Genomic DNA, 439,834 nt, shown 5'->3' with positions numbered 1-439,834 from the left:
ATAGATGGCCGCACAGAAGAGACGATCAATCGCTCTAATTTCGCTACTGACTGCAGAGCTGTAATACCATACAATCTCTGATGAACTTTAATTGTGTTTACAACAGGATGTTTAACGTTTTAACATCATACTTGTGAAAATATTTTTATTTAAACTTTACTAAACTATTAACTAAACGAAATACTAAATATTAGTCTAGAATTACTTCTTTCATCATTTTTGTTTACTTTTACGTTAATTTTAAGACTGCCTGATTAACTTTCTTTGTACTTTATGGGGTCATCTCTATATGAAAGAGATGGCCAAGATTCTTACATTTAAAAAATTTGTAAAGATTTTATATATATGTTTTGTTCTAAAAACAATGTTTCATGAAAGAAAACATTTAAATAATATTAGTCTATTTTTTTAAGAGCTTTGTATATAAAAACAGGATATTTTCGGCAATTAAAAACCTTATGGTCATCTGTCTTGGAGTTATCCCATATCAAGATAGAAATAGTTACATTATACATATATAACACAGAGTAATTTGGCCGAAGAGAAGCCAAAAATAGCATATTTCAAAAATAGCATCGATCGCTTTGTACGGCTTCGTATAACTCTTCACAGGTCAAAACAGATTAAATTTACTGGATATGGCCAATCGCGCGAACGCTTGTTAACGTAATTTATACCTCAGTTATCAGGGAGATTGGTAAAACCGTACGCAAATATAACCAGCAAATTTAGCAGACATTGTCTGACTTTTTCGTAACTAATTTATCATACTTGAGAGATTCATATAGCACGACTTCTTTTCGAGCGATCTGATTATGGAACATTTGATTATATCGGTCAATTGATACGTCATAATTTTTAATTATGACGTATCGGTTTTTAATGCCGAAAATATCTGTTTTTATATACAAATCGCGGAACTAGATTATTGTAAGAAACGCGATGTATCTAAAAAACAAAAAACCCGATAATAAAACATAAAAAAGAAAGAGTGTCATGTCAGAATCGAAGTTTGAAGAAAGAGATTACTATACTATTTCTATATCGCAGATGTATCGATGTCTCGATATAAAAGTACTTTAGGTTTATAGGAGTTGCAGATTTTTGCCAATTATTTGCGTCGTTCACTCATACATCTATTGCAGCGTCTGTTTATTTATATTGCAAGTGTTTCATATTGTGAACACGTTCCACAATATCATCGAGAGAGCATAGACAAAATATCCTATCTCGCACCCCTCTCGATTCATCTATTCTGCCATACTCGGGGGATTGCTGATGATCCCCTATTTCCATCTTGGCCCCTTTTGACAGTGAGCGTAAAGGGATCGCAGGTATTATTTATTTGTCCACGCCATTCGCAACGTTATAACTCAAATCGCGGAATTGGATTATCCTCATGAGAAACGCGATGTATCTAACAAAAACCCAATGATAAAACGTAAAAGAAAAAGAGTGTCCTGTCAGAATCAAAGTTTGAAGAGATTGTCACTATTTCTATATCGCAGACGTATCGATCGTCTCAATATACAATGTATAGTAACTTTCTGTGACTTGTGATTTAATTTTCTTGATGCTGAAGTTATCCTGAAAGCTTTCTTTCTTATCTAACAATGCAGAATTATATTCGGTAGTGCAATGTAATGCTATCACAACGCATATCAGTACAACGTGATCCGTTTCAAGCAAAGCATCACATGTTTGTTTATTTATTAAAGCTATTCTACCAACAAGAGTGTTTAGGATTTATAAAGGCTTCAACTCAATCTTGATGATACTGCGAGTATTGTCGCTGGTAAACGATGTCAGTGACAGTGAGATTAAGGTACTTAGTCGCCAGTGGCGCATCAAAAGGGAAGATCCATTCTGTAGCTCGGTGACACGTATTGTTGGTAAACGCGTCTTTTGTCATCCAATTGATCCTGGAATGTGCCATCTGCGACGCAGGAAAACTACACGCGGTGACAATCTTGGATGGCGTCTTTGCCCTCACATATCGGAGTTACGTCAAAACGTCGCGAAGACTGCGACGTGAAAACTTTCAAAGTGGAAATACATTTATCTCCAACACTGTATTCTTTTAAATAAACTGACAACGTTGAAAGGTAAAGTTTTTTAAATAACATGTCCCTATTAAAATTATAAGTAAAATAGCATTTTTCTATGATTTTGTTTTGTTTCTCAGGATGTCAGAATGAAATATACATTCCTTCTTTCATCAAAGCATCACCGATGGAATTCAACGTACTATCGACATTAAATCACACAGAAAATTTGACGAGGATGTGGAATAACCGTACGATTATATCACGCCGTTGAAAAGCGTAAGCTGCTTGTGCATATCGATTGCAATCCAATGTTGCACTGTGCGCGCTCGATTTAACTATCGCCGGAAATAATTGCAGATTCAAACAATGCTGCGCTGCCTAATACTTAATGTTCAGTTGCTATACAGTGTCGAATCAGATCGCACGCATATAAAAATAAACGCGATGCGATACGAAACGTTATACTTTCGTCCTCATGTTTTAGTCATTTTTTATCAACGACTGTGCTCATGATAGATGGAACAAAATCACGTCTCGTAGAAATTTAATTCAGATATCAAATCAGAAGAGCATGTAATATGCAGAAGATATGATTGATTAATAAATTAACGAAATTAATATTGATTAATGTAGATGAGCAAGTTAGTGAATCAATATCCTACGTAACTGAATGAGCAAAATAATAAACAATATTTGGAGTTGATCATTATAATAAATTCTATTTGCTATTAAGAAAGATGCGAAAAGTGCATAATAAATTACGACAATATATGAAAAATGTTTTCAGCTTAATTATTTACGATTCATTGTTATGCATTTCTAACCAATAATGTATGAAATTTTGACAAGTGTCGATTTTCAACGAAATAAAAATATTTCTAATAATATTACAGGAAATTCTTTCTTCATTTCCTAGATATATCCTGACAAACCTGTATGCACATCGTCTCCCAAGGGAGGAAACTATAAGAGTATCCTTGATGGCTATCGTTATAATCACGTATGGTGTAACGATATCATTAGTATTAATCGGAGTCCGATAGCAACGTCGGGATATTTAATTACGTGGCAACAAATTCGTGTTATAGGAACGTTCTCACGTGTACTGGTCGCAAGGTTAATCGATAACAGGTATTCTTAGTACGGAGAACCATATCACCTCGTTCGCGTCGAGCGGACGGTAAAATTTTATCGTCCGCCATGCGAACCTACACGCTTCTGTAATCAACGTAATATAAACGGCTTCGTTTTGCGGAGAAGCCTTTGGTTCCACGATACGCGATACGAATGCTCTGAAACATACATGACCTCTTCATGTTCGCACGATTCCTCTTTCCGGTATTCATAACCGAGAATGAAAAAAAAAACCCTCGTCCTGTATCGTTATATTCTTTCATCTCTGTTGCCTATAAAATCCTTCTCCTGTCCGATCATCATTGTGGATTAAGATGAACAAAATTGCAGTCTCTCGCAACCGAAGAGTCCTATTCTTCGTGCAATTCATTTAGCGATTTGGAATTGAATTGTTCAATCTGGGAAAAATTTGTAAAGATAACATTTTTAATGTTAACATCTCTACAGCAAAGCTCCCTGAAAATTTCATATTTTCCTACGATAATCGAATAACTCGCAAATGATATTGCCTCATTAATTATTACAAATATTCCACGTGTTTTAAATAGATTATGAGCTTAAAACATTTTGGGAGGGTCAAACTCGATACCATAATTTCGTTCGAGCTCTCAAATAAACCACATTTTAATTTTCAATAATTACAATCCCGTTAATCTGAAATATAAAATTCAACATGAAATAACAATAAGAAAAAGGTCCATAATACGATTTATGTAGACGATCCAGTGGCGGATTAATAAGAGCAAAACCTTAATCTCAACAGGGAATAAAGATGCGATTTACTGGCCATTCTCGATAATAAAATTAGCCGGTTAACCAGTCTTTGGGTGCTTCGTTATCGTAAACTTGCTGCCTTTTCTTTTTTCTACGTAATATTATGGCCGATATTCACGTAACTCGAGCTTTCCGAAGTGTAATGCATTTTCTTATCGTACGAGACTGCGCTATAGACGCGCCACATTTCACACCCGAAGCATTTCCGCAGAATGGATATATTTACTCCGCAAATGGTACGAGATATCCGAATGGCATAAGCGAAGAATAATGAATATTGTTGTACGGAACAATGTTAAACATTTTCTCATAATATAACGTAATATAAGATATTATAATACATACAAATACTTCACATGCATGATGGTTTTTGATAAAAGCAAAAAAAAAACAGAATTCCAGATGTATAAATCTGAAAAACCCGAAAGACTTTAATTATCAGCGCGTGATCGTATTATCACATTAATCGGCGTGTAGTAATTATTTGCTCGCGACGTTGACTCGCCATTCAATTAGATAAGAAACCACGGCGGGGTTAACGAAGGAAGATAAAAACGAAATGATTCATGAGAAAGTTTCGAGTGCGCATCGAGAATAATAAGAGCGCTTTAACTTTCCCTCGAATCTTATATCCTCGGATAACGCGCAGATAAATCGGTGGAAATAGGACAAAAAGTAGAGCGGGAAAAAATAAAGGAGGGATGGAGAGAAACTTAAAACTATTACTAGTGTGATGAGCGAGTTTACGACGGACCGGCGTGCGGCGCACCAATTAGCATAATTTACCCAAAGTGAGCAATAAAGATCGACTTCACGATCAATGAACCATACGCGCGGTAAATTTCCTAATAAGCCATATGTTCCCCTACGGTGCACCTTGCCAACCAACACACTAGTAATCCGTCTCCGAAATACCTAATATATGAAGGGTGCGGTACGAATCTCCGCAGAGAAAAATGGATTTTTGTATTCTTTTCTGTGTTTCACACTCTACATCTTTCATTTATGTTTGCAAAAATTTATATAATATTAAAGCTATTTATTTATTTAATAATAACAATAAGATGACATATATTTTAATCGAAGTATTGGCCGTAGCTATCAAAAAATCTTTGCCATCTTTGGGCAATAATTTAATCCCGCATCGATAAAATAACCCACCTATTTGTAACCTTATGAACTTTTGCAAGTATCTTACGAGCTACTGAAAAAACGGAAAGAAGAGGAAGAGTGAGTCACGTTTGAGACTCAAGTATGGCCGAACTATCCTAACCCGTGCCGTTTCTTACTAGCCCGCGTCTATTTATCCCAGTTTTTAATATACGAGCTTGAATAAACAGTCAACGATCTCAGGTCGCGCGATACATCGGCGAAGATGCAAACCGACAGATAGAGACGTTGCAACAAAATCATTCTCCCCCACGTCACGCATAGGGGTGAAATGTGTATATTTCGCCGCGTGATGCGCGGGACGTGTACGTGTTCTCAGTGTAACACCGCGGAAAGTACTGTGGAGCCTGTGCACACATTTCTGTTTATTCGTCTAACGGAGATATAGACGACCTGATGCTAGGCGGAAAAAGGAAATGACGTGGTCGCGCGAACTACAGCGGCTAAAGTACGGCGGGCAACGTGCCGTTAAACCGCCGCGCGATATTACATTACAACGCCAAGAGTCGGCTGTCCGGTCGAATTTATTAACGCGATGCATCGCTTGTTATTATACCCGTTCTGTATTTTTGATAAGCACAATGCGCATACCGGTTACTGGCAGCCGCCTCGCGGATGCCGACGCAATAATTTGTTATTAATGATGATCTTGCTAATGGAATTCATGTATCGTGGAATTATAATATCGGGCATATAGTGTCACCATTATTATGCATATTATATTACATATCACATTTATTTATAATTGTATTTCCTTGTATTAGTCATGTTGATTATTTATTATCAGGCTGCGGAGATATTATCATTTTAATTGTTTTAACTGCGTTCATAGAGCAGGCAGATAATCTATGTTGGAAAAAGTGGAAATTCTATATATTTGGTTGTAACATATATTCGTCCTTTTTTCTTAGTATTTTTATTAATAATATGGGTGATGCCATATATTCGTTATTAAAAATACTAAACAATCGGAACGAATATATGTTACAATTCGATATAATATAATATTTGTATGCTCTCTCTTTCTTATTCTCCTCACTTAACTACAATACAATACATCATTTCGAATCTACTCGAGGAATTCAATTTGATCGTAATGTAGGGAAAGGAAGAACATATCGGTCCATAAGACTTCTCGGAAAGAAGAATGTATCTCCGCGCTTGTGGAAAAGTTTTCTATTTACTGGAAAAAATCGCATTTGTATGATAGTAATCTATCCGACTACAATCTGTCTGGATAACGGATCTATATTTTAAACTATTCCATTTCCGCGGCGTACCATATGCGACGAAAATACAGTATCGATTCGGCGCAATACGTTCAACATATTGTGTCTTTGGTCTTGTATATTTTTTTTGCAAGAGACAACACAGTTTCCAATTAATTCTGTCGTATATTGAAACGCTGCATCAATCGTTTACCGTTGTCAGTCTTTTCCACAATTACGAAAAGTAACATAAATGAGCGTGAAAATTGCTAACCTTTATTCGAGATTCTGAATTGCGCGACATGAATTCGCAGTAATATATTACATCGATATGCAATCGAGAGTAATAATATTAATAACAACATTGATATTTACCTTCGGCCATCTTTATTACTCCTTTCTAAGGATAAAGTGCAGTTCAAACGGCGCATTTCGCTGCGAAACGGACGGAAAAAAGTCTTTAGCGCGATCATCGCTTGCTCGATAAGCATGAATTTATCTGCATATCTGCACTGTCGCAAACTTCACATCCGTCGCGTAGAAAGGGAACGCTCGAGAAGTGCTCTCGTAAAAACGAATTCTATACCTTCAACTGAAATCGTACTCACTTTCGATGTCGGACGATTCGAGGTGTCGAAGCCCATCCACTTGTCGTGACGCGACGTGCGATCACCATGGAGCACCTTCACACGGAGAGGTCGCGCGCAGCCGACGGTGACAACACCGACGGCGGAAGGTGCTGTACTCGCTGCACCTGTCCAAAAGTCCGCGCCGATATTTTGGCCGTCGTCGTGCCGCGCGCCGAAAACAAACGAGGACGGCCGCGGTTGGTCACTCTTTTTGCTCGAACTTTGCGAATCGTTCTCGCATACAAGTGCCGTCGGCGCGCACGGGAGAGAGAGAAAGAGAGAGGGAGGGAGGGAGGAGGGAAGAGAGCGCACACGGAAACGCTCGTCCGCGACGGTCTCGGTCGGAGACGACACCCGCGGCGCGAATTCGCCGGCAATTCGAATCGCGCGAGTGCGCGCGAAGGTGGGGGAGGGGGAGAGGTAGAGAAACGAGACAGAGAAAGAGAGAGGAAGCGAAAGAGAGAAAGAAAGAGAGAGAGAGAGAGAGAGAGAGAGAAAGAGAATTCGGAGACGAATGCGTGGGTGCGGATGGACGATTTAAAGACACGACGCTCTCGACGACGACGGCCCGAAGTCGTCACGACGACTGGCATAACCGACGGCAGAGAGCGACACGACAGCCCCCGGCGGCCGGGTTCGACGCATGCGTCCTCGCCACCCCGTGCCCAACCCTGTTTTCCCAGAGACGGCCACCCTCGCGCGTAGCTAGCAGCCTGCCTTTTTCCCTCCGTTACCGTCGGCGTTTCTTACTAATCGTCGTCGGACAGTCCGTAGGGTTTCCCCGGCGTTTCCGCGGCGCAAGGGTGAGAACGAAGTTGCGCTATCGAGCCCGAGAACTACCCCGAGCGTCGACCTGCTTGCCTAGAAACTTACCCCCTAACCGTAATCGCCTTCTCTTCTGTAGTCGCTTCGTAGTTTTTGTAACCGTCGCGGTATGTTCCATGCGGGTTGCTGGCACTGTTTCCGGAAACATGTTGCTCGTTTGCGGTGGAGGTTGCTAAGGGAAGATGCAAGGTGTATTTAGGATCGTCTTCGCAGACTGTTTTTGTGTTTTTGAAAACTCTGCAAATCATAATATTCGTGTATGTTGTCGTCAGTTGTATGAGATATTCTTCAAGTTCTTTAAGAGATTCCAACTATTTCGATCATCGCACCCCCTACCCTTTCTTCTCATATATTGCAACGTATTACAAGAGATTGCGTCATGATAAAATTTTAATTTAATAATTATAGAATGAAAAGAAAAATCGAGAGAAATCAGAAAAAAAGAGTTTAGTTAATTAATACCGATCAACGCCGCTATTTTTCTGTGAATTAAAAAACCGATATATTACGGAGACCGAAAAGATTGCTTGAATACGTGCGCTGTAATTGTACGACCATGGGATGCAATTTCAATTGCTCGTAAATTGAAAGAGATCGCGTGCATTCGAAATTCCAACTTCCATTAACCACGCGCTATAATTTACGTTCAGACACGTGGACTTTAACCGACTGCAGCGCAACGTAATAATGTAAGTCATCGATAATCGACGGCACATCATGCTCAAAATGATGAAATAAAAGAGGCAAGGGTGCGCCCCAGTTTCTGGATTTCATCGTGAAGTCGATTCGCGCTTGCACGCCAAGTTACACAAAATAGCTTGAAGGAAATGTTATTTTGTAGATTACATCCGTCGATCTGCAAACTCTATTCCGTGAGATTTGTCAGGTCGCAAAAATGTATCGCGACATTGATTGCGCGAAAAAGGAAGAGCGGGTGCATATAAAAAGTTTTAATGACTCTCTCTCTTTCTCTCCTTCTCTTTTTCGCGTAATCGTTCCTTTCCTCGTTCCCCGTTATTCTTGCGCTGCATCAACACAAAACTGTCGCGCCGGTAGCAATAATAAACGCATAAAGCCGTGGGCAGTCGCGTTTTCGGGCAGAATATTAGCCGAAGATTTACGACTAGCTTCAACCGGAGTAACGAAAGAAGGTATGAAAGAATCGGAGGTACGCCGAAGCAGCGGCGCTGCATCAATCATAAAGGCTTCATATTTTTAAGTTCAAAGAAGAATGATTGCCGCTCGCGCGTTTGATGTTTTAGAGCACGGCGTGCTCTCGCGCTGATGGTTGCCTCAAAGCTTTATGAGCCTGGATTAAAGTGTAATATGATCGTGGTTTACTCGATATTGGACACGGTTCTTAGATAGTAGATACATTAATTATTTCCTCTTTCATTAATTAGCTTTATACACACAGGGCTACTCGGTTTGATGAGCATGTTTGAGTATATTGGATATAGCTGCGTAAATAGTAAAACAATAGATTAAAAAAAGTGTTATATAAAATTATCTCGATGTACAAGACATTTAGAAATTTCCAAATTCTCTCTAACTGATACGGCAACGCGAAATACTGGAACGAACAATGGGAATGCAAGATTAGCGCTTATTCTCCTTTTAATGGCACGCATAATCGTCCCATTTCTCGTGAACTAGAAGTAACCAGAACTGAGTTTTTACTATTTATGCAGCGGGAAGAACGAGAAGGGAATTACGTAATATGGCAGGGAAAGGGAATGCAAAATTAGATGACGCAGCTTCATTTTGCGTCTGAATGGGAACGTCCGAGTACGCACAGTCCGGCATTACTTGCGCACCGCTATTACGAGAAAGCGACATGGTTATATGCAGACGGAATATATTATTTCTGTTCCTTAAGCTCTATTTCTTTAAAGTCTGAAGACCGATATTGCAGTGTGTTGAAAGAAAAGAGAGGATATACGTACAATCCCATTTAAAATTCAATGCGGAATTGTTGAATGTCTTTCTTTTGCTTACTCAAACATTTCGACGAATATTTTAACATAAATAAATAATTCTTGAAGCATTGCAAATGAGATTTGCTACAAGACAAGTAAATATTATTTTTATGCTGAAAAGGATACACTTGCTTAAATAAATCTAAAAGTTGTTATTATTAATTCCAAACTTGTTATATGGTCTGATACTATTATTTTCCATAATTGTGCGTGATTTGATATGTAGTAACAAATTTCACGGTGAAATTAACAGCAGAATCAGCTGTGAGCAATGAACCAGACTGAAATGTCACAACGATCTAATTACCGAAGGCGTCAGTGCGTCACGTGAATAGATTTTGCACGTGCATGTTGTCGCTTGTTTGTTCGTCGCTCGAATCACCCGCGGGTCCTCGGGGAACAATGAAGCTCGAAATGTCAGAGCTTCGTTGTGCAGCACTCGCCTACTCGAAATAAAGCAATCGCTGAAAATAAGGATCTATAGTCGAGAAAATTGAATCGAGTTTGATGGAAAGGAAATACAAAATACACGAGGATCCGTCATAAAAAATTTGTTCAAAATAAAAATCGGAATTGCTTTGCAATAATATTTATTTGAAATAATGTTTACTTGGAAAAAAAAGAAAAATTTATTTTCTAGCAGAAAAAATCATATTTTTAAGCTTCGCTTTCACGCATTACGCGTGTTACAGCGCAATGAAATGAGGCGAGGGTCGTTTGGGTGCAAGGCAAATACCATTACTCGACGAATAGAATTTCGGATATGGCCGATGGCACACCGGAGTATAATTTGTTTGCGTTGCATGACCTTACAGCCATTGCGCTACGCGACGAGACCTATGTACTAATCCTCGTTCTCATTCTGCCCCCCCCCCCCCCGTGATGTCCAAAGGGATGTGTAAAAAGGTCCAGTTGTAAAAGCTGACAGTTTGCTGACAGAAGTTTGCGAACAACCGACGTAAATCGATCGTAAATCATGGGAATTTACAGAATACAGAGTTTTATTTAAAAAATTTAATTTAAAAAAGTTTGAGATTGATAAAAGAAGATACCACACATTGTTTGTGTGGAAATTTACTTTATTCGAGCAAACATGAATTTTTCAATTCGAGTCTTGGAAATCGCATCGTCTGTTCGATCCACTTTGCCACGGTAAGCAGCCTTTGCTCGTGAAAGAGCGGTGCTATTAATTGCAAGGACAAGGGTAACCCTTTGCGAGAGAGCTTAATCGGTACATTGATCGCGGGCAAACCTGCCATGTTCGCGGGTTGTGTACAATGATCCTGAATCAAGCATTGCGTCTGGTTATCTAACTGCGTGAATTCATTGTATATAGGAGCTTCAGTTAACGTCGTCGGGGTGAGTAAAAGATCTATATTATTGTTCCATAGAACGTCAAAATCCTGCGTAATTAATCTGCGTATCTTCATCGCCTTGACATAATACTCCTGGTAATTCTCCGCCAAGAGGAAATAATTTCCGACTAGTATGCGACCCTTGACGACATCGTTGAAGCCTTCTGATCTAGTTTTCTTATACATTTCGTGAGCCGAGCTCCACTCGTCGGCTCGGTGACCGTATTCTATGCCGTCGTAACAAGCCAAATTGCTTGCTACGTCGCATCGATTCAGAACCGAATAACATACTATAGAGTAATCTGTGTGAGGTAGTGACACTGGGACAACGCTGGCTCCAGCTTCTTCTAAATGACGAGAGACCTCTTGCCAACACGCCTGAATCTCCTCGCTTATACCCTGCACTCCGTATTCTTTTGGTATGCCAATCCTGAGATTGCTAACATTGATCGTTTCGGGCAAGTTGATTGGAGTATACTCTCGTTGCACAGTAGTCGGATCTGCGGGGTCGGTACCGGCGATAGCGTTCAAGATTAATATGCTGTCGTCTACTGTCCTCGCGAGAATACCAGGCACATCCATGGAATTCAGCAGAGGGATAAGACCGTAACGCGACACCAAACCGTAAGTCGGTTTCAGACCGATTAGACCGCAATAAGATGCAGGGTTGCGAGTAGAACCACCAGTATCGGAGCCCAACGCCGCGTAACAGGTACCTGTAGCTACTGCAACTGCGGAACCTCCACTACTGCCACCTAAGATGCATTTATCACATCCCAAGAAATTATCTTTCGAAGCAAACGATTAAAAACTATTACAAACACACGATTCTAGGCAGTAATGTACCTGCTATGCGCCATGCATCTCTTTCATGCGGCTGCCATGTGGTTACCGATGGACCGTCGCGCTCACAGGAATAAAACTCTGACAACATCTCCGAGCCCCATAAATTCTTTGTTGGTCCGTAAAAGGAGTCCACGGTGCCCGAGCCCATGGCGAACTCGTCGAGATTAGTCTTACCCATCAAGACAACTCCCTGCTTCCTGAGCCTCTCGTAGACCGTGGCATCGTAAGCGGGCGAAAAATTGGCTAACATCCGAGAGGCACAAGTCGTAGGTTTCTCCTTGACACAATAATTATCTTTTATAGCGATTGGAATGCCGTCAAGTTGTCCCAGCAAAGAATTTTGCCGTTGCCTCGCATCGGCATCGCTAGCCTGTTTACCCGCAACGTCGCTTGTCACAGTAATATACGCATTTAAAGGCTTGACGAGTGAAGTTAACTTAATGGAAGCTCTACAAATCTCGGATGGTCGCACCGCACCATCGTAAATCTTCTGACTGACTTCCTTAATCGATGTAGACAACAACTTGTTCATCGTTCAACGCGTGACACCACTGCCGGACATAACCTCTCCACCGGCGGTGACCAGCACATAACCTCAAATTCGATAGCGAGAGAAACGCAAGAATGTCGAATTGCATGCACACCAATACGCACACATACAGACTCTTCGGCTGCTCAATGTTTGCTTTGGATATCTTATAAGCGAATCAGATTTTATTCGGATAATGGATGTTCGAATTGGATAACTCGATTACTCGAAGCATTAGATTCGAGAAAGACAATCGAGAATAATAATCGGAATGCTTCGGGTACTCGAATTCGAATCGAGCAGGTATACTGGAGCACAAAAATTAAAAAACTATTTTGTTTTATGTTAAAACGTGAAAAGGTAATGCAACATTAAGTCTGAATAGAAGATATGTTCAAACTTCAAAGTCAAATATTGGATATAACACGATCACAAAATAGCGAACTTACCGACCGTAGCAAAATAGATGTGCCTACGAAATTTAGCTTTTATGATACAGTTAGCGCTGCGGAACAGTCATTCAAGATCATTAGATTATAAATTATTTATAATTAAATCGCTTAAAATAGATATTAAATAAATAATTTTTGAAAAATAATTAAATATAAACTTTGCTTTCCATGCTCATTTCTTGCAAAGGATGAATATTAAATCGTTGAATAATAATTTAGCGATATTTACGACGTATTATTATCTACAAAAAAATGTCGAAAGACATTGTTATGGTGACTGTGTATAAGATAGGTATAAATACTAAGGAACGTATCGCTGACTGCCTCTAGTCGATATAGTCAGTTGACATTCAAACGAGAAGTGGAGCAGATGTAGATATTATAACTGCAAATGTTAATTTTGTGATAAATAGATTACAAGTGTTTCTACTTTCTTCATTTATTCTTTATTCGTTATTTAAATACTTATAAATATGTCACGAAAACCTAATGGAAAGCACCGTAGACATACTATGAGAGAGAAATTCTCAAGTACACCACTTCACAATGTACCTTTAAAACAATTTAACATATCATTATCTAGGATTGATACAGGTTCTTCATCAAACGAAGATATACGTAATTGGAAATTACAGCAACAGTCACAGATTTCAGGTAATAATTTATCATGATCGAAAGATTATATTTTTATAATAAGTTCTTACTTTAGTAAGCATTTCTTAATAAAAACATTGATCGTTGACTCAGTAATTGATTAAAAATTTTCTTTACATTTATGTAATATATATGATAATATATAACTAATTAAAAAATATATATACATATATATATATATATATATAAATACAATTAAAATATGTAATTAGAAGTATGGTTTATATCACTTCAATTTACATCAACGATACTTTTAGTTTTACATTCAGTGAAGTCAGAGGAAATAGGGTCTTTTAAATAAAAACATGATGTTTCCTATAATTCTTAACATTGAATTAACTTAAACACTAAAAGATTTTGCAAGACATCTTAGAATTAATGCATTCTTGACGTAGAGAAGCAAAAGAAAAGCTCAAAAACAAATAAGAAAACGATAAAAAGGAATAAGCGAGTTATATCTCAATCGAAAGTCACTGAATGGGTAACCGAATCGGAAGAATCCATCAATGAATTTTTAAGTTCACAAGAATCCAAATCCGATGGTGCTTCGATGTGCATTAATTTATTTGAAAGCTCGCGTACTCCGGAAAAAACTCGAGATGCACCGATCAGGTTCGAAGAAATTCTACAGAAATCACCGATTATACAGTCCTCTAAAAGATCGCGTTCAGTTTCAAAAGAGATTATCATACGACAAGACCAGTTGCTGCCGGTGCATGTACCATCAGCAGACCAACGAAATTGTTTAGATACGGACGAGGATGAGCTGGTATTCCGTATGTATTTTATATAAAATAAAATATTAGTTTACATTAATATTAATCCATATTTAAAATAAACTTAAATGCTTGGAAACGATTTTGCAATTATAATAAACTTTATATTGTAATTCCTATTATATTATAACGTTCAATTGCTAGCTTAGTCATCCAAATGTGAACAAGTACTGGAAATACTGCCTTTTCAGATCATGAAACCAATTTGAAAACTTACTCTTCCGCACATAAACGAAAGAGAAGCTTAGGAACCTTGGAACTAAAATTTGGAGATTATATGTATCCTGTGCAAGGCTCAACATTGATAAGCGATCAGCTTTGGAATCAATTTATTGAAAAACATTATGGGAAGTCATCACATTATTGGGCACCACTTTCCTCGCCAAAACCTGTCTTCAAAAAGATAGAAATTCCTCCGACTCCGATTCCTCGGAGCAAAGATTCGCGAAAATGCTGTTCGTCCCGACGCAAGTCTGAACATAAAATCCAATTAAAAAAAGGCGGACAAATTCGTAAGAGAAGCAAAGTGAAACGGAAGAAGGAAATGTTAATATTGCCATCGGCACGAAGACAAAAAGGTGATACTGATGTGTATGATCAATCCGATGAGACAGATATTGAGTTTGAAACTAGCGGCAAAGGTAATAAACATATGTCTCTTTCGGAATTTTGTCACAAGCAAAATGGGAATAAAGTTCCCAATATAATATCTTTAACATCTTCAGAGTCGGATGCCGAATAAATCAGAGTTTATGTAATTATTACTCTATTTATACATTTTGTATACACTTTTCATGTATCAATTTACATGTATCAATTTACATTTGTTGTTGGAATCAGTTTATTGAAAAACATTACGAAAAGATATCTCATTATTTAGAACCACTCTCTACGCGAGAACATGTGTTCCAAAAGTTTGAAACCGATTTAATTCCTCCGAACATTCAATTCATAAAAGACACGGAATTCACAAGAGAAGCAAAGCGAAACGTTTTCTTTCGTTTTTTTTTGCTTTTCTTGTGAATTCTGTGTCCGCCTTTCCCGAATTGAATTTCGTGCTTAGAATTGCGCCGAAACTAAGCTCATTTTCGCGAATCTTTGCTCCTGTTTTCCCGAATGCATTCGATGTTCAGAGGAATCGGATCGGTTTCAAACTTTTTGAAGATAAGTTCTTGCGTGGAGAATGGTGCTAAATAATGAGATATCTTGCCGTAATGTTTTTCAATAAATTAATTCCAAGGAAGGAGGAAACGTTAATATTGCTATCGGAACGAAAGCAAAGAAGTAGTATATATCATGAACTCGATGAGACGGATATTGTGTTCAAAATTGGCGACAAAGACAATAAACTAAAGTTTATTAACTCTATATCATAGATGATATGATTCTTTCGGAATTTCGTCGAACGCAAACTGCGAATAAAGTTTCTATCGTAATATCTTCAGAAGCGAATGCCAAATAAATCTAAGAGTGTATTTAATTACTTATTCTCTTTATACATTATATATATATATATTTTTGTATAAACTTTGTTTGCATTATTTATATTATTTATACTATCTATGTATTGAGTGTTCGCTATATCTTTGACGATCAAACTTTGTATAATCAGGATATTTAAGAAATAATCAAGGAATTAATTGCATAAATATAAGAAAAACTGTGTGCGTATTTAGAGTTACTTTATATTGTTTAAAATAAAAAATATCGAGTGATAAATAATTTAATTATCATTGATGTATTCTACATAAATTCAAGGAACGCGTAACTTTTCAGTGTTACGTGCACGGTTCGCTTGTGTGGAACAACCGTTGTTGTTTGCACAGTTTCCCGATTACAACTGCGCGCCGCGAGAGAAGAAATCGTTTACCCAGTTTGGTAAACGTATTCTTACCAAGAAACGTGCCAAGAATTTTGCCGATCATTTATTATTTCTGCCGACGTACATTTGCATGTTCGGCAAATATTGTACTAATAAGCGTTTAATTTAATTGTAACGCGTCCTTGGTGATCTATTTTTATACACGCGCTTGGCGTACTTAATGTTAATCAGCTTGGTGATTTGTTCCCCGCCGAGTCTACGGAAAAGATATAACATCGTAATTCGGTCGTAAAATCGCGCTGCGATAATACTTCTTTTTTTTTCGCTGATGTGCACAATCGAACTTGCGAAGTTTGCTGAATAAAGTTGTGCTGTCGACGTAACGTGTATCATACCACAGTGTATTTCGAACGTTCGTTATCTAATCGAGTCCACTCGACTTCTGGATCTTTACTTTGATCGTCTTTACTCGATCAGTCCAACTTTTGACCTGAACTAGTACGGACCTCCACTTCTCGTGATTTCGGTAGCTCTCGTGCCCGTTCGCGCTCAATATGGATGACGAGATTTTAAACGCGTTGAACAATGACAGCGAGCTGCCGGACGATGTGCAACAGAAATTGGCGAAGATCATCGAGAAGTATCAACAGCTGAGCGACGAAGACAAGGAGGAGTTCAAAAAGGGCGCTTTTGACGTGCTGACGAAGACCCTGACTAAGTTACCCGGCAGCTCAATTCTGCCCACGTGGCTCGCACCATATGAATCTTTTCTTCTATTTTTTTTCGCGGTGTCGATTGTGTTTTTCCTGCTCGGTACAGTATTTCTTGCATTTCAAGTAATATTTGCAAATTTGTAAATTTTGTTCTTTATAATGTATTGTCATTAAAAATAATAAATGTCAGATAAAATCTAACAAATAGCCACGTAACTGCAGATTATATGTCTTTAGATTATCATCATATATTGCATCATTTTTTGAAAAAATTTATGATATTCTTATTGTAAAAGTTTGTTATTTTTGTCACTTTCTTATTTAATCTTCTATTTTTATGCAATTCTTTAATTACAATTATATCATTTTGTAGCTGTGATTGCCCGCAATTTATACCTACGCGTAAAGAACCGAGAAGAACGGCGAGAGAAGAAGAAAAATCTTAAGGAACAAAAAGCGACAAATAAAAAGAAGAAGAAAACAAATTAAGATATGATAACTTACATATTACATTAAAGAGAAATTTGTTATCAAAAGAGTTCTATTATTTTGTTTTTTAAATACATGACATATTTTACAAATTAATTTGTCTCTTTATTGAACAGATTAATTAAACAAAAAGACAAAGAAAGAAAGAAAACGAATATTATAATATAGGAAAAGTATTATAATATAGGAAATATAGATATTGATATGAAAAAGTATTTATTGCACAATTTCTTTGACTTAAACATTCGTACGAGGTATGCAACAATTAACATATCAATATAATTTTAGATTAAAATATTAACGCATATTTCAACTTTTAAGTTATAACAGACAAAATAAACTGTATTATCACATAACATATACATAAAATTTATACTTATTTATAACTATAGCAAAATATGAATAAACTCGTAATTGATCACGTAATTAAAATGTAGTAAGCAGTTATAAACGCATTACAAATGCGATTGTTCGTAATAACAATTGCTACGCATATTAATTATTCCATTATTCAATACATTTGTCGCATCACAAATTATTATTTTACATCCCTAAACATGTATAATCAATTTTTGCAATAAATTTTTAGAACTATTATTAAGTATTAATAGGCGGTAGCCTATAATCAGAGCTGCATTGGTCTATAAAATTAAAATTGCAAAAAAATATAATCTTATATTTTATAAAATTTCACAAAGAATCTCAAAAATCTTGATACAAAAAGTTTGTTAACATACATATTTTTGCAATAAAACAGTTAGAAATATTATTTTTTATATACTCTACTTTATGACTGTCTTTCGAATATTTATTATTCAATTATGTCTATTGGCAGTTTATTCGTAAGGCACTGATAAAATTAGTTTACCATTATTTAAGAATTTGCACGTTCAGTTGCTATTCATAATAATAACGTTATTTAATTTTACTTCAAACAATAATTTTATATGTTTAAAAGTTTAAAACTTAGAAAAGTACCTAAAAGATTTACTATTAATGTAAGAATTATTAAATCAACAAACAATCGTTATAACAATGTATAACTAAAATATATGCTATCAAAATTTTACAATAACTTTCAGTGTGACACATATACATGTATACATATACATATATTTGAAACCGACCGTCTCTTTATAAATTGCAACTAAAAACGATTGACAATCGTATTTTTATTTGCGTAAATATCTCTTTCTCAGTTTTTTACCGTGACTTCTGGATATAAGTAAATACTTTTCCAAACTTGACCAGGCGGTCGTTTTGCAAATATAAATCTTGCAGATATTCAATATTTCTGCATTTGTTCGAACAATATATTCTTTACGCAATATCCACAATTTCAAAATATTCGGATATAGTCATGCAATTATACGAGATCCGATATTTGTACATAATTCTCGCTATTCTCGAGGTAATTCGTTCCATACATAACTACGATAAACGAAGTAGTATATAAATATACTCTTCTACAAAATTATATAATTGGCACTCGTTGTTTTCTTCATTGTATTAAGTGTATTGTATTGTCTTGGAGTCACTTGAAATTATCGAGTTTCAGTGACTTCAAGTCGCATAGATGCGAAAATGGGATGTCGAAAACTGTTTAAAGAGTCTGAATATTTGCACATCTCAACAAATTCGACACACACAACGCAATGGCAATATGATATTCATAATATAAAAAATAGATTTATACTCAGAAAAATCTTACTAGATCGAAGTCACCTATAAATGAGCATGTGTTTCAGTTGTTCAGTTACAATATGCCGCGTACAATTTCATATGCAAATAGATAAACACATAGGGCAAGACAGCGCAATCAGATTAACAATTTCTAATCCATTGCTCTTTACTTTAGCATGATTATCGTACTTAAAGATTAGTAATCTTTCTCGCACGTATTTGTCACAAATACTGCCGTTATAAAATTTGCCTTTTGTTTTTTTATCTTTTAAATAACTATATAATAAAATCCCTATAAATTGCTTAAATATTTTTCGACTTTATCAGCAATTTATAACGCTCGCTGCCTGGATCTGGAAAAGATATAGATCATTAATATTCTGGTTTAGTTTTGCAAATAATAGCCAGATAAACATAACAAAGCATGTAATTACCTCTGATAGTCTCAACGAGATACATACTCTCGTCCTTCATATTCGCTACCAGATCATCGGTAACTAACACGTGTATACCCTGTGGTCCTAGAAACAATATCGAGTGCAGTCGGTCAGGAGGCAGGTTTAGAGTATTGAGTAGCTTGTTCGTGAGCGCGGAGCTTGTTAAATTGTCGAGGTAGGCGATTCTCCAGAGTGAGCCATTGCCCTCCAGTGAGAAATAGAGGGTCAGCTTTGGGGTCGGCGCCTTGGAGTGCAGCGTGTTGAACAATCGAATGCCGTCCGCCACTCCGCAAATTTGGATGAGATCCTCTCGAGACAGACGCAGAATATCCGATGCGGAGAAACTGGCAAACGTCGACTCGAACGCGTTAAATCGACTTGCACGGAGCCAAGCAGTTGTTTGCGTGGCATTCGCGTCGGGCGGTAATTCGGTGAGACAAGGAGCACTCTGCGATTTATAATAAATTTATTAACATAAGTAAGCTTGGATTGGGTGGCTGCTAATTTTATGTAATTACTTCTTCACTGATATTATGGAATTTTTGAGAAAAGTGATTTTTCTTTTAAATATTTCAGCATATCGACACATTTATAAAGAATTTATAATTAAGTTTAAAATAAGCTAGAGTAATTTTCAAAAATAATTTATCATTGAAAAATTATTACACAGACGATGAAATCTAGAAAATATTTGTTCAAATGCAATGAATATCTATGAAAAAGATCTTCTAGAAGAATTCTATTTTCGTTCTGTAGATATAATGTGAAATATTTCTTTTTCATTATAGGAGAGTTAGCTTAGCTTTGATGAAAGTCTGTTTTCATCATGTCATGTCATGTTATGTCTATTTTATAGATTTGATAGCTGTCGAGAAAAGATAGCGTACAAGTAAACTAACATCACTCTCGATGCAAGGTTGATCCGGAAGTATGGCCGCAGGCGATGGCAAGGCTGGTGCCGTTCCCACGTTCTCCTTCACAGCGTCGGAAGCCGGAACCAATGGCACGATACCGGAATTAGAAACTGAAAGTGCTAGAGGAGCTACTACCGGAGAAGAATTACCACCAATAGTCGAACGTGTCTGCGGTGATCTGAAAAATATCAAAACCGATTGCATGTTAATTACGGTCCCATAATCATATTACATAATTATTCTCTTTGATGATAATCATTTTGCTACATGGTAATTTTTCCGAGACACGCGACACGGCAAAACACGTCGTGGCATATTATCATCGGATAATTCTGCCTCATTAATTGTGTATATGCTATAAATCATCGCGATTACTGACAGTTACACTGAACAACTTTGCGGAGGAAGGAGGCTATACCAGACATGGCACCTCGATAAAAACCGGTATACTCGTATGAAAATAACTTTGCTTATGCTAATAAATTCATATCGTAATCTGGAAGACGAGAGAGAAAGCGATACTTGAGCATGTGCCCAGAAAACATCAAGTCTCTGGTTGATGGATGATAATGAATTGGATAATGAATACAATGTCTCCAATAATCGCTAAATGCATCTCAAAACAAGTACGACTGATGCAGTCATTGCCGCGTAAAATAACAAGACTTCGCAATCGTTGTTATCTCTGAGCACGTTACATCAAATGTTACAAATAGTTGGCACATTATCGTACCGAATAAGCACACGGCCTTGGCAGTCACGACATGTCGTAGCTTGATAATTCCCACTGAAACCCCGAGGTCTATTAGTTAAACGCTAAAGGCATGTAAGTGTTATCTCAGTTCTAGCGATAAAGCAAGCGCTACAAAAGTTTAAAATGAGATTCGATCGACGTTCCACGCGATCACGTGTAATACCCTTTCGAAATATGTGCTGGGCTAAATTTTATTAATTCGTCAGAATATCTAATCACTCAGATAGTGACAATGAAATGAAGAAGGGGATTAAAATACGGATTCAATATTTTCTTTAAAGAAAACTGTCAGCGTATCCTTACGCGGAATGCTCCTTCAAATGGACCACGAGTTTGATCTTCTTGCAGCCATTGAGCCTCTTAACATCCCGCTTCTTGATCTGGAGACTGACCAGTCCTCCTCGCATAACATATCCTCTCTTCACTTGCACGTTCAACAGGGCATGGACGAACTTGACGACGACCTGCACATGCGGCGGACCGCCGCTCACGATCACTTCGTGTTCCAGAAGCCACGTGACGAACCGATCGAACGGATAATGCGGTCGCCTGATGGACCAGCAGCTTCTCATATCCCAGTAATCCCTCATGTCGAGTACGCTCTCGCTACAATTCGCTCCAAAAGAGTGTCTACGGCGCACTTTTCTTCTCCTTGAAGGCTTTCTTTCGACTTCTTACGCGTTCATTCATAAACGTAGTACATCCGCACGCTCGAACGTCCCGTTTCCCAAACGTCTTTTCATCCATTCGTATTGGCGATGTTACCGAAAGTCGCACACCCCTCGTGTGTCCCACCAACCACCTACTAAAGTCGATCTGGGCTTGAGAGAGAGAGAGAGTTCTGGCTCGCTCAGCTGATAGGATCAGCTCGAGTCAGCCGGATTGCATTTGTCTGCCGCGAACCGGATACTGCTAGTCGGCCGCGTCTGCCCCGGCGAGCTCCCTCGAAATTTTGACCTTCGCGGGAATAGTCTTTCGCACGGTGCCGTGCTGAAATCCGACAAAGTCGCGTGATCAGCGCGCCGTGTTTTCTTCCAGCTCTGACACGTCACGTGCGCTCGAGCAAACACGCTCGCCACTCCGATAATCACTCGTGATCCGATCCCGTGATGAGTGGAATTCTGTACTATGTTTTCTGAGATTCCACGGATTTCTCTCTTTTTTTTTTGTTTTTTTTCTTGGTCGATCATGTACGACCTGCTTGCACAGTTCTTTGCAGTTAGTTAGGTCGTTCGTAGGTTCGCTGTTTGTCTTCCACTTATCCAATTGCGCCTTTATAAAGAAGTGAACTTTGTATTCGCGTCTGCGATGTTTATCTTCCTGACAGCGCGTTGCTATTTTTCATCGGGCCTAATTAAAATACCACGTGTACGCCGCGCAACTTCAATTGCCTCGTAAAACAACCTCGGTGCATAAAATTTTCTTGTTTTCCCAGAAGATTCTCTTTCCAAGAAGTTATTAAAGTTTTTCTTTAATTGTTATAGCGACGTGAAATCAAATGTCTCAATTGTAACATTAAATCAGTCTCAGAATTAATTTATTTAATTCAGATTTGCATAAGTAGTCTCATCAGACTTTTTCAGCTTCTCTTGTCACTTTATTTTCCTTCAACTTCGACTCGAAATAATAATCTAATTCAGTGCTTTCAGTATCTTCGGCAATCAGAAAGAACAGGATACGTCCTGGTTACAAGACTATTTAACCGCCCTGGCGTCAGCTTTTCGGCGGCAGAGCTGCTCGTCATCTGAGAAGATGATCCTGCCGCGACAGGAGCACGTAGATGGCCAGGATATCTCGTGTCACCACAACGCTCAGACTGTCGATCAGCGGAACCGAAAAGGCGCGTGAAACTCGCATATACTCTGTCGGAAATCGACCAGATGCTGCGACGGACGCGGGCATTCCTGGATGGTGCATGCACACACGATATATCGCTATACTCTCTTGCTAACTGACCGCACTCAGCGAAGATCTATCGCTGGAAGAAGATCGCTCGATGCATCACACGTGGCGTTTATTAAACGCAATCGCGAGCTGTCAGTCACAAGTGATCTTGTCAGCGCTTTTATTGCATGACTAATGGCTGATTGATCGTGTTACGTTCAGTTTCACGCGAAGCCGCAGCTAGGAATCAGACGAAAATGCGATTGTTCGTTTGAAACGCAGCGCACTGCCAAGTCACGTTTGTCCACGATGTAATTCGGAGCCGGACACATCCACAGCACGAGGACGACCCGCACTCCGATTGGTGAAGCTAACGCGCTTTACTCGCTTATCGAGTTGTTTGCCGTAGTTTGCTCCGATAGTTCCGAGCGAATCGTTTCCTATCGATGGTCTCACTCGTTGCACACCAGAACACAATCGCCGTGTACCGGAATATACCGGACTGAAGCTAATCTCGGACGATAAGTTCGGCACACCTTCAGCTCGTCCGACGATTATCCGCGCGCAAAGGTGAGATGTTCAAATAGAAATTACCGAACTCCACAAACTACATTCGCATGATCGAAACGCACTTGAAAGATCCCTCCATAACAGAACTGGCTCCAGGTCGAGATCTATTCGTCTCTTTCTCGAACGAGGCAAGATCTTGATAATTGATTATTTTTCCCGGTTGAAGCGCCGAATATAACGCAGAAGGATTCGCTTTACAGACATAGCAGGATCACGTCGGAGGAAATCGGTCAGTGGCCTCTTCACAAGCTTTGCACTGTTTTCCAGGGCAAACAGTTAAGGATCACACCGGCTCTTGGACTGGTACCGGTTCTCGCGCGTGCACGCGCGATGCAACGGCAACTGCAAGCTCGCTCGCTTTCCTCACGATGACCAGAGTAAGATTGTGCCTCAAGATTGCACACGTCTGATGGGATATCGAGTCTCCGATCGGTCGCAGATTGCGACACACTTTTCGTAATCGCCTCGGAAGCCTCTGCGAGTTGGCTGGCCGGTTGATCGATTGATGATGTCGTCGGCGATCACGCGAGTGACGGGGGATGTCGGTCACCGGGTTTACTCATGAGGCTCATACGGCTGGTCTATCGGCGATAGCGGTTATCATTACGATGTCGGACAACGCGATCGGCGTACCCGGCGTTCGCTGCGGATTGCTGCGAGATGCGATCTCGTTGCTGAACACGTCTGAATGGATTCAGTGATGGGATGGTGGATCGATCGACGCAAGAGCAACGCAGCTACGCGCGCTGTACGGCCTTCTGAATTTACTCGCATGCACTGTGAGTCTCATTCGCCATGTCCCTCTCTCTCTCTCTCTGTTTTTTTCTCTTTCTTCTTCTCTCTTTACTGGTTCTCCAACTTCCCCTCCATCGGAACGCCGTTCAGAGATGGGGACGCCGGCTCGCGCCAGTTCAAGCCAGTTTGTTCGGCGGCGATGCCTGGCGTCTACGTCCACGTCCCCCGCTTCTTCCCGTTCACCATCGGTGGCGAGCGAGCTTCTACCGGAGGCGTATAACCACCGCCATCCTTCGCCAGAATGAACTCCCACCAACTGCACTCGTCGAGTATCTGACAACGTCGCAGTGGTTTCTAGTACAACCAGAGAAGCGCATAATGTTCTTTGTTTTCTTTGGACTCGTATTCTTCATCCTGATGAAGAGTGAAGAAAAGGAAATAGAACAGATACAGTCCTGCGATCTTCTTTTCTTCAGGGGGAGAAATTTCAGTTTCTATTTTTGTCACTGGAACTTTCCTCATTGCATCTTTTTCCTCATTGCGACGTAGAGAAAATGAAAAGAAGAAAATGAGGAGAGAAAGTTCCTGAAAAGAATTCTCTTTTGGAACGAAAGGATATTTTTGAAAGTTCCTCAATACTTTTACTTTTTAGGATTTTCTACTTTCTTTAGTCTGCTTCTCGTGACAGGAAAGAAACGTAAGTAGAGAAGAAAGGAAAAAATATCATTGGCAGACTTCTTTCCTGATTGATAATATTAGGCTTCTCCTCCCTGATCAGCATTCCTCTTCGTCTGGCATTTTCCATGTCAGATATTGTTAGAACAGGCAAAACAAGCAACATGTTTGCCATGCAAATCAATTTTTTGTAAATTCTCTTCATTTAAACTGCTTGGAAGGAAAGGGGAGACAAAAGGGGAGACGCTAGCGGATGATTTCTTCTGCTGATGTTCGCAATTTAACTATCATGTGGATATGAACTTACGTCGACATACGTCATACGAAGGTCGCGGCGATTGCTCGGTAGATTGCTCATTTACAACGAACGCGCATATAAATAGCTCTCAGGAGCAAAAACACTCGTCGAGGACACTAGTGAACCAGGTGTATCGGAAACGTTTCGCTATTTATATCCATGGAAACAGATATCTCTCCGTCGAACACCATGCATGACGCAAGGATTACGTATTTCAACGCGACAAATCGATACGACAAAGTCCTACTGAGACATATCTAGATGAAACTCAAGAAAGAAAAAGATATAGGCCAGTCTGTGTCTTTCATTGAATCTGACATTATCCGACATTGCGGCATTTCTTTAGAAGAGTCCAAATCGTTCAGCAAAATCAAATAAGAATAAAAAAGATCAATGTGTCTCTTATTTCAGTCTCTACAGATAAAGCTACCGCATGCACTGTTGCACCGCATATTCGGTTTGGGTATGTCGCTATTTTTGGAGGAAGCGAAAACGTTGTCGGTTAAATGACACGGATCGTTTGACAGACTTGGATGATTCACGTATACTTAAGCGGGTGCCCGAAACCCGCCGTATCCAGAATCGGCTAGTTGTTGTTTGCATAGTAAGCCGTTCAGTTCGCGCAGTTCGATTGCAATAAAATTCTCGCTTCTCCCTAAAGACACTCGGTCGATCCCGCCTTGCGTAAAAAACGATACGCTAAGCTGCAGCAATAAAATTTGCGATACGTTAATCTTTTACTAACACATATGTTTTCCCGCACGACGTGCACGATCGTGAGTGTTGTAACGCGTGCATCTCGCATGGCGATTAATGTTAATCTTTTTATAAATATCGCTCTCTATCGCGTTAAATGATTCTTCTTAAGAGATGAAAGAATCATCAGTATTAATTTCTATTGAAAAAAAATAAAATTGTTAAACAATTAACGATACAAAGTTTTATGTACTATAAACTACAAGAATTTTTATTACGGAATGTTAAAAACAATTAGTTGCTTTTGTTTAATGAGCGACACTCTTCATTTCGCAAATATCTAACGCGACACTTAATTCAGTCGTATTTACTCTGATACTGGTATTTTACAGACTAAATAATGATGTAAGAAGCAATAGATTGAATGTAAAAAAATGTAGACTTAAAAAATATAATCTAATATTGACAGATTACTATCGTAATTGCTAATTACAGCAGGGAGAGTGTCGTTCGTAATTACTGTGCTTTTTCCTTGTTCATACGTATGTTTAACTTGATCTCGATATTTGCTGAATTAATGTCACATTTACTGTCTGCCAATCGCGTATATTCTTTGTTATTTATTAATCAAAAGTTTCCATCAAAGCACGACATTTATTTCGATGTAAAATGCTATTATCTTGGTCGCTGCGGTCATTTAATTACACAAAATCGAATGATACAAACGGATAAATATCGCGTACGGGAAACGTTATTTCAATTACAGCTGTTTGGTTTACATTTGGCAATGATTTACATGCAGTTATGCATTGCAATTTCATTTACGCGAGCGATTTTTTTCGAGTGTCGCAATTTTTTTATATAACGATATATGGCATTGTCAATATTCTATCTTTTATTTGCCGAACGCGACGTAGTAACACACGATAATGTAGAACAAATTATATTGTATATAAATACGTATAAAATGTATAAAAAACTGATCAACTTACATTGCATCTGTTGAGACGAACGGGCTTCCACCATTCTGCGTCGGACTTGAGGGTGATAAGGACTCCAACGGAATCTACAACAGAAAGCACAGAAGAAAGGAAAGTTAAGACTCGAAGAAACACAATATTCCTGTTAGAAAACTTATCCTTCCGTTCTTTCTAGTTGTAGTTTATTGTATGTTATTTTGTTTTTATTTAATAAAATATATTTTAATATATATTTTACGAGATTATATACATATATATATATATATATATATATATATATTATTACATCGGAGAGAACGGTGCAGTCGTAGCTGGGTTGGTACTTGTCCTGTTCGTGAGGAGGACGTCTCAATATTTTGTCCCGATCTTGCTTGTGCTTGCGGTCCGCTCCTTTCAACTTGAAGACTTTCACTTGGCATGGGCGGCGTGTAGACGCGTCCTCCCGGCAGACCGGGTCTCCACCTTGGATTCGAAAGGGAACGCCTTTCTCGCCACCGTGCTTCTTCGGCGTAAATTCGGTACTTATGCAATTAACCTACCCACAACGAAGAAATACATCTCAAACATCTCAATACATCTCAGTAAGCATCAATAGTATCCCGCTGAAAAAAGCATTGCGATATGAATCGACAAGTATATTCTGAAGAGGATCGCACGTGCGGCATTATATGTGTAAGAATCCACAGACAATTCTTCATTAAATTATACGTAAAGAGCAAAATTATCCTAGTGAGAGAAATTAATCACATCTGTGTGATATGCATAATGTAATAAATAAAAGAATCTATCAGTTAATGATAAAAATTCGGCAATATCCAGGTCAGCGTACTTTGATATAAACGCCAACTTCCTTCGTGGGATCCCACATGAAATCTACACTGTTGTTAGATGGTGATGGCTGGTATACGTCCACCATTCCATAGCTGAGGGGTACGTCAACCTCCAACAGCCTCTCGCCTGGCCTAGCGCGTTGCCAGGCCAGCATCTGTTCCCGTTCCGTGTACTGCAGACGCCGCTCATGGAAGCAAATGCGGATCGTCGACTGGAACAGAAATGTTGGATGTCCCTACAGAGGCGTTGTAGCACCGTTTGGGCGACTCACATCTTTCGAACACGTCGAGGACATGCCGTGAGCTCACGCCGATTGTGTTAATTCGTGCTTGTACTCGCACGGATAATTTTTGTCACTCCTCGAAGAAGCTTACCGATGCGAGAGGAGGAAATTAGTTTTATTTGCATAGTTATCAGCAGAACCAGCGTTAACCGTTCGCGGTTGGATCCATCCGGTTACGACTACAGCTATTTCAGTGTTTAATAATTTCAACAAAACTTTTATCAACGTTCACGAAAGTTACATAATAAATTCTAGATCGCATCATGATTCAAATGATTGAACAATCAAATCCAATTACTGTTATCATCTTTTTGCTTTTTTTTTAATTGAGAAATTATATCCGTCAGCATCAACATGAACTCGCTGCTTTACCTCGTGAGGGACTATAAGCGTTTTTTAAGATGCCGCTACCCAAACATTAGAAGCGTTCAAATGAGGGTTTTCTTGGATTTAAGAGCGTGACAAGGTACCTTCAGAATCTTTCCGCGGTATGCAGACAGATCGCCCAATTTTTTCAGTTTGATTTCATATGACTGTCCCTGGTTCAGATACGTCAGCGTCTCTTCGTTTACTTTGGTGGCGATACTGGTAGCGGCTGCTAAGACATACTGGAAACTAAAGGAAAACTTGACGATGTACAAACTCCATTTGTTTGTGATACACTGTTGTGTCAAAATTAAAATATATCCTCACATTGCATTATTAAAATCAACAAGTAGTATTAAAATAACATGAAATTCATTTTTGACGGAAGTTGGAGCGAACAAGAAACGAGCCATGAGAATCTCGTTTCCAGCCTCGAAAAAAGATTAAAAGCGCAGGTAAATGTTACGCAATTCTGTACATAATATTTGTCAAAAGTTTTTGGTTCTGATAATTCGTGTCGTTTAAATTAATATTTAATTGCGCACCGGCAGTCCTCGTTCAACTCGTTTCCCTGCTGAGAAGAAGAAACATGATTCGTTGCGGTCGAAGTCGGCGGGTATTCCTCATTGGAAGAATACAAGAGTTGGTGGAGGGTAGTAGCAGTTTGGCCATTGTTGTTGTTGTCAGCTTCAACGGAGCTGACATTTCCATTATTGACAGACGCAGTATTGATCGCTCTTTGCGACACGTGATTTAAACTGAAAAAGAAAATTTCTGAGATACAAATACGCAGGCAAATAACATGCTCGATTGTGTCGATGTCGTACAAAACCATATCACTGCATAGAAAAACTGTATAAATTGTTTCACGATCAGTCGCGAGAACCACTCACTATAAGTTAAAGAAAAGCGATGGTGGAACGTTCAAATCCACGGGCGTTCGCATTCTTCCGGTGGTCCTGTTCAGCGAAAGTTTCCACTCGGTCTTACGAAAATGTACACGTCAGTGGAAACACTTTTCACTGCGCGGACACTTTATTGTACTCGATATTGCACAAATTCATCGTCTCGACCGTTACATCAGCTCTTGTCGCGATTTCAACACACTGCACTCGCAGGAGCACGAATGTAAATGGAAAGTCACTCCGATCTATGTCTATGCGAATGATTTCATCACTCGTCTAATCAGTTATTCCCGATACTCGGTTTTCCGGGCCTCCGCGCACACACACAGAGAGAGATATACCTTTTACATAATCTACTTTACTCGGAGAACAACAAGATCATCGAGTCGACCTCTCGATTTCATCGTTCCACATCGATACGACGACTGCACGCGACTCACACGGTGCTCCGGCTCTGCTTCGCTCTAGCGAACTCTCCCCGCTTTTCCATTTAGCGGATTAGCGATTTAATCACTGTCTCGCACACTCATAGATAAAAATCTCTAACTCGGGCAGTAATTTCCTCCGTGACTCACTGAACACGTGACGCGAACAGAACATTAATAGGTCAATTTTTGAGGCGTTTTGGAAAATCGAAGACTTCTCTTTCGGACAACGGGATAAAAGTACTCGATGGAATTTAATGGGAAATCCAATTATACTGCCACGTTAGTGCTTCATAATTCCGAAGAGACCAACGTTTCCAATTTAGAAAAAATCTAATTTGGGAACTGACGTATTAAATCATTTTTATTTATTTTTATTCAATCCGCCGTATTAATCTGTCTCGCATGTCGTTTTTACGCGCACTACGTTACCCGTTACACGAATCTCACCGGCGATTGGGAAACAAAAACACTCTCGATCTTTATCACACGATCTGTATCACACGCACGTACGCACGCACGAGACATCAATTTCCGATTTACGTTTGCGATTAACACGTCCCACGACTGTGACCGCTGTTTTACGGAGTAACGCGCGCGCCGCGTGATAATTACGCGCGAACGAGCAAGTCTGACCCGAGAACGGCTTATTCTCTCGATATGTGCGAACGGACGCAACGATACGACATTTATCTTTGCGGCCGTGTCTTTGCGGGGGAGCCGCGCGCGGCAAATTCCGTTCGGAATACTTTTTACCCCCGTTACCCCCGAGTTGCTCCCCGATATGGCATCGTCTTCGTGTTGTATTCGTCATCGTAGTAACGTCAGACTGCTATCGCTGATACTGTCATTCGAGCTTCACTCGACCCTATCGTTTGCCATAAATAAACAAACGCCGTGATGCAAGAATAATTTTGTTTGCAAAATGAAAAAGAAGGCAGGGGAGATTGATTATGAAATTGTGAATTATATGTACAACTCTCAGAGTTTTCAAGATTATCACGTGGCGAGTAGTATCATCCAAATTCAAGAAAAGTGGCTTTGATAATTCATAATGACTTACTTATTATGTTGATTCTCGGGTGACGGAGCTTCCTGCTTGAAGACAGTTAGCGATGGCAAAGCGAGAAGGGCTTCGCTGAAATAGTGGAAATTTTTAACATGCCATTAGTAGTCTTTCTTTCTAATCTTATCTCTAATTGTTAACAAGTGTGATAGCGATTATTTCTCTTTCAATTTGTTTATTGGAATAACGTAGTTTAAAACATTTTGTAGAAATTATAACTATAGACTGTTTATATAATTATCTCTTTCATCTGTAAGTTCTGAAAATAATCGTGAAAATTGCTTCTTATGATTATTTCAATAATGTCCATTTTCAATTTCTTCTTTCACAATTTAACAATCTAATTTAAATCTTATATATTTCTTTCTTCATAAGATTGCACCATGAAACATTCTCGGTACACGGCAATTGCTTTACTTTGTTAAAACAATATACGATACGAAATAATGTGTTATTATTTTTCATTTATCATTTCGTAATAATATTCTGTCGGTGAGTAACTCACGGCTCTTAGTTACATTGACGCAAAATAATCGCGCAATCGTATCGAAGATTACGAACAAACGTCAGTCCGTCTGGCAATGTACCAACTCGAAATGAGGACTTACGCGCGATAAGGAAAAAATAATTTGAGAACTACTTTGATAATATCGCCCGAATCAGTAAGGTCAACGCAAATCAGAATGAACTAGTTCACTGGTGCAATGGATTAATCGGTGTGAAGTAACATTACGATACTGTATCAAGAATACCACCGAAATTTATTTCTGATTCATATCATAGCTATACGAGAGAAACGCGAAGTCGATCATATATTAATTTAATAGTTTATTTATTGAAAGATGAATAAATAATTTTGGTAAGAATTCTTCGCGAAGTATCATAATCCTCCATGATTCTTTTCAAATAATTATGTTAAAACAATCAAGAATACATTAAAGAAAGCAATTTTGATTATACTCACCCAGATTTCACATATTGATGCATTCCTTTATTGATCATTAAGTAATCACTTGATTTATAAGTTAATTGTAAATTTTAAGCGAAGTTCTTAAGGACTGATATACAATATATTTGGACAATGCCAAATGCTCAACGCTTTCGGGCAACTGTCGATACTGATAATTCATTCTCACAATATGGCTAATAATACGGCGAATATCGCGTTGATTTACATGTAATTGCAATTAAAAGTTCTTTAGTGTACACTGATATGCCGCCAAAAATAAACTGCCTGTATGTACACTCACAAATTGGCATGCCAGCAAGTTTCGGTTCAAACTACGCGGAACACTTTCGATATATCTTTATATGGACGGATACAAGTCTCTTTTTTCTCGTCGTGACTTCTGCCACGTGTATGTACGTATGCATATATGATCAGCTGATGCGAGCAAGTCGACAGCCAGAAGCAAGATCCTTGACCTTTCTTCTCTTTTGCTTCCCTTTATCGTGAATAAAATATAGTTTAGGCTGAACAAACTTGTGTTCAAATTATTGGCGGAATCGTTGTAAGAATATGGAGAACTTTTCAATTAATTAATACGAACTAATTTGTCATATTAACGAGAAATTTTCCTGAAATATATGTAAAAATCCTACACTGTAATATTTTCATTCATTTATTGAAAAAACAGTCGCACAAGCGGGTTATCACGGTCCGTGCAGCGTGAATTTACGATACAGCAGGTATATATTATCGTGATAACGTTCGGGGCCATTTTGGTCTCGTATTCGTATCTACTTGTTCTTGTCCGTATAATCCACTGATATAATATCGATTGCAGTCCTCCTGCGTAATATTCCTGCGACTTACGACAAATTTTGTTAAAACCTAACTGACTCGCCACACGTGCGAGTTACATAGAGATTTGCGTATATCTAAATAAAATTACGAACAATACACCATACAATTTCCAAAGAACGAGGAGGTGCGAGGAAGATTTCATGGGAGATCTACTGATCATGCTCCTCTTTCACGCACGTTTCGGTAATCGTGCACCTCCGCACGTGCGTGCACGTAGAACGCCGATACTTGTGGCCGCGCGACCGGACCGGTTTGATAATCACTTGCGGTGTCGCCGGCACGACGCAATGCCAAGAACTGTGGCCAGTTTTAACCGGATTTCTGAATCGACTCGTTGCAGTACGTATCAATCTTGCTTGTGGCAGAGGCCTGTGCTACCGACCACGCACTCAATAAACGTGCGCCATCGACGGAGAGTTCTCTAACGATCGAGCTCTCGTTTAGAACTTTGTAGATGAAGAAACTGGCATTTTACTCCGAGATCATTTAATGATGATATTTATTATTATTATTCGATTATATAGATCGTGTCTTTTCGGATTCAGATGCATATGATGCATCTCTTGCCCGGCTGAGCAAATTGGCTTCTTTTTAATGTAGAGTCGACGGAATGCCACCTTTCTTGGTGATTTACTGATTTTTTTAGCATTCTTCGTCTTCGATTCATATTGGATCCACATTCCTTTCCAGATTTTTTGAGTATCACTTACCTCATGTTGTAGGAGGCAACAGCCGTTGCAAGATCAGATGTCGCGAGTGCGGATAATCCATCGAAATCAGCGGCGAGGTGCTCCGCGAGTTCCTCCACTTGCGTGGTCCAGCCTTGACCAGAGCCATTGCTCCCGATGGATCCTGAAACACAAATCGAACAAATCTTATGAGTCTACTTCTTTTATGACATCCTTGAGCACTTTGTTTTCTTTATTTCCTTAATTATAACGGTTTACATAACAAATTACAGAAAATTTTACATGCATCACAATCTTTGTTTCTTTTAATCTGTACAAATAATTATGACGTTCGGCAACAGTTACTTCTTAATTTTTATGAAAGCTGCGGAACAAGCCATGATCTCATTTGGGAAAAACAAGAATCTGATAACATCTAATATAATATGCAATTTTCGTCACGTCGCAACTCCAAACCTTAATTTTCATCATCTTAATCTCCAAAGAAGAATTATACGGAAGAATAATTTACGAAAAATAACAGCTAACGTCACTATTTTTCACTTTTAAGAGCACTATATCAAATACAATGTCAATACAATATGATAAGTACAAGGCTCTTCTCGTAGCCCGGTATCGTACCGCCTTGGGCGCCGTTGTAACCGACGTGAAGCTGATGATGCATCGTAGTTGGCCTATCTTTCGTCTCCTGAGCAACGTGACGGCGCCGGCTCTTGGTGGTGACGGGTGGATAACGTCGACTCTGCAGCAACGACACTCGGGACCTATCGACCTCACACCACTTCATCCTATTTCGGCTGCAGCGGTGGATCAACACACCTGGGCAAGGAACACACCACCGGAACTGACCGACTACGTGCGTGCACCTTCACCAAGTTCCGCCAGTTATGGCGAACTGGCTTCTATCGATCTCCTCTCTTTCTCGTTTTCTCTCTGTCTCTCTCTCTTTTGTCGGGCAAGCCAATCTGCGTGATACATTGTATGTGTGCGTATGTCGAGTTATCAGGCGGGATGACCACGTGGGCGAAAAGGCGTCGGACGTGTAAGAAGACAGGGCGCACAAGTTGAACAGTCAGTCTTGAGAAGATCTTCGTAGCGACATCGCTTGAATTGCGTATCGAATGATGCTTTGGACAAATGATGCACTCGCTGAATGCGGATGTCTAACGATGTCGAAATTTCACACAAAAGCAATGGTGATTTAATTAAGTCGCATGCTTCTTAAAGATTTATATTCTGTTATCGTCAGGTAAATTAATTATTGATTTGAAATTATATTATTTTTTCAAAATTTTGTTACTTTACAAGTTACTTTATAAGTTTAATGGTTCATGTGTAATATCGTTAAACTTAATTAAATGCATGACAAGAATATTATAAAGCATTTGAACGTAGATATTTATCTTAAGAAAAAATATCCAATTCTTTAAAAATATAATTGCGACGAAAGATGTATGATGGAGACATTTCTTAATATAAAGAAGATATGCATTCGCGCATAATATTTTAGACAATAAAATGGAACTCGTGGCTACGACAGTGTACGAGGGGCAGTTCGGTCACGACCTTTAAGAAGATATATCTACGTTAACGGCTACAAGATAATGACGATCGACTTCGCGCCACTGCACATTTACAAGCAACACATTCTTTACGTATACCATATTGATGGGAAATATGTTTCGTAGAAAATGAGATTTAGGACCTCCGACGCAATTTAACTTTTTCTTATTTTTATTATTTCGGAAAAGTTATAATCCTGTACTTATGTGCCACTACTAGATCTAGAGAATGATAATGATAAAGGTTTTATATTTTTATATAATTTTACTAGAACATACTATCAGTTCTAGTTTGCGGGTTGAAGCCGCGTTTTGTCATTTTAATTTCGACGTTTCAAACTCCTGATGAAGTGGATGAAACATCGGAAATAAATGACAAAAAACGTGGCTTCAATCTGGAAACCAGAATTGAAAGTAGTAACCAGCACGAAAGCTTCAAATTTTTTATTTTTAATTTTAAATATAATAGAATGAGATTTTCTCTTAACGTTTGCTAATTCAGTAACTGTAAGATACAAACAATTCCACAAATTAGATTGTTCTCATTGCTATCCCAAAACACACAGACACACACAAATTCCGATATTAACAATGATCAAAGTGAAGAACTCGTTCTTCTCAATCGATAACAATCTTTGATGCATTGTTTCTTTTTTTCCTTCCAAAAAAAGATATTTTCGCATTCCTCATTCTGTTTTTATTAGAACAGCTTCTTCAAATGCGCGTAGCGTTAATAAACAATATTAATTATGAGAAATAATTAATCATCCTTACATCATTGCGTTGAGTGTGCTCTTATCACATACATTAAGAATAGATATGCCAAAAATACCAACCATCTCTTCTGATGTGTTTCTTTTCCAGTTCTGTGATATGCTGTAACGGTTCCTCGGCGCGACGTTTCAGATTGTTTTGTTCGTAATTCGGGGACGATCCGGAAGACGAGAGTTGTTGCGGCGAGCCGCCATTCAAGTGCATCTGATCACCACCAAGCGGTGAGCCTTTCGGCGAGTTGTGCTTATCTTGCCATAAAGAATTTTGCGGACTATGATATCCTATCGTACTCTGCAATATTAATAAGAGCACTTTTTTAGAATTGCTCAAGATAAATTTATAACTAACGAGAAAAATCTTTTTTCAAAATATTAAAAAATTTAAATTAAAAAAAGATATTAAAATCCATAGAAAAATGGTAAACATAAAACTGAAATAATTATTATTACTTAAAATATATTTCTACAATACATAATTTCTGGAATGCATATACATATAAGGAAACAGTTTTGTGATTAATTATAATAATTGTTTTTCTGTAGAAGATCATCTGACGGCAAGTAATCATTATTACACGCACCTGTTGAGTGGTAGCTACGACGTCACACCTGTTTGGACGAACTGGCGACAGTTGCTCATATGACGGAGACGACGTGTTGGTGAACCACATCGCCCCGTTCAGAGTTTCCGCACCGCCGTCCATCATGAGTTGGAGCTCCATTCAGCGGCTTTCAGTCTCAGCAAAATACGTACGATCGGATTAGCTAATTGCCGATCGCCCAAGTATCACTTATCTACAAGCTTATTTACCGCGACACTAATGAAACACATTTGCGGCGATTTCCGGGCACAATACGAATATTTACATTAATCTTGAATCTCAGATCTCAGATCTAAAGGTGTCTTTGATCGGAGGCACTCTTTTAAAAGAGATGCTAAAAGATTCCTCTTCGCGAAGACAAGAGCAAAAGACGCGTTCTGCTAACTTAAGAATTATGATTACTAGTTTTTAATAGCGCTATAGATATACGGAAAAATTTTGCTCGATTGATTTCTTTTGGCGACGAGCCTATAAGAGGCTGATCTAAATCTCAGATCAACGATCTGAGTCCCCGTCCCGAGATGTCCTTCTCTCAACCGCGAGGAGTTTTCATGCCTTCGTGTCCGTTCCAGATCGTCGTGCTGGTCCACCAGTCGGTGGGTATCCCTCGGCCCACAGATTTTTGATGTGCCCGGAAATACACGGTGCATCACCCGACCGCCGGTGGCTCTCAGGGCCGAGTACACGCGCTGGCCACCTTTCCTTAGAACATCACGAAGAAGCTGTTGTACAGTTTCTTGATGCCGGTGGTCTCGCGCTGTCGATGCGTTTCCAAGAGTGCGCAACCTCGCGACTTGAGTGACAAAAAACGCGAAAAGACGACGAACGCGTCCTTGAATATCATCGCCACGCCTTGGCTGCAACGCATCTTGTTCCTAGTTGTGCCGGAGCTCTGCTGCCGTTTCGGCGGAGAACCTCCTCCTACGAACAAGAGATAGTTAATTTTGCATGATAAAAGCGCCAGTCAGTCGGCGGATTGATTGTTTCACGCTTGAGGTGAACAATTCTCTTGCTATGTCCTGTTCATTAAACTTTCAACGACAATTGTTCAATGTGTTGTACGCGCCGAGTCAAAATCAATCACGTTAAAATGCGTGCGCAACACACGATAAATTTATTGTGATAAACATGTGTAATTATTTGACATGTTTAACGAGAATCAGAAATAAGAAATAATTACGTAAAAATTTGCAGCATCATATAATATTTGTAAATATAAATGCATTAATTATTCAAAATTTTATATTAAAATATTGCGCATAACGTTTCAACAGATTTGTTTAAGTCATTTCTGAAAATCACATAACGCTTTTACGTCACAAACAAGTATCTAATATATACATAATTCATTGTACGGTGTGATTTATGTTTCAAGATTGCATTAGTATATGCAATTGGTTAATATTTGTTCTGATTCGTTGTTATTTTTCTGTTCCGTGATTAATAACTCCACGTTAATTAACATTTGTATAATGTTTTCAGAAAGGAAAACCGTTCGTAAGTATTTCCACGAATAATGTTCGCTAGTGCTTGACATCAATTAATGCTGATTAACGCGAAATCACGAGACTCATCAGGGTTGTGCGATAACCAATTTCTTTTCCTTTTCTCAGCCCTATAAATTACTTATTTTTAGAATAAATAGGTCATAATAACTTATGATAATAATTCATAAATAATAAAACAATTTTTAATCGATCAAAACGAAAAGATATTATTAATTCATTATTTTTGTCATTTTGCAGTCGAAAATAATAAAAACAAAGATTGAATATATTATTTTTACAAGATTTTTAACTTCATCCTACTTACTGTTCTCCTATGTTTCAGCAATGCTTTCTCTCTGGTGTCTCGTCCTCCTCACGTAAAAATCGAAAAAGGTTTCGTCTTCGTTGACGAAACAGAGGGAACTGGTCAATTCCACAGGGATGGAAGCATTTCCGGTAGGTAGACGGCGACGACGACTCAGATACCTTATTGAGATCTCGCAACTGCAGAAGATCCGTCTTGAATTTCGCCGTTTCGAAACTTGCACTCTTTCTTACACTCGTGAGAACGAGTACTGCGTCTAATTTTCCAAACTCTCGTTTACTCGAGAAATGACGTAGTGCGAAGTGACCAACTCGCGCAATGCAAAATTCTGTCGGGGGGAAGAGCCTCTCGCTTTTTGTGAAAGATTCCAATCGGCGGGGATTCCCGAAATGCCTGGCTAGGCCTGCTCGGCGTTACGCCGATACGCCTCGCTACTGCTTTCTAATGACTATAGCTCACACACTGGATAGTGTCTTGGGTATTGGAGGCCTTCGCCTTCTCGTTGTTCTCACCACATTTTCAGAATCCTTCGCTTCATTGTGCCGTCCAAAAGAAAAACTTAACTTGAGAGGGAAAGAACGAGGCCTGTCGTGGATGACCTCAGTGAAGGTTCGAATTTTTGTTCGCCGTTTTTCCCAAAATTTTCTCGACGACGAAGAGAGATCTGGTCCTTTAGAAAAGATCAGCAAGGCGAAGGTTTTCCCGGCGGGACCAAGGGGACTCGACCCTCTCCGCGATAGCGACGTCTCTCTCTCCTTCTCTCCGTACTGTGTTCTTGCCGTCACTATCGCGGTGAGACACTACCAGAGTCTCTCGAAAAGCAACAGCCAATAGATGTGAGCCATTCAGTCGTCGAGGATGCCAAATATGATCAAAGTATTTTCAGTCACCCAGATGATGCAGAGGACAGCAAAGCACCTTAATTTTTTCACGTTAACGAGCACTTTGTCACAATTTTAGGACTCCAATTGTTGCTGAAGATGACTTGTTGATTCTGCTGATGCTGATTCGTGACCGGTCCTGCAAAATGTTTTCCTTGGAAATCCGTGTTTCGAGTGTGTTAAATCGAATGTGTTCTCCAACAAGTATTCACTGCAAATGTGCACTAAAACTTTACAATATCGGCTGATCCTTGTTCCGAGGTTCCCGATAGATTTTAACAAGACACAGGAACTTCTTCGCGAGGAGCAAAGTCCGGATGGCGAGACGGTGCTCGGAAAACGGCCTGACGATGTCGACGGTGACGAACGCTGGAATGTCCGCGAGTGATCCAATCCAATCGTGCTTGAAGGAATTAACAGCTTGGCCAATGGGCTCCGCTCTCAAGGGTCGGCTCTCAATTGGAACCACTCAGTGTTGATCAACAAGACGCGATTCTTTTATGCTCCAGCGTTCTCTCGCAATGATCGCGTTGTCTCGCCGAAATCGTAATCGTCACCTGAAGCTTCCGACGTGTCTCGTCGTGGACGTTTAATTTCTGATTTATCAACTGTAGCTTTGCGTTCCTCGCCGAGACGGTCTGCTAATGCGCCTCGAAGATGTTTGGCCTCTAACTTATCTTCTGATTGCAGGCGTTGCAAATTCGAAGTGGAGAAGTGGCTCCGAGTAGCTTATTTGTTCTAGTTATCAGCTGTGACGTCACGACGCTTCGATCATCAGGGATGCACTTATCGTACGATTTCAATGTTATTACCGGAGGAATATATTATACGAACTCGTGAAACTCGCGCGTGTCGCGCTCCCGAGGAACACTGAGAGAATTTTCACGCGCGGATCGAGATCTGGTCTAGGACGGAAAGACCATTCGACAATGCACGACGCCAGCTGCAGCAATTTGCAAATTGGCGTAGTTCGCGACTGGCAGCCGGTGACTACGGGCTGCCAGCGTCGTCCCGGCAGACGCGCCGTCAAGAGCGGACGACGGTCTGTTTGCCGCGCGGATTAATTAGTTTCGAAACGTTATCTCTGATATCGTGGCTTTTCGCGTGCGCTGCGACCTCGCAGACTGCTCTTCTGCGCGGCTCAGCTCGACGGCGTGGAGGAAGGTGACTTCGTTCTCTCGGTACTCTCTTTTGTCCCGGCCAGCGCGTTTCTGCCGATACGTCACGTCGCGGTGCCGATGTGTCTGTCGTCGTCAGCGCTGCCACGTGCCGGACCCCTCAAAGGATGCGAGAACTTCGAGAATCACTCGAAGACGCGATTAGAGCTTCTTGTCGATAGCGGCTCTGTTTGCTGAGGAAATCTAGCGTTGTTTGCCGTACGCGTTCTACCTTTCCTGCGATTTACCGCGAAATTTTCCGATTCACGGATTCTCCTTCAAGGAAGCCTGAAACAGTAAAAGTGATAATCGTATATAATACAAGCGATGATCGTAACTTGAAAGTAATGAGAATAAGTTGGATTGTAAGAGGATCTTACTTTAATATTCATTTATTGAATTATTCTCGATACAGCATCGCGTTGTAAATTACGTTGTAATAACGTAAATGTTAAGATATATAGATTGTGGACTCGAGACTTCATTATATAAAATATTCATGTTGCAGGATTATAGTTCATCATTCCAGAACTCTCGTCAGCTGTTGGATAAACGCGTTATCGTTTTCCTCATCTCATAATTTACCCATCGCATCCACCTCTCGTCCCTTCATCCTCGATTCTTTTCATGAACAATCGAGCGGCTCTCCTCCGGAATGGATCAACTAGTTTCGCTGATCGATGTCAATCCACGGGGTCATCCTCGCGTACTCGCAACTTCGTAACAAATCAAGAGATTCCTAGAACGCAAACCCGTTCGTATACCGTCGAAGAAAAGGTCTAAGTTCCATGGGAATTCTTTTATGGGAACCGACCAATTTCTCGATTATTGTTACATAATGTCGTCCATTCAGTGACTACCACATGCTTTCTTATTTCTGTGATCGTACAGAATAATGTATTTTTTCCCTAAATTTGACGCATTCTTTATTATTTGATAAGAGATATTAAATAATGGCAATAAATTTGCTCTTGCTCCAAAATTTATGGTATGGAAAAATTAAACCGCTACATGTACAGTAACGCTATAAAGCTACTAGGAACTAAAATAATCTTGTCTAGGAAAGAGACAGGGCTAACAATATTTTTCCAATCATTTGCTGGTAACTCTCGTTACGTCGCCTTGCACTTTGCATCCGGCGAACTTCTTCCAGATCAACAACGACGACGACGATCGCTCTGCTTGTCCGGACTTATCACCAACTGCGACGTAACTCGTAATAAATAAAATTACTTGACATTTGCATTATTTTTTATTTGAAACACCAAGATCTCCGGAGGCAGGATTATTTACAATGATCGATGATCGATGATCTCACATATATCGTTAGAAATTACAGGAAACTGGAAAATTTACGTGAAGCTATCGTTAGCAAAAACGGATGCAAGATATTACTTTGTATATTAATGTGATTTATAATTTTACTATAAATTGTTGCAATAAGAGATCTATTTATCATTAATTATTGTTATTTAATATTTGGGGAAAAAAAATTCGTGCTATTTCGTATAAAAATTGTCACATGTCAGCTGGAATAAATTATCAAAATAACCGTATTGCGTGTATGCATGAAGAAGAAGAAGAAGAAGTAAAACAAATTCTCTGAAACTCCTGTTGATTTATGCAAATGGCAAATCAATATAATATTAGCATTATCTATACGAACTACTTTTGTTTGATTCGCCAATGATCTGAAAACGCGTAATATCTATCTGCGGAATCGTGCACGGCCCGTTCCGTTCCGATGTATTGGTCGCTGACGTAATAACGTTAAACAAACGCTCTGTTAATTAATTATTGTCACTTTCCAAAGACCGCGCCGTGTGCTCTCAGGTGTCGTTAAACTGTATCATCGATCGAATTATCAGGCGAATTGTACGTGTTAAGTCGAGCAACAATGTTTGTAAGGTTTGCCGAATTTTATCGGCAATATTATACGTCTTTACAGCATTATAGTTACTATGCCAGATGGTAAGTCGGCAGCGTTATCTGCGCTGCGAATATTCTGACGAATTTACCGTCGATCCCTCTGCTAATAATCAGCATCTTGGTGAGAGATAGCTGCAGCGAGCTCGTTGCCTGGGAAATCTGCGGGCGAGAAAAAAATAGCCGGCAAATAAGACCGTGCCATATTATCGTCGCGGAGGAGAGATTATTTGCAACTGAATTAAACGAGTTGTCGACACGGCATGATGCGACAGGGCTGAACAACTAACCGCGTGTAAATCATTCTGATAATTTACGATTGCGGAGTGAACTGTACTGATGTCGAATGATGAGTGTCTCGTCCAACCCGTGCGGATCCATCTTGACAATCGGACTCGATCGTGGATTTCTGTCGAACCTTGCGCGTTTGATGCAGAAACGATTTATCGAATCAGTGTTCCTTACGTAACAACCGCCAAAAAATAGCAGAATTGGTAGCAGAATTACTGAAGTCAATTCCAAATTTTTCCTGGCGCGTTCTTTCGTTTAAAATAGGATGTAAAAATCTCGAGCAAAGAACAATCTTGGCCAGAGTCCAAAAATTCTGGAGCAGCCGCTTCACAGCTGCTGAAAAATACCGTCGAAAGCGAGACAAAAGAATATACAGAAATGATTTTCACAATCTTCGAGTAGCGGTGGCACGTCACAGCCGTGTGACAGCAAACACAAGTGTTAATTCGCCGTGCACACCAAGAAGCAGATGCGGTCGCACATGCACGCGTCCAGGCCACACACGTGCACGTCAAGACATCAAGGCCAGATATATGCCGGGAATCGTTGTGGTCGAATGCAAGTCCGTATCATGTATAAAGTATCTTTTGCGCCGTCCTGCTTTCGATTGAAATTATAAAACCGGTTGTAACGCGCAGATTCTAAGCTGTTGCTACACGAATAATAAGTTAAAGAAATAATTCACCGCCAATGCATCAATAATCCGCTTCTATGAAAACATCGGAAAACTCTGGTTCTAGTTACTAGACTTAGATTACCTTTTCAGCAAATTCACTAAAAGATTATTTTCTCCAATCAATCTATAATATATAAATATATAAAAATCATTAATTGATTTGTTTAATTTTCCTTTTAGTTAAAAACAAATTTATTTTCTTCATGGCGGAGGAATCTGTACAATGCGTTATGCAAATGGTACAACGTCATTACAACATCATTTAATATGCATCTCCGTGCGAGAAGTTGTTAGCAGGAACGACGAACGAACAGGATACGTCAATAGCGATGCGTACTCTTTGCTCCTGTTTTGTCCTCTCTTTTGTCCGACTTTGCGGCATCAGCGTCTTCAGCTATTGCCAGAGACAGCCAATTGTTCACGCGGCCATTTAGAGCATTATTATCTTCCATAATGAACCTGCGTCAAATTCGCGACTCAGTCGCGACTTCTGCGTGCATTGATTTCTTCCACTGTCTGTCGGCATTCCCGCTCCAGGATTCCGCTCCAGACGCGGTACCGATGATTTAGACCCGGCACCGTGTGAAGCACCGTTCTGGATCCCAAAACACCCACAGTCCGATTGGCCGTGCCGTAAAAGATTCGCGCAACCCTGGAATGCAGCAACGCCATGGCGCACAAAGGACAAGGCTCCATCAGTAGAAACACCCAGTAACCCGTGCAGAGATAGGGCCCGCACTTCTCCACATTGCTTCTGTTTTCTTCTTGCTTCGAGTTCTCAGGTTTGGCGGACTGGCGGTTGTTCCGTCGTCCCTTTCGCTCGGTTTGCTCTTCAAGAGGCGTCTGAACTGGGAACCTCAGCGAGGCCAGGGAGCTCGGATAACAGAGCGGCGTTTCCTCTTCATACCTTCTTTTGATCCGCCTCAGTCGTGTCTTCGAGCTCTGCTCGTCAGTCGCAGCGTTCGAGTCTGTCATCCCTTCATCGCTGGGTGTTTCGCTCTCGTTCTGAATTATGTCCGTTCGCCCTTTTTCAGAATTATCATTCAATTGCCACGCACCGCCACCGTGAAGCCGGGCGACAAGATCTACCGCTAGCATCGTAGCATGCCACATCGGATGCTGGTCCATCCTCGCAGCGGACACTGCCAGGATCCTTCCGTCTTCGGGATCGACAACCGCCGCGGCACCAGTGCAATACTCGTCGCCAATCGCCTCTAGCTTGGCGGCCTCTGTCACTAACAACATTATCCTCTCGATCGCGAGCAAGCGATTCTCGTCAAAAATCGAGCCGTCGATCAGGCTCTCGATTGTCGGATCGGGATGGAAGTTTACCGGCCAGATCTTCGAAGCTTCACTGGCCTGCGATTTCGTTCTGGGCGCCCTGGTCGGAACCTTTGTCACCTGGAAATTGTTCTCCAGTAAGGAGACATCGAATCCTCTCTTCTGCAACTGGTCTTTCAGCTGATCTTCACCAAGTAGGACGTCACAGTCTTTTTCGTGCGATTCATCCGCACGAAGTGGAGCTAGAAGCAGTTTGCCATTGGAACAACGCTTCAGATGGGCGAATCCAGGCAGGGCGGCTGATATACTTTGGATCGCTACGGAGGTATCTCTGCGATGCCTCAAGACGCCCACGTAGACCTCCTGCAGCGGTAGAACTTCCGTGAAATCCGAGCCTAAAATCGGTTTCGCTGTCCAGCTTCTAGTTGTAGTCTCCACCTTGCTCGCCTTGACACTTTTCGACGACTCCATCTTCCGGCCTGAAAAGACGTTGTCTTCACTTTCCGATAGAGGATTCCTCGGCGATGGTGTTTGTGACACATTCCGCTTTATCAAACGTCACACTGAATGGACTTTGTCACTTTATTAAATATAATGAGATTTGGGAAAACTGTATTTTTAAATTGTATTTTCTTGTATGATGCTATATAACCGTCCATATGTGCATTACTTAACTTCTTAAAGCGAATTAAATAATTATTAAGACGAATTTAGGCGAATTAAATTAATAATTAAATAATTAAATTAAATAATTAAATATTTAAATAAAAGAATACATTAATGCTCTTATCTAAAAATCATATGCTGCTGGTTAGTTTCTTTGGCTATTACTCTCTTGCCTCAGGAGGATAATAACAGTGGAGACACAAGGAGATCTTCTCTGAACGTTTACATTTTAATAAGACTTACGACACACAGGAGTTAATTCCTGAATAGATAATATAAAACAACTCCCATAAAAAAATACTCACATACAAAATGTAACGAGATCATGGTCAATGATCGACATTGGAATACTTCGGACTATCGAACGATTGCGAGAGTATCTTAAGGACACTTTCTCGTTTCACGGTCGTAAACGTCAGTTTTCGGTGAGAACAAGGTTGTGCCGAAGATGATCCTCAATCGTTATCGAGACTACTCCGCGACATCCTCTACAAGGAGCAAACGCGATTTTAAATTGCTGTCAACTTGGGCCACGGCCGGATTGATTGTCGGAGTTAGGCGCAATTGCATGATATCGCTCCGTCCGTGAAGCGAGGAACAAGCGAGACGCGTTAAGAAGTTCGAAGTTCGAGCCAAAGTTTCCTTTAATTTCGACTGCGCAACAAGCGCCGAAACTTGGTCATTGATGCCTAATCGCAGTCAAGATAACATTGTTGTTTGTTACATCGTCGCAGTATTAACGTGAGATGCGTTCAACGAAAAGAATTCTTCAATTCTAACGCGCAAATGTTTCTCGATTAACACTTTTGTGTGTGTGTGTGTGTGTGTATTCTACATATATACAAGATTATAAATACATTTGCAAAATAGAACAATTTCTCGATACAAGCTACTTGGAAAAAGCAAATATCAGGAATTACTGAAGAAACAATCGATATTATTAAGAGTGAAGAATTATTCGAATTAATATATGATTTATAGCAATTGCAATAAAGAAATTTCTAAAGATCTGTAACTTATTATTCCTGATGTATATAATTTAACGGATCGCAGTTGAGAGCTGATACGCGGAGTGCACTGTGTGTCACGCGACCGGTCATAAATAATATCTAGTAAATCTTCATGTAAAATCTCAGTTTTCCGAGAAACCTGCGTACGCATAAACGGTATATATCACTACGCAGCTGCCGAAAGACCTACTTTACACGACGTATCAGCTGCCTGATAGCTGATATCGTGATATGTAGTAATAATATGCACCTACCGAATCCGCGATGAGAAATTGTAAGTTTCCACCACTCGAACCATGAGAAACCATTGCACAATCATCAAAAATCAGAAAAAATCATTGCGCATCTTTAGTCTTAATATCTAAACTTGCTCATTTATTAATTTGGATTTTTCGATGGATTGGATTCTTGAGAACTGTTAAAGTAATATAAAAATGACGTAACACTGTGTTTACCAATCGTAATATTATGCATAAATAGATCGCGGTATTTAGCCGTAATATGTTGTTTTTATTTTCGTTTTCAAAGTATATTTTCCACATTCTTGTGCGTAAAGAATACTCAAATTGTATTTAATTTACTTTCCAATATTAACAAATTTCATGCTTTAATTATTTACAACAATCTTTAATAGCGCGCGCTATAACAACCGTTATCGCTTCATATTCTTATTTGTCCCGTACAAGTATTTTTTTATTACAGCATGCTTGTTTTTCCGTTGATCGTTTGAGCGCATATTGACTTAGTTCGCCAATTAGCGTTAATTAAAGTCATTTCGTGATAAAATAAAATATCAGTGCATGAAAGATACATGCGGGAACACCTGCACCAACTGCAACGCAATAGCGTTGTGCACGAGTGTCCGCTTCCTCCTTATTGTAACATTGGATCCATCAAGATTATTCGGTTTGGATTCTCGAATAAATAAGAAATGATATTCAACAAGCTTTCGTATCGAAGCGACGTCGCGCCGATTCGAAGACAGGTTTCGCAGGTGCGGCGCGTTTGGATTCTGGCACGAGTAGCAGCACGTGTCACGTCAGCCAAGATGGCCAGCGATTGCACATTCACGAAGCGTGATTCTTATATAACAGAGAAATAAATCGCACATGAGACACGAAATCCGCTCGCCGTCTTGGCCGCGCCAGCAATGCAGCGTCGTTCACGTTCCAAAGTCGCGCATAAGAGTTTTATTCCATCATTCTGCGCCTTTTCACGAGCGCAGTTCCTCGACCGTTCAAACGTGAGCGCGAGAAATCGCGCGCGCGCATCGACTTTGAGCAATCGACTTCGAGCAGCAATATGTCCTCCACGACCTTGAGTCGCGACATGTCACTGACTTGGCCGAGTTAGCTGTCAACGTTACGACGCCCATTGCGACGACGGAACGACGCGAGGCGTCGGTACGTCGCGATGCCACGTGTTCGCCGTGCGCGCGCATGCACCTCACTGCAGAAATTCTTACCTGCTGCTGCTGCTGCTGGCCGTTGCTGGCTGTCGCTGCGACTGTGAGTAATTCCTTTCCTCCGAGAGTTTCCCGCAGTTTCGACGACCGAGGCTCACTGAATTCACTGAAAATCAAATTTTCCAAGTGCAACGCGTCCACGCGCTGCTGATCACGTCAGCCAACGCGCTGGGAGGTACGTGAGAATTTTACGCGCCGGAGCACTCTCTTTGCGTCGTCGCGACGGCTCGCGTCTCTTTGTGGCGTGTAGCATGAGCTGTTTATCAATGGCACCACGATGGCGCCCTTCTGCCGGCAAGATGAAAGATTTGTAAGCGGCAGAAATACGCTCGGATCTCGAGCGTTGGATACAGTCCACTTAGCGCTACAAATACTTCAAAACACTTTCTGTCTTTCTTTTTACTTGAAAAAAAAAGGATAGAAAATATTTTGAAACATTTGTAGCACTAAGTAGACCACATCCGTTCGCGTATCGCGGAATTTTGTGTTTCGTGCCCAAACGTAGAATTCGGAGGAATCAATGATAACTGTTAAAATTCTGAAGTTCATGTCCAGCCGGATATCTAAATTGAAACATCCTGAGATTTATGCACAGTTTTCGTTATATGATATTTCTTTATTTTATTTTACTTGAAGAATTTATTTCTGTTTCATAAGCTTAAATAAGAGCATGAGACGTAACTGAGTAGAATGCGAATTGATAACACAAATATGCTAATATTAGTACATTGAGATTAATTTACTACAGCTGCCTCGACCTTGTCTTGGATCTTTTCAGCAGTGGATAAGGAAGCGCCTTGAACGAAAAAATATTTAAGAAAATTGTACTATAAAAACATAAATTGATCGTATAAATGATTTATATAAATAAAAAATGTAAGAAATTTAAGTTAAACATAAAAGAGAAGTTAGAAAGTCTTCTTTATTCAAATTTTCTTAGGAGACTTATAAGATTTTATGTTATTGTAAGATGTTGCAACTCTTTCACTTCATGCAAATAAATCTGATGACGTGTTAGCAATACTGATATTTGCACTGCTGAGGTAGACGGGCCAGTTACAAGCATGTTATAAAAGATTCGAGCACGTGTGTATACACGCTCACTTTTGTAAAAAAGCTTTAACGTAACGGTTTAATAAATGTTTACATATCACAATTCGGGAATAATCATACGGCTATATATGCGCGCATCATCAAAGCATTGCGTGAGAGATTATCACATGATAATGTATCCATAAGATTGAAAGAAGTTTACTTTGGCCTTATGATAGCACAAAAAGTGAGTAAAATATTAAACCGCGTTATACTTCACATTAATATTTTATTTGTCTATAATAAAATATATTACAAACTGTTATAAAATGACATTACTTTGCAATACAAAATAAGATCTCTATTTTTCTTATTACTAAACATGCAGATTGATTATAGCAAATATCTATTGCCTTCGGCTTTTCTATTGCATTATATTGGGTCGTCCGGAAAGTTCGTGCGATTTTGAAGGAAAATTCAAAGGCAACATTTTTTTATGTCGATAAATATTTATTGACTTATGTATGCACCGTTTTGTTTCACAACCTTTGTCCATCTTTCACGCAACTGGAAGATTCCATTCTCCCAGAACTTCTTAGGTTTCTCGGCGAAAAACTCCTCAAGGTGGTTTTTTATGTCGATCAAAGAGTTGAAGTTCTTGCCGCTAAGAGAATTTTGCAAAAGACCTAAATAAGTGAAAGTCTGAAGGTGCAATGTCTGGTGAATACGGTGGGTGAGGTAGCACATCCCAGCCAAACTCCAACAATTTTTGTCGGGTAGTCAAAGAAACATGAGGTCTGGCATTGTCCTGATGGAACACGACGCCCTTCCTATTAGCTAATTCTGGACGTTTTTCCTGAATCGCTGTCTTTAATTCGTCCAGTTGCGAGCAGTACTTATCTGCATTTATCGTTTGGTTGTGTGGTAGGAGCTCATAATATAGGATTCCTTTCCAATCCACCAGACACAGAGCATGACTTTTTTTGGATGAAGGCCGGCTTTCGGAGTGGTTAATGCTGGTTCATTTCGCTTACCCCAGGATCTTTTTCGTTCTACATTGTTGTAAATGATCCATTTTTCGTCACCCGTCACTAATTGCTTCAAAAATGGTACGTTTTCGTTGCGCTTGTACAGCGAGTCGCAGATGGAAATGCGATCCATTAAATTTTTTTCGGCCAAATTATGCGGAACCCATACATCATAGCGACTTACGTAACCAAGCTTCACTACATGATCGTGGACAGTGGTTTTCGATATTTTCAGTATCTCTGCTAATTCACGTGTCGTGTAGCGCGGGTTATTCTCGATCAGTGTCTTGATTTGGTCATCATCAGTAGTAGAGGGTCTGCCCGAGCGTTCTTGGTCTTTAAGGTTAAAATCACCAGCTCTAAACTTAGCGAACCACTTACGTACGGTTCTTTCAGCTAAAGCGCCTTCTCCGTAAACAGAACATATCGAATTTGTTGCTTGTGAGGCATTTTTGCCTTTCCGGTAATAGAAAAGCATCAAGTGTCTAAAATGTTCTTTGTTTTCTTCCATCTTCAAAAGAGTACAAAACTGACACGAATCAATTTATCTGAAACAACTTTTTTCCTAAAGATGCGTTGAAATGTCACCTTTAAGCATATGTATATAAATCGTATGTTTTCAATAACATTGATATATTCAGACATGTTCCAACGCCATCTATTAAAAATCGGCACGAACTTTCCGGACGACCCAATAGTAATATAATAGCATTTATTAATATATATTAATATTATATTATTGTCTCATATGAGCAACTTATTTAAAATTATTCATGAAAAATTCGCATAAGGTTTGAAGTGCTCCAAATATGCTACTGCGGCATTATACAGATATTCCAAATGTTCCTATAAAATATAAGATTTTTTATTTAAGTACATTTTAGAAATAATCGCAATTTGTTTCATAAGATGGACACGAATTTATTCATAATAGCTTTTCATTAATATTCCATTTCTTTTCTAAGAAATCAGTATATTACCAATGATTCGACAAAATCCGGTCTTGATCGTCGAACTGCACGTACTGCTGAATAAACATCGAATTCTTTCTCAACCGCCATTCGTTCTAGCAGAAAACTCAACGCTAAATAGAGACCGCATCCAGTTACTCCGTCACTGAAAGAATATTTATTACAAAGATTCACAAAGCTTCGCGAAATATGTCTTGAAAAAAATGAATTCAATGATTGTTTGAAATCTAGCATTAAACACTTAATTTTCTTTCAAACGGAAAAAGAAATAATAAAGAGGAAAGACTTCTAAGCAAAATTTTATCAAATTACTCTTGTTATTTTTCATAAGTTTTAATATGTACTGGCAAATTGTGACAGTAGGTCCGTCGCCTCTTGCAATTCTTTCTGCGGCTTGCCAAAACATCACCATCGTTATGACCGATGGCGGTGGTTGATTCCTTCCGGGTTCCCATTCTGTAAGACGGAGTATAGTCACGGATCGATCCCTCGATGGTTTCTACGATATAATATCATCATATCGAATAACGCTCGACGAATAAAGAATTAGATATTAGTCTATACAATAATCATTATATTGGTCCACCTCGGAATTATCAACGAGTAACAATTTTTGTGATGTATGATACTTCAGTTCTACAATTTCCTTCACTGTAATGTTTAAATATGGCGTTGGTTTAAACTCGCCGCTCGCAGGAGCGATTCCACAGCAAGTCTGAAATACAGGAATGTCTTTTAATTATTAATAAGGTTATTAATAACTTTTGGCAAAATTCAAAAGCAAAGTTTTTTGTTTAGCACTATATAGTGCGCTTTTTGCGCTTTTTAAAAATATAGAAATAATATTTCTACAAGATCTTGAGGGTCAGGCAACTGCAGCATGAGAATGAGTTCCACTTTGAATTCGGCAACCATACGCCAAAAATCACTAATAGTTGATGGCATGGGCAGTTGGGTGGCTAAATATTGTTTCTGAAGTTTTACTCCGTCTACGTAAACAGCAGATAGATAATCGCTGTCCTCGTCTGATGCTGGATATCTCGTCAAATATATTCTGCTGATCTTATCTGCACAATAAAATATAATACATATTATTCTCGCACGCGCACATCTCCTTGTCATGGTAAAAATTTAGTGTCCACTACACTTAATATTAATCTATTTTTAATTTGTCGCGCGATTCGCACAAATTATATCTTTCTGCGGTATATGGGCCTAAATATTTGTTTAAATTTTTCAGGCTCGCACAAAGTAAAAGTCTTTCCATAATTAAGGTGCGAACAAACCTGAAATCAATTCCGGAAATCTGTTCTTTTTACGATTACACTCCGACAATGGCGGTGCCAACGGGATCGGTTGCAGAGCTTCGTCTTGCCATGCAGTATTTTGTAATCTGCAGATTATCGAAACAGTTCAATTAAGAGACTCCGGAAGCGTAAATTTGCGCAGATTCAATAGCGAAAAAGAATGATGTAGATGTACCTTTGTTGTTGCTCTGGTAATTGTTTTTTCAATTCTTGGATTTGCTTTGACAACATCTTATTGCACGGTAACGTGGTCGGCATGGAAAGTAAACATTCCATCAACACCAAATGTGCTAATAAGTACTGTTGCTTACTGTGAATTATATTAGCTCTCTCGCTTTTAATGGATACCGTTTTGGCAAAAATGTCGACCACCTAAAATCATTATTTTTAAAATTGATACTAGACAACTATAACCAAATTAAGCAAATAGTATTATTACTCCTTCGGCGCTGCTTGACGGAGACAAATGTCGCACAGAATGATGACTCCGGTTCTGCCGACGCCTGTACTACAATGGACTATCACGGAGCCATTACCAGGTGGAGTTGCCAATAATTTTTAGATACGTTACTATGGAGTGTGTGTACCATGGTACACCACGATCCGGCCAAGCCGTATAATGCAGATGTTCCACCTGTGATTGGCACAATTTAGCAAATACAGATAACCACTATCGTCTTTGATATCGGATTAGAAAAATTAGAAATACCTTCGCGTTTCTCTTCCGTAAGTGATTTGGAAAGTTCTGAAGCAATAATCGGCTGTGACATGTTGCTTCGCATTCAGCACAATAATATTGCCGTATTTCTTCTTATTGCCGATATCTGGCCAATATTGCTCGCACTTAGTCTACAAAATTATAAATACTGATAATTATTTATTTCACAAGGAAGAATGGATATTAATTTTCGGTTGACGTTTAATATTTTGTCAATCTTATATCCTGATATATCTCTAATTGTATCCTGTATTGATAAAATATCAATTCCTACATTTTGAATTCTGTTTTAATAGTTTTGGCGTAAAAATCGCACTTACCTTTCCATTTTCAATTACGTTTGTCAGCATACAAATAATTAGAACATTCTCTTGCCAAATCATGCGCCAGAAATCGATAACCGTGTTGGGTTTGGGCCCTTGAGTGGCTATGTAATGTTTCTTCTTCCTATAGCCCTTTTGTACAATAATATTTTAATAATAATTTAATATTTAAGACTATAATGCGCTTATATACATAAATATATATATATATATTCGTATATATATGTAAAGAGAATTTTGAACGTACTTATTAACAGTACGTGGATGAACAATTTTGCAGTTTTACATTTCAAAATTGAAATATTTTGATTGAATGGACACTTACGGTGATGTAATTGGCATTGATATAATCGGAATGAGGATCGCTCGGAAGTTGCTTCAGCACAACGCGCGTATCGTCATCTATAGACATCAGCGTTATATGATTCATTACTGCGCGAACAAGTATTATAAGTTGTAAAGTGAAAGTACAATTAATTTTTACTTACTTGGAACAAGATTCTCGCATCGATTTTTTATTATATTCTGTGGAAGCTTACCATAAACACATGATTGAGTGTGTCGTTTTGGTAACTTCTTTAAAAAAATTATAAATTGTTATTATCATATTTATGTTATCATATTATGTTGATGTGATTAAAAATTGCAATTAACGTAACACGTCGCACCGAAAGTACATTCTGCATTTTGCTATGCGAATCTTTGTTTTTGTTTCTAATGAGAAATCGCCGTCATTTATTCCACAATCTATTAATTCGATAATTCAGCGATGAGAAGCGATAATTAAGTTCTTACCTCGCATTGCTGATTCAGCAATCCTGTTTCTATTGCCTGTTTAACAAAAGTGTCGAAATCTTTTACTTTCACTATCCATGTTATTTCCTTTATCTCTTCATAATGATGATATGAAGTTACTCGCGATTGCCTGTCGGAAAGAGTTGAGAGACTCTGTTCCGAATTTGATATTACAGAATGTCTTTCATGCTCATAATTCTCGATGTTATGAGATAAGGGTATGTCGGTATGCAGCATTAATTTAATCGCTGTCTGCCTTTTCCTGTCAAAAGCAGTTAACGGATACGTAATAATTTGTGAATTTATTTAATTAAAAATAGTTGGCTGTTTATTATTTGACGAACATAAACAAGTACGTGGGTAACAAATCCTAGTTTTCATTTTCTACAAATTAAAATAAAGGAATGATACCTTTGGCAGAAATAAAAAGCTATACTGCACACGATAAAGATTGATATTACAGGCACGAGCTACACTTCGTAACGCGTTGGCGAGATTTTATTAGCAGTTATTTTCAGCGCGATGGAAATCGGCTGGAATCGCGATCTTAGATTATGCTCACTTATGATAATTTGTATATCGTATGATTCTTAAGGCTGCAATTGGCAGCTCATAAATAATAATTTTCTTTTTCCATAAAGTAGAATAAAAGAGATATTACCTGCGGTACAAATACAGTAACACGGCTGCCATGATGAGAATTAATATTACAGGTATGAGCCATGCTTCGTGACGTGGCCGTGGTGAAATCTCATCGTTGAGAACTGTTATTTTGAGCATGATCGGATCAATAAGTGAATTTCATTATTCTCAGTTACAATAACCGTTATGTCGTACGATTCCTTAGGTTGCAATTGGCAATTCTTGGCTCTGCCATACATTTTATTGTTGCCGATCGTAAATGGTTTGTTAAGATTTTGTTGACTCTATTACAAATAGAAGCAAATGTTTAAGATAGTTGATACGCAAAATATATACAAAGCGGTACAATTACATATGACACATTAACGATCTAACAACATATTTATCTCATTGTTTCTTAATTATTATCAATGAGTTTATTTTTTCTTTGGATTTTTTAAGAATTGGAATGTACTTTATTAAAATTGTAGACATACCGAAATTTCAGCGGCTTCCCAAGCGACATGGGACACATCTATGTCTGCTATAGCTTGCAGATCTTCAGGTACTCTCAATATCCTTTGCAACCATTGGTCCCAATGGTCCTTTTACTATGACGTGTATTGTGCTGTCCTTTGTATAGTTTACAATATGCGGAAATATTTAATGAAATCATTGAATCGTGCATTACATATTTTAGAGGACCGCTGAACTTTAAGCTGGAAGGTGTTTTGAATTCTTTGTATTTTACTGTGCTAGACATCCCCAAAACTGTTACAGCTTTAATGAAGATGTGGTATTGCGTTGAAGGGTGCAGGTATAATCGTTTCGTATATTCGCCATATAATTTGCCACCGTAACATTAATGGACGAATTATAAGTTCGCCAATTCTTTCCAGAAACTTTACCAGATTTGTGGAAAGCGGTATTATCATGATATAGAAATGATCGAGACGGCTACCCGTTTTCCAAGGATGCTTCCAGTATAAATCTACAATGCCTTTATTATGAGGTAGTACAGTGAAATTAGCAGGTTCTTCTGGAACTAAAAAATAATTTGACTGTAATCGATATTCAGGCAGAATAGTAATTGATTTAATTTAATACCAGTTGATGATTTCTTTAAAAAATTGGGGAAACAGAATTGTTACGTTTTATGTAAACTAAATAACAAAACTAGAAATGCTTTCTTCACCATTCTTCAACGGTATAATGAGACGTAACCAAAATATATTTGATGTAGCATGGAGATCACTAAACAGTGTACAAAAGTTAGACGTAGTACTAAATATTTTTTAAGCAATGCATAATTTGGAAAAAAGGAGAGAAAACCATAATGCGGCTAATATTTGCAAGAAGTTTCAAGAATAGAATTATAAGACATACTTTGATTATTAAGCTCTTCCTTAGATACTGTAAACCGAGGACCTGGATCACGAACATCCTGATTATGTGCGACAACCTGTAATATTGTATATCATGTTATGCAAACTGCATATATTTGTTTCATAATCTCTCTTTATCTATTATTAGAAGATATGTTTAATATACATATATTTATTACACCGACAAAAACAATTATAATAAGAAGTCTTAAGTATGACACTTTCTTACTGCAATTGTAAGATTCTTGATTTTAAATTTAACAGATCCGCAAACGTAATCATTCCATAATTTGCAGATATTAGTCAATGGAACTTCTGTAGAAGAGCATTCATGTGTGTTACATAATAGGATGCTATAACTACGTAATGTTCCGTTGAGAGGTGGAATTGGCTCCTGCCATCTCAAATATACGACTTTTTGATCTTCACGAGTATCAGTCTCGTAGACTTCCAGATTGGTTACCTGGGGCGGAACTGTCATTTACATTATATTAATCATAGTTATAAAACAGTCAAGCAGTATAAATAACATAACACTAAAACTTACTTCCAGGTGGAGTTGTAAACTCAATTTCTTGATAAGCGGAAGAGTTCTCTTCAGCATTAGCCTTTCTTATTACATACACTCTTGCTACATATTGCTCCCCACCTAATACATTTGTTTGGTACTTTAAAGAAAGAGAATTATATTCTGTTTGTTTTACTATGGGGAAGTTTTCGTCGTTAATAGTGCGTATTTTTATTCTAGCATATAATGATCCCGTAATAGTGGTGCAGTCGTCAGGTAATCCCCATGTTAATTTCCAATCCTGTACATTTATCTGGCTGAATACTTCTGTTGCTATATCTGTTTAAAATTGTTGGCAGCTATTATTTAGTGTCATAAACTTGTATATACGCATAAATATCTGTGTTTAAAAGTTTCTTATATAATGTTAAAACCAGTATAAATATATATAAAAACAAATAACATATAATGTATAATGTTATCGATATATCGACATGGTTAGCTTACATTTTGATAAGTGTAATAATAAAAGTATCTAATACTTTGATCAACAAGTACGGCACAATACATACGAAAATAAATATAACACTATATAGCATGTCGATCTTGATCTATTAATAAATCATTATTAATATCTTGTTTTAAAACAATTATCAATGCTTCTTTTGATCAATGTCCTATAGAGCAATACAAGGATCAACAAAATGTATATATAATATAATATATAAATTAATTATGTGGACCAGATCGTTATATTTCATTTCCAATTTTTATGATAGCTATGATAACCAATAATAATGTGCATATATACCAGATTCTTTGGTTCTAAACGGTATCGATACGGGGTCGCTGCTACGTTGTGCGTTGTGAGCTACAGGCATTGCTTCATACAATGCAAACGGATGCAAATTTTGGATTAAGATTGTTGTATTGCTTGTCGAATATGTAGTTTTGGCATTATTTAGATTAAATACAGAATCTTTGCAGCCATAATATTGCATAACCTAGAATTGATAGAAATCATCAGCATAATAAGGCTGAAATAAGTTTAATATTATTGATATTAATTAAGTTTAATTAAGTTTAATTAATTGACATGAAGTATAATTAATTGATATTATTTTAAGTTTAAATAATTGACATTAAAATAAAATATTATATCACTTTTGGTTTATATGCTTCATTTCCTTCCCTATATTTTGTATTTTATATATCTTAATAGGCTTAATTTTAATAAATGTCGAACTTTTTATATTAAATGGAATGTAAAATAACTGATACTTAATAACAGATAAGTAATGATTAATCAATTTTCAATTATATATATGCATTACCTGTAATGTCACTTCATACTTCTTTATCATTCCATTTGGTTCCCTTGGAGGTTTCCATACCAAAGTAACGTTCCTATCAAATGCATTTAGGCTTCTAGCATTTAACACAATCGATGGAGCTGTCGATTTTCGAAAATTGTATATGAAGGACATAGATAGGAGAGACAAGCCTATACGCAAACGAATTGTTCGCTATATGTATCCTTTCGCGAGATATAACTATAACTTTACCTTCTTCGAGTGTACGAATGTCGTCGGAAAATATTATTTTAGCTTCGTGAACTATGGTTACCGTAAAGGAAGTATAAGATGGCAATTTCTGCGACACTTTATACGGAAAGTGATTAACTGTTGTATTTAACAATGGTGTTCTTTTGCCTATAACTTGTACTATTATTCGATACCAAGTCGCCGGACATGGAAACGGTTGCTGGAACAGAATAAAATTAGTAAAACTTACGTTTTTTAAAAATATATTTTATAATTGAATATATTTGCATGAGAAATCTAGACAAAGAGATCTACATACCTTTGGGTCGAGTTTCCAATCAATTAACAAGCTATGTTCTTCAGATTCCAACACAAAGTCGGTTCCTAAACAGTTATTGAAAAAATATCATTGTAGAAAATTATTCCATAGTGCAAAACTTCGAGAGAACTAATAATAATATTAGAAATGCACTTTTCTAAAAGTATATCTGAAAACATTTCGCACATTACATGATCTAAACTTACGATTGCAAACAGTCTCCGCCGTTCGCCAATTACTCTGTATATAGTTACTACACATGTTATCATACTGGTTACAAACACGAAATATACATGCAATGTTATAAATGACACCGGATTCTAAATTTGTAAAACGTTCCGTCAACTCTGTCATATTCTGAAATACTCGCTTCCAACCAGTGTAATTAGTATTACCTGTACTCTGAGAAAGAAGTGTCACATAAGTACTATTTCTTGTACTTTTCACATGTGGATATCAGGTTTTAGACATGATCGTAACATTTTATTCATTTATCAGTAATTTAAAAAACAAATAATTTAATAAGTTTTTATATTAAACTTACTGACGAAATGATAAAAGCATACTCTAGTAATCCTTTGTATTCATCCTTCCATTCTACAGGAACGTTGACCTGTATAGTTGTATTACCTACAGTGTCAATTTTGGGTGGTTCGGGCTTGTACATATCTTTAAGCAAATCAATACATTAAATATTGCGTCCTTAGAAGATGATACATATGTATTTTTATAGGAAAATATAATGAGAAAAAAAGCTGTTAAACATTATGGTAACTACTTTACCCATTTGTAAGATATGGAAAGATAGTAGAGACCGTCAGGTCGCGTAGAGGAGCAGAAAGAAAACAATACGATGAAAACAGTAGGAGCATTGGCCATACACGCTAAGACTAGGCGTGAGGAACCAGGGATCCCGATAGAGTCGAGTTCAAGACAAAGGCAATCTCCGAATTATTTTTCGCTTACATCAGAAGTGGGATACAATCCGCTACCCCTCGGAGAGGAGGGATTTGAGAAGCAGCTTGCCGGTAGTGAAGCCTGAACATGGAGGTCGGGAAGGACTCAGAGGAGTGAACCAACATGGAGGTTGGGACGGATTCAGTGGAGTGAACCGACATCGGAGACATTCGGAGACATTGTGAGGAACCAGGGATCCCGATAGAGAGTCGAGTTCAAGACAAAGGCAATCTCCGAATTATTTTTCGCTTACACATTTTACATAAAGGTGGTATATAAAGTGTATATTCATCATAAGTGCATCCAGCAGTACACGCTCCAGTTAGTTTATTACATGTATCAGGTGATGAAGTCATTCGATATTTGCTGCACGAACCGCATATCTGGTTGCAGCCATAACCGTATCTGTTTTTTTCGCATGCTAAGAAAATAAGTTATGAGCAATATTTATTATGCATAAATAATGTTAAAATCAGCAAGATAGAATTAATTCTATAAGTTATTTTTAATTACTTACATAAAGCACAATTTTCTCCTCTGAATCCTGGAGGACAGGTACAACCTTCTTCATAACAAATTACATGTTCTTTGCAATTGTAATTATATGCATCACTTTCGCAATAAAGCAAACAATTGGGTCCAATTCGGCCTTCAGGACATACTACGTTATCTGAAAAAATTTAAGACATTTTGTAATTTTAAATAACTTTCCTAAAAAGTCGTATTCTAATCTTTAAAAATGCATTATCACTATTTGCAGCAACATGTAGCGTTGTAAATAAAAACTGTTAGTAATTACTCAATTCTACATATGATTGGACATATGATGCAGCGTTCACAACAGAGGAATTTTCGTAAAATAATTTTTGACACATCACGTTCGGCCAATCGTACCAAGTAGATAATCTAGTAGACAGCAGAACACTTTTCCTGAACGACACTAAACAAATAATTAAATAAAATATATATATGTATAAACGGTTTCTTCACCATAAGAAATTCTTAAAATTATTTTATGGATATGTAAAACATGACTTGATTTTAACAGATTTAGGGAAACTTAAAGTGTTAATACAGTTCGTACCATTCCTTCTGGGACATTGACGAACATTAGCCACTGCCCACAATGGATCAGAACTGCGCGAGTTAAGTTTAGATGTTAATTTCATTGTCGCCCTATCATAAGTAGTTGTTGAATGTTTTATTGTAATAAATTGCCATGAAGGTAAGCCGTGACTTGCAGCTTTCGTAGAGCCTTTTACAAGAAAACTTTTCAGCTCTATATTGCCTGTTCTGTCATATAATACTATGTCCATTTCGCATTCTACACAGAGGCCAAGTAATAATTGTATACATATAGGTGGGACTCGTTAAAATTGTATCTGCGACGGTTGTATGCAGAAAGGAATCTGAAAAATGTACATACACGAATGCAATTCTGTTTTCGTTATTCGATTATTATTCCATTCGAAATATCTGGTTAATAGTAACGATTAATGATGATCTCGATTGGGTCGGAAGTATTCTGGTACTTACATTTGTGAAATCGGTAAATCAGCATGTCAGCGCTTCCTATAAACATGTGATAATAATAAAAAATGCCTGAGTTTGTCACTGGTTTACCTTCCACTTTTTCTTTCGGCTGTTTCATATCCTCGTATCTTATAAAAACATTATCACTGCTAGGATCGTAAAGTGATATGCTTCGATTCGTGATGTTCCACATAACGAGATAAGTCCTCCATTCAGTTAATGATAGTGGGTTGTGCTGGATTAATCGTGAATTATCTTTAATATTTACGATATTAAGATGTCTCCGCGTCTGTACGAATTCTTGTGAATTTAAATTTCTTATGATGCAATTCTCAAGACAATGCGACGAATAAAGATGAATGTATGATGTAAGTTTAACATTTCTTCCAAAATATGATTTTAAATGTCTTTGATCTTTTATGCATAAATAGACAATGGCTTTAGAAACGCTTAAAGGGAAAATGTAATGTATTATGTTATGTATTATGTCTCACAGAGAAGGGAGCTTTATCTGTCCTGCACTCCTCGTCCTGAGCCTCCATTCTAAGTTTGGGCACTTCTATTGGACACCTGCGTACAACGGATCGCGTATTGCCCCAAGTGCCTATTATGATCCAATAACAAAAATCTCTCGTATAATTGTCACCATTGCAAAATATTATTTGCAACTCGTTATTTGACACTCCACGAACCGAAAAGGAAAACGCTGTTGTATTTTCTAATAGTACATGATCATATTCCATGTTAAAGTTTTCATATTCCTGAAAATCTAAAAATTTCCGACGCCCTTAGAGTAAGATCTCAAAAATTTGTTTGTTCGACACCATAGAGTATCCGTGTAAATTATCGGAACTTCTTTGATCTACGGAGTTTTTACCTTCCCATCGTCGATCAAATACCGGACCCAATGGTGTTTTAAAGGAATTTGTAAAATTCCAGTTTTCTCTAATCCAGAATTGCAAACAATCATCGTTTTCGTCCATTTTGCAATCTATACTGTCTTCATCTGATTGCCTTGCATCTACATTGTAGAACCCTGAAATAATCGCAACATTTGCGCTAGTGATGTATTAAATCTAAATGTTTTACAAATGGGCGTACTAGCATAGAAGACTGAAAATATTTCTTTCTTTTTGGCAACTTACGCATTGGGTTCGATTCCCTAATTGATGTTTCTGATATCTCATCGTTCCACACAAGAGCTGCGCCGTCATCCTCGGAGACACAAGTCAATTTTCTCTCTGTCTGAGATTGAGCTACACGTATTACGGTCAATCTTCCAAAAATATGTAGCACCTCGTTTGTGAATAGAAGGAACATTAACACTTTTACCATCATTATTCTCACCATTATCACACACAAACGTGTATGTCTCACTCGTAAAATTAACAGGTAACTAGAAACAAAGTAGGAACTAATGCGAATTAATACGTGGCGAAACAGATATTACATTTAAGTCGCATATCTCCTTGTCACTTTGAAGCTTCCAGATCAGTGTTTGCAACAAGCGGCTTTAATCGCGGTGTCGCGAGTTTAATCTAATGTAAATGGTTTACTTGCGATTAAATCGCGCATTATTTAAAAGAAATAGCTTGTACTTTTATCGTATCTATTTGAAGTAAAAGAAATTAAGAGTTGAAATAAATTTGAAAGGAAACGTTGTGTTGCGTTTTATATTCTTCGGACTACTAAAGATCTCATCGGTCCACACAAGAGATAATTTCGAATAACAGAAAGGAACTAAACTTCCTTTTAGGAAACCTGCGGTAACAGGCATATCCGCTATTCGCAGATTCGGAGGAACCGTCTTATCAGAACGCAACGGTTATATATGTGACATTTACATCAGATAAAAGTAATTAAATATACAATATACTAAATGCATATGTTTTAAATTATGGAATTTACACAATTTGTGACTGAAAACAAATAAAAGTGCATTCTGATAGCTTATAAGATCGCTTCACTTACAAGAGAGCATCGCAAACTCAGAAATTCTTATTTTGGGTGAAACTTTGTACATATATAGAAAGCGTTTATAGATGAATTTAGAAATTTTCAATTGCGGCCCAATGATTCTAATGGGTGCTTACAATATGTCACAATATGTACTTTTGTAACTGAAGAAATTTATTGTACATTACGAGGAAGAATTAATTAATACTAATTTATATATTAGTTAATTTCCGTACTGTATATACTATATATACTACCGTCAAAAAGTTTAAGACCAAAGTAACAAATAGAAATTAAGATAAAAATGACATGACATTTCTTCTGACTGTTTCTTCTTTGATAAATAGCTATATGATCATATTTAATATTATAAAAGTAAAGTGAGATAACATTATCTTTTGGAGATAAAATTATATTAATTATATAATTAAATCTATTAATTTCTTTGGTCCTAAACCTTTTGAATATACTTAAAATTCAGTATATTTAATTCACTTATTTACTAATGCAGTTACAATTATATGCTTTTGCAAAAATATTATTGCTTTTTTATATCTAATATTAAGTACGACTTTAAGTATATATTTCAAACATTGTTTCATTTAATTGAAAATACGTGATTGTAGGCACTATCAGCAGAACTTCTTTAACCCTAGAATACGATACGTCACTGTGAGTTACGTTATTACGAAACTTTCGTGAAATTTACTACTCAAAAAAACCTTGCGTAACTTGGAGAAATAATATTTTTATTGATCTTTTGGAACAAATCTTTGGAACACTTACACTTTGGAAGAACTATAGTTTAAAAATAATTGATACAATTAAGGAGCACAGCCAAGACGAACGTTAGCATTATGTGCACGACATATAGCTTTCTTACAAAAAATACAAAAGTTTGTTGTCATTTTTCTTAATTTTGAGGGACACAGAGCACAAACTTTTCGTGACGGACCTGCCTCAGGCTCAATTATCTCAGCATTCTGTTCAATTTCTAACTGTCTAACTGTCGATTGCAATTAATTTGCATTATGAGATCGTAAATTTTACGATAGTGTCGTAATCTAGGGTTAACTAAGTTTTTATGCTCAAAGCAAGCTAAAGATACTCCTATACTAACGATATCCAATTATTTTGGAGGAAAAAAATTAATTTTATGCGTATACATAATCACGCATTATCAAAGTGTTGTATAAGATTATCATATGATAATATACCCATATATATAAGAACAAAAGTGGCTCATCCTGTAATAGGATCAATGATATCAGAATACCCATTACTCTATACAGGAAACAGAGAAAAATCGGAATATTAGAGAGGTATTATTCTTTACAATAATATTTTATTAGTGTACAGTAGAATACATTAAAATATAATACTTTATACAGTAATACTATTTTGCAATATAAAATGAGGTATTCATTTTTCTGATTAGTAAACGCGCAACATTTATTACAAATTGCTGTTGACTGTTTGGTTGTTTTGAAGTTTTCATTACATTGAAATATAGTAGAATTCAATTGCGACAATATTAATATTAAACTATAATATTATTAACTTATACATATAAAAACCATACATATAATAATATTATCTTATCATATATATATATATATATATATATATATATATATAAATATTACGCACATAATAGTATTATTTCATTATCTGTTGGTACCTTATTATTACTTCATGAAAAATTCGAATAGGTTTCAAAGTACTCCAAGTATGTCACTGCGGCATCATACAGATATTCCAAATGTTCCTATAAGATATCAAATTTCTTACGTATATTTCTCAAAATTTAGTATAATTTAGTATACTAAATTTAGTATACTAATTAGTATAATTTATTTGTGTTAGAACATGAGCATAAATAATTGAATCGGTGCTGATAATAGGTCTTCGATTTTCCACTTTATCGTTCAGAAATCAATACATTACCAAGGATCGAACAAAATCCGGTCTTGATCGTCGAACTGCACGTACTGCTGAATAAACATCGAATTCTTTCTCAACCGCCATTCGTTCTAGCAGAAAACTCAACGCTAAATAGAGACCGCATCCAGTTACTCCGTCACTGAAAGAATATTTATCACAAAGCTTCCGCGAAATATGTCTTGAAAAAAATGAATTCAATGATTGTTTGAAATCTAGCATTAAACACTTAATTTTCTTTCAAACGGAAAAAGAAATAATAAAGAGGAAAGACTTCTAAGCAAAATTTTATCAAATTACTCTTGTTATTTTTCATAATAAGTTTTAATATGTACTGGCAAATTGTGACAGTAGGTCCGTCGCCTCTTGCAATTCTTTCTGCGGCTTGCCAAAACATCACCATCGTCATGACTGATGGCGGTGGTTGATTCCTTCCGGGTTCCCATTCTGTAAGACGGAGTATAGTCACGGATCGATCCCTCGATGGTTTCTACGATATAATATCATCATATCGAATAACGCTTGACGAATAAAGAATTAGATATTAGTCTATACAATAATCATTATATTGGTCCACCTCGGAATTATCAACGAGTAACAATTTTTGTGATGTATGATACTTCAGTTCTACAATTTCCTTCACTGTAATGTTTAAATATGGCGTTGGTTTAAACTCGCCGCTCGCAGGAGCGATTCCACAGCAAGTCTGAAATACAGGAATGTCTTTTAATTATTAATAAGGTTATTAATAACTTTTGGCAAAATTCAAAAGCAAAGTTTTTTGTTTAGCACTATATAGTGCGCTTTTTGCGCTTTTTAAAAATATAGAAATAATATTTCTACGGATCTTGAGGGTCAGGCAACTGCAGCATGAGAATGAGTTCCACTTTGAATTCGGCAACCATACGCCAAAAATCACTAATAGTTGATGGCATGGGCAGTTGGGTGGCTAAATATTGTTTCTGAAGTTTTACCCGTCTACGTAAACAGCAGATAGATAATCGCTGTCCTCGTCTGATGCTGGATATCTCGTCAAATATATTCTGCTGATTTATCTGCACAATAAAATATAATACATATTATTCTCGCACGCGCACATCTTGTCATGGTAAAAATTTAGCGTCCACTACACTTAATATTAATCATTTTTAATTTGTCGCGCGATTGGCACAAATTATATCTTTCTGCGGTATATGGGCCTAAATATTTGTTTAAATTTCAGGCTCGCACAAAGTAAAAGTCTTCCATAATTAAGTGCGAACAAACCTGAATCAATTCCGAAATCTGTTCTTTTTACGATTACACTCCGACAATGGCGGTGCAACGGATCGGTTGCAGAGCTTCGTCTTGCCATGCAGTATTTTGTAATTTGCAGATTATCGAAACAGTTCAATTAAGAGGCTCCGGAAGCGTAAATTTGCGCAGATTCAATAGCGAAAAAGAATCATGTAGATGTACCTTTGTTGTTGTTCTGCTAATTGTTTTTTCAATTCTTGGATTTGCTTTGGCAACATCTTATTGCACGGTAACGTGGTCGGCATGGAAAGTAAACATTCCATCAACGCCAAATGTGCTAATAAGTACTGTTGCTTACTGTGAATTATATTAGCTCTCTCGCTTTTAATGGATACCGTTTTGGCAAAAATGTCGACCACCTAAAATCATTATTTTTAAAATTGATACTAGACAACTATAACCAAATTAAGCAAATAGTATTATTACTCCTTCGGCCGCTGCTTGACGGAGACAAATGTCGCACAGAATGATGACTCCGGTTCTGCCGACGCCTGTGCTACAATGGACTACCACGGAGCCATTACCAGGTGGAGTTGCCAATAATTTCTTCAGATACGTTACTATGGAGTATGTGTACAATGGTACGCCATGATCCGGCCAGGCCGTATAATGCAGATGTTCCACCTGTGATTGGCACAATTTAGCAAATACAGATAACCTTATCGTCTTTGATATTGGATTAGAAAAATTAGAAATACCTTTCGCGTTTCTCTTCCGTAAGTGATTTGGAAAGTTCTGAAGCAATAATCAGCAGAAACATGTTGCTTCGCATTCAGCACAATAATATTGCCGTATTTCTTCTTATTGCCGATATCTGGCCAATATTGCTCGCACTTAGTCTATACAATTATAAATACTGATAATTATTTATTTCACAAGGAAGAATAGATATTAATTTTCGGTTGATGTTTAATATTTTGTCAATCTTATATCCTGATATATCTCTAATTATGTTCTATATTGATAAAGATATCAATTCCTACATTTTGAGTTCTGTTTTAATAGTTTTGGCGTAAAAATCACTTACCTTTCCATTTTCAATTACGTTTGTCAGCATACAAATAATTAGAACATTCTCTTGCCAAATCATGCGCCAGAAATCGATAACCGTGTTGGGTTTGGGCCCTTGAGTGGCTATGTAATGTTTCTTCTTCCTATAGCCCTTTTGTACAATAATATTTTAATAATAATTTAATATTTAAGACTATAATGCGCTTATATACACAATATATATATATATATATATATATATATATATATATTCGTATATAAATGTACAGAGAATTTTGAACGTACTTATTAACAGTACGTGGGTGAACAATTTTGCAGTTTACATTTCAAAATTGAAATATTTCTGATTGAATGGACACTTACGGTGATGTAATTGGCATTGATATAATCGGAATGAGGATCGCTCGGAAGTTGCTTCAGCACAACGCGCGTATCGTCATCTATATAAACATCAGCGTTATATGATTCATTACTGCGCGAACAAGTATTATAAGTTGTAAAGTGAAAGTACAATCAATTTTTACTTACTTGGAACAAGATTCTCACATCGATTTTTTATTATATTCTGTGGAAGCTTACCATGAACACATGATTGAGTTTGTTGTTTTGGTAACTTCTTTAAAAAAATTATAAATTGTTATTATCATATTTATGTTATCATATTATGTTGATGTGATTAAAAATTGCAATTAACGTAACACGTCGCACCGAAAGTACATTCTGCATTTTGCTATGCGAATCTTTGTTTTTGTTTCTAATGAGAAATCGCCGTCATTTATTCCACAATCTAGTAATTCGATAATTCAGCGATGAGAAGCGATAATTAAGTTCTTACCTCGCATTGCTGATTCAGCAATCCTGTTTCTATTGCCTGTTTAACAAAAGTGTCGAAATCTTTTACTTTCACTATCCATGTTATTTCCTTTATCTCTTCATAATGATGATATGAAGTTACTCGCGATTGCCTGTCGGAAAGAGTTGAGAGACTCTGTTCCGAATTTGATATTACAGAATGTCTTTCATGCTCATAATTCTCGATGTTATGAGATAAGGCTATATTGTTCCGTAACATTAATTTAATCGCTCTTTGTCTTTTTCTGCTAAAAGTAGATAACTGACTAGCACATGATATGTAATAATTTCTAAATTTATTTAACTGAAATTAGTTGGATCTGTAGCTCTATCTAAAGCGATCACATACTTGTCGGACATGAACAAGTATGCATATAATAAGTAATAGTTTTTGCTTTCTACAATTAAAAATAAATGAAATAATACCTTTGATAAAAACAACGCAACGTAAGAGCTACGCCGGCGCTGCACACGATCAATATTATTAATATTACAGGTACGAGCCACACTTCGTTGCGCATCGATGAGACTTCAGTGTTGACAGTTATTCTCAGCGCAATCGGCTTGAAATACAAACTTTGATTATACTCACTTACGATAACTGTTATATCGTATAATTCTTTAGGTTGTACTTGACAGTTCTTGGCTTTCCCATACATTTTATTGTCGCCAATCGCAAAAACTTTGCCAGCCTCTTCGATCTGTGCCACAAATATGAAAATTTAAAAACTTTTAAAACAGATATTGAAGACGGATGATTTAAAAAATATGTAAAATTACAAGCACATATAACTTGTTGATCTTCTAAAAATATATCTCATTGTTATTTCATTGTTATCGTAAGTTTTCATTTTTTCCTTGTGTCATGACCTGCAACATAGTGTATTACAATTCTACGTACTGGAAAGTTAGCTGCTTCCCAAGCTATATGGGATACGTTTACGCTTGCTAACGCTTGCAGATTTTCAGGTACTTTCAAGTATCCTTTGCAGCCTTTGGGCCCTAACGGTCCTTTTACTATGATGTGTATTATACTGTTTATCGTATAATTTTTCACAGGAGGTATCATTAACAAAATCGTGGAATCGTTTATTATATATTTCAGAGGACCGTCGAACTTTAAGCTGGAAGGTGTTTCTATTTGCTTGTACGATGTTCTGCCATTTAGGTACGGAACTGTATAAGCTCTAATGATGATGGAGTATTTTGTTGAAGGATGTAAATAAACTCTTTTGCTATAAGTGCGCGTATAATTGGACACCACTATGATGATGTCATTCTCAGCTTTTGCATTTTCTTTCAAAAATGCGAAACGCTTAAAGAGATTGGTGAAAACTTCAGTTATTTTAATACCGAAATACTTCAAAGTGTAACCCGTTTTCCAAGGATGATTCCAGTATAGGTCCACGATGCCATTATTAAGAGTTACAACGATGAAATTAGCGGGATGTAGATTGAGATTTAGACTATCATGATATAGATCTGAAAGATAATTTACATATAGTGCATAAATAAAAGCAACAACTTAACTTAACCAACAACAGACTTAATGATTTTTGGCAAAAATTAAAAAACCTTCAAAGAAAATTATTTATTTTAACAATGTATGTAAACTTAATATAACTATGATAAAACACCGTATACAAAGGTGAGCAAACTTTTGTTAACATTTACTGAACGAAGTAATAAAACGCTCATAACAATATATTTAAAGTAGTATGGAGATCATGAAATACAATAGTATGCAAAAATTACGTAATAAACATTTTTTAAATAATGTATATAAAGTCATACTTTTATCAAATATTTTCTGAGGTATTATAACTGGAGGTCCTGGTTTATGAACATCCATGTTGTATGCGACAACCTGTAATATCATGTTATGCAAACTGCATATATTTGTTTCATAATTCATAATTTCTCTGTCTATTATTAGAAAATGTGTAATCTATATTTAATCGATAATATATGTTTATGAACAACAGTAACAACAACAAGAACAATATAAAAAAGTGATGAATACGTCACTTACTTCAATTGTTAAAGAACTATTGTTTTCCAACTGAACAGATCCGCAAACATAATCATCCCATAATTTGCAAGTATTAGTCAATGGAACTTCTGTATAAGAGCACACATGTACGTTATTGCATAATCGGATGCTATAACCACGTAATGTCCCGTTGAGAGGTGGAATTGGCTTTTGCCATCTCAAATATACAACCATGGGATCTTGGTGCTTGTCAATTTCGTAAACGTCCAGCTTAGTTACTTGGGGCGGGACTATCGTTTTCATTATGTTAATTAGAATTATAAAAGAGTCAACAAGCAGTTCGAATAACATAATACTAAAGCTTACCTCCAGGCGGAACTGCAAATTCAATTTCTTGATAAGCAGAAGGATTCTCTGCAGCATTGATCGCTCTTATTACATATACTCTAGCCACAAATTGGTTGAGAGCGTATAATTCCGCCTTATACAAGGGAAGATAAGTATATTTTGTATATTTTACTATGGGGAAATTTTCGCTATCGTCCTTAATACTGCGTATTTTTATTTTAGCATCTAATGGTCCCGTAATAGTGGTACAATCTTCTGGTGGCTTCCATGTCAAATTCCAACCTTGTGCTTTTAATTGACTGAATACTTCCGTTGCTACATCTATATAAAATTGCTGGCTGCTATTATGGATTGCGAAAAACTTGTATGTATGTATATACGCACATAGCTTGTATATGTATACTAGTTTATTAAATATAACAATAAAGTTGTTTAATTTTAATATAATAAGCAAATTAGAAAAACAATCAATGCGATAAATAAATGAAATGCTAGAGATAAACGCTTTGGAGATATCGATTTATTAATTAATTTTAATGACATCTTTTTTTAAAGCAATGATCTATGCTTTTTTGTATAAGCAATTTATTTGTGGAACAATCTGAACTTTGACATTTTATATTACAATTAATTAATTAAATAAATCAAATAATCACGTTCCATCTCCAAAGTCTGACAGCTATGTGAAAAATGGTAATATGTATATATACCAGATTTGTTTGTATTAAAGATTGTCTCTACAACCTCGCTGTCAAATCGTGCATTATAAGCTACGATCTGTGCTCTGTACGATGCATACGGATGTAAATTGTGAATTGTAATTGTTGTATTTTTTGTTTGATGTGTAGTTTTAATACTACTTAAATCAGATGTAGAGTCTTTACAGCCAAGATATTTAATAACCTAGAATTGACAGAAAGCATTAATATTATTCAAATAAAATATTACATTAATCTTTCTTCTTACTTAATACTTTGCATTTTCTTTTCTACAGTTTTGTATGTTTGTTTTGTATCATGAGATTTTAACAGACTTAGGACTTTATATTATATATTAAGTGGCATGTGAAATAATTGATTAATCGGTAATATAAGTGCAAACAATTTTGAATTTATATAATACATTACCTGTAATTCTACGTTATATCCCTCTATGATCCCATTTGGTTGCGTTGGAGCCATCCACGACAAGGTAACATTCGTGTCAGATACATTCATGCTTATAAAATTTAACACTGTCGATGGGGCTGTCAACATTTGCAAAAGTATATATTTATAAAATACAGCACAAAGAATTATGTCTACAAACCAATTGTTCATTATACATATCCTTTTAAGATATAATCAAACTCACCTTTCTCAAATGTACGAATTTTTTGGGAAAATATTTTTTGATATTTATCAAGTATGGTCACATTAAATAAAGTATACGATGATAAGTTATATGGCACTTTATATGGAAATTTACTGATTGCTGCACTTAAGACCACACTGCCCGTATCTGTACGTTGTATTATCAATTCGTACCGATTCGCTGGACATGGGAATAGTTGCTGATATTGTAGAAGAAAAATTAATATAACATTCTCCACAAAATGTTTTCATTCAATTATACTTGCATACAAATATTGAGCAAGATATCTACATACGTTTTTCCTATCTACTGACAAACTGTGGCCTTCAGGTTTCAGCACAAAGTCAGACGCTAACGAAATTATAAAAAAAATAATTACTATAGAAGATTATTATTGTAGAGAATCATAGAATATAACACAAATGTGTAAAAGTTTGTGCAAGTTAAATATCTCTTTATCAAAAAACAAAAATTTTTGCTAAAATATTTCACATGTATTAAACAAATTTAAACTTACGATGGCAAGTAGTCTCTGCCTCCTGATATTCGCTTTGCATGCTGTAACTACACATCAGACCATATTGATTACAAGCACGTAATAAGCATCTGATGTTGTAAATGGTACCCGATTCTAAATTTGTAAAGTGTTCTATCAACTCTGTTCCATTCGAAAATACTGGTCTCCAGAGTATACCATTATTACTTGTATCCTGTAAGAGAGAGAGAGAGAGAGAGAGAGAAAGAGAGATGTCACATAACTGTCCTCTTTTCTTTCTTTTCATGTACTGAAGAATATTGTTTCACAAATATTTATATCGATCGTAAATTTCATTTAATTATCAGCATATTAAAGGACAATTTTAAATGTACTTTGAATACATATGTGAGAGAAAGATGATGATTATAGAATTATAGATAAGGAAACACATATCTTATGTCATAAATATGCCTCTATATAACAACACGACGAAAAAAAGATATAGTGTATTCTTTACCGCAAAACTCAACTTTCTTGAGGGTTAATTTATGAGTAAACAATTATCTTCTCTTTTATATAAGACAATTTTATCAAATAATTTATATAATAACGAAACTATTTACTGGTATAATGTTGAAAGCATAAAAGAGCTTTCCTTCATATTCATCCTTCCATGTTATAAAAAGTTTAACCTTTATACTTATTTCGTCTATACTGTAAATTGTAGGTGTGTCCGGTTTATCTATAACTTTAAAAAAACCAGTGCATCAAATGTTTATATCTAACAACAATATATACATATATATATATATATATACATATATATATTCTTTTTTATAAGTAAAACGAGAAAGAAAATATATTATATATTATAGTATGTAATATACTTGTTCGACATAAAGAAGGTACGTAAACTGTTTCTTGACTGTTATGACAACCGTCCAAACAGTCTCCAGTTACTTTATTACATAAATCTCTTGATGAAGGTGTTGAATTCTTGCACGAACCGCATTTCTGCTTACAGTAATAACCATACTTGTTTGTTTCACAAACTAAGAAAATATAATTTATAAGTAATAATAATTATGCACGAATTGCTTAAATGAACAAAAGGATTAACCCATAACATATTATTAATTACTTACATGTAGAACAATTATTTCCTTTGAAACCTGGAGGACAGGTACAACCCTCTTTATAACAAATTACATGGCCTTTGCAACCAGCATAACCGTATAAATCACTATTGCAATGTAACAAACATTGTGGTCCAATTTTGCCTTCAGGACACTCTGCGTCACCTGAAAAATAATATTTTCGATTTTTTAAATAAATTCCTTGACAAGCTGTTCTAAGCACTTTAAAAATATAACATCACTAATTGCAGTTCTAAAAATTCAGCGTTGTAAACAAACATTTTTAATTACCCATTTTCACATTTGATGTGGCGTCCGGTGTGGTGTTTACAACAGTGTGTTTATCATAAAATAATTTTTGGCACGTTACGCTTGGAAACTTGTTCCATACTATAGATGGTATAATAGAATGCAGACGACTCCATCTTAAAGACGCTAAAAGAAATAATTAAAGAAGACTTAAAAGTGATATTCAGTGTACAAAATTCTTAAAATTATTTTATGTGTACAGAACGTGACTATTTAGAGTTGATATTCATAGATTTAATAAAATGTATAAATGTTAAAACGATTCGTACCATTCGTGGGACATCGACGAATATTTGCCACCGCCCACAATGGGTTAGAACTGTATGAATTAAGTTTAGGCGTTAATTTCATTTTCACGCTATCATAATTATTCGTTGTATATTTAATTGTGATGTATTGCCATGTAGGCAAGTCGTGGCTTGTAGCTTTAAAAAAGCGTTTTACAAGACCACGTTTCAGTTCTATGTTGCCTGTTCTGTCATATAGTATTATACTCATTTCACATTCTGCGCAGAGGCCAAGTAATAATTGTATACACATCTTATTATTAAACTGAAAGGTGGGACTTGTTAAAGTTGCATTTGCAATAGTAGTGTGTAGAAAAGAATCTGAAAAATATACATACGCGAATAAAATTCTGTATTCATTATTCTATTATTAGTCTATTAAGAATATGATCTTGATCGATAGGGTTCGATATTTTTGTAGAAACTCTTGTACTTACATACGTGAAATCGATAGATCATCATATCAGCGCTTCTTATGAACATGTGATAATAGTTGAAAAAGTCCGAGTTTTTCACTTTTCTATTTTCCGTTTCACTTGTTTGCAGTTTCGTATCCTGATATCTCATAAAAACTGTGTCAGTGGTAGAATCATAAAGAGATATATTCCGATTTATGATGTCCCATATAACCAGAAAAGTTCGCCATTCAGTTGAAGACAATGGAGCATGCTGCATTAATCATCGATCATCTTTAAATATAATATCAAAGTTTTGTCGCGTGATTTTCGTAGATTTAAATTTGTGATAATTCGGTCTCAAAACAATGTGATAAATAATGACACATGTGCGGATTGTGTGCTTAATATTTCTGCCGGAATATTACTTAGAATCTTTTTTATTATTATATGCATATATTATATGCATAAAAGAGTCTTTATACATTTAAAAGGAAAATGTAATATTATGTCTCACAATGGCTGAAGCTTTGTCTATACTGCATTCCTTGTCTTCAGCTTCCATGTTGGGCTTAGGTGCTCCTATTGGGCATCTTCGTATGGCAGATTTTGAATTGTTCCAACCGCCAATTATAATCCAATAACAAAAGCTTTTAGTGTAATCACTGCCATTGCAAAACAACATTTCCACGTCACTAAGTGATGCACGAACCGAAAACGCAAATGTAGCACTTTCTAAGTTTATAGGATTATATTCTGCATTAAAACTTCCAAGTTCCTCGAAATCTAAAAATTTCAGATATGCTTTAATATAACTTTAAAATTTCTGATTGATCTGATTGATGCTGTATGAATTTTGTGCCTTATGAATATATTGGAATTTTGTTTTAAATTGCACAGCTTTTACCTTCCCATCGTTGATCAAATACCGGGCCCAAAGGTGTTTCAAGGGAATTTGTTAAGCTCCAGTTTTGTTTAATCCATGAGTGTAAGCAGTCATCCCTTTCATTCATTTTGCAGTCTATACTATCTTTATCTGACTGAATATCATCTACATTGCTGAACCCTGAAGTAATAGTAAATGCATCGCAATAACAGCTTTAATGACATATATTAAATCTAAATGTTCTAATGATATAGCAAATATGAATCAAATATCAAATATCTATAAAATTGTAACAATTAATAATATTTAGTATACACACATTCGCGTTTAGTATATATACAGGGTGTCCCGGGTTTTAACCGACAAACTGCGGGAGCATATTCTACTAGTGGAAATAAGAAAAAATTCTTATATCGAGTTTGCTTAGAAATGCTTTATTACAAAGTTATAAACCAATATTGAAAAGAAATATGAGATAAGTAACAACGGAACATAGTGTAGAATTTGGAAGGTCGAAGATGTTTATGTTATGTGTATTCACATGTATTCATGTTCACTATGTTGAAACGATTCAGTATGATTGTTACTTTCACAACAGTAGCTGTTAGATTTCAATCGTCGTGTCAACTAGCAATTACTATCAGAATGCCAAAAGTGTTTTCAAATGAGGAATACACTGATATTGATTTCGTGTACGGATTCTGTGACGGAAATGCACGAGCTGCCGTACGAGAGTATCAACGTAGATTTCCTAACAGGAGAGTACCAGATAGATTTAAAGCAACGAATTACTAAGTCAGTTACTGAGATGCAACAAAATTTTCAGAAATGTCGTACTGTAACAAATTCTGTACTACGTCGATGTCTAGCTTGTATCGATGTGCAAGGACAACATTTTGAAATGCGTCACTAAATCATTGCGTAGATAATTTTTATTTTTGTGAAAAAATCCGTTGTTACTTATCTGATATTTCTTTTCAATATTGGTTTATAACTTTGTAATAAAGCATTTCTAAGCAAACTCGATATAAGAATTTTTTCTTATTTCCACTAGTAGAATATGCTCCCGCAGTTTGTCGGTTAAAACCCGGGACACCCTGTATAAGGTGAAAATATCTCTCGCAATTAAATTTGCGTGTATATTATGTTCTGCTATCATGCAAGGCTGCAAAAATATTTATAATTTGAGAACTTACGTATCAATCTCGATGTTTTGAATGAGTTTTCTGAGATTATATCATTCCACACAAGAGCAGAGCCATCATCCTCAGAGATACATAAAAACTGTCTGTCTCTCTGAGAATAAGGTGGTGTACGTATAACAGTCAATCTTCCAAAAATATATAGTACTTGGTTTGCGAAGAGAAAGAACATTAACAGATTCGTCATTGTTATCCTTATCACCAATGTCCGCCTTCTTCGTAAAATTAGCGTAGTAGGTAAGACGTAGGATAATACGTGATCGTTTATTTAAGGAAAATAATTTAAATTTTATTATGCCTGTTTAAATTATATAAGTTTTTATATATGGATCTGTTAGTGGTTGCGTTTCTGTCTTGTACTGTTCGGATTACTGAAGTGGTTTCAAATGATAGAAAGGAATTGGGGGGACTTCCTTGTACTAAAACCGCGATAACACATTTCATTTCTGCTAATCGGAAGTGGCGGCATAAGGAAATAACCATTCTACTAGAATACTACATTTATATTACTTTTATATTATACTAAGAACAAAGTTTTATATTATACTGAACAATGGTGGATATGTTTTATAATGTATTACATAGTGTATAATATAAAATTGCATAATATAACAACTTTATCTTGATGAAATTTATTAATAAAGAAATGTATTAAAAAATTGTGTGAGTGTCGGTTTAATAAATAATTGTGTATTTGCGATATTTTGCGATTGTCATTAATTGTATTCTGTCAGATAACTGTATTTTTATTGTTGTGCAAGATACATTCTCATTCTCGATTGAAGAAACTTGTAACAGAATGGAACAGTGTACGTAAACTAAATATTAATTTACATAATAGTTTAATTTCTATAAAAAAACTATATAGAATAATATATTTTTAACACATATACTTTTTATATTCCATATTCTAAAAATTTACAGTGTGTACTTAATTCACTAAGCAATACTGTTATAATTATGTACTTACAAAATATTATTCATAGTTGATATGTAATATTTGATGTAAATTTAAACATACGTTGAACATTAACATTATCGTTTACTGTAAAACGCACATGGTTACAAAAAGTACTATTAGCAAAATTTCTTTAATTAATTTATGCTTAGGGCAGACTAGAACTATTTCTATAGCAATGATATATCAGAGTTTATTTCAGTTAATATTTAAAATTAATCCCATGCATCCATAAAGAAAAAAGCGAATTAAATTGTGATGGTGGATATCAGGATATCATAGGTTACCTTATGATAACAGAAAAATTAAGAAAAGTATCAAAATATTAAGCACACTTTATAATAATATATTTGTCTACAATGGGATATATTACGAAATTTTAGATTGCGGAATAACACATTTTTACAAAATTCAATACAAAATGAGTCTATTTCTCTTATTACTAAACGTGCATATCAATTATTATAAATATGGCTGTTGTCTTTGACTTTTTTTAATAAACTATGATAACATAATACAATTTATTTCTAATAATATTAACACTAAACCTATCGACAATTTATATACTTATTTCTACCGAACATTATCAATATATGTAGGACAAAAGTGAATGAGACTGTTGTCAGGTTTTGAAGACGAGAGTGAAGCAAATGACCAGCACATTGAAATTTCTGTTGAATTCATAAATTCCTGTTCAGTAGAAAAATTTTTAATGTAATTTAAAATTTTTAAAGTTTAAAACCGGTCATTTGACTGGCGTGATAGGTTCAGTGTTAACATTAATATTGAATATCATTAGAGAGCATATAGTATACAAAATTATTTCATATTATTTCATATAGGCAAATTATTGTTATCTCACGAAAAATTTGCATAAGTTTGAAAGAGCTCCAAATATGCCATTGCAGCATCATATAGATATTCTAAATGTTCCTATAAAATAAAGAATTTTTGGTAATTATGCAGAAAAGGTTACACTTCGCGGATTTTTTTATTTTGACGTATGTTATAAAGAGTGAAATTCTAAATAATTTTTACTTAACAACTATTTTTTAACAAAAGATTTTCATTGACTTTTTCTTTCTTTGCTAAGAAATAAATACGTTACCAAAGATTCTACAAAATATGGTCTTGATCGTCTAACAGCACGCACTGCCGAACAAACATCGAATTCCTTCTCGACCGCCATTCGTTCTAACAGAAAACTCAACGCTAAATAAAGACCGCATCCAGTCACTCCGTCACTGAAAGAATATTCATTTTTCAACGAAGATTCCGCAAAGTATCTCTTGAGAAAATAAATTTAATAATTGTTTGAAACTCAGCATCTAGCATTAAATACTTAATTTTCTTCCAAACAGAAAAAGAAATAATAAAGGAGAAAGATTTCTAAGCAAACTTTTATGAAATTACTTTTGGTATTTTTCATAATAAGTTTTAATATGTACTGGCAAAGTGTGACAGTAGGTCCATCGCCTCTCGAAATTCTTTCTGCAGCTTGCCAAAACATCACCATCGTCATGACCGATGGCGGTGGTTGATTCCTTCCGGGTTCCCATTCTGTTAGACAAAGTATAGTCACGGATCGTTCCCTCGATAGTTTCTATGACAAAATACAATATCATCACATTGAATAAGTAGGGACAAACACAGAAACAAGTATCAACCAACTGTATACCTCGGAGTTGTCAACAAGTAACAATTTTTGTGACATATAATACTTAAATTTCATTGTTTCCTTCGCTATAATCTTTAAATATGGTGTTGGTTTAAACTCGCCGCTCGCAGGAGCGATTGCACAGCAAGTCTGAAAATTTGATAGCAGATAATTGGGTTGATAATTGGACGGAGAGCCTGCCCGGATTTTTTTGCAATATTTAAAACTTTGTATTAAAAATTGATACACTTTAAATTTTGTTGGAAGAATCCGCCCGGAATTCTCGGTCAATCTATTAGTCTACCTATTAGTCAATCTATTTTTGTAAATTAGTAGTACAAAATGTAGAAATGTTCGTACAGGATCCTGAGGATCGGGGAATTGCAGCATGAGAATGAGTTCCACTTTGAATTCGGCAACCATACGCCAAAAATCACTAATAGTTGATGGCATGGGCAGTTGGGTGGCTAAATATTGTTTCTGAAGTTTTACTCCGTCTACGTAAACAGCAGATAGATAATCGCTGTCCTCGTCTGATGCTGGATATCTCGTCAAATATATTCTGCTAATCTTATCTGCACAATAAAATATAATACATATTGTTCTCGCACGCGCACATCTCCTTGTCATGATAAAACTTTAGTGTCCACTACACTTAATATTAATCTATTTTTAATTTGTCGCGCGATTGGCACAAATTATATCTTTCTGCGCTATATGGGCCTAAATATTTGTTTAAATTTTCCAGGCTCGCACAAAGTAAAAGTCTTTCCATAATTAAGGTGCGAACAAACCTGAAATCAATTCCGGAAATCTGTTCTTTTTACGATTACACTCCGACAATGGCGGTGCCAACGGGATCGGTTGCAGAGCTTCGTCTTGCCATGCAGTATTTTGTAATCTGCAGATTATCGAAACAGTTCAATTAAGAGGCTCCGGAAGCGTACATTTGCGCAGATTCAATAGCGAAAAAGAATCATGTAGATGTACCTTTGTTGTTGCTCTGGTAATTGTTTTTTCAACTCTTGGATTTGCTTTGGCAACATCTTATTGCACGGTAACGTGGTCGGCATGGAAAGTAAACATTCCATCAACACCAAATGTGCTAATAAGTACTGTTGCTTACTGTGAATTATATTAGCTCTCTCGCTTCTAATGGATACCGTTTTGGCAAAAATGTCGACCACCTAAAATCATTATTTTAAGAATTGATACTAGACAACTATAACCAAATTAAGCAAATAGTATTATTACTCCTTCAGCCGCTGCTTGACGAAGACAAATGTCGCACAGAATGATGACTCCAGTTCTGCCGACGCCTGTGCTACAATGGACTACCACAGAGCCATTACCAGGCGGAGTTGCCAATAATTTTTTCAGATACGTTACTATGGAGTGTGTGTACAATGGTACACCACGATCCGGCCAGGCCGTATAATGCAGATGTTCCACCTGTGATTGGCACAATTTAGCAAATACGGATAACCGCTATCGTCTTTGATATTGGATTAGAAAAATTAGAAATACCTTCCGCGTTTCTCTTCCGTAAGTAATTTGGAAAGTTCTGAAGCAATAATCGGCTGAGACATGTTGCTTCGCATTCAGCACAATAATATTACCGTATTTCTTCTTATTGCCGATATCTGGCCAATATTGCTCGCACTTAGTCTACAAAATTATAAATACTGATAATTATTTATTTCACAAGGAAGAATGGATATTAATTTTCGGTTGACGTTTAATATTGTGTCAATCTTATATCCCGATATATCTCTAATTGTGTCCTATATTGATAAAGATATCAATTCCTACATTTTGAATTCTGTTTTAATAGTTTTGGCGTAAAAATCGCACTTACCTTTCCATTTTCAATTACATTTGTCAGCATACAAATAATTAGAACATTTTCTTGCCAAATCATGCGCCAGAAATCGATAACCGTGTTGGGTTTGGGTCCTTAAGTGGCTATGTAATGTTTCTTCTTCCTATAGCCCTTTTGTACAATAATATTTTAATAATAATTTAATATTTAAGACTATAATGCGCTTATATACACAATATATATATATATTCGTATATATATATGTGAAGAGAATTTTGAACGTACTTATTAACAGTACGTGGATGAACAATTTTGCAGTTTTACATTTCAAAATTGAAATATTTCTGATTGAATGGACACTTACGGTGATGTAATTGGCATTGATATAATCGGAATGAGGATCGCTCGGAAGTTGCTTCAGCACAACGCGCGTATCGTCATCTACAGATATCAGCGTTATATGATTCATTACTGCGCGAACAAGTATTATAAGTTGTAAAGTGAAAGTACAATCAATGTTTACTTACTTGGAACAAGATTCTCGCATCGATTTTTTATTATATTCTGTGGAAGCTTACCATGAACACATGATTGAGTGTGTCGTTTTGGTAACTTCTTTAAAAAAATTATAAATTGTTGTTATCATATTTATGTTATCGTATTATGTTGATGTGATTAAAAATTGCAATTAACGTAACACGTCGCACCGAAAGTACATTCTGCATTTTGCTATGCGAATCTTTGTTTTTGTTCATAATGAGAAATCGCCGTCATTTATTCCACAATCTATTAATTCGATAATTCAGCGATGAGAAGCGATAATTAAGTTCTTACCTCGCATTGCTGATTCAGCAATCCTGTTTCTATTGCCTGTTTAACAAAATTGTCGAAATCTTTTACTTTCACTATCCATGTTATTTCCTTTATCTCTTCATAATGATGATATGAAGTTACTCGCGATTGCCTGTCGGAAAGAGTTGAGAGACTCTGTTTCGAATTTGATATTACAAAATGTCTTTCGTGCTCATAATCCTCGATGTTACTAGATAAGGGTATCTCGTTATGCAGTATCAATTTAATCGCTGTCTGTCTTTTTCTGTCAGAAGCAGTTAATGGATTATAGCACGTGACACGTAATAATTTGTGACTTTAGTTAAGTAAAAGTAGTGGCTTTTTATTATTTGACGAACATAAACAAGAACGTGGGTAACAAATGTAGGGAAAACGGGTGGGATACTCGACAAACTCATTATATACTTCGAATATAATGTAGTATATATTTTAATACGGATACAAAACTCTTACGACTCGCAACACGATGTGCTCGGTATCGTGGTCTCGCAGGATCTCTCCTTTTTTCGTTCTCGTGCTCCTTATAAATCCTCGGAAAACGTTTGCGTGAAACGCCGCATGCTTTAACCTCGAGCCGACATCATAACATGCCGAGCCGGATTGACAATAGTCGAGCCGACGTGATAACAATCCGAGTCGGTCGCTCGTAAATCTTACATCTATTAATTGCCGATTCTTTTAATGCGGCCGCTTTCAAACAACATAAAATAATAATACGCCGCTTATGTTCATACCGCAACCCTACACAAATAATTGTTTTCATTTTTTAGTAATTAAAATAAAGGAATGATAGCTTCGGCAGAAATAACCAGCCATACTGCACACGATAAAGATTGATATTACAGGTACTAGCCACACTTCGTAACGCGTTGGCGAGATTTTATTAGCAAGTATTTTCAGCGCGATGGAAATCGGCTGGAAACGCGAACTTGCATTATGCTCAGTTATGATAATTATTATATCGTATGATTCCTTTATCCAACATTATCCTAATACACTCATAAATAATAATTTTCTTTTTCCATAAAGTAGAATAAAAGAGATATTACCTGCGATACAAATAAAGTAACACGGCTGCCACGATAAGAATTAATATTACAGGTATGAGCCATGCTTCATGATGTGGTTGTGATGAAATCTCACCGTTGAGAACTGTTATTTTGAGCATGATCGGATCAATAAGTGAATTTTCATTATTCTCAGTTACGATAACCGTTATGTCGTACGATTCCTTAAGTTGCAATTGGCAATTCTTGGCTCTGCCATACATTTTATTGTTGCCGATCGTAAATGATTTGTTAAGATCTTGTTGACTCTATTACAAATAGAAGCAAATGTTTAAGATAGTTGATACGCAAAATATATACAAAGCGGTACAATTACATATGACATATTAACGATCTAACAACATATTTATCTCATTGTTTCTTAATTATTATCATGAGTTTATTTTTTCTTTGGATGTTTTAAGAATTGGAATGTACTTTATTAAAATTGTAGACATACCGAAATTTCAGCGGCTTCCCAAGCGACATGGGACACGTCTATGTCTGCTATAGCTTGCAGATCTTCAGGTACTCTCAAATATCCTTTGCAACCATTGGGTCCCAATGGTCCTTTTACTATGACGTGTATTGTGCTGTCCTTTGTATAGTTTACAATACGCGGAATATTTAATGAAATCATTGAATCGTGCATTACATATTTTAGAGGACCGCTGAACTTTAAGCTGGAAGGTGTTTTGAATTCCTTGTATTGTACTGTGCTAGACATCCCCAAAACTGTTACAGCTTTAATGAAGATGTGGTATTGCGTTGAAGGGTGCAGGTATAATCGTTTCGTATATTCGCGCATATAATTTGTCACCGTAACATTAATGGACGAATTGTAAGGTCGCCAATTTCTTTCCAGAAACTTTACCAGATTTGTGGAAAGCGGTATTATCATGATATAGAAATGATCGAGACGGCTACCCGTTTTCCAAGGATGCTTCCAGTATAAATCTACAATGCCTTTATTATATGGTAGTACAGTGAAATTAGCAGGTTCTTCTGGAACTATAAAATAATTTGACCGTAATCGATATTCAGGCAGAATAGTAATTGATTTAATTTAATACCAGTTAATGATTTCTTTAAAAAATTGGGGAAACAGAATTGTTACGTTTTATGTAAACTAAATAACAAAAATAGAAATGCTTTCTTCACCATTCTTCAACGGTATAATGAGACGTAACCAAAATATATTTGATGTAGCATGGAGATCACTAAACAGCGTACAAAAGTTACGACGTAGTACTAAATATTTTTTAAGCAATGCATAATTTGGAAAAAAAGGAGAGAAAACCATAATGCAGCTAATATTTACAAGAAGTTTCAAGAATAGAATTATAAGACATACTTTGATTATTAAGCTTTTCCTTAGATACTGTAAACGGAGGACCTGGATCACGAACATCCTGATTATGTGCGACAACCTGTAATATTGTATATCATGTTATGCAAACTGCATATATTTGTTTCATAATCTCTCTTTATCTATTATTAGAAGATATGTATAATATATATTTACTACAACGACAACAACAATTATAATAAGAAGTCTTAAGTATGTCACTTTCTTACTGCAATTGTAGGATTCTTGATTTTAAATTTAGCAGATCCGCAAATGTAATCATTCCATAATTTGCAGCTATTAGTCAATGGAACTTCTGTAGAAGAGCATTCATGTATGGTACATAATAGGATGCTATAACTACGTAATGTTCCGTTGAGAGGTGGAATTGGCTCCTGCCATCTCAAATATACGACTTTTTGATCTTCACGAGTATCAGTCTCATAGACATCCAGATTGGTTACCTGGGGCGGAACTGTCATTTACATTATATTAATCCTAGTTATAAAATAGTCAAGCAGTATAAATAACATAACACTAAAACTTACTTCCAGGTGGAGTTGTAAACTCAATTTCTTGATAAGCGGAAGAGTTCTCTTCAGCATTAGCCTTTCTTATTACATACACTCTTGCTACATATTGCTCCCCACCAAATAAATTAATTGTTCGGCGTTTTAAAGAAAGAGAATTATATCGTGTTTGTTTTACTATGGGGAAGTTTTCGTCGTTAATAGTGCGTATTTTTATTCTAGCATATAATGATCCCGTAATAGTGGTGCAGTCGTCAGGCGATCCCCATGTTAATTTCCAATCCTGTACATTTATCTGGCTGAATACTTCTGTTGCTATATCTGTTTAAAATTGTTGGCAGCTCTTATTTAGTGTCATAAACTTGTATATACGCATAAATATTTGTGTTTAAAAATTTCTTATATACTGTTAAAACCATTATAAATATATATAAAACAAATAACATATAATGTATAATGTTATCGATATATCGACGCATGGTTAGCCTACATTTTGATAAGTGTAATAATAAAAGTATCTAATACTTTGATCAACAAGTACGGCACAATATATACAAAAAATAAATATAACACTAGATAGCATGTCGATCTTGATCTATTAATTAATCATTATTAATATCTTGTTTTAAACCAATTATCAATGCTACTTTTGGTCAATGTCCTATAGAGCAATACAAGGATCAACAGAATGTATATATATATAATGTAATATATAAAGTAATATATAATATGTAATATATAATGTAATATGTAATATGTAGTATATAATATGTAATATATAATGTAATATATAAATTAATTATATGGATCAGATCGTTTATTTAATTTCCACGTTTTATGATAGCCAAATGTATATATATATATATATATATTAATCGCGTACTCTGGCCACTGTCTGATGGACGGACGAATTTTTCGTACGCTGCATGCCAACAATTTTGTTAGATTCAATGCAGAAATTTTTTACGTTATGATACGTTATGACGTTATGATTTTTTACGTTTTATGATAGCTATGATAACCAATGAGAATGTGCATATATACCAGATTCTTTGGTTTTAAACGATATCGATACGGGGTCGCTGCCATGTCGTGTGTTGTGAGCTACAATCAGTGCTTTATACAATGCAAACGGATGCAAATTTTGGATTAAGATTGTTGTATTGCTTGTCCAATATGTAGTTTTGATATTATTTAGATTAACTACAGAATCTGTGCAGCCAAAATATTGCATAACCTAGAATTGATAGAAATCATCAGCATAATAAGGCTGAAATAAGTTTAATATTATTGATATTAATTAAGTTTAATTAAGTTTAATTAATTGACATGAAGTATAATTAATTGATATTATTTTAAGTTTAAATAATTGACATTAAAATAAAATATTATATCAATTTTGGTTTATATGCTTCACTTCCTTCCCTATATTTTGTATTTTATATATCTTAATAGGCTTAATCTTAATAAAATGTCGAACTTTTTATATTAAATGGAATATAAAATAACTGATAATTAATAACAGATAATTAATGATTAATCGATTTTCAATTTATGTATATTACCTGTAATGTTACTTCATACTGCTTTATCATTCCATTTGGTTCCTTTGGAGGTGTCCATGCCAAAGTAACGTTCCTATCAAATGCGTTTAGGCTTCTAGCATTTAACACAATCGATGGGGCTGTCGATTTACGAAAATTGTATATGAAGGACATTGATAGGAGAAACAAGCCTATACACAAACGAATTGTTCGCTATATGTATCCTTTCACGAGATATAACTAACTTTACCTTCCTCGAGTGTACGAATGTCGTCGGAAAATATTTTTTTATCTTCGTGAACTATGGTTACCGTAAAGGAAGTATAAGATGGCAATTTCTGCGACACTGTATACGGAAAGTGATTAACTGTTGTATTTAACAATGGTGTGCTTTTGCCTGTAACTTGTACTATTATTCGATACCAATTCGCCGGACATGGAAACGGTTGCTGGAACAGAATAAAAATTAGCAAAACTTACGTTTCTAAAAAAATATTTTATAATTTAATATATTTGCATGAGCAATCTAGACAAAGAGATCTACATACCTTTGGGTCGAGTTTCCAATCAATTGACAAGCTATGTTCTTCAGAGTCCAACATAAGGTCGGTTGCTAAACAGGTATTGAAAAAATATCATTGTAGAAAATTATTCCATAGTGCAAAACTTCGAGAGAACTAATAATAATATTAGAAATGCACTTTTCTTAAAAGTATATCTGAAAACATTTCGCACATTACATGATCTAAACTTACGATTGCAAACAGTCTCCGCCGTTCGCCAATTACTCTGTATATAGTTACTACACATGTTATCATACTGGTTACAAACACGAAATATACATGCAATGTTATAAATGACACCGGATTCTAAATTCGTAAAACGTTCCGTCAACTCTGTCATATTCTGAAATACTCGCTTCCAACCAGTGTAATTAGTATTACCTGTACTCTGAAAAAGAAGTGTCACATAAGTACTATTTCTTGTACTTTTCACATGTGGATATCAGTTTTTAGACATGATCGTAACATTTTATTCATTTATCAGTAATTTAAAAAACAAATAATTTAATAAGTTTTTGTATTAAACTTACTGACGAAATGGTAAAAGCATACTCTAGTAATGCTTTGTATTCATCCTTCCATTCTACAGGAACGTTGACCTGTATATTTGTATTACTTACAGTATCAATTGTGGGTGCGACGGGCTTGGATATATCTTTAAGCAAATCAATACATTAAATATTGCTTCTTTATATGTTTCATTAGAACATGATACATATGTATTTGTATAGGAAAGTATAACGAGAAAAAAAAGCTGTTAGACATTATGATAACTACTTTACCCATTTTACATAAAGGTGGTATATAAAGTATATTTTGATCATAAGTGCATCCAGCAGTACACGCTCCAGTTACTTTATTACATGTATCAAGTGATGAAGTCATTCGATATTTGTTGCACGAACCGCACATCTGATTGCAGCCATAACCGTATCTGTTTTTTTCGCATGCTAAGGAAATAAGTTATGAGCAATATTTATTATGCATAAATAATGTTAAAATCAACAAGATAGAATTAATTCTATAAGTTATTTTTAATTACTTACATAAAGCACAATTTTCTCCTCTGAAACCTGGAGGACAGGTACAACCTTCTTCATAACAAATTACATGTTCTTTGCAAGTGTGGTTATATACATCACTTTTGCAATAAAGCAAACAATTGGGTCCAATTCGGCCTTCAGGACATACTACGTCATCTGAAAAAATGTAAGACATTTTGTAATTTTAAATAACTTTCCTAAAAAGTCGTATTCTAATCTTTACGAATGCATTTTATCACTAATTGCAGCAAAATGGAGCGTTGTAAATAAAAACTGTTAGTAATTACCCAATTCCACATTTGATGTGGCATCTGGTACAGTGTTCACAACAGAGGGATTATCGTAAAATAATTTTTGACACATCACGTTCGGCCAATCGTACCAAGTAGATAATCTAGTAGACAGCAGAACACTTTTCCTGAACGACACTAAACAAATAATTAAATAAAATATATATATGTATAAACGGTTTCTTCACCATAAGAAATTCTTAAAATTATTTTATGGATATGTAGAACATGACTTGATTTTAACAGATTTAGGGGAACTTAAAGTGTTAATACAGTTCGTACCATTCCTTCTGGGACATTGACGAACATTGGCACTGCCCACAATGGATCAGAACTGCGCGAATTAAGTTTAGATGTTAATTTCATTGTCGCCCTATCATAATTTGTTGTTGAATGTTTTATTGTAATAAATTGCCATGTAGGTAAGCCGTGACTTGCAGCTTTCGAAGAACCTTTTACAAGAAAACTTTTCAGCTCTATATTGCCTGTTCTGTCATATAATACTATGTCCATTTCACATTCCACACAGAGGCCAAGTAATATTTGTATACATATCGTATTATTAAACGAAAAGGTGGGACTCGTTAAAGTTGTATCTGCGACGGTTGTATGCAGAAAGGAATCTGAAAAATGTACATACACGAATGCAATTCTGTTTTCGTTATTCGATTATTATTCCATTCGAAATATCTGATTAATAGTAACGATTAATAATGATCTCGATTGGTTCGGATCTCGAATGGTTCAGAAGTATTCTGTTACTTACATTTGTGAAATCGGTAAATCATCATGTTGGCGCTTCTTATAAACATGTGATAATAATAAAAAATGCCTGAGTTTGTCACTGGTTTACCTTCCACTTTTTCTTTCGGCTGTTTCATATCCTCGTATCTTATAAAAACATTATCACTGCTAGGATCGTAAAGTGATATGCTTCGATTCGTGTGTTCCACATAACGAGAAAAGTCTCCATTCAGTTAATGATAGTGGATTGTGCTGGATTAATCGTGAATTATCTTTAATATTTACGATATTAAGATGTCTCCGCGTTTGTATGTACGCATTCTTGTGAATTTAAATTTCTTATGATGCAATTCTCAAGACAATGTGACGAATAAAGATGAACGTATGATGTAGTTTAACATTTCTTCCAAAATATGATTTTAAATGTCTTTGATCTTTTATGCATAAATAGACAATGGCTTTAGAAACGCTTAAAGGGAAAATGTAATGTATTATGTTATGTATTATGTCTCACAGAGAAGGGAGCTTTATCTGTCCTGCACTCCTCGTCCTGAGCCTCCATTCTAGGTTTGGGCACTCCTATTGGGCACCTGCGTACAACGGATCGCTTATTGCCCCAACCGCCTATTATGATCCAATAACAAAAATCTCTCGTATAATCGTCACCATTGCAAAATATTATTTGCAAATCGCTAGACAATCCACGAACCGAAAAGGAAAACGCTGTTGTATTTTCTAATAGTACATGATCATATTCCATGTTAAAGTTTTCATATTCCTGAAAATCTAAAAATTTCCGACGCCCTTAGAGTAAGATCTCAAAAATTTGTTTGTTCGACACCATAGAGTATCCGTGTAAATTATCGGAACTTCTTTAATCTACGGAGTTTTTACCTTCCCATCGTCGATCAAATACCGGACCCAATGGTGTTTTAAAGGAATTTATAAAATTCCAGTTTTCTCTAATCCAGAATTGCAAACAATCATCGTTTTCGTCCATTTTGCAATCTATACTGTCTTTATCTGATTGCCTTTCATCTACATCGTGAAACCCTGAAATAATCGCAACATTTGCGCTAGTGATGTATTAAATCTAAATGTTTTACAAATGGGCGTATTAGCATGGAAGACTGAAAATATTTCTTTCTTTTTGGCAACTTACGCATTGGGTTCGATTCCCTAATTGATGTTTCTGATATCTCATCGTTCCACACAAGAGCTGCGCCGTCATCCTCGGAGACACAAGTCAATTTTCTCTCTGTCTGAGATTGCGCTACACGTATTACGGTCAATCTTCCAAAAATATGTAGCACCTCGTTTGTGAATAGAAGGAACATTAACACTTTTACCATCATTATTCTCACCATTATCACACACAAACGTGTATGTCTCACTCGTAAAATTAACAGGTAACTAGAAACAAAGTAGAAACTAATGCGAATTAATACGTGGCGAAACAGATATTACATTTAAGTCGCATATCTCCTTGTCACTTTGTAGCTTCCAGATCAGTGTTTGCAACAAGCGGCTTTAATCGCGGTGTCGCGAGTTTAATCTAATGTAAATGGTTTACTTGCGATTAAATCGCGCATTATTTAAAGAAATAGCTTGTACTTTTATCGTATCTATTTGAAGTTTGGTTATCTGTGTTTTGTGTGTCAGGAGAATAATGTGTCCGGGTGTAACAAAAGAAGAAAATGTTAATTTTGCGTTGAGAGTCCGTCCGAAATTTATTGTAAATCTCAATTCCGAATACACCCGTTGAACGCGCCCGCTCTCGCTGAGATATACCGGTCGAATGAATTTCTGCTTGTTTGCTCGCCAGTCTCGACTTCTGTGTCCTCCTGGAAATCTCTCGAAGACTTCAAAATCTTCCCGAGAGAAAACCTTTCGCTCTCCTATCCATTCCGCGGGCTACGCTTAACTGTCTCTAAACTTTGACTCGCGGTTTTAAATATGACGTGCATGTGCATCGGCGCAATCCGTATAGCAAAATACAACTTTTACTTGATTTTAATAAATTACGACGGTTGTCTGTAACGGCTTCCTCTATTATTGTTTTCTCGTTTTCCGTCTCGCGTGTTGTCTACCTTCTTCAGTTGTTGTCTCTGTACCCGTATGTACGCGTATGTATATGTGCGTGTATATGTGTATCATGATACGTTGAGTCGCGTCTTTCTAATTTCTGGGTCTGCGGCGATGCAATCGCCACAGAAGTAAAAGAAATTAAGAGTTGAAATAAATTTGAAAGGAAACGTTTGTGTTGCGTTTTATATTCTTCGGACTACTAAAAATCTCATCGGTCCACACAAGAGATAATTTCGAATAACAGAAAGGAACTAAACTTCCGTTTAGGAAACCTGCGGTAACAGCATATCCGCATATGCATAATAGCATATCCGCTATTCACAGATTCGCAGGAACCTTATCAGTCTTATCAGAACGCAATGGTTATATATGTGACATCAGACATGTTATATGAGATAAAAGTACTTAAATATACTAAATGTATATGTTTTAAATTATGAAATTTACAAAATTTGTGACTGAAAACAAATAAAAGTGCATTCTGATAGCTTATAAGATCGCTTCACTTACAAGGGAGCATCGCAAACTCGGAAATTCTTATTTTGGGTGAAACTTTGTACATATATAGAAAGCGTTTATAGATGAATTTAGAAATTTTCAATTGAGGCCCAATGATTCTAATGGGTGCTTACAATATGTCACAATTTGTACTTTTTTAACTGAAGAAATTTATTATACATTACGAGAAAGAATTAATAATACTAATTTATATATTAGTTAATTTCCGTACTGTATATACTATATATACTACCGTCAAAAGTTTAAGACCAAAGTAAAAATAGAAATTAAGATAAAATGACATGAATTTTTCTGACTGTTTCTTTTTGATAAATAGCTATATGATCATATTTAATATTATAAAGTAAAGTGAAATAACATTACCTTTTGGGGATGAAAGTATATAATTAAATCTATTATTTTTGGTCTAAATTTTGAATATACTTAAAATTCAGTATATTTAATTCACTTATTTACTAATGCAGTTACAATTATATGCTTTTGCAAATATTATTGGTTTTATATTAATATTATAAGTACGACTTTAAGCATACATTTCAAACATTGTTTCATTTAATTGAAAATACGCGATTGTAGGCACTATCAGCAGAACTTCTTTAACTAAGTTTTTATGCTTAAAGCAAGCTAAGATACTCCTATACTAACGATATCCATTTATTTTGGAGGAAAAATTAATTTTATGCGTATACATAATCACGCATTTCAAAGTGTTGTATAAGATTATCATATGATAATATACCCATATAGATAAGAACAAAGTGGCTCATCCTGTAATAGGATCAATGATATAGAATACCCATTACCCTATACAGGAAAAAGAAAATCGGAATATTAGAGAGGTATTATTCTTTACAATAATATTTTATTAGTATACAGTAGAATACATTAAAATATAATACTTTATACAGTAATACTATTTTGCAATATAAAATGAGGTATTCATTTTTCTGATTAGTAAACGCGCAACATTTATTACAAATTGCTGTTGACTGTTTGGTTGTTTTGAAGTTTTCATTACATTGAAATATAGTAGAATTCAATTGCGACAATATTAATATTACATATAATATTATTAACTTATACATATAAAAACATACATATAATATATTATCTTATCATATATATATATATATATATATATATATATATATAATATATGCACATAATAGTATTATTTCATTATCTGTTGGTACCTTATTATTACTTCATGAAAAATTCGCATAGGTTTCAAGTACTCCAAGTATGTCACTGCGGCATCATACAGATATTCAAATGTTCCTATAAGATATCCAATTTCTTAAGTATATTTCTCAAAATTTAGTATATTTATTTGTGTTAGAACATGAGCATAAATAAGTGAATCGGTGTTGATAATAGATCTTCGATTTTCCACTTTATCGTTCAGAAATCAATATATTACCAAGGATCGAACAAAATCCGGTCTTGATCGCCTAATTGCACGCACTGCCAAACAAACATCGCATTCCCTCTCGACTGCCATTCGTTCTAGCAGAAAACTCAGCGCTAAGTAAAGACCACATCCAGTCACTCCGTCACTGGAAGAGTATTTCTTTGTAATACAAAAGTTTGCAAAGTATCACACGCAAAATACGAATCTAATGAGTTGTTTGATCTTAGGGTCTATCATTAGAATCTATCATTAAACAGTTAATAGTTAACAGTTAACATTAAACAATTTTGTAAAATTAAATAAAAACAAAATTAGTAAGAAGTGAAAGAAAAAATTTTTCCACTAAGAACAATTTTATCAAATTCTTCTTCTTTAATTTTTCATAATATGGTTTAATATATAAATACTGGCAAAGCGTGACAGTAGGCCCGTCGCCTCTCGCAATTCTCTCCGCAGCTTGCCAAAGTGTCACCATTGTCATAACCGGTGGTGGTGATTGATTTCTTCCCGGTTTCCATTGTGTCAAACACAGTATAGTTACGGGATCGCTCTTTGATGGTTTCTATAAAATATCATCACGCTGAATAAATAACGACGAATGAGGATTCCAATGTAGAGTGATCTTTTTAGATTAATCTACCTCGGAATTGTCAAGCAGCAGCAATTTTTGTGATGTATAATTCTCAAGTTCCACTGTTTCCTTCGCTGTAATATTTAAATATGGCGTCGGTTTAAACTCGCCACTTGCAGGAGCGATTGCACAGTAAGTCTGAAAATTTAATAATAAATAGTTTGTATTATATAATATTTATCTTTATACTACAGAGCAGTGTCTAATAATTTGTTAATTGATTAGCACGACGTTTTATCATTTCAACTGATTCAATACATGATTGTCTATGAACATATATTTTTTTAAAAGATGAAAAATTTTATTTTAAATATGCTTTTTGTTTTGATATAATGAAGTTTTAAAAATGAAACTGATAGTTTAAAATGTAAAAATGTTCGTACAGGATCTTGAAGATCGGGCGGCTGCAACATGAGAATGAGTTCCACTTTAAACTCAGCAATCATACGCCAGAAATCATTAATTGTTGATGGCATGGGCAGTTGGGTGGCTAAATAGTGATTCTGAAGTTTTACTCCGTCTACGTAAACAGCAGAAAGATAATCACTATCCTCGTCCGTTGCTGGGTATCTCTTCAAATATATTCTGCTGATCTTGTCTGCACAATAAAATATATATTCTTTCGTCTAATATTGTCGTGGAGGCAAGCGATAAGCAAATACTTATCGCGTTTACTTCGAACAATATCTAAAATCTAATTCTTATAAGTATATATATGTATATACAATATAATTCTTTATTAGTTTATTACACAATCAGATCCTAAATCACATCTTTTTCTGTGTTCTTGCGCTGTATTGCGACTTAAATTTTTATAAATCTTGTTCGCGTAAAATAAGATATTTCCCATATAATTAGGATATACATGCGAACAGACCTGAAATCAACTCCGGAAATCTGTTTTTAGCACGATTACGTTCCGACAGTGGTGGTGGAGATGTGACTTGTCGCAAAGCTTCGTCTTGCCATGCAGTGTTTTCTAATCTTTGCTGTTGAACTGGTAATTGTTTCTTCATTTCTGTGATTCGAGTCACCAACATCTCATTGCACGGCAACGTAGTCGGAATGGAAAGTAAACATTCCATTACAGCCAAATGAGCTAATAGATATTGTTGTTTATTGTCAACCATGTTAGCCCTTTCGCTTCTAATGGATGCCGTTTCAGCGTAAACGTCGACCACCTGAAGAATATCGTTTTTTTCTACTGAATTTTCATTTTATTGAATCCAAATTTTCATGTATACCCGTTAACGTCAATATTGAATTTAATTCAACCGATCATCCTAAAAATTACGATTAGACGAATACAATAAATTAAGCAATGTCATTATTACTCCTTCGGCTGCTGCACGACGGAGACAAATGTCGCACAGAATAATAGTTCCAGTTCTTCCAACACCTGCACTGCAGTGAACTACCACGGATCCGTTTCCAGATGGTGTCGCTAATAATTTCTTCAAATACGTTACTACAGACTGTGTGTACAACGGCACACCGTGATCCGGCCAGGCTGTATAATGCAGATGTTCCACCTGTGATTGGCGCAATTTAGCAAATACGAATAACGTATCATCTTTAATATCGGATTTTAAAAATGTGAAATACCTTTCGCGTTTCTTTTCCGCAAGTAATTTGAAAAGTCCTGAAGCAATAATCGGCGAAAACGTTGTGCTTTGCGTTTAGTACGATAATGTTGCCATATTTCTTTTTCTTGCCGATATCCGGCCAATATTGTTCGCACTTAGTCTATAAAATTCATAGAAATTGATAATTACTTGATAAGAGGCAACAAAGATCAATATTAATATTGGTTTGCAGTTTAATATTTATTAATCTTTGCAATATAGCTTTAATCGTCTTGCTTTGTTGAGATCGAAAGTTTCTGTATCTTTAATTTTATTTTACTAATTATGATGTAACCATCACTTACCTTTCCATTTTCAACCACATTTGCAAGCATACAAATAATGAGAACATTTTCTTGCCAAATCATGCGCCAGAAATCAATCACCGTGTTGGGTTTAGGTCCTTGCGTGGCTATATAATGTTTTTCCTTCTTATAGCCCTTTTGCACAATTAATGCCTTATTAGTAACCAATGTTTGACGATATGTACTTGTATATTTATATATATGCAATTTGTATATTTATATATACAAATATTTGTATATTTATATATATATATATATAAATTCTCTATGTTTAAATATTATAAAAATGTTGAGCATAGTTGAGTTATCAGCACACGGAAACGTAATTTGGTAAATTGCACATTGGATCTAAGATATTCATCAATGAATTGATACTTACGGTAATAAAATTGGCATTGATGTAATCGGAGTAAGAATCTCCCGGAAGTTTTTCCAGCACCACCCGCGTTTCATCATCTGTAACAAGCAATTTAATAGTATTTAGTACTTACTACCACGCAAGTGTAACATTAAAACTGCAACTTTTTACTTACACGCGATAAGATTTCCATATCTATTCTTAGATTTGTTCTGAGGCAGTTTACCATAATCCCACGGTTGAGTTTGTCCTCTCGGAATGTCTTGAAAAAAAGAATGCAGTTCGATATTGTTAATGACATAGATTTACACATCTTGCAACAAAACTAAATTTCTTGTGCAAAACTTTGCTTATACGAAAAAATGTCTGCCATTTAACACAGATTTAATATCGATGTTTCAAGTTTTTTGGAGCATTTTCGAACGATTGAACAATTTAAGAAAAACAATTTACGAAAAAAAAGACAAAACTCAAGATTTTACCTCGTATTGCTTGACCAGCGACCCTGCCTGTATGGCCTCTCTGACGTAATCCTCAAAATCTTTTACCTTCACCAACGATGTCATTTCCTTTATGTCATCAGTATTCTTGATGGCGGTTAGTGGTACTTCCGGAGTGGTTGCTCGCGATAATGATTGCCTGTCGGAGGAGTTGAGAGGCTCTCCTTCGAACTTGAAATCGCGGACTTTGTCTCGTGTTCATAATTTTCAATGTTCTGAGACAAAGCTATCTCGTCCTGCAGCATCAGCGTTTTTATCGTTCTATGTCTTTTCTGATAAATCAAATTGTATATGATTAGTAATTAATACTGAATTTGTTTAATTGAAATTAGTTTACGGCTCTTTATTTCAACTGACGAACATTATCCTAATACACTCATAAATAATAATTTCTTTTTCCATAAAATAGAATAAAAGAGATATTACCTGCGATACAAATAAAGTAAAACGGCTGCCACGATAAGAATTAATATTACAGGTATGAGCCACGCTTCATGATGTGACCGTGTATCATGGTGTGATAAAATCTCACCGTTGAGAACTGTTATTTTGAGTACGATTGGATCAATAAGTGAATTTTCATTATTCTCAGTTACGATAACCGTTATGTCGTACGATTCCTTAGGTTGCAATTGGCAATTCTTGGCTCTGCCATACATTTTATTGTTGCCGATCGTAAATGGTTTGTTAAGATCTTGTTGACTCTATTACAAATAGAAGCAAATGTTTAAGATAGTTGATACGCAAAATATATACAAAGCGGTACAATTACATATGACATATTAACGATCTAACAACATATTTATCTCATTGTTTCTTAATTATTATCATGAGTTTATTTTTTCTTTGGATTTTTTAAGAATTGGAATGTACTTTATTAAAATTGTAGACATACCGAAATTTCAGCGGCTTCCCAAGCGACATGGGACACGTCTATGTCTGCTATAGCTTGCAGATCTTCAGGTACTCTCAAATATCCTTTGCAACCATTGGGTCCCAATGGTCCTTTTACTATGACGTGTATTGTGCTGTCCTTTGTATAGTTTACAATACGCGGAATATTTAATGAAATCATTGAATCGTGCATTACATATTTTAGAGGACCGCTGAACTTTAAGCTGGAAGGTGTTTTGAATTCTTTGTATTTTACTGTGCTAGACATCCCCAAAACTGTTACAGCTTTAATGAAGATGTGGTATTGCGTTGAAGGGTGCAGGTATAATCGTTTCGTATATTCGCGCATATAATTTGTCACCGTAACATTAATGGACGAATTGTAAGGTCGCCAATTTCTTTCCAGAAACTTTACCAGATTTGTGGAAAGCGGTATTATCATGATATAGAAATGATCGAGACGGCTACCCGTTTTCCAAGGATGCTTCCAGTATAAATCTACAATGCCTTTATTATGAGGTAGTACAGTGAAATTAGCAGGTTCTTCTGGAACTAAAAAATAATTTGACTGTAATCGATATTCAGGCAGAATAGTAATTGATTTAATTTAATACCAGTTGATGATTTCTTTAAAAAATTGGGGAAACAGAATTGTTACGTTTTATGTAAACTAAATAACAAAACTAGAAATGCTTTCTTCACCATTCTTCAACGGTATAATGAGACGTAACCAAAATATATTTGATGTAGCATGGAGATCACTAAACAGTGTACGAAAGTTACGACGTAGTACTAAATATTTTTTAAGCAATGCATAATTTGGAAAAAAAGGAGAAAAAACCATAATGCGGCTAATATTTGCAAGAAGTTTCAAGAATAGAATTATAAGACATACTTTGATTATTAAGCTCTTCCTTAGATACTGTAAACGGAGGACCTGGATCACGAACATCCTGATTATATGCGACAACCTGTAATATTGTATATCATGTTATGCAAACTGCATATATTTGTTTCATAATCTCTCTTTATCTATTATTAGAAGATATGTGTAATATATATTTACTACAACGACAACAACAATTATAATAAGAAGTCTTAAGTATGTCACTTTCTTACTGCAATTGTAGGATTCTTGATTTTAAATTTAACAGATCCGCAAACGTAATTATTCCATAATTTGCAGATATTAGTCAATGGAACTTCTGTAGAAGAGCATTCATGTATGGTACATAATAGGATGCTATAACTACGTAATGTTCCATTGAGAGGTGGAATTGGCTCCTGCCATCTCAAATATACGACTTTTTGATCTTCACGAGTATCAGTTTCGTAGACTTCCAGATTGGTTACCTGGGGCGGAACTGTGATTTCCATTATATTAATCATAGTTATAAAACAGTCAAGCAATATAAATAACATAACACTAAAACTTACTTCCAGGTGGAGTTGTAAACTCAATTTCTTGATAAGCGGAAGAGTTCTCTTCAGCATTAGCCTTTCTTATTACATACACTCTTGCTACATATTGCTCCCCACCTAATAAATTTGCTTGGTACTTTAAAGAAAGAAAATTATATTGTGTTTGTTTTACTATGGGGAAGTTTTCGTCGTTAATAGTGCGTATTTTTATTCTAGCATATAATGATCCCGTAATAGTGGTGCAGTCGTCAGGCGATCCCCATGTTAATTTCCAATCCTGTACATTTATCTGGCTGAATACTTCTGTTGCTATATCTGTTTAAAATTGTTGGCAGCTATTATTTAGTGTCATAAACTTGTATATACGCATAAATATCTGTGTTTAAAAGTTTCTTATATAATGTTAAAACCAGTATAAATATATATAAAACAAATAACATATAATGTATAATGTTATCGATATATCGACATGGTTAGCTTACATTTTGATAAGTGTAATAATAAAAGTATCTAATACTTTGATCAACAAGTACGGCACAATACATACGAAAAATAAATATAACACTAGATAGCATGTCGATCTTGATCTAGTAATTAATCATTATTAATATCTTGTTTTATAACAATTATCAATGCTTTTTTTGATCAATGTCCTATAGAGCAATACAAGATCAATAATGTGCATATATACCAGATTCTTTGGTTCTAAACGATATCGATGCCGGGTTGCTGCTACGTCGTGCGTTGTGAGCTACAAGCATTGCTTTATACAATGCAAACGGATGCAAATTTTGGATTAAGATTGTTGTATTGTTTGTCCAATATGTAGTTTTGGCATTATTTAGATTAGATACAGAATCTTTGCAGCCATAATATTGCATAACCTAGAATTGATAGAAACCATCAGCATAATATATAAGGCTGAAATAAGTTTCATATTATTGACATTAATTAAGTTTAATTAATTGACATTAAAATAAAATATTATATCAATTTTGGTTTATATCCTTCACTTCCTTCCCTATATTTTATATTTTATATATCTTAATAGGCTTAAGGCCCAGACACAATGAGAGGAATAAGGAACACAGAATATAACATAAGGAATAAACAAAATTTCGACCAATAGAAAATCATACATGCATCACCAGTTCACGCATGCATGGCTTTTCATTGGTCGAAATTTTGTTTATTCCTTATGTTCTATTCTGTGTTCCTTATTCCTCTCATTGTGTCTGGGCCCTTAATCTTAATAAAATGTCGAACTTTTTATATTAAATGGAATATAAAATAACTGATAATTAATAACAGATAATTAATAATTAATTAATTTTCAATTTATATATATCCATTACTTGTAATGTCACTTCATACTGCTTTATCATTCCATTTGGTTCCCTTGGAGGTTTCCATGCCAAAGTAACGTTCCTATCAAATGCGTTTAGGCTTCTAGCATTTAACACAATCGATGGGGCTGTCGATTTGCGAAAATTATATATGAAGGACATTGATAGGAGAGACAAGCCTATACACAAACGAATTGTTCGCTATATGTATCCTTTTACGAGATATAACTAACTTTACCTTCCTCGAGTGTACGAATGTCGTCGGAAAATATTTTTTTATCTTCGTGAACTATGGTTACCGTAAAGGAAGTATAAGATGGCAATTTCTGCGACACTGTATACGGAAAGTGATTAACTGTTGTATTTAACAATGCTGTGCTTTTGCCTGTAACTTGTACTATTATTTGATACCAATTCGCCGGACATGGAAACGGTGGCTGGAACAGAATAAAAATTAGTAAAACTTACGGTTTTTTTAAATATATTTTATAATTGAATATATTTGTATACGAAATTTAGACATAGATATCTACATACCTTTGGGTCGTGTTTCCAATCAATTGACAAGCTATGTTCTTCAGAGTCCAACACAAAGTCGGTTGCTAAACACGTATTGAAAAAATATCATTGTAGAAAATTATTCCATAGTGCAAAACTTCGAGAGAACTAATAATAATATTAGAAATGCACTTTTCTTAAAAGTATATCTGAAAACATTTCGCACATTACATAATCTAAACTTACGATTGCAAACAGTCTCCGCCGTTCGCCAATTACTCTGTATGTTGTTACTACACATGTTACCATACTGGTTACAAACACGAAATATACATGCAATGTTATAAATGACACCGGATTCTAAATTTGTAAAACGTTCCGTCAACTCTGTCATATTCTGAAATATTCGCTTCCAATCAGTGGTAGTAGTATTACCTGTACTCTGAAAAAGAAGTGTCACATAAGTACTATTTCTTGTACTTTTCACATGTGGATATCAGTTTTTAGACATGATCGTAACATTTTATTCATTTATCAGTAATTTAAAAAACAAATAATTTAATAAGTTTTTGTATTAAACTTACTGACGAAATGGTAAAAGCATACTCTAGTAATGCTTTGTATTCATCCTTCCATTCTACAGGAACGTTGACCTGTATATTTGTATTACTTACAGTATCAATTGTGGGTGCGACGGGCTTGGATATATCTTTAAGCAAATCAATACATTAAATATTGCTTCTTTATATGTTTCATTATAACATGATACATATGTATTTGTATAGGAAAGTATAACGAGAAAAAAAAGCTGTTAGACATTATGATAACTACTTTACCCATTTTACATAAAGGTGGTATATAAAGTATATTTTGATCATAAGTGCACCCAGCAGTACACGCTCCAGTTACTTTATTACATGTATCAAGTGATGAGGTTATTCGATATTTGCTGCACGAACCGCATATCTGGTTGCAGCCATAACCGTATCTGTTTTTTTCGCATGCTAAGAAAATAAGTTATGAGCAATATTTATTATGCATAAATAATGTTAAAATCAACAAGATAGAATTAATTCTATAAGTTATTTTTAATTACTTACATAAAGCACAATTTTCTCCTCTGAATCCTGGAGGACAGGTACAACCTTCTTCATAACAAATTACATGTTCTTTGCAATTGTAATTATATGCATCACGTTTGCAATAAAGCAAACATTTGGGTCCAATTCGGCCTTCAGGACATTCTAGGTCATCTGAAAAAATTTAAGACGTTTTGTAATTTTAAATAACTTTCCTAAACAGTCGTATTCTAATCTTTAAGAATGCATTATCACTAATTGCAGCAAAATGTAGCGTTGTAAATAAGAAGTTAGTAATTACCCAATTCCACATTTGATGTGACATCTGATACAGTGTTCACAACAGAGGAATTTTCGTAAAATAATTTTTGACACATCACGCTCGGCCAATCGTACCAAGTATATGATTTAGTAGACAGCAGAACACTTTCCCTGAAAGCCACTAAAAAAATAATTAAATAAAAAATATATATATAAATAAACGGTGTATTCACCATAAGAAATTCTTAAAATTATTTGATGGATATGTAGAACATGACTTGATTTTAACAGATTTAGGGGAACTTAAAGTGTTAATACAGTTCGTACCATTCCTTCTGGGACATTGACGAACATTGGCCACTGCCCACAATGGATCAGAACTGCGCGAGTTAAGTTTAGATGTTAATTTCATTGTCGCCCTATCATAATTGTTGTTGAATGTTTTATTGTAATAAATTGCCATGTAGGTAAGCCGTGACTTGCAGCTTTCGAAGAACCTTTTACAAGAAAACTTTTCAGCTCTATATTGCCTGTTCTGTCATATAATACTATGTCCATTTCACATTCTACACAGAGGCCAAGTAATATTTGTATACATATCGTATTATTAAACGAAAAGGTGGGACTCGTTAAAGTTGTATCTGCGACGGTTGTATGCAGAAAGGAATCTGAAAAATGTACATACACGAATGCAATTCTGTTTTCGTTATTCGATTATTATTCCATTCGAAATATCTGATTAATAGTAACGATTAATAATGATCTCGATTGGTTAGGATCTCGAATGGTTCAGAAGTATTCTGTTACTTACATTTGTGAAATCGGTAAATCATCATGTTGGCGCTTCTTATAAACATGTGATAATAATAAAAAATGCCTGAGTTTGTCACTGGTTTACCTTCCACTTTTTCTTTCGGCTGTTTCATATCCTCGTATCTTATAAAAACATTATCACTGCTAGGATCGTAAAGTGATATGCTTCGATTCGTGATGTTCCACATAACGAGAAAAGTCCTCCATTCAGTTAATGATAGTGGATTGTGCTGGATTAATCGTGAATTATCTTTAATATTTACGATATTAAGATGTCTCCGCGTTTGTATGTACGAATTCTTGTGAATTTAAATTTCTTATGATGCAATTCTCAAGACAATGCGACGAATAAAGATGAATGTATGATGTAAGTTTAACATTTCTTCCAAAATATGATTTTAAATGTCTTTGATCTTTTATGCATAAATAGACAATGGCTTTAGAAACGCTTAAAGGGAAAATGTAATGTATTATGTTATGTATTATGTCTCACAGAGAAGGGAGCTTTATCTGTCCTGCACTCCTCGTCCTGAGCCTCCATTCTAGGTTTGGGCACTCCTATTGGGCACCTGCGTACAACGGATCGCTTATTGCCCCAACCGCCTATTATGATCCAATAACAAAAATCTCTCGTATAATCGTCACCATTGCAAAATATTATTTGCAAATCGCTAGACAATCCACGAACCGAAAAGGAAAACGCTGTTGTATTTTCTAATAGTACATGATCATATTCCATGTTAAAGTTTTCATATTCCTGAAAATCTAAAAATTTCCGACGCCCTTAGAGTAAGATCTCAAAAATTTGTTTGTTCGACACCATAGAGTATCCGTGTAAATTATCGGAACTTCTTTAATCTACGGAGTTTTTACCTTCCCATCGTCGATCAAATACCGGACCCAATGGTGTTTTAAAGGAATTTATAAAATTCCAGTTTTCTCTAATCCAGAATTGCAAACAATCATCGTTTTTGTCCATTTTGCAATCTATACTGTCTTCATTTGATTGCCTTGCATCTACATTGTAGAACCCTGAAATAATCGCAAAATTTGCGCTAGTGATGTATTAAATCTAAATGTTTTACAAATGGGCGTATTAGCATGGAAGACTGAAAATATTTCTTTCTTTTTGGCAACTTACGCATTGGGTTCGATTCCCTAATTGATGTTTCTGATATCTCATCGTTCCACACAAGAGCAGCGCCGTCATCCTCGGAGACACAAGTTAATTTTCTCTCTGTCTGGGATCCAAAATATCGCGGTTCACGTATTACAGTCAATCTTCCAAAAATATGTACTATCTGACTTGTGAAAAGAAGTAATGTTAACACGTTCATCATCTGTATTGTCATTATCATCAAATATGCACGTTTCGCACTTAATATTAAAGACATGGACGGAATATACGCGACAGAATTATTGATGTTATATTTATTTAACTGTCTTAATCGTCATTTCAAAACTTCCGCGTGAATGAACTTCGTATGAAAGTCTTCCATACAAGTCGCGATCTTTTACTCGAGAAATCTCAAACATTGACCGTGATTATTTGTTAAATAAAATGTGAACAGAAATAAGTTTTTACGAGAACCGTTTGTGTCGCGTTTCCGTCTTATACTGCGGATTATTGAAATGATTTCGGGTAGTAACTGGCAGAAAGGAACTGGACTTCCTTCTAGTGAATCCGCGATAACAGATTCCGTATCTGCTAAACGCGAATGACACATCAGGAAATGACGGTTCTACCGGAACCTTACATTTATATCACGTTTATATTAAGTAAGAATAAATTGAGCAACGCTGTGTTCTATATTACACAATTCATGTCAAAAATGTGAATAAAAATACGTAAACCCGCAGTTGGATAGCTTATGAAACAGTTTCACTGGATACTTATTATACATATCGATGCATGTGCTTATGAAATTTATTTATATATTTTTTATTAATCTGCACTTTATTTTAAACGTACACCTTATATACGTATATATATTTGTTTTAAATGTACATATAATTTACATTTATATAGATAACAATTTTTACAATTATAATGAAATAATTATAAGTAAAATCGGTGATAAATAGGAATATTAAATATTTATTTCAATATTTTTCAAGAATCTAAAATATCGCATTTAAAAAATTTGAAACTTTACGCAGAAGCGGTAATAAAATATATTCAATGTGATATTACAAATGTATCATGTAATATATTTCCGTATAATTCTTTTCTTTTACAATTCAATTTTTACTTTATAGAAAATATATATATTCTATATTCTCAGTTCAAACAGTTTGTACAATTTCAAGGCATTATTTACATAGGTTAACTATCTCGCTTCTTAATGATTTTAATAAGTACATTTAACTTACGCTATATATAATTAAATTCTTAAATGATTCTTATCAAACATGAAAATATTTGCATTATCGAAATCATTGTACGTATCCGCTATATATAATTAGGTAGTTAGTCCTAAAGAATATGTATACTAAAAATCTATTTTCAATAATTTATTAATTAGGTCAAAATACAAATTATGATTTAAAGAGAGCATAATCGACAGTGATTATATAAATAATTAAATTAATAAGTAATTTACTTTTTACACATTTCGAATATATTGAGATCTCGTTGCTTATACTGGATCCAGTAGAAAGTTAGCACATTTAACATACCAAAATAGAAAGAATAATTTAATTTTGATAAGCATCTTCGAAATCGACCAATCTATTGCAATATATGCATTTCATTTTAGCTTCGTATTCAGATACTATTCTTTAAATATCTTTCGGATATTTGGTAAATACTTGCTAAGTATTTAAAATCGCATTTTTATATATATTTTTGTTTAGAACAATTTCGACGTAACATGACTATCGCCGTTTTTAACGATTATCGAGAATTGCAATAACAGTTAAGGAGAAAAGTGAGGTATCCAAGAGTGGACTCGTCTATGACGACCGAAAGTGCATCTCGGTTTTAAAAGGGCTAATAGAGCCAGACTAGCGCCTAAAACCGAAACGCCGCACAAAGCACCTGCCGTGATGTCATGAAGAGGTGTGCCGTCCTTCGGGGACTTGGCAGCCAGCAGCAGGAGACCAGCACAGCTTAATGCTGACAGTCCAGCCAGGCCAAGTCCTGTCCAGGTTCTTCGCAAACTCCTGCATGCACCTGCTAAAGCACAACAGGCACCGCAGCCAACTGCGCTATCAAAATAGTATCTGAAAATGTATCTTGTATCAGCAAGTATCGATTATAAATTATGTTCATTCCTAAAAGATCAAAATATAATCAAGAAAAAAAAGTAAATTAAATAAAATCAGGTTGCCTCCACGTTAATCTAGGGCACTGCTCGTATAATTTCTACATTCGGGGAAATCCCTGCAAGAGTTAGGTGGAAAGTAGATGATTAATAAAACCGACCTTCGTCCTTGCGACCAGGACAGGTACAAGGCGAGACCACAGGTTAGAAGACCGACTAGCATCAAAAGAATCGGAGCGCTCTTTCGGTCGCCTTTTTCTACGACGCTCGCCAAGGTCGTGTTCACTTCACTGTTGGGCGGGGACAAGGGTGGCACCTGTAAAGAGATCGCGTCGTCCTAAAGGAACCGGATTCGATTGCTATTTGTCACTCCGCGTTGTTAGCATGATTGTATCAGCATGATGTTACTTACGACGGCAGTCCGGGCCATAAACGCGCTCTCTACACTTTGATAGTTCTTCTGATCGGCAGGCACCACCTGATACCTAGGCGATCCGGACATCATCGGCATGGATTCTAGGCCGCTCTCTGTGTATGCATAACGAGGCGGTGGCTCATTGTGGCTCAAATTCATCAGGTCGACCGGAGCAGTGCCCACGTAGCGAAGTCGACCACAGTTATTGGCAGGACAAACATCTTGCTGCCGAGATGAGTTCTCCAGCAGAGGAAGACACCTACGTGCGGATGATTCCTTGTTAGGCGTCGACGTCTGGGGTCCCGTAGGCGAGAAGGTCCGGCTTTGAGGTGTACCCTGAGGAGTTGGGCGCGTTGGGCTGAAGGTACGACCTGAGAGTTAACGACAAAGATTGATGTTAGTTGAGGCATCTTCGATTAAGAATTGCGTTAATTAAGGAATCGAAATACAATGAACGTAATGCAGAAACGCATATATATCTACATAAAATAATCGTTCTCAGATTTATGCTAATTGCCTGACGTATTATTCGATGTCCAGTACGCGCGATTGAAGGAGAGAATACAATGCTAACGAGCTACGAACCGTTCGGGGATCCACCGGGTGTGAGCGCTCTTCTCTGCGGCGTGCTGGTTTGATTGAAGGAATGTTGTCTCTTCGGCGACAGTGTCCTCTCTTCAGACCTGGATCTCGGTTTCCTGGGCGTTGACAGTATCTCGTGCAGCTTCTGCGTGGCTAAGTTATTCTTCGGTGATATTGAAAATTCTTGCCCGTTTCTGTCGGGCAGCGCCGGCGGGACGTCTTCTTGTAAAGGCACTCTAGCGTAACGACCTGTCGCAAATTGCGCAATCATGTTGAAAATTTACGACAAATACTTGCGTGTCATATCTGCTTCTGCAATCTTGTACTCAAGAATAAAACAATTTCTGATTCGATCACCACCGGTAAAGTATGAAATACAGATTTCTTTCAGTCATAACGACGGGGGATAAAAACTAAAAATAAAAATAATTACCCTGCGGAGTGTTGATGTGTCGTGGTGCCGATTTCGCGTTGCTCCATTGCGACCCATCGTCCTGGTAATCCAATTCGCTCGGTATAAGCGCATACCTGCCGGCATTGCCGCGATACGTTGGCGTCTGCGATCCTCCTGCGCCTCCTCTTCCTCCTCTTCGAGCGTCTTGGTTGGCCGCCGGCGTGGAACGTAGTTGCACCTGCTGATGCGGAATGAACTCGTACCTCGAGGAGCCCCTGCGCGGCAACTGGCTCCTCTCCGCCTCGTCCTGCTCTATGTACTCGTACCGCGAGGACTGGTTGTAAGTCACGCGAGGTTCCTCCACCGGAAGACTGGCGTATCTCCTGTGCGTGGGGGCCTGGTTATCCTCCAGATAGCAATACCGGTCCGCGGCTCGCAGGCTTCCAGAGTCGTCTCTGGAGGCGACTGGAAGGCCGGATTGCTCTGACCCGCGGCGTGACATTGCAATTGTAAGGGCGGCGGAGGCGGCGGTAAATCGTCGCTTCCTTGAAACTGCTGCGGTGGCGGCGGTAGATCATTAACGTGATCGTCCGGTATGTATTCCGACTGACGGCAGAACGACGGGTTCGTGTAGCAGTGCACTGGCGTAGCTTCAGCTGCCTGAGCCATGGCACGAGCGTACGCTTTATTTCATGTATTTCATCAAATAAGTCAGTTCGACGTGCACAATTTGATCTTTGCGGCGCGATCTTTGCGATGAACGGTGACGGGCTCGCGAATGATTGAGCGGAGAAAGAATTAGGTTGAACTAGGATGTCTGGACCCAATTAGAGCACGATGAATCTGGCATTGACTCGCGCGAGTACATTGAGAGTTAAACGATCAAGTTTGAAACGTTATTAGCTAAATGAATGAGCTTCATATACATTTCAAAGAAGGACTTGATTTCGCCGATATTTAATATTTCACAAGCACAAATTCCGCAGAATCCTTGGAAATATATCAGATCTCAATGTTGTTCACAGTTTTTTCTCCGGTTTGTTCAGAGTAGATCAATCTCATTATCATTATCATTAACGAAGCTTAGTGATATTGTTGATCCAAGCACCAACACATACACGAAGATCGTCAAATTTTCCAGACACTGACACATTAACAGAATCCAGGACAGGTTTTGTAATCATCAGGAGATTTAGGACCGATTGACGAGGATCACTAACACCTGCTGACATAAACTGGAGATCGCCAGGTCTCCAGTGCGAAGTTCACTATTTGCATCGGCGTTGAGGCGATCTCGTGCGTCAGTCTGCAAAGTTTCTTGCACATCTTTCTGGAAGAAACCCGATAACCAAGTTATTCCTCGCCTTCTATCGATCACTCAACTGCTTTAAAGAACATCAAATAATCCACTCGCACAAAATGCAATTCTTGAAGTGAAGTGAATAATTGCAACAGAATTAATTATCTGGAAATGAAATTAAAAATGAACTATTTCGTAACGGACTATGGTATTTGTTTAGTAACAGACTACGGTATTCATCCGTCAAAAATCCACTTTCGTTGGTCGCGCGATGTGCTCACGACCGTTGCCTTCGATAAACTGCCTCTTGCGGGTTCCCTTAACAGCAGATGCACAAAGGGCGTTTCTCCGTGCGTTCCCTCGCATAGCTGTGTATGCGCGGTTGTTCGGGGGGTTGTCACGGGGTTTCATGTAATATGGGCCGGTGTCCCATTCGCGCGATGTGGGGACCCTTCAGCTATAGTGTATTCTGCCCAGGATTTCGACCGTTGTTCTGTGTCATTCGCTGTGGGACTCTTGCGCGACAAAGTAATTTAAACTTTAAATACCCGTCGAAGAATCTGCCCGTCGCGTCGTCAAACAAACTGTCAGGTTTTTCGCAAGTTAGCATGAACACTCGCATTTACGTGAAATTTACATACTCGTAACACACTTACGATGTTTACAAACGTCCCAGAAAGAGATCTTCTCGTGATAAATGTGCGGAAAAAAATTATATCAAACGTAAAGAATTTCTTTCTCTTTGGCAAGAACTCACTACAGAACGCTGTTAAGAATAAATATTGTATGACCGCGGTGCATTTATGAGACATTTATACGCAACGTTTATGAACTTAATATTTGTCATTTAGATATCTTAAATTGCTGTTTGTTTCCATAGGTTTACTTTTTATAAAAATTATGAAAGTGAAAGAAATGTTTTGCAGTGAAACACAAAATTATAAATTAGAAAAATTATAATTAAAAATATAAAAATAAAAAATAAACGAGTAATAATATAATGTTTAATGTTTCGTGTTCGGTTGTTCCTGGTAGGAAGCATGCACGGAAGAACTCAGGATGAGGGTACCATAGTTGATTTTCTGGGCAGCTGCCGCGACCGTTGAGACGCGTGCCCCGATAGTAACAGCTGCTCCAACACGAATGCGTTTGGTCGCGAGCACGTCGTTTATCTCGCTCCCTCCGCTCGTGCACCGGATATATGCCTCTCGTGCTTGCTCACACACCATCACGAAAATTAACGGCCGAAAAGTCATTTTAATGAAAGGATTCGGAACGGCGCGCGTGGCCGAACGCGACGGGAGCGCCTAGGCGCGCTTTTTTTTCGGGGACTTTTACGGGTGGACGGTCACTCACGTGAAAGTACAGGGAAAAAGCGGCGATATCGCTCCACGAGATAGAGAGAAACCAGATCTCACGGGTCGGTATATTTTTACGCTCTGGCTGTCAATCGAAACGTCGCGATCCGCGATCGGCTATTTGCCACTTGCCTGGAGAACTCTCGTATCTCGTGGCTTTTGGAAAATTTCCTGCGGCACTTCTGGCATCCATTTATTTCTTTTCGCACTGGATCTCCTGCGGAGTTTCTCCAAGAGACGATGGTCAAGGTGGTGCTCGTTTTTCTCTACCAATTTGCATCCGCAAATGGGTCACATGTTACTTTTCATCTCGTGATTTCGTAATTGTGACACTTTCAAGTAAGGTCAATGAAAAACATGACGCTAGATTTATTACAGTGTTTATTTCGATGGGGGTACCATTGTACACACGCAAAAGCAAGTATCCACGTGCATCTGCGCATCGACGCACGCAAGTATGCACGCACGTTTTCCGGCGTACGTTCCACATGCAATCACGTGCAGATTGTGGTTATCCGTCGTTGCGTGTTGCTGGAATCACGCACAAACGTACGATTGAATTTCTCTCAAGCGTGCTTGTAAAACGCGACGATCATCCGCTCGAGCGAGTTCGCGATCCGCTTGAATCTTGCCGGAAGTTTGACATCTCCGACGCGACGCTCGCGATCCCCTCGAAAGCGCGTTACAGTTACAGTTTCCGCACGAACGATTTATCGATGTCGAAGCGATTTTGCTACAGCATCCCGTGAAAGTCCCGTCTTTCCTCTCGTTCTTGCGAGATATGTCGAGATGCACAACAAGTTGCAGTTGCGACCGCATCGACACGTTTATCCATGCTGGAAGCTACACTTTCTCGATCGTCCTCCTAATTACACAACGGCGCCAATAATGATGCTGCTCTCAGCATTTCGCATTAGGCAATCGTAGCGCTGTCTTCATGCATCCACGACCGCTATCGTGAAGAAATCAGTCTCGAAAAGAGACACGATAATCGCGCGCGGATTTATACTTTCTCGTCTGTGCGAGTATATTTTAATCCGATTAGATTCATAATAATTTGAGAAGTTTTATTATTTCGATTTTTATTCTATTTTATTGATTTTAATTGTTCTGTATTTCCTGGGTTTATAAACTGTGTTGCCATAACGATCTAATAACGATCTAATTTTAGAAAAGCAGTGTAATAATAATCTTCTACACAAAATGAGACTAAATTCTTCATATATTAATTATTTGTATTTTAATTTCACCACTATATTGTCTAAAAAATTATTTTTTCGCGTAGTTTTGTACTTTATATTTTACGGTCCTAAATTACGGTAGATCGATAATCGGTTTTACTGTACGAGTAAATTGGTAACTTTTACCTATATAATTAAATTGGCTATAGTAATTGAAACACCCAGATTTCTCCATGATTAAAAATAGCGAATGTGTGCTTCCAAATACCGTTCCTTATAATCATTTATTCTAATTATCGACATACATAATGATTAATTTGACGTTATAGACGGTATAATCCTGAGTATATCTAAACTAATTTTCAACAGAAAATTTTAATTAATGATATGTCAGCGTACTACATAGTAAAATGGTAAGAATAATATTGAACAAATTTATAGTCAAGCCAAAATGATAAGGAACAAAGGACCGAACGCTCCTCTATCATTTCACATCTTGCCACGTTTCGTCGACGGGAATCCCGCAGTAATGCAATCCGCGAATGATTCTTTAGCAGTATCGAACTAAAAGGTCGATTCCACGTGTTCCCGCGGCTAACAATAAAGGTTGGCTCATGCGCGATCCACAACGAAGACCCTGGGATACGTTTGCTCTCTGAAAGTTACCTTCGATTATAACGGGACTTTCATACTGGGAGGAAGGGTCGTGTTTTCGTGAGAGGCAAGTGAGGTCAATTGGACTGCCATTCCGAAAACCCAAGTCGAGCCAAGGCATTCCAGAGAATCCCATTGCGATAACGTTAACATGCTTCATTATGCTTTCAAAACATCTAAGAGGATTAACGAGCTGTAAGAGAACGTAATTGTCTGGTTTTCAATAAAATTTGTTTTTATTACCATTTGCTTGTTTTCTTTCTCTTGCCCATGACATCATCGTTCGACGTTCTCTCGTGGAATCGTACATATAACAGCAAGTACAAGATAAAGACAATGAGAAGTAGATGCAAGACGATATCCGCCTCTCATTGTCAAGATCGTTTTGCCGCGTTGGTGCGAATGGTGTGAACAAGGCTTAACGTAAGTCGAAGGTACACGTCTATCCGGAGCTGCTCTCTGTTGTCCCTTTCACTGCAAGTCGGCTGCGTGGGAGGGTTCATACGGGATTTCGTAGCAATTTCAACGAGGACTAGTCTTTCGTGGTTCAGTCGTCATGCAAGTGTCGCGCGCGAGCGATCGTCTATCTGGTCGCGCGTATCGCAAATCTGCTGTCAGGATGCAATCGCCGGAAGCTCGCTATCGCAAAGTCGATCGGATCCTGAGTGATTCTTAGCGTGACGAAAGGTGCCATGCAATGTGATGAGCCTGCAATAATCGATGATGATCGATTCCGTGTCGATGCAGAGTGCTTAGGTAAGTGCGAGAATAAAGTTTAATTTAAGGAAATTCATTACTCTGCATACCTCCTGTAGTTTTAAAATATTTATTTAGCGTTTATATTTCTTGTTTTATTTTAGGATGATTAAATATTTATAATATACGATTTATTTCTTATATCGTTGAAACATTCCTTAAAGAGAATATTATTTTGTTAAAGAAGAATAAATAAATATTCTTAGCTCATCTTTTATTATTTGCTTAATTAATTAATTTTTGATTAATTCCAATATATAAAACATTTGAACAGATTCACTTTGTAACTGTTGGATTTCAAAAAATTTAGACGTGGAATTATATAATTTGTATTAATATTTACTAGAATAATATAATTTGTATTAATATTTACTAGAATAATATAATTTGTATTAATATTTACTAGAATAATATAATTTGTATTAATATTTACTAGAATAATTAATATTTACTAGAATTGAATAAAATATCATGAATATCATGATTACCAGGTTTAATATCTCTAATTTCATACATTGTGTACTGGTATGGTATTTAACGGAAATAATTAATGCTTTGCGGGTTTCATGAATTTTTTATTGCGTTTGAATTATTATGCATGCGGAGCGCAAACTGACGATTCGCTAGAAGTTTCACCGAAGATTCACACGATTCGACGTGCTAATTCGATGTGAAAACGAGCTCAGTCTGAAGAAATAGGGGCGCGCTCGCAACATAATCGTGGCGTCTCGTAATCAGTTGCATAACATCGAGAAAAAAGCAAAAGATCGAGCAGCAATTTGTCAACTGAGTCAGTCACATGAACGACGTTACAATCCAAAACCGCAATACGAATAACAGCTATCTGCGTTTTACATTTACTTAATCGCTCGATTCCGAAATAAATTCTCCAGTTAAATATCATAAATCCTAATGCAATTTCCGCTTAATCTTTTATTATGCCACGGAATCTTTCATTATTCCACTCTCGGAATTGGCGAAAAGTGGACACAACCGACCGACTCAGGAATTCGTATAAACGTCGAGCGGAATCTTGTCTAAACTACACTTGCGACAGAAGAATGTTTGTTACAATGTCGTTCGTGCGAGCCGTTCCATGTACGAGACTGACTGGATTCTGTCACGTCAGCGCGCGCGATTGTTATCCGCGGATTGTGCAAGCCGCCTCTCCTCCCACCGAAAGCCGCGAGAAGCGAAATCCGCGCGCGGAGGCTCAGACGAGGATTTCAATTAAGTCGAACGAGGAGTGGTTACGATAATTGGTCGGCCGGCTGTTCTCGCAGGCAGCGCGGAAGTAGCGTCTTCTGCTTCTGCTACGTCGTCGAACGTCGACGAAGATTCGCGTTAAATATATATCCGACTCTCGATTCCCTGCCTCGTGCCCGATTACAGGTTGCACATCCGCTGTGATTGAATGCCAAATGAGCGGCTGTAAAATCATTGCAATCGCGCGATCATCGTGACTCGTTTGACTTTCTTCGCGCTCGATCGCGCATATTTCAAATTTATAATTTACTTTCCAATCAGTAAAATTACCAATCTCATCATTGCGTTCAGCACATATACTCATACAAAAGTGGATTATTATGTGATGCATGTAATAAAGTTGGAGTAATTGAAATGAAAAATAGGAGAATAGAGACATTATATTAGCAAATATTCTAGTCAATATTTATTACTTTAATAAATGTTAAATTTAATAATCTAATAAATTATTTTAATAAATTACATAATTACCAAATTAACATTTTGTTCATATTTTATTCGACAGCACAGAGAAGACGGAAGACAAGGAATACTTCAACAGTCTGGATAAATCTGCATCTCTGCGACATCCTGGAAACAGAAATATATGGAAGTGTAAATTGTCCTTTAAATGTGAACAACGAACCGAGCGTGAACTGCACAAATGAAATTTGCCTCGGACAAATGTATCGCACGCGCATCTAACGTAATCCCTTCTCTCGGTCGAGCTCGTTGAATTGGTAGCCGTTTGTGCAATTAGACGCATTTATTTGCGATTCAGAGAACGATGACGGAGAACGTGTACGTCATAAAAGTGAAGACGAAAGCCGCCGTTGTCATCTTTGTACCCATCGGAGCGTCGGGTACTCGGCATCGACTGTCGGCGGTCTGTCCTTGGTTCACTTCGGCCTCGGGCCCTGTCCCTCCTCCTGGGCACCCTCGCCTTGTCCTTGCAGGCCCGATCCTGTCCGTGCATGTATGGTGCCGTCCGTGACGGGGCTCCTCGCTTGGCGGCGTTGGTACATCGACCGGAACATCACCATTTTCTTCTACGGTAGTCTTTCTCTTTGGTAGTGGCGGTCCTTTGTTTTGTCGTCACGATCTTCAACGTTGCGGCGGTTTCCGGTAGCACCGAAGTTCCCTGTGGCCGTTGGAGAAGATCCTAGATGCTCCGCGTTACTCCTTTCGTCCTGCAGAAGGTATCATGAATGAACTCACGTGGACGATATCATCACGTCGCTCAAAAACGGTCGGCTAAAACATCACTGAAGATCATAACTTCTCAAACATCAACCAAGCCAATAAATCATCCATCATCAGCTTCGAACCTCGCGCCATCGAGCTCAATGTATCCGATTTCCATAACGGCGTCAGGAACGACGGCGGTTACGATGATTTCAAAGCGGAAACGTCCTTCACGCTTGAAGAGAGGACGATGATATCTGGAGAAATCCTGCAAGGTGAAGCGCGATGAATGTTACGCGGGAATCCGTGGATGTTGCAAAAGAAGAAGACAAAGACCTTCTGGCACAATCCTCATTATGAAGACTCTTCGCACACGAGGATGCTGCTGATTCTAAACATTTTGGTGGCGTCTCTTCTGGAGGCTTTCTGGTCGTTGCTCAGCGCGAGGATCGCATTCCGTGGAATGACGAATTGTTTGTCAGAGAATGGCAAGTGTCCCGGTCGGCTCGAAGGCGACGAGACTGCCGAAGAGGAAACCTCCAGCACCCAAGCCAGACATCTTGGACCACGATCGCCGACTGTCGGAGAGCCTTCAGAGCTTCACCAGCCTGCAGGGTCTCGCTGCTAGTCTGGGACCACGACTACCCTGCCGGAATCTAACAGAGAATTCAGGGAAAGAGTCGAGAGATTCCTGGCGAATCAGGCGACGCACAGAGTCGTTGAAGGTGCCTGAATTAATTGCAAAATGAATTCTCTGTTCAATATAAACTTCTAGATTTAAAAAAAATCAGTAGTTTATTCCTTATTCTTAGGATATTAAGATTTTTAGCGTTCGCAAGAAATGTCTCGTGACATTTTTATTGACATTGGACATTTGTAAAATTGGTGTAAATATGATATGATAGATGACGTAATAATACTCTACACCGATCTCTTTCTCTCAGACTTTGACCATGTACCTTATTATTATAATTTGCAATCATCATGTTTCCAACGTAAATGTACATATCTTATTTTTAAGGTAGGAATTTAGAATGAAGTTATCATAATACACTCTCCTTGGTATATTTGCTAGAGTGACTTGTGAAATATAACGAATTGTTTATTACACGCTTGCACACCGTTATTTAACACGAATGCGATATTATCGCGCTCGAACGCGAAGTCGATCGCAAATACGACGACAAGCGCACAAATACATTCACGTACTAATTATATCTGCTACTGATCGTATCAGACTGTCGTCTGTGTTGTCAGACGTGTTTTATATATTGGCTAATTAATACATCAATTCGTACTGCAAACGGACAGGGATAATCGACCAATGTTCTGCAAACAGTCTGCAATGGCCGAGAACGATTAAATGCTCTGTCAATTATTGAAAAGAGCTAATAACTTATTTAAAACCCGTTACTGCTTTGTCGGGCTTAGCGTACACATTATAAGCATAAAAATAACGTAAGTCCGTTTTATTGAATTTCCTGCGTGCGTATTTCCTCGCCGCTGATCAATTAAGCGTCCCGTCGTACGGTACACGAGAGATCTTACGTGCGCTGTGATACGAATCTCGAAGATATTATTGCTTAACAAACTGTGCGACGACAGCTATAAAACGTTACTCCGGAAACGCTGAGAATACCTGCGAAACCTCCGTTATGACTTGCGATACGGGCAGCGATAGTGTAGAGTTCATCCTCGAGTACATAAAACTTTAATCACCATTAAAGCTGTTGCGTAAAGCGATAACGTTAACGTAAAGGGTACCGTATCTCCGAATATCGTATTTCTGAATATCGTCTTTTTACAGACACAACGTTCGATAGTCAGGCTTGTCAGACTTATGCACGATGTTGATAAGATCGAAACGTTTTCTACGCCAAATATAAAAAAAATCTCAAACTTATACGTCCTGCTTGGATCGCATAGGAAATAGTATTATGTGCCATGCATCCGCCTTTCGTTTTTCCATGCATGTACACATTGTGAAAGTTTAACGCCTCATCATGATATATCAGACAATCTGATACCGAATAGCGAGGTTGCCGGAATTCTCTTTAAGGAAATTATTAACAATAGCATTACCGCTTTGAAAACTGCATTCCTTTCGAGCGTTTACCTGTATGCGTGCGTGTTCGCCAATCTCCGCGCTGCACATGCATAGAGATGGACAACACAATTAATATTGTATCCATAACAAACGCATATTAAAAGGAAAGATGTCTATAAAGATCACAGAAATATTATTTTTTCTATTATAATTTTACACACATATGTTCAGTATGCAATAAAATTCCGTCCCTCATTATCACGTAGCTGCTACGTGATAATGAGGGACGGAATTTTATGCATACTGAACATATTGGATAATTGAAGGACAAATAAGGTAAAATCGATATGGAAAGAAAGGCCAGCATTTGTCGTGTCGCGTTCTTCGCAAAATCGTCCTTTATTCTTGATCATTCATCATCGTCAACTACATTGTTCGATGGCGCGCAGGACTTGCTATGACTCGCGGCTCGCGCTTAAGGTACACTTCATTCACTTAGACGACATTAAGCTACTGCTCTGTAATCTGACTCCGTCGCTTCCATATGATAAAATATGCATTTCATTTACATTGTTTCTACTTGCTACTTAACTTCGATCGGTCTCTTTATTATATTGTCCTTGGTCCGCCTGAATTGTAATTCTGAAAGCGAGTGCGCGCCCTCGCAATGACGCAAGATTTGAAGAAGAAGCGACTTGACAGTAAAAGCACTGATAACGATAACGCGCAATCATCAAACGAAGGGCTCAAGTGCAGAATTTTCAAAGCGAAAGTGTGAAACGACTTAAGCGTCTTTAGTCACGAGTAACGTGATCTCTTTAATTTAATCAGACGAGTAAATTAAATATCTAAATGGCATCAGAAGATGCGACTTATTAATCGCGAAATTGAATTATTAAACATACGATTACGAAGGTATCGTTTGATCATTGATATCTTGGAGACAGGGATTACTTGAGAATTACAGCTAATACATCTAATCGGCAAGAGTAAAGCACACTTTTGTACATACATGGTCTACCACGTATTCAACAAAGAACAACCGCGTATCGGCAATCTCAATCTCCAACACGCGACATAAAGTTCAAGCAAATTATTTGATAAACGTATCGCAGCTTATTAGCAAATCAATTACAATAAATAGTATAAAATAAAAAGCAACTGCATAAAGTTGATGTCGTCTTAATAATGCGATCGTATATACTTATCCGTTCACGGATATCCACGAATACACTTTCAACCAACAATTCAGCTATGAAACTATTACTGTCTTCTCCGTTCTCTCTCGCTGGCGCTCTCGTCCATTCACTCGTCTCTTGAATATATTTAATTATACTTGCTGTTATTCGTTACTACGAGCAACACGAGCAACATCGCTTAATTAGCAAAAATACACAGAATTTGCCGTGAGTATTTTCTTTCGCGTGGCAAACGTTTTTCTCCCAACAACTGATCACGTTTTAACACAAAACGACCGATTTTCGTCTCGCTTCGTCAATTGTGATCATCGATGGGCGATTTATGAGCTAAGCACGAGTTTTCGTGTGCCTGGACTGTTTACCACAGATCACATTGCTTTAGATTCTATCAAGAATCAGCGTTAATTATCACTTCTGATTCTACTTGTATTTCACTATTTTCAATTAAAATGTACACGTACATATAGATTATAGATTGAATCGATAAGCTTCTTAAGAAGGAAATGGCAGTTCGTTCTCGTCAAAATCGAGATTAGCATTTGCGTACGACCTTTGTAATTTACATTACTAGACTGAGGAGAATCGAAACGTTTGACATTTCAATTCACATATATAATAAGTCGTAAAAGTACGCACCACTAATCGCGTCAGCCAAGGTTCTACTTTTACCAGTTAGCTTGAAAAATAATGGAACTTAATTATCATTATTTAATAAGCTATTTAATAATTATTTGTGGAAGAGAGTGACGTCATGATGTCACGTCGATGTCACGACTACTTCAGTTACTTAAGAATTGCGAGATATTGTTCTTGAATTCTCGTTAGTAATATTCATTTGTTTTCACAGAAAGAGGATTGGTACAATCTGAACTGATATATACACATTATTCTCATATCTCTCAGTGTTTTAGTGTTTCAGTGTTTCGCACGTTCCCAATTAAATTGGGTGCATTCATAATTTCTTAGCTACATTGCCTTTTTCAAAAGCAAATCTACTATCGTGCATAAACCGTCCGACTAGGATCTCATCTACCAAGCTCGAACGCTATCATCACGTCTAATTCCGCTCTTTCATTCCGAATCGAATGCAAAGGAAAAGATTCCTGCAATCTCAGTCATCTATTTCGCTCGCCGCCTTCAAGATCTACACATAGTTGATTTAAATTACGTACTCACAGGTCAGAAACTATTGTCATATTTCCCTCGTCACAATCTAATTGTTCTTCGCGTGATACGTTTCCTGCGGGAAAACGAGCATCATCCGCGTCTCGATCTGCTTTTCTCACTGGAACTTTACGAGAGAGTCTAAAATTCACACATTCACCGGTCGCACGTTATCGTCCGATTGTTGTTGCTCGCCACTCTGCCAGCCGGAGTCCAAAGTAGTCGAATCGCTCAAGCAACACTGCGGCGTCTCGTCTTCCTGGCCGTTCCTATAGTCTCTGTAGTCCCTGTCACGTACCCTATCGCCCTCATCCTCCCGGAAGTAACCGGAACTCGCTGGGCCCTCCTGCAGCTCCTCGTCGTCTTTCGACGCGTAATAGGAGTAGCGACTCTGCTGGATGACCTCGTATTGCGCGTCGGGAGCGAGAAACGGACCCCTCACGTTCCTCGGTTCATCGCTGTTCGCATAATTGTCGGAAGGGATATCAGCGCTCTCTGAGGGCAAGGGTAGAGGCAGTCGAGACCGCTTCGACAGCTGACGTTTGCCCAGCCTGGCAGCCAGATAGTCGACGCCTTCCGGATGCTCCGCGCCTGTAAAATTTGGAATAAAACGTGGAAAATCTGATAAACATTCTTGTTACAAGCATTAATTTCTTAAGAATTAAGCAACCATTTGTAAATACGCGCGAACTTTATATGATCGACGTAACGACGTAAGAATCGTAGAATTAAATTAGCGGCCCTTGTGAGTTAAAAGTACTTCTCCACTTTTTGCAATAATAGAGACTTGTGGATATGCACTTAGTGCTTCAAAAGTAATTTTAATTAACGAAATAGAGAAGAAAAGAGAGATTAATCTTTAAACGTCGGAGCAATGACGAGTCTCCTCGTAGAATTTTCACGACGACAGATCTCACGCGCAGACTTTGTCGCAGATACAGAACTTCGGTAGTACCTTCTTTATCCACAGCCAGATCGTAAAAACTACTTTCGGGTCCGCAGCACGAGGATACGTCACCGAAATATAGTTCGCTCTCGGACTGTTTCGGGCCGGGATTCGTTTCTTGCTGAAATGCCCCGTTCTCCACGCCCTTGAGGGGCTTTCTGGCTCTCCTACCTTTGACGGTGCCCTCGTTCCCGCCCTCAGGGTCCGTGCTGTTGGAAATTTCCTCGGCGTTCTCGTAATTGTCCGAAGGACGCTTTGCAGATCTCGATCTGTGATCTGGAATATTTTGAAAAACGCTTAATTTCTGATTGCTTATTGCAACAGCAAAACTTAACAGACACTTGTATTTTTATATAGCTGTTGTTAATATTATTTCCTTATAAAATATAAGTTATTTGACTTTTCGCACAGTTGCCGATAGTTACCTTCATTATTCTCGAAGTTATCCATCCTTTTAGCGATTCTGGCTCTCGATTCGGCAACTTGTGGTCGTCTGGCAGGACTGTTCGGATCACTGTAAGGAGGTGGTGGTCCCCACAATGGCACTGGCGTTTCTAGAACACTATAAGACGCAGTACTCGGAGTGTACGGAGCACTTTGAGTATTTAAGACAGAGTAAGGACCACTCGACTGCGAGTTGAGAACACTGTAAGGGCCTGTTTCGTTCTCCACATTGGTTTCTGTTGGTCGTGCCTGAGTATGGAAGCCGTAATTCGAATCTGGACTCGGTGCTGGACCTCTTGATCTCGTCCAAGGCAATCGCCATCTTCTGCGAAAAGAAAACAGTTCGCTAATTTCTACCAGAAGAAAAACTGCGAATTTTTCTATATTTTAAAAGAAACTTTATCGATTCGACCACCTAAATAAAAATAAAAAACATTAATTATGAAAATTAGTTTCCAATAGTTTTCAATTATATTATTATATATGCAATATATAATATATTTCTGTTACAATATATTTTTAAAGATTCTTCGAAAGGAAATATCGACGAGTATGCATCTATATTACAAAAGTATATCGTATTGGTATACTAAATTGGTATCATCGTATCATCGATCGTTACAATATCGTGTGCTACAATAAACGCTCTTTAACGGAGCAACATTCTTTGCCGGCTTGTGAACTGATTTGAATCGTGTGCAATGCAAACGTAATTCTGTTTTATTTTTTCTTTTGCGTACTCGAGATTGATACCAGACGAAGTGGATTGAATATAGTGTTTCAGGGGAACGTCAAACAAAGTCTGTCGAGTCGTGTGTCTGTGCGTCAGTGTACTTTAAAACCAATCGATGTGCACGGCCGCGTGTTTTATTACCAGCTTGCGCGACACCGGATAAAAGTGAACTTCAAAGGGCGCCATCGTCCATCACAATACGTTTCCGAGACTCGGGAAACCTTTCTGCAAATATCGGAGTGGAATGCTGCTTTAATTAATGCCATATATTAAAGGATTACCGGGATACAATGTACAACGGACACAGAAGCACCGGTACATTGCCACGTTTACGAGTTTATTGCACTCTGTTGCTTTCATGTCGTGTGCGACAATGCCAGCGCACCAAATTTATTAAATTCATTGAATACGTGATCGTCAGACGTTGCAATCTAATTATTAAAACCCATTGTGTCACAAATGTGGATCGAGTTATGTGTAATTTCATTTTTATTTATACATATAATATATAATATATAACGAAATATAGATTTTAAACGAAAATTTTAAGCAATCGTAGTTTGCAAAAATATTTGACGCGAGTTGCAGTTTTACAATATGGGGCCACTTTTAATTAAACATGTATAATATTTATTCAATTTTATTCATAAACACACACATTTATGGCATTTAAATTTAAACCATCAAACTAGTAGATAATATTTTTTTAATTTCCTTTGCAACAGTATTATTTTACGTACCTGGACGGTGCCATGTCAGGATTCGGCGTGTACAGATTTCCCGGTGTCTGGGCCCACCATGGGCTCGCACCCCCGCAATCATTGCAGCAGCCGCAGGAGCCGGCTGGTGGTCCCACGGTGCCACCCTGGCCGTACAACGACCGGCATCGCAGCTCCAACTGTTCCCAATACATCTTCTTCTTCTCGTGACTCAACAATTGGTACACCAGCATGCACGAGAATATGCAGGCCAGTATACCGGCCACCGAGACGCCGAAAAGGGCCCTCAGGCAGTCCGACAGCGCGCCGTGCACCGCTTCGCAGTGAGGAGTTCCCTCGAACAGCACACCGGGATCCCCCTTCGATGCCGGTGCACCATAACATGTGCACGATCTACATCGCCGTGGGAGCTTGAGATTAATAATCCGTTCGAGATGTTTATCCGTTTGGAAGGAAAAACAAGAAAAAAAACCATCTCGACGCACCTCGTATCTTATAATTAAAATTGTTCGCGGACAAGTCAAGATTTATTTAACCGCTTGTGCAGAAACGATTTTTAGCGGCACGTTCCATAGATAACATCAGACAATGCGCAGAATTATTATTATTATTATATTACTTGGTACATATTTGTCTTCATAATAACACTGATTTTGTTTTATCTCTTTACGATCGTAATTTCTCTTCTGAAATATGCATATATAAATGAGAGGGGGAAGAGGGATGTACGTACCTCGCGCGCGCAGTGTAAACGCACTCGCGGAGATTCTGCAATCGAGACATGTGGATCACCGTGGTGGTGACGGTGACGAGGACGCACACCAGCGCGCATACCACCCCCACGGAACCGCAGACTTTCATCTGTAAAAGTTACAAATCCGATTTAATAAGGGAAACGTCTGCGCCAATGACACTTCACCGCGCGTACACGGAAAGCTTACGCGACGGACTTACCAAAAGCCCGTATCTATGCTTTCGCCTAGCCAGCAGCATTGTGAAAAGTCCCATCAGGATCAACTAGAAGATAAATTAATTATTCAACGTGCGCGTGCCTCCACATATCATTTGCAAGCGTTATTTATGAACGTTTGTTTTGTTTATCGAACGAATAGACAAATCATTACGCCTCACAATCAATGACTCGTAACAATTGAGGATTGAGTTATGTACGTAGTCGAGTCAGTAGTATGAAACGTTGCGTTTTAAAATGTATTTTCTCAACAATATTCATTCGCTCGATATCGTTAAGCTGTTTTTATGATTATCGAAGCGAGTATCGACACGTTTTTGGAATGGACACGATACAGCTTTGAATGTAGCAATGAGGCTGCCCTAATCGATCATTATGTTTCTTTCTCTCTCTTTCTCTCTTTTTCTTTCTTTTTCTCACCATAATGCCAGGAATGTAAGACGGCACGGTCTCGAAGAGCGCTAGACTGGCCGTGTGGGCCGAGAGGACCGCATGGACCGCCAAAAAGAGGCTGCCGACCGCCGCACTCACCCCACCGCATAGGCAGCAAAGGACAACGTACTTCTTGCAGCAGCCGCCTTCGCCGGTGTGACCTGCAAAATCGATCCTTGAAATTCTAATTCGGCTTGATAAAAAATCCAGCGCGTGATCAGAATGTCGGTATCTTGGTAACGATCGCAAAAGAATCACGCCGACGTAAAGCCGATCTACACTGCTTGCAGATTGGATTGTTGCAATACGAGAGATTTTCGAAGAGTTTAATGATCCAATCCACTCTTTTAAGGTATTATGGAAAGACTGAAACTATTTCTTCGCTTTTTGTTAAAGGAGTGGCTTGAATCATTGTTGTATTGAAATCTTCAGTTCTAAATACGAGAGTAATAAGATGTATAAATGGATGCATAAATCGTCTTCGATCTAGAAACGAAATAAAAACGACATATTTGGCGAGTTTGGCCATTGATGAGAGAATTCGGTGGTGTCAAGGTTGCAATTCATTCGAATCCCGCCGCCGACGCATTATCGAGACGTGAATATCAAAGCGAGTTTGTGGGTAATCACAGTCTATGGATATTCGAGGAATTTCGTTCGCGGCACGTTTCTCATTGTGGCCAGATCAGGACTACTGCTGTTAGGTTCTCACGCGAGGACAATCGTTATCCTGCTAACCGGGAACCCAGCACGACTCACTCCTGTCGCGTTTCTCTTGGGAAGGGTCGATAGTCCTACAAAAGACGGCGAATAGGGTCGTCGAATAGCCCTTACATAGATATGTGGAAATGATAAGTGATGATAAAAAGTGCGTCGGGAAAGCTGAATCTTGTAAAATCGTGCACTATACGCAAGAATCACAGGGAGAACATTTCTACCCAGTTGTGATACGTGACGTTTTAAGTAATCGTTTGAAAAATACAAAATGAGAAAATTTCGTGGACGCATTTATCGTGTATCTCGCATAATTCTCTAGTGGAAACTCAGGAACCGCCGATTGTGTTTCCGTTTCTATCACGACCACGTTGCGGAATGCTTACGGCGCTGCTTTTGTAACGTTCGGCGCAGCTGCGTTACTCCGTTTGACGGCATCCGGGTTCGACTTCCCATTGTCGAAACTCCCTATTGAGTTTAGTACGCCGACCGTATTGGAAGTTCTCTCAATGAATCCTCAAGCGTCGATATACCGCATACCTACGAAAACAATGTGCTAATATTCTCGAGGTTCCCTCGGGATAAATTTTCCTGTTTTTCGGATCGGATATATTATTGAGAGAACACGGGAGAAAGCTATCAGACGATTAGATCGAAAACTGGAGCGGACACAAGTAAAGAAAACTCGTAAAATTTTCTCATGAGAATCAGAGATCGGAAACTATTTCCGTCAGAAATAAATGTTCGCTCTCGCGCCGAGAAACATGCAAATCATAATTGTCAAAGATAACGGAGATAAAAATCCGATAAGACATAAGGCAAGAATCCGCCATGGCTTCTCTGGAGCGCGAGATTCGATGGATATTTTCAAGAAATCCTTCGAGCGCAACGCGTCTTCTGATTCTAATCTGCCGTTCAAAGGCGGGATGCAAGATTTACGGAGTGGAAATTCTCAGGGAGAGGGAAGGCGAGTAGTCGGATGGATCCTTTAAAGGAAACTGCTCTTTCGATCCAGATTCCCGGAGGGTGAACTCACGGTTTTCACACATCTCCGCGGACAAAGATCACCGACATCAGTAATGTCCGATTCTACGATGGAATCTTCGTGATCGGAAAATGCAGGGGACCTCCGGACTTTTTTCGAAGCTAACAATGTCTAGCCTTCGACCTGACGCACGGTATACCTACTATTGGGTTGGCCAAAAAGTAATTGCGTTTTTTTCCAATAGATGAACATACATGTCTTGAAATGTAATTAACTTCATTCTAAACCGCAAATTCATTATGTAGGTTAACAACTCACAGTTCAAGCTTGTTTTAGAAAAAGAAAGTACACGATTTCGTTAACAATTGTTTGTTTGCCGTCGATTTCAAAATGGAAAATCAAAAAGAACATTTTCGTCATATTTTGTTTTATTACTTCCGAAAAGGGAAAAACGCTGTGCAAGCTCATAAAAAGTTATGTGATGTATATGGTAAGATGCTTTAAAATTGCGGCAGTGTCAAAATTGGTTTACTAAATTTCGATCTGGAGATTTTAATGTGAAAGATGCACCACGCTCAGGAAGGCCAATCGAAATTGATGATGACAAAATAAAGGCACTGATCGATTCCAATCGGCGTTTAACGACACGAGAGATTGCTGAGAATCTTAACATATCGAAATCGAGTGTTGAAAACCATTTAAAACGACTTGGATACATTAGTAAGCTCGATATTTGGGTACCACATGAGCTGAAAGAAATTCATCTCACTAAGCGTATTGACATCTGCGATTCTCTTTTGAAACGTGAGGAAAATGATCGATTTTTGAAACGTATGATAACAGGCGACGAAAAATGGATCGTCTACAACAACGTCAAACGAAAAAGATCGTGGAGCAAGCGTGATGAACCTGCTCAAAGCACTTGAAAAGCAGATATTCACCAAAGAAAGATTATGCTGTCAGTCTGGTGGGACTTTAAAGGTATTGTGTATTTTGAGCTGCTTGCAAGGAATCAAACCATTAATTCAGACGTATACTGTCGTCAACTGGATAAATTAAATGATACCATCAAACAGAAACGTCGAGAATTGGTGAATCGCAAAGGTGTTGTGTTTCACCATGATAACGCTAGACCACGTACAAGTTTGGTCACTCGTCAAAAATTGTTGCAGCTTGGATGGGATGTGTTACCACATCCACCATATTCGCCAGACCTGGCACCATCAGATTACCATTTGTTTCGTTCTTTGCAAAACGCCTTGAATGGTAAAACCTTTACTGCTGATGAGATATCAAATCGTTCTTGGAATTGTTTTTTGCTGAAAAAGATAAGAACTTTTTTGAGCGCGGAATCATGAAGTTGCCTGAAAAATGGCAAAAGATAATCAAACAAAATGGACAATATATTGTTTAATAAAGTTTTTGTTTCCCATGAAAAATTCGCCTTTTATTTATATAAAAAAACGCAATTACTTTTTGGCCAACCCAATATTTGCGTCATGGTGTTTACCGTCGACGAGAGCACCGGTTTGGATCGATGCTGAACGAATCAGGTATTTGACGATTCGTGTATGATTTTGGAGCTCCTGGAAAGGAAAGCGTTACAAACGATTTGCCGCTGGCCGTTAATAATGGAAACAAGTGAAACAAAATATTTGAGTGTGACGAAATAACGAACTTGGATGTGTCCTATCGCGTTGCCGTGGTAATAGAGAGGAAAAACGAGGGGAAAAATCTGTACATCCTTTTATATGTACGTCGTATAAACGTGCAACGATCTGATTCGAGCCACCCTCGCAAAATTGGAGTCATCTATTTCGAAGCACGTAGCTAAGAAAGTCGTTTCACATACGGCACACAGATAAGTCGATACGCCGAGAACAATTTTTATCGTGATAATATTCGGCCTAGTAATATGGATCGATTCCAGCAATAGTCGTTACGAAGAATTTATGATCTGGTGTTTGTCTAAGGAAATGTAAATGGAAATAAAACGCGATATCATAGTAGAGGCTCTCAAATTGTTTCATCACGATGCTCGATAAATAAAGCGTACGATCAAGCATCTTTCGCCCAATCGACGTAAAAAAAAACTATGTCTATAAAAAAAAGTTATTGCTATTCGCTCCGTTATAATATTTAAAAAAATATATAAATACTTATAATATTAATATTTTGTAAGAAATTATTTTAAACGAAGGAGTTTTCCATCTTAAGTTACACGCCGCCAAGATTCAGCGGATGGAAAATGCGCGCGTCAAAAGAACGAAGCGCCGCAACCTTTGACCTTGCCTCAAGACAACGTCATGGGGTTCAGATCTATTAATAACGATGCACACGAGTGCACAAAGGGAGCGCAAAAAAGAAAAAGTGATGAGCCGCGATAAGCAACGGGGGTTGCTCGTACCACAGGGATGCGGATAATGCGGCCTCGGGAAGTGCGCGTGGCTCGCTGCTGGATGCGGCAGGTGCGAGTGCGAGTGTGTCGCCATCGGGAACGGATAGCCCTGGTTGTCCATCTCCATTTCCGTTCCGAGGCGACAACGCACTATTTGGAGTACCGGGTAGCCATCCATCTTCCTCGCGTCACCTCGTACCCGCTCACGACGATCCTCAGCAATCCCGCAGGCTCATTTCTACCCCTGTTTTTGTCGCTGGCTATCACGTGGCGGCGCCGACGGCTCTTCTTGCATTAATCAGTCGATCCCTTTTGTATCCAGCTCTCTATCGCGGCGCACAATTCTCCCAATAATTGGCTAAATTGACTGGAACTCCTGTTCCATTCGATGTTTCCTCGTTTAACGGGAATATCACGTTATCAAGCGTAATTGAATCGCATATCAATACGCGGACTGTTCAGAATTGGATTCAATGCTGGTCGTTTGATTCGTGCGTTGTCCGATTGTAACTATTTTAAAAGTAATTATTGTTGTAGCATCACGATGAGATTTTCCTTCGGAATTGCAGGTGCAGTGTTGATTAAGTGCGTTTGATCAACAATGTCGATGTTGACGTAAATGTATGTACTCAATTACGTTAGGAAATATTTTGAAAAATTACGTGCAAAGCTCTTACGTGCAATTATAGTCTGATACAGTACAATCATCGTACATTTTTATGAAAGCTACGTCTACAATCTACGATTGTTTCTATCTTATTTCTAAACTTTCTACTTAATACTAAATTAATCACAATAATAAAATAATTAATCACAATAATTAATCAAAATTTGCTTGAGATCAATTTGATACAAAAATTAAGAAACAGAACGACAAAAAATTGCCAAGTGGCACACATAATATATACAATTATTAAGTCAAATAATTTATTATCTAAGTGTGTTTTAATGTGATCCAAGACGTACAGTAATGACGAGTGAATTATCTACGCAATCCTATCACCTTGAAGAAACATAGATGACTCTGACAAATGATCGGATGATTGTACGCAATATACTCTTCATTACTCCGCACGAAACGCAAAAAAGTCGCACTGTAAAATGATCGATGTTACGAGACACTCGATTCGTAGCAGCACATTCGACGTAATGAGCATCCTGGTACCGTCATTAAGCCATACGTGTCTGCGAAAATTCTGCACGTACGGGTCACGTGTCACCATGAGAGCTTACTGTTTCTCAAGGTCACCTGTTCGTCGTGCATTTCCGGCTGGGTCAACTCACTTTCACCATCAGTAATCATCGTCGGAAATCGTCATCAACTGCTCACGAAGCGCTTGATTTATTCTCGATCGATCATCATCCGATGGTAGACTTCATGTGTTAAGAATAAAACTGGTTCGATCGATCGTCTCATATCAATTCCCTGTCCATGTCCTTCTCTAAACGTAAAAATCCACTTTCGTATATCAACGATCGCGCACTCGACGAGATCCACAATCGTGGCGGACACGTTGTGATACGTCCCACAGGTGGCGGCTTCCGATGGTGCCCGCCGAATCACGAGGAAGAGATCCAAGTAAGTAAATCGGTCGTTTTCCGGTTCTTCAGTAAACGAAACGACGCAGTAGCACGCGCGTGCACGTCACGCTGATCGTGCGAGCGTGGTCATGTCGTCGGTCCACCGTTTTCCAGTCGCTCGCATCCCTCGGCTGGAGGGATCGTCCTACTCTCGGATGGTGCGAGCATCGACTGGTCGATATACCCCCGGATGATTCGAGCGACCCGGCGCGGTCGAGGGCTGAAATTCCGCGGGAACGCACCCTTCGGGCGAGCGGGGTAGAAAACTCGCGTGGTCGTCGATAACGCCGTCGTCGTCGGCCCACGATTGATAAGACGTTCGCGCCGACGTCGCCTCCTCCTCATCCGGCTGATAGTGCGGCTGTCCAGAACAATCGTAGAACAACCCGACATAGGATGGAGCTACTACCACCCAGCCGTGATGGCTCGGCGAATTTTCAGGAAACGCCCGCCTCTTCCGACATCTCAACGACTGGCTTGACATTTCAATCTCGAATGGAAATTAAGTCACCGATACGGAGAGTGGGCGTTAATGTCATTCATATCGCGAATCGACTGTTCGTATCGACGTGCGCGCAGCTTGCACGAGGAATGTCACGTCTACGAGAAATACGCGATTCCGTTCAACGGTATTTTTAACTCATTCAATTCTCATTGTTTTCCTCATTAAAATGTACAGAGATTTTATCCGAAAAATGTGGTAATTAAAGAATGACAAAATACATATTTAATAATGGAAGCAGTTTAAAAGCAGATATCTGTCAACGTTTTCTTCCTCGTGATCACAATTACTCTCTCAAGTACAAATTAAATAACTAGTGCATGCACAAAAGCGAGTCTCTTACATTGGTTAGTAGCAGTTGTCTCGTAACGTCTTGTCGGTTTTGGCGGTGGTCGTGGCGGAAGGGCAGGGGGTTGATGCATTCTTGATGCTACCTCGACGCCTCCGTCACTCTCGCCCTCCGTTCCTCTATTATTTCCACCGGGTTGCTGCACCACGTGACATTGACATTTATTCTTTGTAGGAGCCGAAACCTAAAGTATTGAGATATCGAAATAATTAAAAACAGCCTCAAAGAGCAGTATCTAAATATTTGTTAGCGATAATGTTATTTAAATATTCTTTTCTTCTTAATCGTTCCCAAGCTATACAGGATTTACAGAGGCCGCGATCGCCGAATTCACGCGAGAAGCATAGATCGTATGAATCTCAATGTTAGTCCCATGAACTCGCTCGGTATCAACACTTGCGGAAGAAGAATGCCCGATGAAATATTTTTCGTCGCACTAGCGACGAAATTCGAACATTCCTGCAACGGGCACCGATCCATTAATCATTCCCGCGTGCGCGCGGTGCATTTGGCCCGCGGCTGAAAATATTTCCTGATATAAGCTCTAAGGGCAGAACCGTTGCTTAGTATACGATTTATAGCTTCTCGCGTGGCCAGGACACGGCGAGCGTAACTCAAGCGTGCGCAGATAGAGATATGGCGATTCACGAACATGTATTTTCTGAGATGTGGCGGCAAAAACGGCTAGGAATATACGAGCCGCTGGGCGGAACAGTGGCATAAGTCATTCTCCTCAATTGGTCAGGCACGAAGAAAATTTATGGAGCTGGCAATCTCGCGAGACCTAATTAATTTCTTGAAACAGCGTTTTTCTACAATATGGAAAATATCTTGCGGTCGTTTTCTATCATGCCGAAATCATAGTATAAAACGCGTTTTATATGTAGATCTCTCCATATGGAAGGTATAAAATGCTAAAGCTTCCTTGATATACCTGAATGGCGTCGGCGCCTATAAGGGACGCATTCTTCAGATCGTTTTGTCCATGTTGGTGGCCATGATTGTGCACATGACCGTGATGATGTCCGTGATGATCCAAGCTCGAAGGAGCGCGATCTCTTGGTCTAGTATCAGAATGGCTCGTGTGCAACGAGTGTACCGCTTGTAGGTGATGATGATGATCGTGAACGTGGTCTAGTCTGCTATGAGTCCTAGTATTGGCGTTGGACGACGACGATTCACATGATATACCGGAGCTGACATGATGATGATTCACGCTGGACTGACCGGTTAGACTCCCGGATGAGCTGCCGTGATGATGACCACCCAAAGGCGTCGTCGACAGGCTGCTGTTGACTACGTGTCGGTGCACGGTGGGCGATCCACCGTGGTTCATCATGCTCGAGTTGGACGACGCGCCGCTCAGAGCACCGGAAGCGCCGTGATGATCGCTGGGAAAAGCGGAACTCGTGTGGTGGGTCAAACCGGTGCTGGTGCCAAGTCGATGATGACTGTGGGGTGAGTTTACGTGATTTATCGTGGCCGCGATGGGCATCGAAGCTGGATGATGATGTCCAGTCGGGGTGGAGCTGGTTTGGTTGATAGGACCGGAACCTGAAACAACAATGGGAACAACAAACAAAATTCCATTTATTGCGAAATTATAATCATAATAATTGATACTGATCGCAGAAGATGAAGGATTCTTACCAGACGCACTTAGACCGGAATTTCCATGGACATGGCTGAGACCTGTCGTCACCAAATTCCCATGGTGATATCCACTCATAGCCTGCGTGTGCGCGTGATGCACGTTGGATCCGTGATGATGGCTCGCTTTCGTGTTACCGTGGTGATGGTGCGTATGCTGTCGCTGATGCTGCTGGAAGCCCATCAGACCCTCGCCAGCGTCTAGATTCGCGTTGCTGCGGAAGTTATCAGCGTGCTTGTAAATATGGGTATGCATGTCTCCATGAAAATGTCCATGTACACCACGTTCTACCGCCGTGGGCTCGTGGTGATGCTGATACGGGTTCAGCACCTGCTGCACGTTCTTTAGCTTGTCCTTGCTGCAGCTTTGCTTCTGCGACGACAAACCGGCCTGAACGTCTTCCAGTTGTTTATCCAGATCTTTGCTGGTCGCTTCAAACAGATTCGGACCGACTTCTAGACGATTGGGGCTGGAGGCCAAGCTGTGCTGATTATCCTGTAGGTTTGAGCTTTCCTGGACCCTTCGAGCTGCCTCGAAAGCCAGGTTGCGAGACAGGTCTAGATTGCGCGGACTGCAGGAGATATTGTGCGAGTGAAGCGATAACATCGAACTCTGATTAGTGACGGATCTAGGATTGGGTGATATATTCGTTTGATGTTCCAGAAGGTCAACGCTTCTGCTACTGTCCAGGCTGAGCTGCGAATTATCCGTGTGGGGACTCTCCAATCTTCGTATCGGCTCGAAAGCATTCTGTAAGGTCTCCAGACTTCGTGGGAGATCTGAATTGTTGGGGATCCTGGTGCTGCCCATGTTCCTTTCCGCTCTGTCCCTCGGTGTCCTTATAGGATCCATATTGTTGATCGCGGAACACTGACAGGGATGCTGCGGATTTTCAGGAACGTCCAGATCACTGATCAACTCTGAGTGCGACATTTTAGTATCTGCAATAAAATGGTGAATAAAATACATTTACATTGAATGTATAAAGCGTAGATTGCCATCCTGCATATATCTACTTAAATATCTTTTAATATTGCTATGATTCAGAAAATGTTAATATCAAATTATCTTCAAACGTGCAATATTTTTTGTTAAGAAAATTTTCTTCCGATTTATTTGGGCGTTTATCATTTAACAATTAATTTTGATGTCATTAATTTACTGTGATTAATGGAAAGCAAGCGTCTCCTTGTGATTCTCATATTTAATAACTTTTAATATTGTTACTGAAAAATATTCTCAGAGATTAATCGACCTGATAACGTGTAGTTTTCCATTTTCCCTTCAGCAATGACGGAGAAATTATATCGGTCGCTCGCATAATAAATAAGAGAAGATGTAAAACAAAATGTTCGCTAGATGAATCTCCCAGTCACTTTTGCTTTTTATACGTCGCTCGCGGTGGCTCCTGCTGTTTCGTAATACGGAACGATTTATCAAGTGCAACGAGGCGGGGCATCAAAACGAACCATTTCTCGTCGCGACATATGAAATACCGTTCGTCACGCAGCCGGGGGTATCGTTCTATGCATTGATCCTGATCTAGATGTGTCAACGCCGTTGCTGCCAACCCTTGTCTCGATCTGTCGCGTGTGTGACAGTAATGAACTGCATCCACTTATAACTGAATGAAAAATATGAGCTATCGTTAAATAACAGTCAATTAATTTTACTTATTCAATGCGCACTTCTTGTCAACTTGATGAATTTGATCATACAAATCGAACGATCACAAATCGAACATACAAATCGAACGATCACAAAGAATCGAGACAATACATTTACATTTTAAACTTTATGTTAAATATTAATTACTAATTTATCGTTGGGATCAATTTTTACTCAATTAGAATTCTTGATTTTCCTATAAAAACGAATTCTCTCTGTAAAATAGTATGACTGATGTTAACAGTGAAGATGAGTTTCAACAATAACAAAACAAAGTGCTAACAAATCTCTGAATTATAAAAAACCGATAATGGCATCGTATCCATTCTGAATGCGGAAACGCGCGAAACTTTACGGCTTATTATTACTACTTGTCGTTAAAACTTTTTCGATGGCTTCCGCAGGCTTGAATAAATATCTTCGGAAAGACTGGGTGGTTCTTTCATGACTCTTGGAAAGAGGGTGACTTTTATGATAGAGCATTGTGTGGAGATTTCAAGAATGCGTTGAAACAGATTATTACGCATCCATTTCGTTAAGAACTGTTGCGAAGTTTAATTGTGAAAAATAATACTTTGTCAATCTAATCATTAAAAATTATAATCCTATTCTAAAAGAGGCGTGTTAACTTCGTGAAGTTCTTTTTTATCGAATAGTTGAGGCCTCTTTTCCGCGACGCTGATTGGTTATCTCGATTCGCGTTGTGTGTTATGTTCAATTTAGATTACCATCGCGCGGCTGTCTTCGCGTGGAGGTTAACAATTTGGTAGAGTGTGATAATTGTGCATATAATAAATAATAGATATAAGATATTATTATTCGAAAACATTGTTAATATTGAAAAATAAAATAGCACGCGCATAACGCGCGCCTGTGTTGTACTGGTATATATAAATTGACGAAGAGAGAGAATCTATTAAAATTAATTACATAATTGGAAAATTATAACATCAAATACACACTTGAATATCTATATCTGAAAACAATTATGTTCTCCATAATTATAGCAACTTTAATATTGGAAGTTGAAACGGATAAAAAAGTGTGGTCAATAATTAAGAAACAATTTGTTAAACGTCCATCTCTTAAAATCTATTTCCTCTCTAATAGCTATAAGATGACCATCAATGTCAAATCTATCTCTCAAGGTTTCTAAATAAATTCCAATTTATGCGCGCTGCGTCTCTCTCCGCGCAAAAAATCCTTCGGAAATTAGGCGAAAGAATCCCGTCTTGCGAAACCGATTACGCTCCAGCATCACGTCGGGCACTACACCGAGCTGATTCGATATCGAGCATCTAGCTGCTGTAACCAGCAACCGGAGTGGTCTTCGTAAGTACGACCGGTGACTCTCGGCCGCTCACATTCCTCGTATCTCGTTATACGAGCGCAAAGACTTCGAAGGACACGGTCAAGTTCGATGCCGATGACTTGTGCTCGGTCGCCGCTGGCTTTTTCTGTCGCACGACGATCCCGCGATAGTCGGCAAGAATGGGAATATCTCCGCGGCACGTGGATTTAATTTCGCTTATCCGGCAAGGAGCGCGGACGCGATCGGAGAATCGCGAGCAGGTTCTCGCAAAAAGCGCTCGCCGGCGCAATTATAAATCTGACTCGATTTTTCATCGGGATCGACACGAAATTGGATCGATCGAACGACAGACGATCGCGCAAAATTCAGGCAAGAATCAACTGTGGATCGAAATCTTTCCATCTTTTTGACAGAATATAAAAAGTTTCAGTTCTCTCGGCCTAATTACTTATGCGAATTAAAGCGCGCTGAGGACTCCGCCAGGTCGTTCCTCAGATCGTTCTTCAGGTCGCCGGCGTGGCTCGCCGGCGCAATCGCAGCACCGTGAGAAGAAGCAGCGACCTTTCCATTGGGGCCCCGCGTTTCGCACGGACGTTGCGAAACCGCGCGCAACTGCGCTCGCGGCCGCCTTGCGCCTCATTGTAATCGGTTGCACGATCGAAATATAACAGCCGGCTGTGCGCGCTCACCTGCGAGTCGGTTCTCTTGCTACCGGCCGGATCCTCTCAATCACTGTCGCCCGACGGCGGCGCGTCTTCCGCATGCCCGGAGATCTGCGCGTGTAGGAGCTCCGACGTGAATCACGGCGGACCACGTTCCTCGATATCCCTCGGGAACAGCTTCTTGCTTGTTCCAGAACAGCGCATTTTTCGAGGGAGCACGTTGGCCGTTGTTCCTTCCGGCTGTTAATCGGCGTGACGTCCAAGAAAGCGGCGTTTCCCAAAGCGTCGCTTTGCAAGGGCCCAGAAGCGTGAAGAGGGTGGGAGGTGTAAAAAGCCGGTGGAAGAACGGAAGTTTCGAGGATCCCTTCGTTTATGACGACAAGATTCCGCGGAGTAATATCCTGTATTTTCGCAGGGCTCAAAAAGGAATCGTTGTAGTCGCGCGGAGTCGTTCAAGATCGGTTTATTGCACGAAGATGCCTTCTCTTTACTGTTCTCCTCTTGTTACTAAAATTGTAAATCACTTGGACTGTCGTAAATCACTGAGCCCACAAAGAAGCATTCGAAAGCTGGAACCGTTAGACGTCTGATTGATTTCCCTTCGTAACGGGAATTCAATAATGTTCACAAAGTTATTTATTGAATTTAGCACTGAGAGTCTTCAGGGCCCATAAGGGACTTTAACGACCGATGACTTTTTAGAGCTGAACTGCACATTGAACAATTCACACTGTATCATTCACGACGTGTATTTCAGTCGTTATTATATATTTAATATCATAATTACAATTTATAACATGATAAAACACAGGCAACAATAAATCACAACAGCTTTCGTACTCATCATTGATCAACGAAATTTTCGCGATTTACGTGCTGCGACAAGCGGGCCCACAATCGAAATTCGGCGAGCCTAAAAAAAAGAAAGTAATGCACGAAACGATAAAATACCATAAGTTGCGAATTTCCTTGACACACCGCTGGCGAAAACTCGAAAATGCCCACGAAATTCGCACGTTCGTTACATTGCGATGGCGTAAGGCTCGTGAACGGAGAGGAAACGTATCGTACAAGAGCTGGATATCGTGAGAGACTGTTGGGGCCTTCCACCTTCACTGGCAGCCGTTCTGCCTTGGAATGTGCCTTTGCCCCCTGTTCTCCCCTCTCGAGTCGCTAGTAGGGGCCCCAAGGGCCCCGACTGTTATATGGCGTCCCTCTCTCCTGCGATTGCTTGTCGGCATCAACCGGCCGATTCGATCCTGGGACCGACCGCGTGTCAGGCCACCCACTCTTGCAAGACGACTCGACAGATAGGGCAGAATGTTCTTCAGCTTGGTTGAAGCGGACTTTCAGGAGCGCATTAACTTTTTGTTGTTCGTTATCCAGCATGATAAGTGGTCCTTTTATTGTATTAGTTCTCGGTCGAAGCCTTTGTCGTGATGATTCGAATAAAATCACCTGTTTTATCACAATGGTACAATCTTTAGCTTTTTATTATCAACATTTTATTACCAATAATAAACAAGTTTATTTTATGGAACGCAAAAATGTTAATGATAATGATACTCGTATTAATCTGAATAATATGAAAAATCTGCATGAAGATTTTTTTTAATGTAAATGTAAATCATATATCATAATGTGAACAGTGTTTAAAAAATGTATAAAAGATGTCGAAAAAAACGTTGTTATTTCTTTCAATTATTTAGTCAAATGATAGAGGGATGATTTTTCAAAACAAGATGAAAGCAAGTTGCATGGTAGGTAGTAACAGGTATACATTTAATACTTTCAGCTGTTTTATAAAAATTTCTCGTCCGTTCCGTCGAACATTCCTCGAAAGCCCTCTCACCCGGTGGTAAGGTCTTCTCTTCCCTCTTTAAGGGACTTAAATAGCGGACTGTCTTACCGAGCGGTAGTAACCGATCGGATCGATGTCTTGTTTGCAGTTGATAAACTGAATAAATTTGCATAATCTTTCTGCGGAAATACAATTAATAATTATTATTAACAAATAGATTTAATAAATTTATTATACATAATACTTTTTCTATATTTTAACGTAAAGTGTACTTTTAATAAATTTCTGTCTTTCCTTGAAAGGGGAAAGATTTGCATCTAGCGGAGTCTCTTATGGAGGGTTGCTTAAGAAAAAAGTGTGACTTGAACATGTGTGATCGATAAAATAATATGATACATAGAAACACGGTGCACACAGGGATGATGTGATGTATTGCATCTACACTGGTAATAGAATGTTGCTCTCCTGACACAACAGCTCGTTTTACATAAATATTCGACGCTCGAAACAATAGGATGCCATGGGTAGTATTTACCGAAATAACATGGAAGCGTAAGCGTTATGGACTCATCCATACAAACAGCCGTTGAATGGGCGTTTCTCAACCAAACGTAGAGACAATGGAGGCATGATCATATACCGAGCATGATGCCAAGCTCACTTCCATAAGCTTTTTGTATATAGGCATTTTTATTACGCATACATGCCGCTATGTTACATTATATTATATACTTACATCAACCACGTGAATTGCTCATTGAATCAACGAGTAATCTAGAAATAATTTTCTTTATTAGTAAGTTGAAAGATATGTAGCAATCAGTTAAACGAGATAATTAATTCGAATTTTTTCTCAAAATTAGACTAAATTTAAACATTTTTTCCTCGGAATAATAATTTATTAATTCATATTCTAATATTTAAAAATATTACTTAATGTAAGGGAATAGGTATGTATGTGTGAAAAGCATGCGTTATAAGATTACAGGACATTCTTTTAATGGAGCGCACTCGTGTTTTCATTGCACCTGGGAAAAAGAAAAAACTTCGCGAATACAATGGTCCACGCAATTAAGGGTCAGAAGTTTCTAGCTTCTTTAATTACGTGAATACTTTAAATGATGCTATTATCATTCCAGGAGTGCTGCTGACAAAACGATTCGCTGTATGTGATATGATCTCATGTTTTCCCCGCTTATTTTTTTTATTTAATTAATGAAAACTCCAGGGAAAGAGAGTAACTTTTTAATTTTATTTGTACTATCAACCATTATACATCGAATTCTGGAGAAAATAAAAACGTATCAATTATATTGGTATATTAATTTTTTAAATAATGTTATTTATTAATAAGAATTAACATTTCTCTCTCTCTCTCTCTCTCTGAAGATAAACCGGTTTGTCTTTCGATATTTCGAAGCACGCGAATCAGACGGTACATTGCTTTGGCGGCAGATGGCACCGTCATGTATGTACTTTTTCATATCATTTTACATAATAATAGAAAAGAGGATATGCTGATATAAAAAGACAAAATATAGAAATTTATAAAAAATTTGGTAAAATTTTCTAAATTAAAAATCATGATTTATGTATCATAAAAATGAATAGTAACATTCAGTACTTAAGATTTTCAATTAAATAATTGATAAAGTATGTATGCTTGCTTATATGTTAATTTCTAAAATTTTACTCTATGTATAAATACTATAATATATATTATAAATACTATATAATATATTAAATGCAAATCCCGAGCACGCTTAATGGCTCAAATTAAACAAATTGTGCGTAAGCGTCTATCAATCTCTTTCCATTTACCCTGAGATAGATCGCCTCGCCAAAAAATCCGTAGTCCCGCAACCCCTCTGACAATCAAAAGAAAATGAGTTTCGCAGACGTAAATCGCAACTCGTTGCGCAAATGTGATCGAAAAAGCTGGTTCGCGACTTTCTGGCAATTTGCGCCGTTGCGGGAGTGGTGCCACCGAAAAAAACGTACGTCCTGCCACTCGAAAATCCTGAAAGAGGAACCCTCGAGCGGTCGCGTGCGGGGATCGCCATCGGGCTCGTTGACCTCGCCGACAAACCAAGCGTAAGTTCGGCCGTTTCCTTACCATGATCCCGCCCCCGTGGCCACGGGTTCCTCCCGGGCACACGTTTCTCCTTCTCTTTTCTCCGGGGGAGAGTTATGAGCGGGTTACAGTTTTACGAGACCGGACCGAAACGAGACGATCGGCCGGTGGGTCGTGGCCTGAGGAGGGTGGTGGCGGGCGGACGGGCCACTGCCTTCGCATTCGGACCATTAGTCCGGCACAGCAATTCGTCAAATCGGGAGAAATGTAGTATCAATAACGTACCGCAGCTGCTGCCACCGAAGCATGCATTTCCCTGACGCGCAAATTGCCGGCGCCCGATGCCTTTTCGAACGGACGCGAAACGAGCGACAATCGTTTCCGATTTCGTCTCCCTTCCTCCTCGCCGCCCACCTTCCCCCGCTTGCGTTTCCCTCCGTGCTCCTCGCGTTCTCTCCCTTTGACCAATGGGCACCTGCTGCTGCTGCTGTTTTTACCCGACTACGTCGGTGCTTTCCCGAAAAAGAGTGCTTTTTTCCGCCCGTCAATCCGCCGATTCATCGTCGGCACGAACGGCACACAGTCGGGCTAATGGCGGATCATCTTCCATAAGTGGATTTAATCTTCACTTTCACGATTCCCGATGAATTCTCGGTTCCCTCCCTCGACGAGGGTAGGAACGAAAAATAGAAATTTCCGCGGCGCGGTTGCGATATATCGCTTATGTGCACGTATCGTGTGGAGATTGAAACGGAAATCGCATGGAGCGCCATTAATATTATTATCATTTTCCGTTACAGATTGAGTGCATCTTGACGATCAAATTGCAAATTACATTTCTTTGCATTAGTTCCATTCCAACAGTTACTTGTACTTATTCATATTGAAAAGATTAATGAGCAAAGATCAAAGTTTGAGAGTTGAAGATTAAGTATTCTTAAAACTTATTAATGTACATCTGAAAGGTAACGATTAAGGATTAAGTTGCAAACATCGCAGGTGTCCTGACTCAACAAGACTTTCTCCCCCCTAACTGACCCCGTGTCGGCGTTAATTTCCCGCGGTTTCCATTCTCTAAACCGTATTCAACGGAATTCCGGGGTCCGCGACGCGTGTGATGTTTGCGGATAAATCCTCGTTCCTTCTGCTCCCTGCCAGCCGATCCCCTTTCTCCGCGGCCACCTCCTGCTCACCCTCGGCCGATTCTTCTCCTTTTCCTCTCGCTTCCTCCGGCGTCCCGCGTTAAATAATAAATACGAGAGGGTTCTTCGGGAATACCCCGAGGGTGCCATTAGCGGGGTACAGGCCCGCGCCCTCGGACTTACCCTCTTGCACACTTCGAGACCCACCTCCGTTTTCCCTACTTCCCCCGCGCCTTCTTCGGCTTCTTCCACGACCCGAAACGCGAGTCTAATACACTTAGAGACGAGACGCGCGGCGCGTCTATGGAAAAAGGGCGAGGGTCCCAGCGATCGCTTTATGGAGACAGGCGCCTTTCTTTCTTTCTTCTCTCTCTCTATCTCCCCCCCTCTCCCTCTCTTTTTCTCTTCCATGTTTTTCTCCTTTTTTGAACTCACCGGACGAGCGCCGAATCAATGACTGGCTTGAAATTTATGAAAAGGATCGAAAGATCATCCCGCTCGGTTGGGGACAGTAACTGAGGAGAGTTAGTGGGAAGCGCGCTAATGTTTGGGATATTAATGGGGGTGCTTGGTGGTATCTTACGCGTTGTAAATTGCCCCGCCACACGCGGGGTATCCTCTCGTACCTGGATCGACGTAACACGAAGACTTCTGCAAACATGTACGTGCACGAGATCGGTTTCTGCGGAAGCACGAGCAAGTGACGAGAGAGCGAAACCCTCGCGCGCCGCGCGGATGTCGCGTCGAGTTAACACAGAGACGAGTAGATTAAGCTCAACGGATTCCATTTATGGGCCAGTGAACTTGTTTTGTTTACAATTTAATCGTTATATGGAGCACACACGAGGCTCCCCGTTATCCAATATGTATAATATTTTTCGGCGGTGCGCGAATATCGCTTTGAAAGCCACAATTCCGATATTCGTTATCCGCGCAGCCAGTTAAATTCCAAAATTCCGGAATCTGCTCGCGATTAAACCCAGCGGCCATCGATCTCTCGGTATCTCTATAAAGAAGCACGGTCGCGTTACTGAATAGAAAACTTCCAATCAGCGCAGGATCTCCCTTTTTGGATCTTTTTTCCCCGACTGAGATCAGCCCGCCGAGGAAATTTGATGCAAAGAAACATTGTGAAACGGCTCGCCCACCGAGGAAACCTGTACGAGACTTCCGGTAGATCTAATAGAGCTCACTTGGAAACGTCCACCGTTCGCTCTAGCCGGCGAAACGGTTAATCGAGGTCGTTGCGGATATCAGAGGTTCTCAAATGCTTTCCGGTACAAGTCAAAATCTGTGCTGAGGCTGGATTCCGAAATGATTAAATTGTCTCTCATTTATTTTATTAATCGTTTTAGCTATACGCGTGTCATAGTTGAGTATGGTCAGTAATGCGTAATTATCTCAAAAAATTATCAAACGTTTTATATTTGAAAACACTACGAATGCATGATCTAAATAGAAAATAATTTTGCCAATTAATAATGGCTTGCATTATAAAGAATTAATTTATATGTAAAATAAATGATTGTCTTTCTTTTTCAAAAATCGAACTTCCTTTAAATGTTCACAAGTTTTTAGTTAATAAAATCACGTAATGTAATTACTTAGCTTTGTTGTTTCAGGAACATTTAAACTCGAGTATCGAATCTTGAAAATATCAATAAATTATCACTGATGTTTATTAATTTTTCGTAAAAGATATAAAATTCTTTATTTCTTTCTTAACTTTTTTATATAGCTTAACGAGCTTTGGTCCGCGCAATCATTTTCCCGATTATTTCTCTTGACTTCTGCAACTCTCGACTCTTCCAAAGTGAATTTGTTGCACTACCAAGAGAGTCGCATCGAGACGCACGCAGCAGCCCTGGAAACCCGCGAGGCGGCGCGAGGGGTAAGTATCAATAATTGAGCACCATGGGGGTGGCTTCGCTTGGCCATTTAGCGGTCGAACGAGGGGGATGGTCCGCGGCCGGTGCCTATGGTACGGGGATATCGGTGAATGTATCGCACGGCGAAGCCTGCTATCGACATGTCGACGATGCCAGACCGGAGCTGTATATTCTACGATATAGGAAACTATCCTAGCCGCGATCATGATACGCGAAAATACCATCTGTCATTCGGGGGTGCGTGCCGGGTCCCCGCCGCGCGCCGTGCCGCCCTGGCGGGATTTTCGGTCTCCTGGTCATCCCTTCGTTGTGATCCTCGATTTTTCTCGCGTTTCAACGGCGACCTCTCTCTCATAACGAGAACGGGAAACATGTCGTCGGAAGGCCGACCTGTGTTTCGCGGTTACGACATGGCGGTAAGTAGAAAGAGAAAGAATACAAGTAACAGTAGTATATGTTTTCTTTGCATTTACTTTGCATATTATTGTATATTAATTTATTTTTTAGAAGGATTTTTTATATATATATTTTTCGATTTTATTTCAAATCGTAGTACGTTCGTTATACGATTTTCTTGCTGACATCCCAATTACCGTGCTGCTTATCGAATTCTCCGCTGACCTTATTTATTAATTGGGGTGTACATGTGCACCGCAAATTAGCGCGATCCAGTCCGGCGACACGTAATGGATAATTGCATTTAAAATATGCATTAGCACTTTCGCACTGTCGAGCTGGACGCATCGGCGCCATTAAGCTCCGAAAATGTTTCTTAAATAGCGTGACCGTAAGACCCAGTTAATCCGGATTTCGGGACAATGCGGGATTTTAAACAATTGACTGCGAACGAATGAGTATCGGAGACCGAGTTGCCGCGTAGCCGGTAACCGTGAATAATCGTGACCCATAGTCGGATTCACTTTTCAATTAAAGGTCCCGATTTGCATTCGACTCCAATGCCGTTGATCGGAACGCGCGACCGAACGGAGGTCGTCGACCGGCCACGCCATCGAAAGTAGCGAATAACGAGAATGGCGATAAATCGATCGAACGTGTCAAACAATATGTCCTTATCGTGGCTCGAATATTCCAAATATTCCGCGATACATCGCATGCGCAGATCGCATCGTAGATTTACATCTCGATTAGCAAGCTGAAGATTGACGGAAATTGTTAATTCGCTATTTTTGTGAGCGCGTGCAACATCGAAATACACATAAAATATTTCAAAATTTTAGAAACTGTGCTTGTGTGTCTTAACAAATGGCTGTTACAAATACATTTATCTCTTTTTAATACTTTGTTCGATCATTATCTTCCTCTTTAAGAAATGCAATTTGACATCATTTTGTGATAAGAATGATAAAGACGATTTCATTAATCTAAGAATCAGCATGATGCTCGTTACGGCGAGTCGCATGTTTAGGATTCGACTTTCCTTTACAACCTCCGTTTTTTTTCAATCCCCAGTGTAGTGACCGCGGCACGGGAGTGTCGAGTGCACGAACAATCTGATGTTATGTAAAAATACCGCCACCCACGAATCCTGTGTATATTATGCACGTCGAAGAAGAAGCGAAACCGAAACGAATGAAGGAGCAGACGAGGAGAACATCGAACCAGGAGCAGATGCTCCTGCCGGAATGTTTAAATAAATCCAGCTCACCCTTAAAATCCCAAAGTCGAATAAGTAATAACATCCACCGACCGCGGCTGTGTCCCATCCTTCCGCTCTCTTTCTCTCTCTGTCCGTCACTTATCCTCTTTCTCCCTTTCTCCGGTTTCCTCGGCCGTTTTGCCTGCATAAGCGAGCACGTCCGATTTCGAGACTTTAATTGGCCAGAGGGAATTCCGCCGCGTGGCCTTACTTTACGAGGAAACTTTCAAGATATTTTGAGTTGGGTCGGGATAGGAGGAAACACGCTGCATGCAGTCTTTTTCCGGTTACAACATGGGCGAGTAAGTCAGCGAGGTTGAATCAATGTCCATACATTGAGTCAACAGCCATATAATGTTTGAAAGAATTCACTCTTATCATGCAGATCGATGATCCATCGTGACAACTGTGGCAATCTTTATGCTATCCTTTTTTATTTCCTTTCACAGAAATTTTATTATAAATAGTTTATTAGTATATCTTTCATTAAAAATCATACAAAGCTTCGGCGCTATGATAATCTACGTTCTGTCTTACCTCAACATTCGTAGATTTTTCCAAATATGGATAAATACAATCAAAGTGGTTAAAAATAAAAAATAGTATTGTCATAATTAATATAAAAAGTCTAATAAATATTTACACGAATTTAATAATTTTTCTCTTGAAGAAGAACGTTCAACAGATTTGCGTGCGAGCTGTTTCATTTAAACTGCAATTTAACGCTGCAAGATTCATAGATCGAGTCTCTTAATTTTCGATCTGTTAATCTAATTATTGGAGGGTAGCGCCATTAACTGCACTGCATCGGCGGTCTTCGCGTAGGTGGATTAGCGGGAACGATGGTGCGTGTGTGGAAACACGCGACGACACTCTGGTCGTCATCCCAGCGAGCTAGGACGATTTACGAGGTTTCACAGGCTCGTCTGGCGAGCAGATAGGACGAATGTGTCAATTACGATAACGCGCATCGACGATTTATCTGATGAAATTATTTAGGCGCTCATTGACAATTATCGCGCCGCGCAATTCGACCCGAATGCGCGGCGCGACATTGCGCTACGTCGCAAAATATCCCTCGCGTGCGAATTCACGAGACAATCGGATTCATTACCGCGATACCGCTTCGCTTCATTTCTCAAACTCGGTTGATCGTTGCTCCACGTATCACATCACATTACATCACGCGTCTTTAATTAAAAAAGTTATTATCCGCGGATAAATCCTTCCGTTGCCCGAAATACTTACTTTTCCAATCTCGCTCTCGTTTCGTTATTTTCCCTGATTTTCCCTGGGGTATACCTCATCTCGACGGGCGCGGGGTAATCCTCGCGATTCGCGCGAGCCGATTCATCCGTTTTCACGGGAACCTTTTCGTGCACAAGTCCGGACTTTAAGCTCTTGTTTGTTAAATTATCCGCCGGAAAATCGGTGGCTTCTTTCCAGCTTCCCAAGCGAAATCCATCTCGCCTCGCAACTCGCTGGTCCGAATTGCGAGTTCGCCCTTTAAAGGGGCCATACTCGAGATATGCTCGCGCGGGGTACCGATACGTGTCGCTGATTCTCCCGAGGATATCCGGGACGAGGTGAAAGGTCGTCGGCGAGTGCGCGAAATTGATGTAATACTGATACGGCCAAATCGGCAATTGCAGACCAACCCCATCGTCGTAAATCACCTGATCGCCGAGTTCTAGATCATCACGGGATCGCGGTAAATTGCGGAGTTTGCGATTAAGATCATTCCATGCGGAAGACATTCTAAATCCTACAACACGACTACCATCCGACCTTTTGTTGTTCCTCAGTCTAGATAGCTTTTGCTTGACAAGCATTTTCGGATTTACTTGTAAATCCTTGAATCCCGCTATTTCAATTGCTCTTTTCGTTTTTGGCGGAATTCCGAGCGAGAAACTATCCTCGTCGTCTATTATTCTTAACATGGGCGAGATATTAGGGGCGCCGTTTCTCATCCTGCGATGTTTCAGTCGCCAAAATTTCGGGCTGTCCAAATAAAGGTCAATTCTCACGTTTCTATCATTGCTTAATACAGGTACTCTCCTTTCTGTTAAACCGATTCTGGACGAAGCACCAACATCACGATACGGCGACCTCCTTATCACCGGCACCAGTTTCCATTCGACCACGTCATTCGGCCGTTTCTTACTTCTTAATCTTAGAAGCGCCAAATTATTCTTGGGACCCGTATCTAGGTCGTCTGGTTCGTCTAAGTTAGCCACGTATTTTCCCCGTAATTTATTTCTGGGAAGATTATCATCATCGTAAAACAAGTCGGTCGCCCTCCAATCCGCGACGCCATAAATTCCCCTTTCCCGTTGCTGTCTCAGATTTTTCAGCTCGACTTCAGGATCTATTTCCTCGCTTCGATGGTTCGTCGCTCGGTTTAATTTTACAGCGTTATCATCCGTCTCTCTTTCCGTTTTCTGGACTTCCCGTTGCTCCTTCGAGACTCTCGGCCTCGTGTCGCTCGTCAAGTTTACGAAACTCGCGTTTCCGTTCGCCTTGTCAATTTTTGTTTCGCAATTTATAGCACGAAGTTTTCCCTTAACCTGGTTATCGGTCGCCCCGTTTATCGCCAACTTTCCTCCCGTGCTGACTTCCGCGGCCGTCGTATCAATCGCAGCATCGGTTTTGTTGTTATCCATGAAAACATTGATCCTCCGCTCGACCAATCGCAGTCGGTCCTCGCTGCTTGCAACGTTATCCTCTTTCGACGTCGAATTTTTTTTCGATTCGCCATTACCGATTTTGGAAGCTGCAGAAGAGTTACTGGAACGATCTACGCTTCGTATGGCCGATGTCTCGCGAATCACGTCCTCTCGCTTCGTTCTGGAACCGATCTCATCGATCGGCCTCCGTTTATCTCCTCCCGTCAATTTCTCGAACCTTTCCCTCTCCCGCGTGCTATTCCTCATATCTTTGCCAAAGGCGATCTCCTCAAGTTGCTCCTCGTTCTCCCTCTTCCAGGCTTCCCGCTTGTTGAGCAGTATCACTTCGTCCTCCAAGCGATTCTTCCCCTTTATTGGTAACGAATCGAGCGTCCCGTCATTCTCGGCCGCCACGCTTCCCTTATCGGCCAATTCGCGTTTCCGCTTCTTTTCTTTCCCTGTCAACTTTGCGTCGAGCAACTCGAATGAATCGTAAATTGTTGGCGCCTCGTAGCCTAAATAAAACGAATCCCAATCGTTCTCCTCGAGGTCCGCGCGCTTTCGTCGCGAGTTCCTGTGCATCGGCAATGACCCGGTGTGATCTTGATGCTTGCGACGTTTTTGCATCGACTTCCGGTGATTCTTGTTCTTTTTGCGATTGTGAATCTTCTGGCGTTTCTTTTTGTGACGTTGCTTTAAGACTTTATCAAGGTTGCGCGTTTCTCTGTGATGAAATAAGGATGAGGCAGCGTGATCTGAAAAATAAACGCGTTATGTTAGGATGATCTTCTCTCAATAAATATTAAACGGATATATGACAAAATCAGTGAACATGACGAATGTAACGCCTATCGCAAAATATTATATACGCGCAAAATATTATATATGCGAAATAATTGCCCGGCGGATGTTTCATCGCACAATTTTCGGACGGAATATTCCGCGGGTATAATTACTCGGAGTTTAAAAGTTTACCCGAAACCGCACTATGGTTTTTTATCGACTCGACGCGGGAATAGTTTATCGTGCCGTGGTATTTAGACCGAAAATATTTTCGATAACCAATTTCCCAATACCGATAGTCGAAGAAACATCGCCCACGGCATTGTTTACCATATTTTCGGCCAAATTTTAATATTCATTCTTTTAATGCACATCACAGACAGGCAACGAGAATCGTTTGTATTATTTCGAAAACATATTGAAGATACATGTGATCAAAAGACAAAGTAGAGTCTCGCACCAAATTCGCGCGAAAATAACTAACATAGGAAAGTTGTTACTATTGTGGCAATTAACATATTATTTGATTTAAGAGTGCCAAACTTTTGCATAAATATATGTCAATTAAAAATTTTTAAATTTACATATATTTTTAATATCACCTGTTATACAGCAAAAAACATACATGTACTGCACAATGCATACACTTACATACTCTCTTTCTTTTCAGACTCAGTTCCTGTATAATTCCAGAAATGACCATTTTCTTACAGTCAAATATTGCTTCATAATAATAATAAAGAATAGCAATAAAGAAAATAAAACACTATTCCTATTAAAGTGGAAATGTTGAATGAAGTTGATTCAAATTATTCGAGATATTTGATATTGTACATACATAGCTTGTTTGCTACAATTTTGCTAGATTGAATCTATTTGATCGACTTTATCATTTATACAAAAAATAATATCGTAGCAAATATAGGTGACCAAACATGTCAAATAATTTGAATCAATCTCATTCATTATTTTCCACTTCAATTAGTAACATTAACTTTACAACATGATATTAATTATTTTATCAGATATGTATAACTATGGTCATTATTTGTTCATCCCTTTATCTGCTATGAAACAATATTGATTTTGAGAAAGTGATTATTTTTAGAGCTATTCAGGGATTGAATTTGAAAGAGAGAGATAGTATTTTTCTGTTTTGTGATAAATTTTACCATAGACGTTACATACTATTGTAGAGTTGTCTATCCATCATTTTAAGCGAAGTGTTGTTGGATCGGAAAAAACTATGTGTGTCAATCGGCGAAGAAGATGCATTTTTCTTCATAGAGTAGGTCGCATTAGTCGTATTGGGCATTGCGTTTTGATATTGCAGAATAGTTCCAGTTCCAACTCTAGCAGCTCCAGTGGATATAGATGCAAGCTTTCTTTTCTCTGCTTCCCGCGCTTCAATATGTTGCAGAAGCTGATTTAACTGTTGAAGCTAGAATTTAATTATACATTTTTATATATTGTAAAATATATTCACAGCAAAATTTTCAAGATTATTTTTTGATATTGCAATTTTATTTAGTTAATCGAGAATTATTTTTATTATTACTGATTATATTGATATACATAAGAGACAAACATTACTATTTATCTAATATATACAATTTCTCTCTTCGAATTTCAGTCCTTAGATGAAATTTCCTCCAAAAATGACTTTTTTCTCATAATGAAATATTGCTTTATAGTAATAATAAAAAAATAAACAAACTCAAGTTAAAAATTAAACTGATTATAATGGAAGTAATGAATGCGATTGATTCAAATCATTTGAAATGTTTAATACACAGCCTGTTTGCTAATTCTGGCAAGCTAAACTGTTTCATCCATTGTTTCATTTACACGAAAAGTAATAATAGTATAGCTTCTTAATTCATTCATTGTCAGGACCGTCATCGGCGACTGACATGCAATATTTTTATGAATTATCTTAATTTTAAAGTAAAAGAAAGCTTACCAAATAATCGTAAATGGTCTGAACTTCCGTCTTCTCTTTTGCAGTCAACGCATTGTATTCCTCCACAAGAGTTTCCAATACTTGAACTTCCTTCTGTAGATTGCTAATATTTTCTTTTTCTTCTTGTCCGGGATTTTCAAAAAGAAATTTGCGTCCCGAGTCTTGTTTCGGAGTGACCTCGTGAACCAACGGTAACGGTGGTGCCTAAATTAAAAATTAATATCTGTTAATTAAGATAAAAGAGAGTGTAATGCGTATGATCATAATACATATTACGAGATTATGAAACATACCTCCCCCAACGATTCTTCCTCCAGATCAACTTCCAGCATCCATCCCAAAAATTCTCGCATATCCGGTGACAAGGAAACGCAAGTCTTCCTCTGCACTTCGTTCAGGATCAGCCTGCCAAGTAGCTCCATGATTCTCTTCATCATCGTTTCCGTATGATTCGTCTAAATTGTATTAATTTCAAAAATGTAAAAATTCAAGTTCGATAAAATTTCTTTATAACAAATTAAAATACATCAAAACGTTTAGATTATAAAATATCGTGATTACTCCATCCTCGTTAAATCCTTTTTGATAAATGTTAGCCGCTGCTACCACATCTTCCGTTTTATAATTGCGTTGGAGTCCGGGACTAAAGACACTCCTCAGTTGATCATTCCTCTGCACCTGCGACGTCAACTGATCATTACGAACCATTCTCGCAGCAGAGAAACGTGAAACGTTCATTCAAATAATTTTCCACTTGAGAAGTGGAACTTTCCCGGGGAAAAATGCATCGGGAAAGCTTTGATATCGTGCTGCGCAATTCTTTACTTGCCCGTTCGAATATCTGGTCGACAATTTTTCCAGCCAGCTCGCCGTGTAGAGCCATGTCCATCTGTGACTCGTCATCGACGTTGTCGGCTGCGAGGAGCAGCGTAATTTCCTTTCTTCGCGCGTCGTCCTCCTCCGGTTTCACTGTCTGAAAAATCATCCTTAATCCTTCTCTCTTTTCAGACCACGACCTACGATGCGATCGCCGATCGCCCTTTCACTCACACTCTGATCTTCCGCGTTCTCGTAAAGCACTCTTTCACCCGGCGCCTCGTTCACCACCGCTGCGTGGAGCAGCCCCCGTTCGGCCGTTTTGCTCTTCTGGATACTGCCACGTCCGGCTAGGGCAGACGCGTGAGCTTTGTTCTTCTTCCTCGACTTCCACTCGCTTGCGCTCGCAATCCTCGAGACGTCAGATCGATGCGCGTGATGCCTGCGGTCTCTATCCGAAGAGGAACGCGAGCCGGTCTTGAGGTGTTTCTCCGTGGTGTGCTTGGTCTTCTTACCCTTCTTCCTGAGCTTCTCCTTTTTTCTAGAGTTCTGAGGGATCCTCAAGTACCGATTGAGATCTCGCATGTCGTTGCTCCAATTTGGAGCGCGTTCGCTGTATATTCCGTCGGATTCTTGATCCTCAAGGATGTTCGGCAATTGAGAACGGCTACTCAGACTCTTATCCGCTTCATCGGAATCGTGTTGATTCTGGCTCATGTCGTCGTAAAAGGTGCGGTACGAAGTAGCCGCCCTTCTGACTCTCGGCGTCCGGCGGTTTATGTACTTTTGTTCGGCTGCTTCGAGATCTTCATCGTTATTAGCCGTATCACGACGAATATTAAAGAAGTCCAAGTTCGTAGTTGCATTGGCATAGCAGTCTTGCGAGATCGATGAGTTTTCGCGAAATGTTTGTGGAAAATCGTGCAGGTAAGAATTTACGCTAGCCGCATTTGCCATATCCGACTCGTAAACGTGATCGTAAGTTTTATTCACATCAGGGATTACGAAGTCGTTCACGGACTTCAGTCCTCGACCAAATCTGACCTTTACGTTATCATCGAAGTCATCGTGCCAGTCCAGAGGCTCCACGAAAGACTCATGCAAGTCTTGCGAACTGATCGCCGCTTGATTGCGCGAGTTTATGTTTCGCTTCAATACCTCACGCGTCTTCGATTCAACGTACTCGCGATTTTCGTACGGGGAACCAGAATCTGTGTTTACCGCTGATCGCTGTGGAGCATTTAAAGCTTCTAAAGATGGATTCCTCTTCTCTTCAGCGATCTTTAATATAAAATATATTACTTTACATTGCCACTAGAGCAATAAAGTTAATTAATTAATTAAGAACAATTACGTACTTTGGATATTCCTGATTGGACGATTGTGCTGGAAACCGCATTCGACAAATTGTCTCCTGCGGAATTATTCTGCTCAAGGCCGCCTTTAAACATATCATTCAGGACTTTAAGCGCGAAGTAATCGCTCGCTGGTGTGCTGATCGAACTCGCAGCTGTTGATGAAGCAAATATTTTATAAAATTATCACGAATTATTACTATTACTCAAGCGTTACAGAAACAACATATTAATTTACAATTAATATACAACAAATATGTACAGGAATCTATGAAAAAAATTAATATTTATGAAAAAAATAAAGAAATAAATTTGTTAGTGAAACAAAAATTAATGTAAAGTTATTCACGAGTCCCACGATTCGATTAAGATAAAGCTAAGTAAGAGTTAATTGCATTCAGTATTTACTCTCCCAAGATGCACTGGAGTGGTAGCTCCTCTGTGCATCGTCGTTTTGACTTGAAGATCTATCGCTCAATGGTTGTAATTGAGGAAAATTCGTATCAATTTTATTATCCGATTCATAGCGCAGTCTTTGATCGCCTCTGAGTCGGGGCCCGCTCTTTAATTCACCGTCGGACCAATCGTACACATTCTTCAACTCTTCATACATAGATTCAACATCGTTTGGACGATTCCGATTGCTCTCTTGATAATAATAACGATCTTCTGGTCTCCTGTTAGATCTAGACAGTCTTGAGGATCGCAATTATACGGAGTCTTAATGAATAATTTCTACAGTTTTCTTCTGTGGCCAATTTAGTGACAGTGTTTCTTTAATAAATCTCAAATAAGAAGTATGTAATCATTATACACTAATTTAATACGAACGATATGAAGTGAGTTAATATAATACAAATAATATGAATATTATTTATATTACATTAAATATTTATGTTACATTAAAATTATAACAATTATGAGGGCAAACTAATTCTTAAAAAAGTAAACGCAAATAGTGATACCGTTTGTCTTCAAATTCCTCGTGCAAGTCTTTAGAGCTTTCCAACCCTGCACTCGATTTTAGAATTTTGATAGGCTCGATATCTAGCAAAATATTTTCCATTATATCAGGATTTACATCTACGTGTGCGTTGATTTCATCGGAAGTGATTTTTCCCCTATCGTCATTGTCTGACATCGATTCCGAATTCTTTGATAATGTCATTCCGTTCTCGAGTGACTTATCTGACCTACCGGACATCTATTTTTTGGTCATTTGCATTAAATATTAACTAAATTTATAGTTAAAAGAAGATATAAATACTAATAACATTTTATCAAAACGTTAGTTATTTTATTGACGGAATCCTTAATCAAACGTATTTACTGACATTAACATTCAATGTAACTCGATTTACCATTTCGATTTTACATTTCCTGAGTCTTGAACAATATCATTCACAGAGTCTTCACTTTGAAGCAGCTTCTTCATGTTCTCCTTTGTCGATACTTGTCCTTTCTCGTTAAATACATTTTCGAAGCTCGACTCTAAGGATCCGGAAGGTTTCTTGTCAAGATCATTTTTCACAGTCTTATTCTTGCGCTCACCAAGATCGACGATGATTTGTTCCTTCGGCTCTTTATGTTTTCTTCGCTCCTTTTCGCGTTCCTTTTTCAGCATCTCCTCCTTGTTCTCATTTTTCTTTTTGCCTAACTCACGTTTGTAGGATTTCGTTTTGCTATCTGCATGAGATATATTCATATATATATTATACGGAAAAATATATATGCGCATCACATATCAATACTCAAACAGTTTAACAAACTTATTAATCTTTCTGTTACATTTATCGCGGATACTGTTTAATCTCTATATTGCGCTTACCGCGCTTTATTTTTGCGTTATCCTTGTTTGAAAATTCATCGTCTTTAATTTTACTCTCCTGCTCGTTTACCGGCGCATTGCGCTCTTGCTCCTCGTCGCCATCGTAATTGTAATACTCGATCATATTCAACATATCACGCTTCCTTCTCTTATAACTATCGCTGTCTTTGTTTTTACTCTTCTTCTCAAGCTTCTGTTTAATCAACATATTGACTCTCGCCTTTATAGGATCAAATTTTCGACTGGATGAAGATTCGTCCCTTTCGTCTTCAACTATTTTGTCATTTTCTGTGAATACGTCGCATTATTTTGCGTAAAATACGTGAAGATTTCAAATACTATTTCAAATACGTCAAAATATTACGTTATACCTTCGACTGCGTCCTCTTCTCTGTCATTATAGTCCTCCTTGAGTTCTTCGGCACTTTGATTTAAGTATTCTTCATCACTTTCTTGTTTCTCGTCGTGATTCATCGCCACTTTTTCCGCAGTTGCTGCATTTTCAGGATTCGCTGCATTATTGCGCGCAAGATTTTCAGAGGAATGCATAGATCGTTTGTGACGAGTGTGATAATTTGCATCGGAATCCCGAGATTTTAAAGCGCTTTGCGGTATAAAACTTTCCGCAGCGTTATCTTCACGTTTGATTCTGGTTTGCAACGCAGAAGACATTTTACTAAAATCTGATGAAGTAACTATCATTGTTTTATTTTTTCCTCGATCGTTCTTGATTACATTCTCAATATGACGACGCTCCATTATATTAGGGATCGATCTTGCGTTCTCTATTGTTGAATCCTCAGCATCGACATCGGCAGAAATCCTGGAAATCCATAATAATTTCCTCCGTAAATTATTACCGGACTCACGAGGCCGCGCTATAGGTCGAGCCGCTTCCTTTACATTCATAGTCTCATTTCCGTTCGACCCGAAGGCGCGAATATCGATTCCATCGGTGTCCGAATTTCCATTCGATTTATTTGCGCTCCTGTTCCCGCCACTTAGAGGCAGGACCATCTGTTGCTGCCCCCGCGAATCGTTGTCTACGATCATCTGGGCGAAATCCTTCGGTGTCATTGCACTCGCCGCTTTTGGTCTCGCTGTCGCAACGGCTACAGGATCAATCGCAGGCAGATTCGAGGAGTCTTCCCCATTTGCATTTCTTGACTCGCCGACATCGACGTCGCTCGATGTTCTCATCCACCCCGTGAACGTTCCATCCTCCCCCATTAGCTGGGACAATCTCACCGTCGCCTCCACCCCCTGCTTTTGATACGGACGCCCTCGAGGCTCAAAGACCTTGATCATACCGGATATCGGTTCGCGGCTCTCCTTTCGAGTCCCGTTCACCCCGAGCACTCCCTTTCCCACGATCGTGGTTGTTTCGACGACGCGGCATCGCGATTCATTTGCGACCGCACCGAAACCGCGTGCCGTATTTCCTCGGGGAAGCTCCAACCCCGTATCCTTCTCTCGCTTCGATTGTCCGTCATCCGCGCCGACTCGCGGTATTTTCCGCGCCGCAACTCCTAATTTCTCAGTGTTGCTTCTTCGATCTTCCAATCGCCTTCGAGAGTCCTCGTCGACGTCATTCGCTGAAAGATATATCGGATTTGTAGACGTGCTCCACACGAGAGAATTCTCTTCAAGATTAAGTGAATTAGCGCGATCCTTCGTTATGTGATCGACACTCTTCGATAGCCTTTCAGTTGTGGATACTTGACTACTGATTATCTTCGAGCTCATTATTGGAATTTGATTTTCAGTGGTATATTTAAAAAGATGCCCGTGGAGATCGTTATTTATGCGAAACAATGATTTGTTGTTGACAGAATACCCGTTTAGGTAAGATTCTGCGCTTAAAGAATATCTCAGTCCAGAGATATTTGTTTTGTTGCTTACTGATGGGATAATCGTTAAGTTAATAAAGTGGTCGTGCAGGAAAAATTCTTCCTCTACAGAATATCGCGGTTTGGAAACGTTTGTCTTGTTTAAAACATTCAAGAAATTTCTCTCGTTCTCATTGGCATTATTAGAATACGATTTTACGATGATTTCTGCAGGTTTTGATATTTTTGTTGCATTTGCAAGCGCGTCTTCCGTTATCTGAGTTTCTTGATAATCTTTGTTCTCAAGGATATTTTGTTGGTTATTTGTGTAATTCAAATCTGCGACAAAACTCCTTCTGCTGCGTTTGCTGCGATCGTGCAATTCTTTCAAATCTCGCTCTTCAAGTTCTGCTCCGTAAACAATTTTCGAATTTCTTTTATCTTCATCTCCTGTATTTTCTGCTCTCTTTATTCTCCATATTGCTTCTTTATCCAGATTATTATCAAAATTATGTCTTCCAGAATCAAATATCTCAGCTGTCGATCTCGAATCGTCCCACCAATCGGATTGTCCTGAAAAATTGATCGTGATAATAGCTATACAATAATTATAATATCGTGATAATAATAATCATCACCTTTCGAAATCATATTCTTCTTCTTATTACTCAGCATCAAGTTATTTCGTAGTTTCAGTACAGTTTTCTTCAAAGAATCCAGCATTGACGGTTTAGCTTGGGGTTTTCCGTTTCTAATCGCAACTGGCGATTCCCGCAAAGCGATAACATTATCTGCATACGCTGGATTGTACAATGACACGATTTCCGGTTGATTTCGCGTGTCAACGTCGAGTGAGTTCCTTTCCTCCGTGTTCGAATCTAAGAGATCGTCTTTTATAAGCTGTTTGAAATGAGACTAGTGAGCTTAACGCTGATCTGAATTATTTCAATAATACCAGAATTGACGAGAGTTTCACGAGCGGGCTTGTAATCACGAAGCCAGAGATCCTCGCCGTTAGTCACTTCGAGATTCTCATTAGAATTCGACCAGTCGCCCGAGGAATGGAGATCCCTTTTTCTGGTCCAATCTTTCAGTGGTTGATCGGCCATCATTCCTCCCTCGTAGACGGCTCTATCTAACCTACGATGGTGGAATGAATTTCTTTCATCTACTTCGCACGCGCTAGCTTTTAGAAGATTTGTTGAACACGGCGATGTATTTAATCGATTAATTTAATTTGTCAATTAATCACACAATATCGCTACAAAATATTTATTTTCTACTTATGATGATTGAAGACATGCCGATTTAAAGAGAAGATATGATGATTCTGACGTTATCAATTATAAGAATTTTTAAAGGGATATACTAATTTCTTAATGAATGTAATTTGCAGAGCAGTAACGTTTAATGCCACCGACGATATATTTTTCCGTCGCTTACATGTCAGGGAATCGATAAGGAACGCGAAAATCAGCGTCTTCGGCATCTCTCTTGAAAATTTCGTTATCCAGGTAGACTCTCTGTGGGACATGCGAAGCACTCTCTCTCTCATATTTCTTCTTCTGCGGCATCCACATCGCTTCATAATTCCGATCGAAGCCCCTCTTGCCGCGTAACCCACTTCCATAACCAATATCAGCCTGTTCTAGGACATCTCCCGTGTTGGCAGATACCGCAGAGTGCTGTTCTGTATACGGACTGCATCGGAAACATTCTTATTAAATCGCTCAATAGAAATCGGCGCGTTTCTAAATCGCCGTCGAGTGGAAATATGTATCGAGGTTGTTGGAAACTTTCTCCGATTGAGGCGGACGATTGAATCGAAGTAGGACGTGATAATTAAAATTTATGCATACCAGAGTAACTTTATGGATAATTGATCAATATTAAGTCTATGAATAATTTACATCAAATTTGTTTTACTCTTCCCTCCTTTTTTCCTTCCTTTTCTCATTAAAGTGACGGACTGATCGAGAGTCTCTTACTCGTCTAGGTGAGGTCCGCGATTAACGTGACGCGTGGCATGATCCATCCACTTCAAATTATTCTGCACTCGCAGGACATGCTCCAAAAATCTGTTTAGGGCCGCGCTATTCCCCTCGTCGCCGATCACTGCGGATCCGCTCGCGGACTGGTTTCGATCACCCTCGACCTGTGTGTGAAACGATTTCGCTTTAATGGACCCATCGATGTGATCCTGTGTCGCTTCCGCCGAGCGTGGAGAATCATATATTGGGGAACCGAGAATGTAATCGCAAGAATGCGAGAAAATTAACACTCGCGCGAGTGAATCGCGAGTACTGCGTAAGGATTTAAAAAGAACGTCCTCCAGCGGCATCCCGGTCGTCGCAAAGACGGACGGGAATGTCCTGTCGCTGACAATCCCTTCCTGCCCGCCCGCCGGCACGTTGGCGCGTTATAATAATGCCGGGCGGACGCGTTCCCGTAACGCATCCCGCACGTACCATTTCGTGTCGTCCTTTTTCCGAGGCGCGCGCGGCCAAGACAATGGGATTCTACATCCGGGAGCCGCCGGGCACGGGGTGCGGTGTTATTAAAAATTCACTCCCTTCCTCCCCCTCGCCCACCCCTACCCCTCCTTCTGTCCCGTCCTCCGCTCTCACTCCGGCCCAGCGGCTGAAGTGGCCTCTGGCAATCTGCATCTCATTCCCGGTGGGCCCTTGTGCCATCAGGTGGCTGGCAGCCGCGCGACGGAAAAGGGTGGAAGGCTCTTTTCCTCTCTCTTGTTCCTTCTCACTCTCTCTCTATCTCTTTTTTTCTTGCTCTTTCTCTTGCTCGTCGTCGAAGCGTCGCGACGCGGAACGCAGTTTCGCGATGGGGCAAAGCGTCGCGCGGCCGGTTCGCCGAACAAAAAAATCTTACACCCAATTACACGCGACGTTTAACTAAATAAAGACTCGCCGCTCGAGTATCCCCCCGCACGGATGCGTCGGTTACCCTCTCGACCCTAACGCGGCTCGAGGGGTATGGAACCTAAAATTTTTTTATTAGACTGCCTGCGGTAATGGACTGCCTTTGTCGCTTGAAGGAGACATCTAATTTCACTAAAGTAACGCGCAAGTACTATCGCTGCGGGTGCATCAGGCAATTCGTCGTATCGGCACGGGCAAATATCTTTAAGAGGGTCACTGTGGCGTCTTACGATGGAAAAAGATCATTCCGTCTCATTATTGTGTCATATAGCCGGCGCTCCCTCGAGTTCCGTTTTAATCGCGCCGAATTCCTGTAGGATACATTAAGGGCGTCCCGATTCCGTTTGCGAGAGAACGCGAGTTGCTCCTTTTCTCCATCAATCGGCCTTTTGCGGCAGTCGGGTACCAAAAGTGCGACGGGCATAATCAATCACGTGGCGTTTTCGGCCGCAATAGAGAGGGGCGGTAGACGACAGTTCGCATAGTTCCGAAACGGAAACGGTAATATCGCTGGCCCGGAGCGACCAACCCTTTGTCATTTTGTCATCCGGCTCGTAAGGACGAGAGCAGCGAGTGCTGGTGAGAGTGATGTCGTTGCGGTACCCGTATACGTCTTTCTCGCCGAAAGAAATTAACGCTTGAGATATTAAAACGCGCTCGAGAACGGAAGTTTGTCATCGCGCGTCTTTCTCGATCGTTCGCGCTCGATATCGCTCCTGCTATCAATCACGCAAGATGATACACTCGCTCTTTCACAGCCTTTGCACCAAGAACGGTTCTAACAAAAAAAGCGCGACTCTGAATTAACAAACGCAACAGTATTGATTACATGAATAAATTTTATACCTTTCCATGCTGTTGCAGGAAAAGTGCCGATTTCTTCGGGTTCTTAATTGAGTCGAATCCCACCTTCGTCGTTTTGCTTGCACCGTGTTTATCAATTTCCGCCGAGCCGAATGCAAAAATAGCGAGCGTGAGGTAAACCAGAGAACACGCTCGAAGGCTGAATATTAAAACGACGGACGATCTGATTACTCTCTTCATCCTACAAAATATTACACAATATTGATTATATTATAAGATTATCTTCAAACGCGTTACTTTCTATGCAGCAAGATTCATGAATGTAAAAAAAAGTAACATGCATTGAAAAACACAGGCAATCGATTTTTCGATGAGCGGCGATTAACACGAATCGAAGAAATGGAACAAGTCGATTCAATTTAGCTGGCAAGCACGCGCGCAAGAAAGAGAAGGAGAGAGAAGGCGAGGGAGAGTTCGTCACTTCATAAATCCGCTCGCGGAATTGCGCACGCGTATATGTATGTGGCGCGCGAAGTATATAACGGGCTATTAAGTCCCGATCTCGGGAAGACATTAATTTCACGGCCGCGCATAACTTTCCTGTCACAATTTGCATTCGGCCTGGGCCTTTCCCCGGAGCGCGCGGCGGGAAATTAAAAACGTCCGATCGTAAAGCCTCGAAAAAGAGATGAAATATCATCTCGCCCCCGCGTTCTGAATCGTAATCAGCCGTATTACTCGCCGGCGAGCGCTTCGCGTCTTGTTCGATTCCTTTGCGCGGGCTGGAACTGGAAAATTCGACGGGGGAGTGTATTGTAGAGATGCATCTAACTTTTTCTTTTCTCACGGAAACACATGTGATCCTCGTGGTTTCTCTTTAACGTCAATTATTCCACGGAGCAACGCCAATCGCGCGCGCGGTCGACGATATGCTCGAAGGATCTTTCTTCCCCGCTCTTGCATCCAATATCTCCGTTTACGAGTCCTACCCCTGCTTGCCACTCTTTCTCCATCATCCGAAACAAAAACCACAGGGAATCGCTATTCAGTGAAAGCGCAAAGGATAAAGACTCAAGTGATCGTTTCGTCCTTCAGCGATCACGCGAGGGAGAAGTCGGAGAAAGATATCCAGGAGGGTTGCTCGCTCGTCATGATCTCCCCCGAACGAGCGAGTCCGAGAGGACCACCGACATCGCGAGAGTATCGTCAGAGCGAGTGGCATGAGCGAGTCGGATATTTTTGTTTCGTTGAGGATCGTGAACATAAAGGATCGCGGGCTACGAAAAGGCAACAGAGAGGGCGGCGTCGTGGACAAGAGGCAGCCGGGGGTGGAGAGACCGAAAGGAGGAGAGCATGGCGATATAATGTACCGCGTAAGAGCCATTAGGTTATTAAAAACAGTGGTCGCTAGATGCGAATAATGAACCGGCTGGTGGCCACCGAGGGGTGCGACAAAGGCGGAAAATTAGCCCTGATAACTTCACATTTGAATGTGGGGGCTCGGGCGAAGGAAGGGAAAACGAAGCACGTTGGTAATCTCGACTCGTCTCTTTCTGTGATGACGGGGTTGTTCCCATTCGTTTGTTCCTTCGTTCCTTCCTTCCTTTCGTTCGTTCGTTCGTTTATTCGTCACTGTGTGTTTGCGAAGACGTCGCAACGCAAAGACGTCTTGATCTCTTCGGGCGTAATGCTCGTGCGATTTTCCACGGAGGGGAAACAATATTCCTTCTTGCGGAATTAGTCTCGCTGATCTTTGGTTTCCTCTCACGAGAGAGTAAAGAAGAGAAAGTTCAAACGAAGAATAAAGATGCATGCTTGTGTATGCGCGATGTACAGGTGATATTCAATGTATATAAAAAAATTGAACTTGATCGGACTTGGTCGTCATTGGCTCAGCGATCGGCTGCATGTATCTATGTGTTTGAAATATACAAATAAATTTTGTACGAACATTTGGTTAGCTTTTGATATTTTTATTTAAACTTACTTGAGTTGCAACTTATTACAATGTTCAATATTCAATTTGCAGATGGAATATTCAGATTGAAGCGATTTTCAGTCGCACTTTAAAATGTTTGATGAAAACAGAAAAATAAGGAAAAATGATACATATGTAGAGATCAACATGTCATTGTTTGATCACGATTACAACTAGTATTTTTCTTAAATTTACCTGGTACTCTTTTGCGGCTACGAGCGCCGGATTAGCAACTCGTTTTTGCACGCGCGCTCATGCACATGTCATCATCGGTGATAACGTTCGCGAAAACGATCCACGTCACTCCGTGCCAGCTGAATTGAATTGCACCCGTCGACGTCTCGCGTAACAAATTTCGATCGAGCACCGATTGTTTCGCGTCGATTATCGATTTTGATGAAAAAAGCGCGTATATCTTCTCGCGGCTCGCGTACCCATTTTTATCGCTCACCAGCCGATATAACATTCGTTAAATCCAATAATTACATACATATTTGAGAATGTTCGCGCAAGTGCACGATTAATCATTGAACTGGCAAGTAGGTCATCCCGAATCATTCATATCGAGTAACTCACAATTCCAATCAAATTGCTAAGTACTAAATTGAAAAGCATGCTATTTTTTCCGTGAGAGCGTCTTCGTTAGCGATGGATGTCGCATCAATTCGTCGTGTAATCCACTTCTTTCCAATCTTTCTTGCATGACTTCACTTTCCATCAGCCATTAATCTCCTTCGTGCAGATCGATCGTCTCGATTATTAATCGAGACTTAATCGAGCGACTTCAAGTGTAACAGTAAACCCGAACTGCCTCGAGAAATGTGGATTAAAACGCACCTGCGAAAGGCAGTGCACACGCACGGCGTCTCTTACAGCGGGACGAAGTGCAGTTTGTTTTACGCAAACTTCTTGCGTAGAGGAAATTTCGTTACGAGGTTTGCAGCCCTCGCAGGAAATAACCGAAATCCATGCGAGCGAGTCCCGCGAGCGCGTAGAATAAGGGTCACGAGTTAATTCTCGCACATACGAGGCTCAAATAAGGAACAACGATCTAGATTAGGTGAAAGTCGATTCATACGATCCGCCTTATAGCACAGCGCCTCGTTGGTAATTGCAAAGCAAAGGTAAACCTCAGTTAAATTATATACAGATGTAAATTTATTCTCATCTGAGAAGAACGTATGCCATAATATTGAGAAAAAAGACTTCAGCATCAAACAACAGATTTTTAAAATGTATACTATTTCGGTCGACAAGTAAATCGAGATAATCTTCCAGTGAAAAGATTCAGAATTACTATTCGCAGTCAACTACTATTGGCTCGGTAATAATTATAGTTAATAATGCATGAATTATTAATAAACGGTCGTATACTGGCATTGCAATATTAATAACACTATTAGTATCAGTAATATCATCACGGTACTCTTATATAATGGCAGCCATTGGCGGAATCATTTAGCCGTTTAGCCAAATTAAAGCTCTCGGCTTTGTGTTTTACCACGTCGTTACGTCAATAATGCAGCACGAGACCGTCGATGTGTAGTACAATACGAATCGCGTAACCACCAAGCTCTCCCCGGCGAGCAATCGCAATGCCCATTAGCGCAATGTAGCCGCGTCCTTTTGACGACAACGACGATGACGCAGGTACGGAGGCGGACGTCGGATGATCGCAACATCCGCGTGATCGATACCCCTCGGTTCATTCGGCACATGTAAACGCATTGGCTCGTGCACCGTAATGGGCCAATGGGCGTTTTGTTAAACTCGAGGCCGAACTTTTGTCGTAAACTATACGCTTTATACGCGGATAGAGAGAAAATGCGGCACGCGCATCTGTGCGGGGCGATTAGGCGGGAGTGAAAAGGGCGGAAGCTTCGGAGGGACCGGAGAGGAGAGGAAGGGTGATACGGGAAGTGGATGGAAAGGACAGAGCAAGCGAGGCAGGAGAAAGAGGAAAGAGGAAACGCTCAGCGCGCGTGCGGGGGTGCGGGATGGTACGCGGGGGTTGGTTTCAATTAGGAGGCAGTAACTCTCCCGGGTATTGTTCATTTCACTCTAGATTTGTATTCCCCGTTTGTTTGTTCCCGTCGCATTTGCGTTAACCTGAGCAAAAGCGAGCCACCATGCGTGTATACGCGATCAGCCCAAGCGGAAAAGACGAGGCGGGAAAGGAGGCGATGACGGCTTCGGCTCTCTGATTTTCAGCGAGCGGGCTCAGACCGGAAAATCAAAACGCGGAAGTGAATCACGGCGGCTAAAGAGACATTATACTGTTCTGACTCTCCCGCAGAATCGCGTTAAATTTTTCTTGCAATTTATTTGCTCATCTGTACATAGAGCGCGCTGTCATCGCAAGATTTGCCTCACAAGATTTTAGGAAAACTTGGAAGTGATATTTTTTCTTCCAGAAATTTGATCGCCGGAGTTTCGCAACGCGATCGGAGAGTCATCGCACGCTGAAAAGCAGACACAAATTTCGTTCGTTGACTAACGAGCCATTAAACGGGCCCGTCCTCCTACCCCCTCGTTCGTGGCGATACGCAACGTTATTCGCTTCATTAATAACCGATAAGCTCTTTCGGCCATTACCAGCGGTCCGTCGCGAGCGAGAATTGATAGAATTCGCTCGCGGATTTAAGTAGAGCGCAAAGGGGATTCGCGTAAATGCATCCTTGGGCCGCGTTAATGGAGGCGGTCGATGCCGATCTATGCGCAAAATTGCCGTGAATTTTTCGCGTCCGATGTGTCGCGCTCGTCCAACGAATAATTCAAGCAGTCTTTATTAACGGCACCGCAACAGAAATCGCTTTATATGCGCGAGAGTCGCGCGGAATACGCGAGATACCGCGCGAGGAGTCCCTAATTTCGCAAATATTCGCACGCGGGTGTCATTCGGTAAACAATTCGAGTAGTTTACAGCGAATGTTACAAGGCGAGGCGCTCACGGGACCGGGCGGTAAACAATTCGAGGCATTTTAATGGGGCCCCCAGTGGGCCGTAAGCAGGACACGAAACTAACGCGCGCACGTAAAGACGCGACTCTCTTTCCGAACGAAGGTGAAGAAGCCTTATCCCCTTAAGGCCGCCGTACGACCGTCGAAGGGGTATACGCCATAACGTGCCTTCGATTTCGGATGAGACCTTACGCCCGACTCTTGATCTGCTCCGGGCTTGCCTCTCGTTTTATTTTTCCTTCGTTTTTGTCTGCCGCGCTGCCAAATCCGAAATAAATTTGTAGGCGACGCCGCCTCGTATTTAACAAGCTTTCAGACGGTCTTCGATTTCCACGACGACTCTCCCGGGTAGCTTCGCTGTCCTTATTCTCGATGAATCGATGGTTATTTCTCAATGCTTGATTACAGAATTATCGTCCGAATTATCAAAATTATCCGATCTATTGCGTGATGCATGAAATGTAATAATCAGCAAGGCAATTGCGATGGCGATTAATGAAGATAAAATTTTGGTGAAAAAATAAGGAAGAAATGCTAGAGAAGGAGACTTGATGTCAGATTGAAGTTTCTCTCATAAAATTGAAATAAATGTAGTTGAATATGAAGATTTTGTCGCTGTGCACTACCAGCAAGTTTGCCGGACTAATGCGCCGTTTACGCTGACTTTATTCGCTATTGTAAGCAAGTAGAACGTTCTCCGCTTGACATTTGCATCCGAGGGAGTTGCGTCGTGGCACGAATTTTATTTTCCATTCGCTTGAAATTTTACATGGGAGAGGTCGGGCGGCTCGTGCTTTAAGCGCGCGATGCTCTTAAGGGTGCGTTCACAAGGACGATCGCAGTAACTCCGAGTGTGGCGGCGTCTAAACGAAATACGATAAGCACTTAGCCGGGCCGTATCTATCAAGCATAACCCTTATGCCGTTGCTTTGAGGGTGTGGTGTACCCTGGGGAGAGCCCGGGACCAGGACAACCTCCTGGAATTTATACTACGGACCTCGCCCCCTCGTCCTACCGCGGCTTTATCACTTATTCATATAGCGTTGCGCGCGGAAAAGTGCCCTAAGTGCCTATAAACGTTTAGTCGCCGAATGTTTCTGCGTTTCCCGCATCCGCGCGACTCGATATCATTCGATTCTTGTCACTGCGGAGTCGCTTCGGTCCTCTCGCGTTGATGCAAAACCAGAGACGCGATGGTTGGTGAACGATGCTGTTCGAAATATCTACCCGATAATTCTCGACGTGCAATTAGTTACTCTTCAAAGTAAAAAAGATAAATTTATTGATGGTCCTTTCATTTAATACATGTATACGTATCGGATATTTAAAGAAAAATTTTTTTCCTTTTTCTGCGTTTTAATATCGTGCTATGCAGAACTTAACTGATCTACTAAAGTAAAAGAGTAATACGATAGGAAAGTTAATTACTGTTCGCTTTATAAATTTTTCTATACTTTGAATCGACGTTCCAGAGTTTGTTTTGTTCCTAGTTATTCCTGAGCTGCATACAATCATGAATATTTGTTTTTTAAAAAAAAGGTACGTGCTTCCGCGTGCCAGGAAATTGATCAGCGTGCGTATTGACAGCCTCTATGCATGAATTATTGTATCACGCATTGTACGCGCGTTTGGCGAGCGAAAATACGTTGAATGTGCAGTAATCGATATATTCTGACTTGATTATCGCGTAATGGAATGTAAACGGTAACGCGTTCGCGACTCTCGCGGTTAAGTCGGCGTGTAATTAATTTTGTTGTGACAGCAATTGAAACATACGCAGGCGCGACCGCTTTAATAACAGGGATCTTCCGCGTAATTGGAAACAATCGCGGATTAAAATATCGATGTTCACGCTAATGATCCGTTTTCGTTCGGTGGTTTGCGTGATGCTCGCGTAATTAGACGGGGGATAAACCGGCAGCCGGCGATACTTATCGCCAGAATGCTATACGACGGTACGCCTGCGTCGCGGTCGAAATGATTTACGATTTCGAGACGACAAAATCCCGCTTGATTCCTTCGGGATATTCCTCGCGCTTGCTCTTCGTATCACCGCATCGTCTTCAATCCATTCTGCCCAGAATTTACTTTCGGAATTACTTGCGCGCGCACTCTCATTTCTAACTCATGCAAACACGATTACAAATCCATATTTCTGTCACAATGTGTATGTATCGAATCACATAATTGCAGCGTAGTAATTGTCTGATTTCACTTTTACTTATCTCCAGCAATTATTGACGTTTTATTGCTCAAATGTAAAATTGAGAAATAATTAGAATAATTCTGGGATAGATGGCTACATGGGAGAGATGATCGATTGCTCCAATTTCGTTACTTGGCCGCAAAGCTGTGTTATCAGTCTATGATGAGCTTTAGTTGTATTTGTAATAGGAAGTTTAACAACATAATTGTGACAATATTTCCATTTTAAACTTTACTGGCTGAAAATTTGTTCATAAGTTATCAGTTCCGCATAAATATCAGATATATTTAGCTTGAACTACAGAAACTAAAATTTAGATTTACTTAGAACTTTTGGCTTGCCAGTTAACGTCGTATAGTTTTCATACAAGTTTCCTCGTGCCCGCCATGTTTTATAGAATGCTATAGATAATCAGGAGAAATGGCTATAGCAACTTCGAAATATTTGGTCATCCGTGGAATTATTATTATTATATTTTTCTATAAAATTTCCCTCTTCTTTTTAGATATCGAACAAATGCATACCTAACACGGGTGGTAGAAAATGGAAAGAAAAAATCTAAAAAATATTAACTAGTTAAACATTTTATTTCCCTAAAGTGTGAGATTTGATAAAAACCGGAAAATTCTGCAGTCACTAGTTGATCCTCATCGATTAGTTTCAATTGTTCCATTCGTCGACATATCATCGGTCCACCGCGATGCGTAACGTTTAGAGACAATATTCGCTCCATTCGACAAGTCAGAATTAAAGAACACAGGATTATCCCTCGGAGAGCGCAAAATAGGGGAAAGGCACCGAAGGGTGGTTACAGAAGAACGGGGTGGAATTAAGCATCTCGCCTGAAGAGACTTCAAGTCACTTCAGCGTCGTTCCTTTCCCTTCTTTGGTACGACAAGGATTAAAATCTGCCTGCTATAGCAGCTCGTATCCGCCCCTCGCTCTTCCGATATTAAACGGATGTCGTGATATCTCGATGCCTGATCGCCTTATACGATTCTTTCCTGCCTTCTATCGTAAAACTTAAGATCATACGGTTTTCCATGTCACTAACACACTCGCACACCTACAATCACATTGTTTTGTGCATTATGTTTTAACGTACATTGTGCATGTTGTTATATTATTTTATGTACAAAATATATAGCCATAGGAAATCATGCGGCTTTACTTAGCTATTATTTAATTATGTAAAAAAGATTTTCTTATGTTTAAATGTACAAAATTACTATTCTTGGTAATTAGAAATTTTCATATTAAAACTGTAGTGAAATTGGAATAACATATTGATCGTACAAGTGAAACTGTGTATGAGACTGTTATTACCGCGGCGATTATGCGAGTCGCAGTTTTGTGACGGCGATGTTTTTTCCATTACTCGGTATTGTGCGCATTCGATTATCTACGCGTTACGCGCATGCAACAGTATCAAACTGTCAGCGTGTTTGACAATTCAGGAAATTACCGTATCACGACAGGAGCTAATACCGCTGATTACATACAACTCGCGCGTCGGTATCGCGACGGCGACGCGCTATCATGCACGTGTTACAAGACCCTTCGAGTATACCTGGCTTTAATTATTCCCAGCTACGAGCAAATAGTACGAACCTTCACGTGAGACACTCTCACATACACGTCTGTGTAGGTACAATAAAGATACATTTTAAATCATATGTCATTAACAAAGCAAGTTAAATTAAATTAAATTAACTCATAATAATGTTAGAGTATAAAACGCGAATACACGCGTCCATAATAATGCGTTACTCATGTCCATTAAAATTTTATGTTTCTGTAAGAGTACAGATTGTGAATGGCAGGCGCGGGAAAAATACGGGGGTAACAAACAGGGGAGTTACCAGAATCATCGGGAGAGCAAAAAGGGGGCAACTCGCGAGCGTATATTCTCGCGCGCCTCTCTGGTCATTTTCCCCACGAGAGAGTGCGGGGGAAGGGCAAATTATTTTCCAGTCGTTCGCCCGGTAACCCACCCCGGATATATAACGGGTGATTCGTCGAAATTCCCAACGGGCAGAACGAGCACTCCTATACAGTCGCAGGCGGCGTCAGCCGCGTAGACGGCCTCACGAAATATCCCGTCTTATGGTGATCCCACGGCACATCCGCCGTCCTACGAGCACAACCCCATAACTCGCCCGTCGCAGTTTAGTCCCGTGCGTTCACCGTATGCGGATATGTCGCTCGCATGGGCCCTAATGGTATTGGATCTGCGATCTTTACGCGTCTCGGTGCGATGACCGAGGACAAGAAAATAGAAAAGTTTGCGTTAGCGACAATAGAAAGTCAAATAAGACTCTCGATTTGGATCTTCCCTTTATTGTTTACAGTTACTTAAATTAAAAAAAATAAAATGTATAGTCAGCATGTCTTTTTTAAACGTTCAATTTACAAATCTACGAATAGAAATTTATCCGTCTTGTTCTAATTTGATGAGATTGACGCGAGTTTCCTTGCCTTTCAGTACATGCGATTTTTTTCAAGGAAATTCGGATACTCTTTTTGAAGCAAAGCTCCATAGAAGCATCTTGGAAAAAGATTCCGCTCATACGCAGTGCATGACTATTCATACAGAAATCTCATTTATTTCAACGTATCTCGGTCCTTGTTTTTCGCAAGGATGGTATTCCAAGTTCGCGAAGCGATCGATCATCTTTCCTCCGAAGTATCCCTCGTTACTCGACACACTCGAAACCTCATAATTAGTGTCCGATAGCGCTCGAGTGGCGGCGATTTTCCAGGTCGGCGCATCGGGAAAACGCGGTCTGCCCTTTCCGCCCTTCTTTTCCCCGCTCATCGTCGTCACGTGGAAAATTCCGTAGACATTTCCCCCTTCCCGATTGGTAAGCCTCCACTCCTCCTCCCGCTATCCAGCCTTGGCGTCACTTTTTTTCATTATTTTTCAGCATTCTCGCCGGCAAATGTATCTGTGTCCTCGAGCGCGCGCTGCGCCTTTCATCTCTCGCGTCTCTGCAGGCGGAGCACTTATACACTCCGTACCCTCTCGGTTTCGTTCCCTCTCCCGCCACCATTCCTGCACCTACTCTCCTTCGGAACTCCCTTTTTGCCTCTCGGAGTTCCAGCCCCGCGGCATCCCTCTGTCCCTTTACTTCGCGTCGCACTCGACTTCCTCGTCTTTCGTCCTCTCTCCCCCGCCTGGTGGTCTCTCATTCTCAGAGGAGAGAAACGGGGAAACGCTCCGCTCCGGAACACAGACATCGCGCGAGCTAAAATACATCGTGATTTTAATACTTTTAACTCCTTTATAATCCGCTTTGCACCTATACACATCAAGAGGCCGGGTAATGCCGGCGACATGCTCCACTCTACTTTCCGTTCATTTCCTCGCCCCGTTCATCCCCGTCGAGCCGCGAAAAGATCGCAAGCTTGAAGCGGGCTGCAAGTTGCACGACGACGACGACGATAACGGCGAACGGTTGCAGGGTGACGTACGCGGCAATTTTGCTATTCATTTCTGTCTATCAACGACGGAATCGTATCACGACAGATACACTCGGAAAACGCGGACATCTGTCTCTCTCCAGTCTTTTTATGTAGCAATTTAGGTCGCGAATGGATTCTGTGAATATAAAATCTGCATGCGTGAATTGGAAAGCCATTTGTAGAACGTGCCGGATAATTTTCCCGGCGCGCTTCTCGCGTATCGCCGCGGTCTTTGTCCTGATTTATCAGTCGCGAGAGCATAATAGGTTTTGCGGACGATTACCCGTTCCATATAAAAATCGCTTTATGATCGATCGCGAAATACGCGAGACCGGAGTCCGTGATGCGTACATGTTTCAAGCATGTCGCGAACGTCTGCGAGTAAGTATCCACATCCAATAAATCGTAACCGGAAATGCTGTCACCGGGCGAACTTAATGAAAGGTGACTTCTCGCTTTCGCGATTCCAGGCGATTTTAGGTGGTTTGTAAAGACAGGTAAGTTCGGAGAAAATCCCGCCATCGAATCTTACTGACGGTCTTTAAAGGGATTTTAGCCGGCACGTCGTTACACGCGGAAGGCTGACTGCTAAGTAAAGATTGCAAGCAAAGGGGTTGCCGCCTTAATCCGTCCCGGATGTCTGTTTGTGGTATTACCGCGTTAAGGGATGAATCTCCAAGACGCGGCTATATCCCACACCCTCGCAAACTCGGCCGTTCCGCAGTTGTATTACGCATCCGCGAACGGTTTCGGATTCACCGCGATCTTGACAGCTGTTCTTGATTTACTTAAATTATTCTCGCTTAGCTTCCGCCATAGCGAATTAATTCTGCGCGCAATAACAAAGCACGTCCTGTGAATTTAATCGACGCGCTTTGCACAGTGGAAAAGTCGTATGTAAAATATCGTGTTTTGTATTCACAGAATAAAAGTAACGCTTGCATGTTTTCCGAATATTTCAATAGGATATTTCAGTTGTAAAGTTGATTGTAAATATTAACTTCTTCTACTCCATGAAAGAGCTTTGGAACGAAACTTACTTGTAACTTATCTTGCCTTCCCAGATCTGTTATCGCAAAATCTTTTATTATTATGTCCATGAGAAAATACAAGGAGCCTCTCCTCAAAAATATTTAACATCTATTTGCTACAAAGCTTCCAAAATTCAGGAACGTGTCATCAGGCAATATTTCCATCAATACCTATTTCTCAAACTTTATTCGAACTCACTAATTCCAATCATCTTTTCAGAAATAAAAAGAAAGAAGAATAAAGATTAAAAATCAAAATGTACAATTCGCTCAACGAATCGCGATAAGATTGCTGCAGCCCTTTCACGCTGACTCGCCGCGGAAAGCCCGAAAGGCAGGCCTCGACAATCGGCGAAGGGTCTCGCGCTCGTTTTAAGCAGGCAGCGGCCGTGTTTCTATTCGCAGCATGTAATAGTTCGATAGCTTGGTGCGCTTCGCGCGAATTTGAATGGTCGGCTCTCTCTCTCATCAGGTAGTAGTAGGTGCTATGCGCGATGCTGTGACGACGGCAACGGCAACGGCGACGGTGGCAGCGGTACGCGTGGCATACATTCCGAACGCGCGGAATCATGCCGGTTGACACGTCGTCTTCTGACGGGACGAGGACGTTCCCGGTTGCGCCGGAAACGCAACGTCCGGCGATAATGTCCGTCAACAGACGACGATGCGACCGTCCCGCCAAACAATGCGCTATTGTTGCCAACTTATTCCATTACAGATAACTCCCCCGTTCATTGTCTCCTCTCGCTCCCTCACTCATTCCCTCTTTCTCTGTCGCTCTCAATATCTCTCTCTCGCTCGCTCCCATTAGCTCTTCCACCCCGCTACGCAATCCTGATGCTGGTTCTCCTCTCTCATTCTTGAGCCTTGGTTACAAACTCTGTTGCACCTCGCTCTCCCTCTTTCTTTCTCGCCATCTCTCTTGTACGAGGTCTTTCTCTTTTCCTATCTTCCTCGAAACCTCTATCTCTCTGTTCTTTGCGTTGTCCCTCTCGTGCTTCGCTCCTCTTTCGTCTCCATTTTACGGTACTTTCTTTCTCTATCTTTTCGACGGCCCTCTCGCGAGACGTAGGGTCCATCTCCGCGACTAAAGAATGCACCTGGGATCGTCGCGATAAAAGAAATTGTGCCAATAAGTACGCCCCCACCGATAATTGCTCGATCAATCGCTCGCGGCTGGTTAAAAGGGGCCCACCCTCTAATGCATTCGCGCTCGTACATGCTCACGATGCGGTTAGCGTTTTATGAGGCTTTTCCACAAAGCTACAACGACGGCGGTGCCGTTGGGAGGTACTATGCATCCAACTCGATGCCTTATTTTTCCCCATCGTCGCTGTCTTCTTCATGGCAGCCGAGAATATCGTGAGCAGTGTAATTAAATATTCAATTGTTACAATTCACATAGATTTTCAATAAAGTTACAATGAATTTGAGTCAGTACTAACGGAAAATCATGCATATCTATAATTCAAGAGTTACCGTACATAAAATATTATAAAATAAGAAATCATTCTCTTTAGATAGAAAATGTTTTCTATTTATTGCAATATAAAATGCTAATATATGATAGCAAAAGTTTATTCAATAATTCACACATCGTGACGAGTAGAGTAAGACTTAAATGTAAAAATACTAATCAGACATCAGAAGGCAAATGTAATTTAAACAATATTAAATTAAATAGCTTCTACACTGAATTCTCTGCAAAGTTACATGAATACCCAAACTTTCGGTCGCGAGTAACTGCGAGTAACGTACAAAAAGTACAACATTTCACAGTAATCAATGGAGGATCAGCAGCTAGCGTATACGTAAGCTCGAATACAGATATCTTTGCGGGGGTGCAAGCTGACGCGCGGCGCGGGCGCGAGCGCGAGCGCGAGCGAGTATTCAAATCGCGGGACCGAAGAAGTCTCGCGCGGCGGTCCAGGCCACCCCGACGCGACGTGGGTGCCGTCTTCTCGTAATGCCGGGTCTGATATGCATCTACGTGCCTGCCAGGGGCAGAGCCGCCCCGGCTTATTAATATTAAACAGCGCCACTTTCGCCGAGACGACGAAAGCGGCCGCGCCGCTATTTTCGATCGGCTCGAGGCCCGGTCGCCATGCCGACTCGGGCCTTAATTACCCCGTCGCCGCTAACCGAGGACACTTTTAAATAGCGAACAAGCAATCCGCGCTGGATGGGATTGTTCCCCGATCCCCCGATGGATATTCATCCCCCAGTGGCGCGTCCACCCTTCCCGCGACGAGGTTTTTACGGGAGTCGCACTCGCGTCAAAGAGTTGGATCGCCGAGAAAGTATCGGAGGAAGTTGCTTGTTGCTGTTTATTATTGTTTATTGCTGCTTTGATTGAAAGTTTCATGTGTTTTAATGGTAACGATTGTTTTGTTCTTTCTGTTGTCTTCTTTGGAGATTTGTACGCTTCTTGATTTCTTTTTCTTTTGCTTTTACATTGTCGAATGTTGCTACAAGTATGCAACTTTTAGTAAAATAATATTGAAATATTTTAACGAAAGAAGACAACAAGTTCGGGATTCAGGGAAAGATTTCCTACGGTACTTCAGCTCGACATTTTCAATCGTTATCAGTCTCCAACAAGTCTCGTAGGCCGACGTTAAGAGTTTCATCCTCGCTTTTTCGTCGAGAGACGCCCATTTGCGATTGCACACGTAGCGGTGAATTTCATGCAAAATCGAGTCCCGCGGTGCGCGAAACTTGAAAAAGGGAGCACGACCAATGCCGTTCGCTAGTGTACGCGTACTCACGTCGCGCGGAGGACACATTTTCAGCTGTCGCAAATACGTGCCGCTACCCATGCTCGCATTCGAAATTATTCGCTCTTGAAATCACCATTTATAGCACAAGCGCATCAACGTCGCGAAGAGAATGCGAAATCGTATGGATAGAACGTCCTTGTGAAAAGTGACACATTCCCAGTCTTTATAGTATGGTATCTACTGTTAATCTACAAGTTTTCTTTCTAATTTTATTTTATTATGACGTCATTTTATCAAGTTAATATTTCTACATTGATTTAAAAAATCTGTTTGACCTTCCTTGAAATTACGATTTTAGAAATCAAGCATTCAAAAGATAGGTTCTTAGAGAAACTTTCATGAACGTTCCACGTACTATATAAATTCAGTAATTTAAATATAATTCGAAAGTTTGTTTTTCCTACTAATAATATAACTTTGTTGTTATTAATTCCGACTCAAAATGTCAGAAAAAGGGCTTAATGAAAGTGTCAGATGGGATCCGACATTTCTAATTAGCATTTACAGACCATGAAAAATGGTGGCATGTCGTGATGTGCATCGATGCATCGATATTAATTAGCGTGAGTAGAAGAGGTTGACGAATAATACTTCGGTGTTATTCCTGCGAGTCGTTGCGAATGAAACTACAGGGAGCTTAAAAGCCAATATATCAGAATAATAACTTGTCCATTAAACGCTTAAGTAGTAATAAGTACGCGAGCCTAACTGACAGGCACTTGGAGATTCCCTGTGGATTAAAGTGTCCAACTCGCGGAATTTATTGAAGAAAATAAATAATGGCGTGCACTCGCGCGCGACTAGCTTTCCGCGCCGCTAAGTCCCGTAAGACTATAGACTTTCACGAACGTGAAGTCCTCCTCTGTCCGAGAAAATTACGCCGCAAGTTTTCGCGCATGTTGCAGACGCGCCACGCAAATTTCTGGAAAAAAGGCTGGCCGATTAAACTTGAACCATTCTACGTACTCGCGCGAGCTTCTACATAGTGAGATTTTAACCGCATTATTCGCTCGATTTGATCTATTCTGTAAAATATTATTTCAGAAAATGATAATAGATGGTGACTTTCTAATTGACTAAAAGAATAATTATTATCTAAATTATAAATGCAAGTTTCATTGTAGAGATTGATGTATTATATAGTTTCATTAACTTTGTGCATATTTAGAAACTTTATTTATTATAGCTTAAAATTTACTGAAATGTTACCGCATTTCACCCTGCATGTGACGTTTCTCTTTACGGTTTTGATTGCAGTCTTGATTACGATATTGATACCTGTAGAGGAAATGTCATGCGAAGGAAAGATAACGGAGTAAGATATATTTCGTGCTCGTATTAATAGTTGAGTTGCTAAGGGATACAACGTGATCTTTGAGATTTTAAACCCGTGCTGGAAGAGTGGTTACGACTTCCATCCGCCTGAGTCCTTAGCGAAAGATTCAATTTTCGATAGACGGCAAGACGAGTTTTAATCCCGGAAGAATTGTGTGTACGTGCCTTATTGATTGTTGGCTTATCGCGGATCTTAATTCGACGGGGAAGGAAAGTAATCCACCGCCATTGAACCAACCGCCACACAAACGTAATTAACTGCACAACTAGATATTTGAAGAGCCATTGCAAAAGAAAGGTAAGAACACATCTTTTCGTATATAAATTTTAATTTATTTCCAAACATTCCAAACATGATCATAAACGACCATTTTAATCATCTTTGAAGCTACTCTATCAACATAAGAATAATTGTTTCATATTCCAGAGTAACTTATTACTCTCGGAGAACCTCATCAACATATTTCTTTAAAACCGAGCAATAAAACGCAACGAACGGCACGTATTACGTAACGTTGCGCAAATTGCACAACACGCGTACAGCAGCCCGCACGTCCCTCTCTTTCTCTGTTCACCCAGAGTTACAAGCCTTGTAGTTTTATGAACGGGACCCGGGCGAATTTGCGTGGTGTGTTTCTTATGACGTATCTTAAAATTTTTCTTAAAATAAAAGTGAGCACCGCTCTACCGCCGGAAACTACTAGCGCGTCCGCCATCGCGGAAGAAATACCCCATGGTAGACGTGCAGCAGCGGCAACGACGGGGGTGGCGGCGACGGCGGCAGCGAACAAATCGAAAATGGATTTTCCCGGCTCGGTGTGTGTAGCGGTGCTGGTAGCTGGTAGCTTCAAGCGGCGGCGAACGAAAGCATTTGCCGGTTTATTCGCGGCTGGCTGTTACCCGGCAGCCATCTTCCGACCGTCTCGCACGGCATGAAAGTTGCAGCGCGCCTTCGTTGATACGCCCATATGTGCTAAAAGCGCGCGCGTGTGTTACTGCCGCTACTGTGTACGTGTGCGTGTGTGTATGGGTATGTGTGTACGTGGGTACGTGTGTATGTGTGTGCACACGACACTGCGGTACCAACACGCCAACCAACGACGGCGAACTTCTTCTATCGCCTCTCCACCCGCTGTCTTTCAGGCCCTTAATCCTGCCGCCCCCTTTCTCCACCCTCGACCTCGCCCTTTCGCCTACCCCGCAACTCTTCCTGCCGCAAACTCGAAAAGGACGGAAGGAGGGAAGAAGATCCGACGGTGGTGGCGGCGGTGGCATTTCCTCGACGAAATACGGATGTACGTGCCTCCATATCCCGGTCTCCTACGTGGAATACGAGCGACTCCAAGGACGAAGACGAGGTCGAGCGAGGTTGACCTTTGATCGCTGCGTCGACTCCGCGAAATCCGAGCGATGAGCTACGATGTTCTCCCTGTGTTCATCATCATTGCGAGTGAATGAGGTCGACACGGCAGGAATTCCCGCGAGTCGATGAATTTTTGATCCCGGACGAGCGACCTTGGGACGATCGAATCGATGCGTTCTCTCGTCCAGGTAGCTGCGTCTCCGAAGAGCGAGCTCATCAGGACTCTCTTACGTACCATTTTTCCTCGCTACTTCAGTCCATCTCGTTTATCGAAACGAGCGAAGAACCGCAGGAAGGGGAAAAATGGCGGACTTGACTCCTCGGAGCTGGACTGTTTCGCCAGAAGGGAGAAATTGCGACCCCGACTCGATTCCGCATCGAGAGGCCACATTAGGGCCGCAAGAAAATTGGAACAGGAACTATCGATCCTGCCCGGGATCTCGTGCAGCTCCCGCATGTTATCGGAGATCCGTGGGACGCTCTTGCGGCTCAAGGCTACCAGGCGGGGGCGAGAGCTACGAGCCAGGACGAAGAAGAGAGGCGAGGTTCACCCGCTGTCTTCCCCAAGTAAGCGGGGAGCGCGGTGGCAGCGGCGGCGACGGAATAAAAGAAAGATGGTCGGGGTTGCATTTTCGTGGCGGAGATACGAGCGAGGCGACCTCCCTCCTGGCCGGGTGGTTCGCGTGCAACATCGTCAGGGCGTCGCAAAAAGGAGTACGGAAAAGGAGCGCATGCATCGCCGCCACCGCGTCGCCGTCTCGTCGTCTCTCGTAGGGTAGGTAAGTAAAATAATAAAATACAACGGCGGCGACGGTGGCGGGTTCGCGGCCGCGTCGATACGACGCGGCCAATGGGAGTCTGCGAGAGCCCGTGACGTCGTTGGACGGGGTGCGCTGGTTGCTAGGAGGGTTGTAGGTGGAGCCAGGAAGAGTGACGCCCCGGTAGGACAGGTGGAAAATGCAGGTGAAAGCTACGGGGCCGTCGATGCCGAATTCGCGCGCGCGACGTTGCTGCACGATGCACCCTCCGCGCTCATCGGGGGATTCAGCCCCGCGTCAGCCAACCTTCCCAGTCGGTCCGCGCGCGCGGAGACCCCGTCCGACCTTACCACCACGGGCGCGGCTCCTTCATCCTGCAGCCGGCGAAACCGGATGACATTATTCCTTAATCCGCGATGCACTATTCAATTTTCCATATGTTTCCTTGGGAAATGCCGCGAGATTCCGTTAGCCGCGGGATTGCCTACATGCTTGCCTCACGCCTGCCACGTTATAATATTACTTCGCGATAGATGATAAATATTTTGCTAGAAGATAGAGTTTGGTAATAGACGAACGATTTGCTTCCAGGATACGCTGGCGATTATTACGCAATAAAAAACTGAAAAGATTAAAGGATTCCGGCGAAATCAAAAGTGTAATTGCCATCACGATATAATTGATGAAGAAAGCGCGATAATCGCAGGCGCAACGAGAATTTATCGAAAGAGAGTAAACAAGAGAGAGTCGGCGAGTAGACGTCATAAACAAGCCGTCGAGATTATTAACCATTACGCCGCGGTTTCCATTCCGTTCACGTAGCCGCAAGCAGTCGCCGTTTACCTTTCGCCCTTGTTGCATTCGCCTTTTTTTTAATGTCCAGAAGCACCACTTTATTCGCCGTTTTTAAGGGTCACGTGGGAGCGCACTGTGAAGACTTAACGGTCGCGGAAATGGAATTTCACTGAAGAATTCATCGGCGAGGATGCGCTGTTTTACTGCGCGAGGCTTTGAACCTCGCAACGATGACTCTGCGGATAATTCATGACGTACGGTGTTCCCTGAAAAATTCACTGCTGTGCGAACGTGTTCCGAACTCCTTTCTCTATCTCGCTCTAACAGCATCTTCGTTTCGAGACATTCGCCGATGTACTTCTTTCAATTTGTCAAAAACTTTTCTCCTTAATAAAACTTGAAATTCCAAACACGATAATTACCGGAGGTCTTAAAAACGTAATATTAGTCCTGTTAAACAAGACCAACTCGATCTGATTTCGTAAAATTGCGGGAGGAATCCAACCGCTGGAGGAATCACTTGAAGTGCTACCTCGCGTCGCAGAGTCGCGGATCATCTCGCACAACGCACCCCCGAAGAAGAATGACTCTGCCCGGTCACGTAGGGACACACGCTCTCGTCTGTCTAGACGGTTTCTCGCCGTCTTCGTTCGTTCCGCCGCCTTCGAATTTCTTAGCCGACCCTAGCTCGACCTTACGAACCGATTGGTTACCACCTTCTGGTTACGGCGCGACAGGGTAACGCGCCCGCCTAAAGACATCTAAGCCGCAGGGGTTAACCCGGCACCTGGTGCACACTCCCACGAGACGCTGCTTGCTATTCGTCCTGCGCTACCTCCTACCTCCGCTTTCCCGCCGTTACCTCACCTTCCTTTTACCTCCTGCCACTCTTCTGTCCCATACGATTGTATTTTCCTCTGGCGAAATTGACGGGGGATGAGTAGTCGTGCTCGTGATAACGCTGAGAAAGATGGGACTCGAAAGTACCGAAGTGATGCTTCAGGTGGATGAAGAAATGGCTTGACTGATCAGTTGATGTCTAACTGTATGGACAATAATTATGATCAAAACACAATATTATTAATATTACATAATGATTTACATGAATAGTAGTCGCGTTGCACAGTAATTGTAATAACGAAAAAAAGAACGAGAACTACATCTGAAAAAATTATTTGTCGTTATTATTATTAGCCTAGCAGTCTGCATCCTGCTGTGGAGGCGCAAGTACAGAAATACAAAACCAGATGTGAAGGCGATGTGGACGGGCATAGGGTACCGTGACATATACGCGCGACAGATCTACTTTTTCGCGCACATGTGTATCTCATTCTCCGTGATTGTGTCGGAATCCAATAAGACAGCCGATGCAACCTGTCCCCGTCGTAAAACAAGGCAAACAAATTTCGAGTCGCGCGACACGCCAAGTACGTCGCGTCGCCGGAAAAAATGGCATATAAAGCCGAAGCAATAAGATATCGTGAGACTATAATTAAATTAATACAAAGGCGTAATTACTGAGCATTGTCAATGTACTAATCAGTATATATAAAATTTTATTAATTACTGAACCAACTGCTTGCTAAATATTAATAAGTTATGCTGATTTCTCAGTGTTGCCCGTCAGTTTTTAATAAAAAAATTATTGTCATCTTTTTAGTAACGTGACAAGAATTCTTTAGTAATTGTTACATTATTGAAGAAATAATCACGTTATATATCATTTAATGACGATTCTTGTTGACAAAGATTGTCCCAACTACTTATTAGTTAGTAGAAGCTATTTTCTTAGACAGATTCGGGTATAAATCACATCTTGTTAAAGATTAATGTGATGCGTCACGTACAGCCGCGCTTGTAATTCCCAGCGCCCGCGTTTGCGGTGGAATGCGCTCGATCCGAAATTAATCAGCAATTAATAATCGGTCAATCTCTCGCATTAATCGCCAACGAAATCTCCAAAATTGCTTAAGTTTAATCTACCTGGCGGTCCTTCGACGAGTCGTTTACCTCGATAGAATCTCGTCATCGCCGGGTTAACCGTCTGCCAACTTGGATTGCGTTTAATATTACAGAGTCAATCAGGACGAGGAACGAGCAGCACGCCACACGACTCGTGTGCATTAATAACGCGTCCCGTTGATTTCAATCGATATTACAACACGTACATCGTTGCCTTATTAATACTTACATCTCTCCGTGAGCTGCGCGATAGTGACTTTGCACCAGTCGAAGTCCAAATATGAATCGCTCGAGTCACGAGCTGCGACAGGGTGGCGAAAATGCGCATAAAGAAGCGGCCACGAAGTTTCGCCGCTTTGGTAGGAGCGCGATTAAGCAAGGCTGTAAGGTAACGAGCCGTCGTTAGGCAGGGCTTGCCTAAGTGATCTCGTATAACACGGGATTTTATGGAGAGTGCATCGGGTCTCTTTGCATGCATTTGTGGCGGGCTGAGTGCCCTTACCGGCAAGATGACGATTATCGTCCATCTTGGCGCGTGATGTGCTCGCCGGTGGTGTATTACCTACGGGCCGATATACATTTCTCTCAGCGAGGCCGCCTGAATTTCTGCCCGAGCGATTTATACGTCGCTCCCGCGAGCCGATCTGCACGTGGCGTCGCAACGCAGGCGTTCCGCAACGTCACGGCATCGGAGGTCACGGTATTGTTAATTTTTTCATCTTTATTACTAACAACCTTTCTTAAGTAATTATCTCTTTCTTACTGGTTTCCTGAAAAAGCTGTTTGAAATAAAGGACTTCTCTTCTAATCAGTAGAAAACAAAATAGTAAAAGCTAGTAAAGACTATTCTGCCTTCTTCAAGAAGTTATAACCGATTTCTTGGTTTCTCGGCTTGCTGGATAGCAAGAATTATTTTAATCGTTAAAAGTAATAAGAGATCTGCCACATATTCATGCTCTTCTCTCAATCTTATCGTGCGATGATTATGCTTACGATTACGATGTTGTGTTTCGTCGTACGGTACGAGCGAGTCGTAATGTCGTAGCTGTAGAATGCGGTGAAGCTAATAGATCGTGTCGGCTAGCCATTAATCGCTGGATTAAGTGCGAGCGGTTCGTTTAATTCGACGTTAGAGTTAGTGCGCGCGCGAGTTATAGCTAAGCTTTCGCTGAAGGGACGCCAGTGCGTGAAACCAGCGAATCGATCATTAAACGTTCAAGCTGTTAAATTAACCGCTGTTCATTCAGCCGCTAATAAAGCGGTCATTTCCTTCCTTCAGTTATACGCTCACCAGGATATCTCAAGGTATCCTATGGTATCTTAATCTTAACTCACCCCAAAAAACTTGTGCGGTATCCACAAACCTATACTGTGCAATAGACTGATGCAGTTATGAGAATTACCAAGTCTTTAAAATAATTTCTAGGCAAATTGTTAATTAATTTCATATCAGATTTATTTTACTGTATATTTAATTTACATTTTATTTTACTTTAGTATTAGATTTTCATTTATATGTTACATTATTACATTTACTGTATTAGATTTCAAGTATTACAAATTCTCTTGTCATATTTATAGTTATGCAATATTGCGTCATTATATATTACAATAAAATGAAATCTGTTTAATCTATGTAATATGTACATAGACTTATTGTTTCTAATGTTGCAAAAATAGAGTTTATCACAATACAAATACGATATTTGTAATGGCGGGAAACATACTTGAAGGGGCGGCAAGCGTTCTGTGTGGAATTAATTCGGTGGGATCGTGGAAAGGACACACAGAGCAGGCCGGGAGTGCAAGACCCAAGGGGACTATTCGCGAGTCCTTCGGGGTATCAATTGGCGTGCTCGTCTAGGTCGACAGCTGCGATAGTGAGACGCATTGTGCAGACTGTGGTGGTAGTGAGTTCTTAATATTGAATAAGATCGACCTCGTTTTCTGCGCTGGCCGGGCACAGGCGAAATACTGGCGGTCGCGGCGAGTAATTCCGGGGAAGATTCGATTTTGCGAGCTGAATTGAAAAACGTGGGGGACCACTGCAAATGACTTTTCACTAGCGAAATAATCTACGACTTATGTCGTTGAATGAAGCAAATTCACCTTAAAAAGCAAAAGAATTTGTGAGAGTACAGATATAAATACAAAATAACTTTTTCACTGTGTCTCTTGATTTATTTTATATAACGAGATTTTCATATTCTAAAACTATGTGCGCTAAATCATTTTTACGTAATTTTTAACGACTCGTTATTTCCTTTAACGGCTGTTGCTTTCTGAACGTATCACTTAGCGTACGCAAAATAAATCGCCTGAATAATTAAAGAAAATGGAGCACTTTTAACGAGTCGACCGAAATGAAATATTAATATCCCTGCGACACTTTATTCGCGCGCAGCATTTAGTCGGTGAATTACACGCGTAAGGCTAATTCATAATATTCGAGGGATCGAGTAATTAGTTCCGCCTTTCTAATTAATGTCTGAGCGTTAGCCCTACGCTAGGGCAACCCTCGTGCGCGATAAATATGTCAATGTGTACGCGTTATAGTCATTTTGTATATGAATTCAGAAACATTATGTCGCCGCCGTAATCCGATTCGAAGACACTTTATTAGAAGACCCCCGCGAAATTTCGCGATGTACTGCGCGCACAATAATTCCGCAAGATCAACTCGGTAAGATCGCTCTGTTGAATCTCGGAAAATTTTTCATATGAAATCAAGAAAAAGCTAAGTAATATTCGGAACGAAAGAGCCAAGACCTTCCCTCGAAGGAGCCGAACTCCCATGAACGCTGCGGGTTTTTCGCCCTCTCTCGTCAACTTTCCCCCTGACCTATACAAATTAAATTTTCCGAATCACAAGACGCACCGTAGTCGTTCGTCCGACAACACTCGCCATAAATCATAATCAATCGCATTTCTACGAGTAGTGGATTTTGACAGATTGTCCTCCGTGTAGACCCGCAATCTTCGTTCCTTCCCTCCTCGGATAGCACGTACACCATGTGCACTGCACCGTGTGCACGTGTTTTTTTCAATACACAAGCTAATTCTTTTTTAGGGAAGGAAAGAGACCGTGCACAAGCAAATACGCAATATCAATCTATTTCAAATAAATGCTCTTGTCAATAAATCATGTATTAGGTTTCCATTTTTATTGAAAGCTTTCTTTGTTTAAATTGACAAAAGTTCGCTCTCCCTTCACGCTCTCGCAGTTATGAGCGAATCGTGAATTCCGTGGATCATTAGCGTACGTTAATCTTCAGAAGTGCATCAAAAGGGGAGCGGAAAAACTCATCCTTTAATGAGATTAAATTGCTCTGCTTCCCCATCTCCCTCCTCCATGTATCTTTTCGTATGTAAACGTACATTCCCTTCTTCTAATCTCCTCGTCTCACGAAATTGCATATCGGATTTTTACTAGCTTCATCACAAAAAAATCAGTTGCCCATTCTGCACATAAAAATAAGATATCTCTGAGTCACAATGTACATATATATGTTAACTGGAGAGAACCAGAGGACTGGCACATATTTTATTATCTGCAAAACAATTTTTTGAGGGGATTTTGAAAACGGCGGAAGCTCAAGGAAATCCCGGTATCCATCCGGGCCATCCGACCGCTGTCCAGCGGCAGCCAGCATCGCGAAAAATGGCGTAGATTAACGCGATACGTTCGTACGATCTCTCTCATAACTTCTTGTAAAAGCAAGACCCAGCATGAACCAGCGGCTCACTGGTGAAAAAGGCGTGCAACGCTCGGTACCATTTCACCTTCGACGTCTCTGGATAAACGATCGTCTCGCGCGAATAAATGCGCGTGTTCGTAAATTCCACACCCGCGCTTCATAGTTATTTCGCCCTTTGCCCTAGTGCAACTTGTATTTTTTCCTACAGTGAAAAGTTCCTTATCGGTCTTGTTTTATAAAGAAAACACGTACAATCAACATTTAAGCGTTGAACATTATTCGTAGACGGTGCTTTCGCAACGTACACCGCGCGAGAATGATTGTACATTCTTCCGCGTATCGAATCGCGCATCGATTCCTCCATTTTTTCGAGCGAGTGCGCGTTTTACGCGCGTGTAATCTCATGAATCGGGCCACGTGTATCGAGACGATACACCCGATGAAAATTTCCAGCCTCGCAAAATATCTGGCGGGAGAGCGTGTAGCGGAGCGTATGCACGTACTCGGGTACGGAAATGTCCGGCGAGATAGCCACTCGTAACGAACAATGGCCGGTTTCTGGTCCCAACCGAAGTCAGGAGTCTCTCCCTGAGGCATATGCGATGCTCTGCCCCGCGTGTGCATCGCGGACACGTTCTTTCCACCCTTTTCCTTTCGAGTTCTATCTCGCACCCATTGCCCGCCATAATACACGGTATCGCTACTTCTGCCAAGTGAGCGGCTTCCGTCTTCCTTTCGCCGTGCACGACAATGGCTCGCAAATTTAAGAGTGTCTGCGAGAACGTCGTGGACCACGTTCAACCGCTTTCGGAAAATTCTCTCGTCGAGCAAGATGCATGTCCCGATAATTCCTGAAAATGTGAATACTGTCTTGTTCCCTTCGCGTTTCTTTTAGCAATCCGTCCGATCGCACAAAATTTACTGTAAATTACATTATATATATTATTTACATATACATGTTTACATATGTAAATTGTGAAATTATATATTAGAATTTTTAATTTTTAATTTTAATCAGAATTTTTAATTTGTTAGATGTTAGAAATATGAAGAAGAGCAATGTATCGCTTACAGGAAAACGCGCGGAATACTTGATGCAACGACCGCAAATACACGAATATCTTGTAGCTTCAATGATAATCTTGCGAGCTAAATTTGCGAATAGTGATTACAAAATTTCCGGGGTTTAATGAAACCAGAAGCGCTTCGCGTGTGTATTTTAAGAGATCCGCGACCCACGGAGAGGAAATTGAATTATACCGCTCATTTTTCTTCTTTTCTTGTTCTTGTCCCGCCACAGCGTGAAAAATTTATTAGCACTCTGCATCACCATGGAATGGTTCACAAACAGTTGTCGCCGTACAAAAATCTCATCAGATATTAATTCACGAAGAAAGCTACCTGCAAACGGATCGCTCAATTCGCGGCGAATCTTTTCCTTTTTTTGTATCAGTCTATATCTTACAGCTTCCGGAATCGGAAACTGTAAGATACAGACTTGGTGATTACACGATAGATTTATATCCATCGTAATTGTATGAAACGAGCATGTCAAATAAACAGATGCATTAATCTGCTGTTTATTGATTATTCGCCATTCCTTCATTTATGTGTGCATTAACACTGATGTTTCGCAACAACAAATCTCGCCATTACGCTATCGAATATACGAATCAATAGTAGATATACATCATTAATGTAGCACCTCAATCTCACAATTATTATACCTTTCTCCCGAAATTTATTCAATTGTTTATTAAGAATACTGAATTGTTTATTAAGAATACTTTTAACTGTTTATTAAAAATACTTAAATTATTTATTAAGTTATATTCCCAGCAAATGGATACAATTTAAAATTCATAATCATTTATCATTTATATTTAAGAAAATATTTTAGCTAGATTAATCGCAAAATACATGCAGGAACATGTACATCATAAATAAAAATCGTTCCATTTACGTAACTTACTCAGAGATACACAAATGTGCGTTTTCCATGTGAGCGTGATCGTCGCAACTGGCATGGATTACGCGAAAACAGTCATTTCGATCCATCGTCCGATTGTCGATTACAAGCCGCCACTGTTTTCGCTCGAAAGATGTAATTGGCCGGATCGTTAGCCGAATCCTTGGTAATTAAGGAGGTCGATGCCTGTCCAGGATGGACGCCGGACGAGCACGGACAGGGCGTGGTTGCAGTAAACGTCATTGGCAGGGCACTAGACGTCACGGGCCACACGAGCATCATATACGTGTCATACATTTGCATGATTCCGCGTATACGAACATCGCGTCCGCTCGAGCGCGCTCGCGCGCGAACAACGGATTGCGCGCGGTTGCAACACGGATGCGGACGTGACGCAGTGCGATCCGTCTCTCGCGAGCCGCCCCGGGGGCCCGTCGAGTGGCCCCGCACTGACACCAGATTTTCGACAACCCTCCAATGTTCCAATGCGATTACCCTGCTCGTCGTCATACCCGCGACACATCCTCGCGCGCGCGCGCGCGCGGCCAGTTTCCCTTGAAACGAGCGATAAAGCGCGGCTAAAGGTCGACTAAGGGTTGCAAGCACGCCGAATTGCAACCCTTGCATTTACCCGCGGCAGGTATGCCGCATCCCCGCAACCCCCGAGATATTCTAGTACGTATGTCAACGGCACGTTAAATTTATAATGCGTAAGTTGGAGGCACAGAGATGGTAGGAATATTTGTTAACGCCAAGAGTAATACGAGTTTTATGTGTTTTCAGGAGAAATTTTCTCCTGATCTTTTCTCTACGTAATTAATTTGTCGTCGGCTATTTTTGGAATATTTTGCAATAATGATTCGTAAAGGTAAATAACTCGGATGCGACGGGCGTCAGAACAGCGCGATGTTCGCCGTTCAGACGCCATTAACAGTATTGTCGGAACGTTGCCGAGCTAATCGGTATTAATTCAATGTGTCCCTGAATACTTCACGAGTAGCGTCCTGATGAATTCCTGCATCAGAGGCAATCGGGAACGATGCACGGGCGCGCGCGTACACTGGATGGATTATCGCGACGGATCCGATGGAAATATTTCATTTCTCTCGAGAGAACCACCGCAGTCGCTTCATCCAGCAGCGGGTTTGCGACAGGCATGTGAAACGATGCGTTCGAGGAAATGGCGTTAATGAAATCGAAAATAATTTCCCCCGTGATGGAACTTTGCGTCCGGGCTGTTTTGGAGAATTTTCTGTTCAACTGGCATAAGTCGAATTTCTATCTTGATACTAAATCTCAAATATACCGAAAGATTTATATATAATAATCTAAGATATTATCATACAAGTGGGTACGACTTAAAATATTTTAGTATATATAAAGTAAATATTATAATCTCTTTTAGATCTCTAATAGTACATAGTATTTTATATAAATAGTGCACTTATATTATAAATAATATTATTTACAATTTCAGAGGAAGAAAGAGATATAAAGCATAGAAATTTCACTCAGCCATTCCCATGTCCATCATGCACGTGTTTCCTTATTGCACACAATAAGCGCGCATTATCATTGTTAACAACGATCATGATACGTTGCAGATCAAATCCTCATTATCAGTACTATTATATGTTCATTAACAAAGACGATTCTAAGCTGCCATGGTGTTCGAATATCAATGCAACCCTCGAGTATGCGATCAGTTTCTGCCGACATGTTGTTCACGTTGAGATCATCTGGAAAATCTAATCAGAATCTCTTTGACAACTATACTAGTTGCTCAAGTTCGAATTAAATAATCTTGATTTGATACGTCTCGTCATTCATTTTTAAATTATTATTTCGTTTATGATAGAATGAAAAACAAAAAAGTAACTACATGTATAATCACGGTCTCAAAAAATAGTATTTTCAGATATATCTTTTTGATAAAGATTCTCCATCTTCAATTAAACGATTAAAGGAACAACGATTTAATTAGCCGCACACTCAAACTCGACGCTGATCCTTGTGCTTTCGTCATCATAAGTCCAGAGATCACTCTCCGCTTGTCTACGTTGTCGAAATCCAAGTTCATCGAAATTACATCCTCTTCCACCCTATCGGTGGTCGCAACCGCCTACCTCGCTACGACGCGGGGGAAACGACGATTTCCCGGGAGTCGATGACACGAAATCGTCAAGTGCTCGCCATTGTTTTCACAAGAGCAGAAGACAGAAGGCGGGGACGGGCCACCGCAACCCTCGCGATATCGGTTCTCCACGCTCATACAGAAAGAGAGAAAAAGAGAGAGAGAGAGAGAGCGAAAGTGAGACAAGAGGGTGGCCGCGGGTGGTCGCCGCTGAATGAAGACGAAGAGAGTCGCGCGGTCCGACTTTTTAATATCCAGGGATGATCTGTAGCCGCGGCGCGCTGCGTCAGCCGCTGTCATTGCTGTACGCCCGGACCTCTTCAGCGCAATGACAATCTCTCGGGTTTTATTCTCCGGAGCGAGCCGGGCGGTCGCCCCCCTTCCCCTTCCGGCCCAGTTTCCGTCGTGAGTATTACCGTGCTCTTCCACCCCACGGTGAGATCGCCTTGCTCTTCAGCGATTCTCCCCTGCAGCTCGCTACCGGATCGCTTCTTCGTTCGCCTCGCGAGTCCGCGAGCAACTACGCGTTCGCTACGCGATTATCGCCGCCCTCGAAAGCTGAATCGCCTCCGCGAAAAATACCGGCAAAGTAACTTCCACCACCGCAACGGCCACCCGATAATCGCGCGACTGATATCCGGTGCATGCGCGAGCGCGAGCGCTTGAAAACGTTCATATAATAAATGTGAAATTAGCGGCATCAAAAATTGCATCACAAGTATGCTATTGCAGTATCATGTACATACATTTTACATACACCATATAAAAATTCGGCACTTAATTTTTTTAGGGTTTTTTCCCTAACGAATACATGAACGCACGGAAAACTTTAATAATTGAAAAGCGTGTTGTAATTCATGATACTGATACTTCTGTACAAATAATACTTTATATTAATTCCTGCAGTTTCTTCGACTCTTTTGAGTTATGTTTCGCCTCTGGCATCTCACATCACTAACTCAGTATTAGGAGACGACGCGGGTAATAGAGACCCGTCTTCCAGACAGTAGGAATGGTCAGGTACGAAAACAGAAACTTCCATACGCAAGCCGTCGCGAAAACGAATATGAATACCGCTCGAGAGGCGTCGGGAGGGAAGTTCGGGGGGGGGGGGGTGAAAGGCAACGAAGACGCGATCGCTTCTTTTGCGATGTGCCCTCTCGGCTTGGAAGTCATAACGGAGATAGACGCGCGACCAAGCGATCCTTCATACGGTCTCCATATGGACGGTACACGCGCATGCGTATGTGTGCGTGTCCGTTTGTATGGCGCCCGTCGCCTTCAACCCCACGGGAGCGGGTAATAGATTTATTGGACACCCGGTACGTGGGATATAGATATGAATGTTATAGGCGCTCGAGAGTTAGAGATACAACCCGCACTCTGGCGTGCCGCTGCCACCGCCACCCTCGGCAAATACGAATGGCGCGTCTAACTCTATGAAACACACACCCCCGTGGACAACGCGGATTGTCTACTCGCCCCGAGACTTACTGCGAGGCCATAGTCGATCTCGCGAAGATCGTCCGCAGATGCCATCCAGTTCGCATCAGGATTCGCGGATTTGTCGTGACTTGATGGCGATCTACACAGTACGAGGAATGTCGGAAACGCTACCCCTTTAAAATATGCATTCTTAGCTATAGATTTCCAAATGTATATTTCTGACTTGTTTTTGTATTAGAAATTTAGATTGATTGTTTTGAATTTGCAATGATTTATTATTGCTCATTGATGTGTAATCGAGGGGGTGGTTTCAGCGACGCGCGCGGGAAATGGCGCGTTGTAGTAAACGGCCGTAGGTAGGAAGCACGTTCGATCGTACGAATTCGACATCGCGGGCAAGTGTTTTGCGGCTACGGCGTGGTGGTTCGTTTCGGAAATTAGAAACGTTATCTGGCTTTCTCATCCAGTCCTATCGTTCTCCTCATAACCATCGCCGCGAGCGCGGACGAAGCTTTACGAGTGTCGCACTCGTACTTGCGGAGGCTCGTGTGTTCTATTAACGGCGCTAAACTGTCACGCAATCGACCGATGAACCTTCATTTGGCGAAACTGTTATTGTCGCTTGGTTAAACGCTTCCAAGTGTCTATAATTCCCGAAGATGTTGACAATTTCTGAATATTCCCAGGGTCGTCTGATGGCGAACCTTTTTCCGTTTCCGAGACTAGAACAGCTAAATATTTTTGTAATTTAATCCGTTGTAATTTTACTTAAAATTAGAGAGAAATAATTATCTGCTCTCTAAAAATAATTTACATTAAGACATCATAATGTTAATTAATTAAATTATTTTTTATATATAATATTTATAATCTTGTTCCTAAAAAGAGATTTATACTACTTTAAGTTGGAAGGTATTACAAAATTTACTGCTCGAAGTTCATACGTATACATAACATGCTCAATTTTAACTGTAAATATATACTTGGTAACTTACTAAGCTATAACTATAAGCAATAAGCATAGCGTGCGCATTGGGATAAGTTGCAAGCGTGCAAATATCGTTTACACTCGTATCGTGGATATTCTTGCACGTGAAGTTTATCGTGTATTTTGCGAGAAACGCGAGCGCGCACACTCTTCTAAGCTCGCGACTTAAAAGTCTGCCGTGCCCTGATATAAAATATTTACGAACACCAAGACAGACAGAGCCATACAAGCAAAAATACGATCAATTGAACTACTCTCTCTAAATGTATAAAATTATTATATGATTGCTCTTCCATGCGATTACCCTCGTGGGTAAAGATAACTTTTCTTTCATTTATATATCTGAATAAAAGCACAAAGAAGATATTGTCAATTTTCTTAATTCGATATTAATAAATAAAGTTTAAAATTAGTACACAGTGTTTTACGGACAAAACAACTTCACTGCAAAGTTTTCAAAGTAAAAACAGATTTGATTTATTAATAAAGACAAAATTTATTATTTGCAACATCAAAAAACTTAAAAAAAAGTTTCAATAATCAACTGCAATGTTCTGCAAAAAGATACTGTTGCATTTGCTAGTTCGATTCGCATTATCGAAAAATAGAGTTTGCGATGACGCATTTGAGTTTGCGTCGCATCGCTTGCGCTCGCGAACTTACCTCCGTTCACCACTCTATATTTAGGCGGAATCGCGCGCGTATGCCGCGTGTGCGTACGCTTCCGCGACGCGCGTGTTTGTACGTGTGTTGGTGCGCGACCGGGCTAAGGGGAAGGGTGTGTTGAAAGGGCTGGTTTTGATTAGCTCTGTGTAGACAATACCCACCCTCTGATACCACTGTGATTCTCTCGTTCCCTCCGTCTTCCTCGCCCCCAATCTCTCTGCCTCCTTCCCTCTATCACGGTGCACCATTCCCCATCCCCGTCCTCCACCTCGTCGCCCACCGACTCGCCTCGGCTTCGCCTTCTCCGCAGCGAACGCAGCAGCCACTTTGTACGCCGACTGTTTTGTGTCTGACGAACAATAGGCCTGCACCACTGACAGTGCACCACTACCACCACCGACATTGCCGGCACCGACGGCCAGCGCCGTCATCATCGCTCTGCCGCGTGCATAGTGATGGCCTCGATCTGATTGTCGGCGAGTCCTGTCTTTCCGATCGATCCGCGATAAAGGAGAGACTCGACATAAACCGATAAGAGTCAAATATTCATCCCTCGACGTTTACAGAACACCCTCGATTTCTCTAGTTGTTTGGACGGCGATAGTCTGTCTCTTTAAGTAAACTATCAAAGTAACATTGTAATTGCGCAAAGATGTAACAAAACGCGACATAGAATTGCTACTGCGTTCTCCGCTAAGTTAAACAATGGACGTAAATGTGACATAAAATATATATAGAGCATAAAACTCTTTAATTTAACTCTAAATAAAATTAATATGTATGTGTAATGACATACATCTCCCTTTAGCAAACCAGCAATTATTTTTAGATCAGACAATGGCGATACAAAAGAGACGAGCATGCAGTTCTACGGTTCTCCGGAAGTCGACACGTGTCGCGATAAGTTTCTTCACGCAGCACAGAAACGACGGTTTGCAAACCGGTCCGTACGTTTCGGCAACTTCTCGAGGTCGTTTCCTGCCGGCGCCAGAACGAAGATCTAATCATGCTTGCAACATCGCACGACGCGTATCGCGACATTATTGTACAACGTTTACGACGGCTGACGCTAAGTGTCGCGGGATATTGTATTTCGGGGATACATTGTGCTCGAGGGTGGCGCGCGAGCGAAACTTCCCGCGCCAAGTTCGGCTATCAATGCGCACCTCGCGAATGTATTTATGCGGTGAACTCGATGAACGCGGTTCTCCACGTCCTCCCCGACGCGGCGGGTCGACCGACTTTATTTATGCGCCAAAGAGCGAAGTCTTAAGTGAATTATTCAGTTAGCCGATTGTTCTCACGCGCTTTGCATTGATTTGGTGTACACTCCGCTTTGAGCCTTCGTGGATTGCGTCGGTACTGCTCACCGATGGATTTAATTGTGACGTCAACTGTTCATCCCCCGCGTTTCCTGCGCTGCGTGCGTTTAGGCGAGAATAAATTTGACTGCGTTAATAGCACACTTTGAAGCGCAACGCTGCTGCTAGTTTGTGACGCAAAACGTGAATAGTGATTAAACAAAAAAAACTATTAAAAAGAACGAAGAGAGCTAGGTGAATATATTTCTCTCATTTCGTTCCCGGGCAGGTTTGATTGTTATAATTGATTCGGCGCTGAAGCGCACTACATTCGCGCGGAGTCTACCTCTCCACTCGGAAATTAACGCGAACTTGCGAAAAGTCGAGTGCCTCGGCCACCCGAAAGATCTCGGTGCGCAATTAAATTCTGAGCATTCAGTGTCGTCTACACCTGACAAGATCGCACATTCGTATAAATTTATTTCACAATTTCTCGCAGAAAATTAAAAACTGATATAAAAATTTGTGAACGTTGTATCTTCAACGATATCTTCATTTACAAATAATTCTCAAATAATGATCGTGAATGGAAGTGATCATTTTAACTCTTCTACGCGGAAGCAAAGGACACCACTAGGCGATTAAGATAACACGATTGTCTGCGAACAATGCTGATACGGCGGCTAGTAATTTAGACGGACCTCGAAGTGGTTTACCTAGATCGGTGTAACTTTAAATTAGAACGTCGCGTTAATGAAATTTCGAGCGTGGCCTCGTTTTCGCGATGACCAATCATCCGCTGCGGGATACGTCAGCTACACACAATCCGCAAAATTATCAATATCGCGGAATCAAATCTGTACGAATAAACCTAAACGTATCATGCGACTCCAGAAAACGGGAAAAATCTCAAAAACAGATCTGTAGGAGGAATGAAATTTATAAAAAAAACGCGCCATTCAGATACACATAACATAAATTTTCTAATCGTAATATTAATAATTGTACACTTTTCCGATGATTGTTTCAAATGTTTGATAGGGTCAGATACACATAACATAAATTTTCTAATCGTAATATTAATAATTGTACACTTTTCCGATGATTGTCTCAAATGTTCGAATATTCGCCTTGTCTCTTGACGAGTTCACGATAATTTAATTTTACCACGGAACAATAAAATCGCGCCGTCTCATTTACTCGGCGCGTCCTCAATTCTCTCACGCTTGACTTCACGTACGCAAACCCTATTGCTTGTTTACGCGTACACGCACCACACCGGACCTACCGCATGTCGTGGCATCGAAGTATCGATATTACCTGACCGATTTTCATTGGCAACAAGAGAGCGCTCTCGCCGCTCTCTTCATCCTCGTTGTTCACGTCGCACATTTCAAACAGCCTCTCGTGGCGTTCGCGGGATGGGCGATAGAGAGCCGGAGACTCGCGGGGGTGCACAGCCCTCGTAGTCGGTCTCGATTGGAAATTACTCCCTTTCATCCCTATTTACGGGGTAAAAGAGTAAGTAGAAAAGGCGCGGTCGTGTCGAGTATTGCCTACCTCCACCGTGACGAATATGCCCTCGAAGTGGCTGGCTTGGTTAAAATATTGAGCAACAGACGCGAGAAAGACTGCAAGTGTCAATAATAAATACACCTCGAGAGAAACTTTACTTTTCCAAATAATATTTATCCTTCTATTTATGAAAAAAACATTGAAAGAATAAATATTTTATTACTTTTTGGTCATCTTGAACTCTAATGCTTTTGATGTTTATATTAATAAATTTAAGATAGCAGAGAATTAAAGAAGAAACATTTTTATTAATTGATCAGCTCGTGCACCAACAAGCTGCTTTAATAAACTGCATGTATGATACAACGTGAAATTGTTTTGTTATCAATTTTCTCGAGAAAAAAATTTGCTTTAACAAATACGGTTTCCATTGATCGCCAGTATTTTCAGGCGAATATCGAATGGTCTGCCAAAAAAGGAAGATCCCGAAACGCTTGCACCCCTGTGTCCTGCCCCTCTCGTTCTCTCTTTTTTTCTCTCTCTCCCTTCTTCTTTTTACCGCACGTTCTGCCACCGAGCACAGGCATGCATCGGACAGAGCGATCGATTTGGATTTAATTAAAAATGTTTAACAAGTGCCGCTACTCTCCCTCGCTACTAGAACCGCGTAAATATCTTCCGCGGCAGCATTCTGCGGTTAATTTCCTTGACGTGCCGTTGGGCTATTATGTCGGAATAAAGATAAAAACCGCTCCGCGCACCCTCCGGACCACGCGCGCGCGGAATTAAGGATCGCGTTAATGCTCGCGTGATGTAACGAGAACGCCATCTGGAAACAGCAGAGCCTGAAGAAACGTGTGCATCGCGCATGTTACGCAACAAAGAATGACGCGCGATCGGACGAGTGCAACAGTTTCTTCGAGAAGCGTTCCGCGCGTGCCTGCCTCTGCTAAACGGAACGAACCCCGGCCTAAAAATTCCGAACGCGCGTTTTTATTACGTAAAGGGGGAGGAAAGAGTGACCGGAACGCCGGACCAAAGTATTCCGATAGGTCAATGCGAGCCCATTCAGTTTTCTTTCGTTTAAATCGAGGAGAGGAGGAATGTAGGTTTCCGCAGTCGAGCGCACTAAAAGTGGGACATCCCGTAAAATAATTTTGCACCTCCAGAAACAAATGTCTTTTCCAAGAGTACCTAATATCAAAAAAGAAGACTGCATAGTATGCATGGTTGATGGATCGCGGTTTCCACAACAAATATTTTAGTACGCCATGACGATGCTTCTGCTTGTGGTAGACCGCTAATGCTTCCCACTCCGCGCGACGAATTAAATACCCGTTGCGAAGGCGAGCGAGAGCGAGAGAGAAAGGAAGAAAGAGAGAAAAAAAGAGACTAAAGGTTGGGGTGGCAGGGTGAGTTGCAGTATTGGATTCGTTCGTACAGGCGTATGTACGCGCTGCGGCGCAGCGGTAGGAAATCTGACTTTGCATGGAATTTTTTAATTAGCAAAGGACCTGAAAAAATCCAATGCCGCGATAGCCCGTTACGAGCGGGCGAATAAAGTCGTCGCGCGCTATAAAGGTGCGCGCACATCGAGGATGCGCTCGCGCTGGCTGTTGATCTCTCGATCGGGCATTTCGATTTCGCCGGTATTCGAGAAACGAAAGCGGAGAAAAACTCGTTAATTAGTAATTACGCTGTCGCAAGCAGTGAGATAAGGGGGGGGGGGGAGAGGATCGATGATGATGATCACGAGATTTTATAGAATTCGCCGTCACCGCAATGCCATGCGTTTCCTGTTAATTATAGGCTCTTTAATGAATCTGGAATTAATTCTTCCTGAACAGTAAAAGTACAACGGAGAACTTAATTACGAACTGCGCAATGTTAAAAATTAAAGAATGTTAAGAAATTAACGACCAAAAACAATAGTCGCATGTAAAATCGATTCTCAATTAATTTTAGGTGACTTTTAATTTATACAAATTTTATTTAAGAACTTCTTTTGCTCTCAAATGCTTTATATTGAACATTAAAAGGCGTAAAGTTTTAAATTGCAATCCGCATTATCGTTAATGAAAAAGCCAAGTTACATTTTATACGTCATTCGAGGAATATGTGTGTGTGCAATGTTTATGAAAAAATGTTTTACAATTGCCGGAAGCTTATCGACAGTAATATGAGGATGATTGCGCCCGTTATCGACTGTAGGTCCTCCCTGTACAAAGGGATGCTCACGAATTTTAAGGTGAAATTCGTCCCTGTCGAATCCTGCTGGCACGCGACTTTTGGTGCTCCAAGCTCCAATTTCGGCAATTGGATAATCGAAATGACAATACCGTGAGAAAAGGAGCCATATATTATTGAGCTCTTCGTTAGTTGGTGCGTGCCCGAGGGTTGTGCCTCAAGTCGAGTACTCGCGTGATCAAGTGCGTCTCGGCCGGACACGGCAATAATTGTATCTCCGCACAGGACCGCTGCAATACTAGCGGGAAATATAAGGATTATTCTCCTACGAGCTGTTAGGGAGGCGTTCAACGTCACGGACAATGTCTGTGTGCGACCACAAGAAGGAATTCCATTCATTCGCTCACAAGGATGATCTGATCAAAAGTGCCATTTACTACTAACATCATTAGAGCAAGTCTGATCAGAAAGGTCCGTTACTAGCGTTCATTGTTTTCTATCAATTGTGTAGAAACGAAAGAATGCGATTATCACTTGCAGATGTTTGAAAGGAAACTGACCAAGAGCGGCAGTTGCCACTGAAAGGTCGATTAGATTAATCTTGCGGACGTTGTAATATTCTCTCGATAGTGTCATGAATCAAGTATAAAATAATTTGACAATCGAGTTGCACTCGCAGCATTAAAACATCAGAGTGTAAGTTACGGTGTTTCGATCGTTTCGCGCACTTAAACACGCTGCAACGACGTCTATTTTACTCGAGCACTCAAGTTAAATAATTCCCTGATTTCCTCTCTCCCCCACCGACAATTTTTAATATCCAGCTCGCGTGGCGTCACCAGCGCGTATATCAATCAATTTACTTCACGATCTTCGTATACATCATGTCGCGTAACACGAAGAGAGCACGGGGCAGGAATGCCAGATTGGGGTGCGTTTGTATCTTTATCTTTCTTGATGCCGCTCCGTGCGCGCTCTGCATGTGTCAGGGGGCTGAAGGGTGAAGGGCGCGGAGGTCGAAGGGGAATAACAGGACTGGGGGATGGCGCGGCGCGTAATGGGGTTACGACAACGTTAAAAACCCTCTTATCCTAGTATAATGTCGTCCGAGATCGCGATAAAGCTTCCGCACTCCGGCTTAAACGACCGTGAGTTAACCGAATTTGTTTCGTCGGTATCTATTTTCCTCCGACCGGCTGAAGAGCCCGTCGCGCGATACGAATCTTCGCGTAAAGAGCGTAAGGTCGCGGGAATCGCCGGTGAAACGGCGAAAAAATGGGGAACGGCCCCGGGGTTGACGGCGTCATTACACCGCGCCTCGCGAACACATCGCCGCTAATCGAAAAGTTGTAACGCCACGTTGCGGGGGTGGCTGTGCTTTGCCGCAGTTTCCTGAACACCAAGTTATTCTGAAATAGAAATAAAAGGATCTGCAGCTTTCGATCGGTGCTTTACGCGCGCACAATATAGTTTTATGCGGCGTATCCAATCTTATTATTAAGACACGCGGAGGATGCGTCAATGATGAATGAGATTACAAGCGGAAAATATTTATATCTGATTGGTAAAAGAATGGCTCGCTAATATTGATTCCCTCATAATTGTTCATTTTTATGTTGCATAATCAACTTGTAACAATGACACGCGATATTCCTTTGTTGATATTGTTTAATTCGAAACCGCTCCGCCCATATACCGTTGAAAAGAATCTATACATTGGGTCAATACAAGCCTCATAAATATGTAATTAATTAATACGTAAACCACGCTAACTATGCAGCTTTATTGTTAATTCCATCATGATATTCATCCGCAGCTCGTGGTAGCATTTTTTAAATAAACAGAGAGAGAGAGAGACCAATTTAAATTACATAACAAACGCTCATTACTGAATTTTTCAAAGCGCACGTATACTTTTCCTAATCTTACAATAATAATTTAAATATGTGACACTCGCGCGCGTCATACAGGCTTTTCCATATATAGCCATAAGAGAAGTATTATTTCGTTATCAGCAAAAATCCGCGGCGGAAAGCCCTCCGCGAGGAAGAACGCATCTCGCTGGCGTCGCGACGCTGCACGCCGGTCGCATGTAGCGTCGCGGCGTTCTCGCGTCGCGAATCATTCACGCCTCGCTCGAGGGGCGCGCATAAGCACGTAAGTCCATACTGGGACGCATGCTTCCGTACGAATACGAAGTCCATAATGCGTGCGGTACGAGCCACGGCGCGCTCACCCTCTTTCTCTCTCCTTCTTTCTCTCTTCCACCCTGAGTCTCCTCTCTCGCACGCGAGTGCGCGCGCGGGGGGAGCAGTGGGGGCACGCTCGTATTCACCCCTTCAACACCCGTGGCAACACGACTGTGATGGTCCACGGGCGCGCAGCGATCAATGCCACCGTCGGACCCCTCTATGCTTCACCCCCCTCACTGTGCTCACCGGTCGTCATGACGACAGCATCCCTACCGACCCCAGGACCATCGTGGTGTCCTCGGTGGGGAGCGTAGGTAGCCGCGAAAGGGGTGACGTGCTCCCTCCCTCGTCTCTCCTCGTCTCACCCTCTATCGTCGCCATAGGGAGGAATTCCTAGGGAGACGACCAGGGGATTTTGACCCTCCACCTCCCGCACGACTCTCTCTCGCTGTTTCTCTCTCGCGTACTTTCTCTCTCTCTCTCTCTCGCTCTTTCTCCCTCTATTTCTCTCACCCTCCTCATCTTTCTCTGTCCGAGCGCGTGTCTCCGCGCTCGGCCATCCGCACGCATTACACGTATGTCCGTGCAACGGAGGTCAGGTAGGTCGCTCCAGGTGACACCGTATCGCCGGCCGCAACCGGCCGGTTTCCGTTGATTAGATTATCGGCCGGCGATCGTCACGAGCGATACCGCCATTGTGGCTTGTACTGCGAAACTTTCGGATCCATGATTTTACGACTCGCCGTAACTAACGTTCTAACGATCAGCACCACGTTCGTCCATCTCTCGCGCGCGATGAGGTAGAGATTAATCATGGCGGGAGCAATGTTCCACGCGATTATGAACTCCGCTGTATTCCGTCTTGCAACTTGGCTGCTTCCGCTGAATTATGTAACGTAACTTCTGAAGGGCTGAAATATGAGAAATTAAATGGGGAAATTAATTTCCAGCAGCCCTTCCACTCCGACGTGTGTATATTTTATATGTATAGGGATATATATACATAAAAGTTTTATTTTACATGCAATGTAAATATATGTGCATTTCCCAAGAGTAACTATGGGGCTCATGGACTCTTGCACACTTTCAACTCTTTGATTGGTTCTCGCGACCAATCTCAGCAGATTGGTCGATCTTCGATTAAATTATCGAGGTCGATTTCCAGCTGGCTTAAAATGCAATTAACAGCTTCATTTATGGAAGCACAAAAACTGATTTATTACAGATGCAAAAGTAAATACACTTGAGCATTTACCAAGGATCGAGTGGCACCAAGTAAATAATCGGATAGCACGCGGTTGTTGCACTGCGCTTGATACAGTCATGTTTCCTCGGTCGCTAGTTGGATTATACGTACCCAGTACGCCAGGCTATGGATTTGCCACGCGTTGATTAATTCTCGACTGTTCAAGCCGCCCTTCAAATTGAATTCGTGCAAATCTTGGCTATTTAATCGCGACGCGGCAGCATCGTTTAGAGAATCCCATAGAGGTATCTTTACCAGGAATATTAATAAAAAGATGCGCAAAATGTATGCAAACGAGATTACGCACGCTCTCTATATTCACACATAAAAAGCGCAGAATAAAAACATACACAAGATACGAATAAACCATTTATTATTTAGTATGTCTCTTGCTTCTACCTGTTAATTTAACAGAACACGCAGCGTATGAAAATAGAATTTTAATATACGTAGAATTTAATATACACAGTTGACAGTGGACAGCAAAAGCTGCATTCTCTGCAATCATTCGATATGGAAGTAAAAACTGTATTACTTCCGGTGTGTGTAAGACAGAGCGAGACACCTGGGTCACCAAGCAGTGGTGACACGGGGGGCAAGGGGGAGCGAGCGGGTGTCCGATCCGCCTCTAAATCGAGTTACGCGGCCTGCTGGAGATAATGATATTTATGCGCGTCAAGTGTATGATGTGTGGTCTGCCACACATGAATTACGAATAGGCCGTGAAAGAAGCAGGAGTGAAAAGCGCGCGGGAAGTTCGAACGTCTGTTCCTCTCTCCTCGTCCCTCTGTCACGGGTGAAGGTCCCGTGAGATCCGAGTCCATGAAAAGCACGCGCGCATTTTTTTTGTGAAAACGTGATTTCCAAAGTTTCGCAAATTTTTAATGTCGTCGCGACTGATTTACGAGAAAGAAAGAGAGAGAAGTGAGCACGACAATATCAAGATTTGTACAACGTGCCGCTTTTGCGCGCGGCAAGCTTACGTCGATTTACCTGTTTTACAGTGGCTTCCATTTATTTATTACGCTTGACTCGTGAAAGGTAATTATTGTAACCGATAAATATGTGATTATGACAACTCTCTGTCCCTCACTCCCTTCGCTTCGCTCTCTCTCTCTCTCTCTTTCCCTCTCTCTCTCTCCCTCTTTCTACATATATTATATAAATTACATTGCAATACAGCAATTCATAGACCGCAATGACATCACGCATAAATGCAACAAAATGTTATTAACGTAAATTATAATAATACCGTTGCATGCCAGTTACACTGGGCGCCGCGGGGAGATAAATACGCAACGAATTATGTGATGACTAACGCGAATGACCCACAATGCACAACTTCGAGTAAAAGGACAAAAGCCCGCGAGCTATTTTATTTGTCATGTAACACACACAAGGTTGCTGTTTTCGCGTGCGCAGTCTAATGTCGACAGGTATGCTCCACTGTCCAGATCCGGAAACGCGAAGTATGCCAATTACCCGATTCACGTGCTCGAAGTATGGGGCACACTACCCACGGATCACCGTGAAAATCATCAGCAGCGCAACAAATTTAAAAGCTTTCGTATTATAACTTTGTACAATCGCTCGCAAAAAAGAAAATCCAGAAAAATTTAGCGTGCAGATATTTGATTCGCGGTAATTAGCAGTATTTCTGGTAGTAAAAAAATTGCGTTCGGATCTGCGGTATCCCGTCGTTAGCAATAACGGAGCGCTTCGGTCCGCTCGGTGGGCGCGCTGCGCTTTTGAGCGAGCGCGTCGCGCGAGAGCGCGTAAATATTTATCGTGGATAATCCGAGTATACAGGCGTCTATTACAGCCGCCCTTCGTCGTCGTTGCCCCTCGGGCGGCGGGTTTGACCCCGAGGGACATTCCTGGCGTGACACGTAAGGTCTCTCTCGCTTGCCGCTCCGCTCCGCATCCGCTCCGACTCGCCGCCGTCCGAGCGAAAGAGAGAGAGAGAGAGAGAAAGCGAGAGAAAGGGAGGGTAGAAAGAGAGATGGAGAGCGTGGAAAAGCTCTGGTCGGTGAGCCGCGCGGGATTTTGAGCCACGAAGTTTTCGCATTGTCATTTGGGACGCAGCGCAAAAGAGAATGAGAGGGATGACACACCGAGGAGAAAGGGGAAGTTGCGCAAGCGAGAGACGAAGGAATGGCGATGTTGCGGGGTTGAAGGGCGGATAAAAGTGCAAAAGAGAGAGAGACAAAAAGAAAGACAGAGGCAAAAGTAGAGGTGCGACATGTAGAAAACGAGAACAGATTGGTGAAAGGGAGGCGGATGGAGGTGGAAGGTGAAAGAGAAAGAGCGATAAACAGGCGTATGAAGGACGTGTAATGAGAGAACAACGAAGACGAAGAGATGATACGCGGATGGGATGGAGGAGAAAGTTGGGAAGCGGAAGGAGGTGATAGTTTATTAATAATACGGAATAATGCTTCTGAACTTTATTACACTGCGTGCGCGCACGTTTGCGTTAAAATTAAATCTACCGCAAGTTTGCTTCTGTTGCGAGCGCAATTTTAATATGCTATACGCGATAGATGATTCTGAAAGTGAAATAATACGCAATAATGTGCAAGATGCAAACAGCTATAAGTGATATAGATCGTTTTATAATATAAAACGATAATAATATAATTGAAAGAGAGAGAGAGAGAGAGAGAGAGAGAGAAAGAGAGAAATATGAATGAAAACAAGTTATAAAAAATTCGCGTCGCAAGTTTTGTATCATGCAAATATCTAGAAAACATTTTAGTAACATCTTGATCCAAAAGTATTACCAAATATATATGACAAGATGCTACATGAACCATTAATAACCGTGCGACGGTGACATAGATATTGCAATCAAATATTGCAGAAATAATAAAAAACGGAATTAAATGATCACGTTTGCGGGACATGAAAAAAAGTCGCCGAAAAAGTCTACTGAAGAAATTAGCTCGTGTTTTACTTATGAACTTGTTTAATCTTTAATTATTTTTCCCGCCAAGGAAAATAAATACATGTTTAATAGCCAGCGTCATGGTAATGACGAAAGCGATCCCGAGAACGTCAGTTGCATAAAGAAGACGCGAGATCCGCGCAACGAAGTTGCCCCAGAAATCTATAGATAAAAATAATAAGTGCGCGCTAAATTAGCGCGCGAATAAAAATAATGAATATGAAAATAGCGATGTGACACGAGAGCAACGCGGCCAGCAACAGCTATGATAATGAAAGTCATCTTAACAAACGTCAGTTGCAAAAAAGGAGCAGCCAGTGTACGAGAGAGAGATCGAGAGAAAAAGAGGCGCGGGGAAGAAAAGGAGAAACGGAGAGGAAAAGAGAGAGGGAGAGACTGAACGAGGAGTACTCGGAGAGACAGGCGGAGGGAGATGGACAGTAGACCCTCGGAGAGCAGGAAGGAAGGGGCGAGAATGCGCGGCCCCTCCGCGTTCTACCCGCGCAGTCGAGGGTGAGAAAGGACGTGAGGGGGATGCTGGGTCCTCGATGGACCACCAGGATCCGCATCCCCACGGCGGCGTCTCGCGCGCAGGGGTTGCCGCAGCGGTGGGAGCCCGTCAGGGGAACGTTAGAGGGGTGGGGGTGCTATATAAGGCCGGCGCGAGGGGGGGAGAGCTCAGTTCGTTCAAGAGGAGCGTATCGGTCTCATGTCGCGTCTCGGACGCACGATCGTTGCACTCGGCGACGACCACTACGACAACGGAGCGCATCTTGCACTCGTGGGATGCACACGCAAGTAAAACTTGTCCTCGCCAACGTCAAGCGAGGACTTTGAAGGAACTTTGGAAGACGCGAGGGATGGACTTTGCACCGGAGATGGACTACGACGAGAAGAAACGGGAACGAACCGTAAGTATCACACATCCTTGCTCTCGGTAGATCGGGAGAGAGACAGAGAGAAAAAGAGAGGGAGAGAGACCGGATCTCTACCAGACGACGGATATGGAGGTGCTTCCATCATCGTCGCAAATTGTTCCCTCCGGAGGAGCTGGAGGAGCAAAAGGAAGAAACGTGCACAACGATCGATTGATAGGTCGATCGAGCGGTGCCGCCTCGCTGGACCGTGCGAGTTGGTGTTTCGCCGAATGCTTCGTGTTTCGAAGGTTGTGACATTAGCCAGCGTCCGGGCGACGCGGTGTCGACGAGTCCCTCCGTTTTCCGGTGCTCCTCAGTGGTGGCGCGTGGTGTCGGCTGGAACATTCGTTCGACGCGGAATACTCTCTTTCTGTCTGTCTCTCGCTCTCGTCGGATATCTTTCTCTTCTTCTCCGTTCTTTCTTCGCTCTGCGCTTAAGTTTAGTCAGACACGTAATCATTCGTTGTGTAACACGGTACGCTCCATTCTTCACTACTTGACCGTTTAAAAGCTTGCGTTTTATAACATAAAAATTCAAAAACTTGTCAAAATTTTAAGTGTTTTATAGCACTGTCCTCAATTTCGTTAAAAATACTAAAATACGTAATTTTTTAAGGATTACATTACATTATAGAAATAATTACAATTATTATATCGATGAATTTTGCTTATATCTTTCCCAGAACACGATGAGTTTCCCTCTCGTTCGCTTTCTCTCTGCTGGTGATTCGATTGGACGCACGGCTCTCTCGCTCTCGCACTCTCTCTCTCTCTCTCTCTCTCTCTCTCTTTCGCTCTCTTCCTCCCTCTCTCTCTCTCTCTCTCTCTGTGAGACGCCCGAGATTACTCGTGAAATTCGATTTCATTGGGAAACCGCCGCGCCGCGGGGGAGTCGCGCCGCCGGCAGCCCTCCACGTTTACGTCGGTACAGATTAATTAAGCGATCGATGCTTCTGGAACACGTGAAATTTGCATTAGCCAGCGAACGAGAGACGCGTTTGATCCACCGCACGCGGGGCAAGAGACGAGGGGGCGAGAGACGAAGGAAAACGTAGGAAAGATAGGGTTGCCAGAGGCAGGGGAAGAAAGAAAAAGAGAGATATGTACTCGCATATTTCAAATCTCTCCCGCGTTTTCTTTCGAAACGCGCGGATGCGAAAAAGTGCACGAATAATTTTTGGATCGTAAATGCCAGTAACATCAAAGATAAAAGAGAAAGAGAAGAGATTTTTATTTTGCATTATTTATTCCATTTTTTTATAGCTTTTAGCACAGGAATTAGCTCTTGATCGGTTGAAAAATTTATTAGACACCTCTCATATTGTAGACATTTGATTTCCTTTTGCTGCGATATCCATATCCCGTATATCAGCTGTGTAACTGCTGGTATAAATACTCTCTCCGTTTGTCAATAGTATTAACCTCACATATCAAATTACGTTCGCTATTAATGAGGACACATGCCAGAAATCACGCTAGATTTAGGTATGACCCTAAAACCGTAAAGCGGTTAACGATATTCGATTTACGGGTAAAGTGGAGCGTTCAAATAGGTAATTTCGCATTTTGCTCGACTGTCTGACAGATAAGATGTAGCATTTCGATTTCCGACTAAGAAAGTAGTTGAGCGCGTACTTTTCTTCAAAAAAATTCCTCCAAAAAAAGGCATCGACAAGATTATTAAAATCTACTAACATACTTCACTGTGCACGTATATTTTTAAATAATGGTGAATTTAAATAACGAAGCTTAACTCTAAGTATTTATTTGATGTTACAAAACGCAAAATATACTTTAAATGTAAAAGGAAATGTTTAAAAAACCGATGCGACAGCGAATTACTCGCGAAATGCGTACGCTGTATCGCGGAGTGGATCGCGAGCGCGTCATTTCGCATTCTTTCAGCGTGGAACTGGCGTAAATGTTGGGCAGCACGAGCGTGAGATAGAATTAACAGCAGCGAGATTAACGATTATACTCTTAATCGAGTTAAATACCCGTACATGTGGCGGCCTTTGTAAGGGAGCCTTTATGCGCATTGTATGTACGTTCTCGCCGGATAAACTTGAGTGAATACAATTGCGCTGCAAAACGAGCAGAACGAAATCGATTCCTTGCTTCGGGAGATTACGCTCCAGCGGACACCGCTGGACAAAAACGCGCGCACTGTCTCCCCACGTATGTATTTCGCTAATGGATAGAACGCGCGGATCGCGTTTATTTTTCACGTGCGTTCTTTGATCTTAAGGTATACGAAAATCTACATAGCGAAATAGAATGTGGCGCGTGGCATTACACAGCGAGATGAAGCTCCGTCATTATCGAGAAATACGACGCGCGGGAAGTTTCACAGCTAGTAGCGAAAGCGTACAACATTTAAATTTCCTTGGCACGTTGCCAAAGAAAAGAGGGAAAAAGAGTGACGATGACGTCTTTTGTTCACAGCTAATTTTCCTTTGATCTTAATTGACTTTTCCAATTACGAGTTTAACGTGGAGTTTCGTATTCGACATCGGGCGTCAAAGCATTTGTAATAAACGGCGATAATGCCACGCGGAATTTAACATTTATTTCTCGCGCGTTTCTGCTAAAAAAAAAGAAAAAAAGAGGAACGGAATAATCCCGCGTGCGTAACCGGAACATTTTAGCGCAGTGACGAGGTATCGTTGCAACGCGACGCAACGGCCGATGCCGCGTTAAGTACCCCCGACAGCGCGTGCATTACACCCCCGCGGTGATATTAATTCTGACCGGTTTGGGGATGAAAGTTTTCTGGACGTCGCGTCGCCGCGAATGCGGCCGGCGCACCACTCAAATCGCATTTACATCATATTTTCCGGCGTAATTTACATGTTGAGTCCCGGGCCGTGCAGAATTCCACCACTTCCACCGCACCCCTCTCACTCCATTTATCCGTCGAAAGCCGCCCTCTTACTTTTATTTACACGCTCTTTTGGATGGCACGCCCGCGAATTTCAGGTCGCGTTTTCGTAGCGGGAGAACGAGAGGGTGAAAGGGGGTGGAGCTGAGGGGGTTAGCTTAACAGAAGTATCTCGTCGCGCAGGGTCACGCTGAACCCACCTTAATCCTGTTAACCTATCAACACACTCAAAGCCTTCTATGCCGTACAAAGATCCCTGCGTTCGCAATCCCATTAAATCCCTTCATCCAACGCGGCGCTCGGAATGCGTTGACTTTAACGGCCAGGAGATAATCTTCCACCGGCTAACATAATGTGTCCTTCCGCTGATTTAAGCAAACTTGGTAATCGGGCACGAGTTCGCCGCGAGTTTCGGATATACTGGACGACTGCCGTCGTCTTCGAGCCGGCTGCGGAGCAACTATGATTTCATTACCGCGAGCTCAACCGTAACGCCTAAGGGGATACTTTACGTTTTTTAATGAAATCTCTCCGGGATATGCTGCTGTTTACGGGATTAATTACGGTGATTAAAAGAGACGCAAGAACGTAATTCGCGCAGGCTCCAAGAATTGCAAGACACCTTGCGCACCGCTACGTTAAACGGGACTCGGACTAATTATTTCACCCTGGCGGAATATTAATTATACACCGTATATACCGCGCGCGGTAAATAATGCAGGAACACGTCTCGCGGAATTTCTGATGAATATTTTGATAATAATTAATAATTTTTCGGTAGTACAGGGACAGGCTCTTTTCTCTGTGAAAGAAGCGAGAGAAAATAGTACGCGGCTTTGTTTTTTCCTCCCTGCTCCCTTTGCTCTTAAGCAGACGAAGAGAAAGAGAGGATCACGCGTCCGCTTGCGAGCGCGCTTGAATCGCTGTCGCGCGGCGCGAAGGGAAAAGTGGATGAAAGGTATCACATGGTGCAAGTTTTCATTTTGCCGCACCGTCACAATGCAATTGAATCGATGCTGCCGGGATATACAAGCTGTCGTCTGCGCGCTGCGAATATTTAATGAAGGTTGCGTTAATGAGGCTCGGCCGTATTAGTATTAATTAACGCTGCGACGTCCGGCGCTTTCATCGCACGCACGCACGCATGGACGAATAAAAACGCTACATTAAAATAGGCAACATGGGGTAGATGATGTCGTTCATCGATTTACCCGATCGTCAGCTATTTACCGCGAGCTACGCATCCTCGCTAATTCGCAGGTGTAAATGCACGGATTCATTTACGAAGAGGATCGAGTTACGCGAGAATCGAAGTACTACTTTGTGTTAAACTCGGTTAAATTATTAAATAACACTCGTGACGTTATTCATCGTGACATTATTATGCTTAACGGTCCTCATGCAACTATAAGATATTTATATTGTATCTATACTTCAATATAAATGGTTTTTTTATTTTTTTAAATTCAAGTGACAAATCTTGAAATAAAATAATTCCTCATGTGGAATATAACGTGCACTTTACATCTCAGGTAAAGGTCAGATCAATGAAAATAAGTTGTAGTAGTTTCGAGGAATTCTTACCATCAATCTTCTTTGTCAGATGATTCCATAGTTTCTTGGAGAAGTTGTGATGAACTCGATCACGCTTGTACATTTGATCGGTGCAGTGCAGCGGATTCTTTGCCGGATTCCGTAAACTCGGCAGCGAAATTGTCTGTCGTCTGAGGATCTCTGGAAAACCGTACGATTCATAATAAGTTTGGTCGTACTTTTCTCGATACGACATTCGTGATTTCATTTTTGATGCGGATAAATAACACGGCTTGTGATTCACATTCTTAATTATTTTATATTTACAAATAAACGCATTGGGGAATTAATAGTTATCTCACAATTGTTAATCACTTAAGCGGCGCATGCTTTATGCACAATTGACACTATTCGCGCGCATTTAAATTATAATTAATTTACACGCATACAAGACAAACGTGTGATCAAAATGTTAGTTTGAAAATTGAAGAAAGCATGTTGTCACGTAACATATCCGAATGAATATTATCACTATTATCACAGACATTGTGCACATGGCGGGCATGGTCTAGCCCGTCATTCAGCGATTTTCCGACCAGCGTCGAATCGCCACAATTGATTGTCTCGTCCCATCGCGATGCGGATTAATGAGCAACGAATAGTGTCGAGTGCGCTGCCGCGCATTCGCGCGAAATTAGAGCGCGCATTGTTCGAGAGGCTGCGGCTGCAGAAATGCACCGGAAAGAAAATTGGGCGCATCGCCGAGAGATTCTTACGATATCGTCGACGCTCCCGATGGACGACGACAGGGAAGGGGGGATGCGAAGGGATGAGAAGGTTCGATTAGCGCCGACGCTAAGCGACCTGTGTCAGTTTTAAGCTGCGTGCACACTGATCTGTTCCTCTCGGTGATGACGTTCACCGTATTTCTTCTTTCTTCTTCGCTCTTTCCAGAACACGGGTGTCTGATCATTTTATTTTAAGTACAGAAAGCGTAGGAAGGAAGAAAAGTGCAACTGAGGACAAGACATCCTGAAGAATGATGAGTGAATGACTTGAATCAAATTTTAAATTATTCGTGTTTGAATTGTGCAAACACTCGTTTGTTGCACTTCACAAGTCGCTAGTTATTGCTTCCAAAGTAGTCACTTGTGTATGTATGTGGCTTTAGACCTGATCATCTACATTTTGCGTTGCTGCGGCAGGGAGACAGACAGAAGCGCGTGGAGAGCAATAGAGACGTATACAGGATGTTCCAGGGATCGCATACTTTCCTCGAGCAAACATTAAACCAAGATCACTATCACTATTTGCTTTAGTATGAGTTTGAAACAAAAAACACTTACACAGTCACTAAACAATCCTTATTTTAATTATTAAAATTTAACTTCATTCAACTTAAAAAAATTAGACAGAACTTCCTTAATTGAGTCTTAAGGAACATTTGGCTCCAGACTGGCGGAAGAATTCATAGACGAGGGGTACGATTTCTGGGGCACCCTGTACACGACGCCTCCGATGCTCTCGCAGGCGTAGGAATAGAGTGCGAAGCCCGAGGCCATCGCTAACGACGCCATTGTCAGCGGCCTGGCCATTGTGCGAGACGTCCTGTACGGAGCGCCGACTCATGGCCGGGATCGGCTCTCTAACTCTCTCTCTCTCTTTCTTTCTCTGTCTCTTTCTCTCTCGTATATATTTCAGAGACGAATAAAACAAATCATTCGGCAGTGACGACGCGATGGGACGCGGCGTGCGATCGATTCGCGCGAAAATCCACAGGGAAAAGGCATCCGCGGTTGATGACTCGCTTACGCCGAAAGCTAAACGTCTGATTTATGACGAACGCAACGTCGCGAACACACACGAGGCTTTTACAAGCTGCTTCTTCGTATATCTCGCAATCAAGGATGATACTAATGGCGATCAATGACGTCTCGAAGATGCCCAACTCTGAGCGATTAACTTGTAATCTTGTATCGACTCGATATTGACTCTTGATTTCAATGAAAAGAAATTTTCGTGAATGATTCTTATGTAATCTCAGATTTTCTCAATTTTAAGATTTCCTATTTTCCAATTTTTATCTTAACTTTTATTCAATTTTTATCTTAAAGCAACGCGTAATCGTTTATGAGGTTGGATAGCCTCCGGGAAGCCATGAAAAATTGGAAATCGATCAAGTTTCGTGAAGATTAAATGACATTGCTTTAAATTATTATTGACAATCATAAAACTGTAAAGCTTGACTTTTGACGCTTCCTGACGCGAAGCTATCAGCTTTCATCGGTAGGCGGCATCCGCATCCGGTTATCCCTCGACCGGAAGGTGGCCCGGAGATTTGGCGAGCTTTTCTCGTCACCTCCGAAGGTATTAAACGGGACAACAAAACTGGAATCGTCCCGATATCCTTCCGCACCGCCACCCCTTCGGACTCCTTCCCCTCGAGTCGTCACATTGTGCCTCGCACGACAGATTCCAAGCGCGCTCGTTGTGTTCGTAAAACAGCCACTTTTCCATCTGGTACTCCCCGAGTGCCCTCAAGCATTCTTTGTTCGATCTCGAAGTGCCGTGCCCGCCTTTCCTCGCCTCATTCTCGTTCTCCTTTTCCGCTCGTCTCGGGCTACGTGCACGCTCTCTTGCCATCTCCCACCTTCTCTCCTTCTCACCTCGCGTTACATCCCCATTATTTTTTCCCCTTTTCATCGCCTTACTCATCCCTCGTTTCCACATCCTCTTCGTGTGGTGAAGACGTTCCATGGGAAGATGCGTTCGATTGAATATCGATTACGCTCGATTTGAAACGCGCGTAATGAGGGGGGCCCGCTCGCGTCAGCTCCGCGCGCGCACGCTACGACGTGAGTGAGGAAAAAACAGTTAATAGCGCGGCGAAAGAGGGTTGGCGAGAAGGGGTGGGCGACAGGGGGATATCGAACTAACCGCAAAGAGCTTTCCCGATACACCAGGGGTACGATACGACGACGAGAGTGGCAAGCGTATGGTCGAGTGGAGAAAGCAATTTGCTGCTTGTAAATCGGTTACACGGAATGCCGTGTTTCCGACGGCGAGAGCTTTCCGTGGACGGGTTATGACAATCGCTATTTACATCGATCAAGCATACAATTGGAATCTAAGCAACAACTGACCCGTCCCTCTTTTTTTGAAGGACAGAAGATGACGATAAATATTACGGTCATTTTCTATGAGTGGACGTCGATTGGAAATAACCGCCCCTTCCATTAATACCTTTCCTGCGTAGATCTTTTCTTAGTATAAATGAATCATTGCCTGGCGATTACATAAATCTCAAAGTGATGAATAATATTTTTTCGAACACGAAATTAATAGCGATATCTTTTTATTACCTGTATATTTACCATTATGTTAGAATAGAAAAATTTTGTACTTTGATGGTCCTTTAAGGAAACCTCTTAATACTTAATAACCTACTAATCTCAAACGTTATAAAATAATTATATAAGAAAGGGAGAAAGAGAGATCCTCTTTTCCATTCGAAATGCAAAATCAACGATTTATGCTCGACAAGGACAACGGTGCCCATTTCACCGGTAAAATGCTCGTGATTCAGCCAGGTTTTATCAAAGGGTTAATTGAACATAAAATCATCAGGGCAGGAGCTGGCAGACCTCAGTGCAACTTTATTCGGCCGCGGAGAGGCGACCGTTTCAAAGGCGGCTTTTTTCCGGAATCTCTTTCTCGAGATTGAACGGGATTGAGACAAGGGAACAATTATCAGGGCCATGTTGCCCTAATCCGAAAATCCTGTTACTCGCGATCCTCTCCTCCGCGTGGCGTCTACTATTCTTTCTTACGAAGACAAACTTCATCCCGAACTGTAGACGACACGGCACGGCGCGATCCCCTCTATTATATCTCGCCAACGATTTGCTGGAACTGCACATCTCGATCGTTCCTGCCACCAAAATTCTGCCACTTCCGCTTCTTCCCTGAAAGCTCCCTCCGGACATTCCCAATCCTCGCCCGTTCGTCGCGTCGACGCACGTCGATAATACGATTGCACGCAAGATTGTTCGAGAAACGTGATATCTTTCAAAACTGGGTTACCCTGGGTTACCCTGGGTAAACGATAAGAAGAATCCTGGCAAATATTAAAGTGCTGGACATGGGATAGTCGAATCGAGTGACCGAGTTTAATTAAACGTTCAGAACAAGCGAATTATCGCACCCGCAATATGTTCAATGCGGTCAGTAATTATTTTCGCTGCGCTTTTATCACAGACTGAAATCGTCGCGCTTCGATTAAAAGCGTCTAACAATCAGCGTCACGAAAACACACGGCAAAACTTTGCATATATTAAACGGAATATTCCTTGACTCAGCAATCTCTCGGCGTCATAATATCCGGTGCGAAGCTGTTGCGTCTTTAAGCAGACGCTTGACGCGTCGCAATAAGCTGCATAAACATTATACATTATCACAGATGTTTAATTAAAACATCGAATACTTGCGAACGGGGACGCATCATTGCGCAATATATTCCTCTTAGCTTCTCTCTCTTTTTCTTTTTTTCCCCATTCTTTTTCTTTTTCAGCCTTCGTGTTCGCCATCCCTCGACAAACAATGGCGGTCCATGGGGACAGAAAAGTTCGAACAGTTGAAGTTTATTTTCTCGTAGTGCATTCACTGACATTAAATCTAGATTAATTTGATCAAGATGAACGACATGATCATGGCATTCGGTGTATTCGCAAGGGTTAATTAATCACGGACGCACAGAATACCAAACACTACACAATACATGAAATTTCAAACTGCCAATGCCTGAAGACACATTTAGATAAAAGAAAAAGTAATTTTTATCAAACTCTTATTCTATAGCATAAACACTGTCGCAACACATTTCGTGTCTTCTTCATTTATCATTCCTTGAGACAGTATCATTCGCATGGATGGATAATAGAGCTTAGTTCTCTTGCGGCCACGTAACGGAAGAATTTTTCAATTTCCCGGTTCGATGTGGAGTTACAAATTGAAACATTACAACTCTGACATTTCGAACAACTCGACTTTTTCCATTATTTTTTCCCCTTTCTCCAGTGTAAAAAAAGAGACAGTTCTCCGAGACACAATCGTAATGTTTCAGTTTTGTAACCCGCCCGTTGATAGATTGAAGAATAAGTCTACTGCACATTATCAATCACGTTAATTCATTGCACTCGCAAGTTACGTCAAATTTAATATCGCGCGCTGTAAGCAGCTAAATATCGAAGTGCTTGAAGAAAAATTCAATTTGCTGGCGAACAAGTGAGGAAGAATCCGATGGTTATTTAATTTCTTCACTCTCGTGTTTTCACGAGAAAAATATCAATTTTCCGGGACCGCGACATTCGCTGACAGAAGCGAAAAAGTTTTGGAAAAAGATCGATCAATCACAGTCTTCTCGAGAGAAGACCCCGAAAATGACCGATCGCGCTTAAATACATATACGCGAGCTCTACATACGTTACGACGGGATATCTTTCCGTTCGAGCGCGTATTCGCGCCCGTCCGACAGGCTTTCCCGAGCTCTTTAAAAGGATCCTGGGCGAAAATGGCGTTGCAGCCGTCGCTGTTTTATAAACGCGCGCACGTACGCATCGTCGATTACCGCGAATAACGCCGCCCTCGTCCAAGATCTTTTCTTAACGGCCACCGGCCATTGTACCTGATCCCGCGAACGTGTTTGGAACACGCCGACAAAATCCCCGGGGTAGCCCGGCTGCTGCAAGCGCGCTCGCGTCCGACAACGCAACAGGATAACTTTTATACTTCCACCCCTTCGAGTACTACTTCTTCCTCTCTTTTCCTACCTTTCTCTCTCATTGTGCCATGTCGACGACTCCTGGCACTTCGTGGCGTTTCTAAAACAGCCACTCTTTCAGTCGACACTTTCCGAGGATTTCTTCGTATCCGCCTGCGATCCTGACGCGCGCCACGTTGTCCTGGTTTCCCATTTCAACTTCTTTTCTTCTTCGCTCCTCTCAACCTTGAAAATCGACGTATGTTTTACATAGCGCATATTAACTTTTCCATTAGTAAGAGAGAGAAAAAGAGCGATATTTATATCAGTATGTTTTACACTTGTCTTTATCATACTTTGTTGTAAAATGTGATGGATCAGATCATTGGAAAACATAAATTCGTCTTTTTTTTCATTTTCTCTTGTAATCTACTGTATACTAGAGGGTTTTTCCCGTTTAATAAAATATTATTATTATTATTATTATTATAAAAGAAACTGATATTTGATAAGATAAAGCTAATAAAAACATACGTAAAATGGCATAGTCATGTTTTCGAGAATCACAAGCGCCTGTAGTGAATAATGATTATCATTCGGAAATTGACCGGTTCCTTATCTCTTGCGAGAATAGCTTAGATTTTCCAGCATCACTGCTCACATTCATCGCGCATTCAAGACGCACAATGCACAATGGATAACACTGCAATGAAAACCATCGGGCCTGCCTCCAAGAGCGCGTGTATCCGGAAACGTGACGCGAGCAAAAGCGGGAGGAGGAAGCAAAGAGGAAGATGTGCGCAGGAATAAGGCGGGACCCGATATAAATAAAAAAAGAAGAGCACGTCACGATTACCGACTCTCGCTTTCGTTCTTTTTTTTCTTCTTCTTTCTTCTGCATACCCATGAAGATAAAGAGAAAGAAAAAAAAGGAAGAAAGCGGCATGAAAAGCGCGCGATAAAAAGCGAAAAAAACCGACGAGGAGGAAAAGGGGGAACGGCTCTATGGTATACGGGTAGACGCCCGAAAGGCGAGGTGGGAAAGAGGGGTCTCAGTTTTCCGCGGGGGTTGGAAAAATATTTGCATATACCCCCGATCCTCCCCTCTTCCTCCCTCCTTCCTATATTGGCCGCGCGATTCCCCCGATATCGGCTCCGGCGTCTCCATATTCCCGAAGTTTCGCCAGCCGAAGCGACTTTTGCATCGAGCCTCCCGCTTCCTTCCCCTCTGTATTCACCCCCTATCCTCTTCTGTCCTCCGTTCCCTGCTTCCTTTATCTCGCGCTCGCGTGTCTTTTCTTCCTCTCTTTCTTTCCTGCTCTCCTCCCACAACGATCTTCCTTCTCACTTCGCTCGCTCGCTCGCCTCCCTTTCTCGTTCTCTGTCTTTTCTTCCCGTTGGCGCAATGTGCATCACAAAATATGAATCCTTCGCCGCATTGTCTACTACAGCGTTTCTCGAACTTTCCACCATTGTGCGCGAATGACGAGGGGACAAAAGAGAGAAATTAAGAGCCATCCTCAATGAGCGCGAGATGAAGTGTCGCGGCGGCGATGGCGGTGCCCGTAATTTGCATTGATGCACCGGAGGCTGCGTTCGCGCGCATACATAATTATCCCGCGCGTCTTCTTCCCCCGTTTTCCGTTTGGATAAAAATCGTAATTTGCGGCGCGCATCTTTCCCAATGTAAAGAAATTTTATTTAAGGCGCGAACGAATCTTTCTCTCTAAAACAATGCGCGGCAAATCGAGCATTCGAGCCTTCAAATTTATCGATTTCAACGTCGTTACATCATAAAGGATCGCTCATTAATAGATACGCGATAATTCGCATTTCCATATTTCCTACGTGCATAAAAGTGTAATTAGGTTTATGCATGCGCGTGCGTGCAAATGTGGTGTGACAATACACAAATTTCTCACTAGCTGTTTCACTCTCCGATTTGGCTTGCGCAAAAATGGCGATCTCGACCCCGCAAGAAATCGAATTACCGCATTATTATTCGGGAGGATGCAATCAATGACCGGTTTGTTTGCCGATACTTTGAAACGGCGTGGCTGCGAGCAGATGGTGACGGGGATCGATCGTTGCTACGCAGCCTCGAAAAAGGCGAATGGCCAATGGCCAAACGAAGGCCGTTGTCCGCCAGACACGATGATACATCCTGCGCGGCAGGCAGATACGACTGGTCGTTACAATTTTTAATTGGAAATTTTTCGGAGACAGAGTGTTTCTAATTGACTGCCGAAAAAGAGTAACATAAAACAAACGAGTGGAAAAAATATAAAGTTTTTACGGTATTATTGTCTGAAAAGGCCAGCGCGTTCGTCAGTTTCAAATATTTTTTCAAATGATGAATGTAACATGATATTCTTTTGATTTTTGAAGTATTTAGGCGTATTTTTGAGAAAAAGACATTTGTAATCGAAACATTTTTACATCTGGATCACGCTTTGTCCATTTGTCGCCGTCGTCGTCGTCGATAAATAACGGAATTTCGAGGGAGATTCGCGTCGCGCAGCGTTATTTCGCCAGATAACGGTCGGGATCAACAATGTGGGGAAAAAGATAATAGCTACACAGTATCACTCGTATTATGCGAATGATGAACGATGACTGTCTGTACTTAGCGTCCCGTCGCGTCACGTCACGTCGCTTTAGACTGTGTCATGTGTTACGTGCTCCGTCATTCCTGATGATGTATGAAGAAGGGTCTTGGTTTCTTAAGGGCTTACCTTTCCAGGCTAAACTCGGATGCCTACGATATTAGAGGAACTGCAAAGACGACAACCGCTTCGTCCGCGACACCACGATTCTTACCATACTTTATAATGCTATCTTTAGTTTACTGCACTAAATTTTTTAAATTTATAATTGGATCAGTATTTTAAAAATATCTAGCCAAGATTATCTTTTATCAGATGTCCAACTGCAGGAGACGTTTTGTCCTTTTTCTAGATAAAACAATATTCATTATGTCAGTTCTGCAGTTACTGTCAGTACGACCTACTTTAAGATATTGCAAACAGATTCGCATGTAGATTGACTGTTGGGAACTATTATTTTATCTGAAAATGAATTTACAACTTAATTGTATCGAGATATTGGGTCAGTCAAAAAGTTTGAGTCGATTCATATATGTAATACATCACATACGTATAATAATAAGACAACAATGTTAATAATGTCTATATCATAAACAATAATGTGTAATCATAAACAACGATGATGATTACTTAGTAATATTTTACATAAAAATTGAAAACCCGAAGAAAGCCTGTTTTATTTCTCCCGTCTGACTAGAAAAAGATAATATATACAATTTAATCGCTCTTTGGATGAAAATTATGAAAGTTATACGCTTCTATATTTTGTTCTATATCATGCTGAGGGGAGAAAAGTCCCTTGTATCCCAATACTGCTAAATGACAATATTCTTTCTCCTATATCTCACGCATCCGGGCAGAAGCACGGCTTTATCTTCTCAGGGACAGGCATGCCTCTCATTTGGGAAAATATCCTGTCACACTCTTATCAACGACGAACCGATATGATACGATCGATCAGTTGCAGTTGGCGACACGTGACGTCTCTTTGGGGGGTAGATTGGGCCGTTTCTACGACCGTTCCGGGCGGACTCGCGAAGGAGGGCGCGTGCGGCTAATTAAAGCGCGGCACCGAGTTAATAAGCGGCAAGTCGATGCTGTAATTAGCGATTATTACCGTCGAAATATCTCTCTCAAAGAGGATCACTGTGGTGCAGCATCTACCACCATCGGTGAATTTTAATTAATTCGATCGGCCGCGGCGGCCAAATTCCTCGGGAGATTCCGCGACCATGCTTAACACTTTGCCTGCGAGCTATCGGCCCACTCGCATTTCCCCCCCCTCTTTTTTTCGTTAATTAGGCGAGGTGTAAATTCTCTGCGGATTTTTCGGCGAGTTAATCATGCCGGAATTAGAAATTTTCACCTTTGCGATTCTCCTTTTTTCTGCGTAATTCCACGATGAAATGGCACGCTAATCGATTAACGATCCATAAAAGATTAATCTTGGTAACACAAATTTATTCTATTACAAAAGTTATAGAATTTTTATAAAACATTCCGTTAATATACATATATATATATGCGCATGTAATTAATCTTACAAAATATTATACGTTATCTTTTAAAATCGCGGAATTGCGAGACGTACAGAAATGGTTTTTTCGTGTCGCTCGAAGTGTAATTAGATTTTACTTTAAACGTTCGTAAACAATTTCTTTCCTAACACCTATGCAAATCCCATAATGGCATAATGCAAATTACAATTTTGCACACCGAGCGCCGGACGAATTAATTTCGCGACAAGCTGCATTTCCAGCGGCTTTAGATGCTTAGACTTTATCGACCTCATAAACGGTAGCAGCGGCAGCGCAACGCGCAGTGACGCACAAGTATACACGTAGCGCGAGAAAGAAAGAAAGAAAACTCGGGAAACTGTTGGGGAAAGCCCTCGGTGAGTTTTCGCGGCGATGCAAGAGCAAGAGGAGGGCAAGGGCATTAAGCGCGCCGCGCGATAATATCGACGACAGGAATTTTCGTTATCCGCGCGCGTGCGATCGTCGCGTCCGGTGTGGGTAATTGGCTGGGCGGGACCACCGGAGCTCGCGCGCGCGATATGCTTTCTAATATTTGCACACTTTGATTGGAGTTTGCCCAGACGAGGCTCAAATTAATTACACACTTTTTCCCGCGCGTCCCGCATTCGCCGCCGCGGCCGCGGCCGCGGCCGCGTGATCGCGCAACAGCGTGAGAAAATTCGCGCCGGACGGAGTATCTCGTGTCGCGACGCTAGTGTTGGCTCGTTGGTTTCAGCGAATGAGCACCGCCGGTTGTTTAGTAACGCGAGAAACGCGGCACAGAAAATATTTTAAACATATTATTATACGTAACCTGCGATGTTCATGATTCTATTAATTTAAAAGTCGTTAATTTTCTGACATATGATTATGTATAAAAAAATTAATCTTCTTTTCTCGAAAAAGATATTTTTAGGCAAAAATATCTCTTCATTTAGTTTAAAGTTGTACCATTTATCTACATTCGTCAGATTATCATAAATAAGAAAATGACATAACATGGTGCAATTCGTAATCATGGAAAATTTCCAGCATAAATACGTGTCATAAATTCTTTACATAATATGCAAATAAACGCCTTCGAACCAAAGATTGGAAATTTTGCCTTGCATTACAATTAATGCAACAACGCGCTTTCTATCACGCACATTTTCTCAAGTTCGTATCGTGGGTTCATCCTTTTTAGCTGTAGCTTTTTTCTTTCTCGTCTCTGTTCCGATTCGCGAGCGTGTATACTTGCTTTATTTTAAGCACAAAATCCGAAGGAAACGCTAAAAAGAACAGACCTACTTTCACCGCGGCTCGAAGAAAAGCTCGGCTTGAAGTTCGACCTCGTAACTCACACCACTACTACCATCGCCGCCACTACCACCACCATTAAATCCCGCGCGTACTTTTCTACACAACGAGGGATGCGCGAAGGGATGACGCGAGTTCTCTCCGACCGAAATTTGGGACAGTCGGGAAGCAGGGGTGGGAAAAGAGAAAGACACTGTCTCCTTCTCTCTCTCTCTCTCTTGCTTTCCCCATTGCGGCGGAGATCGTAACTTAAATCCAGAAGTGATCATTTTAATAGGGCCAAATTAATTTCTCGCGAGAATGCGGCGGCGACGCTGCAGCCGGAGGGTTGGCACCCCGGTGGACGGGGTACCAAGCGGCGCGGCGGAAAGGGGGAAGGGCCGCTTGCTGAAAGCTCTCGACTGGTGCACAGGCGAGACAGGGAAGAGAAAGGGAGGATCGAGGGTAGCGCCGGGATCATGGGGCATAGATTATGAGATGGGTGACATTCTCTGACATTTTAGTAATGTCGCCACCGTCTAACCCAACCTGGGTCTGCTCCTCCCTTCGTCCTCCCTCCTCTCGTATCCTCCTGTTGGTATTTGGTACCCATGGGGCATGCGGGCATAGTTTGCCGCGTGCGCGCGCGCGCGGCCGCGCTACAATTCGCTCGACAAGTTTCCGCGGCTAATTACCATATAGTGTCTTGCGGGGCACGTTCTGCCGGCTCGCTCTGTGCCTGCCGGTCGAAATCCTTTAACAGATGTCCTGGCAGCTGCGCAACTGCGCGAGCTGCGGTCAGTTGCGAGTAGGTGCGAACGCGAATCGCGAATCGCGCATTTGCGGCGCTGCCGGCCACTCCGTGCCGAGGCTACATCCCGCTGAGAGAATCGACGGGAGTAGAGAGAGAGAGAGAGAGAGAGAGAGCAACGGACAACGAGAACTAGGAGAGGGAGGCAAAATCTCGATACAAACCTACTTCTCTCGGGAGAAACTACTTCCGTATACGTGTACTAGAGTTAATTTTGGATTAATCTTCATTACGGGGGAAGTAAATTCATACTGTGTTTGCACGATACTCTGTAACACTATGCAAAACCGTGCTGTTACGTTACATGTTATTTGGGGCAACATCTATTTTTCTTCGCAAAGTTTTTGTCCACGTAAAGCGCCCCTCAGCTTCAGTACGATATTTAAGGCCGGCAGGAAAGCTGAAAACGCTCGGTGCTAAATTTACATCGTTCTCCGCCGTTCTGCCTCGCGCCTCTCAGTGTGCGTTCCACTTCGATACAATCGAGATACCAGGCCTTGGGTCTGGCTCGGGTCATCTGTTTCCTCCCTCGGCACAGCCGATGGCACCCTATCGAAGACACGTCAGAGAATCTCTCATCACTTGGTTGCACTGGCCGGATATTCACCTTTGTGTCATCCTTTCTTTCCTCCTTCTCTCTTGCTTTCTCTTTCATTTTTACGTCATCCATTGTAAACGCTCCTCCACGAGCGTATTTACATACGGCGCTTTGTAATGGCCGCACGTTGGAGAAACCCTGAAAAGTCCCCGCAAACAGGCGTTAACGAGTAGAGACGATCACGAGGAGCGCGCCGAGAAAAGAAGGGATGAATACGAAATTAATAGTATTCCGCGCGAAGAGAGTGTGGCCCGCCGTGCAACTACATGCATTTATACCCTGGAAAACACCCTTCGCATCGCCACCCCGTCTATCGTCTTTTCCACTGACGTGCTCGCGCGTCTTCCTCCTTTTCTTCTGGCTCTCGCATGCCCCGTCATTTCTCCCGGAAAAACACGCGAAAACAATAACTGGCAGACACAAGAGGCGAATATATAACTTAATAAATAAATTTGCAAGTGCAAGTGCATTCAGAGAGAACTCGCGGTTGTTCACCAGCGATCACGTGTTTTATTCACTGCTGAGATATTTTAAACGGTCGGAAAATTTTTATGTGGAAGATGGAGATATATATTAATATATTCATCTTCATAACGATGACTGGCACTGAGCGTTTCATTTACGCCGTGACAGTCACTGGATGACCGACATGCAATAAATGTGTCGAGATATGTGAATAAAATATTGTAACACGCAATTTATCATTTGTAAGACAATGACAAAAAGACTGTTCAACGATAACACAAAAGCATAACGGATAAAGTGCATTTGTAAAATACGTTTTTATTTATTAAATTTATGGAAATGATTATATGACCATATTATGGTAAATATTAATAATTTAGTTGATGTGAACGAAAACTCTGCCGAATTACGCTTGACAGTGTGTATATGTGTGAAAATGTTAATACGAATTTTCTGGCATTTTGTGGTTTTGTGATCAATAAATAATGTGTAAATGACTATATCAAAGAGATTACCCGCAAATGTTTGCACTTTTGCAAGATCACTGGTATCGAGATATTGTTTGTGTATGTTTGAATGTAGGTCGTATCGATGTGATCGATCCGCGAGATGCTCGGAAATATCTCGGAATTGAGAGCGTGTCGCATTTTCTCGCGTTGGATAGAACTCCAGATCGTTTCTGGTGCACCAGGCACTTAAATAACAACGAGCTGCTTAAATGTCATACTATTGATTGGTGCTTTTCGGCCATCTGTTTTAAGTCGGGATGAATCTTGAAGTCTGAAGCGCTGCTCAGCGTAAGCCGCAGCGATCTTCTACGCTTGACACAGAAAAGATTCTGAGTGCTACATTTTTAGACGATCGTTTTCGGTGTGCTATTCATGAGAGCATTTATGACGAAGGGAGTGAAGAATGTTTCCCCGTACATTTGCAAATAATGTTATATATATAGGAAAGCTTTTCATGAAATTCTTGTTCGTGCCAGCTTTCTTCTCGTTCTTGTATGTACATATGTGTGTGTATATGTGTGTGTGTGTCTTTATTATATAATGTATCTGAGAAAAGATGTAATTTTTTATAAGAAATCATTTCAGAAACCATTAATATTTTTTTTCTAATACAATGAATATCAAAGTCTTAAATGCGTTCTCTCAAAATCTGGCAACTATTATTTATAAATGCGTATCATCGTTTCTATATAGCGATGTAAAAATAAGTAAAATGTATATTGCAGTTGGTTTTCACATTCGAGGAGAGAAACCGCGAGCAGGCAAAGTTATTATAATAAATAGAGTCGCACGGCATGATGTATTTTCATCGCCAGCCAGTCTCTTAGGCCGCCGTAATATAGAAATGAAAGGTATGAGAGGATAGAGGGAAAGGGGGTCCAGCAGATAGAGCCAAGAGACGAGTCTCGGAGGCTGTAAGTAGTTTTATTAAGGGGTTCCTCTCGCAAAACCGTAGAGCAGGGTTGAATATACATCGGTGGAGATATATGTGATATCGATTACCGTTTGGGCTCCCGATATTACGTCGTCGGTCCATCCGTGTACTTCCTTCCACATACAACTATCACCCTCCGAGAGTTGTACCTCTCTGTCTCTTTCAGTCCGCGGGTGTCCTATATAAGGTGTCTACGAAATATTACATAGAACGTCCGAATATTTCCGAATATATTCATCTTTTTACTTTTTAAAATTAGATATAAGATACTCTCTTGCGTAGAAATAATAATTGCACATTGACATTGAAACTTCTATCACTTTTTCATATAATATTCATATATAATCATGTTTTCTATATATTAACTTTTTCATAAGCATGATTTCCAAATCTTAATTTAAACGGTAATAATTATTTTTCGTATAATTAGTATGATTACATCTTTGTTAAATAAAAGTAAGGTCTAAGAACTACAACCTCGAGGATATAATAGCAGAAAGTTCTGGGACACCGTGTACTTTTCTCTATCGGCACCTCTCTTCCTGCCCCATACATTTTATTCCGTCTTTCTTTATCCTTCGTTCTCGTTCTCACCCCTCGTCCGCACACCACTCCCCATCACGATCACGGGCCGAACTCGTACATGGAGAAATAGTATGTACATAGGTGCAGGATGGAGCCCATCCCGCAAAATAACTTTGGAGCACCGTGTCTACGCAGTGGTGTACGCACGTGGCGTTCTGAGGGCACATGACATGAACTTTGGCCCCTAAAATAATGAAGAGAAGCACATCGAGTGCATGTGTCAAATCGAGAAATGTTCGAAATGCAAATAATGCAAATTCAGAAATCGATACTGTCATAATTATTCATCATTATTTGAAAAGAATTTAAATTTTAAAAAGAGAAAGATGAAGCAATATTTGTAACAATATAAAATAAAATTCGACCGCTTTTAAATTGTTTTCTAATTATGCAAGCGTAATGAACGTAATTATGTAAAACGCGACACTAATTCGAATAATAGATTTAATAAAGCATTAAACAGTTGATAGTTTGACAAGAGCTGCGTCGATTGGCAAACAAATGTCATTAAAGGAAATAAACTATGGTGACCCGAAAATTTGATGAAGCCGAGTGGCGGCAGAGCGTTACGGCTCGGTAAGAGTAATTCGAGGATAATATGATCACGAATAGGAGGACCTACGAGTTACGAGAGTAAAATAATTTCAGAGGAGAGTGTGACGTATGCACGTGTGCGCGCGCACGCCCGGTGGGCCCCGCGGGGTGAGATATATATATGTACTTTGACCCCTTAAATAACCAAAGAATGCGCGGGACGTCGTTTCGCCGTTACGTGTCACGTGCAACGCGTAGAATTAAGGGGGAATACTCGGCGGAGGAGCCATCTCAATATTATGCAATGCTAATTCGCAAATGTTGAACGTGGAGTTGATATAAAAAGCCGCGCTAGAAATAATATTCTAGAATAAAAAGCTCTAGCCTGAGCGATATTTCGTCGGTTGGAAAAAAAACATAAAAAATATGCGGGAATATACGTAAAAGGCGATAAATAAAAAAACCTTATTCCCTGCGTAAAACCTACATTTGAAAATTGCAAGGGAACCTTTCAATGCAGTCTCACGCATTTCTCTCGCAGCGTTTTAAATAATTTTATAGATAATTAGCTTCCGGTTAATCGACTCGCAAATAATTGATAGCCTACCGCGCGCAGCGCTGTGCGCGGGCAAGCTTGCCAAGGAGTTTTCACAAAATTCTACCATGTTATAAATATTGCAAATGCGAATGTCCGAAACGGGCACTCTCGGAAATAGCGTGTATGAACCTAGCGACGTAGGGTACGTACGTACATTTTTTTTGACCCCTTAAATTGCCAGGAAGGTACGGACGGTCGTTTGTTAGCCGCCGCGCGTGTTATCGCCGCCTTGAATAATACAGTCGGTGTGCTCGTACGAAAGTTATGCGCTTACGCCCTTTAACTAAATTACGCTTTGCGGGGTGTTTGAACGTTTACCCGATAGATACGCCGAGAGATAAACCGACGGAGTGTACGTTCATCCTCCATCGTTTTTAATCCCCTAATAAATATTTCACGCATCTCTCTCACTCTTTTCCCTGCCCGCCCGCGCGACCTAATAATTGTTTTTACGTAGCGTCACGTAGCAGAAAGCTGTTACGTGCGAGAATATATTTCGGTCAAACGAAAACGAAATTATGCAGCAGCAATGGAGAGTAATATCGAAACTGTTATTTCGGCGGTGTTATGCAGAAACACGCGGATCGCAAAAAGGCGTCGAAATAAAAATTACCTCCGGAACATGTTTAAAACAGTGCAACGCGGCCTGACACGTGCCTTCGAGGTATCGTTGACGTTAAAGGATCACTTGGCGGGTGAAAGAGATAAAAGTCCAGTCCACCGTGCACACCCGTGTAAAACCGGACACGTGCGAAATGGCCAACGAAGAAAAATACGGAAACCCGTGCTACGCCAATGTACGCGCGAGCCAGCAGCCTCCACTGGTCGGTCCATCGAGACTCGATAGTCGTGAAATCTTTCCCACATCCGTCTTCCGGCCAGCCCGCCCGCCACCGTCGCCGCTCCCCTCGCCTTCCACGATTTTTTCCATTAAAGGTAAGACGGCGCGCTCGCGGCAAATCCCGTGCGTTTTTGCTACCGTGTCCCGATATACGTTTAAAATCAATGTTCAATGCACATACAGCTTCCTTCGTCTCGCACGAGCGACTGGAAAGTGCGCACACGAGGCGGTCCCACGCGTGCGTGTGCCGAGGGATTTCAGGTGCATATATACGGGGTATATCGAGGAGAAATGAGCAACCAAAATGTGGAACTGCATTATTTTTTCCAAAGTGATTCACAGGTGTAGCAACACATATGTATAATATGTTTAATATATGTAAGAAAAATACTGTTATGTCTTATGCTAAGTGTGTATATCTTATGGCATCAAAGAATGATCTTCCTTTGTGAAGGAACAATTCAGCATCCGTTAGCCGATTGCGATTCTACGCAAATTTCGGTATTAAAGTGAACACCGGAATTAACGAGATATTGAGTTTTTCCGTTTGTCGTCGGTACTTTTAACGCTAACGAATTCGATAGAGCGTACCAATCAGCCATGTGTGTGGTGGCGATACCGTAATGAGCGTCTGAATCGAATACAAATGCGTATGGTGGCATGCTACATGCGGAGAAATCGATAAACGTTCTCTGCAACGCGTGTTGCCACTCTTCGCGTAAACATAGTTGTTTTGCTCGCGAGTTGATAGGCCATAATAAATCGGATTTATTTATGATAATAATGAAATGAAATTCAGTACATCAGGCGCTCCGCGCGCACGCGCGTGCATGCGACGTTGTTGATTTATTAAAAATACGATATTCATCTGCTTTACAGGAAGCATCGCGCGATGATCGCGCGCGCGGTTTTGCTCCGCGATTGTGATTTGCAATTTTATATCGCACTTTACAATTCCGCATCGGAAGAGCCGCCATCACGGGTTGTTGTCGGTCCCTCGCAAGACCGGATAAATTTCGTTAACGAACTACAGCATAGCTAGCTCTCTCTCTCTCTCTCTCTCTCTCTCTCTCTCTCTCTCTCTCTCTCTCTCTCTCTCTCTCTCTCTCTCTCTCTCTCTCTCTCTGTCTCTATCTTTCTCTCTGCTCGAACTCTCAATAGGCGTGCTAGTAATACAAGTTACGCCATAGACACAAACTTTAACGATTTACGAGTTATACGTGACGCATGAGGACAATAACTTTCACGGTGATTGAGGGATCAATATCATCCGAAAACATCTGAAAAATATATTCATGCGCTAATTATGCATTTGATTATTTCGCAAAAATGAAATCTAAAACTGTGATAATAATAAAACCTCTATTTTCCTCGACCAATACTGGCTCAATATATTTCACAAAACACACAAGCGAGAAGTTTTACTATTATTTAAGTTTACCTGGCGGTTTGGAATTATTATCTCGATTCTAAAACTTTGAATCTTGTGAAAATAATTATATGCGAATCCATATGTACATGTATATAAGCAAAAGTTTGGTAAATTATATTTTGATGTAACTTCAATATCAAATCAAACTGAAATTATTTTCTCGTGTGTTTCAGGCTCGACGTCGCTGCAGCAAAACAAGCGATTATCGCATTTTTATCAAGCACACGCACTTCGTCGGCTTCGAGCTGTCGTCCATCGTTCATCGTTACGTAAGATTCGCTTGATTCATTCAGTACTCGATACATGTTAAGCAGCGTCTACACCAAAGCAAGTTACCGCGGGTTATCCCGCCGAGTTATCCCGTGTGTTACAGAAAACCCGCTACAATCTTTTCCCTCTAAACATTGAGTGTCTATACCGAAGCAATATTTTTCGAGTGTGAGCTCAGTTTAAAAGAAAATGTGGTCCGAGGAAGAAGTCCTCACAGCCTATGCGGCTTTCATAATTTAAAAAAAAAGAAAAGTACAGCTCGACCGCGAAGATTTTGGGTTCGTCCGAGTAAAAGCCAAAATGCGATATAGTGGCAGTGATTTAATCAAAGATTTGAAATTAGATGAAAATGATTTAAATTTAGAATATAGATGCAACGGAGGTTTCTCAAATTTTTTCCGACTGTCATCTATGAACTTCGAAGAACTTATCCTGATGATAGGACATAAAATTGTTAAAAACGATACAAATTATCGCGATGCAGTACCAGTTACAGAACGACGAAGTTCTACGCCTACATTCTTGGATACATTATCCCAAGCGTCTTTTTTTTATTTCGATTTTTATAATCGTTATCTCTGGAATCTCACAGTTCGGGAAACTTTCTATATGCTTCAATTAATGTTAACACTTTTTCATTAGTCCACTCCATGTTTTAATATAGTAATTAACAACTAAGCTTTGGAGGTTAGCTATCGCGCGTCGTCCCGCCGAGATCCTTTGATGACGATCGACTATCTATTCGCGGGACAGCCCGGCGAGATAACTCGCGGCAATTGTCTACACTGCCGCGAGCTAACTCGGCGGGTCCACCCACCGGGAAAACTTGCTTTGGTGTAGACGCACCTTTATATTCGTTTTTGCATGGCCGTGGGCGAACGTTACATATCCATACATATCGAGCGAGAGTACATGCAGAATGATCGAAAAACAGAATATTCTTCTCAAAAACATCTCATATCAAAATAATATTGTCCATTTATATTTTCTCGAGAAATTTATTCGCCGATAAACGGATTCGCGATTCTAACATGCTCTTTTGTCCGGGGAGGCAGAAATGCGGTCATCCCGTATACGCGCTCGCGGGAACGTGTATGCGGGGCCATTGTTACGTCGCGGGCTTTAAGTTCGCGGCCTCTCGAGACGTTTCGTCGTGCGCGACCCTTTGTCACCCTCGCCCTTAAAAGACATTTCGCGGAACGTCGGGAATGAGAGAGAGGAAGAGATAAACCCCCTCCGGCGGTCGTATATAAGAATTTTATTCTAACGAGCAGCGCGACGAGGACTTTTGTGCGCCTCTCACGAGGTGATTCGATTGAATCGCGGCCTATTCGAGGAGTCGTCAGGCCTGTCGTTTAAACGCGCGTTAAATGGCGGAATCTCGCGCGGCCTTTATACTTCTATTCTATCCACCGATACTGGCGCATTGCGCGGGATTGCGCCCCGTATCAATCACAATAGAGCCCCGTTCCCTCTACTCTTCGTACTTTATGCAATTCCCGAGGCGTCGCGACGATCCGAAAGCACCTCGAGAAACTCGCGAGGGTGCATTTCCGTGAAACTTTCCAAGCGCCGCAGGGTGCGAGAGCCTTCTAACCCTCTTCGCTTGCTCTCTCTTTCTATTTCTTTCTCGCTCTCTTGCTCCGTTCACCAAAAGAGGGTTCGATCCCTTCCACTTCTCTCTTGTTTCTCATTTTTTCTTTTTTGGCGCAGTTTGGCCCTTCAGACCTATCCTGCGTTTTTTCCTTCATCGACTTGGGGCTCCATCAACGCCCATCGCTTAGCCCGCGGCGGCGCGTTGACGAAAGCAAAAGTGATTAGATGAAGATAGAGTGGAGAACGAGAGGACGTTCGTAAGGGCCACGAGAGGAAATTGCCGGGATGCTGCTTTGGAGTCTTTTCCGAGTAGAGCGAACTCAATTATTCAAGATCTCGTTTTTATCTTTTTTTTTCTTTAAAAATTTTCCTTCTATTTACTGAATGTTATGAATTTTCTAGACATTTTCAAATGCTCAATGTTTTCCGTTTATTTGTTCTTAATGATTAAAAATGTATGAAATGTATGAACTATCTTCCATCAATTATATTATCAATAGACCTTTTTAACGGAAAACAGTTTTCAAGTATAGTTAAGATGATTAGAAATTTGATGAAAAATTCAGTCACGACACACTATAATCTTGCACTGTGCTTGTCGCCATCATGCGGCGTGATATTATTTCCAGCCGTCGCTCGCGATCCCCCGATTTTCGTGAAGGTGTCAGGCGTTGTTTGGCCGGCTCGGGCGAGTTGCATTATCACGGAGACGTGAGAGCACGCGACGTTAACTACGCATGCGAGTAATTAGATACGACGAAGCGCCGGTGACATTTTTCTCTCTTCCTCGCGCGACTCACTCATCACCGTCGCTATCATCACACGTTATCATCATTACGCATGATTATTATAAAGAAACGCATGTGCGAACGCGAAGTATCAAGATGCGTAAAATTGGACCTCTCAGTTTACGTCAAATCTGGACCCTCCCGAGTAGAATTTTGCATCCGACGCGCGTAATAACATAATAATGAGCGTCTTTCGCTCGATCGCTAAAAGTCGCAACGTAAATTAGCGAACTTTCAAATGCACACACAATAAGTCCGCGGTCGCGACACAATGAAGCCCGCATCGAGGCTGAACCTCTTCGGAATAATGCGCGGCGCTTCTCCGCGGAAGCGGAAGCCACGGAGAAATACAGCCGCGAAAAAGTTGCGTCCGCCTCGGTTGTTAAAGACGGCCGCGGGGCTGGTAGGCTCCTGGTGGACCCCGGTGCCGGACCTGGTGGGTATTGTCCGGCGCTAACGAGAGGAAACCCGTGTCGAAAGAGAGGACGCGTCGCATTCCGCGCTGCTGGCAGATACACTTTTATCTTTCCAAGACTTCGCTGGATTTCTCAGTTATCGTTAGTCTTCGGGAAAGTTCCACGGATATCTGGTTTTCGTTGTGTTTGCTCGACAGGATAGAAACGCGCACCGTAAATTGGCTTGTCCCTAAAGGCATCAGTTCTTCTCACCGCGCGAACAAGTGTTATATTTCCCCGTCGTACCGCGAGCTACTTGTGTGTGAGCGCCGTGGTATTAGCGCACTTCTTAAACTTGTTAGGAGGGCGAGATAAAAGAAACTACGAGGGAATAACGGTGATTTTCTAATTGAATTGTCGTGACACCACCCACGGCAGGAAATACCGACATTAACTTGCGCAAAAACGGCATTTAGACGCAATGTGCGACGTGTCGTGTCACGCGTGAATTTCGTCTCGCCGGGAATTTGAATCTTCACGAGTTTCCGCAAATTGATAAACCGCGCAAACTGCAACTCGATTGTCAAAGAGTTTTGGAGCGTTTAGTTCGTGACGGGAACGCGCGTCTTTCCGACCTTTCGCCGAGCGAGCGCCGACAATATTCATGGTAATCCAATTCAAATTAATTCTCGATGGTGGGAGTCTCTCGTCGTCCGCGCTTACGTCTCTCCTCCCTTACCGAAGGGCGTCTCATATCCCGGCCGGAGAGAAGGTTTGTAACCGGAAGTGACGTGAAATATCGCGGTGCGACGTAATCGGCCTGCCTTCCTCCTTCTCTCTCCCTCCCTCTCTCTCTCTCTCTCCTTCTCTCTATCCCCCCCCTCTCTCTCTCTCTCAACTCTTCGCGCGTTCTCTTGCACTCTATCCATAGTCGACCTAGACTGGCGGATCTCTTCGAGGTTTCTCTAATTGTTACTGCGAGCCTCCGCGATGTTAATCACGCGGCCGGGTTGAGACAGTAATTCAGCATTACCGGAAGATGTAACGCCCATTCAGATCCGTGGGCAATACCGGCTTCCGCCTGCCTCTGCCTGCCTCTGCCTGCCAGCTTATTGACTCGCGTTTATTAGGTCCGCGCCATCATTCGCGCAAGTAATCGCGATGTAATTGGGAGAGTAATTTCATGGCAGGAACTCGGCGATGGCGTCTTCCGGCATGGGCGCAGAGCGCGTGTGCTCTGACGTGTATTTCGGGAATTCTGCCATGAACAACGAGAAGATTATTCTTCACGTATCGTTCTTATCGTTAAAAAATTATCGCGAAGTAAATTAGCATTAATAAATCTGCGAAACTAAGATAACATGCACAGACAGTTTTTTTACTAATCACGCATCTTTTATTTTATTACGAGCGAATTATGATTATTTCGTTTGTAGTTTAACGCAAAAAAATTATAGCATTTTGAAGAAATGATTGGCACCAGACTAAAATAAAAATTTCGATAATATGTATTGTTTCAGAATCGCAATTCAGAGTCAGAATTACAAACGAAATTAGTTTCACCACAACCCACAAACTAACTGCTAGTTTCCGCGTGTATTCAAAACTTAATTTATTAAAAGTGGGGTGCCAAGTGCATATGATGAATTGTTTAGATTCTCGTTTTCCCATTTCGCGCTCAGCGGATTAGGTAGGTAATGCAGAGCGAGCGTTTCGCATAGCTGCGGCATTTGTTTTGCCCAGGACGACTGGGGATTTGTTTAACCGTTTGAGTTCAAAGAGACGAGGAGGCACGCGACCCATAACCCACGCACGGCAAACGCGATAGCGGCAATCACCGCTCGCGAACGCACGCCACGAGGCGAAGCGTAAGGCGGCGGCGCGGGTAAACGCCGCTTTCCTCATTAGAATGCCGAACATTCTGACGAGCGCGGGGGCCACTTCCGCAGCTTCCTAATCCGGCGCTTCCGGGTGCGTTTTCCAGCTACGAATAAGCGAATGAATCGAGCGCGCACTCGCGAGCTGACGAGCGAGCGAGCGCGAGTATACGATCGAAATTCCACGCGCGTCTCCGTTTGTAGCTGCGTCCGCGGCCGGAGCGGTTAACCGAATGGGTGATTAGCAGCCTGGTGGTTAAATCGCTAACTGGGCAGTTAACCGGTCGAGTCGGTTAGCCAAGCAGTTAACCGGTCGTGCCGGAGCGGTCTATTGGCTCCGCATTGTGTTGAATCGTACCTCGTATTTCGCCGACGCCATGTATCAAGCAGATGGTGAAATTATACATATGTGAAATGCGAGATACGTAACTTGCCTCCGAAATTATCCCCATAATTTCTTTTGTCAAACTAAAGATATCCAAGCGCGCCGGAATCTATCAGAATGAGTTGTTACAGAGAGACTAACAATAAGTAGCTCTCGAGAGTGGTCGACGAGAGTTGTGAGGAGGGGGAGAAGCACGATTAAAACGTTCGCGATAAGTGGAGAAAGATTTATGCAGCATCTTGACAGAATCTCGGTATCGGATAACGCAATGCAAGTGACGAGCGACGTCTGCAACGCGTAAACAAATTCTGAGACAAAGCTGAGGCGTCGCTATGTCTTTCAGAACCGCAATCGAGAACCGTAAGCACGTTGTTGGCCGCGCACAAAGGCGCCGTGTGTTTGTAGAATAGGATCGCGCTAATAGACGTTTTCTATGAGATCGAAATGACGGAGAGACGGGAATGCCGTTGGTGAGCGCGAAGGTGATGCGTAGTATGGAACGCGAGCATAATACGCTAATAACACTACAAAAGGTGATCTTTATGAGCAAGGAAGACGCTCGCTGCACTGATCGTGAGAGGAGAAGGCGCTATAGTAAGTTCAACGAGCATGAGCTAGGAATTTCGGCGGCAGAGTACTTCCTATCAAGTAGAAAGGAGAGGAAATTGCGTCATTTCTCCGTTCAAAGAAACAGCCTCTTCCAGTATATACTCGAGTTCCTTTCGAGATTTATCACAGCGACAGTAACGGGATCTGTTATGAGTCGGCTTACATAAGCGTAAGAAATATTCGTCTCTAAATATAAATATAAAATATAAATTTCTATAAACGTGTGTTATTTAGATATGCGTCTGAATAACTGATATTTGCAAACATAAGGTGGAATGGAGAAGAAGGAGAGAGAGACGTTGCAACCGGTTAATTTGTCATTTCCTCTGCCTGGCATTCCTACTCATCTAGGTCATTCTGCACACGATCGCCAAACTTCCGCAGTACAGTGAGATACAAACCTCCCTCGAGCCCAGAATGCAGTTGCATACATTTTTTATACATTACCAACGCGAAATAGGAACATGAATTTATTATATGTCTGTAGATTCATGAAATGAGATTCATGAAATCAGATATTTGATTCTATGAATTACTTTTTAGGAACGCAAACGGTTCCTTTATTAGAAGAGACAAGAGCCAAAAATAACGTCCATATGTGCCAGTCCCTTTAAACGCGTTTCCTACTCATCGGACTTAAATCCGGTCTGAGCCAGTCAATTAATTGTACGGTCACGTACTGAGTAACGTGACAACTGGCCGTCGATTTGTAACTTTGTATCGTGCGAGCACGATGCATTTGCAGTGCATCTGCATTCGCAGAATTAAACTCAATAAAATAGCATCAAGATAATTCTGTCTAACTTTCAGAAATATATTCACAAAATCTGTCTGTATTAAAGATCGATACAACAGAATAGTATATTGCATAAAATTAAGTAACGTGACATTATCATTCTCGCATCTTATTATTTTCTTAACAATCTTACTAGACTTGCATCTATTGTATATATTTACATATTTATTTATTTTGTTTATTTTTAATTCTATCTTTAGAGCTTCTGTTTATTTTACTGCCAATAGCTTTTTTCATCACTTACACAAACAAAAAGTCACAAGATTACTGTCAGTCGTGAAGCCCGCGAGCCTACCTTCTGATCCGATCCCGAACCGGAAACCAGCCGGCAACGAGAGCACAGTCTACATTAGGTAGGGACTACAATCGGGCAGCCAGCGGGGGCTAATCCGGCAGAGAGGCATTTTCATCCCGGGGTTTCGGAACTTGCCGGCGGATTCCGTCCATACCCCGCGAAGAGAGAGAGAGAGCAAGAGAGAGAGAAAGAGAGAGCGAGAGAGAGAATGGCGAGAGGGACAGAGAGAAAGAGGAAGAGAGAGAACCTTCCCTTTGGCCGGGAACTTTGTTGCGAACTGGAACCGCGCGCTGCTGCTCGTCGAAACCGGGGGAACTAATCGCTATTTCAGCGATGCACCGGCCCCTGTGCATCGCGGCATTACTCGAATGCTCTTATTTTCGTGTGGCGGCTCGTATTTCGCAATGGGGCACACCGTTGTTCGTGCTTACGAGCTGCGCTGCGTCGCGCGATGCCCGAAATCCTAGAATCGCCGCTCATAATTTCAGCCACGAATTAGTGTCTCGCGAGTACATATCGAAAGTGAAATTGCCAAAGTTGTGCGACCCTGGTGGTTTCGTTTCGTGGACAAATACGTGATCCAGGATGAAATCGCGTCAACCGTGGCCGCGAATATCAATCCTCGGATATTTTAACGCGAGCGAGCAGAAGGAAATTGGATACAAGAAATTTTTGAAAAAACAGCTCGTGTATGGTCCAACATTTATTATCGTTAATAATGAAATTGACGGACGATTCAAATGAAACAATTGAAAGTATATCCCGAGTAACTATGTGCCACTTTTGAAAGCTGCTTGCCCTTATTTTGTAGTACATGTTTAATTCTCAGCATTAAAAAGTTATCTGCAAAAAACGAGCTTGCGATAGGGACGATTTAAGACTTGAATCCGTACACAAATGGCAGGATTTGCCAGATCAGCTCTCTCCAGACTAACTCCATAGCAAAAGAGGGCCAGGCCAGACGAGATCGCGCCGCTAAGTGCTATTTCAACGATTTGCTATGCAGCTGCAGCCAGCGCATTATCCGGATGCTATTATTCCGTCGCATGATACATTATGTAATAATCGTCGATCGCAGGCGATCACATCGAGCGATGTATTATCTCTTGCATCAATTTTCGAATTATCAATTTTTGGCGCAGGGGAAAAGCGGAGAGCATTGCGTGTGTAATTTTATGCGCGAGCAATAAGCGCGTTTAACAACGAATACAAATTAAGGATTGGTTTTGTCAGGACGAGAGGCAATCACGCGCGATATTGTGACGTATTCGTTTTTCAATCGGTGGTGTATCACTCAAGCATCAATCGATCGCCCACCGTAAATACCGACTGATATCTGTCTCCCTGGTATCCCAATAAATGAATAATAAAGGCACGCGTGGCCTTGTGTGGGAATTATAATCGTGTCCGCCACTGCATCGTGATCAGCTTATTGAATATTCCGTTTGCAGTCGGCCCGCCGAGATGAAACGTAGCGCTTGCATTTATGCAGGATACATAAAAAAAAGAGAGAAATCCCCTGCTCTCTACCCTATCGAAAATGCGTGGAACCTTTTAATACGCATCGCTAAATTCCTCGCAAGCAGTTTTGTTATCTGCCGCGCGCATCTCGTATATATGTTTCCGCGCATTTGAGCGCGATATTATAATTGGCGATAATACAATTGGCACATGGAAGTGCTAAATATACGTATACGGGTCAACGGATCCTTAAGTGCCGAAAACGCACGGTCCTTGACACGGTACGGAATTATCGTGAGTTTTGTCATTGACCGACATTGATGAACCTTTCATTGAGCCCGCATTCAATGTAATAGAAATGAGAGAAAAGGAATGGGAAAGATCGTACGGTTGCACGTAGAGCTGTTTCAAGGCGAGTCTGGTCGAAATCTGCCTACTTGAAAAAAAGGTTCCACTTCTCTCTCTCTTTCTCTCTCTCTCTCTTCCTCTCTCTTGCTCTCGCTCTTCAGTGTCATCCCTTTCTGTCTCTTGCTCCGACCTAGAGCTCGGTACACGCGTGTTCATGCGCACGCGGTATATGCGCGGGACTCTAAAAAAGGTAGCCGGAGCCATTCGATGGCAGCTGTTCCACATTTGAAGGATGGATATTCTTCGGGCTTTGTCGCAACGACAAAAGAACTTCTCTCACAAAAGGCCGACGTGGCCCAAGCTTTGCTCCCTAGCTCTCTTCCTGTGCCTCTCCTCTACTCTGCATCCTCCCCCTTGCCGAACAAGACAGAGAGAAAGAGAGAGAGGAGAGGTACAAGTATTCAGAGAAGAGGTACAAGTAAGTAGGCCCAAGTTCTATATTCGAGAGAACAATCCTTACTTCCCCGTTCTATCGCTTCGAAATATCTCTTTCCCTTTTCCTTCCTGTGATATCTTTGCTGCGACGCCCTGGAACACCCACGTGAATGTGTGATCATTGATACGAAACTTCCTACAAAATATGACAATGCTTCCGACTAAATTGATAGACTTGCCGTGATTCTGCTGTTACGCCAAAAACTTTAACGAACCTTTTATTTCCTATAATTATTTCACGCTGTCAGTCTTCGCGGGAGAATTCGAAGGAAGGATATTTTATTGTTAATTCTACAAATAGTATTGTAAGTTAGAAAAACTGAAGGGAGATTTAAAAATTGGAAATTTAAGACGAGGATTTGAGGGAAGACGGTTTATATGCTGCGAGCTTTATTATGATTTTCCGAGAAATATGTAGAATAGAAATTCCGCAACCTCTCAGTTACTTTCGAACGTGTGCGAATCGTATGTGTTATTTGTTTTAGCAGATAAATAATAAAAGTGAACGAGAGAGCAGAGATAACCAGTAACAGACGTGGAATTATATACAAACAACGAGAAAACGGCTGCAACGGCCATTGCACCGCGCATCGCAAAACATCTATTGCAAACGAATGAAAAAGAAAACCGTATTTGTCAAAAGGGTTCTCTCATTTTCGGACATTACTCTTCCAAATTCCGTTCCATATTCCGTTTTTGCGTGCCAAAGAAATAATTCCTCTTATATTATAAATCATGTGTACACAAGAATCTTTCCTTACTGTGAGGTTCTGCCTTCATAAAGGCCCCACGTGTCGCGATACTTCGTGGAAACCACAAAAAATGAAATAAGGATGAAGCAGGTGCACCATGAAATTTATTACGCGAATTCGATGGGAAAGCGATTTTCTGCCGAGATGACTGAACCACCAGTCCGTTTCGGGACGAGTTCGTCAAAGAGGGCGGCGAGGGGGACGGCGAATCAGCTCTACTCCGGTGACTAATGGGTTTGCTACGAGCTCCGTTCATTCGACCCCGTTTGACCCCGCGCCCGCGAAGTTACGGGGCGCGTACAAACATTTAGGAAGCGACGAGGAACGTGAGGGACCCCCGTGCAGCGAAACGAGAGAGGAGAGACGTCCCACGCACTCGACTGACTCATGCTAATAATTAAGTTCATCGGCCGGAATTTCGAGAAAGAGATTCCTGCCACCACAAAGGTCATCTTCAGCACGCGTCGTGATCAAAGCGATGTTTTATGAGACGAGCTTTGCCGCTCGCAAAGCCACGATAGTGCCTCGGAGAAAGGCCTGTATAGATCTCTCATCGGATCTCTGTTGGATTGTCCGTGGCTCCCGAAATAGCGTATTCAAATTAACGGTAGAACTGAATACATCGCAATGGTTCTCACCGTTAACATTCAATTATTCAGTTCTGCTGCAAATGTCACTAGAAGTGCAGCTTATTAACTCTTGTCTTAAGATACATGTAAATGACAGAATTTGTTTCGATCAAAGAAGAATTAAAACGTGATAAAAATTCAGATCTGAATTGTCTTTATAATTAGTGTAATTTAATACTTGGAAACTAGATAGAACAACCAGAGCGAAGACCATTCAAAACTCGCGCGTACCATAAATTTCAGGTTTTTCCTAGGAAAGCCGAGTTCTGATGCGTGCAAGATAATAATATCCGATTGAACGACTAAAAATCGATTCACAGACAGCTGCGATAGTTTCGTAAATAAGTTTCGGGCGTCCGAACAAAGCAGAGGGCTGGACCCAAATTTATTTTATCCTCCCCCGCGATCGTACATCAAACAGGTAATTGCGGGTTGCACGACATGCGATATAGAGATATCATACACAAGAAAAAACAAGCCTACTGTCGCGGGTAAACCGGTAAAGGCGACAGTCGTTGGCACATTTAATATCATATACAATGATTGGCACTTGCAATTTTTTAGGTTAGAATTGCAGAAATTTTCAAAAATATATTAAATACATAATTAGTAGAATCCATATTAATATCAAAAACAGTTTCTTATCAGTTATGAGTATAGTATAGTTATTAGTATAGTGCCAATGACTGTAGCACTGCCAACGAATGTCGCCTTTACCTATTAGATAGCTTGAAATGTTGCAATGCGCCCCAAGTTTCCTGCCTGTATTTCAATTTAATAGAATTTCTTTGTTTCTTTACTAATCTCCGTATCATAAACTCAACATTAAATTACTCTACATAATTAAGTTGATTAATTTAAATTTCATATTTTTATTTCGTTCTTATTTAATCGATCCAACACAAAAGATCGCATACCTAGAGAAAGCTTTGCTCTTCTTTGTTCGTCTGATTCTTCCTCTCCCCCTCTCTCTTTCTTATAACTGCCGATTAGCACACGATCAAATTTGGAGGCTGTCCGCTCCGCAAGATGAACATGCGCCAAGAAGAGCACGTCCGCGTATAACGCTCAGATCTCCGCGTTTCGTTCGTTTTCGTTCTCGTCCGTCGCCGACCGCGTTCGGGCGGCTCCGATGCCCGAAGAGCGTCATGAAAACCGAGCCGCAGCTCCATTCAGTTGCACTCAGCCCGTGCATCCGTTCGTTTCTTATCGCGTGACGGGGATCATTCTTTCTCTTTCTCTCTTCCATCGCCGAGATAAACCGTGATATAAGTATCTACGTGACGACAGATAAGCCGTGACGCCAGCGTCTCGCGATCGAATACGCGAGTGCCCGGCTCTGCGAGCGGATCGCCCGGACTATCTGCCGAATTTCTGGGCGTGCACGGGTGTAGCCGGTGAGTGATATTACTGCGCATTAATTAGCAGAGAGCAAAGAACACGCTGATATAATATTATTTATAACAAGGAAACGCGCGCTCGACTCTGCGTGAATTTCCCTCTCGACGGTCGCGTTTCGCAGGTTTCACTGTACTGACACCGTAAAAGACAATTAGTTCGAAAATAATATCTGTAAATAAATTGATAAATAATCTGTTTGAATAAATACTTTCGTGAAACTTGACGTTACCAACAAATTACGTCTTCTTTTCCAAATTCGCGCGAGCCGAACTGGCGGGAGGAATTTTGCGAGGTCTGCGTATAATTCGGTTTCGCATTCGCAGTTTAGACTGAGAATACTGAATCGGAGGCCGGACTTGGAGTGAGTAAAGAGGGCACGGTGACAGGGACGTTTTTTTCTATACGACTTGCACGGCCCTGGTGCGCTCCGGTTCTCATGAAGTGTTCCCCACGTGGTGCTTAGCCTCTCCTCCTCTTCCTCCTCCTCCTCCTCACCAGTCCCCCTGCTCTCGTCTGCTCGTCCATCCGTTCGTCCATGTGTTACGACGATTCAGGCCGCGATGACCTAACCAGACTGTCAATTAAAATGCCACCATATGCCACTTAAACCGCTCTAAATTTCAACCATTAAGTCCCTATACGTCTGCCCTGGCCCTATTCGCGATGTACCGAGGGAGGCTGGGAGGGAAAGGAGAAAGCGGGGGGTGGAGAAGGAGGAAGATACAAATTGCGTAATCGCGGAAGCGTCTCTTCACTCTTTGTCAAGATAATCGCGCAGCAGGCTTATCGTTTATTGTCGATAAGAAAAATCGACAGTGTCGCGCGTTCAAGTTGTTACTTGCTGAGTATCTTTATCGAGAGTAAGTCACGCTGCTCGGGTTCATCGTTCTCCAATGGCTGTCACCAACGGCCAATAGCTATGACGGAGTTGGAGCGGTCGTTAGATCGAGATTACTTACCAGACGTTATCTAATGTAAAGTGATATTAATTGACGTGCGCGTGCTATACGATGTGCACGGTATTATCTCGATTGAAGGGAACTCGCGTGCACTCTCCGAGATGCTTGTGCGAGATGTCATGCCTGAATCAAAAGATGGACTCATCTTCTTTTGCCATAGTACGCTTTTAAAAGCGAAAAAAAAATTCTCGTGTTTCCGGATGTGACTTTCATCAAGCTTCCATTTTAGAATCCGGCGATTCATTAAAGTCCTATCAACAGCCCTAATTACATTATCGATTCCTTCTGCTGGCTGCTACATATTTGCCGGTAATTCATCGGCCAATATTTGCACCAGCTCGCACGAGCTATGCGTTTGCGGAATCTCCCACGAAGAGTGACGCCGCGGAAATTTATCCGCGCTTATCGCGTATCACGTGCCGCGTTTCCGTCATCCGCCGCACACTCTTAATTCTCACACACGTCCGTCCTCCGAAACACCCGGACCCGGCCTTTTGTCGTCGAGTGCTCCCTCGGAACTTTACGAGCGCCGTGCATGTCTGCTCGACGTCGAGAAAGATTATACGAAAAAAGAAGAGGGAGAGAGAGAGAGAGAGAGAGAAAGGGCAAGGGAACGTGAGACAGAAAGAGAAAGAGGGTGAGTGAATACCTTGTGCGGTATACACCCCTGACTCATCCGGCTTACGTTCCTCTCTCATGACGAGTCGAACAACGATGAGGGAGCAAACTCGAAATGGGGTGATGTTGATAGTGGTGGTAGTGACGGTAATGGTGGAGCGATTCAGGGGATGTTCCGGCCGAGATACAACCGTTACACGAATACCCGAATACCCGGGCACCAACGAGCCATGCAAAGTTCCTATCTGATTTTCATCTAATTATTTTTGACGGTCCTTTGTGCTGTCCGTTTAATTTTAATTCAACAAGCCAGCGTCCGTCGTTTTGCAATTTTGTTTATCGTGCTGCAATTTCAATAACCGCTAATGATCTAATTAAACTTTTATTTTTGTTATCAATTAGTAATCACGTGCAATGTGGTAACAATGCCTCGCGTTGAGGCAGACTAAAGTCAGATAGCAGTCCCAATTAAAATGCTAGATTACATTTACCATTCGACTTACCAGCTTGCGATTTGCCAATACTTACACCCGACACACTCCAATAACAATTCATCACGAACGTCTTCATTCTTCTTCGTCCTCGATAGGGAGGCTTCAGGAAGGCAAAATAAAATCCAAAGCCATTGGTAGAACGATATCTTCGAAACAGGTGACTCCATACGCTCGTTTGGTTCGCCAGCGTGCGCGTTAGTGCATTTTCCTCAGCTTTTTCGAGGAACGGATCGCGTCCGTAAATCGCGCGCGTCGTTGTACACCCGGCTGCAGCCGGGAAAGAAGTCACATTATTCTCGCGGACGTTATAGGGCCGTGCTCATTAGTAAATGAGCCCCGGGCAATCGAGCGGCGTTGGTCTCAGGTGTTATCTCTCCTGGCGAACGGACGAGCGGAGCGCGCGAGTTGCGCGCACCTTCGCACCCTTAAACGCGAGCGAGTAGGAGGGCGGATGTGGGCGGTTCATTCTCCGTGCGCGGCATAATGCCTTTTGTTAATTATTACAGCGGCCACACTTAGGGGCTTAAAATCCGCCATAAATAATCGCCGAGACAATACCGCCTCTCTCATCTACCCTGCCCTCTCGCCGCTTCGAGTCGCGCCACGCGGGTGTGCTACCCCTCTCGCACTACGTCTCCTCGTTTCTACATTTTTAACCAACCGGTAAGGACAATTTTTGTTTTATTACCGCGAAATGCTCCACCGTCTCGAAATCCGCCGTCTGTTTATCGTTCTTTTTTTATGATTTAATCTCTGTCACTTGGGGGGCGGAAAAAATAAAAGTTACAAGGAGGAAATGTATGGAATTCTGATTCTTCTCATAAGGATACAAAAATATTGAATACACGGTGCTCTTTATCTTCGTGTTTTTATGTCGCTAAAAGTAGTTGCGTTTGTCCGTCTCGGTATTACAGTATTTGAGTTCGATAACGAATTCACGTGAAGAAGAAGCTTTAATCGAGCCGTCGGCCGATAGGGAAAACTTTGTTCACAGGCTGTCTACTCGCCATTTTCCACCAGCCAATTAGCAGCGACACGATGCACCCTTGCGCAGCAAGAAACGGAATTTAGTTCTCCTTCGCCCTCCTCGTCCTCGTTTCTACATCGGTATCTGCATAACGCGCGCGACACAATATCGACTGCTCCCATTGGCATCGTTTACCTCGGATCGAATTTACGATACTTCAGCAGATCGCGGAGAATGGTGTGTTCTTGCGAGCGGAAAGTCGACGAGGTGGCTAGTGGAGTAGATAGATATAACAGCGCTGCAGGGTTGGAGGCAACGTTTCCGCCATCGGCACCGACAATATCCACGATACCGTACTTGTCGCGAGAAAAGTCTCGATACTTCTTCCAAGAACAAATAGAAATTTAATATGTACGATATGTTCAGTCTTGCGTCGAGTAACGCAACATGACGCAACGAAGATTGAACAATGGCCCTGAGATTAAATGTCGGTCTAAGCGAAAATAGTTTAGCGGACGAAAACGAACGAATCTTATACACTTCCTCGTAAAATTTTCTACTAATCGTGTGAATATCTATAATGCATAAATTTTGAACGAAGTTGAGACACAATTAAAGTCGAACGCACTTTGGTGTGTTTTTTCTTTTTTTCTCGTGCGGCACGCTACACGCGGAGTCAAATTAATTCCGGGACGTTAAGACAATTTTGTTAAATCAACGACTCATCTCGTTCATTTCCAGGATAAACTATTTTCACAGTACGATGGTAGCGAAAATTGAAACGCCGGTGGATAGAATCCGTTTTTGCTGTCTCTCCGCACCACTTCTGCCGCGGAAAGTTGGGTAGCTACTTGGGCTTCTTCACGTCAGATAGAGAAACGTTCTCTTTCTTTTTATCTGCCCGGTTCTTGTTCGCCGACGAGAAAACCGAGCCGGGACGATACATGGGCCGGCATTACCGAAAACGCCACGGTGCACCACTGCGGAACCGTAAATACGTGTGTCCGCATTATTGTTGGTATTGAGCGCGCTTTTATCGGACATTGTAGCACGTTGCACTGACAGTACTGGCATTAACGAGCCAGTGGTCTCTTCTCCCTCCCCGCCGCTATGGCTCTTTCGATAATTGATATGATAATTAACCATTTCGCTGCACCGCGATTGTGGTGGACGCGGCCGCGTTTAATTGATCGTTATATTGATGCGTCGTTTTAATGGCTTCTGAGAACGCGACGCATTAACGGGATTGAGAGTGTCGCTCGTGTGTACGACTAATTATCTTAATCCAATCTCTGATCAATTTCTGCGAGCGGAATATCTCCCCAGTGACACACATCTCGGAACGTGGTCCATCCAAAAATAGCCCCACATTTTTTCTTTCCTAATAATCTAACGAGGACCTTCTGATTGAAGAATCGCCGAGAGTGATCCATCTCTGAAAACCGCTCATGCAATGAAACAATGGTGGGGCACAAAATACGAGCGAATTGTCAGCTGCGTCGGAGTGCATCGACGACGCGACCGGCTGCGTCGTGTACATTATTGGCTAGACAGGGAACGTTATTAATGCCACATGTAACGCCACGTATCTGTCGAGTTCCACGCGTTGAGATTATCGTGCAAACGATAGCCGACGAAGTACCTTTTGTGCGTCCGGCGCGATGACGGCCGGCCGAGCTTGTGTGCGCAGGAGGATGCATCGTTGCATCGACGAGAGAGAGGCGTCAGCGGCGGGACTGCGGACGACAAGGGTCAGCTGATAGCTGACAATTATCTTTCAGTGTAGCCCGAACAGCCGAGGCTGTGGCCGCGTGTTGCTGTAAAACATTGGGTCTACTTTGTAGGCAGCGCCGTGTGGTCTCTACCGCCGGTTTTATCGCGTTTTTGCATCCGCGAGATGTACTCGTTGATAGAGTTAAGTAAACGGGATCCCGCCGCGAGAGCCGTTAAATTCGCGATAGACACGGCTTTATCGCGTTATTTGCGTAAACGTCAGTACACGTCAGTGTGGAACGTTGTGCATTACCAAGTCGGCGGTTTTCAGTCTTCGGACGTGCACGCGTGTATTGCGAGACGCACTTGTCGTCAAGCGAAAGTGATAAAAATGGGATACTCGGACTGCATTAAAATCCCGAGTGTTCGAGAGCGCCTCTTAATCATTCGGCGACTCGATTGAGAATTGATTACAACTTCAATCCAATTTACGTTACGATATCGTGCTACGGATAATTGGTAAGTTCTAATTAATGTCCTCTCACAACTTTGTTTTCGGCTAATTGGAGAACTGGCTTGAGCTGCAGATACTATTTAAATACTTTTTAATGAAGCCATTAAAAAAAGTTAGTACTTTGTTTCGTAAAAGATTAGTTTTACTTGACAAGACGAGTGGGTATTCGTCATATAATTAAACTGTCTTAAATGTGCAACGTACAGCAACAAAATTATTTTATTTTGCAAAAGGCGCAATGGAAAGGAATGACAATGTAGTCGAAGCGATAAGCCATGCGAAGCGTTATCTCAAGGTTCCAGGCTTTAAGAACGTTTTAAAATTTTTATCAGCCTGATGCACGCGAATGTCGTTTATTTACCTTCATGGTGTAATAAAATCAAATTTTTAGCAGATTTTATAGCATCGGTATTAATTTGCGTTTTTATCTGCTTCAGTTTATTGTTTTAATTTAATCAATAAAATAACTGTATTACTTTAATATAATGTGTAATCAAATTTTTTGAGGATTCCACAGAACATTTAACATTCGTTATATTGATTGATTATTCATTTTATATTGATTAATCAAATGAAAATGTACCAAACGAAAATAAGCGGATGGAACGATATTTTACGAAATAATCGAGTTTTAATCACAGAAAAACTTTCTGATGTATATTTCTCAATTATTTAACGTCATTACAAGGTTTACTATTTGCAAATACACGAATTTGTGGAACTTCCGTTACTCTCTGCCTACGCATTGTGTCACGGCTTTATTTTCGTTGGTGGTAGCGATATATTGTTTTGAGTGGTGCACTCTATCAGTTATATTAGATTCCACGACGTGGCACGGTGCACACGCAGCCCACCCACAATTCCTATTGCGCTACGTAACGAAACTTGCAAGCTGTCAGTGATAAGTCGCGTACGATATGCAACGACCGCTCACTTTTTCCACGAAGAAAACTGCTTATCTCCAATGAAAACAGCGCTACCGGAAGTTGCAGATGCTATATAAGGTGTTTGACGATTGATAACAGATATTGGAATGGTTTCAAACTATTTTGCATGCATATAGTGGACATAGTCTCCTTTCTTAATTTATATATGACGTGTATACATATCTGTTTTGAATAATAAAACAGAGAAAAATTACAATTAGCATATATCATGAAATAGCAAAGGATAATATTGTAAATTAAATCTTTTCTTAGCAAGAAGCTAAAGTAAAGAAATATGTACATATACAATTGTACGTAAACGAATAAACGAACGAGAAATGAATCTACATAAAGAAAATTATGTAATATACGTAACATAATTATTAAAAAATTATATTTATGTACGATTATATACATATATATATATATATATATATATATATATATCTCTGCGATGTCAGAAACGTTAATACGTCAGAACGTAAGAATCCTCGCGGCGGAATTGAATTATGAAAACTGCGTTAAACGATGGAGAGGGCCACGCAACAAGGATCCATTCCCGCCACTTCCGCACGTAATACTTAAATGGAACTAAATCTTAAATTTAATCGGGTGCGGCGTTTCCACTTGGGCGCTAAGTGAAGCTGCAAGTTGCGCTTAATTTGTTAATAGAAGCGCGCGCGACGACGGAGAGCACGGATGGAAAAATGTTTAGAAATGTCATTCGGGGGTAATTGATACGACGACGCCCGTTCCGAATCGAATTTCTCGGGGCGATTTTCCGCAGCTGGAGTATTAAAAGTTCATCGACATTTTTCTTAACTGGCGAATGCACAATGCCTGTTCGCCGCTCGTTTGATTCAATCAGTTTCGTAAAGTATTATTTACAGTAGTTTTAACTAAATGAGTCTGTACCGATGAAGAAAAATAAAGAACTTTCGGTAAAACGGGAATCAAATTCGACGGAAAAATATGGAGTATTTAATCGCGAGATTCGGCATGATCAGTACTAATGTCAATCGGTTACTAAATGTCAGTTAAAGTTGTACAAACACGTCGCGTCAGTCCGCACTCGTTAAAGTTTATATTTTGAGGAAATGGATTGCTCTCCGGATTAGCGTTTGAGGTAATCCGGATATAGTAAGGACGTAATAAAGTAATGAGTAGATAAAAATTTGAAAAAGATATGTCCGGAAAACCATAGATCCGCTAGTTGCTCTCTGATTTTCCTTCTCTCTTTCCTGGTGCTCGATTCGTTTACCTCGTTGGTCAAATTACGCGACGGCAAAGCCACACGGTGGATCCGAAATGGGGAACCATTTCCGGGCTCGCGTGAGAGGAAACGATGAAGAGCGAGCAAGACACGAGAGAAAGAGGTAGTCGAGAGTCGTTTTAAGATGGCGACTGCCTCAATTGTGCGAATTAACCCCTAACGAGAAATCTCGACCTCGCTGTGACGAACTGGGAAAGAGGCGCTTTCTTAAGACGGATCGGGTTGACGGAAAGTTTCTCGCTTTGCGTACAAGCTTTACGGGGATGGCAACGAAAACAGGATTTTGCAGTCTGCGCTTTTTTTAAATGTTATTAATTATATTTTTATTTAATTATAAGTAATGTATACATATGAGTAATAAATATAGTAATCTTGCGAAGATAAAGATGCAGTTTGTAATAGCTTGTCGTTGAATTTTTAACTTTTTCAGAAATTAAAAGCCAACGGCATTTTCCACTCATACATATACTCGATTTTAATTTTTGATCATGGATTAATTTTCTATTTTTCTTAATGTAGATCGAATTTATATAATAATTACTTTGCTCCGAAACAAAGAGAAGAAGTTTTTCATCCTCTCTATAAAGTTTGGTCTTCTAAACAGCGAACGTTTTCATGGAAATATTATTTATGCATTAACGTTCACGTCAGCTCCTGCAATTGTTAACACGTAGCAAACATTCGCTGTAAGATTAACTCGCGGCTGTTGGGCCTTTGCGGTTGGATCTCGGTATCACAGAGCGATAATAATGCGCATGGAGTGCTCGTGCAAAATTAGTTTGTACACGAGAAATTTATCATAAACCACCCCGATCTACGCGCGTCGCAGTGCAAATATTATCGTAAGCGTGCGCGGCCGTTACAGAGCTCGTTTGCAGTAAGAAACTGCGAAGGCGCGAAATACGCGGCGAAACAGCCGTCCGTTCACCTTGATTCTCATCCGAACGGCGAAAATCCGCCGCTTTAAATATTCGTCAGCACGCTAATGGACCGGGCATTATCCTTCCTCGCGTCATTTTTTCGTCGCGCTTTTTATCGGGTTCTTTTCTGGCTAGTCCAGCGTGCGTGAGTGGTCGACATGTAAATGCAATTGTTTGAACAGTATTTTTGATCGATAAAATCAAAATCAAAATCTCTCGAAAGCTGTGAAATGACAAGCAATAATTATTCATCGATCAATCCGTGATGTGTTTGAACAAAAAGCAACATACTATGAATGGCGTTTAATAAAATTATGTGACAGTTAAAATATGCGCGTTTTAAATTTACGCTTACGCAGGCTTTTTTTATCGAGAAAGCTGCAATAGAGATAATTTGCGAGGGTTTGCACAGCTTGTAGCCGGCGGTCGCTTAGTAGAGAGAATCGCGTGTGTGTTCAAGAGAACATTCCTTTCTCCACGGGCAATGTTAACGAGACTTTGCGTCACGCGAAGGTTGCCGTCCACGCTATACCACGAGGACAATTACCACGAAACAAAAGCGCGCTCGTCCCTCTCGACGATGGCCTTTACCGCGACCACGAAAGATAATTGAGTTAATCGCCCTGCCCGTCCCGTCTCGACACCTTCACCTATCGCAACGTCTCCTTCGATATCGAAAAATCTGACGAACATTCGGTATTGACGAAGTGCCACTTCCGCCGCCGATAAAAATTATGCGAACCTTTCTTTCGCGTATATCGTTCGTAATAATTAAAAAACATTATTCAAACATGACGGATACACACACACACGTTATGATTTGTGATTAAATTAATGGACATTCGCGATACTTACCGGGTAGATGTTATCTCGTAATTATTTAATTGTTTTATAAAAGTTTTATATAAGTTTTATAAATAGATTACAGAGTGACGTAGGTCGTGGGAAGACGAATAATTGGAATCTCTGCGCGTTCATACCCGCGGGGTAAATATACAAGGTGAGAATACGGCTGCAGTTTCATTGATGGTATTTAGGGATCTAGGAGTTAGTGTCGTGCAGTTGCGAGAGGATTGCGTAACACGATTAGGGATCAAGCGCATCTCGCAGCACACCCGCGTGATTTAACTCGAATCACGACATCTCTCCGTGCGCTTTTCGCGGGAAATTGATCCACCCGAGCAAAGAGGCGAGTTACGTCAAGGAAGTTATATTGAGGGCCTATCGATTCATGGCGAGACTAAAGAGAACGAGAAAGAGAGACAGGAGAACGGGAGCAAAAAAAAGCGACTGTGGGAGAGCGAGGGAGAGACCGAACGTCGAATATTCGAAAAATGCTCGTCTGCGGACACGTTCGACGGAAAAGAGAGAAGGGCTGCTGGGGATGATCCACAGGGTAGAGAGGTTCGTGTCTGTGTGCGTGCGTACGGATGTCTGTGTATGTGTGTATGTGGATTGGCGGTGGAGTGGGTCAACGGCCGGAAAGCACAAAACCGATGCTGGAAATAATGCACACCCCGTCGTCGCGCCGCTTCGTACCGCGCCGTGCCGCACCGCGCCGCGCGCGGAAAAATCGCAACATGGCTGTCGCGTCACATGCACTTTTCGCTCTTCTTTTTTGCACACCGGCGATTCCCCGGACGATTGATTGACGGATCATACCAGTCGGCGCGCGTGTCCCATCGTTATCGTGTAATATTCCGGCCGCTCCCGGCTCGCGCGGCGCTACTCGCTCGCTCGCTCGCTCACGCGTCACGGGAAATATTTCCGCGGGGAAAGTCCGGAGACGTTCGGAAAATTGACAGGCCGCCCGACGCGTTGAGCCCTTAATCGGTTTTCCGCCTGCTTAAAATGCGCGCGTGGAAGCAGCGGCAGCCAGTCGATTTTCGACGGAGTTACGTCGAATTTCGCGATCGTTTTTATCCAATTGCTGGAAAATGCGGAAAATCGTGCCCGCGCGTCAGAAAATCGGAAAAAATGTATCCGCTATCGTGCGTGTATCTCTTTCTCTCTCTCTCCCTTTTCTCCTCTCTGATCTTTTTTCGTGCAAAATCGTTAAAACTTTCAGCGTGCCCGAGAGTTTTCGAATTTAATACGGAGATAAAAGGCACCGCTCAATTTTCAATCTCACTCGTGTATGTGTCCCCCGATAAGGGTGCATGACGCGGTACTTGGCGCGGCTTGTTGCAACGCGAGCAGGTTATCACTGAGATTCATGACGCACGTTTCCCGCCTCGCAGCCCAGCGAGAGGCGTCACCGAACGAACAAAAACATTTATCGTCGCGGTAAATTTCACCGGGCGAAACGAGCCAGCAGCCGGTTCGCGAGCTTCCAACGCCTCATTGTGATTCCGCGGACGTTTGATACCGCATTATCCTCTCTTTGTATGCCCAGGCTATGTCTGTGTTCTCCCTCGTCTGCCTTTGACAGTCATCTTGATCATCTTTTTCTAGACTTTCCCGCTTTCCCTCCCCCGCCACGTGTACGCATCACCAGTAAGCGGCTGAGGCGTCTTTTCAACGAGACTTTCCCGCGATTTAGCAACGCGAAAAGACGGAAACGGTCGGGAACCATCGCTGGAGAAAGTGCGAGGGAGGAAGGGTAGAGATTGGGGGATGACGGACGAGGGATCGATCTCGACGATCCAATAAAAAATAATGGTTCGAAAAGCCCGGGACTTCTCGGCGGGAAGTCAGCCTGACACCTCTTAAGCTCTGCGGACGAACGGGTTCGCCGTTGCTCGTCCTTCGCGTCCTTCCGGTGCGCGCGTGTGCAACCCTTTTAATACTCGCTGTGGAGACACGCTCAACCGCTTGCGCGAGACGCGGAAATTTGGCGGCATTCCCACAAATGATACATTAATGGCAAGAAAAGCAGCGATACTTGCATAATTCTCCAATCGAAAGTATCAATTGGGCTAAAGAAGGCAGAAGCGTGAACGGAGCCGAGCGATATCTCATACAGTTGAGATTGACATCCAAAATATAAAATGCAATTTTATTTGGTTTTGCAGTTTTTATTCTACGCTTGAAAATGAAGAGAAAATTTCGTATTTGAAGAAGTATATTTTATACTTGCTGAATTATTCTTTTGTTATCAATATTGTATTTTTTTATATAAATTTTTCGGTAATGTTTAGATCGATATTATGTTTACTCTTATCTTATGCGCATATATCCAACGTGCCGAGACTCACAGTCTGAGAGTCCGACCCCTTCTTCAAATGAATATGAACGTCAGGCAGGGTGATCCCAGGAGACGTCTCGCGCATCCGCGGATTTGATTTTTTCCACGCGTCAAATCCCTAAAGGATTTCTTCATCCTCCTGTCCTCTTCACATTCCTCGTTGAAGGCTAGAGGTCGCCCATTATCGCTGGAAAGATAATTAAAAAGCCAGCCGCACAGCAGGGATATTAAAGTGTCGAAGAGAGAAAGAGAGAGAAGATAGGCTCTTATCAACGGTCCGTTATCGCTCGACGGCCATGTTGCGAGGCCGACTCTTTGCCATGCTTGTTGTTCCTGTCTCTCTTGCTCTCTTTCTCTCTCTTTCGCCTCTTCTAGGCTCTTACCTTCTTCATTTAACGTTTCTTCTCTTTTCGCTGTCAGCTCGGTATTGCGCCGATTGTGGTGTTGCGTCACAAGCCGCAATCGTCGGATCTCACGTTTTAATTTCGTTGGGAAGAAATATTTCGCATTTGTTTCTTTTTTCATTCTTGGACATCCATCCACGGGAATCTAGCGCAACCGCGATTCCAGTGGAAAGAAACAGGGGATCGCATTAGCACGTGTGTGTGTTGTCTCCTTCTCACCTAACGCGATTGGCTGAATTGCGTTAAACAGACCGGAAGTATGCTTGGCCGTCCCCTCGTCAGGAAAGAGACCTCGCCGAACGATATACATATATCTATGTCGATGTGACGTTCACTTATGTGGCATAATAACTATCAATTATCAACGACCACCACGATATTTATTTGCAGAGTAAGCATAAGTTACACGACATGCGCGCGGCTATTAACAGGATACTTAAACAGTCCATTATCCTATACGCTAAAAGCATGTCGCAAACTGGAAAAGGTCAGGAAACGCTGATTAAGACGAAAGGGTGAACCGAGACGAGAGAGATAGAGTCGGAAGGGTTGGCAAAAAAATGGCGAGAAAGGGCTCGAGAAAAAGAGAGAGCGGGTGACGTCACACAGTACCACTCTCGACATCTTATTTCCTACGTGTCCCCCGCTATGATGGGTAATCTACAAAGGGAAAACGAGAACCCCCGGCGTGCGCGCGAGCCCGTTCCCTTCTTTCAGAAAAGTGTGCACGGCGACTGGCCAGGAAGCTGGAACACACGCCCGATCGACGTTACGTGATCGCCGTGTCACGTGACGACGATCGTCCGTGATAAGGGCGCGGAATCGCGCGCGGTCGATTTCGCTTATGGGGGTGACGGTGGAGGACGGGGGTTCGATTAACGTCGCGTACTTCCCGATAATTGCCTCGCTCGCGATATCACGAGCACGTTTTCTCGTTGACGTGCCGCGTGAAAGGAAATGTTCGATTGATTAACGACGTTATTTCTGTAAGATTGAAGAGAACGCTCGGATGCGATCTTAGGAGGAACTAGAGGCCGCGAAATTGGCATTAATGGGTTTTAATCCTGCGCGAATCAGTGAAGTAACATCGGGAAGAAGACGACGTCGCTGATAACGCGTTCGTGTTTTCTAGGCGTCCGTTTCCCGCAATCGCTGCATAGAAATGCAGTGTCGAAATCCAAAGCGCACGCGAGTGGCGATTAATGTTTGTCATGCCGTTCGTGGGACGTGCCGGATGCATTAATATTCTTGAAGGAACAGTGACGTTTTCGCCCGCGTGTAGGCTGCGCTCCACTTTATTCAGGTGATCGCGACGAATTGGTTCAGCAGCGGCGGACCGCTCTCTATCAATTTCGCCGCGCGTAATATCACGACACGCGGGCGCAATTAGTTGCGGTTGACCAAGTGACACTTTTTCCCATAATTGCGCATTTGACGTGCCGGCGCATTTGTTTGTCAAACGGGGCCGAATTCCGCAAACGATTTTCGGCTGAGGCGCGAGAGAAAGGTACGTTCGATGCAGAACAGACCTCCTGCGCACGCGTTTTTAACTAAAACAAAAATGTTGAATCGTGAGAGCGGTGGAGCAATACGCTAAATGAAATTAACCGGAATATCATTTTTCTACCAAGGTCATAAAACGCGCTCGGCCGCTGCATAAAACGTGCAAAATCGACGAAACATAATTCGCACAAATTTGTGTAATTTTAATGCTCTACTATTGCACGAGTGCTTTTTCCGCTGCGCGCGCGCGCGTTAATCGTTCCATAAACGAGAGGTCAAAGGTAATTATCCACTTTCCCTTTATTTTTATATCGTATTATACCGTACGGCTGCAATTGCGCGCGTATTTTCTCTACATTGTTATTCTTTTTTTGTTGGCTAATAGTCGGCACATATTACAGTCTAGCATTAAAAATTTAGCGCAAATGATAAACGTACGCACGTGTGACAATATTAATCCACAAAACAACGCAAAAAATGAGGAATAACGTCCGTAAACGTCTCGCTAGTCGAATCATGCGGTTAAATAAACTGTTCAAGGTCCTCGGCATCATTGGCGGAGCCCTATCGCTGTAATGACTTGTTGGCTGCGCCTTTCACACCGGCACGATCATTCATTTAGAAACCAATGGAAAGATTGGGCGCAATTGTCTCGTCCTGTATCGAGTCGCATATGATGCTACTGACCCTACGGTGGCTTTAATTCTCGTCTTGTGTCGCAATCGATCGCTTGCGAGCGAGCAGAACTGTTTGTAACGGAAATATAAGCGATCGCTCGTCACCGTGCTTTACATGTGTTTTACGGTAAAAGAAAAAAAAGAAGAGAATCTCCAAAATACGCTCTCTTTTTCCGGATATTTCCAGTATACCGAGTTTTCAATTTGCAATTTCCAATTTCTCGCAGTTTTTATCGGAAATGGCAACTATGAGAATTTTTATGCCAATAAAAATTGCTCAAATTGAAGATCTGCTCGGAATAACCGCTAATATTAAACTCTTGTGCTCAATTCATTACAGGAAACGTTGTACGCCTATACCTGGCCACGAAAATGGATATTCGACGATATTAAAATCGCCGTTCTCCATTATGGTCATTTAAGCTGGTATATCTATCTGTCATTACAAACGGCAGACTAGCGATTCTATTAGCGAAATTGTGATATCGGTTTTTCGTGATCTGGAATGACATCAATTTTGAGCACGGACAAATCGACCGGATATTCACCAAGGAGTGTTTAATCGGAGGAAAGACAACGATCCTCGTGTTATCACAGTTAGAGTGTCCTTAATTGGAATTAAAATCTCGCAACTATGGTGGAATATCGCGTCCAGTTTGAACATAAAAGTGACAAAATGGCAAAAACTTTTACAACGGCTTCGATTTTCCAACTAACACCATTTTTTTCGCGCTCTCTATACACTAATATCGCAGATTTAGCGGAATTCTGGCATCGTCGTTCCGAGAATATCATGTTCTCTAATGTAGATAGGCGTTTCCGGAAAATAAGATGACGTCTCGTGGTGCTTGTCTCGAAAATATCGTGTAAAAATACCGATACACGGCGACGATATGCGAAGGGAGAACGGGCGAAATCAACATTTTTTCGCCTCCGAGCTATCACGTCATTTCTCTGTCGTACGCGATTTTCCGTTCTCGCAATTTCCCGCGTCGCGGAGCGCCGATATTTGCGAAGCGTTGTAAATTAGACGGGGCATAGTCACGAAAAAAATTACCATGCAAATGACACCGAGACTACCCATCGACGCTCGTGACACACGTATCCATCGCCGCGCGATATTGCGCGGAAGTTTGGTCCACAACGGTCGCCCGATCTTCGTCCCGGAAACGTTACTTTTCCAGGAGGGTGGACGGCGGGGTGGGCCGGGGTGGGATGCGGATGTATGGCGTTTACGAGTCGTCTTCGTTCGAACGTTTCGAGCGTTTCTCGAATACATATTGCCTGCTGGCAGTAGCGGCGCAATTAACATCACTCGGCTCAAACCCTCCGTCCGACCGGTGGCGAAGGGGGTAAAGACGGCGGGAGGACAGGGAGAGAGTAATAGTTTTCCCAGTCAGCCGTTTCTAACCCGTGCTCATCACCCCCCTGTCGCCGTGTTCTACTCCGTGCGGCTCGCGTGTATCTATCTCTGCCTATCTCGGCAGAGTTGGTCCACATATTTTGGGGCGCAAAGCGGAACGGTTAAAATGAGCAATCCTCCCTCCGCGTGCCACGGAAGCGCGCTTAATAAAAAATAGATTGTCCAAAGAATGGAGTTTGCATTATTTTTATCTCCGGGAATCCCCGATGACAGATGTACGGCTTGAAACGTTGACACAAAAATTTAGTGTCTAAACTGTGGCTGTTAAAGGTGCAATTACAGTGTTAAGACATTTGTTGATGATAATCTTCAGCAACGTAAATTATCTAAATGGCGCTTTTCCCTCACATCTTCCAAATAATATCTTCTCGTGTCTTTTTCTCTTAATTCACTGTCCTTCCTCGTCGTTCTCTCATGATTTGCCTATTTTTACCACACCACCCCTTTTGACATCCATAAACCTGCCTTACAGTTGCGTAGTTATCCCACCCTCTTTTTTTTTCAGTCCTTCTTGTCTGCTCCGAGCCGTATCTTTCCATTTATTCTCTCCTGAGTCCCGTCTCTCCTTTCTCTCCCTTTCTCCATCGTTTTCTCGTCGTGCATCCCTCGGATCGTAACTTCTGTTTCGTTCTTCTCGAGTTTCTTTCTTTTTCTCTCTTTCTCAGTGCACCCCATGTATCGTAGCTTTTCATTCACCCCTCGTCGTTCTTTCTCTTCTTTCTGCTGTTTTGCTTCAACCTTCTGTTCGCCATCATCTCCTTTCTTTTCTCTCCATGGTCGTCATGGCAACCGCTTCCCTGTCTCTGTCCACGTTTCTGTCTTTGTCTGTCCCGACCACTCCATCTTCATGTCCATCCGTTCCGAAAACATTGACTTTATCGTGCCAGTTGTCGCATGATCGGTAATCCAAGGACGACTAAAGGATCTGCACGACGGCGGAGATACTTCCGCTCGAAAGCTATGGTCAAGAAGAAATTTTTAGCAGTAGCTTTAGAGCGAGTAGTAACGCCAAATAAAAATATCATTCGTCGGTAACGATCCGTTGCAATGCAGAGATTTACATTTATATTGCGGAGAAACATGAAAAAAGTAACAAAGACAGAATCGAAATTGCGGTAGTCCCACAATTACCTCTCGTGCTTTCCATAAAATTTAGAGAAAAAGCGGTCCCTCCATTGATGCGCGCGATTCACGTCAAAAGTTATGTATATCAAAAATTAATTTAGACTCGTTGATGTTGTCGCTTTGTTCGCGAACAAAAAATAAAAGTAAAAGTTCCTAATTTTAAGACGTTATGTAAGTGTGATGCACAATTAAATGATAATCACTAGGCATTGCCTGAGAAAGAGAGAAAGACAATGCCGAGTAATTTTGTATACATCCCCGTGGAGCACGGGAGACGCTGCGATGACAACAGGCAGGAGAGGTCCTCGATAGAACTTTGATCCTTATCGTGCAACTTTGATGTAGACAATCGCGCTTTGAAATGCCTCGTTAGCCGTCCCGGTTCGTATATCGATGTCGCGAGTCGAGATACTCGTCGCGGCGGTTTGCCGGGATCTTTCTCGCGTAATACTCCTGCCTCGGGTAAACTACATCGCGAACTGCAACTAGGTATCTCAAAGCTGAATTTCCCGACGAGCTTACGGCTCGAGGAATTAACCGCGTTTACGGCCACTTATTTCTGCGCGCACGTACTATTATCATATCCACGAAATGTGAAATTATTGCATAATCGTGCGTAAGGGTTATCTATCCTCGAGGGTTCATCGATTAACGCTTTTCTCTGGCTTAAATCGCGAATGTTTAAGAAATTAAGCTGCATTTCGCACCCCCGTTAAGAGAAAGACTGAGTGGCGAGTTTATTAAGGACCATAATGGTGCGTCGAATTTCGCGTTCAGATATTCCCGATGCGATGTAAGGCGATTTTTCATCGAAACCTGACTTCTCTTCGTTCCTCATTATGATTCCGCCGTGCAAACCGCCGTTCTCACTTTGTCACTGTCTAATAAAGCTTTTTGCTTTCTTGGCAGATTCACGGCGGCGCCGTAGTCTTAAGTAAACTTGACCCGGACCGTCAGTTAATGGATTCGGGAACACTCCTGGGCCCATTCGAGTATGCAAAACGACGAGCGAGAAGGGGCGAGGTGAAGGAGATGGAAAGGGAGTAAACAGAACCATTCTGGCAATGGCGAGACCACTGGTCGACTTTAAACGATCAGATACACTCTGGTTAATGAGATTATTTGACGCTCCAGGTCACCATGTTGCCTCTTCTCGCTGATCAACTCCGGGAAAAAGTTTTCTCGACCGGATATTCTGCAACGCGGTCTCATATCCACGCCGTTACATTTATGATAAAGCAAGATAGGATTGTTCACCTATGAACTGGAGAAAGAAAAAAGGGCACACGCTGCACGTTCCATTATTTAATGGTAACAAAAATATATATATTTTGACGTTGACAGTGTCACAGATACTGAGTTATTAAAATATTATTTGCTATTTTCGACTGATAAATAGATCCAATCGAAGGAGTCAGCTAGAAACGAGTGAGTTATTGATGTTTCCCGATTATTATCATGTCCGACGGATTTATGTCTTTCCCGAATATGTGTGCGTGCGCATATACGTATGCATATCTCGGCTGCGATAACAGCGTTTCACGCTGAAGCACATGAATCACGTATTAATTGGCGAATTAAAGGAAACTTTGCGCCATAACGAAGTTGCCTGCCGGCGGTTGCCGACGTTTATCAATTTTAATTAAGCCGTTCTTACGTAAGTGATTCGTCTGTGTTCCTCGTGCACGCGTCGGTGCACGGACTGCTGCGAAGCCGAGTGTATTATGTATTATTCTTAACTATCGCGCCGGTGAAACATTAACTGCAGCTCGCCAGTTAATTCTTTTCCCCGCTCCTTTCGGCCATGCGCTACTACTACTACTGCTACTACCTATTATTTCTGTTGATACTACTTGCCCCGTTGGCACTCATGGTATCGTTAATTGCGTTCTCAACGAGGATAACCGCTATCACACCGTAATGAACAATATCAATAAAAATGATGTAACGGCTTGACACAGTTCAAAGTTAAAGTACTTTATGTTGACCCAAATTCTCTGCAACAATCGAGTTTACATATTGTCACATGGATATTCCCTTGCTTGAGTATCGATGCGTCTCATCGATAAAAAATTTTTTTGATGACGCTTTTATGAGCTGCACAACAAGCGTTGGATTATAAATGGACGATTCTAGTAACGATTGTGTAAGAGATGATTGTTGGTCTGCGATGGCTTGATGCTTCACACTGCAATGATGTAGACAATTAATTTTCCTCACGTTCTCAGCAATATTATAGCTTTTCTCTAATCGTTTTGCTTCTGCTTTCAGGCGCTTCCGCAGTTCCCGTAAAAATTGATGATATGCAAGATCCGCGAAGGAGAGAAGCGATTGTCGAGATGGAAATTGTCGCTTACCGGTAAATATCTCGTTACATCTACAAAAAAGATTTTATTATGAAATTCAATTGAATTTTATCTGTTAAATAACATGCGCGCGTGAACCGGCGCTGACTCTGAGAAACCTTTCCAAAGTCACGCGTGACTTTACATTTATGCGCCCGTATCGGAACTTTCGGGTCAACGGCGGACGAGGAACGAGAGGGTTCTCTTATGTTCAAATGATATTTCACGTGTCTCACGGCTAATTTACATACTCGGAGCGGGCGATCTCTTCCTAGATCGAGCAACACGAGCTAATATCCGGGCGGCAAGTCGGCGCATTAATTGCATTCATTCCCGAAAGTAACCGGTGCGACCTGGCTGATTCGATTCGACGATGCTTCGACTTGGGCGATATAACATGGGCGCGCTCCGGGGGTCACCGTCGACTCGATGCACAAAGATAGGGGTCAAGCCGACGTGGGAGTGGAACGTCTGGTAACAGCAGCGCATTTACATTTGTAATCGCGTCGTCCGGCTCGTCGTGTCGTCTAATCCGCTTCACGCGACTTGCCAGAGTCCGATCGAACCGAGGCCCGATCGAATGAAGCAAACGTGGACGAAATGCAAGCCGATCCCCCCTTTTCCCTCCATTTGGTTTTATCTTAATTAATCATAACAAAAAGAGTGAGCTTAGGATGGCCTGCCTTTATTTCAAATTCTGGAAGCTGTATTAAATTCTGTTTTTATATCATCGTAAATATTAAAACTTGAATTAGGTCTGCGATAACGCGACTTATAATTTTGATTCGAGAAAAATCTTTAGTTAGTCGTTAATATTAGTTTTCTTGAAGTATTTTCCTCCTTTCGCTTAAAATATTTATAAGGACATTTTATCTTGTTAGAATTCTGAGTTTGTACAACTATTTAGAAGCTCAGCAACACAATATCACGCGCTTATATTTTGCATAAATCGCGTTCTTTGATCTTTAGGGTTAAAGATTCAAAGAACTCGGTATTACATCATTATGGCATTTTTGCTCTTTACACATTCTTAATAATATAAGCAAGATGAATCTATACCTACCAAAAAAACGGTATTCCAAAGCGAGCCAATTAAAATTGCGGTGCAGCGTTAAACTTTATCGTCGCACAAACCCTAGAACGTATAAATATTTATTTGACATAATTAAATTTTGTTACAGAATTACGCGCGCATGAAGCATAGCTACCATTGTGCATCCCGCATATGATATATTCTATATTTCCGTAATGGAGCGCTGCCAATTAACTGACAGCTATTATTCATATTTAATCTTGAGTTATCGTTGTTTGAATATTGCTTTTTTTTCTATTTTCTTTTACTTGCAAATATTACATATACATATAACAATATTCGTTATGCAGCTGGAAAATCGATAGCTCTTAACGGACCAGCCGTAAACGAGTAATGTAACCGAGATTTACAGTTTGACAGTTTTAACGCATTATATAATTCGTTAGTAACCGACCATGCTTTGCGCACAAAGAAGCAAGGAATTCATTTTACTCGCACAAACACGCTTCTCCATTTTGGAACTTTTACAACACACACGGCCGCGCGGAGTTGAATTATGCCTGCAGAAAATATTTCGCAAACTAAATCGTTAAGCCGATAAAATTTTGTCGAGCAAATAAACGTGACAGCGAAATTACTGCCGCTTTATTAAATATCTAAACGCATTTTTTCCTTTAAAATGAAAAAATATCGTTACGAGAAAGATGTAAAAATTTTATTGTGACTCGGAAAAAATATATAACATTTTCGATTTATAAAAGTAACGATCAATTATGTGATATTTGGATTCAATATTCAGGGCTCCCAATTTCCACATTGTATTATTTGAAACAATTTATTGAACGTGATTCTTATATCTACATATATGAATTCATGTAGCTTTATTTGTCCGTTCTGACAACTTTGCAGAAACTTTTTATGGCCTTTGTTGGCCATGAAAAGTTCACGTATATGATATATGGTCCCTTCTCCGTAAAATTTTGTCCCGACGATTATACCCCAAAATATATTTCGGTCTGACCAAAAGATTAAGAAGATAAGTATTATATCAAAGAGAACGCACGGACAGACGAACTCGTCGTTTCCCATGCAATTATAAGATACTTCCGGCTGGATTATAATTTTAAATAAGTTTTGCGAGACAAAGACGGAAACGCGAGAAGAATGCTTCGCACATCTTTTTGAAAGAAGACAGCAATCGCTACTCTGCGCCAAAGGCCTTTTCCTCGTTCGTCCACAGGAAAAAGAATGTAGCCGCGACATAATATCGCATTCGAATACAATAGACGGCTGATTAGCATTTCGTCCCCTTACCAGACCTCTATCACCTTTGACCCTTTCGACCAAACGGCCACAGATATGCTTCACAAAGTAACACCTTCCTCTCTCTCTCTCTTGTCGTCTCTTCTTCCGAAACTTGTAACTTTTGCACCTGGTTTGAATCGCTCCTCTTTCTTCTCTCCTAGCGAGAAGACTAAGTTGATTAACGAACACATTGGAAAAGATAAACTTAGCCAAAAGTTTATTATACTAGCTCCAAAACCCTACTGTCAAATCTTTTTAATTATAACTCCTTCAGCCAATTTGGATTAATTTTTCTCTTGATAACTCGAGGAGTTCCATCATAGCAGTTATTTTTTATAATTATTATAAGTTATAAATTATTAATGATTAAGTTATTAATGACTCTTTGAGCAACTGAGAGTTAAATAATAGAGATTTCTTAAAGCAAAATGTAAATTCACTGAAAAGAAATCGATTCAGCATGCAAAATTCTTTAGGAAAGTTTAGGAAATACCTCGACTATTATGTTCTAAAGAAATATGATTCGGACACTGTGTTCAAGACGCTCTCAATTGCCTCTTTCGTAATTAACGCATGTTCGAAGAATCTCAAATAAAAAATAAAACAATCAACTAAAAAATCAGAGAGCAACAGGAACAAATAAGATTTACTACGAATGCGGCCTTAACAAAAGGATATTCGAAGATAAGACTAGAGAAAAGAAAACTGCTAGCGGGGGTCAGAGCATCTTCCTGGTATTTCTTCCTACTCGCTAAGGGAACAGGCAGAGAAAAAGCTACCGCGAAGTCGACACACGCGTTTGTATGCTTGTCGGTTGGGAAAAGAAAATTTTCTTCGCTTTTTCTTTCATTGCTCGAAAGAAAAGTGAAAAAGAGAGAAAGAGCGAGAATGCGACCTGAAAGTATGTCCGTTAGTACATACCTAAGTGAATCTGAGAAGAGAAAGCCACGACCTGAGATATCCTTCCTCTTTTTTTCCAATGAGGAAAGACCTTCAAGAAAAAGCACCCTGAAACCGGTTCAGATGGAGGAATGTACGTACGCACGTGCTTTCGTAAATCGGCAAAGATTACCGAACATCTACATGTTCGTCTCCTTATCTGTCCCCCTTGTACCATTCTGAGATATAATAAAATTGAAGATTATCACGGCAAGCTCCCGTTATTGTCGTAGTTAGCCATTTTCGACATATTACTTTCAGGAGCCAGTTACCTTTATTGTTTTTTCCCCCGTCCTGGTCAGAGGTCTATAATCCTGCTGGTGAAATGTTCGTTATCGCACTTTAATATGACTCACCTGTCCTTCAAACTCGCGCTTGGAGAATTATCGCTGCTCGCCGAGAATTAATAAGGATTCAATTAGGATAATTGTGATTATTTTAAAAGTAATATTTTTCGACGATGAAGCCGCTATGCAATCATTAATAATGATAAAAAATTACTCATTCAATATAATATTATTAAGAGAAACGTTTATTACACGTTTTTATGCGTGTCGTCGCAATATGTGGACAGCAATGTCGCGCCGCACGAAATTTTACGTTGATTTTTCGTTCACGTCGATTTGCGCTACACTGTACGCTACGCGTACAGAAAAATTTAATGAAATTCGTTTCGAAATTCGTTGGATCCAGCGTTGAACACACTATTCAAGCGCGGACGATCGAGAACAGCGCGATATTCCATGCAAATCGCCGGGTTTTGCCGGCGACTTATCCGAAAGATCCCTGCCGACTACCGTTCCCAATTTGTACCCCGCGGAACCAATAGAAAGACAAAGGACCATCAAGAGCTCTAGGACTCTTCCGGTTAAATCGATTTTCCCTACCAGCCAGCCATCCATCCAGTGGTGACTAGCTTCTACTTCGTATCGGAGGTCGTTGTCGTCGTCGTCGTCACCGCCGTCGACGTCGACGTCGTCGACGGTGGTTGCCTTCTCTGCCGCTCTTGCACCGGGATAAATTAACGCTTCGGCTATTCCCCCTTTACGTCGACAACAACGTGCATCGCACCGAGACCACTCGCCCTTCCCCGGACGCCGAGAAAGAGCCCCGGTAATTAGCATAATTCGCGATAAAAAACGACGCTTCCGCGAAGCGACGTCGAGAGGGGCGGCGACGCGAATTGCGAGAGATCGCGAGAGTAGTACAGGAGAGAAATGCGGATGCGAGAGCGGAAGCTCATAGAAGGACTCTTCATGGCTCATCCGTGGATTCCGAAAGTCGCGCAGTTCGAGGATACCTCAATGTCTTTTCGCCTTTTTTATCTTTGAAGGAGCAAGGAAAAAGGAATATGATACTGCAAAGCAAATTCGAGTGCACATCTATGTGCAATAATGATAACTGTAGAAAAATACGTAGAATGATGATGTCGAAAAAGATAATAAAGGCTGGTACTAGTTAATCGAAATAAAATGAAGAAACGTAACTCGAAAATAAGTATATGAATCATACCAATGAAATTACATAATGCTCCAGTTCGGTATGCCGAGTATCCTGCGCCTTATCTAATGGCCACTTTTAGCTGTGCGATAAGTAACGCCTCGTTCATCTCGATAAGTATGTACGTGAGCTAGATCGTGATAAAGCTGGCTCTCGTTGCGGTAAATAGCGTGAACGCGCTCGATAATAATTTACTTAGTGAATTGCGTCGACGAGAAGCCGGAACGATATACGCTCGATCGAATATATCCAAGGGCCATTTTTTACTGATACAAAATGTTATAAGCATTAGAGAATTTTACAAACAGTGGATTATTTTAGTCAATAATTTAATTTGTTGATGGAACTTAATAACTTAAATAAGAATTACACATATGCACATAAAATTACCATGTAAAATAGCCAATATGGAAAAATATCGTAGTCTCAAAATTAAGCTTGAGATAAAAGTAACATTGAAGAAGAATAGAAGAGCATTAAAGGGAGTGGATCGGGCTCGCAAATGCAATGTCTCGATAAAGGGACAATAATGTGCGGCGGGCCATGCCATAATTTCAATTTACCTGCAAAGGTCTGACTAAGGACCCTTGAGAAGAGTGTTGCACCCTCATCGTCGATGCATTCGCACCTGTGCGAATCATGCGTACACCGGGCGTGATACGAGAGTTTATTGCTACGATAATTATTTCCGCACGCTTCGCGGCGGAATTGCATCTTGTAAATCATCGCAGCTTCCCGAAACTTTTTCAAGGCACTTTATAAAACGCTATATTATTTTATTTTAATTCCTGATATGGAACATGAAATATTTTTTTTATTAATTTTAATCTTCATTTATATCTTCAATGTCTAGTATTTGTAATATTATATCTTATTATGATGAAAATAATTAATTAAATTTCAGGTATATTGTAATTAATTATCGTAAATTTTAAATTGACGTTGACTCTTGTAACATTATACTAGCCAAGTAATTGCTAATTTTCATCATTATCACTGCCTTTTTTGTAATTTTCCCTTCTTTGTCCTCGTCCATGATGACTCGTTCTTGTAGTAGTCCTTCGACTCAGGAGAGACTCATTAAGGAATTCCGCGTCGACCTGGGAAATCGCTATTATTCTCCGCAGTTCTTATGGCAATCAGTGCATAGCGACATCACCACAGGCAGGTATCGCGGGACCAAATTTGCCTGCTATTTACCGCAAAATTCGGAAACCCCGGTGGGGCCATCAGGGATGTTGGTCGTGGTTAGTAAGATCAGGAGATTGTATCTCCTCTTTCTTGGCAAATTCTCGCCGACTTTCATTCAGTATGAAGCAGATAACAGAAGATTTACGGTCTGTTTTAGAGTAATTTATCACCTACATGTGAAATCATTCCTAGTTGAATCATCCAACGTTTTGTGTCCGATATCTTCGATTCAAACATGACTAATCCTATTTGTTTAATTAATGTGACAAATCAATCGGTGACTTCATTTTTTGTACAATTTAATATCAACAAAAAAGTTGTATTTTATTTATAATTATTTATAAAATATTTATTATCTGTGCAAACTTTCTCTTCTTCAAATTTTTAATGTATTAAACTGCTCGTACGTTGAAATTTTTGACTAAAATAGCTTAAAATCCATTTTGTAGTATTATTAATAGTAAAATTATAGACATGAAAACAACTTTACCAACATGCATTTTCAGTGATATTGAGTCGAGACGTAATACTCTCGCATAACGTTATATTTCCATATCCATTAACAAAAGGAAGAGACTGTCAAACAAGAAAATAGACAAAGTCCCCTAAGTGCAGCTCCAGGAATTCTTGCAAAGAGCATAGATAGTGCTCGTCGCGTACAAGCATAGCGTACAATACAATACAAGACACTTTTCGTTTAAATCGAAAATAAAAGACAGCAATGCTTTCAATCTTATTTTGAAGATTCTTAATGCAAAAATAAAATAAAATGCATTACACGTCTTTTAACACTCAAATATATTTTAAATCGAAAGAAAACAGTTTCTTAGAAAATTTATATATTATAGATTTTTAATACAAAATTCATTAAAATTTAGACTGCAGATCTGCGTAAATCCGACGTTTTCAGCTTTTCCAGTAAAGCTTACCTAGAACCAGAAGGAAAGGGGAAAACCGCACACGTGCGGATTGAGCTAACGCGCCACATGTGGATCTGCCTCTTTAATCTTGACCCTCGTAACAATCGCAAACCCTCTATCGCGTAGGTGAATCATCCCCGTCGTCCGTGCTGTTCGCCGTAAACGTACTTTGTCCTCCGATTTGCATTATAAGTACTCATGCTCAATCCTTCATTCCGATTCTTACATTTACGGAATGCAATCGCGCAGTGTCACAATCGCAGAACGTATTCATCGTGCCGGCGTCATCGACTGCAAACGAAACTGCTCAACCGCAACATGTAATGCGAAACCACATAAATATAATATTACCGAATAGTAAAATATGTAGTTGGCTTGCAAAACGTGGCTGTTTAGAAACATATCAGCGCAATCTTATGAATACATAGGCTCATTGTATGAATAAATATCTATGCGCGGTGGATCGTAAGATGGTATCGACGAAATATCGTGCCGAATCGTGATTACAGTGACGCAAAAGAGCGAGAGTCACGGTAGACTTTCAGCTCCTCTCGCCAAAAATAGAGTGCTTGATACGCACGTAGCGCCAGTCACCGTGTCGGCATATGGGATCCTCACGTTAACCTTGACCCTCGTATATAGCTGCGATGGTGGCCACCACGCCCCAGTCGGTGAACCATCTCCGTTACTACCCCGTAAACGCTTTTATCTCGGCGGCCGCGCTGCGCGAGCAACGCGACTGTCGGCGCTCATTTTTTTCCTCTCTCCTCCACTATTATATGGAACTCGCGGGCATCGCTGCTGGCTCGTATCGATCTCTTCGCCCGCCGAACATCCGCCGCCGGTGCTCTCTTCTTTCATCCAACGGGATCACTCGTGCATCGAATATTCAATACGACATCGGGTAATACGAGGTAATAAATTGAAGACTTGACGCGACAGGGTGGCCATATCCTCGATGTTATTTCTTCTCATTGAAAAATTGGCTTTAAAAGTCAAGGTGTATCTCCCGCATTTCGTTCAATTTTTGTCAGTCATCTACGTAATAATTGGGATATAAAGGCAAGACATAAAAAGAGATACGGTGGCAATCATATTTTGTATTGGATTGCAAAGCGTTTTTTAGCGTTTTTTAACCAATTCAAGACAATGACAAATTATTATTTATGTGTATATTTATTCAATTACATATTAATATGCGCCGGTTTGTTCCAAATTTGCAATATTTTCATACTTCCGTCTTTTCAGAACTTCTTATCTCTTTTTTCCCTTAAAAATGTTAAACAACCCTACGAACTTTTGTTATAATCCAATAGTGTTTAATTAAATAATAGATATACATATTTTTTATCCCATAGCAAAAAATTGATTTAAACACGGCAATTGATAGACATCGATTTATAATATCCTGTGTTATTTACGTAATTTCATTCATCGTAAAAAACCGGATTGGAAAAATGAAGTTAGCGAGCGAATAAAGAAATAGTGCATATATTTCGTTCACACTCAGAAATATAGGCAGAAACAGCTGTGCCACCGACGAAGGTCGTCTCACACAGCGCAAAATATAATTAGTTTCTCTCTTTATGGACGTAGTAGTCCATGGATTCGCCATGCCTGTGTTAGAACGAAGGAATTCATTGGAAAAAATGCGTATATGTAGTCCCAGGAAGCTTACGTTCTTCATCCGTAAATTTTCCTTCTTGGACGAGTTTGAAGGCTAAGTCAACATAGTAGGATATATCTGACGAAACTTTGTTCTGGTCTCGACTCGAAACAGTTAACCGTGCGCGCGGAAACGCGATTAACGCTTTGTTATACGATGACGCGTTCTTGTTTGTTTAACTCGAAAGTAATGTGAACTTCTCGTACAAATTGGGAACCAAGTGAATAAAGACGGTATATTACATTGTTAGAAAAATGCGACGATATTCGCTTACGAACGCAGTGAAAATATTTTATTGGAAAAACTTTTGCTAAAAGTGTAATTGAATCTTCTACAGGCAATAAAACAACGATGTCGACTTTCTAATGCAGGACGGCAACATCAAGCACGGTAGAAAATCCTGGACTTTCGCCTTAAAACGTTCAAGGAGCTTGCTGCATTGGAGCCAAGGAAGCGAACGAAATACTAAGAAAGAAGGAAAAGAGAGGAAAAGAGGGAGGAGGAAAACGTTGCTACAGGCGTCAGGATGAAGGTACACGTATTCTTTTTAAGGCGGAACACTTTACTACCGCTCGTTCCAACGACGGTAATGGAGGGAGCTTGGCCACCCTCGAAGAATTAATTCGGGGCTAAAGCCGAGGCGAGCCCACCCCCCGCCGATATCGAGTCGCTCGCCCGGAAGTGTTAGTGTCTCCTTACCACTCCTTCAGTTAGCTTTTTACTTTAGTTGACCGCATTAACGCTCGGTCTCGCGTTTCGCCGGGGTTCTCGGGCTGCCGGGGCGATTTCTAATTTAGCCACCAATTTAAGCGCCGGTAATCGCGTGGCTTCCGAAAAGGGAGAGAGAGAGAGAGAGAGAGAGAGACCCAGAGATACCGGAATTTCCACTTCGGCGCGAAATCGCTCCCTCAACGAAAACCTATTTCGCACGAGATATTAATTTCTCACTCATCGTTCTTCCCTTTCTCTCCTCTTTGCACCCTCGTAAACGGTAGTTGCGTTATTTACATTTCTCTTACGGCAGATAACGCAGCGACGATAGGATATCAAGCGGAGAAACATTACGTCGTAATTATGACACACGTGCAGGAAGTGCGGTATCTAGATACTTAACACACGAGGCGAGGACGTAAGTATAAATGGGTACAAGCGCGCGTCAATCAATGAAACGGACGCCCACGCAAATCTCATCCGTCAGAGCAGTTCGAAGCGCGCTGTCTCGTGCTTCTTCGTAAGTTTAACGGCCGGTAACCTTGCCATTGCGCACTTGAATTTCACTCGCCGCAAACTACGCGCGCGATGCAGGACACTTGCTCACAAGCGGTGGTGCATACCTCACATCGCTCTACCGCCGGTCGTGTCTAAACGGTGAAGGAAAATCCTAAAACCTTCCTCGTGTTTGCCACGGGCTTCTATGGATTCTTGACGCCGCAGCTCGCCCCTTTGTACCGTTTTGCCGTCGACGAAACGTCCTTTCGGCCTCTTTGGCTCTATTCATCCCCCTGCTGCGTGTCGAAGTGCCCGCCGTTGATGCGAGTGAGACGAGAACAAACCTCCTCACACAACAGCCTAAGCGGCACTGAGGGAGGAGGGGACGAGGACGTCGAAGACGAAGAACGGAAGCGGGCGCTTTTGCACGCTAGACGGAGACACGACGAGATCGAACGTCCCACCACGCACCGTCGCGGAAACAGCCGAGGCTCGACGAAGCGGCCGAGACTGCCGAGACGGCGCTCAGTCGCGCGCGAGACGTGCACCGTGGTGTGTCGTGTTTCTAGCGGTTCCTCCTGCGATGGTGTTACTGCTGCTGCGCGTGGAAAATCGCGAGATACGAGGCGACCCCGGTCATTGCGAATCGTGCGCGTGCGTTACATCAGCGTTCGTTCGTTCGTTCGTCTCCTCGACGATGCTGGGAGTCTGTGCGAGTGTCGTGACGTATCCTCGCGTAACGTTGCGAGTACGCGAGCGGATGAAGATCGCTCAAACGTGGCTTGCTGATATTTCACGAGGCGTATAAGTAAGGAGAGAAGACGCGCATCTATCTTGTGCGAGTATGAGTAATTTTCGTCTACTTATTTTACGTACGATTAGCGGAAATTGCATCATGGGCGCGTGGAAATATTTTGCGGGCTGGAAATGGCCGATTAGTTGATCATACGAGAGCAACGAATTAGCTTGACGTAATACCGTAAATTATCGTGGAATGTTATCGGCAATTATCTCGTTCATCAAAACGCCCATTTCCCGAATATCTGCATAATAACAATCACAAGGGGAGATCGAGATTGATACCGAAATGCGAGTTGTGACTATTTGCGGGCAACCTTGAGCCTGCGATTGGTTGGAAAAGAACGAGTATAGAGCTTGTGCTTTGTTGCGCGACGCGCGCGGCATGTGATATCAGACCTCGTGATACGAGGATTCGCGCGAGCATCGATACTCGCTTCGACCTTGCGGCGAGCTCGTTTTTTAAACAGTGCCACCCTTTTTATATTGTTCTTCAGTGTCGCATTAAACGTAATATGATCCGCAACCGCAAGAACAATTTTGATAAATCGGACGCGCTGGGGTAACACGCTCGTATTTCAATCTGGTGCGTGCGATTCTTTGTAAAATAACGGAGATACGAAAGCTCCCTTCACGAAAACTCATTTCCGTCTCGAGACTCAATGTTTTGCTACTCGTGTTCAAATAATCAGACAACCGATGTAAACAACCGCGCGAAACCGTGTGAGTGTTCCAACGTTGCAACAGTTCTCAGGAAATTGATGCGCGAACGAGAACGTGTTCTCTGACGTAAAGGTGAAACAATGCTGCAATCAGTCCGTCGACCTAATAACTTTATTATCTCGCAACGCGTGCGCGCACGTGTGACCGTGCGATATGCGAGACTGTAGGAAGACTCGGAAGCGTTTCGCACAGATTGTAAAACCGCTCGTAAAACGTTTCATTATTTGCAGCGGGCCGCGGGCGTCCAAATAACGATAACAACGTGCTTGCGTACGTGCGTGCATGCGTGCACGCGCGCGGGTCCCGCACGCGTTGGTCCATGGGATGGTTCGTGCGTTATGGCGATCCAACGAGCTAGCCACTCTCGTCTCTTTCTCTCTGCGTGTCCCTATCTCTTTCCTTGCCAGCTTTCAGCCCGGAATCGTCGTGCGGCGACAATTTCCGCGAGCCCTCCTGCTCTGCCGCTCCTCCTCTCTGTCCTCCGCCGTGCTTCCCCTCGAGCGCTGCCGCTGGGCCTCTTCTGTACATGCAGTTTCCACGTTTTGTGTCGCATCGGTGGCGGTGACGGCCGCCCCGGTACGGAAAACGTGCTCGCATCCGGCCGTTACGTGCGCGCGCGTGTACCTGCGTATTTTCGGCGGCGAACAGATCGATCGGCACCCCACCGACACCCCGTTGTTTCTCGCTTGTCGTCGGTCGCGCGCGCCCATGTGACTCTCCACCCTCAGCGCCGATCCAACGTCAGCGCGCGTAACTGATCACTTCTCGGTCTAAATAACAGTCGTTCCAAATGGATCCGTTTGGTTTCGATCGCGTTCTCTGCACTTCCGCTTTTCTCTCTGTTCCCGTGATTCCGGAATTCGCATCTGTCTCGATGCAGGCGCGAAAGATGTGGGATAATCGGATGGACGGAATCGAAGATCGGCGGGATGAAGCGGTGAATCGAAACGAGCGATTGAAGTGCGATGACGATCGAACGTACTCGAAAAAAATGTTCGAGAATCCGAGCGAACATTTAAGCCAATTTACACGCGAGATTAATTGATCACTTCTTGATTAATTGGGCAGAAAAATTTACTCGGACGTACTTTCCGATACAATTAGCTCGATTTCATCGAGAGGAAACCGTCAGCGATAAAGAGCAATCTGTCTAGAGTCGGATGTAAAAATAAAAGAAAGCAGACGTGTCTCAAGGCTAACGGACCAAATATTATCCCCCTCAGGTACGTAGAATGGTACGTTTGGCTCCTCTCGCCAGTTTATCTTCGTCATATTGCCTCGTGAAAGTGTTTATTACACCGGTACGCCTCTCAAAGATCATAAACATGACGGCAACTCAACGGCTCCTTTCTTCTTCACTGTCGCCTCGTTCCCTCGAGCAGTTCATTTCGATCTTTCGATCTTGGTAGATCCTTATGACGTATAAAGGACCGCACATTATTGTCTGCTTGCTTTGGACGGTTACAGCGGTACGTGTTTCCGTAGAGTTCCATCGACAAAGACAAAGACGATGTAAGTTTTATCAAATAATATTGATTTGATTATTCTTGTCGCACGTCAGGAGACCGAATTAGGTACGACGCGTTACTTTCGTTGTCCGCGATTCTCCCGGTTCTCTCTTATAAAAGAATCATAAATTTATGATAGCAGAGTTTTTGCAGGAAATCGAGGGGCGAATCGCTGGGGGAATTTCGACGTGTCGTAAGGCCGGTGTAGTTATTACGTAACTTTCCCTCATCCTTAGCGTGAGGAGAATACGTTTCCAAGTTCGGTCGAATCCTCCCGATAGCTGCTGTGTGTATACGAGAGAATTACGCGGATGATCTGTTTTTTTATTAATAGTGCGACGATCAAGCATGGACGTGCGCGAGCGATGTAATGGAAAGAGAAGACGAGAGATCGACTCGATAGGAGAGGAGAGGAGGAAGGTCCGTCGAGAATCTCCAAATGCAGTAGCATACCGACGGGAAATCCGCCGTATTTATAACGGCCGCACGTGCTCTCCTCTCTCTCTTGCTCGCTCACTCGCCTGCTCCTTCTCTCCTTCGACTGGCGGCAATGAATAACTGATGCCATATCCAATCAGTAAATGGAATCCGCGGCCGTGGCCGGATAACTTCCGCTAACAAGAATTTAAGACGCGAGTTTCAGGGCAAATCTCGCCCATGGATGTTTCCTGCGTGCGAGAGGAGTAATCGCGAGATCGTGCGCGCGATATCGAGACGATCTTGGTACACGGCGAGTGATCTTCTGTCCGAAAATTATTCTTGATTGACGCGTTCTGTTCAGGTCTGTTTAGGATATTTTGAGAGATTAAAGCTGCTAATATAGCATTTTGAAGTATTTTGGATTTTATTTAACATTTATTCGCGTATTGTCCGTAGTTCACTGGTTTCTATTACTTCATGTTCTTTGTGTACGTGTTCGTATTTTTTCATATTTAAGTTTTAATTCTAGCGTGTGATTTCACGTGATTAAATTATATCTTTAATCAATCTTTTCTTTTTATTTTTTGTTGCTTAGGAGAGGTGAGATTTCGCAAATTGCGCTTGTAAATCATACTCGCTCGCTGTGTTAAGAGCCAGATTCTAGTCTTGAGAAGCTAGTAATTAATGTAACAGCTATTATATAAAAATGCAATTGCAAAATGTATCCATGTGGTTGGATGCTATGTATAGTTGTTTCGTATAGTTGACAAATTAGATCGTTAATATTTAACGCAAATCCTGGCACGTGTATTTAATATGAATAACGTAGCTCACGCGGACTTGTACCAACACAAGGACAAATATTTCTCTCTAGTTGAGATTAATGGACGAGATTGGAATAAAGTATTAAATGAAGAGCATGAGATTAAAGACTCTCTGTCGGAATATCGATTAATTAAATACTATTTTACGATATCAAATTTTTTCAAAACAATTGAAGCTTTTATGAATTTATTGAATATTATTCACTGGGCATGAAATGAGTGATCAAAGCCGAGTCGAAAATTAATAAAACAGTATTCTATTAAAATCTTTTCAGATTTTCGTTTAATTTGTTATAACTTTATTCTTATTATAGTTGTAGACGAATTTCATTTGGATTTATATCGGGACGTTGCCGATGAAGCTAATCAGTTTTGGACATCAAGAAAAAAACATTTCTAATACGAAACAAACAGGTTGACGTGTTGCGCGCGATTAGCAATTTCGAAAAGGCCGTTTGACTCAATCCCGATAAATAGGCAAAAAGCAGGTCATACACGGACATATACAGACAGACAATTACCGAGATAGGTAGACAGACATTGATCGACAGACATAGATCGACAGTTACGGACATAGACATAGAGAAGGATACAGATAAAGAGACAGAAGTGCGGAAGCTGCATGTACGAGCGAGCGATCTGTCTGTGATTTCTTGACGTGTGTATACTGAATTGAATTATATCGGTTACATATTGAAAGTGACTAAAGTGACTCTTGTCGGTTTCGGCATACACTCTATTAGTGGACCATCCTGTGTGTGTGCATGTATGTGAAAGAATAGAAACATAAAGAATCCCTATACTCTTCCACAATAACATCTGTTACATATTAATGATCGATGCGTTTAATCTTGAATGCGTTTAAGCTGAAATTACGTAAAATCTGTGCTAGGAAGATTTCAGTGACTTTATCGTTAACTTTATCGCTCACGACGATCAGAAACGAGAGAAGCTCTCGGTCCAAGGTTGGGAGACCGCGCGTGTTGTATAATAGCCACGCGGTTGAAAACGCGATCTCAAAGCGGCAGAGTCGTAAGATCGGGCACCTGCCACTCTCTCTTTCTCTCTTTTTCTCTTTCTCTCTCTCCGTGCTATTTCCGTACGCACGGCGATTGAGCGGGTCGGCAAGACAAATCGACGCCAAGAATTCTGCGAATGATCGAACCCAGCCTACTTCCCCATGGGGAAGTTTTGAACTCGTGCATTTACCGCTCGGCGACCAGCAGCCGTTACTCTGCATAAAGTTCCGTGAAAGCTCTGCGTGAATGAACGGTTCGAGAGGAAATCGCGAAATTTCGGCATGTTCAACGAGATACGATATTAATCTTCAATCGGTATGACCCATTTTTAGAAAAGTATTTTTATCTTGCTTGGAGATAAAGATGTTACTTTTAGAAGCGATTGCCAATTTATAATTATAGAAATTTTTATTTGATATTTACTTGATTTATTACTTGAGTATTATCGAGAAGCAATGGCAGCATCGCTCGGCTTAGAATGAAAGCATCGTCACAGAATGACAATAAAATGACGACGAAAGACGAGACGGTCGTTCTCGAATCGCGGATTCATTTGTGGCCGCGGAAATGCATTTTGTTTAAGCAGATCTCGCGGCACGAGAAAAATTGGAGCGTCCTTCAGCCGCGCGACGTTTATCTCTCTTCCGAAGCGCACACTTTCGGTGCCCGTAATTGAATTTCCCCGAGCTCGGACGATTACGTTACGTACATCGTAAATCATCTCGTGGCGTATTTCCTGGGAAGGGTGTATCTTTTATTTGTGAACGAAAGACGTCATTTGTAAACGCGCGTCCGTTCTCTCTGTCGCTACGAACACGGAGCAGGACTGATTCATCGGCAGGAGGACGAACGTTAAGGAAGCATCGACGAAACCCGGGAGAACAGGGACGCGTACTGTGCCCGGCTGGTCGCTATCGGTGCCTGTTATCGACATGAGAAAGCGGTTGACAGAGTTTGCCGAGTAACCGACGCCAGGCGGACCGCCAGAATGGTCCGATGGTTTCACATGCTCCGTTGTGCTCTAAAATGTGACTCACCACGCGATTTGCGAAGGTACAGAAATCTTGTTCGGTTCGAGAGACTAAGGAAGAGACAAAGAGAAAAAAAAGCCGAGAGTGACGTTTGTCGTTTGCGGCTTGCTCGTGGTTGAGCTTATCTTCCGTGCCCGATTGCGCCGAACACAAATCGTGGTCTTCTTCGTTGGCTCTCTCCTGATGTGACGTGCGATTACACGCCCGCCAAAGTCCGTGCGCGGCACACGCGCGCACCGTCCCGCTCGGCAATCGGGTTAAATATATTTAATCACGCTGACAGATATACGAGACCGCACACGAGGAAGCGAACGACTATTCATAGAAAATAAAGACGTGCGTGTGATATCCTTATTGCTTTGACTGTGAACCACGGACGTTTCGAATATCAATACATGGCGCGTTCCGATTTAGGTGTTAGTTCTCAGATAAGAGAAAAATAAATCATTTTATTAGACGACCGTTACACGAAAATCTGAAAATAAGAAAAAAATATATGTGTATAAGATAGATGCAATTTTTTCGGAATTAATCATACTAGACATAAAATTATTTGTATTAATTTCGTGAATTTGTTATGTGTTATGGATTTTTCTATAAGTGGAGTAATGATGTACTTTCGGTTTTTTCAGATATCAGGAGATATTCCAGAGCGGAATTCCATCCTCCAATGACAGTTTCCCGTGTTCGAAGCAATGCGTGCCCAAAGCCCCTTATCATTCCCCTGTCCGGTGTAGAGTTGTTAGACGACTGGACGGAGAACTGATAAGGGCCCGAGGGTCACAGAATCATCGTGGGACTGGATACGTTACATTCTCTTTGCCTGTGGAACATCTGAAGCGGAAATCTGACTATCTGACGTGGAAAAGCGAGATTTGCGATTTTTGTTTGATGATTGATTCATATTTAAACTCGATCAAGGAACACCTTTTATGAATCGGATTAACACGATAAAGTTAATAGAAAAATAATGAAAATGATTAATTATATAATTTCATTATTTAAATATTTATTTTATGTACAATTTTATACTCCATAAAGCAATCCAGAAATTATCTATATTTTCTAATAAACGATTTATATAAAAATATAACTCTTAAGCTAACAAGGATAGAATAAATTATATTATCCGATAAAAAATGTACATCTGTTTTATTGTAAACGCAATAAATAATGTAAAAAATTAATGACTATATCACTTGACATTCCTTTATGTCAAAATATTATTTCATTGGAAGTATAATTTACATTAAACTGTGGAATAAACAATAAAAAGTCAGTCAACAAGTAAAAGGAATTCATCTACCTAATACCACCCAATTACTAATTCCCTTTCGAAAACGGGAACTCGCAAAAGGATATAAAAGCTTTTGCGAGATTTGTCATGAATTTTCACGTAACTTATGCCATCCGTATCGAACGAATTGCACACTGCAAGAACTTGCATTTTACAAACGCGCGAACGTCTTGAGGATGATTAGTTACGTCCCCGTGCTCTTAGATGCCGCATGCTCCACTTCGTAATTCGGATTAATCTGAATGATCTGCCTAGGTGTAGCCTCACACAATTTTCTCGGCTCGTTTTGTACGATCAATATCTGCTTCGGTTCGTCTGGCTTCTCCGTAGATTGCAAAAACTGATTTACTCCTACGAACTTCAACGCCGGCAGACTCTTTATGATCGTCGCGTTCGGTATGGCAAGATTCGCGGTGGCGCAGTCCATCTTTGGAAAGATCACCGGATTTTTCGTGACAGAAACAATCGGTTTCTTCGATGATACGTTCAAGTTCTCCGAGATCGATCGTTTTACGCTATTAGGCGATATCGGCACGGTCAGCACTTCCGAATTATTAACTGATATTATCTTGGGTCCAAGAACTATTCCATTTCCTGCAACGTAAGTAGTTAAATATTAAAAAAAGCAAGACCAATTGCACTATTTTCTAAAATTAAGTTCTAAAGTCAAAGTAGACTTTCCCTCTTTTTTATAAACTTGTATAAAAAATGTGATGTATTAATAAATGGAATATTTGAAAAAAACGAGTCACTAAATTTAGTTAATTCATCCATCGATGCAACCAAATCTTGGCAATAAAGGTAAGTTTACCTTTTTCCTAAACTGAAACTCGAAGAATTCAATTAAAATCGATAAACAAATAAAATTATCTAAATCTGCAGTAACTTGCCTTTCTGCATCGCCTTTGTTATCGGACAATCCTTATGAGCCAGTAGAAGGGTTTTTAACTTCGCTATCTCCGTACGCAGAACCTTCACTTCCATCTGTAACGCTGCGTTTGCCTCGTTCACATTTGTAACCGTTCTCTGCAAATCTTGAATCCATGCTTTCCTCTTTGCCCTTGCGCGCATCGAACTCGCACGATTGCGCTCGAGTATGTCCTTCTTCTTGAGAAGATCGATCGTTTTCTTGCCGGATTCCTTTTTTGCATTGCTCCCGTCGGTTCTCGCATATCCATCGATCGCTTTTTGATTTTGCATGGCGTTCTTAGACAAGGTTTGCTTTAGTTTCTGTAATGCGTATTTTAAGCGATTCGTCAAAGCGAGTTATATGACGCGTTTTAACGTAGCTTACCATTTTCGCCAAGGATGACCTGGAGGTGATGATTTTCTTGGGCTCCGATCTGAATGTTGCACATCGCAGAGCTGGCTGGGTTTTGATAACAACGGTTTGCTGTTTGGTGGTGACATTGGACATGCCAGAGGATTCGGACACCGGCGTCGCCGACAATTGCATCAATTTACCATCCGCGGTTTTTAATAGCAGCTGCACTTCCTCTCCGTTGATAGATCTTGGCAAAAGAACATTCCAAATTTTCTAATTTGTTAACAGAAACGGCATCGTAACTTTAAAACCTTTTTAAATATTAGGGTGAAATGAATATTAAATTATCTCACAAGAATTTGATATTTGTTTCTTCAGAGATGGTTTTCTTTCATTTGTATGAAAACGTTATATAAAGAAAAAGAAAGTATACTTAACTAAAAATGACAGAGAATAACAGTTAATTATAAAATATGTATAGTGAAAAGTGTTGTATGTAAAACATAAGCTGCATGAACGCTGTAATGAAAATAATTCTCAAAACGGTGAAAGAGAACGATGATTCTTACAGATGCGACGAAGGCTGCGTTGATAGCAGTTTAGGTGCAATGGGCGTATTCGTATTTGAGACAATAATATCCGGCGTGAGAGCAATATTCTTCGCGGACGCAACGTCCGCATCTTTCATCAATTCTTGCGTTTCGTTCGCACTTAATTTAATGCCACTGCACTCATCGGACTTCATCACGCTCTCCTCTTCCGTACTTTTGTCGGTGAGAGATACCGTCGGCGGACAGTCCTCAGAAAGAATTTGTCCGTTCACAGGAAGTACGTCCGATATGTAAGGGAAGATATGCGGAGTGTGCAGCGTATCGTCCCCAATTCCAGCCTGCAAAAGTAATTACGTTAGACGCATATCCTTCCACGTACAATTACAAAGAAAGAAAACATGCATGAATGATCGATCTCGTAAGCTATTTGACAGGTAATTTTCTCATCTTGCCTCCGGTACTGTAAGGGTGCCAGTATTTCCAGCCTCAACGGCCCTCCGAAACGTCTCCTCGAAGGGATTCACTACATTCTGCAGATCTTGGAACAAACCCACTTCCTCGCAGTTTTTGAAGAACCTCGTTGGCGTGGGAGTCTGATCGGCTGCAAATTAATTAGTCCATCAGTATTCTTTAGCTATCATGTGATAGGCATATGTATGAACTGAAGTGCTGAATGTGTCTTACCGACAAATCCGGCATTCTTCGAATTGCTACCGAGATTCAGCATCATGTCGTGCTTCTTCTTGTGTACTGTTAATTGATCCTCATTTGCGAAGCTCTATAAGATGAAGAAACATAGAATAAAGCTCTTATTATTTCTTGCCTGTCGTATTATGATGATTCTTGAGATTTTAGCTGCTAGAACTTAGCTTAGCTTAGGTAGAACTTTTGCTTAGGAGTAATGATTCTCATTACTTACCATATTGCAGCCTGATGTGGAGCAGGCAAACAGCTTCTCTGTATCAGTCATTGTCGAAAGTTTTGCTTCGTATTTCTTTACAAAGCAAGAAGTGTAAGATTCACAGGTTATATACCATACGAGTCCTAGTGGAAGGACTCATATTTAATAATCATTGCCCATCCAGATCTCTCTATCATTATGATTTGATTCACAGTACACGACTAACAGTTTTTATTTCCCAATTATGAAGTATTTAACGATTATTTTAATAAATATTCTGAGTTAACAAACATGGATTATCGTAATAAATACGCGGAAAAAACAGTGCTCCTGTTTTTGACTAACTTCGATCGGAGTCACTTGCAGCCATGTTGGCGTTGCAAGTTGCTATTGCTTCTATTGACTGAATGTGTGCTGCCATCTCATTTGAGATACAAGAAAGTGCACGACTACAGTCGATAGTTTATTGTAAAAGTCATATGCAAGCGTTTAAACATTTTTTGTTTAAATCCTGCACTCATATATTTGCTCAATTTTTATTTCTTTGTCTTTTTCTCGAGAGACCACTTCGCAATGATCTAATTTTATTACGTACAGTTCCCGTATAATTGATCAATTTAATATAATGTTAATAAATAATAATAATAATAATAAATAGAATATATTTTAAAACGTGTGTCAAGTGGTTTTGAAATTTTGTGGAGTTTTCTTTTAATTATTCTTCACAAAAATTAATGGAGGACTTTAATCTTGTCTCGTCATCGTTAGTCATTCACTTACATTGCTAGTCCCAAGTCCGAGCCGCAAATGTGCATGGGATATGAAATATGGAGAAGCAAAAAGTCATGACACGTAATTATGGAAATGACATAGAAATGACATAGAGAGTGACATAGAATGAGCCTTGGCGATGATGTCTTTAAATTTACGCGTGACTTTTCACTATCGATTATATCATGTTGTTACGTAGCGAATTATGTAGATACTCCGTTTATAGCCAATAAAAAATTTATACACGTGCATCTTCCACGTTGTTTATTTAACACGTTAATAATACAGATATGAATAATTTTATTAAACATTAATATTTATATCGATATATCTCTCTCTCTTTCTCTTCACATACACAAGCACGCACAAGCAATTTATCGTATGATAGATACAAAATCCTACGTTGAAGAAAAAATGTCGAAAATTAATAAATTAATAAATTAATAAAGTTTTTAACATTTATTTTTATAAAATGTAATGATGTATCTTTCTCTGTCCTACTCTCTCACAGATACATTCATGCTCGATAAAGAACTGGATCTTAGTATCTTAGAAGACATACATACAGACATTTCTTCTTCTCAATTATTATTCAATTATCACCTTCTCAGGATCGACCTAATTGCTCGTCATGTAAATGAGTAGGTTCAGAAAATTGCGTGTCGACCGAAAGTCTTTTCACGCGACAACAAGATTTCAAAGTGAAACCTGGCGCGCAAGAAAAGACAGATTGTCTCGCGCGATTGTAGCTCTCTGTGAAAGTAAGTTTCGGGATTACTAAACGGATAGTGAATTGAACGGCAATTTAAGTAGACATTACCATAATTACATCTCACTGAAAGAAAATGAGGCCATATTCTTAAGAATTTGTGAGTTTATTTAAAGTCGTAGTTCGTGCGCTATTTTATTCATATTATTTTTCGGTAAATATATGAAGTTATGATGAGTGAACAAAATAATTTTTGATATTTACGATTCTGGAAGAAGATTGTTAAACAGGAAGATTAGAAAGTCGTGTCAAGATTAATGGCAAATTAATTAGAGAGAAATATAAAAAATTAATGTCTTAAACGGGAAAAAGCCAGAAGAACAGCTGGATAGAAAGTGATGATCTTGTTGAGCGTATTTTATCTGGCAAGAACGGATGTAAAAGACTCTCGTCATACACGTTATAATTTTACTGGCTAGATAGAAAAGGAACGCTTTGGACCCCTTGGACCCATCTGGAGAGAGTGAGGACAGGCCGAAGAGAGTGGTCTTGGATGCTGATGGTTCTGTTCCTCATCAGTAGTCAACCGCGTGTCGCGGTGCTCTATTCATTGGCTCATCGATGTGTGAACGTGACCATAAACAGTGATATATGAATTTTATCGCACGATTATCTTGAACAAAGAAAATTTCGAAGTAACTCTGCTACCACTTTGCACCATTAAACATATATCTGCACAATTAATTTATTCTAAAAAAACGTGCGCTACTCTGTATAGTGATTGGCGTCTTCATCAAATGCGTGTGTGTAATAATTGTAACATCAATAGTAAAAATAGATAGAAATGCGAGATAGATAAGGTAAAGAAAACATTCCGAAATGCAATTACAATTTTATTCTAAATTATAACGTAATATGAGATAAGAATAAATAAACGTTTTATATAAAAATTTATAATTTTGAATATTTATTTTTAAAATATCTTAAATAATAAAAACGTATTTTTGTTAAATTTTGTGAATGTACATATACTTATAAAATTTCTATCATCTAATATAATTATAGCAAATAACACCAGTGAGACAATTGGTGCGTTATAATATCTATTGAGTTATAATAAACGACAATTGATCGAGCCGGTGGGAAAGCTCCGAACCCTTTCGCCAGTCTCCTTGAGAACCAGATCGTGCTCCGCAGACGAGATCGCAGACTTGCCATCGACCTTGATCTTGATAGAAATCCAGGTAAGATTGAATGGTTGATCGAATTGTTGCACTTACATTAGATCTTTTACAACATAACTCGCCGCAATGGAAAAACTCCGCCGGTGTAACGATCGACGCGCCTGCTCGCTCGTTTGTGAAAGTGCCCTTGGTTCCTCGGCATTAATTAAGGTCTTGCACGTGCACGTAATCGGCATCTTTTTTGTGTCCGATCCTTTTGAGTGTCCGATCATTGACCAGAAATTTTTAAAAACGCTTAAATTGATAAATACAAGCTATTTTGTTTTTAACAAGAAACTAAAAAGGCTATTGAGCACAATAGGAAGATTTTTGAAAGTACATTCATTGACAAGATTGGACTTATAATTAGGTTCGAAGGTGTAGGTGTTAGGTGTATACAGTGCGATCTTTTACTTCCTACGTTGGGCAAGCGAAGAAAGTCGAGCAATCAGAAACAATAGCGAGTTTGCGGATGAGTTTTAATTCACGTAGGCTGAACTGGCTCGTAATATAATGTGATGACTGAAAGTGATATTTTACTTTTTCCTTCATGTTCAATTCGCTGTACATCATTTAAACGAAGCTGCCAAAATTCAGCTGTCTAAAGCAAGGTTTTTAAGTATTCCGTGGAACACTGTTACCCGAGAGTAATTTAGTTCCGCTCGATGATCGGAGAAGCAGATTCCTTTACGAGTTTAATCATTTTTCGTGGCAATGAACTCTTGATTAAAATGTGCGTAGCTGGAATATATCTATATCTTAAGAAAAAAAATTAATAAAATAAATATATATTATATTAGTAACTTTACTTAAGTAACTTTAAAATAAATATATATTACATTAATATATGAATTTCTGCCAATCTTTGCATCAACCAAAAGCTGTCGAAAAAAACAAGATTGAAAGACTTCTTTCGAGCGATGTTCTCAAATGCGATTCAGGAGGACCTCTGCGCGAATTCGCCCGGTGCGCACTATGGTGGATCGCCGTCGTTGTCAAAGTCGAAAGTTACCGGCTAACTTTCACTAATAACCAAAGGTACAGCGTCGCGCGAGTGCACGATTCCGCATGTAGACCGGCCGAACGTTACGAAGCACTAAAAGGCGTGCCACTTGTCGCGGTGGCCTGGTTTCGTGTCCCACTTTTGTGCTGGACTGTACGTGAACATCTTGGACACGCTAGCGTGAACTCGCTCACGGTACGTTGCTGAGGAGGAAACCGGCAGTATGGACAAAGGCCGGGGTTCCAAAATCGACGGGGAAACCGGAGATGAGCGAGCCACGCTTGCGATTCACGATTTATTGTCATTAAATCCATTGACACCGGATGTATCCTCGGAATAATGGCACGAAAGATCCACTCACACATTTGCACGTGATATGGATATCATTTAATTCGATTCGAGTTTGTTCGCATCTTTAAAAATCATTAAAAATGATAGATCTCGTAAATCATTAATTTTCAGACGTTCGGGCAAAAAATGTTTGAAAAGATTCTCCGTTGTTTTGAATAGATCGCAGAATTTAAAATGTTTCCGCGTTAAAGGCGACATAATGAAGGGTTTCTCGGAAGAACGTTAAGACGACGTTACGTTCCATGTTAACCCTTTCGAGTGAGACGGTCGCCTGATCCTCGGCTCGAGATAACATTGTACGTGATCTTCGTACGAGACAGATAAAGATTTGAGATGTGCAAGGCGGTCGGATTTAGTGCTGAACATGAGATACAAATATGGACCTTAATGTCTACTCCAATTCCGTGAATAATAAGTCTCCGTTGAAACGAGCAGTCGAACAGATGCCAGATTGCGCGATTTCAATTGGAAATCTATCGTGACGTCGTTATCGAGAACGGGAAAAAAAGCGTTGCAACCGAATCCGGGCAACATCGAAATTTATGTTTCACGCGGCGGACCTTTCATGGCCGGCAATTAACACTATTCACCGAGGCTTGTATTATTGGGTACCCTTTGAACTCCTCGCAGCTGTCCGGTTAAATGGCACGCTCGCGATTGAAGGTGTAAAACAAATTTTATTTTGCCCGATTGTAACGAGCAAATCGCGTTGCGTAAAAAAGTTGCTAAAAAAACATACTCTTTTTCATTTGAGGATTTTTTGCGCTTTTGGTAGAACGACCAGTGGGATTGCCAAAGTGCGACGAACACTTCACAGAGAGGTTCATCAAGGTGAAGGCATGAAGAATTTCAAGGTGAAGTTATGAAGAAAATGGCAAAATGATCCGGTACCGGATCGATCGACGAACATGATTGGCGAACGACAGTGACTCGCACAATCATCATTGACGGCTGAGGGGAGAAATGGTTGCTCTCAAAATTGGAGCGCTTATCTCACTGCTTCTGATCGTTGACATCAGTTGTCTCGTTAGTAAGAGGAGAAACGACCGGTTTTTAAAAAGTTTTGGTAAGTGGCTTACTGCATTTTTATTCATCTTTGGAAATGACATTTATTTAATGATTTAAATGTACCTTTCAGCTCAGCTGGAGAAAGAGGAGAATCTCGAAAATGCGATTGATTCGCACAGGGAGATGAGATTCTTTGATGAACTTGGACGTAAGTATAATATATTTTAATATTTCAGCCGTCATTGTTCTGAATACGCTGTTGCGACATATTGTCCGCGAATTACGTTATTATGCGTAATGCTAAGCAGGCGTTAAAATGAAATTGAAGGATCGCTTTGAAAGAGAAAGGCGGCTCGTACGCTTTGAATAACAAAACGAATGTCTTCCATGTCAACTGTTGAGAAGTGGTTTCATGCCATTTTCAACACGCTACCACTTTTGTAATGTTTAAGTTTACTTTAAATAAGTCTTATAGTCATGTGCAAATCGGCAACATTAATGGATGACTATCCTTTGTTAAAATCATTTCAGTTAATAAATGAACAACACGTAGTGATTCAGCCTACATATGCATTTACGCGGATCTTCGCGTAAATACAGTGAACAAAGGGAGGTCGATGAAGTGACAGGTACCGCGAAGATTTTAAGATGGCAAACCGGTTGACGTTCACCGGATATCCATATTTATGAAACCAAGGCGACCAATGACTGACCTATATCTTCATTTTCTAGGCGATCCGACACTTCTTCATTATTACTGCATATAGCAATTAATCGAGTTAACTTGGAATAAGTGGCGAGATCGGCTCGTTTTCTTAGATTTAATAAGCGAATTAGATTGGCTACGATGGCACTTGAGTAAATGAGTGTGAAACAAAAATACATATTATTACGTGTAAGATATTCGCGATGTCAGAGGAAAAAAGTTTGAGAGAGAGATTCCTCTTTTATCTTGCATGATATTTTAGTTAACAGAATCATATAGCGCTCGTCACAGCACGAGAAGATTGCGAGTAGCATTTTCTGCCGCAAATGTGAACAGAGCACGAGAGAGAGACTCTTTTCGCGATTTACAGTTGAGTTAACAAGGGAGACGAAATCGGAATCGTACTTGAAAGGCCACTTACTGACGCTTACTTTCTACAAGAATATTTATAATGAAGCGCACGGAAGCTCCGTTTTCACTGCGACCTCAGCGTGTTCCTTCTCCGTCGTTAAAAAAGCATTCCACTGATGACATCTTTCTCTCAATTGAAGATGAAACGCACCGCTTACAAAATTATTCTGCAGCTTTTGAATTTTAATTAATTCAATCTCTAACGAGATTTCTCAGCAAAGCTCAAAGATCTATTTAGATTTACTTGAAAGATCTACTTAGTTTACGCCAGAAAATGTTCTCTCATAAAATATAGCTTAATGGTAAAAGTAATTTAAGTAATTTTCTTTAAATAATCTTGGGACGTAATATGAGGATGCTCCATAAATGCTTTACGTCGACTTGAGTTTTATCTTCGAAAGCAAAAATACTTTCAGTGAAACCATGCGATGAAATTGGGTCGCGAAATCTCAGTGTGTCGAATCCATTCGATGTTAATGGCCAATCCAGCGAACAGCCATCGAGGACCATTGATCTTTCACGTATTTTCTTATCTTCCATTTGTGATAAAATCATTGATATTAACAGATACTATTCTGGAGCATTTGGATTTTTATCACCAACAAAATCTTTATCAAAACTAGATGATAATAAAATAATTATTTACTTATTTACTTAAATAAATACAGTTACTTAATTATGCTTCAAAAGATCTCTCGTAAACGTACTGTTAAAAATCACAAAAGAAAATAAAGCCAATAAAATAACATCAATTGAAAAGAACATCGATGCAAATAATTTGAGATGTAACTTTCGCCAATTTAGCAGTAATCAGAAAATATATTTCAACAACAGTGACAATAATAGCAATAAAATTAAATAAAAAAATAAAGCAAGACATAGCTTAAATATTTCAAGCATGGATCCATCAGAGGAGATTTCTATCCTAAATTTCCACCTCTGCAGGACTACCTTCGCAATCATACGGCTAGTCCGAATCCTAAAGGAGTTTTCCAACTATTTAGAGTACGACAATATCATGGCGATGAAATAACGAAGAAAGAAATGGAAAATGAGACGCATCGCGATGTGTTCCGGCGATGGCGAAGGTGGGGAACCAATGTGGAATCAAGGGACGACACCATAGCCGTTGCGGGAAAGCTGACGCCGGTGAAAGCAGCGGACGCACTCCTTAGATCCCGATCGAGACTCGTGAGACATCGGCTTAAGTCAGTCCACGTGCGGAAGGCGTGCACTGTCACATGCTTCTCCGTTACCTCGGCGAGGTGTCATAAGGCGCCGTTGACCTTTGACCGGTCTGGCAAGCACATTACACTCCGTTTACCTCCATCTTCGGAGAGATTCTGTGGATACTTTGGTTAGCAAAAAAGTTTGGAACACACAATGGAGCGAAGTTATTCTGAAAAAAAATATCAGTGACATTAAAATGGCTGAGACTGCTTTGAACCAGAGGGATTGTTCGCATTGTATCTTTCGCCGAAGCCTTCAATGACGTTTGACATCATCTGTGATTCAGAATTAATTAGTGAATTAATTGATGAAGAAACGACGAGTGCACTCACAGTTTCAAGTCTTCTTTCGGTATTGACATTAATTGATCATTGAGGATATCAGAAGTTGGACATTATTTTTCATATGAAGAAGAAGAAAAAGAAGAACCAGAAGATAAATCAAGGAAATTAACTGTGCGCTGATCAAATATTTTTCAAATATTTTTGCGAATGAGATTTAAGATAATTAAATCTTGTAGAAAATTAATAACTTTTAACTAAACTGATATTTCTTTCGTTATACGAAGAAACCGTCAAAGAAATCGTCTTCATTTTCCTTCTAATTCTAAATTAGTAATTACGCAATCACATACGTTCCTTCCAATTCTTGAGTGTACAGTGAAGCCGTGATGATGCACGAAACATCCTCGAAGTGGTAAGCGGAAGTCAAAGTCGACCATGAAAATCGTGTTTGTGGTGCTCCTGATCACCGTGGCGAGCGCTCTCGATCAGTATGACTCCTATCCGTGGAAACGCAGGGAGGACCTCAAGGTCACAAGCCGGTCAGTTGCACCGATCAAGGTTAAGGAAGTTCACCCGCAGCAATTTGGCGCGCAGACAGTTCACAGATCGAGATTGTCGAATTCACTCAAGGATGACGTTCTCCAAACTTCACCAAGAAGATTGGCGGTGGCCGAGGACTCGAGCGAGAATCCTTGGAACACAGGAACTGCTAGGATAGAACAAGATCTGATGCGCGAGAATCGGGCCATTGAGAATACTTTGAAAAACATGATTAGCAAGCCATCGTTGGGCAAGTTCGAGCAATATCAATACTTTTCAAATTTTCCTCATAACGGTGACTCCTTGCTGGAGAATACGGATTCTCTGAAGAGTGACGAGTTCTCCCAAGGCACTCAGAACCATTTCTTGGATCATAACGTGGAAGGGATAGACTGGAGCGGACAAAACATATTTGAAAAAGGTTTACAAAGCGAGCTAGACGAGGAAATCAACGTCCAGCAATTCCTGGACGAAATTAGGCGGAAGAGATTGAACGGAGAATTCGAAGAATCGATAGGTGGACATCGACAGGGTAGAAGGAGGAAGCTCACCAGTCAGCAGCAAGGTGCTTTGCTGGTGGAGACACTGAGGAAGAAGCGAAACTATACCAGTGACCATCGAGGACACAGCTCCAACCTACAGAGCAGCCTTATGGATATGTTGGGCAGAAGTATGTTTGTATGACAGAAAATGGAACGGAAATACTGTTACGGAAGGTGTTATCAGAGCGGTGATCATGATCGCGGGGAACATCTATTGATTAACTTCACTTTTCATCATTGAAGCAGCACGGCATAACGGTCACGAGTCAATAACTGATGTTGAATTACCAATATCGTAAATGCATTCTGTACAGCACTTTGCGAAAAGCAATATAGATGTTAGGAAGAATATCTACCTGATACTCAAAATTTTGACCCAACATCGTAAAAGTAATATCATTTTATTAATATTCAAATAATCAACAATGACTGAATATAAGTATCGACGTTGACCGAACAATATGCATAATCTAACAATCTTTGTTTCAGTGATACCACAAACGTGCAAGTATAAAGGCGCGAAGTTCGAGTGCGGCCTCAGCATTAGCTGCGTTTTGGGTGGCGGTCGGCCTGTTGACCTCTGTTCCGGAGGTTTAATATGGAGTTGCTGCGTGGACGATGACGACATACCTGAAAAAGTACCGAGACCGAACGCGGGTTTGCTGCAAAATGCGAGTAAGTTTCATCGAGTGCTAGAGCAAGAAATTATACCGAGAAAGTATATGTAAAGTAGCTTTAGTTGCAAAGAGACTACGTACACAAACTACATTGTATGATTGAAAGCTTCGTGTATCAATTTCGATAAACTAATTTACAAATTCCTGAATGTAATATTTGGATAAGATTTGGAAGATACAACGAGACAGAAGAATGTTTCTCACAGAAGAACGTTTAATTCTGCGTTCTCTATTAACTCTGCTCTCTATCTATCGTCATGTCTCAGTAAGTTTATGACATCCTGTGAATGTTCTGAGGATTCACATTCTTAAATATCTCTAAGTTGGATTCCCGAATCGAGACTTCGAAGTTGTATCGCATTTTTAGGCGACTCGCTTGAGAACAACTTCGGCAAAACGCTTTTAAATTTGATTACGGTCATGTTAAATGGTTTTATCTTGATCTGTCTTCATAGTAATTATCTAAAACTGATATTTAACGCATGTAGAACAGAAAAAATCAGATTACAAAGGATATGTACACATGAAGAAGTATAAAAAGAATAATAATCAGCCGTGAGAGATGTACGTAACATTATTTTATCAGAGCGAAGGATTAAGACGATCGGGTTGGGAGAACGTTGCGAACGTCTGGTTTATCGCAAACTGAAAGGAGACGCTAGCTGGAAGTAACCTGATTTCTATCCGGCGACATCCGAAATTACACAACCAACAGCGTCCAGCTAGCGTCGCGCGCGCACCAACGCTGCGACAGCACGGCCGGCACTTTCAAACACAGTTATTCACACCTAGTTTGCGACGGCATCGCGTTGCACGGCTGTGGAACTTTACGCGAGCGTGCTTTCTCAAGTCGCAAGTCGCCAACCGTAACCGCGTGACCATCAATACAATAGCGCGATTCGGAACACGCGAGAGAATAATGTCGTCAAAGAAACTAGAAGTAGTAATAAAACTTCTTTTATTTCTAATACGATGCTACCATGTCCATTTATAATGTATCTATCTTACCTAATATTTTATAATACGCGATTATACCTAATTTGATATCGTCATTGGAATAGGGCATCAATAGAATAGATCAGAGCTTTGTTGTTCCAACTACGGATTTAAATTCGATTGCGACGCGTGCGATTCCGTGCAGCTAATAGCGACATCGTTACGTTGCCCAGCGTTCTCCATAAATCTCGGGCACCAACAGCCGTACGTGGACGACGACGTGCACATTTACAGCAGCGCGACGGCGAGGCCCAGCAGGCCCACGCAGAGCCATGGGGCCTATCGGCCCGCGTACGTGGGTGACGTTGCTGGTAAGCCGACCACGCTTTATGATTCTTACGGGATCTGGAGCCACGATCGGCCAAACGATCTCGCGATCGGCCACGACCGACCCACGTACGCCACTCGTCCGTATCACACAGTCCAGGACTATCCGCAGGACGAGTACGAGAGCGGCTATCCGCCCGGCACTTCCGGCATACACGTGCCGATCGAGGACTCGTCCTCCAACGCTGTGGACTACTCCAGATACCGTGGTAATCGCATGAAAACGCACACGGGGACATTGTTGCACCCGAGTGTCGCACACGACGTGTCGAGCGCACCGAACGAGGCTCATCGAAATTTCAGCTATTGATTGATCACCCCCGGTGGGTTCAAATTCCGATGGTACGGACGCGCGATCTTGTCGATGTCTGTAGTAGATGGGGAAATGAACTGATCGAAGCCACGTCCTCTTGATTACGATTATTTCCGTCATTACGATGGGCTCACGCTGCTTGTGTTTCTTGCGCTTCTGAAATCTGATTGTCGCAATGACTGAGCTTCTTCGAGGTCCTTTAGGAGTGTTCAATCATCGGTTTGGATTTGCCCGGCTGCTACGATCGTGTACGAAAACACACACGGTTTGATTCTAATCTAATCGTGTTATAGACTAGGAGACAGATGTCGATACTATGCGATTTAATAGATAAATATTAGACTTCGGCCAGATTTGATCCACTGATGTCGAGGAAGTATTGGACTTTGAGATGTACAGACTACGGATGCGAATTACAGCTTCGACGGAAATTCGAAACGAACTGTGACGAGTTTTGTTGAGACGAAGAATTCTAACAAGACTATGCGCGAAATATATAATATCCATTATTAAATATAATAGAATTTATATATAATGCCCGATTCATATTGGACTCCAAATGACTTAGAAATTACTTGACAGAAACAATACCCAAACACGCATATTGTTTTTTGCACGAAAACTGCACAACAAGTGCTTTTGCCGTCACATTGCACATTCCACACGAACTGTCGGGAAATAATTGTAAAGTTGTATATGAGAAATATATGGAAAAATATAGAAACTGATTGTAGAAAATAGATAAGATCAATGATAGTTTATACTGTGTATACATCTATTGTCGAATTTAAATTCAAGAAAAGTGAAAGTAACATCCGTAAAATTAGATGGTTAATTTACAGCATTATATGGATATCTGATATATCTTGGATAACATCGCATAAAGATCTTATTTTTGCTAAGAAAATTGCGCAGCAATCAATCTCAAATAATACATCTTCGAATGGTGTATCTCTCTATCTCTCTCTCCAGTTGCAACAAAGTTGTAACGTTGCAATAAATTTTCTGAAATCGCGTGAACTTTCTACCACGGCGCGCCACACTTATTTTCTGCTTTCTGTCTCTCGCCAAACAATGTTACGAATCGCACTTAGGTACCAGTTGGGCCGCATTAATTGCGATAATTGTAGAAAGCATCAATTAATCAATTCTCGATACGAACTTATCCTCCGCATCTCGCCTTTTCATCCTCTTCTGTACAATTGCAACGAGTGTTCGCACGAGTATCAGCTCTTCGCCCACCTTCTCTCACGCCGTCTCTATCACACATCGTCACACGTTATCACAGATTATCGAGCGGCTTTCTTCCGGACCACATTCAGAACTCGATCGCTAATACCGCTTCGTCTTTCAGGCTGCGGCCGAGCTGTACACCAGGAGCAATAGGATCGTGGGTGGGCACTCGTCCAGTTTCGGCACCCATCCGTGGCAGGTGAGTCCTCTTCGTACGATTCCTCCCTCTCGTCGCGATCCTTGGTCAGCCATAAATATCCCTGGCGCGGCACTCGCGAAGCGAGACACACTCTTCCTTTCCTCTGCATTATTCATCACGAACGAGCCATCAATTTGCTCGGTTCGCCTAGTGAGAGCGAGAAAGAAATAATCTATTAAATCTCATCCGTTAAAAGGCCGCGAGCCGTAACGCGGCCGCATATTTCATGTAACGCACTGCTAATGAGCTACTAGACGTTTGCATGTTGCAGGCGGCCATTATCAAGTTGGGATTCCTGTCAACCAAGCTGTCCTGCGGCGGCGCCTTGCTGAACAATCGATGGGTGGTCACCGCCGCACACTGCGTCGCAACGTTAGTATCTTGTTAGCATTGTCATTCTTTTTATTGTGGTCCTTGATAGGATCATTGATCGATACGTAATTTGCACTTTGCAGGACTCCGAATAGCAATCTGAAAGTGCGTCTTGGAGAATGGAACGTTCGAGACTCGAGGCAACCGCTCCGTCATGAAGAGTTCGACATCGAGAGAAAAGAGGTTTTTAAATATATTAATACGTCGGTGCATCGATATTTTACACGATGTTAATTATTAACATTAGGACGTATTAGTTTCGGCGGAATATAAAAAAAAGAAATATCACAGTGCTCAGATTATTTGATAAATTTATGATAAATTAGTCAATTTTATGATAAACTTCGTGATAACAACAGATACATCCGCAATACTCGCCCACTGACTTTCGGAACGACGTGGCTTTGGTGAAGCTGTCTCGGACGGTGGCTTTCAAGCAACACATCGTTCCGGTTTGCCTGCCGGCGAGGAATTTGAAGCTCTCCGGCCGAACCGCAACTGTCGCTGGTTGGGGTCGGACCAGGCACGGTCAAACTTCGGCGCCATCCATTCTTCAAGAAGTCGACGTTGAGGTGAGTGTACTTTGGGCTGACGTATCTACCTTTGATGCGGAAACGCTGCTTCCCAGCGGAATCGTGCGCGATAACACGATAATTACGTAATATTACATCTAACGATGCAATTTTGTAAAATGTTGAAAGTTTCATTAGCACCACATTAAATAATAAATTAAATAAATTTTTTATATCTTTGTAATAATTTTACGAACATATATTAAACCTTTGCGTTTTTAAGATAAGAGTTACAATAGGGGAAAAATTTTATACAAAATAATCTAATATTATACACAAAATATATTCATAACGCATTTTTATATTTTTATATTTATATTAACGCAAGATTATTTTTTTAATTAGGTAATACCAAACGAGAAGTGTCAGAAGTGGTTCAGAGCAGCTGGAAGACGAGAAACCATACACGATGTATTCCTGTGCGCAGGTTATAAAGAAGGTGGACGAGACTCTTGCCAGGTAATAAAATAATACATGAAACATCCTAGGGTATCCATAAAATATTAAATTGACAAATTGAGCAATGATCTAAAATTCTAAACCCCCATAGAATTATGAAATTATGCCTATAAATCAATTTGTTACAGGGTGATTCAGGTGGACCGCTCACAATGTCGGTGGAAGGCAGACACGTTCTGATCGGTCTGGTCTCCTGGGGCATCGGCTGCGGCCGTGAGCACTTGCCCGGCGTGTATACCAATATCCAGAAATTTGTGCCCTGGATCGATAAGGTAATGAGCTGAAGTGGAGAAGAGAAACCTCAGTTCCTTCAAACTCCGGGTTCTCCCAGCTCAAGAAAAACGAGAGAAGAGAAAGAACCCGTGAACGACGCGCAATTACCAAAGTCTTAACTGATCTTTTAAGGACTTTTACGATTGTGCTCGATTGTTCATGAAGAGACGGCACTCGCTCAAAAGTGCCAAAAAGCATGATTGTTACAGTATAGCGGCCGTTAAGTTTATTCGAAAACTGGCATTGAAAACTTAATCAGAAATTACAGTTGATATTATAATGATTAATTAGAGATGTCCAGTTCTTAGGATGTTCATCAGCAATAAACGAAGATGCTAAATATAAAAGGCATTTGAGTTTATAAACTTTTATTATTCTTTATATTGCAAATAATTTATTATCATATTAAAACCAAACATTTTTGTTTCTGAATTTAGCTCTGTTATCTAAGTATAAATCTTTAAAAAACGAGTCAAATTACTGAACTAAAATATTTTCTACAATAATTATATTGTCTATTACGCATAGAAATTCTTACAAGAATTCGAAAAAATCTATTTTTAAATAAAATATTTCGGAAGATTATATTTTAATGAATATAATATATAACAATTTATTAAATTTGTTTTAAGATTCTATCTGTACAAAAAATTGTACTTTGCCAATCTTTTATATAAAATATATAGAAAAGTTAAAAACCGGAAAAATATTGCTTGAAAAATCCTAATTAAATAATAAATTTTTTATAACAGTATCAATGTTTAGTTTTAATATTTGTGTTTAAATAAATAAAAATTCTTCACAAAGAAGAATTTAATTTTTACTTTTCTTAGCGTCATTCACATCAAGATGATTTTTCACCCAATATTACAATATATTTATTTCAAAGATTTTTGGAAGGAAGCTGCTTTCTCGACAAAACAACTGAGTTTCCTTCAAATTCTTATAATTATGGATATATTTCTTCAATAAAACTTCAAAGTCGATAACTTATCCCGAGTTATCGACCATCTGTAAGAATGGACACCACTTATCCATTTATCCATAAGTAAATCCCTGTACCTGAAGATAACTCTAAATCTTCCTTTGATAATAAACCTTTTGATAATATAGGAATACTACGATCAATTAAAGATCTTGACAATTTTATGCTTCAAGTTTTACGTGAAATATTAATTCACTTTTATAAATTGAATGTTTCTTATTACTATCATTATACAGAGTTCTTATTCCAGTTCTTAGAAAGAGAAAAAAAGAAAGAGCTCACTCTTCCTACAAAATGTTTTATCATGATTTAAAGAGTCTGTATAAAATAAAATAAAAATTCAACAATATCAAGAAATTGGTATGAAAAATAGAGAAAGAATTAGCGTTCTCATAGAGATTAAATTAACGAGAAAACAACAAATAAACGCGTAGGTATTTTAAGGGATCAAAGACATTTAGATACGTTCCTGTCTTTGACAAAAGCAGAACGGGATTGGTCACGGAGAATGCGCGAGAAGTGCACCTACCCCGATGCAGGAGGGAAACAGAAGGAGGGAGAAAGCGAGAGCAATGGTGGAGGGTAAGTTGCTAATTAGAGCCAGATTAAACGCTTGTCTGGGGAGCCATTTTCCTTGCCGTTCCTCGCCGTGGCCGAAGGAGGATGAGCGGCGCAGCGTGATAAGGAGAGGAAGGAAGGGAGTGAGGAAAAATGGGGGGTTTTGCGGGGGCGGCTAAGGCTGCGAGAAACGAGGAAGGGGTGCGGCGAAGGGGCGACGGAACGCCGACGCCAGCGGGAGGGGCGGGCTTAATGAAAAGTGTTTGCCCCGTAAAAGTTAAGATTAATTGGCGCTCGGGGGGTGGTTACCGCGATAATCAGCCCGGGCCAGTGGTTTTCAAACTCTCTGTGTCTGCTCCCCCAATCGCATTCTCTTTTGGGCTGTGTATGTGCTGATCGGATATGTAACTAAAGAAAGAAGCAAAGAAAATTCTTTCAAAATATCTCTCGTCTAATAACTCTTTAAATAGCAAATTTTTCATCATTATTTGAAACAACTTTGAATTCTAAAATAAATAAGCTTACTCTTGAAGATAAATTAAGATTTATCCACGTTAGTGGAAAATAATTATTTAAAATGTAAAATATTTTAAATTATTTTCTGTACTTGTTTCTCTAATCTCTTTTTTGTAATACTAATTTTTATTAAAGTAATTTTTATAATTTAATTTATTCATAAATTTATGAATTTAATAGATAATAATTTATTATTAAAATTAATTTATTAATTTACTTATTTTTTCATTATATATTAATCACGCTGCCCTGCTCTGCATAGATGATATATTTATACAACATTCAAATCCCAAAAACTTTCAATCTCAATCTCTCATCTCAATCTCCGCGAATTTACGTGAAAAACCTACGAGAAAAAGATTTATAAAGCAGCAGTCTATTATCGGCGATAATCACACGGCGACGTAATTAGAGAAATTTAATTTCTCCAAAGCAGCGCTTTCGTTTCACGGTTGAGCACAGCTGGAATGGGAGGTTAATTTGGCGACACCTAGTTTCATTAACAACGCCATTAAAAGTAATGGCCGGTGAGGGGGCGAAGTCGGTCGCGAGGCCTCCTAGGGGGCTGGGAGATTCTAATTACGGAATAGGACTTCCCTGGTGGAGTATGTAAGGCGGGGATCGGGAGAGGGAGAGGAGGTCGAACGCCGGATGCAGAGAGGGTGAACCATCGGGTCGAAAGACGCCATGATATTCGTTAAACGGCATAATTGCACCCTCCGGAGCGGAACTCGCGTAATTGTGTCGGGCCCGACGACGTCGTGAAAAGTTATCGTCGAACTGATTATTGAAATCGCGAGATTAATTTCCACATTTGAAATGATAGCTAGAAATAAGCGGTGAGGATTCTTTGTGAAATCCCATTACGCAATTTCAATGAAAGTTTATAATAAAAATTATTAAAAATGTATTACAGGTAAATTTTAATACTAACACACATGCGTGTGTGTCGTGTATATTACAATGATACAGGCAAACACAACAAAACGAATGGTTAAAGAAACCTGGTTGAAGACTGTAAAAACGATAAAAGAATTTGTCATAAAAGAGAAACTAATAATATTCCTTAATTATTGAATGTTATGATAACATCAATCAAATAAATTGTGCAAGTTATTTATATCTACATTGACACAAACGATAATAAATATAGGTGTGATAATTGCATATTCATTGGAAAACTTATAAATCGATTATGTACAGTTTTATTTCTCATTATTATTATTATTATTATCACTAAATCCAAAGTAACACGATGTAGTTAATGATGATGATAGTATTCATCATTGCGATAAAATGGCCATTTCATAAACTTATCAATCAAATATCAATCAAATATGTAAAAATAAAATCATTATTTACTATCCATTTAGTAGATACAGCAATCATTCATGTGTTTTCGTGTTATCACATTACATACATATAACATTGCATTTTTTATGAATTCTAATCAAAAGTAACAAATATTTTGCATGTGATTATTTATAAAATGTTATACAGTACTCTCAAGTTATATTTAGGTAAGCTCTGGTGTTTTCCAAGATTATCATATACATATTTATCAACTGATTGATACTTATCACCGCTTCAATAAACAAAATATCGAATTGAAGTTTGATAAGATATTAAAGCAAACTTCAAATTTTTCACAGTAATTACCTATATTGCTTTCAACGGGAATGTGTAAAATGACAAAAATGTGATTTTACTTATGAAAATTCATATATTAGGAAATTGTTTTATAATGATGATTGTTTTATAATTTATTATTTATCTCAATAAAAATGTGATGAAGACAGAGTCTTTTAATTCATCATTATGAATAAGAGACATTAACGTTTTATAATAATCCTATAATTTGTTTTACATTTCAATATAAATTCGATGGAGACACTCATCATTACTATGAATAAAAAACAAGATAGATTTAGGGCCGTATTCATAGTCGTGACTCAACTTGAGAATCAGGTTTTGAACTCGGACGAAGCATTCGCATAATTATGATCGAACTTCACTCAGGAGTTCACGACTATGAATACGGCCCGTAATGATATATCTCATAGAGAGAGAGAGAAAAAGAGAGAGAGAGAAAGGAGAGAAGACAGGAAGAACGACACACACAAAATTAACAAGTATTATATATTAAATGGGTTTTTTCGCACTGTCATCTTTTATATTATGTCAGCTAATGAAAGCTTCGCGTAATATTAATAAAGTGATAGATAATTGGGAGAGCCTACAATGCCCTATCTTCTTTGGAGAATTGCGCGGGAGAGTCTCTTATCTAAGTGATCTCACTGTTTGTGTAACATTACATAAAGTATGAAGTGCTAAGTAAGTGGTGTCACTTTAGCGACATGTAAGCGGACGAAGAATTAAAATTAGACCGATAAATGAGCGTAGGACGGTCGATAAGACTCAATTAACGATATTTACATAAATACGGACGATCCGCGATAAGCGTATACCAATATAAGCGACATCAATTAGGGTTTATCAGCGAACGGCCAGCGATAGTTAATCGAAACAGCAATCTTATCCTGTGGATAAGGAGCACGACGTGCGAATTAAGTATTATCAAATTGTTAATTGCTTTTGTTAAAAAGATAGAGACAAAGAGAAAGAAAGATGCCCAGAAGAAGATATGAAGTGGATGCCCAATGGTATCCATTTCATATCTTCTTTCTCGTTTCGTGCACACTAATTCCCGAATTTTTTATTATCGAGACAATCACGATAGTCCAATAAGCATTATCAATCGAAAGAAACTAAGATTTCGAATTATCGTGCATTTGTATTATGCGTATATATGTATCGTTCAGAATGTGTAAGTTTCATCGGATTTAAGACAATCGTCGTTCATGCAGGCATGCTTCTTTATCACTTTACAAGTGGTATATTAATTTGTTGAATCTTTTACATAAAATATATTTAATGTAATATTTTGAAAAGTATTCTAAACGATATAACATTTTTAATTGTTAAATTCTGCGAATCGATAGTATATTAATACTATCGATCGCACTTATCGTAAATAAAGCACGATTCGTTTTTCTATTCTTACGGACGAGCATTTCTCTATTATTGGCAATATGTTTTCGATGATAAATTTCTTTTTAACGGATATTTTCTCGGAGATTTTTGTCGGGTTTGCTCTCGAATGAAGATACGACGGAGGACAGTGGAGAAGCTCTGTCGCTTATCGTGACGGAGCATAATCGGTGGTTAAAAATCATTTAATGTTTGCTCGGTAGCGAAGGGTGACAGAAGGCTACCTGTGTATACGTGCCAGCGATCCACAATACGATATACATATGTGTTTACTACCTGCATGGACCCTGATATGCTGTCAATGGCGTAGAATCTGTAAATGCCTAAAGGAATCATGTCCAAGGACTCACTATTAAAGGCAATCTGGAGCATATTATTATATCAAAATCCATTTGTTTATAATATAATAATAAAGATAATATAATAATAAACATAAGAATAAAGCATAACAGAGGAAGAATTAAAGATTCAAAGATCACGATTCAAAACTATCCGAGAAAACTACAATCTTTCACAAAATTAATAATACAAAGATATGAAAAATATAAAGAAACATGGAAAAAGTACGTAAATTAAATAAATATGTATTAATACAATATATCTTGCAACAATTATAAATTATGTCTAATATTAAAATTTAATATTGCATAATAAATGGCAGGGCACATTTTAATATATTATACACTTGTGCATCGCCTGGGTGTGTACCTTCTTACAAAACTTGTCAACGTTTTCAAAAAATAAATAAAATGGCAAAATGTAATGGTTAGAAAAATAGGACCACTCTCGCGTCTAAATCTTTAAAACGTGCCCCGTCCAGGGGCGACACGCGTGTCCACGACATTGGTAAGCGCGATAGCATTACTATGGGAGTACGTAGAAACGTATCGAGAGGCGAGTGAAAACGAGTATCCCGTGAGTGTGCTGGACGTGCCTCGACCCTTAAGCAAACACTCTTTCGTCTCTTATTTGGCTACATACGGGCAAACGAGGAGAGCAGCATTTACCTTCCAGGCACCGTGCCCGAGGTGGAACCACGAAGTGGACGACCATCGGGTGATCCATCATTTTTCGACTGTTAGACGCGCCTCGAGTGTCTCCGAAAGTCTTTGTGACGTACATCTGTCGTTGTATTGTTATTAATTTTATCATCACCAAACAATTTTTGTGAAATATGCTACTATAATAATCACACGTCAATGAATCTAAATATAATATAAAGAGTGATAAAGAAATATTATAATATTTAAGCTAGAATAGGGAACATGAGAATACAGAAATACAGAAATATGTGAGACACCGAAACGATTTTAATTCTCGTTAGCAAAAAATAGCAAAGTAACAATTATACGTTGAGTCACAAAATTAATATTTATGTGATCTATATATATTTTCTGATGTATTAACTTTTTAATTCTAATTGTTAGGGCCAATGTTGCTAATCGCTCACTTCCTGAGTGAACTAATCAGGGAACCCTATTGGTATGAAAAATATTTCTGAACTCAAAGGCGTTTGTCACCATACTGATAAGCAATATACGTTTAGCCGATACGAAAAATAGCCGATAAGAGGAACGATTACTCGCAAACGGAGTGTGATGCCTATTACACGACTATTAAGTGCCCGATAATGCGCGCGACACGTATTATTGATATAATACTCCGCGTGATGCTATCTGAACGGATATCCACTAATACGCATATTTCTAATTTTTGATTACAAATTTCTCAAATCAGATGAATGCTATATTAAGTCCAATGATTTGCAACTATCGTCATGCATTTCTCTTGCGAATTCATCCATCACTTCCTGCACACACAAAGTTAGTCACAATTGTTGAGTGACGAAGGATAAAGAAAGAAAACCGCTAGAGTCGGATATTAGTTTGCAAATAGGAAAACTTGCGACGAAAAGGGGGTCATCGACAATTCTCGAGTTTGCTCGAGTAAATCGCAGGGGGTTAAGCTTCTGGAAGATATTTCAATTGAGAAGGAAGTTTGATTGAATGGCGGGAAAGGAAATATATCAGTTTCCAATGAGATTCCGGATAATTTGCTCCCATAATCTGGGACTTCAGTTTCTGCTCCATTTCGTTCTCCTATTATCGTAGAAGGCGTCAGGGGCATTTTTAGCGACGAAATACTGGGAAATAAAGTTTACGTCGCACGCGCTGCCGTATCACAAATTACACTGCAAGATTATAATCCTGGAGGGGGAGGAAACGCGTTTCTCTTCGAGTAACCTCACCGCTTTTTCCAGACGAACAATTTCGCAAGTCAGTCTCAGTGGGTGGCTATCGGACTTGAGTCACAGTTAAATTAATGACGCGATAATATCGATTACAATACCGTGCTGGTGTCCGCCGCGCGATACCAAGGAGCCCCAAGAAAACGCCGCGGAATCGTCCATCCGCTCGCACCCTCATCTTCACGCATCTTCACGCCTATTTGCCTCTCCTTTCGACTTTCACGGTCACGTGGCGAGTATCTGTGTGTCTCTGTCTCACGCTACTCCCTCGCGCAATTTCCGATTGGTCGAGGGGGAAATTTGCCGTGTAGGGTGGGATCAATCGTCCTCGTTGCACTCGATGGAAGTATCTCGCTCTGTTTCATTCTCATCGAAAGGCTCGTGGGCGTAGCCGAGCACGCTCGACCCACGATGGGCGTGACAAAACCAACTGCAGCGATTCTGTTTAGTGGGAGAAGCTTTTCGGCGGACACGCGGTCGCTCGCGACGTCACTTTGCGACGTGACGTCGAGCTGCCTGCTCGTATTGTCGGCCTCGTATAAAGATCGTGACACTCGTATAATCGCGTGATCGATCGGTTGCGAGAGGCGGTTACTAATTGCCGAGTGCGGATGATCGGTCTATAAATTAGTTATTGAACGTTCCAATGATACCTACGTGACACTTGATGACTTTCCAAGTTGTGCGAAGCGTCGCTGAGCTTTATGCAGGTACACATTATTTAGATCATCTACATCGATCAGTTCAAGATCAGATAGTTAATCAATGAAGATTTCATGGTAATAGTAGTAATATGTATCAGTGTTGATTTTGGAAACCTGATACATCTTCGTCGCTTTATATCTGCAATCCATTCGAACCAGTGTTTGTAGCGAAGATCATCGTATCGACTGAGTGAACATCCAAGCATCTAAATTTGACTAGGATAGTGCGGACGTTGCAAGAACATAAATCTTACCGGGAAGTACAATGTGTTAGAAACTTACAGTGGTCGCAGGATATGGCAGCTATGCATTACAACGCGCAGATGGTCTCAGAGGACCTACATCAGCATCCGCGGCACCTTTACAATCTTCAACAGAGACTGCAAGATCCCGGATCTTCGCCCAGATCGGAGGACGCCAGATCCCCAGTGGACAGCCGAGTGAGATCGCTAGAGGAAATGCGTTTCGTAGGTGCCAGATCACCAGATGTGGAGGACAGAGTAATCAGATACCACGAGGACGCCGGCAACAAGCGTTTCCCCAAAGATCACGCTGGGACCGGCTTTTTCCAGGACTCGGACAATCCCAGCAGGAAATGTTTCAGCGACGAATTAGCGTCGAGTCGTTGCCGCGAGTCAGGGACATCCTCTCCCGGAAGAACGTCCTCGCCGCCAAGCTATATCCTTAGCTCGTCCAATCAACATAGCAACTCTATCGGCAAAACGTCCTTTTGTATCGACGCGCTTCTCGGTCGCGCGACAAAGCAAAACGAGATGGATCAGTCATCGGTTGATCGGCAGAAGTCATTTTCCAGGAGCCATGATGTCCAACCGGACGGTTTAAATCTCAGCAGTATTCAGGAACGGGAATCCCCCAATACCGCAAGATGCCCCGGGGACCAGAGGACCACCTTGGGGAATCCTCTACATCCTTTTACGCAACACCACGAGTCCAATTCACCTACTCTGGAAGTCCGAGAGAGACACTCCGCCAATCGCGAGGCCGTTCTGAGTGGTCTCCATTCAGGCGAATCTGGCCTGTCCCTACAACGTGGGCAATTCAGGCCTGAAACGGGGACCAGCGGCTACCGGAATGATAGACTGGAGAACGTCGAGGACGACACGTCCGTCGACGTGGACCCTACGCGAACCGGAAGCGCTAGTCCTGGTAGTAACACTAGTCGCAGTCCCGCTTCCAGTCCTCCCATATCACCTGGTTCAGAAGATCCGTCAGTAATGGAATCTTGGGCCACCAGAATCTCGCCGGGCCCTACGGCATGACCGCGGCGGTAGTCAGGCAGAATCAGGGTCTCCTACTGCATCCCGCGGGACCACTCATCCATCCTGGAGGACTGTACTATCATCCAGCCGGCGGCAGCGCCTTCCATTCGATACACAAGGAGGGTCAGCCGATTGGCCATCCCCAATCCGGAGGGCCCCATCCTCAACAGCATCACATCCATCCACTCCACCTTGAGTGGATCGCACGGACCGGCATGTTGTACCCTAGGCTGCCCGCAGATTTGGCTGGTGAGTAGATCGACGCGACTAATCTGATTAATTACGACTGTTTTCGGATATCTTGATCTTGATTGCGTGCTTCGCTCTCGATGCCATTGAGATATATAGAGAAGAGAAACGTCTGATACGGAAGTAAAAAAGTAAAGAAAATCTTGTTATGCTATTGAATTTGCGAGGGTATAAAGATCGCATCTAACAAGCGTACCCGAAGCGCACGTGCCTAATAATATTCTTATAACGTAATATCGATTACAACGAAAATTAATTTTGCTAATTATATCTTTCAGCTTTGATTGAAGTTTTTTAAATTAGATAATTTTTAGTATCGATGAGATAATAATAACTTATTACATATACAATCTTTTTGAGATTATATATGTAATCTTTTCAAGATTGTATATGTATAACGCGTTGAGTATATTTAAGTCATAAATTATAAATTTAACATGACGCAAACAATGTCAAACGATGAATTATTATACATCCTTTTCTAGCAAAAGCATAAATCACACTCGAACTGAGTTTATCAATCAAAAACGGAATGCTGATGCGTGTAATTAAATAATATCATCGAGATCGAAAAGCCGAAGAATGAGACAAGCAATTAATCGGGCGATATCTGTTGAAGATCATAATAATTATCATCGCCATAAAAAGTGACGCAGGGTCGAGTTATGCTATTTTAGATAAGATAGCATGCATACAAGCTTTCGAATAAAAAGTAATATAAGTCAATAATAATAAATTACATATTTTAGACAATGAGATTTATTTTGATATGATACACACAATTCCTTTCCTATTTATTTAAAAAAGTCAATAAAATTAAAAATAATGAATTTGTGATATCAAATATTACTGCCAACTCACACACGTACTTTGAAATGGAAAATCACTTGTCTCCCTTCTCTGATTTAAAACTCATATATTTCATACTGTTTTACTGTTTACGATAAAAATGTCGATAGTACATACCTGATTCTGAAAAATGGAAATTCCCAAATTCAATTTGCAAGCCATGCGATTTTTATCAGAATCGAGAATAAGATCACGAGCATTGTTCAGCCGGAAAGTGTCATTGTAAAAGGCGTGATTCGACCTTCACGTTAAAGCTATTAATCCTCTTTCAATGCCTGATAAATTAGTGATTTGATAATAATTTGCGAGGAAATCGAACACAGCCGATAACGGTTGTTAAAGTCGATAACGATTCTCATAAATTGTTCTTCTCTAAGCCGGCAGTGATGCTAGCAGTGCCAATCCCAGAAAAAATATGTCGATTACAAGCTTATCGCCGGCCGCGGATCTGTAATAAATAGTGAACGCGATAGTACAAAAATAGACGCGAGTCGATTCGATTTAACGAAATATTTGGAATCAGCTTCTAAATGATAAATTCACTAACAATTAATATCTAATATCTCTTAATTATCCGATTCTTTAATCCATTGGCATTACATGATATCTGCAAATCAAATTTCGCGAATGTAAACAGATAACAAAATCTTATTTTTTCGCGAATTTTAAACAAGAATTACTTTAACGAAAATTTAAAGACTGATAATTAGCAAGATATGTCGATAATTAATAGTTTGCATTGAAGTTGTTATAAGAAATGAACCTTTATGCTTATCGAAGAATCTGCGGGGAAACGCGTTGCGCAAAATCGAAATCCCTTGCATGTGTGAGTGGATCGTCGAGCGATATCGTCGATCGACAGTAACTCATGCGTGGGAGGTCATGTTATGTTAGCTCTCGACGGCTATTACCAGCTATTAACTCGAAAGTGAGAGGCAACGTCGAAAGACAGATTGCCGCTGCGATGAGCAGATAGTACATGTTTACGTGTCTAATGTACCACTCCACTAGACCATATTGGTCGACTATTCAAATTTTACGATCCCGCGATAACGGCGGTGCGATGTTCGTATGGTCGCAAGTGAACGAATTGAACGTGGAAAGTTCATACAAGACTCTTTATTAAGATTGTAAGATATTATAAAAGATATTACAAGGAAATAATTCTTTAAAATCAATCATAATCACTCTTTAGTGATGTTTTCATCTTGAATGAATATGTGAGTTTTAGAGCCATTTCAGATTTTAAATCTCTGATATGTTCTTCTCTAATTTCTTCAAATGGTATTTTTATTGATAAAATAATTTCGCTATTTCTTACTGAAACTTTTACAATTTCTCCTGACAAGTTGAGAGAAATCCAAGAGCATCTCTTTGTCCAATCGCGTCTGATCTATAGAACCCTTACTCACGAGGCAGAAGAAGTGCACCGTAGCCACTAATTCGCGAATCCCGCCACGAATCACAAAAGCCGTCTCAAACATCGAAGGAACGAAAAGACGAAGGCAGGTAGGAAGAAAAGGATACTATTATAAGTGGCGGCGAAGAAACTTAAAAGAAAAAGGGCAAAGGGTTTGGGGGAGGCAAGAGTGCACCGAGGGACCTGGTTACCACGGTAAATTTCACGCTCGGAAAAAAGAGCCGTGGCCGCGTTGTCAGGCCAATCAGTCGGGGGCTTTTATCGAACAAATTGGTCAGTGAACGTATGGCGATGGCGGCGGCGGATAGTCCGGGACGGTGGAGGGACGAAGGGATGCAGAGTTGAGCGGCGGGGAGGAAAGGAGGGGGGAGGAGGGCTATAGGACGTCGCGGACACAAGTGGCGAACGGTGGCGGGTGCGCGGGGTATTTCCTGTCAGATGATCCTGATTGGTAGTTGCCGAGCAATCCAGCGTCGACCAAAAAAAGCGAAAAAATCGAGCGGTAGCGTAAAACAAGCGCAAAAAAAGGAAAATCGAAAAAAAAGAGACGGAGAGAGAAAGAGATAGGAAGAATGCACACATGCGCACAGGCGCGCGTGGCTCGCGAAATAAAACGCGAGTCGAATACATCGACTCCTCTCTCCCCCGTCACTGCCAGTGTCCCCGTCGCCATCCCTAGGTATGCTCGATGGAGGCCATCGTCGGTGGGGTACACGGCTCGACTTGTTAAAAATTGCTGGCGGCCGCGCGCGCCACCCGCGCGCGACGTTCAGTAAATAAAGCGAGGGGAAAGGGGCGAGAGAGCGCGCGGGCGATGCCGGGGGTAGCAGAGGGGAACGGTAGCTTTTATTTGCGGAATATTTGTCGCGCGTTATGCCCGCGCGCGGCGACGCAACGACAACACCATGTTTCATCTATCCCGGGCCGCGCGTAACGGCGTATCGAAATTTAACTAGTGCGCTATAAACGGGTGTGTGCACGTGTCGGAAGGCCCGCGTATATCGCAAAACGTACCCCGCACACGAACGGCATCACTGCCCCCGCCGACGCCTCATCGGTTTCAAACCCCATGTCGCCACCGACCGCTAGATAGTTATCCATATCGCGTTACGAACGGATGGCCCGCACCGCGGCCGTTACTAATTAGCGCGGTTCTGCGGCCATCGATTGCCACTGCTGAATAACCGTTGCAATAGCAAAACGTCGCCGCATTACTATTACTAATATTAATGGAATTATATGCAACAATATAGGAAAGTATATGGATGAGATTTCAAATACGAAGTACATAATAATTTGAAATAAAGGTCTGTGAAAATTGACGTGAGAAAAATTATTATTTAAATAAAGAAATCGAATTGGACAGAAAAATTTTTAGGATAAATTAATACTATAAAAATGACTCTTAAAGAATCATCTTTTATTTTCTAAAATATACGTTTGAAAATTTTTGTATCTAGTAAAGTTGAAAGTTCAATATTAGAACGGTGTATCCTTAATGACTACATCGAGGAAGTCTGCATTAACGAGATAAATCAACATTATGCAAAATATGTTTTACTCGAAAAAATAGCATGTTTGCATTTTTTGTTACGCGCATTAAAATATCTGTATAACATTTTATTCGTATAACTTCTAAAGTTTTTAACTGACAAATGTATACGTCAATCAGCGGCGATCGACACTGGATCGTCGATGGTTGGCTTCTGGATTAGCGTGAGAAACGCCATCGATTTTCCGACAGTCACATGGATGCAATGATTAATTGCCCGCGCGAGTTGAAGTACAATTGTAATAATTACTGTCCCCGCGCCGGGCACACGCCGGGAAGAAATAAATTATTCATCGCGAATTTATGGCTTTTTACATGATACGCGCGCGCTGAGAAAATCCTTAAGCGTTTTAACAATATTAATTGCAGGTATCGATATCAACGGCAAATACATAAATAATCGCGTAGAGGGTGCGATAAATCTCGCATTCGATAAAACTGGTAGCGCGTGACTTTTATTTCCAGCATTGTATGTAAAATTTACATATTTTACATCAATGATTTAATGGCGGCGCATGTTTAATTTACCGATTATGGAAATGCAAATTTTTCGCGCTGACATTTTATTTTATATGCGATATCGAAACGTTTCTTATCTCGCAATATTGCCCATTGAATAATAGTTTTTGATAAAGGCAAGTTACAGAAAATTTAATATAAATATTAAATAAATATATGTATGCGTGTAGTTTCTCTAACTCACTTCGCGTGGGACCATTTTCTTTCATGCGAAGAAAGGACAATACAATCATGGTATTATATATAGAAATTTTTTTATTTTTCGTGAAATCTTTCTCTCATATAAATGCAAATCAGGTTATTCTTCTCTAATGGTCGATGGCCTGTGAAGGTATTTTTTTAAGTTAATGGGCAGGTTCTTGGTAGAGAGGGTGCAAACAAGATTATGGGCGACATTATTTGCCGAGGAGTGTCAAAGAAAAAACAGCACCTGCCATTTCTTTTTAGTGCTAACGGCATATCGCAAAATGGGATTAAATACTTTGAAAATAAATGTTCATAAATAGACAAGCCGCTTTTTGAAATTGACATGAAACTCGCAACTAACTGTGCACGATGCTTCTGCGCGATCGAAAGTTGTGCATTTCTTTCCTTTACTAGATCTATAAAAAATGTATTTTATCAATTAATGTAAGATTTTGATCGCATGTTTTATTGAATAAATTCTATCATATTTTACGTCAATTTATGGAACAACAGAGTCGAGGAAATTATCTTCCCCTCCTTCACTCCTGTCCGCTCAAGGAACCGCAATTAAGGAGGATTCGTTTCTTCACGGACAGTCCGATCGGCAATTTGCCTTAAATTGATTTGACGAACCGTGAGGGTAGCGACATGACGACAACCCGGTTTTTTCCCTCTTTCTCTGTCCTTCGTTTTCTCTTTTTTTTTCCTCTCTTTTTTCGAGCTAGTCCCGCCGGCCATACAGACGGGGAGAAACAATGGCGAGGAGATGGCGGCGGAAACTCTACCAACAAAAGAGGGATGATACTCGGGAGACAGAGAGAGCGCGCGCGCGCGAGGGGTTGGCGGATGATTTAATTAGTTAATTGTGCGTCATTCATCCGTCTATTCATCCCCTTCGCAGCCTCCCACGTCCCGGCATGCTGCCGCTCTCTGCCATCGCTGTCACCATACCGTTCCCATGGCAACTCCGCGGACTTATAGTCCGTTTAAACGGCCAATTTCGCGTTTTCGCCGGAGACTCGCGTACGAAAGCCATCCGCACAACCTCTCTGCACACTTTACTCGTACAGTATATACAATAATTATGTAAACACATAATATGTGTCACCTATTATACAACGATCACGATACAGAAATAAGAAAAATATTAAGAAATGATAAAACAATTAAATGTTGTACGTAAAAATAATAATATAATAGAAATGACGTGTGATTACGGGCATGACGATTAGGCTAATAGAACCGGTTGAAAAGCAATGTTAAAGTGGATTAATTAAATCACGTAAAACGACGGAAGGAACACCTATCGACTCTCAATGTGTCACACTTTGTATTTTATGCTCTAACATATGGCGCGCCGATTGCGGGGGATTAATCCTATTTGTTCGGATTTACAGTATTCCTATTAATTTGACCGCAGCGCCTATGGTATTCCAGATAGCTAGGTTTCCGCGCTGATTGCACGGGGTATCACCATGGTTATCTACTTCCAGGGAAATTTAATCGGGTATTCATTTAAAATTACGCGATAAGAAAATTCGATGAGAAATAAAAGAGGGAAAAGAACAAAACGAATGTGTCAAATGTGCAAATTAAGATTTATCAAGATTAATGAAAATTATTCTGAAAATTACTTATATTATTTGTAATCTGCATTTCAGGTACTTATGACAAAAGATTATATTTTTTATTTATTCAGAAAATTTATTAATTATTCTCTTTAACTTTTTTAATGTCATATTATTATGTCTCTGTTCTATGCCTTAATAAATTAAAATAAAGAATAACTTACTAATATCTTCGTCTCTTGCATAATAACACGATATGTGCATAGCCATAGCAATACCTACAACACTGTAACCACGAGAGAAATATTATAAAAGAAAAGTAAGAAATAACAAAGGTACCACGATATATGTACATCAAAAGAGAAAAGGAATCTCTACGTTTATTCGCGAGAATCAAGTCACTGGCGCAAGGTTCATCTTGCCGTACGTGTTACATCGAAAACCGAGCTGGTCGCAGTCGTCGTAACGGTTTCAACCCTCGCGAGCGTACGAGAAACGCTCCGCAAGCGACAAGTTGGCGTCGAGCGAAAATCAGCGTCGTTAACGGGCGGCTCCACGGGTTCGACCTCGGGTCGCAACGACGACCTGATGTCGATGTTGTTTCCGGTTCGGGGTTCGAAATTAAAGCTCAGTGAGAGTGGCAGGGAGCATGGACGACGAGTGCGCGGGATAGTAGTCGGAGGCGGGAGAGAATTGGTAAACCGATGCACTCGCTCGCTCGCGACCGCACGCACAGAGAGTATGTACACGCGCGGCTATATACACCGGAAGCCGGCGTCGGCGGCATCAGGTCCGCCTATAAGCGTATAGGTGGTAATGGCGTTTCTGAATTAGCTGCCAGCTAGTTTGGCCGTCCGCAAGCAAACAGATCTTGGTTACCCGATGTGTAACATCCCGCGCGCTCGCTCAAACGCACCATCCCGTGTCTATATACGGTCTTGCCGGTAATACTATTCGCGCAGCTACCTGCGTGTCCCTGTGTTTGTGTGGACGTACGCGCGTCGGATACCCGCCGGGGTACGTGACGTATACTCCTAGGCCGAGCTCCTTTTGCGAAATACCCTCGCGACTCTTGGGCGCTGGAAAAACCGGATAATTGTCGTCGCTGTAAAGCGCATTTCCCAACCCTCGTTATGGTGGTAGGAGCGGAATATTGAAACCGGACATCAATTATTACATGAAAAAGCTTAAAGATTTTCTACAGCCATGACAAAGAGAAGCAAATTGAAATTACGAAATTAAGCAACATTAAAATCGAAGATTGTTCTGGAAATTACAAACTCGTCTTCTTCGTCACTGTCGTGTGATGCGTTACAACAGCATCTGCCGATACTTGGCGCGACGCGACATCTCGATCCGGGAAACTCGCGGGGAGCTTGCACCGTGTCCGAGAACGCGGAAGAAGATGGCGAATCGGGGCGAGTCGGTAGGAATGCACGCGGCAAGAATAAGAAGTAACATCGCGGATGTTTATGGCGTGATTTGTGGCGAGCTCGCGAGCCCGAGTTCGGGATTAAATTCAGCCATTTCGGGTAAGGAAAATAGCCTGATAAAACTTGGCCAACTTTTCCCGGCTTCCGGCCATCCCTCCGCTTCTTCCCCTGGATTCTGTCTATCGCCGTCTCGCTCATCTGCCGCGCGATCGTCCGTTTCCGTCCCTATCTACGACCACCTCCGCACATCCGGGTGGCTGCGGAGTGGCGAGCGGGGTGGCGAGACGCGGCGGATAGCGACGGTTACTCGCCTAGATTCGTTTAGCTCGGATCTGAGGGGCAGATAATTCGGGGGCGGGACACGGTGAAGGGACTCCGGGGACCGCGGGCGGGGCTTGCCGGCGCCGCACACACGCGCACGCGACGCCCCGCGCGCATGCATATACACACACAAATTTACCATCACGTTCGTCGTACGCTCGCACACTCACACGCGCACGGGAAGTGCTGTGTAACGCAGACACGGAAGCAAAAGCTGAGAGAACGCACCACCAACGAAGTCGTTACCAACCCCTTCGCTCACTCGCCGTTTCCTGCCCACCCTCCTCATCCCACCCCTTCCAGATTCTCTCTCGCGCACTATCCTCCACCATCTGCCCCTCCTGCGTCCCCTTCGAGACGAGGAGCGCGCGCGGTGCGAGCCGGACCGAGCGACGGAGGGTACAGCGGCACGGTTAGAGGTATACACGCCGATTTAGGACGCTAATTCCAATTTGCAATTCGCTATTGGGTAATTGCTGCCCATTAGAGGGAGGCCATTTTCGGCTGCTAGCGTGGAGCCGCGTCCACGACGGCTACTGCACCCATGAGAGCGAAACGAGCGCAGATCGATACATCTCCGAATAAAAGACGGACCGATTACTATTTCCGATAAACGCAGTGGTCGCTAACTAAAATAAATTTCCTGGTTCGGTGATGAAAAGAACCAAGCTAGTTATCTTTCTGTCTATATACAAGCTTTTATCATCTTTTACTTTATTTTATCTAACAGTCTGGAATTCAGAGCAAAGAAAATTTGCGAAAAGTTTATATCGGTAAAATAAATTAAATTATATTAAATATTCACGAATAATCGATTATACGAAAAATTGTATAACATGATAATATTTTTACATATTTATAATGTGTATATACATATAGTGTGTACAGTAATTATTATACCGTGGAGAATACATTGCGATACTTTTTCATCATGATACAGAGCATCCGGGTCATTCGGTAACCCGCTACCATTCGAACGACCGACGCAAAAAGGACCAAAAACGAAGGCGAAGTTCCTACGAGAGCCCGGGTTGAGTAATCAGTTTTAATTAAGCGTACCCTTCGCTCGGGAGTTAACGAGGATAGTTACTCGTTAGTCCGAGATACCGTGCGATTCGCCGACCCTAAAAAAAAGGTCGCGCGAGATCCGATCCCGGATCGTCGGGAAAAAGAGTTATACTCAGATCATTAATTTCGTAAGTATTACATAATAGTCGCACTAGAAAAGCAGCTCGATTTGATGTTTTAAATCGTTGTGTTTTGAAAATTACTGCGTGTTATAAAAAGGTTATTAAATAATGAGAAATTAAAGAAAGTTATTATTTTATGTTAATATTCTTAATTAATTTAAGATTATGATCAAGATCTGATGACGATTAATTTGATTGTTTCTGAATTAAAATTATACAAAAGCCTTCGATACATCGACTTTTTTCATTATCTATAATCGCGAATAACGCGATATAGAATTCGTTACGATACCTACCGCATTGCTACCCCTCATTGCGGCGCGAGGGTATTCATGCGATCGTAGAGAGAATACTTTTTCGGGGGGTTAAGCTGCAGGGGGCGAGATAGCACAACGGGAAGGGAGAGTGGCCGCTTTAAGTACAGATAATAGGTGGTGTTTACCGCCGTGATGATCGGCACGATTTAAGGGTCCCGGGCATGAAGCGGCCGATGGGACCCCAAATAAATTAAATTATCATGATAAAGGTTCCGTCCACCCCCCGCGGCATTCCCTCGATATAAGAGCGCGAACGGTAATTGTCCACTCGATAAAGTCGCCCTGTTCGTGTTTACCGACATCTGTCACAGTTTGCGCATTTCCCGATCCCGATCGACGCGCACTGTGCCAAACGATCAATTTAGCGGGACACGGTGCATTCTCCACATGTCAACGAAATTGGGCCAATTCGAGCGCAAATGTATCTCGAAGGGTTGTAGAAATTAATTGTAGAAATTAAACATAAAAGCAAACGCCCCTTGAATTTATGCAGAATTGACGTGGCTGGCAATATATTATAAATTTTGGAAGAACCTGGAGGATAGCGTAATGCATTTTGCGAAGATGGATAAATATTCCTTGTCAATCTTTAATAGTTTTCTTTAAATTTTTATTATTGCCATAACACGCTAAAACACGTCAATACTTGTCACTTTTGTTACTTTGGTCCTCGATTATTTTTGTCGACTTCACAATCGCACGATACACTATTATGCTGAATTACGTTTATTTATTTAGTAAGATAAGATTGTTTGCAGTTAGTTAGTGCCATAGTTAACGCGACACCACTATGATAGGGAGAGAGAGGGTACCACACCGTATGTCAGTTGCCAACCCCTCGATCGCGACGGATGAATTTCTCAGTGCGCCTGTATGTATACCATAAGCGCCGATGGCTCAATGAATACTTATCACGACGAGCTCAGTAATTTGGCGACGAAGGGTGCTATAATTTATGATGGCTATTTGTCCAGTCACTCTTCTCGTTTCTTGGACTTTTAAAGAATAATGGACGTTACTCTTAAATAGGGTAACTTAGGGTATGATGGCCATACGGAAAAGATGGCCAATGGCTGTAATTTTTACAATAATTGTTAAATAGTACATTTTGGTACTCAATCTCAAAGATAATTAATATTTACAGTAGTTAATATACGTACACTAATCGAAATAACAATATTATGAATAATATCTAACATTTTAATTTTCGATTACCTGCATAGTTTTCATGTGTCTAGTAAAAGCTGCTGTAATGTGAAATACATTATAGTTTAGCTGTCGTAATCAACATTAGATACATAATAAAGGTATGTAACTTGTAATTTGAGTTATAATTTGTATTTACGTTATCATTATTTATTTATAAATACTATGGCTATCTTTCCCTCACAGTTTGGGTAAGATGGCCCACTTTTTTCAAGATAAGTTAACGTATTTTAATTGTTAACTTCTTTTTGTTTATTTATCTGTTAAAACATTATGCGTTTTGTTTATTTATGTGTAAGAGTTCAGTTGTCAAATATATATTGTCAAAGAAATATTGTCAACATAAAACTAAATATGTGAAATTATATGTATGGTTAACTGTTAAACCATTATACGTTTTATTTATTTATGTATAATAGTTCAGTTATCAAATATATATTATAAAATAAATATATTGTCAAATAAATATTGTCAAAATAAGATTAAATATGTGAAATTATATGTATGGCCATCTTTTCTCTAAAAGTCAGGTAAGATGGCCAATGCTTATGTGTAATATTTTGATAATATAAAAGTTCTAGTAATTATTTTCTCTTTAATTTCGATAGTATTACATACTTTAAGCTTTAGTGAAATAATATACCAAACGCCATTAAAAAATAACAGAAATAAATGTATGTTTTTTGTATTTAAAAAAACTATGGCCATCATACCCTAAGTTACCCTATACAAACTTGATCGGTATTTTTTAAACCGTGAATTAAAATTTTGTGATGAATGTAGTAAGTAATAAATTAATGATTTGTTTGCATAATGCTTTAGTAAAAATATGATTAATATAAAAAATAGTAGGTTTCGGAGAAAATTAGTGTTCGAATCTTATTGAAAATCAGAATATAAAGGAGATAGAGAGAACGTACTTGCGATAAATTTTAATCATTTCATACATAAAAATTTACTTCGATTAATGTTGTTATTTCTGATACATTATCATTATCGCCTGAAATCAATTATCAGGAATTAAAATATTATGAGAAATAGATGCCTGATCTTTATCTCGGTCCTCTCGACCTTTTGATCATATTGACTAAAAATGATTGTAGATTAAAATACACTGATTGATTGCGATATTAATATAATCGTGCGCTGATCATAAAAAGTTAATTAGTCACAAAATAATTTTATCTTGAAGATTAACGAAGCGTAATAGATGAAACGTAGCTTTTTTTCTAACGTTGAAGTTCTACGATAATATAGGATATACATGTAATGTAGAGTCATGAGAATCTAATAGGCACCGCATGGATGGTACCCAAACGATGAAATTGAAAAAAGGACATAAAAATAAATCATAACACCAACGGCACCGCGCAATGGTGCAAATAATAATTGCTACGAATCAGCGGGAAGGGAAATCATTGGTCAGGCCATATGTGCCCAGCGGGGGGACGAAGGGATCGCACTCCACTTCGTCTAACGATAAATAACCCAATAAATGCTGCAGTCTAAATACTAACAACTATCAAATATAGTCCCCCGTTTCTCGCACGCGACGATTGTTCTCGTGAATAATCGTCAAACATGCTTCACGTATACATCGCGTTTTCTTTTCTAATAAAGTGTATTCAAGAAGGATGAATTATTAAGCTCTTATAGTTTTTTTATGATTTTTATAGTAGTTATATACATTATAACACATTTTGTTTTCAACCGCACATCTTCTCAATTATCATTACCAACGTTGCATACATGTATCGTAATATATATTTTTTAATATTATTAAATATTATTAATACGTAATATGATATTATTAATATCATAATTATATATATTTTCGTTCTTGGTTCGATATAATCTTACATAATGCTTTTATTCGATTCGGCGACTCTCTCCATTTTAATGTTTATTCTTTTCTCAATGCTCGTGTTGTATGCGGCAAATTTGCGAATGCACGCGTGAAAGGATCGCCGGATAAGAGCGATAATGCGACACGAGATATCGGGGGAAACTGCCGTCTATTTGTGTATCGGGCGTGAAATCGCGCAGCCCTATATCAAAATACTCGGGAGTCTCTCTTCGGGGGAGAGAGCGAGGAGCGTGCGTACCTGCTCGTACGCAGCTTAGTGAATCACGCGTCGAACGATAATCCGAATGCGCTCGACTAAACGCCGCCATGTGTACAAACACTGACAGCCGGTCACGCACTTGCTAGTTAAGTTACGAGGGTGCTTAGGCCAGTGACGCAAGACACAACCCGCTACTAATCGTGGAAACCCGACGGACATGACGCTCAGCAACAACAAAAACACGTGGCAAAACTAATGGCGTACCTTGCAGCGAGATTCAAAATTTTCGATTGAGCGAGGGTATCTGTTAGAATTTGATATTCCTGCAAGATAGAATTATCTTTCGATTATTTTTCAAGAGACCCGTGATTTTTAGGAAGATCCCTATATATATTTAGAAAATTTAATTATTCTCGAATTTTATTTCTAAATAACTTATTTTACGTTTAAAGAACAGTTGCAGTGATTCTAGTTATTGTAATAAAAATTGTTTTAAAGACTGTACTCTTGCAAGAAGATAATATATATATTGTCAATATAACATATTATTTCTCATATTGCTATAAATAAATTAATAATTAATAATAATAAATTAATAATTCATATAATCATTAATGACAAAATACAGCTCTGGCTGGCAAATAGTAAACAATATGCATACATCATTTGACATGCTATAACGCATCCGTATCACGTATCAATTAATCACAACGCTATCATGAGATTGTATTGATAATAATTTCGTCAGGCTCCATTGTGTCCTACGCCTATGGTGCTATAAGTCGGCGATTCTCCCCTGACCAAGAGTCATTCACGAGGCTAATTGCAGGGGCGGCTTTCCGCCCTATCGTCTAACCCCAAATCATCCCCCGTAATCCATAGGGATTTACACTCGCGATAATTGCATTAGCATTCGATGATTTTTATTGGATCCTCCGGCTCACAATAACGAATCATTTTTGCTCTCCGAGCTGTTAGCCGGACTAAAATCGCATTCAATTTGCGACGTTTATCGAATAACCGAGTAAATTTAATAAAGAAATATCCTTTAACGGAAATATTCGTTATGGCAAAATCAATGTAACATTCGTTAAAAATTTCCGATCATTAGTATAATCAGTCGCAGTTGACACGCGCAATAAAATAAGATATGAAATTGGCACTTCAAAATTGTTACAAAATTCTGTAAAATAAAAGCTTTACGCAGATTCGTCTCATGATTGTGGAATATAGAATAATTTTTTAATTTATAAGACATTGTCGCAAATTGCTGTTGCTGCTACTTGATTATAGTACGATTTATAATCTCATATGTCTAACAAGTGGACTGTTCTTTTTTCTGTAACAGGTTGCGCGGCGCAACACGCGTTGCTGGGCAAGACCAGAAGGCCCAGGACCGCTTTCACGTCCCAACAGCTTCTCGAATTGGAGAAGCAATTTCGACAGAATAAATACCTTAGCAGACCGAAGAGGTTCGAGGTCGCGACGTCGCTAATGCTCACGGAAACGCAGGTAAATTGAGATAAGAATGTTGAATTGCGCATTTACTTTACTCGATATCCGAAATTCGAGTCTGAGTCATCTCTGAATCACCCATGGCGTGATAAGTAAATCGCGATTAATGATTTTTATTACTCAAGTCCAAGAGGAGAGAAATGTAATACGAATCGTGAATCATCTGCGATTTAAGATCCATGATAAAGTTTCGGCGATAAACGTGACAAAATGAGCAATCGAAGTCAATTCTACTGCGAAAATGGCAAAGAACATTATGTGGCGAAAACTGAAGCGAGATTTATTTATAATTTTGTCATCACTTGATTATCCAATTGTCAAAATTAATATGTAAAGCGATTAGAAACTAGACAAAAGCTACATACTACTTAGCATACTATCTTATTTATCTATTTTCTCAAATGCTTTTTGCATAATTGTATGCATCAGCTTGACTCGCGTTTATGGAAATTGTTCAAAAATCGGATCGTTTTATTTTACATGGGCCAAGTTAGAATCGAGTCGATGTTAAGTTAGCATCGAGAGACTAGAAGTTGAGTGACATCGGCCGGTAAATAGCGTGGAAATGGAAATTCGCGAGGTCGCGCTCGCGCGAGGAAAAAAGAAGAGCCTCGAAAGAGAGAAAATCCCTTCGAATAATCCAGCCCGCCCTTCCACCATCCGGTGCCGTGTGCACGCGAATCTCTCTTTCTCTCTTTCTCACATAGTTCAACAACTTAAACATAACTCCGAAGCTTACGAGCCCTGACGGATCGCTCGGCAAACAGACGTGAAAGTCTGAGTTATGGTGGGCTCAGTCGCTGATTTGTTTCGATATTTAACCGATTCCGCCTCGCTCCTCGCCTCCACCTTCCACGGTCTCCTCTTCGTCCTTGTCTCCTTCTCGGTCCTGTTTTCCATTTCACGTCTGAGTTCTGCGTTTGCAGAAACGCGATTACCGGCGATTTACCGTCCAAGCGCGAGCACCACGACGAAATGCGTCGTGATGTCCGACGAAGAACACATTCATTGGAAAAAAGGCGAGAATTGCGTACTTCCAGTAAATCTCCCTATTAAAGTTGCAACCTTCGTCGTTGTCAAGTCAGACGAATATGTTAAATAAACTTTTCAAAGTTATTCACAACGCGGACATTATCCCAGAGTCGCTACTGTCATTTACAGTAAAATTTTATCAAACGCGTTCAATTTATTGGAAGATTCAATGGAAGGAATGTCTTTAGCGATTATCGGTGATGGTATTATCGCGAGAGGAGCGTCATCGGTGCCCCATGATTCACCGTCGCTTCGGTGTCCCATGTCGATTAATTTCGGCACGCGAGATAATTTACAGCTCGATCTATATTCTCCATCCCTCTATCTCGCTCGCTCTCTCGTCGCATCGGTTTATCGGCAACAAATATTTATTTTCGCCCGTCACTTTTTTCCCACCTTCGATCCATTTTTTTCGATCTACTCACTCACGCGTACGAGTCGCGTTCTCTCGCTCGCTCTGCTCCTCAACCACCCGTGAATTTAACCCTCCCCCGCTCCCGCGCTTGTTTACCTCGCGCACTGAATTATTTGTTAACGCCAGGCGAGTGATTTACGTAAGTCCCCGTCATAACGTTTCGTCTATCAAATTATCCAGCTGATCGGAAAGCAATGGTGCTCGCTGTTGCCTACGATAAAATTCGTGCTTTGGGGGAAATAAGTGTTTTTACTAAACATTTTCCATTTTTCGATGTTACACAAAGCAGATTCTGTTTTAGCATCGAAGTATTAATTCAATCAAAGAAAGACACGTTTTCGAAAGATAACGAATCATTAGAAAGATTGCGATACGTTGTATCACCGCGCGCGCACCAACGTACAATTTTGTTGCGGCAATTCGGATTTAGGAATTAGTTCCGTTAAATTGCTGCGAAATCGCAGTGAAAATTGAGCGGGACATCGTTTCCCGGATTCTCCCATTCGTATTCGTACGAGGAAGCTGCGCTCCTACGCGAAGGGTAAAGATATAATACGGTCGGTGTGCCTGGAGGGGATTGGCTCGGGCGCATGATATGTTGTCCGAAAGATTTACATCGTTTTCTTACGATTGGGGAGGAAAAATCGAGTCTCCCTGTATCTGTCTACCTGATTTACGGCGTCTCGCGGGGTGGCTCACGTGACGTTGCTCGTGCACTTATAGGACACGCATTCGCCAAATTAAATCGGGCATCGATCGAACATGGGGATCGAGATCGCAGCACTCACTCGGTAAATCGTCAATCCCGATAATTAACGTTTTCGAGCGCACTATCAACAGGAAATCGAAATCAAACTAGAAAACCTTTCAATTTACGAACGTATTTGCGAAAAAACTTTTATCACGTAATAATGGAGTGGTTAGAAAGTCCAAAATACTTGAAGAACCGACTATTTCTGGATTGATATTAGGTCATAAGTTCTTGCCGATTTTGAAAGTTTTTTTTATTAAAATGAAATAATCGATAAATCAATCAAAGTATTTTCCATTATTTTATACGACTTTTTTCCATCTTTCTGGCAACATGTGAATACTACGTCGGAAAAAGGAGTCATCTTTTGAGGCGATTCATTCATCGACTGATCGGCAAGAACTTATGCACCCCGGCTTAATATTTACACTATGAAATTTTCCATTCGCGTGCGGTAAACAATCTCGATAAGTAAGCGCGATATCGAATAATTGCGATTTTGTTGCAGGTGAAGATCTGGTTTCAAAATCGTCGAATGAAATGGAAGCGCAGCAAGAAGGCACAGCAGGAGGCTCGCACGAGTGGAAAAGCCGAGGACGCCGGAAGTGCGAGAAGCACGGAGCGAGATACCGGAAGTGACGCCAGCGTAAACGCACCTGAGACACCGGAGGAATCTAGAGGAACGCTCCAAGAAAGTCAGAGAACGGGAACGGACCTTCAGGAACCTTTGTATCGGCCTTATGTGGTTTAAAGGACCAAAATGAAGGCGCGTTTAATTCGTAGAGGATCAATATTTCTCAAAGAATCGCAAGCAGTTGTGCCACTTACTTTATTTTACGTATCATATAATTTGACAACATACAGATGAATCAAAATATTTTTCAATTAATGTCATTAGTTGATTAAGGAAGAAAGGTCGACCAGACAAGAAGATACAGGAAAAATCACGGATGATTTTTGATCCTCTAACGTGATTAAACAAATGTGGTTATCATTAAGCTGATTGCTCCCTAGAAATTAATTTGTTTAGAGACAATTGTTTAGGTTACTTCGAAATCGCATTCGAATCTTCAGATTCGATTATTACTAACTAAGTTTCGCTTGTTGACTGTGCGATTGTTCCTGTATAAATAAGTTCACTGTGAAAGGAATAGAAACTTTCCGCTTTGCTATCTATTGTGATATAATTTTGATAGTCGACTGTGAGTGACAGCAATTGGTTGCCATGACTTACCATCAGGGATTGAAATCGGTGTGACATTGGTAATTTCAACTATTCTTGCTGCAGACGATACGACGATAATACAGTTAATCATCGTGTTTCTATCATCATATGAAGTAACACAGGGACTATTTTGCGTCGAAGTCATCGAAATTACACCGATTCCGACGAGTTGTCGATTCCTGCTTATTATCGACTTCCAGTTTTCTACCAAAAGAGAAGAAACAAGCCGATCTCGTGTATATATCTCATCTGCATAATTTACTATACCAAGATTCTGTAAATAATTATGAACGAGACCGGTATTCATGATCATTAGCGATACCTCTCTTGTTAGTTACGATTATTAGACACATTGGGCGTAATCGCCGGTCCTAGGGAGGCGTCTTGCTCAAAGCAACGGGACACATCGTGTAATAAAATTATCTCTCAATCTCGTCCGCCGTAAAAGGCGGACTTTATCATGCATTTGGTGCATGTTTGTGACGATTACTAAAAAATCCGTACACCGCGATCGTGTAACGATATACAGGAGTAAGTCCGCTTCGGGATCTAGGAAGCCTCGAGACGGATGCATTTTAATCTAAATCCGTCGTGTACATAGACATTCTAGAGACTATTTATTCTGTGTTCGCTCGGCTTGTAAGATAGAGACGCCAGATAGACGCTGGTACCGCGACGTGTTGTTAATATAAACGGTGTAAAGGGACGATACGAGGAACGATGGGTCTGTCTGTCCAGGTATAAGCGTTATACGAGTATCCCGTGCGAATGCGCGAACGAGGAACATGTATTTATGGTATACGCGATGTGAGTGTAAATATTATCCGCATAGGTTCTAAGTTAGTGAATGCGATGCAGATACACGGTATGATATCGCGAGAAGTTCCTAAATAAATTATGAAATCGAGCAAACTTGCTGTGTTCTTCTTTCCCCATAAAAATGTCATTCTGTTCCCGTAATCATCCAAATTTAACGTTATTGTAAATTCAAACGGACCATTTTACGCTTGCACATATGCTATAATATTTGTCTAATAAGATAATATGAAAATGATCTGAAAGTGTGTAAATTCTTCGCAGAATCATACATTTTGTACCTATTAGAAATTAATTTATCAATTTTTTATTGAAGAAAATTTCTACTTGCAAGACTAAACATAATGTATTGGTTTGCTTGCATTTTGTTTGCATTTTATCTTTGGACAGCGCATGACTGTCTAAATCTCAGATTTATCTACAGATATTTATCAAATAGAATCCATTGCTACTATATTTATTATGTACCTACGATACTTACATAAGAACAAAGTTCAAAGCAGTTTATTTCGACGTTAAACAAATTTGCTTCTCCAAATGACTTTTGCAATAAAAATGCTAAATCGCTTGGCGCACCTGTTATGTCCAAAATATCAGATTTTACTTTTCAAACAATAAATAGTCCAGGTCCGCTCATGCCGCGTATGCGAGAGAGCTGGGTCTCTCATGTTATTTGCATGATAGCCGCTGATTGGTATATGGCTTGTAAATGAGAGGCTTCATCCCCCGGCAGATAACCACCCCTGAACAGGCCTGACTGCCGGTGTTCGATTGGAGAATCGAACCGCGTGTTTCGAAAGGCACCCGAAAGGAGCAGCGCCGCACCGCGCCATCAGTATTTATGACATGCTAATCCCCAGTTACGAATTCCGCGACATTCCGCGGGATCTGGCGGCGGAGAGCCGCTCGTTCGGAAAACGTCACCACCCAGCGGAAGGGCGCAAGGAGGAGGCAAAGTCGTATTTGACGAACGCGGATCGATGTCACTACTTGCTACGTTCCGCATCCCTGAGCTGCCATTTCCTTTCTCCACCGAGCACCAGAACCATTATGTGAAAATCGAATACACCGAGTTGACGAATTGAGAAATTCGATGGAAAAGAAATGAATGAGCAACATTACATAAAAACATAGTCTAAAACTAGATAAAGAGATATCTAATTTTTTCCGAAGAAATAAACGCATATGTCCAAATAAAATAAAATAATAATAAAGTATACTTCTTGACAAAAGCGATATCATACACGTCGAGTTTCGATTCAATCTTATATGATTCCTATGGTATTTTACATTCAAGATTTGAAGAAATCAGTCAAGTCAAATTCGATCATCAAACATTATTAAGACTGCGCTACGGATATTCGTCTGAGTGCTCGAATTTCCTCGCTTACACGTATATTTTCCTCGTAATCTCACTGTCGCGCAGATTCGTCAGTCGATTCGTCGATCTTATTACCGATTCGATTGCCAACTCGTCTCCCCATCCCCCGTTTGTCGTGTGCCATTTCAATTTTTCGTCTTCATTTTTCACTCGTGAAAAATCCGTGGCGAGAGCAACTCGAGCGAGCTTTACTCGGGCGTGATTATTTGCGAGGAAAAATCCGGGATTGCCCGGACGGGCAGGCAAGACGATCTCGAGAACGTTCTGGCATGGCGCCACATCTCCGTTTACGCCATGGCGCGACGTGGCGGAAGAAGGAAATGGCCGTAAAGCTTTTTCGAGGAATGTGCCGCCGACACCCGTTATCCCGCGAGCGCGAAGGCGCGTTACCGCGACGCTCTCGAGAGAATTAGCATAACGGCCAATCCCGCGCTTCGCGCTTTCTCCGTATTCCCGTTTTCCCGTTTTCCGGCACGCGGGGATTTATTCGAGCGTGATCTCGCTCACGGGCGCGATTTACCAAAGAACGAGGGCTATCTTGAAAAGATTGAAATTAAACTGGTCAAATTAGATAATTCGCAGGACACATAGATATACGTGCGAAACGTCTAAATAAAATAAATAAAAGTCTATAAAAATGAAATCGAATAAAGGGACTATTTTACATCCCTTTCGCACCTTACGGTTAACGGAGATTGTATTGTTTTTTTTACTGTCTGTGTTTCCGGAAAACCTCTGCGCGGTATCTCTCCGTCTTGAACGACAAAACATATGAATTCCAGCCTGGAATCATGTCGATCTCGCTCCGTGGTTCTCTCGGTGCCGTTCATTCAACGGACGTTATAGCTCGGTTAGCTGATTTCGCTCCGTATCTCCTAATTGAAGCTCGTCCTCATCGAGAAGGAAGTCGAGAGTCGTCACGGTTGCGGTAGAGGATCGTGAAGACAGGGTGCCGCGGGTGGATGGGACGGGACGGGGGAGGCAGTTCGGAAGGACGTGGCGACGACGAGGGTAGGGCACTCATGTTTATATGCATTGTATTGCTAAAACCCTTTTAACCGAATTACATTTAGCGATTCTAGTGCCGCTTCTGTGTCTGCGTAACTGCCCTGCTCCCGCACCCGCCACCCCTTCCGTCCTGCTCACCCCCGGTTCCAGATGCCGTTCGTTCCTCTCCTCCACGATTTTCCGTCGCCACCTCCGTCTCTCTTTCGTTCGCTTCGGGATACGGGGCGCGTGTCTACGTATGTGAGAAGCCACTCCATCCACCTTCGGAAGATCCCATACGACGCGGTGGTGAGCTGATGGCATGGGGCGGTGGTGCGGAGGATGGCGGGCCGGCGGACGGGTCGGACGGAGGGGCCGCGAGGACGGGGGCCGAGCGCGATGGGGCTGGATTCCAAGAGTCGGAGAACGGCATCCCTGAATCCCTGATTCTCTTGGTAAACAAGTGCTTGGGTGATTCACTGCTTGTTCACTCCTATCGGCCGTCGTTTGTTTCTAGACGCCATTGCGTTCTACGATTCTACCTCGTTTTCCGGTCTAATGGATTTTGGGGGCCGTCGAGGGCTGCTTCGAGAGTCCCTCGGTTTACCTCTTTCTCCCGCTTCCTCTCTTTCTCTTTCTTTCCTGTCTCTTCTTCTCTTGATCTGGAGACTTTTTCAACACTTTCCGAACTAACAGATCCCGTCGAGAATATCTACGTCTCGATGTTTCCAATGATCTTTGGCAATCTTGGTAACGGAACGTGCTGGTGATGAATCATATCTACAGCAGTTACGAGGACTTATTGCTTTGCGAGACATTGAATGATGCAATGATTTTTATTTACATAATATAACATTTTATATTATGTCTTCCTACAATACTAAAATAAATTACTAAACGAAGTATTCTATGTAAAAATATATTATTTTATACATTCGTTACAGTTACTCAAAATCAGGAAAGTCTAATTCATTTAATATGCACATGTACATTAACCTACTTCATAAAGGAAACTTGAAAAGTTCAAAATTTCGATCCGAGTTCTCGAGACAGAATTCTTAAATGAAGAAATCCGAACTTTCAAGCGTTTCTTCATTAACTGAATCAGAAGAAAGAAAGAAATTTAATATGACGCTAGGAGAATGTCTCAAGGGTCAAGCGCCGCCATCTTCGACTTACGACACCCCGCGAGGGTCACGAGAGATACGTCCCTGCCTTGGCTCGCGCGCATCTCGCGGCAGAGTCCGTCATTAGCGCTAACAAGGTTAGCCTGGGGCTGTAGAGGGCCGACGGAGGAGAGGGACGCTGAGGGAGGATGAAGGGGGATGCCACCCTCCTCCAACGACCTACCCTTTGCTTGCAACACATACGCGTGCGCGCGCGCGCGCGGTCACGTGCACATGAGCGCTCGTACGGGCGCGTACACGTACACAATCTTGCGGCCGTACTCTCCTTAGAACAAGGGGGGGATAATAAGATCTGCGACAATCAACCCCAACGACGAGGACGAGGACGACGACGACGACAACGACGACGACGACGACGACGCGAGAGAGCGTCATGACGCTCTTCTTGGACGAGCTTTCAGGCGACGTCCGTCACGTTACGTGCACGTCTTCCCTCCTCTCGTTCTCTCTTTCTGCCCCCCTTCCCTTTCCCGTCACCACCGCATTCTCATCCAACTTCACTATGTCTATCTCTCTCTCTCTTCATTTCTATGTTCGTCTATCCCTGCTTTGCATTCATGTCTTTCTCGCTCTCTTTCTCTCTGTCTTCATCTCTATCTTCATCTATATCTCTCGGTGGCTCTTTCTCTTCCTCGGTCTCCTCTCTCTGTCCTTACATTGGTTGTCTTGTTCAACTTGCCCTCGTCATCCTGTTCTCTCCTCTTCTCGAGCTTCTTGTTCTCACTACCATGATGTATTCCAAAGGAGGAAGCTATCCAGTTTCCACAACCGCCTTAGTGGCACGATTCGTCAACAATTCGTCTCGACTGCTAAGACGCGCGACTGTAATAGTCCTTTGCGGACGCTCAATGGTGGCAAGCGTACGGTGTGAGATCATGTAACTTCAATATTTCGAGAATTACAAGAAACACCTCATGCATGATATTTTGGGAGAAATCGCTGCATTAAATTATCGCAAATTAACATAGTTTCTTATTTTTTAATAGCGCGACATTTTTTACACATTTATTGTTAGAGGTATTTCTACAGTTTATAGGAATAACATAATTAATGCACTTTTTACAAGATACCGATTCTTGATATCAAACAGTCTTATTTTATCATACTTGGAAACTCTTGAGAATTAGATAACAATAAATCAGAAAATAAATTGAAGAGAGTCGTAGCATTCGTGTCCTATGCTTAATGATATGGAAGCTATTAGCCAGCCCTATGAAACTTACACAAGGGCGCAAGCCAAAGTTCCTATTGGAGACTGATCTATTATCTTTCATCATATTAGCTCGAGTGCCGCTTCGACTTTGTCTTCCACGGAGCAACTTATTCATTACAGGATGGATCGTCGTAAAAACTGGATCTATTAGGATTAAAGTAATAGCTGACATAAAATTGTTACGATCGTCGTTAGCGCGGCGAATTGCATGCATTTTTATGCGCCGGACAAGTTGCCGGTGTTGTTTTTAATGAACCAAGGAAGCAAGAAATTGCTTGTATTTCGTTAAATTACACGTCTTTCTTCATAACAGACTTTCTCGAACCCGCGCATTTCCACGCACTTTTCAACATTTAGGACAAAGAAGAGGGAAAATTAACTTTGAATTTGGGTAAAGATCTCATCGAGATCTGAAATTTTCCGAGCAGACAATTGCACGTTCAAGACTTTCGTGTTAAAGCAAAGTCAAGACTGCACCGTTCACTGTCTGAAATTTCTACCTCACGCATACTTGGCTCTTCTTCTACGTGAATCGGAAATAACGTTCCACGTGGGTGAGAACATAGCGTTCACAGCGCGAACGTTCACGCAATATATCGGGCGACAAAAGAGACTAAGCCGAGATGTCTGGCCGGCGGTTCGGTAAACATGACGAAGACTCATAGATCAGTCGCTGATCCGTGCTGCCGAGCTGTTCTTACCTCGCAGGACGGACCACAACGTTTAAGCACCGTGACCGGCGGGCATGGATTGTGTTGGTCGAGTCGATTGTGTGTAAGTGCCTCGCGGAAGAAGAGGAGGGACCGTGCGGGTGAGATGGTTCCGGAGAAAGAGAGACAGAGAGCGAGCCGGAACGGCAAGGGTGAAGGGGTGGAAGAAAGGGAGGCAGTCCGAGTGGAGTGAGGAACTCGAGGGGTTGCGGGAGGCTGGAAGGAGCTAACCGCATCGTAATCAACGTAAAATGGCGTCGGGAACAGGGAACGGAGAACGGAGGAGCCTCCTGAGGTCGTGCCGCCATTGTTGATCACCCTCACCCTCGTATAATACGTGCTATACGGCTCGCTCAGGGATGCACCCTCCGCGGGCACCACGCCGAGAGATTTTTACGCCACTCGGTGGAATTTATATGTATTGGGTGGATGCGGGGTGTTTTATGATCGTGTAAGAATGGGGATTTCGGAATGTAATTTCAGATTTTCGTCGTTGGCACCCGCGACGAAATACATTGTCACAGATGAGAATCTTGGCTCTTTGCTCTATGAAAAAGTAGGTAATAGCATCACTTATAAATTTATAAATAAATTATTATGAATTTTTCAATTTACATCTGTAACATTAAAGCAAGAGCTTATCTACATTAGAATTTTTCTGAATAATTGTTCTGATGAGACTTAACATTGTAAGCTTCGTATTTTACGGAACCACAAGAGATGCTACAATACAGCAGCTGAATTTCATGTTAAATATTCTCGCCCGTCTTTTTGTACCCGTGGACAAGAAGAATCTGACTCATACCATTACTCCGCTGAATGGTTCATTTTGTATTTTACTATAAATCCCCGGTTCGCCGGCGAGAAGGCGCGCTCCACCGTGCGAAGTTGGATTCGACCCTGCGGGATGCTCGGCAAGTCGTAATAAATTACGCAGAAGTGGAGCCGTGAGCGGAGATTACTGGCCCGGTTTCTCCCACCCTAGCGAAGCAGCAGCCGCTGGCTCCTATTTCACCACCAACCACTCCCCTTTTCACCACCGCCTGCACGATGGCGATGGCTGTTTCACTTAAGCTCTGCTGCCTGCCTACCTACACGCTGCTGCTGCTGCTGTTACAATTTTGACGAGCGCATGCCAAATGCGACGCTAATGAAATCGGCTCGCGATTCGCGCTGCGGATTCAACGACACGAAAACCACGCAGTGTTACGTAGAGTTATTCAATCATGCCATGTGAGCTGATTAATTTCTCATGTCATTCATGACTTTCTTCGAACGTTGAAACATTCTTGAATAACAAGATCAATATATATTAGATAAGCAAGGTGTAATTAGATATCGTGCTTGGTCTGCATACTTTTTTAATACGTCCTTTTTCAATAAGACAATACGAATGTAACAAGCATGACTCTGGATTACTGAAATACCAGGAATTTGAACCAATGATTTGAAAATTTATGATACCGAATTGTTTATGTACTCCAAAACATTGATTTTTGTACATATGCAAAAAAGGAACCTCTTTTCGGAAATGGAAGAGATGAGAATCGACTCGTTTTCTGAGACGACGTAGCAAATTAACAAGCCTTTCGTGATTTCGAATCCGTTCGTAGCGAGCGTCGCCAACAAAGTCGGAATAATTCGGATTGGCTGCGCGCGGCAGATCGCATAAAAATTCAGGGAAGTATCCTCTGAACGGTTCATTTCACTCGAGCTGATCGTGTTCGACTCAGCCTCAAGGGCTACATACATTATGGTGTGCTGACTGCCTACCATCTTCTCCGATAACGCAATTTAATCCGAAGAATGATATAAGGAACGCTTTGTATCCGCGTCATCCCCGGAATACGTATATTTCTCCTTTCACTCCGAAATTGCGCGAGCTGTACGAGCGAGATTTAAACGCGTTTTCTAATTCTCGAAATTGCAGTAGTTTGCTCATGACGATCGTATTCGAAAAGTTTACGTAGAATCATCGAACAGAATAAAATTGAATAATATCCCTAATAAATTAAAATGTAGAACTTTCTTTTTACAGAGAATAAAAATTATAATTTTATATTTTAAATTTTCTATTTTTGATTCATGAAATTACATCGAATAAATCTGTTCTTTAGTTCGTAGTATTTTTTCACTTTTGATACTTTTTGGATCATCCAAATTCGAGATTTGATAAAAATTACTGCTAACAATTTTGCAAGATTGATCTCGTAATCAATGACACATGAAAAGTAAATATGTAATATGTGGAATCATCAATTCGTTTCAATTCAATCATCTAATTTTCTGTTTTATCTGTTGGGCAGAAATGGTAGGTGTAGTACCATCGGTATATTTGTAGTATACCGATTTTGTCTTATATAGTGTGATTACGCAGGATATCTCTTCGTGTTCCATATATCCAATGATATTTATCTTCAGTGACAAAATCTTATCGAAATTTTCCCTTTCTATCCAGTTGAAGATAAATTATTGTTCGCAATATCAACCAATGTTATGCATCATACTGGTTGCTGGTATCGTTACCGACTGCTAACCGATAATTTAACTTCTGTAAAAACATCTTATCAAGAAGCATTAATAATAATGTGCAACAATATCTCTCATTTAAGAATTTCATATTAAAGGGAAGTTGGAAAAGCTGACAAATTCCGTTGCGAAAGCGCTATTATTTAGATGGAAGAGATGGAACTAAAGAAAAGAAACCTGCCGCTTTCAATTTTTTATTTAATAAGAAATCAATACCTCTATTCAGACTAGTCATATTATAATTTCTAATGCTTCCTGCGTTTAAATCTATAATCAAAACTAAAATGAAAAAGCAATCAAAGACCTGTTGAAAATGCAGTAACAACAGCTTCTTTAGATACTTGATCTCTATCGCCCTGAACATTTTCAGTACGCGGGATTTCAAGTTTTCTATTTCAAGATCTAAGATATGAAGGTTCTCTCAGACTGCTCCGTTTCTTTTTATGCTATCTATCGTGTAAGCTTCGTCTGTCAGATTTAGATCGGATCTCCGATTATCGCCTCGATCAACGCGTAAAAACTCGGGTATGCATAGATCCGGGTAATAATTTAACGACATATCGCTTCACGCACACACCCTACGTGTTTCACACTCCTACACGTCGCTGCTTCGTGTCTTAATCCGATCGTTCCGGTCTATCAAGAATCGAGCGCGGCGAATGAGAGATAATGCGAAATTCACGAAGCGTAAAGGTAGCTCAATTCGCCTTTATTTCGACGGAAGTTCCTGCTTTACAGACACGCAGCTGTAGAGCCGGCCGTAACGGCGGCTTCTGCTGTTCTTGCTGTACTGGGTGGGCGCGTTTAACGACGCGAGTACTCGCAATGGTGTCACGCACATGTGCCTGATACAAAGTTGACCATAACGCTCGTCATTCGTGGTGGAAACCAGTCTAGCATCCGATATTTTATATTTTATGTTTTCCTTAATATTTCATAACTTCCCTATGATACTCATTAGTCGTGGAAAGCAAAATCTTATTTGGTCCAATTAGATGGTACCTTTGTATCTTCGTAATCGTAATCCGAAGCAAATTAAATTTCTCTTATTTAATGAGACATGTCATATCGTTTGCAACCAATGAAATAATTCCGATTGATCGTATATATTTCCTCGATTGAATTAGTTAATTCATATATATAGGGTGTCTGACATAAGGCGAAAAACCTCTCGCCCACAGGTAGATCTCGTCAAACTGAATTAAAAAGTCCTGTACCATTTTGCAAACAACCACGTAAAATTTCGAGTAATTAAGTAAAGAAAGTTCGCTAATTCAGCGGACGCGAGAGAAGAATGAATGAATGAACGTAAAAAACGACTAGTCGCGCGCGCGATGCGATAGCAGCGAGTATCGGATTACAGCGGCAGGCGAGACGACGCTTCTAAGAAATACGACACTTTCTCGGCAACACGAGCGCTTGAATGAGACGCTGAGAAATTATTGTCCACGCGTCGTCTCACCTGCTGCTGTAATCCGATACTCGCTGCTATCGCGTTCTAAGAAATACGCTCGCATCGCGCGCGTTAGCCGTTTTTTACGTCATTCATGCCTACTTCCCTCGCTGCCAATCGCGTCCGCTGAATTAGTGAACTTTCTTTACTTAATTACTCGAAATTTTACGTGGTTGTTTGCAAAATGGTACAGGACTTTTTAATTCAGTTTGACGAGATCTACCTGTGGGCGAGAGAGTTTTCGCTTTATGTCAGACACCCTGTATAACTGATATTACGAAACACACACATATATTTAATATCACTGAGCAACTGACACAAAGCAATTGATAAAGTATTTGTTAAATCACGAAAGGTGCGATTGAAGTTGTCCAGTGGCTTACGATAAGAGATTACGTCGCCAATGCGTAATCAATCGGTGGATGACATTGTCGAAGCCCCGTTATTGCGCTTCGACATCTTGTCATACGCGGAAGATATCATGATGATATTTTATTAGACGCGTTTAGAGAGAGAGAGAGAGAGACAGAGACAGAGAGACAGAGATAGAGAGAGAGAGCTTTCGCTATTTTCCAGTTCATTAAAGATTCAGACGCGACGAACGCAGCATGAATCGATCAGATAGAAGATAGATAGAAGATTGCCCCTTGATCAGAGACAGTGGTCGATTGAATATTTACTTAAACATTCCATGTTGTCGCTTACTTCCGTGCGAAGAGGGCGGTGACCAGCTCTAATGATCCAATCAACCCGAGAATCTGCTGTGTCATTCGAAAAGCGGAATGCGCTTACGAGTCCGTGCTTACGATTAGCGAAAATGACTCATCGTATTCTCTCCTGGGGCACTCGCGAATGCAGTGGTCGATGACTGCCGGTCGGTTTTGCGAACTGCCATTACATATCATTTTTGATCGCTATTGTGTTGCGCTCACCGCCGCAGTTTCTCAATCTTGCGATCTGGAGCGGATTTAGATAATAGATTCAGCGGCAGATACCGCGACTAAACGGTCCGCCAACGAGCATACAGTTGTTGTTTGCGTCTCACGGCCCCAGTGGAGAACGCTAACGGAAGTACGGAAATCCTTACTTCAAGTTTATTATCAGTCGCGTGCTTCTCAACAATCCAGCACTTGTTCTGTTTTCTGCCGTCTTCTCCGAATTGCACGTTTAATCGAATTATCCCAATTCCAGACAGTCCCATAATAAACTGCCGCGCGCTTTTTTCCTGATTTCGCAAAACTTGATAAAATTCATCAGAATCTGCTGAACACCAGTGCCAATTCAGAGACGCTCGAATACAAGAGTGATCGCTGTTGAAAGTATTAGGAAATCACTTCGCGTAAGAATCATGCTAAGAATCCTAAAATGTAATCAATCCCTGTCAATCCACCGATTGAAATTCCGATTTGTCCGCGCCGCTTTGACGGTGCCGCGGCGTCTCTTCACGAGAATCCGCAGAACCGGAAGAGGAGCCGGAGAGCGACTCAGCAACGAGGGTTACCGAAGTCAAGAGCGGGAGAGCGGTTGGGCCAGCCTATGCACTTTAGTTGATGAAGTCCTCGAATGGGAGGTCGGCGAAAGGCGAGACGGAAAAGTCGATACGCCGGCTGTCGGTCGAAAAGCTCTCTCGGCTTGTCGTTTCGAGCCGGCCTGATCGTCTCTCATCGCGTAGGTTCTCCGGTTCTCCCGGCCTGTCGACCGCGCTCCATCTGCCCCGCCGTGGCCGCCGACTCTCGACCCTGCTCAGTCGCGGCGGTGGCATCCTGCTCGCAACATCACGTGCCAGTTGGATTTGAAAAGCGGCTGCCGCCGCCGCCGCCGCTTGCCTCCGCGCCGGTTTTTAATCGGATCGCATTTCCGGCGTGGGCGAGGATACCACCCTTTATTTTAAATTCTTCAGCACTTCCGTAAGTGCCCACTACGTCGGCGACTTGCCGATTTCCCGATCAGCATAAAGAGCTGATGATTAAAAAAAATGAAACGATAATTAGTAATTCTTGATTTTCAAGTTGAAATATTCATTTATTATTGTAAATTTTGTTTGGTTCAAATTTGTGGAAGTTTTTTACTCCGGCCTTTGTAGCGTAATAGTGAACTGAAAGAGTGCGGTTGGGAAGGGCTCATTGGAAAAAGGACTTTCGTTAAATACAAAAATTGGAAAGTGTGTGTTTCAAAGATTTTTTATCAAGAAAAGGGATATATATTGTTTTATGTAAGTCAACGACGTTTTCTTATTTCCGCTTCGCTTTAGAATTTAACGGATCCCTTTAAAATAATGATGATTGACAAATCGATACCAAATTAATGGCTCGACAAGCTCATATCGAGAAAGACTCTAAATTTGCGTACTCGCTGAGTTTCGCTTTTAAGTGAAGTTCGCGTGATTTTGATTATGTAATTTGTAGAAGTTCACGTTTGCTATTGAAAGTAACATACGGTAGTTTTTGTCGTGAGAAGCGAATGGTGCACCACGTGCGCAGCCGGAAACAATGTGGGCGGCATTGACGAAAAGACAGTTGTCGGTGTTCTGGAAAGTAAGTCACTCTTCCTGGAGAAAGATCTATTTTTGTGACTGATCGTGTTTCACGGAGAGGAAACGGTAACGAAGTATCGCTATCGAAGAGCAGACGTGTCCAGTCTTTATTTGACAATGAGCTGCTGTCATATTCTATTAAAAATATGTTGCGACCTCCGTTGCAACATTGCAGTTTGTCTAATTAAAAATAAAATAAAAATTTAATTAACTGCATTACATGTATACTATAATTCTCTGTTCGAAATTTAAAATCAAAGATTGAGATTTCTTTGATTTTATTCTACTTGTTGACATTAACGTCGATTGACGTCGATTTTGAGCTTCACCTTCATATTGCTTCGTGAGATAATATTAACAAATATTGACTCACATGTTGCATTCACTCAGATTTCACAGAAACTTGATGACAAGGCTAAATTGTTCCATCAATTACTTTTATCTAGAGAGAAGATACGTGTTTTCAGATGTGTTTTCGCAAATACTTTCCTTTTACTTCTGTGAAAATTTTATTTTTTCTATTAAAATTCCTCAAGTTTCAAATTCTTTTCTTTTTTTGAATAAAACGTTACTTATTACTTATCACGTGTTTTTTAAGAGAACGAAATTTATTATGCACGATATTTATAAGTATAAAGGCTTTGATTTTTGATAACTGGATTTTTTCTGTAACCAGAATTTTAATGATACAATAATTTCTGCGTTCTTGTAGTTACTTGAGTGCTAGAGATGCTGATGCAGCATCTCATCATATAATAAGATGCAGGGTTAGCATATCTCCTCACGATAATGATTCTTAATTTTAACGTCAAATTTCCTCTTCCTAAAGAAATACTCATAAAAAAAGAACGATTTGCAAAACTTATTAATAATTAACGCACGCAGACATTAGACATTATTCTGCGCTATTAATATTAAACTATCGTGTAACGCTCTGCTTAATAACCGCAGAATTTCTCATCGAATTCGCCGATGTCCTTCGCTTGAAAGATTCAAGTTTCATCTTCCATCGTCAATGTAACGGGAAAAATTTCAAGCGAATTCAAGCAACCGAACTATCATCGTATTGCATCCTCGAGTCGTCAGGAAATATACTTGCGATAAAATTTTCCGATCAATAGTCGCCAAGGGCCCGGTGGACCCGCCGTCAAGGAAAATCCACTTACACGGGTGCACGATAAGATTAAATTCGGTAAGAGCCGCCGGTGTTCCCACGAGGGTGTACCCGAGCATGAAATAGGGTCGTTCGAGCAACGAATGACGAGGCCGTTCGTCGTGAACCGTCGTGTCGTGCAACAGCAAGAGAGTCGATGACTCCTCTCATCCAGTGGTCCCCAGCTTACCGGTCAACCGAACGGTCCCTTCCCATCTCGATCTGCTCCACGACGATCTGGTCGCACAACCCGTCATCGGCGGTCGCCCGACACTTCCACGTCTCGTTGTCTGTGGGAACAATTAGCGGCGCTGACTCTTCTCGTCGAAGAAGCTCGAAAGAAACTGAAAGAAACGACGACTTCAGAGGTTGCACGAGCTATCGTAACGTCCATATATGAGTATAATAAATCATTCTGTGGTTGATTAACCGCGACTTCAGATGATCAGATCTGGACATTGTCTCTATCAAACTGTCTTTTAGAACCTGATGTGGATGGTGCGTGAGTTTCCGGTATTTCCGTGGTTCCGTTCCGCGACGTCGTTTCCGGAATGTATTTTCTGTGAGGCAAAGTCTGTTCTATTCTACAAAGAGAGAGGAAGAGATAGCGAAACTCGATAAAGATGACCGGTTTGTGGAGATCAAGATAGAGATTCGGTTGAAAACCGGAAACATGTTTGTCAATGCGCGTGTGACGCGATACCTCGTGTAAGCTCATGTTTGCGTAATCATGAAGAAAACATTTGTAGTACGTTTTGCACATGGATTTAGCGAGCGATAAGAATTCCAAATGTGTAGTACAAGATAAACAAATTTCTCGCTTCGATCCTTGCGATTGAGAGGAGAAAAGTATGCACATTTTTCGATTTCTCTGTACGATGAAATATATTAGATCGATAAATCTTACTTTTTCAATGTTTGTTTGTTGAAATAAAACGATACAGCACAAATCAAAGTATTTTTCATCGTTTTCTATTATTTTTTCCATCTTTCTGGCTACATGCAAATATCACGTCATCAAAAAAGGAAGGAGTCATTTTTTGAGATCCATTCATCGATCCATTCATCGATCAATCGGCAAGAATGCATCGATCTATAATTTCCTACAATTAAATATCAATTATTAAATCTCTCTCTCTCTTTAAATATGATTCGTGTAGATTTCGTATCTTTTCACTGTTCCATCTTTTTCGACACCACTGGCCATGGTTTGCGTAAACCATGATCTCACACCGTAATTTCCATTTTAAAGGACCACTTTGACGTAAAACGCACATTCTCTATCGCTTCTCCGTTTAAATCGGCTAGACGTCGCGCTCCGAACGCACGATCTAGCGGCGCTCTTCAGCTTCGGACTTTCGGCTTAAACCGGTTCTCCCGCCTTTCGTACGTATACTCGTTCGTGCACGTCACACCAGAGCGTATCCTTTAACGGGACGGACACCGGGATTTCGTGGATTCGAGAAGTCGTGCGTGTAATCGCGATTACTGCGTCGCTACTCGTGACTCCTCTCGCGGACACGACGATTTTTGTGCGCAACAATTCGCTGCATCCGATCCGCTCTTTCTTCTGAAATACCGGAAGAACCACGGACAGCAAAAGAAAAAACAACGGCACTAATCGGCTCGAGTACGTTGTCCTTGTCGTTGAATGGTTCTACAAATTATAGCCGGTCATCGCGATCAGCCATAATAATTTTGTACGAGACTCGCAATGGCGTTTTTGTGAAGAAATATTTATCTGTGCGATCGACGTATCAGTGCGATCGGTGAAATGAATGGTTTGAGGATTGTGGAAATTCAAAAATATTTGTTATTGTGTTATTATATTTTTCTTATACAAGTGTACTTGAAGATTATTATGATTTTGTCATCAGAGAAATGAAGTTGTACGCATGAGATGGATTTCCGCAATTAATGTGATTTATGAATTCATAGTTTAATAAAGAGAATATCATGGTGTTGACGTGCCTTAATTAGAGATGTAGTTGATGAAAGGATAATTAGATGTGCACCGCGGTTTAATTAATAACCATACCAGAAGCGGCCGGTTTGATCGTTGCACTAAAGCGAATCTGTGCATCCTTCGTCACATTATGCTACAAGCGCACGCAAGTTAACTGACCTTAGCAAGAATTTTTAAGAACAATTATACGTGGTTTTCTCTAATGATCCCGTGTGATACGTGTGAACGGAAGCGAGCGTGCGAAGACTGCTTAGGAACAATCAACGATAATGAACGATCTTATAAATAATGAATTAGTAAAGCGCGTATTATTACACAAGAACAATTATCCGCCCGTAACATCTTGATTTTCAAGAGAATCGACCTTGGAATAATTAACATGTAATGCCGGAAAAGTTAATCATACCACGAAAAAAATCCTCATACGTTTTTTAAACATTTTACAAAATTTCCAAAAATGATCGGATCGATAATTATTTTGATGTCTGATTCGAATTTAAAGAAATTTCTGAAATTACTTCGTCATTCAGCGTGTTACCAGGAAATCGGCAAATTTGGAGGCGGTCTTCGTGGCTCGGTAAAATTGTAAAGTTTCGCCGAACAGCATCTCATTACTCAGAACTACTTTGTCGATATGCACACATGTGCACATTAGCCGGTCTGGAACCGGTTTCGCCAAGAATCGAGCCTTTGTCTACGCCGATTTGGAAGGAAATAAATTAGGGATAACGATGTGTATAGAACTGCAGTTTCGCAGGATACCCAAAACGAAGAGCACACAAGGAATACATCATCCTCTTCAAACGCTTTGAGTTTCGCTATGTTTTTCGAAGAAGAGCGCTCAGGACTTCGTATCCTAGAACATGTATTTTAAAATTCCATTACGTCTGCGGTTGTTTGCTGGAAAAACATGCAGAAATACGTAATTCATTAGCAAATATTTAAAAATTAGCATTATTATGATGGCTGAGATAATAGAGGGAAAGTCTGCATGGTACAGTTATATTAATGCCATTGGCGAATTACGCAAGAGATATCAATTACAGTTACGCGAACTACTCGTATACCACTCGTAATCCGCTATGAATTTACATTTGGAGCAGACGGAATGCACATTCCTGGCTGCGATCATGAAAAATAACAGAACTCCTCGTACCCCGGTTAATTCGTCGAGAAAGGCTGGTAACGGCGTCGGGTTCTCATTTTCTGAACACGCCACTCTGCTCGCCGCACATTTCATTCGACTTTCTAGACGCACACTGAGCTCTTTGTTCTCATTCTCGTTATCGCTGGCCACATAACTAGTCATTAAATGCTAATCATGCAGAAATGTATTTTTCTCGGACCTGTCACCTCTGTATCGTCTTAAAATTTTGGAGCACTTGCAAGTGGAGAGCCATTACTCGTCAATAATCATGAATTGCGCGGCTTCCAACTGTAATTGTAAAATATCACAAATAAAATGTTAATACGGATTGATGCGATTGGATGCAAAATCTCGCTTCGGATATTATTTAATTTGTTAACCAGTTAACTTGTACAAGTTAATTTGTACACCACAAGTTCAAGCTATATATTAATGTATACGCTTGTGATGGTGAAAAATGACTGAGCATTAATTGCTGACGTCGTTGGTTAGTCTTCGTTGCTGAACATGCGTGTGACCTTCTTCTTTGAAAGTAGCTGTAGTATTATGTATTGTATTCGTAAATGATTTTATATACGGATGTCAATGACTTGTTTTATAGGTTTTGCAATTTGCTTTGTTTTCAGATTGCAAAACATCATTTACACTGCGCTTGTCTCAGTTACGCGACTGCCGATATAATATGATCGTCATCTCGAAGCAACAGTTTAATGTAAGTTCCGTTAGAATTTATATCTGCTTCAGTGGGATTTAATATAAATCAGTATTATTGCCGAATATAACTGTAACGGTTGAGAATAACTGGATCCGAATTTCTTGCGTGAAAGGGTTCTGAGTGTTCTGACTAATAATACTGAAAGGCGGTTTCGCGCAGAGAAACCAAGATCAAACAGCTAGAGTTTATTTTACAAATAGCCGGAGCATAAATCAAGGTTCACTGCTCATAGAATTCGTTTAAGTCCTCAAACACATGCTGTGTGCTATCGCAAGACATCTGCTCCTGCGAGAAGGCTGTCCTTTGAGGAAGATCTCGTGCGAAATTATATTCAAGATCCAGAGTCCACAATTATAATTAGTATCTTTTAAATTACGTAGACACATGATAATAGAAAACTAAATTTTACGAAAGTGCTTTAAAATCTATTTTGCATAATAAATAATTTAATTAATTTACATCTATTTATGCTGTTCGTAACATATTATTTTATTATATAAAATTATATTATAATGTTTAGAGTTATAAAACAATGCAATTTATGCACAAAATAATATAATTCATATTACAGAAAAAAATTATTTCTAAATAATAGGTAAATAATAAAATTAACGTAAAACTAACTTAAGAATTTCTAAAAACAAATGTTTTTGGAATCCTATTTAGAGAATAATGTAGAACGAATTTTATCTACAGGCTTTCTCTATCTCGAAGAGAGTTCGCCCGTTTTAGAGCGGGCAGAGCAATGGGATTGCTCAAAGGGTATCCTCTGACGGGACTAATTGCTATACCTGAGCGGGCGATCACGAATACCATGACGAGGATGAATCCGAGCGAGGGCTCGGAGATCCCCGAAGAGCGCAAATGGGAGAGGTGACGTATCACCCAGTGATGCGTAAACGGCGTGGACTGGGCAGCGCCTTCCTGGGCCTCTTCGTGGGCCTGATCCTGGGTTTTCTGATCCTCAGCTACCGACTGATCGTCTCCAATCAGCAGCGTCAACAGGTCGCCATCTGGACTTCCGCACCCAGTATACGATCGTTGCAAACGTTGCAGGCTCAAAACATACCGAAGCTGAGGGACGACGAGCGAATCAACAGCTCCATGTCGAACTTGGTGTTCGTGGGCGTGATGACGGCTGAGAAATATCTGGACACGCGTGCCAAAGCCGTCTACGAAACATGGGGCAGGGAATTACCCGGTAGGATAGCCTTCTTCTCATCGGAGTCCTCGACGGTTCCTGAAAACTGTCCGGATCTGCCGTTGGTACCGTTACCACGGGTAGACGACACCTATCCGCCGCAAAAGAAATCTTTCATGATGCTGCAATATATGTGGAGCACTTTTGGCGATCGCTTCGAGTGGTTCCTGAGAGCGGATGATGATGTATACGTGAGAACGGACCGGCTGGAGACGTTGCTGAGGTCCGTCGATTCTAGAAGGGCAATGTACATCGGACAGGCCGGCAGAGGTAACTCGGAGGAATTTGGATTGCTGTCGCTGGAGTACGATGAGAACTTCTGCATGGGTGGTCCTGGGGTAGTGCTATCTAGGGAGACATTGAGAAGGATCGTGCCGCACATCAAGTACTGCCTGCGCCATTTGTACACCACGCACGAAGACGTCGAGCTGGGCAGATGCGTGAAAAAGTACGCGGGGATTCCCTGCACTTGGAGTTACGAGGTAATTCTTTTCTTGGATCACGATAATGGAAAGAACAAGCTGGCGTAATCGCGTTGGTATAATAGATGAAGAGAATGAATGAAAATAGTAGTGTATATAATTACAGGATAATTTTCATAAATTGAGGTTCTTGCTACAAATTCTATTGATTCTTCTGTGCTTCTTAAAATATCATTTCTTCTTCTCCTTGCACCTGAGGAACACTCGTGATTCGTAGTCTGTCGATTCGTTCGTTTTATCGTCGGCGACACGATGCTGCAGCATATCGCACGCAGATAGGTAACTCGAACATTTTATCTTATCATAAGTCGACAAAAGTACATGCTGAATATCGCTATCTTGCTGATTACCAAAACATTATTGCACTTTGATGTCATGTTTACTGCTAAATCGGCTGTTTTATTGACTATAGCGTATCTTTAATAAACCTTGATACTGTGGCAACCACAATATTTCATAAATATTCAAAGTATTCAAATTAATTGATATACAATCAAATTGCAATTTTATTTTACTATTCTAATTTATTTCGTATTCTATTTTATTTCATCTGCTATTTCATTTGTACATAATTTTTTACACAATTTCCACACAATGACATTTTTGCAACAGAGAGAACATATGCCATTGTATCATGCTTCAGCAGCAAATGTGGGACCCTTTTATTAGTATTCCACAAAGTGTACTTGGTTCGTTTTATTGTCACCCGCACGACGCTGTGGCTATTTTGGTCCTCCTTTCTTTTTCGCATCCACATGCATGGACGCGTACACTGGCAGGAACGCATGTACTTTTAACACATGACGATTTGTTGATTAACGCACACGTACAGCATCGCAGATTGGACTCTGGTTTATCCGATGTGTTACATACAGCCACTCATGCATCTACATATTCTTTACACGTACAACTTGCTTCAATCTCGTGTGCCCATCTATTAGCTCAGCCACTCGTATTGACGAAGATAATGTTTGAACATACTCCACGTAAAGCTCTTGCGACGAGTGTCGTAGCAGGCGTCAACTGCAATCGAACTATTCCTCAGTCTTAAATTGAGCCTTGTCCTGATTCTGATGAACATTTCAATCTCAATTCGATCTTAATTCCAATCGACCTCCCGAAAGCGAGAAGACGAAACAGCGGGCTTTCAAGGTGTCTTTACCATGCTCAACTTCAACATCAACTTGCTAATTTAATTAATCTCAGGATGTGTCTGTGAAAGGATTGATTTTCTTCTTCATTGCCCGATTATGTGGTTCTGCGTAACTTAATCGGAAATTATGGGGCAATGTTCACGTATGGTGATCGCACCCATCCAGCATGATATGCACTGCCGGTTTAAATACACGAATCATATGCATCTGCATCATGGACCAGCGTACGCCATTGGTGGAATAGGTCGGAAGATACAATGCACAGATGAGGATGTCAGTTGTTAAGTAAAAGTGAATCGTACCCTGCTAACCCAGTGGCCACGGATCGAGCCATTCTTCTCCATCTTGACACTCAGTCGCATTAGGTCGTACCGCTTAAGTAACAATTTGTGCCACGAAGCGCTTAAATCTTCAGCGCACGTCGCAATAATCAAACGAAAGTGATGCGTAAACGTCGAGAGGAACCGAAAATGCGGGCTCTTGAGACAAAACGAGAAGAAGTGCGCGGAATAAGAATTATAAAACCTGATATATCATTTTTTACACTCCGGTTCTACAAAATAAATTATTAATATTATACAATAAACGCATATATTTATAATATACAAATATGAAAGAGTTATTAAAATAATTTTCTTACATTAACAAAGTACGATAATAGAATAGATCTATGTAATTTGTAAATTAACATTCGGCTTCCGCGCGTTAAAACTGGTCCTCACAGACTCGGTTTAAAAAGGCATAAGAGAGTGACGAAATCTTCCCTTTTCATCCCGTCTCACCACGAATGAACTTTCCTTCAAGAAGAATAACGGAAGTGGTCAGTAACGTTATGGACAACCGCTTCAAACGGACGTATCGGTTTCGAAACAATAACATGCAGGAGAACCGTTGTCGATTAACTGCATCAATCTATCAAAGTCTGCACTTCAGGGAAGATTGTTAGAGCTCTCTTCAGCATGACAGCTTGTGATAACGTGCAGCCCATGGCCGCCGAGGAAGCGAGCAGGTGTGCATTTAACGGTTCGCTCATTAATAATTCATTTGGAATATTCATTTGGAGCACGTATGGGTGCGCAAACGGCGATGTTGTCTCGTCCCGATCGACAATGCGTGGATGAGATTGCGAGTGCACTTGCGTGGGCGCGCAAACGCGAGGAGTTTCTGAAGACAACATGCGTTGTCGCCTGTCCGAGACGAACGGACGAAGGTAAAGTGCACGGAGGATGTCACTCGTTAGGTACCAGTAAATCGTAGCCTGCTAACCCACTGGCTGGACCATATGTCGTTTCTCGTCTTGATGCTCGATTCATAAGGTCGAAACACTTAACAATCGCGACGGTGGTCGCGCGGCATGCCACGACTGGCCGTTTGCGTGCAGTTTTGCTCGTTCAATAACGCGGATTGATCGATCGGAACGCTCATGGGGTTCGATAAGGGATTTACGATCTTCGTGGAGGGTCAGCAAGTTCGTTAGAGCGGCTTTCGCTACATTACGACGCAAGGGAGAAGCTAATAACGCGCGGTGATATTGCGCTTTAATTCCGCGAAATTAGCAGCCTTTTGTGTGATCCAATAACCGAATTACGTGAATTACGCAGTTGTAACGGGTTAAGGAATTAATTCGATGCTCGATAAATTAAATTATCAAGGCGGATTCCAAGTGAAAGTTTGTTTTCTGTACGAGATTGAAATCCAAAATAAATATTTATGCATGTTCATATATAAATATTAATGATGTATGCTTAAAATATTAATACAACTATGAGAAGAAGAATTGAAAAAATGTAATCTGGGAAAATAGGATAGAAAATTTACATTACGTCAATATTTTAAATTTAAAACGCAATCGACTCTTGCATTATCTTATTTTGGATTATGATTCTAATTGCTGGAGCGTTGCACGAGCGACGTTTCGAGATGTTTGTCGCTGACGATCAAGACGCACCGACGTAATTCTATGAAATAAGAAACCACCACACCCAGTCGCGCAGACTGATTAACACTTGCTCCGCGGGTTTGGTCCAGACGCAATATGCCACGTTCTTAATAATAATTATTATAGGTCGTAGTGCGGCAGGCAGGAAGTTCGTACTTTAACTCCGCTTGTGCCCGTGCTAATTGCCATTTGCCGAGACTCGCTCGCTCGTGCGTGCATTCAGACATTCGGGGCGAGCTAATATACCCGGCTCGCATAGAAATCGACAGACGCGGTACCATTGTCGCGATGATCAGGCGAGTGCTCGATTCAATCGGGTAATTCGCCGTTCTTAAACTAATTTTGTCCACGAGCAGAAGCGTGTCATTCGAAAACGATCAAATAAGGGAGAGGAGGAATGAGAATTATCAACACGCTAAATAATAATACAACAGATTTCTCATGTTTTAATTATTGGAGATTTTTCTGGCTACATTTGTGCATGTGTACGTGCGGTTGGAGGATCATTTATTTCAATTTTAGAAAATTTGTTAAATTGGATTTGCGAAATTGCGGGGGAAGTCAAATGTGATATTAGAACAGCGTCTTGATTTGCCAAGAATTTGATATCAAATTGCCAATATCGCCAAGGAAACTGATATTACTGTATTCCTATGATTTATTTCATTATTGTCGAATAACAAGTTTTGTTACATTTATTGCATTCATGATATTGCCGTAGATGCAGTCGATTCTCTACCACAACAGCAGCGGGGCCCAGGCGTTCACCGGAAATCTCAAGAAAAAAGAAGTTCATCGTGCCATTACTTTGCATCCTGTGAAAAGTCCGCCTCACATGTATAGGCTACACAATTATATGAGGGTTGGTGTTCTCAAGTATAATAATCACTATAATCGCGCTACAATTACGAGAAAAACTGGCCGTTGTATTGCTCACTTCGTAACTGTGAAATAACTTGATAACCGTTATACGGTGAACAAATGAATAGCGTGAGAAAAGCGCGTTTTACAATTCCCGGTTTGCACTTTTTATGTGTATTCATACGTGTTGTATCACTAACGCATTAGTACTCTTATTAGCATTAACATTTAATTTTTATGCTGTATGTGATGTGATATCTTATTAACATTTTGCAGACTGGATTGAGATGGAATGTAGATGTGAATTTGTTTAATTTGTAGGGACTGCGGATACAAGATCTGCAGCAAGAGAAGATTCATTTGCACAGAGACATTCACGCGATGGCCGACAAATTGGGAGTCAACCTTGAAACCTTGAAGAATTACGAAATAGCGGAGGGTGTACGTCTTTTTCCGGTCGATCCTAATTCCGAAGATTATCCCGGTGACACGGACACGCTAGGTGATTTCTCACTTCCGCTACTCACAAACCGACTATAGGAATCGAGCTGTGCATAGCTTATGGGAATGTAAAACAATTTTCCTTTTGTTATTTTCATCCTTTGTTAGTGGAATATATGATGCGAGAATGGCTCGTTATACGAGTCATTAAAAGAGTTTCTCGTAGAATTATTTAGCATAAATTATTAAACGATTGTCATATTCGTTTTGTAAATGTTTTATAAACGTCTCTTTCATATATGTTGACAAATCATCGACATTTTCTTTCTCTGATTTTTTGAAGCATGAAACATCTTTATGATAATGAACTGCATCTTCCGTCGTAAAACTTTTACCGTATCGCTATTAACTAAACGCTTCCGTATTTACGGTGCATAAGCGATCGCAGTCATCCATCGTTTTAACGAGAGTCTTGTGCATCAAGCTAGATCGAATCGTATTCTAGAGAAATTATAAATCCCTCTCGAAACCGGATACACAATCCCACAGAGAGGCGAGAATTGCGACGCATGACTTTGCACTTATCGTCGTATCGAATCTCTTCGCGTTACATCTCGCCGAATGTTTTCTTCTTTTCTCGGAATGTCATTAAATACAATACATCACTAGGAAAAAAAGAAAAGAAAAAAATAGAAATAGAACCTTAAATCGAGCGGATGAAAATTCGTCCCGCTTTTGAACGAGTCGATTGTCGATTAAATCGACAATCTCAAGAATGATTCCCTAGACAGTTCTTGCTAATAAATCTGCTCGGCTTGATTGTCTTATTGTCCAGATTGATGGCCAGTCTAGCAAGGGGGAGGGGAAAACGGGATGATACGATACGCTTCGATTCAACTTGCCAGACGTAAATGATCGGGAATGCCTCGCGAAGATTTTCGTGATTGTACGAATCTGTTATAACAATTCTGAATTAATGGACTGAAAACGCATAATACTTGATACTTGATGCTAATTAAGAAAACTAGTCACATTGATTAAACAAAATCTTGTTTGTGTAGGTATACCGGCGAGCCTGAGGTCGTTCAAGCCTGCAACGAGCGACGAGGTGATCCCATGGGACTTCCTCTCGAAGTTGGAATACAGCTTGACCGACTCTAATCCAAGGCGACGTATTCATAGCGACGTGAAGGAGGGCCTGGAAGATATCACTAGGGAAGTTATAGCTTCCATTAATTCCTACTCGCGGCAGCGCGGTCGCATTGTCGAGGAACGATCGGCCCTTTATGGTTACAGAAGGGTGAACTCTTATGGGACTGACACGATATTAGATCTTTTATTAGTCTACCGGAAGTACCGGGGCAGAAAGGTCACTCTTCCCGTCAGACGACACGTTTATCTCCATCAGCATTTTACTGGTACGATCATTGATGTCTTTATATATGCGTATGGGCTCTCCTTGTTTTATTTATTTATTATTACCACATATTTGGCTGTATGCATTAAAATATCAATTATTAATAGGTAGAATTATCATTAACTAATGCATGTAACTTATTTTGAAGATTTCTTGACTTTTCTGATACTCTGAATTAATTAAATTTTGTTATTGAAATAAATTTTTTAAAACAGTACATTTAAAAATTTTATATCTTATTCGATATTAAAAGATTAAAACAAATTGTAACTTTTTTAGGAAACAATTTAGTAATCATTATTAGTGGTTAAATGTTTTACAAAATATAAATATTTTAGATATTAGGAAAATAAGTTTTATAACAAACATATAATTTTGCAGGATTGGAAATACGCGAGACAGTAAATGGCATCGAGGTTTCTCACCAAGAGTCAGACGACAAGTCTATTCACAATTTACTCCGCGGCAGCTTCCTGAATCTCAACTTCAACTCTCAAAATGAAGATCCGGTACAAAGCAAGACTATCAACTTTATCCTACCTCTATCAGGCCGTTACGAGATCTTCCAGAGGTTCCTTCAGAACTATGAGGATATCTGTCTAGCCAGCGGCGAGAAGACATCTCTGCTTGTCGTGCTCTATCAGCACAAGAGCGAGGATTCCTTTAACAAGACGATAAATCTGATCGAGCACTTCAAGTACAAGTACCGCAACGCCGGCATAGACATTCTTCCAGTTTCCGGAAACTTCTCCCGAGCGAGAGCTCTGGACTTAGGCGCATCAAGGTTTCAGGCTGACGATCTCCTGCTGTTCATCGATGTGGACATCGTGTTCACGAACTTAGCATTGAACAGGATACGCCTGAATACGCTGCCGGGTCGGAGGTTGTACTTCCCAATCGTCTTCAGCCAGTACGATCCCAAGGTCGTGTACGGCGAGACTGGCAGGCAGGACAAGTTCATCATAAACGAGATCTCGGGACACTGGAGGCAGTACGGCTTCGGGATTGTCTCTCTGTACAAAAGAGACTATCGCGCAGTGGGCGGTCTGGATCTCTCGATCCAAGGCTGGGGCAAGGAGGATGTAGAGTTCTTCGAAAAGGCGGTCAAGTCGGGTTTCGACGTCTTCAGGGCAGCCGACAGGCACCTAGTGCACGTGTACCACGAGATAGAGTGCAGTCGGCAGCTCTCCAGCCTTCAGTTCTCCATGTGCATGGGATCCAAGGCTGACACATACGCCGGGATCGAGACCTTGGCTAACATGATCTACGGTAACCCAGACATACTGCGTTTTGCCAAAGAGAGAAGGCAGAAGAGGACTAATTCCGCTGGTTGACGAAGACGGATCAGTGAACGGGAGTTAGTGGCTGTTAAAAATAATCGCAATTAAAATATTATGGGAATAATCGCGCAATCAGTTTCTTAAGAAAAGTGGAGAATGTAATGTTAAAATAGATTTTCTCGTTTTATGCACCTCTTGCTAGTAGCTTCAAACACGTGATGTATTATAAGATGAATGAATGGATTATTCGAACTCTTCTGAACTTCGGTGCCAGAATATCTTGTTAGTTACGCGATGTAAATATAGGGTACGATAGATTGTGAGAGTCAAGTGGATAAAAGTTAATAAATTCTGACTTTTTTCACACCGCGGCGAAATCTATGTATCGGAGCTTTAATTGAAAATATAGTTTCCTCACGGCTTTTTGAAGACTTTTTGAAGTGAATTGAAAAGTATAATGATCGCTAAAGGTATTATGTGTAATGACTTTCGGAGATAGATCTGGAAATTGTTGAAGATCACCAAAGTCACACTGCAGGCATGTTAATAGATTCCTCATGTACATATTAAGGATGGTGTAAAATTTCGATTTCCTTTCTAATTCTATTCCGTTGTTAGCTTATGTGATGAGAATAATAATTCTCTTGTCGATACTCCTTTCCGGATAGAACAGTATCGTTTATTTTCATAGTTGTATGTGCGTTTTCCTTTCATCTCTTCATCTTCTACGGTATAAGGCAATGATATAAATTAAAATTGTATGAAGTCTAACAAAAGTGGATTAATATAAATGTCAAATCAGTTTAATCTAATATTATTTCTTTCGATTATTATCGAAAGATATAAATTACACTCCTTTTTCCGCGTATTATCGCAAACAGATGACACACTCAATGACTTTTTCTCTTGAAGATGAAGACTGTTATAACATAGTGTTCTTGTAGTATTCTAGTGTCCTGATCTTATTGACACTTTTTACAAAAGTGAGATTATTAAGCTTGTCATGAGTTATATTTTACTCGAATAATGTCTTCACTTTTTGCCTGATTGTAAAACAGCTAGTAATAATTTAATAATATATTGCGCCAAATATTATTAATATTTATGACTACTAGAAGTATTTTAATCGAATGTTTAATTCGATTACTTATATAATTTGCTTTGTAAGTTAAAACTTGAGATTTTGTGATCTGGTTCGAATAATTTCGCTTATCGCGATATTGTTATGTAGGATTATATTTAATTGATATGACATAAAGAGAGAAAGAGATTTGGCAATAAAATTTTTTATTCTTCAACTTTGATGAAATAATTAGAATCGATCTTCATTAAATGTAAAAGAAAAAATTAAATTTTTTAAATAAAATTTCATATTTGTTCATAAAGAAGAAAATTAGAATGTTATTAAATTAATTAATTAATATATATTATATAACTATTCATTGCTTCAAACTGCTCTTTCTCTATTAAAGCTATATTGTATACTGATGACTGCCGTAGAAAAAGAAAATTAATATGAGAACATATGACGTCAATATCTTTAAGAATCAAGCGTAACAATATATATTTTAAAATAGGTAGGCTAAGAAATAAGTATCAATGTTATAAATAAATGTGATATTATTGTGCCTTTTATGAAATTCTTTTTCTGTATTTTTATGTACTGCCAATAATAACAAATGTAATGACACATTACGATTGTTCTGATGTAAGTATAGCTGCTTCGAAATTATCACACTGTTTAGTTAAAGGAGAAACATTCAAAAATTCAGAGAAATATGCAAAATATATTAATACATTATTAGAATATTAGTTGTACGTTGCGTATGCACGTCCGCACATAGATTCTTGAAATAATTTAAATCTTTTTAAGCTTTCGAGTTTTACAAATATGACTAACATCTGACATTTTGGATATTTTTCAGATATTTTTTGATAATCTTTAAATCTTTAACTTTTAATTTAAATCTGATAATCTTTTCTAGGAATTTCCATCATTAGATTGCTTGATTCGAATTAAAATACGAGATAGATGCGCATTTCCACTTATCAAATTCTAGCTAATTGTTTATATTGATACTACAAATAACTCTTCTGATATGAAATGTTATGTAAGATTTTTCCGCGTACCTCAAAATCTTGAAGTTAGTTAATTTTGTTCGGTCTCCGTAAGTTATTATATTATTTCTGTCAGCTTTAAAAATCTGATATTAAAGAATCAATTGTTTATTTTATCCTTGGAAAATTCGCAGAAGATTAAAGTTTCTGGGATACTTCGTAATCAGAAGCGCGGATGAGATTGCAGATCAAAAATAGCTACAACATTATAAGAAACAAAACGCAAACAGAATCGTTCTCGCATTAACTCGCGCAAATCATATTATAAATGATAACTTATCAATCATCCGAGTTTGATGAAACAGAAAAAAATAGATATCTGCGAAATAGTTCTGTAGCGATAATTCGTAATATATAATTATAATATATAATATAATTTGCTCGATGATACTCGAGAATCTCCAAAACTCTTATGCACAGAAAACTTCATAATTCATAAAAATAATGATATCGAAAAAATTAATAACTAGATTATTTTTAATATTATTCTCACATTAATATTAGAGACCTTTCAGTGCTGACGATCTTATTCTCTTCAGCGTTAACAATCTTATCTTTACAAATTCTCTGTGCATAAAATTCTCTGTGCATGTATTGTACATACATGGAATCCATAGAAAATTTGTACTAACAAGTACGGAGTAAAGTTACAAAGCACAATGCAAAAATGCGAAAAGATTCACTATCACTGCCTGTCATTGCACTTTATTGGAATAATAGATAGTAGCTTATCGCTCAAGCTCAAGGTTGTTTACATTTGTAGATTTACATTAGTCGCAACGCGGTGCGTAAGACAAGTTAAGTGCGCAAATACCCAGTGCATTTTAACATCATCGTGCCACGTTATGTTTCGAGAAGAAAAAGCTGGACTAATTTGCCCTAATGTTAAATGGAGAACCATGCTTGCTCGGAAAAGTCATTCACATCCAAAAAAGAGGAATTGCAAGCATCTTGAACAATTGATAACGCCTTCTGCACCTCTCTAGATGGAATTTACGGGACATTTGCGACAAACAAAAACAACGTAAGATTTGCAAAGCGCGGTAGCGACAGCGGCAAGTGGAGACAGTCTTGCATTTTATTACGATGGTAGATAATAGCGTATCACAAGCTCAAGGCCGGATATGATCGTTGACGGTATTAGCGACAGACGGCGTATTTATAAGCAGATGTCCGCACTGTGAATCTTCAGTACATGAGTCGTCAACATCTCATTGTGCCACGTTGCATTTCGACGGGGAAATCAGCTAGAATTGAAGTCATCAATTCCCCTGAATCAGCCCAGCTTATTCAGAATCAGTAGGCTTGTTCGGAAAAGCCACTTAGCACAGAATCGCGAATTCTTGATGCTGAGGAGCAATAGCTACCTCAAATATTGACGGAGTCTGCAATATTTGCCAAAGTCAGCGATATATGCAGCGTCGACTCTAATCACCGAAATACCGAGCTAGACGCTGAGGAGTGGAGAATATTTTCGTCTCTCTTGGACATTTCCTTCAAAGTGAAAGTTCGCCTGGAGGGTCGCGAGCCATCAAAACCTTAAACTGTTGACAACTGACGGAATCTGTGGAGATAGCACCGTCAGACTCTCAAGAGATCCAGTCACCTGACTGATCTGAAGAGACCAATTCATACATCGCAATCATCACGTAACATCATACGCACACTTTCGTCTCATAGGCAGATATTCGTTGAAGAATGAAGAGATTGTGGGCGATCATACCCGTTCTGATCGTAACTATTTACTCGCCGGCGGAGAGCAAGGTATACCAGCAATGCGAGGCCGTCAAGCAACTGGAGAAGGCTAAGATCAGCAGAAGCCTCATCAGCAATTGGATCTGCCTGATGCAGAGCGAGAGCGGGATGGACACGACGAAGGTGACTGGTCCAAAAGCGGCATCCAGTTATTCGTACGGCATTTTGCAGATCAATAGCGCCAAGTGGTGCACCAGAGGACGTGTTGGCGGTGTCTGCAACAAACGCTGCGAGGACTTCCTGGATGACGAGATACAGGACGATATCACATGCGCCAAGATCATCGTCGACCGGGAAGGATTCAAGTCGTGGAACGGCTGGGTAAAGAAATGCAAGGACAAGCCGTTGCCCAACATTGGGGGCTGCAGACGAAAAAGAGCGTACTTAGAATTCGTGGAGGCTTTTGATCTATCTTCCGATCGCGAGTCTGATGAATTGACGGACAGCGATATTTGATTTTTGACTCAGGAATTTTAGCATTCCCAGAACCTCGTACCTCGCGTAAGTTTTTTATTAATGTTTCTAAAATTCTAAAAATATGCTAATACTGTATTTCTGTGATAACAGCAACTGTAATTTAACGCGCAAAACTCAATGATAACACATTCCAATTATATATATGTAATTTATATATGATTTTCTCCTTCTAATTGCATAGGCATGGCGACACAAGCAATTCTAGAAAAGATTTTAATTACCAAAGATTACTTGTGATTATTATTGGTTAAATAAGTAATACGATACTCACGGTATTTCAATTCATTTACAAAATGTGTTATTATATATGTTATTTTTTAATCGGTACTTTAATTATATCAGTGACAGTACATTGTATTCAATGAACGTAATATCTTGCACAAACGAAGCGCGCCGGATTACTTTAAAAATATGAATTTATCGATTGGATTTAAGCCAGATATGACGCAACAATCCATTATAGTTGAATTCACGTTGCGTGACTTGGCAAGCGGCACCACGCGAAATACAATGTGATTTAGAAATTTCAACTTGGAATCACAAAACCACGCGTGACGAGATTTTCCTGATGCCTTCCCGATTTCATCTCTTTTTACTCATGCTGCGTGCACAATATCTGAGACATCGGATCGGTCTTCACGTTTAATCCCACGCGTTGTACTCATGGAACCCAAAACTCACGTGGGCAGACATTTTGTGCAATAGAAAATAAATGTCTCTGCATTAGAATAGAAAAAACATGCCTTTAGAAATTTCTCCGGAGGCAAAAATGTGACAACGCAATAACTTTGTGCCATAAGAATAATTTATAGCTGAATAATATAAAAGAGAGAGTCTTATCGCAGCGGCACAAACATCTGAGAAATGTTGTAAAAATCTTTTAATATCCTAATCTTCAAATGTTTTCAGGTGAATAATAAAATGCTTTGAATATATCTTTGAGAATGAAAGTTGTTTATCATTTTCTCTGTTATTTGGAAGAAAACCGAAATCTACTCGATCTTATGATTTAACATTGACTATCTCGTTGATCGTTATAAGCCTTACAATTGTTAAGATGTTCTAATATTACAATTATATTGTATATGAGAAAAATATATATAAATTATCAAGAATAAAGTTAAGAAAAATTGAAACTACGGTGCTTAATCTCTTTGTGATACAAAAATAATTTCCTTGTTAGATATATTTAGTTCAAATACAAATTTAGCAAGTGTGTAAAATGCCTCTAATAATTCTGATAAGGATGGATTAATCAAGCAATTGTATCCTCAAATTCCGCGAACACAAATGAAATATCGAGACAATACAGCTGCTTTTAACTGGCTTCAGAGAAGCGATACGAATCATCAAGGCCGCGAGATATGAAGATTGACGAACGATTCTCGTTTTTACGCAACGCATGTCGCGCGTTTCTCGCATCGGTGTCTTCCGAATTTGCTATCAAGGTCAGTGGCAAATTCCAATTTTTCAGATTTCAACCTTACAAAGCCGACATTACATCTGTGACGTCCTAGTTTTGTCTGCGATGTAAAATGCAAAATAATTTTATTATTTTTAATATCGAATAAGAGAGAAAGATATGTCAACAAAGATATTTTATCTTGTAAAATAGCAACATCAATCATTTCAATGAAAGAAAATTATTTTTAAATAATCTTACAAGTAAAAAATTACTTTGACGCAAATAATAATTCTAGTGAAAGAACAAATCTCTAATAAAATGCGTCAGAGCTCGAAGTGTATCGTAGGTGAAGAAAAATTTCGATCGTCAGCGCAAGGCCAATAGAAAATAAACTTTCTTTTGCACTCGATTCAGGAATCTCTTTGCGTTTCTCTTTCTCTCTCGAGAATCGCGAATGGAGTCGCTCGCTTAGATGTGTACTTCTGATGCATACGAAGTGCGAAATATAGTCGGCACGTGACTAATTGCATAATGTTTGCTTAACGAGAGAAAGATTACAAGTCGATTCCTACTATGTGAAAAGCTGAGTGCTTCGACTGAAGATAAGAAACGGTTATTCATTTGAAATTATTATTACAGACATCTCATTAATTCCGCGAAGACTTGCTTCTTTCCCTAAACCTACATATTCGCCGAGGATGTACATCATTATTAAAATTTGTAATGATGACGTAACGCTTCCGCGTTGCGATTCTGGATCGAATGCGTTATTTGCGATACACCGATAGAATCGTCGGTCCAAGTGATGCATCGATCTTCCTGAGGCCACTTTTCCAAACGATCGTTGCCGGTTAGTAATAGAGAGCTGGTGTACTTGGCTCGAGCGTTGCGCGCCGCGAGGATGCACGTAAGTACGTTTTATCGTAGTCCCCCTAGTCGGAGTACATGCACCTTTCACTAGCGGAAGTGAAGAGCAGAGAGGCAGACGCGTGAGAGCGACCCGGGTCATCATTCGTTCGTTATGGGCGACCGCTTCGTGCGAGCTGAGGCATCGCGCTCGCATCGATCGTCGCGATCGACTAGCCGAGCGATTAATCCCGACCCGAGAAAGGTTGCACCGCTTAATTACGCTTCATGACTCTGTATATCATTATTTAGAAGACGTAGATTAGAATAGATGTGACTGGTACCACAAAATTTCCTCGTGTAAACGACGCTCTGTCAGAATGAAGAACAAAAGAGAACTCTTTTCGTCCGTGTTTCGCGTTTTCTTGCCTGCTAATTTGCGTTTGCTTCAAGCTCTCGATAGCAGTAATCGGTGAGGCTTGTCATTGCTCCATTATTATATTGTTCGCTGTTAATAACTGCTGTCGAGCAATTTCGAGTCGCCGGAGAGGAAATTGTCATTAGCGGCGCGATTCAGGAAGAGCGAGCGTCGAGTGCGCACAAATCCGCGATTTTCGCATTAACGTGAGATCTCGCTTGGTATCGCTTCGCAGCAATTAATCATGCAGCGCGTCGGCGGCACGGATCCGACGTGCGAAGTAAACGAATAGCGCGAGAAGCCGCGGACGCGCTTTCTCATCGACTTATGATTGCGCAATTGCGCGAAGATAGATATACCATGCGCCAAAACGCCGCGATGGGTCTCTCACGCTGGTGTTGCTCCGATGGCCAACTGTCCGGCCGACAGAAACGGCGCAGTTAATAACGAAAAATATCGTTGATTTATCGAACAAATAAAATTATACAGGAAGTATAATCTAGAATCTAGCCATAACTTCGCCACGCAACTTCTACTGCCATTATCCTGACTTTCTTTTGGTACCGATACTTTATTAGCGTTTGTTAACGCTCCCTGAGATCTCTCATTATCTCATGGGTATATTGTTTCAACAAAACTTTTCTTAAAAGAGCAATTCACATCATTTCAATCGTGAAATTTATTAAAAAAAGGAAATAGTAAGACATACATAGTAAGAAAATGAAGCAGTATAAGAAATAATAATTAGCGAGATTTATTTTAAATATAAATTTACATATTGCAAATTATATTTACCTCATTCTCGTATTTGTTTGCATTTTTCAAAAATTCAAATGACACAAGATGCATTTTCGTAGCATTGAAAGTTCAAATCGGATCCAGATCAACATCTTCGCCGAGGAGTTTCCAGAATAAGGAGTCATTTCAGGAATCGTCTGGAAACGGTGAAAAAGCAGCTTCGATTCCGGAAACCATTCCAATGTTCCATAATGAGTATTCCCGTCGACAGATGCAATAAAATTCATGCAATTTGCATGACAATCGGGAACCGAAGGAAGACAACGCTCGGTGAGACCAAATACGGGCGCCGGTAGCGCGGTGAAAGGATTAATGCTTCACGTATTCGCGAGGAGTGACAGTCAAATGTGGAAATTAAGTCTCATCCATCCATCCAATGTTCATATCTGCGGTTGGCATCAGTGCGTCCTCTTAATTGATCATCCGGCGCTTGAATATCTGGCCGAGAATCGCCGTGGGTACGCGTGCACACGCGTATTCACGTGTACAATAGGCCGTGGAGAACTCAGACTTGCCAGGACGACCTCTTCGTCCGTGATGCAGCGCGTGTGCCGTTCGTTTTAATGATGAACAAACCCACGCTGGCGTTACCGCAAAATTATGCATCTCAGCTGCGTAATGACAGGCTATAGAATCGATGATATCCGCGAACAACGCGGACATTTCGCAGATAAATTGCGCAGTGTTCGCGAATCGCAAATATAAGATCTTGATGATAATTACGTAAATATATTTGTCAGATAAATCTTGCGGATACTCGACAGCTTCGAGGATTCGATATAAACGTTTTCCAGGAATGTATTTAAATGCGCCTAATTCTTCGTCATTATGCGAACGAGTATTAAAATCTGCATACATAAATCTTCACGATATCGCAAACATTGTTGTTCAATTTATGCAAAAGTAGAAATGTACATATCCAAGTAAAAATTATGTAACTATATTTGATATAATAAATATACTAGCGTAATCATATCTTCTTAAAATTAGTGGCATTTAAACATTTTCCTAAGGTAAATGTGTAATAAAAATATATTTTCTTAGTAAAAAAAGAATTTCTTGATATTTTCCGACTGATTATAATGTACAATATTGCGTGTCTAGCAGACGATGCAAACGCCGCTTAAACCGTTAATGCAGCCGCAACGGCGAGAAGAAGGAAGTAGCGGATTGATCGTCCGATTGCACCACGAGGGAATCAACTGAGATGAGGCTGCCGGTGAAACTCGACCGTAGTCTGGCCGACCTCCGCAAAGGTTGCATTTCTGCATCGAGGAAAGTGCGGCCCGATGAAGTGCAAGCGGACGCAGGTAAGGCCGTAATTATAATATAATGACGGCCTCAAAACGGCAAAACGCAACAGTTCTGAAACACCATCTAAACCGGAAATCGATCGCCGTTGAGTGAAGACAACAAGTTCTTTGTAAAAAGAAACTCAAAAAAAATCACAAGCGCTAAGTTACAGAAATCAATAAAATGTTCGTTCAGGAAACTCGATATTAATAAATTAATGAAATTTGTCCAAGTAACACATCTAATCGTGCTGGCATTCTTGCGTTTCTGTCGAAAGAAATGCGATTTGCTCGATCGGAGATCGACAATTGAATGCCACCGAAAGATTTTCATCGAAGACTGGAGAAATCAGGTGTAATCACCTTGTCGGGGATTAGTTTAGAACGCGGATGATCGCGGACGCACATTATTACGCTATCAAGCAATTGCTCAATCGTTGAGTAAACGCGTATCCAGAATCTCCGTGTTGACGTAACGAAAATCACCGGTCAATTGACTCGATTTCACGTCGTTAAGCACGATCACGGAAAACCTTAGGAAACTCAGAACATACGTTCCACTTATGAATATTAAATATAATATTTCGTATGTGTCACGTGTATGATTAGGGATTTCGAAAATATTGGATACGTGACGCCATCGCTTGCAACTCTATCTCTTCCTCTTCAAAATGAGAGGTATTTCGACGAACAGACGAATTAATTATTGCTTCACGGTACGTCGGCGTCGCGCCTCTTTTACGATAAGACAATAATATGTAATAACTGATGATTATTATGGTATATGGCACACGCGCTACAGCCGAGGATCAAAAGTGAGGCCCGTGCTTTTTACTACGATGACGCGTCGACGATACAAACGAACCGGAAGCGTTTCACCGCTTTTCACATACCACGGTGATAATTACACCACATAGGAAGATATTCATGGCGCTCCTCTAAGGCCTGGCTTGGCTGTAATATCGCCGGGCCACGTTCCCTAGCACTGGCGCAATCGTTTATGTGTCGTGTATACTTTGCAAACTGCAGATTCGTCGTGCTGCATACCTGAAACGTGTTGCACTACTCTTTTGGATGGACTCTGCCACGGTGAAAAGATTCCCCGCGTCGCTGATTATTGCTTCTTAGGGATGCTCCAGCCGCCGTTCGTGCACTTTCTCCGATGTTAGTATTAGAAGGTGAGCGAGAAGAACAAAGTCACGATATTGAGGTGCCGATGGTTTTCGAACGCAATTGAGATCTAAATTAAAATAGAAAATTTCAGTTTATGTTTATGGAAATCAAAAAAGAGACTTTAATTGAATTAAATTTTTTAAGTCTGTGTTTTAGCAAATTTGGATTCTAATTTCACAAGGATAATTTTTTAATCGTTTTTATGTTATTACGACATGTTTAAATTATTTTATTTGTATACGAGATATCTCTATTCAGAATCTTAAAAGAATTTACTTCTCTCTCTTCCCCTCCATATACATTCCTAACTATTTACGGAATGTGTGACAAATGTTTCGACATAATTTTAGCAGACAGTGTCGGAAATAAATAACAAATAGGACACGTCGGCGCCAAATCGGCCCCCTGGAATCCGACAAGTTTCGTTGAATATTTATTAGACCCAGCATATGTCACAAAACAAGGTGCTTGTAATTGAGTTGTAGCCACATTTTTCTTATTCACACTGTATTTCACGAGCGATATCTCTTCTACTATGCAATTCGTGTAAGATTTCTTATAAATTAACCACTGTGTAGATAAATCCTTTTACATAACGATTCTCTTCGTTACATACCAGGGTGAGAAAATTCTAAAAATAGAAAAATCTATTTATATTACTAAATCCAATTTTATTTTAAAAGTAAAACATTTGAATAAAAATTCTTTATTATAAACTTATGTCTTTTTGGATTTAACATTTTTTCTTTATCATTTCTATCAAGTATGCAAGACTGACTTTGCACTCACTGAAATCAACCTCATGTTCCCTCTTTGTGTCTTACCTCTCTCGAAAAAGGAACACCCGATGCATAATAAAATATTGCGCATGGAGTTTTGTAACATGGCGTGCTTGCTGGACATTGTAATTTTTGCAATCTGGATTACCGTTGCGTCGAGGAGAACATCCTCACTTGTGCAAGAGAGTCCAGCTAAACGTAGACCTGCTCGTTTCCCCCGGGCAATTTTGCGTAATCATAGAGCAAGTACCTGCCGCATCTGACTTGAACGCCGTTAACGACTGCTCCACTCTAATAAACGAGTCTCTCCTCACAGAACCCCATTTCTTAGGATCTCGGTAAAAGAATTATTCTCTTGTTTTGAAAACACATTGGAGAAAATTGATTTGAACCAGCGCTGGAACGAGATCGACCTTAAATAATGACGCAACGAAATATGAGAAGAGCGAAATGCTGCACAACGCTAATACGCGCGATTATTTTTGTGAGAGATTAATACAAATATTTTACTTCTTTTCTTACTCCTTCATGGCACTTTCGTGCAATTTTGTTTTTACAATATTCCTAGTACTCATAAATACCTATAGATTAATGCGCTAAACTGAAAATACTTGGAAGCGCCATCGATTGTGTAAAACCGGCGCGGGATTACGTCGGAGAGTAATTCGAGAAGCGGAAAGTAGTTAATTTCACTAGCGACACTAATCGTCGGAGGGAGAAAAAGATGTTCTCCCCGAGAAATTCGCATGCACCAGCTGCGGCTGCGATTCACTCGGAAGCGGAGAAAGGAATTATCCAACGGTGCCAGTACAAATATTTGTCTGCAAACGGATTCGCGTCAGAACGCTAATGCGACAAGTGTCGTGCCGCCCTATGATGGAATCGTTTGCACGCTATGTAGCCGCGGCTATGCAAATCTGCGATGAGCCATCGCTTGTTGCAAACGACTCATCCATGTATACGCGCAACGACGATGACGCAGTGCCACTCGCTCGTTCACCAACGGCAACGTCTCGGCGACGTGAACACAGAAAAAGAAGTCAGCAAATATATTTGCAAAAATGAGAAAAATTCCAACTATATTAATGTACAGTTTTTTTTATTTATTTAAATATAATCCTAAATAAATTTGTCAAATACAGCTCAGAATTTTTCTAGTTTAGCAAAAGCTCCGACGAGCAATCGTTTATTATAATCGATATTTATTATAATCATTGTAATCGATCCTCGCAAATCCAACGCGAATCAGCGCAGATCATCCGCAGGAAGATTCACAGAAGAAAAGGCAAATATATAATTGGAAAAATTCCTAATTGTATTAACTAATTTATTTGCGGCTAGGAATTTTTCTACTTTAACAAATTTGTACGCTGTCTTTTTTCCATAAATTCTTGCCTGCGGATGATTCGCGCTAATTCGCGTTGATACCGCGAAGGGCGATTATTCGCCGGAGCTTGGCACAGGCTCGGGTTCATTTTTCCTTTCGCCTTTCACCTTTCACGCGATCTCAACCTTTTACCTTACAGAAATCCACATGGATTTTGGATATCGCTGGTCGAAGTTTATTGCCTTAGTTCTATCAATAAGTTGTTTCGGCCTCATGTTCTCTTATGGGGTATCCCATGTTAGAAATTAGAATATTCAATAAGGGAATTACACGGCGGGTCGTAACGGCGGATTATATAAAACTGCGTCGACGGAGATCGTGACTCGCTAGTCGCTACCATTAATCTCATAAACATCGCGTCTCATAAGTGATTACGCTTTCTAAAGCGTTACGGCGCGCGTAGCGCTTTTGTTCGTGCGCGTGTGCCTTTTAAACTAACAAATCGACTCAAGACTTGAACATTACTTCAATCAAACGACGAACTTGTGTTTTTCCTTAATTTGCCGATTACGTGACGATTGTGTGATAATGCACGTGCGAACTGTCTTGTATCTCTTATATTATTCATGAAAATGCAAGATGTGCATATTTGATGCTGCTAATATTTATTTTTAAGCTCCAGTGCTTCTCAAGACATCTGCAAATTAAAAATCGAATATTCGAATTTCATTTCTTGTCTCACATTCGAACATGCCGCGGCCGTCTATTCTTTTAAAATATCACACGCGCGATTACAACTTTCGCTTTTTGAGATGCATGTCAATTTTGCGCACGGTATCAGCGAGATCCTCAATTTAAAAAGTTGTGAAAGTTTGAACTGTAACCTACGTCGGCGGACTCGTGGTCAGTCGGGTGATAGTCACGCGGCGGTTGTACGGTAATTGCGCGAACAAGCGGCTAATCAAGCTCTCCGCGGTATAACTAATTACTCGATCGTTTAATGTATATTCGAGAAGGAACCGTGCGCGGCAGAAGCGCGCGTAACACGGTAACGATTATGGAAGGCGTGATGTAACGTTTTTCTTGACTGACTAATCAATCGCGCACCTCAAAGAGAAACGACCGGAGGAATCTTCCGCTCCTCCCCTCCGTTTCTTTTTAAGGAATCAAATAAATATTATATACTAGAACTGGCTGATTAAAAATCTCAATCCTAATTTCCACACTGAAATCTATTAAGAATATTGTAACTGCAAATTGAAGTAAACCATGAAGCTAAACTTCAAAAAAATTCGCGTAAGTTTTCGTAAAAATTGCAAAAGTAATTCAGCACTCGGTCTTCGGACACAATACACAGATCGAGCGTGCGAGGAAACATCCTACGCGAGAAGCATCCTGGCGGAACTGGAGGCGAGAACGGTGCTAGTAAAACGCAGTCGAATCACTGAATGCAACTGGTCAAGAGGAAGTTTCTCGGGAATTAGAAAAGGTACGACGTGGAGAACGATGTCGTCGAAAAGAGGAAGAGGACCGGTGCGACCAGAGATGAGAAGCACGGGCGAAAGTCAAGCTCGCAAAGTCCTCTTCGTCCCGCGCGACTCCGCGATGTTAATACATCCGAGAAACTCGGATGCACGCGAGACGTGACTCGGAGGACCCGGCAACGTCATCCGAGTCATCGAGATCGATGGTCGCGCTCTCCGATCACCCTGTTCATGATCGAGGAAGTCAAAATCATTGAACGCGAGGAGTTGCAATGATGAGAGGATCTCAAAGTCGTTTGTACCGAACACAAATTTGCGCACGCGGAAAATCGGTGACTCGTGGATTATTTTATAAGTTGAGAATTGATTTTGATAACGAGTGACTTGGTATGATTATCGGATGCATAAGATGATTGAACGAAAGCGTAGTCTGGGACTAACTTGGAATCAAAGAGGAAAACAAATTTGGATGTTTTCTAATAAGGGATTCTTTAGTTTGTTCTATATAATATATACTAATAGAAAAGATTTGAAATTATTAATATTTTTTTGTTTTCGGATGATAATACAGGACTTTTGATGTATTATTGCATACTGAAATGTTGGTATTTCCTTTTTTTTCACTGCACGCAGATAAAATCACCTAGGCAAATAAAACGTGAGAGGCGGAGACTTAGTGCGAGATTTTATGGATGTCAAGATTGATGATGACCCCCGTAAATCTATAAATCATTTTCAATCATCACAGTTTCGTTTGTAAATCATCGTGAGAATTCCGGACGGAGATTATATTCATCGGAAAAAGAAAATAGCACAGTGATACCATCATATGTGCTAAAATTCATGCAAAGCGAGATAGCATTGCGAAGCAACGTGTCATCATCCTCGTCGCATCACCATTTCTCATCTTCAATAAAATACTGCCAGTCACATTACATTGGGACGTTGCGTCTTTCCCTCAGTGGCGAAATGTTGGTGACTATTTCTTTCATTTCCGCGATTCATGTGCATCTGTTTGCTTTCTCCCGATCGATGTCGAAATTCGCATGGATGACTTATTCTGTGTGATAACAACGCATGCACGCGTCTATCAAACATGTCATTATGATAGCGTGTTCATAATGATGAGAAAAATGTGAATGTGCTTTTTCATGGTCACTGTTTGAATGCTGAGTGTTTGTTAGTCACGCCGAGTTGAAAATCTTGAGCGCTATTCAATTATTTGATCAACAATCGTATTTAAACATTACTAAGATCGCAGATTATTTGAAACACAAATTTTCGTTTAAATATTCATTAAAGATATTTTTAACATAAAGGTACACAACTAAAAAATACATTATTAAAGCATTTAAATATATACATATATTATATTTTTTTTAATATTATAATTCTGTATACTATGTAACTAAATAATTAAATTATGTAAGTTTATGTAAAAATGTATGTAATAATAAAGTTAAAGTTTAAACATTAAAGTTTATGTAACAATAATTACACTTACAATATTTGTTTACAATATTGTTGCCATAAATTTTTGCCATAAAAATTTTTCTCCCAGGGCGCGCGAGCGACGTCCATGTGAGAAGTCACGTCCTCGCTTCTCCGCGGTCACACGCTGAACCGAGTAATGCCAGTCCGAGCCGACAGTTGCAGTCGCCTGCGACTTTTGCGTAACCGTATAATGTCGCTGACGCAACGGGGGCACAACCAGGACCACCATGAAAAAAAAAGAAAGAAAGATGCCAGCTAACGTGCCGTGTACGTGCACCGAAATCGGTCCTCCATCTCTGCGCACCCGCGCTATTAGCGGGCATGGCGTAGCGAGCACCAAGGACACGTGAAAGTAATTGAAAAAGCGCGGCCGAGATCCTCGCCGAATCCTCCATCAGGAGAGACTCGGGTGAACTTTAAAAAGAAAAGAAACAAATAGGGCAAAGAGCAGAGACCAAGCGCGAAGCGAGGAAGAAAGCGGAGGAAGTAGACGAGGAACACACGGCGGACCAGATATATACGGGGTCGTAATGCGCGGGGAAGTGGGTCGAGAGTTCACAGGCCGGATAATTAAATTCCGCACCGAAGAAAGCGTTTTCCCTCTCGTTTAGCGGGTACCATCACCGGCGAGGATGGGAGCCGGACATACTGGCCGACCAACCGATCGCCATGTTGCCAGGCGATGAATGGCTGTGATGGATTTCCTCCTCTAGGTGCCTTCGAACCTTCCGTTATAGCTCTTTCTTCATTATGTTTTGAGCATCATTCATTATACGATACGTTCATTATACGGTAGCACAGAATCTGTACGTTCTTATTTGAGTTACATGGAGCGAATGTACTTCGTGAAGTCATTAGAATCGGATGCTGAAGTTGGGAAGATGCATCTATATGTCAGGTGTACAAGATATTTCGGTACTTTGGTTTCTTACATTTTTGGGTAGTAAACATTTTAGATTTGTATATTGTATATTTAAATCTAAAGCAAGATCAATCTTTAATTATAATACAATAAATTTATATTAAATTTGATTAAACATTAAACATTAAATTTGATACGATTGTAAAATACCGCCACAAAACGCCATGTTATGGCACAGATCGATTAACTTAATCCTTTTTTTTAATGAAAATCTATCTTGATTTGCAATATGTAACTACTAGCGAGTGGAAGATCGTTTTAAATCACAGTATTTGAGTATCGTCGATGATTGCTTAAAATTGCTTGGAGGATATTGCGACTTTTAGCGAAGTGTATTTTTTTATACCTTAATGCGACAACATTGCACGTGTTGATGCGTGCTAGATGCGCTCGCCACGAAGACGATGATTACGTCGATACAAACGCACGGAAGCCTCGCCGCACGGATGATACAATGATGGCGAACCGCGTGCACTTTTCTTCCTGATACCTAGCTCTCTTATAACGACCGAGAGTTCGTGACTCTACCGGATGATTATGCGCTCCATCGTTCAGTCTCACTTACGTGTGACCCTTGTAAATGATCAGACGTTCATCATCGCAATTTTGTTGTAATATCTGTAAACTATTTGTTAATGATGCTGCATTTTCTCCTTAGGAGACATTATTTTTCATAATTTCACGTAAATTGTATCAAATACTGCATAACAATGATTGGTACAAGTCAGTCAGAAGTAGTAATCTAAATAAGACAAATAAATTTGTTATTTGGTAAAAAGTATAATAGATTAAATAATAGAGATTATTTTGTAGTAAGAGGAAGACGCTTGTCGGAAATGCGCACAAAATGTACTTATTTATTGAAGCAACTAATGTGACACGATAAATACGCGTGAAATACTACGAGATAATGAAAGATCGTGCTAATGCCAAGGAACAGCCAATTCCCTCATCAAACTCGTGCCAAACCTAAGTGCGAATTTCAATTAGACGGCCCGAGAAATATCCTCGATCGCAGAGACCGGTCAACTGTTAACTAATTTCGGATTATGGATAGCTTTATTGAAAAATATCTGTTGGAATGTATCCTGATATAATGGTGATAAAATACGATACTTGAGCGTCAATGACCAAAGCAGCCGATGTCACAATTTGCAGACAGATATATTTATAGACGAAATATATCTAAACGACGACGACCTCAATCAGTTTTGTAACATTGAACTATCCGCAAAACTTGCGCGATGCTACGATGTTGCTGTTCACAAAAAGTGCTAAAAGCTATGTGCATAAACAATGAATCATTCTTTCTCCAGATGACGCGACATTAATCGAATCGAGAATGACGTGACTCTCGGCCGCATGACCTCAAGCAGTTCTGAAATTGCTGTTAACTTTCTTTCAAGTGACCTATTGGAGATATAAAACTGCCCCAAGCTCTCGTTAATCCACGATTTATGCATGCATGAGTGAGACGCTAAGGCGGAAATTTTTTAATAGTCTCCATTAACAATTACAATATTTTCTAAATTTTTCTAAAGTTAAGATAATAAATTTTTAAAAGAGGAACAATGTACGCTTATATATATTTGATTCTAGCAACAGTCTAGAAACGTTGCTTCTTTCTAGTTCTCAAAATCGAGAGAAAACAAATATTACATAGAGGCGATTATCCGATGCTTGTCATGCTTTGATCGTTCAGGTAATTCTAAAGTTTTATGGTGAGCAATTATTATGGTATTAACGTATGATGAAACTGGTAAAAACATGGCATCGCGCTCAATTGCGTCATTTAATATCGACCCACCTGGCTCTTGAGCGTGTGACGACACCAGTCGTAGGGACTGTATTATCTAACGAAAAGAAAAGGCAGCACAGTAATATGTCAAAAGCGATATTCTACGTACAACGTCTCCCATAATGAACACTTAATATTCTTGTCGCACAAAATTAATAAAGCGAAACGACGCACCTATAGCATTTTATCGCAGCAATGTACGGCGTGTTGTAACACAATGCTGTAACAATTCGTGCCATCAGATATCACCCGCTATTTATTATAGCTGACCATATGCTGTTGGGCACACTTCCAAAAGAGAAAATCACCGATATATAAAGAACATTTTTCAAATGCTGATTATTAATTGCATATATTCTTGTGTGACGTGGATATATTGTATATATATCCTTTTCGATAAAAATTAACTTCTGGTCAATTATTTTATCACGATTTATGGCGGACCACGTACATTGCCATACATCACTACAACGAACGGCACGCATTATATGGAAACCACTTTCAGGCAAAGTAATTGAAACGACGATTAGTTCCTGTTTGACTCGCGATAGGTATTCGGCTGGAAAACAAAAATGACATAAGAAATCATAATTATTCTCGAGTACAGATGTGGGAGAGATCCCGAGGCAATTCTTTCAGAACAGAAATTAATCTTGCACGAAGTGGAGCCGCGTGACGATTTACGGACGCAAGTCAATTTCAACTGTGCTAACAGGTAGTCTGTCATAACTCTCGGCTCATATGCTGTCATAATTATAGAAAAAGCAATACACACGCGGGCTGAAGGTAACCGAAACGAAATTCCTCGCCAGGATCGCCATTATGACAAAATACTCGACCAATGAAGTCTAGGTCTAGGACGCAAGTGGAGACCCGCGGCTGACTATCGAGAGGCCGCAGTTTCGCAAGATCTCATCGTCCAAATCTCGAGTACATTTGGGGAGTCTTCGGAGCGAGTAGGACGAATAGATGCAAGAACTTCGCGGAGAAAGAGAGAAGTGCGAGACGCCGGGAGGGAGAGGGAGAGGAATCGTCTCACAGCTGAATTACTCTCACTCGAGAGGCCCCCGTCTCTTCTTCTTCGTGGGGGCATCGCGTGTATCCCCCTGCTTCTCCCGGGGGTATAAATGACTGCGGTCTACCTTCCACGGAGTCACAGAACTGAGCGGCATCGCAGAAGCCGACATGAATTCTCTGATCGCGGTAAGCACGTTTCTTCTTCTTCTTATTTTCTTTCATATTATTTACGCTGAGACGATACGACCGAGAGGAAGGGTAGGCGGGCGGAAGGGGACCGAAAAAAAGAAAGCGAGCAGCAAAATGTAGTGCACGGATACATGTAAGGGTGGGAACAGGATACAGGATCGCATCGTGATCGAACTCCTGGTCAGTAGGAGAAGCAAGTGTTAATTTTTTTCTGGATCGTGATACTCTCTTACGTCATCACATCGTACTGTATCGTCTCTGTAATGCGGGTTTCACACTACCAGCAATAAGCAGCTGCAGTCTGATGGGTGCTTTCCCTTTCGTTCGCGTTTTCGCATGATTTCTCCGCGGAGAACGCAGTGCGACACAGTATACGAAGCGATATGTGTGAAATTAAAGAAACGAAGTTTGTAAAAAGTTATCTAGTATTATAATACAAGAATGAAATTTCCTGGATATTTGTGAGAACAAAAGAAAAATTTGGAGAATTACTAGTATCTGATTTTTTCCAAAAATTTTACATACTAAAAGAATTCATAATACACTTGGAAACGACCTTCAATTTTCGTGAGTAGATAATCTAGAAGTCGCAAGTAATATCATGTTGCATCTCCAAGTCCGCACGTTCTTCACATTTTGGATGTTAACTCATATGTGAGCACGCGATAATAATCCTAAATAAACACGCCAGTAATAAAATTATTCTCTTCTCATTACAGTGTATGATCATCGGTTTGGCAGGGTTCGCCCTGGCCGAGCCGCCCTCCTCCGGCTACAGCTACAGCAGACCCAGCGGCGGAGGTGGCTTCGGCGGAGGTGGCTTTGGCGGAGGTGGCTTTGGCGGAGGTGGCTTCGGCGGTGGTGGCGGTGGTTACACCCAGGTGTCCTTCGGTGGCCAGACCAGCGAGGGTGCCTCCGTGGATGGAGCTCTGCTTGAGCAGATCCGTCAGATCCTGCTGAAGGAAGAGTCCCAGGGTGGCGGATTCGGTGGTGGCGGTGGCGGTGGCGGCGGCGGATACGCAGCACCTAGCTCCAGCTATGGTGCACCATCGTCGCAATACGGCGCCCCGTCGCCGCAATACGGCGTGCCCAGTTACCAAACCCGCGTCGTGGGCATCGATCTCGAGGGCATCAGGCAGGCCATCCAGGTGGCCCAGTTCAACCAGGTCAGCCAAGGTGGTGGCGGAGGTGGCTACCCCAGCGGACCCAGCACCAGCTATGGAGCGCCCAGCAGGCCGTCCGGTAGCTACGGTGCGCCGTTCTAAGGAGTCATCATGGATTGAATGATGAGAGAGAGAGAGAAAGTGTGTATGAGAGAGAGAGGAGTAAAAGAGTGAGAGAATGAGAGAAAGAAAGAAAGAGAGGATGAGAGAGAACAAGGAAGAGTGGATAATGGCACCGGCCGGCGACAATGATTACTTTTCGAAACACGAACAAGTATGCAGAAAGGCTACAGAGAAGATCAGTGATAGACAGACGTAGAAGGAAATCACACACGATTGTCTACATATTCAGATCATCAGAATAACATCTCCCAGAGTGACGCATTCCTCTCGTGGTTCGAAAGGTCGTCAATGCCAGGATCAGATTGTCGCGCGGATCCACTTCAACGAAGATCAACCGAAGATCAGTAGTAAGATCACCGGGGGCTCGCGTTACTCGTTTTCTTCGCGATGCAACGGTCAGAGGAAGTCAAGCCAAACGTGCGCGAAAAAAGGCGGAAGCGGGGGTCCGCGGGAGGATGCCTGATCTGTTGAGGATCAAATAGTCGTCGCTTCAACGGGTCAGGGATCTCCCGGGATCTGCCAAGAGGATCCGCAGCGAGCAGCAACCCCTCCGGATCCCCTTGACTTGTCGGAGATTCAACGGTCGTCGCTTTGACAAGTCGGGGACCGCGAGAGTGTAAACGTGGCCAGTTTTATCTCATTTTTTCCCTTCCGAAACTCCGAAACCCCCCGGAACGCTCAAGACGGATCTTGTACAGCTGGCGCGGTGCCGAAGAGTCTATCGTACCAAAATCGCATCAATCGTCGCGATCTCGCATCCGGGCGAGATCGAGGATCCAAGTGATATCTCAAAGGAGGCAAACGCGGTCGCTGATGCAGACTTTACACATTACACTCACATCTCCCGATATGATCGGGCATGCGGTCGGGATCGTCGGGATACTCATAGAACAAAGAAGGAGCGGGGAGGAGGAGGCCGACAAGCCGAGGACGTGATCGGCGCGACATCTTAAGCGCCTTGTAAATAAACATTCTATCGTCGCGCGGCGTCCGCTGCGTAATTCGGTTCGGTACTGATTCGCCGAGGGATCACTCGGCGAACGAAGACCTTGTTACCCTCCAGGATATCGAGGAGCGGACAGATATCGATACATCGTGAGAGAGGATAAGATTTCGATCTGTTTCCTCAAATGAAATGAGAAGATCGTGGTATTCCAGGAGAGTACGCGCGACAAAGTCGATTTCGCGTACGGATGATCTGATCTCTATCCGTTCGCGAGGTCACGAGGAGCTCCCGGAAGAGCGGTCCGGATTACAGAGCGGACGCTGCCGTGTCGGGCAACATGTACATGAAGCCCCACGAACACACATTATTTTTTATACATTTTAACGCTCTATGTCTTAACCACGCATCTTTTTGTACTTGTATAAAGGCTTTTTTGTAGAAAAAAGAATAAAAAAACGTCGCCACCGTTGAAAAAACCCTGCTTCTTTCTCTTCATTCTCCCGAACGCGGAACGTTCTCTCGCTTCCGGCGAGAACACCGTACTCTTCCTTATCTAATCTCTTAATTTCACTTTCCCCCCATCACAGTCGCCGGCGATAATCATCATCATCAGAATTCCGTCACATTCCCCCTCTGTACCCTCCGTAATCGATGCCGTACGACCGCCACCGAGGACTTGGTCTTCTCCAGGTCGGCCAGCACGCAGGTTTTTCTTTCGGGTCGCCATCTTCTCTAAAGACATCCGATCTTTTCTCTTTTTCTACGTCGACATTTCGAGAGATCGGCGCCTTTCTCTCCTTTCACTCGCAAACCATTGAGCCAACGGGATCGCGTTGTCTTCACCGGAGGAGGAAAGGCCGAACTTCCTCACCTGGACATGACATAAAACTCTTCGCGAGCACGCAGAGAAGCGCTCACTCGCAAAAGGGCATCGCGTCGCGTTGAGGGGGAGGAGGAACACGAGGACGACGGAGAGACCTGACCATCGGTCAAGATTCGAAAGCAAAGGCTCGGCATCGCGATTGCGCCGAGGTGAGCGGTACATCCTCGGATTAATTGGGCGAAGGATATCCGGGAGAATCGTGGGATCCCGCGTTTTTTTCTCTGCCACACTTTCGAGACGCGGCTTCCTATGGTACCGCAGTCACGACCACGAGGAGCCCGCGCTCCTTTCCCGTTCGAGTTTGCGAGCACTTGAGATTAGCATCGGAGCGCTCCGAGTTTCTTGATTGCGGCGTGATGATGTAAGTCGCGCGAGTGCACTGACTTATCTTGATTCGCACTTCTCCGAGGATTTCGCTCCGAAGAACACAATGCGTCTGAGAAGAAGCCAGAGGCTTCTTGGTGCACTCTTTGTTATCCATGTTTTTGTATACTTCGAAGTATGATCATGACGTTCGATTTAATTTTCAATTTAATGTGACAGAATTAAATTGACATCGTAGAGTAATTTTCCTCTTATACAAATGTAGTTTAGTTGCACCCCGTTACATCATTATAAGTGGAACGAGCAGTTGAGGAAATAGCTTGACCTGTGTCTTTATCAGACCAGCTATTATTAGGTCTATTATCTCATTGAGAGAAGGTCGTTTTTACAGTTATTGTTATCTGGAAGATATCTAATTAACACGTTACGCAGGTAGAACTATACGTTTATGACGATATTTATCAGCAACGTTTCTTTACAACGTGCTATAACTCGCACGTTTACGACAACGGCTCGAGTCGTACGCAATAATTATCTAGATTTGTAAACTCCGCATGAAACGAATGCAGTAATTGTAAGTGCGAAGGCACGACGAAACATGTTTTACATGTTGCAAGTGTATAATCATGCGTGAGCGATTATCCCGTTTAGGAATGAAAGAAATATTTAATAGGAGAGTCTGGTAAAATACCGCGCAAACTGCAAGTAATTAAAGCGCGATGGAATTCAGAGCTAATCGGAGTGCGATTAGCCGTAAATGAAGTCATTATACAAAATCTTGATGTCTGAGATTCAACTGCATTCGCGCGAATTGCATCAAAGATGGACGCATAATTACGCAGGCAGCAGCCGATTGCGAGATAAAAATAAATAACAAAAATATCGGTATTTACTGTTATCATACCACAAGGCAAATTATTAAAAATAATGTTTTAATAAAAAATTGAAAATTACATATGTTATTTCTTTTAATATCTTCGGAATCAAGCAGTTTAAAAGAGGAAACATAATAATCTTATATACAACATTTTCTAGCAATAAGTTGTGATTATTAAATGCAGATGGATGTAGATATTTCATAATATGATTACTTGTGAATAAAACTGACAGCTCAGAACTGAAATTCTATCGTCATTTCTATCGTTAACTGAGTTCTTGCGAGCTAAATTACTTTCTCCTTTGCGAATTGAGTATTTAATTTACAATGATTCATGATATCTGTCTGCTAGATAGGTTTTCTTCGGATTCCTGGTGCACACATTAGAGATACCGAGGTGACGTTTATGCGTGCAAGAAAAAACTTCTTCATAAATTACAGGTATACGTTAAGTTGCGTAATAGGAAAATGTCGAACCACGTTTAAACGTTGCTATGAGCTTGAAATAGTTAGGTAAGAGGATATGCGTCAATATCAAACGAATGTCAGTAATATTAAAGAGATTTGAACGGATCTATTGAGTCAGTGTATGAGGAATTGAATCCCAACTCTTCTATCAGATCGCAAACTACAATGTACAAATTAAGTCTCTGTAACATGATTGCCATCGAATGATGCTGCTTCGCAAGTTGCTATCTTGCACATTGATTGACGTAACGTGCCGTTTCCGCGTCATGAGCATCTTCAAAGCTAATAAAAAGAGACTGACAAAAGACAAAGCGAGATTAGAAGCGACTAAAGAGCAAAGAGAGTGAACACTTTGTTAAAATGAGAAATGTATTTGAAATCATTTTTTTTAGTATTAGCAGAAACTTGCATTCTATCGAGTGTGTAAGGAACTGATTTTAGCAAAATTTAAATTTCTCATAATTTTAACAATATTTATAAACACGCTGAAACACATTGAAAATGGAAAAGTTTCAAGCAACAAGCCGACATTTTAACATATAAGCGATAGTAAGTATTGCTTGATTTATGGAACTAAGCAAAATCAAGATATGCATAGAGCGATTAGAAGGTGCGAGAAGCTGTGTTAAATTTTGAGAAGAAAATTTTCTATGACTGTCAGAGGCAAGGACACGTGACTATAACGTGAAGAAGCGTCGTACACACGTAGTTGGCGCGCACTTTCATGATCTTGCCTGGCAAAGCGACGCTGATGACTCCACATTACAAAGTGCCTATTAAAAATGATTCCGTGGGAGACGGAGGAAAGCGTGGTATCAGCCAACTATTTGTCTCGAAGGAGACTTACGTATGTACCTGCGACGTCCATCAGGGAAAGTGCCGCACGTCAGGGGGTATGGTGAGATCGTACCAGAAGGGAGATGGAGAGGCGCATGTATGTACAGTGTGTGAGACTCTCCGGAATTTTGCAAGAGATGTGCGCAAATTCGTCTGTCGGCGTGCGAAACGAGAGAAATACGCACCTAACGAAGTAGTACGATGCTTTAGCTCGGAGAATGTCATAAATCCCAGGCTACTAACGCATTATTTTCTGCAGTGGATTATGTATCCTTTGTTAACAAAGATATTCCTTTCTGTGAATTTTGTATCATTTTGTATCATGGCTAATCTCAAAGAAGAATTTCTGTATTATTCTTGTATCATTTCTGTATCGTTTGGTATCATTACTAATCACAAATCTATTAAAATGGAATATTGATTAACTTAACATAAATTACAACAAATTTTATTACGAATTAATACACACGCTTAGCAATAAATTTAAATTAGTGTATGACACTATTAAAATCAAATAAAAGGATATTTTTTTTCAAAGAAAAGGAACTCAGTGTAGTCGAAATTGGTCTCGAAAGAACTAAAGATTTTAGTCGCTCTCTTATTAGCATCCGAGAAGAAAGACAACTCGGAAACTCCAAATAACTTTGAATAGACCCTTTACCACCACAGTACCCGCTTAATCAGCGGACCTGATCTACGCCGCGTAGAAAAATTCAGCGTGCGAAGAGAAAAGTGTTGAGAGAGGAAGCGCACGCTTTACACAATGCCACGCGTTACAAATTATGAGAAGCAGATTTGTGGGGACGCGTAAAATATTCCGGTTCCACAATAGCTGTCGGTCTCCCGGTATATCTACTTTCGCTAGTCCCATTTCTGACCCGGACTTTTGACACAGGATTAAGTCGAAATACATACGCATTGCTGAACGACGTTGCTTCAACGCTGCGTCCAGACAAGATCCTAAAGCGACAGCCTCGACGAACTGCTCCACTTAGACAAGCCGTTCCCTCATCCTATTTCTCTTTTTTTCGTAACTGCGAGACTAACACAGTCTCTCATATGCTGTCAGACCACGTATCGTTGCACGAGTTTTAATTAGATACCACATTAAATGCGCGAGGTAAATCGATTTGTGCTACGGGGTCGTGATTCTTGGCGTATCGCAATTTCTTTTGCATCAAAATAGCGATGTGAAAGATATATATGTATTTACATGTATTTAAGATATAGGAAATTCTTTCATTTACATGTATTTAAGATATAGGAAATTCTTCTGCATATTTTTAATAACAATTTCAATAACGCTCTAATCAATTCTAATTTATAAGATCCAAATTATATAATATTTGTAATTAAAGAGCTAATTAAACCTTTCATTGTTCTGAAGGAGCTTCTTAATATTAAATAAAAGTTTTCTTGGATGATTAGTCTCAACACTTGACTTGGCAAGAGAAAGCCACCGCCTTTATTCACCTCTGAAACTATGTTAATTAATCTATATTGTTACTGGATCTCATAACACACACAGACTTGTCTTCGTGTTTCTTTTGTTTGGTGAGGGAATTTCTAAGAGAATTTCGTAAGAGTATTACTCGTAGACTCGCATCGCGCATATAATGGAACTTAATTCACCAAAATGGGAATGGCGAACTGGCACGCGCGGATTCCGTCGATTCTATCGGCAACCGGCGATGTATGGTAAATCGGGCAAGATCCTTGCACAACCGCGATCGATGTTGCATCCTCGTTGTAAGTTGCAGCGTTGCACATCGCGAATGAGACCGTAATTCACGGCAGAAATGACCGCGCCGTTATAACGTTACCTCATGCTGGCACTCCTTTCTTCCATAAATTCTTTCACCAATCTGCCTTGCGGGAATCAATCTTGTCTTAACAGCTTGACAGATATCGAGGTCGACTTTGCAAAAATCCCTCTGAATTATATAAGTACATATTATACTATTTTAATAAATAATATTTTAATAAATAATAAGTGCAATCCGTAAAAAATATATTGATTGTAATTTATTTAACTTTTTATTAGCGCGATGCATGTAACTTTTCCAAATAAGAACAAGCAACACTTATTTTAATGACAATAAAGCACATTACATAATGCTTAAACACGAAAAATAGAAAAATCGTGATTTTTGCATCGATATGTACGGTTTGTAATAATTCACACATTGTAAAGTGATGATTTCACATTATTAGAGAAAAAGTTTCGAGTAATTAAATAAAATTTATATTCATGATTTTTCTTTATAAGAGTTGTGAGAAATCTTAACAGACTGTAACGCTTTCTGCAATAGAAAAAACGAGTAACATGTGTCGTAAAGGAAATGGAACTACGCAACGCATCAAGCACGTATGTACGAACAACGTCACGTGCAAGTCACGGTTAATAATGTTAACAAGTCTTTACATGGCGCATGCACGCACGCACATAGCGGAGTGCGAATCCGGTGTGATAGTCATTGATTATCCGTAAGCCGCATATTTCTTTTCATCCTGAGAAAGCGAGGAAGGGGAGAAAGTTACGGGAAAATCATCGGGTCTCCCGCGAGCGTCCTGTTACTTTGTTCGTGAATGCATGTGGAGGAGGAAGACGCTGAAGGCATCTTGTCCGGCTGGTTGCATCTTCCGCGAACGCCGGTGATTATTTACGAGCCGGCCGTTCACCGGGCGATTTACGATTCAAATGATCCGGGAAGAAATAATTGAAATGGAAATGAGCGGAAGCACGACTTGGGCTACCGTTTGCTCCAGCCGCGGGCATATTAGCATTGCGCGTATGGCGCTAACTCATGCGCGAAAAGACTTATGCAAGACGTAGGTCGCTGGTTGCTCGAACCCCTCACGACCTTAATCAGGAGGGATAAAATTTATTTCACGTCGGATATATCATTCGTGTAAAGATTAATGAAACGAATAAAATTAACTTGATTGAAACGAAGTTTGCTATTACACATTGGAAAAATTACGTGAAATTGAATGATAAACCCATTTCGTGAGTTTTGCAACCTGTAATGTTGAAAGAGAATGTGTGACAAAAATTATAGTTGATAAAAAGTAAGATTTTTACAAGATGCGTTGTTTCAAGAAGACGTTTATACATTATAGTACAAAATAGACGGTTTGCACGTGATAGTGCAAGATAATGCTTTCTTTGAAAGGTAAAAATAATATAATTTAATACAAGTTTCCCATATACATCATTCAACAGTTTCGCTTACACGCAACATTGCATTTGTACACTTACACTGTTGTATCCCGTATCACCCTAGCACCAGTTTCACGATCAACGTCAAGATGTTGAAGAATATCAGCGGAACTGGAAATTAACATTGCATGTATATTATACAATATTGAACCAGAAGAATTGTGAAAGTAATTAAAATTTAAAATGACGGTTTACATACCCCTCATCACAGTTCTTATAGATTTGATGAGATTCAGTATCTGTGATTTAGCTGTCGGAGGTTCTCCGAATCCTTGTATATTTTGCCATGACGCCCAGCCAACTGAAATAAAAATGTTCTACATGACTTGCACTGTGGTAATTAAGAACGTAACGTATTTTCACGGATATGCATGACATTCAGACTTTGACAATCAGAATCATAACCTGTAACACCGGTCACACACGAAATATTCATAATTAATTTTAAAGTGATTACGATACTTAAGGATGTCAGATAAATGTTTTATTGTCACCTTTGGCAAGAAACCTCTCTTCGTTCAGGACACAAACTGCGTTCAAACATAACAGAGTTGCTTCGAAAAGTGTCCACAACGTAAACGCCATGTTGGACTCAGTCTTGGTAAAATTACCGACCGGGCCGATGAATAAATGCACACGAATAATATTACAACGGTAAACGGTATGACGTACAATAATCTCTTAAATAAAATGCGCGAAATAAAAAGCGAAATAAAATACTATGAATTCTTCTCACAGTTTTCTTTCTCTCTTTATTTTCTATCTCAACATTGCCTAAAATTCTTCATTGAACAGTATACGTATAAACAAAAAATTAATATTTTTAATTTTTATTTTAAAATTAAATCAGACTACTTGAAAATAACAGTTTCTCCTCACCCGTTGTTGAATTATATCACTCAAACTTTGTCCAAACTATTATTGAATTTACTACGACTAGAAAATAAAATTAAGTCCAATTTGTTGTTGAGTTATACTACTACCTCACTTTCGAGTGAAGATAGTGGAGGCTCGTAGTGAAAATTTCGAGAACTAAAAATAGACTCGTAAGCTAGGATGCGGAAACGAGCGTTGCGGAATAACCTCTTCACCAAATCAGCATTTAGTCATTTACAGCAGGACAATCGATTGATCTTTCACATAATTTTCATATAGTGGGTTACTATATTTTAGATTTTCGATTAGCGCAACAGTCTCAAACTGATAAATAAATCAAGTAATGAAAAGTGAAATAAAAAGCAATACAAGCAAATATAAATACTCATTCAAGAGGTTTTATTTTATTCATGTTCATCATACATAAGACTCGGGAAATTCAAACGTGACATCCCGTCCAGTCAACTGCTTGTATACTGAAGCGAACGTATCGACCTATCAAAAGATAAATTCAAATATAATTTCATGTAAAGTCCAACATAAAAAGCAACATTTTATGTGAAAAACGATTAATAAACATACCTTATGTTCGATGTTGGTCTGTTCATTTTTATCGAGATGCACTTTAATAAGTTGCGACCCATCGAGCTTAACTCGGATACGTTTGCCGACGATTTCAACGGGATATACTAAATCTTCCAGTATCGCATCATAGACGGAAGTCAACGTGCGGCTAAACAGAAATACGTAAAATTAGGTAAAATATGAAAATTATTACATATAATATACAACTATTGGTTGCATGTATATGCGATATAAACTTTGATTGGTAACTATACTGACAATCTATTAACGTAACTATATATTAAATTACTTATTAAAACAATAAATCATACGCGATATTAATACAATTGCACATTCCTACCTCCTAGGACGCTTCTGCTTGTTCTTCGTTCGTGTCTTCCTCGTCGGCTTGGGCAAGATTTTACGCTCACCAATGAACATCACATGCTTTCCAGAGAACTTCTTTTCTAATTCGCGCACTAATCTCGTCTGTATCTTCTGGAATGCTTTCAGCCTTGGCATGGGCACATATATGATGATCGACTAAAAAAACAAACAATTTTCTTATAAGTTTTTCTCAAAACATATAAAGTAATAAGGCAGAACGAAAATTTTTAAAGAAAAATTCTTCCACAAAAATTTGCACTTATATAAATTTTTTTAATAAAGTGAAACTTCAAGTAACATGATCGCACAAAATATAACTTTACCTTCTTGTTGTTGGTCTCGATTTCTTTTGCTTTAGTAATGTAGAGTTCCCTCAATTGCGATTTCAAGTCGCTGTTCATCTCCAATTCGAGAAGAGACTGGGAAACGCTAATCTCGAACGGGTCGGGCTCGGCCCCACCGCTTTTAATGATCTTCGCATTCGTCGTCAACATCTGAAAAGAAATTTGGAGGTTAGAATTTTGTCTCGTGCGAGGATACGCACGCGACTCCGTCGAGACGTCTTGTATAACGTTTATTCAAAATTAAAGTTTTTAGAAATGTTGGGAACAATTTTGTAACAAGGAATATTAATAGTAACAATAATCAATAAAATATTAACAATAATACTGCAAATCAGAATCCCGAAGCCTAAGAGAATCTGTTCATATTTTGCTGCAAGCATGCAATCGAATGAAATTTTCATGCGTTTTACGTATTACAATGCTTGAAATATCATACGATTAAAATATTTTTCCAATTTTCTCAATTTAAATGCTGTATTGGTTCACTAAAGTAAAATTCCCAATAAGACATACCTCGCCGACCGGGTGTTCCTTTTCAAGAGAGAAACCTTTTCCTTTCTAGGCCACGAAAGAAAGAAACTTGAGAGCAGCCATGTCTGCGTATCCAGCGACCCGCTTCTACGGATATGTATGGGACTAAGTAGTCTTTTCTTGGTTGGTAACCAAGAAAGGATATTTCGCGTTGTTATATGTCGGTAACATGTGTAATTTACTAATTTCTACGCAAAGCGCCATCATTTAGATGGAACTAAAAAGGCGAGTAACAACATTATCGACAACATTGCAGTTATATGCACGTCTGAGGGTACAGTCCAAGTCACGCTTCGAAGCGCTTCTAGACACTTTCCATCCTTTTCCTTCTGTCAAATGAGAAGAAGATAGAAAGTGTCTAGAAGCGCTTCGAAGCGTGACTTGGACCGTACCCTGAATTATATACTCTCATTGTCAGTAGGTCTGTTCTTTTCAGCTGCACTGCTGAACTGGTGCAATAAGTTAGAGTGAGAAAAAATATACTTGTCTCACTTTAAAGTATTGCACTAGTTCAGCAGTGCAGCTGAAAAGAACAGACCTAGTATTATGTATTTCGATAGTGCGCGATGACATGTGCGATGCCATTTGTTTTTCCACTTGCAACGGAAAATAAAGAATAACATACAAGATACAAGTACGTAAAATAAATATTCTATTCTATATGTATATATTGCTTATATATTTCAGGAATGATATGTATCTGTACCGAGAAAATGTGTTTTATTTTTGAAGTACTGAATTATTAAATCAGTACTTGTGGCAAAAAGTACTTTTTTACTTTTTAAAAGAATGTGACATAACATGATAATATGTAAAGTTATATAAGTGTAATTTTTCATAATGATAAAAATATAATTGATAAATATTATAAATTATAAACGTGGAATGCAGACTAAAGGTACAAAATGCATATCAGCAACTGTGTAAAAATATAAAAATACATTGCTTCAAAATAGTAGAAATGCATACATGTTTTTCATAGCATGCATGATGCGATATATATATGTTCATATAGGAAATATATAGGAAATAATAATTGTTTTCTTTGAAGACATTACATGTATTCATTATATACATTCAATGCTATTATATATTTATTATTCTTGCACACTTTCTTCGCACAGTGGAATTTTACAGAATCCACATAAAACTGTGATATCTTTCTCTTTTCCAGAAAACAATCAATAGTATATTTTCTATTACATATTATCATTTTATAATGGACTAAGTAATAATTTAGCACCTCTTCAATTCATACAATTCATTATTTATACTTTGGAATATGGTTTTACTTTCATCTAGAAAAGTTTTAGATTTTATTATATCTTTCGACTTTGAATACAGCATGACTTTATCGTATAAGTTTTCACATTTTTGCATAATTAAAGTCCATCGATTAAATTGTGTTTACGTCGCTATTTCCTACCTTGAATCAGTCGTAAATTGCAGTTACAAATGACACGATCGCTAATACATTATAAATTCGTCTTAAATTGCACGGAGCGCTATATAGTAATCTATTTACATTATAATGAATAGTACAGTTACTCATGAGAAAATTCACCATTTGTAGAATATATGAAAGACATGAAATGCACTTCTATAAAATTTGACCTATACCAACTTCATTGCATAATCGACCACGCTAGTAATTAACATTATAATATTGTTACGTTATTAAAAGACATCATCGCGTTCCTTTTGAGAACACAGCGATCATGAATACGTACACGTACACATCTAGACACGTCGACATCCATAAAAGACATCCATACACTAAATCAAACATGAACGATTCGACACAATAAAATTGAAAGCGGTAGTAAAAAGTAAGAGAAATTAGAAACTGAGTAAAATAAAAATTAATTGCCGATAGACAAAGGAGTAAATTTCGTTAAATCATCAATTTGTTGCTTAAAACCTTATTTGCATGTACGAGAACAAAATCGATTCCGTCACGTTTCGTTTTAATTGTTATTTAATTATTAGGGGTCGTGATTAAAACAGAATTTTCTTAAGAGTAATTAATATAATTATATATTAATATAATTATAATATACTAACTCTTAAATACACTTGGTACATATTGCATTTGGGCGGACATTTACTTTCAGTCCGTATAATTAGGCTCGCTAAATGAGACACTGGTACTTCTCGGCCTACGAATCAATGATTAGTCTGTAGTTCTGTAGACATAAATAAAATCTCTCAAGTAATTCAATAAAATCAACGCAACTATCGGAATGGTCAATAGCACTCTGCATATTTACAATTATAGAGAGCGACATGCCGAGGATTGGGATATACTTTGTACAACGATAACAGCAACAAAACAATAACAACGATAATCATATCTACTGGTTGGAAAAAGTCAGGAGTGTGCGCTCACGCTCGTCCAATTTGGACACTGTTAAAAGAAACGATCGTTGTGTGTTATCGCGTGAAAGAAAAAAAAGATGATCACTAAGCGATCATGCATTTCGTAGAGACAACGTCTTTGTCTTTGTTTGGAATGTTATTCCAAAATATACCCAAATTTCATCACGACGTTTGGCCATATTTTACATCTCTATATTACGTAAAATTACGAACAAAAATTGGAGAATTTAATATAATCTCAATTCTCAAGTTCCAACCGAACTTATTCTTCTCCTAGGTTTGGTTCTTCAATAGTTCACAAGCATTGCAACTTATCAAGTATATAATATCAATGTAACATCTATGATAAAAATCATACAATGTATGGTTTTCAGGGATACCCAAAATAGTACCGTTATCCAAAAGATTCAATACTTTTGCTACGTTACATTAACCAGTAAAGAATAATCAACCCAGATTACTCATTTTTGCAATAGAAATTTTAGTAAATAGCATGTCATACAGAAATATCGTAATTAGTTTATTTGTTTACAATGTATTAAATCGGACATAGCTCTGCACTGGTTTCTATTTGAATAACAATAAATATTCTAGCTCCTCTACTAGAAAGATATTTTTTCGGGTGTCCCTAAAATTGGAATCTCGACAAAATCAAATCAACAGTAAAATTGCGCGTTATAACGAACTTATAAGTATTCTAGAGTCCATATATCACAAATTAATTCACGCTACTGCGGTAACGTTTACTTCTCCAGGAATCTTTGCAGGTCTACCGTTACATAACATTCAGCGTTCTAACAAAATACACATCCACCCTGTTTTATTAAATTCGTTATCACTATTTCGCCTTATACAGCTACATAGCCTTTACACAGCGATAATGTCCTCTTTCTTCCACCTTGGGAATCTCTGATATTGAGGATATCAGATATCAAATCGATCGATACACGTATTTGGCATTTTTGGAGTGTCTACTTCCTTCGGGCAGCAGTCGATCGAGACTCGTGCACTTTTCTGTGAGATTGGGGAGCTCTTCTGGATCAAGTCTTTTAATTTTTTGACTCGCACGCGTTAGCCACTGATCGAACACTGTCAACTGTCATCCTACGCAAAGTTTATTCCTGCAGGTGCTTCAAGCGGATGCTTCACGTCGATTCCAGTACGCCGCCGGCGAGTTTCGTCGCGTACAGATTTAGTGCCTTGAAAAAGAAGAAATTTAATTTCAGATCGCCGTTTGATCTTGCGATCTTCACGTTTTAGTTTTCTACAAAGGGTCGAGGGTATGAGCAATCACCTTGTATATGAAAGCATACTGCTCCTTCGTTTGAACTGCGCCGGCACGGTCTCTCCTGATGGTGTAAACGACCCTCGGCACGTCCACGGTCCTCGTAATTTCATATTGTCTAATTCCTAGGTCGAGGGCTATTAGCGTACCGGTACGTCCTGTGCCGGGGCTGCAGTGGACCACGATGGGTCCGGGACCGCCTCGCTGGAGTGCTCTTGCTTCAAGGAGCACTGCTATTAGGCCTGCACCGTCTGATTGGACGCCACTCACCGGCCAGAGATACCAGATGTGGAACACCTCGCGGAACGTATTGTTCTCCAGATTCTGCAAGCGTCGTTTAATTAATTATTTCAGCTCAACGGAGCGACGCTGCTGCTGAATATTATGTCGCTACATTGTTATTTAAATTTTCAATATTAAAGTATGTATTATTATTATAATACGTTTTTTTTACCTTTAGGTGAAGCGTAGAGATGGCATATTTCTCTTTGGTTTCCCGTTTCTTCAGCGTAACTTGGAAGTCGCCGTATAGCCGATGACAGTCAGTCACTTCCGAAGGTGGTATGTACTCTGTGCATTTTTCAACTCCATTCTCGACGAGATCAGTTAGCATGATGATCACCTTGCACTGCTGCTCCCAAATCATTCGCCAAAAGTCGGTTACGGTCGACTCTATTGGCGCTTGGCACGCGATGTAATATTTTGTGGCGTTCTTAGGTCCCTGAAATATCAGAAGATAAATTTTCAACAAGTTGTAGCTTGTAATTTCTGGAATTCTACGCAAGTAGCACATACACAACCATTCACAAAGGTTGTGCATATTCTAACTGTGAAACTTAATTATGCTGCTTGCGTTGCAAAGATCGGAGTAACAAGATTAAACGCAAAAAAAGAATTTTAATTGTTAATTATTAATACTGATGATATCTTGGATAAACCAGTCTGCCAAGTTGCGCGTTTTGCAAATAGTACGTCACACACTGCATCATCAAAACGCTGTGTTCTAGCTAAAGCCGACGGAAATGCGGTAAAACGCAGTCAGAGCATCGACGTATGGCAAAAACTCTGTAAATCTCACGAATCTTTACTATTCCGAAACTCGTTGAGAGAAAAAGTATATTAATTTTCTTGCGACTGTGTAAAATGGAAATCGGCGGTATATCCCTGATATGAGGCAATCCCGAGCGGAACGGATGCTGAGTGCGTTTGTCGATCGATCGATTCGCTCCTGATGGAACTCTCGTTCGTTTCCGTCGAATTCCGCGCGAAAGCGTTTTAAAGCCTGCGGGATAAATGAGTCTACTCGCGTCTTTCAAAGTACCAAACACTGCGGAACCCCATTGTTCCGGAAATCACGAGTTCATATAATTTATCTGAATTTCTGACTCTGTCGCTTAAAAACAGACTTTTGAGCAGAAAAATTCGCTGCTGAAACATTCCTTTGGATTGAATTAAAAGTTGCTTAGTCGCTGCGTTTACGTTGGACAAAACACTGCGTTACGTAAGCCATTACGGCAACCGAGTGCACGTAACGCGTTCGCAATATCTCCTCGCGATTTGTGCAACGGAAGAAATTCCGCAGGAACGTGCGGGTTTCCCGTCAACTATTATAATTAGAGACAGATACATCGTTATCAAAGCACCGGCTCTGCGCTACATGCTGGCGATGCGTTCTGCTGAGGCAATAAACTAGTCAGTCTAGAAGGGGATATAGCGGAATCCAGTACCGGATGCACTCTGCACTGAGCGAAATACGGTCCCGGACAAACGTATTGTCTGACGTAATCTTATGCATGCAGACGATTAGTCTTCGTGCCAGTCTTCTGACCCCGTTTAGCGAAACTGTTGCGATTAAAAGGCAAACTAGTTATTTCACGAAGAACCCACGACGCTTCCGCGTCGGAGTTCCCAGCCCGCGCGAGACAATGCACTCACTTTCCCGGCGACGTGTTACGCAACGGCATTTTCCCACGCAAAAACGCTTTGCTGGGGTCTTTAACGCTTTAGCATTCATCGTGTCATGGTTGGCGTCACCCGCGGTCTCACAAAAATGTTTGCTATTACCCTAGTGACATGTATAATTACCTACACAAAATTCTCCCTCCTGACACGCGTCACTTTTGTTTAGCTTGTATAATTATGGTACATGCATCTACGTCCTAACGGCTCTCAAATTTTCTAACGAGATTTTTCATACGTAAATGAGATTTTGTAGATGAAACCAGCAATGTGTTTGTTCCCGGTGTAATTTACGCACATATTGCAGCTAATAGATCATTTTGGAAAAAATTATAATTAATATATAAGTCGCACGTGGCGCAAGCAGATCATCTCTTTTGGTTTTTGTTTGGCGCATTGCGTACGTGTGCGTTCGAGGATTAATTATTATAGCTTGCGTTACGCAGAGGCATTTCTCGTAAACCCGTAATTTTCGGATGCAGCCGTAAATCACGCTCGGAGTCGAGCGCGCTTATCGGGGTGTCTCGTGTTCCGCGTTGTAAATACTGGGAAATACCGTAAAGCATCTTTAACGGTAGCACCGTTGGTGGTGCCGTTGAGGACGGGAACAAAGTTGCTCGTGGATCACGCTATCGATCGGATCACGTTTCCGTGTTCGATTAGCTCGATCAAGACGTCTTACTTACCCGCACGTAACTTGCGTTGATGTACTCGGTCAAGGCGTCATTGTTCAACCTCTGTAACGGCACCCTCGTCTCCGGAAGCGGTATCACGTTTGCGTACCTATTCTTCAGTTCCGCGCCCGGGGGCAGCTCGTCTATCTTTGCCGAAACCTGGGGTATACCCGAGAACTCCTCGTTGATTACATTAACGTCGTTGCAGAAAGATGAAAGCCCGGCGAAGTTTAGGGGGTGGGAAGGAATGGCGCTCTGAAATATGGATGTATCTTTTATAGAAATATTTCGTTCAAATGAAGAAACGCGATCGAGCACAAGAGGAACTGTTCGATCTCGATCGCGTATCTAGAGTTAATTTAACAAATTTAATGAAATGGCAAGGTATACAGCGTGTACAAATACATGGAAAGTACACGTGGAAAATGCACGTAATTTCGATAAACTTGAAGTATATTATATAGAATCAAGAATATTTATTTAAAAATGTTGATATTCAGGAAACAAATTGGCTTGCAGGATATTTACGAGATACTTTACGGATTATAAAAATTTACATAATAAATAATTAAAAAAAACAGTAATTTCTTTTAAAGCTTTCAATAAATCTCTTACAGAATGAGAATTGGCAAAATTTAACTGCTAATACAATTACAAAGATGAATTCTTTCAAGATAATTATTTGTGCGTTTTCTATTTAAATAACCGAATCTATCAAGAGCGAAGTTTACAAAATATCTGCTACAGATACTGAAGTGATACTGATGCAGCTTTATCATAGTCAATGCTGTTGGCAGAATTATAGCGGAAATCAAACAAGATCTTGATAATAGGGCACTGAGAGGCAGATTAATGGCAGAAAGTCGAGGGAACATGTCAGGCACGTGATTTCCAAATTACAATTTCCAAATTACAATTTCCAAACGTAATTTTAACACTAATCTGTATAATTTATCTACAATTGCTATTAAACTATGATATCATTTTTCAATCTGCATATGAGCAATACTACTGCTTCGGATTTCTTCTTTCTTTTACCTGAACGATTTACCTAGACCTAAACTTTCGTAACACGTAGCAGCTACAAACAAAAGAAAATTATTGCGCTAATGTAATAACATATTCATCTCGCAGAGAGAAATCAATTTTGTGTATTTCTAATCTTATAAAACAACAAAAAGTTCTCCATTCGCGAATAAATGTGAATCAATGTGTTTCAAATAAATCTCAGTATCATTAATTGGACCTCGGGAGACCATCATACGTAACAAGACAAGAAAAGTTCAGGCAGCCCAACGGATTTTCGATGTACCTTTCCGAGAACTTACCGAATCTTCGAAAGTTGGGTTGCCGTAACTTCTCTTGGAGGCTCTCGCTGCACCCTTGCGCCTGACACTGTTGTACGCTGAAACGCTGTCGAGGCTGTAAGCGTCCAAGGACACTGGCCGGCACCGTTCTCCGTAGTTGAACCTCGTTTGCCTCTTTCTCATTATAAACTGCAAGCAATTAAAGCTGAGATTAGCGATCGTGGCATCGTCGGTCTCATTCGCGACGAAACACGCAGAAGCTCGTCTAGCGGTCCTACACTACGCAAGTAGTTTGCGACTTCGCTCTTGAAGCTCGGATAGACCCCGTCTATGACTGAGTACTCACAATATCCCGAAATGCGGTGGCAGTTAATTTAGTGGCCATGCATTGAATCGATAGCTGCTGATCGCCCCAGCGTGCAAAGACACACAAATTTGCAAATGATAAAGAAACGTCGTGGAACTTGACCCTCCATTTTAGGGTGTAGGTGTGCTTAAGAATTATAGATACTCATTATCGTGTATATTAACGGGCGCGTATTTCGACAATTGTTTTCTCTCCTGCAATTGAGCAAGTGCAGTATGGTTTGCCAATTGCGGGCCGTGTGACCGCAGTCGACGTATCCGAAAAGAGAATCCGAGGGAATCGCCGCGCGGTTTTGCGAAATGGGATAACGCCTTCGAAACACGTAGCAGGCGGGCTCCGTTTCGACATTCCGTCATTCGCATGCACAACAAAGGCCGCAAGAAATAGCGGTGCACCGCTGATGGAGCGTGGCGCGCCGATTGTTCGAATGTCGATTTAATCGGGCATTCAAAGCTGGAGGACGCGAGTATTCTGCGAGTGATGTTTCATTTCTTCGAAAGAAGACACGCGGCGCCAATAACGGTCTCTTTGCTGTTAATTATGCGCTATCCCGACATCGCGGATGTGCATTCGACGTTTCGCGAAATTCTCTCCGTGATTGCGCATCCGATGAAGTGTTCGATGTCGCGATTGTTGCCGTCATTGTTCGCGGACAGTATTGGCATCAACTTTACTGTACGACATTGTTGATTTTATTGTCACGTCCAGAAAAGATGAGATCCGTTAAAAATATACGCTTGGTTCCACGTTCTTCCGCGATAGAGCACGTTCTTCACGCTAAACTTGCGCGTTTAATGGAGCCATCCGGCCGATTCATTACGGAAGGATGAGTTCTCTAACGACGAGAGTGATGTTTCGGAAACCGATGGGATAACACGGTCGGATTTCCCGGGCTGCCGCGTAGTGTATAATTTTCTTTCTCTTCCGTATTAATTGATTCGTTAAGTCTTCTCGGTTCAGATTCCGCTTTACGACTGTGTTACGCGTTCGTTAAAATTAATCATCGCATGCTCTGTAAGCACGGTATTAATGTTGGTTATTGGCCGCGGAAAATGACCGGAGTCACCATTATTTTTCACAATTAATTAACGTTGTGTTGCTAGTTTTCAGAGATCCGCAAAGTTTCCGGTGCATTACCGTACGTAAAAAGCAAATCTCGCAGTTATAGATCTTTTAATATGATATGGCAACATAAAAATAAATAAAAATGTGCATAAGATATATTTATTATGCATATATTCTATATGCAGGGCTCTTGATTTTTCATAAAATCATTAACTTGCATTTACCGCAGTGTGAACGCATACACGCGCGCGCACGCACACACACACACACACACACACACACACACACACACACACACACACATACACACATTGATGAAGTTCCAAGTAAGTGCGACTGAAACAATAGATTCTGTCTGAACAATTAAATTATATGATAATCGCATTACTACAAAGAAAGCAGAAAGAATCTACCCTATCGTGAAATGTTATGCATGCATCGTGTATTATCGCGTCATCGCCCTGCGACGAAGAAGACACCATCGTATCTTTCGCCTCCCAGGTAAAGACATACACACATATGTACATGTTATCATGAACTATTACGTACACTGTGGAAGAGAATTATGAGTGTGGACAGATGGACGGATGGAGACACCGACACGTAACACCTCATAAACAGAGGTTTATCGCCATGCAAGCGCGACGCAGCGGGCTACATCAGTGAACATAGATTTTCGCGGACCTGCGCAGCTGAATCTTGAAACGTTAGTATTTCTTGTTTCGATTCTTCACCTCAACGTGCCACGTAATGCGTGAACGTGAGAAAACAAGGATGCATGCGCATTCAGAATTTCAAAACGAGACGGAACAGCGCTCTTCTGCAAGAACGCTTCGAGCGCTTGAGACTTTCGTTGCAATTTGTGTATGATTCTATGCAAAACGTCCGCCGAGAGACTCGAGTTGAATTTAAGTGCGTGCGTAGTAAATTTCTGAAGCGTGTTCCGCGCGAAGTGTCCTTTATTCTACGTGTAAGTTCGCACGGGAGATAATTCGATGCTAAGTGTAAATATCAACATTCGTCATAAGTTAAATAGGATTTCCAGTTATCGTAGTATGCGAGAGAGACACTTACCAGCAGCCCGGCCAGGAGAACTAAGCAGATGAAGGCCACGGAAGAGACTATGACGACAGCTATCGCGTTGCCAGAATCCGCTTCCGGTACCAATAAAAATTTGTGTATCTGAAAGAAGAAATGGATGAGCCGAGGAAATTTAATGGAGATATTCTGTCGGTCACTCCGTCATCGGTCGGATACGATATGACAATTATAATATTTTGACGTGACGCAACAAATTGACAGCAACGATCGATAGTTAACAGAGACGGGTCGCTTCGTAGAAGCATCTGCTAACGAAATCTCTTCCCGAGTAGATGAAACATTATCGGAAGGATTACATTTTAACGAGACAGAACGGGGCAAAGAGTTATAATGGACTTTCGCTGATCTTCGACAGGTACCAAAAGCCGCGTTAATGTGTTCTAATCCCGCGCTCCGATCTTCTCCGCTCTATCCTCCTTTCTCAACTTACTCTCACTGGGAAGTTGGGAGACACCTTGTACAAACTTGGTAGAATCTTCGTCATGACGACGTCGAACTTCCCGTCCTCGTCGACGACATAAACCAAGATTGAAGTTAGTGGTACTTCCATAGGTGTCGGCGAAGAGTTTGCCGATTCGAGGCACGGGTTCTGATGAATGATGATTTGGTTTGGCAACACCAGTCTGCAAGATGTTCAACATCATGTACCACACAAGTATACAGTTAACAACTGTATAACAAGTATACAGTTGACAATAATTTTCCACGAAAATGTAATTAAAAGTAGACACTAAATTGATATTGCAATAAGTAGCATAATTTAATCATAAGATCGCGTAAAAGTTTCAATGTTAAAACGATATGTATACATATTTAATATACATTGTCGTGTACATATATTTGATATGCACAATTCTTACATATATGACCAATACATATTTGATACAGTAGATTCGGAAGAATTGATATTCAGAAAAAAATTCCTGAAATCACTTACTTATCCATGCCATTCGTGAGAACGTCTGCGAGCGCCTTTCTCAGGTCCTGCAGTCGAGGACAGATATCATGCAGAGTGCCTTCGATGACTATTTTAACGAACGTGATCTCCTCCGGCGAAAAGGGCTGAATACTCTCCGTTGTATCCTCGTCAGGCGATTCCGTGGAAGCTGATGTACTCCAGAGAACCCTCGGCTCCAAGGTACTCGTAGAGAATGAAGCTGGAGGGCTCTTAGTAGCGTTCGTTGTAGACGACAATGTTGTGACGCTCGTATTCGGCGGAAGCTTTGTCACGCCTGGTGCGGAGATCTCGGTGACATTTGCATCGTAATTCGAATCGTTGGATCCTGAAGGATCCTCGGTAACGCCAGAAGCGCCGCTGATGGGGTCGATGGGGTTTACGGTAATCTCGTTGCTCGCGGACTCTGTGTGATTACTTCGATCCTCGGGAGTGATTTGCGTGACCGGAAGTTCCTTAGCTTCAGTCTCGTTGTCCGCGTGATACGTGATTGACACTTGATTCGTCGTCGGTGTACCGTCCTCGGTCGTTGCTGGAAGTTCCGTGGACTCTTCAGGCTTCATCGTGGTAACCGCGTTTTCCGTTGAGTTATTCGTCACGGATGATTCTATGCTCATGGTATTGGTCGTCTTCATCGTTTGCTCCTCGAAAGTTCGCCCCTCGATGCCTCTCTCGGTCGCATTACTTGTCGAAGAGATCGCTTCCGTGAGACCGACAAACTCGAATTCGATGGATGTTGTCGTCGGGACTGAAGATTCATCGGGATTCAAAGTAGTGGATGGAAGTTCGATGGTTTGATTAGCACTCGAGAGAGGGTGGAGCGTGATGTTCGTCTTCGGTGTTGACTCCGTGGAGTTTTCGAGAACCATCGTGACCATCTTCCTGTTGATTTCTGCCGTCGGCGTCATCGAAGTTGTGGATTTGTTCGCTTCTATCGCTAGGTCTTTGCTCAAAGGAACTATCGTGGATTCCGTGACGTCAAGAGTCGACCGAATCATCATGGCTTCTTCCGGTACCATCTGAATATCCGTGTTCGGCGGGGCTGCCGTGACACGCGATGTTGACGATTCTGTCGCTGCATCGGAATGTGATTTCACTGCTTTGCCGTCCGGAGCCAGGCTGACTTCCGTTATTCCATTTCCCGTCACGTCGTATTCCTCGTCTCTACGTGCAGTCACTTTCTCCTTCTCTTTTGCACCTGGTACGTCGTTCCCGTTCGATCCCGAACCCATCATCTCCGCAGCCTTCGCGCTACCGTTAAATTTCTCTGGAAGAGTTCCGTTTGTTGATCCGGCATCGGCAGAAATAGTTAGGATAGTCGTTGCCGATGGGAGAGACCTCTCCGTCGTGGAATTCGTAGATTCATTTACACCTTTCTCGTTCAGCTTTTGCTGTTGGATGCTATTCTCCATCACGACTGATGGTTCCGTCACAATAAATTTCTTCTCGGACTCTCCTCTCCCGATCGTGTTCTCGTAAGCTGACGTTTCTTCGGTAATGCCACCCTCCAGTTTCAAACCAGCTACTGTTGTTGGCTGAAATGATTCTCGGCTAGATTTCACGTAAGGGTAAGGTTTTTGATCTATTTTTTCTGCCTTGGAACCATTCTGCGAGCTTGGAGTTGCACCAAGCGACGCTGATGATGCTTCGGATCCGCTATTGGCCTTCGTCGAGGCTGTAGATTTCACTTCAATACTCGGGAACTCGTTAACTCCGGAAAAACCGATGGTCCTACCTTGCGGAACTGGACTGAGAGTGGCTGCAGGAACGGGCAAGGTATGTTCCTCGCGTCGTGCGCTCTGAGTCGTTGTTTCAGGCAACTTCACCTGGCTTTCCGGTTCTCCAAGCAGTTTCCGCCTTTCATCTGTACTCTCGATCGTTGCGTTAGAAACTGAAGCGTCTTCTTTTTGCTGATTTTCACGGTGTTCATCCACCGCGTCAGTCTTATGCTTATAAACGACTTCCTTGTTCACTCCGTTCGAGTGAGAATCATTTTTCGTGGTATCGTCTGCGGTAACCACGATCTTCAGTGTCGGCAGGTGAGTCACGTTCTTAACGACTTCCACTTCTGCCTTCGGGTTGCCCTTCAAACCATTCACGTCAGCGGTCTGATTCACGGAATTGCTCTTGGGATCCTTCCCCATCAAAGTCTTGTAAAAATGATTGTAATTCACGAACGTGTCGTTAATCAACGAGATGGTCCCTTCGTGTACCTTCTCGTCGATCTTCTCCAGATCGAGCGCTTCGGACGCTGTCGTTCCTACATCGTTCGCGTCTCTCTTGGACTCCGGGGAATCCTCGCGCTGAACGCCGCGCACCGTTGTCAATTCTCGATCGCGATCCTCCGATTTATGATCCTCCGCGTTCTCTTTCAAGCTGCTTGCGTCATCGTCCTTCCTCAACTCAATCTTTGGAATAAACTCCTTATATTCAGACTTTGTCACCTTTTCTTTCGTTTCGTCGAGTTTCGCGTCTCCCGATATCGATTTGTAAGCCGTCGATGAGGAATTTCCGACGAACGTGACTGTCGCTGCCTCTTCTTTATTCAAAACAGTTGCATTCTTCTTTTCTTCATGCTTGGCAGGAGATTCTTCCTCTGTGCGTTCGGATGTTTTTACAACACTTAACTCCTCGTTGACAATGTTTTTCTTCGTGCTCGTTGGAACGATCTTAGTAGTGTTCGATATTCCTTCACGATTGGAAGATTCTCCGAGCGTGGCGTTCTCCAAGTTTTTCTTGTTGTCCTGCTTCGAGTCGTTCAAAGCCGGCTTTGTGGTCGCCGCAGTCAGCTCGTTCGTTCTGGAGAACCTGAGAGGGTCCTCTGAAATGGCTTTCGTGCTCGTACTTTTCCCGGAGCTTTCCGCAGCGATCTCGCCGTGTCTCGGCTTCCTACTTCCATCCGATGACGAGGAACTGTCAGATTCATCGCTAGATTTTGTCGCGTGTGAATGCGCGTCGCCATGTGCCATCGACACATCGCTTTTATCTCCGTTCTTACTCGTGCTCTCATCACTGCTGGCACTGTCGCGTGATCCGTTTTCGCCATCGTGAGTTCTTCGTTTCGTCGGGTCGATATTTCGTTCGTCCTTTCCTACAGTCGACTGGTTCTGATAGACTGAAGAGACTCTCGTCAGAATCGTCGTGTCTCCCTGGGGAGTTGGCCCTTTCTGGGAGTCGGATTTCTGTGATACCGCAGCCGACGTTTCCGTGACCTCCGCAACCACAACACCAAAGAGCAATAAAAAGATGCCTGAAATCACATAACGTTTGATTCTTACTTTGTGTTAAATTATTTTCTGAATGTGTAATATCTTATCGTGATAACGATTTTTTGATACACACATATACTAGCAACTCTTTTATTCTTCGGAATAAAAATGTGCGGAATATTCAATTCTAAGATCGTCAAGCTACCTTCGAGGCGTGACATTCGCTCGATTTACTCGCTCGGTGCGTGCCCAATTGCACATTTGATGGTACATTGGATCATGATAATGAGTATTGACGTACGGCAGACAGAAGTTGTGCTCGTTAGACGACGATGACGACGACTAACTAGTTCCTGGCGTGGCGCACGAGCGCAATAAAAATCTAGCGGGCGTAGATGAGGCGTTTAATGGATCGAAAAACCGGTTGCCCGTGGAATTGCCGGCGAGTTCCCTCGGAATGTTCTCTTCACGGGAGATCCTGCGATACGGTTTGCGTTCTCTACGGGAAATTGAAAACCGCGCGGCTCTATGGCACGGCACGGACACACGACGTGGCGAGAGAGGCATGCGTTTGAATATTAAGTAGACCTCGGAATTATGCAGAGACTTTGACTATGTCCTCGTGTTCTGCCGATCTACGATCGATACGACCATTCCTCTCGAGAGCACGCTGAAGCCGAGATAAATATTTATTTCGTTGACGCGCGAACTCGTACACAGCGAGAATTTTCTACCTGATTTCCACCTGATTTTGCACCTCGATACCTCTGGTACATTTGCTAGGAGCATTGAAGATTTTACGGTGGAATACCGATTTTCTAAATCCAGTTTAATCCAGAATCCAGAAATCCAGAAAAATCCGCTTTATCTGTTTTACTTCAAAAGAGACGAGTCTCCATTTCTCATTGTTCGGATTTGTATTCCTTGATATTTAAATCGAGCTTTCAAAATTTCATAACTCGCGGAGAAATTATATATTAAAAAATGTAAATTTAATAAATAAGTTTTTAAAACACTCTATAACTAAAGTCTGCTTTAATGAAGCGAACATCCTGTATGAAAATGACATAAATATGTGCAATGTATATTTAGATATTATCTTGATAGATCATCGTGTCAATGGTACTTCTCTATGCTCTCTAGATCCTGTATTGAGCAACGTGTCTAGAAAAGCAGCTATTGCGTAATGTTTATATAACAAAGTATTTTTTCCAACAGATATTATGCATTTCGATTGATTGACATTTAATTGGTGATGTATTATTCAACATTATCAAATTTGAATTAATTTAATCTCATTTTGTATCTCTATACCCCGAAATTATATAATTCTGCAACAAGATAATTGCAATACGCAATCATTTATTTATTTGCATCGGATAGCTTGCATTGTAGCTTTTAACAATAGACATTTCCCAAGTCGTTGATTTATGTTTACGCAATTCTTTTGTAATCAGTGAAAATTTTCATATTGTTTTATAATCACATAGTATTTTACTTAATTAATATGTCTAAGTAGAAAATTAATTAAAATACATCTGAAATACGTAATTGTTTGTAGTTAATATGATGTTTTTCCTATCAGAGTACAATTAAAAAGAAAAGAATAGTTATTTCAGTTTCTTCGTAGTTAGCGAATGCTTAATTATTCGCACGTTGAAAACATCATTAAAATAATTGCCCGCGTCATTACTGATTGCGTCACTGACTGATGCACCTCATTTTGCGAACATTAAATCTAGCTAATTAACTAAATTCGCGAAGTTTCTATTATTATCATCTTCTTCGATCCAATGTTCTTATATTTCCTGTTATTTCCCGAAATAAATTATCACAATCATCGCAGTATCAAAAATAAATTTACACTATAAAAAAATTGAAAAATGTTACACTAATTATACACAAATACAATCTGTTTATCCTGTAAAGTAAGACATTAAGACATTTGTGATAGCTATTTCTTTTATTACCTTTCGCTTATTAAATTATTCAAACAAAAGATAAGAAATACCTTCAAATCCTATAATTTAATTTTCTAAACACACAAACATATTTATATTTCAACCTACAAATTAATGAAAAAAATAAGATGCCGTTTTAACTGCTATCTTAAATAGCCATCACAGAGTTCTGTACCCGCTCTGTGTTCGAGGAACAAGATTTAGATCAAGAAATGCTCAGGTTTACGATAAACGCGAGAGGTGAGACGGGCCCATCGTGTGGTGGAAGGGAAGATTTTTGTTGTTAAGCTGTGAGTTACAGTTAACTCGCAGGCGGGCGCGTAGCAGTAGACCTAACAGTACTTGGTGCAGTCACCTCGATTGGCAGGCTTTACATCACGAGTTCACAATGCAACAGGATGCAACCGAGAGATGCTATCCGATCGTTCTTCTGGACGGTAATGCGCGCGATACGACTCGAAATAATCGCTTGCAAAATCCGCTTAAAATACTGTTCATCTCCTTTGACATAACGCGATAGAACGTTAAGATCCATATTTTTTGCATACATTTTTAATCTCACTTTCAAGCTATTACTTATAGGAAATAAAGGGGTAGTTTGAAAAATGAGGAGCGTTTAAATTATAAAACTCACCTGTGCACACTCCTAATATGAGGAAGGATGGTCTTCTGCGAGTCATTTCTGTCCGTTAGATCCTTTCGCTCGATTCTGCAACAAATAACACAATTTCGTTTTTCACTATATGTTCGTGTCAATTTTTTATAGAAACATACATACAGCATGTGCTATAAATGTCTGTCGAAAACATTTTTATTTTTGTAACTGTCCGATAGTCTGCTTGGAATTAAATATTCTCGAGTATTTTTCAACGGAATATTTTAAATATCCATTGAGTATATGTGAAAGCGGATATGTGACATTTTTGTGTAAATTGAGATTGACAATAATATCTGCTGGTTTCATATCCAATAATAAAGAATAAAACACAGTCAACAGAAAATTATAAAATATTCCAAAACTTTCGATAGTGACACAGTAGTGAACGTGAAAGTTTTAATAAAAAGAAAACGTATAAATATTTTGTCTTTCGGGTAGATTAGCGATATTAGTATGCGGAGGAGTTCGCGCCGCTGATTAAAATTCAAGAAAAAATGTCGACCGAGAAGAGCTTGGAAATGGATACAGGACGCTATACACATACGCAGGCACAATTTTCAACATTGTGAAGATGACCTCGTTTACGAGCCTGCTCACCTTAGGGGGTATAACATAAAACTCCGATCCGCAATGCAGCATGGAGGCTTTATTAAAAGTTTCTATCTCGCGCGAGCCTTGCAACGTTCTACACAGATGTAGAACCTCGATCAAGGATAATCGATTACAGGATATCGGGCAGTAAATATCGCCTCGTTATCCTTATCGGTTTTAAATTAATATGAAAGTATAATAATAATTCAACGTCGTACAGATCCGATTATATTGGATAACAAAACTTGGAAAAAGATAACATTGGAAAAGGATTTCATAGATTAATTTTCATATACATAAACCATAGTGATATTGAGTTATGTAATATTTGCGTGATGCAGATGGCAAGAGAGATGCAACAAGAGCCTCGTGATAACTTCGACACTCACGATCAGGTCGACGACGTGAGAGAAACAGAGTTGCATTAAAGTCCGATCGCACTTACTCAATTTCCATAATATGTAGGTTGATATATACCGCTATTCAACGCCTCGTTTGCTATACGAACACGTTCGCTGCGGGCAGTGGTATCGTTCGGCGAGCACGTACTGATATAGCTTTAATTGTAGAAAGTAATCGTAGAAAGTACAATATCTATCCCCGCGAATGTCGGAGGTCTATTATGGTCGTTGCAGAGGCTGCACATCTGTTGTAGCTTAATGTATTAACGCTGTACTGATTGCAGAAGTCTCGACTGTATCAGAGTTTCACAGAAAAATTGATAACAATTTGTGTAAGCAAATCAAAATATTTTTAACATTTCAATTACTTATTATAAAATATTTTGATAAAATATTCAGGAGCATCCAGTACACATTAACAGTACACATTGTAAAATTCAATCTCGTTCGCCCACACGAACTCGCAAAAATCATGATCCTTTCTCATTTAAAACGTTACATCACGTTATGCAATATCAAGAGAAGTGGATACATACGAAAATTCAATTTTCACGCATTTTTTTAGCCACGTCATGTGCCGTGACGTGTATCACTATTTCTTCCAAATTACTGGAATAAAGCTGGCTTACGAGTCCTACCGTGCTTCATTCTGTGAGACTATGTCCCGCTTTATCATCCTTATTTCAGAGCCACGTCACACAAGCTCGCATCGTATTTCCTTATTAGTTCGGCATGAGATTCCGGGGAGAACCGTCCGAAGTATCTATTAAATTCCATGGGCAGCTCATGGCAGTGTGTCGAATGGTCCAATAAGGGACGCTTCATAAAACACCACTGAAAATCGGAAGTTGCCGCACTGGCGAAGACGCGTGACATGGGGAGTTCAATCCCCCGGTGAAACGATGCTTGTCTACCATGGTATTCGCGCGTAATTAACGGCGCGTATGATTGACTAGGAGGTTTGTTCGCGATTTATGCGTTCCGAGCGAATTCAGATCTCGTTTGATCGCGCTGCATGCAAACCACGTGGGAAAATGTCCGCGCGATGCATCAGCACGTGGATACATTTTTAGTTCTTGTTCAAGCGAGATGCGCGCGTATTTGCGTTTCGTGGAAAGATATGGAAAAATAGGAGAGACTTCATCCTTGTCCTTGCGTCAGATAAATCCGATAAAACATCGCGCGCTTTACATTTATTTATTAAAATAATCGCCTGGAGTGGCATTAGTTACACACGCTTTTATCTTTCATCTTTCCGCACAAGAGCGAGCGCTGCGAGGAACCGACTTAACACGCGCGAGATACGAGGCTGATGAAGAAATCCCGGCATTTCAATTAATTAGCGCATGGAAGGATTACGCCGTCAGCTGTATGAGTGACATTAAGCAGCCAGAAGCGCCCTTGGTCATGTGAAAATGAAGCGAGTACGCGTATGTAAGGGATTCGTAGATGGTTACATCGTCCATGACGTAGCCCGCGGGGACCATTCAGCTAGACAGAGTGGCAAAGGAGGTCGACCTCGAGGCTTGTCAATTAGATTAGTACAAGTTGGTCCGCGCCTCGGGGACTGGCCTCGTCGTTTGGTGCAACACGGTTTCGTACGTTATCATTCGTGCATTGAATTCGATGTTGCCTTCCCTTTGTGGCAACTGGCGAACAGAGAAACTGATCGATCTACGGGGGATTGCTCATCCCCTGGACGCGTTTGCCCAGAGCTCCGGATTCCGCTGTTTATCGTCACACGGACTGGCCAATATCGCGCGATCGGACGATATGGCTATTCTGATGTGATCCTCCATACGCGATGCATCATCATCCTCCTGTATTGGCAAACGTGCGCGCTTTACTTACGCCCCTAGTGAGGGCGATAACCCACCGGAACCAATACTACAATTTGCGGGCAATGAGCGCGAATGTATGCTCTTCCAGGTAGATTACATTGTACGTGATTGCGATGATGTTTGACACACTTCAGAATTATCATCTTAATAACAACGCTGAGAAACAAGCGGCAATTAATTCAATGAAATTGACTGATAATAACTGATAAACAATTAATCTTCCTCCAGGCAAGCATAAGTGATATCATTAAATTCCAAAACTGTTTTGCACGCAAATTTGAAACCTTTTGCTATAAACCTGCATTTCTGCTTCACGATGAATACTGCCACTGTTTCGGATTGATCCGCCGCAGCGGTGCAAAGCGATCATAGGGGTCCAACGGATGACGGTTCAATGGTAGTCTCTGCTACGAAAAGTGGGATACATAAAGGACGCATTTTCCTTTGTCTTCGTTGATTGGACCTTTTCCGCTCTTCCATCCGTCGCGAGAGACCTTTTTACGTCGGCAATTCGGGCCACCGCGTCGTTTGTCTCATCCGAGACATAAAACATATCGGGAGATAGTAGAAAGTTTTGTACTCAGCTTTTAAATCCATCCGTACCGCTGTGAATCACGGCGGCGGATATCCCGTGTGTAGAAGAAACCGCCTGTCGTCGCGTGTCGCGCGAAATGCACTCTGACGTTGCAACACTCCTATTTTATTAATAAGACGTCAGAGATAATCACAAGCCACGCGATCTCATCTCATGTTCATGTTATCATGCGTCCGTCCTCAAGTTGGTAAAACCATGAAAACAAATACTTGTAACAAATACTAGCTCTTGTACCTTTACAATTAACAGTTATTAATCCTAAAACTAAACTTTGTTTTTAAAATGATACAGCATTTTAAAGAACTTCCTCAAGAACTCAAGAAGATTTCCAGTGCAAGATGCCTAAAACACTTTATGTTTATTTATTCGACACTTGAAACATATCGTGCTAGATTTCAATACTCGGCAAACATTGCCCTTCGGTAGAAATTTAATGGAAAACGTTGCACTTTCTCTTAGCCGCGAGCGATGCGCTACGGAAAGCGCCGTTTACCAGCGAAGCGCAATGTCGGATCCGCCGTCATCGCGAACGGAAAAGTGAAACACATTTCTCGGCGATCTGGCGCATCAGACTCTCGTGCCCCCGTGCCTCTATGAGCTCTTCCTCGGCTGCAAAGCGCGAGTCCCAGGCGCATGCACAAGCACGTCCGCATAGATTCGCATTACTCAACTTCCTTCATTAACGTGCTAATAGAACCACCCCCGTGAATCGCGGGATAGTTAAAGACTCATTGTTACACGCAGACACTTGTGCATCTCGAGCGTGTAAATTCTCCTACATTTTTTCCAGTGCACTTTCTCGCCTCGTCTCAAACGGTGATGTGTTGTAAATATCGTGAATATCGCGCGCGAGAAAGATCGCATTGTAATGTTGCGAGATTCGAATCATCTATTGATTCTATTGAGGCTTGAACTATCGCGTCACTCGTACATAGTTTTAATAACTCGAGTAGGAGTGATTTTGTCGACGGTTTAGAGAGATATTGAATTAAACTAAAATATCATTATTACGATATATAGCTACGTTAATCTAAAGAACCAAATTAAAATTGTCACACGGGTTTATGCTCGAAATTTGTTGGGAGGTTTAAGTGTTGAAACCGTAAAATCCGACGATTTACGCGTACTCCGACTGTTCCAATTGCCTTTTATCAGCCTTTGTCCAGCGTTTTGCGGTTCTTCAACAAAATACTTTTGAGAAAGCGGTTAGTCGAGAGAGATGATCGCGTGTGATTGCGTTCTCTCTGAGCGTGCCTCCATTATTTCGCCGCGGCATCCACACGAAGCCGCAATATCCTTTTTGTGCGCAGGGGTGCAATAAAGCTCGTAAGAGCGTCATGGATACAGTGAAATTCAAAGAGTTTCATAAAAGTGCGGCGAAACGACGAAACACGGGAAGAAAGTCTACCTGAGAAACAAAGAGTGCGGCTTTAACGATACCCGATATCATCTCAAACAGTATTAAAAATTTGGTTTATGGTCTCCGTCTCGTAACAATGCCGCATTTTACGGCTTTAAATGAGGGATACAGCTTTTACGGAGAATTTCAGGTCGATAAATATGTCCATGATATATATTTGCGAATCATTTCTGATGGTCCATTAAAACATGACGATTTACATGCGGCGTTAATAATACCAGATTTCCATATACAACAGTCAACAATAAATAAACAATACAATATTGAACATTAAACATATGTATGTATCGAAACGGCGATATATCGAAACATAATTCTCGTGTTTACCAATTCCCGTTCTCTGACTGGAAAATTATAAATAACGTTTTGCAACGTTGCACAGATATCGCGATACAAATAGAGCGATTAATCCACTCGACCGCATTATCGTTTCTATAATATTAATTCAGGGTGCGCGTTTCTTCCTTCAACTTGCACCAGCTACACATTACATACTGATATTGCGATTTAGAGATTGGGATTTGACCAATTCGGAGATAGCCTGCCTGCTATCAGATCAAGCTTGGTCAGATTCCAGTCGCGATCTTAATCAACATGTAGTGTGTTTAGTATGATGCGGCCAATTTGCTCTGCCTTTTGAATGCGCTCGTTTTTTCCCATGACGGCAAAGTCGCGTTGGGTGTCCGCGTGTACGCTGTTTCCTCGGTAAATTTACATTCCCGTGCACCGAGGGTGTTCGACCGAGCATCCTATGAGAAAGAAGAACCATCGGTCTTAAGCATGGTGTGTGGATGGCGGCTCGGCCAAGCGTGACCACCTGTTCCCCCTTTGTGCCCCATTGTTGGCCGCGGCTGATGCTTCGCCGGATGCGTGGCTGTATGCTCCACTAACTTCGACTGCATCCGTCACGACGTCTTCGTGGCTCGTGGCCACGAAGTGCTGGACACCAGGACGACCAGTCCCAACGCGACGGCGCTAACGGTATTTTGTAAGTGGCGTTCGCGAGGTGCACTGTAGAATAAAGATGTTCTGGGATGTCTCGGGGAGCGCATCCGGAAGTTATTTCCTGCGACGTGGAGCTTTCAGCCTGAAATTTATTGTATTCGATGCTCGGTCGGTTGTATGTGCCTCTAGGGAGAAATTATTAGTTTGCTGTTATATGTTTCTCGTGACGCTGTCCTTGAAAATCATAATTAATGTCGGTATCTGTTTGATTTATCCTATATATGCGTACAAATTTTATATGTGTAACAAATTTTGTAATAGTTATGTGATTTATTAAATAACTGTGCGTGATATTGAAGAACAAATTTAAAATCAAATTTACAGAATAAAGAGTTGCAGCTGAATTTAAGTTCAGAATTTAGTTTGAATTATTTCATGGCACGAGGTTTGCATAATGGGAAAAAGATGAATGACTTCACATTTCAGAATGGTGTTTCAAGTTTAGTTTTTAATTATAAAAGTTATAAAGTGAGTGATCCGTAGTATTACATCTATCGGCGCTATGGATTTCCTTGAAACCTGAACTCGATTGGTACATCGTGAGAAACTTTTGATGAGGAAAGAGCGCGGACAAAGGCGCACGTTTAGTGTCGTTTAGAATTATACGCTTCGGAGATTTCTATCGCGCAAATGCGATTCGCATTAACTTGCATAAAAATCTATATAAAAACCAGCATTAATTTATAAATCAATTTGACTAGATTTCCATAAATTACATTTTGAAATTATTACAAGCATATCGGCGCGAATTAATTTAATGACATTTTCAATTTGTGTCAGTTGTTATATTTATTTCCGTCTCTGACGTCATTATGTAATATAGAACACTGAATATATCACACGTGGAATAGATCGAATATATGTCAAGACATAGAGAAAGCGCGGTGCTAAGTAGACGGCAAATAGCGCACAGGTTATATGCTTTAATCTTCTTTGAGTTTTTGCTCCAATGCGAACGATTCGAGTTAACTGAAAGAAATCTCGAAGCCTGTGCTAATCTCACCTCTAACACTTTAATTGAAATAGAAATCTAACGCGCTTGTTTGCTAGAATAATCCGCTTTTACAACGTGAACGAGAAAAGGTCGGTTATTTTAATTCCGGAGAGAACCTATTCGAAAAAAATATATTTATCTTGTTTAAAAGATTGCATATGCGAACAATGCGGTGCGCGAAATAAATTGAAACGAACATTTGACCGAATCAGCCGCAACGCATGGTTAATTGTCATTTCAACTAAAATGTATGTGCCAATCCAATTACGGATAACCTCGAGGGGGGAGGAAAATACTTTTCGCGTAACCCAATTACAAGAGGAAAAAAATCAATAAGCGGTGCGAGAAAAACGGAAAAACGGAAGGAAAAAGACAAACGCGTGGTAAATCGACATAAGCGTGCATTTCACAGATACGTGCGGATATACTGGCATCGCTATTAAACGATGTCGGTCGCGGTCGTGATTAATAGGATCGTGATTAATACGAGAAGATTGGTTACACTTGGATTCAAACGCAGAATCGTTCTCGTTACAGGTTGCAATGAGATGCGCTACGCGCGATGCATCCGTGAAATAAAACTGCGCGGTGGGAGTGGCCGGCGAGTGTTATCAATCGAATGAATTCAACGTGATGCAACGTGAATGTCAAGCAAATGACGGAATGACACACGGATATCGATTCATTCGTCCTCGGCCAGTTTCCCCATTGTTTCGCCCGCACGTTTTGCGCTCCCAGTCGCGACGAATTTGCATTAATGAGCGATTACGCGTGCACTGCATTTTACGGCTACGGCCTCCGGCTGATATGCAGATATGCGTTTTGAGAATGCAAATTGCCGCTGCTGGAGAAGTTTCATGCGGATGATTAATAGATCGCCTGGTTATGGCGCGAATAATGTTTCAATGCAATACGATCAAGTTTGTAAGACGAAATTGATTCATTTAGCGAGATGTGCGAAATAATTTCTTCGTATATCGCGTAAAATCAATGATATTTCTACAAAGTGTAGAAAAAAAAGACAACCAGTATCTCTTTATCCTGTCTCTCTATCTCTGTCACACTCCTTAAATTTGTGAAAATATTTCAAAATTGGATCGTATCGGCACACATTGTTTCGTAAAACAATCGTGCTCTCAAGAACTCGCATTGAAAAGAAAAAACGACGAAAGTTTCTATTTCTCTTGCGGTTTTTTTTCTCACCTTCCTTTCTTTTTTCCTCAAAGATTTATCAAGTTGAGTGCAGGAGGAACTTTCATTAAACGCCACAAAAGAACTTTTCTCCGATTGGAAGCAATACCGTGCCGTTTTCTATCGCGCTCCAGGCGAGGAAACGACAATCGCGCTATTTTCTGGTTCGTTTGCTGACGCCAGTCGGGAAATACGTTACGTCACTCCTGAAACGTTGCAATGATTATCCTCTTTATTGGCTGAAAGACGCGCGCCCACCACCTTCGTGTGCTTGCTCAGTTGCCGCGACGCGCAGTTTCCGTTCGACTGTTGGATCCACGTTAAACTTATTGTTAGCCGAGCCGCACAACGCCCGATTGTAAATATGAGCGGTCGACTAACTGTCCCGAAACTTTCCGGTATCGTGCTTAAACAGGTGGCCAATTTATGAAAGCCTGTCGCGCTGCTTTTTTTCCTTTCATCAAACGGAACCACTTGCATGTAGTTCAAGGTGCAGTTCCAGTGACATTTTTTCAAAATGCGTAATTTACGTAAGAAATATATAATTCGTGCATCCATTAGTCGTATCAATGTATACACCATTGTTTATAACAATGAAGAAACGATACTAACAATAATAGTTCAATAATGGAAACAATAATGGAAATAACACAGTACAGATTTCATTTAAATTAATCTTATTAATTTAGACTCGAAAATATTCGAAGAGCGAGATATTGATATTTTGCAATACCACTTTTAAGAATCGCATTTATTTAAGATAGATGCTATCAAACTTAACATCATCCGTGCATCACAATTAAACTTAGTATTAATAAGCAATTAATTACCCTACGGTAATTAGTTCTTCGGAACAGCAGTTTCGTGGCGTTCATGGTCAACTGCAAACAGTCGTTTCAGACTTTGACTTGAAGTACTCACAAGAAAAATGTCCCCTGATAAATCATAATCGGAAAGACATTTCTACGATCGTCACAATGAATGCTGCCGCGTTATCAGATAATTACTGATATCGCCGAAACGTGATATCACGCGATATCATTTCGCTCTTGTGTGGCTGGCCCATATCCTTTTTTATTTTTCTCTTTTAAATCACTGCCCTGTTTGTCCGGTGTTTGCATTCTCAAATGCTCCATGCGGATTGGATTATTCCGTCAAGCCATCATGTCGTGATGAGCCTCGCATCAAGCAGCATCACGCGCGAGGCGAGGCTACGGGTAACATTGCGAATATACGAGTGTCCAATTATTCAATGACGAGTCACGGCCTTGTCTTGCGTTGCCGAACAATGACGTCCCATTATGCTCTTTTAGTTTATTTGCCTGCTTGCGCCGGGCACTGTGTCGTGCCGAAATGTTTGCTTCGCATGTGCTGGGAAAATCTGCTAGTCCGGATTCCCTACGCGGATAGATTATATAAAACATTGTAAAATCCGTGTGTTATTTTGCGAAATTTCCGCTTTATGCGGCAGCAATTGAAATCGATGAAGATATCTCTCTCTTTTCTTTCTCTCCTTCTCCTTCAGCGAGAAACGAGATCTCGATTCTGCGAGAATAGTATCCCAGCGTGTAAGCAATAAAGCGTGCAATATCTCTGCGATTTTAATACGTTTAATACTTGTACAATATGTAATCAACATATGTAGCGAAAATAATCTTTTTTAATAGCGATATGAATTAATATGCGATTGATATAAAAAAGCTTGCGAGGCATAATGAAAATTGCAGGAAAGAATGAAATATCCACATCACGCACGTCCAAGCGCATTAATTCGCAAAACGCAGAAATTCACCGAGCTATTAGCATTACCGGCTCTATTGTGCGTCTTTTTTTACTGTCATTCCTTTCGTTTCTTGCGTCGTTGCTAATTAGAGGCGCAACGGCGTCGTAATGCGATCTCTCATAAGGCTGGCGCGTTCATTGTGTCACAGACGAATAACGTCAGCCGCGCCACGCGAAAGCAATTGCAAAACGGCAAACGGGCATCGCGAATTACTGACTACGGGGAGGGCATTGTTCCCGCGGAGGCGACGACCACGTCGTCCCATGGAAAACGTTCCCAGGTTTGTTCCCGCCGGCGCGATTTAGCCGATTAATTGCGATGTGTCCCGTCGTTGTCACCGGAGAGACCCTTTGTCTGATAATACCTGACAATGACGTTCATTGCCACATTGGCAGCCTCCGCCCACTCGCAGTAGGTATTTAAAGGACAACTGCTCATTAGAATGGTATTTGTCTTTATCTAGGCGAAATTACCTTGGTGTCGGCACGGGACACTATGGCAAGTTATATCTTGTAACATAAAATTAATGTAATTATTGTTAGATCATGTTGCTGCTGCATGTATTATGAAATACTACTCTTTCTGAAAAATAAGTTAAAAGTAAGTTGATCAATCTATCTTAATTAAGGCAATAATGGTCTTCTTTGTAATTGCTATAATTTCTTTATAACGAACACAAAAGACATAATTTGTTAAAGTGTGAAAAATTTATTAGAAATTATTGTTGATGTATAATTTAATTTAATTTAATTTAATTTAATTTATCTGATTTATGTAAATTTCTAACACAGTTTTCGAAATTGTGTCGCTTTTTAAATAAAAATACAGGCCAAGAGGGTGTCCATCTCTTTTAGTTAATTTAAAAATAGTTAATAATATAAATACACACTCTAATTCGTTTGTGTGAATGTGTACGATATTGCTAGCAAAAGGAAAGCGAGGCAACGCGCATGCAATGTCCGTCCGGAAGCGTGGTTTCATTTTTACGAACCAGTGAAAGTCGCATTAATCGCAACACACTGTTGCTACGGCACAATCAAGAATCTCTGCTACATAGTTTCATTAAAATTTAATAAAAAGTTTATCAATCGCAGTACTAATGTTTGCTTGATTGATCAATTAACAAGCGTCCATCCATCTGTAATAATAATTTATTTTTTCCGTGATATCAATAAGAATTTATTCAAATTAAATTAAATTATTTGCTGTACGTTCATTTTAAACGCTGCATACACGTAAATTTAATTACTGGGATTCATAACTGCATGCAAAATAGCATAAAAGCGAATATATTATGTTATTTTAATGTCCGGATAACATATCAATATATATTTTATACTCTACTTTTTATTCAGTTTTATCTTATACGAATATCTGCTTGCTTTTATGTAACAAAAAAATAAATTACCATGCTTAATGTAAAGCATTTCTCTACATTAAATATTAATTCACGTGACATAGTAGCATCATTTAATGAAGTTTTGCGATAGCGACGTGTCTATTTGACGATTGCATCCTGAACTACTTTCCATGAGTATATTTATCGCGTAGGTAAATATTATACGACGCGATATCATCACACATTAATGAAATACTTGGACACTGAAATAATATTATACTCTGGGTTAAGATAACATGAAGAGAGAGAGAGAGAGAGAGAGAGAGAGAGAGAGAGAGAGAGTGTGTGTGTGTGTGTGTGTGTGTGTGTGTGTGTGTGTGTGGCGAGATGAAGTTGATAGCAACTTCGAGATCCACTGAAAGGTTAAACTCGATTTTCTTTACCCCTTTTGCAGTACGGCTCTTCGTTGCAACTTACATATAAACATTAGCGCGCCGCTATTAATGTAAAAATAGTACGGAAATCCGTTTCTCTGTTGTGGAATCCGCCGTCGTAATTGCTTTCGTTTTGATGCACGCACGATGCTTACTTTTACCGCCAGTCCTTCACTTCTGACGGAAACACATTCGAAGCGGACTGAATTGTTCTGGCAAGTAGATGAAAATGAAGCCGGGAGGCTTTATTCTAATTATAAAATAAAAGGGTCCGGTGAGTGCGTTGAGCGATTATTTTAAAAACAATTACGCGAGCAGCAGTCGCAGTAATTGCGCCCGCGGCGGATATTCCGTTCGTATCAGCGCGCGCGTTTTTCCCTCCACGGAATGTCAAATATTAGCTTTATGGTAACGGTGCTTTCATTATTTAGCCGAGTACAGCCGCAATGGCCAGAACGAGGGCTTTCAGAAGATTGAACGTCGATTTTCCCAGCGTGCGATGACGGAACAAGAGGAATACATAAGCGCACAATTGTGACGTTATTCCTCAATGAAAATTTAAGCACCCTGTTTTCCATCGCACGATAGTCGTTTCGCCGTGCTTATTCTCGTGACAGTGCTACTGTACGATAGAATTACACAATGAATATACTACCCATTAGCCGGAAATCGGCACGATCGCTCGAGCGGCATCAGAAAACACAAAGAACTCGCGAGGAAGGCGTAGTGCGTTTTCTTGCCTCGTAAATTTGAGAACTCCTTCGCGTCGAGGAGGCCGAGTCGAGAAGGAACAACGGTGCAACAGAGAATGATTCCAATTCATATAATTGCATTAATGGAGGCAACGACAATGGCGCAGTTCTCCGAACACTTCGACGTACTCGCGAGACATTGCGGAACAATCTCGGCACCGCGGTATCGGATTGCATCGAATTGCTCGGCCGTGCAATTGCTCGACCGAATCGATTTCTCGGCGAGATTTCATTTCTCTCGCTGGCAATTAAGCCGGACAATCGTAATGACAAAGGCGGTAACGGCGGCGATATTGATGACGCAACTAGTAACGGGATCTCCGTCGCTGTCAGTCGCGATTTCTTACGCGAGAGAAATGTGAGAATTTACGCCAGAAGCACGTCGGCTTCGATGGAAATTGTCTCTGACCTACAAGTCATTTGAAACACCTGCGGTATTTTTTGTATTTTAATTTTATGTATTTTAACTTTGTATTATCTATCATTTAGCGCTGCATCGTGTAGCTACGTAATTACAGTTATGCATTTTCGACGGATAATACATTTCGTGTTAAAAAAAGAATACTTATATTTGAAAATATCTAATCTAATCTAAATAAAAATATCTAATTTAAATCTCTCTTATTACCAGCAATGTTACGTTAATTTTGTGCAATATGTGATTGTATTGTACGACATATTTTGTATTTGCACTGTACTCAAGTATTTTTGATCCAGTGACAGCGAGCATCTTGCGGCGGTGAGAAGCAAATTGGCGGTCTAATAAGAGGATTATCTGGCGACGTTATTGTGTTAATCCGCGGCCGAGATAGCCGTCCACTTCAATGTGTTTGATTTGATACGTAGCTACGCGCGCGGGCGCACACGCATTGTATTCACGCGACAAATCACGATAGAATCTTTCGAATAACGTACGGTACTAATATAGAGAATTGCCGGATGTGCTTGACGTGCGATTGAAAATAGACGCTTCCGGCTTCTCCTTAACACGTACGGGCCATAACACGTAATGTGTGCCACGCGGCGACTTGTCAGTCGCTTTCAAGCCGATCCGCGTCACGGAAATCGAACACGCGGATGAACAAGCGCGTGAATAATGCCTGGTTGTTCATCTCCGGCGTGTTCCACTTCGACACGCGTCTGCGTGCGACTTGAATGAGATTTCTAAGCTGAAAATAAAATATCATCTGATTTCCTCTTTCTCTCTCTTTTTTTCTCTTTTTTTTTTCTCTCTCTCTCTCTCTCTCTTAAAAAGAAAATGTCACTTCATCTTCTACATTTTATTGGCAGGCATAACGCACGAGTGACATGTCATTCTGATAAATCTGGGATCTTGTTCCTATCTCCAAGATTGAAACTTACTGAAGCTGATTGTTATCGCGTATAATATCGGTTGCAATAGTGTTATCAGATATGAGACCGTTGCAGTTCGCCAAGCAATTCAATCGTCAGCAACGTGTGGCTTAAAGCGGTTTACGATGTTCGTCTTATCTTATCATAGCAGTCCTGACGTACCATGTAGCGAAATCTCGTAAAGTACAATACAGCGGCCAGGAAGGTCCGAAGAAGGTGCGACGACCTTTGAAATAACAAATCTCCCCGTAAATTAGTAATGCTAAAAATAACTTTATCAGTAAACAATTTCCTTTGCCTTATAAATAAATCTTGTTCGTTCTTTAAAATGGTATTAAAGCAGTAACGCAAAATAAATTTTAATAAACATATCCAATATGCGCTTATTTCATTCGAAACATAATATTATTAAGTAGACGTTAGCAATAATTGTATCACAAAATAATACAATCAGCGATGTCAAGCAGAAACGCTGGAAATTAGTCAGAAATTATTGTAGCTTTGAAATTTCGGAGTGAGAACATTTGTCTCCATCTCACCTTTTCTTGTCAAGGAAGAGGAATGCACGTCAACTTCAGATAAAATATACGTATTTCACAATTCTATCGAGAAAGATTGGACATTTTTATTCGTCTATACTTCCCAAGAGTACTATAATTCCTATCGAGATGCATCGATATCGCAGATGAGGGGAAGGAAAATTTCATTTAAGAAAATTGAGGGAAAACTTTCAGTCAGTTGCGCAACAGTAATTATGTACATTTTTAATTAACCGATAAGGAAAGACGCGTCAAACGCAAGATGCTGCAATAAAGAAACAATTCTAGAGATGTCTGACCGATCCCCTCCATCTACTACAATTATATAGGAGGAATTTTTAATTAAGTTAAAAGACATACTCGCAAACGCAGAAATCCGAGAAACAACTCGCGTAACTTCGTTTCGAATTACTTTGCGAATATAATTATGCACACGAGAAAATTTAATTAACACAAGTCATGTTACAAAGGCACCGACAAAGGCAAAATGCTGTAACTGCTGAGGTAAACGTCATAGGAGAGAGCTCGTTTTACATCACTCTCTTTTTCGTTACCAACAAATTTACCATTTCAAGTAAAATTGACAATATTAATGTTGAACAAAATGCACTGGAAATATTGATGTACTTATAAGATTTATGATAAGATTTCCGATATCTTGTGCGCAATCTAAGTTAACAAACGGTAACGAGATAAACCATTTGCACGATGGAAAAATTTGCATGACGTGAGAAAGGGAGAAAGGAATTTCATACCAGGAACAAGATGTGCAATCGTTTCTCATGCAATCTACCGCGGAAACTGCACTATAGAAAATTCTTCTTCTGAACATGTATCAAGTAAAAATATTACGAAATAAGGGTTGCTCACAGCGATGTGAAATATAAAGAAGTTGCCTTTTCTGTATGCACGTTACGTCGCACAAAAGATCCTCAAACGCAGCCTTTTAACCCTTCGATCCCTTGGGTTTAAAAAAAAATAGAGTTTCGATAGAAAAATTCAAAGGCAGTTCTCATTTAATAATCTAACATTGCGGACGACGTTTCGCGATTTGAAAATCTTTTCAGTAATATTTATGCATTTATACGTGAATGCGGCATTTCCTGTGAATCACGTGTCGAAAGCACGCATGTTGGTTCTTTGTCCTTATAATCCTTAGCATTATATTTTTATACACGACAGAAATATCTTGCTCTTCGATAAGCGATCGGGCATAAAAGTTAAAGGTTGAATGTGTAATATACTGCGAGCGCGATGGAGAGCTCGTTGCGATATGCAACCATTGTTAAAACGCATTTTTGCCTCCACGTTTTTTTCCCGATGTTCCAATTAGCGTTCCGTCGAGTGTCATTTACCTCGTGCACATTAAAAAAGCACTAGGCGTACACGGTCCCTTTTTTTCAAGGGAAAAATCAATTACAATACTCTCTGTAAATGTAAATGTAAAACTACATGCAGATTATAAACGAAGCTGAAAACAATCAAATATGTCTCGGCGAATTTATCACACAAATATCTTTCGTGTTTCTCATTTTGTAAGAATAATAAAACTATTCGCTCTCAGAAATTGAATTAGTAATTCTACAAAAAAACATTCTTGGGCAAAATTTGAATTATTTCGTGAAAATGGTCTTATTTCATTATGCAACAAATAATATAATAAACAAAGACTCTAAATAAAATCTTTACTGATTCTCCAATATTTCTTTCATTTTTAAGCCCATAAAGACCTTACATCTGTGTTCTCTCTATTTTTATATTTTCAAGCCCATGAAGCCCAACATCTGCGTCCTTTCCATCTCTCCGTTTTTAAGCTCACGAAGACTCATGTCCTTTCCAAAAGCATCTCGATTCAACGTACATCTGAATTTCTGCGCGTCTCGTAATATTCCTTACATGGTGGCGCGGATAAACAAGGAACGGCGTAACAGCGTGTCGTCTCTCTCCCACGGGATATTCCGCAACGCGAACACACTATGCAAAATTCCCTTTGATCGCGCGTGACAGGCAGTAAAAAGCGCCAGATGAACAATTCGGACATACCGGTCTCGGGTGCTCCCATGGAGAACGGCGAATAGGTGCGCCGTTCGCGGGCGTACGCGTGTATATTCGCGGTGAAATAAAGCGCGGGGAGGCTGCATAGGCTCAACCGGCTCCGCCAGTCTCTCGTGACCTGACATTTAATTCCATTACACAAGTCACGGGCACTCGTATATTCTTTGTGCGCGCGGCGCGGATGCTATTTGCCGAGATGATGGCTTAAACGGGAGGAGGCAAGCTGCGATATATATCGTTGCACCGGGGGTTGCACCAGCGATGCCCCAACTCGCTCGAACGTGAAAGGTTCCGACTCCCTCTCGCAGTTCTCGATGTATAATATATAGCTGCCGATTTATTTGATCGCGCAGATAGACGTACGTGTTGATTCGTCGCCACGATCAACATCGCGCTCATGAATAGTAAAGACGGCCGGTACATTACGCAAACAGAATATCCATATCGATAACGAGTGCGTTTGCGATAGATAGAAGTTTCGCAAGCCTACGCGTTACCCGCCGTGGAGCGGAAATATTTGTATTCTGCGATCCAAACTCGGTGCCAAGGTGACGAAAAGATGCATCGCAGAAATCTCATAAAATGATGAAGTCTTTCGGATTATTTCAGTGGTCTAAAAAACTCTTAAATGAATTACATGAAACAAATGAATTACAAATGAAACAAACTTTATCGAAGAACGTGGAAGCAACAAGCAGGTTGTAATTATAGAATTATTCATGAAAAATGTTCGTTAAAAAGCACGCGCATGTTAGCAAACGAGTGGCATATTTGATGTCAAATAAACTCCTGTGCATGAATCAATGTGCAGATATTTACACAGTGAGACAGAGACGGAGTGTAATACATCGTCCTCTCTTACCTCGCCTGATTGCAGCCCGTGGGATCCTCCACGGATCCTAATGATAGGATCCCACGCCCATCCGTGGCATTACAGTGAAGGATCAACGTTCGATATATCGTTCTCGCGTGCCACGATAAATAACGTTTATGTTAATATCACAGTATAACTGTTCGCTCTTTGCAGTCTATTATAAATGCAAATTCCGATCAGCGCGACGTTATCATTTTATTACGAAAGTAGACGCTCGTTATGCGCGTCAGGTGACGCGTAACCACGGTTATCCATTAACGAATGCCTGAATATTTACGTACTGGAAATTGGCACGATCTTGGAACCCGCGAGAGTTCTATCCGGATTCATTATGCAACTCACCGTTCAAGTACATTGAACGGTCGCACACTCTCCTTTTCCTGCTGCATCATTCATGTTCACTCCTCAGTTGGCGAAAGCCTCAATCCTGTGAACCCTCGAATCGTTTCTCATTGATTGTCTCGGATAGTGCTCGAAATGATTATTGACGTGTGATTGAGATAGCGCGATAAGACTGGATACATTGGTGTCTAACTGTCTGTCGTACGTTTCAGTTCTAAAGGTTTCAGGCGCACAGAAGAGAGTCCGAGTCTATCGTGCGAGGAAAAGAACGAGAGAAAGGCGAAGAACGAGATCCTTCGCGCTCTTTCTCCTCCATACCCTCGACGTTAAAGTTCAATCTACGTTATAGATGGGCAACGGGAAGGTTGAGTTAACCAGAATTAGCGCTGAGCCGAAGCGGTGCCACGCTCGAGGTCTATAACGTCTTGCTTGCGGTTCAACAGGCAGAATTCCTGCCGTCTCCTTCGCAGTTTCGATGAAATTATTTATGAACTTAGTCGCCCACGAAAAACGTTCGATGCATCATACATTAGCCCGAGTTTTCTGATCGATGCGCCTCACGGGACAGTCGCGTATCTCTTACTTACGGTAATTGATATCGTACGAAAGCTAACAAAACGTTCACGTGTGTTTGAACGTTAATACGCTTCGACATCGCTGCGTTATATCGCGAGAATCGATTGTCGCGTTGCGTGTTCACCAGGAGACTCATAGTGTCTGACGACGTATTAACTAACTCGAACATTCTTCATTGATTGTCTCGGACGGCTCTTGAAATTATTATATTATTGACGTCGATGTGACCGAGAGATAGCGCTAAAGCTAGACTCATTGCTGTCCAAGAAGATTGCCGTACGTTCCAGTTTCGAAAGTTTTAGATACCCAGAAGAGAGCAACCGCGAAATTATTTATTGAGCTACACTCCTTCGATCGCTGTCTTCTACCGGTTAATAATTCATACCCTGCTCTTGAATCACAGCCAGAATTTTTTTTCTGAACATTTCGAGCACGAAATTGCATGTGACACCCATACTCTGCAGTGCTATGTATAACATTCGCATATGTGCTACAATATGTGCACATGAAACTCTAGATCGATGGAACTTGCGCCTCATATGTATGTGATTCCAAATGCTAATCCTCTCAAATAATTATTCAGACTTTACCTCATTACGTAAAAGCGTAACTCAGAGATTCAAACTATAAAATTCAAATAATAAGCATTATTAAAGCAAAAGTTGTACAATGACTGAGCTGTTTTAACAAGTTAGCTCGATAAGATATCGGCCAACATCGTTACTAATCTACCCGGAAATATATATGTGTTTGAGTAAATGTTCGTTGTTGTTAAATCTCGCTCCGAGTATCTGTTATACGTGAAACATATAACGTGCGACGTGCCGCAATTCGAAGACGTACCTACCGCACGTAATAGCGGGAGTTGCTTTAATTTGCGAGATTTCCATTCCCGAATGCGATCAAGTCGGCGCGCGCCACAATGGTCTGTATTTCCATGTGCCTTACGCGGCGCAGATACCATGTATGTACGACCGCACCGACTTTGATTGCTTCGAAATTGGTTCCGAGCTCGATCAGACTGCACGGTGCACATGGTGTGTGTGCGCGCATATATACGTGCCGTCGCAATAAGTATTAATTCCAGCCTCCCGCCGACGGTGCAACGACAGTCCGGCCGCTTGATTGTAAAATTAAATGACTCATCGTGCCCGGTAACATGTACACGGTATATCGAAAAAGTGCGCGTTAGTCGCGTGTATAAAAAATTATACCATTTTGCAAGACGAATCAAGACTGGAGAAACACTTGACCAAGCCAGTTCTCGCAAGCGTCTCGAGTACCAACTCGTCGCGCGCATTTTATGTGCTTTATATTATTATAGAAATTTATATTTCTATTTATATTATACCGACAGATATCAATAGATGATCATCAACTGTCTAGTCAAGATTCAAGTAGCCTCCAATAACAATAAAAAAAACGCTGGGAGTTTTGCATTAATAACGTGACGCAAGCTGCGCGAGTCCGAATGACAATACGAAGTATGTCGAGACATTTTGATGATTAGCGTTTCAATAAGCGACGCAGGAAGGTTGAATATTAAATACACTTTGTAATAGCTCTGTATAATGTACTAACTGCGGCGGAATATTCGCATAAGCTGGGGATTCATGCATTAATCATTACTATCAACCATCTCATTATTGTCTTCCACGAACGACGTCTTCCTCGTAATCTCGTTTGCATAAATTACAAGCAGACTCCCGCGGTCCCCGTGCGAGATTACTACGTTTTCGTTTCACGAGACACGTTGTCGGGAGCCCGACGGGCCCCAAGCCTATGAAATTAACGGGGAGGAAGAGGGAGGGGCACGAATTAAAAGTCGTAATGGTGCTCGCACGTTATGCGTGTTGCGTTGCGTGTGCCCGCGAAGAGTGTCACGCGTGACGTGAAGGAAGCGTGCGTACGCGGAGGCACGCGAGGGAAAATGGGATGACAAGATCGCGGGAAGGAGGCGTGAGAGAGGAAGAGGATAGCAAGGAATGAATTCTCTTATTTCACGAAAAGAGTGTTGCTAAGCACGATAATCTTGCGGGAATTTGATCTAATATCGGTGATCAATTTTCTCGCTCGGACGATTAAAGCTCTTGGAGACTCGAACGTGAACCGATTTCGAAGCGGACTTCGTCTCAAACAGAACTATAAATCGAGTAAATTTAAGAAAAATTGTATTAATAATAGTTATTATCGAGTTATGTGCACATCAACGTGGAGAGAGGACAAAAAAGAAGGTAGAAAGATGTAAAAGTACATAAGTGCAAAGATGTTCTCTGCAACGAGCTTCGGTCTCGCATTTTTAGCATTCTGTAATTATCGTCCGGATGATCGATGTAATAATTTTTTTGCTAATGATTAACATAAAACGCCGTCGGCCTAAATGCAGCTTAATGGAAGGCAAAATAAAATAGCAAAACCAGCAAATTAGGATGAAATTCTGCATGATGGGAATGACGTCGCACTTGTGCAGCCGGTGCACCATATGTTTATGAATAAATCCGTGGTATGTACGTAATGGCAATTATTTCTCTTTTTCTTTTTCTTTCTCGTTTCATCCCTTTGTACGTGTATCTCCCTCTCTCTGAGAAAAGAGATCACGGCAAACGCGTTTTGCGCCAAGAGATTATCATCGCGTGCTCGCGCTTCGTTTCTCGACGAGAGAAAGGGAAGAAAAAGGGAGAAGAAAAGGTCTCGTGAAAGACCGCGGCATACATTCTTCACATTACATTGCACTGACGAATCGTCGGCCACAAAGTGCTTCATTCTTCCGATTGTTGAGCTGCTTCGAGAACGGCCGTCGTTATGAAATACTTGTGATAGCAAACGAATGCAGTTGAGTTTTAATTAATTTCCGTAGAATAACTACGTGCTTGTTCTTTAGAGAGAAATATAGAGAATGTTACGGGTTGTGCGCGCGCGTATTAAATTTCAGAAAAATATTCTTTGAAGTCTTTGGATTATTACCTATTCGTAACGGAATTTAAATCGAGCCTTAATTAGCAAGATGGACTATTGTAAGATAGTTTTATAAAATAAATTTCAAGGAAAAATATCAGTTTTTATAATTTTAATTAAATATATTCTTTCCTTTGTCGAAGAAAGAAAAAGAAACAGAGAGAGAAAGTTAACTTTACAAGACATCGTGTTTCATCATTCGTCTCGAATGATAGATTCTAAATTTCGAATCCCAATATCGAATATTTTCGATAAATACGGATCACAAAACCACCGACACAGCGTATCGCTTTGCAAAAATCGACATCTGTATAAAAATGGCAGACAAAAAAATATTCAGTCCCGAAATATTCCTTGCCGGCCGTTAAAAATGTATACGGATGCTCCGATACACTCGGAGAGATATTTATCAGCGGAGATTAAAACGGGACATCTCGCGTGTGCTCACGCACACGAAGCGCACACGCACGCACATTCGGATACCGTAAGATTTCGGCCGTCCGATCGGAGTGCCACGCCATTCGACGTGCAGACAAAAAGTAAACCACGCACAAAAAAAGGACCATTCTTCATTTCGACGCAATATGCAAAATCGATCGACAATCAATCCGGCTGAGAGCCTGGAATGACTGTTGAAGTTTCGCTGCGACGCTCATAAATAATTTAAATCGTAGAAACGCATGATGCAGTTTTAATGTATGTACGACACTCAAAAAGTCGCGAATAATCATCGTGATTGCATCCGACAATTTTGTATTGACGTTTCACATCGAAATTACCGTCTCGAGAGCGGTCATTATCACCTAATAAGCAACATTTCGAAGCTGAGTTTACAAGATGTCCTAGATTTCTCTCATCCACGATTTCTTTGACCAATTTCAAGCGGATTCTTCTATCCGATAAAAATATCTCCAAGCGTGTGCACTCAATCTTCATATTAAAATCGCATTGAATATTAAAGCGTGGTTCGTCTCGATTTGATTCAAGATGTAGGATTTTGTCAATTATTAATAAGCAAATGGAGTTCACTTGAATTAAAATAGAAGTAAAATGAAGAGGAATTTCCTGAAATTTCGTTCATTTAACTGAAAAGTTAATCATATCTCGGTGTTTGTTCAGAAATAAAATTCACTCCATTCAGGTATTCGTCCAGAAGGGAAAATGCCAAAGGTGTGAGACGTCCCGTCACCGTTGCCCTATCGTAATCCGAAATTTCAGTTTATTTGCAGAAATAAATTCGATGATGAAACGAGAAAAAGAGATAAAAATCTCCGCCGCGCCGGAAATGTGCTTAGCGTGTACTGCATTTCCTCCGTTAACGTAATTTCGCATGCTCGCGTTACCGCGGATGCACGTTGCACCGTTGCCGCCGTGACTCAGAATGGAAAGCCGACGTTATCGTTACGTTATTTTTCCTTCTTTTTTTCTTTTTCCCTCGTAGATTCATTGTTATCGCTCCAACGCCAACTGGATTGCAAGGTGTCTCCTTTTGTTCGTATCGACCGGTGCCTCGTATCGTGAGTGTTATCTGGCGCTTTGTTTGTTTAGCGGCCTAGGCGTCCGCGCGGTGCAGCTTTAAAACGGATAATCAGCAGCAACGAAGGCGAGCGAGGCATTTGAAAAAAAATCAGAGAAGGCACGATCGTGCAATCTCCAAACAGAATACGCGCTCATGAATCATCACTCAACCTTTTTCTGAAATCGTCCGAGTCATCCATTCCGGCAGGCAAACCTGGCACACTGAATTGTACTTTGAATCTTTCGATTTCAAACGTCGCAATTCTTGCGCCATGAAAATTCGTTTTCGTTAAGAAACTAATTTACTTGGAGATACATTTTGACGTAAATTGATATATAAAGATAAATATATTTTTGATAAATATTGCTTTGCGCTCAAAGTGTGCAAAATATGTTTAGCGGATATAATTCCGTTGTCTGTGCATCCCTCACGCGATACAGATCGCGTACGAGATCATCGTAATTTCAACAGTACTTCACCGTTAAATAATAGACAGAAATTACGAGTAAATTCCGTATCGTCGGAATCCATTATCTGATTAATCGCCACAATACAAACAAAGCTTTGACCATTTCGAGCAACGGGAACGCTACGCCCGTGGCAGAAATAATTCGTCTACAAGTTCTCGGATTTCGAGAATGTCTTCGCTGTTTCCGTTCCGGATGTTCCGGGTAAAAAAGTAGGAGCAGCACGCGGACGACGGCAGACACGAGACGGACATTTCTTCCTGACTTTCTAATGTCACTTAAGCACCGTAAGGATCTTTTCCTGCCTTCATCCGTTTATAATACAAATTCGAGCGAGAGTAATTGCGGCCTAACAAGACGCGCGTTTTATTATATAATCCAACAGGCGCGGATAACGCAATCGGCATACCACTTTACACTTTATCGATGACCGGCGGGTTAATCGCGTGTTAAGCGCTTTCCCATCAGTTTTAATAGCTTGTGTGAAAAGCGTAGGTGATAAATGAGCGCGGCGAAGGAAAAGTTATACGGGCGTAATAGCATGGGAACTCTGCGGTCACGTGCGCCATTTTATTTATGAGATGCGAAAGGATGAATGCGCTCGTGTATCGTTCCTCCGTGAGGTGCTATTTCCGGCATAATTGCGGCCTGACTAAAAGCGAAAACGAACATTGAACGCGATATTACGACACGTACAGATACTCAAATAAGACCTGGGGTAATTCATCTCTGCAGAATTTCGTGTTCTCCAATCGAAATGGACGTTGCGATTTGATAAATGATATTCTTATGTGGGTCAGTCATAAAAAAAATATCTTCGTAACGACGTGGTTCCGTGAGAAAAATGGCTGATGCATAATGTGGCGCGCGAGAAGGGAAATTTCTTTAGCTGATTTGCGCGCTCGGGTCAAGGATCATTACGTAATAACGTGCGATTCTAAGTTTTCGTCCGAGCTTTTAAGGATTCTGGAAAGAAAGATGTGTGGCCTCCTGTGGATGATGAGTTTTGATAGTCGGGTTAGTAAAGTTGTATTAAAAAAATATTAAAATATACGATAGGGGAGACTTGCTCCGCACACAAATTACATATACAGCATATTGGCTATTGTGTGTTATATCTGCCTTGTACCATGTAATTTGCTAATTATCTCGCCGGGAAAATTGCGGAACAGAAAAGGGAGTTTATCCAATCAGAGATAAATTGGAGGATCCGAAATAAATGATCTCCATTCACGTGAAAACAGTTCTCTCCGGTAAAATCGTTTTCGCTGAAGCGCTGAAGCTATTTCAATGGAAAATTCTTATCTGCGAAATACTGCATCAAATCTTCATCAACTCCTCCGACAAATCGACGAGTCTCTAGGAACGGAGGAAAATCTAATTAATTCCGTTTGGCACTTCAAGACCGGCCAGTCAACAACCCTCATTATAGGTCTTGCGGAATTGACGTTCGTGAATTCGCCCTCGCGATATCTCATACATTCCAATAAGTAACATTTCCTGAATAAATTTACTCTCGAAGTGAGCAGGACTACGAATAAGCTGCAACCGTGGATTCAATTAATACGTAACAAGGTAAATAATTAATGGGCGTACAGATACATCGAATTACAGTTGCGGATTTCGGAATTGGCCAATTAACGAGGGGTGTGTCGCAAAAATCAATATTCTGAGGGCGTATATGAAGTTTGTATAGAGATTTCGCTTCGTACTGTAATGTACTTTTCTATATTTCATGTGCAACAACAAGTTCTTAATGTGTCATCTGAATATTTGAGGATAATTAAAGATTGTTACGATGTCATAATCAGATGATGAAATTAATCTGATCCGATATTATAGTAATTAGCGTAATTTTCAATTATCCGAAGCTTTTTTCATGTTATCGTGATATTACTTTAATAGTTAATATATATGAATGGTTAATCTGTAATATGATTTGCCTCTGCATTGTGATTCACAAAAGAATGTTATATATTTATGACAATGCTATTAATTAGCGCGTGAAACCTTTATCTTGCCTACGATAATAAAAATATACTTTAAATATAATATAATAGATATTTTTATGGTAGATAGTAGACAGAAAAATCAATTCAAGGATGTTAATTAACATATAATGACGTTGTATATTTTTTCTACCTCCCCAACGACTCATTTCAATTTATCGTTAATAAGTACTCGTGTACACAAAATTATTTATTCTGATATTGTCTTTGTTCAATTAATATCGAATCTCGATTTTGTGCTTTCACACGAGTGTTACAAAAGTTAGGAATTATACTTCTCATGTAATACCGATCACATGAGTCGTGTGGTTGCTAGCGGAGCAACATTTGAGAAGGCACACCTGTCTACTTCGCAAGAATCTTTCTCTCTCTTTCATGAATGTATATATATATGGTATACATTATATATATATATGCCATAGAGTTAACGGTCGATCGACTCTAACGACTACGCCTTATTTTTAACGCTTTAAAGCAACGTCAGCGGAACCGGCGCGTGTCCATTCTTACGTGAAAATCGGGAGTAACGGGTCTGCAACTTACAAAGCCACTCGACACAATCGCTTTTCAATTAATATTAAGATGAGATAATACTCGATGAAAAAATGAGAATTACATCGCGTTATTAAGTGGACCATGCTTATCAAAGTCAATTGCGCGCATCCAATATTAAGAGTTAGTTAACTATCTTAAGCTGCATAATTTTGAAGACGTAATCTATTTCTGAGCGTGTTTACGTGCAAGGTGCAAAGTAGTTCACAGCTAAGAAACGTCCTGCTAAACAAGCTTTGAACAATAATTACATTTAGTCGGAAATTTCTGTAGAGAAAGTCTCATTAAACAACAAACAACGCCCATGACATTGTGTACGCTGCTTTATTCAATACATTTAATCATTCGTTTAAGCATTCTTCTCTTACACTTCCATTATTGTGTGTTTTCTTCGTAAAAGTTTATTAAGAGTAGTGGGAAATAGATTTGGCTGCTTCCCTCTGACGATTGAAAGCTTTTTCCCCACGCATTATCGAGGGTTGCGAGAGGTTGCGAGGGTTGTGTGATTGATTATTTTCGGGTAACCCTCGCACATTCCAAGATATAATATTATGACATTGCGTTTTCAGTAATCTGTATGTGTAATATATATTGTGAAATTATTTAATTAATTGCAATCATACTGTAACACTTTTCGATGATTTTATTTAATTATCTTGTCAATTATTTGATATTTCTTTCTCTTTTCTTATTCTTCGTCTGATTTAAACGAAAAATTATTGCTTCGTGAAAAATTAATATCGTTTGTATTATTATAACCGAAGCTGTGTTATAATATAGGTACTTTCCACTGTTATTCATCACTGTTATTATTGAAAAGATGAGTCTCTTCGATATCAACTTATATACACAGAAGAAACGTTTATCTTTGCTATCCACGATTCTTGTGCTCTGCAAGTTATATATGTCTATTCCTTACTTGAAATTTTTCTTTATTTTCTGCACTGCTGTAACCTTGACAAACGCGAACGACGCTTTCTTATTCATTGCTCCGCTTTCGTTACCGTCCGTTAAATAAAAAAGAGGCCAACTAACAGAAAAGATTATAAGCTTTCAAGAGAATTCCATTGCTAAACTAAGACTCTATCTACCCGTCCGAATCTGGTGCGCGTTGCGGCTGTGAAAACCACAGATGAAGCAGATGGAAACCACGGGGGTATTATTCGCAATCGTCAAATTATACTCTCGCAGTTCATAGTCTCGTTAAATCCTCCCCCGTGGAGAATAAATTCCGAGGTGGAGAAGGAGAAGGGGTCCAATTATTGCAAAACGTCGATGTACGAGAACGAATTCGCACACATCGCGCATATTGACGAACGCAATTCGTACTTTATATTTCTAAAAGACACCCTCGTGACTCCAACATGTTTGACATACCCTTTGTTCCCTGTGTATCTCCCCAAGTATAATTAATTACTCACTACGAGCAGATCCGAACGTCGTCCTGTTGTTGAAGACGGCAACAACTCCGCATTATCGTCTCCGTGTGCCTCTGTCTCTCGCTTCTCCCGGTAATCTCTCTTTCTCTCTCTCTCTCTCTCTCTTTCCTTCTCTGTTTCTCTTTGGTAAGTCCACAATGAGACGCTCTCGCGAGGTATCAGGCCGCGGTATTTCGCGATGACCCACGCACGTTCTATATCCCCCTTCCTTTATCCCCTTTCTCCACCCCCCTTGTTCGCGATCGCGCGCTGTCTGCACTACACCCGCGGGGCACAACACACGGTACCCATGACGACGCGTTCGCTCTCTCTTTCTCTCTTTCTCTATCTGCTTTGACACTCAGGAAGACTCAGCGACTCCGAGTTTCTGTTCATCCGAACATCCGATTCGGTCCGGGTTACTCTTGTCTCGCCGGCGAATCGAAACGTGCACGGACGGAAGTGCACGAGCTTCAGTGAACGAGCGAGGAACCACGCGGGCTGACTCTGCTCCGATTTGGCGCCAAGTGACACGCGAACGGCGAAACGATCCTCCCACGACGAGGCACGGCGCGCTACTGACCGTCGGCTGAGGCGTAGCAGCGGCGAACGCTCTTTGATGCCTTTGAGGCGGCCAGTGCCGCACGCATGCGCACAGCCGCGGTAAAAGGCGACCCCAGGTTCTCGCGATCGGCGACCAACGACGAAAGATTTGGCCGGGAAATAATGCTCCGTGTTTGCCGAGCCGTTTGTCTCTCCTCGACAGGTGGAATTTATTTCATTCATCAAGCGAAATGCGCGAGAACTTCACACTAGGATGAAAGAGAGGAAGGGGAAAGTAACGTTGAGGTAAAAAACCTGATGATCGCACGAATGATGCACGACCGAAAACATCTGGCGAAATGCGATGTTTGCGAAGCGCCTTACTCTTGACGGCACGTCCTCTTGTTTATCGACACTTGTGAGGGTAATGAATTAACGATATAATTAACATGCATATGTATAAATGCATATGTATCAAGGGTTTTCTTAAGCAAGCTTGTACAGAGTTTAGCCAGAGAGCGGAAGAGCTACCTAATTTATTTTAATTGACGCAGAGCTACCTCGAGGCGCTTTTGATGTAAAAGATGCATAATGCGTGTGATGCATAATGGAATATTCCTCGTAATATTTTCGAGAAATATTGTCTCAAAAATAGCTCTTTTTAAACTTTTGTAATATTTGACTCTTACAACTTTTCTCTATCGAATTTGCGATTGATCTTTAATTAAAGGAGATATTGCAAGTGACGGAGCGGCACGTCGCAGCTATTGAAGTCGTGATTTTTCTGTGTCTTGCCGAAGGTGATTCGAGAAGATGACATCATTGGCTGCAATGGATTACGTATTCGCGCATACCGATCTGTCGCGAGGCACAGTGGGACTCTAGTAAAAGGCGGAAATCCACAGGCAGGATGATAATGTCATGAATGCACAGCATAGTACCTATTGTTCTTCATCGGATTTTCCGGAACAGCTGCCTTTGAATGTGCCCAACAATGATTATGTCCGACTACAGGAATCATAACGAAAAATGCTTACGCTGATGTGGAGCATCTGAATAATTTAGTCTTATTAAAATTTAATACGATAACCGATCTTATTACTGCATAAATGTACATCTAATTCGTGACATAAATTTCATTAAAGTCAGACATAAATTTAACTAAAAGAAATAAGAAAACAGATTGTTCTCGTTAGCACAAATGTATATGTGAAGAATAATAGCACTTCATATTTGTACTTATATATCTTTCTTTCTTTTTTTCTCTCCCTCTTTCTCTATGTAACATTTTTTAATGAGAATACATTGCCGCAGGATATGATCGATGTTGCAAACATTTGTCTTGGAGGAAGCATATGTTGCTTATTTAAATGAAGGAAACATGAACTGAGATGAGAGTCGTTATTTGTTATCTCTGAACATAATTTTACTGTTCGTCAAAGAGACAGAGAGAGATTCAGGCTCGTATATTATACGGTATTTTTCTGCGAACAATAATTACCTACGAGTAGACACGTACACATGTGCGGATACCCAGAAGAAAAAATACAAAAGTTGTTGGCGTGACGTACACCGTTATGCTTGCCTCCTCATTACAAGCTCCGTCTTCGAAAATTGGCACGTTTAGCGCCGGAAACCATGAGCGATGACGATGACCGTTCTCATTGCTGTTTTTGAGTCCGAAATCACTTGCGCAGGAATAATTACATGAATCTTAACCGTTAAATACAGCTTCAAGAAAAAATTGCTTGTTATCGAAAATACGTCATTTTGCGCGTGAATAAACTTTAAAAACAACGTGCTCTAAATGTCGACAAGTGCGAGCAAAAGAATAATATCGTAAACTAATAAATCTTATTAATAATGAGTAACGCAACCGAAATTTTTATTCTACGAGGCACTCAGCAGCTACCTATAAAACAGAAACTCATATAGATTTATGGAAAGAGAGATTTTCTTGAATTTTTCGGTCCCGCGGAACTCCGCTCGTCGAGTGCGTTCTACGCGATGGCGATATGCAAGGCCATTATGATTTTATTTTTTGCGTAAATCGCGTCGGCCAACATTTACATGTGACGGCACGAGGGAATGCACTTTTCCTCGCGCTGTTCTGTACACATGCCTTATCACACGTCTTTGTGATAGAATAACGAAAATCCGACGTGTGCATTTATTATAGCGCAGAAATGGCTTCTTGGTTACAAAAACTCCATTTGCCTGCTTAAATCCTTTGATTGTAATAAGCACTGATATAAAAATTTGTCTATTATTTTTCATGCGATTCATTCTTATTTACTTAATAGAATAACGTTATAGTTATAATGTTTATTAATATAACGATAAGTTAAGATAATCATTATTATAGTTGTGATAATTAATTCCGCTTTGTTTAATACTAATATTTATTTTATAATAAGTAATATTATGTTTATTGTATTATCATATCTGTCGAAATTTTTATGATCGTGGGTTGCGATCGAGGAGCATGGCGCGGACATAATGTAATGTAAAAATTTACGATCGACCTTGGCCTTCCAGATATTATCATGATGATGCTATTAAAACTTCCCTTTTAGGATTATTGCGCGCCGTCGAAAACTTTAATAGCACTTCTCCACGCGCAACGATTAGTTCTACTTCCGGGGAACATTGTCGCTATAATATATGTTCTGCGTAAGCTCATTTTGGCTCATTTTTCACTCTTTCACTCTTGTCTTCCGACAGCAAATATAATGCCAGCGACTTTGTTCGCCAACTTTCAATGAACAAAATTAGCAGCCACAACGCAAGCGGTTTCTACGGTCTCAGCGAGCATGAAAAATGTAACGTGACCGATTACAACCTCGATGTGCTAGCCAGATTTTTATGATGGAGCTCACCGTAATCGCGGTTGTCGTAAGATAATGACAGAGCGAGGGTTTCACCGGTGTTTCTTTGTCGAACTCGCAGACTCGACAAACAAGTTTTACATTCGGATTTGTGCTCGCTGATTTATACGGCAAAAAGGCAGAAAGATTTGCACGTAGATTGGCGGCTAGCTCAAGGATAGTTCGTGCGTTCAACAACTCTCGAGTAAGCGCGAGTGCGGCTGGAGTTCTTGCGCGCACAAATTCGATTCATAAATCTTGCGAGGAACGGATGGCGCAATTCGAATCGCGAGCGGTTTGACAAATACATTTTGAGTATTGACGAGTGAATTATCAGTTCATTACGCAATGTCATCGTTTGATTTATGTAGGTAAAATCGATAATTCACAGTGAGTCAGTGGCATAACGCTCCGCAGGTGCGCATTTAGGGAATTCCGCAAATCAATCACGAGGCGGGATAATGATGGGCGACGTCTGCTCGTTGCGTAATGCACAATTCATCTTGTGTGCCGTTTCTTTAATTACTTCCTACAAACATCGGATAACAAAACAGGGCAGTCTTTAGCTGAAATACGTTCTCAAAAATATTCGTGAAATTCGTCTTTTCTTGCAAGATAAACAGAGCTAAAGTATACATAAACGTAAATTTCTTAACGCGTGGATGTAAACTTCAAGTTAACTTTAATTCGAGAAAGGACTCTCTTCTCAAGGTAATCTATGAGATGAAAGTGATCGCTATATTTCAATTTGACCTGGACCTACGCCTAACGTTCCACGAATGCAGTTCGGATCTTCGTTCATGCGAACGTTCGCCATGAAACTTGCAAATCCAATTTTCCGGATTACAACTCGGGTTAGGAATTCCCGTTGCTGGAAGGCTGGACTGGTCGAGTTCGATTTAACTCCGACGAGGCGTGTTTCAGAGAGACGAAACGTATTTCGTCCGATGCTCTGGGGATCTTTAAAGCTAATATCAGGATATCGCGTGCACGCGAGGGGCCACAGGTGGTGCATCGATGCAGGTCTGCATATCAGGCGACATGGAATTATTAACTACCTAACGGGCGCCATATAACTTAATTAATTAATTACTATCGGTGCGCTGCGATCGCAGCACAAAGCACTCGCGTAAATATGCACAGAAAAAATATTACACGGCACAAGTAAGAATTTGTTGTTCGTAAATCAGATAATGTGCTGATTTTTGTAATTATTTTGAAATGCATTGTAATTACGATATTTTTCTTGGATTTTTTTTAATTCGGTTTCGATAAACATATTAACATATTACGTTACTCGTAAGAGTATGGCATGTGAACGATGTATGCTATAAATAAAATCGATCACACGCCCCTCACCGAATTATCGGTAACACGAGCGATGGAGCTTCCCCCGATATATCGCAGCTGAGAACGTATGCGTGTTCAATGTCGCATGATTCACGCATCGGCATACATACAAAGTAGTAACGAAATACCTGCGCGGAAAATTTATGTATGCATGACGTAATCGAGAAACAAAATAAGAAATTCAGAGCAGATACATGCCTTTCATGAACGTGTTCAACTGTTACTACTCGTAAGAATTTTTACAAAAGCTCGTGTAAACTTGTATGGAATACATTTGCGAAGCTGTTTGCTATATTTGGCCCTCTCACTAAACTGTCATATAATTATTATCAGGATTTATACACCAGAAAATAAGCGCAAATTGTTCCGAAACTGGACTAGCTCCAAATCAAAAGCGTTTCAACTTTTCGAGTTAATCGACCTGATTTACGTGTGTCCATTGTGCGTTTTTAGACTTATATCGTGCGCGTGCGTCGCTCCGCGCTCTCAAAAATCACGTTCCATTTAATCGCTGGCGACGAACGGGAACAAGGTTCCCCAGAAAGTTGCGAGGCTTAGAGCCGGCTCTGACATTAGAGAGGCGGAGGTTAAAATCCGAGAGGATTTCCTTGACACACGGCGTCAGTGCCGACCGCCATTGTTCGAATTGCCTGCGCTAATTCCGCGATCCCCTTATATGCATTAACTGCTCCAATTAATACGAGGAGTGACGTTAAACTAATGAGACAGAACTTCGATTCAAATCAATTAATGCGACACATCCATAATGGATCATGATGTAGCAAAATTATTGCATTATATAATCCGCACGAGTCAACTTTGATCCGCAAAGATTAATCACAAGATTGAAGACAAGAAATGAAATCAATATCGTTTTTATAAATCCAATCTTCGATAATACAAAATATATTTTACGTGAATTATTAATATGTTATCGTTGTCATTTATTTCGCATTGCTTTCCGCAATCTCCTCAAGATCTGGTCGCGGTAATTTGCAGGAGATTCAAAGCACACGGATTATTCGAGTTTGAATATTGACCTCGCTATCTCAGGAGGCTCATCTTTTTATGTGTAGGCGATCCTTGCATTCTGCAAGGATGCTTGTCACACCAGCGAGATTGCTTTCCGGTTTTGGCAAGCTTGAATAGACACTGAAAACCGTGCCAAAGCCACGGCTAATTCCGCGTCGAAGGAGCAACTGGCACGAATCGAGTTGCAATACAGGGTTACGGAATTATAAGGCAAGGTCGTCGCCCAGTCCGTCGTCAATAAGGTTAATAGAGGACGCGGCGGCCGAGCGATTTCCTTGGCACGGCCGGTCCGCGCTTTAATCGAGTTACAGTTTGTAACGACAGCGAAAATCTATTTTACTGCCCGAGAGATATAACTCCGGAAACTTCGATAAAAACTGCATAAAACTCGCCATGCGACCTCATCTCTCCCTCGTCCTTTAAGAGCACTTTAAAGACTCAGCGACTGCTGCTCCCATCACGAGCGTTCACCAAGCTTGCTCGTGTTTCATTATTATAATTGATTTATTTAACATTTACACAAGTACGTATCTATATATCTCGATGTCTTTGATGATGCATATGCGGTAATGGATGATATACGTGATGTTCGTACGTAGGTATCATCATTATTAATTACGCCCACTCTCCGGATGGGGAAAGAACACGAGTGAAACGTGAAAATATTTGTTGCCAGTCGATTTACGTCATTATCGCGTGATTTCAGCTGTTACTAACGTCTGCTGTCGACGATAAAACGACGCATGGGCGCCGTATAGAGAAATTCAATACCTCCAGTCCAGACGCGCGGTGTTTATTTCCATAAAACTTGTAATTTATCCCGGGGGCGTATCACCCCATTGGAAACGTCAAGCGTGCTCGACATACAGCGCGAAAAGCACGTCGGTGAAAACGGTCATGTCGCGGATGTCACGTTCAAATTGCGGCTGAACGACATCATCGCGATTATAGAAAGCGGAGGTAAATCAATCGCACGAATGCACACGCGGAAATGATGCGCGGAAATAAATAAATAAATGACGGAATAAATAACGGAACTTTGGATACCCTGGAGGTTCTCGTTCTCATGCAACGCGCCCTCGGGGTGATAATCAAATTGGAATACTTCAAACGAGATCGAATCGGGACGAAACGTTTCGCGCTTACGAACGGGCTGCAAAATCATTGACGCTTATCATCGTTCGCTCGAATTAATTGAAGCGCATGAGGAAAATAAACAATTCTGTAAAATGCAAAGCGAATAGTGAAACGGAAAAACGCGAGCAATGTTGTGATTCTCTCTTTTTACAAAACACACGTGCAGTTCTCGTTTATACAGTGTCGTGCAAACGCACGACTGAATGCACGCGCTCGCAGTGAAATACAAACGAATATATTTCACTCACTGTGCATGCTTTACAAAGAGTTACGAATTTTTCGTAGTCCTTTTTCCAAAAGTATCTGTCGTTTTTTCTAATTAATCTTAGCAGGAAGCTCAAAATAAGTTTTTTGCTACATGCAACGCAAATATACTGAGTTTACGGTACTAAAGTTTCGTATTTCCTAATAGGAATTATATGAGTTAAGAACAACAAAAAAGTGGAATTAAGCACAAAGACGAAACTTTAGTACCGTAAATTGCCATGAAATGTAAGCAGTCGTTCTTTCAGTATTCTTTGAAAATTTGTTGAGCGTGAATATTGTATAATTTATAAAACGTTAAAGTTTTATGTTTAATTTTAATGTTTGTTACTGTGCTTTATGATTCTATGGGGGCGCATATGCGAGACTTCTAAATCTGGAAAAATGCTGGGCGAATGCAGATAGGGAAAGCGAAGTGCATTGTAGCGTCGGACGGTGATTCATGCGAGATTTCCCTGCTGCCTACTTTAGAAACTAGAAAAATTGCACCATTAAGAAACCATCGTTAGAAAGCACGCCGGACAAAAGTACCAGAAAAGCGCGCAAGAGTTCCAAGTTCTCTTGAAAATCCCCTCTATATCTTCTAATTGAAAAATTTTAATTGTACATGTGTTCGCTAATTGCTAGCGTCAAGTAAACACGCATAAATATTTCCGCGAGTAGAAGCTATTTTAATTAACTTGTTTTCCAATACCGCTGAAACTAAGCGGAAAATATGGATAAAAGTTGCGTAAAAACGTGGTGCGCATACACGAACAAATTTTCCAACCCGCTGTGAAATTTTTGCCACTCCTAGAAACACGCGCGAAATTTTATCCTGCAAAAATTTTGTACAAGTTTTGCAACCGTCGCAAGCTCGATAGTTGGCAGATAAAATGCTTGAAACGTTGAGCAGTCAACTACAGCTTCCTCGGCGGAAATCGATCGAGGTTGTTCACCCTTCCTACTTATGCGAGTATACACGTACCTAGTGTTCATTCGTTGGCAGTTTGCCCGATTAAATATTTTATTCTTCGCCGACACTCTCTCGCGGCTGCGTATGTGTCACGCGGATCGATGACACCTGACACATGCGACGTAACTTCGTCGCTGAAACGAAATTAATAAACTAGAACTGCCACGCGCTACTGAAAAGCAAGTAACAATATCTACTGGACATTATATTATTTATTTGTTCCGTCGTGGCGTGTAATCTGATTGACGCACATATCGCCACTCTCCTTTCTGTAAAGTGTAACAATGTTTAATTTAGATTTAGTGTTTTAACTGCTTTCATCATATTTCTCATAAATAACTACGTGGACAGTTGGAAAAGTGTCTGTGAATATGAATTGTATATTGTATAATTGAACTCTTAAAATCACATTAGTATTTTCCAATTTCGCAGTTTCCTACATTTTTAATTAATCTCCTGATGCACACTGGTTGATATGTTGATTAGCCAGAAAACTAAAATAAAAACTAGAACAAATTTTAATTTTGCATTATATTCGATCTAAGAAATATACGATTATAATATCTAATTACGAAGAAATTGCGCAGACAATTAAACTATTAACATCTCATGATACATTAGAGAATTATTGCCTTCTTGGATATTACGTCATTTTCAGAGGGCTTTAATAAATTAATCGTATAGATACTTATAATTAAACGTTTCACTGAAATCTCGTTTCCTAAAGTTAAACTTGATGAAAAATCAAATAATTCTCTACTAAATTGTCTAACTTGTCATAACAAAGTATTCATTAGTTTTAACAGTCATAACATATAAAAAAAGAAACGCAGTCATGTTTAAAAATTCTTACTCTGAGTATTGAGCTAGCAGTAATAATCAATGTTAATTAGAGAGATACTTAAAAGTGTACGCAATTGCGTGACGCTTCTCTTAACGAAACTACTTACCAACCTTTTTACATAACAACCTTTTGGATTTTACAGAATCGTCTTGAGTAATAAATATACGTATGATATACCGGGGTTCGATCGATCTATCGTAAAACAAATACGATCGCGTGACTACAAGAACACGGACTTCGTAGTGAGCAGGATTTAATCTGCTTAACAGGCGCGACTCGCGCGATTAGATTTGCTTTCTGCAAATCTTCCGTATATTACGAGAAGATCGCAGCTTCTATCGTGGGATTACCTCGCGCCAACACCACCACCACACACGTGTCTTAATGCACTATTTATTGAGCACTTTGTGCGATAAATATCGCAATGTGTTATTTAGCACCGTTCCCTTCACATAGAAATGTGCTGCGCTGCCGCGTTGCGGATTTCACGTTCTATAGTACGGTCTGTAGGTAGACAGTGGGATGTTATTCTTCGATAAATGATGGACATCACCCTGGTCGTACTCCACGTCGTTGTAAATCCCGCTCTGGTTCTGAAATATCAATTAACTTGTCAATACGTGATTTAATTGAATCGGCTTTTGTAATTAGAACGATCAGATAATAATACGAACGAGCTAAATAAATGTCAAAATTGAGCGGCTCAAATAATGTTAAAAACATAGAGGGAGAATAAGAACGACAACTCTGTCCGAGAAATTTGTTCATTTAAATGAGATTAACAAGAATTCCCTCATGAAAGTATTAGTTTCTGATTTTCATCTGGAACTGGCTTAATTATTAAATTTTTTTCTATCTTTCTCTTTGTTTCCATCTTATCACATTTAGTAATAGAGAATTAAATATATCGGAAAAGGCTAGAAACTAATCATTTACTTTCAAGATAAATTTCTTTCTGTTTCATGTAATTACAGCGTTCAGTTCAATAATTGGTATCGATTTTATCTTACCAAGATAAATTTCCGAATCAGCTCGCAACATTTTCAAGATTTAAGATCTCACTGGAATAAATACTTCTTCGCGTTTTATTTTCACTCATCTAGTCATCTATTCGTCTGCTCTTCTTATTTTTCATAATTCATCCATTCTCGTTATCGTTAAACTACCGATGTATAATACGCTCGACAGCTTAATGGATAATTACCGCTAATGAGGACCTCGACTTCGGCCTCGGCACATGAAAACCACTGCTCTGAGGAATTAGGTCGGCTCTGTCCTTATCCTGCGGTTCGGAATCCGAGCTATCTGGATCTGGTTGGGGTCTCTGACGTGACCGTGGAGGGGCCTGCAACCGCGGTAATGGGACCGGAGGTAACGTTCCATGGACGCTCATGGGTGGATAACCGAACATCGCCGAACTCGGCCGTGTCGGACCCATCGGTTCGGTCTTTCCATAAGAAATAATTTTCATTAATTCATTTATTATCGTCGATATGATAAGTTTAAACGACTCAATCAGAGATATCGATTATGGGATTAATTAGTAAGGTTGACACATACCGCGTAAACGTTTGCTGTGGCCATGTGCTCCCCGAAGTGGGCCCACATGTAGGGTGGCAAGTTGGTTGGCGGTCCTTGCTTTACGGATGCTAAAGTACCCACGGAACCGACCCTTGCTAAATTTCCTATAAATTATTCGTGACTTCAGAGCCGTGTTATTCTAGGAGGAAGATCAGATTTAATTAATGGGTAATTGATTTTACCTGGGAGGGTACCGGGCATCCCACCTTGGATGTAACCGTACACCGGAGAACCTACAGATTTCTGTTCGCGAGACCACCGTCGACTGAAAAAGAAATAATTAGATTTAAGTAAAATTTCATTTTCCTCAATTCGTAGATATAATTACCTCCACATGACGAGACAGACTAGCGTCAGCACTATGATTATTAAGGCAGCCACAGACGCGCCTATGGCGACGCCCAAGACTTCTCCGTCGAGTTCGCATTGCGCCCCATAATAATTGCCGGTGCACCTGAAGATTAGAAAAGTTTACGTAAAAGTCTATAAATTTATTTAGCACAGGTTTGCATAATTGCGTGGACTTACGCGCACTGCATCTGGTCTCCTTGATAAGAGCATGTGCCACGATTGTTGCAATGACTTGAAGGACATGCCAAGCACATCCTACCGGTTTCATTGGGATCATCCTTGTGAGGATCCTTCAATCCTGGATTGCAGGCGCAAGTGAAACCGCCGAACGTGTTGGTACAACTGGCGGAGGAATGACAGTCGTTCAATTCCGACGAAGCGCATTCATCTAGATCTAAAAATTCGAACATTTTTATACTTAATTGTCATTTGAATTACAAACTTTAACAATTCTTAAATTGAGAATGATATGTTTGCGTAGATTTTAATCGAGATTTTAATTTATGATTCAAAGTCGCAGTAATTACTGTTACTGATTATAATTTATTAATTATAATTTACTGATTACCTTGCAAGTTCGATATAGATCCAGGTGGGCTGTCCACGTATAAGGCACTATTTCCGATATTGTTATTTCTTCTGTGAATAACACCTAGCAAATGTCTTTGGAGCTCGCCAGCTAAACTTGGTCTGGTCGTTCTCGGCTCGTAGGTGAGCTTCAGAGTTGCATTTACAAAAACTCCACCTTGCCCTTGGCTCACATCCCCTTGATAAACGTTATTTATCAGCGATCCCATATACTCATCGGAAAATGGCGTCATAGACATAGCAGATTCAACCTGTGTAAAAAAGTAAAATAAAAAAATTAATGTAACTAAAATTGCATGTAACATATTGAAATAAGTATTGAAATGCAAGTAAAACGAATTTTAAGTATGTGTCATTGAAAGAAGTAAATAAAAAATGTAATCTAAAAGATATCGATCATCTTATTGATCTTCCAGGCACATTCAATTTATACTTACAGCTCTGTTCGCTTCATAAGCGAGAGTTTGATAAGACTCTGAATCCTTATCAGCCAATCCTCGATCCCACACGACTTTCTTGTCATAAAATTTGTCCACCCTGATCGACACGACGATGCTAACGATTTCTAAAAAAGTAATATATCGAATATGCAAACCGTGGTTCGTGCAATGTATCTCTCCATGATTTTCGTTCACGTTCGCTTACTTTTGCACGGTAGTGAATGCTGCAATCGCGCGTATCCGGGCTTGCATTGACATGCTGATACCCCTTGTACGGTCGCACAAGCTTCGTGTTGACTCGCGTCGCATGTGCTCGTGTCGCCGACGATGCAAGTGTCTATTCTGACAGGTGGCTGCGTTGGTCTTCGATACAACGGTGGCTGCCTCCGATTAGGTCCAGTTGGGCGTGACGTGACAACGGGAGCATCCGGTTGCGGAATGGCGAGACTACAAAGAACAGAATTTTTAGTCCGATGTTTTATCCATCGTGGTTTTACCGAACCATTTGTCTTATCGTTGGCGTAGAACTGTTTTGTAGACAACGTGGAAAATAAAACTGTTAATAAAGTCGTTAAATATGACTAAATTGTCTAAATAACGTATAACATATCATGTACATAATTTCTGCTGGATGATATATTGGAGAAAAGATCAATTTCAATTTTAGAACCGCGTCATGGAACTTACCCGGTACCAATAATGGGCGGTGCTTGAGTCCTAGTCGGTTGTATGTGCTGGGGTTGTACATGCGTGGGTTCGGGTGTTCGATCCGTGTTGTCGAACAGATTTAGGTACGTTCTTTTGCCATCGATGCTTACAAAACCTTGTCCACCGACAGCGGAAGTTAATATCACGTCACCGCCACCTGAGTTCAAGGATACCCTAACGCTCTCCCCTGAATAAAAGTAGAAAGTCACGCATTTGCTTGGAAAGGAAATGATAAATTTGGCTGCATGTTTCGTGAAGATTAATGTGATATTCAATGACTAAGATATATGTAATGAAGGAAAAGGAATTAAGCAACCAAAAGAAAATTACCAGTACTTCCTCCAGGCCCCTGAATTGCTGATACGGTTACATCAAACACGTCACCGTGAGATGGATGTCTCGAAGGCGCGTAAGGCCTCTGGCTTGGTAATCCTTGCGCTGCAGTGTAATCCAGAGTATCATCTAACACAATTCCGGGTCGTGGTCGATAACGTTCGGTAGTTCCTGTTATAAATACGTTATCGATTATTTGTGATTATCAATTACATTACACTCAACGGATCTCTTGTGAAATAATATCGAAAAATGTTTTTAAAAGAAAATTTGATTGTGGAGAAAGCTATTATGTTTGTCTATTTGGAGACATATTCTCTAATAATAGTTCTCTATACAATTAATCAAATTTTCTTTAAAAAAGTTTCTCGATATTTTATTTCATAAGAAATACAATGTCTATATCACGCACATTTATGTATAAATTTTTACATGCCTGAAATTTTCGTGAACATCGAAGTTGTGGTATGAACGACGCTCTTCTCAGTCGTGCTCGAGCTCGTCGAGTAAGTCGTAGGGAGACTATCAGTCGGCGTCGAAACGCTGAACATTGGTTCGATGTAATCGATATCAGGCGTTCTGCTGGGTTCCAAATTTACCACGCTGGACTTAGTAGTATTAGCGTTCGTGTCCGCGGAAGTTGTGGAGGTCGGCCGCAGGACGATTTTCGTCGAGGTAGATTCAATCACCTGGACTGACGAACTGGTCTCGATGTTTAACGTGCTGGTTGAGAAGGTCTTCGTCTTTGAAGCGGTTGGAACGATCTTCTCGGTCGATTTCTCCGTCTTAGATGCTTTCTCGTCGTTTTTCGATGATTTCGTAACTTTGATTTGAGTGTTCGAGGACGTTGTCGTTTCGGAGGAATCTGGACGTTGCGTTGTGTGCGCTGGAGAGACATAATCCGCGGTAACGCCGAGGATCAACGTCTCCTCACCATTGATCTTGTTCTCCTTCAATGGCGTGTGATATTTGTGAATTATATGGTGCTTTTTTGTGGATTCCTCGAGTTCAGATTTTTTCGTATTATTCTCGATGGTTGAGTCATCGATCACCGTCGTGGATTCGTGGCGATCGTTGTCGACGCTGGAATTACTCGTAAAAGTTTTAATATCGTCATCGTCAACCAGTGTTCCCTGATGACTAGCGTCTTTCTTTATCGCGGAGCTCTCCTGGGGTGTTTCAGATTCCGGTTTTAGATCGTACTGCGAGTCCTCCGTCGTCGAGAAGTTCTTGTCACGATGGAAGCTGGAATCCAGCGGCGGCGGCGACGGTTTATAAGGTAATACCGGTCGTCTGTTTCCACCTTAAGGAGAAAAAAGGATCAGTATCTCCAAGCAATTTTCTGTCTGTTAAGGTGGAAATTTTAATTATAAAATTTTACGCTACATGCTCTTGCATCCCGTTATGTTAAAGCACCCATACAGAGTAAATTAATTAATTAAGTCGCCTAATTATTCACGCAAAATATACGACGTACTATGAGAAGAATCCCAACTCCATGGCGGCACGACTTGTTCGGGTAGTGGTACTCCACTGATGAAGGGTCTAACGGGTCTCTCTGGTGGCAACTGATTCAACAATGGTCTGTCAGGTGCAGGGGGCTTCTCGAACGGGTAAGGATGGGATGACGTTGGCGGTGGCGGTGGATTCATACCGGGAGTGTTAAAGTCGGGCGGTAACGGCGGCACATCCGAGATTCTGGGTGGTCCCCTGTTGTTGATTCTGCCAACGCGATGTTACTATTAATTAGGTAACTACATAAAACGATTTGGGCTATGTGTACATCGGCATCTTTATCTAATATAAATAATTTAATATGATACAGATTTTTAGTTTTTAGCTGATTAAGTAAGTATTGTTGAACATAGTTTAACTTGTCTGTTCTCTCGATTAATTAACATCTTACGCAACATTGCGTGCATATTAGAGTGATGACTTTTAATACCTCGTGGCTTGTATCGGCCTCAATGGCCTCACAGTGTTGGCGGCCACATTGACGTTGCCATTGAGTAGCTTGACAATGCCGGTGATAATATCCTGTATATCGGGATTTGCTTGTCTTTGGCCAGGTGCGGCAGTTTGCAGAATCGGTGGCGGTGCGTGCTCGCTATAAATCCTCGGGATCTCTTGACGACCTCGCCGATCCGTTACTGGTGAATGCTGTCCTCGTGGCTTCGGCACGCCAACCGGCTGATGGGGCTCCGACAGGAGATCTATTCTCAGCGGAGCCCCTTGTCCTTCCCCCGACATCGATTCGCTAGTCGTAGGTACTATTCTGTTGGTGTTGATAATTATTTCGTGATGTTTTCAGCCAAAATATTTAAAATTAACTTAAGAAAGGATTTATAAGTAACAATTATCGTTGTGTAGCAATTATTTATCAGATTAGTTTTTACCATATTATACCATAGTACCATATTATTCTAAGTGATTGTGCTTAGAAATCAAGTTGACATAACTGATATTTTAATAAGTGCGAAAATTATTAACGATATATTCGCATCAGAAAATGTAACTGTATTATTTTTTAATTAATATTTCTGAAAATGGAATATGACTTACTGATAGTACTCGCCGGCTTTCACCTCGATGTTATTGCCGTCGATATGAGCCACGTGTTTCGACGATGTAAGCTCGTCGATGGACTCACGATTCGTATCTGTGAATACGAACCTGCTTTCCTCCCTGTCATGATCACTGACGCTCCTCGAGCTTTCCAGATGAAACGCCGGGATGGTTTTCTGAAAGGTCAAGGTTACTGGTCGACTCTTGCTGGATGTTTTTTCAGGACCAGTGTAAGCGTTAGCACTTAACACGATATTTTCCCGAGACGCTCGAGAGGATGTTTTATCGTTCTGTATGGCCAACGTTCCTGCAAATAAAAGAGAACCAGTGTCAACCGTACCGCAAACACTCTCCATGTTCTCTGGAAGGCAGAGAAAAGCGGAGTATCATAAAATATATTATAGTAAATGTTCTATTATATATAATAAATAATCTCTCGCAGTGAAAAAAAACATTACGTTGAATAATAATGTACTGTAATAATAACTAATAACAATAACAATAATCGTAAGCAACAACAACGCACTTTTGCTTGTATTTTTGTTCGCCAATCGAACTGAGAGCTAGAACCTTCAGTCTTTTTCATGGCGGGAAGCAATTGCAGGAAATTTGATTATATTGCAGATCTGACACGTGGGGGCGATAAACCCGAATGTAACGCGTGCTGGTACTTAACGCGAATATTAAAACGGTAAACCACTGAAGTGAAGGCTATTAGAGGCACAGTCGCGTAAGGAATATTCTCCATGCTCGAGGAACGCTGTATAATACCTGCGTAAAAGGCTAATGAACCCTTTTCACGATATCGCATAAACGCCGCTATTTACGGTGAACTGATTACACCTGCGCGACTGACGTGCGGAAAACAAAAGGGCCGACTGAAGGGCTGCTCGGAAAAGAGCGGCGATTGTTTTTGCAGTGTGCAAAAAAGACACAACAATATGTTAATTGCAGTGACTTCCTTACTCCAGCGCGCAAAAATGTATAATTATATCGTCGTTAGGGCGTAATTAGCCCTACCCTGCTCGCGTGAGAAAGATCTCGTGCACTTGATCATGACGCAGATGAAATAATTTCGCGCTCAAACGGTACTTTGCAAAGGTATTTTACGGTACCGCCGAGATGCGCGCTCGCGTGGCCCTGTTAAGGGAGAGACATGCTGGGTCCATCGCGGAAAGAACTGTTAAACTCGCACGATGCTGAAGATACGCGAGATGGCCCTTTGTATCAGTGCAGCGGAAAGTACTGTAAGTAACGGAGGTTTCCTCCGTTCGAGGTTGTTTAGAAAATTTATCTAACTTCGCGATAATCTCGTCTCTCTTCCCTTACACCAGCTTCAGAGAGAAAACTGAAGAAGAAAGAAAGATCAATATTAAATCATAACAACGATCGTTCGATACATCGCCTAACGAGGATTCTCGTTGAGAGAACTCCATGATCTCCATAAAACTGACCTAAAGATAAACCAGAAAAAATAATAAGACGAAAGAAACGCAATGTACATCTTGCGATGCACGTTCAAGCTGACGTGGTGCGCAAATGAAAGAGGATCTTCGCAGATCTCTTCAAGAACAACTGAGAACCTGCACCGTGACCCTATCCTCGGCTAACCAGGTGATTCCGTTCTCCTTCCCGCGAAAGGGCGGGTCCGAGTGGCGATCCATCAGATGAAGAAAGCTCGGCGAGTTCCACAAAGTCGATCCGCCGGGACGAACGGTACTCGAGCGGTTGACATTCTCGAGGCCGGTATCGAGTGGTTTGACCAATCGTGGACGTGACGGGTATGAAATTACTATTGCGCTCTGTTCACCTTCTCGACTCTCGGTTCGCCGTTCACCTCCCCCCCCTCCTTCCCCCTGTCTTTGGTGGCACCTTGCGCGATCGAAGGTAAAAAGGTTCATTGACATTGGCGATCCGGCACATCGAACGGCACGTCGATCGAAATCGATCGCTAACTCGAGATCATTCCTGATAGGAAAGCCAATCAAGGAATACACGGAAGTGGTCGTTACGATTGGTCTCGATCACTTACGATGGTTCCGCTGAGGGAGCAACGTCAATTTCATTTAGCGATCAAATGGGTAGTTATAATCGTCGAGCGATTTCAACGGTTGATTTACCGCGAGCTGCTGATGATGTATTTATGTAAACGCATACTCCATTGCGTGAAAATAATTGAGGAATAGAAGGGAATTAATTATATAACCAGAGGAACGAACATTCAGAAATATATAAAATTTATATTATGTGAAAGAATATGATTTGCACCGCACTTTGTTTCCGTGAGATCCTTCTCATATGATTATATGACGATAATGCATTTAATATTATCGTAACACGGTTATCTGTTCACACAGAATTGCGCTGCAAACGAGACGTCTCATCGAGTCTCTTATTTTCTCACCTTGCTCCCTTTAATGTCGTAATTAAAGAGTGTGGAAGTAGCGAAGAGGGTGAAAATGAGTGGGATGTTAGCTTAGTCACTGCTATTTTAATTATATTCCTTTTTCTATAAAAAGATTGCACAACGTTTCCGTTTCCCAACGAAATGTTATACAACAGCGTAAATATTCTTGAAAACATTGAAGAATGTAAATTCGATAACTAATACATCTTTCTCTTTATTAAAAAAAAATATATATCTCGAAATTGTCTTGAAATTTAACTTTAACTTTAAGGAAATCTAAGGAGTAGCCATAACCGTAATCGAAAAGTACCGTAATCTAAACGGTTCCGGTTTTCTTACTCCACCAAGAAGTCGAAACCGAAACGGTTATCAAGCTGTATGGTTCAGTCATAGTCTCATTAAAAATTTGTAATTTTCGAACATCTTCCAAGAACTATTTCACATTATACATTTAAACCGGAGGATATCTCGGATACTAAGATTATTAGTAGATATCGAAGATGCCGAAGACTTGAAGATGGAATTTCGTTTGCACGTGTATCGCACAATAGCAATGCAACGGTGCGCGAAGTAATTTAAGTGAAACCAAGACGACACGCTGCACAGATCACGCAGGTTCGATAATGACGATATGCCTGACCTAAATATCGTCCATAAATGCGGAATATCGGCCGCGAAACCATTAACCGCGTCTATCTCGCGTAGCGTACATCTTTGCGTAAACGTTCTCACATCCGGCAAGACGTTCGTAAAGATGCATTTAGAGTTATCGCGTAGAAAGTCTGCATATTAGAGAACTATTTTTTCACGTGCCTTTCCCTCTTCTTGCGGCTTTCACCGTCGACGACAATAGCATGGCATGGTTCGACGGTACCAAATCAAGATTAGCACTGTGTTCCTTGTGTAACGCGCCCATCCTTCGCGATCCGATTATGCTCCATCAAGGGAAATGAGAATTACGAGGGATTTTTAATTCCCGAAAGAGAGGATTTCATTTCCATTCTACTGGAAGTAATAACAGTGTCGTCGAAACTAGAATTTCTCTTTTACCATAAAAACAAGAATTATCGGTAAGATGACTAATGGACATTCGTACTTTAAGTAACACTGAAGAATCAGATTATTTAATAATAGTGAACGATCTTGCACGCCATTATCTCGTTCTCAGAGACTTATAGCATCTCTACAATGAGTTTACTCACGGAATGAACTAGAAAGGAACGCGTCGCATCAAAAAGCGTACGTTTCAATCCTCGATCCACGCTACATTGCAAAAGTGTAAAATTAATAAAACGCGGCATTAATCGGCAGCCAGCAGCAATTACTCAGATGATGTCGCGAAAAACGAAGTTACGCGGCGCAATCTCTCGCGGGAATAAGAACTTTAATGTTCACGCGGGCATGCGATCCAGATTACGTTGGGCGGAGTCGTCCACATCGCCGTCGACTACTATTAATTATTCATTAGCGAAGGTGCCGATCGTTCAGGTAAAAAGCACATTTGTGCCTCGGCGAATCGGTCCGCCGCGCTCGGTTCGCGAATACTCTCTTGCGAGGCATCTCTTCCGCACGCATTATTTATCCGTAATTGGCCGTGATTAACGCGCCTCGCGACATGCCGTATTTCTCGATGGCGATGCAGAGGTGATTTCCATGTGTTTCCGATGTAGGTTTTTCTACTGCGATATGCCGTTCCTGCTCGCACAATGCCCTGGTATCGTAATTGAATCGCAACAATGACGGTTGATACGAAGGAATGACGAGGCCCCTTGTAATTCCCTTGCGATGAATCATGATTCAGGATTGGTATTAAATTAACTTTCATTAAGACAATTTGATTTTTGTAAATGCAAGTCTATACAAGGTTATTTTTTTCTGTAATAATTCATGTACAAGTTTGCATTGCATTCACGCGGCTTGAGATTCCGTAAAACTTATTTACAGGTTTCAATCATATCAATTTCGGCATCGCGGTATTGCAATCGAAAATGCTATGGATACATTAACGGTATTTTTCTCTCGCTGCTTTTCTTCTTTCTTATATTAGTGAAAAAAGTGCTCGAATGTATTTTTTACTATTATTCACTATTTATTACATTCGACACCGACGAAAATTTGTCAAGAAACTTTGGGGTGCTCCTTAGTTGCTCTCCCACATGATGATATAATTTATCAAGCTTTGCGGGATATCCTCGAGAGATAGCGACAGCTGTAGAATTTATCTACATTCTCACGACACCCTCCCGATGACATCTAGGGTAATACATGCACTACGAACTACACAGGTCGCGTCGTAACTCTAGACACAGCTAAAACCGCAGACCTAGTGCTCACGATAGTAGGACATTCCTCGTAACAGGACAATACACCGTAATTGCGAGCGTACCACTGCGTTATATGGAGCTAACAATCGCGGTGTACGCGTAATTTATGCGAGCAGGAGTGTAATTTTAATTCTCTAATTAAAATACAAAGCCGCGCGTGCGTTTGCATGCAAAAATACTTAACCGTTAATCCATTTGTCATCTCGAATGTGTGTTAAAAACATTGGCGATAAGCGCCTGCTATCAGTTGCACACGTGCCGTACGTGAAATTGTCGAAAGGCCAACTGCTAAATAAACATAAAATAAATAAATGACAGAAGTAAACTTAATCAGTTTTGTTTATCCAGCTAACAATAAGCTGAAATATCACTCGACATAAGAAAAGCAATTCTCTCATTTTCATTTATAA

General features: G+C 40.6%; 27 protein-coding genes, 1 long non-coding RNA gene and 4 pseudogenes across 43 annotated transcripts; 11 read left to right on the top strand and 21 right to left on the bottom strand.

The window, feature by feature from the left end:
• The first annotated feature begins 1,312 nt into the window (after nt 1-1,312).
• LOC113563046 lies at nt 1,313-2,935 on the top strand. Its single transcript, XR_003407290.1, has 2 exons — nt 1,313-2,105; nt 2,186-2,935. It is a non-coding gene; the product is annotated as an uncharacterized LOC113563046 (long non-coding RNA).
• A 6,971-nt stretch (nt 2,936-9,906) lies between these two features.
• Nucleotides 9,907-12,751, bottom strand: LOC105288141 (glutamyl-tRNA(Gln) amidotransferase subunit A, mitochondrial). Its single transcript, XM_011354178.3, has 2 exons — nt 11,969-12,751; nt 9,907-11,877 (listed from the first exon to the last, which is right to left on the bottom strand). The coding sequence occupies exons 1-2, from the start codon at nt 12,498-12,500 to the stop codon at nt 10,847-10,849; spliced, it is 1,563 nt and encodes a 520-aa protein (XP_011352480.1). The 5' UTR covers nt 12,501-12,751; the 3' UTR covers nt 9,907-10,846.
• Nucleotides 12,752-13,262: 511 nt separating this feature from the next.
• On the top strand, nt 13,263-16,098 carry LOC113563602. The gene is made up of 3 exons (XM_026975413.1): nt 13,263-13,603; nt 13,999-14,379; nt 14,571-16,098. The coding sequence occupies exons 1-3, from the start codon at nt 13,423-13,425 to the stop codon at nt 15,119-15,121; spliced, it is 1,113 nt and encodes a 370-aa protein (XP_026831214.1). The 5' UTR covers nt 13,263-13,422; the 3' UTR covers nt 15,122-16,098.
• A 102-nt stretch (nt 16,099-16,200) lies between these two features.
• LOC105288143 lies at nt 16,201-17,499 on the top strand. Its single transcript, XM_011354182.3, has 2 exons — nt 16,201-17,014; nt 17,288-17,499. Exons 1-2 carry the CDS (start codon nt 16,756-16,758, stop codon nt 17,401-17,403), a joined length of 375 nt encoding a protein of 124 aa, XP_011352484.1. The 5' UTR covers nt 16,201-16,755; the 3' UTR covers nt 17,404-17,499.
• A 105-nt stretch (nt 17,500-17,604) lies between these two features.
• On the bottom strand, nt 17,605-36,458 carry LOC113563594 (transcription factor CP2-like protein 1). 3 transcript variants are annotated; one of them, XM_026975384.1, is made up of 12 exons: nt 36,318-36,458; nt 35,800-36,028; nt 33,423-33,564; nt 30,903-30,977; nt 29,055-29,267; nt 28,614-28,758; nt 27,859-28,095; nt 27,316-27,564; nt 27,042-27,115; nt 20,423-20,615; nt 19,521-19,971; nt 17,605-19,439 (listed from the first exon to the last, which is right to left on the bottom strand). In XM_026975384.1, exons 1-12 carry the CDS (start codon nt 36,456-36,458, stop codon nt 19,390-19,392), a joined length of 2,199 nt encoding a protein of 732 aa, XP_026831185.1. In that variant the 3' UTR covers nt 17,605-19,389. The 3 variants fall into 3 exon arrangements, with proteins under 3 accessions (XP_026831185.1, XP_026831188.1, XP_026831189.1); XM_026975387.1 differs by having other exon boundaries at nt 27,859-28,071; XM_026975388.1 differs by lacking the exons at nt 35,800-36,028; nt 36,318-36,458 and adding an exon at nt 34,023-35,731.
• A 6,791-nt stretch (nt 36,459-43,249) lies between these two features.
• Nucleotides 43,250-47,777, bottom strand: LOC113563601 (probable inactive tRNA-specific adenosine deaminase-like protein 3). 2 transcript variants are annotated; one of them, XM_026975395.1, is made up of 2 exons: nt 45,334-47,777; nt 43,250-44,841 (listed from the first exon to the last, which is right to left on the bottom strand). In XM_026975395.1, exons 1-2 carry the CDS (start codon nt 45,353-45,355, stop codon nt 43,559-43,561), a joined length of 1,305 nt encoding a protein of 434 aa, XP_026831196.1. In that variant the 5' UTR covers nt 45,356-47,777; the 3' UTR covers nt 43,250-43,558. The 2 variants fall into 2 exon arrangements, with proteins under 2 accessions (XP_026831196.1, XP_026831202.1); XM_026975401.1 differs by having other exon boundaries at nt 47,504-47,777.
• A 2,498-nt stretch (nt 47,778-50,275) lies between these two features.
• Nucleotides 50,276-62,903, bottom strand: LOC113563558 (annotated as a pseudogene).
• A 1,236-nt stretch (nt 62,904-64,139) lies between these two features.
• Nucleotides 64,140-104,186, bottom strand: LOC105286739 (receptor-type tyrosine-protein phosphatase S-like). The gene is given in 34 exon segments (XM_026970042.1): nt 64,140-64,268; nt 92,412-92,547; nt 92,810-92,964; nt 93,043-93,171; nt 93,417-93,631; nt 93,911-94,214; nt 94,368-94,565; nt 94,639-94,779; nt 94,964-95,098; nt 95,343-95,419; nt 95,497-95,583; nt 95,678-95,687; nt 95,804-95,967; nt 95,970-96,088; nt 96,248-96,525; nt 96,717-97,267; nt 97,611-97,686; nt 97,835-98,079; nt 98,153-98,452; nt 98,829-99,021; nt 99,493-99,611; nt 99,722-99,920; nt 100,021-100,085; nt 100,228-100,423; nt 100,566-100,690; nt 100,818-100,985; nt 101,082-101,234; nt 101,362-101,502; nt 101,649-101,753; nt 101,756-101,989; nt 102,133-102,364; nt 102,628-102,899; nt 103,008-103,166; nt 103,276-104,186. Coding segments are annotated over 34 exon segments (6,009 nt in total). The 5' UTR covers nt 103,529-104,186; the 3' UTR covers nt 64,140-64,193.
• Nucleotides 66,037-67,862, bottom strand: LOC113562039 (receptor-type tyrosine-protein phosphatase T-like). Its single transcript, XM_026970025.1, has 6 exons — nt 67,584-67,862; nt 67,277-67,364; nt 67,112-67,188; nt 66,765-66,899; nt 66,436-66,576; nt 66,037-66,361 (listed from the first exon to the last, which is right to left on the bottom strand). The coding sequence occupies exons 1-6, from the start codon at nt 67,818-67,820 to the stop codon at nt 66,143-66,145; spliced, it is 897 nt and encodes a 298-aa protein (XP_026825826.1). The 5' UTR covers nt 67,821-67,862; the 3' UTR covers nt 66,037-66,142.
• Nucleotides 67,990-71,637, bottom strand: LOC113562032 (phosphatidylinositol phosphatase PTPRQ-like). Its single transcript, XM_026970012.1, has 8 exons — nt 71,590-71,637; nt 71,069-71,493; nt 70,652-70,844; nt 69,960-70,262; nt 69,633-69,883; nt 69,395-69,467; nt 68,502-69,082; nt 67,990-68,301 (listed from the first exon to the last, which is right to left on the bottom strand). The coding sequence occupies exons 2-8, from the start codon at nt 71,258-71,260 to the stop codon at nt 68,005-68,007; spliced, it is 1,890 nt and encodes a 629-aa protein (XP_026825813.1). The 5' UTR covers nt 71,261-71,493; nt 71,590-71,637; the 3' UTR covers nt 67,990-68,004.
• Nucleotides 71,925-78,002, bottom strand: LOC109611372. Its single transcript, XM_026970013.1, has 9 exons — nt 75,982-78,002; nt 74,807-74,965; nt 74,417-74,685; nt 73,942-74,173; nt 73,487-73,825; nt 73,200-73,343; nt 72,918-73,073; nt 72,660-72,824; nt 71,925-72,520 (listed from the first exon to the last, which is right to left on the bottom strand). The coding sequence occupies exons 1-9, from the start codon at nt 76,172-76,174 to the stop codon at nt 72,372-72,374; spliced, it is 1,806 nt and encodes a 601-aa protein (XP_026825814.1). The 5' UTR covers nt 76,175-78,002; the 3' UTR covers nt 71,925-72,371.
• On the bottom strand, nt 77,804-81,563 carry LOC113562034 (receptor-type tyrosine-protein phosphatase alpha-like). The gene is made up of 13 exons (XM_026970021.1): nt 81,259-81,563; nt 80,952-81,039; nt 80,789-80,865; nt 80,461-80,595; nt 80,130-80,270; nt 79,857-80,054; nt 79,593-79,789; nt 79,397-79,503; nt 78,963-79,177; nt 78,624-78,752; nt 78,394-78,548; nt 78,054-78,189; nt 77,804-77,878 (listed from the first exon to the last, which is right to left on the bottom strand). The coding sequence occupies exons 4-13, from the start codon at nt 80,521-80,523 to the stop codon at nt 77,804-77,806; spliced, it is 1,416 nt and encodes a 471-aa protein (XP_026825822.1). The 5' UTR covers nt 80,524-80,595; nt 80,789-80,865; nt 80,952-81,039; nt 81,259-81,563.
• Nucleotides 81,682-85,365, bottom strand: LOC105285567. Its single transcript, XM_026970016.1, has 7 exons — nt 85,245-85,365; nt 84,219-84,483; nt 83,901-84,145; nt 83,677-83,752; nt 82,783-83,333; nt 82,326-82,591; nt 81,682-82,017 (listed from the first exon to the last, which is right to left on the bottom strand). Exons 1-7 carry the CDS (start codon nt 85,287-85,289, stop codon nt 82,005-82,007), a joined length of 1,461 nt encoding a protein of 486 aa, XP_026825817.1. The 5' UTR covers nt 85,290-85,365; the 3' UTR covers nt 81,682-82,004.
• Nucleotides 88,787-90,720, bottom strand: LOC113562046. Of its 2 annotated transcripts, XM_026970034.1 has the most exons (4): nt 89,547-90,720; nt 89,279-89,437; nt 89,094-89,170; nt 88,787-89,008 (listed from the first exon to the last, which is right to left on the bottom strand). In XM_026970034.1, the coding sequence occupies exons 1-4, from the start codon at nt 89,749-89,751 to the stop codon at nt 88,964-88,966; spliced, it is 486 nt and encodes a 161-aa protein (XP_026825835.1). In that variant the 5' UTR covers nt 89,752-90,720; the 3' UTR covers nt 88,787-88,963. The 2 variants fall into 2 exon arrangements, with proteins under 2 accessions (XP_026825835.1, XP_026825832.1); XM_026970031.1 differs by having other exon boundaries at nt 88,787-89,170; nt 89,547-90,714.
• A 193-nt stretch (nt 104,187-104,379) lies between the features above and the next one.
• Nucleotides 104,380-107,762, bottom strand: LOC113561673 (annotated as a pseudogene).
• Nucleotides 107,763-113,860: 6,098 nt separating this feature from the next.
• On the top strand, nt 113,861-115,203 carry LOC113563557 (annotated as a pseudogene).
• Nucleotides 115,204-116,883: 1,680 nt separating this feature from the next.
• LOC105285438 lies at nt 116,884-132,237 on the bottom strand. Its single transcript, XM_026968833.1, has 10 exons — nt 131,277-132,237; nt 130,588-131,207; nt 129,648-129,837; nt 123,113-123,285; nt 122,677-122,739; nt 122,456-122,583; nt 121,744-122,115; nt 120,252-120,595; nt 119,836-120,102; nt 116,884-119,471 (listed from the first exon to the last, which is right to left on the bottom strand). The coding sequence occupies exons 1-10, from the start codon at nt 132,235-132,237 to the stop codon at nt 119,029-119,031; spliced, it is 3,561 nt and encodes a 1,186-aa protein (XP_026824634.1). The 3' UTR covers nt 116,884-119,028.
• Nucleotides 132,238-143,961: 11,724 nt separating this feature from the next.
• LOC105285440 lies at nt 143,962-149,665 on the bottom strand. The gene is made up of 5 exons (XM_020033642.2): nt 149,483-149,665; nt 149,215-149,376; nt 148,922-149,125; nt 148,147-148,399; nt 143,962-146,930 (listed from the first exon to the last, which is right to left on the bottom strand). The coding sequence occupies exons 1-5, from the start codon at nt 149,657-149,659 to the stop codon at nt 144,754-144,756; spliced, it is 2,973 nt and encodes a 990-aa protein (XP_019889201.2). The 5' UTR covers nt 149,660-149,665; the 3' UTR covers nt 143,962-144,753.
• Nucleotides 149,666-152,382: 2,717 nt separating this feature from the next.
• Nucleotides 152,383-190,454, bottom strand: LOC113563556. The gene is made up of 8 exons (XM_026975212.1): nt 190,185-190,454; nt 156,738-156,904; nt 156,193-156,450; nt 155,705-155,889; nt 155,388-155,627; nt 153,292-155,322; nt 152,921-153,208; nt 152,383-152,778 (listed from the first exon to the last, which is right to left on the bottom strand). Exons 1-8 carry the CDS (start codon nt 190,452-190,454, stop codon nt 152,450-152,452), a joined length of 3,768 nt encoding a protein of 1,255 aa, XP_026831013.1. The 3' UTR covers nt 152,383-152,449.
• Nucleotides 190,455-197,996: 7,542 nt separating this feature from the next.
• LOC113561506 lies at nt 197,997-236,898 on the bottom strand. 3 transcript variants are annotated; one of them, XM_026968368.1, is made up of 3 exons: nt 212,571-213,599; nt 206,794-206,943; nt 197,997-198,129 (listed from the first exon to the last, which is right to left on the bottom strand). In XM_026968368.1, the coding sequence occupies exons 1-3, from the start codon at nt 212,581-212,583 to the stop codon at nt 198,026-198,028; spliced, it is 267 nt and encodes an 88-aa protein (XP_026824169.1). In that variant the 5' UTR covers nt 212,584-213,599; the 3' UTR covers nt 197,997-198,025. The 3 variants fall into 3 exon arrangements, 2 of the variants coding, with proteins under 2 accessions (XP_026824169.1, XP_026823943.1); XR_003406381.1 differs by lacking the exon at nt 197,997-198,129 and adding an exon at nt 236,822-236,898 and having other exon boundaries at nt 206,645-206,943; nt 212,571-212,746; XM_026968142.1 differs by lacking the exon at nt 212,571-213,599 and having other exon boundaries at nt 206,794-207,072.
• On the top strand, nt 202,089-273,721 carry LOC105285444. Of its 6 annotated transcripts, XR_003406550.1 has the most exons (6): nt 202,089-202,322; nt 225,382-225,477; nt 227,192-242,575; nt 256,280-256,367; nt 265,279-265,439; nt 273,072-273,721. XR_003406550.1 is itself a non-coding variant. In XM_011349653.2 (4 exons), exons 1-3 carry the CDS (start codon nt 202,272-202,274, stop codon nt 256,298-256,300), a joined length of 168 nt encoding a protein of 55 aa, XP_011347955.1. In that variant the 5' UTR covers nt 202,089-202,271; the 3' UTR covers nt 256,301-256,367; nt 273,072-273,721. The 6 variants fall into 6 exon arrangements, 4 of the variants coding, with proteins under 4 accessions (XP_011347955.1, XP_011347953.1, XP_011347954.1 ...); XR_003406574.1 differs by lacking the exon at nt 265,279-265,439; XM_011349653.2 differs by lacking the exons at nt 227,192-242,575; nt 265,279-265,439.
• On the bottom strand, nt 273,444-276,832 carry LOC105285441 (cyclic AMP-dependent transcription factor ATF-2). 2 transcript variants are annotated; one of them, XM_011349647.3, is made up of 7 exons: nt 276,471-276,832; nt 276,236-276,329; nt 276,004-276,152; nt 275,570-275,889; nt 275,031-275,247; nt 274,627-274,942; nt 273,444-274,330 (listed from the first exon to the last, which is right to left on the bottom strand). In XM_011349647.3, exons 1-7 carry the CDS (start codon nt 276,519-276,521, stop codon nt 273,921-273,923), a joined length of 1,557 nt encoding a protein of 518 aa, XP_011347949.1. In that variant the 5' UTR covers nt 276,522-276,832; the 3' UTR covers nt 273,444-273,920. The 2 variants fall into 2 exon arrangements, with proteins under 2 accessions (XP_011347949.1, XP_011347948.1); XM_011349646.3 differs by having other exon boundaries at nt 274,627-274,966; nt 276,471-276,830.
• A 4,428-nt stretch (nt 276,833-281,260) lies between these two features.
• LOC113562320 lies at nt 281,261-282,091 on the top strand. Its single transcript, XM_026971376.1, has 2 exons — nt 281,261-281,575; nt 281,648-282,091. Exons 1-2 carry the CDS (start codon nt 281,473-281,475, stop codon nt 281,743-281,745), a joined length of 201 nt encoding a protein of 66 aa, XP_026827177.1. The 5' UTR covers nt 281,261-281,472; the 3' UTR covers nt 281,746-282,091.
• Nucleotides 282,092-284,583: 2,492 nt separating this feature from the next.
• On the top strand, nt 284,584-291,349 carry LOC105285446. Its single transcript, XM_026971375.1, has 8 exons — nt 284,584-285,358; nt 285,720-285,919; nt 288,898-288,975; nt 289,247-289,347; nt 289,431-289,530; nt 289,707-289,919; nt 290,265-290,378; nt 290,507-291,349. The coding sequence occupies exons 1-8, from the start codon at nt 284,584-284,586 to the stop codon at nt 290,660-290,662; spliced, it is 1,737 nt and encodes a 578-aa protein (XP_026827176.1). The 3' UTR covers nt 290,663-291,349.
• A 7,451-nt stretch (nt 291,350-298,800) lies between these two features.
• Nucleotides 298,801-317,593, top strand: LOC113562301 (annotated as a pseudogene).
• Nucleotides 317,594-329,834: 12,241 nt separating this feature from the next.
• Nucleotides 329,835-345,174, top strand: LOC105285449 (chondroitin sulfate synthase 1). 4 transcript variants are annotated; one of them, XM_011349661.3, is made up of 8 exons: nt 329,835-329,990; nt 335,509-335,594; nt 336,294-336,470; nt 336,566-337,280; nt 341,095-341,235; nt 341,556-341,736; nt 342,737-343,093; nt 343,474-345,174. In XM_011349661.3, coding segments are annotated over exons 2-8 (2,526 nt in total). In that variant the 5' UTR covers nt 329,835-329,990; nt 335,509-335,592; the 3' UTR covers nt 344,427-345,174. The 4 variants fall into 4 exon arrangements, with proteins under 4 accessions (XP_011347963.1, XP_011347962.1, XP_011347961.1 ...); XM_011349660.3 differs by having other exon boundaries at nt 329,835-330,295; XM_011349659.3 differs by having other exon boundaries at nt 329,835-330,617.
• Nucleotides 345,175-347,661: 2,487 nt separating this feature from the next.
• LOC105285451 (lysozyme c-1) lies at nt 347,662-349,854 on the top strand. Its single transcript, XM_011349665.3, has one exon. The coding sequence runs from the start codon at nt 348,189-348,191 to the stop codon at nt 348,699-348,701; it is 513 nt and encodes a 170-aa protein (XP_011347967.1). The 5' UTR covers nt 347,662-348,188; the 3' UTR covers nt 348,702-349,854.
• Nucleotides 349,855-363,041: 13,187 nt separating this feature from the next.
• LOC113562235 (ctenidin-1-like) lies at nt 363,042-364,984 on the top strand. Its single transcript, XM_026970935.1, has 2 exons — nt 363,042-363,661; nt 364,384-364,984. The coding sequence occupies exons 1-2, from the start codon at nt 363,644-363,646 to the stop codon at nt 364,927-364,929; spliced, it is 564 nt and encodes a 187-aa protein (XP_026826736.1). The 5' UTR covers nt 363,042-363,643; the 3' UTR covers nt 364,930-364,984.
• Nucleotides 364,985-372,360: 7,376 nt separating this feature from the next.
• Nucleotides 372,361-373,383, bottom strand: LOC105285452 (immediate early response 3-interacting protein 1). The gene is made up of 3 exons (XM_011349666.3): nt 373,003-373,383; nt 372,708-372,809; nt 372,361-372,619 (listed from the first exon to the last, which is right to left on the bottom strand). The coding sequence occupies exons 1-3, from the start codon at nt 373,091-373,093 to the stop codon at nt 372,564-372,566; spliced, it is 249 nt and encodes an 82-aa protein (XP_011347968.1). The 5' UTR covers nt 373,094-373,383; the 3' UTR covers nt 372,361-372,563.
• A 377-nt stretch (nt 373,384-373,760) lies between these two features.
• LOC113562297 (40S ribosomal protein S7-like) lies at nt 373,761-375,316 on the bottom strand. The gene is made up of 5 exons (XM_026971275.1): nt 375,193-375,316; nt 374,659-374,829; nt 374,310-374,491; nt 373,967-374,117; nt 373,761-373,879 (listed from the first exon to the last, which is right to left on the bottom strand). Exons 2-5 carry the CDS (start codon nt 374,827-374,829, stop codon nt 373,802-373,804), a joined length of 582 nt encoding a protein of 193 aa, XP_026827076.1. The 5' UTR covers nt 375,193-375,316; the 3' UTR covers nt 373,761-373,801.
• A 937-nt stretch (nt 375,317-376,253) lies between these two features.
• Nucleotides 376,254-419,751, bottom strand: LOC113562292. The gene is made up of 10 exons (XM_026971236.1): nt 419,139-419,751; nt 392,107-392,181; nt 386,285-389,552; nt 385,778-385,970; nt 385,321-385,428; nt 382,836-383,003; nt 381,520-381,762; nt 379,329-379,595; nt 378,884-379,198; nt 376,254-378,788 (listed from the first exon to the last, which is right to left on the bottom strand). Exons 2-10 carry the CDS (start codon nt 392,150-392,152, stop codon nt 378,735-378,737), a joined length of 4,662 nt encoding a protein of 1,553 aa, XP_026827037.1. The 5' UTR covers nt 392,153-392,181; nt 419,139-419,751; the 3' UTR covers nt 376,254-378,734.
• Nucleotides 419,752-427,645: 7,894 nt separating this feature from the next.
• On the bottom strand, nt 427,646-435,078 carry LOC105285457. Its single transcript, XM_026971483.1, has 15 exons — nt 434,691-435,078; nt 434,074-434,403; nt 433,606-433,850; nt 432,565-433,431; nt 432,126-432,299; nt 431,775-431,982; nt 431,293-431,534; nt 431,085-431,212; nt 430,628-430,898; nt 430,237-430,453; nt 430,037-430,162; nt 429,891-429,973; nt 429,688-429,812; nt 429,332-429,574; nt 427,646-428,720 (listed from the first exon to the last, which is right to left on the bottom strand). Exons 1-15 carry the CDS (start codon nt 435,047-435,049, stop codon nt 428,613-428,615), a joined length of 3,726 nt encoding a protein of 1,241 aa, XP_026827284.1. The 5' UTR covers nt 435,050-435,078; the 3' UTR covers nt 427,646-428,612.
• Between the last annotated feature and the right edge of the window lie 4,756 nt (nt 435,079-439,834).

This window comes from Ooceraea biroi, chromosome 1 (genome assembly GCF_003672135.1).
Source record: "Ooceraea biroi isolate clonal line C1 chromosome 1, Obir_v5.4, whole genome shotgun sequence".
In the NCBI taxonomy this organism is placed as follows: domain Eukaryota; kingdom Metazoa; phylum Arthropoda; class Insecta; order Hymenoptera; family Formicidae; genus Ooceraea; species Ooceraea biroi.
This window is presented reverse-complemented; position numbering and strand designations above follow the sequence as displayed.

Excerpts from the sequence above, each read along its gene's own strand:
- LOC113562034 (XM_026970021.1), bottom strand. The coding sequence starts at position 80,523 with ATGATTTGGCAAGAAAATGTTCTAATTATTTGTATGCTGACAAATGTA. Across the intron at positions 79,504-79,592 it reads TTACCAGAGCAACAACAAAG|ATTACAAAATACTGCATGGC; the intron begins GTACATCTACAT and ends GATAATCTGCAG. Across the intron at positions 79,178-79,396 it reads ATTTCCGGAATTGATTTCAG|ATAAGATTAGCAGAATATAT; the intron begins GTTTGTTCGCAC and ends TTTATTGTGCAG.
- LOC113563601 (XM_026975395.1), bottom strand. The coding sequence starts at position 45,355 with ATGATCTCGTTACATTTTGTAT. Across the intron at positions 44,842-45,333 it reads GATCTCGTTACATTTTGTAT|GCCGGAAGATGGAGTCGTCG; the intron begins GTGAGTATTTTT and ends ACGTCTTTTCAG.
- LOC113562292 (XM_026971236.1), bottom strand. The coding sequence starts at position 392,152 with ATGACTCGCAGAAGACCATCCTTCCTCATATTAGGAGTGTGCACAG. Across the intron at positions 389,553-392,106 it reads CATATTAGGAGTGTGCACAG|GCATCTTTTTATTGCTCTTT; the intron begins GTGAGTTTTATA and ends ATGTGATTTCAG. Across the intron at positions 378,789-378,883 it reads AGTATGCTTTCATATACAAG|GCACTAAATCTGTACGCGAC; the intron begins GTGATTGCTCAT and ends TTCTTTTTCAAG.
- LOC105285446 (XM_026971375.1), top strand. The coding sequence starts at position 284,584 with ATGAAAATCGTGTTTGTGGTGCTCCTGATCACCGTGGCGAGCGCTCTC. Across the intron at positions 288,976-289,246 it reads TCGGCACCCATCCGTGGCAG|GCGGCCATTATCAAGTTGGG; the intron begins GTGAGTCCTCTT and ends TGCATGTTGCAG. Across the intron at positions 289,920-290,264 it reads TTCAAGAAGTCGACGTTGAG|GTAATACCAAACGAGAAGTG; the intron begins GTGAGTGTACTT and ends TTTTTTAATTAG.
- LOC105285451 (XM_011349665.3), top strand. The coding sequence starts at position 348,189 with ATGAAGAGATTGTGGGCGATCATACCCGTTCTGATCGTAACTATTTAC.
- LOC105288141 (XM_011354178.3), bottom strand. The coding sequence starts at position 12,500 with ATGAACAAGTTGTTGTCTACATCGATTAAGGAAGTCAGTCAGAAGATT. Across the intron at positions 11,878-11,968 it reads AGATGCATGGCGCATAGCAG|GTGGCAGTAGTGGAGGTTCC; the intron begins GTACATTACTGC and ends AATGCATCTTAG.
- LOC113562039 (XM_026970025.1), bottom strand. The coding sequence starts at position 67,820 with ATGTTACGGAACAATATAGCCTTATCTCATAACATCGAGAATTATGAG. Across the intron at positions 66,900-67,111 it reads TCAATGCCAATTACATCACC|GGCTATAGGAAGAAGAAACA; the intron begins GTAAGTGTCCAT and ends ATTGTACAAAAG. Across the intron at positions 66,362-66,435 it reads ACGGAAGAGAAACGCGAAAG|GTGGAACATCTGCATTATAC; the intron begins GTATTTCTAATT and ends TGCCAATCACAG.
- LOC105285438 (XM_026968833.1), bottom strand. The coding sequence starts at position 132,237 with ATGTCGCACTCAGAGTTGATCAGTGATCTGGACGTTCCTGAAAATCCG. Across the intron at positions 122,584-122,676 it reads AGCATAGATACGGGCTTTTG|ATGAAAGTCTGCGGTTCCGT; the intron begins GTAAGTCCGTCG and ends TAACTTTTACAG. Across the intron at positions 120,103-120,251 it reads TAACTTCGAGAATAATGAAG|ATCACAGATCGAGATCTGCA; the intron begins GTAACTATCGGC and ends AAAATATTCCAG.
- LOC113562297 (XM_026971275.1), bottom strand. The coding sequence starts at position 374,829 with ATGTTGACGACGAATGCGAAGATCATTAAAAGCGGTGGGGCCGAGCCC. Across the intron at positions 374,118-374,309 it reads AAGCAGAAGCGTCCTAGGAG|CCGCACGTTGACTTCCGTCT; the intron begins GTAGGAATGTGC and ends ATTTCTGTTTAG. Across the intron at positions 373,880-373,966 it reads AGACCAACATCGAACATAAG|GTCGATACGTTCGCTTCAGT; the intron begins GTATGTTTATTA and ends ATCTTTTGATAG.
- LOC109611372 (XM_026970013.1), bottom strand. The coding sequence starts at position 76,174 with ATGACGAATCTGTTAATGTTCTTTCTCTTCGCAAACCAAGTACTATAT. Across the intron at positions 74,966-75,981 it reads CAAAACATCGAGATTGATAC|GGTTCAGCAATGTAGATGAT; the intron begins GTAAGTTCTCAA and ends CTATTACTTCAG. Across the intron at positions 72,521-72,659 it reads ACCTTCTTTATGTCGAACAA|TTATAGATAAACCGGACACA; the intron begins GTATATTACATA and ends GTTTTTTTAAAG.
- LOC105285567 (XM_026970016.1), bottom strand. The coding sequence starts at position 85,289 with ATGGCAGCGACCCCGTATCGATATCGTTTAAAACCAAAGAATCTG. Across the intron at positions 84,146-84,218 it reads GTTTACAACTCCACCTGGAA|TTCCGCCCCAGGTAACCAAT; the intron begins GTAAGTTTTAGT and ends TGTAAATGACAG. Across the intron at positions 83,334-83,676 it reads GGAAAAGCTTAATAATCAAA|TTCCAGAAGAACCTGCTAAT; the intron begins GTATGTCTTATA and ends ATTATTTTATAG.
- LOC105285441 (XM_011349646.3), bottom strand. The coding sequence starts at position 276,521 with ATGACTGATACAGAGAAGCTGTTTGCCTGCTCCACATCAGGCTGCAAT. Across the intron at positions 275,248-275,569 it reads ACGCAGCCTTCGTCGCATCT|ATCTATCAACGGAGAGGAAG; the intron begins GTAAGAATCATC and ends TCTTTTGCCAAG. Across the intron at positions 274,967-275,030 it reads GGTCATCCTTGGCGAAAATG|AAACTAAAGCAAACCTTGTC; the intron begins GTAAGCTACGTT and ends TACGCATTACAG.
- LOC113563556 (XM_026975212.1), bottom strand. The coding sequence starts at position 190,454 with ATGACGGCGCTGGCCGTCGGTGCCGGCAATGTCGGTGGTGGTAGTGGT. Across the intron at positions 156,905-190,184 it reads AATCACAGTGGTATCAGAGG|GTCGAGGGTGATCGAAACCA; the intron begins GTGGGTATTGTC and ends TTTCACACACAG. Across the intron at positions 155,323-155,387 it reads GAAGAATATGATTTCGAAAG|GACAATCCGATTGGTGGGAC; the intron begins GTGATGATTATT and ends TCAATTTTTCAG.
- LOC113563602 (XM_026975413.1), top strand. The coding sequence starts at position 13,423 with ATGTCACGAAAACCTAATGGAAAGCACCGTAGACATACTATGAGAGAG. Across the intron at positions 13,604-13,998 it reads GCAACAGTCACAGATTTCAG|AGAAGCAAAAGAAAAGCTCA; the intron begins GTAATAATTTAT and ends TTCTTGACGTAG. Across the intron at positions 14,380-14,570 it reads CGAGGATGAGCTGGTATTCC|ATCATGAAACCAATTTGAAA; the intron begins GTATGTATTTTA and ends CTGCCTTTTCAG.
- LOC105285440 (XM_020033642.2), bottom strand. The coding sequence starts at position 149,659 with ATGAACGTTTCACGTTTCTCTGCTGCGAGAATGGTTCGTAATGATCAG. Across the intron at positions 149,126-149,214 it reads AGGAAGAATCGTTGGGGGAG|GCACCACCGTTACCGTTGGT; the intron begins GTATGTTTCATA and ends TTTTTAATTTAG. Across the intron at positions 146,931-148,146 it reads GGATAGACAACTCTACAATA|ATCACGCTGCCTCATCCTTA; the intron begins GTATGTAACGTC and ends TTTATTTTTCAG.
- LOC105285444 (XM_011349649.2), top strand. The coding sequence starts at position 202,272 with ATGGACTTTGCACCGGAGATGGACTACGACGAGAAGAAACGGGAACGA. Across the intron at positions 202,323-225,381 it reads AGAAGAAACGGGAACGAACC|GCTCGACGTCGCTGCAGCAA; the intron begins GTAAGTATCACA and ends CGTGTGTTTCAG. Across the intron at positions 225,478-254,917 it reads CGTCCATCGTTCATCGTTAC|ATTCACGGCGGCGCCGTAGT; the intron begins GTAAGATTCGCT and ends CTTTCTTGGCAG.
- LOC105285452 (XM_011349666.3), bottom strand. The coding sequence starts at position 373,093 with ATGGCGTTTACGTTGTGGACACTTTTCGAAGCAACTCTGTTATGTTTG. Across the intron at positions 372,810-373,002 it reads AGAGAGGTTTCTTGCCAAAG|TTGGCTGGGCGTCATGGCAA; the intron begins GTGACAATAAAA and ends TTTTTATTTCAG. Across the intron at positions 372,620-372,707 it reads TATAAGAACTGTGATGAGGG|TTCCGCTGATATTCTTCAAC; the intron begins GTATGTAAACCG and ends GTTAATTTCCAG.
- LOC113562032 (XM_026970012.1), bottom strand. The coding sequence starts at position 71,260 with ATGAACAATTGGTTTGTAGACATAATTCTTTGTGCTGTATTTTATAAA. Across the intron at positions 69,884-69,959 it reads ATTTGCAGTTCCGCCTGGAG|TCCCGCCCCAAGTAACTAAG; the intron begins GTAAGCTTTAGT and ends TGAAAACGATAG. Across the intron at positions 69,083-69,394 it reads TCAGAAAATATTTGATAAAA|ATCTATATCATGATAGTCTA; the intron begins GTATGACTTTAT and ends ATTATCTTTCAG.
- LOC105285457 (XM_026971483.1), bottom strand. The coding sequence starts at position 435,049 with ATGGAGAGTGTTTGCGGTACGGTTGACACTGGTTCTCTTTTATTTGCA. Across the intron at positions 433,851-434,073 it reads AGGCCGATACAAGCCACGAG|AATCAACAACAGGGGACCAC; the intron begins GTATTAAAAGTC and ends TCGCGTTGGCAG. Across the intron at positions 430,899-431,084 it reads CTTATGAAGCGAACAGAGCT|GTTGAATCTGCTATGTCTAT; the intron begins GTAAGTATAAAT and ends TTTTTTACACAG.
- LOC105285449 (XM_011349661.3), top strand. Across the intron at positions 336,471-336,565 it reads GAAGAGCGCAAATGGGAGAG|CTACCGACTGATCGTCTCCA; the intron begins GTGACGTATCAC and ends TCTGATCCTCAG. Across the intron at positions 337,281-341,094 it reads CCTGCACTTGGAGTTACGAG|ATGCAGTCGATTCTCTACCA; the intron begins GTAATTCTTTTC and ends ATATTGCCGTAG.
- LOC113561506 (XM_026968142.1), bottom strand. The coding sequence starts at position 207,010 with ATGAAATCACGAATGTCGTATCGAGAAAAGTACGACCAAACTTATTAT. Across the intron at positions 198,130-206,793 it reads TCTGACAAAGAAGATTGATG|CCCTTCAGAAGTTACGTTAC; the intron begins GTAAGAATTCCT and ends CTCATATTTCAG.
- LOC113562320 (XM_026971376.1), top strand. The coding sequence starts at position 281,473 with ATGGTTGCTCTCAAAATTGGAGCGCTTATCTCACTGCTTCTGATCGTT. Across the intron at positions 281,576-281,647 it reads CCGGTTTTTAAAAAGTTTTG|CTCAGCTGGAGAAAGAGGAG; the intron begins GTAAGTGGCTTA and ends TGTACCTTTCAG.
- LOC113563594 (XM_026975384.1), bottom strand. The coding sequence starts at position 36,458 with ATGGAGCTCCAACTCATGATGGACGGCGGTGCGGAAACTCTGAACGGG. Across the intron at positions 33,565-35,799 it reads GAAACACATCAGAAGAGATG|GATCCATCGGGAGCAATGGC; the intron begins GTTGGTATTTTT and ends TTTGTGTTTCAG. Across the intron at positions 27,565-27,858 it reads AAGTTGGCGTTTATATCAAA|GTTAATTGCATAAGTACCGA; the intron begins GTACGCTGACCT and ends CGTTGTGGGTAG.
- LOC105288143 (XM_011354182.3), top strand. The coding sequence starts at position 16,756 with ATGGATGACGAGATTTTAAACGCGTTGAACAATGACAGCGAGCTGCCG. Across the intron at positions 17,015-17,287 it reads GATTGTGTTTTTCCTGCTCG|CTGTGATTGCCCGCAATTTA; the intron begins GTACAGTATTTC and ends ATCATTTTGTAG.
- LOC113562046 (XM_026970031.1), bottom strand. The coding sequence starts at position 89,751 with ATGGTGAGAATAATGATGGTAAAAGTGTTAATGTTCCTTCTATTCACA. Across the intron at positions 89,438-89,546 it reads TAGGGAATCGAACCCAATGC|GGTTTCACGATGTAGATGAA; the intron begins GTAAGTTGCCAA and ends CGATTATTTCAG. Across the intron at positions 89,171-89,278 it reads ATTTGATCGACGATGGGAAG|ATTTTCAGGAATATGAAAAC; the intron begins GTAAAAACTCCG and ends GGAAATTTTTAG.